At 46.2% G+C, this 454,915-nt stretch overlaps 1 protein-coding gene across 1 annotated transcript; it reads right to left on the reverse strand.

The window, feature by feature from the left end:
- Positions 1-143,732: 143,732 nt before the first annotated feature.
- On the reverse strand, positions 143,733-420,719 carry LOC138583216 (integumentary mucin A.1-like). Its single transcript, XM_069655252.1, has 12 exons — positions 420,434-420,719; positions 398,750-398,800; positions 374,106-374,150; positions 373,489-373,539; positions 346,338-346,388; positions 329,725-329,775; positions 311,830-311,877; positions 260,241-260,420; positions 237,739-237,939; positions 218,580-218,735; positions 216,958-217,048; positions 143,733-150,376 (listed from the first exon to the last, which is right to left on the reverse strand). The coding sequence occupies exons 1-11, from the start codon at positions 420,471-420,473 to the stop codon at positions 216,993-216,995; spliced, it is 930 nt and encodes a 309-aa protein (XP_069511353.1). The 5' UTR covers positions 420,474-420,719; the 3' UTR covers positions 143,733-150,376; positions 216,958-216,992.
- Positions 420,720-454,915: the final 34,196 nt, after the last annotated feature.

Genomic DNA, 454,915 nt, shown 5'->3' on the forward strand with positions numbered 1-454,915 from the left:
AGCAAACTTTTTTCTAAATATTTTTCTTTTGTATGCCCCACACCTTCTTTCTGGAATATAAATCCCCCTCTTCACACGATGTACCAGTTACATTATCCAACTATCTCATAGACTCATACAGATTACCAAAGAGGGAGATGTGCACACATTATCTCCACACCCCTCTTCGTCTTATCCGTATTTACTTGTGAGCTTTTGAAAATGTATGAATCCATAAACTGAAACAAAAACACAGCTCACATGCCAACAATTTGCAGCACCTAGGATGGAGAATTGTCTTTTCCCATAGGGTTGCATTGGAGTTCGAATTATTTTAGGATGGTGAAAGTAAAAAAAACAATACTTTTATTTAAAAAAATCTGGTGTCTCTCACCTGAATCATAAGGGTTGGCATGTATGACACAGATCCCTCTTTGGTAATGCTGCCAGTAGACTCAACCCCACTGGCACTCAACAAGACCCATGTGCTGAAGGTCGTAAATCCGTGAGTCATCCCAACATTCTAAAGAACCTTGGAGGGAGATTTCGACAGAGAAATTGGGTGAAATGTATGTTTCAATAGGAATGCGCTGGGGTTATAGTTTTTTAGGCAGTGGAACATGTAAAATAGCAATATTTTTCAGTGAAAAATTGGGAGTCTCCTACCTAAATCGAGAGGGTTTGCCTGTACGGACTGACCAGACATGTTACTATAATGTCCTCCAAATGCTTAGGGTCAGCCCATGTATCTGCCATACAGTTGCCCTGTAATGGTATGCCTTGTGTTTCTGCCAGGATGGTGATATGCCCCTTGTAAATCTGCCTGTAATTTCCAATTGAGTGGCCGTGCAGTGGGTTGTATTGGCTTCTGCTATAGTCCACCGGCTGATCCTGGGAACAGGCACAGTTTTTCCCAGGATCGCTACCCCCAAAGGACGGACTGACTGACCCGTCAGTCAGATTTTCTAAAAGACTGAGTTCTGTCTAAATATGCCAATAATTTCCTCTTTACATCTAACAAGTGCCGCTCCTCCGGGGATGCTGGTCCTTGAAAGAAAGCTTGCAGGACCACCTCAGAGGCTGGTGACATTTTGACAATGCTTTTTGTAAAAACCCTTGGATCACATTGGAGCACCAAAGGTTCGAAATAGATTTGCTGAAACGGGGGTCTGCACTACACCACGCCTATCCTCCCTAACTCTTGGCTGATGCTATTGCCACCAAAACACAACACTATTTTAAATACATTTCAGGTTGACAGAGTCTAAGGGGCTCAAAGGGAGGAGCCTGAAGACCCTTTAACTCTAAAGAGAGATCTCAAGCTGGCAGGCGTTCTAGTGCTACTGGCCTAGATTGATAGAGTTATGCCACCAGTTTCTACCCATCTGTCGACTGACCGCATTGTTCCCCAATTGCTCTGATTGCCGTGACTGTGCTCTCAAGGAGGAAGGGGTGGGACTTACAAAATCAAAATCTTTAAGAAAATGTATCGTGTTATGGAGGCGAGTGCCTCACAAGTAAATACTGTGACGAGGAAGAGGGACGCTGAGGTAATACTGTATTTGTATTACTAAATATTGACGTATTATCTAAGCTGGGTTATACGTATACAGCTGCCAAGTGACCCAGTGGCATGCGTGACTCCTTTTCCCTTTCCTGGCGTCTGGATTCTGGGGCTCGTTGTTAATATTTTTCGCATTAAAACAATGGCAATGCAAGTCCCAGCATGCAAAGCAAAAAGTCAGGAGGGCCCCAAAATATCCCAACATAGGACCACCTGGCAGCCATATACATATAGTATATGCATAGTCTCAGTCATGAAAAATGGTGTATTGTTTGCATAGTCAGTCCATATGCCTCTGGTTTAGGATGTCTTGTATCCAGAAAGGAAGTGTCTATTCGTAAGAACAAAGGGTAAATAACACCTATTTTACACAGTTTACCTAGAGGAAATGCTTTAGGGCCATCAGAGCAGCCCAGCTACATCATGTGACAGAAACAAGGCTTGTTTGTTGACACAGATAGGTTCCTCCAAGGGGGAAAGCTAGCGCCAGATCGTGGCAGTTTTCCTGGATTCAGCAGAAGCAAAAACAAATATTTACAATTTGTACACAGCAGGTGGGTGGCAAAATACATCCAGACTCTCGCCGTTCATCGCATTAGGGTTCCCTGGTAGCTGTCTGAAAAGGGACAAATTACGTGTGAAAGGCAACAGCCCTCTGCTTGCTGTAATCATGCTTAATTCCCGAACTGTGACTTGCATGTGGGAGGATTGAATGGAAGCACAATGAAGATTCCCCCTGATAATAGCGCATGGAGCTCTTGATTCTATTAAAAACAAGGAGGCGGGCATTAAGCATCATCTTCTCTTTTATTCTACGCTCCAGCAGTTCCAACAAATAACGTTAATTTCACATTTCTTTTAAAATAAACATTTTTTTATTTTATTTTTTACAAAAAACTTCAAGTCCCATCATTCTTTGTAGCCCCAGTCTCTTAATCATGTGACCTAGTCCTTCCTCTTCCTCTGTTCCTCCTCTTCTTTGACTGCTTCAAACTGCAATCTTTTACCAACTCAATTGCCAACGGGGCCAACTTAAACTCTGAACTTCCTGCTTTATGCCGGATCGGTCTCTCGGATTTCAACTTGCGGACTCGTTCCGAGCGACTTGTTCTTCTCTCTAACGATTTCAGCCGTTCTTTTGCTCATCTCCTAGATCAGAAATAACAATAGCAACATGTTAGGGCGGGGAATACACACTCTATTCTGGAAGAAATGGGGGGCGTGGCTAACTGCCATGTAGTGAAGACGTGTCTCCAGTGAGCTCCGCTTGATGTGCCAACAATAAGCTGTTTATTTAAGGCTCGGAGGAACCTCCGGACCCTGCGAGCTACACCATCTGCTGCAGATCCCTTCTAGAAGCCCTACGATCCTTTTCCCACATCTGGGAGAGCCTGCATGCACCCTATCTCTGTAAGCTGAGAATCGGCAGATCAGAAGCCGAAATGGCGGCTCCTGTGCGCTGATCCCCCAGAGGGGCTGGAGCGCACAGACGTGGTTGAGACAGTCACTCGCCATCCGCTGAATCGCCACAGAGTGGCAAACCTGCACAGGCGCCAGTGTGCTTGAGCAGGCCGCCATCACTCTGGGGCAGAAGTGGTGTGCCCTGTGAAGGTCCGACCGGGCCGAGTGCGCCGTGGAGCTGCGGCGGAGTCGAGACCTGCCTGACACGGGCGAGCCGCTTGAACATACGCGTGCCTGGAGACCGTGGGGAAGGAGAAGCCGGCTCCCCTGCGAGACGCTGCGAAGAACTCTACGAGGACCGGAGGCGGACCAGCACCACAGAGGTGAGTGGGGAGAGGGGGGGATCAGACTTGACACCGGCATGCTAAGCCTGACTCAGGCGATCTAAAGCCGAGTGCCTGCCCACCCCCCCTACGCCACGATCCGCTGCCTGTGCCGGTCGGGGAGAAGCACCCACCATACGCTAGAACAATTGCTGAGGCTCCCGCTCTGCCTGCCTCCGCAGCCCTTGGGGAGGAGGCGGACGCTGGAGTAGCTGATACCGGCCTGCAGCACCAACACCCAAACGCGCAAGACCACCTCTCCGTGTGGGCCCCCAGATCCACCCATCGGCCCGAGGTGGGAAAGGAGGTGACTGAAGACTCCTAGGGTTGCAGATTGGTGGCGGCTTGTGGCAAAAAGTGCTCATCAGACTGAACGCTGTGACCCTAAGCTTTGCCGCACTTGCGTATGGGCCACTGACCGAAACCTCACTCACGCCCTACACCTGATGATTGAAAATAGACTTGCACTCTTCCCTGCCTCATCACAAGCACGGAGATGCCGATTATAAACAACATACACCATAGCTCTCAACTCACACTTTTTTCGTGGGTGTCACCCGCCTTGTAAACAACGTACTCACCCGCCAAGCCTCAAGCACGCCCATTCGTTTCAATGGGCCTCTCACCCGCCAAAACTAAAATCGGGTGTTTTCACCCGCCTTTGCAACACAAATGGTTGAGAGCTATGATACACATTGCACCTTGAAAATAGACTTGCACTCTTCCCTGCCTCATCACACGCACGGAGACGCCGATTATAAACAGCATACACATTGCACCTTGACCCGCAGGACATCCTTTTCCTCTGAGACACTACCAGCATACGAAACTGAAAGTGGTTAAAGCATGTCCTCTGGATTTTCGAGATAGCGCCGGACCAACAAGCTACCATACACTGACTGACTCGCCTTGCTGCCTAAGGCCGGAGCAGACAATTGAACGAAGGGCGCCAGAGATCCCTGCGTCCCTAGCACTAGCACAAGGCTGCGGGTGGCCAGGCCTTGAAAGCCTTCACATCCCTACGCAGTGGAACCACAACTGGGCCTACAACGGCGGGCACGCATCACTGAACCTGCACACACGCTTGAGGCCTCCTGACCGCACCGCCTGCGCCTGGGCCGGAAGGATGTCACCACCGGACAAAATGTCGGGGAAGGGAGCAAGGTCCAAGCAGCGCCAAACCACCATAGACACCTTCATAGCCTGCGGGCCCTCGGGCCCTGATTGCCCAGATGAGGCAACTGCGGGGCCGCAACTGGATCCCGCCGCAGCGGCAGCCGAACCCAGCAACACCCAGATCCTTGAAGCCATCAATGTCACGTCCGCTCCCTCTGGGGGTTGGCGCACGTGGTCTTTATGGCACAGATGGAGACGCGTTTCATGCATCACCTCTATTTCCTCCAACATGGCGGTAGCAAGAAAGAGCAGCGCACCAGCCTTCCGAATCAGGAAGTGTCGGGTGACTCCGCCCCCAACCTTGGAAAAAAGGATTTCCTTCGGCGGCGTCTTCGGATCAGCGCGTTGCTACTGTTCGCAGAGGCCACGCTCCGTAAGTTCGCTATTCTAGGCTAGCTCTCTTTACTATACGAAAACTCTGCTTGTCTGATATCTTTCTACCGTTTCTCATTTTCTTAGTTTCAGACTCCTCTGTCCTCGATCCTCCGCCCGGGCAGCTTTCCACACGCATACACCAGAGGCACTCGTTCCACACTGTTCAGTACGTATCGCTTCTTGGTACCCCTAGAATACATATCCATTCATTCGTTCCATTACTAACCTTTCTCCATCCTTCAGTCTCCTCAGCATGGCCAGGGAATTACTTTTTCCAACTCGCTGAATGGACTACAACTTCCGTGCAAACCATCCTCCATCTCATCAGCAGACATTCAGAATTAAAGGTATATTGCACGCTAGGGTTCTACTTCCGCTATCCCTCCCTTATCTAATCACAACCTGGTTTCTCTCATCAGGATAATTTGAGATAGCAAGTCCAACTCCCGAAGTCACTCCTGGGGAATCGAGACTCGCCCATCGCTTATTCCGAGTTCCTGGCACGGCAGGGTTTTCTCCCCCACGAGGGTTTCCCTGACTTCCCCTCCTCGAACTGGGTTTCTCCGGCGCAGGGAGAGGAGGTTAGGTAAGCTTTCCATTCAGCTCTACGAATTCCTACAGGACCAGGTTAGTGTTGTGTTGTTGTATATCTGATATCTGCATTAAGGACTGTGAATACCGTTCCTTTGTCCTTTGGAATTGAAAAGAACATAGATTGTTACAATCAAGTTGTTCCAAGCAACAATGGAAAACAAACTCGACGCCGTGGCTACAGATCTGGGCCTCCTATGCCAGGACGTCCGCTCCTTGGCCGGCAGAACCGAAGCGCTAGAAACCCAGGTCCGCGAGAACACTGAAGCCATAACCCAACTCCTGCACGACGTCGATGAGCTCCAGCAAAGAGTCAAGAACTTAGATGATAGAGCTGAGGAGATGGAAGGACGAGCTCGCCGGAACAATATTCGACTCCTAGGTCTGCCGGAGGGTCCCGACCCCACTAATTATGTCAAGAACCTTCTGCTGCAGGGAATCAGTGCAGAAAAGCTTTCACAAGTCTTCTCCATTGAGAGAGCCCATAGGTCACTCGCAAAGAAACTACCGCCGGGTGGCCCACCCAGGCCCATGATGGCGAAGGTACTAAATTACAGGGACCGAAAGGTCATACTAGCCTTTTCGCAATCAGGTGGCCAGATCCAGAGAAACTCAGCAAAAATCGCTATCTATCCAGATTACACCTTTCAGGTTCAAATGAACAGAGCACAGTTTATACATACAAAAGCTAGACTAAAAGCAGCAGGTTTGCGTTACATGCTTCTGTACCCCTCACGATTAAAGGTAATATACAACAACAGGGCCCACCTGTTTGATACACCGGCACAGGCCCGAGTCTGGATGGATGAGCAGCAGCTCCCTGACATCAAAAATAAAAGGCGGAAGCCGCACTGAGCCATTCCTCAAGAAACGCAGGCGAGCCCCTCCTAAAGGGCAACAGCTCATCAGCAGATGGACCGTGCCTAAATACAGCTGATACGATCCTCTACAGCGGGACACCAGAGCCTGAGATCACTCCACCCCCGGAAGTTCCTTTCAGGGTATATATACCTGCCCGTAACATTTAGCAGGTGTTAAAATGCAAGGCGCTAACCCGCCCGTAATTTACGGTGCCGTAATTAGCGCCTTCCCCACTCCCATTATGCCCTATGGGGCAAAAATGGGAATGGGGAAGGGTAAATAGGGAATGGGGATTTACCGCCCCACTCACCTTGGAATGGGGCGGTAAATCCGCCATCCACCATGGTGTAAACGGAGTTTACACCATGGTGGTAAAGTAGGGAACTTACCGCCTGGGTTGTAATGAGGCCCTACATCTTTGCAAGTCAGGAGCAGCAAGCCATGTTTGGTGATGCACTCTACTTGCTGAGAGTGCTGTCCGACCACTCCCACTTGTTGGTCACCTGGGAGGTGTCCCCCCCCTAGACCCCCAGTACCTACGTGGAGGCTTAGGGCAGAGGCCCTGCTTGACACAGCTTTCCGCGAACATATAAGGGACAGCACTGAAGAATATTGGCGAAACAACCTGAACAGCGTGAAACATATCGGCACAGCGTGGGAGGCGTACAAGGTAGTTATGAGGGGAGAGATGATCGCAGCAGTGGGCGGCACCCAAAAATCCACCATAGCTTCACTAGAGGGTGCGGAAAAAGAGCTAGGAGAACTGGAGGGCAGGGCTGACTCGACCCCTGAACACCTACAAAAAATAACCAAACTACGACAAACCTGTCTAGCACACTGGGAATCCCTGGGGAAATTGAGTTATGCTAAGCACACCGAAAGAACCCATGCTGTGGGAGACAAACCCGGAAAACTCTTAGCTTGGCTCTATAAGAGGGAAACTCCCAGGACACCCATTTGTCACATACTCAAACCTGACGGCACCACTGCACATACCGAAGAAGAAATCAACTCAGTTTTCTCCGGGTTCTACTGCAAACTCTATTCCGAGACCCCGCCCCCCACTGACTCTGAGATTGAGGACGTCCTAGACATCATTGAGCTGCCCAAATTAGATTCACAGATGGGCGAGGCCCTGGATGAACCGATCACCCCCACGAAGTAATGGTAATAATTAGATCATTACCATCTGGAAAAGCCCCGGGCACGGATGGCCTTCCAGGGAAATTTTATAAGTCATACGAGGAGACTCTCTCCCCACTGCTAGCCCAAATATTTAACGAGGCCTATGATCACGGTACCCTTCCAGACCCCATGAGAGAAGCCATAATTATCCCCTTACTTAAGTCTGGGAAGGACGGAACGGACTGCAGGTCATATAAGCCTCTCTCTATGTTAAACATAGATAGCAAGATACTAACTGCTCTCCTTGCAAATAGATTGCGCAGAGCAATCCCCCTGCTGATCCACCAAGACCAAACGGGCTACGTGCCGGGGCGCTCCATCACTGAGAACCTGCGCAGGTTGCATCACGTCATATCTAGCACAGAGCGAAAGCCTCAGAAATATGCAGTCGCGTCACTAGACGCCACCAAGGCCTTCGATTCGGTGAGATGGGAATGGTTATATGCCACCATGGTCAAAATGGGCATTGGACCCGCCTTTTTAAAATGGACCCAACTAATTTACACCAACCCAACCGCTAGGGTGTGCACGAACGTGATATTGTTACTTACCACTCCGGTATTTGATTGGAGCGTAGTAAGCAGACCTCACCAAGGAAGGGAATGCGTGATAGGTACAATCCAGCCTCAGGAATCCAGCTCCCCTGAATTCAAAGATTCAGGCTTCCTCAAAAGAGGGTCTCTTTTCCACGATGTACCCCTCTGCTAATAGGATGAGGACTAGCAGAGAAGTCTATCCCATAAAAGAGCGAGGGAGAAACACACACCGCCAAACCAATGCTGCAAAGGAAATACAGAATGATTAGGAACGATATGGTAATGTGGAATCAAATCAACACAATCAGATAACTCTGGGAATACCTAGAGGTTGGTTGTCGTGGTGTAGAGATATGTGTTGCACCTACAAGAAAACCCAAATGTAAGAAATCTGTACTAACTACAAAGATTCTACTGAGAAGTGGAATTCCCATGGGATATCAAAAGGGAAGGAACAACAACGCCAGGTATAAAACAACAAACCAGAAGGTTAGTAAAGGGAGTAATACCCAGGTGGCACGAGGGTCGCACTAGTCACGGGATGGTGCATGAACTGGAAAGCGTCACTTAAATGCACAGTGGAGAAGTCAGTAGGTTGAGGAGTCAATGCAGAGTTCCAGGAATCCACACCACGATGGAAGGGAAGTAGTGGTTCAGGTAAGGTAAACAGACAACTGAGGATGAAAACAGAAAGTGTCTTTACCTTGTTAGGGTGCTGTTTGGGGAGAGAGAAGGCAGAAGCAGTCCGGAGGCGTTCCGAGGTTGGCAACAGGAATCAAGGGATGGACCGAAGGAGAAGGCAGAAGCAGTCCGGAAGCGTTCCAAGGTCGGCAACAGGAATCAAGCAATGGACCAAAGGAGAAGGCAGAAGCAGTCCGAAAGCGTTCCGAGGTCGGCAATAGGAATCAAGGAATGGACCGAAGGAGAAGGCAGAAGCAGTCCTGAAGCGTTCCGAGGTCGGCAACAGGGATCAAGGTAGAATGGATTAAAGGCTGAGGTAATCCAAGAGCGGGAAATAACCGAAGAAGAGTAACCCCACAATTAGCAGCACCTAGTTGTTTGAGCTCTTCGGTTTATATGGTGCAGGGGGGCAAAGCCTCCTTATGCACTGTCCGTGCGCAGAATGCCTCAGCTGATCTGGCGTCCTCCGCTGCACGGCCAGGCACCATAGCAACTGATACCTGAGCCATAGCGAGGATCTGGAGCGCCATCCCTCGCTTGTATTTCCCGGAAAAGGCAGGTACTGCAGGCCCGTGCCGGGGAAATGTAACAGCATCCCCCCCAAAGACGCCGGCAACCCCCTGGCGGAATGGAAAGCCCTCAAAAGGTCAGGACAATGCAAGTTAGCGAGGGGTTCCCAGGTACGGTCCTCAGGACCAAAGCCCTTCCATTCGACCAGGTAAAGGACAGTACCCCTGGACACCCTGCAGTCAAAGATGCGGGACACTTCAAATTCCTCCTCGCCATCCACCAGAATAGGAGACGGACGCGCCGGAAGCCAGGTCGAAGTAACAAACGGCTTAAGGAGGGAAACATGAAACATGAAAGACAGGATGGATACGCCAGGAACTGGGCAGCGACAACCTGACGCAGCAGGATTAATGACTTTGACAATAGAGAACGGACCCACAAAGCGAGGTAACAGGGAGCGCTTGCCTGCAATCTTAAAGGTTTTGGGAAGAAAGCCAGACCTTCATGCCCACCTGACAGACGGGCGCCAGGGATTGATGCGCATTGGCAGATTTCTGGCAAATCACATCCCTGAGCCCTGATCAGATGACAACGCACATCCTGATGAACTCGATCCAAATCGCGGATGCACTTGTGAGCCGCCGGGTTGGAATCAGGTAAGGCTGGGTATAACGGTAATGTCCTGGGATGACACCCATAAAGGGCAAAAAAGGAGAGACCCCTGTGGAGGAGTGCATAGACAACGTAAGTATTGCTCAATAGTGGCGTTGGCCCTCTCAGTTTGTCCATCAGTTTGCAGATTGTAAGATGAGGAGTATCTGTCATCGATGCCCAGTGAGGCCGTAAGAGCCTTCCAGAACCGTGAGGTAAATTGAGTACCCCTATCGGAAACAATGATCGATGGTAAACCAAAATGGCGAAACACATGAGCCATAAACAGACCAGCCAGTTTGGGTGCTGAAGGCAACCCAGAGCAGGGGACAAACACTGCATACTTCGTGAAGTAATCCACCACCACCCATATGGTGTTGTGTCCCTGCATGTCAGGTAGGTCGACAATAAAGTCCATCGATATCATCGGCCAAGGCTTATACGGAACCGGTAGAGGATGTAACAACCCCACTGGTTTGGCCCTGGGTGTTTTACATTCAGTACATATGGCGCAAGTTGATATGTAATCCTTGACATCACGACATGGAAGATCACCAGGCCCAGTGCCGTAACGCCTACAATGTTTTCTGGACCCCAGGATGTGCGGCAACAAGCGAATCATGAGACCACTGGAGAGCTAAGGTGCGGGCTTGACCGGGCGGAATGAAGACACGCCCCTGAATGAAAGGTAACCCTTGTACCAGATCCATGTTAAGTTCTGTGATCTCACCCGGATGAGTAGAGGCCCATTTTGAGATGATAGATCAGAACGAGGGTTGGAGTGAACAACGACAGATGACCTTGTGAGACAAAAGCGGTATAGGTTCCGTCCTTAAGATCCGTTCATCCGCACAAGAGCGAGATAGAGCATCGGCTGCAAGCTGTGCTTTTGCGGGACGATAGGTGATCGTAAACTGGTATTGAGAAAAAAACAAGTGCCATTGTGCCTGCCTAGCAGTGAGGCATTTCATAGACTTGAAAGCTAACAAGCTCCTGTGGTCTGAGTACACGGTGACATGGTGCCTAGCACCAAGTAGGTGATGCCTCCACTCCAAGAAGGCATCCTTAATGGCGAGGAGCACGCGTTCTGTAATAGAGTAGTTTTTTTCATCTTGTGTCAGTTTACGGGAGAAGTAGGCTACTGGATGTATGTCACCAGAATGAGAGCATGGTTGTGACAAAACTGCACCAATCGCATATCCCGTGGCATCAGCTTCAACATAAAACGGGAGATGAGGATCTGGGTGTTTAAGCACAGGAGCGATAATAAAGACAGATTTTAGTTGATCAAATGTATTTTGTGCTTCTGACGACCAGTCATATGGAACTTTGACGCTAGTCAAGGAGGTAAGAGGAGCTGATAGGTCAGAAAAGCTGTTCACAAAACACCTGCAGAAATTTGCGAAACCCAAGAATGACTGGAGGGCCTTAACTGATTCGGGTATTGACCATTCTAGGATAGCCTTCACCTTAGATGACTCATCCGGACTCCACGGTTGGTTAAATCATACCCCAAGAACTCTACCTCAGAGGCATGAAAAATGCACTTTTCCGCTTTCACAAACAGGTTATGATCTCGTAACCGTTGAAGCAGCGTTCTGACATGTTGGACATGTTTGGAGAGAGTCCGTGAGTATATTAGAATGTCGTCTAAGTAGACTAAAACGTACCGGTCCAAGATGTTGTGAAATATATCATTCATGAAAGCTTGAAAAGTGGCCGGGGCATTGCAAAGCCCAAAGGGTATCACCAAGTATTCGAATAGACCGTAATGTGTTTTAAAAGTGGTCTTCCATTCATCCCCCTCTCTCATCCTGACCAAATTATAGGCCCCTCTGAGGTCTAGTTTTGTGAAGATCTGGGACGATCCCAATTGATCAAGAAGGACCGAGATCAGAGGAAGGGGATATTGGTTTTTAACTGTTATCGCGTTTAAAGCGTGATAATCTATACAGGGACGCAGATCTCCCTCTTTTTTCGGGACAAAAAAAGAGGAGAAGCCACTGGAGATTTTGAAGACCGGATAAACCCCATAGCAAGTGCCTTCTTTATATAGTCCTTGAGCAGAGCATCCTCTTTGAGTGTGAGAGAGTACACTCTCCCAGCTGGTATCCTCCCCCCTGATATTAGGTCTATTGGACAATCATAGACCCCTATGTGGGGGTAGGGCTTCTGCCATTCTTTTGTCGAACACATCAGCAAACTCAACATACTGGGACGGAATCACAAGTGTGAGAGAATTAGTAATGGCTCCAATATGCATCGAAGAAGAAACCAGTGCCCTGGCTGGACCGTCATGACTTATTCCGTGCAATGAAGTGCACTGGGTGTTACAAATGTTGGACGGGAACTGGATCTTATGCGTTGACCAGTCAATGGCAGGGTTGTGGAATTGCAGCCACGGAATACCAAGAATCACTTTGTAAGCTGGTGCTTTAATAATATCAAAGGATATTTCCTCAGTATGACCATCCTCGGTACTCATGACTAACGGGACTGTCTGATGAGTGACCAATCCCGAGGCAAGAACGGATCCATCCACGACATTGACTGTTTCCAGATGTTTTTTGCGCAGTAAAGGAACTCCTGACGCAGAAACATAAGTTTGATCAATGTAATTACCTGTTGCTCTGGAATCTATGATTGCGGTAGCTTTAAATGATACACCATGAGCTGAAGAAAAGTCAACAGGAAGATGGAACAACCGGACAGGATCCTGCAAAGTAGAGTCCAGGCAAAGATTCAGGCTTCCTCAAAAGAGGGGCTCTTTTCCACGATGTACCCCTCTGCTAATAGGATGAGGACTAGCAGAGAAGTCTATCCCATAAAAGAGGGGGGGGAGAAACACACACCGCCAAACCAATGCTGCAAAGGAAATACAGAATGATTAGGAACGATATGGTAATGTGGAATCAAATAAACACAATCGGATAACTCTGGGAATACCTAGAGGTTGGTTGTCGTGGTGTAGAGATATGTGTTGCACCTACAAGAAAACCCAAATGTAAGAAATCTGTACTAACTACAAAGATTCTACTTATGACTGTAATTCACAACACAGACCTGAGAAGTGGAATTCCCATGGGATATCAAAAGGGAAGGAACAACAATGGCAGGTATAAAACAACAAACAGGAAGGTTAGTAAAGGGAGTAATACCCGGGCGGCACGAGGGTCACACTAGTCACGGGATGGTGCATGAACTGGAAAGCGCCACTTAAATGCACAGTGGAGAAGTCAGTAGGTTGAGGAGTCGATGCAGAGTTCCAGGAATCCACACCACGATGGAAGGGAAGTAGTGGTTCAGGTAAGGTGAACAGACAACTGAGGATGAAAACAGAAAGTGTCTTTACTTTGTTAGGGTGCTGTTTGGGGAGAGAGAAGGCAGAAGCAGTCGGGAGGCATTCCGAGGTCGGCAACAGGAATCAAGGAATGGACCGAAGGAGAAGGCAGAAGCAGTTCGGAAGCGTTCCGAGGTCGGCAACAGGAATCAAGGAATGGCTCGAAGGAGAAGGCAGAAGCAGTCTGGAAGCGTTCCGAGGTCGGCAAGAGGAATCAAGGAATGGACTGAAGGAGAAGGCAGAAACAGTCCGGAAGCATTCCGAGGTCGGCAACAGGGATCTAGGTAGAATGGATTGAAGGCTGAGGTAATCCAAGAGCGGGAAAAAACCGAAGAAGAGTAACGTCACAATTAGCAGCAACTAGTTGTTTGAGCTCTTCAGTTTATATGGTGCAGGGGGGCGGAGCCTCCTTACGCGCTGTCCATGCACGGAACGCCTCAGCTGACCTGGCTTCCTCGGCTGCACGGCCAGGCGCCATGGCAACCGATACCTGAGCCATAGCCGTCCCTCGCATGTAACAGATATATTCCGATAGTGGTCTCTCCACAGGGGCACCCGTCACGGATGCCGACTGTCCCCCATGTTATACATTATCGCTGCTGAGCCTGTAGCCGCATACCTCCGACAGGAATACGGAGATGGGGGCATTGAAATAGACGGGGTGACCCACCTCGTCTCCATGTACACCGATGATACGTTACTGTACGTACACAATCCCGAGCATCTCTTGCCCTACATCCTAGAGACCTTAGTCGGCTTCCATAGACATACGGGGATCCAGATCAACAAAGACAAGTCTTGCCTCTACCCCCTTGCTGCACTGTATGGTGACGAATTCAGATCCCTGCCCCCCCTCCCAGATCTCAAATGGCAGGTGACTTCCTTTAGATATTTGGCTATCACCATACATCGAAATCCAAGTACCGAACACACCCTCAATATGGTTAGGGCCAAAGACTCCCTCGAGAAATATATGGAATTTTGGGGTAAGCTCCCGCTCTCTGTGGCGGGGCGGGCGGGTCTCCTCAGGATGGTGCACTCCCCCACAACTTCATCAACATCCCCCCCTCATTCTTTAGAGACATGAATAAGCTGTGTAGGGGATTCCTCTGGCAGGGAGGTAGGCACAGGGTAGCATTAGAAATACTCCAAAGACCCTACGAGAGGGGAGGATTGAAGGTCCCCAACTTTGAGCTATATTACCTGGCAAGTCAACTGAGGCATTTGACGCGATGGATGGGCGACGAGACCACAACAGACACTCGACTCCTCCAACCAGCCCTGCCCCGACTGTTACTAAAAGACCTATTGTGGGTCGAGAAGGGGGCTCTGCGACACTGCCCATACCAGGGTAAGCTTAGGACTCAGCTCTGGAAGCGGGCCTGCAGATCAGTGGGGTCAACAGACCCGTTCTCCCCACAGATTCCCATCGCAGCAATCATGACAAAACATTCATGAGGTCAATTAGAAACGCGTACCCGGTGGGAACCCTGTGGTGTGGCAGTACTGGGAGACCTAACTCAGGAACATGAGCTCTTAACATTTACTGAACTCAGCGAAGCCACAGGTCTACCTACAGGTCAGTTCTTGCTCCACAGAGCAGTGGTACTGTCACGCCCCTTCGGAGACGCTGGGCTTTGTGGCATCGATGGACCATAGGACGGCGGGTGTCAGCCATTTCTACTACCAAGATGGCCGCCGTAACTGGAGTTGCGGGTCTAGCCTCAGCACACCTTGATTTCCCGGAAGTACTGCCTCCCTACCCGAGTGTGGGTATATCAGTCCCGGAGATCAGCACAGAGTTGCGTTGCTACTCCTCATTAACAACGCTACGTAAGTTCGTTCCTAGGTCTTCGAATTTGACTTGCGAAATACTGTCTTCAGCATTCTAAACTTCCTGTTTTCAATTCTAGTGTCTCTCCAACTACCTCTTTGTCTTCCGATTTCGCGGACTCCCCCTCCTCATCAACCAAGTTTGCCTTCCGGTCTCATTACGGACCGTGGTAAGCTTCATCCAAAATCAGTATATCCAATAACCTCCAATCCCGTTTTTCTAACATTCACAACTTACTATTATCCTCTCCTTCGTATAGTTACAGGCACATCACACGCCGGCATTTCGAACACACTGGCAAGACTCTGCACCATCAAAACAGATCTTAGCTCCGCCTCTATTGCCTCTCAGAGGTTTTCTGAAGATTCTGACTGCCACCTTCTTCCCCCCATTGTTCCGGTTTAAGGGTAATCCACATTCCTCTTTACCTTACATTCTATACCTCAGTTTCACTCTGATACTTACCAGTCTCTTTCTTCTTCTCAAAGACGAACGCCCTCCTGACTTCGCCGGAATCCCCGACTGCAACGGAGGAAAACACACCGCTACCTCCGGTACAGGGTTTTCTTCCCCAGAGGGTTTCCCTGTGACTTCTTCTTCTACCTGGTTTATCCGGGAGGGGGAAGAGGTACTTGGGAGGTTTTCATTATCTTCTCTCCATTTGGAACAAGAAGAGCTTTCCACTACCGAAAGGGGGTCTGTCAGAGGAAGAGGTAACGGTGAGTCCTTGGGATAACCTGCCAATTGTTTGGTTGGATAATGCATATAATTTGTCTCAATTATTGATATATGACAGTTAGCAACGCCTAAAAAAAAGGATGAATAATATCTGAGCAGGTTGTCTCAGGGATTCAGGGTTACTAAGAAATATGGACGCCTCACAACAACAGCAATTAGTCACTGCAGTACAGGCTCTGACAGCTAAGAGAATGCTTACCTCCGACAACAGGCAGGTAGAGTCCCTAGCTGGTCCGAAGTGCCTCCTGGCCCTATCCCAGGAGGTTTATACGATGGTAATCCTTATAAACTCAAGGCTTTTATCGAGGCTTGTACCGCTCAGTTCTCTTTCAAGACAGCCTTTTTTCAAAGCGACCGTGATAAGGTAGGACACATGATTGCAAACTTGACAGGTCCCGCTTTAGCATGGGCCACGCCTCTTGTTACTACCAATAATGTCTTATTAGATTCTTACCCTGCCTTTTTGAATAGTCTTCGAGCCATGTTCAGCCGTCAGGAAATCACGATTTCAGCCCAAGAGCAGTTATTAGATTTCAAACAAGGATCTCAAGATCTATTGTCTTATATCACCAATTTCAAGCAGTTAGCAGCTGGTACGTCATGGGCAGACGATGCTCTAATCACAATATTCCGCAGAGGATTAAACGAAGAGCTAAAAGATGAGATCTCCCGAGTACCCAGACCTCCAAATTTGGCAGAGATGATCACCATAGTTATGCAGATGGATTACCGACTGCAAGAAAGAGTGAAGGAACGTCGTCGTGGCCGCTCCGTGAGACCACCTATGACATACCCTCCTAGTTTAGGAAGATCACAAACAGAAGAACCTATGCAGATAGGGACTACCAGAGGTCGCCTTACTCCAGAGGAGCGTCATAAACGTCGAGTCAAGGGCCTGTGTATGTATTGTGGTTCCAAAGAACACGCAATTCAAGATTGTCCTCTCATCCCAGCCAAAAGACAGGGAAACGCCATCTCCCAACCGCCAGGGGAACCGCGGCTAGGGAGTCAGTAAACGGTTCCTCATCTTATATGATACCATCCCAAGTTACGGAAATCCCCGATCTTACTATGTTGGCATTACATGTCCAGATCATATGGGGAGATACAGACCCCATTCCGGTCACGGCCTTAATAGATTGTGGGGCCGCAGGGAACTTTGTTGATACCCTCTGGAAAACCACTCACAATATACCATGTTCAGTTAAGACCTTGGCAATCCCAGTTGAGTCCGTGGATGGTAGTCTGTTAACATCAGGTCCCATAAAGGAACAAACTATACCTTTGCGGATGAATATCTCCTCCCATCAAGAATCCATTATCTTTGATGTAATCCGTACAGCCCACTATCCAGTTATTCTAGGACTACCCTGGCTTCGTGCTCATAATCCATATATCAATTGGAAGGCGGGCACTGTTTTTCTGGGATCTGAACATTGTTTGACGCACTGTCTTTCGGACGGAGCGGTTGGGTTTCGTCCCACTATCTCCATGTCGGAAAATCCGGGTTCCATCTCTGTATTGAACCATATCCAGGAATTGCCCTTTGAATACAGACAGTATCAGACAGTGTTCTCCGAATCTCAATATGCTGAACTACCCCCACATCGGAGAGATGACTGTGCCCTGGAACTAGTTCCAGATGCACCGATTCCTTTCGGTCGCATGTATGTCCTATCAGGACGGGAACGTGAGGTTCTTAAAGAATATCTTCAAAAGAATCTTTGCAATGGACTTATTCAAGAATCCACCTCACCAGCTGGGGCTTCTTTGTTCTTCATCCCAAAGAAAGACTCTACGGAACTCAGACCGTGTATAGATTACCGAGGCTTAAATAAGATCACCATCCCGGATCGCTATCCTATGCCTCTCATCCCAGACATACTAGAAGCCGTTAAAGGAGCTACCATCTTTACAAAACTGGACCTCCGCGGGGCTTATCATCTCATTCGTATACGAGATGGCGATGAATGGAAGACAGCTTTCCGTACTCCTTTGGGACACTATGAATATAAAGTAATGCCTTTCGGCCTATCCAACGCCCCCGCAGTCTTCCAACGCTTTATGGACCACCTCTTTTCAGACATTCTTCTTCACACAGTTATTGTCTATTTAGATGATATTCTGGTCTTTTCTTCATCACCATCAGAACACTGTCAGCACGTGAAAGAGGTATTACGGAGACTATTAAACAACCACCTTTATTGCAAACTAGAGAAATGTGAGTTTCACAGAAACCAGGTTGCCTACCTAGGGTACATAATCTCTGCAAATGGGGTATCCATGGACCCTAAAAAAGTTTCAGCTATTACAGATTGGCCTATACCATCCTGCATTAAGGATCTGCAGAGATTTCTGGGATTTTCCAATTTCTACAGACGTTTCATCCCACACTATTCGCAAGAGATACTTCCGCTGACGACACTTCTTAAGAAGAATGTAAAATTCCTTTGGTCCGGGAAGGCACAAATTGCCTTTGAGAACCTGAAGAAACATTTTCTCACAGGACCCATACTGATTACTCCAGATCAAACCAAGAAGTTCATTGTGGAATCGGATGCGTCTCATCAGGCCCTTGGGGCCGTTCTGCTTCAAGAAAATGATCAAGGAATAGAATGTCCTATAGCCTATCTTTCTAAGACACTGTCTCCCTCTGAAATAAATTATTCAGTGCTAGAAAAAGAACTATTAGCTATAAAAAAGGCATTCGAAGAGTGGAGACATCTTCTCCTGGGGGCAAGACACCCAGTTGAGGTCAGGACTGATCACAGTAATTTACGCGTCCTACAGTATGCTCAGACTCGAAATAGCAGGCAGGCACGTTGGGCACACTTCTTTTCACCATATGAGATTGTTTTCACCTTCATTCCCGGGAGAGTCAATCTCAAGGCTGATGCATTGTCCTGAAAGGATTATACCTCTTCTACGCCTTTTCGATCGGAACCTCTGTTTCCCAGAGTCACATTCGTGCAGGTAGTTACCACGTTTTTACAGAACGTGGCTAACTCCACTTTGCAATTCATCCAGTTGAATCCACAGTTTCTGGCGACCTGGAAACTCAACATGGTCCAAGGATGTGCTTATAAGGACAAGAAGCTCTTCCTCCCTTCGAGTGAACTACAAAAAACAGTTCTAAATCTTTGTCACGACTCATGCCTAGCGGGTCACAGAGGTGTGGCTAATACTAAAGAGTTGATCCAACGTAACTTCTGGTGGCCGGAAATGACTCGAGACATCATAGACTACGTGTCCGCTTGTGTCATCTGTTTGCAGTCAAAATGCCCTCGAAACGCCCCTTCAGGACTCCTCTCAGTAATGCCAATCCCTGACCGTCCTTGGCAAATGATTTCCACAGATTTCATAGTCGATTTGCCACCATCAGACGGTTGTACAGTAATCATGGTCACAATCGATTACTTCACAAAATTGGCACATTTCGTTCCACTTCCGCGGATTCCCACCGCAGCTCAGATGGCAAGAGTTTTTCTTTCACGGATTTTTTCCCTTCACGGATTACCTGAGACCATTGTTTCTGATCGAGGTTCACAATATACATCTCGGTATTGGCAGCAAGTCTGCAAGAGTTTGCATATCTCCCGGGCATTGAGTTCAGGTTTCCATCCGCAGACAAATGGTCAGACGGAACGCCTAAATCAGACCCTTGAGGGATATTTGCGTTGTTACATCTCCTCCTCACAAGATAACTGATGTTCCTTGTTGCCTTTGGCTGAATTCGCATATAATAACTCTCGACATTCAGCCTTGGGGTTCAGCCCTTTTTTTTGCTCCTACGGATACCATCCTCAGTGTTTTCCCAGCGGTCCGGTCTCCACTTCAAAATTTCCCGATGTGGATCTTCTCATTGATGCCATCCAGATGGGACATCGAACAGCCAAGACCTCTCTTCGGGAGGCCCAGATCCGGGTCAAACGCTCTGCTGACAGACATCGCACTCCAGCTCCGCGGTTGGTACCAGGAGACTTGGTTTGGTTGGCATCTCGATTTCTACCTCGTCATCTGGTACCGTCCAAATTGTCCCCGAAATATTTCGGCCCTTTTCACGTTTTGAAGCGTATAGGGTCGTCAGCTTTCAAGCTCAAACTCCCTTCATCCTGGTCCAGGATTCATCCTGTTTTTCATATCTCGCAGTTGAAGAAAGACGTGGCGGATCGTTTCTCCCGTGCACGGAAAGGAGTACCCCCTCCTGTCATCACCCCGACAGGTCCCGAGTATGAAGTGGCGGGAATTTGTGATTCACGCCTTTTCCGGGGTCGTCTACAGTTCTTGATTGACTGGAAGGGTTATTCTCCGGCAGATCGCTCTTGGGAACCGGCATCGGCTGTTCATGCTCCTACTTTGGTCCGCCGATTCTTTTTGTCCCATCCGTCCAAACCGGGAGGCCTGGGACCTTTGAGGGGGCATACTGTCACGCCCCTTCGGAGACGCTGGGCTTTGTGGCATCGATGGACCATAGGACGGCGGGTGTCAGCCATTTCTACTACCAAGATGGCCGCCGTAACTGGAGTTGCGGGTCTAGCCTCAGCACACCTTGATTTCCCGGAAGTACTGCCTCCCTACCCGAGTGTGGGTATATCAGTCCCGGAGATCAGCACGGAGTTGCGTTGCTACTCCTCATTAACAACGCTACGTAAGTTCGTTCCTAGGTCTTCGAATTTGACTTGCGAAATACTGTCTTCAGCATTCTAAACTTCCTGTTTTCAATTCTAGTGTCTCTCCAACTACCTCTTTGTCTTCCGATTTCGCGGACTCCCCCTCCTCATCAACCAAGTTTGCCTTCCGGTCTCATTACGGACCGTGGTAAGCTTCATCCAAAATCAGTATATCCAATAACCTCCAATCCCGTTTTTCTAACATTCACAACTTACTATTATCCTCTCCTTCGTATAGTTACAGGCACATCACACACCGGCATTTCGAACACACTGGCAAGACTCTGCACCATCAAAACAGATCTTAGCTCCGCCTCTATTGCCTCTCAGAGGTTTTCTGAAGATTCTGACTGCCACCTTCTTCCCCCCATTGTTCCGGTTTAAGGGTAATCCACATTCCTCTTTACCTTACATTCTATACCTCAGTTTCACTCTGATACTTACCAGTCTCTTTCTTCTTCTCAAAGACGAACGCCCTCCTGACTTCGCCGGAATCCCCGACTGCAACGGAGGAAAACACACCGCTACCTTCGGTACAGGGTTTTCTTCCCCAGAGGGTTTCCCTGGGACTTCTTCTTCTACCTGGTTTATCCGGGAGGGGGAAGAGGTACTTGGGAGGCTTTCATTATCTTCTCTCCATTTGGAACAAGAAGAGCTTTCCACTACCGAAAGGGGGTCTGTCAGAGGAAGAGGTAACGGTGAGTCCTTGGGGTAACCTGCCAATTGTTTGGTTGGATAATGCATATAATTTGTCTCAATTATTGATATATGACAGGTACAGGCTATGAGGAATAGATGGCCTGAGGCTGCCGATCAGGCTTCGGAGAACAAGATCATCTAAACAATGCTAGACACCGCCGAGGGAGGCCATGAAACCTCAAGATTATAAGAAGCCTTGATGCAAGGCACGACCAGGAATGAACTTAAATGCAGGGAGAAGTGGGAGAACGAACTTGGACTCGAATTTGAAGACAAAGAATGGGATGAGATAACCCACTATCATAAGAAAATCTCTAGAAATGCCCGTTTACAACTTATCCAACTATACATCACCAACAGGGCTTACCTTACACCCGAGGCCATATCGAGGTTCAAGGGTGCTGTAATCCAGACATGCCCCAAATGCAATGAGCCTAAGGCGGGAATTACTCACATGTTCTGGGGCTGCCCAGTGATTCGTGGCTTCTGGGCTCAAGTGAAGGAAAGGGTGGCAAACGCGGAGATCGAAGTGGAAGTGCATGAGCCAGGGGCCTGTATCTTGGGTAGATAGAAGTGAATCAGGAAAAACAAGCCCCTAAACAAACTTAAAGACCTAATATACATAACGGCGAAAATACGGATAGGCATGGGATGGAAAAGCCCCAGAGGCCTGAGCGAGGCCCAATGGTGGGGGGACCTCAAGAGATGGATAGCCGCTGACACTGCTGCATGGGAAACAGCAATTCATGTACAGAGGCTGGACACCAGCGAGGAACTTCATCGTTGGGTAGCGATAACTGTACCACCGTTCCACCCCATGGCATCAGACGGTGCCTCAGATGGTACAGACAGCCCCGGCCTGTTAAATGGCCCGAACAGAACTGAGGAATCGACCGTGGTCTCGGAGGGAGGAGGGGAGTGCGGGGAGGGAAGGAGAGTGGATTTGGGTTTAAGCATATTGCAATGATAAATTGACAGTTGTTTTTTTTACTGTTAAAACCAATGACGAAATTTAAAAAACAAAAAATTCTGCAAGAAATGATCATTTCAGTCATTTGCAATACATCACAATTATTCACTTATTATTGCTCCCAATCGCCTGTGTATCTGGGTTGGGAATTTAATGCTTGCCCCTTGTCTTTAATAGAATCAAGAGCTCCCTGCGCTATTAGCAGGGGGAATCTTCATTCTATGTCAAGACGGAGGCGAGCATTAAGCTTGTTGAAAGCTTCTTACTACTGCTTCCGCTATCGTGTTAATTGGTTGAAAATAGAACGTTCATAACGGTGTATCGCTAGCCCAATCTGCTGCTTTCATAATATCTTGCAAAGCTGCGCCTTGCCCTAGCGTGTTCGATGCCATTGCTCCTCTAACATAATGTGCTCCAAATTTTGTCATGTCTATGCCCGCTAGACTCATGATCTCTCTGACCCATCGCGCTATAATGGCTGTTGCTACTCCTTTGTGTGGTTTCCTGCATGCTATTAACAATTGGGTTGTCCCTACTGGTCTTTGCTCTGCTGTTCTACTCTTGTTCTCTTATATGCACATGGCTACGCACCACTTCGGGTGATCTTGCATGTAGGGGTACACGATCGTGGAGGAATCTGTTTTCGTTCTCTGGCCAGATTGAACGTTATGCCCTCTGCTGGACCATATGTCTTTCTATTTACTTCTAATGCCTTGACGTCCGCCACTCTTCTGCATTACACCATGCATAGTAGCATAGCTAGTTTCCCCGAAAGCTTTCCTAGCGACAGATATCTGTTACTGGGCCAATCAGCTAGTAGTTTCAGCACTACTGATATGTCCCATAACACTTCGTACCTCGGCTGTGGTGGCTTCCTAAATCTTATTCCTTTTAGGAGACGTATCACTGCTACGTTTTCTCCTAACCGACACTCCTTCCACGGGCAGGTGGCCTGCTGAAATTGCAGATCTATACACTCCTATTGTTCTATATGCTTTACCATCTTGAAGGAGCTCCGCTAAAAAATTCAGTATTTCGACTAGAGGGGCAGAAACGGGATGAATACTTCTCCTTTTACACCATGTCGACCACCTGTCGAAGGAGCCCATGACTCGGCGATGAGGCTTGCAGCCTGTGCCGAAATCCGTTGGAGATTCCAGCGTCTCCTGCTATCTTGCACACCATCAACAGCAGCGTCCCCTTCACTCTCAGAGAGTGATATGACCCAACTGGGTCCGTGAGAAGATTCTCTTCTTGAGGTAGTACTATCGGGTAGTCCGCTATTCGCTCCATGAGCGCTGGAAACCATACTTGGGATTTCCATATCGGAACTACTACTATCATATTCGCTGCTTCCCTGCATACTTTTGCCAGTACCCTGCTCATCATTATGAGCGGAGGGAAAGCGCAGAGTGTCTGCTCTCTCCAATCCTGCAGATAGGCATCCACTCCGGCTGCTGCTGGGTCCAATCTCCAGCTGAAAAACCTCTCCTTCTGTGCGTTCAGTCTGGACGCAAACAGATCTGTGTGTACTGGGCCCCAACGTTCTTCCAGCTGCCGGAATATCTTTCGGTCCAGCATCCAGTCGCTGGAGTTTGAGAGTTGCCTGGAGTTCCAGTCCGCTATTACATTCAGCGAACCTGGCAGGTATTCAGCCACTACTGAGATCCATGATTCTAGGCAGGAATGCCAGAAGTCCTTGGCTATTTCCGCTAAAAACTTGGATCTCGTCCCTTCTAAGTGATTGATGTACTTGACTGCTGAAATGTTGTCCATTTTCAACAGAATACAAGAATTCACTTTTGCTTTCGTAAAAGCCTTGATCGCAAAGGATCCAGCTAACAGTCCCAGACAGTTGATGTGTAACTGGAGTTCTTCCGCGCTCCACCTTCATCCCGTCTGGAGGTCTCCGCATCGGGCTCCCCAGCCTGCTCTGCTGGTGTCCGATTCTATTATTAAGTCTGGACGGTCGCCGAAGATGGCCCTCCCGTTCCATGCTTCCATGTTTGCTAACCACCACTCCAGCTCTGTTCTGGTTTCCTGATCTATGTGCACTAGCTGATGGTAATGTAGACCTTGCTGAAGGTGTCTTATCTTCAGCCTTTGCAGGGCTCGGTAATGTAGCGGCCCTGGAAATATCGCCTGTATCGATGCTGCTAGTAAGCCTACTACTCGCGCTTTTGTGCGAAAGCGAGATGACTGTTTTGCTGAGGCATGTTCTTATTTCCCTTTTTATGTCTCTTATCTTTCTGCTCGGGAGTTCTAAGGTTGCTGTCCTGGTGTCTATAATAAACCCTAGGAATTCTATCCTCCTCGTTGGTTTCATCTCTGACTTCTCCCGATTCACTAGAAAGCCAAGGGAGGTCTGGTAGAGGAGTCTCTCTCCGCTGTTGGCCATCAGCACAATGTCTTCCAGATATATAATCATTCATATCCCTTTCTCCCTGATCCCTGCTGCCACTGGCTTCATGATCTTCGTGAATGCCCATGGCACTGATGCCAGTCCAAACTGCATTGGTGCAAATTGCCATAATTGCCCGTCCCAGTCGAATGCAAAACTTTTTGCACCGGTAGGCATCTTTCAGATCTATCCTTGCTAGCCAGTCGCTCTGTCTGAGTGTGTCTCTGAGCTGATGGGTCCCTTCCATTTTGAAATGGTTGTAGACCACCCAGCAGTTCATGTTTTTCAGATTTATCACTGGCCTTACTTTGTCCTTTCGGCGGACCAGAAACATATTGCTCACAAATTTTGGGTGCGTTTTGCAGGGTTCGATTGCTTGCTTTTCTGCTAGGCTCTTCAGCTCTGCGTGTAATAACTCTTTCTCAGTCTGCGTCGAGGCTAGAGGACGGGGCACTTGGTATTGGATAGGGGTCTCCGTAAACTCTATGCGCACACCTTTCGCTGTCTGCAGAACCCAGGCGCTGCTGGAAAGCGAACACCAATTCTCCCAGAATACTGCTGTCCTCCCCCCTACTGGTGGGTACGTAAAAACTCTCACCTGTGGTGAAGTTCTGTCCTCTTCCCTGTCCTCTACTTCGCCTTCCTCTAGGGAAACAGCCTCTCGGCGGAAAGAAGGAGTCTGGCTGTCTGTTCTCCCAGCACTGGGTTCTATTGCCTTGAGGCCTTCTGAATGACTGGTAGCGACCGGTCGCTCGACCTCTGACCCGACCGGTCCTGCCAAAAACTCTTAAGGAGAAGATTTTCTTCATGGAGGCCTGTGCCTTCTCTAGGGACGTGTAGGTTCCTAAGAATCTCCCCATTTGTTTGCTGAAGGTCTCTCCAAACAATAGTCCCTGAGCTGCCTCGCCTGCTTCATATGAAGCTAGATCTCCCAGTTTGTGGTCGATCTTGAGCAGGAGCCCTCTCCTGCGTTCGGACGATATTGCACAATTGGCCATGCCTAGGAGGCATACGGCTCTCTCAGCCCAGTTCGCCAGGACTCCTGGGTCTACCTCCTCTCCTGTGTCCTTTGCACGCTCGGCGAGGTCCATGATTTTGGCCAGAGGCCCAGCTAGTTCGAGGACCTTTTCTTGGCAGCTTTTCCAAGAGCGATCTATACCCTTCCTTGGGTCTCTGTTGGACTTGGAGCCAAACAATAACATCTTTGGATCTAGTTCTGGGGCTTCTGCCACTTTGCCCAGTAGTTCCGGTCTTGGACACTCTGCCCTCATTCTCTGTCTAACTTCCTTCTCCAGTGCTTTCTGCAATCTTTGGGTCATGTACTTCGCGACCCTGGGTGAAGGCACCCATTTGGAGGATTTTGGATTCCTGATATCCTCTGGATGTAACATGTCTGAGGTTTCTTCCTACTCTAGATTATGGAGTTTTCGCAGCCTTTTCTTTGGCAGAGGTTGGCTTCCCTCATCCCCTTCGTTATCAGCATCCTCTTGTGTGGAGGTAGGGGATTATGGTGTTTCCTCTTCTGGGAAACCTTCTTCTGTATCGCCCATATTATCGTCCCTGGGAAGGGGGTCTCGAGGCTCGGCACCTGTGATTCTTTCATGAGCGCTTCCCTCAATCTATTGAAAGCATCTGAAGCCTTCAGGGCTATTGCACCTGCCCCTTCCATTTGGCCCAGGGGGTCAGAAGAGTCTTTGCTCTTCTGGGCCTTCTTACACCCCTCGGGGTCCTTTGGAGTGACCCTCTCGTAGATGTGCTTTCCTTGGTGCTCTTATCTTTCTGGCTCAGATATAATTCAATAGTGTGTAGCCTCTCTTATAGGGGTCTGACCCCCTGTGCCACTGCCTCTGTGAGTGAATCTCCCAACACTTCATTGAAACTATAGGCTAAGTCTTCTGGGTAGACTGCCTCTTGTTCTTCCTCACTCCATTCAAAGTTTGCCATATTATAGTGCTGTTAGGTGCCTTGACAAATACCTTCTCAGGTGTAGTGGCAAGTCAACTTATTCACTCCTGTCTTGAGAGGCTGCACCTTATCTGCCCTGTGGGTCTATCTTTGTAGTTCTGTCAGGGACAGGTCTCAATGTGTCTCCTGTGTGAAAACACTTTTCAATTCAAGGTCTGTGTAAAATACACTGTTTAATTTGACTTCGCACGTAATAGAGCTCCTAGATCTGCTCTGTGATGTCACGCGGTGAATTAGCTTCCCGATCCGAAGCTTTTCCGACGCTCAATCGCGCTCTGGCTCCTCCGCCCAAGGGTGGGGGCTCTGAGCTAGCGAGCTTATAATTCGCTTGCTCGCCCCTGGTCGGCCCCGCCCTCGCGAGGGTGGGGGCCATTCTCCTGTTTGACGGGAGCTTCTCCCTGTTCTCTCCTCCCCCACAAGGGTGGGGGCCACTCACCTTATTGCGACGGGAGAGTTTCCCCGCTCGCCGCTTACTCCACCCCCACAAGGATGGGGGCTACTTACTCTTCGGTGCTACGAGCCGCAAAAAAGACGGCCTATGAGGTGGTCGGCAAGCCCTTGAGGTGCCGAGTAGTGCGGCACGGGTTCGCTGACCCCTCTAGTCATTTTGTCAACGCCTGTACTGCGCAACGCTGCACTCTAGGGGGCCGTGCTAATAATCCCCATACCTTATGTTAATGTAAACTTAATCAATTATGGTATAAACACATGCCCTTACGCAGCTACTGTAAAAAGGTACTTGTCTCTGGAGAGCAGGAAAAGAAGAGGAGGAACAGAGGAAGAGGAAGGACTAGGTAACATGATTAGAGACTGGGACTACAAGGAATGATGGGACTTGAAAATTTTGTAAAAAAAAAAAAAAATTCTTTTAAAAGAAGAAATTTGAAATTTACGTTATTTGTTGAAACTGCTGGAGAGTAGAATAAAAGAGAAGATGAAGCTTAATGCTCGCCTCCGTCTTGACATAGAATCTGGTGTTGCGGTCTGGAGTTCTTGATGAGAAGTTAATCGCTGATGTTGATGGTAGATTAACATCACTGCTCCTCCACCTCTTTCTCGCATTACAATTCCTCCTCTTGTTCAAATAAGCTTAATTATCGATTGGTGGGCCTGTCAGTCCGGGGCCATAGGTATCGTGGTTCTTGGCGCTCTTCCCTTCAATGCAACCACAGTCGCCGCCGCAGTATTTGCATTTTGGGATGAGCAATGCTACCTCAGGAATTGATACACGGCTCCCTCTTGATCTACCTGGATTTGCAGGATCTTATTAATCATCTTCATGAACCGCTTCTTATCGCCAGTTGCTTGCAGCCAGCACAGCGTTATTCTCTATTGGTTCACACCAGGGTACTCCAAAAACACTTTTATGTCTGAGCCCTGGAAGTGAGGACCATTGTGTATTTTGAAGACTTCCGGTAGGCCATGTGTCACACATTTATTTTCAAGTTCGGGATCACTGAGGTAGCCGCCGTAGAATCAACTATCTCTACTTCGGGGTAATGGGAAAACTCATCACCTACGACCAAGCTGTTTTTTGCATCGGGCAATGACCCAAAGTCTGCTCCCATTTTCTCCCAGGATCCCCCTGCACTCTGTGATGAATCTGAGGTGATCATCCTAAACAATCTGGCCTTTAACCCTTTTCATGTGGCCGGGGAAAGGCAGACGCTACCTGATCCTGACCATGGGGGTGGCATTCTGTGGGAGGGTCAGAGGGGAGAGGACTGTGAGAAACCAAAGGGTGCCTCACCCGCTAGTCCTCAGGGACTTGTCATGCAGGTGGCTGGGACACAGCCATCGATTTTGGATCCAGTTCCTCGAGTGGAACAGTGCAGGAGGATCACCTGGGTGAGGGGTCTTCAGGCAGTGGGGTTGAGACAACCAATGGTGAGATGCGGTATCCCTCCCTTTCACATACCCATGACCCATCCTATTTTGTATGATCCTCCAACATCCCAACCCCCCATTTTCTACACAAACACCGGGCCGAGGAAGAGGGTGACTCAGAGTAAAGAGGCTAACTCTTACCCATTTCATTGGACATGTCCCACTAATAAGGTCAGGCAAAGTCAGGCATTTGACTTTAATTACATACATCTGATACCCATTATTTCTCCCCACACCGATAAAAGGCGGAACATAGAGACACACTCTGAGCAAGGCAGAACAAGAGAAGGAGCAGAACATCTGGGGCGTAGGCGAACCTACTGGAGCAGAGCGACCGAGAGAGAGACGAGAGCAAAGGGTAGAGAATCCCAGGAGATCCACGCAGGAGGTCGTTGCCTCTGAAGAGTCATGAAAGGTATGTGGAAAAGGCCAAATCCCAGACAAGAAGACTTCATTGTTTTTCAAGGATGCCCGCGACCCTCCCGGGTTAACAACAAAGTTGGGGAGGCAAGGCCAAGCCTGTGCTATTAACCTTGACTCGTGAAATTAGACAGTAAAGACAGCAAAGGAATGCACACAGCCGGTGAGTTGGTGAGCGACATGAAAGGTCAGCGTGTGTTCAGAGAAGATCGAAAGTGCAACAGTATATCTCACAATTGAAGGCTGCACGCGTGTGGATGAGACGCATAGGAAGGCAGATCAGAGGGGAACTTTTCATTACTGATAACTGTGAAGCCAGTGATACCGAATAGCGGAGTTATCCGGCAAGAGAAAGTAACCCACTTGAAAGTCTCAATGAAAAGTTTATTGTTTTGTTATAAAGCAACAAAGTGAATGAACTCTAAAAATGTGTAACGATCAAGGATAACCCCGAACAAAGAGGAAGCAAACAGGTGAATGTTGAACTTTTGTGCTTGTGATACTGAGCTACCCAAACCAAGAGACAGTGGGGCAAATAACACAAGTATCTGAGCTAAAGTGTTACGCTCACCTGGTATCCACGTGGATGCCACCCAGCCCTGGTTGGATGATTTGCACTCTCAAACCCTCTCCCGGAACCCTTGGTAAGGCCTCTGGTTAAAGATGGGTCTGCAATATAGGAGAGCTGGATTCAATACCAGATTGTCTTTATGTTTTCCCACCTCCCTTGGCCTCAACTCCTTCCTCCCCCTTGGGCCCTCTCCTCACCTTAATATTGTAGAAGGTGGATTCTCTGTCCTGCTCCTCGTGGCAGGGGCGTGTAGATGTGGGGGCGAGCAGCGACCAATTTACTTCACTGGTGCAAGTCCCCCCTGTGGGAATCCAGGCCTGCTGCGACTCCGTAGGTTTGCTGCTTTACACTCTTTATATGCAGTTCTTATGTTCCTCTTAGTTCGAATAATAATGTCTTGCTTCTTTCCTTTTAGGTATGGAAAGTTATTTTGGAGTTGTCATACAGTTTGAAGATGAGCATGGGCCGGTAGGTGAAAGCGCGGTGTGCACGATGCTGTCCGGTGAGTAATGCGTGCTGCGCGCCGCTGTTTCGCCTTTTATATTGCTAACCTGTGTCTTTTCTCTCTTTGCAGGTTGCGATGATCCTCACCGAGCGCCGTAATGTTCCAGCAATGATACTGACCAGGAGATGACTACCCAGGTAAGAATTGTGTGGCTTTCTTCATTTGGAAAGAAACGTGAGTAAACGCTTACTAATGCTGTCTTTCTTTCTCCTCTTTCCAGGTTATGGTATTCCAGGATGCATGCAGTGCCGGAGGATGGAGTTCGTACCTTCAGGTGAGTGGAACTGAAGTCGGCGATGGATTAAAGACAGGATACTGTTCCAGGTAAGTTTCGTAGTGTTCTTTCTCTCTCTGCAGGTCCTTGGTTTCAGGTAAGCTGACATCAAAGACTGGACACGGTGAGCGTTACGCTGCCCACAGCAGAATAACGCAAAGCATGTTTGTTTGGGTGTGGTTTAAATAGTCTCAAGTAAAGTAGTCCAGGTAAAATAGTCCCAGGCCTGCCACACCCAAAGTAGTCCAGGTAAAGTAGTCCCATGCCTGCCACACCCTAAAGACTAGACCGCATAGCTCAGTTCCTTGTAACTGAACTATGTGTGTGCCTCCATGTTGGCTGAACCCCCCCCCCCCAAGTTAAATGGTCCCAAGTAAATAGTCCCATTCTAATGTTGGTCTTCATGATGGTTATGAGCCTGGCGCCAGAGGCGCCAGGACTGACTCCAAGAGAGTCTTGGATGAGGTTTTAAGGCCTTTGATCTGGCCCTAACTGGAAGGCTGACTTGCCAGTGAGGGCCAGGGGCAAGGGTCATGACATAAAGGGAAAGTCGAAGTGGTCCTGCAGAGGTCTATAGCAAAAGCCTCACACTGTCGAAAGTCTTCAACATCAGGAAAAGGCGCTAGCCCAACTGAGGGAGACCGAAAGTGTGGTAAATTAGGGCAAGGGAACCCCTGAAGAAGGTGAATTAAGCATGGGGAAGGGAACCCCTGCAAGTGCTGCGATTGAAAGGTCAGAGCCCGGCGGAGGGAGACCTATGTGTACTTTTTGCTTTGAAAGGTCTGAGCCTAATCGAGGGAGACCTGTTTGAACTTTTTGCTAAACTGTGAAGGAACTTTTGAGAGCTGGAATAAGTGACTAACGTGGAAGGCCAAGCGGGCCTCCATCCACGTTTTGAACTGCCTTTGTTTTGAGAACCTGAGCCAGAGTTTGTCATCCTGGGTACGGGGACTGCCTTACTCCGTGCTGTCTAGCGTGGGAAGGAGAGCTGACTCGGCCACATTTATTCTTTATGTTGCGACCATGATTTTCCTTTGCATACATATTCCCCTTTACACACGTTTTGTATAAGAGATATGGCAGGCATTAGGTTTTGTTAGCATAGGCCATCTTTGATTTGACAGAGACTGAATAGCACTGTATTTTGTTTATTATTTGATGGTAGAGACTACTCCCATTCTAGGTATAGGGCAAAGTAGGAGTTTTTACAAACCCTGAAAATTGAATAAAGGTTTTGAAATTGAATCTATTGTGTCAGAGTCCTACTTTTGATACCATTCCTCCCGTACTGGACTCAGGTCAGGAAGAATGGGAGTAGCCACTGAATAATGTCCCTAATGACTCCACAGTATTAATGACTTATTGTCAAATTAAAGATGCTCATGTTAATACAACTAAGAACATTATAGACTACAAGTCCCATAATGCTCTTTGTACTGGGAAGTGGAAGAGGGGTCTGGAGTTACCGGACCATAGTATGCGGTCTAGTGGTTATAATAACCCACAACTGAGCGGGACCTTTAAATAATTAAGGACCTTCAGGTGCGGGTTGAGAGGACGCAGCACGAGCAGCTCGAGTATCAGAAGCAGACTGATGCAGAGGTCGGGACTGCTGCTTTACTGATAGTGGAACACTATGAAGAAACTATGGCTGAAGTCGTGGTGCCCAAGAGATGCAGAGGACGCGCAGCGGTGTGGGGTGAAATGTAGCCCCTGAATGCAAGAAATAAAGAGATCAGAGATTTATAAATGCCCATTGAAATATAAGGCCAGCACAGCACATATATGGTGATGTCAGACATGAGGTCTGTTGAACCAAAAACAGACCTAACTCAACAAGGAAAGAAATTGGGCTTGAATTTCGAAAATGCAAAGATATGCGCTATGCATTTGAACAAGGAAAAGAAAGTCGTGGCTGACAATCCATGGGAGCTGCACTTGTACTTAAAGAGACAGCAGTGCGCACATTATCTTCAATGTAATACCAGGTGGTGCTCCAGTCATCGAAATTGAAATCAAGATCCTTGCGTTTAAAAGAAAAAAACAAATGTCCTTTTTTTCCTCCCTCATCCAAATGACAGTATGCTAAGAGAAGCGCTCACTAGACTTTCAAAGTTTGAACATGGGTTTCTCATAAAACTGCTCTATACATATGGACAATCCAGAAGTAATACTCATGTATTTTGAAACTGTGAAATTAAAGAAACAAAGTACATATGGATAAGGCCCAGGTGCCTTATCAGATGTCATGTAAATTGCATTGTGTGTAAGTTTAAAAGGCCATTGCTTGTAGGGCACATGAGCCGGTAATTTCTCCAAAGATGAAACTTAACCTCCAAGACTTTTCCTCTGCGGCCCTGAAGAAAGGGTCCTGGTGGTGAACCATCAATCAAGGCCATTACTTAAAAATATAGAAAGAAATACACTGCTTAGATGTAAACCACAGTAAAGACAGATAAGGCCATGTCTGTTCCTTCAGCAGAAGTGACCTTCAGGTCCCAATTCCCCTAAACTGTCCATTAGAATTGCTATCAGGCCCTCACAGGCGTTGAAGGGGGAGACCCCTGCCTACCGGTAAATGCAACTTAAAGAGAACAAAGGAAAAGGCTACAGTTTAATTAATAGGAAAATACATATTATTAGATAAAAGGGTCAGCGTATACACCAAAACAGTCATTCCAGACTTTTATTAAAGGCGATAGTCACCCCCGTTGAACCATGCTAAACAAAAAAAATTGTGTGATAAACATAACTAAAGTTATTAATGAAAATTTGATTTGGGCCTTCGCTTGATTCTGAGAGATTTGAAAGTTGGTATGAGGGTGAAGGAAATAATTAACATGAAAACTATGAAGTGGCATATTTTTCACTAATATATACAGCAGGTGAATGCCCATATTTTTTGTTATTGGAGGGCTTGTGTTATAGTAAGGCAGGGATTAATGTAAAAGAACAACGAAACACAAGCTACCCCTGTCTACTGTGAATTTTCACAATATACATCCACCACTTAATGACTTATGAATGATTATGTCATTCTAAAAACAATGTAAAACACCCAGACTCAGGATTTTAAGTGTTTTCATCAAGTACAACATACTGAATAATTTATTTTTATAATGAGCATTCTCTTCATTTTAGTAATTTATACAATGAACATACAGAAAAACTTCACGTTACAAATTATGAAAGATAGATTACAAGGGTTTTATATGGAACCTCATTTCCTTTGCGTTTCATTTGGTCACACTTTTGCATTTATTTTCAGGGAGACTTTATAGCGTAAATATACTAAATGCAGATTGGTTGTTTTTTAAAAACCAATGTGTTTTAGGGATGTTATGTCGACGGGTTTCGGCCTATTTCCGTGGAATAAACCCCATCATAGAGATAGTGCACCTCTTTCCACTCGATCAGGACGTCGGTTACTTGCAGCGTCTCGATCGAGTAGAAAGAGGTGCACTAAGAGAACTCACACGATTTTATCATGAGGTTTCGCACAGAAGACGACGTTGACGGTTTTGCGCACATCCCTTCCATAACATCAGACACCATTATGTATGAAAGATCTAATATGCATGGCTCCATTGAAAGGAACCTTTAATGTCCAAGATGTCCCTGTTCTGGATTCTACTGAAATAAGGAAGAACTAAGGGTTAGACGGTCAATGAACTATAAGAAACCAATAACAGCATCTGTCCTGAGGAAGGCCTCCGGAAAAACCTTCTCTAGGATGGGGTTTATTCCACGGAAATAGGCCAAAAACGCGTCGACATAACATCCCTACTGCAACTGTCCTTTAGTGATGCCCATGCAGAAAGTTCTTCCATCCACCTGACTTCATTGCCACCTTGATGGCTGTGAAACACCCATCAAACCTAGATGTTTCTCTAATATCAGATAGGGTCAGAGCTTTCAGAAGGTGGTCCTTGGTGACCATGTTGAAGTGGGCTCCCATTTGCGCTGTGGCCCTTTATTCACCTCGTAATCTGCCTTGTTTATTCACCTGCTCATCTGCCTCCAACTCCCTTAGGGTCAGTCGCTTCTTCAAGCAACTAGTTGGTGGCAGATCACTCTCTTCGGCAGGGGTCTCTCTCTGGAACAGCCTTCCTGCCTCCCTGAAACTCGAGGAGAACCATCTCAGGTTCCGGAAACACTCAAAACCTTCCTCTTTGCTTCTGCTTTCTCTCTTCCTCTCCCTTGCTGAATTCCTGACTGAAATTGCAATGGTTACCTGGCCACCCTTTCTGATCTCTGGCCTAGGCCCCGTCAATTACCCACCTGCACTGCCTCCCTGGCAACCCCTGCACTTGGGGACCGTTTTTTTTCTGTATCCCTTCAGTCCCCTTACCAGCACTTATGTCTGCACTTCCTTGCACTTGCCACCAGCTGGCTGTTTTACGTGTCTTATTATTCCACTTCCCATGTACTGCACTTTCCCCACTCCCGTCCCCCTGCGCACTTCCTTTCCCCCCTTCCCATGCACTTGCGCTATCTGAATGACACCTGGCCTAGTAGGATCGCTGTCTGTCCTCCCTTTGATCCCCCCACACTCCCTGCCTCGTCATGCCTTGAAACACTTGTGTATAGGTGCGTTATAAATGCCATATCATATCATACCTATTGTCTCAGCTCTAGGACTACAGGACAAATAAAAGTTCGGATTGCTGGCCCCCAGCCGGTGTTCAATGGAGAAATAATATTCTTGAAGCTGTAGGGTCCACTTCTCAATACGTGGCAGAGGGACCAGAGAGGACCCATTGAAAATTGGAATGAACCATTTATGGTCTGTCAACACCTTGAAATGCCTCCCATTTGTGACAGCAGCCCCACAGTATGGCAATTACCTCCATCTCAGTTTTTGAGCATCTAGAATCCGGAGCTGTCGGGGCACGACTTGCAAAAGCGACAGGCAAAACAAATTAATTTGCTGTCCTCCTTGTCAGCACTGCACATAGGCCATAAAGGCTGGCATCAACAACCAGCACAGTTAATGTCCGTGCTTCTAAGTACGACATGGTTGCATTATCCTCCAGAGCACATTTAGTAATTTCGATTGTGTCCTGTTGAAGGGAACCCCATTCCCAGTGTTCCAAAACTCTTGTTAGTCATCATAAAGGTTCAGACACAGGTGGAATGGTGTACATGGAACTCTGGAGATTTCCTGGTAGCCCTCTGCATCCTGGGACTCTTTTGTGTGCTTACCTATTTTATTTCCAGATTTTCCTATGGGAAACAGATTGTGCTTGCTCAATATCCATAATATGGGGCCACTTTGAAAAATATTTCCAGGGCCTCTTTTGGTTCCCAGTCCAAACCTGGGTTCAGAAATGGATGCCAGGTGAGGGATAAAACTCCCACAGTAGTTAACCATGCAGAGGAAGCTAATATTCAGTGCTTTAAGTGGGATAAGAAATCCAGGGTCCCCCAAATGTTTTGGAAATCAATATTTGGTGGCAAGGCCTAAGAAGTGTCTGGTACGGCCTCAGATTCACAAGTAGGTAACCAACCTTTTAAAAGTAGTATAATTGAAGGAGTGTCCGCACAGATTCTGTTGAGTTTTCACACTTGGAGGAGCACATGTTCCATAGGGGGTGTAACATTAATGGAAGGCGTAACAGCCTCAAGTAAGGCGTTCAAACCTTCCATTAACCTGACTCCCCATTTTCAATCATTTTTATGGCAGAGAAGAGGGGCAGAACGCAACTTCAGTTTCTGCCACTTGTCTTCCTCTCAACCATGCAAATGATCCAGCAAATGCTAGCCGTTCAAATTCTGGAGATCCCTATGGGGTCAGCCGGCTTTATGCTCCAACCTAAAGCCATAGGGATACATTGTTTATTGTTCAGGATTTTTATGATGTGATCGTAACCAATTCTTCAGTTTCCTCACTAAACTCAGCGTCATTTTTTAAAATTTTCTTTGCCTCCGTTATAGCTCTCCCTAGTTCTCTCTTTTGTTTTGCTGAACGTCAACATCATAACTATGAGCGTACATATACTGGGGTCTACCTAATGTATTAATAGCAAATAGCAAATCAATTCAAAACCACTGCGTACTCCATGTTAGGTCATGCAGGTACCTGGTGTGACATGCAAACCAAAGGCTCATTGCTTGATTACATTTTTCCACTAACCAGCACATTCTGTCTCAGCCAGCATTCATTTCTAAATGAGGGATATATATCTGACTCAATCTTGCTTTTTTGCGAAGTTCCACCTCAACCTCGCGTGCAGGATGGCGTGGTCACTCGTACTTGAGTGCACCACTTTGATTTCAACCGCGTAGGGCAATATGTTACTCGAGATGTAAACATAATCTAAAATAGCTTGTTGATTAACTCGAGACCAAGTAGCTTTGGCTGGGAGATCTTCCTTTGTTGCCCCATTTAGTCCACACAGATCTCTAGAGCTCATCAACCCGTGCCATAGATTTCCTCCTTTTCTATTGGCACCCTTGTAAGCTCTTCGTTTCAGAAACTGGGCTCCCAGGTATTTACACTTAATATTTAGGTCACCACAGATTATTATGACCATGACTGAGTTGTCTAATAGTGCTTCATCAAGCTATTCATCAACTTCTTCAATGAAATCATTTGTGTCTATACTTTCCGGGTTCCATTATGCAGCCCTGGAAACCTATTACTTTCCCATGTTATTTTAACAACTTGTATACATTCATTCAGGCCCTTCCCAGGCTGTATAGCTAGCCCCTTTCCGTTTCTAACTGCTGTTAAGAGCATGGACTTCGGTCTACCTTTGGGACCCCTAGTAGCAGGATTCAACAAAACTGAATACCCATCCACTATGGGCGTATTTAATAGCCACGTCTCTTTTAGGACAATTAGATCACTAACACCTAATGTTCTCGTCCAAGGTTTTAAAAGCTGAGTAAAGCCCTGGTGTTTCAGGAGCTCATATATAAGACACAATCCTGAGTTTCATTAACTAGTTCAATTTCAGTTCGTCCTCCTGTCAATGCACTCGCTAACCACTGCCAATCTTCTGTTTCACCTATATAAGTTGTTAAACCAATTTGCTTGTGCACTGTTCTTATTACAGAATTATCAACTAATGGCGGATTCTGTAGGTTCCTAGCAGGCACACCTTTATCCCCCTTTCCTGCCATAGACTCTGTGAAAAAGTCAATATATCAACCTCAAGTAGGTTGAATCCCATGGGCAGAAAGGCTGCAGCATTTCCTAAAATAATTTTTCTTATTAGATTCAACGCACCATGTAAAAAGACTTTCTAGATGATTATCTTGACAAAACTCGATTTGCGTTATACATCTCGACTCAATTAGTTGTAAGGCTGGAATCGAGTCAAACAAATTCAAAATGTTCTTTCTGTTTAGTGTCACTTAATTTTTACATATTGGGAGTTTCTCCGGCAATAAGCAACTGCCCGTTGGATGATGATTACCTTGCAGCCTTTCTTTTAAACGTGAATACAGAACATCATTTTGATTAGCTTTAGTTAGATGGTTCCTTTTCTGTTCTAAAGTATAAAATACAGTATCTTGAGCCTTCAGAGACAGACGCTTCTGTATCGTGTTATGATTGACGTTTTCATTGGTTGGTGTAGTATGCATTTGTAAATCAGCCACAAGCCTCAAGGGAGTTGTCCTTGTAGAGGAGCAGCCTCTCCCCTGCTCTCTGGTAGACGGACAGGCGACTATGTCATTTAGGGGCCGTGCCCCGCCCCCTGGTCCAATAGTGCAAATATGAGAAGAATTGTGTAGTCAGACAACTGTATTATCCATACTGTAAGGAAGGCATGGTATTGAACTTGTGTGCCTAACACAAGCCCTTTAAGACGAGGTAACAATACTTTGAGATAGCCATGGCCTCTGCCTGAACAACGATAAAACAGAGATCCTGATCCTTGGCTCGGCCAACAACCTAAAAAAACTTGACACTAACTATAGTGTCTTCAATATTGATGGCAATACAATTACAGTCGCCAAAGAAGTGAAGACACTCGGCTTCTATCTGGACTCCACGCTAACTCTAAAAAAAACAGGTAAACTCCTTGGCCTCATCCACGGCTTAAACTGGCAAACTCATCAGAGCATGCAGACCCTTCCTTTCACTAGCCAGCTGCATTATTTTAGCTAATGCCCTCATTGTATCTAAATTAAACTATTGCAATACTCTACTTAGAAGCCAATAAATATATCATTAACAAACTACAAATATTGCAAAATAATGTGCTTAGAACGGCCTTGAACCTCCCCACCAGAGAGCACATATCTAATGCCAGGAGAAACCATCATTGGTTGAAAATTAGTTATAGGATAATCTTTAAAACGGTGTCATTAACCTTCAAAATGTCTCAACAATGCAGCCCCTCCTTACCTGAAGGTAAGAATAATTAGAAAAACCTCTGTACAACCCACTAGGTCATCCAACTCCTACTGCCTCCAAATACCTAGATTCAGACTTAAACAAACAGGAGGCAACAGCTTCCCAGTAAAAGCAGCCCAGCATTGGAATGCACTACCAGTTGAGCTCAGAAGGGATCAGTCTTATTACAGTTTCAGACGCAACACCTGCACCTGGTTACGCCTTAACGACCACTAGACTAACGACTGCAGTGTATTTTTACGTGTATGCCTCCCACCTGTATCTGTCGCCATTTGTAACTAAGCTTCCAAGTATTCTCTGTACTTGTAAATACCTGTAACTAAGCTTTAAGTATTCTTGTGATGTTGTGCGTTGTGGGATGTATTGACCCACTCCGCTATTCTATGCGGCATCACCCTGCCAGTTTTGGGGAAAGAAACATCAACAATGGCGGCAAAACCCTTGTGCGCACCAAAAACCTACAAAAACCGTGTGCTTCAGCACACAAAAAGAGGGATGCTCAACCTGCCACCCATGGTGCATGTGCATTTGAATAGAGCACACCCTGCAGAAATGTGCCAGTGGGTCCCATGACCAGCAAACAGAATTCAGAGAGAAAAGCGCCACTTTGCAAATGAAACCCAAAAATGTGCCTACAAATGACATTTGCTTTGTTGGCAAAAACTCCAAAATTCCTGTAACACAACACTTTTCAAATTCACAGTCTTGCCTGGTGCTAAAATCCAGGTATCAAATGAAACATTGGGAAACATACAAAGTCTTAAAACTGACAGCCTCTATGCCAAAATCTGGGTGCAGTACCCGGGGCGACCAGAATGACAGCTGTCAGAGGAGTACTAAGGCAGTTTTAAAATGACCTAACTCTCAAAAGTCTTCTGAATTAGCAAACATAAATAGGATTGTTGGCAAAAAGGAACACAGATTTTAGTTGTGTTTTTGATTCCACAGATTTTAAGACCAAGAAAGAAATGTATTTGTATGTGATGTAACAAATATGTGTTTTTTTTCTAGGTTTAAAAAGTTAAAAAAGTTATTTAGCTTGGCTGAAGTTGCAAGGACTTGAAAAGCAGGTTTTTCTACCAGAAAGAGGGCCTTCCTCTCAGCAGAAACTCACTGGGAGGTGTTAATTGCAGGGTAGGATGGATAGAATCTGGTCTACAGAGAGCAAGGGAACAATGACAAGCTGCAGCTCAGGAAACTGGAGGTGTGAAGGCGATCGTAAATGGCTCTTGGCAGGAACATTCCCCAAGGAGGGGGTGTTCCTGGACTCCAGGGAGAGACCAAGGGGTGGAGCCAAGCGACCATCTGTTGCTAAACATGAACCAAGAACACTTATTAAAAGACTTATAACTTGCTATTCAAAATGGTGAAAAATATAAAAATGACATAGTTGTTCATTTAATTTCTGGCTGCACATGTGAAGAGGTGGCAGCACTGTGTGACATGTTCTGGACAGGAATGGCAAGATATGTGATTTTATGCAAAATGTATTACTGTTAGAATTGTGCAAATCTACACGCATATCCCTATGTTAAACGCGCACACTTGTGGAGATTTGCAGAAAAATTGGAAAGTGTGTTCATAGTGAAAAGGGCAAAATTCTGTAGAAAGCGGAGACAAGATACCACAGGGGTTTTGAGGAATAGCTACTATGTAAAATATGCAATCTATGGATGTGATTTTTATAGAGGTTGTGCATGTGTAAATATGTATTTTTCCAAAATTAGACTTTGTATCTCAGCATCATAAAATTATACCATAAAAATGACACTCTGTTTCTCTCCTCCTATCAAAGCAGAGAGTAGACTCTGACCCAATCACCTTTCACAGGGACAAGCTAAGCCGGTCCATACACCCCTTTGTGATGTCATTTTTAAGGCATAAATAGAGACAGCTGACAGACATAGGGACACTCCCTGATCCAGCCACCTTCCTGATTCCGGCGAAGCACTCTGATCCAGCTTTAAATATTCTTCCAGATCCAGATGCCAAATCTCTTGCCAGAAATAGAGACTATTGATTTCCAGCAAGGCCCAATCTATAAATATATTCTCTCCACTCAGTAAAGCGCTGTGTGGTGTGAGAAGGTCATTTTGAACCAGTATCCAGAAATTCTCTGGCTTGCCACCACTAGGCTTGCCTGAGGAACTCGCCATCTAGCTGCTCCAAACACTCACAGATCCAGCCACCTTCCTGATTTCGGCGAAGCACTCTGATCCGGCTTTCTACATCCAGCTTTAAATATTCATTCAAGACCCAGATGCCAAATCTCTTGCCAGCAATAGAGACTATTGATTTCAGCAAGGCCCCAATCCTCAAATTTATTCTCCCCAATCAGTAAAGTGCTGTGTGGTGTGAGAAGGCCATTTTGAACCAGTATCCAGAAATTCTCTTGCTTGCCACCACTAGGCTTGCCTGAGGAACTCGCCATCCGGCTGATCCAAATACCCCCAGACTAGGAGAGCAGATCCTGTGCCAATCCGGCGACCGGCCTAGAGGAACCAGTCACATGCCTGATGTGTTTTTCCTATACCAGATCCAATCCATGACCAGAACTGACGGTCCCATTTAAAAATGTATCCAGTGAGTATAAATAGGAAGAACTGTGTCATATAGCATATGTATGTTGCATAGTCTTGTCCCTATCTTAAACCCATCCTATCTTTCATTCACAACCAGTATTGTTAGAACTATCTTTGCGCGGACTCTTCTCTCATGTGTGTTCCTAAACCCCAACTTCCTATTGATTGATTGATTAAGAAAGTAATTCCCAAATGAAACAGAAAGTAGAGTATCACACCTGAACTGTTATGAGCGGCCGTGAATGACCTTCCTGTGTGGCATTCTACTTTTTGGTAGTCTTTAATGTAGCATAAGAAAACCTATCTGTCAATTCAAAGTGCATTTCTGTTTTCAATCTTCGCGCCTCTCTCGCAAAAATGACCTTTACTAAAACGTCTTTAACTCCCTCAGTTTTTGTGATAGAAACAAAATCTCAACTCCGACTTGTAGCTAACATCCATAGCTATCCATAGAACTGAATACCGCACTGCAAATCTCCCGAATATCGTGCAATGAAAAGTTTGCCGCAATTTTAAAAATCTGAATGTCTTACACGTGTAAAATAGCTATAAACTGCTTCCGACTTGGACCTTAAGATTTCAATTGTTTTCTGATGACCAAATCATTGCTTGTGCTTATGTGCGACTCTCCAAAGGGGCTCCCATAAGAATGTAGAGCGATTTAAGTGTTTTTGACCACATTTGGTGTTTTTGCCAAGTCCATTCTAAAGACAATCTTAAAAGCCATTCTGACAGCTGGACAGTCAATTCCATTTTCACTTTTGTTTGAAAGGGGGAAAGTGGGACTGATATTCTGTTTGATTTGTGCCATTCCTGAATACCTGCTCTCTCCTCCTATCTCTTTACATTGCCTATTGGGGGGTTGAGGGGTGTTGCAGGGGGAACTGCTAACCACAGTGCTATCTGATCTGAACCACCACAAAAGTATTATTTTCTGTGCTGCATTTGTTTTGCTCATTACTTACTCTGTGTGTATTAAAGATATTATTCAGTGTTCTGTCACCCCATTGGTGATTGCTGTTTATCTATTAAAACATATTGTGATTACATTTTAAATACATAAATAAATATTTACCTTTGTAAACCTGCCTGATTCCTGGTTCAGTGTGACGGGGGGGGGGGTGTTCCAGGAGAAGGGTGTGATATGAGTGGTATATCGTTCAGAATATTGAACTTTTAGACAAAAATAAATAAGGATTTCAGTTGTGCACTACATGCTGAGCTTTGACTTGGGTGTGTGCCGGATTGAAATCACTTCCAGCTTCCAGCTACCAAAGTGTTAGGTGTGCCCTATGAATAAACAAACAAACAAACAAACAAACAAACATAGATGGGGATGCAGAATATACTCAAACATCAATAATCAAACTGACTCAGGAAGTTGGCAAAGTGCGCCTGTTTTAATATCAATTATCTAAAAAAGGGAGTATAACGAACATCAACAAACACGGTCGATCTTCTCACTCAATGCATTTCATAAAAAACATAGCTATATACTAAAAAACTCAGCATCATTGGCGTCAATCTACGTTGCAAACTACAAACACATACTTGGGAAAGTGATAGGCTTACAGGGAACCTCTAGGTATACGTTCCATACTTGTCAGGGAAGGTGATTGGGTCTCTATCATTAGGTGGGGCAACTAAGCCCTCCCCTAGTGCAGGTCACTACGATCGTCATCAAATACACGACGTCCCATTGGTTATACAAAATATAAGGCTCTCTACTACGTGTCCCTTTTTTATTGGTTGGCACCCTTGTACCCCTCTGTAATATTCCACCTACAGAAGCAGCACGCAGGCCAAAATCCAGGTGCTGGTGGGCTGGTCATAACCATAGCTTCCCACCAATTAGCCTCTCATCAATCATCACTCTTGCCATCTGCCAGTCAATTAGCCCTGAATATTGGCCTTGGAAATGTTCTCTGTACCTGAGAATAAGAAGGAGTATAGGCATATTCTGTCTCTTGGTTTTGATACAGCTCGTCCCAGTGTCTATTTTCATCCAACCACGTGACTGCAGACCATGTTTTACAGTCTTTCTGCATTTAAAATACTATTAAATGATGAACCTCTGATTTCTTCAATGTTCTCACTCCTCATCTAAGACAGGCGTTTTGTTGTTCTCACACGTTCTGTAACTACTGCACGAGCATTCATGTTCACGGTGGCCTTCACTTCCTGGGGCTGGGCCAGCCAAGCCTCTGAATGTCGATTGCTTTTCCAACTGCTAAAATGCGCTGTGGAATCACCCATAGCCCATACATTCCTATGCATATACGTTGGCGCATCACTGCAATCTATTCACTACATAGCTAGCCTTTATGAATACTGTGTCTACTTGCATTACTGCATCTGTACAATTGTAAAATGACTTGATATCGTCTTCATTATTTCTGTAGTATGAGCATCTTCATCTCGAGCCAGAACTTTTTCTCATCTTTAACACCTCCTCTTTAAAACTTATAGAATGTCTATACTCTTCAGTCTCTTCTTCTGAGTGCATCAGCTCTGCTCTGTATGATGTCACCAGGCTTCTTCCTTGCTTGTTTTACCATCTTCCTGCGGGATTTCATTCAAATGGTCATCATATTGTCGTGAATGCATGTATGGCTTCCTCAATGGGAACCTTACTTCCAAGATTCTTTTCGGTATAGGTATTTTCACTGGTACTGCAGGTGTCTCACACTCTGGCTCCCAACATATATGTAGCATGGGGAGGAGCTTTGGGTGGGGGTACTTGGCTCCACCTTTACACTACCAGTGAAGACAGACACAAGTGATCACAGTTCAAGGGTGTTTATTGAACTTCAATGGGTTGGTTGAACACCTATCTAACCTAAATCTAAGGATGGGAGCACGCTACGACCATCAAACAATAATAACGCAGTTCTAGTTGAGTCTCTTTCAAAATAAAAGGGCCTATACTAATACACCTATTGCCAATCCTTACTTCTAAATACAAAAGGGTGTGGGACATTAATGTATGCAACAAAGAAAATTGTTTAAGAAATAATATGTCAGGAGGTTTAGCAGTTGGCTTCCCTTCTCCACGTTTTCAGCACGGGGCAAGGCGGCACTTTCGATGTTCATATACACTCTGTCATCTCTGGCACGTGGATACAGTTCAAAGCATAGACATCAGGGCCTTCTGCCAAAATCTCTTTTCCAATAACAGTCTCTTACTGCAGAGGGCCTGTCGTAATAAACAAATATCAAAGTTCCATTCCTATCAGCATCTTCACATACACACATTTTCTTGATGGATCTCCCTCCTTCAAGCTTGGACCCCTTATTACCAAATGGTTACACTCGGTCTTCCTCGTTCGGGCTCGGACCATGGATCTCCCTTGATCAGGCTCGGATCCTCTTGATATCAAGATCGAAGACTTTCGAATGTGCAATGGGTTTTTCTTAAACAGTCGCCGGACCACTTTCGATCACTTCACACAATGTACGTACCAGTCTTTTGGCTTTCATTTCTTCTGGTGGGATACCTTACAGAGACCTTCGATTGAGCACACTCGCAGTGCTGGAATACTCAGTTTAGCTTTACTTGCATCTTTCATCACACGCATTTAGCAACGTTCGTTCTAGCACTCTTTAAACAATGTGCAGCTTTCAATCTTGATTTCAACACAGACCGGTCTTGCATCGGTCTCCCCAACTCACTGGCTGTGTTGATCTCTCTGGTGCTTCTTTGATCTTGGAGTATCTCCGCCACACAATGCAGGATTCTTCAGTCTGGTTTCCTGGCCTTATGCTCAACGGTTTCTTGCCGAAAAGGTAAAGGGTATTTCCCTCCTTGCAAATCCTTCTTGGTTTCCCTTCTTTCTCCCCTCGTTCAGCTGCCGACTTGAAACTGCTGTTCCTTCATGTGTTTTGCCTCACTTAGAGTGTGCTCTCGTGCTCTGCCTTTTATCCCTGTGGGGAAGTTTAATGGAAGTCAGGTGTGAGTGATTGTCAGTAATTCCCTGACTTCGCCTGACCATAACGGGACATGTCAGGTACACTGTTCGGGTGTGAGTCTGTTTTCTCCCAGAGTGGGCTGTCCGTGTGAAAGTGCTTGTGAAGGGAAGGGGGGGTAAAGTTCCCACGTATCCTACCTGGTAGGATGGGGTAAAGGTGTTACAGGGGGAAGGAAACCACATCTCGCCATCCGATGTCCCATTCCCACTCCCTGAAGACAGCTCACCCAGAATAAAAATGCATATATTATAGAATAGCACAGATATTAGGCAACACTGTGTTTAGATATGAAGGAGGTGATTCACACTCAATATACATTATACATTAGAAAACTGATAGTGCTTAAATATATGGAGGAATGTAGTACCCTGACAACAGAAATATGACCACAGCAGAAGTCCATTATTTAAACCCCTTAACTACTATGGGCGTGCAATCTCGTCCTCAGCACTATTTTTGTAGTGCTGAGGACGAGATAGCAAATCCTCAGCATTACTTACATTTAACGGGGTGGATCGCCCCCCTGCTGCTGCAGCGATCCTCCCAACCCCCATGCTTTGAAGAGGAAGACTTCCCCTTCCGTGCATGGGGCTCGGGGGGTGCTCGTGATGACATTGGCACACGCTACGTGCACCGACATCATCAGGAAATTATATTTACCTTTTGAAGCCAAAAGACTTCAGCATGTAAATATAGCAGCCACGCCTTTGCCTGCTGCTTGGGCATTTATTGCACGATTTGCATGGAGGAGGGCTTGTTGGAAAGGGGCCACTCTCCCCTTTCCAACGTGCCCTCCCACAAGCAGATAGCTGGTCGAGGTTTGTTCGGTCCTCAACCAACAATCACCACTAGATGACCAGGACATTGATTTTGGGGATGGGGTGCTCCCCCACCAGGCCATACAGATACCCACCCATAAAAAATAGGTCACAATGTTCTGCCTTCTTTGGAGGCAGATGGGTGCTGTTGTGCATCAATTTGCCCCCAAGGAAGGCAAAAATATCTGTGCTATACAAAATGCACATTTGTGGGCATTATTGGGTTGGCTCTGTGCCTGTGAGCCAGACCCCCCAGAATTCTCCCTAGGGGGACCGAAATTGAGGGTCTGACCACATTATGCCACCCATTATGCCACCCCAGGGAAGCAGCAAAGACCACTAGGCCACCAGGGATATGAACTTGGGCTGGGGGTCCTGGCCAATCCGTCCCCTGTCCCCATCAATGCCAACCAGGTGGCACAATGTTTTTTTGCCTACATACAGTTTTGCACCGATTTGCCCCCAAGGAAGGCTAAACAACATTACACTCCAAATATAGTGGAATGCTTGGAGTATCAGAGGGCTAGCCCCGTGCCTGTGGGCCAGCCCCCTTAGGATTCCCCCCTCAGGAAAGCAGACCTTTGCTGCTTCCCTGGGGAGCCACAATTGGGGTTCTGGCCCCACTTTGCCCCCACCCCCAGAAATGAGCAAGGACCACTAGACCACCAGTGATATGATCTTGGGGGTGGGCTCTCGTTGTCCTAGCTCCTCTGGGTCGCGATTTATGAGAGTGTGCCATGCTGCAAGCATTTGCAGTCCCTGTGTCACCTCGCAGTGGTGACTGTTGCTGTAAGTGCCTGCAGACCTGCCCCCTGTGTCCTGAGATATGCTGCACTGAAGCTATCCTTCTCCTTTCTTTGAGAGCTGAGAAAAGGCTACTGGCCCACCACGGTTGATCGTCCAAACCCGCAGCCGCTGAGGGCCGGAGCGACCTGTAACTGCAGCGGTGACATCTACTAGCGAACTGGACTAGACTGGCAAAGTTTGGGCCGGACTGTGTCGAGGGTCGGTGAGTACTTGCTTCACTTATCGGTGGTCCCCTGGCATATACACTTGTTTTTACACACAAGAATCTCTAAAAAGATACTGACCTTAGCTGAGGTAGCTTAGGCTAGCCTGCTCTTCCCATCTATTTCCAAACTCTGAAAGTTGCTCTACCTGCAAGGGTAGACCCTCCTCGAAGATTACGGCTTTCTTCTTCATTACCTCAACCCCTTTCCTGAACAGGTAAATCTCCCTGAAGAGAACCCGCTTTTCGCTTTACGCACAACAGCGCTTTGTTAACACACTACTTTACTTTGAGCACAAGGCTCCTCACTTCTTAGGGCTGGACTGCATAAGTTAGGGATTGACTTTGAAAAACTTAATGTGATATCTGTGTTGAACTTACCTCTTCTGTTGCAGGTTGTGGTTATTTTCTCCCCTTCCATCCGCATTAGGCTAAATGCATTTAGTATATATGTTACATAATTAAAAGCGTATGTGGTAACTGTTTTGTGGGGTTTTACTGTGTGTGCTCATTGTGGGCTTCCGATCATCACTCTCACCCCTCCTGAGACTCAGTGGCGTAACACAAAATGTGAGCAACCCCCTGCGAGCCATGCTGAGGGCCCCCCCCCCAACTCAGCAACAAATCACAGGTCGTGCTACACACTGGGTAGGCCTAGATTATCACGCTTGCACAATACACATGAATGTGCTGCTGAAGGGGTATGCCGCACACTGTACTAAGAGAAAGATATAAATGTGTGTTTTAATGCAATATAGAGCACACTTTCTGAGAAACATTTGCTAAAAAGCCAGAGTGTTTGCAATTGTTTTGTAGGGTAACACCAATTCAATACATGCAAGTCACCAAAAGTGCACAGGAACATTAATGCGTTGCTATTAAAAATGCCATGCCACATTGAAAACAGGTCCCACTGGCTGCACAATGTAGACCAGTGCAGACACGTTATAACTGTTATAACATTACAGTAAAGCATGCCAGGCCACATTTTTTAGACATACCTAGACTGGTTGCACAAAAATGACAGTCGAATCAATAACACTCATCAAGAAGTGAGCACACATTCAAGCCCGGGTCTCTGCTGCCTCTAACAACACAGACAAACTCTTTAAAATCTGCACAGAACTGGTCAATCCTGCTTCGGTCTCCATCCCTCCTGTTTCCTCCCAGGCCCTCTGTATGGCTCAGGCCTCTCACTTCTCTGCTAAAACGCAGGACATCCTGTCCACTATCTCTTCTTCCTCTCCATCTTCCTCTCTCGGCCCCCCTTTGGCCATCTCTACCTCTCCTCCTCCTTTCTCCTCTTTCTCTCTGACAACACCTTACAAGATTTCTAGACAAGTCCAATTCATAAAAGTGTTGTCCAAACAGGTGCTACCCTGCTCCTCCGCAACCATCAAGGACCATATTGACACCCTCGCTGCACCTTGTCAGATTTCTGTAATCACTCTTTCACCACTGGAACGTTCCCCTCTCCCCTTAAGCACTCCTTTGTGCACCCACTCCTCATGAAGCCGTCTGCGGATCCTACCTGTCTGGCAAACTTTCGCCCAATCTCCATCACCCCATTCCAGGGCAAACTCTTGGAAAAAACTTGGCCATCTCCCAGCTTACTCTCCACATTGAATCTGCTGGTTGTCTCCATGACCATCAGTCTGGCTTTAGAGCTGCCAGAGGCACAGAAACTTCTCTCCTGAACCCCCGTGAAGATCTGCTCTCTAACCTTGATTCCAGCATTCCTTCTGTCCTTGATCTTTCCTCTACTTTCGACACATTCAACCACACCATCCTAATCAATCGACTACGTGAGAACCTGGTCATCACAGATCAGGCCCTGGAGTGGCTGACCTCCTTCCTCTTGGACTGCCCCTCCCAGGTCCAACTTGGTCCCTTTCTCTCTGCCACCTCTCTCTCTACCTGTGGCATTCCCCAGGGCTCTATCCTCTCACCCTGGTTTTTCAACCTCTACTTGGCCCCTTTGGCCCACCTGATCTCTTTCTTCTCCTTTAACTTTCAGTGTTATGCGGATGGCACTCAGGCTCCTCTCAAGCTTATTCCTGACTGTCTATCCGTGATTAGGGATTGGTGCACCTCCAACGATATCTACCTTAGTGCCATTAAGATGGAGATCCTTCTCATTTTGACCCCAGACCCTGCTTTCCCTTTCTCACTCTGGCCGCCCACCTTGGGTACTCTTCCTTTGCCTTCCTACCAGGCAAAAAACCTTTTGTCATCTTCGACTCCACTCTCTCTTTCTCTCCTCGCATCTCGGACGTTGCCAAGAAGTCCCACTACCTACCAGCTGCTCCTCCTCAAAGGGACTCTTCCCTTTCTCACTTTCCCCCAGAAGCTCACTGTCTCCAGAGCCCTGTTTCTCTCTAGGCTAGACTACTGCAACAGCCACTTTATCAAGCTACCTTCCTCTCATCTCCTCCCTCTGCAACTAATCCAGAACAGGACAGCGAGACCTATCCTTGTCCACAAGCCCAGGGATCATATCTCTACAGCCCTGAAATCTCTCCACTGGCTCCCGGTGGTTGCAAGAATCAAGTTCAAGACCCTTTGCATTGACCACAAGGCTTTCTGGGGTCGGGCCCACACTACATCCAACACTCTCTTCCAAAATACCTTTTTTCTCAAGCCCTTCCCCTGGCTACCTCCAACTGTCTAAGAGCTAGGCGCTTCTTCAGACAGAGAGTGGGGGGTAGATCTCCCTCCTCTGCAGATGCCTCCCTCTGGAATGGCCTCCCTGCCCCTCTCAAACTTTAGCGGACCACCTGATGTTCCGGAAGCAGCTCAAAACGTTCCTTTTCTCCTCTGCTTTCGCTCTCTCCCTCCCCTACTGACCTACCTGACCTACCTGTCTGCTGTACCGACTGGTTGCTTGGCTACCCTCAGAGTCTCACTGAGTCCAGGCTCTTTCTTGATCAGTCACCGTTGCACTGCCTCTGGCCTACCACACACTTAGGGACTGTAACTGTACCCCAACAGTCCCTTGTTCTCCTTGCACTACCAAGAGCCGAACTGTCCTGGCTGCACTTACTCAGAGCATTACAGCCCTGTTCTCCCCTCCCTTGTTCCTTGCACTTCCCCTTCCCTTTCCCCTTGCATTTCACATTCTCACACTTGTACGATTTGAATGACACAAGCCCTAGTAAGATCATTAGTCTTGTCCACCCTCTATTTTCACTCCAGATGCTCAAAGAAATATACAATGCTGCAGTAAGAAATGGCTAGACTGGCAGCACCCAAATGCCAATCTATCCAGGTAATTACACTTAGCAGGACTGCTTTATCAGAAATGCGCAGTTGAAAAAAAGGCATTCCAAACTGAGGAATAACTAGACTGGCTGCACCAAAATGTCTCTCCAGCAACGAATACCACATATCATGCCTGCTTAGCCTGGACATGGACAACCATTATGATTTATCGGACAATCCCGCCACCCACACATCTCCTCTCCCTCAGACCCCCTACTTCAACTTCCAAATTCAGCTCCTTGCCCCAGAATTACCTTCACATCCCTCTTCCTTGTCCCAGAGCTTATGTTTGAGGCTCCTTGCCTCATAGGTAAGTACTGGGATGAGGAAGAGTGGGATTAGGAGTAATGAATATACAGGTAGCTAAGTCAGGCATTACTTCCATATACCTCTACCTCATCCCAGTGCTTGTGTATGAGGCAAAGTGCCTCATACACAAGTACTGCCTCATACACAAGTACAGGCACAAGGAAGAATTGGGCTAGGAGTAATGACGATTACCAATAAGTAATTAAGGCAATAAACACAAGTAGGGGCTTAACAATATTCAGTTGACTGGGCAGCAACACTCACCTCAGAAATGTTGGGCTATGTTGACTCAACCTGGCTGACCTTCAGAGCAGTTGCCGGACAGAAATGGACACATATGTTAAATGGCACCTGGGTTTGCTGTTAATAAGGGCCCAGCAGTTACTAACGTAAAGCATTTCACTGTTAGTCCCTGCATTCAAATGGAAAACATTTTAGGCAATTGAAATTGTGATGTGGGTTTAGTACTTTCATGCCAGGGAAGTGATTGGAAGGGTGGAAAGGGAACAGGAGACCATTCATTCTCACAACAGTTCATAAGTGGGTGCTTTCACACTTAAAGGAGAGAGCTAAATGCTTGTAACATTGAAGCTGCATTAGAATAGTCTCATTAAAATGCATAAAGAAGTTAGATGTCCCCACCCCACACAAATAAGTGTGCCTCCCCACCACCCGTCAAGTTAGTGCCTCTGACAACATTTGAAGGATCAGCCCCCCGAAATGTAGATTTTGTTGCGCCCCTGAACAAAAGCACAAACACCATTCACAATATACACGCATGCACACCGAGCCATCCCTACATTTAAGTGTGCACTCTTTCACCATATAGGCACACCCAGGCAGCCATTCATACATTTAAGTGTGCACCCTTTCACCATGCAGGCACACCCAGGCAGCCACCCATACATTTAAGTATGCACCCTTTCACTTTACACGCACACACCCAGTCTCCCATACATTTGTGTGCACCCTTTCACCATACACTCACACAGGCAGCCACCTTCACATTTAAGTGTACACCCTTTCACAATACACTCACACACGCACACGTCATTGGGTTGAGGGGAGCCCTATTACTTCAAAATGAAATTGGCCCTCAGTATAAGTTTGCTGGTCTGGTAACAACGGTACCGGTAACCTTGCCGGTTTGCGTTGTTACCAGACCGGCAAACTACGAGTTCTGCTCGCAGGTGCCTTCCCACCCGCCAGGTCTGACCTGGAGGGTGTGCCGGCACCCGCGAGCAGAGCATGTCAGATCCACCGGCACCATTCTGAATGGTGCCGGTGCATCCGAGCTCCCCTATCCCATTGAACCCTACGGGGATCAAATGGGAATGGGGAGAATTTTTCCAGCGCCCGCAAATGGGCAATTACCGGGTCCGGCGGGGCCATAATGACCTGGTCATTTCCCATTGCGTGTGCTGGAAAAAAGCACAAGTTTGGCGGCAGCCTGCCAGTTTGACCGGCAAGGCTGCCGCTAAACTTGTAATCAGGCTGATTGTTTCTTTTTGAAATCACTCTGACTTCATAAAGAAATTATTTCTGTTAAGGACCGAACCATAACGGAAATCATTTCTTTATTAAGGCAGAGTGACTTCAAAAATAAACTATTTCTTTTTGAAGTCATAGGGCTCCCCCACCCCATGACATGGAGGCCTCCAGCCCAGGGTCTTCCATGTCATGGGGTATGGGGAGCCCTCGGACTTCAAAAAGAAAGTTTATTATTGTAGTCACTCTGTCTTCATAAAGACATTATTTCTGTTACAGAAATATGTTCGTTATGAAGGCAAAGTGATTTAAAAAAAAAATCTTTTTTCATTTTTTTTTCTCCAAGTGGGGCTCCCTCCCAGGACATATACTAGCGGGGGCCCCTGTTACGCCAGTGATGAGACTTAGGGCCTCATTACACGGAAGGCGGTGAGCCATGGCACTATTAGCGCCATGGCTCATGCCGGTAAAATACCGGCACCGCCTTGGCGGAAAGGGGATTTACCGCCCCATTGCAAGGTTGGAGGGGCGGTAAATCCCCCTTCCGCCATTGCCCTTCCCCATTCCCATTTCTGCCCCATAGGGCTCTATGGGAATGGGGAAGGCGCTAATTACGGCACCGCAACTTTGCAGTGCCGTAATTAGTTCCGAGGTCCCTTAGTGGGTTGGTTTTTAACGCCTGCAAAAAGCAGGCGTTAAAGCACCAACCCGCTAAGGGACCTCGTAGTAAGGCGGTAATGGTTAACGGTCACCGTTACCATTAACGGTGGCCGTTAACCATTACCGCCCTCCGTGTAATGAGGCCCTTAGTCTTGACCGCCTTCCAAGCAACCGTAGATTGGTCTGGTTTATCCAGAAGGTTCCCCTGTTCCACTAAACAAGGGTAGCCTCCTAAACCTCTGCCCACCAGGTCAGAGTGTAGGAATCCATCTTAACACTGTTTGACTCCTGCTTTGTCATCGATCTTAGAAGGCCTGCAAGGGTGCTTCGACCCATTGGAATAGTGGGAACAACTACTCTTGGCACCTCCTGATTTCCTGCCAAATGTGCTTTCTCTGAAGTGTTCCAGAGCCGTCCAGTGAACTGACCAGCTCTACCCCGGGACATTGCATAGGAGCGCCGCCATTCCGAGGTGCGACTCAAAACTTGGTGAATCGCTAGCTTGTGGTCCTCGGCCCTCTTCCTGCAAATTTCAAAGGCCTAGCACCTCTGGAACATGAATTGGGAGAGTGAGCCACGCCGCGAGCCGTTGCGGTCCCAGCATCACTACTCTGTGGTCTCTGTGGGTGTCTTGCCTGCCTGAAGGAGGCCTGGTAACCAACTTCTGCTGCTGTCCTGGAGGAGCCCTGTCTTACTATTGATCTTCAGCAGTCCTGCGAAGGAGCTGCGACCTGTGGAGCGGAGGGAACTGTCATGATGCCTACCCCCGGGCAGCTGGACCAAGCCCATCCGCCCCGGAAGCAGGCATCCGGACATCTGTTTAAACTTCAGAAGCCCCGGCTAGGGGCTATCTGGGTTCAGTCCTGGCGTCTTAGGTGCCAGACTCATAGTCATCACTTACCTCAGGCAGACCATGCTGCACATGCATCCAGGCCAACGTGAGACCTGGAGTGACTATTTTTCCACAAGGACTACTTTTCACTCGGGTGTGGTTCTAGGCACTTCTTACCTGGGACTACTTTCAAAGCTATTTAAACCACGCCGATCTTCAACACATGCTTCGCGTTATTCTGCATTTAGCAGCGTAACGCTCACCGTGTCAGCAAACCTGCATCCAGCCTTCTGCCACGCCCGCCTTGAACACGGAGCCCCTAGGAGAGAAAGGAAAATAGAAGAAGAGGTTAGATTACAGACTTTAATCTGATTCCTCACCTGATTTCGGATCCTGCATCACTCCGAGCCTGAAGGGACATTCTTCCGGCACGCGTCGCATACCAGCTGCAGCGCCGCTCCATTTTCACCAGCCCACAGCATCTCCGACTCGGCGCTGCCTCCATCACTTTTTCGGTGATTTTCAACGCCTGGGGAAAAGACAAGAAAAAGCAAGGTGAGCCTAAGGAGACTAAAAAGGCAATCACTTATATTAAAAGACTTACCTGATTATCACTGGAGGCTTTATCCTTCAATACGCCGCATCTAGGAAAAAAGGAAACGACAGTGAGCTAATCTCACGCACCTTTACATAACAGTTTGGGCAATACAGACTCTTACCTGAACGCAGCCAGCAACCTCCAGACAGAATTTGCTGCCGCAAATCTACAGGGGAGTGCAAGAGTGAACTTTGGACATTTTGAACTCTTTAAAAACTTGGCAAACTCAGGACTCAATAATCGTCCAGAACCCCAACACCTAAAACCAGTGAAGTAATTGGTATCTACACGCCCCTGCATGCCACACAGGATGGAGAGCTCACCAATCAAAAACATAAGGTGAGAACACTGACCGGGAATATCGGAGGTGGCAATTGGGGAGAACGGGAGCAGGGAGGGGGGTCTGCATTCACACCCACGGGGCTAAATACCTTTCTCCATCTACAGGAGAATATTTTTACGAGTCAAGCTTACAAGACTGAGGGGGTCAGTCCAGACGGTCATCTTTGCCCTACGCTTCACGCTGGTGGAGGCCGCAGCTGTCCGGGTTCGATCTACGCCCCTGTGGGAACCAGGGGAGCGTAACAGGAACATCCATTCCTGCTGTCTGCTCGTTACCCTGTGTCGAAGTACCACCAGGATGTGTCCTGGGACTGTGGCTGACCAGCTCTGAGTTTGGGCTAACGTGCTGCCGACGTCATCATTCCGCATTGCGGCCTGGAACTTGGGTGAGCCTCATCTTGTCCTACAAGACTTACCTCATGGAAAATTCAGAGTCTTAGCATCAAGGGGACCTGAGATAGGAGGGAAAGTCTGACTGCGACAAGTGAGTCCCTTTGCTCCACCATGCTGCTGTAACCACCGTCCGAAACAGCTTACCTGTTGAAGCGTGAAGTCGAGTCCTGTCCTGAGAGGGCTCCTGCATTGTATTTTTCTGCATTCTTCATCCGAGAGTCCTTGCACCAGCAAAAGACACCAACCGGAGATCTGCTTGAACCTGCAACCCTTGTGCATCAAGGACAGCTGGAAAAACAGCCCCAGACCTTCTTCCATTGATCTGACAAGTCCTGAGAAGAATCAGAGTACGGGGGGGTGAGTTACAGTGGTTGTTACCTGCTCCTAAACTCCCTTTAAAAGTTTTGCTAACTTTTATAAAAACCTTTGCTATAGTTTGGCTTTGCCTTTGCTTGCTCGCGCAAGCCTTCCGAAAGTTGGGTATACTTTTGTTAGTTAGAATAAACTGTCCTCTAACCCTTGGAACCATTCACTGGACTCCAGAGACCGTACCTTCATTTTTTATCCTGCATCACAAACTGTGTCGGCACCTTTTCTGAACTTTTGGGCATAAGGCCCTAGACAATTTAGGGAAGGACCTTTGAAGTTAGGGTTAGTTCTCTGTTGACCTGTAGTGCATAAACTAATCTGTACTTTCTTTTACACGGGTTTGATTTGTATTATGTCCTACTCTAGTGACTGTATATGTAATCTATTATTAGTGTTGTGTGAAACTTCTACCTGTTAGTAGTCATTTTTCATAGTGATATTTGGCCATAAATAAATACTGTATTTGTATGCATACTGTCTAAGTGTAATTTGTGATTCCCATGTACTCATTGTGGATCCTTTACAAACTCACCACCTTGTGAGACTTAGCCTAGACCTCTTTTTACTGCCACCTTGAACTGGTTTGGCTACAGCTCCCTGAGTTGTCCCTGTCACACTACAGGTTGGCCTTCCATACATCTGTCCACCAGGCCAGAGTACAGAACATCAGTCCTAACAACAACACCTTGGAAGGGTTCGGGTCAGTCTGACAGGAGACAATCCCAGAGCTATATATGGTGTGTCCGACTCAACAGCCAGTCGGGGGAAAGGGAACAACAGAGACATATATGGTGTTTCCACCCAACAGAGATTCAGGAGGAAGGGACAAAGTCAGGGCTTCCCAAGACTTTGGGAAAAAAGGTAAAAGGCAATAGAAACCAAACGGCCACAGGGGTCATCTTGCCTCCTAACAGGAATCCATTGATACCTATGACAGGGGCTGGGTGTCCCAGAAATGGAGGGCACTCAGAGCCACTGCCAAGTCAGAAGTAGTTGCCACCAGCCCATACCTTGCTCTGTGGGCAACAAACAGGTGTCCAAAACACACATAAGGGGTACAAGGGAGTACACCCCACCCATGGGTGCAATAAGGGTATCCCAGTGGTGCCATAAGGGTATCCCATGGGTGATGTTCACCAAAAGATAAGAATGAAGAGATGCACTGCCAGAGGTCCAGCCGGGATCTCAGTGGCAGAAAACAGAGAAAATATACACAGAGAAGTGGTAGGACAAGGACAGGAGGCCATGTCCCTCCATAACGCATTTCCAGCATCACAGTACATCTAACCGCTGTGTGCGCATATACCACATATATGCTAGATTTACTGTCTTCTGTCAATGCACTTTATCCATGTTCCGGCACTATTTGTTCCTGCACCTGCCGCGACCTTGTAATTATTTATGTAACTGTATTTTAGATTTCGTAGATTTGTCACTGTATTGTCTTCTATACCGAATATGTACGTATGTATGCAACTGTCTTCACCAAGAATTTTCTGGTAAAGCGCCCAGATACCCTAGGGTGTGGTGCGCTCTATAAATCAATAAAACAAACAAACAAACAAACAAACAAACAAACAAACAAACAAACAAACAAACAAACAAACAAACAAACAAACAAACAAACAAACAAACAAACAAACAAACAAACAGTGTAAATAGGGGTGATGTAGAGTCCCAAGTCTCCTTTGCTGGCTCTGATGCTGAGGCCCTGTTAGAATTCAAGAGAAAACAACTGCACTTTAAGCAGAGAGAGCTTGAATTCAATATGGCTAATCTGGATTTAGAGAAAGCAGAAAGACAGAAGGGTGGGGATCACCAATTGGAGCTTGCAAAGCTACAGGCTACCAATGGCTGCGCTAGAGGAACTGGTAATGGGTGTGGCTCCTCCTGCCATCCAAGGGTTCCTAAAGATCTGCTTAATACGTATGATGACAAGAATGACAGCAACGACTGGTTAACTGCATTTGAGTATGCATGTGAGGTACAAGAGGTTGTGGATGCTGACAAGATTGCATGGTTGCTACGTCGACTACCCCATTCTGGCTGCAGTGCTATTATGAAAATGTCTAAGGCAGACAGAAAAGACTTTGCAAAATTAAAGCAAACACTAATCTTAAAGTTTGGGAAGACTTCTGCCTAATGCTTGAAAAGATTTAGGGAATGCAAAAGAAAGGAGGCAATACTTGGATTCTGTATGTGACTGATTCCTTTAAAACTTGAATGGTTGGGTGGAAGGTGACAGGGTCACCACCTTTCAGAGTATTCTTTGTTTAGTCGTGCTTCAACATATTATTGATTCTTGTTCCCCTGAGCTTAAGCAGCACTTGGCTTATTCTAAGGATATAGATCCAAGAAGTTAGCCATTTCAGCTGATTTATGGGTGTCACACAGATTGTCCCATAAGGACAAGCCTGCTTTTGGTAAGCAGGAGGAGGGGTAAAAGCACAAAGATAAAGAGGGTAGGGTTACTGATAAATCCTCCTCCCATAGGTGCCACAAAAGCTTTAACAAGGCTAAGTCCCATGAAAATGTTCTGGATAGTAGGAGTCAGCCTCCCAAGCATAGGTCTGGTTACAGTAAGCCTCCCTATGTCCCAAGACCCAGTGGATATTGTGGGGCTTGTGGAGCAAGTGACTATGTGAAGAGGGACCTGTAACGCTCACCTTGTATCCACAGGGACACCTCTCGACCGGTCTGGGACGCTTCTAGGGACACAACACCTTCCCCAGGGTTCATGTGCCAGGAATCAGTTCTAGAAGACAGGAGGTGGATTTTACCGACTACTCCTTCCCTCGAGACCCACCTCCCTGTGCTTCCCTTGCGGTTTCCCCTTGGGACTTTTCACACCTTGATTTTCGGAATGTTGCGCTCTCCGTCCTGCCGTGCTGGGCAGGGGCGCGTTGTTGTTGGCACTGACCCAACGAGTTACTTGACTGGCGTGGTCCGGAGTCCAGACCGGCTGCGACTCCACTTTTCAGGTAAGTCTTTTCGTATTTAAGAGTATAGTCTGTATTGATAGATGCTCCAATAACCTTCTTCTCTTGTCTTGCAGGAGCTGATGGAACGAGCCGAGGCTGAAGGCAGAGTTCGAGAAGGTAAGGATGCGCAGGATGCGGCGCTGAAAGCGTCCTTGCAAGTTGGCTGACCTGTGCTGTTGTTCTTTACAGGTCGCGGGAGAAATCCTGGAAGAAGTGATCAATCGGGACCAGTTGCCAATGGAAGATGTCCTGAATGGCGGAGGCCTTCCAGGAAAGCTGAGTAAGTAAGTTTACTTGATATCTTATTCTTGCCTCTATTTTCCGAAGATGTAGCAGGAGGAGGATGAAGATGTCCCGAAGACTCCGACTGGATGGAGGAACTGGAGCTGGACAGGTAAGGGTGGCTGTGGTTCCTTGTCTTCTCTCGCCCATAAAGGCCAGGATGCTGAGCAGGACCTGGTGAACGTCACGCTGCAAGAGTAGAATAACGCGAAGTGCGTGCCTCGGGTCGGGCATGGTTTAAATACCCAGCAGGTATCCCAGGTGCCTTTGGGCCAGGCCCCGCCCTGGATGCTAGACTGCTTGTTATAGTTCCCTGTTGATCCTTGTGGGGACAGCCATGTTCGCCCGTTGTCCATTGAAACCCACACCTGCCAAGTGAGCCTGATGCCAACAGCGCCAGGATTGAGTCCAAGGCACCCGAGACAGGCTGAATTGGGCCCTTCTGGCCTTGTTAAAGTACTGTGGTGAGGGCCACAGAGCCCGAGTCCCATGGCCTGGGGTTAAGGTCGTGACAGGACCCCAGATGTAAAGTCAGCACCTTGGGGGTCCAGTCTGTGAGTCTGGCCTTCGCCTCCTGTGAGGGAGAATAAATAATCACAGGGGCATCCTTCTCTTCAGACTCCTTCCTCTGTGGGGTTGAGTCTGAAGTAGTCTTAGTATCCCTGGAAACCTAGAGTATCTGAGGCCTATGCCAGTATACCTGACTATACCAAGCACTACTTTAAGGACAGTGTGCTAGCAGATGGGGTTGCCACCTCTGCCCTTAGGCATAGCGGGGCCAGCAGAACTGTGGTGGATTCTACATTGGTAAACCAAGAAGAGCGTGTCAGAGCTCTCCTGGTGCCCAACAAGTTAGCTGATGGCCCCCTCTCAAGTTCCCAATAATGCCTGTGGCTCTGACTCTGAATGGGGCAGCAGTAAGGATACCTGCAAGTGTACAGAGGCAAGTCCCAGGAAAAGGTCTGCTGCGGAATGACCTCAGAGACTTAGGTCTTGTGGGGGACACAACAGAAAGACCATGCACAAGGTAACAAACAAGGGCTTCCTTGGTCAATTCCAAGGCTGAGCCAAAGCCAAAGGGGAAACCCATGGCTACGAAAGTAAAGAAACCCAGAAGAGGGAAACAAAACATTTCCCCTAACTCACCTGCCACTGAGGTGGAGGTAGTTGGTCAAGCACCTGGACCTGATGAGGAGGAGGTGCTGCCTGAAATTCTTAACCCACAGGACCATCCTAAACCCCAAAGGTTATTGGCTGAAGGAGGTCCTGATAGGGAAGAGTTTAGTAAGGAAGGGCCAACGAGAGTGCCCATCTTTAGAAGGCCTCAGGTGACAGGCCTGGGCCCAGCTTGAGGGTGAACTTCCTGGGAAACAAAGGATTTATTGAGAAGGTGGGCTCCTGTACAGTGAGCCCACAGAGACTACCTAAGGTGACCACAGGAGGTTGGTGGTCCCCCTTCAAGTAAGACCCTTTCTCCTACAATTGGCACATGTAGTTCCCATTGCTGGTGAGTGGAAGGAGGGGGCTCTTGAGACCCCCCCTTATTCCTACGCTTCCTGAGTAGGCCCAGCCACGGCTGCTTTGGATCCAAGGCCCCAGCCCCAGACCACTCATGCAGGAACACCTTTTAGGAACGTGAACCCTTTCATACGGGAATATCTCTAGGTGCTGTGATACCCTCGCACACACCCTTGTATAATAAAACCAGAAGCGAATAAGACTCCATTTTGTAAATCACGGACTCCATTTTATAATAGTAAATGGCCATTACGATTTTCTCTCCAGCCTGCAGCCCTCCCCGTCGAGCGCTCACAGCTAGCAAGCTCCTCCCCCCACCTCCTCCCCTGTGCCGTCTCCGCGACTGCTCGGTTCCCATGAGAAGGCTGGCTTCAAGAATGCAAAAAAATCCACACTGTATCACTCGCTTTCCGACTCCCTTCACCAACTCCGACACAGCTGAGGACAAGGGCCAGAGCAAGGGCTATCTGTCTCTGTAAACCTGCCCCGCACCCCACAGACCCAGGCCATAAAAAACATAATCCCTGTGCACTCTAGGGCAAAGTCAATAGCTGGAAAAGACCCTTAAACCAGGAACCTATTTTTCCTTTGACATGGATAAAAGTAAACATGCTTTCTCGTCTTGTGTAAAATCATACAAACCTGCTGATAAGCTAAGAAGGCCTATGAGTAAACAATGTAAATACATATATGTGTGTAACTGGAAGTTCCTATGCTAACCTGCTATGTTGAAAGCATAATATATGTCGATCTATAATTCTGAAATGTTCATAACACTAATTGCAATGGTTAACGAAATACAGATTTGTATGTGCTTGCACAATGCTACCTCATTCTCGACAAGGCTGAATATAAATGCATGTATAATATTGTATGAGTATAATGTAGAAGCTAATCACTCATAGCTGGAACTCCCATAGACCTTTAGCTGCGACCTGCACATTTATGAATAAGTGAACCTCGAATCAAAGGAATGTCTCGATGCCTTGTTATTCATTGATAAATTCTCTGTCTCTCCGTTGCAGTAAAAATGCTTAGTTGATTGAAGATAAAAGCATGTTTCAAACCTATATGACTCAAGTTTAAAACAGCCAGCCACGTGCTAAAAGGCTGTATGTTAATTGTATCCTGAAAAGCCTTAAGCCACTGCATAGTATGGGACCAGCCAGCAAAGGGGGCCTCAAGTCGACCCAGTTCATCTTTGTGGCAACAAAGAGTTAGTGATGAATGGACATTCGAACACTGAACCCCCACAATGAAGTGTATACATATCATGATATGTGCCTTTTTGTAACCCGGTCATCCCGGCCATATATTCTGAAATTCTCCTTGTCGATGCTGAACAAGACACCTCCGACCATACACTGACCCCTTAACCTCTACCCCTTACATAGTATATCCTGAATATGTTTGGACAGGGGAGTAATACCTTTCATAAAGATGAATAATTCACGACCAGCAATAAATAAGCCTGCCTTAGAACCCTGTTTTCACAAGTGTTGAGATACCAGCCTTGCCACCGAACAAACAGGTCAGAGTTCTGAATGGATGAGAATGTGTGGCCACAAGGGCAAAATGTTGAAAAGATAGGATGTCAAAGAATCAACGTGGGATGCCAGGCTGATAAGCCCAGCTGAACGTTTGACTCCAAGTTCCATGACATCTCGTTACGTGCCCACAGACCAATCAGTTATCGCCAACCCTATAGCACCTATAGGTGCCTGTTCTTAGTGTCCAATCCTGACTGACTTTGTGCCCCTTAGGCCTCCCCTCTCTTGGATGACAAAAACTGTATAAAAATGAGTTGTAACATGTTTCCTGCAGAGCGCTCTTGCTGTGAGCAGAGTAGATTCTGTTTGCCCTAATTTAGATAAAGCCTTTAACCGCACTCTCACTTGGTCTTGTCTTATTCCCTTCTGGGATGTACCTTTATTGACTCTGTTGGGCTATTTGCCAGCAGTACTGGGGGCCTCTCACTTTCATTGGTGACCCCGACGCTATAGCATTCTTTCCCGTCCTTCTGGCACGAGACGCCACACGGCTTTGACCCAGAGAGCACTCCCTCAAGAGCTACCCGCCAGCGGCAACCGGTAAACTTAGACGTACGCATGCAGTAGGGCGAGCGGGTACAGGATCCCTCTTAACAAAACCGACACGTACCGCTCGCCGGAACCGGCGTGGTCTTTGAGCGAGGAGCGGCGCACTGACCGATCGGGGCCAGAGGGTCTCGGATCAAGACGGACACGTGATTATCAAGTGCGAGTGATATTAAAAGCACGGGTGGGAGTCAGATTAGGCGGTCTTGGTAAGGTAAATAAGTTATGGAGGGTTGTACGTAGAGGAGGTTGAATGGGTTCCGGGTCTTTTCTATATTCCATACTATTCTCATTCTATCGCATATGGCCAATAGGACAGTGACAAAGTATAATGTAAAAAGAGGTTAACCGGGACCCTATCTCCGTTGGGGGGTGGAAGGCGGCACCGCATAGTGCTATCTCGATCTCGACTAGTACAGGATATATGGGTATGAGAAACTGAGGTAAAAGAAGATACGTAGAGGTCCAAGGGGAGACCCGGAGTAGTATTTAGAAACGCTTTTTTTTCCAACTTTATCTTATCTATCTCTCTCTTAAGTGGGTGAACTAGACTAAAGTGGAGGGAGAAATTAAACTCAGAGGACTGAGGCAAAAGTAGAAGGGGTATTTGGGACGGTGGGAAATAATTTGTGTTGTTTATGTTTTAAGGTGTCCGCGTGAATTGTTAAACGTCCGTTGTTGTGTAAAAAGAGCATTTTCATGCATAACAGTAAGAAGTAAATTTGATAGTATGTATGAAAAAAGTTGCATGCATGATGAATGTGGGTGTAAGATATTGAAAGGTAAGTGAACATTTAATCTTGACAGGGTGGGAGTGTAAAGTGTGTTAAATTGGTTATATGAGAAGAAAATAGGTATAAAACAGAAGTGTCAGGTAAGGCGTATTGAGAGTAAAAATATAATGGGTACAGAAACGCCCCTTGCCCATATTTGTAAAACTTTACCAGTGGGTCGTGGAGTTGAAAGGGGAAGGATTACCCCAAGAGTGGCCTGAAGGAGGGTCTTTTGATAAGGAGGTGTTAGACATGGTTGCAACTTGCTTGTTCATTAAGTACAAGGGAAAGCAGTTGCAGAATAGGAGAGAGATATTGGACCTGTGGTGCTTATTTGAAGAGGTACCCCCCGGGGAAAGGCAGTGAACTTAGCACATCTCCCCTGACAACAGCTGGCAGCACAGTGTCGCCCACACAAGATGAGAAAGCAATAGAGGTCACACATGTTTATCCCTTATTGTCGAAGCCAGTGCCTGCAGAAGGATATAGTGATCCCGAGTATGTGGCACAGCCCACAGCGCCCTCCGCAATTAAGCCATCCAACACAGCGCCACCCCCGTACGAGAGCCAAGGGACAATAAGACAAGTAAGTACCCCTGCAATTGATATTGACAAACTCACACAGGATCTAGATTCACGGTTGACGATGGTTCGGGCTGAGTTATCTCGTTTAAGAGCTATGGGTGAGCAAGGGGGGTCACTTACCCCCCCGAGCAGAACGAAGTGAGACGCCCCACCCGAGTGTAAGGGCAGAGGTAGATGGGTGGAAAAAAGGCGAGATACTTTTTCGGATAAATAACACCCCCACGCGGATCATAGAAATACATACAGCTGACAGCGAACGGGTGGAAGGAGAAGGAGGGGTAGTGTTGGATCGAGAGGAAGAATATTGGAGTGACATAGAGGAGCAGGAGTAATAAGGGAGAAGGTTGGGACTAGCCACTGGTGGGACGTCGATTGGGGAAGGGGTGTCTCCCATGGAAGAATGGAGGGGGAGGTTAAGAAACAGAAAGGGACGTATGGCTGTAATTGGGAAGAAAGGGAAAAAGGTGAGTACTAAGTCGGGAGGGAAGAATTTGTAGTTGCTGCTAATACACAGGGGGGCGAGAAGGCCGAACTACATACCACGGGCACAAATGGACAAGGCTAACTTACTTAAACAGCTACCCCCACTATCCGGAGGCGCCAGCAAATGGATATATGCCTTCGAAAAACACACAGCAGGAGTGCCCTTGGCAGTAGGGGATGTTAAAAGCATTTCCGTATCAGCAGTTGGAGACCAGGCTAACAGGGTGTGGTGAAGGGTGGGTTCCCAGGAATAACATTAGACTGTGACTGCCATGATGGGGCCTAGTTTAATACAGTACGAGCGTGCGTGTGGGATGCGTTAAGGGAAACATTCCCAGACACTCCCGATTTACAGTCTGTGATGCAATGCACGATGAATGAGGAGGAAGATTCGATGTCCTTCATTCTCCGGGTGCAAGACATATGGAGAGCGGAAACGGGTACGGCCTGGTACCAATCAACATCCCTATTTTATTTCATTATAAAAAGGGGGCTCCCGAAGGAAGTGCAGAAGGCCCTTGACAAAATAGCTGGGATAGAAGCCAAGGGGTGGCCTGAAATTCAAAGCATCATAGTACACCACTGCAAGCGGATCAAAGAGAAGGAAAAGGAGATAGCTCAGTGGCGGTTGGCAGACAAAGCTAAATTAGTACATAGCAAACTGCTGAAGGTCAGTACCGTAGCTGCAACCAGTGTGGCAGGAAGGGATCGGGAGGAGGAAGACGGGCAGCTGGGCATACCAAATCAGATGGTGGCAAACTGGACAGGTAACAGTCAGGACCAATGGTCAGGGGAAAATCAAAATGAGGGACCACAGTGGCCATCGAGAGGGGGGAGAGGCAACAGAGGAGGATTCATGGGATCAAGAGGAGGGAGTGCGGGTTACAGAGGGCCAAGAGGGGGAATGCAGGGACAGTGCTGGAATTGTGGGAGGTGGGGCCATTTCATGAGAGAATGTCGAAGCAGGCCCAACAATCCATATCCAAATGAACATCAGGTCCGACACCCCCACCCGGGAAGTCCTTACGGGCTGCCAATAGGCAGGACTAGGCAAGATAGTCAACCCGACCCAAGATACATGGACGAGCGCCCAATGCCCCCTCAAGACACGTCCTCACACCCCCAGTGTCACAATCATACCGCCCCAATGCGCAATAACGCATATGCCACCACAGCAAATGGAGCACCAACTACGCTGTGTGGGGGTACAGCAATGGTAACAGGAAATGTTTTTGATGTAGATGAACTTCCGTGGCATTCAGCATAGGACAGCCCACAGAGAGCACTTGCATGTCCAGTACAATCGACAACCCGTAACGCAGCAGAGGAACCACGCGTTGGGACGGCGATAGGAAACAAACAATTCATTTTCATGGTGGATTCGGGAGTGGAAAAATCATGCCTTAGAGAAGGCAGGTTCCCGCTTTCTAATCAGACTTTGGAAACGCAGGGGCTCTCTGGGGCGGGGGCCGAGGTTCCATACACTGAAGAGCTAGAGATAACGGTGGGAGGGACGACTGTGCATGCCCCCATGTTATATTACGAAGAATCGCCCATCAACCTGCAGGGAAGGGACCTTCTCAGCAAACTTAACATGACCATCTCGTTTACTGAGAGAGGAATAGTGTGCTCAACACCAGGCATATGTACGATTCGTGCCATGTTAGTGATACACACGCAGGCAGACTTTCCACAAACACGAGGCATACCCGTAAATCCTGACATGTTTATACAAGGGCTGAGAATGCTAGCGCAAGTTGTGCCAAAACTGAAGAACAAAAAATTGAGAGTTCCTTCAGAGTTCATCTTTCGCCCAGTAGCGGACCAATAAATAGTGCCAGGATCCATTGTGTCCCTGGACATACACGCAGTGCAGGTATCAGCTCAGAGAATAGCAGTGATTGCAATGGACATGCAGGGATGCCAGTGGAGAACAGTGCTGTGCATCTACGCCAATAAGGCCCTGCAAGACTTATCTGATGAGGAACTTTTTTGTGACACAGAAGACGATGGAGAGATAGTAATGGAAATTGCTATCCCTTGTGACGTCATGATCCAAAGGAGAGAGGTACAGTTACCTCTCATGGCAATGATTAAAGCCACGCCAACATACTTTGAGGAAGACATGTCCCGAGTGCCACAGCAGCTGTGGACCACAGGTCCGCATGACGTAGCGCTATTACATGAAGTGACTCCAGTAAAGATCAAGCTCAAATCCGGAGCCATTTTGCCGCGAGTGAACCAATACCCCATATCGAGAGAAGCTGAGGAAGGAATAAAAGACGCAATATATGCATTGATGGTACAGGGTATAATAGTGCCATCTAACTCGCCCTGCAACACGTGCTTTTCCCCGATCAAAAAGGCCAAGGGAGGGGAGTGGAGGATGATCCAAGATCTACGCCCACTTAATGACGTGGTGCAGAAGGAGCTCCCTCTTGTCCCAAATCCTGCCTCAATTCTATGTAGTATTCCAACAGAAGCCACTCATTTCACAGTAGTGGACCTAAAGAACACATTCTTTTCAATCCCACTTGATTGAGGTTCCTGGTACTTGACAGCATTCACGCTAGGGGGGAAGAGGTATGAACATTGCAGATTGCCCCAAGGGTACTGCGAGAGCCCCAGCATTTTCAGCAGAATATTACACAAAGACCTTGGAAATATACACACAACGAGTCCCATAATTCAGTACATAGACGATTTATTGGTCTGCAGAAAAAGTGAAAATGAGTGCAGAGAAGACTCCATCATCCTGTTGACACATCTGGCACAGAAGGGGTACAAGGTAGTCAGACAGAAGCTGCAGTACTGTTTAACAGAAGTGCTGTATCTAGGACAGTCGATTTCCAAAGATGGTAAAAGAATCATACCAGACAGGGCAGCAGCAATAAGAGCAGTGAAATAACCCAATACTGTAAAAGAAATGCAAAGGTTTCTCAGCATGTGTAATTACTGCCGTGCCTGGATACTTGATTATGCAGCATACACTAGGCCCCTACTGCAAGCACTCAAGGAGGCATAGCGAGAAAATACAAACTTGCAATGGACACAGGAGATGTACACAGCCTTTAGCACACTTAAAGAACTAATATCTACTGCCCCAGTCCTCGCGACCCCTAATTATGAGCAGGAGTTTTACTTATTCTCACATTGCAATGGCACATTCATGACAGCTGTACTGACACAAAAAACGTCCTTGGGCCATAAACCCTTGGCATTCTATAGCGGGACACTCGATGCAGTAATGAAGGGACACTTCGCGTGTGATCAGGCACTCGCAGCCGCCGCAATCGTGATCGAAAAGAGCTCTACAATCGTGATGGGATGCTCTGTCAAGTTATATTTGAAACACTCTCTGTTTGCTATCCTCGAAAGATCAAAGGCCACATTGACCACTCAAAGAGCCACAGCATATGAACTGATTATTTCTAGTGTAACATCCATATTGATCGATGTAAGAGCGTAAACCCAGCCACATTTATCAGAGAAACATTCACTGCGGAAGATATGCAGCAGCATGACTGTGCCACATACACAGGAGATGATGATGACATGTCCAAAGCACATGAAAATGCATTGTCAGAAGGGGAAGTTTACTTCGTGGATGGGTCTGCCTCCATAGATTGTGAAACAGGAGAAGAACATGTAGGTGCAGCAGTAGTGCGGGTAGAGGATGGGGAGTTTGAAGTGATTGTACAGAAGAGGTTGTCCCCACACTTCTCAGCCCAAGCAGCAGAGCTAGTCAAACACACTGCCACAAGACCTCTTAGGGAAGGGTACTCTAACCTTATCCTTGTGCCTAAAACCAAAAAGACCTGCGCAGGGGGATCCAGTTTCCCCACGATAGCCGCTACACAATGGAATTCCCTTCAACCCAACCTACGAAGGATTCAATCCCACCTAGCCTTCCGCAAAGCACTCAAAACACAACTCTTCATCTAACTAATCAGCTGTTTCTTATGTGCTACAAAATCTGTGATGAGTAATGTAAATTCTGTGATGAGCAATGTATGGGTACTGTAACTGTAACAAAGAGACCTTGCAGTCACATGTAACCTGGCCTACTGAAATTGCTTATAAAAATTCTTGTAACAAGCACCACGATGCCTCTGGGCTGCAGGTGCGCTATACAAATGCAAATAAATAAATAAATAAATAGTAGCAATCATAGAAGTGCTTCACGCAGCAAAGGGATGTATGGTCTCTATTTATACAGATTCTGCGTATATGGCAACAACGGTACATGGGGGACTAGCGCGGTGGGGGAGAAGAGGGTTTCAAAGGGCAGATGGGTCTCCAGTGCAACATGCAGCATTGCTAGGAGAGTTGAGTGATGCCTTGAAAGAACCTACACTTGTCGCAGTCCTAAAATGCCAAGCCCATACCCAAGGTGATGACGTCATCTCATTAGAGAACGCGGCACCGGACTCCGCCACAAAAGAAGCATCATATTTACTGAAAGTCCCAGCAGGTTAATGTTAATGTTAAAGGACATTTGTACCGCGCACTATCACCAGAAGTGGTCCCCTGGCGCTCTTTGAGTACATACTACAAAAAGCAGTAGAGGAGACACAACCAGAGGGCTTTAACTCCTTACCAGTCTCTCAGATAATTGAGCTTCAACACAATGCTCCTAATGAAGAGAAGGAGATGTGGGTGAAGAGGGGGTGTAGTCAATCACCCACTGATTTACTATGGAGACAAAACAATACTGGCAAGGTAGTGATGCCGACAAAATTGCTAGAGGTAGCATTTAAACAGTTACGTTTCCCAGCTCACAATGCAAAGCAGCACATCATTGCAGACATAGAGGAAAATTGGTTTGCCCCCGGAATATAGGAACATGTCACAAAGCTAACAGTAGAATGCGTCACTTGCCAAACGTACAATTCCGGCATGACATTACGGGCCCTCAGAGGAACGTTGCCAAAACCAGAAGGGCCTTTTAGAGAACTGCATATAGACTATGCAGACATGGGAGAGCGGTGCAACGGGGCTAGGTATTTGATTGTTGTTGTGTGTCCATTCTCCCGGTGGGTAGAAGCAGGGCCCTGCGCTCAACCAGATGCGCGGTGTGCCGCTAAATTCTTAGTAAGGGAGGTGTTTCCTCGCTGGGGCATCTGTGGCGTCTTCCGTTCTGACAACAGAACGCACTTCGTGAATGACATGTTCAAGCATATTACTGCAATGCTGTGCATAACCCATAAGCTCTGCACAATTTATCATCCGCAATCGAATGGATTTGTGGAAAGAATGAACGGATAACTCAAGAGTAGATTGTCCAAACTGTGCCACACACTCAAGAAGAATTGGGTGTATTGCTTACCCCTGGCGCTTTTTCAAATGAGAAACCAACCCAGCAAGGACCACCACCTGTCACCGCATGAAATAGTGACAGGTCGGAGGATGCATACAGCCCACTCACCATTGCGCCAACAATTAGATGCACATCAAAGTGCCACTGTCTTAGGTGAAGAATTCCATGAATATCTCAGAAATTTGACAAAAGCAGCGCGAGCAATAGCAAAACAAATAGCACCCCCTTTTACAGAAGGCACCTCCTCTGATACAATAGCTGTAGCCACAGAGAATGCAGACTGCCAGCTGACATGGTATACGTAAGAAGTTTTGTGCGGAGATGGAATGGGCCGAGTTTCATGGCCCTTATAAGGTGATCTTTTGCACGCCCACAGCAGTTAAGGTACAGGGACTGCGGTACTCGGTGCACTTGACCGATGTGCGTATAGCCCATGGGAACATAAATGATTCAGGCACCCAAGAAGGTGAAGACGAGGGTAGTGCACAACCTTAGCAAATAAGAGTGTCTAGGGACCGGTACCAAATCGAACATGAAGAAAACTCATAATTGGCAAAATGTGTAAATAATTGTACAGTGAATAACGTTCTGATGTTTGCAGGACAGAGTAAGTAATTGGTGAATCGTCTATACTTTTTCCCTTTTCTGTCCTCTCCCTATTTTTCCCACGGCTTTATTTTTGTTGACCTGAAACATGGGTTTGAAACCAAAATGTTTTCCCTCTCTAGCAATGAAGTGGTATAACTGCACTTTGTCTCCCTCGGTTCTCTTCCCCCAGACTTAAGATGTGGGGGAAGGAAACGGAAGGACGAGGTAGAGCAGAGAATATGTAAACATAGATGTGACCATGAGGCTAACTATGTGGAAGATGACAACCCAGAAATGGCAGATCAAAATGTACAAGCTAATGATTGTAAGCGACACACGAAAGTAATATGCAAGATTAACAAAAGCTTACATTTAGTTTATTAGGAGCCTCAATGGGCATGGACGAGCCCCCAACAACAGCAAGCGGTAGTGTAGATAGGAGTAAACGGCAGAGAGATGCATATCCTAGTTATTCAAATGAGTGCGTGCTGTAGTATTCTTTTCAACATTGTTTGGCCTGTTCCTATACTGGGTAATAACTTTTATCTTAATTGATGCCAGCCAGGGGGGTGTGGGCATTGAAACAATTAAAAAGGGGACCCATTTAATTTGGGATGGAGCCAAGCTAATATGGGGTCACGGGATTCTCGAGGATGAACACAATACTGATAATGCCACAAGTGTTCCCCACACCACAACAATGCAAGCCACTCTACAGTCTCTGAAAATAAATGATTCCCTTTTTAGTGTGTACACAATGAATGACAGAACCCCTTCAGAACTCACATGGGTGCAAAATCATCCATATCCGACGACTGTGTCAGTGTCAGAAGTAGCAATATCCAATGCCCTAGCCATCAGAGAAGGGGGTAATAGGAGTGAGGCCATGTCAAGTACTGATTACAGTTTATATACACAAAGGGATGACAAGAGGGGCCGGGGGGCTGAGGGAGACGAGCTAAGGAGAAAAAGGAGGGAAACAGTACAAGATAAATGGGAAGAGCATTATAGATTTGGCCTGGATACAGTTGCTGATCCACAGCACCCTCACCAAACAAATAAGTGGTACACAGACATGAGCCAAATGGCAAAACAAACAACTAATGAGAGCTGCTATGTCTGCTCACTCATTCCCCACGCATCAGGTACTCCCAAGGTACTATTGCCACAAGAAATTCCATTTACAGAGGCCCAGTGTCTCCTACATCTCGTGCTGTGCCGAATTAAAAATACTTTTCAAGCACACACAGTTACTTTTGAACTTTTGCAAAATGAACATTTTACTTCCGGCTGCAAGGAGTAATTTGTGTAAAAGAGCCTTTTTTGGTAATAAAGTGGACATTGCATGTGGACAATAAATGGCTGAAGGAAGAGATATTGTGCAAAGCAGAAGCTCTGCGAGGATTGTCTCAAGAAAAACTCTCATGGGTACAGAGAACATGCGCTCCCATATGGACTGAACACATAAGTAAACTCACATGGGTCACCGACATCGAAAAATCCTTCAAGCTGCAGAAAATCATTTTGTATGAATTATGTTTCCATGGAGAAGGGAAGAGGGACATGGGAAGAAACGAGAACTGCAGCAAAACTCTCATAATACCGGACATGAAGAAGGGAACAGCAGCGCTGATGGACACGTATTGGGTTTATGGCAACATGGCATACCTGCATCTTCCACAATCATGGAAAGGAGCGTGCTCCTTGGCAACCTTGCATTCTGCACTGATGGTAATCCCTGAGAGCCACATCAACGGAGGGAGTAAGCACGCGGCAATCCAGATGAACCATCCCCAACGCCGCTCGAGACGAGAACTGCATATGCCATACATGAGGAAGGTGTTCAAGATCCACACCGGAGAAAGAAACGATCATCCAACTACATCTCAGCCAAGTCCTCCAAGCTTTTGGCACAAATACCCGACCGGTTTCGACTATTCAGCTGCGTGGAGACATTCTTTGTGTCCCTCATTCCCAGCATCCAGGCGAGAGTAAATGCCAACTGGCTCCAAATAACCAAGTGGGAGCTCATCCAATTGGCCAACGACACAGAAGAGGGGTTCAATGTCATTAAAGTGGAACTGAGAGCCTTACGGTTAATGACAATGCAGAATCGATACGTATTGGACTTATTAACAGCTATCGATGGAGGTGTTTGCTGAAGAATCGGGAGCGCATGTTGCAAATTTGTACCTTCTGCAGACGCTGAGAACGGTTCCCTCTCACACGTGATAGCAACAGTGCACGACCCTGGAGAGCAGATGAAGAATGAAGGAGGAGCACAGCCCAGCACCTGGTTTGACAATCTTTTTTCATGGGTACCCTCCTCCTGGCTTGGAATGACGGTAACGTTTCTTGTACCACTCATCGTCTTTTTACTTCTCATTTTATGTGTGTGTCAATTAGGACTCCGATGCTGCGCAAACGCAGTACCAAATGGTGCACTGATGATGGTAACAATGGGACGTGTAAATGGTGTGGCACAAGTCAACCATGAAGCAGAAGTACAAACTGGTGATTGCACAGAGCCCAAATACAGGATGACTGCCGTATACAACACAGGATACATAGTGAATAGTTTATATCACACAACCATAAGGGAGCCCAGAGAGTTGCAATGGTATACGGAAGCATGGGTAGATCTGGAGGGTGATTGAGGGTGTATTTATCTGAGGGGCACCCCAGATGAATACGGTAGAAGGGGTCACAGCCTCATAGCGGTATACAGGGCAAGGATGCCAATAATGGGGACACCTGCATGGGATGAAGCAGTGGCAGAGGAGGAGGAACGTAAGAGATTGAGAGAGTTACAATATTCGTTACTTAAGTAACGAAAGAGGGAATGAGTGAAAGGAGGGGGCTTTTGAGACCCCCACCTTATTCCTACACTTCCTGAGTAGGCCCAGCCACGGCTGCTTTGGGTCCAGGGACCCGGCCCCAGAGCACTCATGCGGGAACACCTTTAGGAACCGTGAACCCTTTCATACGGGAACATCTCTAGGTGCTGTGATACCCTCACACACCCTTGTATAATAAAACCAGGAGCAAATAAGACTCCATTTTGTAAATCAAAGACTTATTTTATAATAGGCAGTAGTTTGTTTGTGCCTACACCTCTTTGCGCCAAATTTCTGATGTAAATGAATAAAAGTACGTAGTCAAGTTTCGTCAAGTATATTTTCTTAATTTATTTGATATATGTTCTGCCCATATGGATGACACGTGTTTCGGCGTTTCATTGGCGCCTTTTTCAAATCCGGGCTGAATGCAAGCGTAACATGTAATAAAACAAAATACAAAATATAACAAATGAAATAGCATTTTAGCATATTTTGTAACACATTTAGTAGTTAGAATAGTGACTTAGGCTGTGTAGTATATCCTTTTAGCATTCTCAAATTGCATGAACACCTAAAAGTGCAGCACCTCTTAGTTACCTCAAATGGTTAAAAATAAATCCATTACAGTGACTATGTTAGTTTTTTAAAATTAAATTTGTGCAATCCGAAAAAGAAGTAAGTATGGGATGGCATGGCCCTAACAATTTTTGGCTGTCAGAAAAGCATGTAAATTTGTTTTCTTACCCTTATTGAATGTAATGCGAATCTCCCTTTCCTTATTTCCGGGAATTAGTTTTTAGTTGAAGTGTATCACGGTAGTTCCAGGGTTAGATCCCACCTAGAACAAATTTGGTTGTTCTATTTTGCTAACATTCGCCTTTTAACCTTCTATCGGATTGATTCTTTATGCATGATTCCCTGGCATATATTTAGACACATTTTAAACTCTAGTAAGCATGACTAGTAACATCTTTCTCATTGCATTTATGTAAAAAGTGCTATTCATATTTGCAATCCTCCAATCGCATTACATATCCTTGGTCTCATGCATTCTGTTACTCTACCGGTCACTAGGAATTACTTTTTCAGTTACAATGACTGGTAACCGATTTGCTCCCCATTTGTGTTTACCAAAACACCCTTTTGCGTGAGTTTGAAATCCCAACCAAAATATATTTTGTTTATGCCACTCGGCATCAAGCGTGCTGAATTCTACATTGAGCATGCTTGTAGCGGTGGTCTTTCCACCCCTTAAAAGCGCTTACCTACAAAATTCTCTTGCTCATGCCTCAAGCATCGGGGGTCCTGTTTTGGTTCTGGCAAATCCTTGTTCATAAAGAGTTACAGATTGCTAGTCCCTCTTTCCTTTTGTTCATTTTCAAAATTCGGCGGCCATACTTTGGGCTGAGTTTTAGTACGTAAGTCCTTTTTTCCTTTTTGATGTTTAAAATGATCTGTTGCATTTGTGTTTAGTGTAACATTGATTTGAATTTAAACTTCCTTATTTATCTTGCGCGGCTGATCTGTTACTTATTATTATGTCCAAATTTACAAAAATTAAAGTTAAAGGAGTAACTTATTTTTCACTATGTTTATTATTATTTTTTTCTTCCTCCCCCCCCGCAATCTCTTTATATTATGTATACCTAAGACAGTTTCCTGTTGAGAATGGTGCATTATGGTAACTTTAGTTTTCTTCATTGACCATTATTTTCTCACTATATTTTATTAGCATTCTTTTCACAATTTCAGAATGGTGCATTGTGGTACCTGTGGTTTGATGTAAATTTCGCCTCTCTCATCTGTTTAACTTTCATCTGATTAGCGGTTTCGCCCATATATAGGATCTCCCCATGTGTATATCTGAAGCAGAGGTCTTCAATCTGTGGGGCGCGCCCCCCTTGGGGGGCGCGCCACCATGCCTGGGGGGGCGCGTGATGCCTTCCAAAAGAAAAGAAAACGAGTAACGCTTTTTTTTTTTTTTGGCCGCACTGAACTGAGCATGTGCAATGGGGAGCCACTGGCTCCCATGCACATGCTCAGCCAGTGCGATGTGGTGGGGGCGTGGCCATGGAAACAGGAAATAAACGCAGCCTGGACTCGCGCTTTCCTGCATTTGGATCGCGCGTCCAGGCTGCGTTGTGGTGTCCTGTGTTCCCTGTTGTTGTTGCTGCTGCTGCCGCCGCCGCCGACGAGTCCGAGGTAAGTGACTCGTTCCGCTTTATGTTTAACACGGCTCCCCCGTGGCAATCTGCCATGGGGGAGCCGCGTTATTAATGCAGCACCGGTCCCCCTGCGCCCCTCTCTCCCTGCATCCCCCACATTGGGGGGCATGCATGGGGGAGAGGAGGCGAGCGGGGGACCGGAACTGCTCTGTTGGTGTTTTTTTTTTACAATGCGGCTCCCCCATGGTAGATTGCTGGAGCCCAGCAATCTGCCATGGGGGAGCCGCGTTGTTAATGCAGCACCGGTCCCCCTGCGCCCCTCTCTCCCTGCATCCTCCACATTGGGGGGCATGCATGGAGGAGAGGAGGCGAGCGGGGGACCGGAACTGCTCTGCTGGTGTTTTTTTTTACAACGCGGCTCCCCCATGGCAGATTGCTGGAGCCCAGCAATCTGCCATGGGGGAGCCGCGTTGTTAATGCAGCACCGGTCCTGCTTCATTTGCCATGGCTGTGTTTCCAGTCATCCATTGGATCCCTAGCTTGCGCAATGCTCCTCGTTCTGGAAAAAATGTGTTGGTTAAACCAGGGCTCTCAACCTTCACCCGCCAATAGCGAGTGATCATGGGGAGTATATATATGGTGTGCATTTGGCGAATTGAAGTGGTGAGTGACTTCTCATGCCTGGTAGTAACTTGCAGCTTGAAATTTATTTCTCTGGATATGAAGTCAGGTTCGTTTTCAGTGTTGGTCCTGTTTGACAGATGATTTACTGACTTTTGGAGAATGTTTTTCAACTTTTGGTGGTACCTTTTTTCTTTCCCAATTCTGAGGTTGATACTCCTTTCGGCAAAGCCTCTCCTACAAACTGATGGCACTTGGCCATAACTAAGGTTCTTGGCTCTAGGGAAAATCCCCAAATGGTATGTAATACCACATCTGTCACTACTGCAAATTCAACTACTACACTAAGCTCATTTCCTTTCTCCTCCCCTAAACGCAAGCTATCTATGGACCCCTAGTCAATGCTTGCCCTCCTCGTTCCTGCTCAGATTGCGCTACCGTTCCATTTTTCCCAAAACTGAGAGCTCCGCCATCCACCACCACCACCCCTTGCCGGTATGGATTTCACAAGGCCCCATTTTCTTCATGCCGTATGACACCTCTCACTGCAAACCCATCTCCTTTGGATTCTCATATCCTGTATTTGTGGGTAAAGCTCCAATCTGCTTTTAGTTGCCTGACCTCCCCACAAAGCTGTCCTCTTGCACTACTAACTGCCCATCTGATTTCTATCACTGTATGACGCTGCATTGCTTGATGCCACATCACGGGTGACCGGGGGGACGGGACATACGCATCATCAAGGGCAACCCAGGGGGGGGCACATTATCACCTGCAACCTAGTCCGGGGCCACACTGCAAAAAGAAATTAGAACTGGGCCTGCATGATCTGAATAGTAATTCTTCTGAGACTTGTACCAATGTATTTTATCCAACCAGTGTTTCGGACCCATTTTTGTGTGGGGTTTCCCTCCCCCACTCCCAAGCTTTTCAGAACGTTTTTTGTTGAATTTTTGCTTTTTTAAAATCTCCCCTCCTTTTTTCCCCACCCCATATTTCTGACCCTTTTTTGCATGGGGTGTTTCCCACCAACCCCAACATTTTCACATGGCTCAGTTCAACTCTTTGCAAGTGGTGTTTGCCATGTTTATGCTTTTTTTGGGGTGCATTTCTACTTTTTTAAAACCGTTTGAAATGTTTCGACAGGTTCAGGCTCCTTTTCTCGATGGATCGTTTTCTAGTGCCCAAAGATGGTAGGGATCTGAAACGTAAAGCGGAAGGAGAGGTGGGAACATACACAAGAAATGCAAAAACACGGAAATATGATCACTCTTATTTGGACTTTGGGTTCACATGCATCACAGTCGCTGGGGAAGTGAAGCCGCAGTGTGTGATTTGTGGTGCTACATTAGCAAATGACAGCCTGAAGCCAACAAAATTAAGGCGGCATTTGGAAACCAAACATGCCGATTTAGCAAAAAAGACCAGGGATTTCTTCGTACGGCAGCTGCAAGGCATGAAAAAGCAAAAGGAGACTGTTAAAAGTGTGGCATCTGTACCTGCAAATGCTTTGAAAGCATCTTACCACATTGCGTACTTTCTTGGCAAAAACAAGAAGCCTTTTACAGATGCTGAGAAAGTGATTCTCCCAACCATTCTCGCTGTCAACCGGGTAATGCTTGGTGAAAGTGCAGCAGAGAAATGCAAAAGTATCCCTATGTCAGACACAACAATTTGCCGCCGTATTGCTGACCTGTCCTCTGATATCAGTACAGAATTGGTATTGCGCTTGAAAGACAGCCAGTTCGCCCTACAGTTGGATGAGGCCACTGACATATCAAAAGAAGCTCACTTGATTGCCTATGTGAGGTACTGCCATGGAAAGGAGATGTTGGAGGACTTCTTGTTTTGTAAGCAAATTAAGGGCAGAGCAACTGCACCCGAACTCTTTGAAATTTTAAACAACTTCCTAAATTCCAACTGCCTAAAGTGGGAGGCGTGTGTTGGTATTTGCACGGATGGTGCTCCTTCAATGTGTGGTGCTAGAGCTGGGCTAAAAGCAAAAGTATTGGCAGTAGCTCCACATATTGTGTGGACACACTGCATGATACACCGAGAAGCTTTGGCTGTGCGCAATATGGGGCATGAACTGACACAAGTTTTGACTTCTGTTGTAAAGATCATAAATTTTATTAAGATGCACCCCACAAGAGCCCGTCTGTTTGCCACCTTATGTGCAGAAATGGGAGCTGACCATGATGCTTTGCTGTTTCACACAGAGGTCAGGTGGCTATCCAGGGGAAAGGTTTTAAATCGCATCTATGAACTCAGAAACGAAGTGAGACACTTTCTCCTGGAGTTAGACCAGACAAAAGCAGAGCCTCTGTGTGATCCACGCTGGCTTATACTGTTGGCTTACCTTGGCGACATCTTTGAAAAGCTAAATTTTTTAAACCTCTCCCTGCAAGGCACAGAAACCACATCATTTGCCATGAATGCAAAAATATCGGCATTCAAGAAGAAGCTGGAGCTTTGGAGGAGGAGGGTTGATATTGGCATAGCCGATGCGTTCCCATTATTAGAAGATGCTCTTGAGGAGACGGAGTATGATCTCTCATGTGTTTCTGAAGTAATTGGAAACCATTTAAATGCTCTCAGAACCAGTCTCGAAAAGTACTTTCCTGACGACAATTGCAACATGAATGACTGGGTGGTTCAGCCTTTCCTAGCTGACGTAGGAGCCCATCTCCCAATACAACTCCAGGAGGAACTAATGGAGCTCCAAAGTGACCGCCTAGTAGAGAGCCAATTCAGAAAATTGTCTTTGGGTGCATTTTGGCAACATGTGTCTGCAGAGTATCCAACTTTATCGAAATGTGCAGTCAATGTACTTTTACCTTTCAGCACCTCATACCTGTGCGAAATTGGGTTCTCTGCACTTGCAGCCCTAAAGACAAAATATTGGTCAAAGCTGGAGGTGGAAGAAAGCCTGCGGTTGGCTATTGGAAAAATTGAACCCAATATTGACAGGCTGGCTGGTGAAAGGCAGGCCCACCCTTCACACTAGTTCTCCAGTATGCCACTGTCCAACTTGCAAGTGACAGCATTGACAGTACGTTGTTGTACTTCAGAAACAAATTGTTACAGCACTTGCATAGCAAATGTTACTACAGGACAGCAATATTGGGTGTTTTCGTTTGTGTGAAATAAATACCCAACACTATTTTTAGTCGAGTCCTCTGTATTATAGCAAAATAATCGGAATGCTTTGTTCACAAATATTTGTCCTCATCTGATTTGAATCATTGCAAGCAATAATTTTGAAACAACGTGGTGTGTGGCATGCACTCCTTCGTTGGGGGCACCATTATACTCCAGCGCGCGATAACCGTTCGCAACCGAGTAACATTTTGGAGTACATGTGTATAGGGGGGGCCTGGGCCGGAGAAATTTTTCTTAGGGGGGGCTCGGGGTCAAAAAGTTTGAAGACCACTGATCTGAAGCATATGTTTAAACATTGCAGTATTCAATAATATTTTTCTATGCAACAGATTATAATTGAACAAAATAGAAAACAGGAAAAAAACATTTTTGTAATTAATGAAAACATTTGCAATATTCATAACAAGAGTCCTGTATATTATCATTTTTTTGGTTTTGTTTCTGCTATTTCTCTGCTACTTCTCCAGCATCACAAAAAGTGAATCATTTCATTGTCTGAATTTAATCCATGTTCCAATGTTTGAAAATGACAGATTAATCTGGCTTCTTCTTGCCTTAAGCAAAGTTCTTGATTTCCTCCTCGTTTGCCCATTTTGATTCTTTTCAGTCCAATAAATCTAATGTCTTTTTTATTTTGCATTTGGTGTTGGTTTTGCCAATGAACAGATAACGGGAGGTTTTTGTCTTGACTTCCTATGGCTGAAATATGTTCTCTAATTCTAGTTCTTAACTCCCGAATGGTGCTCCCAATGTAGAGCAGATTACAGACACATATCACTGCGTAGACCACATGTTTGGATCTACAATTAATTTGTTCCCTAATCTTTGTTTTGACACCTTCTTGGTTCGTGAAAGTAACTGTTTCTTGTAGTGCATAGTGGCACATCGAACAGAAGCCACATTTCCTGAAACCTGACTGTGGTTGTCGTAACCATGTTTGTGATCTTGTTTCTTCTTCCTCCTCTTCGGACATCATAGAAGGACTCAACATGTTTTTCAGAGTTCTGGCTTTCCTATAAATTATTGTTGGATAATCTTGTATGTGTTTCTCGATATGTGGGTCTAGTTTTAAGATATGCCAGTTCTTTTTTAGGACTTTTTTAATTTCTTTGTTGTTTGCACAATATGCCGTAATAAAATGAATAGTATCATCTGGTTGTGTACTTTTGCTGCTTTGAGATAATGTTGATTGTCTGGTCATGTTTTTGGCTTTCATTTTTGCAGTTTTAATTGATTTTTGTGAGTATCCTCTGGCCTTAAATCTGTCTGATAACAGTTGACATTCACTCTCAAAATCTGATAATTCTGTGCAATTACGTCATGCTCTAATGAACTCTCCTTTCGGAATGTTGTAGATAACCGGTTTATGGTGGCAGCTAGTCGCATACAATGTTGAATTGACTTCCGTCTCTTTTCTGAATGTTTTTGTGTGTAATTGTCCTGTGGATACAAAGATGGTTAGATCCAAAAAGTTAATTTCCGTTTTGCTGCTTTGCCCAATAAATTCTAGGCCAAATTCATTGTTATTTGCTTGGTTTAGTAAAGACTCCAGTTCTTCCGGTGTACCGTTCCAAATAATTAGTACATCATCGATGTACCTTAGCCATTTGATTATTTTGTTCTTGAACTCAGGTATTTGGTATATGTGTAGGTCTTCAAACATTCCCATTACAATGTTGGCAAGGGCTGGGGCAAATTTAACGCCCATTGCGACTCCACGTATTTGTCGAAAAAACTGATTATTGAAAATAAAAACATTATTCTCTAAAGTTGTCATGAGCATTTCTTTAAGCATGCATGCAGAGTTGAAAAATGACACAGATCTATTTTTGAAAGTGTAGTCCATTGCCTCCAGGGCCAATTCGTATTTAATAGATGTATATAGAGCCTTGACGTCCCATGTTGCTAATAAGTATGTATCCTGCCACTGAATTTCTTCTACAATTTTAATGGCATCTGTTGTGTCTTTCAAATATGCCTGTATTTTAGGTACTTCAGGTCTTATTATATTGTCAATATATTCTGCTATAGGTTCTGTCGCCCAACCTATGCCACTTACAATAGGCCTTCCTTCTGGGATAGTGTCATATTTCTTGTGAACTTTCGGAAGAAAGTATATGGTTGGAATTGTAGGTTTATTTACCCGTAGGTGTGTCTGCTCTTCATCAGTTATTAGTCCTTGCTGGTGCCAGGCATTAATAAGGCTTGTCAAATCTTGTGTTATTTTTGGTATTGGATTTCCTATTAATTTCTCATAACATTCTGGATTTTCCAAGTGGTTCATAGCCATCTTTATGTAATCCACTCTATTCATTATTATAATGTTGCCACCTTTGTCCGCTTCCTTGATAACCAATTGATGATTTGATTGTAATTTTCTTATGGCAAGAATTTCATTTGCTGTAAGATTTTTGAGATTAGTCTTGTTTTTTATTTGTGGTCTTTTTCTTAAGTAGTATAAATCTTGTGTGACGGCTCTGTAAAATGCTTCCCCCATGTTATCTGGTGATAGCTGGGGTGTGAACCTGGATTTGGGTTTCAATTCTTTCATGGAAAAAGGAGTTGGCTGTATTTCTAACTCATGAATGGTTTGATGTATTGGATAGTCTCCTGGTTCTTGTAGGGATCGTAATAGGTGAATACCGCTTAGTTCTTCTATGGTTATATCACTTCTAGTTAAACATAAACAAAGTGAAAAATTAGTTACTCCTTTAACTTTAATTTTTGTAAATTTGGACATAATAATAAGTAACAGATCAGCCGCGCAATATAAATACAGAAGTTTAAATTCAAATCAATGTTACACTAAACACAAATGCAACAGATCATTTTAAACATCAAAAAGGAAAAAAGGACTTACGTACTAAAACTCAGCCCAAAGTATGGCCGCCGAATTTTGAAAATGAACAAAAGGAAAGAGAGATTAGCAATCTGTAACTCTTTATGAACAAGAATTTGCCAGAACCAAAACAGGACCCCCGATGCTTGAGGCATGAGCAAGAGAATTTTGTAGGTAAGCGCTTTTAAGGGGTGGAAAGACCACCGCTACAAGCATGCTCAATGTAGAATTCAGCACGCTTGATGCCGAGCGGCATAAACAAAATATATTTTGGTTGGGATTTCAAACTCACGCGAAAGGGTGTTTTGGTAAACACAAATGGGGAGCAAATCGGTTACCAGTCATTGTAACTGAAAAAGTAATTCCTAGTGACCGCTAGAGTAACAGAATGCATGAGACCAAGGATATGTAATGCGATTGGAGGATTGCAAATATGAATAGCACTTTTTACATAAATGCAATGAGAAAGATGTTACTAGTCATGCTTACTAGAGTTTAAAATGTGTCTAAATATATGCCAGGGAATCATGCATAAAGAATCAATCCGATAGAAGGTTAAAAGGCGAATGTTAGCAAAATAGAACAACCAAATTTGTTCTAGGTGGGATTTAACCCTGGAACTACCGTGATACACTTCAACTAAAAACGAATTCCCGGAAATAAGGAAAGGGAGATTTGCAATACATTCAATAAGGGTAAGAAAATAAATTTACATGCTTTTCTGACAGCCAAAAATTGTTAGGTCCATGCCATCCCATACTTACTTCTTTTTCGGATTGCACAAATTTAATTTTAAAAAAGTAACATAGTCACTGTAATGGATTTATTTTTAACCATTTGAGGTAACTAAGAGGTGCTGCACTTTTAGGTGTTCATGCAATTTGAGAATGCTAAAAGGATATACTACACAGCCTAAGTCACTATTCTAACTACTAAATGTGTTACAAAATATGCTAAAATGCTATTTGATATGTTATATTTTGTTTTATTACATGTTACGCTTGCATTCAGCCCGGATTTGAAAAAGGCGCCAATGAAACGCCGAAACACGTGTCATCCATATGGGCAGAACATATATCAAATAAATTAAGAAAATATACTTGAAGAAACTTGACTACGTACTTTTATTCATTTACATCAGAAATTTGGCGCAAAGAGGTGTAGGCACAAACAAACTACTGCTTACTTTACAAACGGAGCTGAGGGACTCTATGTCTCCGTGTTGACCTACATCCTTGCGACACAAGAATAAAATAATAAAATAAGAAAACCATTGCCAACCTTAATAGCACTAACATACGGGTCGCGAGAGTACACCTTATGAGATCCCCACTCAAGAAGTTCCTCACTCAGTAGATCATTTTATAATAGTAAATGGCCATTGCGTTTTTCACTCCAGCCTGCAGCCCTCCGCGTCGAGCGCTCACAGCGAGTGAGCTCCTCCCCCCACCTCCTTCCCTGTGCCGTCTCTGTGACTGCTCGGTTCCCATGAGAAGGCTGGCTGCAAGAATGCAACAACATCCACACTGTATCACTCGCTTTCCAACTCCCTTCACCAACTCAGACACAGCCCAGGAAAAGGGCCAGAGCAAGGGCTATCTGTCTCTATAAACCTGCCCAGCACCTCACAGACCCTGGCCATAAAAAACATAATCCCTGTGCACTCTAGGGCAAAGTTAATAGCTGGAAAAGACCCTTAAACCAGTGAACCTATTTTTCCGTTGACATGGATAAAAGTAAACATGCATCTCGTCTTGTGTAAAATCATACAAACCTGCTGATAAGCTAAGAAGGCCTACGAGTAAACAATGTAAATACATATTTCGACATCAATGCAGAAACTCCACGAACAGACAATTACAAACTCGAACAACAAATAACCTCAAAACAAAATCTCACCCAGAGAATCCACTGTAATCTAATAAACGCAAGGTCAATGTCCAAACACTCAACGGAAATATACGACCTTCTGTCAGAAGGAGGCATAGACATCCTATTTGTAACCGAAACATGGCTAGACGACAACTACAAGATCACCCTCAACAACTGCCTGCAGACTTCAAATGCATCCAAACGAACAGAAAATCCAAAAGAGGGGGGAGTAGCGATCATCCACAAGAAACAACTGGCCATCAAAATGGAAGATCCACTAAACATTAATAAATGCAAATCCTTAATACTACGACTTTCAATAAACCCCAAAACCAACCTGAAATTCATACTGATATACAGACCACCAACCTACGATGTGACTTTCATAGACGCTTTCACAGAAGCAATCACTACCATAGCCATCAAGTACAATCATCTGATCATCCTCGGAGATTTCAACATCTGGTTCGACGAAGAAACCACAACCACACAAAAATCTTTAATGGCCCAACTAGCAGCCATGAACCTACAACAACTAGTCAAAGGAGCAACCCACTCAGCAGGGCACACACTTGACGCAATCTTCCCCAACAAGGATCTCATCACCACGGCACCCCCAATTCAAATACTTTGGAGCGACCACCTCATTATTCGTTCATAATCACAATGGCCGCTCCGACAAAAAAGCAACAAGAAAAGCAACCCATCATGATGAAAAGAAATTGGAGATCCATAAAAAACTCCAACCTAACCAAGCTCCTAGAACTCAGCAAACCACAAGCATCAACAATGGAAGAAGCAGACCTAGACAAAAAAGTTGCCCTACCTCATACCTGGATCGCAACAACCCTTGACGACATCGCCAAAGAAAAGCCCATCACCCCATCACGCAAGAAAACTACAGCAAAATGGTTCACCCCACTACTCAACGCCATGAAAAGGAAAAACCAAAAACTAGAATCTGAATGGAGGAACAACAACACCACCACAAACAAATTGAAATTCCTACAACAGATCCACGCATATAAAAAGGAAATACAAAAAGCGAAGAGGAAACATTACGACAACCGACTCTTCAGAGCACCAAACGCTCAAAAAGAACTATTCAAAATCATAAACGAAATAAAAAACCCACCGGCCTGCAACAACACGCCAATCCCATCGACGAAACTTTGCGAGGAACTCGGAGACCACTTCAAAAACAGAATAACCTCCATCCAACACACCATACAAAACAGACCAAGCGTTCACAGCTCAAACCCCACCGACACAGACGAGGAACACGCAAACAAGCTACAAAACTTCCCAGAAATATCAGTTGAAGCTTTTGTCAAACTGGTAAACCAAAGCAACAAATCGGGCTCTCCTGAAGACCCTTGCCCCCGGACATATATAAAACAATTCTCAAACAAGGAACCCCCCATGGAATACCACAGGAACCTCCTTAACCTCTCAATCTCAACAGGTAAATTACCGCAGGCCTTCAAATCGGCTTACATCAAACCGCTACTCAAAGACACAACAGGAAATGTAGAGGACCTATCCAACTACAGACCCATCCCAACATACCCTAAATAGCCAAACTGCTAGAAACGTACGTCTACCAAATAACCCAATAATTCATAGAAGAGCATTGCCTACTACACAGGGCACAAGTTGGCTTCAGAGCTGTGAGAGGAACAGAATTGGCTTTCCTCTCAATATGGGACGACCTAAAAACAAAAGCAGACTCCAACAACAGCACCGCCTTGATTCTCCTTGATCTGTCTGCAGCCTTCGACACTGTCAACCACGCCATCCTCATAAAGAGATTAGAAGGACTAGGGATAACAGACACTGCCCTACTATGGATCAAATCCTTCCTAACAAACAGAACAGAAACAATATGGATGAAACCTTGTAAATCCAAACCCAGAGTCTCCATGTGCGGAGTACCACAAGGATCACCCTTCTCCCCGCTTCTATTCAACATCTACATGTATCTATTAATCAAACTTATCAAAAAACACGGCTTCACATGCTACAACTACGCCAACGATACTCAAATAATCTTCAACATACAAGACACCTGAGAAGAAAACACCACACCAGAGAATTGCCTTTGTGACATATTCAACTGGATGAACCTCAACCATCTCAAAATCAACCCAGGCAAAACAGAGATAATGATTGTTTCAAAAAAGGGAGGCGACATCAACTACATCCCCTGGCCAAGAGAGCTTGGCACCACACCAGAACCATCATCAACTGTAAAAAAGTCCTGATGGATAACAACCTTACTCTCCCGGGAGGGTAGCTTAACGGCAACATGCGCGCCTTGGCAGCAAGACGACACGAAGCAACACAGGTTCGATCCCTGGGTCTGCGCTTAGAATCCTCTGGGTGTTGAAGCGCATTATAAATACGCAACTAAGATTAACAAAAACAATTATGCAACTAAAAAAACAAATAATCCTGTAACAGCGCCTCGATGCCCGCGGGCTGTGTTAGCGCTTTAAAAATGCAAAATAAATAAATAAATAAAAATACTCTGGAGCCACAAGTAAACTCGGTAATCAAGAAATGTTTCTTCCTCCTGCAAACAGCAAAAAGGATCCTACCGTTCCTGTCGTTCGCCAACAAAACACTCACCATCATCACTCTGATCATGTCCAGAGTAGACTATGCCAATAGCCTATACCCGGGCATGCCCGAACGACTTCTAAAAAAACTCTAACACATACAAAATGCAGCAGCCAAACTCCTCCTCAAGCTACCCAGAAGAGAACACATCACACCCACGCTAAAAATACTACACTCGCTACCACTGAAACAACGAATAAAGTTCAAGGCCATGTGCATCACACACAGAGCAATACACAAACAAGGCGCAGAATTCCTAAGCGACAAACTACGCCTACACCAACCGACAAGAACACTAAGATCAAGCACCGACATACGCCTGGAACCAAAACCCTACAACAGAAAAAAACAGAGGATCGTCTTTCTCTCACCAGGCACCCAAAACCTGGAATGACCTACCTAAGAATATACGGAATACAACAAACCACCTAGCATTCAGGAAACTCCTCAAATCATGGCTCTTCAAAGCGTAACCACAACGGAGACACACTAGAATAGCCAGACATTAAAACAATGACGAAAATAACTCCAACCTCGACCACTCTCAAATTGGACAAACACTCAAACCAAAGAACCAACCACTCGACAGAGCATACGACATCATGGAAAATAGCCACAAAGGAAGGCTGCAGAGACTGACCACATACCTAGACCCAGACGAAAGCCTCAAGTGACTCTCCCATTTGTACGTACCGGATGAACATATCCAGAACGGCAGACGCATCTAGATAGACGTTGGCCTGTGTCGCATCTGGATAGGATCAATTGAAGGATAACATGCCCGCGCCTAGAAAAAACGTGGATGCTAACAGGTGCCACACCTAGAGTTGTGAACACCAGCCTGCGTGGCGCTCAGGTGGAGTTGTGAATGTTAGCATGCCCACACCTGGACGGGTGTCTAAACACAAGCCTGCGCTGCATCTAGATAAAAGTGTGAATGTTGGCATGACCACAACTGGATGGAGTCCTAAACATTAGCCTGCGCCGCATCCAGATGGGAATGTGAGGGCCAACAAGTGCCACACTCAGACAGAACTGTGAATGTTAGCATGGTAAAGGTCAGGTAACCCACTAACCAATATAAGCTCAAACTCTGCATACTTATCTCACTCAAAAAACTCACACAACCATCTCTCGCACAACAAGCCGCACGCACTTCACAACCCTGCAACAACACATAAGCCGGAACAACAGCACACGCGGACTGACTCCGATCCGATACCCGCACCAAAGCTCAGCACCCGGTGTATACTGAGTTGAAGCTGCCAACAGAACACCACTCCTCTCACTATCCTACTCTCTTCTTCACCTTACTAACCCATCCCACCTTTATCGTTTACAGATCCGCCTGAGCGCCTGGGGACCAATTCCGTTGGGGACGGTGCATGGTACAAATACCTTTAACATTTAACATTTTAACATATACGTGTGTAACTGGAAGTTCCTATGCTAACCTGCTTTGTTGAAAGCATAATATATGTCGATCTCTAATTCTGAAATGTTCATAACACTAATTGCAATGGTTAACGAAATACAGATCTGTATGTGCTTGCACTATGCTACCTCCTTCTCGACAAGGCTGAATATAAATGCATGTATAATATTGTATAAGTATAATGTAGAAGCTAATCACTCATAGCTGGAACTCCCATAGACCCTTAGCTGCGACCTGCACATTTATGAATAAGTGTACCTCGAATCAAAGGAATGTCTCGATGCCTTGTTATTCATTGACAAATTAGTAGTAAAAATGCTTAGTTGATTGAATATAAAAGCATGTTTCAAACTATATGACTCAAGTGTAAAACAGCCAGCCACGAGCTAAAAGGCTGTATGTTAATTGTATCCTGAAAAGCCTTAAGCCACTGCATAGTAGGGGACCCGCCAGCAAAGGGGGCCTCAAGTAGCCCCAGTTCATCTCGTTGTCAACAAAGAGTTAGTGATGTTTGGACATTCGAACGCTGAACCACCACAATGAAGTGTATACATATTATGATATGTGCCTTTTTGTAACCCGGTCACCCCGACCATATATTCTGAAATTCTCCTTGTCGACACCTCCGACCATACACTGACCCCTCAACCTCTACCCCTTGCCAATACGTTTGGACAGGGGACTAATACCTTTGATAAAGATGAATAATTCACGACCAGCAATAAGAAAGCCTGCCTTAGAACCCTGTTTTCACAAGTGTTAAGATATTGGCCTTGCCTCCGGACGAACAGGTCAGAGTTCTGAATGGATGAGAATGTGTGGCAACAAGGGCAAAATGTTGCAAAGATAGGATGTCAAAGAATCAACATGGGATGCCAGGCTGATGAGCCCAGCTGAACGTTTGACTCCAAGTTCCATGTCATCTCGTCACGTGCCCGCAGACCAATCAGCTATCGCCAAACCTATAGCACCTATAGTTGCCTTTTCTTAGTGTCCAATCCCGACTGACTTTGTGCCCCTTAGGCCTCCCCTCTCTTGGATGACAAAAACTGTATAAAAATGAGTTGTAACATGTTTCCTGCAGAGCACTCTCGGCATGAGCAGAGTAGATTCTGTTTGCCCTAATTTAAATAAAGCCTTTAACCGCACTCTCACTTGGTCTGGGTATTATTCCCTTCATTGACTCTCTTGGGCTATTTGCCAGCAGTACTGGGGGCCTCTCACTTTCACTGGTCACCTTGGCATCAGGAGAACCAAGCAAAGGTTATCAATGCATTTCTACGGGTCCAAGATGGGGGTCCAGGTAGAAGGCCATTCTATGAGTTGGACCACCTGAGAGATTTCTGGGAAGAGTGGTACAGTAATCCAGGCTCCATTGGTGTCACTCTCTGTTGTGGGAGTGTCCTTTGAGAGGGCAAGGATTGACATTGTTGGCCCCCTTGATCCTCAGACATCCTCTTACAACAGGTTTATTTTGGTGTTGGTTGACCATGCCACCAGATATCATGAGGCCATCCTACTGAAGACAGTGACTGCCAAGTCAGTTGCTAAAGCTTTACTTGGAATCGTTACTAGGATGGGATTCTCTAACGAATTTGTGTCTGACAGTCAGCAACTTGATGTCCAAGTATATGCAAGCCATGTGGAAGGAGTGTGGGGTCACTTATAAGTTCTCATCTGCTTATCATCTAAAAATCAATGGCTTAGTTGAGAGGTTTAATAGAACTCTCAAGAGCATGTTTGGGGCTCTGGAAGAACCCCAAATGAGAGAGTGGGATCTCCTGTTACCATGCTTACTCTTTGCTTACAGAGAGGTACCTCAATAGAGTGTTGGTTTCAGTCCCTTTGAGCTTCTTTTTGGTCACCCTGTGAGGGGACCACTGGGCATAGTCAAGGAAGGGTGGGATATCCCCACTCCTCCTATCACTACCAATGTAGTGGATTATGTATTAGGTTTAAGGAAGAGAATGGTCCTCCTGATGGCTTAGGCCAGTGACAAGCTGAATGCTGGGCAAGCATTGGTCAAACATTGGTATGAATAGAAGGCTTCTCTTGTTCACTTTACCCCAGGCCAAGAAGTCCTTATCATGAATCCTATCAGGCCTAGAGCCCCCAGGTTAAATGGGCATTCCCTTACACAGTTGTGGAGAAGCTGAGTGAGGTAAATTATTTAGTGGACCTTAGGAGGCCTGGTCAAGTTGCCAAAGCGTTCCACATAAATAGACTGAAGACTTTCATCCCTATGGTTGAAAAAGCTGTACTACTTCTGGCATCAGATAGAGAAGAGAAGGAATCAGAACCTCTTTGTGATTCTGGGTAGTCCTTCAGATGGCTCCATTGAGGGTGTCAAAGTGGCCCCTCACCTGATTCCTAACTACTAAGAGGAAGGAAGAACTTTGCTGAGGCAGTTCTCCCACTTGTTCTCACTTACTCCAGGTTTGACACCTTTGTGCAAACATGACATTGACACTATAGATAGTGTACCTACCAAAAGTAGAGGTTCCAGGATGTCAGATAAGGTGAGATCCTACATCAAAACAGAGGTCAACAAGACGTTGGATCTTGGGGTGATTGAGGCCTCCAGTAGTCCATGGTCCAGTCCTGTGGTTCTGGTACCAAAGGCAGGTACTTCTGCATTGATGTTCTGTGTGGATTATAGGCCTCTGAATACCAGGACAGATGCTCACCCTCTGCCAAGAACTGATGAGTTGGTGTACACACTGGGTGCTTCCAAGTACCTCAGCACTTTTGACCTCAGTTCAGGGTATTGGCAAATTGCCGTAGCAGAACATGCCAAGGAGAAGACAGCATTCTCAACTCCAGAGGGGCTTTACCAGTTCAGGGTAATGCCATTTGTGTTGAAGAATGTACCTGCCACTTCCCTAAGGCTAGTGAATCATGTTCTAAATGGGTTGGATTAATTCTGCTAGGCATATCTGGATGATAATGTAGTTGTCAGTGCCACCTGGGAAGAGCATGTGAAATACCTGGGAATAGTGTTGCAGGCCCTTCAGAAGGCCCACCTGACCATAAAGGCCAGCAAGTGTCAAATTGGTCAGGGATCAGTGGTCTACCTTCGGCATGAGCTTGGTGGAAGAAGAATAGAGCCTCTGCCCAGTAAAGTACAAGCAGTACAAGACTGGCATACCCCCACCACCCAAACCCAAGTGAGAGCCTTTTTTGGGCCTCCCTGGGCACTACAGGAATTTCATGGCAGACTATAAGAGCATAGCTGCCCTCTCTGATTGCTCTAACTATTCCGTGGTCTGAGGAGTCTGGGAAGGCCTTCCAAGTCTTAAAAGACTCCACTGACTACTAACGTTCTTTTATTGTGCAGACAGATGCCTCTGACACTGAGATAGGTGCTGTTCTATCACAGGTAGATTTATAAGGCAAGGAACACCCAATTGGATTTATTAGCCACCAGCTTAAGGACAGAGAGCTCAGGTGGTCCACTGTAGAGAAAGAACGGTTCTCTGTCGTGTGGGCTATAAGGCAGCTGAGGCCCTACCTCTGTGGAACCAACTTCACTGTGCAAAATGACCATAAGCCCCTAAAGTGGATAATGAATATGTTACACAGTTCCAAAGATGCTCTGGTGGTCCATTAGCCTGCAAGGCTTGACTTCATCATTCAGCATCAGCCAGGTGTCCAACACAGTAATGCTGATGGGTTGTCCAGAATGTTTACCCGACCTGAACAAGAGGCTCATGCAGAGGTGGATTAGTTCCTTCTTGTCTTTGATGTGGAGGGGGGGCGAATGTTAGGAAATATTTCTCTAAGTGCAATTTTCCCTCCATATTATGGACCCCCAAACCTTTTGCTTTTATTTGGCTAACCTAACCTGACTTTTTCCAGTGGAACACAGCCTTCAGCTGCGCTCCCCTGGGCTTTTGCTCATTTGTTATGAGGAAACTGACACATCCTTCAGACTCTCAGTGCTGGAAAATGATGTTTCACTTAGTCTTTGACTTTGTTGCCATTTCTTGGTAACTTTTTCTCTGTGCGCCTTACTGTACCATGCATAATGGTCTGTCCGTTTTATGGCCCTAGACAACCTCTAAGGAATTTTTTGTGTTGAGAAAAGTGTGCCTAGGAAGAACTGGTGGCAGCAGTTAACTGGTATTTGTACTTCTTTTTACTGTACCATACCGAGTTTATCGTGTTTGGTCACTGGCGGTGGCCAGTGCTGAAAACGGCCATGCCACAAAGTCTTTTGTCCTGTCCTTTGGCCATCTTGTCCCTTAGCCTCCCCCCAGGTCGAGCTCACTCGGACTTCCTTGTTTGGGCATGTAGCCCCCCACGAAAACCGCATCTTTCTCGGGCTCCTGCATGTCACGTGTGCTAGCACCCAGAAAGACGGTTGGGACTGCCTGGTCCCAATACACACAAACCTTTCTCTTTGCTTCTGCTTTTTCTCCTCTTCTCCCTTGCTGACTTCCTGGCTGACACTGAATTTACACTGGTTACCTGGTCACCCCCTGATCTCAGGCCCAGGTCCCCTCCCCTGACAGTCACACTGCTGCACTGCCCTCCTGGCAACCCCCGCACTTGGGGACTGTTTCTGTATCCCTACAGACCCACTACCAACACTTGACATCTGGTGTCGGCACTTATCCTTGCACTTGCCACCTGCTGGCCGTACTTTTACTTACTGTTTAATTATTTTTTTTTCTTACCCCATGTACTGCACTGTCCTCTCCCCTTTCTCCCTCGCACTTCTCCTCCTTCCCCTTCCCATGAACTTGTGCGATCTGAATGATACCTGGCCTAGTAGGATAGTTGTCTGTCCTCCCTTGCCTCGTCGCGCCTTGAAACATTTGTGTATAGCCATGTTATAAATGCCATATCATATCATCATATCATACTGATGCCCGGATATCTGGTGTGCCTGAATGACTGAGACCACAGTGGGCCATGATTGATCCATGTCTGGCATGCATGCAAGAGAGCAGATCTCTCCCCAGAGGGAAAAGCTGTAAAGCAGGCTAGCCAGAGCTCTGGGACGGCCGGGGTGCTGCTTCCGGGCTTTGGCACCTGTCTCTCTTGTTGGTCGACCAACACCATGTTCAGTGGCCGCCGCAGGGAGCCCAGGCAGGGTCCCCATCCCTTCCCAGAGGGAAAAGCTGTAATTCGGGCCAGGCAGACCGCAGCTGAACTTTGGGACGGTTGACCAAAAATGGAGACAGGCACCAAGGCAGGGGCCATCACCACCAACTGTCCTGGACCTCTGGCAGGCTTGCATTATAGGTTTTCCCTCCGGAAAGGTATGGGGATCCTGCCGGGGGGCTCACTGGGACTGCCGCTGGACTTGGGGATGGACGCCCAACATTGGAGGCAGGCGCCCATGGCCGAGGAAATCACCCCCAATGATCCTGGCGTTCTGGCTGGACTGCATTACAGCTTTTCAATCCGGGGAGGCAAGGGGATTCTTCCGGGGCTACCTGCGATTGCTGTTGAACTTAGGGACGGCCGACCAACAAGGGAGGTAGGCACCCAATCCTGGAGGCAGCACCCCAGATGTCACGGAGCTCTGCCTGGCCCGCGTTACAGATTTTGCCTCTGTGAAGGGATGGGGACCCTGCCGGGGCTCACTGGGACCGCCGCTGGACTTGGAGATGGTCGCAATACATGGGAAACAGGCACCAAAGGCCAAGGACATCACCCTCAACCATGCTGGAGTTCTGGCAGCCTGTGTTACAGGTTTTCCCTCCAGGGAGGGATGGGGACCCTGCATCAGCCCCTGACCATCCTGGAGTTCTGGCTGGCCTGCATTACAGGTTTTCCCTCCAGGGAGGGAAGGGGACCCTGCCGGGGCTCCCTGGGACCACCGCTGAACCTAAGGGCGACAGGCGCGTAAGCCCAGAGGCAGCACCCCCAGCTGTCCCGGAGCTCTGGCTGGCCTGCATTATAGCTTTTCCCTCCGGAAAGGGATGGGGACCCTGCTGAGGCTCAGTGGGACCGCTGCTGGACTCGGGGATGGTTGCCCAAAATGGGAGACAGGCTCCAAAGGCCGGGGACATCACCACCAACCATCCTAGAGTTCTTGCTGGCCTGCATTACAGGTTTTCCCTCCAGGAAGGGATGGAGACCCTGCTGGGGGGCTCACTGGGACTGCCACTGGACTTGGGGATGGTCGCCCAACATAGGAGGCAGGCGCCCAAGGCCGATGAAATCACCCCCAACGATCCTGGAGTTCTGTCTGGACTGCATTACAGCTTTTCAATCTGAGGAGGCAAGGGGATTCTTCTGGGGCTACCTGCGACTGCTGTTGAACTTGGGGACGGCCGACCAACAAGGCAGGCAGCCACCCAATCCTGGAGGCAGCACCTCCAGCTGTTACAGAGCTCTGCCTGGCCCGCGTTACAGCTTTTGCCTCTGTGACGGGATGGGGAACCTGCCAGTGCTCACTGGACCGCCGCTGGACTTGGGGATGATCGCCATACATGGGAAACAGGCACCAAAGGCCAAGGACGTCACCCCCAACCATGCTGGCCTGTGTTACAGGTTTTCCTTCCATGGAGGGATGGGGACCCTGCATCACCCCCTGACCATCCTGGAGTTCTGACTGGCCTGCATTACAGGTTTTCCCTCCATGGAGGGATGGGGACCCTGCTGGGGCTCCCTGGGACCACCGCTGAACTTGGGGACGGTCGACCAACAAGGGAGACATGTGCGTGAGCCCAGAGGCAGCACCCCCAGCCGTCCCGGAGCTCTGGCTGGCCTGCATTATAGCTTTTCCCTCCGGAAAGGGATGGGGACCCTACTGAGGCTCACTGGGACCGCCACTGGACCTGGAGATGGTCTCCCAGCATGGGAGACAGACGCCAAAGGCTGGGGATATCACCCCCAATGGTTCTGGAGTTCTGGCTGGACTGTGTTCCATTTTTTCAATCCAGGGAGGCATGGGGACACTGCCATGACTCCCTGGGACTGCTGTTGAACTTGGGGATGGCCGACCAACAAGGGAGCTTGGCACCCAAGCCCGGAGGAAGCACCCCCAGATGTCACAGAGCTCTGCCTGGCCCATGTTACAGCTTTTCACTTTGGGACCCAGCCGAGGCTCACTGGGACCGACCGCTGGGCTTGGGGATGGTCGCCCAAAATAGGAAACAGGCACCAAAGTCCAGGGACATCACCCCTGAAGTTCTGGCTGGCCTGTGTTACAGGTTTTCCCTCCAGGGAGGGATGGGGTCCCTGCTGGGGCTCCCTGTGACCACCGCTGATCTTCGGGACGGGTAACCAACAAGGGAGACAGGCACCTAATCCCGGAGGCAGCACCACCGGCTGTCCCAGAGCTCTGGCTGGTCTGCATGATAGCTTTTTCCTCCAGGAAGGGATGGGGACCCTGCCGGGTCTCACTGGAACAGCTGCTGGACTTGGGGATGGTCGCCCAACATGCGAGACAAGTGCCAAAGGTTTTCCCTCCAGGAAGGGATGGGGACCCTGCCGGGGCTCCCTGGAACCACCACTGAACTTGGGGACGGTCGACCAACAAGGGAGACAGGCGCCTAAGCCCAGAGGCAGCACCCCAGGCCGTCCCGGAGCTCTGGCTGGCCTGCATTATAGCTTTTCCATCTGGGAAGGGGTGGGGAACCTGCTGAGACTCACTGGGACCGCCACTGGACTTGGGGATGGTCGCCCAACATGGGAGGCAGGCGCCAAAGGCCGGAGACATCACCCCCGACCATGCTGGAGTTCTGGCTGGCCTGCGTTACAGCTTTTCACTCCATTGAACTGAGGTTCCTTCTCAGTCCTTTAAGATAGGTTAGCAATACCTTAGAGATGGATGGTGGATGCAGAGTTTACTCAAACATCAATCATAGAAACAACTCAGTTAGTTGGCGAAAGATACTGTTTTAATGTCAATTATCTAAAACAGGGAGTACAATGGATATCAACAGACATCCCTCATCATGATCTCTCTCCAGACTTCTCAAAGCATTTCATAAAACAGTACATTTTTATAGTAAAAATCATCATAGGTGACATTTATCCTGCGTATTACTAACGTCATCCTACGTGGCAAACTACAAACACCTAATGGTGAGTGTGATAGGTTCTACAAGGATCATCTAGGTATACGATCCATACTTGTTTGGGGCAGTGGAAGAAAATGATTTCTTTCTTAAGATCAGGTGGGGCAACTAAGCCCTTCCCTAAAATATGTCACTATGAACGTCACTAAATATACAACGTCTAATTGGCTGCACAACTATAGGACCCTTGATCATGCCGTCCTCTATCATTGGTTACCTTCCAACCTCCGTCATTACCCTCCCAACCTACGTTAGCTGTACACAGGCTGAAAGTCCAGGTGCAGATGAGCTCGTCGTAACCATAGCTTCCTACCAATTAGCATTTCCATCCATCATCACCTCAGTGGTCCACTGTCAATTAGGTCTTTGAACTCGGCCTTGAACGTGTTCTTTGCTCCGGGGAATTCAGGGGAGTGAAGGCACACTATGCCCTTGTGCGATGGTGTGACTATCATGGTCGTCCAACTTTTTCTCCCCACGTGACTAAAGACCACGAAATTGAACTTTCAGTGTATTAAAACACAATTTTTTAATAGACCTCTGACTTCTTCTTGTTTTCGTCCATGCCTTCTGAACAGGAGCTTCATTCGTTCACACGATTTGTATACAATGTCAGCTCACCCCAGTCTAATATGGCCTTGGCCTCTTGGGTCATCCAACCTCGCCGCCTTTCTGAGTTTCACCCTTGTTAATTCACTTGTTTTCTAACTGTGCCACACTTGGAAACTGGGAAAAGCGGCCTTCCTTCTTTTGCTCAGTACTGCTATCGTACGTAATGGGAACACCCATCTTCTGCTGAATACTATATATATATATATATATATATATATATATATATATATATATTTATATGTTCATGTCGGCGCCTGCCACAATCTATTCAGTGTTTAGGTAGTCTTTAAGAATACTTCATCTGCTTGCACTTATTTGCATGTGTATACGTGTGAAATAGCTTGCTCTCTTCATTATGTCTGCAGCATACATTTCTTCATCTTGATCCCAAGATGTCATTCATCTCGATACTTTCTTGATGCCTTATAGAATTGTCTACAGCCTCTAGTCTCTTCATCTCTTCCCTATACGTCAGCTTTGCTCTGTATGACAGTGATGACGTCACCATTCTTCTTCATCATTCAACCGTCCTGTTTCTTCCGGAATTTCATTCAGATGACCATCATATTGTCGGGGATGCAAATATGGCTTCCTCAATGGGAACCTTGCTTCCCAGACACTCCTTGGTATTGGTATGTTCACTGGTACCGCACATGTTTTACACTCTGGCATCCAACATACAGGTGCTGTGGGCGAGATGGTTGAGGTGGGGGTACTTAGCTTCTTCTCTACACTGGGAACAGATGGGGTCCCTGCCAGGCTCACTGGGACCGCCGTTGGACTTGGGAATGGTCACCCAACATGGGAGACAGGCGCCAAAGGCTGGGGATATCACCTCCGACTGACCTGGAGTTCTGGCTGGACTGCGTTACATTTTTTCAATCTGGGAAGGCTTGGGGACTCTGCTAGGGCTCCATGGGACTGCTGTTGAACTTGGGGACGGCCGACCAACAAGGGAAACAGGCACACAAGCCCTAAGGCACCACCCGCAGACGTCATGGAGCTCTGCCATGCCTATGTTGCCATTTCTTGGCAACTTTTTATCTATGTGCCAAGTACCTTGCAGTACCATGCTTAGGGGTCCTTTTGTATTATGGCCTTAGCCACTCTCCAAGGATTTTTTGGTGTTTGTGCAAGTGTGCCTAGGATGAACTAGTGAGAGCAGTTTGCTTTTAAAGTATTTTTACTTAATTTTTATGGACCATACCGCATTCACTGCATTAGGCCCAGGACTGTGGCCAGTATCAAAAATGGCTGTGTGTCAGAAGTCGAGCTCGCACTCATATGTGCCTTCACTTGGGAGGTCTTTTTGTCGGGAGACTACTTATCTTCTTCTGAGATCGTGAGTAGTAGAGATAGGGGTGAGACTCTCCTGATGCCACACTGCCTGAATAGCGTGAGCCCAGTCAGGGTGACCCCCGGAGGATAAAGCCCAAAGCAAGTACAGGAGAAAAACCTGTGCCCTGAAGGGTAGGGGAAACACCTGTATCGAACTCTTCTGAGAAGGTGTTGTTGTAGCAGAAGGGCAAGCCACACATGGGAGTCCAAGATGACGGGATGGAACCACAGCAAGTGGCAACAGTGCCAAAAACAATCGAAACAGAGAGGTGGATATAGCAGGATTGGAGAAAACACAGGAGCAAAGGAAGGGGAGAACAGGAGAGCCAGACTATCAATTAGGAAGGAAAGAACCAGTACCAGGAGTGCTGAGTAGGGATGAAAACATTACCTGCATTGAGACGCGCCGACGCGAGCGCCACAGCCACTGATATGCAACAAAACTGGAAGAACCGGCACTTTTGTTGAAAGCGGCTTGAACGCTAGACCACTGCAAGTGTAATTGCAAGTGATCATGTGCACCATCTTGGGAGAAAGAATGAAGCCAGCAATACGAGGGATGCATCTCCAAGCCGACCACAAGGACCAGGAGTGGCGGTTTGTGACACCGTGCCACAGAGTCTTTTGTTCTGTCCTTTGTCCATTTTGTCCCTTTGCCTTCCCCCAGGTCAAGCGACCCGGGTATTCCTTATTTGGGCATGCAGCCTCCGCAAAAAACGCATCTTTCGCAGCTCCTGCAAGTCACGTGTGCTAGTGCCCAGGAAGAGGGTTGGGACTGTCTGGTCCTAATCCACACTACTGGTGCCAGTATGTCTGGTAGGCCTGAATGTCTGAAACCACGGTGGGCCACGATTGGCCCACGCCTGGTGTGCATGCAAGAGAGCAGATCTTCCATTGGTTATCTGAGATTTGGGCACAAAACAAATCTTGGATAAGAGAAGGGGCTCTGTATCCATTCTAGGTCGATCACCTGAAGTTCACACCGAACTACAGCAGGAGCCAAATATCCTGACTGAAAGAGCAGACTTGTGAAACTGCTGGAGACATGCTGGAAGGTTTGGCACCCTGACCCCGCAGTTGACCTGTCGGAACCCTGCTTTTGTATCGTTACATACTACATACCTTTGAGGGTATGATTTGTTTTGTCATGCTTGAACATATTTGTGCTTCTTGTTCACCTGAGCTTAAGCATCACTTGGCTGATTCTAAGGAGGTAGATCGAAAGAAGTTAGCCATTTCAGCAGTCACACAGAGTGTCCCATAAGGACAAGTCTGCTTCTGGTAAGCATGAGGAGGGGAAAAATGACAATGATAAGGAGGGTGGAGGATCTGATAAAACCTCCTCCCATAAGGGACACAAAAAGCATAACAAGGGTAAGTCACAAGAGAATGTTCTAAACAGTGGGATCGTCCTAGCTAACATAGCTTTGGTTACAGTAAGCCTCCCTATGCCCCAGGAACCAGTGGATTTTGTGTGGCTTGTGGAGCAAGTGATGTAAGGTCATAACCTTGGTGGTCCACTCTGTGAGTCTCGGTTTCCCCTCTTATGGGGAGGAAGAAATTATTACAGGGGCAGCCTTCTCTTCAGACTACTTCCCCATCGGGATAGAGTCTAAAGTAATCTCAGTATCCCTGGGATCCTAGAAGCCTAGAGTCTCAGAGGCTTATACTAGTATTCCTGATAATACCAAGCACTACTTTAAAGACAGTGCACCTCATTATAAGTATGCCGGTCTGGTAACAACGGTCCCAGTAAGCTACCCGCCCCGTTGTTACTGGACCGGCATACTCCGATTTCTGCAAGCAGGTGCCTTTCAGCTCGCCAGGTCTGACCTGGTGGGTGGCACGGCACCCGCTCGCAGACCTTGATGGATGCACCTGCACCATTCATGTATGGTGCTGGTGCATCCGTCCTCCTCATTCCCATTGAGTCCAACGAGACTCGAATGGGAATGGGGAGTAATTTATTCCGGCGCCCGGCAATAGGTAATTACTGGGACCGCCGGGGCTGTAATGCCCTGTTAAGTCCCCATTGCCGGGTGCCAGAAAAAAAATTGTTTGTACCAGCACGGCTACCTGTGGGGTCATAATGAGGCCCAGTGTGCTAATCAATGGAGTTGACACTCCTGCCCTTAGGGATAGTGGGGCCAGCAGAACTGTGGTGGATTCCACTTTGGTAAACCAATAAGAGCTTGCCAGAGCTCCCTTGATGCCCACCAAGTTAGCTGATGGCCCCCTCTGAAGGTCCCAGTGATGCCTGTAAATCTAACCATTAATAGTACAGTAGTAAGGATACCTGTGAGTGTTCAGCGGCAAGTCCCTGGAAAGGTTCTGCTGGGAAATTACCTCAGAGACTTAGGTCTTGTGGGGGACACAGCAGAAAGACCATGCACAAGTCACAAACAAAGGCTGCCCTGGCCAAGTCCAAGGCTGAGCCAAAGCCAAAGGGGAAACCCAAGGCTACGGTAGTCAAGGAACTCAGAGGAGGGAAATAAAATATTCCCCCTAACTCTCCTGCCACTGAGGTGGAGCCAGGTCCCCAAGCACCGGAACCTGACGAGGAAGAGGTGCTGCCTGAAATTCTCAAACCACATGCCCATCCTGAAATCCAAAATGTATTGGTTGAAGGTGTTCCTGATAGGAAAGAGTTTAGTAGGGGCTAACGTGAGTACCAATCTATAGAAAGCCTAAGGAGACAGGCCTGTTCCCAGCTTGAGGGTGAACCTCCAGGGAAATGGGGTTTATTGGGAAGGTGGGCTTCTGTACAGTGAGCTCACAGAGTCTACTGAAGGTGACCATAGGAAGTTGATAGTCCCCCTTCAAGTAAGACCCTTCCTCCTACAACTGGTACATGAAGGTCTTCTCACAGGTCACCTTGGGATCAAGAGAACCAAGCAGAGGCTATCCATGCATTTCTACTGGCCCAAGATGGGGGTCCAGGTGGAAGGCCATTGTAGGAGTTGTGCCACTTGTCTGATTTCTGGTAAAAGTGGTTCAAGAATCCAAGCTCCATTGGTGCCACTGCCTGTGGTGGGGTGCCATTTGAAAGGGTAAGGGTCGACATTGTTGGTCCCCTTGATCCTCAGACATCCTCTGCAAATATGTTTATCTTGCTGCTGGTTGACCATGCCACCAGGTATCCTGAAGCCAACCCATTGAAGACTGTGGCTGCCAAGTCAGTTACAAAAGCATTACTTTGCATTTTTACTAAGGTTGGCTTCCCTAAAGAAGTTGTATCAGACATAGGCGGCAACTTTATGTCTAAGTACATGCAAGCCATGTGGAAAGAGTGTAAGGTCACTTATAAGTTTTCATCGGCTTATCATCCACAAACTAATGGCTTAGTTGAGAGGTTTAATAGAACTCTCAAAAGCATGATTGGGGCTCTGGAAGAACCTCAAAGGAGAAAGTGGGATCTCCTGATGCCATGCTTAATATTTGCCTACAGAGAGTGTTGGTTTCAGCCCCTTTAGCCCCACTGGCCATAGTCATGTAAAGGTGGGAGATCTCTACTCCTTCCATCACTACCAATGTAGTAGACTATGTGCTGGGGTTAAGGAAGAGAATGGTCCTTCTGATGTCTCAGTCAATGATAAGTTGAAAGGAGGTCAGGCTCTGGTGAAACATTGGTATGACCAGAAGCCTTCACTTATTCACTTCACCCCAGGCCGGGAAGTCATGATTATTAACCCTATAAAGCCCAGAACCCTACAGGACTAATGGTCAGGCCCTTACACAATTGTGGAGCAATTGGGTGATGTAAAGTATTTAGTGGACCTTAATGGACCTGGTCAGGTTCCCAAAGTGTTTCACATAAATAGGCAGAAGGCTTTCATCCGTAGGGTTGAAATAGCAGCACTACTTTTGGCATCAGACAGAGAAGAGGAATCCAAACCTCTGCCTGACTTGTTCCAAGGTAGCCTTTCAGACGGCTCCATTGAGGGTGTCAAAGTGGTCCCTCACCTGACTCCTACCCAGTAAGAGTAAGTGAGAACTCTGCTTAGGCAGTTCTCCCCCTTGTTCTCACTGACTCCTGGTTTGACACCTTGGTGCAAACACGAAATTGACACAGGGGACAGTGTACCTACCAAAAGTAGGTGGTGCAGGATGTCAGACAAAGTGAGATCCTACATTAAGACGGAGGTCAACAATATGTTGGATCTCGGGTTGATAATAGTCCATTGTCCAGTCCTGTGGTTCTGGTGCCAAAAGCAGGTACCTCTGAACTGAGGTTCTGTGTGGACTACAGAGCTCTGAATGCTGTCACCAGGACAGATGCTCACCCCTTGCCTAGAACTGATGAGCTGGTGGATACCTTGAGTACCTCCAAGTACCTCAGCACATTTGACCTCACTGCACGGTATTGACAAATAGTCCTAGCAGAATATGCCAAGGAGAAGGCAGCATTCTCAACCACAGAGGGTATTTACCAGTTCAGGGTAAACCCTTTCGGATTAAAAAAGACACCTACTACTTTTCAAATGCTTGTTAATCATGTCCTAAATGGGTTGGGTGAATTCGGCTTAACATAACTGGATGATATAGCAGTTTTCAGTGCCACCTGGGAAGAACATGTGAAGCATCTGGGAATAGTGTTACAGGCTCTTCAGAAGGACCACTTGACCAAAAAGGCCAGTAAGTGCTAGATTAGACAAGGATCAGTGGTCTATCTTGGACATGAAGTAGGTGGAGAGAGGATTCAGCCTCTACCCAGTAAAGTACAAGCAGTACAAGACTGGCCTACCCCCACTACACAAACCCATGTGAGTGCCTTCTTAGGGCTCACTCGGTATTACCGAAACTGCATGGCAGACTATTGTAAACTCCTCCAAAGAAACTCAAGAAGGTCTCTTGGTTTGAGGAGTGTGAGAAGGCCTTCAATGGCTTAAAAGACTCCCTGTGCCAGGCCCCTGTCTCTGGGCCCCTGACTACAGGTGTGCTTTTATTGTGCAGACAGATGCCTCTGACACTGAGATAGGTGCTATACTGTCACAGGTAGATGAGAAAGGCAAGGTACACCCGATTGGATTTATTAGTCGCCAGCTTAAGGACAGAGAGCTCAGGTGGTCCACTGTAGATAAAGAATATTTCTCTGTTGTGTGGACCCTAAGGAAACTGATGCCCTACCTCTATGGGACCAACCTCACTGTGCAAATGGACCATAAGCCCTTAAAATGGCTAATGCACATGAAGGGAGAGAATCCAAAGTTGCTCAGGTGGTCCATAAGCCTGCACGGGTTTGACTTCCCCATTGAGCACAGGGCAGGTGTCCAACATAGCAACGCTGATGGGTTGTCCAGAATGTTTAGTCGACCTGAACATGAGACTCATCCAGGGGTGGATTAATTCCCCCTATCCTTAGGTCTGGGAGGGGTGAGTGCTAGGAAAGATTTATCTTAGGTGCAATTTCCCCTCCATTTATGGACCCCCCAAACCTTTTTCTTTTATTTGGCTTACCTAATGTAACTTTTTCTAGTGAATCCCAGCCTTTAGCTGCACTCCTCTGAGCTTTCACTCATTTGTTATGAGGAAACTGACACGTCTTTCAAGCTGTCACTACCAGGAAACTATGTTTCCCTTAGTCTTTGGCTATGTTGCAATTTCTTTGTAACTTTTTATCTATGTGCCAAGTACCTTATAGAAGCGCAAATAGGAGTACTTTTGTTTTATGGCCCTAGCCACCCTCTGCAGATTATTTGGTGCCTGTACAAGTGTGCCTAGGACGAACTGTTGGCAGCAGTTTACTTTCAAAGTATTTTTCCTTCGTTTTTATGGACCATACCATGTATTCTGTATTTGGCCCAAGACTGTGGCCAGTGCCGAAAGTCTTTTGTTTTGCCCTTTGGCCATTTTGTCCCTTACCCTTCCCCCAGGTCGAGAAACTCGGGTATTCCTTATTTGGGCATGCAGCCTCCTGCAAAAACTGCATCTTTTAAGGGGCTCCTGTATGTCACGTGTACCAGTGCCCAGGAAGAGGGTTGGGACTGTCCCAATCCACACTACTGATGCCAGTATGTCTGGTAGGCCTGAATGACTGGAACCACGGCCGGCCACGATTGACCCACGCCTGATGTGCATGCAAGAGAGCAGTTCTTCCATTGGTTATCTGAGATTTGGGGGTGAAACAAATCTAGGATTAGAGAAGGGCCTCTGCATCCATTCCAGTTCGATCACCTGAAGTTCATACCGAACTCCAGCAGGAGCCAAGTATCCTGAACAAAAGAGCAGACTAGTGGACCATCCGGACACTTGCTGGAAGGTTTGACACCCTGACCCTGCTGTTGTCCCTTCTGACCCCTTCTTTTGTATCGTACCAAGAAGGCCTGCAAGGGTGCTTTGACCCTTTGGAGTAGTGGGACCAACTACTCTCGGCATCTCCTGCTTAGCCTTGCAAAGAACCTCTACGGAAGTGTTCCTAGGCCATGCCGTGACCTGACCAGTTTGAACCTGGGGTATCACACAGGAGCCCAGCTGCCCCGAGTTGAGATGCAAGACTTTGGACATCGCTTACTTGTGTTCCTGGGCCCCTTCCTGCCAAAACACATTGTCTTAGCTGTTCTTGGCCGCGACTTAAGAGAGTTCACCACGCCGCAAGCATATGGGGTTCCTGTGTTGCCCTGCTGTGGTGACTGTCGTTGTAAGTGCCTGCAGACCTGCCCCACCCTGTCCTAAGTCGTGCTGCACTGGAACTATCCTCCTTTCTTTGAAAGCTGAGAAAAGGCTACTGTCCCGCCAGAGACAATCGTCCTGTCCTGCAGCTGCTGAAAGCCAGAGCATCCTGTAACTGCAGGGGTGAAACATACTAGGGAAGTGGACTAGACTGGCAAAGTTTGGTCCGGACTGTGTCGATGGTCGGTGAGTACTTTCATCACTTACTGGTGGCCCCCTGGCACATACATCTGTTTTTACACACGAGAATCCCTTTAAAGATACTCACATTGGCTGGGCTAGCCTGCGGACCCCAGCAATTCCCGAACTCCGAGAGTCGCTCTATCTGCAAGGGTAGACCATCCTCAAGGAGTATGGCTTTATTCTTCATCGCCTCAACCCCTTTCCTGAACAGCTCCAGCTCCCTGAAGAAAACCTGCTTTTTACTTTACGTATGGCCGCGCGTTGTTAACGCACTGCTATACTTTGAGCATAAGGCCCCTCACTTCTTAGGACTGGACTGCATAAGATAGGGATTGACTTTGAAGAACTACCTAATGCGATATCTGTGTTGAACTTACCCCTTTCAGTTGCAGGTTGTGGTTATTTTCTCGCATTAGGCTAAATGCAGTCCCTGCTGTCACAGAGCTCTGGCTGGCCTGCATTACAGCTCTTCCCTCCAGAAAGGGATAGGGACTCTGCCGGGGCTCACTGGGACCGCCACTGGACTTGGAGATGGTTGCCCAACATGGGAGACAGGCGCCAAAGGCCGGGGACAGGCACCAAACACTGGGGACATCACCCCACGACAATCCTGGAGTTCTGGCTGGCCTGCGTTATAGGTTTTCCCTCCAAGGGGAATGGGACCCTGCCAGGGATACCTGGGACTGCCGCTGAACTTGGGGACGGTCAACCAACAAGGGATACAGGCGCCCAAGCCCAGAGGCAGCACCCCTGGCCGTCCCAGGCCTCTGGCTGGCCTGCATTACAGCTTTTCCCTCCGGGAAGGGATGGGCACCCTGCTGGGGCTCACTGGGACTGGCACTGGACTTGGGTATGGTCGCCCAACATGGGAGACAGGTGCAAAAGGCAAGGGACATCACCCCCAGAATACTGGAGTTCTGGCTACACTGTGTTACAGCTTTTCCCTTAAAGTACCGCACATAGGGGTCCTTTTGCTTTATGGCCCTAAACACCCTCTGTTGTGTAAACTTGGCCAAATGCTCCAACCACAAGGCTGTCAGGACTATACTGCACTGATGATCCCTAATAAGGGTGAAACCAGGTATGTAGCTGTCCTGGCAGCCTTGCAAATGTCTGTCCTGGATTGATTAAGATATGTATAAAGTAGCACTGCCCTCGTAGACAAAGACAATTCCCAGGAGGAAAAGGTTTGCATTTGAGCCAATTTGCATAACCACAATGCCTTGCTGTTGTGGCTCAGAACTGTAGGTGAACTTCCAGCAATGGCTACTATATGGCTTTGTGGAATGTGTGACTTGGCTCAAATGGACTTTCCCATTTTCATATTTCTGGTGAATGTTTTTTGTTTTTTCCAAACCTTTTTAAGCCCACAATAACTTTCTTGGATGGCAATAAAAGTGCACATTTTTGTTGGGGGTTTGGTGTTGAAAGATGATCAAATAGTGTGTGCGCTCACATTTAATACGCAGCACAACCAGATCAAGAAAATTATCTCCAGCCACTGGCATTTGCTTCAACTAAATATGCAGAAATTAATCAAACCAATGTATGCATTAAAAAAAGGCAAGAACATCAAAAACTGGGTTTCGAAAGCAGATAGGAACCATCTACAAGATACACAACCCACTATTTCTATGACTTGGGGCATGTCCCCTATTGTTGCCATTTCCCATGTGGTAACTGTTGCAACTGTGCTAGCACTTCAGCTACCTCCATTGTTAATATTCATGGGAGGGACTGGAAACTTAGGCAACACACCACTTGCCTCAGTACTAATGTGATTTACACTATTATTTGCCCTTGTAAGAAGGCATATATAGGAAAGAGCACCAGAGCGGTCAAATTACGAATAGGCGAACATCGTTCGAAGATTAGAACCAAACAACTCAATGCCCCATTGAGCATACACTTTTTGGAACTAAAACACAGCCCAGAAGATCTGCAATGGTGGGCTGTAGAATGAGTATGTGGCACAGATAAGGCTAATGTGGCCACACGTCTTGCGCAAAGAGAACAGTGGTGAATATACCATACTAATAGCCTCACTGCAGGCCTGAATCAACACGAGGAATGGAGTTAAGAAGGATTTTTTGAAAATAATTTTATTCAAAATAAAGTTATTTGGATTTCATTCCTCCTTGTATTACCAGTACGATGTCTGGTCTTCTAATTTTAAAACTTCAAAACTGAGTGTATCTTTTAGATCCTGGCGACAATACACAGTTTATTTCATTTTTACACACATTATGTGTTTTGAAGAACACTTATATTCGGGCGCCAAGAAGTATACAAAATGAGGACACTTGACATTCTTTTTCTTCTTTTGCACACTGATTGGCCTTTTATCTGTAAAAATTTGGCACCAGATCACTTATACGGCGGTAGAACACGCGAGCGTTAGAAACAACTCTCCTTCGGTAGGTGCATATATGGCGTTGGTCCTTTTTCTGTGTCTGTGACCCGGGGACACACGATAATGGTCCTTAGTGGGTACCTATGCCCCTAACATCCTCGACATAAAAGAGGGACTAGCGCTTTCCGCTTGGTCTCCTCAGTCTGCTGGGACTCTCCGTGGGCGACGGTCACTCTGCGTGAGGTAAGCGCTTTTTCAGAAATTTGCTTTGAACCTTCTTTTTTGAAATATGTTTTGGAAATTAGCTTTGAACTTCCTCTTTTTCTTTTTCTCTATCATCAAGCACATATTGAAGTGCTTCCCCATGCAGCCTTAGCGTGACATGTACTATTTGTCATGTAACATTGGCGTAACACTTTTCATTTCGCTTCTTTTTTAGAAGCAGCGCTGCATGCAGAGTAGAAACTGCTTGACAGAAGGGATATTACAGCGACCTCATTTAATCTTCGAATTGCTTGCACAGAAGACATTTGGGAGTGTTACGCCCCATATATTGAGTAAGAAGGGTGGTCTTCTCTCTTGTTTTCCAATTGTTTTCCAATTGAAGAGCACACATTGGATTGCATTTCTCTACAGCCTTAGCGTAGCATTGATATGTTTGATTTCGTTTTTCGCGTTTAGAAGCTGCGTTGCTTGCAGAGTAGGAAGTGCGACACAGTGGGGACGTTACGGCGGTCACAGTTTTCTGTCTATCCCTCTTTCATTTCTACGAAGTCGGCTTTGATAAGAGACAGACGGTGCCGACATTTCATCTATACAAAGTCAAGGAGATTTATCCCTTTTTTGAGGTAATTTCACTGGCATACCTTTTGTGGTGCTCATTTGCCTTATATCAAATACTCTTAAAGTAGGATTGTAATACAGTGGTGACAGAAGTACTGTTCTTTTGTTGTTTGGCGTTTCAGGGATGTTTGATGTTTACAAATTTCCTGGAGTGTGCTTTATAACGAGGACTACCTGTATTTGACCCAGCATCTCTAATACAGAGGAGTAGCTGGTCAAGACAAGACCAGTTTACCATCCGGTGTATGGTTTTCAGGTATTACTTTAGTTGATTGTTGAATGGAATTCCAAATGGAGACATGGGGGGAGCGGGGTGTTAAACTAGGGAAAATATATTGACACGAAATTATAGTGTCCCATCAATGTGAAATGATTTTCTCTTTCCTGATGCATTGAATTCTCTATCCTTTTGTAGAAAAAGGGAGGTATGTGAGGCCTTTTGAGATATACATTGCTCCTTAGTGGGCAACATTTAAATAAATTGGAGTTAACCCTCTCCATTTAGTTAAATTTTGGGTTGGTTTCAGAGTATGACTTAATTTTTCCTCTCCCCATATTTGGACTATTGGTATTCACAGAGAGCAACTGAGTGAATTAAGGTTTTTTAACATCCAATTTTAATTGTACCATTGTTTTTTCTTTTTCTTTTTAGAAATGTTGTTAGGTTCATCCCTATCCTGATGAAGACATAGATAACTATTCAAGTCGAAACTATGTATTAAGAAGCCTATTTGACTAAGAAGACTTATTTATCTTGGCATCAACAGTCTGGGCACTAATAGTCGATAACTATTGTCTGGAATGAACCATTATCATTGAACACTGGAAGTGTTGTTGACATTTCCATTACACAGAATTTGTATCTGTTTGCTTTTGATCCCATTAATTGTTTTTTTAGAAAGCGTCATTTTTATCCTAACAATGGAACAGTTGTTGCACTTTCTTCACATTTCCCTTTAAAAAATGTAAATGTACTATTTTTAGAGCTGTATTGAGCTGTATTAGTATGAATGAATGTATGAATGTCTGTTATATAGGATGTGTTTTACAAAATGAATTAATTAAAGACTTTTTTACAATCTATAACAAAATAAAATGAATTTTTGATGTAATACCCTTTGCCTTGTTCTTCAGTTGCTCTCGTGTTTCCGGCACCACCACCTGTTTCATATGAACCTTTATACTACACCACCATTATTTCCATATACACACAGCAGAAATATGAAAGATATGCTGGTCAAGAGTGACATCAAGAAACCTCCAGAGAAACCAAGAAAATGTGTAACCTACCCATGTAGGAAGGAAGAGAAACACGGCACCCGATCACACGACAGAACCCCAAGAAAACGTAGTAATTCATTTATCAGACCGACCACTGAGCAAAATAGAAGGAACGATATTACAAAAAGGTCTACACTTAAGACAACAATAATTGCAGAATAGATCATTCATTCGTGCCTTAGAAATGAAGATATTGATAATATATAATATCAAGGTTGCTCACTCAAGCCGCAAGGACTCCAGATACTTCATTGCTGCAAGCGTGACTGTAATATGACGTGCTCCTAGAATCATCAACCACATTGTCTCTGGAGTTAATGTGCAATAATCTTTAAACAAATGAAACAAGAAGCTCTTTCTTCTTGGCAACAAGTTTTGGCAATTGACCAGCAAGTGTTTTAAAGTTTCTGGTTGCAAGCTGTCGTTACAGAATCTACATCTTTGCTCCCTGATGCTAAATTTAGCTCTGCTGCCAGAAATTTCCCTTGTCTGCCACCAATTTAAACGTAATCAAAGAAATAGAATTCTGTATTGAGGCACCAGGAATCTGATTAAATACCTTTCTGGTTGATTTAGAGACTTCATTTGGAAGTGACCAGTTTTCGCATTTTTCTATTTAATACAGGTGTCCCAAGTCAAGCGCCAATCGTGATGCCATAGTTTCTGGTTTGCCCATGTAGTGTTGGTGATTAATAGTTCTGTTGAGATGTCAGCATTCGCCATCAGAGTGGTGGCTTTTGCTTTCCAGGCTTAAACCAGTTTATCAGAGTCAGATTCGATAAGCATAGCTATGGCAGATAGCAGTGTGTTTGGACTTGTGTGTATGAGGCACTTCCTATACAAACTAAGCAGTTTCCACATATACATTGCATTCAGTGGTAACAGGCCTAGTTCATAGCCTATTATAGTTATCGGTCCATTCGCTGGAAAAGAGAGCACTCTTTTCCAGAACATACCTTCAAGTCTGTCCCAGAATAGCGCAGATTTGTGTTCCTTGGTCTCTGCTCCGTACATGACGGTGGGGACAACTTTTTGCTTGTAGAATTTTTTATAAGGGTTCATATGAACACTTCCCATATTTTCTATGAATCATACAGACTTGGCTCACTGCAGTGAACATTTTTTCCTGAGCCCTGAGCTCAGATCGATAAGGTAGATCTCAGGGACTGTTGTTCATATTAAGTCCAAGGTATCGATAATCAGCAGCTACAGAAGTTGGAAGGCCGCTCAAGAGCCACTTGTAGGAGTGATTATGGAAGGATGGTTTTGGAGAAAAGATAAGTACACTGGTCTTTTTTAAGTTTATTGTAAGCTGGTTTTGGTTTGGTCTGCATAGGCTTCTAGAGCAGATAACAAGTTTTGAAGTCCTTTAGGAGTTATGGACGTAAGCACTACGTTGTCAGCGTATAATAACCAAGGGACGACGGAAGTGCATATCTTAGGAGGATCAGATACTACTTTCCTCAATTTCTTTCCGATGTCAGCAATGAAAAAGTTAAATAAGATGGAAGCCAAAATACATCCTTGCTTCAGTCCCCTCGGTGTAGGGATGGATTGAGAAAATGTGCCTTCTTGTATGAGTCATATTTGAATGGAGGAGCCAATTAAGAATTGAGAGACCAAGGCAAGAATATACACTGGACATGCTGCCTCTTCCAGTTTTGCGAGCAATAATTCATTTGGCACTGAATCGAAAGCAGTTTTGAAGTTGATAAAGGCCAAGTTAGTTACTTGACCCGTATGTTTGGTTCGCCGTTTGATAAATGAAAGAGCTAGTAAATTTACTGAAGTACCCAACCGAGGCACAAAACCTGTTTGGAATCCATCAGACAATCTGTGTGAGTTTATCCATTGGTTAAGATCTCTTAGTACAAACCGTGCAAAGATCTTTCTTGGAACATCTAAGAGGGCAATGGGTCGATAGCTTTTGGGGTTTTGCCGATTACCCTATATATATATAGATATATATGGTTATATAAAAATGTTCATTTATATTATAGATAAAAGGTGTCATTTTTGGAGAACAAGTGGGATATCTATATGCCTTAATGGGGTATGTATAGTGATACAACTGGAAGATATAATATGACAATAGGTAAGTACTAGTGGATGAATAAAGAGAGAAAAGGTAGGTACCAGTGGGCACAAAAGTGTGTGGATCTCCTCACTGATCATTAGTAGGAGAAAGATGACCCAGGTGAGTACAAGTGAAAGGCAGTGAGGGATACAGTGGTTTTGAACTGATAGCATTTGTTCCCAAGAAATGTGTAGCAGGTGTAGGTAAAGAATAGTAAATATATATAAGTATGGCCATTATTCATTAAGAAGGAAAAGAAGATCTTTGGATGTAAGTAGGCAGAGTATACTTTTTTATGAATATAATATAATGAAAAGTATGGTTTATATATGTTTTGTTTTAATAAATGAACAAAGGAATAGTAGGATTTGAAAATGTAGTGATAGACAAACATTGTATGCATATATGCCACACTTCCATGCTCTTAATAGGACCCGCGCTTATGACTAGCATCAGGTTAGAGTACGAAGGGTGACAAAAATGTTAATTGTGTCTCAGAATAAACACAGAAAAGAAAGGAAAGACTGCGGTCCTGCGCCATCGGAAGAAGGATTACAAAAAATAAAGAGAAAGATGAAAACGTTGCACAAAGGAGTCAAAAGCAGGCTTTCCACCACACCATTTACATACAAAATAATAAATCAAAGTGCACCATTGTTTCTATTTAAATGAATATAAGCTTGCATTCTACCTGACCATGGACATAAAGAGATGATCCCAGCACTATCAAGTGAAGGAAATGCACAAACGACAAGACCAGTGCCCCCAGTGCAGTAAAGGAGAAAGGCCTATTTTAGGGAAGTACAGTTCTCTTTGTTGACTTAACGTGACTTTTTGCCTCCATTTTGGTTCCTGCAGGAATTAAAGGACAGTTTTATCTGCGGATGCGCCAAGAAGAAAGAAGAAGAGCAGCCGAAGAAGCGTTTTGTGTTATTGTTGGATTTGCCATGTTGTCTGTTTTGTCTTTCATTATTTTGTATTATAAAGACCGGGACGATGTAACCGCTGTTAAGAATGACACAACCATGCATTAAAAAGCTTGATTAAGAAAAGAGGCAAAATGTTTCCTTTTTCAAATGAAGAGGAGCGTTTGGAGATGACGCTTAAGTTCAGCACAGCACTAAGAAGAACAAAATGAGGTGTGGGCCTATGACAAGGTGGGACATGTGAGGGTAAAACAACGCATGTGTGTGCTCTTTGGTCCTATGTTTTAGGCACACCCAGGTATAAGCACAGATATACATAGGTGACACTAAGGTATGCACAAGAGAGAGGATAAGCAGCCATTCAATTAGATTAGAGAAGAGGACATTTAGTAGCAAGTATTTTAGGAGGTAGGAGTAATGTTTTAGATAAATAGGAGCATTGAGGTAGTAATGTTTAGGTTTTAGGAGGAAGTGCTGATAATAAAATGGCCTTATTTTTCAAGAGACTCAACCAGTTCTTTTATATTTCAGATGGACAGGGAACACCTGCACTCAGAGTGATCCCAGCAACCAAGCCCACGAGAGGGAGAAAGGCCCTAATTGTCATGAAAAAGGGCTTGGGTGACATGAACCAGATGCTCATTGCTGCTGAAGTGAAGAAAATAAGATGAACAATAATCCTCTTTATGGACTCCCCCATCCTCATGTCCCCTTTACTGAATATTTTATTTAAGAAGACTATGGGCCTCATTACACGTAAGGCGGTAACCACGGCGCTATTAGCACCATGGTTGCCGCCAGTATTTTACTGAGTCCGCCATGGTGAATGGCGGAATTACCGCCCCATTCCAAGGTATGCAGGGGCGGTAATTCCCCATTCACCATGGCACTTCCCCATTCCCATTTTTGCCCCCATAGGGCTCAATGGAAATGGGGAAGGCGGTAATTACGATACTGCAAATTGCGGACCGTAATTACCTTCAGAGTCCCTTTGTGGGTCCCGTACTTAACAGCTGGTAAAACCAGCCGTTAAGTTAGGGACCCACAAAGGGACCTCATAGTAAGGCGGTAAGGGATTACAGGTACCGGTAATGAGGCCCTATGCGTCCTAAAGCATAGCCCTTGCATGAATTAATAATGAACTGATGAAAGATCCTTGAATTGGAAATGGAAAAGGAAAGAGAATGCAATGAAAGATGTTCTAATGGAAGTTAAACAAGATGATAACCAGGAAATTGACTCCAAGCAGATGGCAAATGGGTCAGGAACAGATGAAATATTATGGGGTGGAGAAGAGAAAGAATTCATCAATGAATAAATAACAACTTTCTACCTACAAGAAAAAGAGGTTAAGAGGAGAGAAGAAAACAATGAAATGATGAATGAATGAATGAGATGGTGGGTCTCCTCAGAAGAAAAGATACAAATGTAGTTTAACGATATCTCCCGACTCTCGTAGAGGCAGAATCACTTGTTATGCATGTACATTAATGTTTAATTGGGTAACAGAGGTGGGAACACGATGGAAATAAACAATGTGACTCTTTGGAGACACATACATATACACAAATAAAAGAGGGCAAAATATGCCAGACCTTTGACAAAAAAATGATACATATACAATAGATTAGGAGAATACAATATGATTGGAGACATTATTGGTTCTTTAGAAGTGTCTTTCACAATACCTCCCATGTTGAGCATTGAGTTGAGGTGGGTGACTGAGGTAGGGATGCATAGGTTCATTACATTTGGATGAGGATAACCAATAGGTATGTGGTTGAATATGTCGACCAGAGGGCAGAGGGGGGAATGTAGAGGAGCAGCCTTTCCCCCACTCTCTGGTAGACGGACAGGTCCAATAGTGCAACTATGAGAAGAATTGTGCACTCAGACAGCTGTATTATCCATACAATAAGCAGAAACAGTGTGGACAAAAACATAATGTGGCCCAAGGTGTTCCATGTGTTAACATCCCTGCAAGAATATTGCGATACAAAAATATCGCCATATTTTTGTGGCGGTATTGAGCCATGGAACCTGCGGTGGAAACCCCCGCAACCCCTGCATCGTTTTGAAATGTGCAGAGGACACCCCCGCAAACCCTGCTCCCACAAATTATCCCCCCAAAAAATATCGCCTATGGCGAGACAAACGACCATATGTACGGCAATATTTTTGGTGGGGATAATATGTAGGGATACCACCCTAGGATGACAGAAGTGATGTCATATCACCTATGACATCATATAGTTGAATAAGAGATGTTGGGGAGGGGACATATTCTTCCCACACCCCCTAGGGCTTTAGAATAAGGCAAAGACCATTATCAGTAATGTAAGAGACCAGGGGGTAGGGAGTTGCCTTTATCTGCGTCCGCACAATCACATCATTGTGAGTTTTGTAGGTATAGTATGTTTACGGGAATAGCAGCCATCTTAGATATTAGCAGCCATATTGTAGCATACAGATTAAACGCAGTGCGACAGACAGCACCCTGGGCCTATGCCGCGAACATGAGCACAGGAATAGGTTGTATCCCAAACACCGACGAGAAAGCTCAGAGCTGCACAGATCCATAAAGCCCTTCATTGTCCTAAAATGTTGCCATCCTTCGTGCCCTGGGAAGAATGTGCCCTGCAAGGCCACAGGAGCAGGACTGGATACCTGTGAGCAGCTCGACCCCATGAGATGGAGGGCACGGGTCTCCAACCTCCATCAGCCCTAATCCTAAATTATGGCACCAAAATGTCTTTGGTTTAGGACGAATTAATTCCAGTGTACTGAATAACCCCCAGACGACTGCCCATAAACCTGCTGGACCCCTGATTGCTCAAAAGATCAGAAAGCAGGACCCTCCCGCCTTCACTCCGAGGTCACGTGATTTGTGGTGCAAGGTGCAGGGTGGAATGAAATTATAGCCCAGAACGAGAGTGGGAGACCTTGGAGGAATGCCGGCCTGTCTTAGAGCGAGTGAAGTGTGTGTGAGTTAGTATGACCTTGGCTTCCCCCCGGGCTCCCAACTGCTTCGTGGCAGGTGCCCTGGTACATAGAAGTAGATGAGTTTTCTTAGTTAGTATTACAATTGTTACATGACCATCGGCTGACCAGTGATGACTGCAAAATCACCCACATGGATGAAGATGGACAGGAGAGCTGAGACCACTGGGCTGCCATCCTCTATGGAGCAGGTGACCTATGTGTAAGGTGTCACCAACCAGCAGCACGGGTTTCTACTGTATGTAATGACGTCACCAGTGACCTGTGTACTGTTATATTGCACTGTACATGCCGAAGGTGCCAGTATGTTCCATAGCAGTACTTTGTTTGTTGTTGGTGCTTTTTCATTTTGTATGGAAATAAAACATGTAATCCTTGCAAGAGGTGTGCTCGGCCTTTTTCCCTAGTGGGTTGTATTTTTTCTGCTGTGAGCGTCTGAGGGGCTTTCTTACAGAGACAGGGTAAAAATGCATTTATTATAGAATAGCACAGACATTGCGCTACACTGTGCTTAGATATGGACATTAGACATCGGAAAACTGATAGTGCTTAAATATATGCAGGAAAGTAGTTCCCTGACAACAGAAATATGACCACAGAAGACGTCCATTATCTTAGAAATGGACTCCACAGTTTGCCTTCCAAATAAATTAAGACTTTAGGCCTCATTCCGAGTTTGGCGCAAAGGGATACCGGGCACCGGTAAGGACACCGGTGCCGGTAATCCCTTTGCGCCCCATTCCGAGTTCCCTTAGCGGGTCCCTTCCTTTACGCCTGGATTTACCAGGCGTTAAGGACGGGACCCGTTAAGGGACTTTAGAGCTAATAACGGTACCGCAATTTGCGTTACCGTTATTAGCGCCTTCCCCCTTCCCATTGAGCCCTATGGGGGCTCAAATGGGAATGGGGAATGGCTTTTTCAATGGGGACTTACCGGTCCCGCAAAGGTCGGAATAGACCGGTAAGTCCCCATTGAACGAGGGCGGACTCGGTACCGGTATTGGAAGTAGTCATGGCGCTAATCGTGCCATGATTACCTCCTAACTTGGAATGAGGTCCTTTAAGTCTGAAAGGAGTTTACAAGTGTTTGGAAGTGCTGGAAGCCCATAGAAGGTGCCATGTGCAAAAAAGGGAGTATGTTGGGCAGAAAGCCAAGGTACAGTGAAATGGCAGAAACAAATAGCAGAATATGTGATTTTCAGTGGTGTGATTCATAAAATGAAACTGGCTTACAATCAGAAAAGATAAGATAGTGAAATTAACCAATAGAAAACCAGACAGTTTATTTATGTCTTGAACACAGTGGGCCTCATTAAAACCCTGGCGTTAAGGGGTTAACGGCGCCGTAAAAGGCTGCGGCGCCGGAAAACCCTTAACGCCCGATTCACACTTTAACGCCTGCTTTTTGCAGGCGTTAAAGTCCAACCCGCTAAGGGACCTTGGTGCTAATTACGGCACCATAATTTACGGTGCCGTAATTAGCGCCTTCCCCATTCCCATTAGCCCTATGGGCCAAAAATGGGAATGGGGAAGGGGCCATGGTGAATGGGGATTTACCGCCCCGCCAACCTTGGAATGGGGCGGTAAATCCGCCATCCACCATGGCGGAATCCGGCATGGACCATGGTGCTAATAGCACCATGGTCCAACGCCAGGGTTGTAATGAGGCCCAGTGTGCTAAAAGGTCTGAAGACATAGGGCCTCATTACACGTTGTGTGTTAAAAATCGTAAATTAGCGGCATGGCGCAATTAACGTGTCCGCCCTCGCAAGAGGGCGCTAATAGCGTAACATTACGAGTACGCGGACACAAGTATTGCGCCATGCCGTTAATGACCCTACCGCCATGCCGCTAAAGTGACCAAAAAGTCCCTTACCGGCCTCCCCGAAGGTGCAGATAGCACCTCCGCCCTCGCGCAGCATGCAAATATCGGTGTCCGCTATTAGCGGTGACCGCTAAAAAGCGGAACCGGAAATAGCGTAATCTCACAGGAACGGAAAAAAGAGCGCGCCGGCCATCTTTAAAAACACAATCCATTGCCATCCTCTGCCCCCTGGACCTGTACGTGTTACCCTGCTGCCTGGAAACCATCGTCACACCCTTACCATGCCCAAGGCACTAAAGAAATCCACAGACAGGCAGCGAAAGGAGAAGTTCTCCACTGAGGAGTTAGTCATGCTAACTCAGACATTAGCAGACAATGCAGGAGTGGTCTTTGCTAATGACATGCGGAGGGAGACCCTCCTAAAGAAGAAAGCCATATGGGAGGAAGTGTCAACCAGAGTGAGTGCCGTTGGCAGCAGCACGCGCACTGTACGCGACTGCTGAAAAAGATGGGACGACCTGAGATCCGGGTCAGGATGATCCTGTCCGAGAATCACAAAACTGCCACTGCTGGAGGATCAGGGTCTCCCATCAAGTTGAAGGAGTGGGAAGAGACTTGTGCAAACCTCATCGGGGTAGAATGCATTGAGGGTGTCGGAAGGATGGAGCACGGCGTGCAAGACACATCTGATGGAGGTAAGTGCACTGATGCAAGCATGCAATGTGAATGTACAGGTCCCCACAAATGTCAGCCCGGGATCACTGCATGTTTGGCCCAGCACCCACACATGCATACATCAACAGAGCCAAGTGCCACACACAGCACTGCATAGATGAGGCACTGAAATGACACCCCACCTGCATCCTCCACAATGATTTTGAAATGGGCCCAAATGAAATCATGATGTAGCCTGCATTGAGTAAATGCGACCATAACCAATTACATCCCCCTTCTTGTTCCCGACAGGGTCACATTCAGACAGCGAGGAAGCTACCCAGGCACCCCCTGTGCAAAAGAAGCAAAGGCCACAGCCCAGCGAGGATGCCCCAATGACATCCAGGGGAAAGGGCCAAGGCCCCGATTGCAGCCTCCAGAACAAGACCTGCGCGCCATTGCCAGTGCCAAGCAACACCATACTGCCCCGGCTCCAGAGGTCCACTCTCCCCCCCAAATCCCCGCCACCGAGGGTCCACCCTCAGCTGCAGCCAGTTCGGCAGGGGAGGCTGCAGCAATTGGCCCATTGTCCGACGTGGATGAGCCCACGTATCTAGATCTGCCCATGCACACCCCAAGCCCTGCTGTAACCCCAGAGCAATCCCCCGCCCCCACACCTGGCTCACACGTCACTGCTGATGAGTCATTAGAGGCCTTCAGTAGCCCCCCAGAGGCGGCATCTGCAGACCGGCAGGCATCCGGATGCGCAGCAGACACACCACCACAGGCCGCCACTGCCCTTGACCTGGCCACCGTCATCCAGCGCCAGCAGGCTCTAACAGTGCTTGTAGGTCAACATGTGGAGGAGATTACCCGTCTCAGGGCTGACCTCGCTGAGACATCCAGGCACTCCAGGGAGGGGATGGAGTCCTGCACGGACAAGCTGTGTGGCGAGCTAGCACGCGTCCGGGAGGTGCTGAGACGCATCGCAGATGCAATGGAGCGCCAATTTACACAAGGACAGTCTGCCTCCTCTTCAACCTGCAGTTCGCGGCAGACGAGTCCACTGAGACGGTCTTCACGCACCACCAGGCGGCCCTCCAGCCAGCCCCCAAATGCTGGCCCTGGTAATGAACAATAGGGCGTGAACGTCCATTGACCTCAATGCATGCCAGAACACATGCATTGTTGAAGACTTATGAGGGACAGTTGTGAGGGGTGGGGGGAAGGGTGTGATGGGACAGTTGGGGGGGTGGGGGGAAGGGTGTGATGGGACAGTTGTGGAGGGTGGGGGAAGGGTGTGATGGGACAGTTGTGGGGGGTGGGGGGAAGGGTGTGATGGGACAGTTGTGGGGGTGGGGGGAAGGGTGTGATGGGACAGTTGTAAGGGTGGCGGGATGGATGGGGAGTTGCACATTTTTCTGTTTCTGTTCATTAATACACAGTTGTTTGAGCAAAACACAGGCCTGGACTCCTTCATTGTGTATGATCAATTTATTGACGCCAAGGTCCATTGTGAGCTAACAAACCGACACCAGTGCCCCACCAGCCATATACAGGTGACAGTATGACTACATGTAACTCAGACCAATTGGTTGATCAAATGCTGTCTCACAGCGCGTCCCTCTTGGCCATCCCCTCTTGCATGACCTGCATCCCCTTCACCTCCATCCTCATCCCCATCATCATCCTCATCAGGTACCTCAGGGGGCAGTGGCACATTCCGTCTCATACACATATTGTGCAGCATGACACATGCCGTGGTGATCTTTGCCACCTTCTCATGGCCATATAGGAGTGCGCCACCAGACCTGCTTATGCACCTAAACTGTGACTTCAGAAGACCAAAAGTCTGCTTCAGAAGACCAAAAGTCTGCTCAATGACAAGGCGGGTACGGGTATGGGCACGATTGTATTCTTCTTCATGCCTGTTCTGTGGGTTCCGTACAGGTGTGAGGAGCCACCTCTTCAGGGGATAGCCAGCATCACCTATATGGGGGGAGGAATGGGTTCCTGTTACTTTTCGGCACATGTGTGGCCTGTTCATGTCACATACTTTGACCTATCATTGAGATTCATGTGCACATTCAACTGCATCAATGAATATGGTCTGTGTGACTGCTTTGTGCAAAGGTGAGCGCAAGCATGCAAGTAGACATGCCCCATTGATGCCTCCTATAGTAATTCCCATGTCCTGGGTGAGGCCAGGTAATTGGTGTCCCTGTGGCCAGGCAGATTTGGTACCACACTGGTGGTGTACAGTGCTTCCGACATTGATCTTGCCATGCTGAGAGGCAACGCCTCAGTGGTGCCATGTGTTCGTGGTGCATTGCCATGGCTAGGGGGGGGTCCCAATGCATGCATCCAAGGGCACAATGCATTGTTGATGTTGTGCTGCAGGAATGCTGCATGACTATGTTGATGTCATGGATGACATATGTGCATTCCATGGCGTGGAGTGTCGTGCAATGTGGATGAGGATTGATCTTTAATGTCAATGGTTTGGATTGGAAGCTGTGTCGTGTGCCATATACTTGCATATACTGTTCATCCCAAGTACGTTGCTGCCCTCACAGATGCCCATTAGCGTACATCTGTATGTGCATTTGTGCAACGGACTACAGGCCACACCCAGTTGGAGGATCTCTCTACCCCCCCATGCACACCCAGTTGGAGGATCTCTCTACCCCCCCATGCACAACCAGTTGGAGGATCTCTCTACACCCCCCCAATGCACACCCAGTTGGAGGATCTCTCTACCCCCCAATCACACTGCCATGTGCTTGCCCTGCTACTCACCAAGTAACCACGAACGTTGTGCCGTTTGTCGCTCCATGTAGCGGGGGATAGTTGAGTTCCGCAGGACCATGGAATCATGGGTAGATCCGGGAAATCTGGCACAGCAATGTGTGATTATATTGTTTGCGTCACATACCATTTGGACATTGATTGAGTGGAATTGCTTCCTGTTTCGGTACACTAATTCATTGTGATGTGGTACAACCAATTCCACATGTGTACAGTCGATGGCCCCAATGCAATTTGGAATGCCTGCCAGTGTATAGAAGCCAACTTTGGTGTTTGCAATCTCCTGGGCAGTCCGTGGCATGGATATGTGTTCGGGTGCATGCTTCAGGAGGGCATCGAGTACCTGGTTCAGTGTGCGTGAGAATACTAGTTGGGAGATGCCATGCATCTACCCCACTGTATGCTGGTAGGTTCCTGTGGCCAGGAAGTGGAGCACTGACACCCCCTTCAGTAGAGGGGGGATGGCAGTTCTGATGTCTATGAGGCTCACAATGTCGTCGTGTATCATGTCCACGATGCTGGTGATAGTGTCCCGGTCCAGACGGTACAGGGTGTGTATCTGCTCAGGTGTTAGGTTGAATGGACTGGCTCTGATCCTGGGAATTGGTGGGAGCCTCTGTGGTATGAATAGGTGGCGTGGTGGTGCTTGCTGTGCCTGTCTGGCCCTCCTCCTCCTCCTGCGTCTCCTTTGTGCAGCCTGTTGTTGTAGCCGCAGCACTGCAATGAGGTCCTCTAGGCCATGTAATGCTGCCAGTATTGGAACCATCTTGGTGTGGGAAGGGGTGTGGGAAGGGGTGTGGTGTGCTCCTTTTGAGCTGCCACAGTGTCCATTGCCTCCACCTGTGCTGATTGTGTCCACCTGTGGCAGGTGGGAACAATGCTCAGTTCTATTAACGGGTGGTTCGCGATGCCGGTGTTAGCATCATGGCGGTAAGGGGTTTGGGGGCCTTTACCATGCCGCTATTACCATGTCTGCTCGCCTTGTGATGGTGTGCTATTAGCGGCATGGCGTTGTTCACGGGATGGAGGGTCGCGCGCACGCGGCCTGCCCGCTATTAGTGGCACCGTACTTAGCGGTGCCGCTAATAGCGGTGAGCCAGGTCGTGATTGGCATGGGGATTTAACGTTACCGGTATTACGTTACCGGTAACGTTAAATCCCTACCGCCTACCGTGTAATGAGGCCCATAATGTCTAGAAATTGTTTTTGTCCAGCTTTAAGGTTGAAACATATGCCGATGATTCAGAAAGTTTGGGAAACTGCATTGTCTTGCTTAGCATACAAGTCATGTTTTTCATGAAGTGTTTATGTCCAATAGAAATCAAGTGATGTTTGACCTTTAGGTAAAACGGCCAATTAAAGGTTACTAAAAAATAAGCTCATATTAGCATACAATTATTGTGCAATGCTATATTTTCTATGAAAGTGTATTTAAAATGGGCATGCTTTGAGTCGTTGCCTTGCTAACTGACCAACTATAGCTTTTGTAACGGCTCCCAGCGGGCTGAGAATGAAACATTTGCTGTTTGCACAATCCCGTTTCTGAAAGGGCTTTTGTTGAATTATGACTGGAGCAGGGCCTCCTTAACATTCTAATAGAAGGTCCTGAAATGGTCAGTTGTAGCTATAGCTCTTCTCTTGAATAGGTAGAAAAATTATTCAAGTCATCCATTTCAAAGTCATTGGGCCTCATTACGGGTCAAGTGGATATCCTGCCAGTGCTACCGCTGGGTTGCCGCCGGACCTGTATAAAAAATGACCAGCGGCTGACTTCCCGGTGCCACTTGGCTATTCCAAGTCCGGCAGCCTGGAAGTCAGGCACCAGCAATTTCGTTAGTCCCCATTCCCATAGAGTCCATTTGGACTCTATGGTAATGGGGACATAGGAGCACCACCTTCGTTGATAACGGTGCTGGTGCTCCCGTGAAAACTCTGCCTGGCAGCCTTGTAGTGTGCCAGTCCGGAAACAACAGTGCCGGCAAGCTTACCGGCACTGTTGTTTTCAGACCGATACACTTATAATGAGGCCCATTATACAGCACGGTGTGCTGTCTCAGTGTGATTGGTGAAGTCGGCGAAGGAGGACGTCTCTTCATTTCTCTTCAATTCCTGCTTCCTAGTACTTGGATTGTCCGTTTTCTACTTTGGCAGCCCAGGTTTCTGCATATCAACACTGCGCATGCGCGTATCGCTGTGTGCTGTAGCAGTGTGTTTGGTGTTCAGTGTTTTGGAGAATGGTGAACCAGTGTCTGCTACTAAATCTATCCGGTGAGGCCTTTCCGACATACTCAGCTTGTGTTCTTCTCTGACGTTTCTTGGCCCTAACAATGTGTGGCTGATATAACGTATGAATAAACGTATGCCAAACTTTACCTTGCCTGTTACTATGCCCGTACAAACGTACGATTAACGGCCCTTTAGCAGTGACTGCGGAGTGTGACTCTTTGAGCCGCTGTGGGGTCTCTTCCTGATTGGAGTATATTAGCAGTTTAAGACCACATGGTTTATTCCGACTGAATAAACGTTCGGGCATTCTTGCTCCCTGAGAGATGACCGCGGAGTTTGACTGTTGGAACCGCTGTGTGAATTTACAATTTCCATCAACCACTATTTAACCTGTGAGTGCCTTGAGCTTCTACATCATGAAGTTGCGTAGTAAGCTCAAGGCAAATAAGAAAAATGGTCTGTCAACGGTAATGGCTCAAGGTCTATGGGCAAAGCAAGCACTCAAATGACTGAAATTAAGGAAAACAAAATAACAGATTTCTTTATGGGACAGCCAGCAGTCAGTCAGGGATATCCATTGAAGCTGTGTAGATTCCTGCAGATTTTGACAATAACAACTCGTTGCTTAATCTTTGCTATAGGTTAGAAGGACAAATGGTGAACCTTGAATGTGCAAACTCTGTAACTGAACAACATCTTGCTGTGGAGGAGGTTATTTGTGTTCCAGTACTTCAAGTGGTGACTGAAGAACACTGTGGTATACCAACAACTGTGCCTTTATCTAATCCTGATAGATTGTCCTGTACTCCTCGGTTTAGTGGCCTAGCAGATAAAACCATTGAGTCTGAATCTACTATGGGCAGCAAGGTACAGTCTGTAATGTCAGCAGATGCTACTATGGCAAATTGCTTTAGTAAAACTAAACTTAAGGATATGGAAGCACATAATACTTCCATGGGTTTTGTCTTAAAAATGTTGTTGAAACTCTGCCCTAATATACTGTGTACAGTGGATAAGAATACCTCCTTATAAAACAAAGTGATCACTGCGAAAGGCGTTGCTGCGATATTAGACTAACAACTTTCTTTACCTGTGGCTTTACCAGAGACCCCTGCGCCTGATAAACCTGGTGTAAAGGTCTCTAATAATCTGGAATCCACGCTAGTAGAGATCCTAGCTGGAGATGATACAAGTGTGGACGAATCCTGTCGCCTATCTAAAAGAGAGAGGTGAAGAAAGAAGAAAAAGGTTACTGATCTAAAGGGCAAAGTGTGTGATAGTGAAGTGGTGGAAGTTATAGCAGCTCCTTCTGTCTCTCCTCCTAACGTGATTTCCTCTAAGAAAATGCCCTCAAAAAAGGCAAGGAAGAGAATAGCCAGAAAATGTTACGCTCACCTGGCTCCAACAGGGGCGTCGATCTGAACTGGACAGCTGCGGTCTCCACCAATGTGATGCGTAGTGCCGAGATGACAGACTGGACTGGCCCAACTAGCCTCGTTTGCTTGGCCCGTAGGAGTATTCTTCTGCAAATGGAGAAAGGGAATTAACCACTCGCGGAGTTGAGCGTCAACCCCCACCCCCGCTGTTCTCCCCACTGATCACCTTTAATGTCCCCTCTTATAGTCTCACCCGATGGTTTGGAAAGATGAGCTCTCCATCCTGCATTGAGAGCAGGGGCGCGTAACCAGTTGCTTCACTGGTTCGAAGGAATAGGTGAGTTCCAGAACAATATTGACTCTGAGATTTCCGGCAAGACGCCGTAGGTATATAGTTCGTAAGAGTTCAAATGTCTGACTTTCACTCTTGTCCGATTCCTTGCAGGTTGCAGCTTGACCCTAGCAAAGAGTTCCTCGTGGCAACCGGTAACATTCAGGTAAGGATTTGTATTATCCAACACAGTTCGATAAAATAATGTCAGTATGTAACCTGTTGCTTTCTCCATTATTCACGTGCTGAGAGAAATTATGAAGTCTCGGGGAATATTGCCTCCGGCGGTAAAATTAGGTAAGTCTATTGTGGTGAGGATTCCCCTTGTTTGTCCCTTTGTTTCACCTTAGGGGCCGGGGTACGGCGAAGATGCGGTGGAGGCTGCGCCGACCCGTGAAGAGGAATAGTACCCCCAGCGGTAAAATCAGGTAAGTCTATGGGGGGTAACTAATATTGCCTCTGTTTATTCCCTTGGCTCACCTTGCTGTTCTTGTGTTCCCCTTAGGTGCCAGAGTGCGGCGGGAACATGCTGAAGAATGCAGTGAATAGTGTAGGTGCTGCGAAGGCCAGTTAGTTCAGTGCAGTGCTGCAGCAGGCGAGGCGACGTGCATAAAATAACTTCTTTCTTCCAGCTCGAAGGCGCGGTGGATTGGGAATTCAGGTAAGGATCAAAGGTATTGCTCTTGTTCTAACCTTTTCTCCCTTTTTCTAGGAGCTCCGGACTCGAGGCGGGCGTGGCAGAAGACTGGATGCAGACTTGCAGGCACGGTGAGCGTTACGCTGCTGAAGCGTGTGCTGCTCTTCGGGCATCGTTTAAATAGCCTCCAAAGTAGTCCCAGGGAAGTATTCCTCCCCGACCCCACTCGAGTAAAAAATAGTCCCTAGGTAAAGTAATCCCTTCCAAGCCTCTTTTGGCTTGGAGCTCTGCAGCAAGGTCTGCATCAGGTAAGTTTGCAGCATGGTCTGCATCAGGTAAGTTTTAATCTATGAGCCTGGTGCCTACGGCACCAGGACTGACTCTCCATATGAGCCTGGCGACATAGACGCCAGGACTGCACCCAAATGGCCCCGAGCAGGGGTTGTTGGGCTTGCTTGGAATAACTTGATGCCTGCTTCCGGGGCTGCTGGACTTGATCTGGATCCCCGGGGGTAGGCATCATGACAGCACTCCCCCCCAAGGCCCCTCCTAAAGTCGTTCTTCCCCGTGGTTTTGGTTTGTCTGGGAAATCTCGGTGGAATTTTTTCACCAATCGGTGTGCATGAACCTGGTCACTAGGTTACCATGACCTTTCCTGTGGTCCGTAACCTTTCCAGTCGATTAAATAAAAAAGCTTTGACTGCACCAGCTTGGAGTCCAGGATGATCTGAACCTCAAATTCGGGTTCCCCGTCTATAATGAAGGGGTCTGGTGGCTTGGTTAGTCTTGTCCCTGGGTGTACTGGTTTCAAAAGTGACACATGAAAGACAGGGTGAATTTGCATATTAGCAGGTAAGTCCAACTTGACGGCCACTGGGTTGATAATGGCCTTAATAGAGTAAGGTCCCAAATATCTGGGGTTAAAGGTCCGTGTTCCCTTTAGAGGTATGTGTTTTGTGGCCAACCATACTTTGTCCCCTATCTGGTATTGTGGAGTATCACTTCTATGCCGATCAGCATTTTTCTTGTATTTTTCTTTCGCTTGTTTTAAATGTGCAGTTACTTCCTTAAAGGCTTGTGTAATCGTAGCGTGCAGATGGTCCACTGTGGGCATTTCTAAGTGTTGGGGTGAGTCAAAGTCTGAGGTTCGAGGATGGTGCCCATATAAGGTATAAAAGGGGCTTTGTCCAGTTCCAGAATGTACTGAATTATTGTATGCATATTCGGCGATCCAAAGCATGTCTTTCCAATTACTCTCAGTCTGATGTAACATACAACGCAGGTATTGTTCAAGAGTCTGGTTGGTCCTCTCCGTTTGACCATCGGTTTGGGGGTGGTGACTGGTCGATAACCTCACATCGGTTTGCGGCAATTGACAACATTTCCTCCAAAAATGTGAAATGAATTGACTGCCCCGGTCAGAGACCAATACGGACGGAAATCCATGTATGCGCACTATGTTTTCGAGGAACTCCTTGGCCAGGATTGAAGCTGAATGTAACCCCTTCAAGGAATAAAGTGGGCCATCTTGGAAAAAAGATCCACAATAACTAGAATGGTGTTAAAACCATTGCATGGAGGTAGATCAGTAATAAAGTCTAACGATAAGGTGTGCCATGGTGTAGGCGGAAAGTCCAAAGGTTGTAAGAGTCCAGCTGGTTTTCTCTTCTGACTTTTGTTTTGGGCGCAAATGCCACAAGACATTACAAATGATTTAATATCCTTTCGCCAGGTGGGCCACCAGAATTGTTTCTTAATTTTAGCTTCAGTCTTTGCGATGCCTGGGTGCCCCTCCATTAGGGTGTCATGATAATGGGAAATGACTAGCTCTTGTAGTTCCTTGTGTGGCAGAAATAGCCGCCCTTGGTAATAAGGCAGGTCATTGGTGACAGAGTAGTCCGGGCCTTTCTTTACCCAGTCCTGCAGGGCTGTGGAATCAAAGAGTTGCTGGATCTTTACCTGAATGTCCTCTAGTGTCTGTAGAGTAGTCATGCCAAGAATCCTTTGTTCGGAAATTATAGGTACTGGTTCTGGGTTCACTTCTGCCTCTCCCATCCCTATTCGGGATAAGGCGTCTGCTTTACCGTTCTTGCAACCTGGTCGATAGGTTATCACGAAATCGAACTCGGCAAAGAATAATGCCCATCGGAGTTGGCGTGACGATTGGGCCGTGGCTGTCTTTAAATACTGCAAGTTCTGGTGATCGGTGATCACAGTAATGGTATGCCTGGCACAGAGAAGATAGTGCCCCCAAGCCTTGAAGGCGGATTTAATGGCTAATAACTCCTTGTCGGTAAAAGCTTAGTTTAACTCGGGTGCCGAGAACTTTCTGGACCAAAATGTAACTGGGTGAAGCTAGCCAGTTTCAGGGTCCTTTTGGGACAGCACAGCACAGCTTCCATGGCTAAACTGGATGCATCAGTTTCCACTAGGTATGGAAGTTCAGGGCGTGGGTGCTTTAGTACAAGTGCAGACGTGAAATTCGCTTTCAGCTCTTGGAAGGCATTTTCAGCTTCTTCAGTCCACATAAAGCTTTTGTTTTTTCGCAAGAGTGCTGTGATGGGATGTACAACATGTTGGAAATCCGGGATGAATCTGTGGTAGAAATTGGGAAAGCCGAGCATGCTTTGTACTCCTTTAACTGAACTCGGTGATGGCCACTTAAGAATTGCGTCCACCTTTCGTGAGTCCATTCGGACTCCTTTTGGACTCAGGATAAACCCTAGGAATTCAATTTCCGTGGCATGAAAAATGCATTTTTCCAGTTTTGCATATAGTTTGTGCTGGCGCAATTTCTCAAGGACTGCTCGGACGTGCTTCACATGGTCAGATTCTGAAGAGGAGTACACTAGAATATCATTGATATATACGACAACACAAACGTCAATGAGTTCACGAAGGACATCGTTCATGAAGTATTGGAAGGCTGCTGGTGCATTGCACAACCCGGAGGGCATCACCTGGTATTCGAATAACTCGTACTTAGTTCAAAAAGCAGTCTTCCATTCGTCGCCCTTTTTCACACGTACCAGATGGTATGCCCCCCGGAGATCCAACTTAGTGTATATGCAGGCGTCCTTTACTTGGTCTAGTAGTTTGGGGATCAGAGGCAATGGGTATCGGTTCTTAACAGTGATCTGGTTCAATGCACGGTAGTCTATGCACGTTCTGAGGTTACCTTCCTTTTTGGGCACGAAGAACAAAGCTGAAGATGCAGGGGACTTGGATGGGCGAATGAAGCCATTAGCAAGGTACTGGTCTAGGTATTGCCGTAGGTGAAGGTTCTCAGGTTCCGTAAGGGCGTAGATCCTGCTACAAGGGGGTTGTGCACCGGGTATGAGATCGATTTGACAATCGTACGATCTGTGAGGTGGTAAGGTGTTTGCCTGTTCTTTTTGGAAGACATCCTGGAATTCTTGATATTCTGGAGGTAATTGCACGACTGATGTGGTGACTGTGGCCAGGCCTGCGTTCAAGTTTTTCTTTGGGTAACAGGTTTGTGCACAATCCGGGAAAGTTATTCTCTTCTCTCGCCAATCAATACAAGGATTATGTGTTTCCAACCAAGGTATCCCCAGTATTATTTGGAACTGCGGGGCTTTGATTAGATCAAACACAATAGTCTCTCGATGCCCATCCTGACCCAATAGTGTCATCTCTGCGGTGGAATGAGTTACAGGCCCAGAGGCAATTTCAGTTCCATCGACTGTGGTGATGACATCTGAGGTGGTCTTTCGGCAGAGATGTAGATTCATCCTGGAAGCCAATTCGTAGTCCACATAGTTTCCTGTGGCCCCGCTATCAATGTATGCCCTTACTGCGTGCATACGTGATGGCTGCCTTGGATCTACGAGGACCATTGGTATGATGAAATGCGAGGTCTGAGTATCCTTCTTCAAGCTCAGCAAGCGGACCTCTACGCTTGTCGGGCGTGGTCGTTTCCCGATTCTGACTCCATATGGCTTTTATCAGCAGCTCCTACCACCTTCTTGGGTGGTTTTACAGGGCAATCCCGTAGAAAATGCCCAGAAGTTCCGCAATATAGACACAATTGCATTTGCCGTCTCCTTTCTCTTTCCTTCTGGGTTAAGGGTCCTTTAACCCCTCCGATTTGTATGGGTTCTGAAGCATCTGCTCCTTTGGGGTTAGCGTGGGTTTTGACCAACACCCGATTCTCAAACTTGGCTCGATCAGCCTTTCTGTTCTGAAGTCTGTGATCTAACTGGACCACTAAGTCTATATATTCAGGGCAGTCTTGAGGTGGGTTCACAACTTGAGCCAAGACATCCTTGAGTTCTCCTTGAAGCCCTCGATGAAATAACGTGATTCGTTTTACCTCGGGCCATCCAGTTTAGACTATCAAGCTATTAAAGGTTGCGATGTAGGATAGGAGGTCCTGGTTACCCTGTCGTAGGGACAAAAGTTCGTTATCCAAGGCCTGTCCTTGGGAGTGCCGGGCAAACAGTCTTTCCATGCTGAAACAGTCAAGAGGGTCAGTTACACCACGGAGGGGCCCGAGACCCAGAGACCCACCTGGGTGGGGAATGGTGGGGTCAGGAGATATCTAAGCCAGGCGAAGCACAGACGGAGAAATGTAATATGGAACTCCAGGATGGGCCCAAAAGAGTCGGAACGCAGCCTTTCTGCGAAGTAGCAGAGACCCCGACGTTCAAATCTGGCGGCGGTCTGAAAGACATGGAACCTTCGGGCAGACACACGAGAGTCAGAACATCGCACTCATGCGAATTAGAAGTGACGCCGACATTCGACTCTGACAGCCGGCAGAGAAATCAAGGAACCGCAAACAGGGAGATGCGGGGCTGCCACGACATGGGGAACCTGCGGGTACTCAGCAGTTGTAACCCACCTGAGAACCGCAGAGCCGCGGATTATGAAAGACAGCGTTGTAACAACATATTAGAGCAGGACAAAAACACGAGACTCCCAGAGACCCACCAAAACCCTTCCAGGAAGGAACTAAGAACTCGCCTGGTCAGAGATGACTGGAACAGGGAGCGGGTGGAGGTCGAGGACAGCTTGCAATGCCTCAAGGGAAAAGGCGGCGGGGCTTGGGAGAGTTTATATAGACTGGAGGAGGAAGTGAACACTGATTGGCCTGTTAAACTCTGCTTATATAAAGACAACGCTGGAAGACGAGAGTGTGTTCATTCTTGGTTTTGTTGCAGATCGAACCAGACAGGACATCAGGAGCTGCTGAAGGCTGGTGGGTGTATGAGGAATAGGAGGAGAAGCCTTGGATGAGGAGGTATATCGTCAGAAACTTCGGGAAACCAAACTCTGCAATGGGGAAACTCCCAGGCAACTGTACTAATGGGTACACGACTTAACCGAAAAATGGTTAAAACCAGCCAACTGCACTATACCTGAAATCATGGACAAAGTGTAGTTAGAGCAGTTTGTGGATGCCCTTCCAAGCAATATGCAACGATGGGTCCGACAACACCATCGACCCACTCTCACTGAAGCCATAGACATTGCCACAGCATTCCAAAAGGCAGGTGGAGCCAGGATAATTCCTGTGGAAGGAGGAAATAAACCCTTAGTTCCTTGACCTACGAATTTGTGAGATGTAAATCCAACCAAGGTAGATCCCAGAGGTTCGACCTGGCCCATCTCCAGCAGGCAACCCCAGTGTTATGATTGTGGGGAGTGGGGACATATCGCCCGATTTTGCCCAAGGAAGAACAAACCCGAACCTATGGAGATTGGTTGTATACAGAACCGGGAGTTTAGCAGGAGAAGAGAGCCCTATACAGTGGAAGTTCGAGTGGACGGTGTACCCCGACAAGGCCTGGTCGACAGTGGAAGTGAGCAAACCGCCATCAGACCAGAAGTAAGTTTCTTGGGAAAAAAGGGGAAGCAAAATATTTCGGTGAAATGTGTGCATGGGGGTGTAAAGTCCTACCCTTCCAAAGAAGTAAACAAAGAGGTTAACGGGGTTCACACACCAATGGAGGTAGCCATCATGCCTCATATACCTGCTCCTGTGTTAATAGGGACTGACCTTCCCAACTTTGATGACTGTGTTAGAGAAAAGGAATGGTTAAGAAGAGCTCCTTTCTCAGAAACTGATATTGAAGGGAATAGTGAGAGAATACCAAGGAAAACCAGAAGAGAGGTGAGAGAAGAGAAACGGAGATGGGTGGAGAGTTTCAGTGGACTCGTAGATTGGATTTCTGAAGATAAAAGAGTTTCTTTTAGAAGCGAAACACTAACTGACCCATCTTTAAGGCATGTCCTCGAGCAAGCAATGAAAGACCCAGAAAGTACAAGCAGTTATCCGAGGTTTAAAGTACAGCGGGGATTTCTATACCGGGTTACCAAAAAGCCCAATGAACAGGAGATGGAGCAACTTCTAGTACCCCTGAGGTTCAGAAAGTCTATACTGGCGATGGCTCATGATGACCAGACAGGCGGTCACATGGCCAGAGAGAAAACCCTAGAGAAAATCTTGAAGCGGTTTTACTGGCCAGGAGTTTATAAGGAAGTAGCAAAGTACTGTGATGAATGCCCCACATGCCAAAAATCAAACCCAAACAAACCAAGACATGCCCCATTAGTACCTATGCCATTAATCAAAGAACCATTTTTTAGGATTGGCATGGATATAGTAGGTCCACTGGAACCCAGTAGTCATGGATACCAATATCTATTAGTAGTGGTGGACTACGCTACAAGATATCCAAAAGCTTTTCCGATGAAAGGAACAAGTACCATCCAAGTATGCAACCAATTGATTCCATTTTTTGCCAGGGTAGGAATACCATCAGAAATAGTAACGGATCAAGGTCGAAATTTTGTATCAGGAGTAAAGCAAATCCGGACGTCGGTTTACCATCCACAAACCGATGGTTTAGTAGAGCGTTTTAACAAGACCATTAAGCTAATGCTTAAGAAGGTAACGGCACCTACTGGAAAGAATTGGGACAGAGCATTACCCTGGGTCCTTATGGTATTAAGGGATACTCCACAATCTTCAACAGGTTTTTCACCCTTTCAATTATTGTTTGGACATCAACCGAAAACAATACTGGATATTGCCAAAGAAGAATGGGAAGGCCAAGAGGATCCTGCCACCCTAACAGACTATGTGATTGAACTCCAGGATAATTTAACTAGGATGAGGGAGCTGGCACAAACCAACCTGGGAAGATCCCAGTTGACCCAAGAAAAATATTACAATCGGAACACCAGAGTTCGACAGTTTAAAATAGGTGACCAGGTGTTAGTATTATTGCCCACAAGCCAGAACAAAATGTTGGCCCAATGGAGGTGGCCATATAAAATAAAGGCAATATTAGGTCCAGTAAATTACTCGGTGGATCAACATGATCGGAAGGAAAAAACACAGAATTACCACGTAAACTTGCTGAAGGAATGGAAGACCACGGACAAAGCCATACAGGTAGTCACAAGAATGACCCAGGAACCTGCATTCAATTCAGTTCAGTGGGGAAAACAGCTCAAAACAGAAGAGAAAAAGAGAATTGAAGGAACACCTTGAGCCTTTAAGTAATGTGTTTTCCTTCTACCCAGGAAGAACACACTTGGCAGAACACATAATTGAAACAGAACCAGGACAGAGCATAAGGATCCGTCCTTACCGATTGCCTGAGTCAAAAAGGAATGCAGTGCAAGCAGAAGTGGAGGAGATGCTGAGGCTGGGGGTAATTGAACCATCATGTAGGCACTGGTCATCCCCTATTTTCACTGAAACTGCACTGATCCTGCAACTGGACCACTCTAAACGGCCTCGGTCCTGGGCCCTGCCACTCTCCACTTGCACTGATGCCCTGGAACCCCTTTGCACTGCGGGACTGTCTCTGTATCCCTACAGCCCCCCCTCCCCCAGCACTTGTTCTGCACTTACCTCACACTTGCCACCAGCTGGCCCTATTTATTTATTACGTACGCCACTTACCTTGTACTGCACTTTTCCCCCTCCCCTTCCCCTTGCACTTTTTCCCCCTCCCCTACCCCTGCACTTGCGCGATCTGAATGACACCTGGCCTAGTAGGATCGTTGTCTGTCTCCCCTTGTCCCCCCCTCCCTGCCTCGTCGCGCCTTGAAACACTTGTGTATAGGCGCGTTACAAATACCATATCATATCATATCATATTGTTCTGGTTCCAAAACCGGATGGGAGAATACGCTTTTGTATGGACTACAGACAATTGAATTCCATCTCTACATACCAAGCCTACCCCATGCCCCATATTGATGAACCTATTGAACAGTTAGGCACTGCTAAATACATTAGTACCATTGATCTGGCAAAGGGTTATTGGCAGATTCCGTTAAGGACTGAAGATAAAATCAAAACCGCTTTTTCTACCCCGGTAAATATCAATTTACAGTTCTACCATTTGGTTTACATGGAGCACCAGCAACTTTTCAATCACTGATGAATCAGGTTCTCACTCCTCATAAGGGATACAGTGCAGCCTACCTGGATGACATAGTTGTATACAGTAAAAATGGGAAGTATCATCTGAGTCAACTATCATCCGTAATAAAATCATTGCAATCAGCAGGTCTTAACATAACCCCAAAGAAAACTCTACTGGCCGCCAATCAGACTTGATACCTGGGATATCTGGTCGGGGACGGGGTTGTACGACCCCAGTTGGACAAAATTGAAGCAATAGGGAAACTGCCTATGCCCAGCAATAAGAAGCAGATCAGAGCCTTTCTAGGCTTCATTGGATATTATCGGCGCTTCATACCTTTGTTTTCTTCCATTGCCAGCCCGTTGACGGAGGCTCTCAAATCTTCCTACAAAGGCAACCTGCTTAAAGATGAAGAAGCTTGTAAAGCCTTTACAGAGCTGAAACAGAAAATATCATCACAACCTGTTCTAAGGTGTCCCAATTTCCAAGAAAGGTTTTTTGTGCAATCAGACGCATCAGGAATAGGAATAGGAGCCGTACTATCACAACGTAGTGAAACGGATCTACGGCAAGTGGCCTTTATAAGTAGCAAGCTCTTACCACATGAGGTGGTGTATTCTAAAATTGAGAAAGAGTGTCTACCTATCAAATGGGCAATTGAGACACGCAGATATTACCTCACTGGAAGAAAGTTTACAGTTTTTACAGATCATGCTCCCCTCCAATGGTTGGCCATGCACAAGGACTCAAACCAACGAGTATTGAGATGGTTCTTAACCCTACAAGAATTTTGTTTTGAAACAGTGCACCGACCAGCGGCTTTCCAATTAGTTCCGGATTACCTATCCAGAAATCCTGACCAGCCCGATCGGCTGGATGCTTCGGGGCGTGTATGTAACAGTCAAGAGGGTCAGTTATACAACGGAGGGGCCCGAGACCCAGAGACCCACCTGGTTGGGGAATGGTGGGGGTCAGGAGATATCTAAGCCAGGCGAAGCACAGATGGAGAAATGTAATATGGAACTCCAGGACGGGCCCAAAAGAGTCGGAACGCAGCCTTTCTGCGAAGTAGCAGAGACGCCGACGTTCGAATCTGGCGGCGGTCTGAAAGATATGGAACCTTCGGGCGGACACACAAGAGTCAGAACATCGCACTCATGCGAATTAGAAGTGACGCAGACGTTTGACTCTAACAGCCGGCAGAGAAATCAAGGAACCGCGAACAGGGAGAGGCGGGGCTGCCACGGCATGGGGAACCTGCGGGTAGTCGGCAGTTGTAACCCACCTGAGAACCGCGGAGCCGCAGATTATGAAAAACAGCGTTGTAACAACATATTAGAGCAGGACAAAAACACGAGACTCTCAGTGACCCACCAAAACCCTTACAGGAAGGAACTAAGAACTCACATGGTCAGAGATGACTGGAACAGGGAGCGAGTGGAGGTCGAGGACAGCTTGCAATGCCTCAAGGGAAAAGGGGGCGGGGCTTGGGAGAGTTTATATAGACTGGAGGAGGAAGTGAACACTGATTGGCTTGTTAAACTCCGCCTATATGAAGACAACGCTGGAAGGCGAGAGTGTGTTCATTCTTGGTTTTGTTGCAGATCGAACCAGACAGGACATCAGGACCTTCTGAAGGCTCGTGGGCCTTGCCAGAAGTCCTTACCAGATCCCCTCCAAGGATCAGAGAAGAAGCATAAGCACAGAGAAAGGACATTGCAGCAATTTTTGATTAAAGCCTAATTTTTCTTTTTATCCTTTTGAAATAGTCTGAATAAAGACCCATTTTAATTTCCATCAAGCCGCCTGGCTGTCTATTTGTCACACATGCTCATTTGAAAGCCCTGAAAATCCCGAAGAATTGGGTCATCCTGAGTAACTAGTGGAATTGACCAATCAGCTGCACTGCCGCTGAGATATGACAATACATAGGCTACCTTGGCTTGATCATTTGGGAAGGCCCCATGTCTGCATAAAAAGTGCAAGTGGCATTGGTTCATAAACACGGCAAACCTTTTGGGGTCCCCGGCAAAGCGTTTGGGCGGAGCTAATGGAATAGTTCCTGGTAGGTTTATTTGCACAGGGTTACTCGATGACACAGGAGCTGGATTTCCCCCGAGTCCTGGTAGGGGTGTTTGTCCAGCCTGGCTTTGCAGTAGTTGCCTAGCAAGGTCATCAGTTCTCTCCTTTGACAAAATCAGTTCTCTTCTAAGAGCATTGGTTTCTTGACGGGCGGAATGCACTTCAGCCCTCAGTTCTCCTAGTAATTGGGCCAATTACCCTAAGAATGCATGAAAAAATAGAAACAGCATGCAAGTCTTTGCACTACAACCTTTTTGAAAAACGTGCAAGTGATGTACACTATGAGGGCATGTCGCTTTTCATGAACAACATCGAAATGCCAATATTCTTTCTTGTCACCAACCTTCCTTCCTTTGCTTTTAGTGGGTTACACTTACAATACGTACGGCTAATTAAGAAGTACTTAACACAAGAAACATCCCCTGAAACAACATCTTCTCTCTGTCCTGAAGACGGCTTCACTTGCGACAACAGACATATTGTGGAAGTGTCTGATTTTTCTTGTCGCCTTTAGCCGAAACATATGTTGACCATCACAACAAAAGCCTAAGGGTTCTAAAAGGCTTCTTCTATGATAGAGCTGTTCACTATTAACAACAGTGCTCTACTCCTGTGCCTGTATTTCGGTTATTAATTAAAAATAAGACACAACATCCACGTACTAACCCCACCTTCTAATTGCATTTGATCAGATTTCAAGTCTGTTTCTTAGTTTTTGTTTAGTTGTTTTCCAGTTATAGATCTTGTTTAAAAAAAAAAGTATACATTTGTTTGCTTTTACATGCTTTATTAAAAATGAAATAAAATATTTTTGTATTGTCATTTTCAGGTTGGTTTTTAATTTGGTTCTGGTATAACAACCACATCTGGCCCAGTTCCCTTGGCATTTTCATGAATATTGACTGAAATGTTGAGCTTGTTCTAAAACTAATTGACCTCTGCCAGCAATAGGTACATCTACCGCTGGGTTGTTTTGGCAAAAGACAGTCTTTACCTTCATTGTTCTCTTTTTTGTCACTTTAATGCGATCCCGAAGGTGTCATTCCCTGAAACAGGATCCTCCCCCTTTTTCTTCACACATTTATTGAGGCTGCCACAAGTGATTACTCCTTATATGCTTCTTCCTCCCTAGGTTTCTGAGGCTTTTAACCTTTTCTTGCAGGCGAGCTGATCTTGATCCTTTGTTTAGTCATTTTCTGGGGGCTTTTTCATTCTTTGATTTTTCTTTTCCTCAAAGTCTCCTTTATTCTTTTTTTCCCCTCAGTTTTATTCTTTTCCACAGCGATAAGTTGCCATCTCTTCTAGCTCTTCTTGCAAGATGTTTGCTATTTCACCATGAATGGTTGAAGATTCTAATTGGTGGTCACCGACCAATGATGTACCATCAATCATAAATACCTCTGACAAAATAACCTCCATGTCCATTTCATCTTCATTCGTTGAGGCAATCCTTGAGTACTGTTCATTTCCATGTGGTGATAGTATTTCCTGGAGGTCTGCTCCCTCATTAAAAGATCTCACAATAACTTCAGGAGACAAAACGTGAGTACTCGTCCCAGGATTAACAATGTTTACTCTACAACCTTGACATGCTATTGGCGTTTTCCTTAACTTTTGTTGGATGCCCATTACATTACCCTCAATGAAGGACATTTTGGAATTTATAGTTGACAACAGAGAGGCTTGGGTGTTTAATTTCACATTGAAAATGTCATAGAGTCTTATCAGGGAGGCTGTCACCAAATCATTGGACGGTGTCGGAGCAGGCCCCCCAAGAGTTAGGGGCTTTCAAAGCTTTAAATAATTTTGCTTGTTGTAGATGTAGAATCTGCTCAAGAACTATAATTGTTCTCTTCCAGTATAGTGTACTGATACAGTGCCGGAGAGACTGACAAGGCAACACATTAATCAGCAATAATTAGCTTGTTGCTTGTTTTCCTAAACATTTGTCTCTCTTTGCATCACTTTATTTTCTACCTCAGTTCTCAAATCTGACTGGTCATGCACTTGTATCATTCTTAAATTTCCAGCTTGTACACCTCCTGGTGTCGAGATTACACCTCCTATTTCACTAACTCGAGACAAAGGTGTAGTTGTAGTTAAACTTGTGGATGCAGGAACAAACTCTGAATACTCGTTGAGACTTAGCTTCTCAAAGTTTATGGCCGTTGACATATTACCCACAATAGTTTCACACGATACCGCCCCATTTTCAATCGTTTTTAACTCAGGGCCTATTGAGTTTTGAAAGTAAGCTGTTATTTTTGATGCCATATTTTTTGCAGGTATTCCTTTCTCTGCCGCAATCAGAGTTAACGATACATGTATGCCAGATACAAGATTTGAGGGATTTCTCTCCTGTTGGGTCGAAGTTAACTCCATTTGGTGTGAAAGTCCTTTGGGCCCTTGAAGGGTTTCACCTACTGTTACCATATCATCCTCAGTTGTACTAATTTTACTTTGGAGGGTTTGCGGCATTCTGAATCCCTGCAAAGTTAAGGCTGAATGTCTTTAGTTATAGGCAGGAGGACCAGCGTGGCCAATCTCAGAGAGCCTTGCCTGTGTCACCTGCCTCCAACGGCTGGCAACTGCTTTCCTTTAGCTCCGCTCTCTTGTAGCTAATCGCAGTCAGGCTCAAAATGAAGGAGAAAACTTAAATGTAAATGGTAATTAAGACTAACAAGTTTACCAGTAGGCGCACAGCATTGTAAAAATGAAGACAATTTCTCACGCCACGGCTAACTTGTGTCAGCTCTGGGATAAACTAACAGACGCGTTCTCTTTACCAGAGTTAAAAAGCAGTTCAGCTAAAAAACCTCCACTCATTGTGAGCACATTTGCTTAAATTACTTCCAGCACATGAACTGTGCAAGCAATGAAGATTAGACAATGAAGCACATACATACAGTGTTGCCTCTTACTCTACTGAATCACTGATGAGCGCTTTGCCGCTCACTTCTTCACTTCTTTAAATGCTTCAGGCAAACACTCAGCGGGGTGATCCCCCACTCTGCCGCCCCCTGCACATAATAATAAAAGCAATGAGACCAGGGTATATTCAGCTCATATTAATCCACCCAGAAACAGTTGGAAAGTTTGGAAACACAAAGATCGCAGTTCATTGGAGCACAGAAATCGGGGCAGTCTCAGCCACATCAGTAAACAAGATTATAATCCAGGAGGTAACCAGTGCCACTTCCCATTTGCCATTTGCAAAGAGTGGCCATCAGCTTCTGGTTTCCATGACTGCCAGTCAATTGAAAGAGCGGGCATCCGCTTCTGGTTTCCATGACTGCCAGTCAATCTAAAGTGGGGCCATCTGCTTCTGGTTTTCAGAACTGCCTGTCAGTCTTTCTCTGAACCACTGACTTCAGGTGACGGAGTCTCAGCTGCCCCTAAGGGGATTCAGTGCCCATCGACCGGCTTTGGCTCGAGTGCAGCCATTCCGGAACCGCTCGTGGCCGCAACCACAGAGTCAAGGTTCCCCTCTCCAGCTAGGACTGCCTCCCCAACTCCGCCACACTTTGGACGTGGCTCCCCCAAAGCCCCCAATACCCCCATACCTATGCTCCTAATCTGCATGCACATCTCATACATGTGTAAAGAGCGGGAGGAGCAAGCTTCCCTGTATTAGCCGCTAAACAGTGGAATGCCTTACCCCTTAGCATCAGATTGGAACCTTCATTTTGGACGTTTAGGGCTAAAGTAAAGAGCTGGCTCTTCGACAAAAATCATAATTGATCAAAGTATCCCACCTGTTAAAACACCCACGCCTGCTCAAACTCTTTATGTCTATCTGCCTGACTAGTAACCTGGTTCTGTAACTGTTCTTCGTAAAGCTCGACCCCTATGTAACCATGGTCGACCTGCACTTATTTTTGTCCTTGTTGTTTTCGCTGTTGTTGTAAACTATCTGTAACATTTGCTCAAGTTTTGGCGCCCAGTTAACCAAACTATGTCCACTTACTCACAACCTGCCCCGTCTAGGGCTGTGAACCCTCCCACATGGAAACCCTTTGGGTATGTTCACATAACTTCCTACTATGAGAATCCCTGGCATCTGTCTGCCAGGTCAGTCACTCCCATAACCTTCGTATGGATTACTTACTCTTCTGCTCCAGTGTGAACGGGCCACCTTTGGTACCCAACTACAAGTCGATCACTTTCCCATAACCTCCGTGTGCATCACCCGTCTCTTTTCGAGAGAACCGCCCACCATTGGTATCGGACGCCAGGTCACTGCCAGGTCAGTCATTGTCATAACCATGCCATTAAGCAAAAGGTACGTTCTAAGCTGAGTTACAGCCCCCATTTGTGCAGTTTCCCAGACCTGCAGTGATTTCATAAACCGACAACTGGCAGGTTGCACCCTTGGGATTAACTCTCTGGGTTGTCTCCCCAGTGTGAAGGTACCATTTGTTGGCATTCCGGCATAAGGGTGTCACTTTTCTGCCAAACTGTCCTAAGCCCATAATCATAATCATCCTGTTATTACCGTCCCAACATAGACAGTGCTCATCACCTAAGAAAATGTATGTTTTTTTTAGACCCCGCTAAAATATTGACCTCCGGCATGCCGTTCCCAAAGCCATATCGCTGCAACGAGCACTCAACCCCCGAGTTATCCAGCTCTCAACCAAGAGTTTAACATTTTTTAGCATTGTTTGCAACCTTTCGTTTAATTAGAGGAGCCCTGTGTTAATGCACTTTTCCTATTATACCAACAGCCTCTTAACAGGTAGTACTGCCGATACCGACCTTGCACAATAACCCTGGCGACCCTGAGCGACATAAATACCATGAAGTATCCTCCAACTGGGTGCTGTTCCTTTAATTTCTCTGTCTGTCCAATAAATACCCTGCTAGCCACCAGTTTGCAGGGACCAGCGCTGGGCTGTCGCATCCTAATGGTCAGTCCTCCACATGTTAGGTGGTGTTGCACCCTTTGGCCGTAACATGCTTTCTCTTAGTTGGGCTTTGCAGAACTGTCCTGGCAACGAAAATGCCCTACTATCCTGCAAGTCCCCAGGCCCCCCTAGTTTCTTGAACCATTGAAGGCCTGATGACCACCCCAAACACATGGTAAGAATGTACATGCATTCCACTTTTGGACCCTCGAATTGTAATAAAACCATCATTTTTAATTGTCAGTGTACTTAAGCCATCCATCCAGTCTTACCGCAGGCATGTACCTCGTGGGAGTGTCCCACAATTTACCAAACTTCTAGGTACTTCCGCCATGCTCATGGCCATACTCCTGAGACCCGCCTGAGGCGGTCCTTGTCGTCCTCAGATATCGACATTCCCTATGACAACATATAAACACAAGTCTGTTATTGACATGGTAGGTATGCAGAACAATACCCCCCCAGTTAGCCCCATTGGTGATGAAGGACCTTCCGGTGTGTCTGTAATTCCATTATCCTTTGGTTCCTACCACGAGACCAGCTCTAATGAGAGGGGGTGGGGGTGTTCCAAATGGTAACCTTGTGTGACCATGCTGAACCACCACGAGCCAACCACCTCTCTCCCCCCACCAGCATTGGTCCGTCAAATGGTACCTGGAGTCTATTAGAGTGGGTAGGAGGTGTGTGGAGGTGAAATACATTCTCCTTCCCTTAGCTTATTCTTACTCCAGGACTCTCCTTCTCTTAACTTATTCTTACTCCAGGACCCCCACTTCCTGGCTTGTGTGGCAGCTCCTCTGTTGCGGTGCTGCCGGTAGGTCAAGCCCTCACTATGCCGGGCACACACACCTACTACAGTGCGCCTACCCGTGCATCACGTGCAATTATATGTAAAACAAACCCCCTTGGTTGTGATTTCCTTTGAGTGTCCAATTGTCAGATGTACTTCTTTAATGCAACTGTGGTATCTACTAATAACTGATATGGGGGCAACAAAGTGGATGGGAAACTGAAGCCCCCGCCTTATAAGCGCTCCCCGGGCCCAAGACCGGATGTGTCTGACCCGGGGACACCTACTTCCGCCTCAAGGTGGGAGGAGGAGGAGAGGTGTTGGGTGTCAACGGAGGGCTCGGGGGAACCCGCTATGTGGACTGTCCTGCTAGCGCCCCTGTGCAGGGGCTGGGCCAGCCTCTGATACAGCGTAGAGGTCAATTTCACTCCTCAGTGTATCAGCTTTTTTTCAGTCTGTTTCATCTGCCTCACACCATTCATGGATTTTTATTTTATATCAGATGCCCAAAATGGTGATCACTCATAGTTGCTAACTAATTCGTAAAAGAGCCTCCAGGCTCTTACAGGCTCTGCAGAGGAACTGCAGGGAATTGCCACTCTTGTTGTCGCTATGCTGACACTTGGGTTGGGGAGAGTTTATAAGCTAGCATCTGCGACCAAAGCACTCCTCCTCGGTCGATAGGCTGAGTCGAATAACTGGTAACTCCCAATCCCCTGGACTTCTGCACTACACGTTTCGGGAAATCATTCCCTTTTTCAGGAGCTGCTAATTCTCTGTGATGCTAATTCTTTTGTTCTAGGGTGAATAATATATAATCATATATTAGTATTCAATTTATCATTTGATTATTAAGAATCGTTCTCTCTGTCATGTACTCTTAATTATCAATAATCACCTGGATGAGGTTATATTTAACACAAGATATTGTTCAAATATTCATAATTTTCCTGTGTCTGAATTTCATTGAGTGAATCCACTTTCTCCTGTAAACAGGAGAGGTGTAATTATTAAAATGAAAAGGCTATGTTGTGCCTAATTAAAACCAAAAAGAAACTTTGTCTCTATTTGATAAAACTAGCTCAAATAGATAAAGAGCCATTTAGATTTGATTAAGTTAGCTCAAGGCTAAAGAAATAGTTGGATCTGATTAAGTGTACCTGTTAATTCTGTGAAAATGCACCGCTCTGTGTGTGTACAAGATCGCCCAATTTATTGTAGAGAATCTTCCATTCACACAACCCATAAGTCTGTCACCAGTTTCCTGTAAATCAGTAAAGGAAACTGTCTCATCACTCCTGATCTTCTTCCATTTCTCCTATTAATGATCATCTCTGACTGTAATGCCCATTGGTAATTAATCTGGTTCTTACCTAGTACAGGTCTGGACACCAGATAACTCTCTGTGATGGTCTACTCTAATCCGCTAGCCCCTCTGGTACATTCAGTCTTCTGTGGAGTTAAATTAAAATAAAATTGTATTCTATTTGGGATCCAAATCTCTAAAGGTTATATATTATGCCCCCCAAGTAGTTTCATAGCAGGTTAGAGCTTCTACCCACCTCTGCATATCTTGTCCATGTAGTAAGTACTCAAAGAAGGGACCGCGAGGAAAGATTGGCACTTTTTATTACACGTCATTACAGCGTAGCGTGATGATGTCATATGTTTATTTATTGAAATCTTGGTCGGTAAATGCCGAGTCAGGCCCAACCTTTCCCCAGAGGGGCCCTTAAAGGAAAAAATCCCTTGTCTGAGATTTTACAGAGCCACACCCTGTCTGAATCAATACACCGGCGTCAAGGGCATGCTGCATTACCTTTGGATTTCTGTTCATCTCTAGTTCAAAAATTCTCTTTTTACTCTGCGTACACCAATCTGCTAACAAGCCAAATCCCTGGGCACCCACCCACTCCCTTGGCTCTCTCCCACCTGGATGGTCCCAATGCCCTTTTGGAGGGCCTTCAGGCGACTAACCTGGCTCCTTTGAGATGTGCCCTGCATGCTGTAGCATGACTCATCAAAAGGCTCTGTAAATTCAACCACATCACACCGACCCTTCTGGCCCACGCACTGGCTCCTGCTTCAAGACCGTAACATCTTCAAATCCTGTTGCATTATCTACAAGGCTGTCACCCTGAAGTCCCCAAGCTACCTCACTGAGAAACTCAGCATCTCCAGAGTCCAACAATCCAACAGAAGTAAGGACATGTGCAGACTTGAACTCCACCGGTGCAGGAAGTAATAAACAGAAGACAGGCCTTCTCTGTCTTTGCCCCAAGACTCTGGAACCTCCTCCCCATCAACATCTGACTCATCCCCTCGCTTCTACAATTCAAGAAGGAGCTCAGGGCCCCCCCCATTAAGGAATGGTTCCTCCCTAACGCCCAGGTCCATACACCGTCCACTCCCCATTATAACTGAGACTGGGTGATCTGATCGCCACTGCTTCCTCCCCTTGTAACTTATTGATCCATTGCTGACATTGCTCTTGCTCCCCTGTTGTTGGATTCCCCACTCCCTTGTTTCTCTGCTACCTAACCTTGTTCTTCTCCCTATGATTGTAAAGTGCTCCATTGCTTCCCAAAGCTAGGTCTACGCTCAAAAATACCCTAACAAAAATATGAATAATTCCCATGATCTCACAGGCCTGCAGTTTATTGCAGCAGAACCCTCTCTGTAGCTCCCTCGTTAATATAAATGAAGCTGATGCCACCCATCGGGCAATGGCTGTTCACACACTTTGAATTCTGAGAGCATTCTAATCCTCATTGCATCTGTTCGATTGATTTCCCATTTTCTAAGCAAGCAACTAGGCACGTAAATCAGACTCTATCTTAACCATGATTTATCATTATATGTGTTACAAAGCGTTTTTATGGGTGTCTAATGGTGAACCCGGGTTTTCATTGGTATTTATATATAACCAATCAAATGTTCATGTTTTTCCAAAATAGCACATACTTTTTGATACCTGGTCCCGGGAATAACGAACCTAGATAGACACATAGTAAAAGGATAGTGCGCACAAACCATTTTAATTTTATTTAATAAAAGCAATAATCGCACAAATAAACAAACTTACACCGGTGTTGCTCAAAATAGTCCCAAGCAGAAGCTGGCATAGTCTACAAAGGACACACCAGCAAGGGTACTCATACACAGCTCCCACTTCCCCTCCAATCCTAGCACAGCAAAAAATAAATTGAAGCACAATTACAATAGACCTGGCCTATGAAAAGCAGCCACAGCATAGTTTTAGGCTAATGTGCAACTTGACCCAGAATCCTTTGCAACTGCAGTTGGCCCTGAGCACCTGCAGGGGGCTTTTAACGGGACCTGCCCACATTAGTGGCGACTTGAGCAGATGGCCCCTTTCGCTTATAGAGCATTCTTTTGGCTGGCATCCTCTACGCCTTAGTTGGCCCTGCAGCACCCACCACTCCTCAACAGTGATAGATTGAATAAAACCTCAGGGTTGTATTAACATTATTATTCACAGCAGCCGGGCCGCAGGGGGATACTAGCACACTATGAAGCAGCTACCCCAACATGAACGTGTTGGCTCTCCAACTGAGAGAAACAGTTGAGGTCAATGGTCGGCTGTGGTGTTGATGTGCCAGCTGGGTGCAGGGCTTAACTATGCCCCTAAAGGAGCCCATCATAAGTGACTGAAACCTTTCATCCAGACATAATTGGTAACTGTGTTCCTGCAAGAGAACTTCTGAAGATGAATTATTCATTAATGGTGTTTGATAAGTGAAACCTTTCACCAGTAAGTAATCCATTCAGTGGGGAATCGGATCTATGTTATAACATCAATTTTATTTTTTCCGAATCCTATCACATTGAATCATTTTCTATCTTTTAAATGCATTTTTCCATAATTCAATGAGGGGGGAGACCCCCAAAGCCATTCCTCCTTTATCCTCCACCATAATAATCCCCTTACCCAAGCCCCCACCTACATTTTGGTGGAATGCATTATTTAGCACTAATTCTATGAAATGGACATTTAGAATAATGCTTTACCTGTGATATATGTTCATATTGGTGTAGGCAGCATTTAGAGTGAATCTTACTTGTAGTCACCACTATGGGAAACCACCCCCTAAATTCCCATATCTTAATGCTGGTCATACAAAGAAACAATCTGAACGTCCAAATGAAGCATTACATTCTAGGAATAATCTGGTCTATTCTGCTAAGAGTGGAGATGAGATACTCCAGGGCAAGGTTGCAGTCTAGTGCTACACATGCATTCATTAGGGCAGGAGGAGAAACTAAACATGTTCTTTTCTTTTTGGGCCTCAGCTCTCTGAAAAGCAAAAACTAGATGAGCTGGAGACTAGTATAAATGAAGCGAAAACATCATCAATGAAAAACAAGGAGCTACAGGAAATGAACAGGCTCGTCTTTCCTTCTGTAGAGGGACATCCCAGCAGGACACTCCCAAGCAAGCCACATACTGGTGGAGGAAACAATATTGAAGAATTCAAAATTGGAGAATACAATACTGATAAAAAAAAAGTAATAATGTGCATACCGGGAAAGTTGCGTTATACACTATGGCCACGAGAGAAATTACATTCATGAATTACAGTTTTGAACAAAAAACTGAAAAATAACAAAAAAGAAACTGACCCAGAGAGATATCGCCTACTTGTATAAAAAGAAAATAAGAACTAAAACACAATAGGCACCATGGAGCAACATAGGATAAAGACGCCAGTTTCAAGACACATAAACAAATCGATGCCATTCTCCATCATTTCTTCAGAAATGTGCCAATTTGCATTGTATTAAATATATGCTTAAAGTGACCCCAAACACAAATGAGGTAAGATAGCTCAGTGGGTTAAGTACCTGCTGGTTTGATCTGTGTGTGATCTGCATGTCACCAGTTAAAATCCTGGCAAGTTTGACTCATCCTTCAGAGTTTGATACAAATGAGTACTAATTTCGATTGGGTAATAATATTGTATATAGAAATGTTCTCTGTAAAGCGCTATATAAATAAAAAAGTTTTAAAGTTAGGTACTGAAACTGCAGTTATATGTGTTTTTAATGCGGTCACTTTCCTCGTTTCGACATTACTGGTGCATTTTTCCCCGTGATCATTTTTAGCAATTTTGTTTTACTGATTTTTTAAAATGTGGGCATTCCCCCTGAACCCCATCTAACCCACCCCACACCTCACCCTGCCACCCACCACCCCAATCCTCTAACCCCCAAACACACAACATATATGAAGTGCTATTAAGGTGAGTAAACCTAATGCAACAAAACCCTTGAAATTCAGCGCATTGGGACCGGCTTAACTCGACGTTTGGCCGTGCCGACTGTATATTTTTCAGCTCCACTGGCCATGGCCTTGGCCATGACCACTTTACATTTTACAACACTACCAGGCCTTCCGCCGTTTAAAACGCTACCAAGCCACTTGACATGACTATAGCTGTAAACATATACAATATGTATATTTTTGTATATCTTTTTTCTATAACGGAGGGTACATTACAATGAACAACAGATACGCTCGGTTATTTGTAGTCATTGAGCCTCATTACAACCCAGGCGTTAAGGGTTAACGCCGTCGTTAACCCTTAACGCCTCATTCCACTTTGAACGGCTGCTTTTAGCAGCCGTTAAAATCCATGGCGGTAAACCGCCTTGGTGCTAATTACGGCACCGTAATTAGCGCCTTCCCCACTCCCATTACGCCCTATGGCGCAAAAATGGGAATGGGGAAGGTTAAATGGGAAATGAGGATTTACCGCCCCACTCACCTTGGAATGGGGCGGTAAATCCGCCATCCACCATGGTGTAAACATAGTTTACACCATGGTGGTAAAGTCGGTGTACTTACCGCCTGGGTCGTAATGACCCCCATTGTACTAGCAATTATTGGAAAAGAGGCACACACAAAAAAGCGTCCCTGCCACCCCTCATGCGTGCCTGCTCCCTCCACTTCCCTGATAGCCTCCTCCCCTCCCCTGTCCTCTCACATTGCCCCCACTACACTTGTTGTTTCTGTGACACAGTTTCAGTTGAAATGTCGGGTAGCCGCAGTTATTCCCCAGGTTATACCTGAGAGTATGTGGAAAATGTTTGAGCCTCGTGTTGCAAACGTGCTCTCTGCCCCACTCCACATCCCAAATTTCACTTAGTATCCTCTTGCCCCCACCCACCTCTAGCCTGATGGCATTTGCATGTGTTTTATTTTCCGATACCCTGTGGTATAACCTGGGTTATAACCACGCTATCAGTCTCATTGTGGAAAAAAAAAGATGGCGGCTGTTTCATTTATAAACACCCTAAACACCTGGATTCAATGTATCCGGGAAGATATAGCTATTTATTTTTCAGAAGGTGGCACCCCCTTCTCCATCAAATACTACAAAAAGTACTAGATGAAGTAACCCCAAGCTCCAAAAGGTTTGCGAGTCAAGGCTTTGTGCCCAAGTTGTTTCAAACCGGTATTGAGTGAAAATGTCTTTTTCATTTTCCCAAAAATGCAAAAGACTGATTTAGAAAGACCGCTCTGAGAATGCTCAGAGCGGTCTTTTTTAAAATTGTAACTGTCACGCCCCTGCCGCACAGGAGTGCGCGCAGGGGCTGACAGGCCGATAGAGACAGGCAGGAGAAGACAGGTTTAAGGTAAGCAGGGAGGGGCCTGGGGAGAAGGAGTGTGTCTGTGTGTGTGTGTGTTTTTGAGTGTATTTGTATGTGAGGGGGGACTGGCAAAAGGTGTGTATCTGAGTGTATTTTTATGCGAGGTGGAGTTGGGGCGTGGCAGAGGTTGAACGTGGCATTCAGGGCTGAAACCCATGATTTCAAACGGAGAGGGGGGATGTTTTTGAATATAAATTATTTATATTAATTATTTAGAATATTAAAGGCTGCATGGTGGGTTTAAAAAGGTCCTAATTTCACATTTCAGGTGAAAGGGTGTTGTTCAAACCTTTTTAAACCCACCATAACCTTCTTGGCGTTGTGAAAACATGGCCAAATGCTCCAACCAGAAGGCTGTCAGGACTATACTGCACTGATGATCCCTAATAAGGGTGAAACCAGGTATGTAGTTGTCCTGGCAGCCTTGCAAATATCTGTCTTGGGTTGATTAAGCTATGTATAAAGTAGCACTGCCCTCTTAGACAAAGGCAATTTCCTGGAGAAAAAGGTTTGCATTTGAGCTAATTTTCATACCCACAATGCCTTGCTGTTATGGCTCAGAACTGGAGGTGAACGTCCAGTGATGGCTACTCTGTGGCGTTATGGAATTTGTGACTTGGCTCAAATGGACTTTCCTACTTACATATATCTATCTATTGACTAAAACAACCGCACGGAAAAATGCACGAGGAAAGTGATATTTTTGTATGAAACAATTATTTGAGAAGCACAATGTATTAAATAATTATACGTGCAGTGCTTTCTTGCATTATGGCCGACACTGTTATGATCTCCATTATCCAGAGTGGCTCACAATGGCCCCATCCATGACATAAGGTCAATACATGCCTCAAAGTCCATCCTCATCTCAGGGGCCAGCACTACCTAAAGGCCCATCTTTTCTGTAAGGCCTGTCCCTGCTCTGAAGCCCATCATTGCTCCAGGCCCATCCATACCCACTCTAATAATAATGCTCATCACTACTGTAAGGCACATTCATCCCTGAATCCGCTAACCTTGCCCCAAGGTCCATTCCTGATCTGAGGACTTACTCCATCCCTGCTTTTAGGATATTATTCCTCTAAGTCCCACTCATGTCCTGAGGCCCATCCCTGTCTCAAAGCCCATTACAGCCCATCCCTGCTCCTCACCCCAAATTATATTTCTGGTGAGTGCATTTAAAACTGGGATATAGCACATGTAGAACTTGGGCATAGCAAAACACTACGGGCCTCATTACAAGTTCGGCAGTGCAGGAAAAATTAGGTTGCCGCATAACCGCACATCCAAACTCGTAATGAGGCACCTAGTTTATTGCAATACCCAAGTTCTATATGTGCTATATCCCAGTTTTAAATGCGTCCACCAGAAATACAATTTCTGGTGGGCGCATTTAAAACCACCGGACCAAGTGGTGGTAATGCTGTTTGGTGGGAACTCAGTGGTTTTACCGCTGAGATACCAAACTCTTAATGAGGCCTATATGTCATGGCATCACCAGGAATTGACCAAACACAGAGAAACATTCAAAAGGTTTCTTAAATTGCTTGTAGGCATCCAAGCCATTGCCTGCTTCCAGGATACATACTCCGCCTCTTCACAGAGTTTTCGTATTTGTCAGCCAATGTTCAAATGACAAAGATAGTGGGCCTCATTCTGACTCTGCCGGTCTCGAAACAAGGGTGCCTTTAAGCATACAGGCACTGTTGTTTCCGGACCGGCATATTACAGGTCTGCCTGCCGGTGCTGCCATGCCCGATAGGTCTGGCCCTGAAGGGCCCAACGGCCTTGGTAGGCAGACTCGTTAACAACGGTGCCGGTGCTTCTATGTCCCCTTTCCCATTGAGTGCTATGGGACTTTATGGGAATGGGGAACAACATTTTACTGGTGCCTGACTTTCCGGGCTGCCAGGGTTGTCATCTCCTGGTGGCAGCGGGAAGTCAGGCGCTGGTAAATATTTACGGGTCTGGTGGCAACCCACCGGTAGCACCGGCACGGTTACTGCCGGACACATAATGAGTCCCACTGTCTTTCTTTTGCAGCAAAATACTGTGGTGTGTTGGAATCTGTAGCTTTCCGGACACATTAGGGTACAATTTATATGTGTGACATTTCCATGTTTGCAGTTTATGTGTGACATTTCCATGTATTCTGCAGGGTAACTTGAATGACGTTTACTGGTGATGGGGCCAAAGCACCCTAATGCTGACACCCAAACACAATGTGGCAGCCAGCATAGAGAAACTAGTTTGCAAGGGTTACTGGGAGGAGGTGAGAGAAGATAGACCCCAGTGTGAAGATAAGTATGGAGAAGCAAAGATTTCAGATGAGCGACAGGTATCTCAAGCATGAGCAATATGTCAATGAATTATATTGTCTCCTATCCCAACAGTTCTCATACATGTGAAAATGTCCATGGCTTTGCTAGAATGTGATAGAATGTATTACACTGTAAAGAGCGCCACACTAGATGACTGACACTTGACAGGTAGGTCTGTCAGTAGGAATGCATGCGAGGCCGCTGGCCGCGAGAGGATAGTAAGGACGAAAAGGGTTATTCACCCCTCAGACAGTGGCTAAAGGGGTATGAGAAGAGTTCCCATTCTGGAGTAGCACTTCTGCCTTTCAGAGGCAACAGCCTACCAGAAAGCCTCACGATTTTTCAATTTTGGCCAGTTCACCAGAGTGGATACTGCACCTACTGTATACCTGTGACTGTGAACTGATAATGGAGGAGACACCTCTTTGCATGAACTACAGGCATGTTCCTATAAAATAGAAAAATAAGATGGCAGAGCTGGCATTTGGGGAGGTTGAAGGTTTTCGAAAGAGCATCATTTTAACACTGCAGACCATTGGTTAGAAGAGGGTGCCACATGGCATGGTGCCAACACTGTAACTAGGAATGGTGCTTCATAGAAGGATGGAGATTAAAGATAGCCACTGTGAGGGAGGGTTCCATCGTCTGGTCTTTCACGACAGCACCTATAAAACAGAAAGAGGCATAAAGCTTAAAACACACTAGACCCATGTAACGCTACTCTCCAAACTCAACCCCTTTCATTGCTGAAGTAGCAGATAAGGTTCACAACTGTACATGTCAAACACCACATAACCGAAACCCTTCTCTGCCATGACTCCTGTTTCAGCTTCTTCCACAACTTTAACATAACTTTCATCCTAGTTTAGCACACTATAAAATATTTCGCAGATAGGGCCTCATCACGAGTTTGGCCTGAGCCGTTTAATGCGGCGGTAACCTTATTACCACCGCATTTAAGGGCTGGCCAAATCACGAGTTGGGCAGAAAATGGCATTTTTACCTCTTGCTTTTTGCTGGAGGTAAGAATGACAATTTCCGGGCCGTCAGCGGTAATAGCGCTCCCCAAACCCTTGGGTCCTATGGACCCAATGGCGAATGGGGATTTACCACCGCCCGCAACTTGTGATCCGGCGGAAATTGTGTCGGACTGAGTTGTGGTAGCGCCATAAGCTTTGGGCGGGATACCGGCCAACTTGTGATGAGGCGCATAACCAGTAAAAACCTGATTCAATCAACACCAGGTCACACAACATAATGATAGCCCATAGCCACTCCTTCACATGTCCAACAAGCAGAAAAAAACAAGCCACTTTTGAGACCATAGAAACAAACCACAAAAGAACCCCAACACTGGAACAAAACACATGACCCGTCACATATTTCATAAATATACTTGTGAGTGAACAGCTTACACTCCAAGTCAAGCTATATACTCCTGGAAACCATTGACAATAATGTCTATTGACCTTTATAGGTTTTGGCAAACACATAAATAGATACATATTCACATAAATGTATTCACACTTATTGGCTTTTACTTCTATTACTTGCAAAGACAAGTAACATATACAAAAACATTTTCAAGTGTATTTGACGATGATTGAAGTAAAATATTGAGAGTGACACGGGAAGAGCTGATAAAGCCAGTAAGATAAACTGTTATGTTTAAAATACATCGTTTTCGAAGCAAACTGCATATGGTATGAAGAATTATGAAAGGGTTAATTTCTATCTTGTAATGCTCACACATCATTCTGTGCAAAAATTGCTTTGTGCTCAATGCCAAAATGAGTGCATGCAAAAGGAATGCTATCAGCTATCCTCATTTCATTAAGAAACAGAGAACACAAGGACCAAAAACATAACAATGCTATTACTTAAACACAATGGGCCTCATTACGAAGTTGGAGGTTTTACCAGCAAGGCTGTCTCCATACTGGCAAGAAAATCCAGCACCCGCAAATGGGCAATTACCAGGGTATTCTGGCCCGGCCGGACCCAGTAATTGCCCTTTCGCGGGTGCCGGTATATCCCCATTCCCATTGATCCCATTAGGGCTCAATGGGAATGGGGATGCCTGTAGCACCGGCACCGTTCATAACGTTCATAACGGTGCCGGTGCTAGAGGCTTGCTGTGCTCGCGGGTGCCTTTCATTCCGCCAGGGCAAACCTGGCGGAATGAAAGGCACCCGCGAGCACAACTCAGAGTTGTAATGAGGCCCAATGTGTTATTTTGAAAAAGTTAATCTCATACTCTAGATTATGAAAACTCTTTTTACATTCTCCTGCAAAATGGGAGTGGGCAGTTAAAGTTAAAGGATAGTTCCGGGACTTTTTTTTTATTGTTCCTACGGTTCGGCCATGTGTTTTTAAGCATAAATCGGTAGATCGTAGAAAACTTTCCTATGGACCTTACCCGACTTTTCGTCCATTAACGCACTCGAAATCAGCCGCCATTTTGTGATAATCCTATTATTTCCCCCCATCGACCTGGCTCACCTGCGTTTGCGGCACTAAATCAAATCCCCCGCCCCTGAGCCTGACATCAGCAGACGCGTACCGCCCATTTCCCAACGCCAAAGCACGTTTCGTGTCAACAATCGCTGCACCTCAGCTAATGAAGTGTCGCCATGGAAATGGCAGGACGCCTCTTTCCTCAATAAGTATAAACACACCGTTTCACAAGACACAGCAGCAGATTTTCGATTCCATTACTCTCTCTGTGTTACTTTGAGTATTCTGTGACTCGTTTCTGTGCTCTGGTCAGCTACCTTCGCCGCTTCTAGGCCTTGTGAACACCTGTACCATCTCTGTAAATTATTTTACTTTCTTTACCACACAATGGCTACAATAATGCCGTATATGTACGAGCCCGAGTACACCAAGGAGGAACTACTGGAAAGGCAAGCACGCGAAAACGATGGGGATTCGGACGGCAGTTGGGAGGACCAGTCAACGGATGAAGAGCCTGGACCATGTCGCATGGACGGCGTCTCCACCTGGTGCCTGTGCAATCGGTGCGAGCTAATGCCAACTGAGGAGGAGAACTGCTGCTGCCGTGAAAATTCCGGGTGCTTGGCCTACATTTCGGAAGGCAAGCCAAGTCCGCAATGCATCACCGAGCTGCCAGAGTTCAGGGAAGCCTGCCTCTCACGGACCGTGTTGAGGATGATGATGGTGCTTATGCACGAACTTCGCGGCACTGTTCGTCCGCGTAATCCGAGTAACGAGTAAGTATACTCTGGTTGTGATGTCAGTGATGCCACTACTATTTCATGGTCGTCTCCCACATATAAAATTACATCTACATATCATTCGAACGCATGTAAATTGGTTCCATATTGTGCATTTTCTAGATAGAATTTTTTTCAAAGCAGAATGACATTTTTTACCTTCATCGACATTGATAAGAAAGTTTTGTCATTTTAATACCGTTTGCATCTTTCCTTTTCACCGGTGGTACAGGCTGGTGGCCTATCGTTGCTTCACTTGGTGGCTTCACGGGAGGCTCGGACACCGCGTTCGGAGAGTATTACCTGCCTGTGCGGTACTTGCCATTAGACAACATTTCCCCAGCGACAGTGGACAATACCGCAGATTTTCCCTGGATGTGCTGCAACCGGAACTTTACAATGTGTAATGTTTATTATTTATGTTCAATTGAAATTAAGATCTAAAATAAAACCCAACATATATTTTAACAATGGTTGTTTTGATTTTTTAAATGAATCTAGTGTGTCTCCATTGAATAGTCTTCCTGTGCCTTGTCTTGTCACACCACATGTCTCCGGCCAGCATCCTCCCTCACGCTGGCCGCCCACCTTCAATCCACATAACCGTTGAACCCATATGCAGCAGACATACATATGTTATTTTGCGGGTTGGCATCAAGCCTCCCGGCCTTGCCTCCTCCCCCAAAAATACTTACCACACCACTTTGTTCAAGCGTTGGCAATAAAAGGCCGTTGGATTTTATTGATACAAAACATGGTTATAGGTAAATAATCAATATGGTTGATCATAATAAATCATCCTTTTGGGCACCGGGTACAGAGATGACCCCCTCTGGCCCGTGCCGCCTTGCCACCACAGGCCAGCCTGCTGCTGACTAACTGCCTAGGCATCCAGGGTCTCCAAGGTGAACTGCACCCATATATTCTCCTGGGAGGGTGAGGTATTTATAAACTCACCCCCCTGCCTTCCATGTACTAGATCCTGCAGCCTGCCTCTTACATGCAGTTAGATGGCCTCTCCTTGGTGAGGCCCTGCGGCAAACGAGTCTTGTCTGCACGACCACCGCCCCAATCCACCCCCCGCCCTATCAAAGGCAGTTCGCACCGGGGTACTTGCGCTGGCAAGTGGAGCTGTCAGGGAGCGATAAAGTCCAAGAGGTGCCAAAGACCATGTACACTTCAAAGTGGTCTATAGAGCATGGGTTGTTGTTCCCATGTCTACCTCCAGACCCCGTGTCTCCTGCCAAGCATCCCCCCTCACGCTGGACGCCCCCCTGCAATCCACATAAGTGTGTCTCCATTCACGAGTCTTCCTGTGTCTTGTCTGCACGACCACCGCCCCAATCCACCCCCCACCCTATCAAAGGCAGTTCGCACCGGGGTACTTGCGCTGGCAAGTGGAGCTGTCAGGGAGCGATAAAGGCCAGGAGGTGCCAAAGACCATGTACACTTCAAAGTGGTCTATAGAGCATGGGTTGTTGTTCCCATGTCTACCTCCAGACCCCGTGTCTCCTGCCAAGCATCCCCCCTCACGCTGGACGCCCCCCTGCAATCCACATAAGTGTGTCTCCATTCACGAGTCTTCCTGTGTCTTGTCTGCACGACCACCGCCCCAATCCACCCCCCGCCCTATCAAAGGCAGTTCGCACCGGGGTACTTGCGCTGGCAAGTGGAGCTGTCAGGGAGCGATAAAGGCCAAGTGGTGCCAAAGACCATGTACACTTCAAAGTGGTCTATAGAGCATGGGTTGTTGTTCCCATGTCTACCTCCAGACCCCGTGTCTCCTGCCAAGCATCCCCCCTCACGCTGGACGCCCCCCTGCAAACCGCATAATGCCACGACATATTCACGTCATTCATTCACAAACACACCCCTGTTTCGAATTCTTTATAACCCACTTCATATTTCTAATGAGAACTTCTTTGCGCTTTGCTAGTCAACCCGTGAAGGTGCTGGTTATCTGCTCTTCGTCTCTGTGAACTTCCGTGACCACTTCGAGCAAACTCGTCAGTTTGCAACCTGTGAACTGCTCCCTGTTCTACGACAAGAAACTACTCTGATCCCTGCATCTAACTGTTTGTTCGTCAAGGTAAGGCCATGTACCATAATCATTTTGCGTCCAATTTTTTTATTTATATCTATTTGCTAGTAGTCATCAAATTGCATCCATGTTTTCTTTTCGTTCAAGACAGTACATGCAAGGAACTAGTCACATGTTCTGAGTTTAGTCAAATTATTTTTCTATTTTTTTAAAGTTATTCAAATACTTATCCGCATGTGAATAACGTGTATAGTTCCAAGAACCAAAACGAACCTTGCATTGAACCTTTTATGTGTCATTTAATTTTTTAACACATTGGTATTCATAGAGAATTGTTGATCTTTACTTTTCAGAACTTTCCACAATGCCTGCCTGTTCCATTGGCGGTTGCCCTTCGAAGACCCATAAAAAATCTGAAGGTACTATAATGCATGTTTTCCCTAAGACAATAGATCAGATAAGAGAATGGGTCCGATATTGCGGATATCCACCGTCTGAGCTTGAAAGTAGAGTCCTAGAAGTCTTTGCGGACAAGAGGGGTGATCGATACCGCATCTGCAGCAGGCACTTTAGCTCAGACATGTACTCCACATCATTGCTAATAAAGAAGAACACACCGCGAGCGAAGCGAAAATTGCTCTCAACCGCTATTCCCACTCTATTCGTCCACATCCCTCCACTGGTGAGTCAAGTTTACGGATTTAGCTCTCGGCCTTGCGGTAGTGTGTAGCATTAGCTAACAATAATTTCCCCATTTATGTATCCACTCAATATGAAGGCGGAAGATTCTCCATCCGTGTCTTTATTGCAGTCATCAGCCACTTCAAGCGCCTATCGGGTAATCTTACTTAGCTATTCTGCCACTGACTTGTTTTAGGCATGTAAATCAATAGTTTTAATTTATCGTGTAATTATTTTACCTAATGGTACACCCTAGTACTCGTCCTCTAGTCTTTGTTTTCAGTTATAATTATTGTTATCCAAAATAATGCAAGTACTGTCTTTCAGGGAGATGCTGAGGAGTCCAACGCATTGACGACAACCGTTGATGTCACTCAGATGCTCGAGGTACGTTTCCGGACAGTTCCATCGATGGAGATCATCAGATCTTGCATTCTTGTAGCGTGATTGTTACACACAATGTTTCTTTCGTTTTTAGCCATTGATATGTCCTTCTGTCGTCGCCCTCCTATGTGTCTTCTTTTTTCAATATTGTGTTCATTACTAATGAAAGTCCTATGTTTCAGGGAGTCGATGGAGCATTAGTCCAAGAAGAAGGGGGAGCATGCAGTTACGGGTCGGCGCAATGTTCTACAAGAACATCACCCCTAGTAGTTGATGCAGATCTCTGGGTGGTGACACTTCCAACGATCGAGCAAATCGAATCATATTTAGATATCCATTACTTATTTTAGACAACTGATCATTTGTGCAGGTCTATTTAGATGAGCCGTTGACGCCTGCACAAAGTTTATGTTCTTTTTAACAAAATAGAAAACCATACTAATGCAATTACTGTGTTTCAGGGAGTTGCTGAAGCGTCATCATCAATAATATCATCAATGGAAGTCTATGCGGAGCCCGAGGTATGGATCTTGACAGTTCCATCTAACTAGATCAACAATGCGTGAATAATTGTCGTTTGAATGTTCTACACAATGCGTTCATTCGTGTTTTTCTATTGAGATGTATGTGGGTATTGGTCCCCAAGTACATTTTGTGTTTTCAATATTATTATACATACTAATGAAAGTTCTATGTTTCAGGGAGTTGATGGAGCGTCAGTGCGTGATGGATGTGCTTATCATGAAAATATAGTCGTTGCAGCGCAAGAGGAAGTGGAGACATACACACACGAGTCGGAGCAACAGCGTCCTGATGTTGAAGTTCGAGGCAAGAAAGTTTCAAAGAAAAGAAAGCAAAAGAAGGTTAGTGTCCTGGTCACTATATTATGTTGTTTTTCACTGTTAATAGTTCAATACTGTAAGTTGTGTTTAAACTGAACATCCCTTTTCCAATCTGTCCTCTAGTTGCGAGTGGGTGTACTAACTAGATCTACACAGACAGTGAAGCGAACGAGAGATGTTGCTTGTCAAACCTTTTGGCAGGGACTTGAGACTGGAGATGCATCGTGCCAATGGGAAGAATATGAAGTGATTGACAACGGAGCTATACCACCACCAGCCATTGATAGTGAATGTCCTCCTGGTAGTTCGGATGCAGTCGGAGATCAATTCACAGAATCCACACCCGCAAAAACTAAGACCGCGAGAAAGTTGAAGAAATTGTTTTATTCACCCATCGCCGGAGAAGGAACAGATGTTGCAATGGATGAGAATGAAGTGGACGACAATGAAACAACATCAATATCACTGAACATAGCGGAAGACGATATCAGAGATTCTACCTTTCATGTGAGTGACATGTCCTCAACGTTACAGGCCGAACCAGCTGGGATGCAGAGTGACAGTATAAGGAAAGAGGCCAAATTCATTGTATTCGATAGTTGTTTGATTGATATTATTATTAGGATGAAATGTGGGCATTCGGTTGGTGGGGAAGTATGTGGGGAGCCATTGATTAATGTGACTCGTGCAATTCGAGGCACTAACCTTAAAATACATGCCACCTGTACAAAATATCATCCTTTCTCATGGTCTGCACAACCCATGCTGGGGCAACTGCCAGCAGGCAATCTACTTTGTGCAGCGGCCGCACTTTTTAGTGGTTCAAGTTTTAAAAAGTTAGAGTATTTCTTTCAGTTTGTGGGAATCCATTTCATTGCGAAAACTCAGTTCTACAAATACCAAATCGATTATCTATTTCCAGCCATTAGCGAAGCTTGGAGAATGGAAAAAATGTCTATTGATAGTACATTCGCGGGCAAACGTTTCAGGCTAGCCGGTGATGGACAGTGCGACAGCCCAGGATTTTCAGCCAAGTACTGCACCTACCACTTTCAGGACATGGAAAGTAAGAAAATTGTGAGTTCGGTGGTCGTGCAGGTGCCACAAAGTACATCCTCAGTGGCCATGGAGAAAGTTGGCTTTGTAGCATCATTGCAAGAACTACAATCGCGGGGAATGGTGATCGACCTGATAGCCACGGACAGACACGTTTCAATTGCCAAGACAATGAGAGAAGAGTACAAAAATATAAATCACCAATTTGACGTATGGCATCTTGCAAAAACAATCAATAAAAAAATGTCGGCTGCAGGTAAAAAAAAAGATATGCAAGGTATTTCACAGTGGTCCAAGTCAATCAGCAACCATCTTTGGTGGAGCTCAAAAACATGTGGAGGGTCGTTGGAAATTCTACTGGAAAAATGGCGGTCAGTAATGCTACACTGTAGCAACGTTCACCGCTGGACCACAAACCAACATTTCCACAATTGTGAACATGGCCATTTGTCCACAGAGGAGGCACGGAAGAAGAAGTGGTTGATTCCTTCATCACCCACTCACAAAGCCATTGAAAAGATTGTATTTGATAAAACTATAACAAGAGATTTGAGGGGACTCACGGAATTCTGCCACACAGGAGATTTGGAGGTGTTCCACAATATGTGCCTAAAGTACAGGCCAAAACGATTGCATTTTGGCATGGAGGGCATGATAAATCGGACTCTTCTAGCGGTCTTGGCACATAACCATAATGTAGGCCGTCAACAAAGTAGGACGACCGGAACTTTAGGGACGCTTCGCTACAATAAGGCCTTCACTAAAAGAAGTAAACAATGGGTGATCAAACCAGTGTTTCAGGATATGCAATATGAGTTTATTGAGAGACTTATTGTTGATGTCCTAGATAGGCACATACATGGAGTTGTGAACGAACCTGTGCAGGGGACAACTGCATTGCCACCCAACATTGCCTCTGTTCCATGTCCACCTAAAGCAGAGCTCATTGAGAAATACACATCACGGTTTAAATGATTGTAATTTGATTGTCTGTTCTCTCGGGTCTCCTCATGTTGCAGGCCCATTGAATATGTGTATCTATGTAATGTGTAAATAAAAGTGATTGCTCAGTGTACATGCAATGTGTCTCTCCACCGTTGCCCCTCCCTTCACCGTGCAGTTGTGCGAACCACCCGGGTGTCACCTGTGACTTTGCTCTGGAGTCTCCTCATGTCGCAGGCCCATTGAATATGTGTAGCTATGTATTGTGTAAATAAAAGTGATTGCTCAGTGTACATGCAATGTGTCTATCCAACCTTGTTCATTTGCGCATTAAATTAAACCAAACAGTAATATAAATCATTTTTCAAAAAATATAGAATGTCTCCGTATTTATGGTTCTCTGGGGCTGCAAATGCACGCAGACAAAATGCAAAGATGGAGTGTAAATTTCAAGTTCTGTGAGATGGCCTTACACTGAATGTAGCTAACTAGGAATGTGTGCTCGTTCAAAGTGAAGGTCAGCTGCTTTGATTTTTTGCTCGGGTGCCGGAATGGCCCACGACTCAGTATAAGGTTCTATTGTTATTTGACCTTGACAGGCCGGGACCATCCCGAAAGACTTCTTTTTGGCGGTGTGGTGCAATAACGTAAACGATAATGAATATAATTTCAGAAACGAAAGGCATTTAATGTTCGTTCATTAGAAGAAATAACGTCGGCATAGAAGGAGTGGTATTTCGGGGCTGCCCTACGCACAGACACAATGGAAAATGCAAATATAATGTAAGTAACTCTTTAGATGAGTTTTATACCGCAATTTAATTACTATACAGTAGCTTTAAAGACGGGTTAAGTTGTACTTGTTCGTTCTATGTGGCATATTGTTTTGTACCGCGCACTATCTTGAGGAGAACCATCTCCTTTTACGGAAGCACCTCAAAACCTTCCTCTTTGCTTCTGCTTTCTCTCTCCCTCTCCCCTGCTACAACTGGTCCACTGTCTGCGACCTCGGTCCTGGGCCCTTCCACTCTCCACCTGCACTGCCTCCCTGTCAACCCCTGCACTGGGGGACTGGGGGACTGTCTCAGTTTCCTACAGCCCCCCCTTCCCAGCACTTGTTCTGCACTTACCTTGCACTCGCCACCAGCTGGCCCTATGTATTTATTATTTTATGCTACTTACCTTGTACTCCACTTCCCCCCTCCCCTTCCCCTTGCACTTTTACCTTCCCCCTACCCCTGCACTTGCGCGATCTGAATGACACCTGGCCTAGTAGGATCGTTGTCTGTCTTCTCCTTGTCCCCCCCCTCCCTGCCTCGCCACGCCTTGAAACACTTGTGTATAGGCGCGTTGCAAATGCCATATTATATCATATCAGTGACGAAGTGGTCCACTGGCGCTCAGGCGGCTCTGAAAAAGGCGGAGGAGAGGGGGTGGGTTACTGGAAATGACGTATAATACCCAGTTGCACTGTCCTAGCTATGAAATAATTTCCCGACCTAATATATAAAATGAATAATTTTAATAAAGATCTGATGGTGAGACTAATTTCATTTTTTATGTTTTTAAAACAGGTACATCCTTCATTATTGTATGTGTCACCAGTACCAGCACCGGCGGATGGCTTTTACAACCGCCAGTTGCTTCTCCGCGTGAACAACGTTACCACCCTGACCATTTTATGGGACGATCGCCAAGTACAAGTATGCCCTTACGCGGTACTAATGGCTAGATGCAACATACATACCGTTGTGGTGGCCTAGTGCCTCGTTGTTGGAACGATGCGATTATCAGTGCGACCGAAGAGCTTATTTTATCGTAAACCAACACCCTGTGTACTGCACACGAACATCGCTTGCCTCAAGACAAACTATTTTGGATCGAGAGCAAAGAAAAATGCAAATCGCTGAATATTCTCTAAACATTTGATGTCAAATAAATGTACTTTACCAAATTTACAATCTTGCGGTTTGATTTAAAAGTACAGTTTCATATTCCGAATTGTGGCGCGCTGTGTTGTGAGCTGATCTGTGTTGGTTTCCGGGTTCTGTGTGGAGTCGCGTAGAAGACGCCTGGGCGCGTTTGCCTACGCAGCACAGTCACGTCACGGATAGAGGCGGGGAATATGAATGTTTTGATAAAGTCTGTTTCAGGGGCGGGGGATATGATTTAGTGCCGCAAACGCAGGTGAGCCAGGTCGATGTGGGGAAATGATAGGATTATCACAAAATGGCGGCTGATTTCGAGTGCGTTAATGGACGATAAGTCGGGTAAGGTCCATAGGAAAGTTTTCTACGATCTACCGATTTATGCTTAAAAACACCTGGCCGAACCGTAGGAACAATAAAAAAAAAGTCCCGGAACTATCCTTTAAATAATTCACATTTTAATTTCATCAATGTAAAAGTGAATTTGGACAATCTGCCATCTTGAAAATCTGACAGCATGAAATGAAAAAGGGCTTAGTTATGAATGTCTTTCATTCAAATTAGATGCCTGTTGCTGTAATTATTATGAACAAGGAGTAAAGGTTCTAATCTGAAGTATGAAAATTAAACATTGTGCAAATTCTAAGTTGGTCTATGGCAGGGGAGTTGCTAGGCCTGGAAAAGACCCGGGGCTACGCTGATGTCGGAACTGTCGGGACTGGGGGCTAGCTAGCCTTTTGGCTGTAGCTCCTGAGATTCTATCCGGGGCTGCACCCAAAAGATCAGGGGCTATAGCCCCCTTAGCCCCCCCCCCAGCAACGCCCCTGGTCTATGGGCCACAGACTTCACGTTTAGATTCAACTGATAGCAGTTGGAAATGGGACAGCACTGGTCTTGGGAGGCATTTCCAAGATGGAGCATGTTTAAAATATAAACATTTTCCAAATCTAAGGTTATTCCATTAGGACACAGACTTTACAATGAAGTCCAGCTGATTGCTTTTTGAAAATACTGATTACAGCAATAACACCCACAAGTGAGGATTGGCTACTAAGGAAAGAAGGGTAGTTTAGATGAGCCTGAAGGGGTGAGCTTGCATCTTATATAACCAGCTGCTTAGAACAGCATTGACACACATACTACAGTGGCAGCCCGAGGCAAGGTTCCTGAAGAAGTCAGCCGAGGCAGATTTGGGAGTATCCAGCTTATTCAACAGCTGTCTCTAGGCCTAAAACCTAGACAATGGGCCTCATTATGAAAAACCGGCAGGCTGCCACCGGACCCGTAGTGGTTTACCGGCTCTGGAGTTGCCAGAATTACCGGGCCATTACAGCCCTGGTGTTCAGGTAATTCCGGAGCCGGCATTCTGTAAATCCCCATTCCCATGGAGTCCGAATGGACTCCATGGGAATGGGGACCATGGAAACACTGGCACCGTAATTAACGGTGCCAGTGTTTCCATTTACGTCTGCTGGCGAGTGGCGTTACTCCTGCCAGGTCAAACCTGGCGAGAGTGACACCACCCGCCTGCAGAACTCGTAGTTTGCCGGTCTGGAAACAACGGTGGCGGTGGGTTTACCGCCACCGTTGTTTCCGGACCGGCAAACTCATGAGGCCCACTGTTTCTGAATTCTAATGTTTTTTTTTTATAACAACATTTTATTGATTTTTTCAAAGTAATATATTCATTACAACAATGCAATAATTATAAATTAATTCACGATGAAGTGTCTCTCGGAATGTTTGTGGGTTGGGGGTGGGTTGCTGCTAGTCTCCTGGCCATTGTCGTTGGTTCATATTGGTCGCGGATAGGTGTCCGTCTTGTCTTTGGCGTGTTTTGGAGAGATCCAGTGGGGGTCTCTTAGTGAGAGCTGGGAATTTGGCCGCGTAGTCCATAAATGGGTCCCATATATTCAGGGTTCTATTTAGGGAGCCTGTTTGTATTGCCATGATTTTTTCAGCTACTGCTATGTCCCAGCATTTGGCCCACCATAAGGCTATTGAGGGGCCACTTTCGTCTTTCCATAGTCGGCCCATTGCGATTTTTGCGGCTAGTAGTAGGTGATTGCATAGGCGGGGTATTTGACCTGAGATCGGGAATGCTCCGTCTCCAGTTTTGCCTATAAGGACAATTCCTGGGTCCCAGGGTATGGAGTGCCCGGAGATTTCTTTGATATGTTTTAGGACTTCCTTCCAGTATGCCTCTGCCTTTGGGCAGGACCACAGCAAGTGGAATAGTGATCCGGGGACTGGGCAACCGCGCCAGCAGGTCTCGGGGATATCTGGGTTGGCTTTATGAATTTGAGTTGGGGTGATATAGTATCTGTAACAAAGTTTATAACCCCCTTCCATGTTCGTGATGCACTGTGAGCGTTTGTGCAATCTGGTCCATATTTCCCCCATTCTTCTACCGCTATTTCTCGCCCAAGGTCCTTTTCCCACTCTGTCATGTATCTTTCTTTTTTTGCGGGGTCTGACCTGTCTAGGAGCCGGTAGATAATCAAAGTCCTGCCCCTGCTGGTTGGTGTCGTTAGCGAGCGTCCCAGCGCTGTTGGTTCTACAGAGCATTTTTCTCGGGTTGTCCTGTGGGACATCCAGTGCCTGATTTGGGTATAGCGGAATATTTCCCGCTCTCCCACTCCAAATTTTATTTTGCACCTCTCGAACGTGATGGGTGAGTCCTCTTCTAGAAAGTCGCTAGTTTTCCGCAGGCCCCCTACTGCCCAGGCTTGGAAGTCCCGTGAAGGGTTTCCCGGTGAGAATTCAGGATTGTTCCAGACGGGGGTCAGGGGTCCCAAGGCGCATCGTATGCCCCATTTCCGAGCTGCGGCTTTCAGCAATGGGTCGTTACAGTTGTGGCTGATAGGGGCCCGCTGTTTGCCTGTGGCTTTATGTTTGGTAGGTGTGGGAGATCAGGTAATGGGACCAGACACCAGGACTCTTCGATTTGCCTCCATGTCGGGGGGTCTGTTTCTTGCACCCAGGACAATGCGTGTGATAATTGAGCAGCTAGGGTGTATCTGGCCAAGTCGTGCACTCCCCGCCCCCCCCTGTGGTATCCCCTTCAGCATAATTTGTTTGTTAATTTGAGGTCCCCCCCCAAACTAATTCCAGCGTTTTCTTTTGTAGAGCTTTTATGGCAGGGCCCGGGATCTGTATTGGTGGTGCTGCACAGTGGTATAGCCATCTGGGGATCAGGTTCATTTTGACGGCGGTAATTTGCCCGAACCAGGATATTTCCTGCTGCTTCCACCTTTTAAGGTCGTTTTGCAGGTCACTGATTAATTGCGGGTTGTTGTTCGAGTACAGTCGTGTTGGGTCTTTAGTGATCTGGACCCCAAGGTATTCAATTGCACCCTTGGCCCATGGGATTGGTGAAAGTGGGGTAAGGGAATTGCTTTCTTGGGTGGAGAGGTTGATGGGTAATGCTGAGGATTTGGATAGGTTAACCTCGAATCCTGATAGGGCCCCGAAATCCCCGATTTCCTTCCATAGTGCACCCAGGGATGTTGCTAGGTTTGTGGCGGTGATTAACACGTCATCAGCATATAGCGCGATTTTGTATTCTTGGTCACCCACCGGTATCCCCTTTATACTCTCATTTTGTCTAATTCTAGCGGCGAAGGGTTCCATGGACAGGGAGAAAACTAGGGGTGATAGTGGGCAACCCTGTCTGGTGCCCCTAGATATGTGTATGTGTCCTCACCTGGTGCCATTAATTCGAAGTTGTGTGGTGGGGACTTGGTAGTTGGCCATAACCCATGTGGTGAAGTTGGGGCCAAAGCCAAAGGGCCTCATTACACAGATGGCGGTAAGGATTTACCGGTACCGGTAAATCCTTACCGCCTTACTACGAGGTCCCTTTGCGGGTTGGGGGATTTAATGCCTGCTTTTTGCAGGCATTAAAAACCAACCCGCAAAGGGACCCAGGGAGCTAATTACGGTACCGCAGTTTGCGGTACCGTAATTAGCGCCTTCCCCATTCCCATTGAGCCCTATGGGCCAAAAATGGGAAGGGCAATGGTGGAAGGGGAAATTACCGCCCCACCAACCTTGGAATGGGGCGGTAATTCCCCTTTCCGCCAAGGCGGTGCCGGTATTTTACCGGCATGAACCATGGCGCTAATAGCGCCATGGTTCTCCGCCATCCGTGTAATGAGGCCCAAAGTGTTTAAGGACCGCTTGGATATAGCCCCAGTCCACCCGGTCAAAGGCTTTGTGGGCATCTAATGAGATCACGGCCATCCCTATCTCCATTTTGTGGGCACTCTCAATTAAGTTTATTGTTCGCCTGATGTTATCGTGGGTCCCTCTTCCCGGGATAAACCCTGTCTGATCTTAGTCAATTAAGAATGGGAGGACCAGCCCATTCTTCTAGCTAATACTTTGGCGAAGATCTTGCCGTTGTTGTTCAGGAGTGATATCTGGCGGAAAGAGTCAGGTAGTGTTGGCTTCAATAATTTGGAGGTAGAACCTAATTACAGAGCTGAACTGCTTTGTTAAGCAAACAGTTTTCAAAGGATTTCCCCATTACACAGTACACCTACTCTTGGGCTTAAAACTTGTCTCTGCCAATTTTTTCCAAAATCGAATTTTCTGACTGTTTTAATATTTGGGAGCTGAAAGAAGTCATTTTTACACTATGCTGTGTTTTTGTTAGGTAAGCCTCTAAACTATCTCTGTGCTGGTGAAACAGAGTTTATCATGATACCAGGGTTTGGCACAGTGCATAACATCAGCCTGTGATGCCCCTCATATTGTTTTGGTCAGGATACACAGATCTTTCAAAGCACTGTGGACGGAAGAGAATACTCCTTTGCAGGGGGATTTAAAATGCTTTACTTGTAATGTTTTAATCCATTGCTTTAGATTGCTTCTAGGCTGTTCTTAGTTAACTGCTCTTAGAAGCCATGGACTTGTGATTGTTTTTTTAACCTTTCCCTTAATGGGATATTCAGGAATTGGTACGTATAATCCAATCTTTCCCCTGGCTCACCAATCCTGAAAGCAACATGATTTGAGTATGATTTGAGGTTTTACTGTCACACGATGGCTATATACTGTAAGGTACCAGTAGTAAGGTTTTGGACACAAGAGTGGCATCTTTTCTTGGGTATTGTTACACCTTACAGACGCTGGTCCCTTTGGCATCGCTGGCGACTATGTGGTGCTGTGGTGAGGAATTCTTCCAATATGGCCGGTGGACTTGTCTGTTCTGCGAATTGCAGTAGTACAGTCTTTTTACGTCTTGGATTGACGTTGCCGGCTACTCACGTGATCCCATATACAGACTGAAGACCAGTCGTCCGATGCGTCGCTACTGCTAGAATCGGCGCTCCGTAACTTCGCATCTAGGATTCTATTGTTATTTCCCTTTCATGTGCTTTTTTCCCTCTCTTACCTTTCTTTTCTTATTGATCGTAGATCCAGGCTTTCCCAGCGGCAAGCTCCTTCCGCCGCCAGTAGGTTCAGAGACGTCTCTCCGTCCCGCTCCGGAAATCCGCTCTCTTAATTGCCTGCTTTCTCTTGGAAGACAAGCCCTCACCGTCCTTTCATTAGGTAGTTGGCATTCTTCTACTTTTATGCTGGTGCGGTTTATCCAGAACTAACACTTTCTCTCATCTTTAGGACTCTTTTCTCATTCACGGAAGTCCCAGGCATAATACGTTTCTTGCATATGGGAATTGAAGTCCCTCCCTTCTATCCATCGAGGTCGTCGATCGAACATTAGGTGAGGTCTGGTCACAACTGGTTTCCCTCTATCCTTTCACTCCTTTGTTTTCACGATAGAAGGTAATACTTACATTACTGTGCTTTCCTCCTTAGAGAAGATTTTCGAACGCCGTTTGGTCATTATGAGTACCTCGTAATGCCTTTCGGTCTTTCTAATGCGCCAGCTATATTCCAGCGATTTATGGACCATTTGTTCGCTTATATTCTACTACACTTTGTGGTCATATATCTTGACGACATTCTGATTTTTTCACAAAGATGAACACATCCGTCATGTAAACATTGTTCTGAATCGTCTTCAGTCCAACCAGTTGTACTGTAAAGCAGAAAAATGCAAGTTTCATCGAGGTCAGGTTACCTATCTGGGGTTTGTTTTATCTGCCCAGGGGATATCAATGGACCCCAGGAAAGTTTCTGCTGTTTTGGACTGGCCTTCCCCGGCTAATGTCAAAGAAATGCAACGGTTCATTGGCTTCGCCAATTTTTACCGAAAATTCATCCTCTGTTTTTCGGATATCATTCTTCCCCTTACTAGGCTGCTGAAAAAGGGGGTTCCTTATTCCTGGGATGCACTGGCTCAAAAGGCTTTAAAAACTCTAAAGAGCCTGTTTACTTCCGCTCCTGTTCTTTCCACACCCGACCAGTCCCGGCAGTTTATTGTGGAGACGGATGCATCTCACTATGCTTTGGGGGCTGTTCTTTTGCAAAGATCCGATCAAGGGGAAGAAACACCTGTTGCTTACCTTTTGAAGACCTTCAAACCATCAGAAGTGAATTATTCAGTCCTCGAGAAGGAACTATTAGCCATAAAGAGGTCATTTGAGGAATGGAGGCATTTGCTGTTGGGCTCTCCATTCCCTGTGGAGGTCTGTACCGACCATCAGAATCTTAAGGTACTTCAGCAAGCTCATACCACCAATAGCCGTCAAGCTCGTTGGGCCCATTTCTTTCTACCTTATCGGATCCTGTTCACTTTTCTCCCAGGGAACCTAAATCTCAGAGCGGATGCCCTTGGCAGAAAGGACCATCCGACTGCCAGATTCTGCTCTGAAAGACTGTTCCCCAAGGCTAGATTGATAGCTGTCTTAACCGATTTCCTTCAAATACTCAAACAAGTTACAGCCCGGAATTTGCAATCCTGTGAGAATCTCGCATCTACTCATCAGCTTTCGAGAGACCGAGGTTATTTCTTTCAAGGAGAACAAGTCTTGGTCCCTACTGCGTCTCTTCAGAAGGAAGTACTCCAGATGTGCCACGATTCCAGGGCTGCAGGTCATCGAGGATACCAGACTACCTTAGATCTGGTTAAATGCCATTTCTGGTGGCCCGGCCTACAATCCGACGTCCGGGACTATGTATCTGCTTGCGTGATTTGTTTACAGTCCAAGATACCTCGATTGCCCCTTCTGGGTCTACTTACTCGTATGCCTATCCCAGATAGGTCTTGGCAAGTGATTTCCACAGACTTCATTGTGACCTTCCACCTTCTTCTCTTCATACAACAATTATGGTTACAATTGACTACTTCACCAAATTGGCCCATTTCACTCTGTTGCCCAAAGTACCCGGGGTGGCCCAGATGTCCAAAGTATTCATTTCTGAGGTTTTTCCCCGTCACGGACTCCCGGATACCATAGTATCTGATAGGGATCCCTAATACACCTCCCTCTTCTGGCAAAAGATGTGTGCCATATTGGGGATCAGGAGAGCACTAAGTTTTGGGTATCATCCACAGACTAACGGGCAGACGGAACGCCTCAATCAAACGTTGGAGTGCTATTTGCGCTGTTTTGTATCAGCCGCTCAGGACAATTGGGTGGACTTACTACCATTGGCAGAATATGCCTACAACAACGCTATCCATTCCACTCTGCAATCTAGCCCCTTCAACTGTTCCTATGGGTATCACCTTTCCTTTGTTCCTACAGTGGCTTTACCCTCTTCCCGCTGCCCTGGGGTTGATAGCCTCCTAGCGTACATTCAGAAAGGACATCGGGTGCTCGGTTGTCCCTTCAGGCTAAGAGCTGTGCCGACCGACATCGCCAAGCGGGGCCCGCGCTCGCAGTTGGGACTCAGTTTGTTTGGCTTCCCGGTTCCTTCCACGCCACTTGGTTCCTTCTAAATTGTCTCCTAGATGCTCCTAGATACTTCGGTCCCTTCAGAGTGGTGTCTCTAGTGGGCGCAGCGGCTGTCTGACTTGCACTACCTTCGTCATGGTCCCAAATACATCCTGTCTATCATCTGTCACAGATCAAGCTGTCAGTTTTGTATTGTTTTACTACGGACAGCTAAAGCTCATCCCCCTCCTGTTTCTGCTGTGATGGGACCCGAATTTGAGGTGGCCAGCATCTGTGACTCCCGGTATCGTAGGGGCCGCCTTCAATTCCTTATTGATTGGAAAGGTTATTCCCCTGCTGAAAGGTCCTGGGAACCGGCTTTGTGGGTTCACGCTCCCCGTTTGGTACGACTGTTTTTCCGGTTGCATCCAGGGATGCCGGCGGAGGAGGCATACTGTTACACCTGACAGACGCTGGTCCCTTTGGCATTGCGGGCGACTATGTGGTGCTATGGTGAGGAATTCTTCCAATATGGCCGGCGGACTTGTCTGTTCCGCGAATTGCAGTAGTACAGTCTTTTCACGTCTTTGATTGACGTTGTCGGCTACTCACGTGATCCCATATACAGACCGAAGACCAGTCGTCTGATGCGTCGCTACTGCTAGAATAGGCGCTCCGTAACTTCACATCTAGGATTCTATTGTTATTTCCCTTTCATGTGCTTTTTTCCCTCTCTTACCTTTCTTTTCTTATTGATCTTAGATCCAGGCTTTCCCAGCGGCAAGCTCCTTCTGCCGCCATTAGGCTCCGAGACTTATCTCCGCTCCGGAAATCTGCTCTCTTATTTGCCTGCTTTCTCTTGGAAGACAAGCCCTCACCGTCCTTTCATTAGGTAGTTGGCATTCTTCTACTTTTATGCCGGTGCGGTTTATCCAGAACTAACACTCTCTCTCATCTTTAGGACTCTTTTCTCATTCACAGAAGCCCCAGGCATAATACGTTTCTTGCATATGGGAATTGAAGTCCCTCCCTTCTATCCATCGAGGTCGTCGATTGAACCTTAGGTGAGGTCTAGTCACAACTGGTTTCCCTCTATCCTTTCACTCCTTTGTTTTCACAATAGAAGGCTATACTTACGTTACTGTGCTTTCCTTCTTAGAGAACATTTTCGGCTGCACATAATTCATTATCCAGCCGACTGCAGCCTTCCACAAGACCTGGTTCCGAAGTCCCTGCTATCCAGCCACTAAACAGGGTTTTTTCTCCCGGAGGGTTTACCTGAGAGCAGTGCCCTGTCTCTCTCTGGTTTCCTTTACCCAGGCGGAGGTTGGCAAGGCTTTCAGGGGATCTTCGCTGCCACATTTGTCTTTCCACTTGATTCTCTGCTGTCTGCCCAGGTGAGTGCTTGTCTGGAATTATTCATATGTGCCATTAATTATAACAGGTATTGGGCCTCATTACGACCCAGGCGCTAATGGGTTAACAGCGCCATAAAAGGCTGCGCCGCCGTTAACCTATTAGCACCTAATTACGAGGTCCCTTTGCGGGACCCGACCTTAACGTCTGGTTTTACCAGCCGTTAAAGTAGGGACCCGCAGAGGGACCTTGGTGCTAAGTACGGTGCCGCAATTTGCGGCACCGTACTTAGCGCCTTCCCCATTCCCATTGAGCCCTATGGGGCAAAATGGGAATGGGGAAGGGCCATGGCGGCATCAGGAATTACCACCCCGCCAACCTCGGAATGGGGTGGTAATTCCCCATTCCGCCATGGCGGACATCGGCATGGACCATGGTGCTAATAGCTAAGAAGGGTTTCCCTGCCTCAAAAGAACTTATATAAACAGTCAGGATGTCCAGAATTATTGTCTGTACCAGTCACGTCCTCAAAACGTATCTTTGACCCTAACCTTATAAACTAACAAATGGTGCAAAAGGTGATCTTTCTCTAAAGAAAATTATGTTCATCGGAACAACAGAAATGATCTTAGCCAGTTAGGCTTTAAAAGACTCCTTTCCCCTAGACTTCAAAAGGACAAGTGTCTTTCCATTTTCCTGTTATACAAAACAAAAGGGATTCTCCAAAAGTATAACACTTTCCTTAGTTCCAGGCTTCTAAAGCCCTTTGATTCCAAGCTTTTATTTGGGTGTGAATACCAGACTTGCAATACTTGAGGGGTCTTTTGTATACTTTTCTGCCAAGAACCTGCTATCTCATATATTTTCTTTGTTTCATATATAGGGCTCCAGCCCCGGTTGTTTCTGACTAGTGTCCTAGACCCTTTTATCCTTGCTCTCTCGTCCGGATGTGTGTCCATGACTCGCAATGGAACCTTTGGTACATTTGGTTTACTCTCCTGCCAAACGCAGTGTTCCTTGTTTACAATCTTGTTTCCACACAGAGTCTCTGAATTCCTTATACTTTCAGATTTATTTGGGTGCAGGTCCCAGACTTGCAATCCTTGTTTGTAATAGGCTAGTTCACTCTCCTGCCAGGCTATGTTTTCACTTGTCATGCACTTATGAATGACTGGGGTATCTACCCTGTTGCTACTCTGTATTTCTCTCAGTGTATTAGTCCATAATGCTTTCCAACCCTTATTCAGTCCTTTTTGGGCTTCAACCGGCTTTCTCGGTCCCTCTGTTAATCCCCACCGGCTCACGTTCCTCTGGTTTCAGTTTGTGTCTTCTGGGCGGTGATATTCTGTGCCGAGGCTCCGGTAGCCGTTGGGCATGCATTCGGTTCGGTTGTTCGTCTGCAGTGTTCCGTGTCCTTCTCGCAGTCCACCCTCCTCTCAGTGTTGCTGTCGGCACGGTAAGACTATTCATTGAGTGAGCTTCAGAGTAGCCGTCCCTTTGGCTACATTCGTTCTAGCTCCTTCGCCAGTAAACAGCACCTTGTCTCTGTGTCGGTCTCGTGTCCCTGTACACTACCTTCCAGCTGACAGCGTTCCTTCCACGGTCATCACCACTACCTGGAGGGACCGTCCTCTGGCTCCCATCTGTGCCACATTTAAACTCCTGTGTTGGGGAGTCATTCTGAACCAAACAGATTTATTAAAGAACTAGACTGCTCACTTTGGTTTATCCGAGTGATCTTAATCCATGCAGTCCTCCTCGTCGTTTCAGTACATGGTTTCAGATGTAGTACCTCAATATCAGTATTGGTTAACTCTTTACTTTGCATGAATGAACTAGTTGGATTGGTTTCACAATAAAACATGTCAGTCCTATCAGGGCAGATGAGCGGGGAATTTACTTCCTGAAAAGGGGTTAAAGGACTTTGAGCGGAGTTATACTGCGTCTCCTGAAGATGATCATCCTTAGTCCCATAAAGGGCTTCCCTTTCCAGGAGATTCTACCGCTGTGCAACACCCCCATGGGGACTGTTGTACTGTGGACGCACCGCCATGCCCTCCTGGGAATGGACTCCCCCTAGTGGAGAAGGGACAACATCCATAGATCTGTCACAATACACATTGGTGATTGGTTCTAGGTTGCTTTAACATTTTAGAAGAAGTGAAGGATGCAAGGACCATCTTCAACTATCTGACTGCTAATATGGTAAATTGTATATTGTTCGACTCTACTGTTTTTAATGCTATATTAGTTGCATGTCTTTGCCATTCTGCAAGTGCAATGCAGGTATTCACATCGCCACACTTGCATCTTAGCAAAGTACTATCTGTCAGGAGGTGGTGCAGGAGGGTATGTTTCAGGTTTGGGATAGTAGGAGGGTAGTGGGGTGGGAAGTCGGATTGTGGGGGGCAAGACCAGTGTTGTTATATCTCCCATGAATGCTGCATACAAGGAAGTGGTGCCAGAACAAGTTAAGTGTGAGAGTTTGGCAAGGTATTCTTTGAAAGGTGGGAGCATGGGGGCAGTCCCCTCCTTTGTGGGTGTCGGAGACAGGTGGTGGGGCGAATGAAGTCTCCTTTAAGGAAGATGGTGTCATGACCACTGTGAGGGGGCACAAGTTGTGCCACAAGCAGGCTCCCACCAGAACCCTGAGGGCCATAAAACCAATGCAAAAGGACTCCTTAAGCCAGTCCTGGCGCCTTTGGCACCAGGCTCATATGTAGGATTGAAGGGCTGTTCAAACTAGGTCCCATCTATTTACATGGGCCTTTAAATCCAACATGGATGCAAACGCATTGCTCAGTTCCTGTGAACCAAACCATGCGGTCTAGTGTTTTGGGTGTGGCTGGGGCCTGGAACTACTTTACCCGGTACTAATTTACAGGGGCTATATAAACCACACCCAGGCTGCAGAACACGCTTCGCGTTATTCTGCATCTAGCAATGTCACGCTCACCGTGTCCAGCTCCTTGTCTTCAGCAACTTCCTGCAAGAACAGGGTTATTCTGCCTTACCTGAGAATTCACCATTCAACACTCAGCATCTCAACCAGGGCTGCAATCCGTGGAAACCGAGAGAAGATGAAACATCACTCACCTGCGAGTACTAGCTTAAGGACTTCTGGCGAACCGCTTCCATAGCTGCTGCTTGTACATCGCAACCTGCATTCACGAGAAAAGGACAAAACAACATTAGGACACGCGCGCTTCCAAAACAACGAATTCCATTAGTCTCACCTGAATTCCATCGCATTATGCCGTGCTGCCATCCGGAGCACCACAGCAACATCATGCAAAGGAAAAGGAGACGTGTTCAGGTTCGCTTGCAATAATGAACAATCGCACAGCGCTTTCTCTTACCTTAAAAACGTGCCTCTCCCTCCGGCACGCCAGCATCAAGACCTTCACACCTGAAAGAAGGAGATAAAGATTTTAACGAATTCCCGCCATAAACAGAACAAGAGACTTACAATAAACAAACCTACCTGCCTATTAACAGAGTCGGGGTCACAGCAGGCCTGGGCCCAAGGAAGGTGCATTGCACCAGTGAAGCAACTCGGGCAGCTCGCCAACAAACGTCAAGCACCCCTGCACAAGAAACACAGGACGGATAGCACACCCTACAAATAACTAAGGTGAGAAAGATTCAGTGGGAAGGGGATCGGTCAGAGGGAGGTGGGAGATTCACTCACTAGAGACAGTTAACACAAATCCTCCCTTCTGTAATTGCAAATTAATTATTCAGCACTAGGCAACCACGCATCCAGGGTTCCAGATCTCAGAGCCTTCCAGACGCCCCCGGGGATATCAGGTGAGCGTAACAGATGGGCAGGGATAGAACAGGCTGCAAAGGGAGGGCATCAATGTATTTACTGTGTGGGAGACACCCATGCAGTAAATACTATTGATGGAATGACATGCAACTGCTATATTATCTCTACTAGATAATATGTATAATGCTAAGCATAAGACTAAGCTCATTCCTAATGTATTTCTATTTATAAATATAAAAAGCACTATATTTCAAGTGTAAATACATATTGGTTTATTGATAAAACTATGAGGTGAAGATATTGATAACATCTAATGTTTATCATACACTCCATAGTAATAATAATTGGTTCACGGATACTCTAGAGGTAGACACACAACAATATTGCTGTTCAATACTAACACTGTCAGGTGTTCAGCGGTAGTAGTTTCTGTTGCACTAAGGACAGAGATCCAACTCTATCCAGTGCCTTGCTCTATGTACACCACTATTCTCTGCCATAAAACCTGCCACAGCCTCAATTAGGCATTTAGACCACCCTTAGGGTGGAGGTTAACCAGTGGTATGAGGACTATGATAAAAATCATGACAAACCAAATCAAAGTGTCAATATATTTGCGTTAGGCATATATATGTTGCTTCGGTATCACCCCAAAATATTGTGCCCAATATTCCTGCAGCCGAAAATACTGAATTTCGAAATGCGCATTTCAACAAATTTAGGTGTGGGTTAGGGTAATAAATATTTTAAGGGGAGTATAGGGGAGACTGCGAGGACGGGGGAATCCCCCGCATAAAAATGTGTTGAAATGTGTAAGAAAAACTCCCAAATTAAGTATTTTCGACCGCAGGATTTTTTCTCGAAAATATCACATAGATCCTATTGCTTCCACAATCCAGATGTAGGCATTTTACAGAAATAACTCAAGTCAAGTTGTGGGACAATGCTCTTCAGTGGCCAGACAGAACTCAGTAAATCCTTTCCCCCTTTTGATACTTGACTGCTATTTTCAATAATGTGGAGCACAACATCTTGTTTTCCAGGCTCCATATGGTGGGGATATCTGTTAGAATTACCAGAATTGCATTACAATGATTAGCTTAATTTTTCTCGCACCAAAGGTTATGTGTCTGCATAGGTGATGCCTACTCCGTTCTGAAGCAAGGCGATTGTTGGGTCATACAGTTCAGCCTTTTGCCTGCAGTTCCTTTCATAATATACATTACATTGCCACTACAACTCATTAAGAACCACAGCATGGTACTACGATCCTCTGCCGAAGACACTCAACATTAATGAGTCATCATGACAGAGGTTTACAACTTGCAATCCCCAACCCTATTTGGAAACTATCTTTGGATGGATGAAGCAGAGCCAGTTGAAAGCAGTGAGGTGAAGTCAGACGGTACCATCTAAGACCTCCTCATACAAATGTAATATAATTAGGCATCTCCTCCTCTATTATTCTGAGAGTATCCCCAAATAGTGTGTCACATGTGAAATATCTAGGATTTGTTCTGGATAGAGATCTTAGGATGGCACCACAAATAAACAATGTACAGTATATCATTCTTACCTAATACACTGCGCAACTTGAGGAAAATCTGGCCTTTCTTCCTGAGTGGCCAATCTCATTAATAGTAGGTTAGCCATTCCACATGTAGGGGGAGGATTCACAGTGAAAAAGGTTTTGACATGTATAATGTTTGCACATCTAGATAAGAGATTGGTTGCCTTTCCGTGGAGGATCAAATTCATTGGAAGATGATCTGCCAGATCTTTATATTCATTGTCATTGAGGCTATACAGGCTTTCCAATAACAAAATATCAATTCCTAATTATTCCAGGACTGAGGTGCATTACTCAGGGGACAGAACATTCTCTGTATGAGAGCCACCACAGTTCTGAGATGTCAGACCACAAGAACATAGAACTCTGCTTAAACTCGTACACTCCAGAGAAGCCTTAAAAAGCTGTCTATTTACTGCTTAAGATCTTAACACCACACGTTTTGAGCGCCTGTGGGTGACATGTTTCAAACAGGTTCTCAAACAGCAGGTTTTAGGCCCTAATCACCCATAATGATGCATCGGGATATCTACTAGCTTGACACTGCTAGACAGCGCAACAGGTGATATTCATACGACCATAAGTACTCAAAATATAGAACAAAATTACTAAAATGCTTAAGAAGTTGAATAACCTACAAAATACACAGCTCAAATTTCAAAATATACATAGTAAGTTCTACTTTGAAATAAAGATCCAGAAGCTAATTGAAGTGAGGTGAAGTAGCCTTCAAAAGAATTGATCGATAGTGGGGTAGTATGTCCAACCACGTTTATAAGTAATCTGTTTTAAAAATGTGGGTTTGTCAGGGTGCTGGTGGTTGTTCAGAAGCAAATTGTTAAGGTGTGGAAGACTACGAAAAAGCCTCAGATAGATGAATGGATAAACGATTTGGTTATGCTGTCTGCATATGTGAAAGTGATGTACCAGAAAAACGACTGCTCTGATATATGGGGAGGTTTGGTAATCATTTAATGATCTGTATGGGTAGTTCTTGCGTGGCTGTTGCTGTGCTCCCGTTTGGTTTTGTGATTGTGCGCAATTGATTTGTGTGTTTTTTTTTCTGTCTGTTTTTCTCACTTGCAAGTTGTGTTGTTGTGGGCTCTCATTATAGTTGAATGTTTTTATTGGATTCTTTTCATTCATTTTCCTATTGTATTACTGACTTTGTTGACTTGTGGTTTCAGCAGCATTTTGTGGACTTACTTCCCTTGGTTTTGTGGGAACTGCATTGTACTTCTTGTTGCTCTTTGTTTGATATTGTGATGTATTTGAACTGATGTTAATAAAAATCTTTTTTTTTTGGCACATTCAGCCTTTTTACGAATTTGGCCGTAAGAGATAAACTTGGAGGTAACTCCGTTACCGCCAACTTTCCCACTACACCAAATTAGATGTTTGGGCCTGGAGTGGAGGATTTGCCTCCAGGAAAATCCTGGAGGTAAATCCTCCAACTCACTGCCAGAAAATCGGCAGAATCGGCGTAATTACAGTGGTGGTAATTTTGCTGCAGTAATTCTGCCAAACACGCACCATTAAGTCCAATGGATTCAAATGAAATTGGGAATTACACCGCCACCACCACGTGTAATCCGGTGGAAATTACGCCAGACCAGGCGGCGGTAACGGTAATTCGTTTGGGCAGTATTCCAGCAGATTTAAACCCCATTGTCCCTAATCTGTGACACCAACCCACAGTGGCGACAATATAGTGAATGGCATATAAAGCCTGTTATGGCAAATAGAAAAACCTTTCTAGTCACAGTCTCAAAATAAGTGTTTAATAACTGTACCAAACGCACTCATCTCCCTTTCAAATTACTTCCATTCTTTTCCTGCCCCTTGCATCCCCCACTCCCGGCACTCCTTTGCACTCACCCCCTGGACCTCTTCCTCTAATCCAATCTCAGATACTCTCTACTGACTCTGGACTGCATTCTTCTGCTGCCTATGTTTGAGAAGGTAGGAGTTCCATGTATTTCTCTGCACTTTGTAATGTGATTGTGAGTTGGGTGTAGAGGAATACATGTACTGTGGTGAGAAGCATACCTCTATGTGGTGCTACAGAGAACAACCTTTATATATGCTATATATATTCATAAACTGAAGAGCAGGATCATCAGGTCCTTCCTTCAGTGCAGGAAGGAGGAAGCTAATTTGATAGTTTGATATATGTTGGTCCTGGATGTGAGTGTGAACTGTAAAGCTTTCTGTCCTCCTTTTCTTGCACTTCTTGGATTGCAATCTTGGGATGTCTTGGCTCCTGGTGTTGCCTTGTCCTCTTGAGATGGGTAGTTTCTCAGCTAGGTGTGGCAGGGTATTGTGCATCAGTGCTTTGTAGGTGGTGGAGGCCATCTTGAAGGTGATGTGAGCATTGAGAGGTAGTCAGTGTGCTTCCTTGACCATGTGGGTGATGTGGTCGGATTTCCTCTGTTCTATGATGAGACCAGCAGTGGCATTGAGGCTTTAACCCCTACAATGAGGGTGTTGCCCACTATCCAGAGCTTTGACAGCAGTAGAAGTCTGAGGTTGGGAAGAAGGGATTAATTCTTTTTGAGGAGTGTGAGTTGGTGCATGTGGAGTTCAGAAAGAAGTGTCCCATTGGCTCCATGTAGAAGATGAAGATTACTGGGGAGAGGATGTATCCCTGTGGCACTCCAGAGGTCACTGGCCATCATTGTCGTGATGCGTGTGCACTCATTTGAATGTGAAGGACTGAGGCATCAAAACCCATGCTTATGGAGATGGTGTTGAGAAGTTCTTTGTGATCAACTGTTGGGAATCTGCTACAGTGGTCAAGCAGGACCAACAAGCAGGGATCTCCTTTGTCAATGATGTTTGAGTGTATCATCAATGGCATGGATTGTGGTGGACTTGGTGCTGCATCTGGGTGTGGAAGAAAGCTAGACAGTCTTGAAGTTGATTGAGTTGGATGGTGTATTTGTGTAGTTGTATAGTGATGGTCTTCTGAAGAGTTTTTCCAAGGAAAGGTAGAGGGATGATAGGGTAGAAGTTTGCTTGGTCAACAGAGGGAAGTGGGATGGAGCTCATCAGAATGTCTGCAGATGATTGTGTCCAACAACTAAATGAATGCCTCTGCTAGCCAGAGGGCTGCTTGGACCAGCATATATTGCCTGCACTATTAAGCAGTTCATTGGGTAGGTGTGATGCATGATATGTTTCAGAACAGGAATGTCATACAGGCTGATGTCCCTCCATGATGGTGGATGAGGTGGGTTCCCATAAGCCTGCTCCCCTCCATGAGACCCTGTATTGACCAATCCTGTAAGCAGATAGGAATTTGATAAAGTATGAGTCCTAGAACTCATCTCGAATAGTCCAAGTAAGGCCAGATCTGGGAGCCATGGCAGAATCCCTAAGTTATGGAGTTCCCATAAAGCAATGGTGAAACTGAATGGGGAGAAACACTTAACTATAAGCCACACCACAAACGTGTGTTGTTCCCTGATGTGAGATCAGATCAGATTAAGCAAAACCACAGCATCCGCTTGTGGAATGCACTGACAGATTACCTGGACGAGGACCAGGGAGTAGGAGAGTTTGTTCGGCCCTAGGAATCCCCAGATCCTGACAGATCCGTTTTGGCAGTCACGGTGTGGAACTGTCCGATCTCGCATTCTGCAATCAAAGCACTTTCAAGATGGTGCTGAAACCCCCACCTACCTTTAACTCCTCCCTGAGGCCTGTTCGAAACAATCAGGACAACTATGTAACCAATCACAGAAAAAAGCCAATAAAAATCCCATAATGTCAAGTAGTGGACATTTGAAGCATAACCAATCAGATACCCTAGTTTAAACACCCAAAGGGAATAATCTATTTTAGGAAAAGGAGGAAGTCTACCACCTCTCAAGAAACTATAAAGTGGGCTGAGAAAACCCAGAGGAGAGGAGGACGTAGGGAATGGTCACATGCCTGCCTTAGATCCCTTGCTACAGAGGGAGGTCGTGAAGGCGGGAAGGTGGATATCCCCAGAAGGAGGAGACCCTAGTGGAACCCTGCAACAATCTGGTAGACACTACAGAGATACAGGCTGAAAGTGCTGTTCAAGGGAAGTTATAGAACAGAAGGCAAGTCCAGGGAGAGAAAAATGTATTTCCCTAACCTTGAGGAAACTGGAGAGCTGCAAGGCTAGGAACTCCATTAGCAAAGCCATGGAAAATGAGGAACGGCACCCAGACGTGAGACAATTCAAGTTCGGTTGCCTGACAAGGACCCTGATAAAGGTGGGGGTGGTAAGAGAAGTACGTATCACAAGCAGTGGAACACAGAAGAGGTCCCAAAGACAGGATTTACCCAGTCCATGTATGACAAATGACTTGGTGTAGAGAAAGACCTATACACAACCTAAAAATTCCGTTCTGGTGGAAGTCAGGCTAAGAAAACGGAAAAAGAAAGTCGCATGGGGACTCTGTAAAAACTCTGCGACTGGAGTTGTAGCGAGATGTGGACTTGTGGAGAATCCTGTGGAACAAGGTCCAGGTAAAGACCTGGCCAGTACACTGAACTCAAGGTCAGAGAAAAGACCTGCAGCAGAATAGTGCAAGTGTGATCTGGAGGAGGATCAGTGCTACACCTGTGGTCTGAAGATTAAAGACCCATCATGAACTGAGAACATTGAACCCAAGGTCCAAAGAGATCTAATAAAAGCCTGAAACTCTAGGTCTGAGGGAAGACCTGCCAAGAACTTTGAACCCAATGTCCAGAGAGACCTAGTGAAGACCCAAAGTTCTAGGTCTGAGGGGATGACTGGTCGGGAACACAGAAATAGATCTGATGGGAAAGGCATACAGGGAATCACTAAATCATCATATTGAAAGGCTGACTGAGCTTCCTAGAACTTGAGCTCTCGGGGTGGCGGTGGGGGGAGAGTTGGAGCGAAGACCAAGAGTTGAAAGATAGCCTAAAACCCACCGCCTGGCACAAGCTTGATGACTGTCGAGCTCTCAGGAAAACTCCATATGGACCAAGTGCCAGAAAACTCAGACAGGAACTGTGAAGTTCCAGAAAGTCCTGGAGAAGATGCTGAGGAGAACCAAGGACAAGACTAATGCCTGTTATCTGGAGTCGGCTATCCAAGAGCCCAGGAAACCCAGTAAGGCATCTAGAAAAAAGATGTCAGAGACCTCCAAAGGATTGGGACTATCCAAACAGGAAGGATGGGGAAGGTCTAAGAAACAGAGGTAAAAGCAGACCTGAAGGGAGGGCCAGAAGGTGAGTACCAGCTACGAAAGCCTTTCCTGGAAGTACCTTATTATATGACATTAGATTAGGCAAGGACTTAACAGAGTAGGTCTTGGATTGTGTGATGAATCAAGGAAATCCATACCATCTTCCCAAGGGGGAGCCAACCCCTAGATCCGGCTAAGCAAAACCCTCCCTAGGCATTTCCTTCATTTAATATTAATAAATCCTGTTGAACACAATAGGGCTTATTACGATTTTGTTGGTATCTGGGGGCGGTAAATCCACTCATTTACCACCAAACTGTATTACTGGTACCGCCACTTGGTCTGGTGGTATTACCACCGGATTACAAGTGCCGGTCTAAGTCCCCAATTTTTTGAGACCATAGGACTCTATGGGGGATTTTCGGTGGAATTAGTGCAGCAGTAATTCCGCCACAGTAATGCCGCCAAAAATTTACAGAAATCTGGCGGATTTACCTCCAGCTCATAGCTGGTGGTGAATCCACCAGTTTAAGCCGAATTCATAGTTAGGCAGTGCAGTAATGCAGCGGCATACGCTAGTACCACCACATTTTACCCACACCGCCCAACTCGTAATGAGGCCCAATGTCTTTTGGTCTGAGTCCTTCTTCTGGTCTGCCACAATTGTTTTAGCCAATCCTTGAATGTTTCTGGTTTAGGGTATCAGGGAGGTTAAGGACTTCTCAAGTAAAGGGTTTTGTGTTTCTGTAGGCCACATTTTGACTCATTTGAGGTACTAGATTATGGTGTCTCAACCCGAGACAAGGATTTATTAGGACTAGGGACATTTTGTATGGAGCAGGAAGACCCATATCACAATCCCTTTGTTTAGTTATCCTGAACCTCTCCTGTTTTGATCAGGTAATTTACATTGTAATTTCTCCCCTAAAACAGGTAGGTGGTTAAACCAAACCCTACCGTGTATAGAATAATACCTAAAAAGAGATAGTTGAATCACACTTCGTGTTGTGTCTTCCTGCCTGCCTTAACATAGGCTTTAGTCATAAACAAGGGGTCTTGCAGTTATGCCCTGAGATCTGAATGGTGGGTAGCAGAGTTGGGGGTTTCCTGCAGGTGGTCTTCATTAATTTTGGCTGAGACAGACCTGACCATCGTCTTTCTGTGTGAGTAGTTGTGGTCGATGGGTTTGGTGCTTGTGATTGTGCCTGACATGCCTGGTGACACCTTGTTCGTGATCTCTGATGTATAGGTTGCTATGCCTTTTACAGGTGGTTGTTATTATTGTAAAGGTATACCAGAGGACTGAGGTTCATGCCACACAGTCACGGTTCAGCAGAGTACCCAGGCCCAAGCAACCCTCCCCGGCAATGACGGAGGACTCAGCCAAGGGCAAGTTAGAACTTTCTTTTATTAACCAAACAGACAGGGATCATCCAGGAAACCAAAGGTCTACAGCAATCACAGCTCAGGGGCCCTTGCCATGGACTTCTGTTACCAAATGTCATCATACATTTTGACCTCTACCCAAAAACCTAAGAGCAAACACGATTGGCTGGAGCGGGTCTCCTTAGGCCTAGGACCCCACTCTGTTCTCAACACTCTGTGTACCTTCTCAAGGTGATGAGAAAGACGGTAAATCCCAACTGTTGCCACTGGTATATCCACCTAGCCTGAGAGAGATCTGCCAATATTTGTTGGGCAACACATGTATCAGTTCTTGTCTGCTTCGCTGGGAACAGGTTCTCTTCCCACAACAGGTTAATCTATGTCTATGTATGTTATTGTATTGCTTTCTCTTGAGGTTAGTAGTATTCGGTTCTTCCAGGTCCATTATATGTCCCAGAAGTTCCATATGGTTATTTGCAATAAGCAGGTGCAACCTTGTCTTGTGTGACTCTTGCTCTCTTACGTTTCTGTGTTTCTGCATTTGGCTAATGAAAGAAAATAAGAAAGACTTCAGACAGCATGTACGTGTATCTATTCTCTACAGAACTGTGTATGCATGTTCTTTGTGTGTGCACGTGTGTGTCTGTGTAACTCCGTGCAGGGATGCAAGTTTGCTTCGTGGCTAACATTACGATGTTGTGGTGTCTCTAATGACGTCAGACAGCTGGATATTTATCATTAGTCAACCTGGCCCAATGATGAGGCACCTGTGTCCGCGAAGACGTCAGGCGGATAGGGTTTGAGCAGTTGTCTAAGAGAATGTCTGCTAACATATGTAGGATGTACTGGCCTTCCTGGGGGCTGGCCAAAGAGTGACTGGCCTCTCTCGTTTCTCAGTGTTCAGGCTGTCATGCGTATAGAGGTCATGAGGGTCATTCCAAGGACCCTCTCTTCAGTATAAAGTTTGTTCACGCTGAATGGCTGGCAGGTCTATCGAGCAATCATGCCCACTACTTATTTTATTCCTGCTGGGTGCAAAGTTGCCAGTACAGAGGTATGTGACAGACAGTAGCAACTCATTCTCTTCCTTCACTTTCATGCTTGCATATGGTATCTACATTCATGAACAGGTTTGGTTATGTGTATGTGAGTTGATGGACTTCTGTGGACTGAATGTTTTTCTGCCTGGGTCTCTTTAGTCCACCTAATGGCCACTCCACAAAGTTCTGTGTTTTTGCCAGATGTAGTGCATTTGCATCAGGGAAAGGTCGCCCATTTCTCAGCAACAAGGAGTATTGCACAATTGAACAAGCCTTCCATTCTGGCATGTTGTGACGCCCAAACATTCATAAAAGTACAGTGGATTAAATGCAGGAATTGGCTTTGCTTTTCCATAATTTATTGAACGATGTACAGGAGACAAAAGGGCTACCACAGGACTGCAACTCTGTAGAGGCCTAAAGGATATTAAGCAATTGATTGACTCCTGTATTGTGCAGGATATTAGCAGTGATCGTTTAAAGGTGACTTTCCAGATAGGTAGAACGTTTATGAGTGATTGACACCATTTGAGAGAGTTTTCTAACTTTGTGGGCACTTTTTGAAAGATGATTGGCTTCTGGGTCAAGAGTCATCTGGTTCAAGAGCAACTTTGTGGCCTCTAAAAGGGAACCCTGGGTGTTCTCACCTACACCACAAGATTTGCTGTAGCGACTGTGCGGTTGTAAAGAACATAGTTTGCTCATTTGTTATGGGAAGGCCGACTAGTCCTTCAGACTTCTTGAATTCTTACATTGCACATAGCACATTACAGTGCAGTGCAATGGGGATACTTTTGCATCTCCCTTACCTTTAACATTTGGTTACTTTTATATATGCGCAAAGACGAGCTGGCGGCAGCAGTTACATTTTTACAGTTTTTGCTTGATTTATTTATGTGCACATTTGTGTTTACTGCATATCTTTACTAAATATGGCTAGTGCCATAAAATGCCTGTGCCACCAGATTTCGCTTGTTCTTTGGCCATATTATAGTTTGGCCTTCTTCCTGCCTTCCCAGGTCAGGAAATCCCATATAAGGTCATGCACTTGCACAGTAAAGCTGCTGCTTTCGTGGCTAGTGAGATTTTGTGTGTTTGTGTGGCCCAGGAAAGGGGCTGGAACTGTCTAGTCCCAGTCAACATCCTTGTGTCAGAAGGCCTGCTGCTGGGGCGAATGTGAGACCAGTAGCTGTCCCTGATTAGACAACTACTGTCTGTTTGAATGGTGCAGATCCTTTCCATTGGCGGCTTGGACTTTCACCTGGTTAGTTATTTAGTGATGTATTGTAAGTGATCCTACTTGTGAATGTATATGTTTGTTTTATATGCTGTTTTGTGACATTACTCCCTGCTAGTTTCATTTCTTAATGTGTTCTAAAGGCCTAAATCGATAACTGCATTTTTATAAATGACTGTCTAAGCTGAATTATTGTGTCCTCTGCAAGGACTCATTGGAGCCCCTGACCACTCTCACAATCTTCTGAGACTAAGCCTTCACCACTCTCCACGCTTACCTTGATTGGATTTGGATAAACATTCAGAGAGTCCCTGTTCACCATAACTAGCGTGGCCTCCTAAATCTGCCCACCAGGGTTGCTTTTAAACATCCATCTTAACAGCCAGGATAGTTCATTCAGTCTCCTTTCAAGGGTTGATTGATTAGTAATGCAAATCGATTTTGGTTTTTGAGGTTCAATCTGTGATTCTGGGCAGTGGACACACAGATAATAGTTATGCAATTCAGCATACATAGAGAGAATCTGGAGTTTGACTTGATACAGTCTACAAAGCTTTCCTCTGTAACTTTATACCATGGTAATAGCAACAGCATCCTCACTTTAATTACAGTAAGTAATCTGTGGCAATGAATATCCAGATTTTTTATTTATTTATTGGACATTTGTATGGCGCCTATTCGCAGTGTTTCAAGGCGCCACAAGACAAAAAAAGGAGGTGGGAGAAAAACAACGATTAATGGTCCTGCTAGGCCTTGTGAATTCGGACCATGCAAGTGCAGAGACAGTAAGTGCAGGGGCAGGGAGAAGGTCAGGGCGGAAGGACTGGGATAGTGGAACAGGGGGGAGGATAAGTGCAGGTGGGCTGGGGCCCCAGGGGCAGGACAAGTGCTGAGCTGAGCCCAGGAGGGTAAGTGCATGGGGACCAAAAAGTTATGAAGAATTTGCTGATGTTTTTATAAAACTAGTCAATATGGGTCTGCCTGTTCTTAGGGAATATGACTGCACTCACTATTGAGTCTGAGCTGGTTTGGTGGTGCCATATGGTGTATTTGTATTGTATCAGAAAAGGAGAGGTACTCTGAAGTACTAATTGTATGAAAACCTTACAATGGATTGATGTTTTTCTCTGCTTTCGCCAATTTTGTTTAATGTTGATCTGCAGCCCCTGGCTCAGTTCAGAGATGGAGCTGCAAAGGGCTTATCATAAACTCTGCATAAAGTTTTTAAATTTTTATTAATAAAATAATGCGGGTAGTTCTGTGCCAGGAAGTGAGGTCCGCTAGTCAGATGCACCTTTCTTAATGCTCCATACTAGAAAAGCACAGTGCCTAATTGGACCTCTTATAGAAGGCTTAAAGGTAACCAATCAACTATGGTATTTGTCGTATATTGGGAGGGGGAACCACCCCTAGTTGATTTATCTTTGGATGCTTGAAGAAAATGTTTATCTGGAAATATGAAACCTGGTCGGGAGCAGAGTCTGCTCCAAATCCTATGCCATACAGGTGAAGACGATGACCTCAAAGGAAGAGGCAAACTCTTTTCCCTAATCTGATTTGGGGTGAACGCTGTGGACCAAGCCTTTCTGCTGCCTGAAAACTGGAACACAAATCCTGATCACTGGTGGTGAAAGATCATGCAGGTGTTCTCTGGCAACCTTGCGATGGAAGTGCAGAACAAAGGACTTACCTTGCCCTTGGAGACCCTGGATTGAGCCCCCAGCAACTCAGAAGGGCAGAAGCAGCCCAAAGCCTGCCTCCTACTGGGAGATGTTTTTGAGCCAGCTAAACCATTCTCAACTCAATTCGAGCTGCTACAGGATATCCGGTGCTGCCTTTGGCAATCTAAGCGATTTAATCTGCTTATCTACTCTACAAGCTATCTGGACATCATCTCGACCTACTAATGCCAATCAACCCGACTCCACCACCAGCAAATCGACTCGACAGCCAGCTCAACAGCTGGAAGCAACTGATTTGCTGGATTTCAACCATTAACGATCCAGTGGAAGACATGTCTCGACCCATCTCAAATGATGACTCAACCTGCTGGAACCCACTCAACCCATTTCGAACGCTGACTCAGTCCATCGGGAGCCTTCATTGTGATTTATCTCGACACTACCTCACCCTTTGGAAAGCTTAACTTTCCCGTTTTGACACTATTTTGAACTACAGTAAAGCACCTAGAAGCTTGGCTTGATGTCCTTCTGCCCCAAGCATTTGAAGTGCCCTGGCCCACTTTATCTGGCCCTAGACTTGTAAGCCATCACTGTGCAACTTTTAAAGACATCTACAATAATTGTGACATTTGCTGTTAACATCATTGCCTGTGCACCACTGTCTTCAAACTCAAAGAGCGCCCTTTAGTTGAAAGGTTGCATTCTCTGTGTTTTCGTTTACAGGGGTATGTTATAGGGTTTTTGACTTGTTTGTTTTTTGTTAGCTTAATTAAAGTACCCCTTGTTATAGAACGTTGATTGGACTTTCTTGTATTTGGGTACTATCGTTGTTTGGTTTGCTTCTGTACCAACTCCCATCTCTCCTGAAGAGTATAGCCTTGCCTCGGCCTGAGCAACCCTAAGAGTTGAAGGAGGTAAACCTGTTGGACTGTCTATTTCACCTCTATGAGTGGGATTGCTGCTGGTTTAGAAGTAGTGTCGGCTGAATAGGAGTTTTATTCACTGCTCACCCATTACTCCTGGAGAACAGTTGTTTTCTTTTTACATTTATAAAGCACACAAAGCAGCCCTTGGGCATCGTGGCATTGTTACAAGCAAGACTTACTTAGTTACGTGACAACAAATAATGGTGAAAATAATCATATAACAGACTGTAAGGGGTTCATGGTAACAGTGAACCCAATACAAGACAGGTAACATTAATGAGTGTGAGACACACACAGATAGAGGAACATGAGATGTACCTTGCAGAAGGGGGTTTTGTGGTTATGAGTTATAACCTACCTGATTATCTTTATGCACAGAAATGATTGTTCCGATTCAAACCTACTACTTCCCTATGTATAATTATCACATGATGTGACTGCACCCTAAAGAAAGTAATGCGAATACAAATATGAGCATATCCAGAGAAAGTACAGTAATAAAAAAGAACAATAAGAAATTGTTGATAACCTTACTGATTGTCTTCATACACAGAAAGCATTGCTATCTTTTAAGTGTGTATTCTCCCTATGTATATGTTTCATATGCTGTGAGTGAACCCCAAATGAATTACTGTAAGAACATATTTATAAATCTACAAATATAGTACTTTTTGATTTTCTTATTCCTAAGTATTACTAGCCAAGATATATCACTAAAGGGAAAAAGAGGGAGCCAGACATGTGATGTCATCAGTGATGTCATCAATGACATGTGTGATGTCATCTTTGATGTTGTGGGTGTTTGTTTTAGCAATGCACGGTGGTGGCGCGAGTTATGGTTGCTTAGCTTACCGTGACTGGTGAATTTCAGGGGGTTTTCGGTTTTACTTGGAACCGTAATGTCCCTTTATCAAAGTTTTTTTACTGAATATACATATACATCGTGTGAATTTGATAGATGTTTACTAGAATTCCCTTACTTTATATATATATAACATAGAACATGCTGAACTATAAGCTACTGATTTTGATGTCCGCGGACTGTGCGAATGTCCGCGGTCAAACGCGGACAACATCAACACTACCCAAAAACTCAGGGGGTATCTTAGATTGTTCTATCATGCCATATAAACACAGAACAAGTTCAAAAAGCAGCACATAAACCCATTATATGTAATAATAAATATGAAGTGCAACCTATATATGTAACACATCAACTATCCATTTAAATACCATATGTACTAAAATGGAATATACCAAAACAAAAAAGATATGCTTCCAACATAATTACCTCACACAAACTGCACAGCTAGGAGCAACAGCAGGCCAACACAACAGTAAGAACACAATTTACCAGAAACTAGTAAGTAAACTTTCTTATATATTTCTAAACTTTCTGTATTTGGCACACCGAAAGTAATATATTTTTCTTTACACAGAAATGTCCAGTACTTTGGAATGGCTTGAAGAAAATTTCCCACGTGAGGAAATGTCTGAAGACAGTGATACTAATGGTAGACACTTCTCTATATAAGCAAATTAATAATCATTACTTTATGTGTACTTAACATATATATATATTTTTAACAGACCATACAAACATTGAAAATAATACAGCAAAAGAGACATTAGAAAATACTCTGCAGCGCATGGAACAAAAAATGGATATGCTTATGGAAAATTTCAATCTTCTGAAACATTTTGTGGCGGACCATATAAAAGAAAAAATTAAATATTATTGTCCCACATGCACCTGTTCCCCCTCTCCATGTCCCAGTCAACTATCCCCACACCCTCACCACCAAGAAAAACATTATGATGAGACTTCCATCCCTTCATCCCCTCCTATCCATCCTCTCCAAACAGTTTTTGCTTCCCCCTCTCTTTCATAAATTTTATATCTGTATATAATAAAAAAAAATATGTGTGTTTTAATTCAGTCCTTTGTGTCTTATTTTTTTTAAAAAGGCAGTTGGGGTGTCCGCGGACAGCACGGGTGTCCGGAATGTCCCTAATTAACCAAAATGGGGGTGTCCTGATGACACTATACCTGTCCGTACTGTCCGCAGGCAAGGTGAAACTGTTCTTAGAATACACCAGGTGCCCGAAATGTCTGCAATTAACCAAAATGGGGGTGTCCTGGGGACACTATACCTGTCCGTACTGTCTGCAGGCAAGATTAAACTGTTCTTAGAACACACCAGGTGTCCGGAATGTCCGCAATTAACCAAAATGGGGGTGTCCTGAGGACACTATACCTGTCCGTACTGTCCGCAAGCAAGATGGAACTGTTCTTAGAACACATTTGGTGTCCAGAATGTCCGCAATTAACCAAAATGGAGGTGTTCTAAGGACACTATACCTGTCCGTACTGTCCGCAGGCAAGATGAAACTGTTCTTTGAACACACCAGGTGTCTGGAATGTCCACAATTAACCAAAATGGAGGTTTTCTAAGGACACTATACCTGTCCATACTGTCCGCAAGCAAGATGGAACTGTTCTTAGAACACATTTGGTGTCTGGAATGTCCGCAATTAACCAAAATGGAGGTGTTCTAAGGACACTATACCTGTCCGTACTGTCCGCAGGCAAGATGAAACTGTTCTTAGAACACACTTGGTGTCCGCACTGTCTGCATTTAAGCAAAATGGAGGTGTCCTAAGGACACTATACCTGTCCGTACTGTCCGCAAGCAAGATGGAACTGTTCTTAGAACACATTCGCTGTCCAGAATGTTCGCAATTAACCAAAATGGAGGTGTCCTAAGGACACTATACCTGTCCGTACTGTCCGCAAGCAACCTGGAACTTTTCTTAGAACACACTCGGTGTCCGGAATGACCGCAATTAACCCAAATGGAGGTGTCCTAAGGACACTATACCTGTCCATACTGTCTGTAGAACATCTACGCCCATGCGCACCACACCCATAAGTCCTACGAATATAGCGCCTGTCCGTAACTGTCCGTCTTATGTGTGTCACACTTTTGATTAGTTTGAGGACCCGAACACTGTCCGTAGAACACCCTTGCGCATGCGCAGGACGGTTCCTACACATTTGGTGTCCTGCGGACACCCGTCCCATTCGCGGACGTGTTCACGACGTCATCATGTGACCGCACCCACGCTGAGCGTGTGTCCTGATTTGCGGACACTGTCTGGGTCCCCGAACATTTAAAAAGTACTTTTTTAGACAATCCAAAGTATTTGACAGTAAAAATTCACCATTGCACATGTCCCAGACAATAACCCTGGCTTTCTACATATATTTTGGAACTTTTTGAGCCTTTTTGCGGTGTTCGGTCTGCACCCCTATAAAAGGCCACACCCCAGAGCTCATCCTCATTGTGCTTCTGGCTACCTGACAGAGCATTGTCTATATTAGCTGCTGATCTTCCTGATTTTGCTGCTCTTGCTGCTTCTCATCAGACCTGATGGCGTCTTTGCTTGCTGCTCCAGCTGGTGCTACTAGTGCCTCAGCACCACCCCCGCCCCTCCACCACCAACACCTCCCCAAGGGCCTGCAGAGGGGAACAGGCGTGAGGAAGTAGAGGAGGAGGATGAAGAGGATGAGGTAGTGGAAGTCCCTATTACCAGCACTCACCGTGAGGTGTGGTGGTTGTTTACCATTCATGGTGATGTACCAAAAGCATGTGCGAACAAGGTCACCTGCAACCAGTGCAAAATGGTGCTGAGTCGTGGGAGCCTGGTTTGTACAACTTTGGTACGACATCCATGAAGCGACACCTAAGGTCGTTCCACGGTGGGGCCGTTCGCAAGGTTGTACCTTGTGATAAACGTAGTAGGTTGAGTTCCTCTACAACATCCTCCGTTTCCGCTCCTGTCACCACAAGAGACACTCCTGTGGGACAGTGCATCCCTTCAGCTGCCTCACAGACCATCCATGATGCTGTTGACCCTTACCTTTCGAGGGTCACAATATTGTGTATGTACTGCGACGCAGTACTCTGCAGCGGGAGAGTCTTCAGTGTGCTTTCGAGTCTTCAGTCAAGGAGCATGAGAAGGTCTGCTACCTACCTAAATAAGGCCCACCCTACATCTTCCTCTCTCCACCTGCCCTTTCTTATCCCCGTGGTTGGTGTCCCTTCCTTACCCTCCTTTCCCCTCCTCTCCTAGCTTGCCGTGTGTAAAATCCCCCAGAAATATAAAACAACAAAGACCCCTAAAAAAAAAGGCTCTTTTCAGAACCGACTTTGACAGTTTAAAAATTGAAGTGGCAAATAAATGGAGCAGGGGCCTGTGCATTTTTTAGAAGTCTGTGGACAGTTCACGGACATCTAAAATTTTGGGGTGCTTCCCTATCAAAACCATTGCACTTTTCTCTGGGAGTAAGTGGTGGCTCTGAAAAGAGCCTTTTGGTGGCGTTTGTTTGTGTTTGAAAAACTTCAAATGGTCAACACCTACTGCAAAATGGATGGCTGTAATTCCAAAAAAGGTTGCAATGCCGTTTTGTACATTTCTCCGTAAAATCTGATTGCCAGCATAAGTAAGATGGACTCCATCTCTGCGAAAAATGTATGTGCTACAAAACATAATATTTTCGTTGTGAAAAGAGGACATGCCAACATCTCTTAAAAAGGCAAAAACGGCCTTATTGACATTGCACCTCACTTTCTCCATTTGTGGACCAAATGAAGAACGCAGTCACATTTGTCTCTGCGCAGTACGAGAAAAAATTACTTGAGAATTTGGAAACAGGTCCATGACCTTCCCAAGTCCTTCTTTCATTGCAAATTGCAAAGAAATTCCAGACACATGTCCTAAACTGTTCCTTCCACAATGAATTATAATTATGTCTGGATGATGCTGTCTCTCCAAAGTAGCACAGAGAGGTACCAAGTCCAGCCACTTCAATCCACGCACTCCATGCCAATGCACTTCCACATAAGGGAAACCAAGATCTGTAGCTACTCCACAACGTTCTGCATGCACCTCCAACCAATGTATCCATGAGCCTCCCAAAATCCAGATAATCTGTTTTCTAAAACATACAGCCATAGCTATCTGTTTTTCTCTTAGGAAAAAGACTTTCTGACAAACTCTCTCCATACACAACACACCCAGTAAATTTTACTGACCAATCCCTTGCTCTACTCTCTCTCATTAGCATGCCTCTCCACCCCAAAATCCCGGTATGTAATACGCAGTGTTGCGGACTACCGCCATGTCCGCGGACATATCGAAAATATCTGAGCATGGTGAATGTAAATTTAAATAGTGGGCCCCATTTCCCCTTTGATGTTGGCTCTGAAAAGAGCTGTTTTTTGGGGTTTTTTTTGCAGATGCTTGACAGACACCTGTTATTTTGTATTTTTCTTCTTTTCTTTTTGTCCTTACTTTACTCCTAAAATCTTCACATAACCTTCTCCAAAGCAACCGTTACATTCCAGAACAACATGGCATTACCCATAAAAGATAAAGAAATGCCATCTTCTTTAAAATAAACAGCATTACTGGAATCCATATTCTCATTATTACAGAAGAACATACCAGCTCTAAGCATGAAAGCACACATGCCTCGGTTGATTGCACACCTAGCAATGTTTTGCTGAGGACAAAAAACAGACCTATTGTCCCATATTGCCCTAGGTACTAATCCAGAAAAAATAAGTTTGGCATTTGGAAGGATGTTCATTACTTCTTTAACCAAGTGTTCCAAATCTGCCAACAAAGTAGTGGCAATGACATAGCCCAAATGGAAAGCACCACAGTGCAGAACTACCACATGGGGACTGTTCATCCTGCCCATATCTTCACAAACTTGTACAATTCCCTGTACATTGCAATCAGGCACAGGGCTCCACACCACCTCCAATCCTTTAACATCAAAATTGTTTGCCACATGCCTGCATTGAGCATACCGCTGTAAACCATGCACAAACATATCTCCAAGCACCAACACCCTGACTTTCTCCACCTCTGCCATCTTCACTACACACAGTCTCTTTCAACACAAATCCACAACCTCAACACCTGATTGGGTAATCCCTACAGTCCCCTTTCGATGCTGGATTTGCTGGAAAACCCTGGATGTGGCACGCCCTGTCCGTGGGCAGCTGCGGTGTCCGCGGACCGCGTAACTCTTAGAGAGCCCTTCTACCCTTTCCACTTCACTCTCTCTGCCATTCCCTCATTGGATACAGCTAAGCAGTCACACAACCATCCACCAATCATATCCAAGACCTCTACATCTAACTCCATCATCAGAGTTCAGCACTTTGTACTGTTGATCACTCTGAGTACAAGTCTCATATCATTGGAAAGCACCTACTACAAAAACTACTGTACAAGTCTCCAAGATTTCTACTTGCAGCTCCATGCATATCCACATGCATGAATACAAACTACAGGTATGCATATTCTATGCACAGTACATGTACAACTCTTATAAATGCATATAAACAGAGTAACTGCCACTCAACCTGTATAACCTATAAAATGAACTTACTATTATTTTTCCTATCTGCTATAATGAACTGTCACTTCCAAACCTGTCTGCTATCTAAATTCTTTTTTTTACACACACAACTATCTAAAAAATTATAATATTAAAAGATTGGAGACCTAACAGTATAATTGCAGAAAAACACTTAGTAGTGTATTATAAAATTACACACAGCCTGGATAAGTTCATGCATCTTTATACACAGATAGACACTATCATTGAGAAGCTCACAGCTGAAATAACACCACTCCCTGTACATCACATCCTCCTGCTTTATTACCCACACCTTCACAAACGCATACATTCTATGCTTTTCTGAACAGCTTCTGCCATTTCCATTACAAAAATTGCAAAACTAGTACATCATTATTTCTTCTATCTCCTAACATTCAATAACACAGCCCTAAGAAACCAAGTGAGTTTCATATAATTAGTATTCTACTCATTTGCAAAGCATGTTGAACTAACATACTGTAAGTAAAATATAAAGGCAGCACATAGTAAAAGGAAACTGCATGCCCCCACTATGGTCAGGTATCAAACAAGAATACTACTACAAAAACATAAAAATCAACTTCTAAATTAACATCAGTGCTACAAACACACAAAATTACTAACTTCTTTCTTTTACAATTGAAGTGAAGACCACTCTCCTGAAAAGCAGCAACATCTGAAGTACAAACAACAACTCAGAAGAAACCTGATCATTCCAAACAAAAAAAGTAAGTACAATACTACCATAATATTCTTACTGTTACTCAAACACACTGTGGGGTTGATTTATGGAATTTGTGCACCAAAAAACAGAGATTTGTGCACCATTCTGCCCACAAATCCCCATTTGTTAAACAGGGATTTGCAGGCAGAATGACGCACAAATCCGCGTTTTTCGGCACACAAATACATAATTCAGCCCCTAGAATGTTAGTATTGCAGATCAAAGAACTGTTTTAATTCCATACCATTAGATTTACTATTAGTGCTTCTCCTCACCACTATCTTACTTTCTACTGTCATCTGAACCCCACGATACTAACACACAATACAAGAATAGCCTTCCCAATTAGTTGTAGCTGCCCAATGCACAATCACACACCACCACATGCATCCTTAACATCATACTCAGACACCCATGCACACAGCCCACATACATTGCAGAACAGCCCAACCCATACCTTCTTTTTTTTTCAACAGACCCCAAAGAATGCCTACCAAAAAGCAAGTCTGTAGAAAGCAATGCAGAATTAGAGCAAATGAAAATAAAAGTGTCCAAAATAAGCATCCATCTCTAGCAGAATGTGTACAAAAAGTTCAAATAAAAGATCTAATCGAGTCATTAAGCGAAACAAAACAATCTTCCAGTACAAAAGCTTTCCCTCCTTTTTCAAAATGTAAAACGAAACAGAAAGTGATTAACAAGAATTCAGCTACCTCTACTGCTAACACTGCTCCTATAAATCTTGATATAGTGGCAAGTAACCATACCAAAAAAAGTATTTTAGAAAAAAACTTCCACCACAGAGTCCTTCAGAATCTTATAAAAACAGGAGAGAAATCATGCACAACCCTTAAAACCTACCATTGAAAATAAATCTTAGAAGCTCTCATAGACAGTGCAATCCTTCTCAAAAGGAAGTTATTTATTTTAGTGTTAAACAGAATGAAACCACTAACAAAACTAACTACTAAATTACAAAAAAGACTTCTCAATAAACGGAATGTTAACAAAAATAACTTCTAAAATATCTGTGGAGGTGAATGGAGTTACACCACGAGCACAGAATAATATTTCAATGAAGAAGTATACAAACAAAAGCAAACAAACACAATTGCCATACATAGCAGTGGACGAGGGTATGAAAAACTTAATAATACCATAATGGAACAAGAAATACTGCTTAGAAATATCCCCAGAAAACTCAGTATCACCTCTCCATTCGACTGAACCAGAACATCCAGTATACAAATGGCCATCCACGTCAATGTGTAACATTGCCAAAAAATCTTTCAAATCTTTACACCAGTTCCTCAATCAGTATCTGAATGGCAAAGACAAAATCAAAATGACAATCTTCTACATGGTACAGCAAAAGACCTACTCAAAGAAATAGAGCATATCCAGAGAAAATATTTTGGAAGTGAAAGCAACTTACAAAATGAAATGCAATAGCTTTACAACAGACTAGCAACAATTGTACAGATGGCAACCTTATACTACACACAAACGAAAAATAAATACTAAAATTTAAAAGTACATCCGCTGAAGTACCAAACCATGTGTGTGTGTGTTGCCGCAGAACTTTTTATAAAAGTAACACAAAATCTGTAAACGTAACATACAAAATAGAAGACAATGAAGATTCCAAATGGTTTGAATTAGCTCTCTACCTTATAGCAGAAAACAAATACGAAATAACTGACCCCTTAATACTTTGTCCTTACTGCACTACAAAACTTGTCAACAACCAAACTCCTTAACGTGCTATCACAAATAACTTGGAATTATTCCCACTACCAAAACCCCTGCAACAACTCAATTTATATGAGAGCATCATAATTCAAACAGTGCACCCATTTCAAGCAATAATACGCCTTCAACCAAAAACAGCAAAATTACCTCCCTCTGAATCAGTGAAAGGCATTCATGGCAAAGTAATTTATTTACCATTCAATCTGAAAGAAAATGTGCACACTCTGGGAGTGCAACGTCCAATTGAGCAATCTTTAATTGTCTTAGTAAATGGTGTACCTACAAAAGACAAAAGAATTTAGCAACAACTCGTAGACTTACATAAAGTTAAACAAGCCTTGCAATATCTAAAAGACAATAATGAATGCTAAAAAGAAATGAATATTGAGGAAAACCTGAGGGAAACCACTGAAATAATTCAAGAGTCACCAGAAACTGGTCAATTTGAACTTCTAGATCATGCTACAGTATCCAATATTTTAGACCATTATACAATTCATCCATTACACTCTAAAGACACAATAGATGATGCACTAGAAACGTACCAAATGCGACAAACCAAAGCATCACCAATCAGCATATGGGAAAAAAGTATAGAAGCACGTGTTTTTCCTCTGCTCTTTCCTACTGGGAAAGGAGGAAGGTACGATGATAGACCCACTCAGATAACAGCATCAGAATACCGCTCGTTACGAATGTATTCTGAAGATCCCAGATTTAGACAAAATGTGGAATACATATTCAACCTACTCTTTGAAAGTGAACTAGCAACTCTATGCTACGGAGTTCCACACACATTGAAATCAGGTACCCACTTTCAAAATATGTCAGCTATGCAATTACTACAAAAAGTTCAATTAAAAGATGAGGTTTTACAATCAAGCATTACAAATCTGTTAGCAAACATGCGTGGTACTAAAGAGTACTGGTTCTGACATCACAGAGATGTACGTTGTATGATAAGAAACCTTGGCCCACCCACTTGGTTTGTTACATTAAGTTGTGCAGAATATGCATGGGAAGATTTACATGATTTCCTACGCATATCAAACAAAAACAAACATAGATATACTAACACCTGGAGAACCTTGCTCATCGCTTCATTGCTATGCTACACTTTATTTGTAATAAAACTGTTCCTCCCCTCGGAGAAGTGCAACACTTCTTTTGGAGAAAAGAATACCAAGCCAGAGGAGCACCACATATCCACATGCTTTTATGGATTAAAGATGCTTCTAAATTTGGTCAAGACAGTGATACCACTCTTTTACAATTTATCGAAAAATATGTCACTTGTGAAATTCCACCAGAAGCAACAAGGAGTTCGCCCCTTCTCACCTGAGTCCGTTCTTTGCTGGAGTCCTTGGTCGCTGCCTTCTTGCGGACGGACCTGGTTTTGAACAATGCTGCCCGAGTCTCTTCTGACTCCAGAGTGCGTTCAGTTTCCAGGACGTGTTCCAGGAATTCGGGGAACTAGGAAAGGTGCAACTAGCACACGAGTCCAGGAAATAGGAGGAAAGGAAGGGGCAAGGAACGGATAGATAGACAGGTACAAGGAAACAATACCGCGAGCTACGGGACACATGTCGGATCGCTACTTTGCAATAGGATTGAGACGCGCTGAGCAGCGGAAGGCGTGGTCTATTAATAGAATACGTTACGTCCAGCGGCTGGAGCGAGAAAGGGGTTTCACGCTGGACGACCATGTTGGGAGTATTATGGAGTGTACGCCCCGTTGTGACAAGGACCAGGAAGTCCAAAAGGGACATGTTCTGTAGTTCATGACACAAATAGTGATCTTCATGCATACATTTTACAATTTCAAAGACACAAATGTGGGAAATATTGTCATCGCAAATACAAAAACAAATGGAAATACTACACCAAATGCCACTTTGGTTTCCCTAGACCAGTTACAGCAACAGGCCAAGTAAACAACTTCATGTCTTCAGTTAGACATAGTGTTAAAGGTAAATCACCTAAAAATACATATTACATAAAAAGAACAGAAGAAGCAAAATATATCAATGATTACAATGCAATCATTGCCCTCTTATGGAATACATGTGCAGTACATTGCAGACAATTCCACTGCACTTGCACAATATGTTACAGCCTACTTAACCAAAGCAGAAAAAACAGAGCTTCAAGACCTCTGGGATGACCTATCGTCAGACAAAACACTGTCTCAGAAATTGTACAGCTTAGCCATAAAAATGCTCTCTCATAGAGAATGTGGCAGCTATGAAGCTGCAGATCATTTAACCGGTACTGCTTTGTATGGAAAATCTGAAAATATAGTATGGCTAAGTCTTGGTCCTGCTAAATCTAGAAAAAGAGTTCTATAATCAAACGACGACATAGAAACAATAGTCAAAAATTATCCTAACCGCCAAGACATTTTGAAAAACAATTTACTAGACACATACTACCCAAACAGGAGTACCACTTTGGAAACCATGTGTCTATACCACATAGCCCAAAACTTCACATACAAAAATAATATAAAAGCCGATGAAAATAAAGGTAGATACAGAGTGACAAATTGTGAAGGCAACTTAGTAAAACTTACCATATCAAATTGTCATTAAAAACTCCTCAACATAAAGAACTATATTACATGTCCCTGCTACACCTTTGTAAACCATGGAGAAAAGAAGAAGAGTTACTAGATATCTATAACTCCTATGAAGATGCTTTCAAAGCAAATGAAAGCACCCTAACCGATGTAAACTTTACACAGTACAAAACAATGTTGCACAATGAACAGCAACATGAAGAACTCCAGGCCCAACTAGATAAGGACACTCCCGACAGTAGTCAACCTTCTGTAACAGGAAGCCAAAAACCACTGGCACAGCCACTAATAGCAAATGAGGCAGAATTAGCTATGACAGAAGTAGAAAACACCATGTCTCACTATGAAAAAGATACAGAAGACTTAACTGTACTACAATAAAAACTGAACAATGAGCAGCGTAGCATTTTTCAAGAAGTAACAAAAAAATTGCACATGGTGTACAACATGAAAATAAAGAATGTACCTGCCAAAATTACAAACCTATATTACTATACGTCAGTGGTCAAGCTGGTTCAGGCAAAACATTGTTAATCAAAATCATCAGCAAGTTCCTTCAACAATTGACCAACAACAAACTGTCAGCTGTTGTAACTGCCCCAACAGGTTTAGCTGCCTACAACATAGGCGGTGTCACTTTACAACGATTACTACTCCTTCCAGTAGAACACCAAAACAAATTAGAATATTACAAACTTTCTACAGAAGCTGCAGTGGAACTACGCAGAGTGTTAAAACAAATAAAAATGCTACTAATAGATGAAGTGAGCATGGTCTCCAACCTAATGTTGGCTTTGATTCACCTCAGATTACAAGAAGTACTCAAAACAAACTACAAAGAGCTCTTTGGTGGAAAACACATTATTGTTTTCGGAGATCTTCTTCAATTGGCACCAGTGAAAGGTGAACCTATTTTTGAAACCTTAGGACACAAACTCTGCCGTAAAGCTGTTGGCAGCATAGGAAATGTCAACCTTTGCCAACATTTCCAATACAGAGAATTAACAGAAAACATGCGCCAGTCTGCAGACCTCACATACGCCAACATTTTAAAAAGTATTAGAGTTGGTGTACTACCTCAAGAAGCACAATCAATATTAAAAACCCGGCACATCCATGCACTTTATGGCCATAATTCATGTGCTACTGAGGTCATGGAAAAATTAGCAGACAAAAATGTCAATTGTATGTCCTTGATGCCAACTCTTGCAAGCTGTTCAGAATTCAATGAAACAATGTTGAAAAAAGAAATGCAACCAATAATTGAAATTTGCTCCACAGACAAACTGGACGTACATGGTATGATACTACCCATGTGTCAACAAGCCACAACAAGACTAAATACCTTAGAAAACTCTATCTCCAACACCGCTGGTTTGGAGAAAATATTAAAATTATCTTTAAACTGTAGAGTAATGCTTTAACGTAACCTTGACGTGGAGCAAGGACTAGTTAATGGAGCACTTGGTACATTTGTTGGCTTTCAAACATACCCACGTGACAACAACATTCAGTTTGTCAATATTCTCTTTGACAAACTCTCAGAAGTAAAAAGGATAGGATGCCCAACAGCTTAATTCCCTCTTTTCAAAGACATGTATGTACGCAGAGAGCAATTTTCTCTAACTCTAGCATACACAGTCACCATTCACAAATCACAAAGTCTTACCCTCGATAAAGCATTGATAGGTATTGGGAACACAGTCTTTAAAGAAGGCATGAGCTACGTAGCACTATCACGCTTACGTACACTTGACAGTCTATTTCTAATGAACTTTGATGCAAGTAAAGTAAATGCTGACATTCCTTGCATTTTAGAATACAATAGACTACGTTCACTGTACACCCCCCATCTAAAAACCTATCCTGTTCCACAGAAAGGAAAACGTTGTAAAAGAAAACTACTTCAAACAGAAATGCAACAGGATCTCACTGCAAATCCTCCAAAGAGAGTAAAAGAAGGTAATACTTCATCAATTACTACAACCAAAGAACAATCTACTACTCAAAGTAACTCAGGTACTTCTTCAAAGAAGCAACACACACTCCGAAGAAATGACTTGGACACATAACTATCTTGTCCATTCACATTTTCAAATATAACTGGTGTAAATTGCTACACAAATGTAACAATAAATATTCTATTCCAATTGTTGACAACATATACCTACACAATACAGACCAACTGTGTTTGCAAATGGTAGTCCTTCATAGAAATGCAAGCAACAATCCTGACAACACATACAATGTTCATGGAATAAGACTAGAATTGGACTATTGTGCTGGAATGGTGAAATTCACTATAAACTCACAAGAAGATCCATAAGAATTTCTAATGTACTTACTACAAGTACTGGAAAACAAAAACATACCTATAAATGAAATCTTCCAGATTTCATACATGTGTTAACATACATGCACTCTCTGCAACAATGTGGCACAAGAACAAATCCCTAATGAACGCTTTGTGTATGTATCCATACTTAACTGTGAATCCGTTCCATTTCAGCAACTTGTACAAAATGCAACCATGGCAGATTATGTACTACCTGCAATTCAGATAATCGCTCCACCTTACAAATACAAACACATAGTAAATACGTAATACTAATGCGTTTACGTTACAATGCGGACATGAGGAACACATCAGGTGTCAATACAGCATTTGACCCATCTCTTACAGCATTTGACCCATCTCTTACTCCCCACCCTCCCCAAGCACTATTACACACCAACACACTTGCCAAAGTTGTATTTCTTCCCCATTCGTCGCCGCGAACAGTCTGCCTATCGTGGCCGCAGCGCCCAGCAGGGTCAGACCTGTCAGTTACAGCAGCCACGGCAGGCAGACTCATGGTTTGCCGATCTGGAAACAAGAGTGCCGGTAAGCTTACGGGCACCCTTGTTTCTGGACCGGCAAACTCATAATGAAGCCCTAATTCTTTTCTAGTACCTCTCAAGATGTAAGTGCTTTCAGTTTCTCAGATCTTCTGAGGGTGCAGGTTTTTGCAGTTTCTCAGCACCTCTCAGAGTGAAAGTGCTTATATGTTCTCAGCACCTCTCTGGGTTCAAGTGCTTACATGTTCTCTGCCTATCTCATGTCCTCCTTTCTTTACGCGTATATGTCGATGGACTCTAGGAGACTAGGAGTGCCTAGTACTCTTTAATAGGGATCTGATCAGTCCCCGTCCCAAATCCACCCTGATCCTTGCGATATGTTGGTCCTCTTTGTTCCTCCCAAATGAGTGCATCACCTAGCAGCTCAATAGGGTGTAGTACAGCAGGGAATGGTATTACTGAGCACCTCCATCTTGTTTCCTTTTCAGCAGCCTGCTTGTAACTCATGTATTATACCTTATTCCCTAGTCGGTGAAGGGTAAGGAATCTCTGGTTATTTCATACTTGTGTGGCCATTATAATGTCCCACTGATCTTCAGGTGCCTGTTTTGAGCCCTTGTCAAGAAATGGTTCACATCAGCACATCTTTGGGAACACTGTATGGGTTTTCAGACCTAAAGTCTTGATTAATTTACGTAATTTGGAGGACATTTTTATGTCAACTAGGCCACCCCCTTGTTCTCCATTCTTCATTGAGGAGCCCTCTCTCTCACCCATATGCATTGGTTCATATGTCTAGGCTACCTCCATTGGGTACATTGTAGGGGAATGAAGAATTCAAGAAATCTTTTGTGAATCTCACATTTCTTTTATTTTTTTTTTATTTTATTTAAACAGATTGTGTGGTTTCCTTATTTGAAACCTTTAACCTGAGCATGTCCGTTCTTTCATCCTGATTCTTCGTTTGGTATACAGTATCTTAGTAGCAGTGCTTGGTAGCATCTTATTAGTCCTGGGTTATGTTGTTGATCTCCTCTGGTTTCTTAAGGATTAAAATCACTAATTTTATGAGTGCTAATGTCGTTTTCATTTTTTCTCCTTCTACAAGAGTCCTCCACCACTCATCGACATTCCTTGTCGTGTAGCTTCTAAGGATGTCCCCCAAGCACTGCTCTCGCTCTTTCCTTAAACCGGTACACTGTAGTATGAGGTGTTTCAGAGATTCTATCTCTCCTTTTTTTTGCACATTCTGCAGCTTTCCCTGATGTCCAGCCTTTTTCCTCTTTGTAATATTTATCCTGTTGGTAAAATGTTCAATCTGAATCTCAGGAAAAGGTCTCGGAAGTACCAATTGGGGAATAAAGTCAGATAGCTCGGGATCTGATTCAGTTTTCGTGGCTGGGCCCAGAAGTCTTCGTAACCTTTATATTTACAGTTATCTTCTTGGGTTTCGATCCAATCTGCCATGTATACTTTCTTTTTAGTTTTGTCTGGGTTAATCCATAAGTCATCCTCTGACTCGCTGAGGTTCACTAGGATCCCTCGACATGACTTTTGCCAGTCTGTTAGGATTACATCGGATTGATCTTTTAGGGCTTTTTTCAACACCCCAAATCCACCCGTAGTGTTTTCCTCAAGACATTTTCGATAGAAACGTAGTGTTTTCCATACCACTATTGTTTTGAGTGATGTCAGAGCCAGCTCTCTTCTTATCTGCTGTATTGGGGCTGATTTAGGCAGCTGTAAAGCGTTCCTCCAAAACAGACCCTGCAGGATTGACCATGTTTGAGCTTGTAAGCGGATTGGTGATTCTACCCCATATGTTAGTATTGGCACCACTTTCATCCTATAAAAGGCTATTAGAGGTGATAAGGTAAATCTGCAGTATCTTTTACGCAGAATTCTCCCTTGGGTAGCTAGATTGGTTGCTTTTCTTTTTAGCCCAGCTATTCTTGGCGTATTGTTCTTCGTGTTGTCTATACAGACTCCTAAGTACGTGAATGCTTCGACTTCCAGGATTTTATTGTTTCTCAGAGCCCATCCTAGTTTTTTCCCTCTGGCTTTATTACCTCCTGGGCCTAACTTCAGAATTCTTGATTTTTCTGGGTTTATAACCAGGTCATTTGAATCTCATATTTGCAATGGAAAGTTCTGGTACTTGAATGAATGACAAAACTATCCTGTGAAGAATTTGTCATTCTTTGTGATAAGCATGTTGATTAACAGTCTCGTTGGTGTCCTGCAGTCCTGGAGGTGGTTTGCCACCACTTTGTGGGCATCCGAGCAGGAGAGGCGGCCCAAATCCTCGGTTGCAGATTTTGAGTATGTGTCTCTCAAATCCGTTTGTGAAAGGATTCCTGCTGTGAATGTTTCTTCGTTTTGGATGTTTGTCTTGATTTTTTATTTTTTTTATTTTATTATTTGTTATAGTTGTTAAATCAACTTTTCAAATAATCATTTCACAAAGAAAATTACATATAAAAAGAATACATAATAAAATTCATACTATAAAATTGACATTACTTGAATCATAAGAAACAAATTATTTAATTTAGAACCATGTTCATGTATACATTTTGTATAGGGTAATACCATGTCTAAGAATTGTACAATCGCAATCTGTATTTAAGTTCTTGAATTAGAAAACAATAAATTCCATATTTGGTCCTGAGTTAAATAATCTTGCACAATTAGTTTTCTTCCAAAACATTTTTCTCTTTTATCGCTCAATGCCATACATTCAACCATAAGATGCTGCAGTGTTTCCCTCTGGCCAATATTCGAACAAAAACAATAATTCTGTTCTCTAGAAATTAGTTTCCTTCTATATAAAATGTCCTTTGTTTCATACTGATTCAATCTGAATCTCAAAAATTTTTGACAAAAAGAATGCGATGGACATTTCAACAAATAATCGGACATCACTCCATATTTTTTGGTTCCAAACGAATTAACATTGTAATCTTTAAGTTTAAAGCACAACATCATATTTCCAGCCCAGTCGTGTTGAAAATGTTTTGTTTTCTCACGATCAGGGTTGTTTAGGAGGAGTTCAATTGACACAGAAGCATCAGCTGTCATGTTCAAAGATGTGGTTGCGCCATTTACTAGGAAAGCTATTCTTAGATTTAAGCAGGTTCAGGGCTAAAACATTCAGAAATGTAGGTTTTCCCAGCCCATCTAAACACTTCCGCAAAAAGGCACATTATTTCCAAATTACGTACGAGTATAAAGAAACTAGTCCCAATTCAAAACGTAATAATGCCATTGGTGTTCCAAATGGTAACTGCAACACTGCTTTCCAATATTTTGCTTCCATACTGTCCCAAAACTTGCGACCCTGCGGGTCCGTGGCTTCAACTCCATACAGGAGGATTGGTATTACTTTTGATTTATAGAGTGACACAATATGGTTTACTGAGAACTTCCCGTACCTCCTCATCAATATTCTGGACTGTGATATCAAAGCTTGCAATTTACTTTTCACTTCGCAAGTCAATATACCTAATGTTTTTTGTGCTGAATCAACACCCCTAAGTACTTATATTGAGGAGTTGATGAAAGTTCACAATGTTGAAGTAACCATTTAGAGTGATACTTTCTAGAGAAGTTGTTATTACACACCAATATTTGAGATTTAGCAGTGTTGATAATCAAATTGTTTGCTAACGCATAGTCTCCCAATTGATTTAGCATATTCTGAAGTCCCATAGGAGTTTGGGACAAAAAAACTTAGGGGCCGATTCATGGAACAAACGTGCGCCGAAAATCTACGCGCAAGCAGGCGCAAGCAGGCGCAAGCGGAAAAAAAGAGGCGCACGCACACGCGTGCGATTCATGGAAGTCCCTGCACGTGTCTTCCTCGGGATGTGCGCCAAACCCGTGCATGGCGCACACGTCACTGCAACATCCCGAAAGACGTGCGCGACGCGCACAGTGAAAGCGCACAACCTCTGCGCATACACTAGAAAGTGGGCGGAACACGGGGCGTAACGCGCGGAATGGGGAACAACTTGCGAAAACAAGGGCGTAACTGGGGATGTACTGCAGGGAAGCAGAGGGAACGCCCACACGCACCCGAACCACACGTATTCATGGAACCGAATAGGGCAAAGCCACGCACAGCGAAAGACACGCACAAGCCGATACACGTCCGCCACACGAAGGCAGGCGGTAGCGTCCCTGCGCATTACAAAAGTGGCAACATACAGCAATTGTGAGCGGGGCACGTGTATTTCGGGGTTGCGCGGGAAGTCACACACGCGACCTGGCCTGGGGGAGCGGGCTACGTGTATTACAGGGGTGCGCGGGAATTTTCTCACGCGATCGGGCCTGGGGGAGCGGGCTACGTGTATTACAGGGGTTCGCGGGAACTTTTTCACGCGATCGGGCCTGGGGGAGCGGGCTACGTGTATTTCAGGGGTGCGCGGGAATATTTTCACGCGATCGGGCCTGGGGGAGCGGGCTACGTGTATTACAGGGGTTCGCGTGAACTTTTTCACGCGATCGGGCCTGGGGGAGCGGGCTACGTGTATCACAGGGGTTCGCGTGAACTTTTTCACGCGATCGGGCCTGGGGGAGCGGGCTACGTGTATTACAGGGGTTCGCAGGAATTTTTTCACGCGATCGGGCCTGGGGGAGCGGGCTACGTGTATTTCAGGGGTGCGCAGGAATTTTCTCACGCGATCGGGCCTGGGGGAGCGGGCTACGTGTATTTCAGGGGTGCGCGGGAATTTTCTCACGCGATCGGGCCTGGGGGAGCAGGCTACGTGTATTTCAGGGGTTCGCGTGAACTTTTTCACGCGATCGGGCCTGGGGGAGCGGGCTACGTGTATTTCAGGGGTGCGCGGGAATTTTCTCACGCGATCGGGCCTGGGGGAGCGGGCTACGTGTATTTCAGGGGTGCGCGGGAATTTTCTCACGCGATCGGGCCTGGGGGAGCGGGCTACGTGTATTTCAGGGGTTCGCGTGAACTTTTTCATTACCCCCTAAGTCATCTGCGTAAAGCAGATATGACATTTTTTGGGATCCTATGCATGGAGGATCACCCATACAATTCAATAGTACAGGACTCAAATCAAGAATAAAAAAGTTAAATAAAAAGGAGGCCAGGGCGCAGCCCTGCTTCAACCCTCTATAGGTGTTAATTAGAGGGGACAATTTACCATTAAGGTTCATTTTAACGCGCATAGATGCTTTTGAGTGTAGTCGCATAATTAGATTTATTAGCGATGAGGGGCATTGGTGGCGAGCAAGCTTCGTAAATAGCATTGATCTATCTATTGAATCAAAGGCTGCCTTGAAGTCAATAAAGCCCAGATACAAAGGTAGTCCACTATCCACCTGCTGCGATTGAATCACAGATAGGGCAAGGATGTTTGGAATTGTGCCCATACCTTTCACAAAGCCGGACTGGAGGGGATCTCTCATTTGTTTTTCCTCCGCCCATGCATTAAGTTCTTTTAAAATGATTCTGCAAAATATTTTGCCAGGGGCGTCCAGCAATGAGATCGGGTAATAACTCACTGGGAGTTGTCGATCACCCTTCTTATATATATTGGGACTGTAATTGCTTCAATCCATGATGTTGGCAGCCTCTGGTAATGATTGATGGCCGAAAATATATTAAATAGAAGAGTGCCCCAAATCGCTGGATGTTCTTTCATTGCAAGGTTTGAGATACCATCCGGGCCAACAGCACGCGAGTTGCTAGATGTCATTATTAATTGTGTAATCTCACTTTCCTCAAAGTGGAGACAGAAGCCAAGTTGGAGGTGAGCATATTGAAGGCAATGCATGTTGATGTTCAAAGTGTACTACCCACTGATGTGCTTCGACTACCGATGTTTGCAAATCTATTTGATGTACATTGTTTCCTTGGTTCAATAACGCCCACATTTTTTAAACATTTTTCTCTGCCAATATGGATAACATGTTGGCACCATTTCGCTGAAAAAGTAATGCTCTATACCCCTTTAACCAATTTTTGTTAACCAAGCACACTTTTTTGGAGAGAACCATTCTAAATGGAGGGGGAAGCCTTGACAGTCTTCTTATCTCTGCTCTAGATGCAGTTTTCTTAATGTAAACAGATCTATCGACTACATGAAAATGTTTCTTATTATTGCAAGTGGAAGATCTGTGTTGGCTAAAAGTTTGCATTAAATTACTATAGATCAGGCCCGCATTTGAATACTGGCAACCACCTGACAAATTGGAATCCCGAAGTAATTGATTGAAGTAGGCCAAGGCATTCTCAGTCCATCAGAGGCGGTTACCACCACCATTTACAAGACAACCACCCTTCGATACGCTTGATACACAACTGTTAATGCTCTTCATTTGACATTTAGCACACAGCATGTTATGATCACTCGTTTTGGTAGGGAGAACATGAAAGGATTGCATTACTGACAATAAAGCATTCTTTACATACACAAAATCAATCGTTGAGGAAGTTGTTCCTCTGTGCCATGTTGAAGCAGGTGGTGTGTCAGTATTAAAGGCGCCATTTAAGATGTATACATTTCTGGAGGACACCAGGGAATTCCATCAAGTTAGCCTTTCATTATGTTGCTTACTATTTTTCGCTAGACAATTTATATTTAGGTCCCCAGCCAAAATGAAGTATGAAATACTTTTGTCTTCAACCACCATATCAAGTACATTATTAAGATCCCTAAAGAAACACTAAATTGAGATGTCCACCGGATTCCAATAAATGTTAAGAATTGCGTAGACCCCACCCTGAATTACAGCTCTGACCAGCAGCATGTAGTCATTCGGGATCGCCCATATTTTGGAGGAGGAACCAAGCCCCTCTTTTATAGCAACAATGAGGCCCGGAGATGGTCTACCCACAAGGGATTTCTTTGCAGGATTCAAATGTATTTCATGTTTGGCCCATACCAGTGGTGATGATAACCAAGTTTCCTGTAAAAGGGTAATGTCGAATTTGCTTAACTCGCTCTCATCATTATTTAAAAGATGTTTATTTGCTCAACAGTGTGGGGTGGGCTAGCTACTCCAACTTAGATTTCAACTTGCAGCTACGCGAGTCCATCACCTGAGGCTGCAATTTATTGCCTCCATCGGCAGAATTTGGATGCATAGGGTTTGGCAAACAACCATTAGTGTTCGTTTCTATTGAAGTGGCCACATCACCTGCATCAATGCTCAACACAAAACCCAGGTCATACAGACGTGCCCTCGCTTGCCAAATAAGATTCTGGACCACTCTGGATTGTATCCACAATCTTACCGCATTTAGATTCTTCTTTGATAGGAATTCTACCAATGTAAGGTCAGCTGATGCTATATCCTCGAGAGAGTGCATGTCCGAGAAAATGGCCAAAACGGCTCTCAGATTAAGATCAAACTGCGTACAAGGAGCCGGCCTACATTCCAAAACTACGGAGCAAAAGGCTGGTCGAATTACCAATTTCCTGGTTCCTTTTTTTTCCTTAATATTCGACCGAACTACAGGTAGGTCTACCGACTCTCTTTTGGAGTTACTTCCCAAATTCCCTAAAACATTCCTAATTAACAATAGGACTGCTTCTGAGAATTCAGCTGAAGAACCCAACTGAGCCTGTGAAGCAGGTCTGTCCACAACAGAGGGTATAACTTCTGAAGATGTTGCCATACTATGACCTATAAGGTTGGAACCACTTCGGGGGACTACAGGATGACCATGGGAAGCGACACTGTTGCTGTTGCCCAAAGGTGTTTGTATCTGTACTTCTAAACTTTTACCAATGTTGTTATTGGACCAAGAAGGCTCGGACAAGCTAGCACAGGGGGCACCAGAGCCTTGATGGGAGTGAACATGTCTCGCCATGTAGGCGTCCACTGCATTCCTTATTTCCACTCTATGGAGCAAGTCTTCCTTAGTAGGAGTCAATTCAGAACTCATGCGACTCTTTTTCGATCCATGGATGGCATTAGGTCGAGAGTTGGTTAAATTAGCGCTATAAGGGTTCTTACAAGAGATTTCCTTTATGAGGGCATCAAGAGGTGGATAATCCGGGGTCAAGACCAATTCGGACTCAGTAGATGCCTTCTTCAATTTTATTTGATTCAACAACAGATATTTTTTCTTAATAGCATGAGAGGCACTCAGATTTTTATTTTTGCATGGGACAGAGATTGCATTCACAAAACGTTTAGAAGCCGCCTTGCCGGTATGTTCAGGAGCCGGCTGATTTTTAGGTAGTTTCAATTTCACATTTCTCTGCATTGATTTTTCATCATTACTATTAGATAAATGCTTATTAGGTGGTTTCTGAGTGTGACACACCTTTTGAGAATTCTTATTAGCCAAATTGAATATTGAGTAAGTCTTTTGGCATGATATTTGCGGAAGTGGTTGAGAAGATTGTCGAGGAATTTCAAGATAATTCACATTTTGTGTTTGGGACACAATTACTTCATCATAAATAATAGAATGAATGCTTGGCAAAACACATGGTAAAACACACCCAATCTCATGTATTGAGAGCACACTCAGAGGAGTGACCACGGCTGGATTCAATTCAGCAGCAGCGTCAGTCTGGCAGGCCACTGAAAAGTTAGAGCAAATAGGGGTTTTCTTAAACTGTGTTTGCAAGGTGACCATTTCCCTTAATAAAGCCCCCCTGTTCTGCCAGTCTTTGGTTTAGTGAGTGATATAAATTATTCAAAGAGTGGACTGCCAGATTTAAGGCCTGCAACGAGATAACTGCCTGTGTGCTTAAAGATTTTACATGAGAGGAGGTGTTGGTGCCCAGAGTCTGTGTCCGTAAACTAGGACTTTGTGAGTGGACGGACACTTCCACAGATTCCATAGAGGTACACGCAGAATCAGAAAACATCAAAGGTGTAGAGGACAAATTATCAGACATACATTTGTCAGAGAAAGCTGAGCCATTAATATCCAAATCAATAATGGCAGCGTCCCCGCTCGACTTAACTGAACACAAAATGGGTATAGGTAAATTAGCAACCGGTGTAAGCGAATCCAGTAGCGCCATGTCCAAAATAGACATTTCATTTAAACGACTAATGGCGCCCAGTGCTGAATTTGCAAGTACCGGTGCAATTGTGGCTGATGACAAGAGCGGGCGGGGGTCAGGCGAATTCTTGAAAGGTTGCCAGTTCTCACTCATTGTCACCATCCCCCACTCGTCGATGAATATTGTTTAGGCGAGCCCTGGCAGGAGAATTATCCCTTGTATTCAGAGATAGAATTCTTGATGGCACGCCAGTCTTTAGGGAATTAATTACCATTGTTATGCACAGATGTAATAAAAGACCCGCTGGCAGCACGGAAAGCCCCTCTGCCCCACGCCGCCTCGGCGAAGAGGCAAAGAGGTGCTTCCAGGTGCTTTGCATGCGCGCAAATTCCTGTCCTAAAGCCTTGCCTTCCTGTGGGCGTGGCTTACGTTCAAAAACTGCAAAAACACTAGTTTTAAAGCGAGTTGTAGGTGAAATTGGCTCTAAATGAAGAAACAAAGTATAAAATGAGGATCAGATTTCAGTTGCTGATTAGTTTGTTTAAATCCACGGTAAGTGTTCAAATACTGTTATGGGTCCAGCAACAAACACGTGGCAGAAGGTGGAAAGAGGTGCTTCCAGGTGCTTCCCGCGGTGCGCGCCCGTTGGTGCGCGCGGATTCCTGTTCTTAAAGCCTTGCCTTCCTGTGGGCGTGGCTTATGTTCAAAAACTGCAAAAACACTTGTTTTAAAGTGAGTTGTAGGTGAAATTGGCTCATTATGGGTCCAGCAACAAACACGTAGCAGGAGGTGCAAAGAGGTGCTTCCAAGTGCTTCCCGCGGTGCACGCACGCTGATGCGCGCAGATTCCTGTTCTTAAAGCCTTGCCTTTCTTTGGGCGTGGCGTATGTTAAAAAACTGCAAAAACACTTATTTTAAAGTGAGTTGTAGGTGAAATTGTCTCATTATGGGTCCAGCAACAAACACGTAGCAGGAGGTGCAAAAAGGTGCTTCCAAGTGCTTCCCGCGGTGCACGCACGCTGATGCGCGCGGTTCCTGTTCTTAAAGCCTTGCCTTCCTGTGGGCGTCGCTTACGTTCATAAACTGCAAAAACACTTGTTTTAAAGCAAGTTGTATGTGAAATTGGCTCGTTACGGGTCGGCAAACAAACTCGTAGCAGGAGGTGCAAAGAGGTGCTTCCAGGTGCTTCCCGCGGTGCGTGCCTAAATGTTTGTCTTGATATTAGAAGCTCAAAAAAGGCCTTATGGACAAGTGAATACTTGATGGAGTATGATAATGCTACCAAATGGTACATGCTAGCAAAGAGTTTACATCAAACCCAATACGTGAGTAAATTAGTCAAAGCTACACTATACTTAAGCAAATGTATTAGCTTAAATGCTTCCATGCAATAACTCACAATTGGTAGTTTTATTTGGATTTACCCTTTCACAAAAATGCAAGTACTTTTTTAAACACAGCTATTTGAAGCCTGAAATGAAACAGACCTCCGCTCATACATGATACCACAAATAATGCATATCACAGAATATAAAAGTAACTTTGACTGATTTAGTCAAACTAAGTACATAGCGTTAAGTGCTTTGTTTTAACCTACTAACCATTACCTTTAAATGGAATGGTATATGTAGGAGTAGTTCTTTCTAACCTTGGTTTCGATCGGTTTCAACAAATAAGAGGAACCTATTACTGACAGAAAACCCAAATGTGGGGAGCAATTAATTTGATAATCAAAATTAATTAATGATCATACGTTGTATAAACATTACAGCTTCAATTGCCTCCCTTACAAAGATAAGTACAATCCATACACCATTAACAGTGTTTAGAAAATGGATTCCTCATTATATTACATGCTGATTGCTTTACCTATGATGCACCGAGATTGAGTCCTATTATAATATTATAATAATTTCATGGATCATTTATTTAAACATTGGAGAAGAAATACATATTAACATATGAATTCTATTGATAGTTAACCATTATCAGAATACAATTATGTTTTAAATTAAAAAGAACAGCGACAAATATGAACTTCTGTGCATTATGAAAAACAACAATTTGAAAGATTCTAATGTAATTTCTTTTTTCTTTTCTCACTGGTTTCTCTCTTCCTGGTTTGCCTCATTAGAAGTACGGCAGTGCGGGAATACACAGTGCTAATGTGGTGTTAATTAATTACTGCAGCATTACTGGTTTGGTGGTAAGGTGGAGGATTTACCTCCAACTAAGAGCTGGAGGTAAATCTTCCACCTTAACGGAAAAAATCAGCAAAATCGCCTGAATAACCGTCAGCAGAATTACCACCGGAATTATCCGGCCAAAATCCCCCTGGAGTCCACGGAAATGGGGATTAACACTGCCTTACCACAACTTGTAATCCTATGGTAAATCCGTGGAACCAAGTGGTGGTAACAGTAATCGAGTTTACCGCCAAATTGCCACCAAACTTGTACTGATTTCCCACTGTGTGAGTGTTTCTTAGAAGCAAAGATGATGAAGTGCCTTAAGCGTAAAACACAGGACACATGTCAGTTTATTTTATGCTTTTGGGAATTGGATTGCAGTATACTCTTGTGAATCGATTTGCTTTGAGCGATTTTTGATTTCATTGGCTCATCTTATGCTTTTGGGAATTTGCTTGTCAGATACTTTTGGCAATCAATTTGTTCTAAACAATTTCTGACTTACTTTAAGCTTTTTGACATATTTATCATTACATTTATTGTAACAAAATAAAATTCTATACTATTTTCTCTACAACTGAAAATAAAAATATTTACAATTTTTCTAGAACATGTCTTATTTTCATTTTTGCCACTTTTCTTTGTTAAATTGGCCTTTGAAATGTAATTGGTGGCCGTAATTGGCAGAGAGTTTAATATAATTTCTTATAGCTTTCCTGTAGTTACTGTCTTGTCTGTGAGTACTTCAGAAGAAATCAACTACGGGTATTTCCTGCTTTTTTGATATGGTGGGTCAGGGGGTATTTCATCCAGGGAAGAAACAATATAATCTAAAGAACAATGAAAACAGGCTACCCCTCCCTTATCCACGTTTATCACTGGCTTGAAGCTATGATTAGTGCTAAGGTTGAAAAAATACAATGCACATCTGTCAGAGATCTGTTCAAAAACTGTTTAATATACTGTCACTCAATATCAAAATACAATTCATTCATAGAACAATACATATAACAATACAAAGCATGGATACCGTCACTTGACCAAAGACTTGGACGTCCCAACACATGGTTAAAAACACCTTGTCATACTGTGAAGGTAGTATATAATTGTGACAATGTTACCGCAGTTGAAAAATCAAAGCTGAACTGAATACTAGTGAATTCTCCACCTAGACACACCACACACATGGTACATTTCCTGTACTTCGAAGGGGTTATATTGTAGGAGTTACTTATCCCTTTGTTATTAATATACAGCACTGTAGTATCTATAGTGCAATTCCGTCTAGATCGACTCCACCTTTAGATGCGTAAAGGGAAAGCAACATGTAGTGAAAAACAGAAAACCTAATCCATCTGAGATCGGAGATCCTCCTCATGGGTGCACCTGCTCCCTTCTTTCCTCTCTCTCTCTGGCCGCCCACTCTGGGCCCTCTCCCTGCACTTTCCTGTGAGGCTAAGAAACTTTGTGTCATCTTCGACTCCACCCTCTCCTTCTCTCCTCACATCTCCGACATCTCTAAGAAGTCAAACTATCCGCTGCACCTCCTCAAAGGTATTCTTCCATTTCTCACTTTCTGCCAGAAGCTCACTGTCTCAGGAGCTCTTGTCCTCTCTAGGCTGGACTACTGCAACAGCCTCTTTCTAAATCTGCCTGTCTCTTCTCTTTGACCTTTACAATTTAACCAGAACAGGACAGAAGGCAGGACTTGTCCTTGGTCTCAAGCCCAGGTATCGTATCTTTCCAGCTCTGAAATCTCTTCACTGGCTCCCTGTGGCTGCAAGGATCAAGTTCAAGACCCTTTCCATCGTCCGCAAGGCTTTCTATGGCCATGGGACGCACTACCTCCAACTTTCTCTTCAGAAACATCTTCCTTCTCGACCTCTCTGCTCACCCACCTCCAACTCTCTGAGGGTCAGACGCTTCTCCAAGCAGAGAGTTGGAAGCAGATCTCTCTATTCAGCCGAGGCCTCACTCTGGAACAGCCTCCCTGCCTCTCTCAAACTTGAGCAGAACCGCCTCTGGTTCCACAGGCAACTGAAGACCTTCCTTTTCGCTTCCACTTTCTCTCTTCCTCTCCCCTGCTGATGTCCCTGACTGCTCTGCGCACTGGTCACCTGGCTACCCTCTGAACTCGGGCCCAGGCTCCCGCATGTCCAGCTGCCCTTGCACTGCCTCCGGGCTCCCCCAGCTCTTAAGGGTCTGGACCTGCAACCCCACAGTCTCTTCTCTCTGTGATATGAGCCGCCCGCTGGCTGGACTTATTGAGTTACCTGCACTTCTCCTTTCCCCTCCCACCTGGCACCTCTGCCCTCCCTCTTCCCCGCACTTGCGCGATCTGACTGACACATGGCCTTGTAAGATCGTTGTTTTGTCCTCCTTGTCTTGTCGCACTTAGAAACACTTTTGTACAGGCACATTATGAATGTCATATCATATCATATCTAAGGCTGACTTATGCAATCAATTGGTTACACTATGGGTTCTGAAATACAGGACATGTACCATGTGTTGGTGTGGTATTGTTATATGTATTGTTCTATGAATGAATTGTATATTTGATATTGAGTTAGAGTATATTAAACAGTTGTTTTAACAGATGACAGATGTGCATTGGATTTTTTCAACCTTAGCACTAATCATAGCTTGAAGCCGCTGATAAACGTAGATAAGGGATGGGGAAGCCTGTTTTCATTGCTCTTTAGATTGTACGTACTTCAGGCCAGAGAAGGGCCACCAGATCCAAAACAAGACCCAATACGAAGGAAATTCTAGGAAGTAGCAGCAAAAACTCTCTAGCAAGGAAAAATTAGCAGTTAGTCTCAAGTAACTTATATCAGAAAGAAGGGACGAAAACCAAGATTGCTGCAAGTAGCAAATAAGACAACTTTTCAAGCAGCTCCTACCAGTTATTGGTCCCTTTGAGAGGGCACTCAGGCCAAGGCGAAAAAAAGGAAGCGTGCAAATAAGCAATAACGATTGGTCTTGAATGCAAGGAATGCAAGCATTGAAGAAAACAAGCATCCCACCTATCTAAGAACTAGCTGTCATCATGTATTACCTGGTGGCCATACTGTGTGTATTCCTTTTCTGTGCCCTGCTGGCAGAGTTTACAGAGTTTAATGTGAGCTATCGTGCAGTTTAAAAACAAACGCGTCGATTCTCTGAACAAATAGATTAATTACTTGTTTTGAATTGCTTAAGTACTAAAGTAGAGTCACATATAGCAGGAGGTTCATTACTAAGTATATCCCTTTTGTTCTGGCCAGTGGAACTATTGGGGATGCAGTGCAAAGACCATGCCTAAGTGAATAGACTGCTAAAGAGGCAGAATAGGGCCCATTGAAACGTCTTAGTGGGGTCCTGTCTAAGACATGTATACGTCTGGCAATATGAGGGTTTTCAGCATTAGCCAATGCATGACATTGTTAAAGAAGGGCTTTCTGAAATGCTTCCAGTAGGACATTCACATGGTTTGGTATCAAAGAGGAGGGTTCCTACCCTGAGGAGAGCAGTCTCTATTTTCTGGATTTCAGTTTCCTGTTCTTGAAGTGACAACAACTCTCAAACTCACAGCTTTGACTATGACACAGAATTCATAGAACTGGAGAAGAGTCAGTTACCCAAGATTCTTGAAAAATAAAACGAATTCTAGATTTGATTGAATTTTGGCTGTATGAACATTTTCGTACAGCCGAAAATTTCAACCAAATTCACTGTATGGTACTATTGTAGTGAACAAGGGCAATGGTACCGGGGGTTGCAGGGTGTCCCCAGCTTCATGTACAATAAAGTTGTAAAAGAAAAGAAAAGAGGACCCTGCGGCACCGGTTCCCAACCACATAAGTGAAGGGAACCAGCGTTGCAGGGAGATGGAAGAGTTGGCAGCACACAAAGAGGTGTGCTACCAACAGGTAAGTAAGAGGTTGGTGGGGTAGGGGAAGCACCTGAAATCATGCGTGATTTCAATGCAGAGCGTATTTCAAATTCGTCTTTTTGCGAATTCAAACGTTTGCGATGCAGTGAAATCACGTAGATCTCTCTTAAGGAACTCATAATCAGGCCCATGGAATTCGAGAATCTCTAGGGACGTCTTGAACCCTCAACAATATTGAGGCACATTGCCTGTACTCCTAAACATCCTCTTCATTTTTTACATGGACCAAACCATACAGTTCTTTTTATGTTTGGGTTGGGTGCTGATGACAATGGCTTCTTCGGTTTATGTGTAGGCTTTCCAACAAAACGTAGCTATTTGGACTTTTACTGCACCCCTTTAAAATGGTATCTTTTTTCACATTCGACATCTCAAAAATGTCAGTGTTGGGAAAGATGATCTAATGATCCTACCTGGAGCATGGCTCTGTCCAGAACAAAGTATGGTCCAAGCATAAGTTCATCTGGAAAGAATGTGTCCAGTGGCAGGGCTGTAGAGTATGGGTGAAGCTTAAACTGGAAGCAGTGTGGCCACCTTGCACTTTTGCGTTTAACAAAGAAGCCTGATTACCCATACTATAGCAACAATCATTTCGTAAAAAACCATGTTGTAAAGGATTACACAAGTGTGCTTGCATTTAGATCGGGGGAATCTCTTGCAGTCGCTGGAACAACCCTATCTTTCTGTCTGTTGATCTATTAAAAAATGACTTACTTAAAGATTGTAATGTGGTCCATAAAGGGACACATTTATGAACCTGTAGCCTTCGGTGAATTCTTCTTCTGACGTTTGACACTTCTTTGCCCTGGAGAGAAGGGGAGAAGTAAAAAGAGACATAATTTGGGAGAGGGTCAAGAGAGAGCTAAAGGAAAGGGGGAAGGGAGACTGGTGAAGAGAGAGGGGAATAGAGATGACGGCATCCTACATTCTACATTGGATCATCAGCACCCTGAATCTTACCTCAGGTGCACAGCCTCCAAATCTTCCATCAAACACACAGCACCCTGAATTCCCCCCTTGGATCCACAGCAACCAACTCCAACCTCAGGCACACAGCATCCAGAATCTCCCTCAAGCACACAGAACCCTGAACTCCCATCAGATGCACAGTACACCGAAATCTAACTAAAAAAATGCCCTGAATCCCCCTGGAATCTACAGCATCCTGAATCTTACCTCAACTATGTGGGCAGTATTCATAATCTCCCTCAAGCACGCATGGCCTTGAATCCCTCCTGGTATCCACAGCTCCCAGGATCTGACATCTGGGACCCAGCACCTTGAATCCTCACTGAAGCACACATTACCCTGAATGCCCCTTGGCTCTACATCACCCTGAATCCTACCCGAGGTATGCAACATCAAGAATCTCTCGTAAGCCCACAGCACTCTCAGACCACCCACAAGCACACGGGCCACTGATCCCTCTCTCGGATTCAATACACCCAGCATCCTACCTCAGGTGCTCGGCATCTGGAATCCTCCCTCAAGCACGCAGCACAATGGGGGTCATTACAAGTTAGGCGGTAAGGGGTTAACAGCGCCGGTAAAGGTGCCGGAGCCGTCAACCCCTTACCGCCTAATTATGAGTGCTGCTCGCGGGACCCTCTAAGGCTGCCTGGTTTTACCAGGTGTCCTTAGCAGGTCCCGCGAGCAGACCAGGGCGCTAACAACGGGCCCGTTATTAACGGGCCCGTTGTTAGCACCCTCCCCATTCCCATTGAGCCCTATGGGGGCTCGATGGGAATGGGGAAGGGTTTCTCGAATGAGGAATTACCGGGTCCTCCAAGGTTGGAATGGCCCAGTAATTCCTCATTCGAGGAACCTGGACCCGGTACCCGGTAAGGGGGTAGCCATGCCGCTAATAGCGGCATGGCTGTCTCCAACCTTGTAATGACCCCCAATGACTACTGCCTCAGATCCAGATCTCCCTTAATCCAATTCAATCTCAAGTACAGCACACTTGATCCACCCTCAGATTCATAACGTTCTGAATCTTCTGCAAGGTAAACAGAAACCCACATCTATTTTAGGAAAACATATCCCTAAAGCCTTGTTCTTATTCACAGCGCTCTGAATATTCCTTCAAATGCAAAGCATCCTGAATCCACAGAATTCTTGATAGCCCTCAGGTCCCCATGGCCATGACTCTTCCCTTGGTTACACAACACCCTAATATTCTCTGATGTTTCCCCACACCCTTTGCTTGAAAGATTACACCCGCTATGAATTCAAGTTTGAGTCTACTGCTAGTGAGCTAGTTCTGTCCCCATCTTTACCCTCGCCCTCACAGTGGCCAATGGCAGGCCCCTCTCCCACTGCTCCTTCATACTCACTTCGATGGTAGACGATGACGAGGACAATGATCATGAGGACTAATCCTGGGGCACAAACGCAAAGGACGATGTACGTTCTTTGGAGAACCTCTGATTCCACGGGCATGAGGAGGCGATGGATAACGTGCTTTGGTGGTTCAACCTTTTTGGAAGATCCTTGCAGGGTAAGCAGAGTGGAGAGTTAGGGCTCAGTACTCAGGAGAGACAAAACAAGACATGGTCAAGCGTGAGAGAAATATTCTTTTCAGTTTGTGAACCATTCATGCCCAGTATCCGGTGCCATGCTCTCTAACCATCCAGTATTTCAGCTCACGAAGAGAAGAAAATGCAGGGTCTTCTGTATGCACAAAACGCAATTAAATGGCAAGCCTTTTTAATGTTGGTTGACTAGTGGCACAGCTTATCATTGCCTTTTGTTTTCCTCTATATGGCAAAGAGCTGAGGATAGTTACTGGAGCAAGTGCTCCCTTCCAAACATGCCACAAGGTGTATAGCCTTCTGCAGGTAGTGTGTTGCAAAAGGATACATATGACACAGAATGCTGCCAGTGCGTGCTTCCCTGGGCAGGAGAACACAGGATGTACCTGACCTATGATGTGAATATCTGGACTTCTGATGCAATATCTGGTTTACATGTGTGATAGCAATACCTAACATAAGGTTTAAGCACAGTGCACATGGCAGCAAAAAATAGCAATTGTTAAATACCTAGCCAATGCTTATATGATCCCTAAACAAAAGACACAACATTTGTCTTTGTCAATGCTTGCTTGAAATGGCATAACCCTGCACGGGACCCTTCTCAGTTGCCAATAACTAGGTAAATAATTAGGCTGGAGAATAAAGATTTCAGGTTTTTTGCAATGTGGCCATATTACAACTATACTACATGGCCGCCTGCAATACCAGTATAAATGCTTGTAAATAATGTTCTTATTACAGGGTAGTTGTGACATCACTACTGACCTGTAATATGAAAATGACATCACTACTGCTACATTATCAGTTATTACCCTACATTACAGTTGTGAGGTCACAATGCCTGCTGCTTGAGTCAGAAGCCACTGCAGCACTTAATTAAATTTGTGACACGCTTTAGAAATTCCTTTCTTGTTAAAGAGCTTTCTGTGACACTTTACAGCCATTGACTGATAAGGAACTGTTCATGCTGGTATGTTTATTTTGTGCAGCGCTGAAGTTTAACACATGAGAGCAAGAATGTGCATGTTATTGCTTATTTTAAAGCACAAAGCGAAAGTATTGTGTAGGTTAACTGCTTAAACAATTGTTCTGCACTGCATGAGAAGCGGCAATATAATTTGATTTTTTTTTAATCCAAACAAATTCTACTTTGGTTATATGTATCAGTATCCAGTGATTATAACGAGAACATTTACAGCGAGCTAGGTTATAACGAAACTATAATAACGAGAACAAAAAACATTCTTTTTTTAATAGATGGGGTGGGATAAGGGGTTAAAACTGGTGAGGAGGGGGTTGGTGTAGAGTTAGAAGCATAGGGAAATGAGGGCCTTTTGGGAAGACCCCCAAATACATTTTTTTTAAAAATCAATATTTTTCGTTATTATTATAGTTTCGTTATAAGCCGCCTCTCTGTAAATGATTTTGTTGAAATCACATAGAACCGTATGTATCAGCAAGTGGAAGATCCCTTAAAATACATTATGGGAAAGCCCAGGCTTTAAGTGCATGGCCATGAATTATAAGGAATCAAATATTCCCTACCATACGTAAAAAGGATATTCAAGTCGCCTTGGAGTTCTGTAACCTTATAAAAGAATTCAGCCTTCGAACCTGTTCCTCTATTTGGTCATGGAACTCCTCAGTGTCTTGCAATATCCTTATAACATACGGTAGTGGGAACTTTATCCCATAAATAACGTCACATGCGACATAATGGACCTAATTTGCAGTTTAAAATAATCCCATAATCAGCTAGTTATGACATTGTAATTATCCAATTGTAAAACAATCAGCTGGCTGTGACATCATCTCCTTGTAGATGAAAGACACTGTTTCACAGGACAGGGTGACGGGGCAACCATTATAGCAAGACATCTGTCAGGTACTAAAGGTTTACAGACTCTCACCACATTCCATAACTGACAAGTGCTCTGCAGAATTAATTCTCAGTTCTTTCATAAGCACAGGTTACCTCAACTGATGGCAGAGTCATCTGCTCTTTACAAACAGTTCCAATAACTTTACATTGGTAGAAAAAAACAAAAAAGAAAGCATATGCAAACCAAAGAAGGCACAGGCAGAGAGTGGGGGGTAGATCGCTCTCCTCTGCAGGTGCCTCCGTCTGGAATGGCCTCCAAGCTTGAGCCGTACCACCTGAAATTCTGGAAGCAGCTCAAGACCTTCCTTTTCTCCTCTGCTATCTCTCTCTCCCTCCCCTGCTGACCACCTGTCTGTGATACCTACTGGTTGATTGGTTACCCTCGGAGTCTCACATGGTACCAGGCTCCTCCATGATCAGTCTCCTCTGCACTGCGTCTGGGCCTACCGCACATTTAGGGGCTGTAAGTGTAACCTCTACAGTCCCCTGCCTCTTTGCACTTACCCAGAGCTGCACTGACCAGGCTGCACTTACTCAGAGCAATGCTGCCCTGATTGCACTTTCTCCTTCCCTCTCCCTGACACTTCCCCTTCTCCCTTCCCCCTGCACATGGCATTGTCGCACTTGTACAATCTTAATGACACAAGGCCTAGTAGTATCGTTAGTCTCTGCCTTCCCTCTGTCTTCCCTCCCTTCTCATGTGTACAGGCACGTTATAAATGATTTATATCATAGGATACAAAACAACACTTTGCAATTCAATGATGCTGTATTAGTGAAGCAACAACATGCCCGAAACAACATGCTACTGCTTGACCCCAGTCCTCTCAGAGGTATCTGGGACCTCATTTGAAGAATTCCTCAAGTTATGAGATTGAACCCGAGTCCGTATTTGACTCTGGAATGAACAATGCTCTCTTTGTGACATTAATGACATCTGGTGAGGGCAGGATAGCCTGAAATGCTTTGAGTTTTAAAAATTAAATGGTGCAGCTAATTCTGGTTCTTAAAGGAAGGCCTCCCAATTACACTCCCTTTCATAATGCTCCATGACAAAATTAATTTGCCTTTGTTGCGACTGTATTTGGACATCTCGAACAACTGCCCTGCAGGGGCAGCAGGGCAGAGTGAGAGGTCGCATGTGCATTCCTGACAGATGCTAGAAAACAAAGTTTAACCAGGCTGTTTTGGATTTTTATTTGATTAAACCTCTGGTTCAAAACATAGGCCCTCATTACAACCCCGGCGCTAAACCATGGCGCTATTAGCACCATGGTTGGTGCCGGTGTTGTAACGAGTCCGCCATGGTGGAATGGGGAAATACCGCCCCATTCCAAGGTTGGCGGGGCGGTATTTCCCCATTTCACCATGGCCCTTTCCCATTCCCATTTTCGCCCCATAGGGCTCAATGGGACTGGGGAAGGCACTAGTACGGTACCGCAAATTGCGGTACCGTAATTAGCACCGAGGTCCCTTTGCGGCACCCTACTTTAACGGCTGGTAAAACCAGCCGTTAAGGTCGGGTCCCGCAAAGGGACCTCGTAATCAGGCGTTAAGGGTTTAACGGCGCCGACACCTTTTACGGCGCCGTTAAACCCTTAACGCCAGGGTCGTAATGAACCCCATAGTATTTTAGCACCGCAGCCGCCTGGTGGCACAATGTACTGTAAATGTAAGCCATGTCTAGTTGTTACAAAGTAGCTTCTGGGGTTACACAATTGTACATAATTATACAGCCACAGCTTTTGGATGGCTTAGTACTATCAGCTTGGTGAGACGATTTACCCATGACAGGACCTGGTGAGTATTATACCCACAACAACCACAGGTGACCCTGCCCAGGAAGCTACCTCTCTCCTCCCAAACATGAAGACCAACACCTTCCTGCAGGGCACAGAAACCATGCGCTGGAGGTTCCCTGGGAACTGGTGCTTCAATGAAAGTCCTGGCATGAAAATGGTCTTCTCATACCAGGGAGCTGAATACTAGAGCCCTTTTGAAGTAGGCAGATCGTGGAAGGGGCGGGAGTTAGCGTGGCTCAGGGGAGAGGATTAGCCCAAAAGAGGTGTTTCACCATCTTGGATTTTGCAAGGGCATGACACCCCTTACTGCATCCAATTCCTCCTTAATCCCGTTCAAGGAGATGATACCCCTTATTGTAAACAGCCTTCTTCCTCCCCACTTCCTACAGACAAAGCACTATGGGTATGAAATCAGAAAGCAAAGGACATGCAACCTGGATTGGACCTTTGACAACAGGCTTGCTTTGCCAATCCACTGTAGCATTCTGATTCTATTAGGGGAGAACCCGTGCCCTTAATTGATCATCTTTGGGCTTCAAGGCAAGAAGGGGTTACTTGGAACACCATTGGGGTTACAGTCTATCCCAAAGTCCTCTGCCAGACAGGTGACACAGAATGTTCCAAGGAAGAGGAAAGCTTTTCTCTCTACCAACGTCAAGGGCACATTTCGGTTGACGCTGTGTGGCCTAATGCAACAGAGGCACTGATGCGGAGGACACTATTACTGTAGGTGATTGGACCCTTGAAAATGCTGTCTATAAACCTTCCTAGTTGGGAAGGGCAGAGGAAAGGAATGACCTTCCCCTTGAGACCTTGGACAGGGTCTCACAGCAACAACATAACCAAGGAAGCAACTTTGTCCCTCCATGCTTCTCTGAATGACCTCAACACAAAGTTGGGCACCCTTGACACCGTCCAAGCTGCTGCATGGGAAATACTGGAGTTATCATTAACCTCAAGGCTCTACTGCCTCTGCATCTATGAGTTTCACTCAATGCTGAAGCTCCACCGAGTATCAGTGTCCCCAACTCGACTCTGTTGCCTGGTCACCAGCTTCTTCGAGCTCCAATGCCGTTGTCGTTGCATTTCCCTGATGCAGTGTTGAACCAGCTGGGTCCACTCGCCATGAAGGGCCAGTCTCGACTTTGTCATGCCTGAGACCACCAAGCCTTTCAGCAAGGCCAATCTGACATTGGCTGCCATCCCCAGTGTCTTCGACTCGCAAGTCTTGACAGCTGCTAAATAGCACTGCATTATTTAAACCCATTTCTGTAGCTCCTCGAATTGATCATTAATCTCAGTCCTGGGCCAAAAGCACCCAGACTTCCGGTTTGATGCTGAAAAGCCTGGTGTAACCGTTTTGAGCACCGACAAGTACATACAGTATATCTAGGGGCATTGTCACTCTAGTCCACCTTAAGCCTCTTTCTCTACCTTTTTAAATACAACTTCATAAACGTTGGCATTTACTGCTTAAATGAATTGACTGCACCTCGTCTTTGCATAGAGTTCCTTTTATTTCCTAGTCTGAATTCTGTGTTTCCTTTATAGGGTTGGCAGTCGTTAGTGTTTTTTATTAGTTGCTTGCATTATTAGTGTTTACTAAAGTTCCTATTTTTCTAGAACCTTGGCTGGACATTCTTTTGTTTTGGTACCACCATACTATTGTTGTTGTGTTGCATCTGTACCAGCCTACACTCCCTTTAAGTTTAACCTGCCCGCAGCCTGTGTTAACCTACGAGGCGTAGGATGTATACCTGTCGGGATGTGCCTATTTCACCTTTAAGATTGGCATCACTGCTGCTTTAGTAGTAGTGTGGGGCTGAGTTGGCGTTTTCTTAACCACGTATTCCTGTACTCCTGAAGAGTAGCAGTCATATTGTGAAACTGGTGGCCACTGGTTGGATGTGGTGAAGACTGCACCTACAGCTTAGACTGTACAGGTGACATTAGAAACACTACCAGCTGATTGTTTGAATTTTGCACAATGGAACTGAACACAGATTTAGTGAGGAACCTAATGTCTAACACCTTTTGTGACCCATGGCCGTAAGGTTAGCAAACCCTAAATGCTGAATACCCCTCAAGCTTTTGGGGAAGCAAGGGTGGCAGAAGAGACACAGGATGCAATTAGTGATCTTGAAACCCCCAGGCAGGTACCCTTTCCAGTAGGGGTGGGGTGTAGTGGATAGGGACAGAGATAATTACACCTGTTCATGCCATACTTCCTAAAGAGTGGGTAGCGAGTTGTCCCATAGATCCTGAGTCTATGTAGGTCCCAGGACTCAGCCAGGCCCCAGGATATCTCATCGGGGCAGAGATGGCTATGAAAATGCTTCTTCTCAAGTAAAGGACGGGTGCCCGAGCAGAATAGAATCAAAAGGTTGAAAGGCAGAAAAGGAGTATCAAATTATGTTGTGAAAGTTAGAACCTGAGTTACAGAGGAAGGCTCGCAAACAGAACTCTAATTGGGGAGGGAAGTGTTTCCAGTGATGACACCCAAGGAAAGCCTAGGCACCACCTTCCTTAAGAATCTAGACCTGCCATATGAGGCAGGGAAAGACATCTTTGATTGATTCGAACACTGGAGTTAGCCTTCCAGCTTCAGGAGGCGGAAGAAGGATTGTGGGTGGGCTGCAGCCCTGACAAGCCAGTTACCAACACAGGGTACCAATATCCTCATTTAGTTGGCTCCTGAGGAATGCCCCATTTATTCCAAAATGAAGGCCACCATCCTCAGGAAGTTCTGCATGACTCCAGAACAAAGCCTTAGGAATTTCAGAGAACTCGCCTTAAGGGGCCATCACACTTTGAGTCATTTACATGTTTGTCCTTGATATATCAAAGTCAGTGGAACACTGATAACAAAGCTAACACATTTGTGGGAAAGTATAATTTGGTCACATGTCACATATTCTCCTAAATTGGGCACTGGTGCCCCAAAAACAGTCCTGCCATTACAATGGCCATCTCTCACCAGGCTGCTGATTACTGGAGTCCTTTTGATTTAAGCAGACATTGGAAGGAGCGCAGTTAGAGTAGCCCAGGAGAGATCCTCAGTTCAAAGAGGGATCCTACCATCTTGCATTCTACTAGGACTCCCAAACCTCCTGTCCCCTTTGCCACTTCCTGATGATAGAACACTCTGGGTATGACTTCAGAAGGCAAAGAACACTTGCTACTGCAGCCTAGGTCTGACTGTTAACTACAGACGTGGTGTGGACCAATTTGCTGTGGCCTTTTTCGTTCATAAGGGGGAAAACCCTCCCCTTAGTTGACTCCTCTATGTATTCTGAAAGAAGATTGATTGACCTGGAACTCTGTACAGTCTACTCCAAAGTCCTCTTCCCTAGAAGTGAAAACACAGAGCCCAAAAAAGAGGCAAGCTATTTCCTCTAACCATTTCAAGGGAATTTCCAGGGTGACCAGCTGTTGTATAAGGATCTCTTGAAACCAGAAGAGTGGTGAAGGTACCCGGGGTCCTGCTAACTGGAGGTAGCAAAATCTGCAAGTGCTCTCTGGAACTTTCCTGGGATGTAAGGGCAGCACAAGTAATTCCCTTAACCATGGAGACCTTGAACTGCGTCCCCCAGCAACCAGGAACAAAGGAAGTGTCACCTGGCTCCCTTAGCATTTCTGAACCGTTTTTATGATGCTGTACAAGCTGCTGCAATGAACTGTCAGAGTCAGCTATGACCTTGATGCTCGATTGCTTCTGCATCTCTGAGTATTGTTCAATGCTGAAGCTCTGTTGTCTCTAGATCTAAGACTTTCCAAGTCTTCTAGAATACTAAACGTCACACTGCCTGCCTGGTGTTTTCAGCTTCTTTGGGCTTCAAGCTGTTGCAGTACCACAATGCCATGTTGAGCCAACTGAACCTGTTGCCCGTCAAAGACAAGTCTTCACTTTCCTCATCTGAGTCCACTGAGTTCTTCACTGCTGCTGACCTGCCTTCGCCTGCCATTTCCCAGTGTCTTCGATATGTGAGCCATTGTCACTGCTGGACCAATAGGATAGCACAGGCTGAGGGCAGGCTAAACTCTTCAGGATGGGTGAGCTAGTACAACAGATTCAACAACAGTAGTACTGAGGTAGCAAAATAAAAGAAGGCCCAACCAGGGCTCTATAAAGATTTGATATTTTGTTTAAACTAACATTACAAACATACTAGTCAAAATCACTATTACCCACCTCTGTAAAGGAGAAAACAGAGAATGCAAACTTAGTTAAATAAAGTGGCACTTTGGATTGAAGACAGGGGTGCACAGGCAAACAGTTTCTGTAGATATGTTTCCAGTTCAAGGTTTTGCCTTAAAAAGTCAATAGACTCCAAGTCATACAAAATGGTGCTTTGTGGGTCGTCATGGGCCTCTTCAGACGTGATCATGTTACCGAGGCTAGGAGAGCTTTTGATTGGTTGCCAGTGGAGGTTCGAATACGTTTTCGCCTCCTTATGATTACATTCAAGTGCACATTGGGCATTATGCCATGTTATCTGAAGGAACCTATAGTGAAAAAGACCCCCAGCGCAGAGCTCTCAGATCCAACAATCTAAACTTACTAGTGATCCCCAGATGTAGATCTAGGAAGATAGAAAAGGGGGCTTTTTCAGTGGCTGCCCCACGGTCTGGAATGATCTTCCGTCCAATCTTAGGTTCCAGAACAAGCTTGAGCCATTAAAAAAAAACCTGAAAACACGAATGTTTGCCTAATTATGCTCCTGGCTTCTCGATGAGAGTTCTCCTTTTGCGTTCTCAGTTTAGTTTATTTCACTGACCATCTGCTTCTTTGTTCGTCAGTGCCCTCATGCCTATGGGTCCATTGTTGCGCTATAGAAATAATTCAAGTAAAGTAAAGAGGAGTAGGGTGTTGAATATCAATATGGCCCTTTAAAACATGCTAAGGAACAGGACCACTAATAGTACTTGTATGCTTGCATTGTAGACTTTTTGGTGTCCAACGGGGAATCTGGACGCGTTCGGCACCAAGCCAGGTTCAAGTCATGGATCAGCAGCGATTGGATACAATGAAGCGCTGCGGTTATGCCTGTGGGGCTGTGTCTGTTTCAAGTTTACGATTGGCAGCACTGCGTAGTTTGGGGGCTGAGTATGAGTTTTATTCAGTACTCATCCTTGGAATCCTGCAGAACAATAGTCATTTCATCACAAGGTCTAGGAGGAAGGCGCTAGTGGAGTAGAAACAGAGGGATCTAGCTGCCTTAGCTGAACAGAAGCAGAAAGATCTGGGGATACCAGAGCTGCACATAGTATAGCTTGAGGAGAAAAGGAAGACCCAGAGACAATCCTCCAAGAGGGAGGGAAGTGTTTCAAGTAATGTACACTAGCCTAGGCTGTCTATCCCCAAGGACTTAAACAGCCATATGATGTGGTGAACGGTATCTTTGTCTGTTTTGAAGCACTGCAGTTAGCTTTCCATCGCAAAGTGATGGAAACAGGATTGTGGGATGCAGACCTGATGAACAGTTTTCGTTTAAGGGCACTGATGTCATCATGGGCTCCCAACGAGAGGGCCATTTATTAAAAAATGAAAGGGGCCATCCACTGGAAGATTTGCAAGACCCCAGACTAATACCTGCAGAGTTTTTATGAATTGAAACAAAGGGGCAATCAATCCAGTTGCTGGGGACTGATGATTGCTAGTCGAGCAATCTTTTCTTCACATTGCTTCCCATTACGTGGCCTTGCACGTTTTACTTTGTTTGCACACATTGGGCTTCCCTGCCCTTCCAAGATGGGCACATCTTTTTATGTTTATTTTCAGCTCCTTGCCTGGCCTGCACGCCCTCCCCCCATTGATTGCCTGGGCCCTGATAGCCCAATCAATGCAACAGGGAGGTGGGAGCCGGCACACCTATGAAGGCCCAGCGGAAGGCCCTTGTCTGCTCCCTGTCCGCTAACAGGATGTCCAGGGCGAGTCACCATACCTCCGCTGTAAGTCTGATTCTGCTCTTTGAACTGACTCTTGCATCTGTGTGCTACTGCCGTCCTGCAAAATGGGGTTAGGCACCATGTATTTGCCCTCTGAATTGACTTTGCATCTGTGTGCTGCTACTGCCCTGCAACATGGGGTGAGGTAACATGTATTTTCCCTCTGAAATGACTTTTGTATCTGTGTGCTGTTACCACCCTGCAACATGCAGTGAGGGACCATGTATTTGCCCTCTGAATTGACTTTTGTATCTGTGTGCTGCTACCGCCCTGCAACATGGGGTGAGGCACCATGTATTTGCCCACTGAATTGACTTTTGTATCTGTGTGCTGCTACCGCCCTGCTACATGGGGTGAGGTACCATGTATTTGCCCACTGAATTGACTTTTACATCTGTGTGCTGCTGCCGCCCTGCAACATGGGGTCAGGCACCATGTATGTGCTCTGTGAATTGACTATCACATTTGTCAGCCGCCCTGCAACATGGGGTTTGGCGCAATGAATGTATTCACCATGTACTTCTTCTTTGCACTGTGCGTATGATGTATTAACTATGCACGTTCCACAATCATGTAATCTCCTCCTGCACTTCCTCTTGTTACCCGAGGCACTGCAACCGATCTCTTAAGTTTAAGCGCCTAGATACCTCAGGGTTTTGTGCACTATATAAATAAATAATATTTAAAAAATCGTTGAGGCATTTCCACATTTTCTCAGAAGTATCTGATTGTGTGGGTCACTGGAAACAAAGGATACATTTGAGGTAATGTATAATGTAATTGCATGTGATCATACTCTTAAAAATTGTGAGGCAGGATTACACCATCATCTAGTGCTCAAGAACATCACACACCCTAGGGAGCTTAAAAAGGCTGTCAACAGATATCTGAGTACTAGCTTTTGGAACAACGTTTAGGTGAGCACACCCAAAGAAGAAGAAAAGCCTTCTGACAAGAGTAAACACAAGGAGGACAAAGGTTCTAACCGGTCTTCCAAAAATGTCCCCAAAAACCTGACAGGGAAAGCATCCACAACAAAGAAAAAAGAAGAGTTATGGTACCTCTAACATGGGAGTACCAGCACTCTAACAACCCAAACAACGTTTTCTGCATGGGGATGCGACCCATAGGAAGGGAGATTCAGCCTGTAAGGGCATACCTAAATAGGATTTCATTTGTTGCTGGTCTCATGAAATAAGCCATCATCAGTGTGGTCATGCTAGAGGATGAATTCCCTGTAGGCCATGAAATGACCAAATGCTCCCCAATGACTCTGATTGGCAAAGGCAGCGGGTTCCAAAAAGAGACCACAATTACTGTGGACATTCAGATCTTTTAGGGGCACTCTTTTCTTCACATTGCTTCCCATTACGTTGCCATCCATGTTTTACTTTGTTTGCACACATTGGGCTTCCTTGCCCACCGGCCCTTCCAAGATGGCCACATCTTTTTATGTTTATTTACAGCTCCTTGCCTGGCCTGCACTCCCTCCCCCCATGGGCAGCCTGGGTCCTGAGAGCCCAATCAACGCAACCGGACGGTGGGAGCCGGCACACCTACAAAGGCCCACGAGGAGGCCATTTCATTCATTAATTCTTTCCTTCTCTGCACATCGGATCCTGCTGCCTTTGCTCCGGCAGCCTCCCCATGCTTTTAACAACATCTTTTGGACATTGCACGCCGTTGGCAGGGTAAGACCTGTAATTGTGCTGTGTGTTTGGCGCATGGTGCGCGTTTTTCTTTCTCCATCTGGAAAATTCAAAATTGAGTTGATGGGGTCTGCTAGTCGAGCAATCTTTTCTTCACATTGCTTGCCATTACGTGGCCTTCCACGCACGTTTTACTTTGTTTGCACACATTGGGCTTCCTTGCCCTTCCAAGATGGCCACATCTTTTTATGTTTATTTTCAGCTCCTTGCCTGGCCTGCACTCCCTCCCCCCACTGGTTGCCTGGGGCCTGATAGCCTAATCAACGCAACTGGGAGGCGGGAGCTGGCACACCTATGAAAGCCCACGAGGAAGGCCCCTGTCTGCTCCCTGTCTGCTAACAGGATGCTCCAGGGCGAGTCACCATACCTCCGCTGTAAGTCTTATTTTGCTCTTTGAACTGACTCTTGCATCTGTGTGCTACTGCCGCCCTGCAACATGGGGTGAGGCACCATGTATTTGCCCTCTGAATTGACTTTGCATCTGTGTGCTGCTACCGCCCTGCAACATGGGATGAGGGACCATGTATTTGCCCTCTGAATTGACTTTTGTATCTGTGTGCTGCTACCGCCCTGCAACATGGGATGAGGCACCATGTATTTGCCCTCTGAATTGACTTTGCATCTGTGTGCTGCTACCGCCCTGCAACATGGGGTGAGGGACCATGTATTTGCCCTCTGAATTGACTTTGCATCTGTGTGCTGCTACCGCCCTGCAACATGGGATGAGGCACCATGTATTTGCCCTCTGAATTGACTTTTGTATCTGTGTGCTGCTACCGCCCTGCAACATGGGGTGAGGGACCATGTATTTGCCCTCTGAATTGACTTTGCATCTGTGTGCTGCTACCGCCCTGCAACATGGGATGAGGCACCATGTATTTGCCCTCTGAATTGACTTTTGTATCTGTGTGCTGCTACCGCCCTGCAACATGGGGTGAGGGACCATGTATTTGCCCTCTGAATTGACTTTGCATCGGTGTGCTGCTACCGCCCTGCAACATGGGATGAGGCACCATGTATTTGCCCTCTGAATTGACTTTTGTATCTGTGTGATGCTACCTCCCTGCAACATGGGGTGAGGCACCACGTATTTGCCCTCAAATTGATCTTTGTATCTGTGTGCTGCTGTCATCCTGTAACATTAGGTTAGGTACCATGTATTTGCTCTCTGAATTGACTATCACATTTGTCAGCTGCCCTGCAACATGGGGTTTGGCGCAATGAATGTGTTCACCATGTACTTATCCTTTGACTTTGCGTATGATGTATTACCTATGCACATTCCACGATCATGTAATCACCTCCTGCGCTTCCTCTCTGTTCCCCGAGGCACTGCAACCGATCTCTTAAGTTTAAGCGCCTAGATACCTCAGGGTTTTGTGCGCTATATAAATAAATAATTTTTAAAAAAACTTTGAGTTATTTCCACATTTTTTTCAGAAGTATCTGATTGTGTGGGTCACTGGAACAAAGGATACATTTGAGGTAATGTATAATGTAATTGCATGTGAACATACTCTTAAAAATTGTGAGGCAGGATTACACCATCATCTAGTGCTCAAGAACATCACACACCCTAGGGATCTTACAAAGGCTGTCAACAGATATGTGAGTACTAGCTTTTAGAACAACGTTCAGGTGAGCACACCCAAAGAAGAGGAAAAGCCTTCTGACAAGAGTAAACACAAGGAGGACAAAGGTTCTAACCGGTCTTCCAAAAATGTCCCCAAACACGTGACAGGGAAAGCATCCACAAGAAAGAAAAAAGAAGAGTTATGGTACCTCTAACATGGAGGTACCCGCACTCTAACACCCAAACAACGTTTTCTGCATGGGGATGCGACCCATAGGAAGGGAGATTCAGCCTGTAAGGGCATACCTTAATAGGATTTCATTTGTTGCTGGTCTCATGAAATAAGCCATCATCAGTGTGGTCATGCTAGAGGATGAATTCCCTGTAGGCCATGAAATGACCAAATGCTCCCCAATGACTCTGATTGGCAAAGGCAGCGGGTTCCAAAAAGAGACCACAATTACTGTGGACGCTCAAATCTTTTAGGGGGTACATGTTCACCAAGCTCCCGCAATACGTGACATAGCTGCTAGTGACACAGCTGTCAGGCAACAGGGAGTGCAAGAACAGTAGAATATCCAGAGTTCAGAAAGGTTAGTCAGGTGGTGTGATGGCTTCAGCCAATGCCCCATGGCAACATTAGAGTTCAGCATGACAGCAGACAACTCCAAGTGGTGTGGAGCAGTTTAGGACTCCATTCCTGTGGCAAGTACATTGTGTAATTAACCATCTGCCACCCATTTAATCACAGTGGTCCCTAGAGCAAGAGCTCTGGAAGCAGCCAGAGAACCAGCACTGGAGGCCATGGCCCTGAGGGTTTTTCTGCTGGAGAGTGTGAGAGACTGAGGAACCTGGTAGCACCTGTTACAGATCCTTAGATCACTGGAGCTACCCAGTGGCTACATAGGTCTTCACAGGAGCCAGACATGGTGTAGCACCGGATCAGTGATCTAAACGTTGCCTAATAGTATAGAAAAAATCACGAGATGGAGGACACAGTAGCTTCAGTTCTCATTGGCCTGCCGGAACTGAGTGAGCTGTCCCCAGCTAGACTCCCAAGTCAGGCTGACTTTTGCCAGGTTTAGAGAGACTGCCCCACACTGGAAGGTCTGTGAAAGCAGGCAGAAGAACAGGCCCTGGGCAAGGGCCCAGGTTTGTTGAAGGTGAACTGGGATAATGTCCATCTGTACAGTGAGTCCAAGAATTTGAATGTAGGGATCAGCCAGAGATTGGCTGTTCCCCAATGCCACACATGGACTCCACTGGATTTGACTCCCAACATTCCTTTGTCAATTCACTTGGGAGTGACAAAGACCACTGAAATGTTGTTTAATCATTGTTACTTACCTCAGATGGTTGTGAAAATCAAGCAATTTGTGGGCTCATGCCACTCTTGCTAAGCTTCTGGTAAGTTAGACGGCATGTCAAAGGCCCCCTTAATTCCACTACCAGCGGGTGAGTGGCCTTTCAATAGAGATAGACTATCTGGGACCTTTGGATCCCCAAACCACCGCAGTAAACCAGTACCTTTTGGAAGTGGTAGACCATGCCACCGGTACTCTGAAGCAGTCCTCTTGTGGAGTATTAAAGTCCTTGTGATGCTGAATGCTCAAATAGGGATATTCTCATCGTTGACAGTGGCTCCAACTTTATATCTGCATACATGAAGGTGATGTGGGAGGAGTGTGGAGTTACTGATAAGTTTGCTACAGCTTTCCACCCCCAAACCAATGCGCTTGTGGAGCGATTCAACAAGACCCTGAAATGCATGATAGCTGACATAAAAGAGTGCATGAGTTGAAAATGGGTTGTTCTCCTGCCACGCATGTTGTTTGTCAATAGAGAGGTGCCACAGAACGGAGTAGGGTTCAGTCCCATTGAGCTTCTGTTTGACCATCCTGTTAGGGGTCCTTTAGTCTTGTGCGAGAATAATAGGAGAGTAACCCTGGAAGCCCTTCCCACGATGTAGAGGACAATGTATATAGGTTAAGAGCAAAAAATGTCCCAGTATGTGGAAAAGTCTTCAAAGAATCAAAAGGCTAGCAGGACTTAATAAAGCACTGACATGACCAAAAGAGCACACAGACAGTTGATCTGGGTAGTGGAATCTGGGACTCCGAGTATACTTCAGGACAGTGGACTGAATCCGACGTTCTGGAAAAGATCAGCAAGGCTAACTACCTCATTGACACAAAGGCTCCTAAGCAGACACGTACGGTCTTTCATGTCGACCTGTTGAAGCATCATTACAGCAGAGATGACTTGTACTTGTCTGTGATGACTGACCCATCAATAGGGGGGTACAAATCTCCTTAGTCCTGACAGAGCCCGTTCTCACTGACAATAGGTCACATTGTCTGGTGTGTCCATAATATTGCCTCTGATGAACGTAAGCCAGTGAAGAACAGAATCCATTGGTTGTGTGTAAAGGTAAAGGACAACACAACGGTCAAAGTCTTCAAGAGGTTGGCCCTGAGCCATCCCACAGCCCACGGGCTAGCCCTATGGTGGTGCTGGTACCTACAAAGTCCAGCAATGGGATGACTAAAGTTTACTTTTGTGTGGATTATAGAGGACTAATTTCTGTGACCAAGACAAATGCACACCCCATACCTCATGCCGATGAGCTCATTGACAAAGTAGGTGCTGCGAAGTACATGAGTACCTGTGACCTCACAGTCTAGTACTGGCATTTTGACCTGACTGACAAGGCAAAGGATAGATCAAAGTGGAGACCAGAGGGGCACCACCAGTTCACTGTTATGCCGTTTGGGTTAAAGGTGCTCATGCAACTTTTCAGAGGATGTTAAATCAGATCTCCTCTGGCTTAGAGGACTTCAGCATTGTCTACCTAGATGATGTATGTTGCTGCATTCAGCTATGCCTTGAATGACAATCTATCTAATTTGAAGCAGCTGCTGCAAGCCAAGGTTTCAAAGTGCCAGAGTGCACAAGGTACACTGACTTATCTAGGGTACGAAGTGGGTGGTGGTAAGAAATAGCCTATTTAGGCAAAAGTACAGGTGGTCCTGGATTGTAATATTCCTACCACTCAGCATTAGGTGAGAGCATTCCTGGGCCTCATAAGGTATTACCATTTTATTTTTAATCAAGGGATATGAGACCATTGGCCCTCCCTTGAATGATGTTATATCAAATAAAATGTAAAAGAAAGTCACTCAGACTCCTGTCTGCCAAACAGATTTTCACAACCTAAAACATGGTTTGTGTAGGGCCCCTGTTCTAAAAATGTTGGGATTATGAACAGGAATTAATTATCCAGACAGACTCCTGCAAATTTGAAATTCGTGCAGTTTTAGCCGAGCTAAACTCAATAGGGTTTGAACAGCCCATTGCCTACATTAGCAGGCGACTAACCAAGAGAGAAAGCTGCCGCGATTGATTTAGAGGCCTTTGCGGTTGTGTGCAAGATGAAACCCTATATTTGTGGGTCTGACTATGCTGTCCAAACAGACCACAGGCCTCTCAGGTGGTGAATGGCTAGGCGGGCCTAAATTGGACCCTTGGGCCATAGTCTTACAAAGACCAAATATGGATATCCAGAACAAACCTGGATCCCAGTACGCTACTGAAGATAGCCTCAGTAGACACTTTCGCCTTGATGATGTGCCAGACCCTTACAAGGGGCTGCTCAATATTTATGGCTGGGGGGAGGCATGTGAAAGGAGTGCCAAATGTAAAGGTGGAATAGCCTGAGCTTTTTGGATTTTTAATCTACCCTATAGTCTACCCTGTAATATAAAATCATGAGTGACAATTTCGTGTAACGTTTATATGTAACGATTTTTGTAATGCTTGAAAATTAGGTCCTTGTATGTCTTAGAGACATGGTTCTGGTGGCATTCCGTACCATATTTAGCCCACCTTAATGGTATGCTGTCCAAATCTGCAAATCCTGAAGTGTCTGAAGTTTATCCACTGATGCAGTTGTGTAGTAATTGTAAGTAATTTGTTTATTTTTTTGTAACTCTTTAAATTGGGGTCATTGTATATCCTACAGACATGGATCTGGTGTCATTCCGTTCCACATGCATACAAGTATACTGTCCAGTCTACAATTCCTAAGGTGTTTCAAGTTCATTAACTGACATTAACTGATGAAGTTGTGTGATGAACTTGTATAAGTGATAAGTGACGGTACCGTAACGCTTTCAATTGGGGTCATTGTATGCCCTAAATATAAGGGGTTGGCTGCCAAAGGCGCCATTGGGGCAGAGCCCCCGGGGTTGGGCGCCAAAGGCATCAGGGGGGCAGAGCCGCCACAGTATAAAATAATGTAGGTAAATTTGTCTATGACCACACTTTCCTAATGCTCCATGGAAGCTACAGAAGCTGCCTTGTAGTTTGACAAGATGTCAGTTGCAGAGTAACAAGTGCCATCCTGCCAACAGCCTGATAGAAGCCAAAGTTTCAGCAACAGGGTCTGCCTTTGACGGTGGGCAGCCCTAATCCAACATTTTATAATTGCAGGCTCCAAAAGCCTGGTGACAGATGAAGCTCTAAATATAAGCCATGTCTAGTTTTGACATAGTGGTGACCTTTTATTGTCAGCTTGGCTGTTAGTAACTCGTCTCACTTAGAAGGACTTATGTGTATCAGCTCTGAGACTGGGTTTCATCCAAAACAACCATTTGGTCCTAACCCATGAAACACCCCTTTTGATCTGGGAATGTTTGCCCCCTTCATCAGAGGACAGTAAGGGGGACTGTGAACCACTGCTTCAAAGGCGAGCTCTGCCAGGATAATGGAGAGCACACACCAGAGTGGTAATTACCAGACTTTGATGCAGAGCAGACAGGACCTGGTGCTTTATTGGGGATACAGTCGTCCCCAAAGTTCTCTTCCAAAGATGTGAAGATAAAGAATTCCAAGAAAGGAGCAAACCCTTTCCCTCAACCATTCCAGAGGAACATGTGTGGTGATCTGCTGATGGGTTCACTAGTACCTAGGTACCAGCTCAGTGGAGGGCGACAGCGCTGCAAGGGCTCTCAGGCAACCTTCCTGGCAGGTAAGTGCAAAATAAGGATTTCCTTTGCCTCTGCGGATGCTGGGCGTGGTACCCAGCAACCGAAGTCAAGAATCTTCTCTGGGCGCGGGTTGACTGCTTCAAACTGCTTTTGAGATGTCTCAACCACTTTAAGTCCCTTTTAAGCCACTGCAAGCACACAAATCTACCTTTGCCATTCACCACTCTTTGATCTAACTTTTACTCATCTTGACCCATTGAAAGCCATTGACTCAACCCATTTTAGCAATGTCTCAAACTGCTGCATAAGAGCACCTAGAAGCCTATCTTGACTTTATTGAGCCCCAGTGGTTCTGTCCCCCTAGCCTACTTTAAAGGACACCCCTAACATTTTAAAACCCTACTCCTTACATGGCATGAGTAGTATAGCTCAGTGGCAACACGCTTGTCTTGCAAGCAAGACAACGCAGAGCAACACAGGTTTGAATCCTACCTTTTAAAGACCTTAATTGAACTTGACTTTGCTGCTCATTCATTTAATTTTTCCTGTGCACCCCTATTTTCAGAGACATGAGGTCTCTTTTATTATAAAGTCTGCATATTCTGTGCCATCTCTTGCAGCACTGAGTGATAGTGTTTTTATTAGTTGTGTGTATTTTTTGTTAGTCTCCTACTTTGATATAAGCGTTGTTGGGTATTTTTTTATTTGGTACCACCTTACCATTGTGGTTTGTGTTGTATCTGTACGAGCTTACACCGCTCCTGAAGATTATAGGCTGCCCTTGGCCGGCGCTAGTTTAAGAGGCGAAGGAGGTTTACCTGTCCGGCTGTGCCTGTTTAACCTTCATGATTGGGATCACTGCTGGTTTAGTAGTAGGGTAATTCAAAGTTGGAGCTTTTTTCACTACTAAACCCTGTATTTCTGCGAAGCAGTAGTCGTTTTGTCACACAATCTGTTCCAGTGCCGCCCTCCCTTGGGAGTTCAGTGCTTCGTCCCCGGTGCGCGTGTGTGTGTGTGTGTATAGGATGCACTTTCAAACTTTAGTAATAGTTCACCTGCCATAGCGGATGGTCTTGTCTCCTCAGGGGTTGCTCGGAATCCATCTGTGCGCATAGGTGCATGTGTTTCACCTGCAGTTACTGCCCATCTTGTTGAATGTAGTGCCACTGTAGTAGCACTTCTCTCCCTTGCAGCAGTAGCAGTAGCAGTTTCTCTTGTGGACGAATGCAATTCATGAGCATCTGCTAAAACAGCAGCTTCAAGAGAAAAGAAATGCAATGATTTATGAAGTGACAAAATGATATTCCAGCCAAATATCCAAAAAGAAGCTAAGCGATATCCTGAGCCCATCGCCCAGTGGGATCCCCAAAGGCTACGCCCTGGGCCCACTACTCTTCGATGGCGTCACTTTTCATAAACTCATCCCCTCCTTCAGTTTCTCGAACCACCTCTTCTATAACCACGGTAATCAACTGCCCTGCTCACCTTGCAACACTCCTTCATCCCTACTATCACTACCCAACAGCCCAGGAATTTGGGTTAATCTGTGCCCTAAACAATGCCCTTAGAGCAGCTCTGAGTATTGCTAAAAAGAACACATATCTGAGATAAGGAGAGAGAAAAATTGGCTCACTACTCGCGATAAAATCTTGCTAAAAACAGCTTTGTTACCATACAAATGCCTAAATAATGCTGCTCCTCACTATCTTACATAGAAAATCCTCCAATCAGCCAACAAGAACAGCCAACTCTAATTGCCTGATTGTACCAAGTTTTGAACTTACCAAAGCTGGAGGGAGTAGCTTCTCAGTCAAATCTGCACAGCTCTGGAACTCCCTACCCCCCTCCCTGAGGGCGGACAAAACTTACCCGAACTTTAGACACAACATCATCAATTGGATTCAAGAAAATGACCACTAATACAACCTGTCTCATTCCAGTACCTTGCACTGTATATAGCTATGCTGTTGTAATGTTATGATGCATTGACTTTGCCTACTTGCTTGTATATACTATTCTTACCCTTTACCTCTGTATATATTTGTCCTTACTGTATATATTTGTCCTTCTTACACAGCTGTGTAACTCTAAACTGAAAGCATTCTTGTTTCTTCTCCGCCCTGATACCTTCGGGTCTGGTGTGCATTACAAATAGTAAAACAAACAAACTTGCTCTCCATACACACTCTCCTGTTTCTCCCCTACCTCTGCTCGCCGCCTCCATGCTGGCTAGTTTTCCATGGGTCACAGATCTCTTTTCAAATTCTTCTTCTAGTCTTTAAACGGTATCCAGTGATAATGTCCCCATATATATGGTTGCCATACATAATGTCGCCGGGTAAAGGTTGTGGCGACATTATATATGGTGACCGACATCAGAAGGAGACGAATGGCAGCAATCTATCGGTTTAAGCATCACAGCCCAACCAGGCTGAAGGACAGTCCAGACCCATGATCCAACAGGGCATGGAATTATCAATCAAAGCTTAGACTTGATAAAGACCCTGAGGGGTTGAAACATTTGCTGGCTGACTACTTGTAAACACTAATTAAAACCACACCAAAGTCAAAGCTTTTTGGGAGATATTAATCAATGTATTTAATATCGCAAGGTAACTGGGTTCAGACAAATTCTCTGACCAAATATATGGGCTCAATGGGAGCAGGGGTTGCGGGAGTGTCCACTTCTCCCCTTTTGGGGAATTTTTGCCAGCCGACATTTTTGCAGGGACATTATTACATGGAACCCTTTAAACTTATCCATGGCTTGGACTCCATCACCCACCACTGCCCTTAGACTTGGCTCTAGAGCTTCAAGCACCCGTTGATCAGGAGCTTTACTCAATCTCTCTGTTCCTGGTCCCCCTTTTTGCTGTCTCTGCTTCTGTTCTTTTGCCTTCCTTAACTGGAATCGCCCCACCCCACATATGAAAACACCATCAGTCTGCTTTAAAATAGGCATTCAAATTGCATTCCTTTTCCTGGAATATAACAATACCATCCCCAACTCATAATCACGCCTTCTATGAGCCCTTCCACAACCCCACTTTATTATACTGTAGGTATCTGCACATACTGAACCATACTCTGTCTGTGCCGTTCCCGGCCCTTTTACCCATTGCTAACCACCTTCTACAACTGGGCTTCCACCTACACATAAACCACTTTGTGCGTATGTAAAGCACCCTGCAAAGGGATTGCTCCAGCCACTGCTCTATTCTCAAGTACAGCATAAATGTGGGACGAGTACACCCTTCTTCAACTAATGCAAATTCAAACATGCCTTCTCTGCCTACACCCCAAGACTATGAAACCTCCTCCCCGTCAGCATCAGACTTGCCCCCGCGCTCCTACAATTCTGAAAAGAACACAATACCACCTCTTCAAGGAGTCTCTCCACCTCAACACCTAGGCCATCACATCACTCTCCGCACCACCTGACTTGCTAGACACTGTCTGGTCCTCTCCTCCCCACCAGCCTGTACAGATGTACCCCTCCTCTGTGTCCCTCTGTACCCTACCCCCCACTGTACATCTGTTCTGTTGTTACCTCTGAAAGGTACTCTGTTATACATCTGTACTGTTGTATACCTCTGTAAAGCGCTCTGTTGCTACACAAAGCCAGGTCCATGCTCAATAAATACAATAATAATAATAGTAACATTGCAATAGAAACACATGTAATTAAAACATTAACAAACAAGGTATTCCAGCAAATTTACAAAGCTCTATTAAGAGTCCAGCGTGGACAGTTCATGACATTTTAGATTTGTACAAAAAAGGCCCTGCAGGGTGGCACTAGCAATCGGTAGAACACCTTGACTAACCTGCCTATTTCGTCCCCTCCTGGCACTGCTGTGCTTAAAATAGTGAATATATGTCCGTCTGTGCTATGTGCAGCAATGCTTATTATTTTTCTCACTGCTGTTATTATGGTGAATGGGCTGTAAAAATGAATCAGAAAAATATAAAACAAGTGTAGGACAAAGTTATGAAAAGGTTACCACCTAAAAAAGTTGGGGTTTTAAGAATGACTAAATCAGACAGCATTGTGTGCCTTCTCTTGTAGTAGTCAGCTCTGCTTTGTTGGGCCCACTGCATAACCATGCACCATAATTCAATGGGTTAAGAAGAGGCAGGGAAAAGACTCAGCAATGTGGTACAAGCTACAATTCACTTTATGAACAAGTAGGGGGCTGGTTCCCGAGGACTCGTGCACATGCTTGCTGCTCACCACGACCAGTGGATCAAGCACTATCAGGCCCTCTGTGGTTATCTTCCTCCTGCCCCTCTCCGGGACCACTTTCTTGTTTCCACTTTTAGGGTCTCTCTTCAACTATCCCCTCTGCAGGGTATTTCTCTCATTTTCCCTCTACCAGGTTCCATTATTCTTGAACCTCTTTGTGATCCTTCTCTTTGTTCTCTTCTCTCAGGTTCTTTCCCTCCTGCCCCTCTCTAGGATCCTTCTCTCATCACCACTCTTTTGGGTTCTTTTCGTCTTGCTCCTGTTGGGTGTCCTGACCCACGTTTAAGCTATCATGCTACAACAATTGGTGCTGTGGGCTTAGAAAGTTCAAGATGGCGGAAAACCCACATGTGCGCCGAAATCCAGGAAAGCTGCGCAGTTTGTGCGCACACCAAAATGGTTGCCTCACTTGCCACCCACCAGTGCGAGAATGATAGGCCGGGTTGCCATGAGGGAAATGGGTTGCCAAAGGAAAAACAGTAGCGCCGGTTAGCTTCAAAGCGCTTTAAAACCACCCTGTGTTTCTCTGAAGGCAGGCTCAAAATGTCTATTTTAAACATTGCAACACATCTAAAAACTCACTGGACACCAGCAGACATTTGGTAGAATGGAGTGTTGTGTGCCTACAAAATCTGGGAAATGAAGAGCCCAAAACAATGCTTATAACAAAACTGCTATGGAGTCAGCAGTTTAAGTTGCACTGGATTTAAAGACACTAAAATCGAAAATGTTTAGATTAAATGAGTGACCTATGTTTGGTGTCACATGCCTTTGTAACTGTTGAAATGTCATAGTTTTGCACTTAGAATCAGCATTCTAGCTGCATGTGTAAAATTGCAAGTTAATTTAAAAAGCAACAAAAAACATGACAGTTAGCTGAAAGTCTGGCTTAAGGAACTTGATTTTGCTTGACAGCTACCCCCATCAGGAGTGAAACTTGAGTCACAACTGTGTTCCCAAGCCTATCTGCCTTTTGCTGGCCACACTAAGGATATGCCATCTCTCTGATAATTGAATTAAGGGGAGCCCCACAGAATACAGCTCTAAAACAATGTAACCCCCTTCACCCAGGCAGATGGTTTATGACGGGAGTCGTAACTGGTCGTAAAAAGTGGCTTCCTCCTGAAGGAAAGGGGAGGAGCACTGCCTGTGAGAGCAAGCTGGCTTGGCAGAACTGGAAAAACCAGAAATTCAACCTTGTGCTGAGGGTAAACCACACCCCTTTGGAGCCAGAACATAACTTTAAAAAGATGGATCATTCATAGAGCGGACATGTGAAAATTTTATAAATGATACCATCATTCTTGTGATTTTTCTGCCCACAGTTTAAGACGTGGTAGGACCCGGTGGTATGTTCAGGGGGGTTTTAGCGGAAAAGTGGATATTACTCTAAATGTATGCATGTGAAAAATCTGACACTTCATCAACTAATGTCCATACTCCTTGCGCACATGTGTGTAAATTTGGGTCAATGTCAGAAATTGAAAAATCAGTTAAAAAGTCAATTATCTGCCATTTCTGAATGCAAGCCCCCAGGAAGAGCAGAGTTTGAACAGGGTATATCTCCTGTGATATGTGATGTGTGCATGTAATTTTAAACCAATGTTTACCTGTGCAAATATGTCTTTTGTTATCAAATCTAGATTTGTGTGCAAGTTGACAGGAGGAGTGGACTCTCTGCAGGCTGTAAAATGACATCACTCTGACACAATTTAGCTCCCCCAATCAAGTGAGAAATGGAAGTTTGACCAATTAGAAGCTGAGAGAGAGGTAGGGTCAGTGATGCTAGAACACACCCACATTCTAAACACATAAAAGCAGACAGACAGGACAGATAGGGACCTTCAAATCCATTTGCAGCTGGAAGCTCTGCCGGGAAAATCCATACTTTACCTCCATCAATCTCCAGAGAAAGCTGTGCAGAAAGATCCAGACTTTAAATCCCTCAATCTTCAGAATCCAGAGAGAGAGCAGACCCAGATCACTGTGAAGTGCAGAGACCAGAGTCCCGTCTAAAACCTGACCAGATCCATGGCGAGGCCCATTTCACTCAAGAATATAGTGTGAGTACATAGTAAAACTGTACCAAACCAAAGCTCTTAGTTTAAATTCATCTAATTCAATCTATTTAACCTAAGTAGAACTGCCTGATAACTCCAAATCTGTCACCTGTCATTCTAGCTGCAAAATCTGTCACTTGTCATTTTGAGCTTTTAAAATTTCAAATCTGAAAAACAACCTTTACAAAATCGCTCATATCTCCGCGACCGTTTGTCTTAGAGACTTGCAGTAACTTTCATTTGGAAGCTGAGATCCTAGGCTTTCCTAGGACCCCAAAACGATAGTGATAGTCCTTGTAGTTCTTCTGTAATAGCGCCCGGCGCATTCGCGAATTTACTGCGATTTGCAAATTTCTCAACGTGTGAAAACAGCAGTTTTCTTGCTTTCAGTTGCCAAAAATTCGTTTAACCTGCTAGTTACACCCTAGATCCTTGCTGAAGTGATCCTAAACTTATTCAAAGCATATACCACTCACCCTAAACCTCCTAGAGGGAATTAAAAGCATTTTAGTATATTTTTCACTTAATTGCCAGCACATATAAAAGCATTTTGCCTGTGTTTTCAACGTCTGTAGTCTAAGTTGCGGGGTGAACTGAATCACATTTAATTGCATTTCTGAGAACTGTGTGCCTTCCTTCCATTTCCTTGCATTGCATAAAAGGGGGGGGTGAATTGTCCAAGAAAGTGACTACATTGTTTTTGCTGAAATCCTATCAAGTTATTTTCTGTATTGCATTTCATTCCACATTGCATCCATTTGAAACCATAAAAGTATTGCTGCTATCTTATCCATCCTATAACCACTCATCATTGATTATAAAGAGGTGTGCTAGTGCCAGATTCTCCGTTGTTAATCTTTATCATATCAGATTAAGTGTGATATTCAATTATTAATTTATTATAAAGTCTGATATATATATATCTATTGTTTAAATTATCAAATAAACCTTTTAACTTGCAAAACAGAACTACTTCTTGGCTCAGTGGGGTCAGGAGGATTCCAAGAGAGGGGTGTTATATAGGGGTAGTCATCCAGAACGCATGAACTGGACATAAAGATATATCAATAAGGGTTTTCATTCAGTATTCTAGACTAGGCGTTGACTTGGCTGTAGTGCTGAATTGAATCCTCTTACAAATTGGGGGCTCGGGCCGGACGTTTGGGTTAGAATACCACTTGTGCAATTTAATACAGCGTGCCAGCTGACCAGATACACATATCCAGTCGGATCACCACGCTGCATTACGCTGTGAATCATTCCTCAAAAGGGACACTCCAAGAAAAGTTCTGTTCTGCAAAAATAAAATACAAACTTCTGTAAGTCAGGACAGAGACCAATCTCTAGAATGACGACCTTGGTAGATATGAAAATAGCCAGAGAGCACTTCTTACATAAACTATTTGTGAGAGGTGAATGGGCTGAGCAGGGCCAGGATGCCTGGTTGCAGGCCATCACGCGACAGGTCACTGAAACAGGGTCAGACTTATGGAGAGATCAGGGTCCATTACATGTGGCCCTGAGTGAACTATATATGGCTCCTAAGGCCAAAGATGAACACGACAAGATTGTTAGGATAGCGGCATATTTATATTTATATATGGGAGCCATACAGAATAAATGTGCTGAAGGCCATGATCTGGCAAAAAGACAACAGATGGCGTTAGAGAAGGCCCAATCTGATCTGGACTCTTCTGAGCAAAGGCTGCACAGGAGCCAGGAGTCAGAAAATGAGACCAGGCAGTACATCACTAAAATAAAGGAGGATATGGAAGTGCTGCAAAAGGAAAAGTCAGAACAGGATACCAGATTTCTGGCCTTGCAGAAGGAACACCAAGAAGGTTTGGACTCCCTACTGCAAAGCCAGAAAAAGCTGGAGCAACAACTGGACTTCAACAGGGTATGTGCTGAGCAGGTAGTCACCCTGCAAGGCCACCTAGATAGAGTGAAGGCAGAGAGCAACAAACTAATTCTGAAAGACCTGGATACCCAGGCAGAGTTTGATCAGGAGCGCCAGAAAGCTGGTGCCTTCCAAAGGCAAAGGGACGACCTGGCAGCACAGATGCAGGCTCTCAGTCAGGAAAGAGACACCATAGGCCAGGAAGTCTGCCATTTAAAAAGGAAAATGGAAGAAAATCACCTGGCCCTCCAGGGGCTGGGTGACCTCCAAAAAGAAAACCAGAACTTGTTAGAGCACACCAGGAGGGTGGAAGAGGCTCTGGCAAGAAAGGAGCAGGCCAATAGGGACACAGCTCAGGAGGTAAACCTCCTGCAGCAAAGACTGGCCCAGTTCTCCAGGACCAACCAGGAAGCACAGAGGGAAAATGAGGCCCTCTGTCAACACAATGATAGGCTCCAACAACAGGTAGCGATGCAGGAGAGACTGATAGAGTCTAGTAAGGCCTTAACTGAGGAACTGAAGGCACAAATGCAGGCTCTTGCATTGCAACAGGGAGCAGGGGCGGATAGAGATGAGGTTCGCTGGGAAATGGAAACTCCGGAGCATAACCTCAGGAGCCCTAGTACCAGAGGCCCTCATACCTCTCAGTCCCTGGACTCTGCCACCCCCATGTCCCCTGGCGCACATGAGCACAGGGCCACAGGGATGGCAGATTACTATCCAGCCAGAAGCATGGGGCTCATAGGCCAGTACCTCCCAGGAATGGATGGGCGGGCATCTGGGCATGAGCACCCAAGCATGGTGCAATTCAGTGGGGAACCCCGGGAGAATAGGCCCATTAAGGGCATCCTGAAAACCACCGCCCAGTTAGGTCAGTGGAGGGGGTACCCATCAAATCCTGGCAGCAAGGAGGAATCTGAAGACTCCTCTGAACTGCACAGGACACAGGAGACCAGGTCCCCACATTCTGCCAGCCATTCCCAGGCTCGCAGAATCCGGTAAAACCTGGAAGAGCAGAGAGGAACCTCTGGGAGCAGTGCCTCTGAATCCGAGGACGAATGGACAAGGGTTACCCGAACCAAAAAGGCCAATAAGGCAAAAAGGGCCTTGCTTAAGGACCCCTTAAAGCAGATTAAGGCGATCAGGAGCGTCATCACGCCTTACCATAAGAACACTAAGTATTCTGTTTGGGAGCACTTAGAGTTGTTTTAGCAAATGATGGAGACTTTCCATTTGAAGGACAGCCAAAGCTGTATTCAATATGTAAAGTGGACCTTCTCCCCGGAATACTCCAGTTTCTTTGCGGGGCTGGAGGACCAAAATCATTTAAGATGGTCCACCTATAAGGCGGCCATCTTGAAACATTTTTCTGTTCACAGAAATCCTCAAGAGGCTCGCAAGGCAGCCTACAATTTGCAATGTGGGGAGGATCAGGCCCCACAAGAATTTGTGCAGGAGTTAAAGCGTGCTTTTGCGCAGACCACCAGATGGGTACGCACAGACAGTAGAGAATTCATTAATACATTTTTTCATGCCTTGCCCAAATACATAATGACCCAGCTCGTGAGGGATTTTCACGAGAAAAGATCTTTAGACTGGGTCATTGAACAGGCTACCCGGATCTATGAGGTGCAGAAACCGGTAGATAGCAAAAGTAATGCCCAGAAAAACCCCAAAGCCAACAGCACCCCTGCTGCTGCCAAGGTGGCAGAGGTAAAGGTCACCCCCGTTTTGGATTTGGAGATGGGGGGGCCTAAAAACCTACCTGCACCTAATAATGCTAGGCCCAGGAGGTCCTCGGGTCAGTCACAGACAGGGAGCCAGGGAGGCAGCCCCACAAATGGGGTCCCTCGCTCTCCTGATTATGTAAGTCCCCGTTACAAGGGAAATCGACCCATCCTGGGTTATGTGTGGACTCCTCCAGCCCAAGGGGGGGAATCCAGCCAAGCACCTAACCCAGGGAACTTCCCTCCCAACTTCCCACAGGAGGGCAGAAATTCTCCAAATCCTGGGCAGAACTTTTTCCCCAGGTATCCACCCAATTTCCAACCCCAAAATCATCCATCCTTCTTTCCCCAATTCCCTGAGCCCAGACAACCTAATCCGGGAGAGGGGAGGCCAAGGGTGGAGGGGTACCCAAATCTTCCCAACCCGGGGTATTACCAGAGGAGGGACAGCTACCCTTCCCGGGATCAGCCCAGGGGAGAAAACAGGGCCCCGTATCAGCCTGAGCGGGTTTCCCAGTTAGAGCGCCAGGTTCAAAACATGGCGCGGGATCTGGGTCACATACTGAGGGCTCAGCAGAACCCTCAGATCGGCATGCCGGCGCAGAACGCACCCAACTCTGGACCTGGTGCTCCAGAACAATGACGGGGGCATCACCCCGATAACTCACCGGTTCCCAGGGAGGAGGCACAAAGGGAAGGGGGGTGTAAAGCCTTGGAGGAAGCTTCCTTCCTCACTTGTAAACAGCCCCTGGAAACCCAGGAACCGGAAACAAAATCTCTTGCCCCTGAAAGTCTGCCTCCTAAGGAGCAGAGGGGGGGTAGGAGAAACAAAAGACCCAAACAGACTCAGTTTGAGGAGGAGGTACAGATCTTCCAATTTGAGGGAGAGGGATCCTCAGAGGATCCTGGGAAAAGGATCTTCTCCTTCAGAGAGGGGGGAACTCCTCCCAAAGAAAAATGGGTCCTTAGGGATACAAATCCAGACTGGGGAGATGTGGAGACTGAGCTACCGCCGCCCACCATCTCATCCCAGAACCAACAGCAAGAAAATCCCCTGGTTCAAACCCATCCTGGTGACTGCCTCCAAAAAGGGGGGGGCGGCCCAGAACCGGAGCCAGGGGAGCCCACAATGGCTCTGATCTCCAGTTGCCAACTTTTTCTTTCAGATTCCCAAGGCTCTCCACAGAATTCTGCCCAAATCTCTTCGCTAGCCATGTCCAAAACCAGAAAGTTAGCCCACCAGTTGTCCAAAAATGTGCATTATCTGTGCCCCCTTGAGGAGAAGGAGGGAAGATACTATGCCCCGGTCCGAGTACAGGGGCAGGGTACAATTTTGGCACTGGTGGACACGGGATCTCAAGCTACCCTTCTGTCCAGAAGGGCCTTTGATGAACTGAATGCAGGAAGGGGAGAGAATTACCAAATTCCTCTCACCTCTCTTCCTGGACAACTCCAGAACTCTGACGGGAAGGAAATTCCCGTCGAGGGGACGGCAGACTTGGACATTAAAATTGGGCGACACAAGTTGAAACACCCGATCATAGTTGTGACCCCAGAGGGCACCCCTTGTTTACTAGGGAATGACCTCCTGAGAAGGTTGTCACCCCTAATAGATTACGTAAACAAGGTCCTCTGGACCCAGACTAGCCGACCAATAAAATTAAAACAGAGTGTCAACCATGTTAGTTTAAACGGCACCTGCCACATGGTTGAACAAAAATCTGACCAAGTAGAATTTCACTTCCAGAATAGCCAAATTCCAGACGTGACAGTAATAGCAGTAGGACAACAGACTGGTGATGGGGGGTCCTCTCTATTTCTGAAAATCAACCTTCCTTCCAGTCTAAAGTGGTACTCCACGCTGGAAGGAAACACTCTGAGATTCTATACTAATCCCCAATCAGAAACTCCCACTCCTATAGTCCAAAAAGATGTGAAATCAGCTCAGAGCCTGGCTGATATTCAGCAAATTGGAGAGCAGTTGTTCATCCCTGTTCAGTTAAATGATGGGAAGGACTCTGTTCTCGCTCGAGTGTGTGTGAACAACGGTAAGAGCTTCATCAGCGAAGCCATGTTCCGCCAACTCCCAAAAGATCCAGCCATTCCCACATTCAAACTGATAGACAAATGGGAAATGGACCTGGAAGCACCTAATTCCAAACAGCTCCTGCCAAGCAGGTGTATGCTCAAAATCTCCATTGGCAACAAGAGCATAGTCCACAATTGTTGGGTCGTGCGAGACGTCCCTGCCGCCTTTTACTTAGGCAGTGACATTCTCAATCGCTTTGCCATTAGTTTGGACCTAATAAACTTCAAAGCTTGGTCCCGATTAGCGGATAATCCCATGAGCTTTGATGATCCAGAAAAAGCATTTAGGTCAGCTCAATTGCTACCTTATGCAGTTGAAATTCAGGTTAAAGAGGAAGTCACCATCCCAGAAAGGACCCGACAATTCTCCCTGGAAGTGAAAGTCAAAAGGGGACAAGAGTTGAAAAACCCTGATGCTTACATACATCTAAATGCTTCTCTCCAACAGCAAGGGTTGGGGGTAAACCCAACTCCATTAGTCAACATAGAACATGACACCATTCCAATAGAGGTGGATAACAGCGACTTAAAGAGTATTACTCTAGCCGCAGGCACCGTTATTGGAATGGCGGTTGATGACCGACATTTTTCCATCGACTTATTAAATGAACTGTTAGGACCAATCCCCAAGGACTGTTTTGACAGTGACAGTGAGGACAATACAACACCAGACAGGATTTTTACCTGGCATGGGGGGAACTTCCTGGTGTACACTTCCTGCCCCTATGGTAAGGAAGATGTGACTTGTGACTTCAGGAGGGATGAGGTGATTTTCCAGGTCCATGAGGGCTGCCTTTCCCACCTGAAGCCTCCAGTCCAAATCAGCACTCTGACCAGGGACTTCTCCACCCAGCTGGAGGAGGCCGCTGAAATAGCCAAACCAGAAGTCTTTCCAGGCTTCAGGCAGATGGTGGAAGAGAGAGTCAACCTAGCTGATGCCTGTGTGACTCTGGAACAAAAGCAAAAGTTGAAACAAGTTTTCTTGGATTTCCAAGATCTCTTTGCGGTAGACTCATATGACTGTGGTCGCACCGACATCCACACCACAACAATCCCCACGGACCCTGGCATGACTCCTGTGTTTGTGAAGCAATATCGCTTGCCTCTCGCATCAATGGAGTCCCTCACTGAAATAATCAAGAACCTTGAGTCCCGGGGAATAATCCGTCCAGTCCACAGCACCTTCAATAATCCAGTGCTGGGAATATTGAAGCCAAGCGGCCAGTGGAGACTCTGCGCTGACCTCAGGGAGCTCAACAAACGGGTCCATACTTCCCGATGGCCTCTGCCCTACATTGACCAAGGGCTGGCCCAGATTCAGGGGTCACAGGTATTCACTGCAATAGACCTGACCAATGGATACTGGACCGTGCCTGTCAGCAGGGAGGACCAATACAAACTGGCTTTTACCTTTGGGGGCCAGCAGTACACATGGACCCGGACTCCCTTCGGATACCTCAACTCCGGCAATGAATTCAACATTTTCCTACATAAGGCCATGCCCGACCTGGGTGCGAGGGGTAACCTGGCTTATGTAGATGATGTCCTCATCAAAAGTTCATCTGTGGAGGAACACATAGCGGAGATCCGTTATGTTCTGACACAGTTGAGGGCCGCCGGAGCAAAACTTTCCTTTCAGAAAGCACACGATTGTGAGAAGGCACTCCTGGCAACGGTGTGGGCATTGAAGAATTACCGCCCGTTTATCCAGGGGGAACACATCATAGTGGAGACTCCACACCAGCCTCTGCAATATCTCCAAAGTGACAGAATCCGGGCCGGAAATGTGAGTAATTCCCGAATTACTTCCTGGATTCTGTCAATGCAAGGCTTTCCTGTGGAGGTCAGATATGGCCAAAACAAGAAGAGTCCCCTCGCGCAAGGTCTGGCTGACTTGCATGATTGTGCCAGAGAAAACTGTCTCGAGGACGAAAGTCTAAAAATAAAGGACAACACGGAGGCATACCTTAATTCCCCACACAAAGTCTTTGAAGAGGACAAGTGTGAGGGAATGCCCACTGTCTATGTGGATGGATGCTCTTACCATGTTGACAACAACGGGGAGAAAGAACTGGTGGCTGGCGTAGGGAATGCATGGGTGAAGGAGTTCCCAGAACCCTCCGCTGGATGCAAAATTGGTCCCCGAAGTAGTCAGGTGGCAGAATTGATGGCTGTGCATCAGGCCATCCTCACTGCTGTCCAGCATCAACTCCACGAACTGGTCATAATCACAGATTCGGATTATGTACGGAACGGGTTCGTGGAGCACCTGGTTAATTGGAAAACCAGAGGCATGTTATGTGCTAACAACAAACCCTTGAAACATGGGAAGTTGATCCAAAACATTGATGATCTGGTCACCTCGAATGAGATGACCATCTATTGGAAAAAGATCAAGGGTCATTCCAAAGTAGAGGGACCAGACAAAACTGGAAATGACTTAGCTGATCAGCTGGCCAAAACCGGGGCCATCCAAGGGGATCTAATTGAGATTGAGTCCCTGTTGGGGGAAATCCAGGTCACTGCTATCACTAGGTCCCAGACAAATGCTCACAACGACCTTTCAATTGCACAATGGAGTAAGGAGACCCCTGATGCTGATTTGATTACAGCTCAGAAGGGGGATCCAATTATTGGAAAATTTTACCAGCACCTTGAGGACCCTGAGAACTTTCCCCTGACGGATACCGATTACATTGGGAAAGAGGACCTAAGAGTGTTGATGAAATGTCCAAAAATGTTCCGAATCCAAGACGGTTTGCTGGTAAGGAAATCCAAAGCTGGCCACGATCAGTGGGTGGTTCCTACCTCATTCCGAAGCCTGATGTTAAGTCACGCCCATGATGCGGCCACTGCCGGTCATAGGGGGTTTCACACAACATTGGAAATCTTAAGAGAGGTTGCATACTGGCCACACATGGGGCAGGACCTCGACCAATACTTGAAGGGGTGTCTTGTGTGTGCACAATTTCAGCCATCATCCCTCACGCACCGTGCGCCTCTCCAAAAGCGGGGGATGACCCTGCCATGGTCAGATTTACAAATCGACTTTGTAGGCCCTGTGATTCGCTCTGCTAGGGGGAATAAGTACATGTTGACTGTGACATGCTTGTTTACCAAGTGGGTGGAATGTCTCCCAGCCCCAAATTGCAAGGCAGAAACTGCAGCTGCCTTGATGATTAACCACATCTTTTCCCGTTTTGGTCTACCTCAAAGGATTGAGTCAGACAGAGGTAGCCACTTCACCAGTGAAGTAATGACAAAGATGTGGGAGATACTGGGGGTCAAGAGAAAGCTGCATATTGCTTACAGGCCAGCTTCTTCTGGGGCAGTAGAGAGATATAACCGAACCATTGTGAGCATATTAAAGAAGTTTGTGGCAGATTCTGGGCCAAGTTGGGATATCCGATTACCTCTGGTCCTAATGGCCATCAGATCTACCCCTTCATCTGCAACCAAAATGTCACCATTTGAGTTGATGACTGGGCGCAAGATGGTGCTTCCCCAGCATTTGCTCTACAGGACCCAAGAGCAGACACTGATAAATGCCTCCACTACTCATGAGTATGTGGAGAATTTAAGGAAACACCTCCAACATGCTTTTGCTTACGCTCAGCGGAATCTAGAAAGATCGGCTGATAGCATGAAGACCCATTATGACCTGAAAACTTCCAGGAAGGAATATCAGGTGGGGGACCGGGTCTATCTATACAACTTCCAAAGGAACCAGGCCAAGCAGCGCAAATTTTTGCCTACATGGAAGGGACCCTTTGAGATCATCGACAAAATCTCCCCTGTGGCCTACAAAATCCACATCCCCAAAGGTCCTTTGGCAGCGGGGGAAGACAAGTGGGTCCACATAAACCAGTTGAAGTGTTGCCATCCCAGGCACGCTCTGCAACAACTGGAGGAATCCTCTGGAATCCTAGCGGGTACTGTCTCGGACTAATTCAGTTCCAATCATAAAACATACCACATCTAGTCTCTAAAATATTGTGATTTGCATGAAACTGTCTCTTAGTTATACTGTTTTTTTTTTCAAAATAAGAATGTAATGTTTCGTGATGATGAAATGCATATGCTGCCCCACTATCTCAACAGTGGTGGAAAAACGTCTATGAGTAGGTATTGCCGCTCTTCCTTTGTCGTCCTAGGAGAAAGAAAACCTGGAGACGGGCCAAGGAGGACGATCCGGAGACCGGGAGCAGAGACGCGATGGACCCTGTGTACCGCCCAATACTCCCATCAGGACCGGCGAGGAGAACCGATCGATCAGTACCGGATGGAGAAGAAGATGCTGAGCTGTGCCATTTGCAGAATTGGAAGAAGATTATGCGGACAGACCGGTGCGTGGGTCAAAACCCTTGTGCACCCGACTCCCCATCGACTCAAATTCAAAGTGCAGTCGCGTGGGGGGGCTTGTTGGGTGTCCTGACCCACGTTTAAGCTATCATGCTACAACAATTGGTGCTGTGGGCTTAGAAAGTTCAAGATGGCGGAAAACCCACATGTGCGCCGAAATCCAGGAAAGCTGCGCAGTTTGTGCGCACACCAAAATGGTTGCCTCACTTGCCACCCACCAGTGCGAGAATGATAGGCCGGGTTGCCATGAGGGAAATGGGTTGCCAAAGGAAAAACAGTAGCGCCGGTTAGCTTCAAAGCGCTTTAAAACCACCCTGTGTTTCTCTGAAGGCAGGCTCAAAATGTCTATTTTAAACATTGCAACACATCTAAAAACTCACTGGACACCAGCAGACATTTGGTAGAATGGAGTGTTGTGTGCCTACAAAATCTGGGAAATGAAGAGCCCAAAACAATGCTTATAACAAAACTGCTATGGAGTCAGCAGTTTAAGTTGCACTGGATTTAAAGACACTAAAATCGAAAATGTTTAGATTAAATGAGTGACCTATGTTTGGTGTCACATGCCTTTGTAACTGTTGAAATGTCATAGTTTTGCACTTAGAATCAGCATTCTAGCTGCATGTGTAAAATTGCAAGTTAATTTAAAAAGCAACAAAAAACATGACAGTTAGCTGAAAGTCTGGCTTAAGGAACTTGATTTTGCTTGACAGCTACCCCCATCAGGAGTGAAACTTGAGTCACAACTGTGTTCCCAGGCCTATCTGCCTTTTGCTGGCCACACTAAGGATATGCCATCTCTCTGATAATTGAATTAAGGGGAGCCCCACAGAATACAGGAGCTCTAAACAATGTAACCCCCTTCACCCAGGCAGATGGTTTATGACGGGAGTCGTAACTGGTCGTAAAAAGTGGCTTCCTCCTGAAGGAAAGGGGAGGAGCACTGCCTGTGAGAGCAAGCTGGCTTGGCAGAACTGGAAAAACCAGAAATTCAACCTTGTGCTGAGGGTAAACCACACCCCTTTGGAGCCAGAACATAACTTTAAAAAGATGGATCATTCATAGAGCGGACATGTGAAAATTTCATACCATAATTCTTGTGATTTTTCTGCCCACAGTTTAAGACGTGGTAGGACCCGGTGGTATGTTCAGGGGGGTTTTAGCGGAAAAGTGGATATTACTCTAAATGTATGCATGTGAAAAATCTGACACTTCATCAACTAATGTCCATACTCCTTGCGCACATGTGTGTAAATTTGGGTCAATGTCAGAAATTGAAAAATCAGTTAAAAAGTCAATTATCTGCCATTTCTGAATGCAAGCCCCCAGGAAGAGCAGAGTTTGAACAGGGTATATCTCCTGTGATATGTGATGTGTGCATGTAATTTTAAACCAATGTTTACCTGTGCAAATATGTCTTTTGTTATCAAATCTAGATTTGTGTGCAAGTTGACAGGAGGAGTGGACTCTCTGCAGGCTGTAAAATGACATCACTCTGACACAACTTAGCTCCCCCAATCAAGTGAGAAATGGAAGTTTGACCAATTAGAAGCTGAGAGAGAGGTAGGGTCAGTGATGCTATAACACACCCACATTCTAAACACATAAAAGCAGACAGACAGGACAGATAGGGACCTTCAAATCCATTTGCAGCTGGAAGCCCTGCCGGGAAAATCCATACTTTACCTCCATCAATCTCCAGAGAAAGCTGTGCAGAAAGATCCAGACTTTAAATCCCTCAATCTTCAGAATCCAGAGAGAGAGCAGACCCAGATCACTGTGAAGTGCAGAGACCAGAGTCCCGTCTAAAACCTGACCAGATCCATGGCGAGGCCCATTTCACTCAAGAATATAGTGTGAGTACATAGTAAAACTGTACCAAACCAAAGCTCTTAGTTTAAATTCATCTAATTCAATCTATTTAACCTAAGTAGAACTGCCTGATAACTCCAAATCTGTCACCTGTCATTCTAGCTGCAAAATCTGTCACTTGTCATTTTGAGCTTTTAAAATTTCAAATCTGAAAAACAACCTTTACAAAATTGCTCATATCTCCGCGACCGTTTGTCTTAGAGACTCGCAGTAACTTTCATTTGGAAGCTGAGATCCTAGGCTTTCCTAGGACCCCAAAACGATAGTGATAGTCCTTGTAGTTCTTCTGTAATAGCGCCCGGCGCATTCGCGAATTTACCGCGATTTGCAAATTTCTCAACGTGTGAAAACAGCAGTTTTCTTGCTTTCAGTTGCCAAAAATTCGTTTAACCTGCTAGTTACACCCTAGATCCTTGCTGAAGTGATCCTGAACTTATTCAAAGCATATACCACTCACCCTAAACCTCCTAGAGGGAATTAAAAGCATTTTAGTATATTTTTCACTTAATTGCCAGCACATATAAAAGCATTTTGCCTGTGTTTTCAACGTCTGTAGTCTAAGTTGCGGGGTGAACTGAATCACATTTAATTGCATTTCTGAGAACTGTGTGCCTTCCTTCCATTTCCTTGCATTGCATAAAAGGGGGGGGGGTGAATTGTCCAAGAAAGTGATTACATTGTTTTTGCTGAAATCCTATCAAGTTATTTTCTGTATTGCATTTCATTCCACATTGCATCCATTTGAAACCATAAAAGTATTGTTGCTATCTTATCCATCCTATAACCACTCATCATTGATTATAAAGAGGTGTGCTATTGCCAGATTCTCCGTTGTTAATCTTTATCATATCAGATTAAGTGTGATATTCAATTATTAATTTATTATAAAGTCTGATATATATATCTATTGTTTAAATTATCAAATAAACCTTTTAACTTGCAAAACAGAACTACTTCTTGGCTCAGTGGGGTCAGGAGGATTCCAAGAGAGGGGTGTTATATAGGGGTAGTCATCCAGAACGCATGAACTGGACATAAAGATATATCAATAAGGGTTTTCATTCAGTATTCTAGACTAGGCGTTGACTTGGCTGTAGTGCTGAATTGAATCCTGTTACACTCCTTTCTGGGACCTTTTTGCCCTTCTTTGGGAGCCTTCTCTCTGTTCCCTTCTCTCAGGACCGTTTCCACTTGTCCCTCTATGGAATCTTTCTCTTATCACCCCTCCTTTGGGGTCTTTTCTTGTAGCTCCTTTCTGGGACCTTTCTCTCCTTTTTTCTCTCGGTTTTCATCTCCCGGGTTCTTTTCCTCTTGCCCCTCTCTGGTAACTTTCTCTCAATCCCCCCTCTTGAGGATCCTTCTCTTGGTTCTCTTCTTTCAAGTTATAGTCCTCTTTCCTGGCTCTTGGATCAGCCTCATTTCTCCCCTATTTATTTATGTGTTAGTGTCTTGTAATATGCCAACTTACAACAAGGCATTTCAAAGTGCAGGGAGCAAAGGGAGAGCAGGGAAGTCCAATCAAACAATTATGCTACTGTAGAGAGTAGCAATCATTCCCCCTTCACTTCATATCATATAGCTCAACTACACATCATAGAAACAATAGCAACAAGTAGGAGGATCATGGGGGGGCTCAAAGAGCTGGAAAGCAAGTCTATCCTCCTTAGACTTAGAGCGGGCCTGGGTGGCAAGACCTGCCAAGCGGCAAAACATGAGAGAATCTACGTGGCGCTCTGGGGAAGTCACCCAGTGCATCACCTTTCTGGGAAAGCTGACTTAAAGACAACTGATTCAACTGATTTTAGAGTTCTCTTGAACCTTTTTTAGCTGAATTTAGTTTTAAGAAAGTTGGGTAAATCATGTTGAAATTGCACAGTCAGGCGTAGTGGGAAGGTTGAGTGATATGGTATTGGGTTCTGTGCTATATAGGCATATGTAGGTCAGTCACAGAACTTCAGATAGGCTTTGGATTTGAGTGGGGGGCATTGTTATGCCCTAAGTGGTGGCATTATGGGTTCTCTTTTGCAGACCTGTAGTGCCTGTCTCGCAGCATGCTTTTGGATGAGGCTGCACTGGTGAGTCTTGTGTTTGGGGAGGTGTATATACAGGGATATACAGTACTCTAGGGTTGATGGGACATGTGGCCTGGTCACCTCTATCTTCTGGACCATCTACAGTTAAGGGTTGCTCTTCCAGAGACTGTTAAGTTTGAAGTGGACTAAGATGGCGATTTCATCAATTTGTGGGTTGCTGACCATCTTAATGCGAAGATGAAACCTAGATTTTTTGGTGAATTAAAAGGAGACAGAGGGGCTTAGGGTGTCTGGCCATTAGAATGGGTGGGTGTGGATGCTAGGCCACCACAGCATAAGGATTTCAGTTATGTAGGTGAGGAAAAGGTTATTTAGGCACATTCACTCATTCATCTGTCTGGAGGCCGTGTGAGATCATACATTAAGGCAGTAGGTGGGGTGCTACTGTTATAGTTGAAGGCTGTTTGGGCATCAGTAACCCATGGCCCAATTAGAGCCTGGGTAGGTAGGATTTCAGGGCTCCACCCCCTGAGGGAAACGAGAATGATAAAGAAAGACACTGACGCAACGAGCCCTGGATGTGTGACCTGGCACCCACACAATCTGAGGGCAGGTCGGCACGCTGGGGTCAGACCAGGCGGGCCCAGAAGATCGGAGCTCCCAGGCTTCTTGATCAGGGCAGCTTTGGAAGACATAGCAGCCTCTTTTCATCTTTCACTTAATCCCTCATCCAAGTCCACTTCTGCTCTTTCTCACCTCCCTTTCTTAGCTCCCCTTTACTCCAGAGTATTGTATGTCTCTTTATTACTTTTCTCCATCTAGCTTTGCCTTCTCCTTCCAGGAGTCTTAGGAATGGGATGATATGTCTTTCTTTTCTTTTCCCTGATCTTCTTCTGTTTTCTAGAATAGTCCACTCAGTTTTTCAATTTCCCCAGTTTTCTTCTTTTTGCCTCTTACCCTCTGTCCTCTCTAAATGGTCTTGTCGAGAACTTTGCTGTTAGTTTTTCCATGATTCCTACCTCTGCTTCCAGCTACATTCCACGTGCCTGGCACTGTCACCTGCTTTGTTCGGATGTTTGAATTTATCTTCTCATGAAGCTGATACAAATGGACCAATTGGTTCTTGCTTCTGCAGGTCCCGCTGACTATTTCAGGCACTGCCTTGGCCCCTCGAGATGACCACCCTTCTTCCAGGCTCTTGGACTTCTTAGTTCCAGCTGAGCTTAGGATTCTGGTATGTATTTTGCTCGCAGTCCATTGAGGGGTTCACCCTCCGAGACCTTCAGCACTCTGTCCGTTGGGAACCTTTGTGGCTCCAAACACATCATCTCTCACTCCTGGGACAGCTGATGAACTGTTACAATTAGTTACAAATGTGTATAAGATCTGCTCTCTTTGGTTTTCATAATGGGGCTCAGTCTGCTGCTAACTCACATTGTGGATTCAGCCATAGGCGTTGCTGGGGGCCGGTGTATTAGGGGGCTGTAGCCTTGGGTGTTTTGGTTGTAGGCCAAGATAGAAGCTTTGAGGCTACAATCAAAAGGCTAGCTAGCCCCGAGTCTTGACAGTCCCAAAATGAGCACAGCCCCGGATCATTTCTAGACCTAGCAACACCCCTGTGGATTCCTATTGTGTTCCACCTCTCTATCCTTTCATCTGGAATGGTTCCCTATTGAGTTCACCAGTGGATCCACTCGCAAAGTCCAGATTGGACCTTCTTTTGTTTACTTTCTGGCATCCCTCTCCCTTCCAACTCTCCTGCTACACGACCTGTACCATATTACTTTCCGACTTGGGTCAGCATCAATGCTGAATTACTTTCCCCAAGGTCCACGTCTCAAGGATGTTACTGCCCTTGACCCTGTAACCTAAAGGCGAGTTTTTACTGATGCCACTAGTGACATGTTGGCAACCACAAAAAACTGAGCACCAAGTCCTGATTCCAGACCTTTCTCCCCTAGCACTGTGGCGCAAGACGTTTAGTTCAGTTTATGTATTTATATTGCGCACATCCTAATGGAAAAAACAGGTGAACCTGCATCTAGACACAGATGTAACTTAAAGGAAGCCAACACTGAAAAACAAGGACCCAATAGAAAAAAGGGGAGGGCACTATTGAAACACTGCACTATGGAGGACAGATTTCAAGAATTCCTTAAAAAACCCTCAACATACATGTCCTTCATCTTGAGGAACTATTCTTGTATTCATTCATTCAACCATCTACTCATGTCAATAGGGCCTCCAGTTTTAATAGTCCTATGTATGGATCTGGGGCTTAATGTATGATTTTATCATAATGTTTGACCCCCTGCCTTTCTGTTTTTAAATGTATATAGTATGTATAATTTCTTCTATTCCATGAAAATACTTCTTGCCGAAGCATGCTTGATAAATAGATAATAATACAAATTCCCTTTTGCTGGAGAAACTGGCTGTAAAGACCTGCAGACAGAAAGGATGACGCGATTAGTCGTAAAATCCTCTTTTCTGATGTGATCTACGTAAACAAAAAACAACTGAACGAGACCAGAAAAGAATTGAATATACAGACATCGACACTATCTCAAGAAGTGATGGCAGATGAAAAAACCCATGTTCATCAAAGAAGAGTTCCGATGAACCTATGGCGAGACGTAGGCCAATGTTTTTACTCTACCATGTATAAGGGTGTTACAGAGCTCTATCCTTCCTGCAATAGGTCGCAAGCACCTATTGCAGGGGCAGAACCATGGTCACTCTGCCAGGGATACAATGAACCTATAGATGAGGAACAGACCCAATCCTCTCTACATGCGGCCCATGTTCCTTCTATCAGATGTCCTTTAGGTCTCTCTAATTGCGGTCCACGGAACCCACAGACCAGGGGATGGCACACATTCACCACATGAGAGTTCACACATAGATGGAAGAGAAGGACAGGCTCTCATTCTTGACATCACGGCAAAGCTCACAACGGTCAGTGGCAGAGAGACACATTGATCACTTTAGGGCTCGCTAAGAGAAGAAGCAGATTAACACCCATCCCCAGCACACAATATGAGCTGAAAGCTTGCTTTGGTCTCCTGGCCCAGTGTCTCCTTGGGGTTAGTGCATGGTCCTCGGTGTGCACAAGTGTTTGGGAGTGGACCCTGTATGGGCCAGATGGAGACTGTCTGCTCTTTCTGTGGTTGAACCAGAGAGATAATCGACTTTGCTCCTAACATGCCTTGGTTCTAGAGAGGAGCTTGTGTTGCATACACACCACTAGACCTATAATAAGGAATCACCTGTCATTTTGGAGGTACTTGTCACGGCCGTGGATGCATTCGCTTTGATTTTACCAATATCCACCCTTTTTGCACTTGTAGTTGGGCTTGTTTCGACTGGAGTTGCAGCTGTTTTGCCTTTGGTTGCGTGTGTTTCACTTGGAGTTGAAATTGGCTCAGGTCTTTTTGTTACATGTGCATCTGTTTAAAGAAAAACATTATTCAGTTTGTTATACTATGATGAATAATAAAACAGCAACGTTTAGAAATAAAATCAAGAGACGCATTGACTAACTGAAGCAGAACTTTGCAATGTAGCATATAGGAGGACTCTGCAGTGCAGTCCCAGGGACAGCTCTTGAATGCAACAGCACAAACATCTTTGTAGTACAGCCTTAGAGAGGAATATGCAGCGCTGTCCCAGGGACAGCTCCTGAATACAACACCATAAACATCTCTGTAGTCCAGCCCCAGGGAGGAATATGCAGTGCAGCCCCAGGAACAGCTCTTGAATGCAACAGCACAAACATCTTTGTAGTACAGCCCTAGGGAGGAATATGCAGCGCTGTCCCAGGGACAGCTCCTGAATACAACACCATAAACATCTCTGTAGTCCAGCCCCAGGGATGAATATGCAGTGCAGCCCCAGGGACAGCTCTTGAATGCAACAGCACAAACATCTTTGTAGTACAGCCCTATGGAGGAATATGCAGCGCTGTCCCAGGGACAGCTCCTGAATGCAACACCGTCAACATCTCTGTAGTACAGTCCCAGCGAGAAATATGCAGTGCAGCCCCAGGGACAGCTCTTCAATGAAACACCACAAACATCTCTGTAGTACAGCCCTATGGAGCGGAGTGTTTTGAGAGTGTTTGGACCTGGGACCTGCCACAACTCCTTTCCTGCTGACCTGTGCCTGAGTGGCTCTACTACCTCTACTACCAACAGTGAGAGGCTGGAGGCGGACCCTCCACTATAATACCACTGCTCCAAGCGGAGCGTTTGCGGAGTGTTTGGCGAGTGTTTGGAACTGGGACCTGCCACAACTCCTTTCCTGCTGACCTGTGCCTGAGTGGCTCTACTACCTCTACTACCAACAGTGAGAGGCTGGAGGCGGACCCTCCACTATAATACCACTGCTCCAAGCGGAGCGTTTGCGGAGTGTTTGGCGAGTGTTCGGCGTGGTGTGAGGTAGAAGAACAAACATGGACTACACACCCGCCCTGATCCCTGGCGACGCAGTGATTTCTCAGGTACCTCGTACCCGTAGCCGTATGAAATTGCCTGTTGTTGGGGGGTACGCAGGGGACAAAGTAGAGGCGGTGAGTACCACCACGGACGATGCTAGATTAGCTGGGGTGCCCTCCGTTCGGCCTAATAACCACACGGAGCCCCCTAATGACAGATCCCATCTATATGACCCTCCCGCGCTGTCTTCCCCCTGTCCCCCCCTTGACCCTTGCTCACCTTGCCTCCCTTGTCACACACCTATAGAAACATCTTTACCCGCGATGGATGGGTCCTATGGTCCGCCGTTGTCCGGGTCTGCGCTCAGCGGAGGCTTGCCGCGGGCCGTGTGTTGTGATGGGGACGGCTGCGATGCGCACGGGTGCAGTGGAGCTGCGCGTGCGCACGGGGCCGGAGTCCAGTCGAGCGGTCCAGGCGGAACCTCGGAGTTGCTGTGTGCGTTGGGGGGCATACCGCTGGTGGGCGACTCGCTCCCTTGGAGGAGAGCGGCGCCCGCTGCGAGTGCGGCAAATAAGGAAGTCTTCTGCCTGCCGCAGGAAGAAGCTTCTTTTTTAACAAAAAAAAAAAAAACAATAATCAACAAACAAAAAAATAAAGCCCCAAAAACATTTATACCAAGTATACTCTATGAGAGTAGTGAAGCGGCAGCCATTCTAAAAGGCATGGAAAGTTCACAAGCACCACATACAAAGTCTTCCCCTATAAAACAAAATGCACAGAAAGCCAGCGATAGTAAACCAAATATCTTGTCTTCCATTATCAAAGAGCCAATGTGTGACATTGAAAAGGGTCACTTGCAAACTAACACACAAAAAACTTCGACCCAAGGAAAAATAAAAACAACAAATAATCTACTAAATGGGGCTGGTGACCTCCTGAAACACGTCCACTCCTCAGATACCACGAGTAAAAAAATTCTTTGAAGAAGTGGACGCAAACAAATCGAGTGCACACGTGAGTCCGGAAAAAATGAAAAGAAAAACGAAAATGGAAGAACAGAAGATATAAGTATTGAAGAGGTCCCAAATGATAAATCTACCTCAGAACATCAAGGGGACCTAACTTTGAATTCTCAAAAAGCAAAGGAAGATGTCCCTCAGGAACTAAGCAGCACCCTATCTGCGGACTCGCAGTTGGAAGACGAAGAACAAACTGTGCCGGGCCTCAATTCGGCCGAAATTAAAGAAAAACATCTTGGAAAAGCACAAGTACCTTCACATAACCCTTGGCCAATTACTGATATTTGTGCAAATATGCAAGCCGCAGTAGGATCAATGATGACTATAGCACCTGCACCGTATCTGAAGTTATACGAGGCACTGCACGAAAATTGTAGGGACCAATCGCATTTATTGGCTCAAATCCAGTCCAAACTAACAAGTGTAGAAAAACATTTTGAGGCTGAACAAAAAAGAAAGATCCATGAAAAAGCATCGGAAAATGTTATAGTTAAGACGCTAATCGAGCTAATTGAGGAAGCGCGGGAAGACAAGGGAGCGTTTTTGCATTGTTTCAGTGACACTATTAACTTACTTAAAGAAAGGTAAATGTGATGGTTGAGCAGAACAAAAAAATCGCAACTGAAAACACAAGAAAGACTGAATTGATAGTCAATCGAACACTGGCACCTGGCTCTCAAAGAACAGAGGGAAAACAGGGAGAGTCCCTGATAAATAGTCAACCGATACAGGTCATTGATAATAACAACTGCGAAAACCAGCCTAATGGTTCTTAGCCATTATTCAGCACTGAAAACCCTAAAGAATAGAACAGAATAGATAAGATGGAAAAATTAAATGAAACTCCGGAAAAATCAATCAAAAGACCAAAAGATGTCATGGAAAAATCGAATAAAAAAACTAAAAATGTGCCCAATCAAAAATGTATGACTAATGAAGGAACACGGCAGTTCATTAGAAACTTAAAGCCCATAGGTAAAGAGATAACGAAGTCTATCCAACAAGCACCGCCAATAAAAAAAAGGACGATGCAGAGCAAGTAAAGAAACAAGCAAGAGAATTCATTAAAGATGTGGAACTAGAGAGCACATTAGAAAGCTCCATAAATGAGTCCTATGTTCAAGAGTCTTTGTTGCTCTTATCGGTTTATGAGGATGATAGCTCGCAAGAGTCAACAGAGGAATGTGAAGAGCATGAGAGTAAGGAAGTAATGCTCCGGAATGTCTTGAAGTACCAGCTTCGACTTTTCGAACTTTGCAAGAAAAAAGAACGCAGATTGGACAAAAAAAGGACTTGGAAAAAAAGCAATGCCAGGTGCTTAAAGATATGATCATACAATCAGAACAGGAACGAGAAAGCTGGAGCACCCACGACCCCAAGAGCTTGAGAATGAAAAATAGGAATAAAAGTGTAGAGAAGAAGGACCGAAGAAGTGACAAGAAAAACTTTGAACCCTACGGTAATCAGAATAACACCCTAAAATTAAGAATGGAGAGAGTCCTAAGAGCACAGGATCGTTTGATCCTAAATAGATCAAACCTAATGAAACTTTTGCATAACGTGCCTCAATTGAGAGTGATCGAACCAAAAGATATCCGAATTGTGGAATTTCCAAACGAAGAAGATTTGGATAGAATTCATATACACTTCAACTCAAAGGCAGTTATGAACGCAATATGGTTAGCGGCGGATGACTTGCGGGTTTTGGGTTTTCATGTTAAAACAGAATGTCCGCAACAGAGAGAAAAGGATATAAAAAGGGACACAATTAAGAAAACAAGCTTCGAAGAACAACAAAAAAATGCCCGCGAAAATCAAAATGAAGAGGAAGTGGATTACAGACCTATACGTTTCTCACCAACAGTATTACGGGGCCCAAATGCTCTACGTATGAAAATTAAAGGAACTGTGAAAGAGAATCTGGTCCAGCAAACAAATAATGACCGTCCTATTGTAACTAAAATAGATGCTGAAAAATCCTGGGGCTGGTTAGCGGAAACTTTGAATACGAAAATAAATGAAAAAAAACATTAGACCGAAGGACTAGGACCCCGAGGATTAACAAGTTTTGCTTCCTGGAATACAAGAGGCTTCCTTCACTTGATAGAAAAGCTAAATAAAGAAATTCTAAATGCAGATATTAGCTGTATTCAAGAGTGCTGGCTGCAAGAACAGCCATACATACATGGAGCAACTTGTTATTTAAATAAAGCTCTCAAAGGAAAAAAAGGTAGACCTTCCGCAGGTTTATTAACTATCATAAAAAATACATATGGCGGAAATATAATTCGTACGATACACCCCTCACCATTGATACAAATAATAATCACGCAACAGGATTCAAAAGGAAGCGATACACAAAAAGAAAAAAATACATTAATCATTTGTAATCTATACTGGAACACAAAAGCAAAAGATGGACAAGTATTCCTGGAATTACTAACTAATCATATAGACCAATTGAGGTCAGAATATGATAATCCGGCACTAATAATATGTGGTGATCTAAACATCTCCTGTGGTAAAACCAAAAATCCACAGTCAAATTTGTCTAGTTACAACCGACAAAAACAATCAAGAGCAAGAGATTGGCAGATGGAAATGGAGAACTGTGATCTCTTGCAAGTAAATGGAAATGTCCAAGGAGACCTGGAAGGACAATCGACTTGCTCATCACATAATTCAAGCGCAACATTAGACTACTTTTTTGTTGACCGGAAAACGTTTGGCAGAATACTTACCTTAAAAATCTTACCAACAAAAAGTAGTGACCACAAAATACTAATCCTCACATGCTCAGATCCAGCAATAGAGCATAAAAGGGATGTGGTACCTAGGAATATCTGGCCTACTGGAGTCAGTGTAAATGAGGGGCGAAACAGACTGAGGATAACAACACAAATGATTCCCATGTTAACAAATTCAATAAATAAATGGGCTACCATAACAGGAAAAGACGTGGAGTATGAATCGTGTCTTAAAATCTTTAAAGTGACCACAGAAACAAATAGAAGAACCACAAAAAGCAGGATGCATTGCTTCAATGCGGACCTAGCGGAAAAAAACGACAGCTGGCTAGAGATCTAAGAGCCTTAAAAAAAACAGAATATTGCCTATGATGACATGCAAACAAAAAAGAAAGAATTGAGAAAAGGTTATCGAAACTGGGCTAAGTCCCATAGAGCTCTATTATTTCAAAAAGACTCTGAATACATGTTAATGGCGATGAGAAACAAAAATGCAAAATATCTATGGACATTGCTAAATCAGAAAGGAAATCAACAAAGTGAGGAACAACTTAATCCTATAAATGAAACAACCTGGGAACAATATTTTCAAGAAAAATATAATCGAGAGGTCATAACAGACAAAATTCCAGAGGTTGGGATATCGAATTCACTTTAAGTGAAATCTTGGCACTGATAAAAAAAGCAAGTAGATCGCGAGCACCAGGGCCGGATGGCCTCACAAATGAAATCTTAAAGCAAGCTCCAGAGGTATGGGCACACATGTGCTTTGTTCTCTTTACACGAATAGTAAAAATGGGTCATATACCAGAATCTTGGACAACTTCAATTACTATTCCAATCCATAAAAAAGGAGACAGAGATTGTCCGGAGAACTATCGGCCCATATCCTTACTGGATGTCTTAGGCAAACTCTTTGCGGGCATTCTCTTGAAAAGATTAAAGGAATGGATACAAGGATCTGGTAATTTTGATCACAGACAAGCGGGTTTTGTGGAAAATGTAGACTGTAGTCTAAACCTCCTAATCCTAAACCTGCTAAAAGCAAAGACCATTCATGAAAATCAAAAATTGTTCATCGCCTCAATAGATATGGTGGCAGCCTTTGACAGAGTAGACCGCCAAATTCTCTGGTCCAAATTGAAAGAAAAAGGTTGTCCATCAGACCTAATAGAAGCCATCAAATCTCTCCACACAAATACATCGATGCGAGTCAGATTGGACTAAAAGGGAAACTTAACGCAGGCAATAACAACAACCTGTGGGCTAAAACAGGGATGCCCACTAGCGTCTATACTCTACAACTTCTATATTTTAGAAGTAAAGGACTGCTTGGAACCACCAAGAGCATGCTCGCCTAAAATAGGAGAAATTAAAATTGGTCATCTCTTATATGCTGACGATCTCATAGTGATGGACAAAACAGAAATAGGTCTACAAAAAAAACTAGAAGCTCTGAATATACATCTAAAAGAAATCGAACAAAAAATCAATCCTGAAAAATCAGTGGTAATGATAATTAAAAAAGAAGGTCCTGCAAGTAAAAAATCTTTTAGATGGCATATATAGAATGACCTGATAACAACAGTTAAAACACAAAATACCTGGGAGCAATTGTAAGTGCCAATTGGAGTGACCAACCGTGGATTGAACATTTGCAGAGGAAAATGGACCAATTAACATCACAGGCATTAATATTGAAAAGAAAGTTCTGTAAATTCTCCATGCGCCCGACTGTGGAATTCTATAATGCAAAGGTCATCCCTACTGTGACATATGCGGCCCTGAGAATCCCGTGGGAAACATGGGATAAACTTGAAGCCAGATTTTGGCGTAAATTGCTGAATATTCCGATATGTGTTCCGATAAGTATCATACGACATGAGCTAGGATTGCATTCAATGCAAGTCCGAATCATCTGGAAAACACTGGCCACATACAGAAAAATATCTTTGGAAAGCTGTCCACCTCAATATCAAATATTGAACAAGGAAGCAGGAAAAATGCCCTTTTGGCCATTGGATGAATGGAAAGCGAAATGTAACGAACTGCTGCAAAATCTAAATGTCCCGACAGAAGCCCTTCTGAAACATCCAAAGAGGGTAAAAATACTTTTATTATCAATCGACTGGGCAGAAACAGAGCGTGCAAGAGTAGCTTCGAACCATCATACTCTATCGAACAAGATAACTAGATGTCCACTGATATTGCCTGGATACCTAGAAAAAAGCGCAAATCGGAATCATAGAGACCTAATAATGCGCTTTTGTCTGAACATTTTAAGAACAAAGATCAATCTGTTCAGATACGGCCTGGCAAAGGAAAAATTATGCAGATTATGCAAAAAAGAAGAAGAATCGTGTCAACACTTAATGTTGTTCTGCCCTGAACTCAGATCTGAAAGGGGTTGTTTATTACTACCAACATTGCCTCCAGCATGTGATCTGGACCCTAACTTATGGTGGTCAGCTTTATATGACGATCCAAGTAAAAAAACTGTTAAAGGTCTGGGTATTTTCCTAGAATCTATGCTAAAGAGATTGGAAGGGAATTAAGATTATTATTAACAAGGAGGACTAAAAACAAATAGCCAAACCTCGATTTAAGAACAAAGAGAGAAGACTTAGGAGAGGTCTCGCTTGTGCATGGGGAGGAGGACTAAAAACAAATAGCCAAACCTCGACTTAAGAACAAAGAGAGAAGACTTAGGAGAGGTCTCGCTTGTGTATGGGGAGGAGGGAAAAAAATGTGTACATAAGCAAAAGCTTGTATTTTTGTACGCTGAATGCTTTAATAAAAAAAAAAAAAAAACAGCCCTATGGAGGAATATGCAGCGCTGTCCCAGGGACAGCTCCTGAATGCAACACCATAAACATCTCTGTAGTACAGTCCTAGGGAGGACTCTGCAGTGCGGCCCCAGGGACAGCTCTTCAATGCAACACCACAAACATCTCTGTAGTACAGCCCTATGGAGGAATATGCAGCGCTGTCCCAGGGACAGCTCCTGAATGCAACACCATAAACATCTCTGTAGTACAGTCCCAGCGAGGAATATGCAGTGCAGCCCCAGGGACAGCTCTTCAATGCAACACCACAAACATCTCTGTAGTACAGCCCTATGGAGGAATATGCAGTGTAGCCCCAGGGACATCTCTTCAATGCAACACCACACACCTCCCTGTAGTCCAGCCCCAGGGAGGAATATGCAGTGCAGCCCCAGGGACAGCTCTTCAATGCAACACCACAAACATCTATGTAGTACAGCCCCATGGAAGACTCTGCAGTGTAGTCCCAGGGACATCTCTTGAATGCAACACCACAAACATCTCTGTAGTACAGCCCCAGGGGGGAATATGCAGTGCAGCCCCAGGGACAGCTCTTCAATGCAACACCACAACCATTTCTGTAGTACAGTTCCATGTAGGACTCGGCAGTGTAGTCCCAGGGACATCTTTTGAATGCAACACAACAAACATCTCTGTAGTACAGCCGCAGGGAGGAATATGCAGTGCAGTCCCAGGGACATCTATTGAATGCAACATCACACACATCTCTGAAGTACAGCCCCAGGGAGGATTCTACATTGTAGTCCCAAGGACAGCTCTTGAATACAACACCACAAACATATCTGTAGTACAGCCCTAGCGAGGACTCTGTAGTGCGGTCTTTGTAAGGACTCTGCACTGTAGAGACAGGTGGACAATCGGGTCAAGAACCCCACCCTTCGAAGGGCCCAAATCTGTCTGCTGCTGGATTTGAGCTATGCCCATGCAGATTGTTCATCAAAGTGAGTGGGCTGGCGCCTACTGAGATCACACTATCAAGGCCACGAGGACTGGCTGTGTGCTGTGATAAGTACCTTTCTCCCTTCTGCCTCAAGAGAAATAAAACAATGCAAGCACACATTAGCATTCCTGGAGCACCTGTGACACATTCTGCAGAGCCTCCCTCCCACAGTCATCCATGTGAACAGATGTCTGGTCATCTACATCTGCACATCACATGTTCCTTTGCAGGATAGAAAGCTTATTGAGCTAGATGTTCCACTAAGCTTCTGCCTGTCGTCTGCCCGACCTTCACATGCACTGTTACGTCCGCCCTAACCCAGCGTGACTTGCAGCACCTGATGATCTCAAAGGTATTAAGCCAGTGAACGGGTGTCGAGCTGCAGACTTTGAAGAAGTGACAGAACTGAGAGGCAGGTTTTTTTCAAATAATTTTTACTAAGGTTTTCAGGGAGGAAAACGATTCAAAGAAGAAACAACAGACCCAATTTAACCTAACACAACCTTCAACGCCATCCACGTATCAATCGCCCATTCTGCACAATCTTCCCATTTCTTCCACTTGTTTACAGTTTTACAAGAACAAGTGTTGTGGACAAAAATATTCGGAGTTGTCCTGTAAGAGTTTATCTAGAGCCATCATCCCAGGAGGAGTCGGACACCCCCTCCACACTGCAGGAGCAGTACCCCGCTCTGGAGAGGGACGGGGGTATCACTAGCCACAAGGTAGGCCCCTGGGCCCTTTTGCCTAATAATATTGAAACTTGACTTCTGCAACGGAGACCGCCACAATTCGCTTCAATGCATCACTCAATTGCCCCCAAACGCAACGTTCCTGCCTTAGCAGCGTTTTTTGCCACTTTAGACGCCTTCACAAACCATCCGAGTGCTAGCCTCCATTGTGTGCCATGAGGTCTAGTCACTCCAAGATGGCCGTCCGAAAAAGGGTTATGGCTGCCTAGGCCTAACCACCACCAGGTGCAGCCCCTGCGACCTGATTGGTCTGTATCTGCTTCATCTCAGTCTACCAGACGCCGGCAGACCCACAAAGGCTCACCTAACAAGGCTCGGCTCCTGTCTTGAGCCGTACGGGCCGAGGACCATGCCCTGCTGCCCATCTTGCTGTCGACATTAAGGTGCATTCCTTCTGACGAGCTTCTGCTGCCAAAGTGTCTAACACTCGTTTCCGAATAACTAATGCTACTGATCTGCATTGCAGTATGCTCGTGAACTATCCATGCCGCATACCGTGGCTAGCCTCGCGCTGCTCCTTTGTCTTACTCGCCTGTTGAATCACCTGGCGCCAATCCAGCCACCCGATCCCTCTATCAACGGCTTGCACTGCGGACCGATCATAACGCGGCTTTAAATAACACTTTGGCTGCAAGGTGAGGGCCTTTGCACACATGGGACTCCCACCGCATCTATCTCCTCTTCCCACCGGAATCCTCGTGCTGCACCACTTTACACTCTACTTGTTCGCCCTAATTTGTTCCTTGCATTATGGATCCATATGTTTCCTCTGCACATATTATACCTTTCACTGCTGCTCATACGTATGTTCACAACATAACAACTGTAGGTCAACCCAGGGGAGTTGCTAGGTCTGGAAAAGACCCGGGGCTAAACTGATGTCGGAACTGTTGGGACTGGGGGCTAGCTAGTCTTTTGGCTGTAGCTCCTGAGATTCTATCCGGGGCTACAACCAAAAGATCAGGGCCTATAGCCCTCTTAGCCCCCCCCCTAGCAACCCCACTGGGTCAACCTATTTAACCTGTGTATGTTGTCTCCTGTGTCTCTTTATCAGCGTTCTCTGCAGTCTACCACTATTACGCCACGCACCCCACCTCTGCCCTTCTACATCCAGGTGCTGTGCCACTATATCCAAACCACACTGCCCTATCTTGGCTATAGATGTCACCCAGCATTCTAAAATATGTTATTTGAAACTCAGGTGCTAGTTCTGACGCTTCTGAGCCTAATTATGCACTAGAACCTTGGTGTTACCCTATGCATTTTGATTCCAAATGACATATCTCACTTATAGATGCCACCTCCAGTACACTGAGTCTAATTGCCTTTTAGAATAGCTGATTTTAGCCTAAATGCAATATTTCAAATCTAATTGTTACTTCCATTGCATTGAGTCCAATTGCCTATTAAAATTGCTCATTTTAGCCTAAATGCAATAATTCAAATCTAGATGTTACTTCCATTGCATTGTGTCCAATTGCCTTTTAGAATTGCTGATTTTAGCCTAAATGCAATAATTCGAATCTAGATGTTACTTCCATTGCATTGTGTCCAATTGCCTTTTAGAATTGCTGATTTTAGCCTAAATGCAATAATTCGAATCTAGATGTTACTTCCATTGCATTGTGTCCAATTGCCTTTTAGAATTGCTGATTTTAGCCTAGATGCAATATTTCGAATCTAATTGTTACTTCCATTGCATTGAGTCCAATTGCCTATTAGAACTGCTGATTTTAGCCTAAGTGTAATATTTCGAATCTAGAAGGTACCACCACTGCTTTGAGGCTAACAGTGTCTTAGTACCTTACCACCGCTACCTTAATTGTAACCCCTCCTCTCGGCACCACACTTATCACACAAACTACTAGTCCACGACATGCGGTTGCTGCCATCCGCCAGCCTCTACCTCACCCACATAGCCATTTTAGGATCCTTATCCTTTACTGTAGGCACTCCCCCTGCCAATTGGCAAGGGGGGTCCTGGGAGTCTCTCTGCCAGACATTAGTCCTGGTTGCGAGAGACTTACCCAGAGTCTTTAGCTCACTATCTTTCACAGAGAAGAAATATCCCAAACATATCAGTCTTTGTCTTGCCCTGGGGCAGTCCAGCACCGAAATGATAGGCAATTCTCCTCTGAACAAGAGTACCAACAGCATCCCCAGACACGTGTTTCGGTCTGGTTGGACCTCATCAGTAGGGAGGAGCTGTGCCTCTCTAAGAATAGTGAGCAAGGGGTCCACGTCTGGATTCCCCTAGTAACTCCCCCTGCCAGCATCTCTAAGACACACCACACTTACATCCACGATTTCCACCCCACCCCTCCCTCCACCATGCTCCATTGCTCTGACCTTCCCTCGAATCCGTACATCAATGACCTAGTTCTGTGGCTTAAGCACTTTGCCACTAAACCTACACCATATCTTCCATGTACAATACAATTGAGGAATATCAGACTTAGATCTAGACTGCCCCGACCACCTTGCACTCAGCGCAGCCACACCACCCTTCTACAGCCCAACCCACCTACGCCACCTAACCCCTCCTCTTCCACCACACCTACCTCAGCACTCAAGGGAGCCCTTATCAATGCAAGATCCCTCACGGCTCATGCCCTTGACATCACAGACCTAATCACTGTCCAAAACCTCGACTTCCTAGCCATTGCCGAAACCTGGCTACATGATGCCTCCGGCCCACTTTTCGCCTTATCCATACCTAAGGGTTACACCATTATCAGAAACGATCGACAATCCAACTTGTCCAAAGGAGGAGTCGCCGCATTCATACACAGTGACAAGATCACTATGAGAGCTGTTGCCAATACACAATTCAGCTCTGCAGAATCCCTATCAGTGAAATTTTCACTCTCACCTACTAACACAGCAACACTCCACCTTATATACAGACCTCCAGGACCACTTGGATCATTCACTGATGAGGTTACATCTACCTTGTCGGCCAACACGAAGCCTAATTCACAGGTACTGCTATTAGGTGACCTCAACCTTGGCCTCTCCAATCCCAAGGACCACATGGCCACTGAAGTTGCCTCTACCCTCACCAACCTAGGTTTCCAGCAGCGCTTTCGTGATCCTACCCACAACAAGGGTAGAACGCTCGACTGGTTAGCTGCCCTTAACTGCAACACCACTGTCTGCTCCAACACTGCCTGCGCCTGGTCTGACCATCACGTCATCACCTTCCTCTTGCCAGCCACCAACCCTCAGCCCACACCTACCACAGCCCCCGCTATACCCACTAGAAATAAAAAGGACATCACCAGGGAGAAATTGCTTCCTCTTATCCTCCCTATTTTGAACACCTGTGCCACACAGCACAAGGACCCCACCAACTTAGTTGACATCTTCAACAGCACGCTGCTCAAAGCCATTGAGACCATAGCCCCGCTAAAAATTCGCAAAGCCAAAAAACAGTCCCACCTGAACTCTTGGTTCACCCCGCAGCTTAACGCTCTGCGCAAAGAAAAGCATAAGGCCGAAGCCCTTTGGAAAAGTCATCCTAGTACGACCAATAAAGCTTCCCTCCTGATCACCTCACTTAACTATAAGGAAGCCATCCTTTAAGCCAAAAAAGAGACCTATAATCTATGCATGTCTCAAGCAGAATCTAACACAAGAGAATTATTTAAAATTCTCAAAGAATTAGAAACCCCCTCACCTGCCCCTGACTCGTGCACTAAAGACAGAACCTGGTGCAACAATATACAAAATGCACTTCTCAACAAAATAACCACTCTGCAATCTAAAATCAACGCTACACAAAACTCTCTCCACACTCCCCTCTTAAGCAAAACCTTAAGCAAAACCTTGCCACCTAAAATAACCACCCGGACTCTCCTATGCCTTTCAGCTTCACGCCGCTCACCACCCTTGAGGTTGACAAAATCATCTGCAACTTAAAACCCTCCAATTGCCAAGGGGACTCCGGTCCAGCCCCAATCATTAAGGAATCAGCTCATGACCTTGCTCCATTCATTACTACCTTTATCAACTCCTCATTTCACTCGGGAGTGGTCCCTAACAATTTGAAGGATGCTTGGGTCATCCCTCTTCTAAAAAAACCAACCCTAGATCCTGAGGTCCCAACCAACTACAGGTCCATCACGAAGGTCCCGTTTCTGCTAAAAATCTTAGACAGAGCAGTGTATCTTCAGATACAGAACTGTCTGGAAACTAACAATCTTCTAGGCACTAGACAATCCGGCTTTAGACCTAAGCATGGCACGGAGACAGCCCTTTTAGACCTCCAAACCCAAATTGAGGATCTAAAAGACAAAGGTAAACTAGCCCTGCTACTACTACTAGACTTATCCACTGCCTTCGACTTGGTCAACGACCAAATCCTTTGTCATCATCTGAAAACTGCAGCCCACTTTTCTGACAATGCTACTAATTGGATTAAATCATTCCTGGACAACAGACATATGAGGGTATTCTCCCCAACCTCCTCTGCTGACCCTGCCCAAGTCCCTTGCGGGGTCCCCCAAGGATCGTGCGTACCCCCCACCCTCTACAATGTTTTCACTAAACCCCTGTTTGATGTGCTTGACTATCTGGGTGTCACCTACACTAACTATGCCGATGACACCCAGATACTCATCCCCATCACGGGTGATTACACGTTAGATTCGAAATCCTTAAATGACATATACCATGTCATTCAAACATGCATGGCACAACATGAGCTCTGACTTAATGACGACAAGACAGAGCTCCTCATCGTAGGTACACAGCAAAGACATAACAAATTGAACCCCATGTTCAGCTCCTTTAATATCGACGGTAACTCCATAAAAGTCTCCAAAGATACTAAAACCCTCGGAATCTAGCTTGACTCCAACTCTCCCTCCACAGACAAACAAATGCAGTCGCTGCCGCCGCTGCATACACATGCAAGCTGATCACAGCATGTCGCCCTTTTCTCTCCTCTCAGAACTGCATACCCTTGCTAGGACTTTGGTCATATCCAAACTTCACTACTGTTTTGCACTGTACCAAGGCACTAACCAATGTAACCTTGACAAACTCCAGATCGTACAAAATAACGCCATCAGAGCAGCCCTCAACATCCCTAGATCAGCCCACATCACTGAAACTAGGAAGAACCTTCATTGGCTGTCAGTCTCCCAAAGGATTTCACTAAAATCTCTTGCCCTGATTTACAAATGCATGAATAACCATGCTCCTATCTATCTTTCCTCACGGTTCGCTCAGTACACCCCATGTCGCTCACTAAGGTCTTCTCTTAGTCAGAGCCTACTGATCCCCAGATACAAGCTCCAAACAGCCGGTGGGGCCAGCTTCCCAGTTCTGGCAGCCAAACTGTGGAACTCTGTGTCACTCACTATCAGAAACCTGCCTTCCCTGAACTCATCCAAACACAAAGCCAAACTCTGGCTAGTCACCTCAAACGACCAATTGTCACTTTGAAAAACCTGATTACCTATGTATTTCTGTCTTAACCTCCATTGTGATCGAATTCTAATGTTCAACTCAAATGTTCTTTGTAATGTCATACTGTTATGTAACCACTGCTTCAAAGATATGCGCCCGGTAGCCGCCGGGCCTGGTTTGCGCTATACAAATAAATAAAATACAAATAAAATACAAAATAGTATGAGTTTTGACCTATTCAGAAAGGAAGCATGGGATTATATAAGCTATTTTATTATTTTATTTTATTGGAATTTTTGTTCAGTGCTGTCCCTGCCTAGAGGGTCTTCAAGCACCTTACAAGATTGAAAGGTTAAAAAGGTGAGTGGTGCAACGGTATATTTTGATGTTCTTTCTGAAAGTGGTGATGGAGGGTGCAGTGTGGATGTAAAGAGTTAGGGTGGTCGATGCAATGGGTGCCCAGTGGGTAAATGCTTTCTTTTGTGTGTATGCTAGCTTGCGGAGTGGAATGTGTAGGAGACGCTAGTTTGCTTTTCTGGTGTTTGTTAGGGTGCTGGGTTTGAGTTTGTCGTGAAGGTAAAATGGGGTTTTATGGTAGATGACTTTGAAAACAATGCACAGTCCTATGAAAGCAATACTTTGGCGTGCAGGAGCCAGTTGAGCTTGCTGAGAGCTTGCGTGGTGTGTGAATGTTTTGGTAGGTGGAATATGAGTCTGGCTGCTGCATTTTGTATTGCTTACAAGGGGCAAAGGTGCATCTGGGGAGTCCAGTGCGGAGAGCATTGCCTTAATCCAGCTTGGAGAGAACCAGTGCTTGGACTGCAATGCAGCAGTCATCAGAAAAAAGGATGTGTCTGATCTTTCGTAGGAGGTGTAGTTGTAGATTGCATGTTTTGGTGACAGCAGCTATGTTGCGTGTGAAAGAAAGGTGGGGTCAGTGGTGAAGCTAAGGGATTTTACAGGTGTGGAAAAGGGTTACGTGTAGGATGTACGTGAAGAGCTTTATGATCCAGGGGCGAGTTTGGGTTTGTGTCTAGTGGGGCAGATGAGGATGTATTCCGTATTGGAAGGGTTGAGCTTGAGGAAGTGGATGGTCATCCAGTTGGTGATGGCGGAGAGACAGCTTTTGAAGATGTGGCGTTGTAAGGGAGATGAGATTTGGAAGTATGTTTGTTAATCATCTGCGTTTTGGTGGAAATGGATGTGGTTGCTAAGTGTCTGCAGATGACTCAACATATAGGTTGAAAAGGAGCAGAGACAGGCAGCAGAATTGCGGGACAGCATACTCGACTGGGGTGGGGTCAGTTGGAAAAGGGTCTGTGCATACAAAAAGATGAAGGAAGGAGGTGAGCCAGTCGAGGAGGGTGCCTGAGAGTTTTATCCTGTGGGACAAGATGTTGACTGAAATGGGTATCTGGTCATTGCATCGAATGCTAAATCATTGAATGCCATACCATAGAAAAAAATGCATCGAAAAAAAGCATTGAATGCATTTCTTTATATGGTAAAGAGTTTCATTTAATTATAATGGGATTTAAAGGTTAAAAAAGGGGGGTTGGGTGGGGGAACCCCCCTATTAAAAAATCTAATTTAAAAAAAAGCATTCAATGCTTTTTTTCCGATGCATTTATTGTTCTACGCTATGGCATTCAACGGTTTGGCATTCGATGCAATGACTAGGATCCCTGAAATGGTATGGTCGATGGTGTTGAAGGCTGCCGGCAGTTCGAGGGGTATGAGTAGTGCTGTATGTCCATCGTCAGTGATCTTACCAGCATTCATGGCCTCTATGCCCACATCAAACTTCAAGCCTGCTACTTGTGGATCTACATTTAATTTGGAAACAACTCCACTGTTGTGTAAGGGAAGAAAATGTCTATAGTATTACTCTATGATATGCCTTACAAGTACAACAAAGATAAAATTAGTATGTTTAATAACAGGACAGTTTTGCAAAAGGCTAGGAGGAACAGGACACAAATCAGTCACAAGTCAGTGTAACCGACTATGCCTCTAAAAATTGCAACAGACCATTCTGTGATTGCCGTGCACTTTATAAAATGGTCAGAGAATCACTCTCCCCTTCTAGCCATGTGACTTTATTTTGGAATGTTTGCTTGGTGGGTTAATGTGCCTGCTGCAGTGATTTATGTGAAACCTTCTGCTAGATCTGTGCTGTCGGTTCTTAACTCTCAGAGCTATTCCAAGGATTCACAAGTGTTCACAGCTTAAAATAAAGCTTCTAGGAAGGTTTCCACAGCTATTTTCAAAACTGATAACATTTTCAGAAATTAAATGATCAGTGTCATTTATTCATCTGCCACGATGGGCCCAGTTGGTTAATTCACATATTGTAAAAACAAATGAGCAGCTGGGCAGTAACTCGATCCAATTTTGTCAGAATCAGGTCAGCTTTTCTTGCTCCATGGCCAAAAAATGCATCTAATTTTCAGCCTTCCTTAATTCTTTTTTTTATTACAAATTGCTGTAAAAAAAATGAATATAGTATGTTAAAAACAACAAGCATGATTTTTTTCTCTCCCTTTGTTTTTGTACTACAGATTTCAAATCTATAAAAGGGGCGGGCCTATGGGCGTGGCTTCTAAAATTGTGTGCGGGCGTCAATTCCGATGTTTGCTTCAAAGGTGGCAACCCTAATTGTATAGTTAATCCCAATTTCGTCCCGTGGGCGCACAGAAGTGACAGTCTGGTGGGTATTGCCATTAACCCCGGGTCCTGTACATCACACCCACTCACCCTAGAAGTCCTTTTTCTGCATTATAGATAGCGGCTCCACTTTTGCCCACTATTGCATGGCTCCAATGGTGTCTGGATGCCATTAGTGTATGGGAGGTTGTTATGCATTCTGTCAGGCTTGAGATGACCCAAGCAGATCTAAAGACCAAAGGTCCGCCAATATCAAGGACTTGCTACACTTACAATGAGTACAAAAAAAAGGCCCTCCTGTGTCCGAAGAGGTGGTGGCTGAGGAGCCCCTGCATCTTCTCAAGATGACTACAGTCCAGTGACAAAGGTCCTAGAATTGTGCTCATAAAAACATAGTTCATCAAAGAGGCCAAGTAGGGTGGCAGTAGGGAGTGGCTTGTTTGAGCAGTGGGTTTCTGAGTTGGAAATGTCAATGGCAGAGCAAACAAATGACCAGGGAGACCTGCTCTCGAGGGTTCATGAATTTGAATAAACCCAAAGATCAATATCGGGATAAATTGGAAGACGCTGGAAACCAGTCCCACCGCAAAAACCTGAGAGTAAGGAGGCTTCCCATTGAGATCCCAGATAAGCACTTGGAACAAAATGTGCAACATTTACTGGTGGACTTTCTAATGGACTCTGTTGAACCAACAATGCTGTTTGATGGATGTTTGATGGAAACCGCCCTGTGTTCTCCACTTTTCAATGTTGTTTAAACCTTTAACAAGACAAAATTACAAGAATCCAGTAGTGGAGGATCAAGGAAAGTATCCTTGCTGCTGCGTGGGAACAATAATATAAATAATGGTATCTCCTGGGGATCGAAGATTCAATTCTTTCAAGACTTGTCACAATCCACCTTTGCTCGGAGGAGTACCATCAAGCCGGTCAGGGCAGGAATTGTAATGTCATTGGGGATTCTTCCTTTGCCTTAGTTTCACATTCGAAGGTAAATCCGTCTAAATTACCGATTTGAACATAATGATAACGTTGGGTCCCGTATTGGGAATGACGAGGCACAAACTCAGTCATGATCAGCGGGATGCGAGGGATAGGTGATGAGTTAGTAATTTGGTTAATTAATGTCAAAGAGGAGACTTTTACTGAATATGGTCTGGACAAATGTGGGGGACATAGGACTCATCCAAGAGACCCACATTATTGCCAGTGATGGCTGTAGGCTACGATCTAAAAACTGTCCTTTACAAGTATATTTTATACAGAGCTTTACCGTGCGCCCTCAACGCAGCACCTACAATTGCTGGTGATCCTTTCCAGCATTTTTCACTCAGCCACCATTAGCCTCGAGGAGGCTGAGCCATGTCCAAGATGGCCGCTGGCTTTTCGCCGCTGGGCTTCAGCCCCTTACCATTGCTGCAGGCCTGATCCGATTGGCCCTGCTCACTGCCTTAAACGAATCACATTCGCCGGCAGGCGAACGCCGGCACGCCCCTAAGGCCGACCACAAGGCTTCCTGTCTGGAGCCTGTCAGGAGCCAGGAGCCACAAACGCTGCCCATTTCTTCACTCACTGACCGCTCTGGACCTTAGCGGGTAAGTGCCCTACTGTGCTTAGCCCATCCCAGCCCATCCCCTGTATGCAACCCAGTAAGGCTCATACGCCCGCAAGCTTCTCCACCTAACGTTTCCCATTTGACTTACACCGATATTGTCCTTTGCCAGCACTGCACGTTGTTCCGCATTGCTCTGCTTGGCTTGTGCATCTACTTCTGCATTCACTTTAAAACTATACTCAGGTTACATGCACTCGAACCACTATACGGCTGCCTTAACGCCACAATTGAATCTAGCTGAAATATTAACTATGCACTGCAGCTACTCTGTTTTAAACCTCAATGCCAACTCCCAATTTAGGTGTGCTATCACCAATACTACAACTGTTTCCAGGTGTTATACCATTTAGGTATTTGATATGCTCTGTCCCAGGTCCGAACGCTATACTTGAACCAGGGCATTTTACCTATGCATTGTTACTGCTGTATCTCTGACCTTAGTGCTAACTCTGATTCTAGGTGTGATATTACCTATGTACTGCAACTGTTGTGTCTCTGACCTAGTGCTAACTCTGAATCTAGGTGTGATATTACCTATGTACTGCAACTGTTGTGTCTCTGACCTAGTGCTAACTCTGAATCTAGGTGTGATATTACCTATGCACTGTAACTGCTGTGTTGCTGTCCTTAGTGCATTTCTACTGTTGTGTCTCAGTCCCTAGTGTTAATCCAGAATCCAGGTGCCACACCGTTCATAGTAGTACTCTGGCGCGGCATTTAGCCCACACTGTCCTATACTACTGTATGGTTACTGTACTCTGCCACTGGCCCAATATTTGAGCACTCTGCACCTTAGCCCACTCTGCCCAGTAGCCAGTATTGGACTACGGCAGTCAGTCTACTCTCCCTAATACCTATCCCGCTTTGCCAAATACTCAGTTGAATGCTGGCCTATATTTGCTCGATGCAGGAAATAACAAGCCCCAGACTGACCAGTAACCACATTATGTACTCTTCCCCGCCCAAACTAGCCCTTCGAACATTACTCACCAACCGGATAGTTATACTTAGTACTATTGTATACATCACCATGCCTACAACCCTGCCCCTAGAGGGCCCAGATGCTCATACACAACTTATCTCCAACTCCCATTGCAATATTGCACAGAGAAACTACAGACTCCGGGCACGCCTACCCAAAATATTTGAACCTATCTATAAATATAACATTAATCTGAGTCACCTTCGACCTAAACTAATCCCACTTCTAGAAACTACTGCTCCCCCAGCCACAAACCCTATCCTAAAAGAAAGAAGCCCACCGCCAACCACCCTCCCACGGTTCAGCTAGTTCCCGACCTAAAAGCTGCCTTAATCAATGCCAGATCATTAGTTGCTCATGCTACAGATATAGCAGACGTGTGTTACGTTCACCTGGCTCCCACAGAGGCGTCGATCTGAACTGGACAGCTGCGGTGTCCACCAATGTGACGCGTAGTGCCGAGATGACAGACTGGACTGGCCCACCTAGCTTCGTTTGCTTGGCCCGTAGGAGTATTCTTCTGCAAATGGAGAAAGGGAATTAACCACCCGTGGAGTTGAGTGTTAACCCCCACCCCGCTGTTCTCCCCACTGATCACCTTTAATGTCCCCTCTTATAGCCTCACCTGATGGTTTGGAAAGATGAGCTCTCCATCCTGCATAGAGCGCAGGGGCGCGTAGATAACCAGTTGCTTCACTGGTTCGAAGGAATTGGTGAGTTCCAGAACAATATTGACTCTGAGATTTCCGGCGAGACGCCGTAAGTATATAGTTCGTAAGAGTTCAAATGTCTGACTTCCACTCTTGTCCGATTGCTTGCAGGTTGCAGCTTGACCCTAGCGAAGAGTTCTTCGTGGCAACCGGTAACATTCAGGTAAGGATTTGTTATTATCCAACACAGTTCGATAAAATAATGTCAGTATGTAACCTGTTGCTTTCTCCCTTATTCAGGTGCTGAGAGAAATTATGAAGTCTCGGGGAATAATGCCTCCGGCGGTAAAATTAGGTAAGTCTATTGTGGTGAGAAGTATTCCCCTTTGTCCCTTTGTTTCACCTTGCTGTCATTTTGGTCCCCTTAGGGGCCGGGGTACGGTGAAGATGCGGTGGAGGCTGTGCCGACCCGTGAAGAGGAATAGTACCCCCGGCGGTAAAATCAGGTAAGTCTATGGGGGGTAACTAATATTGCCTCTGTTTATTCCCTTGGCTCACCTTGCTGTTCTTGGGTTCCCCTTAGGTGCCAGAGTGCGGCGGGAACATGCAGAAGGATGCGGTGGATAGTGAAGATGCTGCGAAGGCCGGTGAGTTCAGCGCAGCGCTGCAGCAGGCGAGGCGCATAAAATAACTTCTTTCTTCCAGCTCGAAGGTGCGGTGGATAGTGAATTCAGGTAAGGATCAAAGGTATTGCTCTTGTTCTAACCTTTTCTCCTTCTTTCTCCCTCTTTCTAGGAGCTCCAGACTCGAGGCGGGCGTGGCAGAAGACTGGATGCAGACTTGCAGCCACGGTGAGCGTTACGCTGCTGGATGCAGAATAACGCAAAGCATGTGCTGCTCTTCGGACGTGGTTTAAATAGCCTCCAAAGTAGTCCCAGGTAAGTATTCCTCCTCGACCCCACCCGAGTAAAAAATAGTCCCTAGGTAAAGTAGTCCCTTCCAAGCCTCTTTCGGCTTGGAGCTCTTGCAGCGTGGTAAGCATCAGGTAAGTTTGCAGCATGGTCTGCATCAGGTAAGTTTTAATCTATGAGCCTGGCGCCTATGGCGCCAGGACTGACTCTCCATATGAGCCTGGCGCCATAGACGCCAGGACTGCACCCAACTAGCCCCTAGCAGGGGTTGTTGGGCTTGCTTGGAATAACTTGATGCCTGCTTGCGGGGTTGCTGGACTTGATCTGGATCCCCAGGGGTAGGCATCATGATAGCACTACCCCCCAAGGCCCCTCCTAAAGTCGTTCTTCTCTGTGGTTTTGGTTTGTCTGGGAAATTTTGGTGGAATTTTTTCATCAATCGGGGTGCATGAACGTGGTCACTAGGTTCCCATGACCTTTTCTGTGGTATGTGTTTTGTGGTCAACCATACTTGGTCCCCTATCTGGTATTGTGGAGTATCACTTCTATGCCGATCAGCATTTTTCTTGTATTTTTCTTTCACTTGTTTTAAATGTGCAGTTGCTTCCTTAAAGGCTTGTGTAATCGTTGCGTGCAGATGGTCCACTGCGGGCATTTCTAAGTGTTGGGGTGAGTCAAGGTCTGAGGTTCGAGGATGGTGCCCATATAAGGTATAAAAGGGGCTTTGTCCAGTTCCAGAATGTACTGAATTATTGTATGCATATTCGGCGATCCAAAGAATGTCTTTCCAATTACTCTCAGTCTGATGTAACATACAATGCAGGTATTGTTCAAGAGTCTGGTTGGTCCTCTCCGTTTGACCATCGGTTTGGGGGTGGTGACTGGTCGATAACCTCACATCGATTTGCGCCAATTGACAACATTTTTTCCAAAAATGTGAAATGAATTGACTGCCCCGGTCAGAGACCAACCATTCTGAGTAAAGAGAGACCAGGCCTTAACTTTGCATTCTGGGACTCATAGTTTTGTAGTTATAATGGGGAAGCCAGGGGTATATTCCCAGAATCAACTTAAAGAGGCTAGAAGGCTGTCTCCGAATGGAATGGTGTGTGGGTGCACGTTTCAAAATGATGTTTGGAAGCCCCCTTGCCTGCAGCTGGAAAGACCTGTATGCACATGTTAGCAAAAATGCTTTTATCTGGATTAGCGTAAGGTTTCCAAATGAAAAAGGTCACAGTAAAAGTGGTGAATGCATTTTTTGAGGGCTCAGTTTCATTTGGTGCAGTTTTGTGCACATAGCCAATCACACAATCAATATAGTTGACCTTTTCTACATGTGGGCAGGACATGTGGGCGGAGCCTTGTGCAATCGGGCAGAGTCTTGTGTGGCTATTGGTGAGGCATACATATCAGGGTTTTTGATTTTCAAATGTAATGTTAAATGTTTAAGCTATTTATATCGTGCACCGTCAACAACGGCATTGGTCCCGAGGCGCTCTGGCGGACCTGTAAAACAAGAAGGTGGGTGGGGTTGGGTTAGTCGGGGGAAGACGGGGTAGGAGAGTGAGCGAGGTGGTGTGCTGTTGGCGGCTTCAGTTCGATATACACTGTGCGCAGAGCTTTGGTGTAAGTATTGGACAGGGGTGAGACCTTGTGTGCTGTTGGTGCTGTTTATGTGTTGCTGGTTTGTTGATGCGGTGTGGTAAAGTGCGTGCGGTTTCCTGGGTGAGAGTTGGTTGTGTGAGTTTTTGGGTGAGTTAGGTATGCAGAGATTTGAAGATAGGGTTAGTTGGGTAGGAATCCTGGTTGTTGGCACATCTTGTTCGATTTTATTTGTATTACCATGGGTGGGATTAGTTGCTACTATCCTTTCTTGACCACCTGACTGTTGTGGGTGTTAGCACTGCGCACTCCCTGCTGTATTCTAATCAACTTTGTATAATGTGATTGGGTGTGTCTCTTCTCCTCCTTAGGTATCGGAGCTGTGGTTGAGTGGCCCCTATTCCCTTGCTATCTATGTGAAATAGGTTTGTTGGAGCTTGGGTGTGGTACAGGGCCAGGATGCTATTGATGAATCGTCCAGGTGCTTCCGTCTTGTTCTGCCTACGTATTCAGTCTTTAGTGTCCTCCTCTCATGGCTATTTCTCATTATGTGGTTTGGTATGTCATGGAGTGTCTTCCTTAGATTCTGTTTGTAGTCGATTGCTTGGTGTGAACCGGGATCAGTATCTTCATTCATCAGCTGTGTATGTGTTCCTGTGGGCGGTCGTCTAGTTACGTAGTGAAGAGGCAGGATTTGAGCCGTTTCCTGAATAGTAGGTGGTTTCTTGTGTCCCGTATATTCTTTGGTAACTCGTTCCAAGTTTTCGGTGCCTGGTGAGGGAAAGAGGATCCTCCGAGTTTTCTTTTGTTATAGGGTTTCGGTTCCAGTTGGATGTCGTTGCTTGATCTGAGCATTCTTGTTGGCTGATGTAGGCATAATTTGTCTCTCAGGAATTCTGCACCTTGGTTGTGTATTGCTCTGTGCGTGATGCACATTGATTTGAATTTTATTCAATGTTTTATTGGTAGCCAATTTAGTGCTTTTAACGCATGTGTGATGTGTTCTCTTCGGGGTAGTTTAAGAAGCAGTCTGGCTGCCGCATTTTGTATGTGTTGTAGCTTTCTTAGAAGTCGGTCAAGCATACCCAGGTATAGGCTACTGGTGTAATCTACTCTGGACATGACGGTAATCTACTCTGGAGAGCGATGATGGTAAGTGTTTTGTTGGCGAATTACAGGAACGGTAGGGTCCTTTTTGCGGCTCGCAGGAGACAGAAGCATTTCTTGAGTAGAGCATTTACTTGTGGCTGTAGAGTGAGATTGTTGTCCATCAGGACCCCCAGGTTTTTTTTACAATCGACGATGGCTCTGCGGTTGTACCGAGTTCTTTTGGCCAAGGGATGTAGTTGTTGTCTCCTCCGTTTTTTGTGACGATCATTATCTCTGTTTTGCCTGGGTTAAATTTCAGGTGGTTCGAGTTCATCCAGTTGAATACATCACAAAGGCAGTTTTCTAGTGTTGTGTTTTCTTCTTGGGTGTCTTGTATTTTGAGGATTATTTGTGTGCCGTTGGCGTAGTTGTAGCAGGTGAGGCCGTGTCTTTTGATGATTTTGATTAATAGAGGTAGGTAGATGTTGAATAATAGCGGGGAGAAAGATGATCCTTGTGGTACTGCGCATGTGGAGTCTCTTGGGTTGGACTTGAAAGTTTTCATCCATATGGTTTCCGTTCTATTTGTTAGGAAGGATTTGATCCATAGTAGGGCGGTGTCTGTTATTCCCAGTCCTTCTAATCTCGTTATGAGGATGTCGCGGTTGACTGTGTCGAATGCTGCGGATAGGTCGAGAAGTTTCAAGGCAGTACTGTTGTCTGAGTCTGCGTTTGCTTTTAGGTGGTCCAATATTGAGAGGAGAGCTGATTCTGTTCCTCTCATTGGTCTGAAGCCAACTTGTGCCTGATCTAGTATGCAGTGCTCTTCTATGAATTCTTGGGTTTTTTTGTAAATGTACGTTTCGAGCAGTTTGGCTATGTACAGAATGTTGGAGATGGGTCTGATGTTGGAGAGGTCCTCCACGTTTCCTGCTGTATCTTTGAGTAGTGGCCTGATGCACACTGATTTGAAGAAGTGTAGCACTTTACTTGTTGAGATTGAAAGGTTGAGGACATTCCTCTGGTATTCCGTGGGAGTTCCTTGCTTGAGAATTGATTTGTATATGACCGGGAGGGCAGGGGTCCTCGGGAGAGCCTGATTTGTTGCTTTGGGTTACCAGTTTGACGAAAGTCTCCACTGATATTTCGGGGAAGCTTCGTAGTTTGTTCGGATGTTCCTCGTGAGGATAGGTGGGGTTTGTAGTATGATCACGTGGTCTGCTTTGTATGGTTTGTTGGATGGTAATGGTTTTGTTTTTGAAGTGGTCTGCTAGGTTATTGCATAGTTTCATCGATGGTATTGGCGTGTTGTTGTAGCCCGGTGGATTTTTTTTATTTCATTTAGGATTTTGAAGAGTTCTTTTTTGGTGTTTGGTGCTTTGAAGTTCGGTTGTCGTAGTGTTTCCTCTTAACTTTTTGTATTTCCTTTTTGTATGAGCGGATATGTTGCTCTTAGAAAACGTCAGTCTGCTCCACGCGTTTGCAAGGCGACCAGGGTACAAGGTACCACGTTTGTACCCGGATTTAAAAGCAGACGGCATCGGCTCCTACGTCTTCTTCGTACGGGCTCTTATAATAACAAGGCATCGTTTCGGACGCATTGGGGGTTGCTATGGCGCCGCAGGCACGTCATGCGGCTTGGGTCACGTGGTACGTCAGTATGCCAGTCACGTGTTCGTGACGTTACCAGGAAGCCAACATAGCCCCGCCTCACCCCTAGTTCAGCGCTTCTGATGTTGTTTCTGGACGCAACAGTGGCGTTTTGATATTTGGAATTCTACGTTGTTTTGGACTTCTGCCTGTTTCACGGATAGTCTCTTGCCTTGCCCTATCTTGTACCTCCTTACCTGTGCTGACCTCGGAACGCTCTTGACCACTCTCTGCATTACGTTACTGTTACCTTGGGATAATCGTTTGGCAGTCATCACGAACGACATCCTGTCTTCACTCGCACCAAGAGCACGTCTGCATTAACTGCTTGCCAGTTATCACGAATGACATCCTATCTTCACTTGCACCAAGATCACCTCTACATCCAGCACTTCTGCTTCATATTGGGGATTTCTTATTAGGCGTCCGTGTGCCGGCGGGGTAAGGTTGTAGTGTGCTGGACTAGAGACTGCCTTTAGCACACCTGGGACACTAAGCATCCTCATTTCGGCAGTACAGTTGGATCTTTCCATGGACACTTTTGGGACTTCCTTCCTTCTGCACGGAATTATAACCTGTCATTATTTAATTTGAACTTGAAGTACTGGTAAGAGGAAACAAATATTTTTCCTATGCTCATTGTTGGTTTTGCCATTGCCTAACATTCTGAGAGTGATCTGTTTATTTTGTGTCTTTGAAGCTACGAGCGTGCATTACTGCCTAAACTGTGTTCTACAATCCATACGAAAACCTTGTCTATTGCCAGGTCAGTCACCAAGGTTATTGCTAATAAGATACGTACCGTTGGTATACATTTGTGTTAATCAAGTGTTTCCTTTACAGCCACCGGATTCCAGTGTGTCCTGCCATCCTCAATCCATCTTTCAAATAATAGAACACTCAGTCTGTCCATTTGTACTCCTCAGTGTTACATTAGTGGGAAGAACTTGATTACTGCACGACGAGTTCAAGTTATTCCCCTAGTTGAAAGGATTGGTATTCTGACAGTTGCATATATTTCAGTTTATTTGCAGTGTTGTTTTTGATCCTCCATTCTCATTCTAGTTTTTCTTTTTTTCTTTTCATGGAGCTAAGTAGTGGGGTGAATCATTTTGCCATTGTTCTTTTACGTGAAGGAGTGAAGGGTTTTTCTTTGGCGATGTTGTCTACGGTTGTTACGATCTAGGTGTGGAGTAGGGCTACTTTTTTTTTTATCCAGGTCAGCTTCTTCCATAAATGTTTCTTGTGGTTTGCTGAGTCCAGAAGTTCAGTTAGGTTGGAGTTTTGATGGTTCTTCAGTTTCTTTTCATGGTGATCAGTGGTTTGTCTTGTTGCTTGTTTATTGGAGTTGTCATTGTGTTTATGAATGGAATGATGAGGTGGTCGCTCCAGAGTATTTGAATTGGGGGTGCCGTAATAATGAGTTATTTATTGGCAAAATTTGCAACAAGTGTCTGCCTTGCCTAGTGGGTTGCTCCTTTGACTAGTTGTTGTAGATTAATTGCAGCTAGTTGGGTGGTTAAAGATGTTTGTGTGGTTGTGGTTTCTTCATCGAACCAGATGTTGAAATCTCTGAGGATGATCAGATGATAATGCTTGATGGCTAGGATGGTGATTGCTTCCGTGAAGGCGTCTACGAAGGTTGCATCATAGGCTGGTGGTCTGTATATCAGTCATTGAGGTATGGAGGCTCCGTGGTTGTTGCGAGGTATGGTGTAAGATATACATATTTTTCTCTCACGTAGTTTGTTCTGGTAACAACGGTGTTAGTCGGGGTGTTTCCTGCATTTGAGGCTACTTCTACTGGGGGCAATTGGTTTTGTGTATCCGTGTGAATTGCTGCATGATCTTGCTCGGCGTCCATTTCTGCGTCTGGGCATTTTGGTTCTTAGTGCACAGATAACAGGACAAGTGGTCCTCTGTGATGCATTGTGCTAGGACAGTATTGATGTTTCCTCGAATTTTGATATGCTTGGATGCTCTCTGGTTCTGTCTGTCCTTCCTGATGATGTGTCAGGTGTGTTTCCTACAGGTGCACTGTCGGTGTTCTGGGGGAGTGCTAGGCGTTCGGCTGTCGGGTGGTCTAGGCCTCAGTTAAGGTAGGTAGCATGGGTTCTCAGGGGTATTGGTGGCAGGATGGTGGGACTTGGTTTCCCCGATGTTGATGTTAGATATTGGCACACAATGCTTAACGCTGTCGGGTGGGCTAGGACTCAGTTAAGGTAGGTAGCAATGGGTTCCTAGGGAGGATGGTGGGACTTGGTTTCACCGATGTTGATGTTAGATATTGGCACGCAGTGCTTAACCCTTCAATTCGGACCTGGACGGCCAGAGAGAGATGTGTTTCAACCTGTCTCAGGTGGTAGTTCGAATTGCTGGGCTCGAGACCCCATGATAACTAGAGGAATGTCTAGTTTTTAGAGAACAGTCATACAACACCCAGATCTGAGGCGACTGGACAACGGGAGAGGCCTAGGCTTCAGATAGTGGGCGGTAGAGTATGGGATGTCTAGGTTTAAGGTAGGTATGATCAAAATCATAGAGATTGATGCACTGTAGAATTCAAAGCACTATCACAGAGTGGACCTTTCTGGATGTGAATCAAGTTAATCTCAGGTCATTTATCCGGGTAACTAGTGTGCGACGCAGGCTAGCAACTACAATGCTATAGCAGTATGTAACAGGCTAGCAGTTACAATACTATCACAGTTTGAACCCTTTTAGATGTGAAATGTTTTAGTCTCAACTGATTCACTATTGTGCAGCGCAGGCTAGCAGCTACAATATCATCACAGTGTGGACCATTCTAGGTATGGATCTAGTTGACCTCAGACAGTTCACTAGTGTATGATGCAGGCTAGTAACCACAATACTATGTCACTGTAGCGCATGCTGGTAGTTGCAGTGCTATCGCAGTGTAGAGCATGCTAGCAATCACAGAAATATCACAGTGTGGGCCCTTTTAGGCGTGAATCAGGCAGGCATGATCATGAGTCTTCAATAAGGTGCTTCTTTGAGACCCTATTTATAAAGATTCAGTTCCGGATATTTAATTCAAGACCTTTTAAGTGGGGATCTCCTGGAGAACAATATATGAAGCATATGAGACTGTGGCCTGAGGAGAAACTGTTAACATCTCTTTCGCAATGTGAAAGGTATTTGAATTGGTTTCTAGTCATAATGTCGAAACCAATAATGTCGAAAGTATTTTTTTCGAGAAAAAAAATGTCGAAAAAAAAAATGTCGAATTTTTTTTAATGCTTTTTTTTTCTAAATGGGGGGTTCCCCCCGAACCCCCCTTTTTAATTTTTTTTTTGTTTTACCCATTTTTATTTATCCCAAACCCCAAAATAAATATATAATTAAAAAAACGGAAATCAACATTTTTTTTTCTACATTATTTTTTCGAAAAAATTGTCATTCGACATTATTTTTTTCGAAAAAATGACCGACCACCATTTGAATCGTACAGGAAGGACCCGGAAGACAACATAAGATCAAAGAAAAGGGGAGTCCGAAATAGGATGGCTCATTTTGGAAAGAAGCCGAGCCTCACCTTCCAGTCTAAACTGTATTCCAGTCACACAAAGTAGCCTGTGTGACCTCCGAGTCAGAGCTCATCTCTGCAAAACAGTCAAAATGGTGCTGCCATTAGGTAATATATGATATATGGCATTTGTAACGTGCCTAAACACAAGTGTTTCAAAGCGCGACGAGGCAAGGGAGGGGAAACAGAGGGAGGACAAAGACAACGATCTTACTAGCCCTGGTGGCATTGAGATCGCGCAAGTGCAGGGGAGGGGGCAGTGCAAGATGAATAAGAAGGAGGAAAAGCAAATGGCCGGTGCTTTAAAAACACTTGGGAGCCATTTTGCTCCTTTTCAGGGCTTTTTTTTAGTGGTAAAAAGACCACACTGTGGTGCTACACAACAAAACGTATATTGATGCAACTAGCATGTCACACTGACAATTTTCTGGTAAGGATATTACTCAACCAGGAACAATATGCAGAATTTTTGGACCGTCTGGTCTCTGCCCTTGTAGTTTTATGGGCTATGAACGCAGAACATTTTATGAATGAGGTACAGTCTCCACCGAGGTTTTGGTTGAAGCCTTAGTGAAGAGAAAAATAGATTGGGATACCAAAAGTCTGCAAAAATACATGTTCACAAAATTTGCCAAAAGGAGTCAAACACGGATTGCTGACTTAACGATGTTGTTCGAAGGTTTTTCAGAACCACTACTGGCGTAGGATTCTGGGAATCAAATCTTACTGGACCTGCAAAGGTAGGACTGCATAGTTTTAACACTCTCTTGATAACGAGGATGAGCAGTTAGGCTGAGACGTAGGAGATCAAGGGTTTGGTGTGAAGTACAATAAACAAACACAAGAAAAGGAGAATAATACTTTGTTTTGTGTATAGCACTTTTATCCAAAGCACTTTACATGCATAACTATTATTACCCAATCGAAACTGGTACTCATTTATCGACCTCAGATGGATGAAAGGCTGTGTTGGCCTTGAACCTGCAACCTGCAGATCAAGCACAGATCACAGCAACACGCGTTTAACCTGCTGAGATATCTTACCGGCTCAGAAGAGAAAACAAAACCAGAATGTCTACACAGGTAAGCACAAAAATACTTACATGTATTTATGAAGGCACAATGCATCTATTTGTTATCGAAATTTGAAAACACGACACTTTCGAACTTACACAGACAAATCAGTATTACTGTTACACTCACCTACAAAGGGGCTGGGGGAAGAGGATAGAAAACCGTACATAGACCTGCAGGAGTATAAGGCTCGTCAACACTGCAGAGCTAAACTTCACACGCCCAACGGTTATTTTAGGAAGCGAAGTTGAGCAATGGTCCAGGTAAGTAAACCAGTTTAGATGACTTGTAGGATACCTTGTGATGTTACTCAAGTTCTCTCACAGGAGATAAGGGGCTTGATGCAGTGGTAGTCCTAGAATCAGTGCACTATTTCGGCATCATATTAAAGGATATTTAAGTCCTGCTCACCACTGCTCGCCCCCCTTAAACTGCCTCTTGTTTTCACTCATTTCACCTCTTGGCTCCTAAGCGATGGAATGCTCTGTCTTTAGATGTGCGTCTGTCCTCCACACTGACCACTTTCAAGCAACATCTACTCCCGATTGCTTTTCATCCTCCATAGCCCAATTTATTTGTTGTTGACCTCATTACAGTCTTTGCCTTAATTATTGTACCGCCCGTGTTTTAATTCTGAAGCACTTTGGACAAAAACTCTATATGAAAGACAAAAAACAAATAATGCAATACATTTCACACTAAAGAAAATGGACTTGGACCCGGGCCCCTATGGTTAAATTGACTTGATTTCTATTCGAATGTGTTTCTTCTGTTACGTGTATTCTGCATGGAGAGTAATTGCTGAGGGGGGCATGCTGAATTCCTTTCAATATTAAAAAACGATTAATTCCTTGTCACCTGAAATCACTACTTTTTCCTGCTCCGAAAACTTTGTGGGCCACAGACATACACGTTGGGGCAAGGCGGCACGCCGGGTAGGGGTGCCCATGCTGCGGTGGCCTTCGAGTCTGGGTTTACACTTCATGATCTTAGAAAGCATGAGCTTCTTAAAGGTGTCCAGATGATTGGTTCTCCTAAATCTGGATACTCATTAAAAGCAAAGGGAGGGCTGTGCTGGTGTAAAGGTTTTAAGCTATGCTGCCTGTTCTTTAGTTTAACGTTTAGCTCAAAAGTGGTCCATGTAATGGTATGGATGAGTTCCTGAGTTGCGCTATCATATTTTCCATTCATGGAGGGTAGCAGGGCCTTTCAACTTTTGCAGCTGAAATGGGCACCAAGACTCTAGGCGGGGAGGGGGCGCACGCTATCCCCCTTCTGTTGGCAGCCTGAGCATAATGCAAATACTTTTTAAATTCAGTGTATTAAAAGTGCGCTTTAAAAAATAAGTTAGTATAATATAGTCATACGACTTTTTATACGCACTAGTTACAGGCTGCCATTGCTGATGACTTCAGGCTGCTCTCTCCCTCAGAACACGAGTTCTTATCACCTCGTTACCAAAGAATGTTTAATCGCTTTTTTAAGTGGTCATTTGGGGTTTCAGCTCCTTGTTGCCTGCCTTCATTTGCTGACACCCCCACCCGTTGCTCTATCTCGATTTTGCCACACAATAAACCGTCATGGTGGGGATGATGGAATGCACCTATTCCCCAAGCAAGCAACAGTCCTCACAAACAAGCCTGAGTCACATTAACTGTGTACTTGCCGGCCAAAGGTAAGAGGCAACTTATCACAGACTGGAAAGGGCGACCCGGAACATCGTTTTGACATTTGCCCCCACAAGTCTTCACTCCTTCGTGTTTCTATTAATTGATTAAATGCTGGGTTGTTTAATGGAGGATGCAGGGTAGGTTCCAACTGCCAGACAGCTACTTTGATGTGCTGACAGGACCTAAAGCAGGGGGTCTCAACCTTCGGCTCTCCAGATTTTTTCAACTATAATTGACATGAGTCCCAGATGCATAGGTTATGATGAAGGATCATGGAAGTCGTAGGCCAAAACATCTGGATAGCCACAGGTTGCAGACTACTGTCCTACATGATATGGTGGCATTGAGTGAAGTTTCCATCAGCCAGAAAAATATTTGTTGTGACCCAAGCTATACATATTGCGCCTAAATGGCTATTAAGGGGATAAAGATGCCCTGTGCTAGTGCGCTCCATGGGGTCGCCCGCATGCATGCCACAATATTCTGCTTCTGCTTCATGAGAGATTGAGCCTTATAAAAGGAAGGGCCTTTGACAGAAGATTGGTGGAGTCTAGAGAAGGAGCTACTTTGGATATTGCTGAGGAGCAGGAAAAAGGAGGCTGGAGGAGAGACCAAAGAGGCTGGGCGAGAAGGGCCCAGAAGTCTAGGGCAAGAAGGAGAGAGGAGGCTGGAGGAAAGAGCGAAGAGGCTGGGGAGAGAAGGGCCCAGAAGTCTAGGGCAAGAAGGAGATAGGAGCCTGGAGGAGGGACCGAAGAGGATGTGGTGAGAAGGGCCCAGAAATCTGGTGCAAGAAGGAGATAGGAGCCTGGATGAGAGACCGAAGAGGCTGGAGAGAGAAGGGCCCAGAAGTCTAGGGCAAGAAGGAGATAGGAGCCTGGAGGAGAGACCGAAGAGGCTGGGGTGAGAAGGGCCCAGAAATCTGGTGCAAGAAGGAGATAGGAGCCTGGATGAGAGACCGAAGAGGCTGGGGAGAGAAGGACCCAGAAGTCTATGGCAAGAAGGAGATAGGAGGCTGGAGGAGAGACCAACGATGCTGGGGAGAAAAGGGCCCAGAATTCTAGGGCAAGAAGGAGATAGGAGGCTGGAGGGGAGACCAAAGATGCAGGGGAGAGAAGGGGGGCCCAGAAGTCTAGGGCAAGAAGGAGATAGGAGCCTGGATGAGAGACCGAAGAGGCTGGGGAGAGAATGGCCCAGAAGTCTAGGGCAAGAAGGAGATAGGAGCCTGGATGAGAGACCGAAGAGGCTGGGAATAGAATGACCCAGAAGTCTAGGGCAAGAAGGAGATAGGAGCCTGGATGAGAGACCGAAGAGGCTGGGGAGAGAAGTGCCCAGAAGTCTAGGGCAAGAAGGAGATAGGCGCCTGTATGAGAGACCGAAGAGGCTGGAGAGAGAAGGGCCCAGAAGTCTAGGGCAAGAAGGAGATAGGAGCCTGGATGAGACCGAAGAGGCTGGGGAGAGAAGGGCCCAGAAGTCTAGGGCAAGAAGGAGATACGAGCCTGGATGAGAGACCGAAGAGGCTGGGGAGAGAAGGGCCCAGAAGTCTAGGGCAAGAAGGAGATAGGAGCCTGGATGAGAGACCGAAGAGGCTGGGGAGAGAAGGGCCCAGAAGTCTAGGGCATGAAGGAGATAGGAGCCTGGATGAGAGACCGAAGAGGCCGGGGGGAGAAGGGCCCAGAAGTCTAGGGCAAGAAGGAGACAGGAGGCTGGAGGAGAGACCAAAGAGGCTGGGGGGAGAAGGACCCAGAAGTCTAGGGCAAGAAGGAGACAGGAGCCTGGAGGAGAGACCGAAGAGGCTGGGGAGAGAAGGGCCCAGAGGTCTAGGGCAAGAAGGAGGTAGGAGCCTTGGTGAGCGACCGAAGAGGCTGGGCAGAGAAGGGCGCAGACGTCTAGGTCAAGAAGGAGATGGGAGCCTGGATGAGCGACCGAAGAGGCTGGGGAGAGAACGGCCCAGAAGTCTAGGGCAAGAAGGGGATAGGAGCCTGGATGAGAGACCGAAGAGGCTGGGGAGAGAAGGACCCAGAAGTCTAGGGCAAGAAGAAGATAGGAGCCTGGATGAGAGACCGAAGAGGCTGGAGAGAGAAGGGCCCAGAAGTCTAGGGCAAGAAGGAGACAGGAGGCTGGAGGAGACACCAAAGAGGCTGGGAGAGAAGGGCCCAGAAGACTAGGGCAAGAAGGAGACAGGAGCCTGGATGAGAGACCGAAGAGACTGGGGAGAGAAGGACCCAGAAGTCTATGGCAAGAAGGAGATAGGAGCCTGGATGAGAGACCGAAGAGGCTGGGGAGAGAAGGGCCCAGAAGTCTAGGGCAAGAAGGAGATAGGAGCCTGGATGAGCGACCGAAGAGGCTGGGCAGAGAAGGGCCCAGACGTCTAGGGCAAGAAGGAGATAGGAGCCTGGATGAGCGACCGAAGAGGCTGGGGAGAGAAGGGCCCAGAAGTCTAGGGTAAGAAGGAGATAGGAGCCTGGATGAGAGACCGAAGAGGCTGGGGAGAGAAGGACCCAGAAGTCAAGGGCAAGAAGAAGATAGGAGCCTGGATGAGAGACCGAAGAGGCTGGAGAGAGAAGGGCCCATAAGTCTAGGGCAAGGAGGAGATAGGAGCCTGGATGAGAGACCGAAGAGGCTAGGGAGAGAAGGGCCCAGAAGTCTAGGGAAAGAAGGAGAGAGGAGGCTGGAGGAGAGACGTGGGGGGACAGGGGAGGAGAAGACTGAAGAAAGCATAGGCTAGAAGGCCCAGGACAATTGGGAGAGAAAGATTCAGGGGGCTGGGGAGTGAAAGACAGAAATGGCTAAGGGGTGAAAGACACATGAGGCTGGGGAGGGAAATACTCAGGAATGTGGGGACAGAAACCCAGGAGTCTAGGGAGAGTGAGACCCAAGAAGCGTGTGAGACAAAGACCTATAATACTGTAGAGAGAGTGACAGAGACCCAGGAAGCGGTGGTAAACGACCCCGAACGTCTGATCAGAGACAAACCCATGGGGCCAAGAAGAGAGAGAAGACGCAGGATGCTGGGGACAAAGACCAAGGAATATGAGGAAGGAAGACCAAGGGAGCTAAGGAGATAAAGACAAAAGAGGGTGGGAAGAGAGAGCCAGGAGACTGGAGAGTGACTGGAGAGATAGGGACCCAGAAGTTGCAAAGTTAACTCTGTTTACAATGGTGTCTAGGGAATAGATGGTGACATATACCATGGGGGAGGGGATGAATGAGCTAGCTTTTGACATAAAGTTGCCTAAAGTGATGGTGGTAAACAATTTGAAGAACATAAAGAAAAGGGTGGTCAGAGTGGTGGGGTGTAGCATTGAATCACTAGTGAGAGGGAGAACAAAGAAGAAATGAAGATCAGAGCGAGAAAGGAAGAGCAGGGGGAAAAGATGAAGAGAAGATGCAAGGGGGCGTCCTGGATGGGTGGAGGAATGAGCCTGAAGTGACGCATCGATGAGTAACAGGAGAAGCAGGAAGACAGAGAGATAAGAGAGAGGGAAGGAAGAAGAGCCCATACTGCAATGCTCAGAATTAGAGAGAAGTAGGATCTATGTATTCATTCAGAAAAAAAAATATTGAAAATGTCTATTTCATTTTTCTTTTTCCTTTCACCGCAAGCATATGCCCGGGGGAGACCCCCAGTAGCCTCCCCATACTCCCCTTACCTTGTTTATTACCTTAACCCACCCCCTGTGAGGAACCTGAGGGCATCCTCTCATCTACCCCCCTTGCATCCTCTTCTCAGGAGGCCAGGGAAAGGCCATTGCTTTTGGTTCCTGACTCTGGGTGTGGATATGTGAGAGAGAATCACCTGGGTCGAGGGACCTTGGGGAGTAGGGAGAGGATGTCTTCAGAAGAGGCATGGTATTCCCCTTTCCCTTATCAGAATGCACCCTGGCCTCTCCCTACCTTTATAGGTTATTATCAGTCTGCCCCTCGTTCACACACACATTGTCCCACATTCAGGTGCCTTTAAGACTGCGAGGAAGAAGAGGAGATTAGGAGTAATGCACACTTCCATTTGTGCAGACCACTCTGGTACTGAGACGACGAAGAGGACTGTGAAGCACCACTTCCACGGTCAGACATGTTCCACTAATTGGGGTCAGGCAAAGGACTTGCACCTGCAGCTAGGAGAGACCCGCTTGGAGGGAAGGGTCCCGCATGGAGGAAGAAACCCGCTTGGGGAGAAGAACGCGGCAACCCGGTATGGCGCAGGCGGGAGGGGGGCCAATGTAGTCGTCGCCGAACGCTGCAAGAGAGTGAGAAAGACGCTGCAGCCAGAACGGGCTGTGAGAAGGTCAGGAGCCCTGCAGAATCCAGTGCCCTGTGTTCCCCGCTGGAGCTGGGGGACAATGAAGACTCCAGGGAGCTATCAAATGCAGCAGGAAGGTTCGGAAGAGACGATCGCTGCTCGTCGGAGCGTCCGGCGAGTGAAAGGGGAGTGAGAAACTGCAGAGGAGATAACCGAAAGCACCCGGAGGAGTTGCCAGATACCGGTGAGTGACATAGAGGGAATAGTCCCTCTGGGGCACTCCAGGGTCTGGGTTTGGGCACAAGGAGATGCTGATCAGAGGAAAGCTTATGATAAAAGGGTCGGGAGACCGAAGGAAACATTTGTGAATGCCAAACGAAGGGAAAGTTATTCAAAGTACATGAAAGTATTGCACGAGTGAAATGCAAGTGATGGGCAATTTCGAATACAGTAAAAGCAAGTCAAAAGCATTGATGGACAATGTGAAAGTATGAACCAAATGAAAGCCAGTGACAAGGGCTGAGGAAGCAAGTGAAAAACAAATAATAAGCACTATTGTTAAGCGTTAAAGCAAGCTGGTGACAAGGAAAACAACCACGGAGTGAATGGTGGGAAAGGGACAAGAAACTGCCAAGAGCTTTGTTCTTGGGGAAGGGAACCCCGAGAACTTTTCAGAACTGTGTTGAACTTGGGGAAGGGAACACTGAGGGCTTTTAGAACTGTGTTGAACTTGGGGAAGGGGAACCCGAAGCCTTTTGGAACTGTGTTGAACTTGGGAAAGGGGCTGAAACGCAAGCCAATGTTCTGGAAGAAGCTCAGAACTTTATTTTCCCTTAGTTCGGTGATCGGTTCCCTTGCTGTTCTGCACTTAACCTTGCACTGCCACCTGTTGGCCGCACTTCTTGTTTGATGTTTAGATCCTATGTCCTGCATTTGCTCCTCCTCCCCTTGTCACTGAACATTTCCCTTTTCCTCTCCCATGCACTTGCGCAATCCCAAAGTCACTTGGCCTAGTAAGATCATTGTCTTGTCCTCCCTTGTTCCCCTCCCCTGCCTCGTCGCGCTTTGAAGCACTTGTGTATAGGCGCGCTATAAATAAAATAAATATAATTTTGAACACTGTTGGTTGCTGACTTCCCTACACATTGTATATCTTTTGTTGTGAGGGCTAGTATAGGTTTTGGACACAGACAGACATTTGAGTTGAACTTAATGACACAGACTATCCTTAGTTTCTTTAGGTAGGGCAATCCCACCTTAGCATAGTGCAAGTTAGGCCTTGTCCATCCTGACAAATAAGAAATACATCCTTGGTTTAGAGAAAGGGAATCTGTTGTCTATGTCTTACTTCATGATGCCTTAACCCACCCCGATACACATATACTTGCAGTGAAATGCAGAGTCAAAGGCTCTGCATTTTCTGATTCGAAATTTTTGTAGGTGCAGTGATTGTATGATCCCGAGAAAGTATGGGTTCAAAGGCTCTGGAATCATGACTCTGACGGACAAAGGTGGTACGAGGATCCTGGAAATACCTTGTGGTGTCCAACTGTCTTTCTATGGTCTGTGCCTTATTTTAAGGCCAGCCACTCCCCAATACCAACTACAGAATCAAACATCAAGCTCCTGAACACTAAAGATTTGTTTTACAGACTGAACTGAGAGAATGTTCCCTTTGGACTTCTCTTGAACGTGCCTGATAGATACAGATGTGTTTTTTGGACATGACTATACTGACCGTAACTGAGTTTATTTTATTTTATTATTTATAGCACAGACGGAGCTCAAGAGCAGCAGAGTGGTGTACAGGGCGTGGGTAGCCAGTGTTTGGGCTGGCATCTTTTTACAGTAGAGCAGTACTGTGATTTGCTGTCTGTATGCCGGTATGTGCATCCTCTGGGATTAGTCCTTGGTCAGGTGTTGTTGAAAAGGCCATGTTTTGAGAGATTTGCAAAATTGGAGAATTGTGTGGGCAATCCAAGCCAATACTGGAATCGAGTTCCAGGGGTCGGTTTGCGACAAGAGAATGATTTTTTGCGGGACTTCTCTTTGCAGACGAGTTGTGTTTCTAGCCGGTTGGGTGATTTGCAGATGTAGGAGCATGTGCCACCAGATACATGATGCTTAGTCATCAGGTACGCTGGTGTCCTACTCGTGACTGCTTTGTAGATGATTGGATTACTGCAATGTGCTCTTTCTGGGTACCTAACTACAACTTCTGCAGAACAAAGCCCTACGAGCCGCCCTTGGACTCAAACGCACTGATCAGATTTCTGCAACTAGACGAGAGGCTCATTGGCTGCCCATAAAAGCTAGGATTCTCTTAAAGTCGCTCATGCTTACCCACAATGTATCTACAAAGACGCACCCTCATATCTCATTGACTCCGTCTCTCTAAAATCAACACAACGATCTCTTCGATCCAGTAGCTCCACCTCTCTTTACCTTCCACGACACAGGAACAAAAGGGTGAGTGGCACCAGCTTCTCAGTTGCAGCCCCCACTCTTTGGAACACCATACCATAATCTATAAGAAATTAACAAGCCTACCCTGCTTTCAAAAAACGGATAAAAACCTAGTTGTTTGACACATTTGAGTAATACTACTTGCTTTCTGTTCATTTGCTTGTACATTTCCCTGATTCTCTGTAACCAACGGCGTGATACCTTTCGGTTTGGGCGTTTAACAAATCCTGTAAATAAATACATACATACATACATACATACATGCAGTCTTGAGTAGTATCCGGGCCTGGAGTCTAAGCCAATGTTGTTTGCTTAGGACTGGATTGATTCAGTCAAATTTCCACGCACCTGTAATAAAATGTGGTGCAGCATGGTGGACTGCTTTTAGGGGAGCCAAGTGTGCAGCTGGAAGCCCCATCAGGAGGGCATTTCCCCCATTGATGTGTGAAACCACAAGTGCCTGCACTACGGTCTGGAAGTCTTGTGGTTGGATGGAGAGTTAAAATTACTTTTATGTATGTGCTTGGACCCTAAACGATTTACTCTAGTTTGTCGTTATTACCCTAATAAAGATCTGCTGGGAAACATATTCCATGCTTGGCTCCTGTCTGACCCTTTTATGCTTTGTAGCAGGTCCAAGGACCCAGGTGCATCTATGCAAAGGTCTGGAAACAGTGTAACCAGCGCAGGGAGCGTGGGTGTACAGGTCGGTTCTTGGGGGTCTCCTGTTAGTAGAAGCAGCGGCCCTAGGAGTAATGGAGCCAGGAGAATGGTACTGAAATAAGATGTGCAGTCAACCCATGGCAAGGAAGGCACCACAACAGTGGCAGAGCAGGTGAAGGGGGCTCTGCAAGTGGGTTTATGAGGTTCTGGTGCGAACAAAGATCAGTCAGACACCAGAAGATCTCATGATGGAGAACAGATACAGGAGATGATCCAATATGTCCCACGAAGGAGCCAAATTAGGGCGTGTGCAGCAGGACATTCAGGTTTCCTGCCAGACAGCAGGACTCACACGTAAGGAGGCAACAGGAATAGGTTTCAAAAGGCGCAAGGGGGTGACCCTCATGTCAGAGCATTTAAAATGCATCCCATTTGTGAATTTCGAGATACGCTGTTAAATACCTTGAAATTCCCCCTTATTTGAGCAAATGCTCAAAGGGTGGAAAAGGGCATCTGAAGGAGTGCATCTACGAGGGGTTCGTTCAGAAGGTCTCTGTGAAATGGGCTTCTCCTTTTTTGGCATAAGTGAGGAGTTGCACTAATGCATCTCCTTATAGGCTCCAAAACACATTTGAGAATCTAGCCGTCTGTGGGAGGATCTTTTTAGTTTTGGCTATTAGGTGGTGCATCAACGCCAACTATGAACCGAAACTATTGCCTTGCAGTACAGGTAGGAAGGAGCTGGCACGTGCGGAGAGACGCACATCATGTAGGTGTGTTTGGTTATTTACCACCTATGGACTGTCCATGGCCATACCAATTCCTATGGCAATTTCTGCTTATTACCTGCTACTCCCACCCGAAACACATCCTCCTGGGATCTCTTTGAACTATTTTTTTTATCAAGCAGCGACATCAAACTTTTACCTGTCAGTATTATTTCTAAGCCTTCTTCTGTGAGTTAATGACTGCAAAATGTGCTACTGATGTAATAAAAACATTGTAACCAAGTGGGGCTTCAGCCTCTTGATTTGTATCGGTTCCTTGCACTGATGAAGCCAACCGTTTTACCTGACTTTCTCAGACGACTCAATCCTTACATGGAGGAGTCTGAGAGCTGTAAAGTAATATGATTTCATGTTGCTATTATATGAGGCATAAAATGTGCTGATGCAGACATGTTTTCTGGATACAAGAACATGTTCTGATTTGTGATTGCGTTTTAGTAGCTTTAAGCCGGCTATGACCAATGCATACCATCATTACATTTTATTGAGTGAATGCATTCTTTACATCTAACCTTTTAAGTGTCCATCACTTTGTTTCTCATTAAACAAACTGTATCCAATGAAATATCAAAATTACTTAATCAAGCATCACTTTCAATTGATGAATATCTTTGGTAATTTATTGCTCCATACTTTTTGTGGACGATGGGTAAGAAGAGCCACAGTATTAATTTTTGAATGAGAATTATTCATTTGTAACCAAAGTCTGTTTCTGTGCTAACTGGTGCATTTACACAGTGGCGGCTTTCAGAAGGGAAACACTTCCACGTGCATGATTATTTCATGGTTTAATGCAATAGTTTTTCTGTGTTTTGTGTGATCTGTTCCTAGATTGTCTAAGCCGATGCACACATTTTTCAGTGACTGCTTTTTGAGGGACCACTTGTCATATACTTGCATTTCTCTTAACCTTTCCTGAAATATTTACAGCAGCTCCTTTTATTTTCAGTTTGCCTTGTTTTAGAGACTGCCGTGGGGGGCTGGAGTGGAAGAGTGGCTTGGGGCGAATCACACAATCAACCTTCACCATTGGTTTGTAGACGAGGCAAATCAAAATGCTTTCTTGGATGCCTTTGAGCTCACCGATAATATTGCAGTCCGAACTCTGCGGGTGTGGCAGGAAGTTCGGAATCACAGAACTCTCAAGTTCCCATGGCCATGCCTGAGAAGGCCATCCACACCGGTTTTGCTTGAAATTCTAGGAATGGTAGTTTTCCTAAATTTCAAATGGGAAAGAATACACTACACGTCCCCGGATCCAAAACGATGGAAACAGTATTGGACAGCCTTCTCATGCACGGCCACTTGAAAATGGGGAGCTCTGGAATCACAGGTTCAAAAGGTAGCACAATAAAGAGATAAATGTCTTAGGGTATGATTCTCCAAACGTTTTAAGTTTTGGAAATTAGGTGGCATTTTAAACGCTGCCTATAAGCCAAAACTATTGGCTTGGCATGGGACGTGAAGCTAGATGAGAGATAGGATGTGAGGAGGGAGCACACCTGCTGTGGCTATTGTTTGGATTTCTAGCCACCCATAAATCACCCATGCTAGCCCCTATGGCCATTCTCACCCACTACCTCCCCCTCCCCTTCCAAAATACCCTTCCTACAGGATCTCTTTGAACTAGCTCTGTGCTTTTAAGGGAAAGCCAATGTAATTTCCTAGCAGTCTTCTGTAAGGTAACATGGTATTTACAATTAAAAGCTACCTTCAGGTATAATAAAAATGTCTCAACTTAGTATACCTTCAAGCAATTGCTTTTTAATCAATATGTGCTAATAATCATTGGCAAAACCCTCAGTTTGGCTCTTGTATAGGCAATAGATAATGTCATAATATGACGAGGAGATAACACCATTTTTCAGCTGTTACCATATTATTACCATTATAACAGTGCCTGGAAAATGCCTTTTCTATTCCCATATAAAAGCCAAACCTTTTGCCTTTGCCAATGTTTGTTTGTCACTACACCATCCAATTTAATGCACCAAAGAGAAAGCTAAAGCATGTGAAAATGTTTTTTCAGATGAGGCAAGGTGCCGCATACATAGGTACTGGACTGACGATGAGGTACGTGGAGATAATTCTGGGCAGAGGAGTCGATTTTGGGGTAGAGTGTGTACAGGAGAGGGTCTGTGGGGGGGAGGGGTTGTGCGCTAAATTGTAATGGCCATCCCTGTCCAGTCTAAGCAGGCATAATATGTGTTATTATTGGTGTGAGAAACCAAAGGGTGTCACACTATCTAGCCCCCAAGGATCACTTGCTCAGGTGGACAAGGCACGGCCATCGCCTTTGGATCCAGACCCTGGGGGTGGACAAGGGCGGGAGGATCACCTGAGCGAGGGGTCCTCTGGGAGTGGGGTGAGACATCCGATGGCAAGACACGGTATCCCCCTCTTCACAACACACCCCTGCCCAACACTTCCTCCAACTTTATAGGTTGTTGTAAGTCTTGCCCCCTCCCCAATTCCAACAGGTACCCACATCAAAGGGAGGCGTAACAGAACAAACATAATACCCTATATCTCACAACAACAAAGTCGTTCCCCTTCTCCTGACAATATTTTTACCACCTCTCGAAAAAACAACTCCCACAATTTCTACCTCCACCTTAGAAATCCCATTTACTAAATCAATGGGATGAAGAAGAGGCGAGAGGGAGCTATGAAGATTACCCATCGAAACCAATGCAACACAGATTCCTATGGGCAGTCGCCATTTTGTCCCGGTAATGAGGCCAGGCAAGGACAGGCCTCCCTTTACAATCATTTCCAGCTGAAACCTGTTAACTCTCCCAGGAATTATAAAAGGTGGAACACAGAGACACACTTTGAGTGAGCTGGGGATGCTGCACAGAGGCTGAGAGGAGAGAATACGAGCTGGAGAGACCCTGGCCTAGAGGAAGAAAGACTGCCTAACTGCTGGGCCTGTGAGTGCAGACGAGGCAGCAGTCCGGAGCGGTAGTTCTAACTCCATGGGAACCAAACCTTGGGCAGATGGGGGTTACCTGGCAGTGCTCACACCAGAGCTACTCCCCTGCGCAAAACAGGAAAGCCCAGGCCTTTGAGGGGCAGGTGGCGAGGCCCTGACCTCACCAAGTTATCCCCTTTACCTCCTGCAGCTCCCAAAACCCCGGAATGCTGTAGGAGAGCTGACGAAGTGGGAGCAAAATAAGAAAAGTGCATTCTGGGACATGAAGTCCAAAGACTTTAACACTTTGCAAATCAAGAGGTGTCTGAGCCCAACTGAGGGAGACCCATATGAGAAACTTTAAGGAGGGATCCGAACCCGAGTGAGGGAGACCCCTGAGTGGAAGGTGCAAAAGAGAACAGTGCCTCAACACTGCATCCGAAAGATACCAGCAGCCCTCCCCGGTGAACATCTGAGTTTGGGAGGTGAAGCCACAGCTGTGGTATCGTGCTTGGCTCCCAAATCAAGAATACGAACAAAGAAACCAACACAGCCAGTGAGTTGAAGTGAGCAAGAGACGAATAATAGCGATACAGTATAACAGAATGTGAAATTTTGATTTTTCCCACACTCTGAAAAAACTGCGCCACACAATGTTTTGGAGTGTATCATTTGGCAATTTTTTGTCGTGAAATATTTTCTTTGTACAACAAACCAAATGCCCTCTTGGATAACACGTGTTTCGACACTACAAGTGTCTTTATCAAATCAGGGGCAATTTGTGAACTTCAAAATCATCCAGAAAAACCCAGCAACAAATCAAAGTGATGGTCATATGTGTGCATCTTACATTGAATCCAAAATGGAAAACATATCTATTATGCACATTTGGTGAGTGAGACATAAACAAACAAAATGTAATAAGGTAAAAGTTCAAATACATTTTGAAACAAAACATAGCCAATATCAGGAGGGGTGTTGGGTGGGTGATCCAAGGGATTGCGAAAAACACAAGGAGAAATGAATGAACATATAGTCAGTATCTCAAGAAAATTGTACTCTAAATATCCAAGTGTACATTTTGCAAAGACTTGCTGTTATTGCCACAAAAAGCACCATTTTCTATTTGACATATATAATCTGTTTATAGATTAGTAGTATAGTTTACTGCTGGTAGAAGTATTTGTGTTACTATAGTGCGCAAGAATGTAAGTCGGGTCACAGCGACCTAAGTTATATGTAGTGAATACATATGCCTTACCTAGATGTTGATTCCATTGGGTTCAGATTCGCAGTATTTTAAACTTTGGGTTAAATCCCACCTCTAAATAAAATCGCTGTGGTCAATCAATTTGTCAAAATCTGTAGATAAATATTACAGCGACTCTAGTCCGAATTTGGTTTAATATATCTGTAATGCTATACTGATACTGTGCCGCATTTTCCCTATATATGAAATCAATCTGTTGCTTGTTCATGTATTACTGGGAGCGCAACGGACATGAAATGCGTCGTGTTGTTATTTTTTGCTTTCTTTACATGAATCGCGCATACATTAAGTTGTGGTTATTAGTATATATGATCTTCGCTCTGCTTCTTCCACTACCCTTTTGGCTCCTCGCCTTCCTTGTGCTTCCTCTTGCTTACGCTCCTTCTCTCTTCTTTCTCCACTTGCGTGGAATTTTCTTCCCCCAGACATTCAAGAAACAGTCTGCATGGAGTTGTACAAAACCAGACTAAAACCCTACCTCCTCACCTCAGAGTTACCCTTTTAACTTACCTCTCATCTGCCTGTTAGCTAAAAACATTTCCTTGCCTCCAACCTGCCTCTGTCCCTCACTTCCCCTGCCTTTTCTCTAGCGCTTCACCCTTCATGGTCACATCCCAAGCACAGCTGGCTGTACCACCTACCTGCACTTAAAAATGTCCAATGTTCATTGTCCTTAATTTATGTATGTCTACCTATATATTGTCCCCAGTGACTTTTTCCATTTACCGCCTCCACAACCGTGTCAGAATGTCCCTCAAACTCACCGCATTGTAAGAAGCTTACTGCTTCCCATCAAAGCAGATTTCTTATCTTTTGAATGTCCTTCTGTGATCAAAAGAGCATTGTTCCTCCTGTATATAAATAAATATTTAGAAAGCCCCTTCAGAGTTAGGTGCCTTATGCCTGTGCCGAGGCTGCATCAGAAATTGATGGGTCATGAGTTGATTTGCACATGGACAGTAGGTAATGCATATTAGGGTTGCCTGTGTGGTTGGCCAAGGTAGGTTGAGCAGGCCCATTTAGGTTGCTTGTAGCAGGCCCCTTAATGTACTTGGCATATAGTGTGGGCAACCGGTGGTGCTGAAGGAAATATATGGCCTGTGTTGGGATCTACGATTGTTATAGAATCTGAAATTGCTCTGAGTGCTCCCAAACCTCATCCCCCTGGTGAGGAAGTAGGGAGCTGCTGACCTTCCTTGGCTGCCTACCTTCTTCAGTCCGGTGGTCTGTTCTTTTGGAATGTTATAGTATGTCATACTTTGAACATTGGAACATCATTGAGAGGAATCTCCCTCTCAGTCGTCTGACTATTCTTTTAGTTGTGGTGGCGAGGCTAATCCCATACTGTGCATTATAGAATTTGCACTAAGCCTACTGCCTGTGATCTTATATTTTAGAATTCTACATGCAATGTTTCGATTGTGCGCTTGCTAGTGGCTTATCCATCTGCCCCTCTCGACTGTACAAACACTTGTTCGAGAGAGGTCTGGCATCTGTACAGGCTCCTGAGGCTCTTGATGGATGATGTTTCGCCTCCCCCCAATCACAATGGATAAATTCAACAGCCTTGTGAGCAAAAGCAACAGAGCGGGTTCCCCAGAAGATCCCTGCCCACCGGACATCTACAAAACCATCCTCTCCCAGAGAACAATAGCAGAATACTATCTCAACCTCTTCAAACTCTCACTAGAAACAGGAACAGTGCCACAAGCCTTCATATCGACTTACATCAAACCACTCCTTAAACACACGTGGAAGACCGTACCAACTACTAAACAGTTTCAAATATCCCTTAACTGGCAAAGCTACTAGAAAGGTATGTCTACGGGCAAATCTTGGAGTACAACTATCTGCTAGATCAGGCACAAGTAGGGTTCAGACCCATAAGAGGAACTGAAACTGCTCTACTATCCATCTGAGAGGATCTAAAAACCAATGCGGATTCCAACAGAAACTCTGCACTAATACTACTCGATCTCTCAGCAGTCTTGAAACGGTCAACCACCACACCCTCATCAAAAGATTGGAAGATATTGGGATCGGCAACAAAGCTCTCCTCTGGCTAAAATCCTTCCTGACAGAAAAAACAGAAACAACTTGGCTAGCACCATTCAAATCAACACCTCGAAACAACAACATGTGGAGTCCCACAGGGCTCTTCGCTGTCACTGTTACTCTTTAACATATACATGACACCCCTAATTAACCTCATCAAAAGACATGGCCTCACCGGAACTACGCAGACGACACCCAAATCATCTATGAAATCGACGCCAGTGAAGAGGAAACCCCAACACTAACCAACTGTATCAAGGAACTAAACCAATGGATGAGCACCAACAGCCTTAAACTCAAACCAGACAAAACTGAAATCATTATCATACCCAATGACATGGCAAACAACCAGCACTTTCCATGGCTGTCCGAGCTGGGAAAATCACCAGAACCATCCAAGGTGGTCAAAACCCTTGGAATTCTAATGGTCAACAAGCTAACACTAGAACCACAAGTCAATACGATAGTTAAGAAATGTTTCTTCCACTGAAACATGATCAAGAAGATACCTCCCTTCCTCTCCTTCAAACACAGAACACACACAGAACACTTGCCAACATCTCTCTTGTCATGTCAAGAATAGACAACGCCGACAGCATCTACCTGCAAATGCAAGATGACCTGTTGAGAAATCACCAACGGATACAGAACGCAGCAGCAAGACTACTCCTTAAACTCACCAGAAGAGAATACATCACACCTGCACTAAGAACGCTGCATTGGCTACCAGTCAAAAGACAAATCTTCTTCACAAAATTATGCATAACACAAAACGCAATCCACATCCAAGGATCAGATTACATACTGGAAAAATTCACCTACAAACCAGCACGAACACTAAGATCCAGCAACATCTGCCTTGAACCGAAACAATCAAAACAAAAATTTGGAAGATCAGCATTCTCCTGCATAGCAGCAAAGCTCTGGAACTTGCTCCCAAAGGAAATACAAACAAAAGAGGATCACTTGAACTTTAAGAAGCTGTTAAAAACATGGCTAATCCACAAAAATAAAACTGCCATTGGGTTGTGCCTTGCTGCAGACACAATCTTTGTGGGTGGGCAATGTACTCAGCCTGGATGCATTTAAGGGTGGCCAGTTCATATGAGGGTGGCCACTGCATTGGATCCATATGTGTTAGAAGGTGTCCAATGTTTAAAATTGAATATGGTTGATGTTCAATGTGGTGGGCCAGGCTATGAATGAAGGGTAACCATTGTGTGGAGTCTGCATGTAATGCAGGAGGGCCAAGGTACCAAATTTGGGTGTATCTCGAGAGTAGCAAATACTAGGACTTGACTGAGGGTGACAGTGATTAATGTACGGAACTAAGAAGAACGCAATACAACAGTCCTCAAACCCACTAACAACTCTCAAATATTCTGCTTACTCACTCTAAATGCAAAACAATATAAGACATACCTCTACTGCAACAGAAATTACAGTGGAGTGTCCAGACTCTTAACATTTGACTGGGGTGGCCCAAGTGGGGCACTGACTTATGCAGGGGTGGCATGAAGGAAACACACACACACACACACACACACACTCACACTCACACGTCTGAATAGCATTAATTTACCATTTGTCTCCACTACCCATATCTACTTTAATTACTGACATTAGTGTCTTACTTTACTGTGTTTATGTTTTATTGCTAACATTACAGTCTTACATACCCGCCAGATAATAGTCACAATTTAGTATAATGGGGAGGCACCTGGGGAGGCCAATAAGATTCTATGGGTAGCACATGCCACCCCAGGCCACTCCATCATGGACATGCCTATGTAAACATAAGACCATCACATACCACACGAGCTACACACAACACCAAGCAAGAAACAAGCCATTCACACAAACTAGACACACACTCACCCACCTAGCACAGTACAACAACCACCAAATTTCACAAACCAGCTCACAGTGACAGGTTTTTCTAAACTGAAGTTACCAACAGCATATCAGAACTCCTGCGATTTCTCTCTCTATCACACTAACATACCCCCCGAGGCATACTTCCTTTTCGGATCCGCCAGCGCACCAACAGACCACGTAAGTGGCAGCAGTGCGCGGTACAAAACCACATAACATAATCTAGTTGTGCTCTGTCTTGTTTTGGTGGATTTGAGGTGCCTGTTCGGAATTAGGCTATGGCCTCCTTTTCCTCCAAACCTCAGCTCCTTTTAGGATATCCTTGAATGACATTTTAGACATTGGGATGTAGGCATGAAATTAAGCACTTTGGCATGTGGCTCTTCCTACTTTTGGTACCTGTTTCTTCAGCCACCTGAGATGCAGCTCTAGGGGTGGCAGTTTGGAGGGCAGGATTGCTTGTCTATCATTTCTGAGACTCCAACAACCGAGTAGGAGATCTTCAGATCAGCCCTATTGTCCAGAGGGCTTCCTCACCCTGATGACCCTAGGTCCCTTTGCAGGGAAGATGGCCATGGTCTTAGGTGCCCCAGCCTATTTTATCAGCATCTTTTCTGGGGTTCCTTCCTTGCTGCTCATTCGTCAGCCTGGGCCCTGGAAGCCTTTTCAAAGTCATTTATATTCCCCTTTTCCAAACATTAGACAGGCACACCCTTGGGCGACAGCAGACCAGTAGTTGGTAGGGGTATTCTCAGATAAGGAGCCTTTCTGGAGGCCGCTTCCTGTTCATCAGGCCCTGGGGAATAGAGTTCTAGTTGTTGTGCTTTTGTGTTGAAGGGAGGGCTGGATGCCCTCTTGCTCACTTTGTTCCTGGGGCCTAGGGGCTCCTTGTATTGGTAGTTGGCCTACTTCCCAGATTTCTTCTCTGGACTTATGTGATTCTCTGGCAGTCCCTGTATAGCGGGGGGATCCTACCACCCATCGTTTTGGGAGAGAGGTATATGCGGGCACACACTACACTTTGTATGCCCTAATTTACTACTTGACCTGCCTCTTAGCTGTTTCCAAACCCTGCTTACCTGGTTTCACGGTCACCTTGGTGAGCCTTGATGTGGCATTGAAAAGGAACGAAAAAGCAAAGGTTAGGGCAGGATGGATTTTCCCAAAACCCCTAAGGAGAAAGGCACAGGGTTAAAATAACTGTTCACACTAGAGGAATATATGACAAATGAATGTTGGTGCGTGGTTCTTTAGTTGTTCTTTATGTTCACTTATGCTTTCTTTTGGTGCAACAACAGAGTATTTTATGGGTTTTATATAAAACGGGGAAATCACAAGACACGCTTTACAATATAAACAACCCTAAGCAGGTGCATGACTAAAAACCTTAAAAAATATATACCAAGTCCGTAAAGAGCACTGTAAAAAGAAAAACTATATGTAAAATGCCTTACATTTGGAGATAGCCTGGCCAGGGCTGTCTCAAGGTTGTTGCTGCTTCTTTCTGATGTTCATCTGTGGATGGAGGATTCTCAGACAGGCAAGCAGTTCTTTAGTATAGGCAGGCAGTTACAGTGTGTGGAGGGCCCTAAAATCTTTACTTTGGCTAGGCTGGGAATGCTAGGTGCAGCACAGCAAGTGCCAGCAGCATGGGGAGTCCCTTGATATATTGGCAGGATTGCATGTGTTAGATGCAGCCCGGCGCTGACTGTAGCACATGGGAGGGTCCCCACACATGTCAACCTAGGCGGAATCTGCCAGGTGTGGCCCAGGGAGTCCTGGTGGACTGCCTGTCAGCAGGCAGTCCCTTTATCTAATATGCGTGCCGGGAGTCTGTGGTAACGGTGGGTTCTCCCCACTGTTGGGAACTGCAGTAATTCGAGTGCCCGGGGCCGGCGATGTTAGGAGGGACAGCGGGGTGGCAGCAGTGATTATGGGCCCTCCCCTGTCTGTCAGGTTTACACCACTCTGCATGCTTGTGCTGCGGAGTTGACAGGAGCGGGGCACCTCTCAGCCCTCCTTTCCAAGGGATGAGAAAAACCATTTGTCCACAGCTCTCTGCACGCACCTGGAATGTTTTTTCCTTTTTTTAGAGTAATGGATCCATTGCGTGGTTCCTTTACTCTATTTTTCGAGGATCCCGAGTGGTTTCTCACACCGGATGTCTTTTCCTTTGTTTTTTCTTTCCCCTCAAGGAGTTACACCTGGGTTGGATTGCCGAAGGGAAGCGCCTTTTTCTTCCCTGAAGTTATCCTGTTGAGCGGCCTGGATAAATAGCTACACATAGCCCCTGGATTTCTGCCCCTCTCTGATGGGTCTCTCTAGGGAATCTCCTTCACACTCCTATTCTCCCATTGTGGGGGGCTGCTTGTGATTCTCCATGGGATGGCCACTGCTACCGCTGTGCCAGAGGGAGGTCCTTCCTATTCTAGGTATATGCAGACCGATTTCAGGATCTTTGATATGCCTCATAGAATCAGTACTGTCACGAAGAGGGGTGTGAAGGAAATGCTCTGAATACTTACCGATAATCTTCATTACTGCTAGTCCTACTCGTCTTTGTCACAGTATTGACACCCAACTCGCCCTCCCTGTTAGTAAGATCGTCCTGATTCCTTTGGTATAGGCAGGAGGATTATGGGACTGCTTATGTGCTTTATACCCTGGGGCAGGGGGTAAAGGCAATTTTGTCCGTTTTTACTACCACTACTCTAAACAAAATGACAAGCAGAGAAGATTCTGAAGAACCGTCCCAGGGTGGGAGGGAGCTGGGAGAATGTAACTTACATGGATAGACAACTGGTTATCACATCAAAATTGGCATGACTCCATTTAAGAGGGGTGTCATCACTGCGCAAGCTCCTACCGACCCGACTACCACCACACCCACCATGACATCTGCCGCTGAAGAAGGCGACATGTTTGTGCTTTACAAATCCTCTTTATATTATTAAACAAGTATAGTGCAGACTCACCTTTGGATTGGGATGGGCTCAGCGCGTGTCCTGAGGTGACATGTTCAACTGTGTAAAGAGAAAATAAGTTTAGTTAAGAAGATAAAAGCAAGGCATGAATTGTACCTTCCCACGCAAGAGATGGCACTGTAATATAGAAACTGCTCTAGGGCGACACCGGAGGGCCACCCCTTGGAGCATAGTATAGTGCAGAGTGTAGGGGAGGCTTGGTATCAAAAGTATGAAACTGACACAATAGGTACAATTTGTAAAACCTTTATTGAAGCTTTGGGGGTTGGAAAAACTCCTACTTTGTCCTTTAACTAAGGTGGGAGTAGTCTCAACCATCAAATTATAAACACAATAGTCTGTCAAATCAAAATGGCCTATGCTAACAAAAAATGAATGCCTGTCCTATCTCTTGTACACAAAGTGTATAAAGGAGAAATGTATATAAAGGAAAAATCAGTGTTAAAACAAAAATATGGCTAGTTCAGCTCTCCTCCCCAAGTTAGACCACACTGAGTAAGGCGGTCCCTGTAGGCAGGATGACACACTCTGGCTCAGGTTTTCAATACAACACAGTTCCAAAAAGCGTGGCTCATCCACGTTTAAGTCTCTCTTTCAGACTTCCAAATAATGTTTCAACAAAAAGTCCATGTAGGGCCTCCTCTGTCGGGCACAGACCTTTCCCAACCAAGTTCACATGGGCCCCCCTCTGTTGGGCTCAGACATTAGTTCATATAGGTCCACCTCTGTTGGGCTCAGACCTTACACAACAAAGTTCACATAGGTCCCCCTCTGTCGGGCTCAGGCCTCTTCAAAACCAAAGTTCAACAATACTTGCAGAGGGCTTCCTTCTCCAAGCTTTTAACACTTCGGGTCTCCCTCAGTCGGGCTCAGACCGCTTTCAGATCTCGAAGGCTTTCGAATGTGCATGGCTCTCTTCACAGACCTGCGCAGGACACTTTGACTCAAAATTCAAGATTCAGCTTTTCACTCTTCCCTTCTCTCTGGGTCAATTTTGCTTACTTCGCTTTTGCAGTTCATTAACAGTATCGTTACAAACAATGCACCTTTCACAGAGACTTTCGGGTGGGCTACTACCTTCTGCTACTCAGTATCGCTGATTTCACAGCTGCCCTTACTTCAAAGTTCATTCACAGGTCTGCCTTTCTTTGCATCTCATCCACACGGGTGCAGTCTTCACTTGCGTTATAATATTGCTGCTTCAAACTTTCATTAACACACACTGGTCTCTCAGGTCGCTTGCCAACTCACTGGCTGTGTGAGTTGGCCAAAGTGTCAGACAAGTGCAGTACCAGTGAAAATACTGATACCGAGCAGAATCTGGGAAGCAAGGTTCCCATTGAGAAAACCATACTTGCATACGAGACAGTACGATGGTCATTTGAATGAAATTCCGGAAAAAACAGGACAAATGAATGGCGAAGAGGAATAGTGACGTCATACAGAGCAGAGCTGACGTACATAGAAGAGATGCAGAGACTACAGAGTGCAGATATTCTATAAGGCGTCAAGAAGGCATCGAAGATAAGAGTAATTTGAGATCAAGATGAAGAAGCTTATGCTACAAGATAGATGACAATGGCCTTCATTACAACCTTGCCCATGGTCCATGCCGCTAAGGTTGCAATTCCGCCATGGTGGATGGCGGAATTACCGCCCCATTCCAAGGTGAGGGGGGCGGTAATTCCCCATTCACCAATGGCCCCTTCCCCATTCCCATTTTTGCCCCATAGGGCATAATGGGAATGGGGAAAGGCGATAATTACGGCACCGTAAATTACGGTGCCGTAATTATCGCCAAGGTCCCTTTGCGGCTTGGATTTTAACGGCTGCAAAAAGCAGCCGTTAAAAGCCATCCCGCAAAGGGAACCTTGTAATCAGGCGTTAAGGGCCGGCGCCGTTTACGGCGCCGTAAACCCCTTAACGCCTGAGTCAGAATGAGGGCCAATGTCAAGCTGTTTCACACGTATATATGCAAAGAAACGAAGCAGACAAAATATTCTTGAGGCTAGCTTTATAGTGAATAGATTGTGGCATGCACCAACATATATATATATATATATATATATATATATATATATATATATATATATATATATATATATATATATATATATTGGAGTCAGTAAAGAATGGATGTTTCCACTAAGTACAATAGCAGAGCTGAGCAAAAGAAGGAAGGCATCTTTTCCAGTATGTCGCAGTTAGAAAACAAGTGGATTAAAAGCGAATCTCAGAAAGGCAAGGCTGGATGAGCCAAGAAGCCAAGGCCATATCGGGCTGGGGTGAGCTGACATTGGATACAAATCGTGTGAAATAATGAAGCTCCTGTTCAGGAGGCATGGACAAAAACAAGAAGACGTCAGAAGTCTAGTAGAAAAATTGTATTTTAATACACTAGAAGCTCGATTTCGTGTCACGTGGGGAGAAGAAGTTGGACGAGCATGGTGGTCAAAGTTCAAAGTCCTAATTGACGGCAAACCACTGAGGTGATGATGGATGGATATGTTAATTGGTGGGAAGCTATGGTTAAGACAAGCTCGCCAGTAACTGGACTCTCAGCCTGCGTTCTGTTAAACGTAGGTGGGAAGGTACTGACAGAGGTTAGAAGACAACCAATGATAATAGACCGCATGAGTAAGGGTCCTAAAGTTGTTTAGCCAATGGGCCGTTGTGTATTTAGTGATGTTCATAGTGACATGTTTTAGGGAAGGGCTTAGTTACCCCACCTGATGTTAAGAAGCAAATCACATTATCCCACTGCCCTAGACGCGTATGGATTGTATACTTAGATGATCCTTTAAGACCCTATCACACTCACCAGGTTTTTGTAGTTTGCCACGTAGGATGACATTAGTAGTACGTGGGTTAATGTCACCTATGACGATTTTTTAAAAACAAGCTTTTTCAAGATGCATTGAGATCGTGAAGAGAAACGTCTATTGACGTCCGTTGTACTCCCTGTTTTAGATAATTGATATTAAAACAGTTATCCTTTTGCCAACTACCTGAGTGGTTTTCATTATTGATGTTTGAATAATTTCTGCATCACCCATCCATCTCTAGGGTATTGGTATCTCATGTTAAAGGGCTGGGGAACCCCCAGTTCACCCAAATACTTAATCTGATCAAATTCGACACCATGTGATCCATGAATCTCTGGAAGATCGCAGGGGCCTTGCATAGACCAAACAGCATTACATAATATTCAAAGTGTCCCTGGGAAGTCTTGAACGCAGTCTTCCATTCATATCCTGGTCTGATCCGAATTAAGTGATAGGCCCCTCGTAGATCCAATTTGGTGAACATTTTGGCATCCTTAAGAGATTCCAGGATGTCACGTATAAGTGGCAAGGGATACTGATCATGTATAGTAATCCATTTGAGATCCCGGTAATTGATACATAGCCTCAAAGTGACTTCTTTCTTTGGCACAAAAAAACATGGAGCGCCTGTGGGTGAATGTGAAGGCACAATCAAATCCTTAAAGAGGCTTTCTTGAAGAAACCTTTGAAGTTTGGCACGTTCCATAGGTGAAAGTGAATAAACACGTCCAGGAGGAATTGGCTTCTCCCGCAGTAGATCGATTGCACAGTCAAAAGGTCTGTGCAGAGGGAGTGGTATCTCTTCACGTTCAGAAAAAACTTTCCAAACACGTGCATATTCTGAGGGCACTCCTTGAATGGCACAAACACAAACTTCTGCAATGGTGGTAGGAACAGGACGAGCAGTAGTTTTGACTTCATGAACACAGCAGCAGGAAGTGCATATGGGGAAGTTGAATTTCAAGGTCTGGGTGGTCACGTTAATTTGTGGATTATGATGCTTTAAGCAAGGAAGGCCCAGGACCAAAGGATACGAGGATGTCTGAATGACATCAAAGGACAATCGTTCCACATGTTGAGAAATGGCTATGTCCAAGGGAACAGAATGTTGTCTGATTGGACACAAGGTTTAAGATGAGCCATTGATCCGTTCCTCCTGAGCTGGGACATCTTTCATGGATAAAGATATCTCATGCCGAACGGCAAAAGCGATGTCCAAATTGTTCCCAAAATCTCCCGAATACAATAGTGCCATGATGGAGATGTAAGAACTGGTGACGGGATGGAGTAGTCGGACTTCCAAAACCAGCAAATGGGTAGCTGGCATAGGTTCATAGTTTCCCGTGGGAAGATGAAGTACATCCAACAGGCCTGTTGTCTTCTTTTCTCCAGACAACAAGCCCATCAGTTTTCCGCCAGTCTGGGGGGACGTGCTGGGCAAGTGAAAACACAGATGCTGGGTACGTCTTCAACGTCCCTATTCTTTGGAAAGCGGCCCTGAATCACGCCCCATTTGCATCAGTTCTGCTTGTTGTATATCGGGAAGAACTGCAAGTGCCCTAGGAGGAGCCTAAACTGCCTGAGAGGTCTGACCATACCGTTTTCCCTCGCCTTTGCATTCCGTCCAGCGTTGATCGATACGCATGACTAGCTCAATCAAAGAAGGCAGGTCTGCGGGCTCAGGAACATGTACTAGTTCATCCTAGTACTCTTCCCACAATCCACGGCGGAACAGTGTTTGTTGCATGATTTCTGGCTATTGGGCATCTGTAGCTATTGGCGGAACTTGCTAATGTACTGAACCAAGTCTTGCGATTCCTGTTTAATGTCCACCAGCTGGTTCTTGGCCTTGGATGCCAAGTTCGGTGACTGAAAGATTTCCAGAAAAGCCTTCTCGAAATCCTGGAAATTGTTTAGAAGGGGGCTGTTGGTGGTGACATAAGAAGCGGCCCACGTCAGAGAATTACCAACCAGATTACTCAAGGTATATCCAATTCTAGCTTTGTCTTGAGCAAAATGGGCTGGGGGTGAAACAGGAATTGTATTTTACAGTGACTGCAAAACTCTGACAGCCTACAAGGTTTTCCGTCAGACTTCAGGGATGAAGTATGAGCCACTATGTTTTTGGAGGCAGAAACAGTGAGGTCTGGGGCTAACACGGCCATTAAGGTGGTATTCTCTTGCCTGAGGGTGGCGACTTTGAGGTGCAATGCCTGTAATTCATCCATGATCTCCTGTAAGACTTCCATGTCTGGTCTGGTTGGCGTCTCAGTCTGTGAAAGACCTGATCACTGGGTCTTCTCACTCATGATGTTTTGGCAGGGATGCTGGGTCGACGTGCTTTCAAGTTTGGTTTTTGTAGGAGGTGCAGTGGGAGAGACAGGTCACCTCCCAATATTAGGAGGTGATACTCAGAGGTGGTTGGGTACCGTCTCCCCACACCAAAGGTTCGCCTTCCGGTATTTCCGTTGGGGGGAGACAGTGCAGGCACTTAACCGGAAGGTCAATATGGCTCTGACAGGTATCCATAGGAGCCAGGTGAGGATTCAAATATGGCAGAAGGATCAGGGCCAAGCCAAGAAAAAAGAAAAAAAACAGGTTGAGGAGAGAGAAGGGGAGAGAAGAGGGTGCACAGGAGCAAACGGAGCAAGAACCCCAGAATAAGGCTGCCAGGGAGCAAGGGGCCAAGAACATGTACAGAGAGCCAGGTAAGTGGAACAAGGTGAAGGCACAGAGCACAGAACGTCCAAGAAACAAGCAAAGCAAGGGCCCTGGTCTGAGCGTTGGGACGGTGGGTTGGGCTTTTATTGCCCTATCGCGTTGTGGTTGCCAAGACGACCGAAACGCACCATGCGTGCATGGCGTACAATGTGCCACATGCAGCGTCCTGCGCCTGCCTGTCCTCCAGAGACAGACGGCGCCCTCCCTATTCGGGAGGACCGCCTCATTGAGCAGCAGCCTCTACCCAAGAACCATCGGGAATACAGGCACCAAACCACGATAGGCATGGCGTGGCTGCGAGGGAAACAGTAAGCCTTTAAAATATCCATTGGTGTCTTCAAGGTCATGTCTACCAAATCAGTTCCGGAATACATTTGATACGGTTGTCTGAGTGCTTAATGTCTCTCACACCTCAAATGTGGTATTGGGATGATACAAGGTGTCATGCACAAGGCTCTCTTACTGTTCCTCCTGCATGACGGAGGTGAGGGGGCAGACTCTATAGATGGCATGTACAACTGCCTCTCTACGCGGACCTGCTGTGATTGCAGAGAACCTGGGGCATATGACATGGTCCTGGGTTGCACTTGCTGGGCACCTATGTTAAAATACTGTGGCCTGCTCCAACAATCTCGTGCCACGTGTCCCATCCTTCCACACGACCAACACTGGATCCCATGCATCCCTCCATAATTACCTCCCATCGGCCCGTTAAACCGGGGCCCTGTTCCTCAGAACCCATCAAATGATCCACTTCCTCGTGAAAATCCTCCCCTACCCCTTCGAATCCCTCTAATATGCCATTGACCGGAAGAATACCTGTCCATCTAACCTTGTGCCATACCTGATTCAATGTGTCCTGATTGTACCTGTTGTCCCTCCATGTAGCTCGTAATCACTGCTCCTTCCGAACTGATTTTTGCTAATTTTGTCTGAACAAGCGTGGCCTCTGCCCATTGTGCCTGCTCCATGCTCTCCTTTTCCTTCTCTTTCCTCCTCTTACAAAAATTCACAGCATGTGCCTACATTTCCAGCCAACCCTTGGTCTCCATTCCCACTACCTTATCCAGATCATGCTGGATTTCTTTGGGAAGTCCCTTTTACAGCATGTGATAAAAAATATCCACATTCTTATCCCACGCTTCTCCCATCTCTGTCCTCTACATCGCCTGAATTAACTGTATGTGTGCAGCAGGATTGTCATTGTTTTAGCCAAAATATAATTAATATCTGGCGTATTGGGATACATTACCCATGGGGCCCCTATACCTGTGCCCTGTAATTATTGAAGGCTGCTTTGTCTTGGGTGTTCGTATTCAACTGAACAGTAATCCCCAAAAATAATGGGACAGAAATGCTGAATACACATTTAGTCCTGATTCGGCATGGATGAAAATCCAGAATCATACAATGCCGAACAAGGGTGAGAGTCAGGCATGTCATGTCTCCTTAATCATAGTCAGACAAACCTATTGAAGGGTCTACACCTGCAACCTTGGTTGCAGGTGTATAAAATGAGAGCCAGAGAACAGTTACTCGATGAGGGGAAGCAGGGAAGCCTGTGGGAATGAGACCAGCAGGAAACCCTGTCCAGTGAGGAGGTGGGACCGGTGGAGGAGCCAGGGCACCGGTCAGCATCCCAGAGACGGAGCCTCAGTGTTCTGGAACTGTACAGAAGGAAGGAGGACATTGTCTGCGTCTCCCTCAAGGCAGCGGAGCTACCAGCATGCGAGAGGCGGGCCCTGGTGTGCAAGTGGGGCTCGCAGGAGCTGCTCCACTGACCTGCAAGGAAGAAAGAAGCAGCGAGAGCCGTTCAGGGACGAATCCAAGTACCGGTGAGTGTCGGGGAGAGACACTCGATAACCCGGGCATTACTAAGCGGGCTGCAATTGGGGAATGAATGCATTCCAATTATCAAACTGCACAGACTCTTGAAAATAAACCCAAATAATATTTATTGAATAGCGGACTGAATAACAACTTGAAAGTAAACAATAATGAGTACATATTGAACACCAAATTGAAGGAAAATTGAACTGAAATACATATCGAGTGCATATTTAAACGTCAAAGCGAAGAAAAATTGAAATCAAGCATAACAAATTCACATTGAATATCAAACCGCATGAATGCTTGAAATAAGTAAAGTGAATATTTGTTGAGTGCAGAACTGAATGAAATCTTGCAATTCCATTTATTGAATATGGAACTGAATAACATTTTTTATGGACAAGGAAGAGCACAGCCTAAGTGAATGTGCCCATGGGAAAACAGTGCGTAGGAAAGAGCGCTAGTGTGAAAGAGTGTTATAGGAAGGTGGGACATAAGCAAGAGCACTCATGCAGGGAACTTTAGGGATAATTACAGTGTGGCAAGGACAAATGCTGACAAGAGGTGTGTGACACTTTGGGGCTGAGCCAAGAGGCTAATCAGGAGAAGGCAAAGGAGTGTGAATATTGCACAGAAGCCAAGAGGCCAACCCAGAGAGACTACAAGAGCACAACTCTGTACACAGGGACAAGTCTGGAAGACCTGTGTGGGCTGAGGGGCCTAGAAATCCTGGTGGCGCGACCTGTGATGGGTGGACCGTGGGGTCTGTCTACTGCAAAGACATTGTGTAAACCTAAGACTTGGGGAAGGGCACCCTGAGACTCAAGGAATTGTGAATCTTGTCCTGAGAACGAAACCTCAAGCCCCTTTTGCTTTGAACTTTGTGGCTTGTAACTTGGGGAAGGGTGGAGCTGAAGACGAAGCTAAGAGCTGGAAGAAGCACAGAACTTTATGTTGATCACCAATACTGTTATTATTGACATCTCTACACAAATTTTAGATTTAGTTGTGAGGGCAAGAATAGGTTTTGGACCCAGACAGACTTTTAAGTTGAACTATTTGACTCAGACTTTTCTTAGTTTCGTTCAGGTGGGAAAATCCCACCTTAGCATACGGCAAGTTAGGCATTCAACCAACCTGACATTTAAGTTAATAAACACCTTTTATTTGTAGTTTAAGTCTGCTGTCTGTGTCTTAATTCATGATGGCTTCACATTGACCATAGCTGACCATTTGATATTATCGCAGCTGCCAACTGCCTTCTCTCAGCCTTCAACCTTGTGGAGGAAGGATAGCTCAGGGGCAACGCATTTGTCTGGGAAGCAAGACAATGCAGCGCAACATAAGTTTGAATCCCGAACCCGCGCTTAGAAACCACTCGTTGATATTAAGCATGTTATAAAAGAACAATTATAATAATAATAACCTTAATCAACCGGCTTTCCTGGTCACACAGAGGTCATCTCGCCACCACATGTTTCTGGGCCTACAAAATCCCTAGTTATGAGAGTACTTGTGGCATAACAATGTATGTATTCGCCATGTACTCAGTGTACCCCAGCTGTCCCAGAGACATGTCCCTAAAGACCCCTGTGTATGTATGTCTGTGCATATATCTTCAAAACTACTGCGTCCTCTCACAATGGTTTCTTCATCCCCAAATCTCCTTTCTCGCGTGTGGAAAAGAAGCTCCTCGCTTCCATTTGTAGGCACCATGTGGCATGCCACACGATTACATTGTTTTCCTATTGCATCAAAAGAGTTGACATTATGTTGCTACGTGCGTGCAAATCTAAAATGTATGAACTAAACACAAACTACCACTAATAGTAACACATATCCCATTCCCATTAGCTACACCAGATAAATGCTAAATCGCAACATTGCGCCAACATCGCCATCACCCCAGTCACCAATATGTGGCACGCAACGCAAACCTTTCTTTCCTATTGAGACCTTTATCGACCACCCCAACAATACCGCTAAAGAAAAAGAAAAAATGAAGATATTTTGGGAAAGGTTTTGTGGGAAAGTGCAGCGCCTTCATAGAGTAAGTACAGGGAAGAGGAAGAGTAGGTCTGAAGTAAAGAAGATTGCCAGGAAGTAATCAAACCATTAACGTTTGTATCATGCTTTCCTCCTTTTTCTTGAAACTACAATTTGTTTTACGGCTGCATGAGATTTTCATGCAGGTTCTTTATAAACAGTTTCCTATGACATCTGCCTCCATCTAGCACTGTCATGGATCACCTGGGTTTGCGCGGGACTGTGGCTTACATTGCCTCATCCAACATGGCAGTCATAACGTGCTGTGTCTCCCGTTTCCTGGTTAGCCTGCAGACACAGAAAGTACCCTGTCACTGTTGGCCGCCGCTGCCCTAAGTTCAGTGTTTCATTAAAGTCACCAGAGGACAAAGCAACCTTGCGTCTCCACACTAAGATAACTGGAATCTTAATCCAGCGCACTTTCCACTTTGTGTGTTTTCCGTGTTCCCTAGTTCCTTCTGCTCCTCCATGCTAAGTTTGGGATTCCTTTATTGATTCTTTCCTCTACTGCTGCCTTTCTGTCAGCTACTGCCTGCCTTTTGTTTTCCGTTCTTCCCTGGTATTGCCTCCTCTGCCTTTTTTTGGAAATATCGTTTTACTGTCTACCTCAATCTGTCGCTTCTTTTCTCTTACACCAGAACATTGCATTTCTGCGACGAATTACCTTCCTTGCTTCACCAAGCATTACGAACTCTGGACAGACAAACTACATAAGGGCCCTCATTACAACACCGGCGCTAAACCATGGCGCTATTAGCACCATGGTTGGTGCTGGTGTTGTAACGGGTCCGCCATGGTTCAATGGGGAATTACCACCCCATTCCAAGGTTGGCGGGGTGGTAAGGTAATTCCCCATTGAACCATGGCCCTTCCCCATTCCCATTTTTACCACATAGGGCTCAATGGGACTGGGGAAGGCGCTAAGTACGGTACCGCAAATTGCGGTACCGTACTTAGCACCAAGGTCCCTTTGCGGGTCCCTACCTTAACGGCTGGTCTAGACCAGCCGTTCAGGTCGGGTCCCGCAAAGGGACCTCGTAGTAAGGCGCTAAGTGTTTAAAGGCGCTGCAGCCATTTTTCAGCGCCCTTAAACACTTAGCGCCAGGGTCCTAAGGAGGCCCAAGGTCTTTTTTTACCCTGTGTGGGTTTTTTTCCCTTCTATTTTGGAGTTCTCTCTGGAGGTCACACCGGCTGTTGCAGCCACTGCCGGGCGGTGTGGCTGCTAGAGAGGATCGTCCTTACCTGCTGGATTCTGGTCTGTGGCACAAGCTCAGAACGAGCGATACTCCTGACAAGCACCTGCTAAGAGCAGGTAGATTACTTAAGAATTGACCGTTAGGGGGGCGTGGCTTGGAGCGCCGATGGAAAGGTCACCTCTATGAGAGTCTCCACGGGATCCCGAGCCCTAATGACTCTCTCCACCTGATAAATGCACCGTTGACTCCCCTGTGCGGCGATACTGATGGCGGATCCTCAGGTTCACAAACTGAGCCGCCTCACAAGCGAAATCAGAGCAGATAAGACACCCGAAATCCCCGATGTGTGTCGGCAGGGCAACCTCGGACCTAGGCAAGATGGTGGCACCCAGTGGGGGAAGGGTTGCGAGGCGTCCTATGCTCGCCTAATGAAGCATGCTGCCACAAAGACAAACGTGACTCCACCCGCACAGCACTAGCAGTAGCCACATTGAGTGCCCATGAACCTCCCCGGCCTGAAAACAGAGGCAGCGTACGAGCGGAGGATTAGCAGCAGGGAGACAACAGCCAGCCACACCATATCCCCTGCATGCAGCTCAGCTCCGCAGCAGAATGTGACGACATTCGGGAGAGACCCGACACAGCAGAAGCAGCGATCTAACAGTCTACCGTGAGTGCCACCCCCTCATCCCTCCCGCTTCCGCATGTCTCCCAACTCCCCCCCACCTGCAGCCAATGAGCATGGTCTCCAGACACCCGCAGCTTGGGGAACAATAACAGCACAGGCGCCTCGGTAGGAGGGAGACCGGAGCACATACCGGCCCTGGGGGGTCCAACACCAGGTGGCAGGGAGCTTCTCTACCCGTCACTCAGAAATCCAGGCAATGCACAGTGGCCCTAGGGGGACTAACACCCTGTAATACACAGCAGCTCCCTGCTGGCACACAAGATACCTGCTGCACATAGGAGCCAACGGGCCCTGCACCCATCCCTTTCCCAGGCCATAAGTGAAGGGCCAACCACAAGCCAACCACTTGCCCTATTAGCGGCACCCAAGGGGAAATCGGCACCTCGTAGTAGGCGGCAGCTCCCCCACCCTCCCTCAGGACTCCTGCAACACGCAGAAACCAGTGGGCCTGGATCTTCCACCCTCCAGGCCCACAAGTGAAAGACCTGATACAAGCCAGATACTGGCCCCCAACACGCTAAGAAGAAAGAGGTGGAGGACCACACTCACCCTGTTCACTGCGGGCAAGCTGAGAAGCGCCATGTAGCTTGAAACACTGAGGAGCAACAACCCCTGCAGGAGACCTCCCCTGCCCCACGGCCAGAGAGGCAACCCCCCCAGGTCAAGCCACCATAGAGGGGGAAGGCCACTAAACATCAAAAGGCGAAGAGAAGAACCAGGGGACCACAACAGCACAAGTAGGGGAGATACTCCCACCCCGCTTCAGCCAGAGGAAAATGTCATAACACCACAAGCCCTCAATAACAACGGACATTGCCACCATGCTGGTATTACAGGATAGGGGGAAAAAAACAGGACCCCGGAAGCTCTAGATCGCACTCCCCAAAGAGGCCAGCAAGCCAATGGGCCACTCAGGAAGACATCCAATCACTCCTAACAGATATGAAATTCGAAGTCCGGAACTGCAAAGCGGAGATCAACAACAAGGTGGAGGGCCTAGACATCCGGATGGGAGAATTAGAACACAGAATCAGCGAAACCGAAGATCAAACCCTAGATATCACAGCCCAGCTGACTGACCTAAAAAGGTCCTGGCGGGGAGAAACAAAGAGGCGACACGCAAGCAGGACGACTTAGAAAACGGCCTGCAGCAACAACGTGAGGATCAGAGGGATTCCGGCCACAATATCGGACCAAGCCTTACAACCCTTTGTGAGCAACTTCTTCCAGACCCTCCTCCCAGACTGTGACAAAGCAGTGCGGCTGCTAGACCAAACCCACAGGCTACGGAACAGGAGAGGGACAGCCGCAGCAGAAACCGCCATATGTCATCACCCAGATCCACTTTTTCCCGATCAAGCAAGAGGTCATGTCGGCCAGCCGAACGCAAGGAGAGCTGATATTTCAAGGGACCACCCTACAGGTGTACCAGGACCTAGCGCCTGCAGCAGTCCAGAGACGCAGAGCCCTTAAACGGCACACCTCCTTCCTCCAAGACCAGAAAATAAAATAGCGCTGGATATTCCCAGCTACCCTAAAATTTACATATGAAGGCCATTCCCGGGTGATTGGCTCTCTCAGAGAGGCAGGGGCATATTGGGGGGGGAAACATTCACCCCCAACGAAGACCTGAGGAGCCCCTCTCCCACCGAGGATGGGGGAGAAGCCCCAAAACCCAGGCGAAATGCATGGACACTGCTCATGAAGAGGGGGGAAACCACATACTCCCCGAAACAAGCCTGAAGGGCCCGACTAGCCACTCCCACAAAACTCTGCCACGGTCCGCCCCACATGGGATCAGCCGCAACTTCCAGCACCACGCTACACCGTGGGCTCGGTTTCCCACGGTTCATCCCAGCCAGGAGAGGGTCGACTGTCATTGGCCCAAGGGCACCAAGGCCCAATTTGGACTCAGTTTTGGTTCTCAGTTCAGTCGATTGTTCTACGGCAATATGTATCACCAGTTCATGAAAGTTAAAACCCTGGTTGCAGCGGCCAAGTTCTAATCCTGATGCATCAAATGACGAATGACAGTGGTCAGTCCCCGAACCCTCTCCCCCAGAAGCAAGGGAGCTCCCGCAGGATGATTTCCCAGTGCAGCAAAAACATTGCTTCGTGACCCTAAACGTCAAAAGCCTCAACTACCCCAACAAGCGGAAAGCAACGCTTCGACGCCTAAGCGACCTAAACAGCTCAGTGGTCTTACTTCAAGAAACTCACCTGACCAAAAATGACTTTCCACGTTTACAGTATAGATCCTTCCCGAAGCAATATATGGCAATGAGCGGTGTCAAAAAGGGGGACACAGCAATCTTGATAGCAAGAGGCACCCCATTCAGGGAATGAGAAACTCTGTGAAGCCCAGATGGCCGCATAGCAATCTTAATAGCAAGAGGTACCCCATTTAGGGAATGAGAAACTCTGTGAAGCCCATATGGCCGGGGGGCCTATTTGGCCAACTATACACATTGGTCTCAGTTTACACCCCCTACAAAAATCAGGAAAGATTCTTTATCGAATTAGAAGCTGCCCTGCTGCCCTTCCTAGAGGGCCAAACAGTAATTTGGGGAGACTTCAGTAGTGTCCTGGACCCGCTAATGGACAGGTCGGGTCCCCCCATGCAGAGAGACTCTAAACAAGCCATAGGCCTGTGACAGCTCTTCAAAGCCCTGGCAGTGGTGGACACTTGAAGGGTCCTATGAGCAACGGCTAAAGACTATTCCTTCTTCCCCCATGTGCTCCGCACCTCATATCGCATAGACCTGCTGCTAGCTGGCCCTCAACTCCTCTCCTTCACGGACAAAGTACACATAGGCACAAGAGTGCTATCGGACTATGCCCCCGTGAGCCTGACAGCACGCATCCATAACCCAGAGCCTCCCCCAAGACCACAATGGTCCCTCTTTGACCTGATATTCCATGATATGGCTCTCCGAGACACCCTGGCTACAGCCATCCAGCATTACTTTAAGGAAAACCCGACTGGCACCACCTCGATTGCCACAAGACGGGATGCAATGAAAGCGGTCATCAGAGGGGAGCTAATAGCCCACACAACTGCCTACAAAAAACGCTGAGCCTCTCAACGGGAACTACTAGAGAAAGACATAGCCATAGCAGAGGGGAATCACAAAAAGGGATGGTCACCGAAAGCCGTCCGGTCTCTACGAACAGCCCGCAACAGGCTAGAAGCACACTACGCAGAACAGACCGCCCATTCCCTAACCCAAACTAAGCAGAGTTACTATGTACATGGCAACAAAGCCAACAAGTTCCTAGTCCGTAGATTAGCCAAAATCCGCCACCATAAACAGATAACCAGCCTCAAAGACCATAGGAGGGTCACTATATGCAAAAGAAACTAAATTACAGCTAGCATCCTCACACCTAAACAATACCATGACGGTCACCCCAAGGAATCCGAAGCTCCAAGAGCAATACATTGCGAAGGCCGACCTCACACACATTCCGGATTCAGGGAGAAAATCCTTACAGCTCTCCATCTCAAAGGGGGAAGTGGAACAGGTGATAAAATCTCTGAAACCCAGACGCCCAGGCCTGGATGGTTTCTCGTCCACACTTTACAAACTTTTCAGCTTCCTCCTCACGGGCCCCCTGACAGAGCTTTTAAATTCCATTCGAGAAACAGGCGCAGTGACCCCATCGATGCAAGAGTCCAACACCATTATGTTGCTCAAGGACCCAGGGGAATGCACCTCATACACACCGATCGTGCTCCTAAACTTAAATGCAAATATTTATACCACTGTGCTGGCAAACAGACTGGCAAGGATTCTCCCCACACTCATCAACGTGGACCAAACAGGCTGCATTGTGGGGAGGAGCACCGGAAACAACATTTGTCGAGCCCTGAACTTAGTGGAAATTGCAGAAGGAGAACACCAAGAACTGGCCCTACTCACCCTAGACGCAGCTAAGGCCTTTGACCGGGTCGAGTGGTAGTTCATAAGCCTAACACTAAAAGCATTTCAATTCAGCCCCAACTTCCACGCCATGGTGCTAGCTAACTATAAGGCCCCCAAAACAACTCCAAGAGTAAATCAACATAAATGGGTCAACATCCCACTCAAATGCCGAACGAGGCAATGATGCTTGCTCTCTCCGCTAATCTTTGCCCTAATCATGAAACCCTTTGCACAGAGAGTCCACAACAACAATGCCAGCGAAGGAATGACAATAAAAGGGGAACAGTACAAGGTGTCCCTGTACGCCGATGACATAATGCTGTCACACACTAATAGCCGGAGCCCGCTGCCGAATGCCCTGGCAGAGCTGGAGGCCTTTGAACGAGTGGCAGGCTTCTCCATGAACTACTCCACGTCGGAGGCGCTGGGCGTGAATCTAGCAGAGGAGACGCTACACCTTCTCTGCCATATCTGCCCGCTGATATGGAGCACGACGACCACCAATTATCTGGGAGTACACATTACGGCCGACCCCAAAAAACTATATGCAGCGAACTTCCCACACTTATTCAGCTACCTAAAGTCAGACCTCAAGAGATGGGAGACCCAGGAGATTCCTATCCTGGGAAGAGTGACAGCATGCAAAATGAACTTACTGCCGAGATTCCTATACCGGTGCTCATCGCTACCAGTGGAAATTCCCCTAAAACCCCTCTTCCAACTGCAGAAACAAGTCTTTAGATACGTATGGAAAGGGGGCAAAGTGCGGATTCTGCAGAAAGTGATGATGGGGGCAGCTAAATGGGGTGGAATTGGAGTACCCAACCTACGCAACTGACAAACTCTATGGCATGGTCTGACCCCATGGATCCCCCAAAATGGGTCAACATCGAACAAGCTAGAAGCCTAATTCCCCTCAGCAACCTTCTATACACCACAGCGGCAGCAAGCAGACAATGGCCAACAATCCTTTCATCAACCAGGGCTACCCTAAGAATCTGGGACAGTGCACTACCGAAGAAAAAGACACCTACGGGGTAGGGTCCTCCCTCTCCAATTGTCCGTAACATGGACTTCGTCCCAGGGCTGCAGGTGGCAAACTTCCATAACTGGATCCAAGGGGGCCTACAAACTCTCTCCCAGCTGTTTAAAGACAGATCCCCACTAGACTTCACGGAATGCAAAGCCTGCTGCAACCTATCAGAGTCAGACGGATTCACTTACACATAACTGCGTCACTGGATCTCCCAGCCACTGATCAAACAGAGAGCCACTAGGACACTTCTCCCCCTGGAACTCACATTGGCAGAAGGGCCCAGGAAAGGACACATCACAAAACTCTGTAAACTGCTACAAGAGGACATGCTGGTCATCAGACCCGCATACATGGTCAAATGGGAAACAGACCTAGGACACAGCATTGAGGACCAGACATGGGTTGACATCTGGTCCAGAAACAACTCTGCCTCCAGGTGCATTACCAATTAAGAAGGAGCACTCAAACTGTTGTACCGATGGAACTACCCCCCTGAACGTTTGCACCATTTCAAAAGCTTGTGGACCCGAACTGCTGGAGACAATGTGGAGCCCGGGGAACATACTTCCACATGTGGTGGGAATGACCACTGGCATAACCCTTTTCGGAGCAGGTACTCCGGACAATAGAAGCCATCACCGACCGCAAACTTCCATTAACCACAAAGGTGGTTCTCCTGGGCACCCCGCTACCAGACTGTTACCCGAGATCAGGATCAACTGCAAAACTGGTCTCCCATCTGTTACTGGCGGCTAAGATCTCACTCGTCCGAAGATGGAAATCCAGAGAAGGCCCCCTTCTCTCCATGTGGTGGGCCAAGATCTGGGACATCCTGGTAGCTGAGAAGGTCACAGCGGCCAAAGAAGAGCCACTACATTGCTTTACGGTTTGCTGGGACCCCGTCCTGGAATATGACAATGCCTTCCCAGGCCTGACCTTTCAGCCACGACTAACGAGACTCGCCCTAAAGACCTAGGAGCAGCCTGAATGGCCCACGAGAAGGAGGGGTCCCAGAAGGGAGGGACCAAGAGGCCAGATAACTCGGGAGGGAGCGAGGGGAGGTTGAGGGATTGATTGAAAGAAATGCTATATCCACTGTGCACAAATTGTAACTGTATCCCGATGCAACCGGATTTAAAGAAAAGTTGTTAAAAAGATAAATAATTGACTGTAAATGCTTTTAGTAGCATACACGTTTAACAAAATGGAGGGTAACATGAAAGACTAAAGGGTATTTTGACTGTTTTTACTCTTTCGTTTAACCCACAGTTTTCTAAAGGTGGAAAAAGGCATGCAGGGGTCCAAACAGCAGGTATGTGCTAACATTGGTGGTCCCCTGCATGCAATTATTACTTTGAACAAAATGACAAGCAGGGAGGAATAGTCATAGTCCCAGGGTGGGATGGAGCTGGGAGAATGTATCTTAGATGGACAGACACCTATTCATCACATAACAATTCACCCAAGTCTACATTGGAGAGACGTGTGGTCACTGCACAGGCTCCGAGCAAACCAACTACCACCAGAACCATCATGACATCTGGCACTGTCGAAGGTGACATGTTTTACGCTTTACAAATCATATTTATATTACTAAAGAAAGACAGTGCAGACTCACCTTTGGGTGAGGGTTGACTCTGAGTTTTTGGTGCTGTCGTGGCATCTGCAACTGTGGAAAGAGAAAATAAGGTAAGTTAAGAAGATAAAAGCAAGGCATGAATTGTATCTCCCAAGGCAAGATACAAGAAGGACTGTCCTACTGAGGGGTGCATGTCCATATGGGAATATGTAGTGCAGCACAGTGAGGAGTCTGTAATACTGCCTCAGAGAGACTCAGGAGTGAAGCCTTAGTGAGAGTTGTGTAGTGCTGACAGAGCGGGACTCTACAATGCAACTCCCGGCATGTCTGCAGGAAATCTCCCATGATGGGCAGCTGCATGGGTATTTCTGCAGCACAGCCCTGGGGAGCAGGGTATACACCTTAAAAAAATATGTGGGCTGGGGGGTGGTAACTAGCATGTGATATGTGGAAAAACACATGTAGTGACGGTAAATGACACAAAATGTCACAGCAAGTGCAACAGGGGCAGGGGAAGTGAGGAGAGAGAGTGGGTGGAGTAGGAGGTAGGAGAGTGGAAGATAAACTGCAGCGACAGAAAGACGTAGGGAGAGAAACATCAGAGTGCGGAAGGATAATACCAAGTGAGGCCTGAGCAGCTGGAAGGCACAAACTCTTAAGTTACATCACATTGAGGAACTTTAGCAGGGATGACATATATTATTCTGAGAGGGAGTTTAGATAGTTCAGGTGCTTACTTTTAGGCCATCACAACAAGGTAAGACAGAAACTTAGTAGCAGTTACCGATCTATAGGGACCATCCTGTGATTTAGGGATGCCTGGTCTAGGGAGAAAACCACCAGCACTGACCACGAGAGATAGAGACAGGGCGGGCCATTAGTATAGCCCCCCTTTCCAGCCGGGTGCAACATATATTTAACAATCAAGTATTTGAACAATCTTCTCATATTCAGGCTGAACAATCTGCTTACCTCAACAGCTCCAAGAAGAATAGAAATCCTTGAACTGACTCCTACTTTTAATTATTACGGCCATTTGTGAAAAGGGCAATTACGCCTCCTAGCAAAGGAGTTCAGAGAGACGAGGGGAGAGAAAGTAGATCAAAGTCATCATGAAAAGAAGACAAAGGTCCAAGAGGTGGATAAATAGTCAAAACAGGAAAAGAGTGAGGATAAGAAATAGAGGCAAGATGAACTTAGAAGAACTCGTAGGATAAGAAACCCTATGATTAATAGGAGTCCAGGTAGGTATGTATACAAGACCAGTACTGCCTCCAGGACAGGAAAATCTAGGAGAATGCGAAAAAGCAGACTTTGAGAAAACAAGGATTAGGATGCAGTGCAGAAGTAGCAGAGTCTTGCTGACAAAGCCAAGTAAGCTAAGACTAATTCATTTTTGGGGGTATTTCATTTGACATGAAGTTGAAGTAAAATGACAAAGTAGATTAAGTAGTACAATAAAGCAAGTTACATGCATTACAACCATCTGCCCTTGTAGCAAAGTTCTGAGATGTATGATTGGTGAGGTGTACTGGGATTTCCATAATTAAGAATGGCAAAGAAACAGAAATAATAAACTGTATTTTTAGTTAAATATCATTGTGACCCAGCCTCCAGAGTAGGCACCCAGCAAACCAGCACAAACATGAGCAAACAAGTACGGCATCTGCCTTTCCAATGAGGCCATTTGAAAGAATGCCCCGGGTGATGGTTACTTAAGAACATTACAACGTGATCCAAAGAGGGTCCAGTGGGTATGGAGCCATGGGCTGCAAGATGGATCGGTGGTGGTGGGCTCACACTACGCAGCCCAGGAATCAGTTGATGAGACTTGCTAGAGATTAAATAATATCAGGATCACATGACCCATCACGCAACCTGGCCAATCCAATCATAGTCTGGGGCGAAGAGCAAAGGGCTGCAAGGTGACTGGACTGTAGTCTTCCGGTTCGACCCACCCTGGGAAGCAGCTGATGAGAAACGCTGGAGCACTAAAGATAAAATAATGTCAGGGTCACGCGGTCCATCATGTGATGCACCACATCCAATCAGAGTCCTGGGGAGGAAGAGCCAAGGTCCTCAAGGTGGCTTATCGGTGATTAGCTGACTCGACATGGGCCTGGTAAGCAGCTAATAAGAAGTGCTGGATCGCTAGATGAAATAATATCCGGGTCATGTGATCTGTCAAATGACCCAGCAATTCCAACCAGGGTCGTGGGGGTGGAGCCAAGGGACACAAGGTGACTCAGCATTGGCTGTGATTGGCTCGCTAGTTGTGGCCCAGGAAGCAGCTGATGAAAAGCGCTAGAGGTGAAATAATGTCCGGGTCACCTGATTTATCATGTGACCTAGTTCTTCCAATCAGGATCTGGCTGCAGTGGGAGGCCTTGATGTATCCGGGGAAGAAGCTGATGAAAAGTGCTTATGCGCTAGTGATGACATTTCAATATTCAACTTACTTTTCCTTTTCATAAAAATACTGCTGCATCATGTAATCTTTCTCCACTTTCTGCTCATGCTAAGGATGGTACGCTTGACCTAATTTTTATTTCATGTGAATTAACAAGTCTATCTGCTATAACAGCTGTTGTTTTTCCACCAATGGACCATTTTGTAATTCTCACCAACCTTTTTATTCCAGTGGATCCTGGTTGCCCAGTACTTCAGTCTAATTCTACTTTTTATCATTGGGACCTACTATGACTATCTTCTTCTGTGCTTTTGGATTCAATGTTTTCCTCTTTCTCTACCTCTGAAGCCCTTCACGCTTGTGACAGTAATCTCACTGCTGATACATTCACTTTCATTATCTCTTCCTCTTTGGATAGCCTTTGTCAGTTAACTCCCTTTATTCCCAAAGGCATGCCTCTCCATCCCTGGTGTCCGCAGTCCCTTAGGTATCTTAGAATTCAACTTCAGAGTGCTGGACGTAAATGGTGGAAGGATAGATCAGCTGAAAACTTCTCTATCTTCTCCCATCTGCATTCCACATATCCTTCAGCCCTTAACAATGCAGGGCCGGATGTAAACATTCTCATATCTCTGCTTAAAGTTCTTCTCCTCTGCTTTAATTTTCTAGTCTTAACAAATGGCTATACCCCATACCCAGGCGATCCTTCTGCTGAATTCTCTGTTTCTGCAAACGATTTTTGCATCCTTTTTCCTGAATAGAATTACTGCTGTTCAGTCTTCCTTAGATAACACTTTGAATCTTATGGCTGATCCACAAAAATGTTTTAACATGGGAGAGTCCCATTGAAATCTTTTTGTAAATCCATCTCTTAGTCCCTCCGACTTTCCATTTCTGTTAGAACTACTCCAGCTTCATTTTCTTCCCTTCCTTCTGTCTCTGATCATTACAAGTTATTTCCTGTTTTTAGACGATCACCACCTTTTCAGCCTGTCTTCTGGCCTGCTTGATTCAATCCATTTTTCCTCATCATGACTTGGGTGGTATCCCGGCGGAAAATCTACCGGAGTACTGCCCAATGCAATTACTCTTAGAGCCACTTGGTCCAGTGGTATTATCGCTGGATTATAGTTGACGATTGCGATGTATGACTCAATGGGGCATTTTCGGTGCAATTACTGCGCGATAATTCTGGCGTGGCAATTGCACCCAAAATGGGCATAAAGTCGGAGGATTTGCCTCAAGCTCAGAGCTAGCAACTTCAGTTCTGCAGCGATAACAGTAATACCACCACATTTTTAACGCACCACCCAACTCGTGATGATGCCCTTTGTCTTTTTATTTGGCTTTTCTATTTAATGCCTCACAGTCTTCTGGCATTTTTCATAATATCTTTAAGAATGCTACTGTTAAAGCCCTATCTTGATTCTTCAGATGCTTCCATTTTCACCCTATTTCTCTTCTTCCCTATCTTTATAAAGTATATTAAAGGATTATTAATGTACATATCTCTTCTTACTTACATACTCACTCCCTTCTGTCCCCTTTTCATTCCGGGTTTCGACCTGGATTTTCTACAGAACGTTTCTGTGTCAAAGTTTCTTCATCATGCCCATCCCCCTAAACTGTCATACATCCAAGTATTACTTGAACTCAGTGCCACACTTTGAGATTGTTAATAACTTTATTCTGCTTCAATCATTGCCTTTGTGGGGATTTCTGTTGCATGGGGACATAGAAGGAGAAGGTTGTATTATGCCCTGCTTCAACAAAGCTATAATGGTCTCATAAGTCCCTTCATCAGCCTCCCTAGACATGGGCTATAGTCTCACAGGTGGCAATATTGCACCAGGTTTCAATTTTATCTGTGCTGCTCCAACACTCTTTAACAACCCCACATCATGAGGATTGCTGGTCCATAAATGGTCAGGTACCTTCTCCAAACCCTGCTTCCAACATGGCAAATCTCGAAAAACATCTCCCTTGTGTCTTCAGCATCCTCGAGCAATTTTTTATTGCCCCTGATTGCTTGCTACCAGAACTGATTGATGTCTGATATGTATTATCTATCATTATTTTGTACTGTGCCCTATTTTTAAAATGTGCAGCGCTTTGGATTAAGGCGCCATATGAAATACAATAAAATACAAAATACAAATACAGACACGTCCCTTAGCGATAAGGACGAATTGATGCAACAGACTGTGCGCCACTCTCCGCCTTCCTCATCAGTGCCTGAGAAAACCACCTTGTCCTTCTTGATAACTACTGCTTGCAAGAGAATCGTGACAATGGTGCCTGGTGTTACCTCTTGCGACTCAGCGGGGCGAAACAGAAATTAAATTGGTAACCGCCATGTCAGATCTCTGATTCTCGGGACCCAATTCAACACAACCATTACTCCATAAAGAAACAAAGTTGAATGCAGGAGGTACCCCACTTATCGCGCAGTATGCATGCAAAAGCATTGCCTTTCTTACCGGATACAAACCTGGAATCAAGCATACCATACCTTCTGTAAGGAAAGGGTTGGTATCATCAATGAAGACAGACACAAATTAGACACAGTTCAAGGGTGTTTATTGAATTTTAAATGGTTAATTAAATGCCTATCTCAACCAAAATCTAAGGATGGGAGCAAGCTACAACCATCAAACAATAATAACGCAGTCTTAGTCGAGTCTGTCAAAATAAAAGGGCCTATGCTAATAAACATATTGCCAATCCTTACTTCTAAATACAAAATGGTGTAGGAAAGTAGTGTATGCAAAAAAGGAAAAGTGTTCAAGAAACAATATGTCAGGGCAGTTGAGTAGTTGGCCTCCCGTCCACACGCTTTTAGCACGGGTCAAGGCAGCACGCTCGAGCCTCGTGCACAATGTGGCTTCCTCGGCACAAGGACACAGTTCAATGGTTCCTCTGTTCTCAAACCACCCTGGCAAAGTCTTTAAGAAACAAATAAGGATTATCAAAAGAAACGTCTCTTGTCAAAACACAGACTTCCTCCGCCTTGAAACAAAGTTCACATTGCTTGTCAAACACCGCCTTCCTTTGTCAGAATACAGGCTTCCTCCGCCTTGAAACAGAAGTTCCCTTTACTTGCCAAAACACACAGTATTACCTTCTTTCCCAGTGATTGCTGGTACTTGTAGTTCCTTTTGCTACTCGTAGAGTTCAATATCTCAGTATCAGGACCTTCTGTGCCAAAGTCTCTTTGCCATTCAACGTCACTTACTGCAGAGGGTCTGATGTAGCAAACAAAACACAAAAGATCCTTTCCTTTGTCAAGATTCTCACATTCATAAGTTCACAATGGGTCACCCTCCTTTGGGCTTGGACCACGGGTCCCCCTCGTCCGGGCTCAGACCCCTTTTCTGCAATGTTCACAATTCAGAACTTGGTCTCCCTCATCCGAGCTCAGGCCATGGATCCCCCTCGTCCAGGCTCAGATCCCTTTTCACACAATGTTCACAATTTGGTCTGCCTCATCCGAGCTCGATCATGGATCCACCTCTTCCGGGCTCAGATCCCTTTTGACACCAGAATGAATCAAAGACTTTCAAGAGTGCGCGCAGGATTTTGCTTGACACATCGCAGGGCCACTTCGATTTTCAATTCTTTATATCTCTTTAACTTTCACTTCTGCCACTTCTCACCTGGATACCTTAGAGAGACCTTAGATTGGGCACACACGCTGTACCAGACCACTCTGTCTCACAGCTGTGCTTTTTTGGACTACAAGTCACAAGAATGCACATTCAAGGTTTTGTTCCCACTTTGCCAGTCACAGACACTTTTGGGATTTACACACAAGTTCTTGACACTACAGGTTATCCAGTCTTAGCTTCCCTCGAGTCACAGGGTCTCCATCTTTTACCCGCAGTGATGAGGTTTTAGCGGGTCTTCAATGGGGATTTGCTTGGCACCTGCCACTCAACTACCTGGGTTTCTGGAACTCACCCAGGGAGCAAGCACTGATTTAAACACTACCAGAAAAGGGTAGCTGGTGTTTTGGTTCCCTGGGGCACGCTCCCCTGCAACACTGTAGCCCCCTTTGTACTCACAGGCTTCTATGTCTTGGCAGTTCATCCCCCCTTCTGACTTCCCAAGGTTCTCCCAGCTGCTGACTTCTCCTTTTGATCTTCACGGTTCCTTCAGCATCCCGAGCTCGCTCACAGTGTGCCTTGGTGGCTGACCTTTTATACTCTTTGAAAGTGTTGATTGGAGTCAGGTGTGAGTAGTTGTCCCCCCCTGCCTGACTCTACCTGACCTCATTATCAGGACAACATGGAGACTGCTGTAGAGAAGGAGCCAAGTACGCCCACCTCAACCATCTCGCCCATATTTCCTATATTTTGGGAGCCAAAGTATGAGACACGTGCAGAACCATTGAAATTACAGATACCAAGGAGAATCCTGGAAGCAAGGTTTCCACTAAGAAAGCCATACCTGCATTCAAGACAGTATGACAGCCATTTCAATGAAATCCCAGAACAGGACAAATGTCTGGCAGAGAAGAATGCTGTCGTCTCCCACGAAGCAAGACTGACGTAAATAGAAGAGATGCAGAGACAAGAGGATGCAGATATTCTATAAGGCATCAAGAAAGTGTCAAAGATAAGTGACATCTTGGGCTCAAGATGAAGAAACCTATGCTACAGAAACGACAAAGATCTCAAGTCATTTTACACGTGTGCATATGCAAAGAAACGCAAAAAGATTAAGTATTCTTGAGGCTAGCTAAGTAGTGAATAGATTGCGGCATGCGACAACGTATACATATATAGGAGTGAGTAAAGAATGGATGTTTCCACTATATGTTATAGCAGAGCTGGACTAAAAAATGAAGGCCTTTCCAGTGTGTCGCAGTTAAAAAGCAATTGAATTACACGAGTGAATCTCAGAAAGGCGAGGCTGGATGAGCCCCAAGAAGTGTCGTATCAGGACTGGGATGAGCAGACATTAGTTTCAATCATGTGAAAGAACGAAACTCCTGTTCAGAAGGCATGGACAAAAACAAGGAAGACGTCAGAGGTCTATTAAAAATAGTATTTTAAATGCACTAGAGCTCAATTTTGTGGTCTTCAGTCATGTGTAAGGATGAAGTTGGACAAACATGGCGATTCTCACCTACGCATGGAGGCAGAGCGTGCCTTCACTCCCCTGAATTCTCCAGAGCAAAGAACATTCCCAAGGACAAGTTCAAAGCCTGAATTGACAGCAGACCACTGAGGTGATGATAGATTATATACTAATTGGTGGCAAGATATGGTTCTGACCAGCTCACCAGCACCTGGAAGCCCAACATGCGTGCTGCTAACGTAGGTGGATGAGTACTGATGGATGTTAGAGTACCAACCCATGGTAGGGGGCTGTGTAATTAAGGGCCCTATGGTTTGTGTAACCTATGGGACATTGTGTATTTAGTGACATTCATAGTGACCTGTGTGGAGGCCTTAGTTGCCCCTTCTGATGTTAAAGAGCCTATCACTCTCTTAGACTAGTATGGAAGGAATACTTAGATGTTCCTTAAGACCCAATGACTTTCTTCACTAGGTTTTTGTAGTTTGCCACGTAGAATGACGTTAGTTAATACGTAGGTTAACATTATCAATGATGAGTTTTTACTATAAGTATGATGTTTTTTATGAAAATTACTGAGAGACCATGCAGTAAAGACATTGTTGATGTCCGTTGTACTCCATGTTTATATAATTGATATTAAAACAGTCAACCTTTTTGCCAACTACCTGAGTCGTTTCGATTATTGATGTTTGCGTGACGTCTGCATCCCCATTCATCTCAAGAGTATTGTTACCTCATCTTAAAGGGCTGGGGGTCTCCCAGTTCGATGCCCATAGGAATCCATTGCCCAAGGATTCCTATGGGTAATCCTCATGACTCCCATCTGCTTCTCCTCCGTCCCATTAGTTGGACTTCTAGAATGGAAGTAGGGATTGCAGGAGTTGTAGGTTTTCTTGGAGATCATGGAAAAACCATGTAGGTTTTTGTCGGCATGAATGGGGTAAATGTATTGTGATGGGTAAATGGATTTTCTATTGGGTTTTAATTTCCCTGGTCGTTTTCTCCTTTTTCTTACAGAAAGGTACTGAGGTATGATGGGACTCTGCTGACAATATCCCATGACAACTGAGGGGATGTCGGGTAGGGGTGTATCGGAATGGGAGGAATACCATGTATCGCTCAGGGGTGTGTCTCCCATAGTCCCTGAGGACCCCCTGCCCAGGGGATCCTCCCTCTTCCGTCCGCCCCCAGGGTTGGTATCCAAGAGCAATGGCCCTCCCCATGCCACTTAAACAAAGGATCCCCGGGATTAGCCTGGGAGAAACGCCTCAGATTTCTCACACTTTCTCAGTGAAGTCGATCGACATGTGAAGTTTACTGAGGAGATCTCTTCCTAAGAGATTTTTCGGGGTATCTGCACAATTCAACAAGGGAGCAGATACATTTTATGCACTTAATACGTATATCCTCGGTGTAAGTAAGCAACAGGAAATCCGCAGATGTGCCCATCGTTTTGCCTGAAAAGCGGAACTCACCTTCCTTAATGCAAGATTTAATAACCCCTGTATCGACCATAAATGAAAACGTTTGGTCACCTACCTGTAAACCTATCCGGGTTTCCTCTACCAGATCGGCAATAACGGACAGGACTGGACACATCAGAGATCCCTGTGGGCTGTCCTAATCCGGATACATATTACCACCGGGGGGCGGGAAAGAATTTCCTCCAAAAAAACATGCTCCAGGGTTTGAGTGACCGTTCCTTGGGGTCAAGGATTTTCTCCCATGCCTGCACTAGAGCCTGTGCTAGCATGGTCGGTTGAAATGCATAAGTCTGTGCAGCCCCAGGTGCTGGGTTTTGTTCAACCTGTACCTGCTTCGATTGCACATAACCTGGGGCATATGGCATGGTTGGGGGTTGCACTTGCTTGGCACATAAGTTAAAATATTGTGACCTACTCTGACAATCTCAGGCCACATATGCCATCCTCCCACACAACCAATACTGGATCCCATACAACCCTCGATAATGACATCCCATTGGCGTGTTAAACCGGGGCCCCATTCCTCGGAACATGCCAAATGACCACTTCCTCGTGAAAATCCTCCCCTACCCATCGGAAACCCTCTCATTTTACCTTGACCGGGAGCATACCCGTCGGTGGCTGAGCCAGGGTAGGGGGGAAGGGGAGTGGGCACCCTGCCTGGCTACCCCCTGGTTCCCAGTATGCCACCCAGCCTCCTGCTGGCACCCTATTGTCCTCCCGCACCAAAAGCTGGTCTCCGCTACTGATACACGTCCATCCAAACTTGTGCCATGCCTGATTCAATATGTCCCTGTTGTTCTGATTGTCCCTGCTGTCCCTACGTGGAGCTGGTGATCACTGCTCCTTCCAAACAGATGTTTTTCTGAACAAGCTTGGCCTCTGCCTTTTGTGCCTGCTCTGTGCTCTCCGTTTCCTTCTCTTGCCTCCTCCTACAAAAATGCACAATACATGCCTGAATTTCTAGCCAACCCTTGCCCTCTATTCCCACTACCTTATCCAGATCATGCTACCTACTTTCGGAAGTCCCTTTTTCAGCATGTGATAAAAAATAGTCACATTGTTTTCACACGCTTCTCCCATCTCAGCACTCAACATCTCCTGAATTAACTGGATATGGGTGGTAGGTTTGTCATCCAATTTCATTGTTTTAGCCAAAATAGAATTTAAATCTGGTGAATCAGGATACATAACCTGCAGGGCCCCCCATACCTGTGCCCTCTAATTATTGAAGGTTGCTCCGTCTTGGGTATTCATATTCAACTGAACTCCCGGATGCCCTGATCGCCTCGAAAGCTCGTCTGACCATTCCCCTATTAGAGCCGTGAATCCGATTTTCATGTCCCCTGTGGCCAACATGGCTCCAGCAGTTAGCTTTTCCAATGATTAAATCCACATCCCGCCCCAGCAGTGAGGAAAGGGAGCGTCTTCATCAAGGTATTCCAGTCCATGTGTGACCACAGGACATAATACACCTTTCCCTGACACTTATGGAGCAACGGAAATTGAGTCACACTCACCTTTACTGGGGTTCTCCATGTCTTTCACTTAAAGATAAAGATAAAGGATAGTACCCATAAAGGGCCAGTGCGTAAAGAATTCCTGGACCCTCCTATATCTGGCCTTCCTCTGCAATTTTAACATTATGGGCCTTCCCACCCTTCTCATACACCCTCCATAACTCTAAGATATTTAAACGTTTCTTTTGCTCTAATGCCTTATGACTAGTGACTAAGAAAGTATACAGGTTTTACAACATTCCCTTATCATTGGTCTCCTCATTAGGCTAAGAATTGAGCATTCCGCCCTTATTTTCCTGCAGCTATTCCTGCAGGAATTATACAATCTTACCTTATAGCCAGGAAGTACCTGACACTGGTGATTGAGTGGAGTCTCCATACTCCAAAACCAGTGTAACTGTAACAATTGTACTTAAAAAATCAATGACCTAAAACATGGAAGCCGAACCCGTGGCACAAATTTTCAACCTAAAGACCCCCTTTTTTCTCCTTCCCAATTACGTAATCTTCCCCACAATCTCTCATCTCGTTCGCTTTCACCAAAATCACCTTAGTTAGCCATTCACGTTTTTGGTGTAACTTTTTTTGCAACTTTATTTAGTAAGTATAAGTGGGTCGTACGCAGATAGCCATGTACCAACCACACAGATGAGCAAACCACAGTACTAAATCTTATTATGAGTGCCCAGCCCCATCTTTCGCCAAATATAGCCACAAGTCTGACCAAATGTGTTTAGGGTGGCTGTCCCTAGGAAGTAAGGTGATATACAGATCTCCATTGTCATTTGCCCAAGTAATTTCTTAAAACCACCCCTCCACTATGTGCAACTCCTTCTAAGGGCATTGCATTATTATCGCTCTCTTGGCCAAAAGCAGACCCAAATTCAAGAACCTGCGCTTGGTGGTGCCCATTTTACCCATAAAATGCAATATACAATCAAATGCAGTTAGTTTCAGTAGCTGCCCCAGCACCTCTGAAAGCATCGCAATAACTGAGCACCAAAACCCATGTAGTTCCACACAAGACCATACATGAGCAACAACTGGGACGCTCCACTGTCTTGTCACCCGGGAAATATCCAATTCTAGAGGGGGAGTAACATAGCCTATTAAAAACCTTAAAGTGTATTAGACGATATTTAGAATTCATTGCTACCCCCTTTGTTAAACTGCATATAGCCTGAGGGGCCGTGAAGCCTACATGAAGGTCCGCGATACACATAACGTGAGCCCCAGTACCTGCACTGGTGTCCATGCCTTCTGCCAGCTTAAAAAACACATAAATGCACTTCTTCTCCAAGCTGGGGAGCAATATGTACAAAAGGCAAGCATGCGCAGGTGGTTCTTCGGGAAATACTGGACAATGTGATATGTATGCTGCCTTGATGCAAGAGTAATTGAGAATCTGTAGTGGGTTATCTCCCAGGTATGGTTGTAAATCAGTCCAATCAGCAAAGCAGCCCTCTTTGTAGAGTCAGAATGCCAAGTGACCCCCAGTCCCTCTCAATATGCACACCCATTGTGGGTGCCAGTACCTGCATCCCCCACAGTGAAAGTCGTTTATCAGGGCCTTGACATCCAGCCTCTTATTCAGTTCCCCAAACCCCAAATGTCCCTCCTACTGGATCCAAAGGATGGGCAGATTGGTACAGACCACCCACCAGAAATGAAAATGGGGGGGCGGGATGCACCCAAGCTCTCTCCAAATGGACATGCGGTGGGTCAGACCCAGCATCAGTCCAATAAGTTACATAATGCACCTGCGCTACAAGATAGTGCAAGTCCATGTCAGAGGCGCCAAGCCCCCACTCCCATAAGAACGAGCCAAGACCAACTTCATGCAGACCTGACAGTTTGTCCAGACGAACGCGGTGCACAATTTAGTAAGTTCCCGAAAAAAACTCCTGACCCGGCCATAAAGGTATATTGTGCAACATGTACAAGAGTTTGGGTAGTACAATCATCTTTGCCACAGACAACCACCCCCCTTATATACACTTTAAACGCCTGCCACAGTGTCGAGGTAGAGGACACCGACCCAATATTGTCCTCAAAGAAGGATGTCACATGCTCATGTAAATTTTACGAAAAGGCTGTGTCTAGTAAAGTGGAAGCTTTGAACCTCAAGGGGGTCGTGAGCAACACTTCTCAGACACTCGCAGGCCCAACAGCACTGAGGCATGGTCTGAAAGAGTGTGTGGTAGAATCGCGTAGGATTCTACTGCATTATGGAACGTAGTAGACACCATCATGCGTCTATGCAGGAGTGCATATCATAAACTGAGGAGTAGAACACATATCCAATATCCGTAGCATGCAATGTCCTCCATACATCCAGCATCCCCAGCGCCTGTGCATTAGCGAGTATGACTCCTGCGGCCTTAGTTTGTGATCTAGCAGAGACACCAGTACAGTCTAGCATTGTGTCCAATATAGTATTCAGGTCTCCCCAACAAATAGTGTCTGCCAGCGGGAATGCAGCACAAATCCGGAATACCTCTTCGTAAAAGGCTGGGTTATCAAAATTGGGCTCATACACATTAACCAATAATACTTCCCTTCTGTGTAATATACCATGCACCAGCACATATCGACCCTCAAATTCAACCCTGACAAGCGTCACCGCCACTGATGCTGCACTCCTCCGTGGCTTGCATCTAGCAGCTCGTGGGTGAGCGGGAAGCCCTGCAGGGCTCCCGCGCTGCCATAACCAGGGCCACCTTGCCTGCTCCTGCCAAGCAACTCCAAGCAGCACCGGGATAGGGGGGGGGGGACAAATGGCAGCCACCCAGCATCGAAATCCTACCTGGCTCTCACCACAGCTCTGCAGTCCGCGTCTTGCTGGCTCTCTGAGCACCGCCTCTCGATGGGCCATGCAGAGCGCGCTCCCGCAGCCTCCACTTCCCCCATGCTGCTTGGCCGGTGCACCTTGCCATCTCCAGGCAAGGCAGGAGCCCACAATTCTGCCACGGTGTCCGGATATAGTTCCACTGCTAATTATGTGCCGTGCAGTTGTTCAGCACGGTATCAGACTCAGCAAAATCAGGATTTTGTGCTCACCCTGTACAGAGCTCACAGAGTAGCGGCCATCTTGGCAAGGTGCTCCACAGTGCCCCATCCAGCCATCCACTTTAATTATACTTCCCACCCTTACACAAAAGACAGCATATTATCAAAAAAACACAATGCCAGCCAAAATCCTCTATACTTCATCATCTCTTTAACAACATTTTCAACTACAATGTTGTCTTTTTCCAACTATGGAAACATAGCCTTCACTACTTCGACTAACCAAGAAAATAAAATAACAAATTAGGTAAAAATATCAATTCCGCAAAGCAAGTGCTCCGTACGCGCAGTCAATACAGAATGAAGGGTGCCAACGGCATACTCTAGAAAGGTATCCATGGGAGGACTTACTATAGAGATGCCACCTCATCCCTAGGTAAGGGCTCCAGCCAAACAGACAAACAAACCGAAAGGTATCAGGGCAAACCTCACAAAGGAGGTGCTGGTGGAAATGCCACATCACACCTCTGAAAATAACAAGCTAGGCAAAAATATAAAAAGGATTTACAACATCGTCAGTTCATTCACTCCTCCAAAAAGCTCATCCTTTCAACACACTTACCCTTGTCTGACTCCACACATACCTACCATTTTACCCTTTCCAAAAACCTTAAATCAAAGAAAAACCTTTGTTTTCCCCTATTACCCTCTTGCTTTACCTGCCAAAGTGCACATGTAAAAATTATCCTCGAAGCCCTCCGAAATGGTGCACCTTCAATTCGCAATGCACAGTTGGTCTGCATGCCTTTGGAGAGCAGACAGGCCTTTAACCAATTTTGTGCCTGTAGACCTCTTCTTATATCATGCACGGAAGACGGGTCCCTGCAGAGAGGCCCCACACCCAATTTGTGTGGACAGGAAACCCCCAACATCTTGGAAACTCTGAATCCCTTCGTGGTCACTGAATGTGTGGGTGGACCTCCGATCTCCATAACCCAAAGTAGGCTCACCTTTTAAGAAGCGAGTGCACGTTTGTCCGTAAAGCAAGTTTATTGTACAAACAGCGGGGGGGGGGGGCTAGATGACACTGTAGAGTAAAACTAACCCGAATCTCCTCGAACCACACAAGTTTACACATTTTATATATTATTGCAACAGTTAAAACACACCCACATATTTTATAACAAATCATCTCCCAATACATGATTGGTTAAATCTATACAAAGAAATCTAATATCCTTTTGTTCCCACGCTCTCATTGGACACATCTATTTAACTATCATCCCCTTTCAACATACATTTGCATCAGCTCGCATTTACAGCACACCCCTTTTTGGGATCTTTCAGTAGTATGCTGTGACGTTGTTACATAGTTACACATTCACACAACAAACATAATTGATTACAAGTTCCAACTGGCCGGGGACCTTCAACCCGGATCGTGATGCACATGGTCTTTGCAAGGACACTTCAACAATATGAGGAGGGGGGGAAACAACAAGTTCCCTTTGAACTGGCGATAAATATATTATCTGGCCAGACTTGCTGGGGTCCTTATTTTACACTAATCTATAAGACTACCATTTCAACACGCATAGCCTCTGGTCACACCATGGTCATTCCTGAGAACCTGATCGTAACCTATAAACCATTTATCAACTCTACCCTTAAGCATCCCTTGCACCAGGTTTATTACCCGGCCCCGTCGTGACGCTAGCAGGTGGACTTCCCAGGACAATGAATAACAGGCTCCCATGTACTTAAAAAGATTATATCTCCTCTCTACAATAGTACCAAGTTGTAAAAACCTGGCCTGGCCGTAGCAGACAATTGTATATTATCGAAGCTGCCCACTGACTTTCATAAGCCTTCAACCTTGCTCAACCCGCTTTCCTGGTCACACAGAGGTTATCTCACAACGCCAGGTTCCTGGCCTGCACAATCCCTAGTTATGAGAGGATTTGTGTATTAGCCATGTCCCTGTGTACCCCAACTGTCCGAGGCACATGGCCTTAAAGACCCCTGTGTATCTATGTCTGTGCATGCATGTTCAAAACGACCACGTCCTCTCACAGTGGTTTCTTCATCCGCAAATCTCCTTTCTCATGTGTGCATATGAAGCACCTTGCTTCCCATTTTTAGGCGCAACATGGCACGCCACGTGACAACTTTGCTTTCCTATTGCATTGGCAGATTTGACGTTATGTTGCTACGTGCGTGCAAATCTAAAATGTATCATCTAAACACACAGTACCACTAATAGTAACACTTATCCCATTCCCGGTAATTACAGTATATACATGCTAAATCGCAACATTGTGCCAACATGACCATTAACCCTGTCACTAATATGGCACACGCAACGCAAACCCTTCTTTCCCATTGAGACTTTTATCAACCACCCCAACAATACCACTAAAGAAAAAGTTAAAATGAAGCTATTTTGGGAAAGGGTTTTGTTGGAAAATGCAGCGCCTTCACAGAGTGAGTACAGGGAAGAGGAAGAGTAGGTCTGAAGTAAAGAAGATTGCCAGGAAGTAATCAGACCATTAACGTTTGTGTCATGCCTGCCTCGTACAATTTGTTTTACGGCTGCATGGGATTTTCATGCAGGTTCTTTATGAACAGTTTCCTATGCAATCTGCCTCCATTTGGCACCTGCTAAAAGCAGGTTGATTCCTTAAGAAACGACTGTCAGTGCTTTTAGCAGCATACACATTTGACAAAATGGAGGGTCAAATGAAAGACTAAAGGCCATTTTGACTGTTTTTACTCTTTCATTTAACACTCAGCTTTGTGAAAGTGGAAAGTAGCATGCAGTGGACCAAACAGCACGTAAGTGCTAAAATTGGCTATCCCCTGTGTGCAATTACTACTTTGAACAAAATGACAAGCAGAGAGGACTCTTAAGAATAGTCTCAGGTTGGGAGAGAGCTGGTACAATGTATTTTAGATGGACAGACACCCAGTCATCACATCACAATTCAACCCAGTCTACATTGGAGTGAGGTGTCATCACTGCACATGCTCCGACCGAACCAACAATCACCAGACCCACCATGACATCTGGCACTGTTGAAAGTGACATGTTCGACGCTTTACAAATCATATTTATATATCTAAAGAAATACAGTGCAGACTCACCTTTGGGTGCGAGTGGGCTCTGAGTTGTTTGTGCTGTGGTGACATCTGCAACTGTAGAAAGAGAAAATAAGGTTAGTTAAGAAGATACAAGCAAGGCATGAATTGTATCTCCGAAGGCAAGATACAAGAAGGCACTCCATAGGGGAATATGTAGTGCAGCATAGTGAGGAATGTGCAATGCTGCCTTAGAGAGACTCCTAAGTGAAGCCCCAGTGAACGTTGTGTAGGGCAGACAAAGCGGGACTCTGCAATTGAGCTCCAGGCATTTCTGCAGGAAAGCTCCCAGGGGGTTCCGTGATTGGGCAGCCACATAGGTATTTCTGCGGTACAGCAATATCCGTTTGTTCCCACGCTCTTATGGGACACATTTATTTAACTACCATCCCCTTTCAACATACATTTGCATCTGCTCGTATTTACAGCATACCTCTTTTTGGGATCTTTCCATAGTATGTTGTGACGTTGTTACATAGTTACACATTCATTCACACAATAAACATAATTGATTACAAGTTCCAACTGGCCGAGGACCTCCAACCCCCATCGTGATGCACATGGTCTTTGCAAGGACACTTCAGCAATATGAGGAGGGGGAGAAACAACAAGTTCCCTTTGAACTTGCGATAAATATCTTATCTGCCCAGACTTGCTGGGGTCCTTATTTCACACTAATCTATAAGAGTATCATTTCAACACGCATAGTCTCTGGTCACACCATGGACATTCCTGAGAGCCTGATCGAGACCTATAGACCATTTGTCAAGTCTGCCCTTAAGCATCCCTTGCATCAGGGTTATTATCCAGCTTCGTACTGACCTTAACAGCTGGCCGGACTTCCCTGGACAATGAATAACAGGCTCCCATGTACTTATACACCGTAAAACAATAAGTGGGCTGAGGGTTGTAACTAGCATGTGAAATGCACAAAAACACAGGTAGTGACGACAGATGACACAATGTCACAGCAAGTGTGAGAGGGGCAGGGACCGTGAGGAGAGGCGGTGGCTGGAGTAGGAGGGAGGAGAGTAGGAGATAAGCTGTAGCGACAGAAAGACGTAGGGAGAGAAACGTCAGAGTGCAGAAGGATAAGACAAAGTGGGGCCTGAGTAGCTGGAAGGCACAAACTCTTACGTTACATCACATAGGGGAACTTACAGCAGCAATGACATAGATCATTCTCAGAGGGAGTTTAGATAGCTAAGGTGCACACTTTTAGGCCATCACAACAAGGTAAGACAGAATCTTAGACAGTAGCAGTTACCGATTTATAGAGATCATCCTAGGATTGAGGGATGCCTGGTCTAGGGAGAAAACCACCAGCACTAGACAAGAGAGAGAGGACGGCCCAATATTATACCCCCTTTCCAGCCGGGTGCAACATATATTTAACAATCAATAATTTGAACAATCTTCTCATATTCAGGGTGAACAATCCGCTTACCTCAAAAGATCTAACAAGAATAAAAATCCTTGAACTGTCTCCCAGTTTCCATTTATTATTAAGGCCATTTGTGGCAAAGGCAATTACGCCTAGTAACAAAGCAGTGCAGAGAGACGAGGGGAGAAATAGTAAAAGATAAAAGTTATCATAAAAAGAAGGCAAAGGTCCTGGAGGAGGATACATAGTCAAAAAAGGTAAAGAATGAGGATAAAAAAAAGAGGCACGATGAACTTCAAAAGAAGAACAAGTAGGAAAAGAAACCCTATGATTAATAGGAGTCCAGGTAGGTCAGCATACAAGACCAGTACTGACTCCAGTATTAGGATGCAGTGCAGTAAGTAGTAGCAGAGTATTGCTGCAAACCCACATTTCTGTATTGAAAGAAATGTAAAATTGAAAGATAAAAGTAAGTCTAAGACTAATTCATTTTTGGGGTAATTCATCTGCGATTTCAGAGTCTAAAGTTGAAGTAAAATGACAAAGTAGACGAAGTAGTACAATAAAGCAAGTTTGATGCATTACAAACATCTGCCCTTGAAGCAAAGTTCTGAGATGTATGATTTGTGAGGCGTACTGGCATTTCCATAATGAAGAACGGCAAACAAACAGAAATAATAAAATGACATTTTTGTTAAGCATCATTGTGACCCAGGTTTTCCTGAATAAGCCTACAGAGCAGGCACCCAGCAAAGCAGCACAAACAGGAGCAAACAAGTACAGCATTTGCCTTTTAAGTGTGGCCCTTTGAAAGGATGCCCAGGCAAGGGTGCCTTGGGTGATGGTTCCTTAAGAGCAATGCATAATCCAGCACATCCAAACAGAGACCACTGGGGATAGAGCCACGGGATAGAGCCACGGGTCGCAAGATGGATCGGTGGTGGTGGGCTCACAAAGCAGCCCATGAATCATCTGACGAGACTTGCTAGAGATTAAATAATATCCAGATCACATGATCCGTCACACGACCCCAGCCTCCGATTATAGTCTAAGGAGCAGAGCAAAGGGCCACAAGGTGACACAGCTCTAGTCTACTGGGTCGACCCGGCCTGGGAAGCAGCTGATGAGAAATGCTGGCGCACTAAAGATAAAATAATGTCAGGGTCACGAGGTCCATCATATGATGGACTACATCCAATCAGGGTCCTGGGGAGGAAGAGCCAAGGGCCTCAAGGTGGCTTAGCGGTGGTGGGCTGGCTCGACATGGGCCTGGTAAGCAACTAATGAGAAGTGTTGGAGCACTAGATGAAATAATATCCAGGTTATGTGATCTGTCAAATGACCCAGCTCCATCCAATCGGGGTCCCTGGGTGGATCCAAAGGCTGCAAGGTGACTCAGCAGTGGCTGTGATTGGCCGGCTAGTTGTGGGCCAGGAAGCAGTTGATGAGAAGCGCTAGAGATGAAATAATGTCCAGGTCACCTGACCTATCATGTGACCTAGCTCATCCAATCAAGATCTGGCTGCAGTGGGCTGGCTTGATGTATCCCGGGAAGAAGCTGATGAGAAGTGCTCATGCGCATGAAATCTCAACATTCACCTTACTTCTCCATTTCACAATACCTCTACATCATGTAATCCTTCTCCACTTTCTACTCATGCTAAGCATTGTACCCTTGGCCTAATTCTAATTTTATGTGAATTAACAAGTTTGTCTGCTATAACAGATGTTGTATTTCCACCAATGGACCATTTTGTCATTCTTACCAACCATTTTATCCTAATGGATTCTGGTTACCCGGTACTTCAGTCTAATTATTTGGATAGCCTTTGTCCTTTAACTCCCTTTATTCCCAAAGGCATGCCTCGCCATCCCTAGTGTCCGCAGTCCCTTAGGTAACTTAGAATTCAACTTCAGAGTGCTGAATGTAAATAGCGGAGGGATAGATCAGCTTAAAACGTCTCTATCTTCTCCTATCTGCATTCCACATAGCCTTCAGCCCTTAACAATGCAAGGCTGAATGTAAAAATTCTTGTATCTCTGCTGTAAGATCTTCTCCACTGTTTATATTTTCTACTCTTAACAAATGACTATCCCCCATACTCAGGCAATCCTTCTGCTGAATTCTCTGTTTCTTCAAATGATTTTGCATCCTTTTGTCTGAATAAAATTACCACTATTCAATCTTCCTTATATAACTCTTCAAATCTTAAGGGCTGATTTACAAAAATGTTTTAACATGGGAAAGTCCCATTGAAAACATTTTTGTAAATCAGGCCCTTAGTCCCTTTGACTTTCCATTTCTGTTGCAACTACTTCAGCTTCCTTTTCTTGCCTTCCTTCAGTCTCCCATCATGACATTATTGAAGTTCGTTCCTGTTCTTAGACAATCACAGCCCTTCAGCCCGTCTTCTGGCATTTTTCCTTCTGTGACTTTTTATTTGGCTTTTCTTTTTAATGCCTCACTGCCTTCTGGCATTTTTCATAATATATTTAAGAAAGCTACTTTTAAAGCCCTTTTTTCTTCTTCCGTATCTTTCTAAAGTACATTAAAGGATTGTTCATTTACAAATCTCTTCTTAAATACTCACTCCCTTCTGCCCCCTTTTCAGTCTGCGTTTCGACCTGGATTTTCTACAGAAACTGCATTTCTGTGTCAAATTTTCTTCATCATGCCGTCTTCCCTAAACTGTCATCCATCCAAGTATTACTTGACCTCAGTGCCGCCTTTTGACATTGTTGATAACTTTATTTTGCTTCAATCATTGCCTTTTTTGGGATTTCTGTTGCATGGGGACATAGAAGGTTGTATTATGCCTTGCTTCAACAATGCCATAATGGTCTCATAAATCCCTTTGTTAGCCTCCCTAGACATATAGTATGACTCACACATGGCAATATCGTGCCAGGTTTCAATTCTATCCGTACTGCTCCAGCACTCTTTAACAACCTCCAGATCCTGAGGATTGTTGGTCCATAAAAGGTCAGGAACCTTCGCCAAATCCTTCCAATATAGTGATGTACTTCTAGCGATGAGCATGGTCTGTGCTATTTCCCTTTGCTCTATTGCTATCTGACAAGCCACCCCAATCTCGAAAACCATCTCTCCTGTATCTTCAGCATCCTCGAACAATTGTTCAACGAACACGTCCCTTGGCGATAAGGTTGGATTGATGCACAAGACTGCATGCCACTCTCCCCCTTTCTCATCAGTGCCTGAGATAACCACCCTGTCCTTCTTGATAACTATTGCTTCCACGAGAATTGAGATAATGGTGCCTGGTGTTACCACTTGTGACTCAGCAGGCTACCCGCCATGTCCGATCTCTGATTCCCGGGACCCAATTCAACACAACTATTATTCCATAAAGAAACAAAGCTGAGTGTACAGGTACGCCCCTTATCGCGATATCACTACAGTATGCATGCAAAAGCGCTCCTTACCGGATATAAAGCTGGAGTCGAGAATACTATACCTTTCTCAGTGAAGGCAATAAACATGTTAAATGTACAGAGGAGATCTCTGCCCAAGAGATTTGTCGGGTATCTGTACAATAAAAGGGAGAAGATAAATTTTGTTTACCTACCTTCATGCATATATCCTCTGTGTAAGGAACTGACAAGAACGCCCCAAGGAAACCATGCGTTTTGCCTGACAAAGGGAACTGTTATGCTCACCTGGCTCCCACAGAGGCGTCGATCGGAACTGGACAGCTGCGGTCTCCACCAATGTGACGCGTAGGGCCGAGATGACGGACTGGACTGGCCCACCTAGCTTCGTTTGCTTGGCCCGTAGGAATATTCTTCTGCAAATGGAGAAAGGGAATTAACCACCCATGGAGTTGAGCGTAAATCCCCCCACCCCCGCTGTTCTCCCCACAGATCATCTTTGATGTCCCCTCTTATAGTCTTCACTGGCTCGAAGGAATTGGTGAGTTCCAGAACAATATTGACTCCGAGATTCCCGGCAAGACGTCGTAAGTATAAAGTCCGTAAGAGTTCAAATGCCTGACTTTCACTCTTGTCCGATTCCTTGCAGGTTGCAGCTTGACCCTAATGAAGAGTTCCTTGTGGCAACCGGTAGTATTCTGGTAAGGATTTGTATTTTCCAACACAGTTTGATAAAATAATGTCAATATGTAACCTGTTGCTTTCTCCCTTATTCAGGCGCTGAGAGAAAGTATGAAGTCTCGGGGAATAATACCTCCGGCGGTAAAATCAGGTAAGTCTACTGTGGTGAGGAGGGTTCCCCTTGTTAGTCCCTTTGTTTCACCTTGCTGTCCTTTTGTTTCCCCTTAGGGGCCAGGGTTCGGCGAAGATGTAGTGGAAGCCGCGCCGACCCGTGAAGAGGAATAGTACCCCCGGTGGTAAAAACAGGTAAGTCTATGGGGGTAACTAATATTCCTCTGTGTATTCCCTTGGCTCACCTTGCTGTTCTTGTCTTCTCCTTAGGTGCCGGAGCGTGGCAGGAACATGCAGGAGGATGCAGTAGAATGTGAAGATGCTGCGAAGGCCAGTGAGCTCAGCGCGGCGCTGCAGCAGGCGAGGCGATGCGCATAAATAGCTTCTTTCTTCCAGCTCGAAGGCGCGATGGATCGGGAATTCAGGTAAGGATCAAAGGTATTGCTCTTGTTCTAACCTTTTCTCCTTCTTTCTCCCTTTTTCTAGGAGCTACAAACTCGAGGCGGGCGTAGCAGAAGGCTGGATGCAGACTTGCAGGCACGGTGAGCGTTACGCTGCTGGATGCAGAATAACGCGAAGCGTGTGCTGCTCTTCGGGCTTGGTTTAAACAGCCTCCAAAGTAGTCCCAGGTAAGTATTCCTCCCCAGCCCCGCCCGAGTAAAAAATAGTCCCTAAGTAAAGTAGTCCCTTCCAAGCCTCTTTTGGCTTGGAGCTCTTGCAGCATGGTCTGCATCAGGTAAGTTTGCAGCATGGTCTGCATCAGGTAAGTTTTAATCTATGAGCCTGGAGCCATAGGCGCCAGGACTGACTCTCCATATGAGCCTGGCGCCATAGGCGCCAGGACTGGACCCAAATAGCTCCTAGCACGGGTTGTTGGGCTTGCTTGGGATAACTTGATGCCTGCTTCCGGGGTTGCTGGACTTGGTCTGGGTCCCCGGGGGTAGGCATCATGACAGGAACTCCATTCATTAATGCAAGATTTAGTAGCCACTGTATTGCCCATAAATGAAAATGTTCAGTCGCCTACCTGTACACTGATCCGGAGTTCCTCTTACAGATCGGCAGTAACGGACAAGACTGGACACATCAGGGATCCCTGTGGGCTGTCCTAATCCGGATATATATTGTCACCGGGGAGCGGGAAAAGATTCCCTCCAAAAACTCTTGCTCCAGTGTAGTGAGTGACCGTTCCTTGGGGTAAAGGATTTCTCTCCAATGCCCATGCTGGCACGGTCGGTTTAAACACATAGGTCTGTGCAGCCCCAGGCGCCGGGTTCTGTTCAACCCGTTCGTGGTGCGATTGCACAGAACCTGGAGCATATGGCATGGTCGGTGGTTGCACCTATGTTAAAATACTGTGGCCTGCTCTGGCAATCTCGTGCCATGTGTCCCATCCTTCCACACGACCAACACTGGATCCCATACAACCCTCCTGTATGCACTGCATTGTCTTTGCTTTACTTTTTGTGCACTTCATTGCATTTTATTTGTTTTAAAATTCAATTCTAGGTGGGTTTGCATTCTATCTCCCATCCTGTGTGCATTGCATTATATTGTGTTTGAAAAAAATCAAATGTAGGTGGGCTTGCATTCTAGCTTCCATCCTGTGTGCATAGCATTATATTGTGTTTTAAAAAATTTGAATCTAGGTGGGTTTGCATTCTATCTTCCATCCTGTGATCATTGCATTATATTGTGTTTTTATAAATTTGAATCTAGGTGGGTTTGCATTCTATCTTCCATCCTTTGTGCATTGCATTGTACCCTGCTTGACATCTTACATTCTTGTTGTACACCACATTGTATTGCACCTCACCTATCGCTCTGCATTGCATTGTGCCCTCCTTAACTACTAGGCTGCCTGTGAGTAAGGCCCCAGGACTGTGCAGTGCAGCCTCCCCCTTTTCCTTTTTCATTCTCTCATCTATCCTCTGCCACTGAGATGTCACTCGCCATCCCTCCAATTTTTTCTAACTGCTACACTATAACCTATCCACCCTCTCTCACAGAATCTGGACGAAATAAGCACAACAAATACATCCTCGATACAAGTCCTTGCCTCCCCATCGCAGACACCTATGTCAGTGCATCCCCCAGAGAGATCTTCACTGATATCCTGTTCTCTGTCCCCTCTCCAGACCTATGGACTTCTCATCTCATCTCGACTCTCGCCCTTTCACATCCTCTCCCATTAATGGTGGAACCAAGTGGGAAGTCATTTTAGTGGACTTCTTCTCTTCATGCTGCATCATTAATGTCTACCAAAGTGGCACTATTCTTGTTCAGGGTCCTCAGGGCAACCTCCTTCTCGTTGACCGCTTCCTTCCATCCCTCATTAACTTTCTTCCATCTCCGGCCTCTCCCTCTACTTCCCACTCTGACTATTACTACCATTTACCGGCTTCCTAGCGCTACCTCCCTGTTCCTCTCTGGATGGGCTGATTTCTGCATCGCATTACTTTCTACCTCCTCCAACCTGCTGCTCCTGAGTGACTTTAACATCCAATTGGACGCCCCTATCACAGCATCTATTCTTTTCATTGAGCTCTGCACCTCTCTATTCCTCTCCATTCTCCCTTCTGGTCCGGCCCACTCTACTGGATACACTCTGGATGCCCTCACCCACTCCGACCTCCTTCTCTCATCTCATCTGGTCACCCCTCTCTCTTGGTCAGACCACTCCCTCCTCTCCTCATATCTGGGTCCCTATGGTCATGTGACCCCACCTCCAAAAGTCCTGCCAACCTCGTTCACGGGCATCCGCCCGATGAAACAAGTGCCATGCTGCTGCCTTCACTTCCACCTTTATCCCCTTTTGCCCCGCAACTCAGACTCTGCCATCGACACTGCTCTCAGCAACTTCCACCTGTCCATCACCAACACCCTTGACACTATTTCTCCAGCCATGAGGATCTGCTTGAAACACGCCTCTAAGCGCAACTCCTGGTACGACTCTGAACTTTCAGCCCTGAAACAAAAGTATAGAGCTGCGGAACGTAAGTGGCAAACCTCAGGCGCACACTCTGACAAACTGGACCGCCGCCTGCTCCAAAGACAATATCGATTCTCTATCCGTGCCAAGAAAAGGGCCCACATTGAGGCACGGGTATCAGGCGCATCCAACAACACGGCTGAACTTTTCAAAATCTGCACTGAATTAGCCATTCCGAATTATCCTCCTCCCCTATTCCCTCTCAGGCCCTCTGCAACGCAAACCAAACTCAGTACATCCTGAACAGCCTTGGTCCACACTCTCCCAACCCATTCCTCATTCTCCTCCTTCGCCCTTATATCACTTGATGAAGTCACCAGAGTTGTCTGCTCCATGAAGGTCTCGTCCAAAAAGGTTTCCCCTTGCTCCTCCAGAACTATCAAGGACAACATTGGCTCTCTTGCACTCGCTGATCTCTGGAACCACTCCTTTGCTAGTGGTTCCTTCCCCTCCTCCCTCAAGCCCTCCCTTGTGCACCCCCTCCTTCAAAAACCATCAGCAGACCCCACCTGTCCAGCCAACTACCGCCCTATCTCCACCACCCTCTTCCTGGGGAAACTGCTGGAGAAGTTAACCCTGTCCCAACTCAACTCCTACACTGAACTAGTTGGTGGTCTCCACGACCATCAATCTGGATTACGAGCATCCAGAGACATGGAAACTGTTCTTCTGAACACCCGTGAAGAGCTGCTCGCATCCCTGGATTCCAACTCCCCAGCTGTCCTCATCCTTCTTGATCTCTCTTCTGAATTTGACACAGTCAATCACTCCATCCTCATACAAAGGCTCCACGACACCCTTGGTATCTTGGAGCGGGCACTGGACTGGCTGACCTCTTTCCTTACTGATCAAGTCATCCTTGGCACCTTCTCCTCTCTTACTTCCTTCTAGACCAGCAGCGTCCCCAGGACTCTATCCTCTCGCCTTGGCTCTACCTCACTCAGCAGGCACTCCTCATCTCCTCTTTCTCCCTCAACTTCCAGTGTTATGCTGATGACACACAACTCTTCTTCAAACTTCCTGCTGACCATCTTGCACCTTCCATCATCCCTGATTGCCTTTCTGCCATCAAGGCCTGGTGCACTTCCAATGATATCTGCCTCAATGCCAGCAAAACGGAGAACACTCCCATTGGGACCCCTGCCCGACTTCTTCCCTTCAATCTCGCCTTCCTGCATGGGCTCTCCCCCTGCTCCCTCTTCTGAAGCCAGAAACCTTGGAGTCATCTTTGACTCCTCTCTTTCCTTCCTCTATCACACCAAGGACATTTCCAAGAAGTCCCACTTTCAGCTCTTCCTTCTCAAAGGAATTCTACCTTTTCTCACTTTCCCCCAGAAGCTCAATGTTACCCGAGCCCTGGTTCTCTCTGGGCTTGACTATTGCAATAGCCTCCTCCTGAATCTCCCTTCTTCCTCTCTGCAACCTCAAGCCCAGGGACTGCATCTCTCCCGCCCTAAAAAGTATTCACTGTCTCCTGGTTGCTTCACAGATTAAATTCAAATCCCTCTATATCATTCACAAGGCTGTCCGGGGGTGGGGACCACACTATCTGCAACTCTCTCTTACTAAATATTCCAGAGGGTCTGGGCTTGGCGGTTTCCATATGAAATTTTGGGGGATGCTACTGTGGTAAATAAAATAGAGGCTAAGATAGTGGAATTCTTTGAGCTTATCAGTCTCAAATAACATCAGTAAATACTACGTGGGATGCTTTTAAAGCTATGATCCATGGGACTCTGATAGCCGAAATGGCTTCTAGACGTAAGCAGAAACTTGCCTTAGAAATAGAATTGGAGCAAGAGTTAAAAGATATAGTGGGTAAAATGGAAACTAATACCAATCCGTATATTCATAGAGCTAACAGAGCAGCCACTAGGAAATTAAATTCACTCAACGCCAAAAAAGCTGAAAAGACTTTATTATATCTCAGACAAAATTTCTATGTAAAAGCCAACGGTGCAGATTGCTTGTTGGCCAATTAACTACACCAAAAAAACACCTCCCAAACCATTCAATCAATACAAACCCCTTCTCGGGATTCAGTTACAGAAACACCCCAGATTATTACACAATTTTATAATTTCTATTCAAAACTATATGGGTCAGAACACCCAGATAGCCATACACAAGAGCTGTACTTTGCATAGGTTAATCTTCCCCAAATAACATATGAGGAACGAGAAAGCCTCGAGGGAGATATCACTTCCGAGGAAGTATTACGGGTCCTAGACTCTCTTCACCCTGAACAAATCCCCTGGTCCGCATGATTTCTCGCCCCAATTCTATAAAACCTTTCGTAAGGTACTGACCCCACGATTAGTATCTTAATTTAACTCATTTCCACAATCAGGGAATATCTCCTACACTATGGAAGAGGCAAAAATAGTTATATTTTTAAAACCAGGGAAGGATCCAGCCGGCTGTGGCTCATACCGCCCCATTGCCCTTATACATTTAGATACAAAATCTACTCAAACATTTTGGCCAATAGGTTAGTGAACTTGCTCTCCTCAATAATACCCAGTACCAGTTAGGTTTTATAAAAACTAGGCAGGCCCATGATAACATAAGGCGCATCTGTCATATTTTGGAAAAAGTAGCAAAGAAGGGCTCACTGGAGGTTCTCCTTTCTCTTGACGCTGAAAAGGCTTTTGACCGTGTTGAATGGTCTTTTTTTTCTTTTTAAACGTTAATAAAGATGGGCTTCGGCCCAAAAATTGTGGAAAAGATAAAGGTGAACTATAAGAACCCGATGGCTCGGCTCCTTATCAACGGACAACTATCCCAACCGATTACACTAGAAAGAGTGACTAAACAGGGATGCCCTATGTCACTGTTACTTTATGCTATTTCCCTCGAGCCATTATTTGCGAAAATTTCGGCAAACAAATGAAATACAAGGGATAACATTTGGGGGGATCCCACATAAAATAATGGCATATGCTGATGACATGTTATTGTTTATAACGGACCCGGTAAATATGCTGGCAGCAGTAGCCAGGGAACTAAAACACTTTGGGGCAGTGGCAGGGTTAAAAATAAATCATACAAAATCTGAGATCTTAAATGTATCCCTTCCCCAGAAGAATGCAGATTTTGCCGTCGCAAACTCAATTTGGATGAGCGCAGGATACTTCTGGGGATAATAGTAACTCCTAAATCAACAGGGATGTACATTGCTAATTATCCCCCATTGCTAGAAGAATTAATGGGGAAACTATGGAAATGGGTGCCGTTGACAATATCGTGGCTAGTAGTATTAACACCATTAAAATGGTAATCGTTCCAAAACGGCTCTATTATTTTCAAGCTTTGCCGATCTGGGTCCCCGTTTCTTATTTAAAAAAAACTACAAAGCAGGATATCAGCATTCGTCTGGAATAATAAACCTCCCAGGGTGTCATTGGAAGTGCTTTCTACACCTACTCATAGGGGTGGATTGGATCTCCCTAATAAGCAAAAATTCTATCAGGCATCGCAACTTCGAGTAATGAAGGACTGGCGGGAAAAAGACTCTGAGAATAGATGGGTACCAATGGAACAGTCGTTAGCCGGGCCCCAATGTGGGGATAATCTATGGCTTCCTAAAAGGGGCCACCAGAAAAATATCCACAGGAGTGGGATTACAGGTTTGGATGGGGAAGTTTGAGACATTGCAGCAAAAAAATACCACTTCACAACATTTCCCTCTCCCTTAACGCCACTATTTTTTAACCCTCAATTTACACCGGGACTTCAACCTCTGGCTTTTAGGAAATAGAAGCAGGCAGCCTGCATGAAACTTTGCGATGTCTTTCAGGGAAAGGATCCCCAATCCTTCATTCAATGTAAATTGGAATTAGACTTGAACAAATCAGCCCGTTTTCAGTATTTTCAGGTTCGCCATTGGATATTGCCCCTCCCCCCAAACAAACAAGCAGCTGCACAGGAGCTCGCTATATTCGAGAAATTTGCTAGCTCTAACCCTGGGAATAAAGCATTAATATCAAATTTATATAAAATAATCACAGAGGTATCCCCCGCTCTTCCCTCGCATTATAGAACTCGCTGGCAGAAAACCCTGGGGGAACAAATCTCGCAAATTGAGTGGGAGGGGCTGTTGAAAGATATCCCCAAGTATACTCACTCGATCCAGATAAGGGAATTCTGGTACAATATGATGGTTCAGTGGCACTATACCCCGGTATGGTTGCACAAAATGAAACCAACCATCTCTCCGCAATTTTGGAGGCAGTGCAGTCTTCTTGGGGATTGGGAGCACATTTGGTGGTCATGTCTGGAATTGAAGGTTTATTGGGCACAGATTGAGGATTGTAAAATGCAAATAGTCGGTGCTATGGGACAAAACATTATGAAGTCTAACCTCTTATTTATCCCTAAAATACAGATGAAACTCTTTTCGAGAGAAAAATGTAAAACATTTGTCATGTTGCAACTGGCTGCTTTACTTTGTATAGCACAAAAATGGAAATCTAAAGATCCAACGAACATTGCTGACTGGTTCTCTAAAATATGGAACTTTGTTGCACTTCAGTGGATAACGTACTTTATTCCCGGCGATCAATCGAAATTTGCACAGGACTGGGCGGAAGCGCTAAAGTTTTTACGTAGTGACTATAACATCCGATACTGCCCTCAACACCTTTGCATCGTGGGAAATATCTGAATTTTATTTTTCAAGCATCACTGTGGTGATCTTATAACCTGTACCATGCTAGAACTAGGGTGGTAGGGGTTGGGGGTTCGGGCGCTGATCGGGGGGACTGTTGGGGTCAAATTAATGTTTTTTATATTTGAAATGCCAATAAAAACAAAACAATGAAAAAATGAATAGGAAGATTAGGGACTTCAAGTCCGATAATGCTCTTAGTACTGAGATGAGGAAGCAGGGCTCAGAGTTGCAGAGCTGTAGTCTGCAGTCTTGTGGGTTTAATGACCCACACCTGAGCAGGAACTTTACACATTTAAAGCCTATTCGGGTGCGAGTAATTAGAAGGAAGGAGAAGAAGCAGTGTAAACAGCAGAAGCATGATGAAGAAGTAAGAGACAGATGCTGTGTTGGAAGCGGGACGCAGTTTCGAGAAAGAGGCAGAGATTGGGTGCCCTGTAGACTGCAGATAATGCCCAGCAGGATGCAGTATGGAAACTAGCTGTTCTGAAGGGGAGAGAATCTCTCCTGATCCTGCGTGCAGCTAAAGTGTGTTGCTTTTACCTGAGTGCAAGAAGGGACGTCAATTGGCGGTCACCAGGGGTCGCAATAGCTACCCCTGCCAACTCCTGTGCTACCCATGGCTCTGCCTCTGCGACCCCTGTGGGTTGCAGACAGAAACCGAAAGTAAGGCGGGCTCTCAGACGAGAGACCACTTTACATTAATTTCTTTTTTAAGTGAGTCTGACTTCAAAAAGAAATTTTTGCCATAACGAAAATAATTTCTTTTTGAAGTCAGGATGACTACAAAAAGAACCCCTCTCCCTAACTCCACAGGACATGGAATGCTCTGGCTCCTCTGCTCTGCGCATGCCAGTCCTTGCGTGCGTGGAGCGTGGGAGACAGAGATATCAGCCTGCAGTCAGAGAGGAGTTCCTCGGAGTAGCAATGGACTTTGAAAAAGGTAAGAAAGTGTTTTATTTTGTAAATATGTGTGCGTGTGTGCATGAAAGATTGTGTATATATATGTACATTATGTAATGTGTGTGAGTGAGTGCATGATGTATCAGAGGCTGTGTGTATGAGTGATTGGTAGATGGGTGCAGTGTAAATGAGTATGTAAATGGTGTGTTTATGTTCAATACCTAGATTACTTACCAGTAATCTTCATTACTCCTTGACCTATTTTCCACGTCCCAGTACTTGAAGCACCTTGCCTCATACATAAGTACTGGGATGAACAAGAGGGGCATGGAGGTAATGCTGGGCGAAGGGGCTGATTTGGGGGTTGGAGGAGGAGAGTGGGATGGAGAAGGGACGTGTCAGGATGGTGGGGCAAAGGAGGGTGCGTTATCATATAATGGGCATCCATCATAAAGAAGGCATGATATGCGTTATTAGTGGCTAGACGCGCATTTTGGTACAGCGAGTCTAGTCATTTCTTAATGTGCGTGACATTTTTACAGGGAATCTATAATAAAGTAAGCATGATAAGTGTAATTACCTGGCTAAACTGTCATTTGGGTGCAGCCAGTCGTTACAGTGGCATTCTATATTTTCCTGGCCAGCTATGATAAAGTAAGCCTGAAGCAGTCTTGGTATGGCTTACGGTGGGAAGGCATGTTTTACTGTGCATCTACAAGGCTGCAGCAAACATGATAAGTGTTATTATGTGTCTGACCTACATTGTGCAGCCAGTTTCGACATGCTTTCTTATGGTGGCAATGCATATTTATTAGCAAAATGGTAAGATAGCCCAGCGGGTTGAGAGCTTGCTGCTGCGATCTGTGTGTGATGTGCAGCTCGCAGGTTCAAATCCTGGCAAGGCCAACTCAACCTTTCATTCTTCTGAGGTTGATAAAGGAGTACCAACTTTGGTTCGGATGGTAATTGTATGTAAACATGCGCTATATAAATAGCAAATCATTATCATTAATTAAAGCATTAATGCTCCTGTGCACTGAAAGGGACTTGCAGCTATTGGATTTTTGGATACTGTATTATCGCAGCAACTGGCAATGCAGGGGATCTACTTTTTCATGTAATGACAATACCCGGCATGCAGCTAAAATTGGCATAATCTGGAAGTAACTGGCCATACAATGCTCAAGTGGCATGTCTATGGCAGTGCCTCTGCCTATTTATTTTGTGTGTTTCAGTTTATTAAAACATTATACTTCACAACTCTTAGTTCATTACAAATAAATTACTCCCTTCCATACTTCATTATGGTGAACTAATTGAGAAAAATATTTCCCCCCAACTTTTTGTGAATCACTATTAAAATATTCACTAAAGGAATGGTCATTGAGATAGAGTACTCAGACAAAGGCCTAGCCCACATGACTCGACTGTTTAAAACCTCTAATCTCCTTATGAAATTTCCCAACCACATTTTCCTCAGCTCTAGTGTTGCTACAGCCAATCAGCCAATGCTTTAGCGTTTCTGCCTCCCCAGGCTTTTTACATAGCCGACAATTTCTTTCTTGCCAATGGATCCCACCTTTGTACGGAGCCTAGTAAATTAAGATGAAAGCGCATATAAATGTAACAATATTTCGGCCTTGAGAATCTGTACTGTTTCTCCTTATATTTCCTCAGATGTGTGCTTAGCTCCCTTTGTAGTTTATTCAATGACATTCTCTGTATAGCTTTCACCATTTTACAATTTTCATTGTGTTGTGCCTCTTCACTGGGCTTTCCGTCAACGTAAGTCCATTTCAGCAAGAATCGGGTCGCAGCACTACCCAATGCTTTGTCATAATTATTGCTTAAAGATATATTCCAATCTTCAAATAGCAAACCTGATGGTGGAACCAATATTGCCTCGGCCTATGTTGTATTACTTGGTCTCACCCTGTCATATCATGACCCCTTCCATGGCATATGAAGGCAGCACCCTTGTTAAAATGTGTTTGGTAACAAAAATATTCTTGGCGGCTTCCTTATGTATTTGATATTTTAACATGTTTATGTTTATGTACTTTTTTTTACACCCGCAAGCCACTAATGTCACCAGGGTTAAAGAGGAACTGATGCCACCCTGGTCAAAGGTCAAGTGACACCACTTCCTGTGATGCCATCAGGTCTGTGATGTCACTTCCGCTACACCTAGCATTTTGGTGAGTGTGAGCGGAACCGAGAGTGCTCCAACTACAGGAGGCACAAGCAATGGGAACCTTACCGGAGCTGTCGGATGCCTGTGCAAACCAGGCGAAAGAAGAAACAGAAGCAGCGGGTCAGCAGGGACGCACTGAAAGACCAATGAGTTGGCCTTTGTCAGGTAACCCCGGGGCATTCCGAAACAGACCACTGGTTGCAAACAATGCTTTTGAATATCAAACGATTGAATTGAAACTATTTGAGCGTGACTCTTATCTTAAGAGAGATCGAGTTAAAGAATATTGTAACCACCATTGTCAAAGCCAAAAGGGCACAATATTTTACCAAAGTGTAAAAGAATATTGTAACTAGCATTGCTCAAGACAAAGAAGCTGCATAACCAAGTGAATGTTATTTACAAAAAGGAAGATCACTTGTAAAAGAAGATTATAATCAGCATTGCCTAAACCAAAGAAAGGCAATTATAAATGAAAAGGAATACCACTTTCCTAATAAGATATACCTGGAAAGTGTGAAAAACCAGAGGGTGTTTCACAACCTGGTCCCCGGGGATCCCGTACGCAGGTGGCCAGGGAAAGACCATCGCTTTTGGATCCCGGCACTGGGGATGGACAAGCGAAGGAGGATCACCTGGGTAGGGGGTCCTCAGGGAGTGGAGGAGAAGCACCCGATGGTGAGACATGGTATCCCCCTCTTTCCACAACCCCTACCCCTACTTATTTTATTGGAAACTACAGCTCCCACAATTCCTCCCTACTTTACATTAACAACACTACTGAGCAGAGGAAGAGGGCGAATGAGGCCAGCAATATTACCTCTACTAACTTGCAATGGCTCTGTCCCTGTAATGAGGCCATACAGAGTCAGGCACATAATCCTAACTATACACACCTGGCACTTGTTAACACTCCCTGTCAGGATAAAAGGTGGCGTGCACAGGCACACTCTGAGCGAGGCTAGGTACGAGAAGGAACAGCTCTTTGGGGGCTGATGTGAACCAGGCTATGGAAGTTGGAAGGCCAAAGGGCTGATCAGCAGAGGCAAAGGTTGAGAATTACACACTTTCGGGAAGCCGTAAGCGTTCCAAGACTGAAACCACGTAAGCGGAAGAATGAACCTTCAAGTTGCTTGGAAGCGGCCCAAGACCTTCCCTGGTCAACAGCAGAGTTGGGGAGGAGCAGAGGAGTCGCTGGTAAAGGCCTTGACTGCTGCATGAAGAGCGTTGATGAAAGAAGACCAATTAACACAACCGGTGAGTTATCGGAGGCAACAAATGCCTGGTTTGTGTTAAAAGCCAAAAGTTACTGTAACTCAAAAGTAGAAGGTCCTGTGAGGCGGGATCGTACATTCAATAGTCTCCGTGAAATGTTCTGAGTTGAAGTGGATTGTATGGGAACCAAAGATAAGAAAGTAATCGTGATCCCTAAAAGAAAGTTAAATAAGTGAAAAGCAAAGTATTTGAACTTGGAATATGCCAAGAGGGCAAAGTACATGAACTTTGAACCAGTATCAAGCCTTTCGTCCTCAAGGTCCACGTTTACCTGCACATTCACTTCTTCCCACACTTCACGTCTCTGCTGTCGTAACATTCTTCCAATTTTTTCCGTTCCTGTTTTTCTATGGCCATTCATAGCCTTTCTACTGCCATTCATAGCCTATCCTCTAGCTAGCAGTAAAAAGGCACAGTTTCCCCTTTTTCACCCATCCTCAGCCCTTCATCTGACCTTCCGGTTACCAGTCTCACTCTCTCTTGCTGCTCCACCCTTAATCTCTCTGCTAACCTAGCAGTCGGGGGAGTTATTCCCTTTCCGCCCTCTGTTCTGAACCTTTCTATGGTCCTGACCACTGAAAGAGTTACCCTTCCACTTTCCTCAGTATCCCATCTTTTAGAACTTATAGCCAATGGAGTCATTACCTATGTCCATCTCGCAACCTCTGGAGTGGCCGCTGGAGAAAATCGAGGTTCGAACTTGGGGTTGATATAGACTTCTGCGGGCGATAAAGGATAGCATCCTTTTGGGGGCAGTGCAGAAGGGATTCCTACACCCTCTTTTCTTGGGCCTTCCTCTGCAATTTTAACATTATGGGTCTTCCCATCCTTCTCAGACATCCTTCACAACTCTAAGATATTTAAACGTTTCTCTAGCGTTGATCTCTTGTGCCTAGTGACTAACAAAGTATACAGGCTTTCCAACATTGCCATATAATAGGTCCCCTCATTAGGCCAAGAATTGAGCATTTTACCCTTAGTTTCCCGCAGCCATTCTCAATGATGTTTTAAAATCTTTACTTTATAGCCAGGAAGTACCTGACACAAGTGATTCAGTGGAGTCTCCATACTCCAAACCCAGTCTAACTATAACAATTCTACTTAAAAATCCAACGACCTAAAACACGGAAACCGAACCCGCGGCACACAATTTCAACCCACCGGACTCCTTTTTTCCCCTTCTTAATTTCCTAATCTTACCCACAATCACTCACCTCGTTTGCTTTAACTACGAGCACCTCCCTTAGCCATTCATTTTAATTATACTTCCCACTTTTACACAAAAGACAGCATAGTATCAAAAAACACAATGCCCGCCCAAATCCCCTTTACTTCTTCATCATATCTTCATCTCTTTTACAACATTTTCGACTACAATGTTGTCTTTTTCTGAATAAGGAAAGATACCCTTCACTACTTCGACTAATCAAGACAAGAAAATAACAAACTAGGTAAAAATATCAATTCCGCGAGGCAAGGGCTCCGTCTGCACAGTCAATACAGAATGAAGGGTACCAAGGGTATACTCCAGAAAGGTAGACATACTATAAAGATGTCACCTCACACCTAGGCGAGGGCTCCAGCCAACCAGACAAGCAAACTGAAGGGTATCAGGGCAAACCTCACAAAGGACGTGCTGGTGGGGATGCCACCTCAAACCTCAGAAAATAACACACAAGGCAAAAATATAAAAAGGACATACAACTTGAAACGATTCATTCTTTCCTTCAAAACACTCACCCTTTCAACCCATCTAACCTCGTCTGACTCCACACATACACGCATATTGTACTCTTACCAAAACCCTTGAATCAAACAAAAACCCTATTCTTTCCCTATTACCCCCTTCTCTACCTGCCAAAGTGCAGAAAATGATCCAATAATTGCTACAAAGTGGTGCTCCTTCAATTCGCCCTGCACAACTGGACCGCGGCACCACGCCTTTGGGTAGCAGACAGGCCATTAACAAATATGGCACCTGTAGACCTCTCCTTTTATCGTGCACGGAAGACAGGTCCCTGCAGAGAGGTGCTGCAGCCAATTTGTGTGGACAGGAAACCCACAATGGGCCTCATTACACGGTAGGCGGTAGGGAAATACCGTTACCGGTAAGGGATTACCGGTATCGGTAAATCCCCTCCCCAATCACGACCCGGACATACCGCTATTAGCGGCACCGCAAAGTACGGTGGCACTATTAGCGGCAAGTCCGTGAGTGCGCGGCCCCTCAGACCGGAAATAGCGGCATAGCGCTAATATCACGGCATCACGAGCCATGCGTACATGGCAATACCGGCATGTAGTAGACCCAAAGAACCCTTACCGGCAAGGCGCTAATACCGGCATCGCGAACCACACGTTAAAAGAGCACAGCAGAGTTCCCACCTGCCACAGGTGGACAAAATCAGCACAGGTGGAGGCAATGGAGACTGGCAGCACAAAAGAGCACACCACACCCCTCCCCACACCCATTCCCACACCAAGATGGATGCAATACTAGCAGCATTACATGGGCTAGAGGACATGATTTCTGTGCAGCAGCTACAACAACAGGCAGCACAGAGGAGACGCAGGAGGAGGAGGAGGAGGGCAAGACAGGCGCTGCAAGCACCACCAGTGCACCTAGTGATACCACAGAGGCAGCCACCAATTCCCAGGATCAGAGCCAGTCCAGTCAACCTAACCCCTGAGCAGATACACACCCTGTACCGTCTGGACTGGGATACCATCACCACCATAGTAGACATGATATACAACGACATTGTGAGTCTCATTGACATCCGTACTGCCATCCCCCCTCTACTGAAGGTAGTAACAGTGCTCCACTTCTTGGCCACAGGCACCTACCAGCATACGGTAGGTCAGATGCATGGCATATCACAACCAGTATTCTCACGCACACTGAACCAGGTGCTCGATGCCCTCCTGCAGCACACAAGTCAACACATATACATGCCACGGACTGCCCAGGAGATCTCCAACACCAAAGTTGGCTTCCATTCACTGGCAGGCATCCCTAGTTGCATCGGGGCCATCGACTGTACCCATGTAGAACTGGTGGTCCCACATGCCAATGAGGTAGTGTACCGTAACAGAAAGCAATACCACTCCATCAACGTCCAAATGGTATGTGACTCCAATAAGATCATCACACATTGCTGTGCCCGATATCCCGGTTCAACCCATGATGCAATGGTCCTGCGGAACTCGACAATACCACGATACATGGAGCGACATGCTGGACAACGTTCGTGGCTACTTGGTGAGTAGCAGGCCGACCACATGTCAGTGTGATGTGGATTGTGAGTGGGGGGGGAGATGCATACTCCAACTGGGCGTGAATGGGGGGGGGGAGATGCATACTCCAACTGGGCGTGAATGGGGGGGGGGAAGATGCATACTCCAACTGGGCGTGAATGGGGCGGGGGGAAATGCATACTCCAACTGGGCGTGAATGGGTGGGGGGGGAGATGCATACTCCAACTGGGCGTGAACTGGTGTCATGAGAAGAATGGACATACATATTTGCATCACTGTACAGTGAGGCAGCCCACAATGGACCAGAGACAAAACCACATGCTGGAAGTGAGTGCCACGGCAAACATATCAATCCATTACGCCAAACAGGCCATTCCAAACAACATGCACACCGCACAACACACCATTCCCCCATTACACAAATCAGCAACATGCATATCAAAATCACAACTGAAATGTACGCTGAACAACATCAGAAATGGTCCGCGCACATGAGTGCATACAAATGGATCCCCTGTAGCCATTGTGGTGAGGCACACCCGTACCCCACCACAGAATTGCCATCAAACAGCATGGGGACATCAACTAAGGAATGGCAGTGTACTAGCAGTGTGGCACTAACGTTGCCAGGGCCAGGAAACACAAATCACTTAAACTCTGGCGGGACATGGCAATCCCTGCCGTATGCATGCATGGTGCATGTCCACTTGCAAGGACCACCTCACCTTCCCACATTGCAGTTACCCTGATTGCCATGCGTGCTTGGATCAGTGGATGTCGTTGAATATGCAATGTTTGTTTGTGTGATATGTGCACGCTCCACATTATGTAGACACTTACACATACCCATTGTTGCACCCATGCAGGTGATGCAGGTTATCCCCTGAAGAGGTGGCTCCTTACCCCTGTGCGGAACCCACAGAACAGGCACGAAGAGGACTACAATCATGCACACACCCGTACCCGCGTGGTGATCAAGCAGACATTTGGCCTATTGAAGGAACGCTTCCGGTGCCTCAGCAGGTCGGGCGGGGCACTCCTGTACGGGCATGAGAAGGTGGCCAAGATCACCATGGCATGTGTCATGCTTCACAATATGTGTATCAGACGGAATGTGCCAATGCCCCCTGACATAGAACTGCGACCACCGTCTGAGGATGATGACGGGGATGAGGATGGAGGAGAGGGGGCTGCAGGTCATGCAGGTGGCGATGCCCATGAGGGACGTGCTGTGCGGCAGCACCTGATAGACCATTGTTTCTGATGCACATGGCTTAGGAGGGTGCAATTGGTGTTCAGCTCAGGGCACGGGGTGTATGGAGGACATAAACACAGTGCACCCTTCAACAATAAAGCACACATACACAATGATCAATGTCCAGTCATGTGATTATCCATGCCATTACGTGTGTATTGAGCATTATGACATTCAAACGTGCATGTACCCTCCACCCCAACAACCCTCACCCCCCTCCCCCCACAACTCCCCCAAACACCCTCCCCCCCTCCCCCCACAACTCCCCCAAACACCCTCACCCCCCTCCCCCCACAACTCCACCGAACACCCTCACCCCCCTCCCCCCACAACTCCACCGAACACCCTCACCCCCCTCCCCCCACAACTCCACCGAACATGGTGTGCACATCAGTGCTGCATTAGTTCCCAAGTGTCAACAGGGACAGGCTGGCCCTACTTCCCTCCTCCACTACCACCATTTGGGGGTTGTGAGTCTGACCGCCGCAAGGACCGGCTGGACCTGCGCAGGATGGTTGTCTGGTCGGAGCTAGTAGACGAGGGCGTGGCTGGTTGATCTGCTCCCTGTGAGTGACGCATGCTCTCCATCGCCTCAGCAATGCGCGTTAGGACCTGCCTCACAGCGGCCATCTCGTCACATAGGCGCGTCGTGTTGCTGTCCCTGGCAGCTTTCATGTCCCTTGACAACACCCGGATCTCCTCCCTGGTCGAGGCAGCCTCGCTCACTTGCCGGGCAACCAGGGCATTGAGCTCCTCCTGGCGCTGGCGTATCAGGCTCATGGTGTCGTCTGCGGCCCTGCCCCTGTTACTCCTCGGCGCAGCTTGCTGCATGTGGCCGACATCAGGTGAGCTCGCCACGGGACTGAATGACCCATCCATTGCATCTCCGGCATGCACCTCATGGATGCTGCCATTGGATGTGTTGCATGGGCTGTGGAGTGGGGACAGCTGGGTGCTGGGTGTACGCTGCCCTTCCGGTGTCGGACATGGGTCGTCCACATCACTCATAGGTGCCGTGGCTGCTGCTTCCCCGACGGAGCTATTGGCTGCGGACGGCGTGCCTTCTGGCACTGGCTCCTGAGTGGTGGGGGTGGGTGGTGGGGGTGCTGCCACAGTGTCGGATGGAATTTCGACCCTTGGTGTGGTCGTTGCGTGGGTGGCTTTTGAACGCTGGGCCACTCCAGATATCCCAGTGCCCCTCGATGTACTGGGCCTGGTGCCTGCATCCTTTCCCTTGGCCTGCTTTTTGGGTGGTGGGGCCTGCGTTGCAGAGTCCAGCTCCTCACTGTCAGATTGTGACCCTGTGGGGGAGCAAGACAGGGATAACTTCAGTGATGGGTCAACGTGCATCATGCATATGTTGTTGTTGCTGCAGTTCTTTGGATTTGGACATCTAGTTTGGGCCTGCAGGTTGTTGGCCAGATGGGTGGGTCATCCGGACATGTGTCAGGGTGACACGTGTGTGAGGTGCTGCATGCATGTGGTTGTGCGGGGATGTGCAGGGCATATATGCAGGGTTGTGTACATGTGTGTGTGATGACCCCATCCATCAGCTGATTCCCAATTCACATTTGGGGGAGGGACTCATGCTTGGCATTGCTGTGTTTTGCGTGGTCACTCACCTCCGTCTGACGTTGTTGCCACACCACACTCCATTCGGCCCACTCCCTCGATGGATTCTATGCCAATGGTGCTGGCACATGTCTCCTCCCACTCCTGCATCTTCATCGGGGATCCACCTCCGCCTCCTGTGCCCATGGCCAGATTCCTGTTGGCCGATAAAATGCTGCGTACACGGAGGCGCAGATCATCCCACCGCTTGCGCACGTCCTTTACGGTGCGGGGGGTGGAGCCCACCGCACTGACTTTCTGCGCCACCTCAGCCCAGATTTCCTTTTTTCTCAGGAGTGCCGGGCGCCGCATGTCGCTAGCGAACACTACGTCTGCATTTGCAGCCAGGGTGTCTGCCAGCATTTTCAATTCCTCGTTTGAGAAGCGTTCTTTGCGCTGGCGCGCAACGGCTTTCTTTAGGGCCTTGGGCATTGTTTGTTCTTGTGGGATGTGGTTTTGCCAGTCGTGGTGTTGCTGCAGGTCCTGAGTGCAGGGGATGGCAATGGATTGTGTTTTTAAAGATGGCCGCCGAGCTCTTTCCCGTTCCGGTGCGATGACGCTATTTCCGGTTCCGGTGTTTTACGGTGACCGCTAATAGCAGTGACCGCTAACAGCGGTGACCGCTAATAGCGTGCAGCATGAGGGCGGAGGTGCTATCAGCACTTTGGTCGGAGCCGGTAAGGTGCTTTTGCGCCATGGCGGTAGGGTCATTTACCGGCATGGCCCTATGCGCGTGTCCGCTAACTCGTAATGGAACGCTATTAGCGGTCTCCTACGATGGCGGACACGCTAATAGCGCCATGACGGTAAATCACATTATTTAGCGCCTACCGTGTAATGAGGCTCAATGTCTTGGAAAGCCTGGGGTCCCTTTGTGGTCGTCACATGTGTGGGTGGATCTCCGATATTTGTACCCCAGGGTAGCCCCACCTCTTAAGAAGCGAGTGCACATTTGTCCGTAAAGCAAGTTCATTGTACAAATGGTCGGGAGAGGCTAAATGATGCCGTGGAATTAAACTAGCCTGAATCTCCTCAAACCACACAAGTTTACACATTTAACACATTATTGCAACAGTTAAAACACTCCCACATATTTTATTGCAAATCATCCCCCAAACATGATTGGTCAAACCTATGCAAAGAAATCTAATTTTTTGTCCACGCTCTCATCAGACACATTTATTTAACTACCATCCCCTTTCAACATACATTTACATCAGCTCAAGTTTACAGCACACCCCTTTCCGGGATCTTTCAATAGTAGGTTGTGACATTGTTTCATTGTTACACATTGACACCACAAACATAATTCATTACAAGTTCAAACTGGCCGGGGACCTCTAACCCCAATCGTGATGCACATGGTCTTTGCATGGACTATTCAACAATATGAGGATAGGGAGAAACAATAAGCTCTGTTTGAACTGGCGATAAATATCTTATCCGCCCTGACTTGCTGGCATCCTTGTTTCACACTAATCTACAACAACTACTATTTCAACACACCTAGCCTCTAGTCACATCATGGTCATTCCTGAGAACCTGATAAAAACCCATAAACCATTTGTCAACTCTGCCCTTAAGCATTGCTTGTACCAGGTTTAATACCTGGCCCCGAACTGACCCTACCAGTGACTTTCCAGGACAATGAATAACAGGCTCCCATGTACTTAAAAGGATGACATCTCCCCTCCACAATAGTACCAAGTCATAAAAACCCAAGCCTGGCCATAGCTGACCATTTGATATTGCAGCTGCCTGCTGCCTTCCCTCAGCCCTCGACCTTGCTCAACTGGCTTTACCGGTCACACAGAAGTTATCTTGCCACACCAAGTTTCTGGGCCTGTACAACCCCTAGCCATGACTCGCGGCATACAGATCTGTGTATTCACTATGTACCCCGTGCACCCCAACTGTTCCAGACACATATCTCTAAAGACCCCTTTGTATGTATGTCTGTGCATGTATGTTCAAAACTACTGCGTCCTCCCACAGTGGTTCTTTCACCCGCAAACCTCCTTTCTTGCGTGCGCATATGAAGGTCCTCACTTCCCATTTTTAGGCGCTACGTGGCACGCCACGAAACTACATTGTTTTCCTATTTCATCAGCAGATTTGACACTATGGGCCTCATCACGATTTCGGCGGTAACCCTTAAATCCGGCGGTAGCGCTATTACCGCCGGATTTAAAGGTCCGCCGAATCAGGGCTTCGGCGGATTTCGCCCCAGCTCTGAGCTGGGGGGAAATCCGCTGAAAATTTGCGCTATTACCACCGGCGGGAAATCCGCCGGCGGTATTAGCGCGAAGATTCCCCATTGAGCCCAATGGGGAATGGGGCATTCCCGAATGGGCTCAGTGGGGAATGGGGACTTACATTACCACCAAACTCGTGATCCGGCGCTATTAGCGCCGGGGAGTTTGGCGGTAGGGCTAATACCGCCCGCGCTAATAGCGTTACTGTTACCACCCAAGTCGTGATGAGGCCTATGTTGCTAAATGCGTGCAATTCTAAAATGTATCAACTAAACAGAAAGTACCACTAATAGTAACACATATCCCATTCCCATTAACTATACTAGATACATGCTAAATCGCAACATTGCACCAATATCGAGGTCACCCCAGTCACCAGTATGGCGTGTGCAATGCAAACCCTTCTTTCCCACTGAGACCTTTATCGACCACCTCAAAAATACTGCTAAAGAAAAAGAAAAAATGAAGATATTTTGGGACAGGGTTTTGTGGGTAAGTGAAGCACCTTCAAAGATTAAGTACAGGGAAGAGGAAGAGTAGGACTGAGTAAAGAAGATTGTCAGGAAGTAATCAAAGCATTAACGTTTGTGTCATGCTTTCCGCCTTTGTCTTGAAAGTACAATTTGTTTTTTGGCTGCATGAGATTTTCATGCAAGCTCTTTACAAACTATGAAACCTGCCTCCATCTAGCACCTGCTAAAAGCAAGTTGATTCCTTAAGAATTGACCGTAAATGCTTTTAGCAACATACATGTCTGACAAAATGGAGGGTCAAATGAAAGATTAAAGGCGATTTTGACTGTTTTTACTCTTTCGTTTAACGCTCAGTTTTATATAAGTGGAAAATAGCGTGCAGGGGACCAAACAGCATGTAAGGGCTAACATTGGTGGTCCCCTGTGTGCAATTACCACTTTGAACAAAATAACAAGCAGAGAAGACTCTTAAGAATAGTCCCAGGTTGGGAGAGAGCTGGTAGAATGTATCTTAGATGGACAGACACCCAGTCATCACATCACAATTTGCACATGTTTACATTGGAGAGAGGTGTCATTACTGCACAGGCTTCAACCAAACCATCTACCACCAGACCCACCATGACATCTGGCACTGTTGAAGGTGACATGTTCGACGCTTTACAAATAATCTTTATGTTACTAAAGAAATACAGTGCAGACTCACCCTTGGGTGGGGGTGGACTCTGATTTGTTTGCGCTGTGGTGATATCTGCAACTGTGGAAACAGAAAATATGGTTAGTTAAGAAGATAAAAGCACGTTTGCTATTAAATCTGCCTTCATTTAGCACCTGCTAAAAGCAAGTTTATTCCTTAAGAAGTGACAGTAAATGTTTTTAGCAGCATTCATTTTTGACAAAATGGAGCATCAAATTAAAGACTAAAGGATGTTTTGACTGTTTTTACTCTTTCGTTTAACACATCGTTTTATAAGGGTGGAAAATAGCATGTAGGGGACCAAACAGCATGCAAGTGCTAACATTGGTGGTCCCCTGTATCCAATTACTACTTTGAACAAAATGACAAGCAGGGAGGACTCTGACGAATAGTCATAGTCCCAGGGTAGAAGGGAGCTGGGAGAATGTATCTAAGATAGACAGACACACAGTCATCACATCACAATTCACCCCAGTCTACATTGGAGAGAGGTGTGGTCACTGCACAGGCTCCGACCGAACCAACTACTACCAGACCCACCATGACATCTGGCACTGTCGAAGGTGACATGTTTGACGCTTTACAAATCATATTTATATTACTAAAGAAAGACAGTGCAGACTCACCTTTGGGTGAAAGTGCACTCTGAGTTTTTTCTGCTGTGGTGACATCTGCAAATGTGGAAAGAGAAAATAAGGTGAGTTAAGAAGATAAAAGCAAGGCATGAATTGTATCTCCCAAGGCAAGATACAAGAAGGCACTGTCATGGAGTGCATCTTTATAGGGGAATATGTAGTGCAGCAGAGTGTGGAGTTTGTAATATTGCCTCAGAGAGACTCCGGCGTGAAGCCTCAGTGAGCGTTGTGTTGTGCAGACAGAGCAGGACTCTGCAATGCAGCTCCAGGCATGTCTCCAGGAAATCTCCAAGGGGGTTCATGTTGGGCAGCAGGGTATACACCTTAAAACAATAAGTGGGTTGAGCGGTGGTAACTAGCATGTGATATGCGCAAAAACACAGGTACGGACTGCAGATGACACAACAGCAAGTGTGACAGGGGCAGAGACAGCGAGGAGAGCAGTGAGTGGAGTAGGAGGGAGGTGAGTAGGAAATATGCTGCAGCAACAGAAAGACGTAGAGAGAAAAACGTCAGTGAGCAGAAGGATATGAACAAGTGGGGCCTGAGTAGTTGGAAGGCACAAACACGTTACATCACATTAGGGAATTTACAGCAGGGACAAACTAGATCGTTCTCAGAGGGAGTTTAGATAGTTAAGGTGCTTACTTTTAGGCCATCACAATAAGGTAAAACAGAATGTTAGACAGTAGCAGTTACCCATCTCTAGAGAATATCCTGGGATTGAGGGATGCCTGTTCTAGCTAGGGAGAAAACCACCAGCACTGAACACGAGACTGGGCGGCACATTAGTATATCCCCTCTTTCCAACCCGATGCAACATATATTTAACTATCAATAATTTGAACAATATGCTCATATTCAGGCTGAACAATACGCTTACCTGAACAGCTCTAAGAAGAATAAAAATCCTTGAACTTTCTGCCAGTTTCCATTAATTATTTAGGCCATTTGTGACAAAGGCAATTACGCCTACTAACAAAGGAGTGTGTGTAGAAAGACAAAGGAAGAGATAGTAGAAGATCAAAGTCAACATAAAAAGAAGACAAAGGTCCCGGAGGAGGATAAATAGTCAAAACAGGTAAAGAATGAGGATCAGAAAAGAGGCAAGATGAACTTCAAAAGAAGAAAAAGTGGGAAAAGAAACCCTATCGTTAATAGCAGTCCAGGTATGCCAGTATAAAAGACCAGTACTGCCTCCCGGACGGGAGAGTAAAAAAAAGCAGACTTTGAGAAAACAAGGATTAGGATGCAGTGCAGTAGTAGCAGAGTCTTGCTGACAAAGTAACGTTTCTGTAATGAAAGAAATGTAAATTTGAGAGATAACAGTAAGTCTAAGACTAATTCAGTTTTGGGGTAATTCATCTGACATTTCAGAGTCTCAAGCTGAAGTAAAATGACAAAGTAGATTAAGTAGTACAATAAAGCAAGTAAGACACATTACAACCATCTGTCCTTGTAGCACAGTTCTGAGATGTATGATTGTGAGGCGTACTGAGATTTCCATAATAAAGAATGGCAAATAAACAGAAATAATAAACTGTGTTTTTTGTGAAGCATCATTGTGACCCAGTTTTTCCTGAATAAGCATAACCAGGCTCCAGAATAGGAAACCGCCAAAACAGCACAAACAGGAGCAGACAAGTACGGCATCTGTCTTTCAAGAGCAGCCCTTTGAAAGGATGCCCAGGCAAGCATGCCCCGGGTGATGGTTACTTAAACAATACAATGTGATCCAGCACATCCAAACAGGGTGCAGTGGGGATGGAGCCACGAGCCGCTGGATAGATCGGCTGTGGTGGGCTTGCACAAAGCAGCACAGGAATGTCCAATTCTAGAGTGGGAGTAATATAGTATATTAAGAAATTATTACCAAGATTGGGGTCTTGAGATATCAACTTATTCGTGTCCTGCGCCTGAGATAATGTTGTCTGCCTTGTGAAGGAACGGAGAATACCCCTTTCTCCGTATTGTGTTTCCTGGGTTTGTTTGTTTCCTGTGTTTGCAGCTCAAACACTGCATTAAGAAATGTGAAATAGAGCATAAAGTGGGAAGAGCACATTGCAGCAAGATCAGACGTAATTCAACCCGTTAACAAGGCAACCAGCCAAATTGCAAATGTGACAGACAAAGATACATCTATTAGCCCTGATTGAAAAAGGCAAAGTAACTGCTGAAACACGTGTCTCACAAAAGGGCACATAAAATATATGTTCACCACAAACCTTACCTCGTGTTGATTACTTATTCATGGCGCTGCCTACCATGTGAAGAAGGGTTTTCCTTTCTTTTAGTATATTAAGAACCCTACATGAAGGTCCGCATTCCACTTAGCGCAAGCCCAATATATGCACTGGTGTCCATGCCTTGTGCCAGCTTATATAACACAAAAATGATCTTCTTCTCCAAGCACTAAGTACGAAAGGCATGCATGCGCAGGTGATCCTTCGGGAAACACTGGCCATTGTGACCTGTATGGTAGGGTATGGTAATGTTTATTTATATAGCACCTATACACAGGAAAGTGTTTCAAAGCACTCAAAGAGTGAAGGAACACGGGGAAAAACAACAGTCGCTCAGAGCCCTTGAATTTCTGAGACGATAACGGTCTGCACAGGCAGATAAAGTGAATATGATACATTTAACAGTTTAGATACAACAAATTGGCCTGCTATCGATTCTGCTGTTTTTTCAAGTGCACATTAAGGGGTGGAGACAAGGGAGAACAGACAGAACGATTATCAGGTAGGGCTGTATACAGATCGTGCAAGCGTGGGAGGGCAAGTGAGGGGCAGGGGACCAAGTGCGCCCAGTCAGTAGAGACTGGTGAAGTGCAGAGAGAGAAGCTCTCAGGATTTTATTACAAGTGCTGCTTTGATGCTAGAGTAATTGAGAATCTTTAGTGGGTTATCTCCCAGGTATGATTGCAAATTGGTCCAATCAACAAAGCAGCCCTCTTTGTAAAAATCCCCCAGAGTCGGCATGCCAAGCACCCCCCAGACCCTCTCAATTCGCAACACCCATCGTGGGCGCCAGTCCCTGCATCCCCCACAGTGAAAGACGTTTATCATACATGGCCTTGACATCCAGCCTCTTATTCAGTTTCCACCACGCCCCCAAGGTCGCTCCCTCCGGATCCAAAGTATGGCCAGATTGGTACCGGCCACCCGCCAGAATTGACAATAGGGGGGACGGGATGCGCCAAAGCTCTCTCCAAATGGACATGCGGTGGGTCAGACCCAGCCTCAGTCCAATAAGTTGCATAATGCAACTGTGCTACAAGATAGTACATGTCCACATCAGGGGTGCCAAGCCCCCCACTCTCATAAGGATGAGCCCCAAAGGCCCACTTCCAGAGCTGAACCGTTTGGCCAGACGAACGCGGTGCACAACTTAGTAAGTTCTCGAAAGAAACTCCTGACCCGGACATAAGGGTATATTGTAGAATATATGCAAGAGTTTGGGTAGTAAAATAATCTTTACCACAGACAACTGCCCCGCCAGAGACATGGGAATGGTCCCCCACTTCCGCAGCTTAAAGCTTAAAGTTACTCGTAATGGTTCAACATCTTCGTCAAGGAGGAAGACCAAGCTATTAAGACACCCAGATAACAAAATGACCATGGCGGCCACCTCAGACCCTTAGGATCGCCAGGTACCCACGTATTGTCAGTCAATGGAAAGATCTCAGACCTGCTATTATTCAGGTGCAACCCAGAGTGCCCACCAAGCTCCTCCACCGTCTCTATTATCTCCACTAGATTCACCTCAGTTTCCCAGACATACAGCAAAATCTTGTCCGCATATAGCAATACAAATTCCACTTTCTCGACCAGTCTGATGCTCGCCGTCGCATGTTGAGCCCATATCTTATCTGCCAGGGGCTCAAATACAAAGGCAAACAACAATGGAGACAGTGGACAACCCTGCCTAGTGCCGCCACGTAGCTGATTCACTGGGGATAACTGACTTTTCAGGCAGACCCGAGCAAACGGACCCTCATATAGCAAATTAATCCATGCTTTGAAGCGAGGGCCACAGCCGTAATTGGACGGCCTCTGAAAATAAAATGGCCATGATACTGTGTCGAATGCCTTCTGCATGTCTAAAGAAACTGCTACTGCAGAAGACGCAGGAGGCAACTGAGCAGTAATATTGTGTAACCATCTAGTGTTCATTGCGGTAGAGTGGCTGGGTATGAGCCCGGACTTGTCGAGATGAACTATGTAGGGCATCAGGGGAGACAACCTCGTAGCCAGTACTTTAGCAAAGATTTTTGCATCTATGTTTGTATGTTTGTGTGGGACAGTGGTCTATATGAGCTGCACTCCTCCGCTGGCTTGTCAGGCTTGAATAGTAGTATTATAATAGCCTCCTGCACTGTCTCCGGCAGCATTCCCAGACATAACGCCTCCTCCCACATCTGGCGGAGATAAGGACTCAGAATGTCCCGATTTTCTTTATAGAATTCGGCACTGAGCCCATCTGAGCCCCGCACCTTGAGCCATTAGGCATATGCAGTATGTCTGCAGTATGTCTTGATTTCTTTACATAGTTCTGTGGATGGTTGCAGCAGAGGTCTGTAGCCATGACCACCCCCTTTATGTATACTTTAAACACCTGCCACAGTGTCGAGGTAGAGGACACTGACCCAATATTGTTCTCAAAGAAGGAGGTCAAATGCTCACTTAAATTTAATGAACAGGCTGTGCTTCTTAAAGCGGAAGGTTTGAACCTCCAAGGGGTTCGGAAGCCACAGTCCTCAGACAGTCGCAGGGCCAACAGCACCAGGGCAGGGTCCAAAAGAGTGTGTGGTAGAATCGTGGTAGAATCGCGCAGGATTCCACTGTATTCCACCATCTACTTCCTCTCGGAGTGGTCTGACCACACTTCTTCTCTTCTTGCCTCCATCTCCAAGCTTCTCCTTCTCAGAGACTTCAATATTCACCTTGACTTTCCTGATTCGGTCACTGGACTCTTCCACAGCGTCTGTGACTCTCTTTCCCTTACCATTCATCCCTACGGTCCGATGCACTCAGCCAAACATACCTTGGATGCTCTGATCTCAGCAGACATCCCCATCTTCAACCCTCTCACTACACCTCTTATCCTGGCCTGACCATGCCCTCCTGTCCTCTCACCTGGATCTCTTAGGTCCCGCCGCTAAGCCTCTGCCTGCACTGCCAGTCTTCTTCTCCGTCATTCGGCCAATGAAGTGAGTGTCAGTTACTGCTTTTGCTGCCACTTTTATTCCCCCTCCCATTCCTGCCACAGACTCCTACCCTGACTCTACCCCTGCTAATCTTAACCTCTCTATCACCAACACCTTGGACATCCTTGCCCCTGGCATTAGGATCTGCATGATGCCTGCCTCCAGGTGCAACACCTGGTATGACTCCAACGTAGCCTCTCTGAAACGCAAGTGCAGAGTTGCTGGGCAGAAGTGGCGGGCATCAGGCACATCCTCTGACTGACTGGCTGCCGCCTGCTCCAAAGGCAATACAGACTCTATATCTGCTTAAGAAGAGGGCCCATATCCAAGCTCGCATCTCTGGTGCCACTAACAGGGATGAACTCTTTAAAATCTGCAAGGAACTCTTCAACCCTACTGCAGTCTCCACTTCTCTCCTGCCATCCCCGATATGATATGACATTTATAATGCGTCTATACACAAGTGATTCAAGGCGCGACGAGGCAAGGGAGGAGGAACAGATGGAAGACAGACGACGATCTTACTAGGCCAGGTGTCATTCAGATCGCGCAAGTGCAAGGGAAGGGGGAAAAGAAAAGTGTAGGGGGGGAGGGGAAGTGTAGTACATGTGATAATGAAATAACAAAAAAATAAATACAGAACGGCCAGCTGGTGGCAAGTGCAGGGTGAGTGCAGACATAAGTGCTGGTTTGGGGACTGTAGGGATACAGAAGACAGTGTCCAGGTGCAGGGGTTGCCAGGAAGGCAGCGCAAGCGTGCAACTGGAAGGGCTTGGGCCTGAGATCAGATGGGTGGCCAAGTAACCCGTGCAGTCACAGTATCAGCCAGGATTTCAGCAGGGGAGAAGGGGAGAGAAAGCAGAAGCAAAGAGTAAGGTTTTTAGGTGCTTCCGGAACCAAAGGTGGTTCTCCTCAAGTTTCATGGAGGCAGGGAGGCTGTTCCAGTGGGAGGCCCGAGCCGAGGAGAGAGATCTACCGCCAACTCGTTGCTTGGAGAAGCGACTGACCCTGGGGGAGTTGGAGGCGGAGGAGCAAAGAGCTCAAGAGGGAAGATATTTAGGAAGAGAGAGTTGAAGGTATTGAGGCCCCAGGCCCCAGAAGGCCTTGTGGACGATGCAGAGGGTTTTGAACTTAATCCTTGCAGCAACTGGGAGCCAGTGCAGAGATTTTAGTCCTGGAGAGATACGATCCCTGGGCTTGAGGCCAAGGAGACTTCTCGCAGTCCTGTTCTGGATGAGTTGCAGAGGGCGTAGAGTAGAAGCAAGCCGATTTAGAAAGAGGCTGTTGCAGTAGTCCAGCCTTGAGAGAACCAGAGCACTGGAGACAGTGAGCTTCTGGGAGAAGGAGAGGAAAGAAAGAATACCTCTGAGGAGGTGCATCTGGTAGTGTGACTTGTTAAAGAGATGTCAGGGGAGAAAGAGAGTGTGGAGTCGTAGATGACCCCCAGGTTCTTAGCCTTGCATGTGGGAGCAGGATGAGGGCCAAGAGAGGCCAGCCAGAGAGCTACAGGAAAGGAGGGAGTGGGTGTGCCGATGAGGAGAATCTCAGTCTTACTGGCATTAAGGCAGGGGACAGTGGTGGCACACCACTCCTGGATAGCAGACAGACAGTCAGAGATGAGGGACGGGGAAGAGGTGGCCGAAGATAGCCTGAAAATGAGCTAACTGTCATCCGCATAGCACTGAAAGTTGGGGCAGAGAGCGGCAATGCGGTGGGCAAGGAGTGCCAGGTATTGGTTGAACAGCTGGGGAGAGAGGTTAGACCCCTGGGGACACCACAGGTAGAGAAAAAGATAGCAGAGAGGAAGGACCCAAGTTGGACCTGGGTGGGTCGGTCAGAAAGGAAGGAAGTCAGCCACAACAGGGCCTGACCGGTGGTACCTAGGTTATCACAGAGACACTTTAGTAGTATGGAATGGTTGACAGTGTCAAAGGCAGAAGAGAGATAAAGCAAGATGAGGACACAGGGGGTGTTAGAGTCAAGGTTTGAGAGCTGGACTTCACAGATGTTCTGGAGAGCAGTTTCCGTGCTTCTGGCAGCTCTGAAGCCAGACTGATGATCATGAAGACAACAAACAGATTCAGTGTGGAGATTAAGCTGGGAGATGGCCAGTTTCTCCAGGAGCTTGTCCAGGAAGGGAGTGATGGAGATTGGGTGATAGTTAGCCGGGCAGGAGGGATCGGCAGAGGGTTTCTTAAGAAAAATGTGCACAATGGAGTGCTTCAGGGGGATGGGGAGACTCAAGTGGCGAAGGAGTGGCGAAGGAGTGGTTGCAGAAGTCAGCCAGGGCAGGAGCCAGGGTGTCAATGTGGTCCTTGATGGTTTTGGAGGAACAGGGGTGAACCTGTTTTGATGAGACTTTCATAGATCAGATTTGTCTAGAAACCTCATATGCGGAGAATAGGGTAAAGGCAGAGAAGGAGGGAGGATGGGTGGCTGCATAAGGGCCAGAGGAAGAGCAGGGAGTAAAGGGAGGGAGGGGAGAGGAGGATGTCCTGAGTTTTATAGATGAAGTGAGAAGCCAGTGCCGTGCAGAGGGCCTGGGAAGGGACAGGAGAGGTAGAGACTGCGGCAGGAGTAGCCAGTTCCTTGCAGATTTTAAAGAGTTCAGCAGAGTTATTAGATGCCACTGAGACGCAGGCTTGGATATGTGCTCTCTTCTTGGTGAGGACAGTTTATCAGAGGATGTACATGAAGCACGCCATTTCCTCTCAGCCACCCTGCACTTGCGTTTAAGGGTGACGAGGTCTGAGTCGTACCAGCAGTTGCACTTGGCTTTGGGCTTCAGGCGAATCCTCATGACAGGGGCAAGGATATCAAGAGTATCAGATATTGCAGAGTGGTGCGTGGAGAGGGCTGTGGTAGGGTGAGAATCAGCCAAAGGGGGACGGGGGCGGGGGGTGAGAAAGTGGCGGCGAAAGCCTCAACTGATACATGCTTCATGGGTCAGATGACCAAGAAGGTAGGTGGCAGTGATGGAAGTGGCTTGGCCTGTGGGGTAGAGAGGGTGAGATGGGAGGAAAGGAGAAAGTGATCACTCCAGGAGAGAGGAGTGACCCTCTGTGCTTCCCTGGCCTCCTACTTCTTATCCAAAACTCAGGACATCATGCTTCATACTCCTCTATGCCCCTCCCTCCTTCCTCGCCAGCTCTCATGCCTCCCTTGGCCACTCTCCCCCCTCTCCCCTTCATTCCTACTCTCCTCTTTCTCACCCATAGCACCGGATGAAATCTCTAGACAAGTCCTCTCTATGAAAGTCTCCTCCAAACAGGTGCTCCCCTGCTCCTCCAGAACTATCAAGTACAACATTGCCTCCCTTGCGCCAGCCTTGGACGATTTCTGTAATCACTCCTTTGCCACTGGCTCCTTCCTGTTACCCCTCAAGCACTCCATTGCGCGTCCTCTCCTCAAAAATCCCTCTGCCGACCCCTCCTGCCTGGCTAACTACTGCCTATCTCCATTACCCCCGTCTCGGGCAACCTCCTAGAAAAGCTGGTCAACACACTGAATCTGTTGGTTGTCTCCAAGACCACCAGTTTGGCTTCAGAGCAGCCAGAGGCACGGAAATTGCTCTACTGAAGACTTGCTCTCAAATCTCGACTCCAACTCTCCATCCGTTCTTATCCTTCTGGATCTTTCCTCTGTCTTCGACATGGTCAATCATGCCACCCTGACAAGGCGGCTCTGTGACACCATTGGCATCACAGGCCTGGCTTTTCAACATCTACCTCGCCCTCTGGCCCATCTGATCTCCACCTTCTCTCCTAACTTCCAGTGTTATGCAGACGACACGCAGCTCTTCTTCAAACTTCCCCCTACTGCCTCCTCTTCCTACTCTCTCATCCCTGACTGTCTGACTGCTATTCAAGCATGGTGTGCTGCCAATGATCTCTGCCTTCATGACAGTGATCTCTGCCTTAATGCCAGTAAGGCTGAGATCCTTCTCGTTGGGACTCCAGCTCCCTACTTCCCTCCTACCCTCTGGCTGCCCCCTATGGGTCCCCTACCCTCATCCTCTTGTGAGGCAAAACACCTTGGTGTCATCTTTGATTCCTCTCTCTCCTTCTCTCCTCACATCTTTGATTCCTCACCTTTCCTCACCTTCGCCCAGAAACTCAATGGGCCTCATTCCGACCCTGGCGTTAACCAAGGCGCTATTAGCGCCTTGGTTGACGCCGTTATTTTTCCGACTCCGCCATGTTGAATGGCGGAATTACCGCCCCATTCCAAGGTTGGCGGGGTCGGTAATTCCCCATTCACCATGGGCCCTTCCCCATTCCCATTTTTGCCCCATAGGGCTCAATGGGAATGGGGAAGGCGCTAGGTCCCTTTGCGGGTTGGTTTTTTAACGCCTGCAAAAAGCAGGCGTTAAGTACCAACCAGCAAAGGGAACTCGGAATAGGGCGGTAAGGGTTTAACAGCACCGGTCTCGTTACCGGTGACCGTTAACCCTTACCGCCCTACTCTGAATGACCCCCAATGTCTCCAGAGCTCTGGTCCGCTCTAGGCAGGACTACTGCAACAGCCTCTTCCTAAATCTTCCTTTATCCTCCCTTCACCACATTCAACTAATACAGAATAGGACTGCAAGACTTTTCCTTGGCCTCAAGCCCAGGGACTGCATCTCTCCAACCCTAAAATCTCTCCACTCATTGCTGCTAGGATCAAGTTCAAGGCTCTCTGTATCATCCACAAGGCTTTCTGGGGCCTGGGACCCCGTTACATCAAACTCTCCCTCCCTAAATACCTTCCTGCTAGAGCCCTTCGGTCTTCTAGCTCCAACTCTCTTCAGATCAGACGCTTCTCTAAGCAGAGTGGGGTTAGATCTCTCTCTCCTGCGCAGGAGCCCCCCTCTGGAATGGTCTCCCTGCCCCTCTCAGGCTTGAGCCAAATCTCCTTAAGTTCCGGAAGCTCCACAAGACCCTACGTTTCTCTTCTTCCATCCCTCTCTCCCTACCCTGCTAACCCCCCTGTCTGGCCGCAGTGACTGGCTGTCTGGTTCCTTCTGAGTACTGCAGTGCACCAGGCCCCCGCCAACTCCACCCCCTCCTTGCACTTAGCGCTAAGCACTTAGCTTGGACCCTCACTCATTGCACCCCATGCATTGTCTCGGGAGGATAGCTCTGGGGCAAACCTCTGGGTATTAAGTGCGTTATAAATAACCCATCATATCATATCTGTCATGGGTGCAAATCTAGGACTCTCTACTACTAAGCCCCGGGGTCATAAGGGAGCCAGGTCTAAGCAATCAGGGGCTATTTGGGTGAGGGCCTGGTGAAGCAAATCAAAGGCAGCAGCACTGAGAGCTGGGCACACCTCTCACTTCACCCACACTGGTCATAGGGCTTAGTTAGGGCTCGTTCACTTCCGACCCCTCCAACATGGCGGTATGTCATAGAAAGAGGAACTAACATGAGTAGTCTAGTCACTGGGCGTGGTAGGCTATAAAAGCCACGCCCAGACACTATCCCGTGCTTCGTGTGGAATCTGTACACACACTCACCTCGTCTTCCTCCCGCTCCGGCTTCTTGCGATTTCCCCGTTATTCCCGGAACATCCTGAAAGAAGAAGAAGACACTTACCTCAGCAATCCGCAAAGGCCAGATTCCGCGGTCCTGAACTCTTCTTGGCAGCACCACTGCTCCCTGACTCCTTTTGGCAGCGCTGCTCCTCTCGAACTCTTCTAAGTGGGTCCGCTGCTCCTGAACTCTTCTAGGCAGCGCCACCTCTCTTGCACTCTTCAATCCGCTTTTGTTGCAGCACCTCCCGGCTTTCCGGCGACATCCTACCGCTGCTCCTGGACTTTTCTTGGCAGCGCCTCCTCTCCAGCACTCTTCAATCCGCTTCAGTTGCAGCACCTTCTGGCATCCCGGCGACATCCTGCAAAAGGGAAAAAGAAACAGTGAGCTAAACATTTCAAGGACAGCGCCTTGTTCTACGCGTGCGACCAGAGTCTAGTCCCCTGACATTAAGGGCAGACTAGAAGTGATTTCAGCATTTTATAAGCCCAGTGGAGTAACTGGGTGATCATAGTACTCACCTACACGCCCAGTGGAGTAACTGGGTTCCGTCATACCAGAACAGACCTGGAAAGAACTGCAACTCAAACCTAGCAAGGCAGCTGGGCCTTCATAGAACTATCAACATCATTATAACACAGTGGAGCAACTGGGCTTAAGACTCTTGGCACTTTGCAGCAAAAATCAATCACGAATCGGCGCCCCTGCAATTCGCAGGATGGAGAGTGCACCAAATCAATAACAAAGGTTGCCCTCTCCCAGTAGAAACATTTCATTAGAGGGATTCCTCGCTCCCGCAGATGAGCAGGTGAGTGTGACAATATCATATCATTCCCTGGCACTTGCCCTCTTGGCCTCCCCTTAGCACTCGTTTAGCCCCTGTGGCCCTATTTCCCCCTCTTCCACCCACTTTCACTTCACTCTCTCCTCTTTACCCTGCACTTCCCTTCCCACCCTAACATTTCGCGGAGAACGGCACCCCCCTCTAACACCTTTTGTTACTGCACTTGCACAATCCGAATGTCACAAGGCCTAGTAGGAACGTTATTGTTATCTTGCTCCCTTGTTATCCCGCTTTTTTTGTCTTGTGGCGCCTTCAAACACCATTTGTTGTATAGGCGCCTTACAAATATCCATTAAATGAATAAATACATAAGCAACGTGCTAGACACCAGCCATGCATCTATGCAGGAGTACATATCATGAAGTGAGGCATTTAACGTGCACCTCCTATCTGTACCATGCAATGTCCTCCATAATTCCAGCATACCCGCCTGTGCAGTAGAGAGTAGGACCCGTGCAGCCTTAGTTAGTGATCTAGCGGAAACGCCAGTGCGGTCTAGCGTTGTGTCCAATATATTATTCAGGTTTCCTCCACAAATAATGTTTTCCAGCGTGAACGCAGTGAAAATCCGGAATACCTCTTCATAAAAGGACAGGCTATCCAAATTGGGCTTATACACATTAACCAATAATACCTCTCTTCTGTGTAATATACCATGCACTAGCATGTATCGACCCTCAGAATCAACCCTGGCCAGCATCACTGCCACCGATGCCGCTCTCATCCGTGGCTTGCACATATCAGCTTGTGTGCCGGCTCCCGTGCTGCCATCAACAGGGCTGCCTTGCCCTCTCCTGCCCAGCAACTCCAGCCAGCACCAGAGATGGGGAGACAAAGGGCAGCTGCCCAGCATCGAAGTCCTACCTGGCTTTCACCACAGCTCTCCAGGTCTCGCCAGCTCTCTGAGCACCGCCTCTCGCTGGGCTGTGCAGCATATCATCAGGTTCTGCAAAATCAGGATTTCGTGCCCACTCCGTACATAGCCCACAGAGTAGGCGCTATCTTGGCAAGATGCTCTACAGACCCCGACCTCCAGCCATTCACTTAAATTATACTTGCCATTCTTACACAAAGACAGCATATTATCAATAAACAAAATGATGGAACAAATCCTCTTCTTCATCATCTCTTCATCTCTTTTACAACATTTCTTACCTCAATGTTGTCTTCTTCCGACTACGAAAAGATACCCTTCACTACTTCAACTAACCGAGAAAAGAAAATAACAAATAAAGTAAAAAATATATATTCCGCATGGCGATGGCGCCGTCTGCACAGTCAATACAGAATGAAGGGTGCAAAGGGTGTACTCCAGAAAAGGTATCTATGGGGGGACTTACTATAAAGATGCCACCTCACCCCTAGGTGAGGTCTCCAGCCAAAAAGACAAGTAAACCTAAGGGTATCACGTCAAACCTCACAAAGGACCTGTTGGTGGGGATGCAATTTCACACCTCTGAAAATAAAAAACTAGGCACACATATAACTTACAACATGAAATAGTTCATTCGATCCTCCAAAACACTCACCCTTTCACCCCACCTACCCTTGTCTGACTCCACACATACATGCCTATTTTACTGTCACCAAAACCCTCAAATCAAAGAAAAAACTTTGTTTTCCCGTATAACCCTCTTGCTTTACCCACCAAAGTGCACTCACGTAAAAATGATCCCCGAAGCACTCAGAAGTGGTTCTCCTTCAATTAGCCCTGCACAGCTGGACCACGCCTCCATGTCTTTGGGGAGTAGACAGGCCTTTAACCAATATGGTGCCTGTAGACCTCTCCTTTTCTTGTGCATGGAAGACCAGTCCCTGCAGAGAGGCGCTACAGCCTATTTGTGTGGACAGGAAACCCTCAACGTCTCGGAAAGCCTGGGGTCCCTTTGTGGTCACCAAATGTGTGGGTGGACCTCCAATCTCCGTAACCCAAAGTAGGCCCACCTCTTAAGAAGCGAATGCTTGTTTGTCCGGAAAGCAAGTTTATTGTACAAACAGCATGGATGGGCTAGCTGACGCTGTGGAGTCAAACTAACCCAAATCTCCATGAACCACACAAGTTTACACATTTGATATTTTATTGGAACAGTTAAAACACTCCCACATATTTCATTACAAATCATCCCCAATACATGATTGTTCAAACCTATACAAAGCATTCTAATATCCTTTACTTCCCACGCTCTCATTGGACACATTTATTTAACTACCATCCCCTTCCAACAACAAGTTCAACAACAACATCAAGTTCCCTTTGATCTGGCGATAAGTATCTTATACACCCAGTCTTGCTGGTGTCCTTATTTCACACTTATATATAAGACTACAATTTCAAAATGCATAGCTTCTGGTCCTATCCTGGCAATTCTTCAGAACTTGATCAAAACCTATAAACCATATGTCAATTATGCTCTTAGGCATCCATTGCACCAGGTTTATTACCCTGCTCTAAACTGGCCCAACCAGGTGGCCATACTTCCCTGGACAATGAATAACAGGCTCCCATGTACTTATAAAGATTACTTCGCCTCTCCACAATAGTACCAAGTCGTAAAAATTCTGAGCCTGGCCATAGCTGACAATTTGATATTATCACAGCTGCCCGCTGCCCTCCCTCAACCTTCAACCTTGCTTAACCCGCTTACCTGGTCACACAGAGGTTATCTCGCCACCCCATCTTTCTGGGCCTGCACAATTCCTAGCTATGAGAGGACTCCCAGCATACAGATTTGTGTATTTGCCATGCACCCCGTATACCCCAACTGTCCCAGACACATGTCCCTAAAGACCCCCATGTATTTTTGTCTTTGCATATATGTTCAAAACGACAGCGTCCTATCAGTGGTGTCTTCATCCGCAAATCTCTGTTCTCGTGTGCGCATATGAAGCTCCACGTTTGCCATTTTAAGGCACAACGTGGCATGGCACGTGCCTACATTGTTTTCCTATTGCATCAGCAGATTTGACATTACGTTGCTATGCGCGTGCAAATCTGAAATATATCAACTAAACACAAAGTAGCACTAATAGTAACACATTTTTAAAAAATATATCTTTATTAACTTTTTAAAACATGTACTGGTTACAGTGCAGTCCAAAGTATATAAACATCATCTCCAAAATTGTATGTGATCCTGTTCGGGTCCCAACTATGCCCTCACCCCAATTGCCTGTGTATAGTCTTTCCAGTCTTCAGTTTTCATCCTGAACACACTCACTCCGGCCTTGTCTTGCACCATCTAGTCTGGACTTTCGCCCTTGCTCTGACTGAACAATGTTACCGTGAGGGAAATCCACTGCATTATGTCTGCTCCATTATTGTTATTAGGATAACAATAATGGTCCTTGTTTTTGCTCCCCTAGCGCCCTTTCCCACACCCCTGTTTCTGCTGTAGACCATTTCCTTAGGTCTTATCAGCAACTATTAATACTCGGACCTTTCACCGCCTTCCACTACATGGCTATGCCACATTTGGCCAGCACATATATTAGGTATTTAATCTTTCCCATGGCTTTATGTTTAGTGCCTCTCCTAAAAAGCCTCAGTATGCATGCCCCCGGGCATTGAATATCTAGGTTTATGCCCACGGGGGCAACTTTGTTTGCAATGTGCATCCAGAATTCCTGATTGATATCACATTTCCAAAACGTGTGTCATACCAGCGTTTTCTTTCTTGCATTTCGGGCACACCTGTTTGCTTGCCCCCTTGAACTTGGCTATTGCTTCTGGCGTTAGGTATGCTCTTTGTGTTATGTATAGTTGAATCAGCTGCAGCCTAGCATTCCCGGAGACTTTCCTATGATACAAGACTATATTTTGCCACTCTTTGGGCCTCATCACGAGTTGGCCGGTAACGCCGGCGCTATTAGCGCCAGCGTTAATAGCCCTACCGCCAAACCCCCCGGCGCTAATAGCGCCGGATCACGGTTTGGCGGAACGGGTATTGCCCATTCCACACTGAGCCCATTCGGGAATTCCCCATTGGGCTCAATGGGGAATTTTCGCACTCTTACCGCTGGCGGATTTCCCGCTGGCGGTAATAACGTGAAATTTCGGCGGATTTCCCCCCAGCTCAGAGCTGGGGAGAAATCCGCCGAAGTCCTGATTTGGCGGACCCTTAAATCCGGCGGTAATAGCGCTACCGCCGGATTTAAGGGTTACCGCCAAACTCGCGATGAGACCCTTTATCTTCAAAGGACTTCCCCAACACTAATAGTAACACACATCCCATTCTCATTAACTACACTAGATACATGCTAAGTCGCAACATTGTGCCAACAACGCCATTAACCCAGTCACCAATATGGCGCACGCAACGTAAACCCTTCTTTCCCATTGGGAACTTTATTGACCACCCCAACAATATCGCTAAAGAAAAAGAAAAAATGAATATATTTTGGGAAAGTGTTTTGTGAGAAAGTGCAGTGCCTTCATAGAGCAAGTACAGGGAAGAGGAAGAGTACGTCTGAAGTAAAGAAGATTGCCAGGAAGTAATAATTCCATTAACCTTTGTGTCATGCTTTCCTCCTTTGTCTTGAAAGTACAATTTATTTTACGGCTGCATGCGATGATGCGATTTTCATGCAGGCTCTTTACGAACAGTTTCCTATGAAATCTGCCTCCATCTAGCACCTGCTAAAAGCAGGTTGATTCCTTAGGAATTGACTGTAAATGCTTTTAGAAGCGTACAAGTTTGAGAAAATGGAGGGTAAAATGAAAGACTAAAGGCAATTATGACTGTTTTTACTCTTTTGTTTAACACAGTTTTATAAAAGTGGAAAATAGCATGTAGGGGACCAAACAGCATGCAAGTGCTAATGTTGGTGGTCCCTAGCATGCAATTACTACTTTTTATTATTTTTATTATTTTCAACAAGAGAAAACAGCACATATACAAATTATAATCACAGTAAAGCGAGTTAACAGCCAGAGCATAACACTTGACATTACAGTTGATGATAAGTCCTTCGAAGGGGGGAGAAGGGGTAGGCGTGCTGTGTCGTGTGGCGGTGCAGGGTGTGTCCGGGGTCTTCTCGGTTCCTGATTTTATACCTGCTCTTCCCACTTCCCCCATATCTTGAGGAACTTCCGGGGGCACCCCCTTGCCGTGTAGATGCATCTTTCTAGGCGAGGCACACCTGTCCATTTCATTGGACCATCGGTCGATACCTAGTCTGTCCGCAGAGCCCCAGGAGCTTGCCGTTAGTCTCTTTCCCAGCCCCAATGCCACACTTAGAAATGCCCTTTCGTATTTGGTGAGGTCCGTTTCTACCGCTATTCCAAGTAGGATGAGTTTGGGGTCGTGCGGGATTGGGACTCCCAGCACGCTGGAGAGGCGAGACAGGCACGCTGTCCAAAATTCTTGCAGTACCCCACATTCCCAGACCATATGGTAAAAGGTGCCCTCTGCCCTCTTGCAGCGGAAGCAGGTTGCATCGTCGTCTCCCCCCATCTGGATGTTTGTGTTCTGGCGTAGTACGATCTGTGCAGGATCCTGAGTTGTATCAGTCTGTTTTTTGCGTCTATTCCAATCTCGCATGCAGACATCAGTGCCTCCACCCATTCTTCTGTCTCCAATGCCCCCAGGTCTTGCTCCCATTTCCCTCGGAGGTGTGTGAGTTCCCCAGAGCCGAAGGAGTTAATCACCTGATAGAGGGTAGACGTGACCTTGGAGGAGATTCGGTGTGGAAGAGTGTTTGTTTCTAGGGGGGAGCATGCGGGTATGTCGGTGAGGTCCTGGAATTGGGTGTTGATGGCGTGTGTGAGTTGGAGATATCTGAAGTGGTCCATAGGCCTTAGTCCATACGTTGCATTCAGTGTTTCAAAGTGTCTCAGTTGGCCCTTGTGGATTATGTCCACCAGTGTAGATATCCCTTTCCTCTCCCAGGTGTCAAAGTGGCCCATTTGCAGGATTTCGGGAAGGTGTGCATTGTGCCACAGGGGCTGGATCAGGGTTGGTTTATTCTCCCAGCCAATGTGTCTGAGTATCTCCCTCCAGATTCGACGGGTGTGGAGTGATCTCCTGGGGACCACTTTCAGGTTTCATTTGTTGTCGTATAGTATTTGTAGAGGAGGTGGAAGGCCGGTGTCTATTGTTTCAATCCGGATATGTGGGAGCGTTGGATCCCCATGTAGCCAGTCATTTGCCACACCTGTTTGTGCGGCCCAGTAGTATATGCGGATGTCGGGCAATCCTATGCCTCCCTCCCACACCGATCGACGAAGTGTTTTGAGGGCAATGCGGGATTGTTTTCCTGCTCCATAACAACATGCATAGGGACTTGTCAATGTCAGTGAATGTGACAGCCGGGATCGGGAGTGGGGCGTTTTGGATGACATATAGAAATCGCGAGAGCGCCAACATTTTAAATAGTGCGGCCCTACCCAACAGTGAGAGAGGGAGGGTTTGCCAGTGAGAAACATCTTTTTCAAATCTATCCATTATTGGGTGTAGGTTCAGTTTGAGGAAGTCATCTGGTGTGGTGGTTATCTGTATACCCAGGTAGGTAAAACCTAGTACCGAGACTGAGTATGTGCAGGGGTCTGGGATCGCTTCTTCTCCCCCTTGAACTGGAAAATATATTGTTTTCTGTGTATTTACCCAGAGGCCCATGAAGTGTTGGTACTCCTCCAGGGCCCAGGTTACCATTGGGCAGGAGGTTACTGGTTTGCTCAGGTAGATCAGGAGATCATCTGCATATAGTGAGACGCGCTCCTCACCTCCCGTGGGCCAGGCAAACCCCGTCCATCTTGTGCCTGTGCGTAGTCTGATTGCTAGGGGCTCGATGGCGAGGAGGAATAGTAGAGGCGAGAAGGGGCAGCCTTGCCTGGTCCGGCATCCCAGCGGGAATGTCCTGTATGATTTCCCGTTGACCTGTACAGATGCTACGGGAAGGGTGTATAGAAGTTTTGTCCACAACATATAGTAGTGCCCAAATCTCATGCATTGCATTATGTTCCATAGGGCCTCCCATCCTACCGGGTCGAAGGCCTTTTCAAAGCCGAGCGGTTCTGGGATCTCTGCCGCTCTGTCTAAGGCCACCCGGACCCTGCTGAGATTCATTCTTGTGGATTTGTCAGGCATAAAGCCACATTGGTCCAGGTGGATCAGAGATTCAATCACCCCGAGCAGCCTGTTGGCCAGAACTCTAGTGAGTATTTTAGCTTCCCCATTAATTAATGATATTGGTCTGTACGAGGCACAGTGTTCTGGGGGTTTCCCTGCTTTGGGGATGACGACGATACTTGTTTTCCCGAGGTCCGGGGGGAAATAGCCATGCTCTCTGCTGTGGAGGAACATGCTATGCATGTGTTTCGTTGTGGTTGCACCTAATCGCTTCCAGATTTCTACTGGGAAACCGTTCGGGCGTGGGGTCTTCCCCGATTGTAGCTGTGAAAGTGCTTCCCCAATTTCCTCTTGCGCAATCTCGCCATCTAGTTGTTCTATTTGTGGTCTGGAGGGCTTGGGGGATCTCGATCTGTTCAAAGAAGCGTGGAGCACTTGGTGTGGGGTCCTCTGCTGGTGGAGAGTATAGTTGTTCGTAATAGTCGGCGAAGACCTGCGCGATCTCGGAATCGCCCGTTAGAGTTTCCCCTGCTTGGGTATGAATGGCCCATACTTGACCCTTACTCTTTTCTTGTTGTTCTAGCCAGGCCAGGCTCTTGCCGGGCTTGTCCCCCCTTTCATATATCTGGCATTGGCTTTGCCATTGGGCAGTTCGGCATTGTCCAGGGCTCGGTCCTTTAGGTTTGTCTCAGCTGTCGTTAGGGCATCCTGTGCCTCTTGGGTTCCCTCTTCCAACAGTTGCTCCTCTCGTCGGGTTACTTGGGTCTCTGCTTCTATGATTGCCTCGTTATGCTGTTTTCTGTGTGCAGATACCAGGGAAATCGCCTCCCCTCGAAGAACCGATTTGTATGCTTCCCATCGCACGGTTGGACCTACGTTTAGGTCGAAGTATTCTGACGTTTTTTCCGTGAGATCTTTCATTATTTCCGGTATTCCCAGATAGTAGGCGCTTAGATGCCAGGTGTGGTCCTGCTTCTGTTGTTTCCCCTTGAGTTTGATCAGTAGGGGGGAGTGATCCGAGATCCCTCTCGCCAGGAATTCTGCAGCTGTTAGTCGATGGATCATGTTCCTTGGGGTGAAGATGTAGTCCAGTCTGGAGAGGGTTCTATGCGCGTTGGAGTAGAACGAGTAACCCTTCTCTGATATTTGGATTGTCCTCCATGTGTCCAATAGTCCCATAGTGTCCGCAAAGGCGGACAGCTTGGTTGGGGTGTCTGTGGTCCTGTTGCCTCTGTGCGTTCTGTCCTGTCCAATGTCCATGACCTCATTAAAGTCTCCTCCGATTGCCCATGCGTCCGCCGGTTCCTCCAGCATGATGGGTTGGAGCTTGGTGAGGAGTTCCGCCGTAAGCGTGGGAGGTGCGTACACTGCGATGAGGCCCCAGGTCTCTCCGCCCATCTCTCCAAGCACTATCACAAACCTGCCTCGAGGGTCTGATATCACTTTATTGGTCTTAAATGGGACCCGCTTGTGTAGGAGGATCATGACTCCTCTGGAGTCTCTAGAGAACCCTGCCATATATGTGTGTGGGTAGTTGGATTTCCTGAAGAAGCCACTGGTAGTAATCATGAGGTGGGTTTGAGTGATAAATGCAACGTCCGGGGAGTGCCTGTTGAGATATTGAAGCACCAATTTCCGTGTTATACTTGACCCCATACCGTTCACATTCCAGGTCAGAGGGAGATCTGTCTTGTTTTGGTTACGTCTGCGTGTGTCTTCCTGTGTGGTGGTGCCAAAGGATGTGGTGTGACTTCCATGTCTTTGTCACTTGCGGTGTGTTGTTCTGTTCCGGGCTCTGGTGCCCCTTCGTGGTCCCTCTCACTGTATTTACGTCATGGTGTGCTTTGCGTGCAAACCTTGAAACGTTGAACAATAAACTTGAGGTCGGCTCAGTGTGAATATGAGTGGACATGCTTGGGTCCCTAGGCGTGGTAAGACCATTTCCTATACTTCTGCCGCAAGGATATTTCCGATGTGGCATGTCACAGATCACTGGTGTGTTTACTGTCCGTGAGCCTTTTCCTTTAGTAAATGAAACTCCTAAACTCCCCCCACCCTGCACTTCCCCCCAACTTGAAGTAACTGTCGCCCAAACCAACCGAACCATGAACTAAATACTGTAGGTGGTCAGGAGGACCAAGTGTCCCAATTCGTGCAGCCTCTAGCCACTCTGCACTCAGGTGGAGGGGGGGCGTGCTTCTTTAGGTTCCTCTCTGCCCGGGCCGCCCGGCTTCAGAGTTGCTCCTTGATCCCTGTGGGCTTTGATTTGTTTGCCTAGGTTCTCAGGTAGGGCCGCATTTGGCCGGTGTCGCATGCGTCTCGTCCATCCCTCGTGGTGGTGTCGACTGCTCGGGTTGGGTGGCGGGTGCCTTTGTCGTTTCCTCAGGGTGTGTCTTTTCTTGGGCTGGCGGGGTGTGGGTCCGAGAGAACCTGTGTTTCAAGCCAGTTCCAGGTTTCCCGGGGGTTGTGGAACACCTGGACCACCCCTTTGTGGTAAACTTTGAAGGTTGCCGGGAAGAATAGTGCGTATTTGATATTCAGGGACGCCAGCTTCTTCTTTACGGAGTCATACGATTGCTGTGACTTCTGGATTTCCCTCGTGTAGTCGGGGAAGAAGCCGATCCGGTTACCATTGTAAGTAATTGGGCCCGTTGCCCTTGCCATCTGGAGGAGTGTGTCTCAGTCTCTATAGTTCATAAGTTTGGCGATCACTGTACGCGGGAAGGGCCCGGGAAGCAGCATGCCTGTCGGTACCTTATGCACTCTTTCAATTGAGAAGAACTTTGAGAGTTTCTTCGGGGCCATCAGATCTGTTAACCAGTTATCCAGGAAGAGTTCCATGGAGGGTCCCTCTTCTTTCTCGGGCAGGCCGAGGTTGCAGAGGTTGTTGCGGCGGGATCTTCCCTCACTGTCCTCGGCTCTGTGTCCAGGAGGGTGACTTTCTTTTCCACTTGTTCCAGTCGGTCCCCCAGGTTCTTAACCGTGTCCTCTGATTCAGATATCCTTTGTTCTGCTTCTTCTACCCTGGATGTTAGGTTCCTCAGATCCTGTCTCAGGAATGACATCTCAGAGGTCAGGCCATCGATTTTTGTCTCCACCGAGGTCCGGGAGTTGTTTATCACTGCCATAATGTCCGTGAGTGACAATGCCATGTCCGTTTCACCACCCCTGTCCTCCTCCGCCCCCTCATTTTCCGGTCCGGGGAGCCTTGCTGGTGTGCAATTTGTGTATTTGGAGATCTTATTCTGCGTTGCCCCTCTGCGGGGCAGGTCTTTGCCCATGGTTAGTACCTTTGTTGTTTCCCTCACCAGGTCGTCCCCAGGGATTGTAAGTCTTTATTTCTCAGATTTTCTCTGAGGTGCCGTCTCCTTCCTTCACTTGCATCTGGGGGGATTTCCTGCGTGGGGTATGCACCTTTGCCGTGGTTTGGTATGTTGGTGTAACTGCCGATGGTTTATTAGCAATGCTGGGGGGATTTTAATGCCCTGGGTCCCTAGTTGGGGGTGGTTCCGGGCGGGTTCCTTTATTGGCCCCAAGTCTGCATGGTGCGTGTCGCAGGTTCTTTGCCAGTCTCTCCTGGATGCCAACCACGTGGTCCCCGGGATGGCCGCTGTCCCTGTGTGTTGTGCCCGCCTATATTGCTGCTCGCGGGTGTACCAGGTCCCCAGGCTTATTCCCCAAAGAGTTTTCCCCCGCTGTCAAGTGGCAGGGGCCTTTCATCCCCCCATCGCTTGTTGGGGCTCCAGCAGTCTTAGTGGCCCAGTTTGGGTGCTTAACTGTGCGCGCTTATGGCCGTCTCGCGGTGCTGATTGTTGGGTGGGGCTCCTGCCTCACCTTGGGGGACCCCAACCACAGGTGGGGGATGGGCCTTGGGTTTCTGTATGGCTGGGTCCCCCGCCGCTTCCCATGGGGGGGTGGCGAGAGGCATAGGGGGGAAGACGGAGAAAGCTCCCTGCAGTTGTGGCTGGTGGGGTTTTGGGGGCGGGACAAGACAGAGAAGTGTCTCGGTCCTCCTTTCACCGCCTCTGGGCGTGGACGTATTTGTGGGGCCTCCCTCGACTCGATGCGATTACTACTTGAACAAAATGAAAAGCAGAGAGGACTCTGAAGAATAGTCCCAGGTTGGGAGGGAGCTGGGAGAATGTATCTTAGACGGACAGACACCCAGTCATCACATCACAATTCATCCCAATCTACATTGGAGAGGGGTGTCATCACTGCACAGGCTGCAACCAAACCAACTACTACCAGACCCACCATGACTTCTGGCACTGTCGAAGGTGACTGTTGGATGCTTTACAAATCATCTTTATATTACTAAAGAAATACAGTACAGACTCAGCTTTGAGTGAAGGTGGACTTGCTTGTGACCTTATTTCACACTAATCTATAGGACTACGATTTCAACACGCATATCCTCTGGTCACATCATGGTCATTCCTCAGAATCTGATCGAAACTTATAAACCATTTGTCAACTCTGCTATTAAGCATCCATTGCACCATGTTTATTACCCAGCTCCGAACTGACCCAACCAGGTGACCGTACTTCCCTAGACAATGAATAAAAGGCTCCCATGTACTTATAAAGATTACATCTCCTCTTCACAATAGTACCAAGTCGTACAATCCTGAGCCTGGCCATGGCTGACAATTTGATATTATCGCAGCTGACCGCTGCCTTCCCTCAGCCTTCAACCTTGCTCAACCCGCTTTCCTGGACACACAGACGTTATCTTGCCACCCCATGTTTGTGGGCCTGCACAATCCCTAGCTATGAGAGGACTCGCAGCATACAGATTTGTGTATTCGCAATGTACCCCATGTATCCCAACTGTCCCAGACACAAGTCCCTAAAAAAAAAACATTCATACATGTCTCTGCATATATGTTCAAAACTACAGCATCCTCTTAGTGGTATCCTCATCTGCAAACCTCTGTTCTCGTGTGCGCATATGAAGCTCCTCGATTCCCATTTTAAGGCACAATGTGGCACGCCACGTGACAACACTGTTTTCATATTGCATCAGCAAATTTGACATTATGTTGCTATGCGCGTGAAAATCTAAACTGTATCAACTAAACACAAAGTATCATTAATAGTAACACGTATCCCATTCCCATTTACTACAATAGATACATGCTAAGTCGTAACATTGTGCCAAAAACGCCATTAACCCAGTGAATATGGCGGACGCAACGAAATACCTTCTTTCCCATTGAGAACTTTATTGTCCACCCCAACAATATTGCTACAGAAAAAGAAAAAATGAAGATATTTTGGGAAAAGGTTTTGTGAAAAAGTGCAGCGCCTTCATAGACCAAGTACATGGAAGAGGAAGAGTAGGTCTGAGGTAAACAAGAATTCCAGGAAATAATCAGACCATTAACGTTTGTGTCATGCTTTCCTTCTTTGTCTTGAAAGTACAATTTATTTTACGGCTGCATGCGATAATGCAATTTTCATGCAGGCTCTTTACGAACAGTTTCCTTTGAAATCTGCCTCCATCTAGCACCTGTTAAAAGCAGGTTGATTCCTTAAGAATTGACTACAAATGCTTTTACAACGTACAAGTTTGACAAAATGGAGGGTAAAATGAAAGTCTAAAGGCGATTATGACTGTATTTACTCTTTCGTTTAACATAGTTTTATAAAAAGTGGAAAATATCATGTAGGGGACGAAACGGCAAGCAAGTGCTAACGTTGGTGGTCCCTAGCATGCAATTACTACTTTGAACAAAATCAAAAGCAGAGAGGACTCTGAAGAATAGCCCCAGGGTGGGAGGGAGCTGTGCGAATGTATCTTAGATGGACAGACACCCAGTCATCACATCGCAATTCACCCCAGTCTACATTGGGTGTCATCACTGCACAGGCTCAGACCAAACCCTCTACCACCAGACCCATCATGACTTCTAGCACTGTCGAAGGTGACATGTTGGACGCTTTACAAATCATCTTTATATTACTAATGAAATACAGTGCAGACTCACCTGTGAGTGAGGGTGGACTCTGAGTTTTTTGTGCTGTGGTGACTTCCGCAACTGTGGAAAGAGAAAATAGGATTGTTAAGAAGATAAAAGCAAAGCATGAATTGTATCTCCCAAGGCAAGATACAAGAAGGCACTGTCATACAGAGACCGCTCTGGAGTGCATCTCCATAGGGGAATATATAGTGCAGTACAGTGAGGAGTCTGTAATACTGCCTCAGAGACACTCCGGAGTGAAGCTCTTGTAAGCGTTGTGTAGTGCAGACAGAGCAGAACTTTGCAATGCAGCTTCAGGCATGTCTGCAGGAAATCTCCAAGGGGGTTCATGTTGGACAGCCACATGGGTATTCTTGCAGTAGAGCCCCAGCGAGCAGGGTATACACCTTAAAACAATAAGTGGGTTGAGGGGTAGTAACTAGCATGTGATATGCGCAAAAACACAGGTAGTGACGGCAGATGACACAATGTCACATCAAGTGTGACAGGGGCAGGGACAGTGAGGAGAGACGGTGAGTGGAGTAGGAGGGAAGAGAGAAGATAAGCTGCAGCGACAGAAAGACCGAGGGAGAGAAACATCTGAATGCAGAAGGATAAGACCAAGTGGGACCTGAGTAGCTGAAAAGGCACATAATCTTACGTTATATCACATTGGGGAACTTACAGCAGGGACGACCTAGATCGTTCGCAGAGAGAGTTTAGATAGATAAGGCGCTTTTTTTAGGCCATCACAACAAGGTCAGACAGAATCTTAGACAGTAGCAGTTACCGATTTCTAGAGATCATCCTAGGATTGAGGAATGCTAGGTCTAGAGAGAAAACCACCAGCAATAAGACGAGAGAAAGGGGGTTGCCCATTAGTATTTCCCCCCTATCCAGCCCGGTGCAACATATTTTTAACAATCAATAATTTGCACAATTTTCTCATACCCAGGCTGAACATTCCGCTTATCTCATCAGCTCCAAGAAGAATAAAAATCCTTGAACTGTCTCCCAGTTTCCATTAACTATTAAGGCCATTTTTGACAAAGGCAATTACTAACAAAGGAATGAAGAGAGGCAAGGGGAGAGATAGCAGAAGATCAAAGTCATCATAAAAAGAAGACAAACGCCCCGGAGGAGTATAAATATTCAAAACAGGTAAAGAATGAGGATCCGAATAAGAGGCAATGTCAAATTCAAAAGAAGACCAAGTAGGAAAAGAAAACCTATGATTAGTAGGAGTCCAGGTAGGTCAGTATAGAAGACCAGTACTGCCTCCAGGGCGGGTGACTCTATGAGAATGTGGAAAAAGCTAACTTTGAGAAAACAAGGATTAGGATGCAGTGCACTAGTAGCAGATTATTGCTGACAAAGGTACTTTTCTGTAAAGGAAGGAAATGTCAAATTGAAAGATAAAACTAAGTCTAAGCCTAATTCAGTTTTGGGGGCAATTCATCTGGCATTTCAGAGTCTGAAGTTGAAGTAAAGTGACAAACTAGATGAGGTAGTACAATAAAGCAAGTTAGACACATTACAGCCAACTGTCCTAGTGTCAAAGTTCTCAGATGTATGATTGGTGAGGCGTACTAGGATTTCCAAAATTAATAGTGGCAGTGAAACAGAAATAATAAACTGACATTTTTGTTAGGCTTCATTGTGACCCAGTTTTTCCTGAATAAGTGTAGCCAGGTTTCAGAGTAGGCACCCGACAAGCCAGCACAAACAGCAGCAAACAAGTACAGCATTTGCCTTACAAGTGCCACAGTTTGAAAGGATGCCCAGGCAAGGTTCCCCCTGGTGATGGTTACTTTAGAACAATACAATGTGATCCAGCACCTCCAAACAGGGTCTAGTGGGAATGGAGCCAAGGGCCGAAGATGGTGGTGGGCTCGCTCGATATAGCCTCGGATTCTTCGGATGATTATTGCTAGAGATTAAGACAGCATGGGTAAAATCTGTCTTCTTGCCACAGCCTTAGTGGCTGAGATGAAGAAAATCAATGGGAAATTTGGCAGAAGTGTCACCCAAAATCACTTATGGTGCTGAAGTATTTCCTCTCAATCTTAAAATCAACTGAGTGAGAGTGGAATTTATGTTCTCGAAAAAAGTTCTGAATCTTCCAAATACTGTTACTATGACAGTTTTTAGATATGGACTTGGACGTTCTTCTATCCATGTCACTATCAACTGGAAGAAATTGACTCTCTACAGAAACATAAGTCGTTATACCTGGACGTGTCCAATTTTATGCATTCTAGTCCAGTGCAGTCTTAGGCATCAGCTACATTTAATCGCTGGATTCAAGACTTTATAGCCATCTTAAACTTGGTTAATGCTTCTGCCCAGGACTTGTACTCAAATCCTTTAGGAATCAAGAGGAAATACCAGCTCTTTGATTGGCTTCAAACTCATATTAATGCTTGTGAATAGCTATTTTCATATCCTGTTGTCATTGAAAAAACATAGCAAAATATTGCCAAAATGTTTGATAAATGTCCCAAATAAAAAATGGATGCTGGCTTATCTACGTCTCAAACTGAATCATTATCCATCAAGGGAGATCACTGGGTGTAGGCAGGAAGTGCCCAGAGAGAAAAAACTTTGTAGATTCTGCCAGGTTGAGATTGAAACTTTGGTTGTTTTGTTTATTGGGTGCACAGTCCTTTATTCCACACGTGTTCATTATTTTAAACTTTTTGTACAAAATGAATTAGCTCTTTTTCAGAATGACTTTGGGATCAAAGTTTTTACTGGAAATGAGGTTTCTCAAATAAAAGTGGCAATTAATTTTGCACATAAGATTTTAGATGTCGTTTTTTAAAACAATATTTTGTAATCTTTTTTCTGTTATATTTCTTTTTCTTCTCAACTTTACACACATTCTATTGTTGTTAATTATATTCGTGAAAGGTTTTAAAAACCAAGCACAATAAAATTATGTAAAGAAATTATCAGAAGGCAAAGAAGCATGAGTTTAAAAGTCAGAACTATACAATAGTGGGGCATTAGTACTGTTGGAATAGTTTTTGCTGTAGTTTCCTGAGCTGTTTTCTGGATCTGAAAACAACTTTGTGGACCACAATCTCACCCAGATGTTGGGGAAGGTAAGATATGGTTGGGATTGCCCATGCTGTTTTGTCCTTCAAGTCTGGGTTCACATTTAATGATCCAAGAAAGCATGAGCTTCTTAAAGGTGTTTCATATTATTCTGATGTACCAGCAAGCACAGGCTCTCCTAAATGTGGAGACTATTATTAAAGGAGGGCTGTGTTGGTACGAAGGTTTTAAGCTATGCAGCCTGTGCTTTAGATTAAGGATGCGTACAAATGGTCCAGGTAATGGTGTAGATGGTTCCCTGAGTTATACAATCATGTTTTCTATTCAAGGAGGGCGCCAGAGTCTTTCAACCTTTGCAATTGAAATGGCCCTCGAGCCTCGGAGAGGTGTGAGGGGGACGGGGGGTAGTTAGCAGCCTGAGCATAATGCAAATACTTCTTCAAATCAGTGCATTAATTGTGTCCTTTGCAGTACACACCAAACAGGCTGCTTTTACTGGCGACTTCCGACTGCCCACTCTCTCAGAGTACTATTACTTAATACCTCTGTTAACAGGTTTTTTAAGTGGCCATTTGGGGCATCTTTGCTCTGCCTGCGGAGGTCAATAAACCTGTCCTGTGATAACCTGCAGCAATGGGGTCCCCATATATCATTTTGAAATGGCCCTGCCACAAACCCTTACGCATCTTCAGCTAGCCCTGTTTCTATTCATTTTTCAAATGATGGACGTTGCAGAATTCCAACTGCCCAACAGCTACTCTTCTGTACTACTACAGGTCTGCAACATTCGCCTTCCTGGATGTTTTGGACTACAACTCCCATGAGTCCCAGCATGCATAGTCAATGATGAGGGATCATGAACTATGTAATACAAAACATCCGTAGTGCCACAGGCTGCAGAGCCTACATGATATGCACTGGTATAGCTTCTAGGGTGAAGGCACACCCATCCCAGGATTTCATTACAATTTTTTTTTATTTTGGGCTATTAACTGGCGCTGAAAGCGCTACCTTTAAAGCAGAAACTTTTGTCATTAACATAAGAGCTTCAAATATGGGCTTTGAAAGTGGGTCTGTAATGCTTTTGCAATGGGGATGACATTTGAGGAGGGATACAGTTGTAATCCCACCCATTCCCTGCCCCTAGCCATGTAATCCCTATGGCTAATCCCACCCATTCACGGCCCATCTCGCAACTCTTTGATTTTGAGGGAGCTCTACCATGGCCCTACGTTCTCAGGTGGTTGCCTCACTGATCAATAGTTGCATTGATTATTGTAATGCCCTCTATTCGGCGCAACCTAAGGGCTTACTCCTGCGACTACAAAGTCTGCACAATCTTGCAGCAATGGTGCCCTTACGGATCCCACATCAGTCCTGTGATTCGCAGCTTGCATTGGCTTCCAGTAGCGGCGAGGGTTACGTTTAAAGCCCTCTGCCTGGTACATCGGGCCTACCATCAACTTGGCGCACAATTTCTTCAGGACAAATATAAGCCGTATATTCCTACTCCATCTCTCCATTCGGAAGTTTCCAATTTGGTTACTATCCCGAGATTTCTGAGAGCTCGGCTAGGGGGACGGGCATTCTCGGCGGCAGCAGGTAAGCTCTGGAATGAGCTACATATGGCACTAAAGAAAGTAACAAACCATCTGCACTTCTGACAGGCCCTTAAGACTTTTCTCTTCTACTTTTTTTGTTCTTGCTCTACTGTTTCTACTCCTTGCTCCAGGATGCCCTTGTGGTGTATGTGCGCTCTACAAGTGCTTTTAACATAACATAACATGGAGGCAGCCATCTTGGATGACTGTCGCACAGCCTTTTTGTAATTGATAAGGTTACCAATAGAGGTATTCTGCATTCACCAAGCGACATCGAAACAGCATTACAAATGGAAATATTGAAAAAAGTAATTTAGCTTTTTGAGCAAGACTTGGTTTTCACTCTTTTTTCAAGTTCTTATTATTTATTATAATATGATAGAAAATGTTGCTTCTTACATACAAATTGTTTGGGAAATATCGACAATATGTTACCCATTTTTGGGCGAAGATAATATAATAGAGGCTGCAGTCTATTGTACTCAAAGCCGGATATCCAGATGGAGAATCATGCGCCCTGGTGTGCGTCAGGAAGGTAATGAATCTAGAGTGTGCAGTTTCTGCTCACTTAAAAAAGGCCTCTCCTGAAACTGACCTGCTATTCAAGCGCGTGACCTGTGAAGAGCCAGCGCAGCCATTTGTTCAGCATGGCATGGTCCTGTTCAACGTGCACTGTAAATTGCCATAGCTTCCTTAATTGGCCCGCGAGTTCCATCCTGTGGTGCTCGCTCATTGACGTGTGGGCTTGAGTCTGCTGGTTTGCATGAGCGCACCTGTCACTGGCTGCACAAAGTATGCATTAATGTTGTCGTCTCCCGGCTAAGAGCTAATACTGTGCAAACAATACAGCTGGGGAGGAAGGGGAAGAGAGCAAGCGTTGAGCGATACTGGCGCATTGTTGAAGGCTGGTTGCAGTTAGGTGATTTGGTAAGGATAACCTCAGTATGTGGGGGCATTGGGGTCAGCAGGGGGTGTAAAGAATTCATGGTGGCAATAGTAAAGACAGACACAAGTGATCACAGTTCAAGGGTCTGGGTCAAAAAGGGCAAGGGCACTTCTCGCCTTCTCGTCCTTTGGGCTTTAGCTACCTTTCTCCTCCTCTTGAACTGCCTTCTTGAAATAGCCGACTTGTCGTGCGATCTGCCTTGCTCGTAGTGTGCTCTTGTGCTCCACCATTTATCCCTGTGGGGAAGGGAAAGGGCCGCCAGGTGTGTGTGGTTATTATCAATTGCCTGACTCTGCCTGACCCTGGTGTTGGGACTTGTCAGGTAAACGGCTCTGGTGTTAGTCTATTGTTTTTTTGGTGTAACAAAATGTTTGTGTAGAAAAGGGGTAGGGGGAGGTGTAGAGTTTTTAAATATCCTACGGGATAGGATGGGGAAGAATTGTTATAAGGAAGGGGGTACCACATCCCACCTGTTGGTGTCCCACTTCCACTCCCCACATCCAGGTGATCCTTCCGCACTGGTCCACCCGCAGGAACTGGATCCAATAGCGATGGCCTTGTCCTGGCCACCTGGATGACATATCCCCGGGGACCAGCGGGTGAGACACCTTCAGGTTTCTCACTTGGGCCACCCCCAAAGTATGGCAGAGTTGCTAGGATGGTCCTAGCCGCAAAGGAGATTGACGCTGCGATTTCTGCCGTGGGCAGTTTCCATATGGCTGCACTTGAGTCCTTTATGGACAGTTGGGACTCCTTGTCAACGAGATTCAGTGGTCCTGGAGAATTACTGCTTGACAGTTTATAATCAGAAGCGGACATTCGCTACTCTGAATTGGAAGTGGCAAGTGTGCCCGGGAACTGTAAGATAATGACAAGCCCCACAAGCAATGGTGTACCTTAGAAGTCTAAGGAGATGTGACTTTACTTAGAACTAGGACCACCCTAGTGACCGTTTCTAAAGATACACCAGTTGGCCTTGTTATCCTTAGGGTATGTATGACCATTGCATGATGTCTTAGACCCCGAAGGGTGGGGACAATGGGGGATGGCCTGCTAAGCCATTCATCCAGTTAAGGTTAATACGGATAGGTCTGGTAATACTAAATGCGAGCTGGAGCTGTTTTGTCTTGTTTCTGCTGTTACTAGCCATGTTATGCTCCCTCCGATAAGACAGAGGAGAGAGAATGTCATGCCCCCACTTAAAAGGGGACCCATCTTGTGATCGTCATCGACTGAAAGTACACCCGAAAGTAGTGTTGGGGTACTGGAGCAATTGGAGGACAGGAAGTCCAAACCTTAGCAAACTGTGATGGTTCTTCTTTGTTGAACTGTACTGGATAGTATGGCTCCGGGGCACTGGTAGCAGTAAAGCTAGGAATCAGAATTGCAGAGGGTAATGTGTTGCATCCTCAACCTCTGGAAAAGTCTGTTTCAAACTTTCTGAACTTAGTGATTTTTCTTGCCGGAACATTGCCTCCCAATACATAACACCTTTTTAACCAGAAATGGTAGAACGTATATGGATAACTCGGATGATATCAAATGCCCAAACTATTGGCATTGCCAATGCTTGTCTTTGTTCAGTCAGGTCTCCATGTTTGGATTGGATTTGCTGTCAGTTATGCCACACTTAACGGCATTTCACTGGGACATGTCACATGACTGAAGGGGAGCTATCACACGTTAATCAGAATACTATTTTGGCTATGCGCCGCCAGGCTGAATGGGGCTTCCTGACCCCACACCCACTTGATGGTCTTTTAGAGGCCTTATTTACTTAAAAACAAGTTTCCACTCTGGGAGGCCTCGCGCAGGGTTCAGCCCTGCACTAATTTTCCCTAATAGTGCTAACAAGGCATCCATGGAAACAAAATTTTGTTGGGTACAGTGCGTTGCTTGCTGGAAAATTGCAGACTCGCGCCCCCCAATAATACTGGCCAAGCTCGGCCCCAAGTGAAATTTTCATCAGCCAGAACAACACAAACTATGAATACTGTGTCAATTCTACCTACTTGCATATTGAACACATACATGCCAAGTGCTGTAGAGCAGAGGCGTATACTAGTGTAGGGCCTGCGCATACAAGGCCCACCCAAAATCTGTAAATGCCCACTTAGCTAGTACTGTGTGTGCATTTACTGATGTTAATGTCACAGATGTGGGCCCAACTACATTAGCTTCAGGCCCCACTTCTTAGACAATCCTGGCTATGCCTCTGCAGTGCTGGCGCTCTCTTTGGGGACGCCGGATCGCAGACCCCAATATTCTGCTTCATTACGGATTGAGCACTGCTCATTCCCAGTTGACACCAGACAAAAGGCTTTGAGCTGGAGCAGGCGCAGGGAGGTACTGTTTTGTGTTATGGCAAATTCAGTAACTAGCACAATGGGTATGTTGCTTTAAAATCTGGAGCATGTTATGGCCACGTTTGGATACTAGCTACACATTAACAGCATAGTGTCAGGTACCTAATGGTGAGGAAGGATGGCTCAGGGGCAACGTGTTTGTCTTGGAAGCAAGACAATGCAGCGCAACACAGGTTTGAATCCTGATCCCATGCTTAGAAACTACTTGTTGGTATTAAGCGCGTTATAAAAGAACAATTATAATGTAGGGTGGACCCACTTTTGGGCAACACGAATTAGAGGAAAATTCTGCCCAAGAGTCTGGGCCCCCTATAGCAGGGATCAGCAACTCTTGGCTCTCCAGATGTTTTGGACTACAGCTCCCATCAGTCCTAGCTAGTTAGTCAATGGGGAGAATCATGGGATTTGTACACTAGAGTGCGAAAGGCTATCGATTCCTGCCCTGTAGCCTCTCTGCTAACTTCCTACATATCTCAAGATGGAGAGGTAATTGACCTTTAAGTTTTGCTAACATATACACGTTTACTCTAGAGTAAGATTTGCACAGGTCTGTAAAAAAACACTTGTAAAAAAATTCTTGCTAAATTCATTTTGTCATTTCAAAAGGAAGGTTGCACGCCTGGCACCTGGCCCAGAGGACACGATATCACCTTCCCACAAGGACTTACTTGAATTGGGCACTTTTATGGAACAATAGGCGAGCATTTGGCCTTCAGGCAGCTGAAGGGCATACAGCAGGACAGAAAGAGACACAATGTCCTGGAGCGTTGTTACTCAGCAGCAGGGGCTTCCAGCAAGCTTGGGAGGTATTTCACTGTCTAGGCATTGAGGGGTATGTAGGCGCCGGTCGGACACAGGGCCCAATAGGCCTGGTGGTGGAAGACCATTCAAATGTACAAGTGTGGCAGCACCGTAATGGCCTGAAACCAAGGCGTGTGGCTTGGCAAGAAACATTTCCATGAATTCTGCCAAGATTCGCAGACTGTTCTCTCATCTACGTAGCACTTTTGATGCCTTTGCTAAATAAAATCCCATGGACACTGTGATGACTCGAGGGAATTCGTCCCTTCTCCCCAAGGAGGTACCCTCCCACCCCCTGTGAGGCTAGGCAGATGAGCCTGCTTCACAACACCCCTCCTAGGGGTAGAGGCAAGTGGGAACTTACCAGGAGAGACTCCCCTTGTGGGGACAAGGACTCATGTTCCTGTGAAGATCTCCTTAAAGAACAGTTCAACATCTCCTCTTTAGGTATAACCTGCCAAGACTTATATGAAGAGAGAACAAGTATGTGTTATTGTCAGTAAGAAACTGTGAGTATCCCTTTAAATGCAAAACTCCATTTAACTGAGACGAGGAGGATCGTGCAACGAGAAAAGAGGCCACAGTAGGCAGAGAAAGTGAGACACGAAGGTATGCCGTGGAAGGCCCACGGCTACGTAATCCCTGAAAGGGGAGGAGACTGTGAAGTCAGAAAAGGCTGTAAATTGCAAAACTGCTTGCGTACTGAAACCCGGGAGCTGGGCGCACTGCATTGTGTAAGTTGAGAGAGAGAGGAATGAAGAGTGGCTGTGTGACCACAAAGATCTTGTGGTGAACCGGCAATCCCAGAAACTATGCCGATACCACTAAGCGGTTGGAACCGCATACCGTCCCGGTCTCTGAAACACCAGACAGCCATCCTAAAGGAAAATACGGAGTACGAAGCATTGGTGGAATAAAGTAAGGCAGATAGGTGGAGAAGATCAATCCTGAGTGGAGAGAAACCCAATGACGTAATCCCTGAGAGTAACAGGGAAAACGGGAGGCACAGGAGGGAGACGGAGAATCGTTATGGGAATACTTGTGTTCCTCCCAGTCAAGATAACGAGGTTATAACCTTGAAAGCAAGAGAAGTGAATAAGAATCGTTATGGGACTATTTATACTCGTCCCAGTCAAGATCATATGATTATATCATTTAAAGTAAGCAAAGTGAATGAGAATCGTTATGTGAGAGAAGTGGATGAGCATTGTTATAAGAATGTTCATGCTAGTCTCAGTCAGATCCAAGAAAGCAAAATCAAGAAAGAAAGCAGAGCTATAAGAGAAAAGATTGAAGGAAAGGACGAACTGACATATATGTCCAAAGACAAATTCAATAGAAGGAACTAAGGTTGCGAATTATACAGAAGGGAAGACAGTCTCAAGAGAGAGAATCTTAAAGGTTGGATAAGATTACCCTGGGGAAAAGGGAAGAAAAACTATTTGTTATAAAAGTAAAGAAGAGAGGAACAAACTAACGGAAACCATTAACAACAGAGAAGATATCAACCTATGGTCAAAGGAACCTCATTTTGAGAACAATCAGAGGGATAATTAAGTGTTAAAAGAACTTTACGAACTGATCAAAGAAGTCACAAGAGACTATTTGAAAAGAAACTATTGTACAGAGGTTTGTGAGAAGCAAAACCGAGCAGAAGAGAGTCATTCTTCTATATTTAGTTTTTAAGATTAAGATAGTGGTAGGGTCAGTTAGGCTTAGTTTGGACAGTGGACACATGCTTTTAAGACATTCACTGATGACTGATGAGCAGCTTAGCTAGTTTGTTAGGTAAGGATCACCCCATAGAAGTAGGTGAGAAATAGGCATTATTATTTTCTTTAATAAATACACATTTGAAATGTCCTACGAGAGTCTGTGTTCTTCTTCGGAGCCGCCACAATACCCACGGCTAAACGTCAGTTGCGCCTGGACTGCCTGGCATACACTTGGCACGAGCAGGGGACTTTATGCCAGTAAAATGGCTCATCGGGTTGAGCGCTTACTGATGCAATCTGTTGGTGATCTGCAGGTTGTAGGTTCAAAACCCGGCAAGGCCAACTCAGCCTTTCATCCTTCCTAGGTCGATATATGAGTACCAATCTAGGTTGGGTGATAACTGCATGTAAATATATTCTCTGCAAAGCAGCACATGATTATTAGGGTATTTATTGAGCACGGATATGGATTTGGGAAGCAACGGAGCGCTTTGCAATCATAGGGGTATGAACAGGGTTAGGGATCAGAGAAACAAGGGGCAGGGGATCTAAGAACGGATGGAATGGAGGGAGTGCAATTGTCAGCAAAAGCCCTACGGGGAGGAAACAGGGGGGAACAGATCCCTCAGTCATGGGCACTATCAATTGGGCGTAAATCTCTCCTAACCCTTTCCACCGCAGGAATACCGAGAGTTGTCAGTAGAAAATATGTATCTATGGCCTGGAGAGAGGCGCTTACTGAATGTCATCAGAAGATCTTATGTATGTGTGTGTGACGCCCCTGCCAGGCACACGTGCCCAGTATTGCCTGATCGTATGTATGCATGTGTGTTGCCCACCAGCTGCCCTGGCAGTAACGAACTCGCCAGCCCGGTTTAAAAGTCAACTCTTCCTCTCTGTACGCCACACACTGAGCGCTTCAAACACTTGGCTCTGAGTCTGAGGCATGGTAACACTATATAGACAAGTGATCACACACTGCTTCCTATCCTGCTTCACAGCACTGCTGTTCATGCTAGTCATTTTAATGGGACACATCTTCTCAACCTGTCGAAAGAAACTGATTAGGCTCTTCCGTCATGTGGACATGCAGTGTAAGCACAGATCTGAGCAACAACCATCTAACACAGGGAGCTATCCTTCCTATAAAGCAGCGTGTGGTGTAGATGCAGGTGGCTAATGCTTCTACACTGAGGACTGTAGGAGGGAGGAGCTCCAGAAAGTCTCACGGGCCCTTCAGTTGTGCTAATCTGTGACTTTCAATTGTTCTGTTTCTGTTAAAGAGCCCTTTAGATTTCTAGGGAAGGGGTGAGAGTAGTGCTCACAGGCAGCGGGCAGAAGATCCCTGGAGCCTTTGATGTTGCGGGCCCACCGGGCGAGAACCCGATTTGTCCAACGGCCAGTCCGCGCCTGCGCACACTTGCTTACCAACAGTTAGCCTCTCTCGTGTACACGTGAAGCCCCTGGTAAGCACTCTTACCAGTGTTGTCAGTGGATAACATGCACATGCAAATCCCTGGCATGTTCACTTACTATATTATATCAGTGGGCTGTATGTAAAGATTGTATGTATGTGTGATGCCCCTGGCACGCACTCTTACTATATTGTATCGGCGGGTTGGATGCACATGTGATGCCACTAGGAGGTACACTTACTACATTGTAACAGTGGGTCGTAGGTACATATGACACTCCTGACACACACTTACTGTATTGGTTCAGCAGGTCTTATGTATGTGCGATTCCCCTGGCAGGCACACTTGCTGTACTGGTTCAGTGGGTCATATGTATGTGCAATGCCCCCTGCGGGCACACTTACTGTATTGGTTCAGCAGGTCTTATGCATGTGCGATGCCCCTGGCAGGCACCCTTACTGTATTGGTTCAGCAGGTCTTATGTATGCGCGAGGCCCCTGGCAGACACCCTTACTGTATTGGTTCAGTGGGTCTTATGCATGTGCGATGCCCCTGGCAGGCACCCTTACTGTATTGGTTCAGTGGGTCTTATGTATGTGCAATGCCCCTGGCAAGACACATTTACGGTATTGGTTCAGAGGATAATATGTATGTGCGATGCCCCCGGCAGGCACACTTGCTGTACTGGTTCAGCAGGTCTTATGTATGCGCAAAGCCCCTGGCAGGCACATTTACTGTACTGGTTCAGCGGGTCTTATGTATGCGTGAGGCTCCTGGCAGGCACATTTACTGTATTGGTTCAGCAGGTCTTATGCATGTGCGATGCCCCTGGCAAAACACATTTACGGTATTGGTTCAGAGGATAATATGTATGTGCGATGCCCCCAGCAGGCACACTTGCTGTACTGATACAGTAGGTCTTATGCATGTGCGATGCCCCTGGCAGACACCCTTACTGTATTGGTTCAGCGGGTCTTATGCATGTGCGATGCCCCTGGCAGGCACCCTTACTGTATTGGTTCAGCGGGTCTTATGTATGCGCGAGGCCCCTGGCAGGCACCCTTACACTATTGGTTCACTGGGTCTTATGTATGCGCGAGGCCCCTGGCAGGCACCCTTACACTATTGGTTCAGTGGGTCTTATGTATGCGCGATGCCCCTGGCAGACACCCTTACTGTATTGGTTCAGCGGGTCTTATGCATGTGCGATGCCCCTGGCAGGCACCCTTACTGTATTGGTTCAGCGGGTCTTATGTATGCGCGAGGCCCCTGGCAGGCACCCTTACTGTATTGGTTCAGTGGGTCTTATGTATGCGCGAGGCCCCTGGCAGGCACCCTTACTCTATTGGTTAAGTGGGTCTTATGTATGCGCGAGGCCCCTGGCAGGCACCCATACTGTATTGGTACAGTGGGTCTTATGTATGCGCGAGGCCCCTGGCAGGCACCCTTACTGTATTGGTTCAGCAGGTCTCATGTATGTGCAATGCCCCTGGCAAGACACATTTACAGTATTGGTTCAGAGGATAATATGTATGTGCGATGCCCCCAGCAGGCACACTTGCTGTACTGGTTCAGCAGGTCTTATGTATGCGCAAAGCCCCTGGCAGGCACATTTACTGTACTGGTTCAGCGGGTCTTATGTATGCGTGAGGCTCCTGGCAGGCACATTTAGTGTATTGGTTCAGCGGGTCTTATGCATGTGCGATGCCCCTGGCAGATACAGCTTACGAATGTTGACAGCGGATTGCATGTATGTGTGACTGTCTGCCAAAATGGCATTAAAACATTAAGAACAGACCCCCTTTTATTTGTCCCTCATGTTTCTTTAGAGATGCTATAGAAGTTGACTCAGCTAAAACATATTTTTAATTCGAAGGATGGCAAGTAAAACCTCTAAACATGTCTCACCAGCAAAGACCCCTGGATGTTACTTCTTGTTCCTACTTGTGCCTACTACATCAACAACAGCTCACACCTACAGTCGCACCTCTAACCTATGGCTCCCATCTACAGGGGTCGATTTATCTAGACTCCCTATTTCCCTCCACATAGATTACAAAGCCTTGTACTTCTCACCTCTCATGCTTTCGGCTGCTTGGAAACTTAGTCTAGCCCCTGTCATGGTAATGCCGCTCTAACTATTTTTTAATTCTTTTTATTTATTGTGCATTTGTGACCCTCTTACACAAAAAGTAGATTGTGTTCAATGCGCCCACATGTCAACAGGGAGGGAACATGGGATTGAAACAGTATATACAAGGGAGGATAAAGGCACACCTACTATGCCTTGTGAGTATTCAGAATGTGCAAGTGCAGAGAGAGAAGAGGGGTGGAGCGAGTGAGCGTGAGTGCCGGAATGTCTGTGCTCATGAGTGAGCAGCGGATCAAAGTGCCAAGTATTGTAAGTGCTGGGATCGTAGACCTAACCTAAGTGAGTAAGTGCAGGCCTACAGTGGGGTAGGCCGGTGGGTGCCGAGGCAAGTGCTGTGTGTCGGCAGAAGCTAAGGCGAATGGGTGTGGGAGGACAGGGCCCGAGGACCCATAACGGCTCTGGTTACCAATCGTAGCGACTGAGGTTAGCAGAGAAGGGAAGAAGGGAAGGCAGATGTGAAAAGTAAAAGTCTTGAGGAGCTTCTGGAATTTGAAGAGGTCCCACTCAAACCGCAGAGGAAGGAGGAGGCTGTTCCACAGAAGGGAGCCTGCTGAAGCAAGAGATCATCCTCCACCCTCTGCTTATCAAAACGCTACACACACAGATAGTTGGTACCAGAGGAGCGTAGAGATCTAGAGGGAGAATATTTAGTGATAGCAAGTTGCAGATAGCATGGCCGATGGCCTCAGACAGCCTTGTGAATGATGCAGAGGGATTTCAATTTAATCCGTGCAGCAACCGGGAGCCAGTGAAGAGTTTTTAGGGCAGAAGAGATGCGGTCCCTGCCCTGCCAAGCATAACTCTCACTGCCTTATTCTGGTTTAGCTGGAGGGGTCATATAGAGGAAGAGGGTAGCTTCAAGAGTAGGCTGGTTCAGTAGTCAAGCCTAGAGAGAACCAGAGCTCTGGTAACATTGAGCCTCTGGGGGAAAGTTAGAAAAGGGAGAATTCCTTTGAGAAGGAAGAGTTGAAAGATGGACTTCTTGGCAATGTCCTTGATGTGAGGGAGGAAGGAGAGAGAGGAGTCGAAGATGACTCCAAGGTTTTTGGCTTCAGATGAAGGAGAAATGTGAGGGAGAGCTCATAGAGTGAGGGGAAGAAGCCAGAAGCAGGGGTCCCAATAGGCAGGTTCTCAGTCTTGCTGGCATTGAGGCAGAGATCATTGGAAGTGCACCAGGACTGGATAGCAGACAGGCAGTCTGGGATGGTGGAAAAAATAAGAGGGTCAGAAGCACGTTTGAAGAAGAGTTCAGTGTTGTCTGCGTAGCACTGGAAGTTGGAGAGAAGGAAGAAATTATGCGTGTCACCGGAGCAAGGTAAGTGTTAAAGAGCCAGGGGGAGAGGTCGGAGCCCTGGGGGACACCAAAGGTGGGGCAGAGGTGAGTGAGGAGAAGGTGCCCAGAATAACCTGGGACAGACGATCAGTTAGGAAGGAGGTCAGCCAGTCCAGTGCCCACTCCGAGATACCCAGGGTATCATGGAGCTGTTATATGAGGATGGAGTGGATGACCGTGTCAAAGGGAGAGAAGAGATCAAGTAGAATGAGGACAGTTGGAGAGTTAGAATCCAGAGATGAGAGCAGTTCTTCACAGGTGTTCAGAAGAGCAGTTTCCGTGCCTCTGGATGCTCAGAATCTAGATTGATGGTCGTGGAGACCACCAACAAGTTCAGTGCGTGAGGTAAGTTGGGGGAAAGCCAACTTCTCCAGGAGTTTCCCAGGATGGGGGGTGATTTTTTATCAGGAGGGGGTGCACAAGGTAGTGCTTTAGGGGGGAGAGGAAAGATCCAGTAGAAATAGAGTGGTTGCAGAAATCAGCAAAGGCAGGGGCAAGAGGGCCAATGTTGTCCTTGATGGCTCTGGAGGAGCAAGGGTAAACCTGTTTGGAAGATACATTCATAGAGTGGACAACTCTGGTGACCTCGTCAGGTGAGACAGGGGAGAAGGAGGCAAGAGAGGAGGAAGGAGGCTGGGAGGCCATATGGAGGCATGGGTGTTGGTGAGGAGTCAGGGGAGAGGGTAACAAGGGTGTTCAGGATGTCCAGGGTTTTTGTGGTGAAGTGAGTAGCCAGTGCGCTGCAGAGGGCCTGGGAAGAAAGAGGGGAGGAGGAAACTGCGGATGGGTTGGCTAGTTCCCTGCAGATTTTAAAGGGTTCAGTCGAGTTGTTGGATGCACCAGATACCTGTGCCTGGATGTGGGCCCTTTTCTTGGCACGGATGAAGAGTCTTTATTGTCTTGGGATAAGGCGGCAAGCCAGTTTGTAAAAGGGTGAGCCTGAGGTTTGCAACTTCTGTTCTGCAGCTCTGCACTTTAGTTTCAGGACTGCACGTTCAGAGTCGTACCAGGTGTTACGCTTAGAGGCAGGTTTCAGGCGGATCCTCATGACTGGGGAAAGATTGTCCAGAGTGTTAGTAATGGCCAGATGGGGGTTGCTGAGAGCAGTCAGGGGTCGGGGCGGGGGATGAAGGTGGATGACAAGACAGCAGAGGAACTCGTTTCATCAGACAAATGTTTGTGATCAAGGTTGGCCGGGCTGGTGGAGGTGCGGTCAGAGGGCCGATGGAACCCAGGCAAGAGGAGAGGAGAAAGTGATCTGACAAGGAGAGAGGTGTGATCAGAGAGCGGCGGGGGCTGAAAGACCACAGTGGATAAGAGCATCAAGAGTGTGTCCTCCCGAGCCAACGGAAGAATGGAGAGGGAAAGCGAGGTGCAAAGGTCATGCAAGAGGGTGGGGGCTATGGTAGAGGAGTACAAATGGATGTTGAAGTCACCCAAGAGGAGGAGATTGGAGGTTGTAGTGAGGAGCGAGGAGCAGAACTCAGCCCATTCAGAGAGGAACAGAGTGGTAGTGCCATGGGGCCTGTACATAGTGGTAATGGTCAGAGAGGAGGAGGGAGAGATGACCAACTTGCAAACCAGGCTCTAAAAGGAAGAGTAAGGCTGATTGGGCATGAGGGAGGCAGGGACACACTCAGGGAATATTAAGTCAACCCCACTGCCAGCACGGTTATAACGTGGCTTGGAAAAGATCTTGTAGCCATGGGGGGAAGGGTGTCAAAGGCAGAGACTGAGCTGGCATTGAACCACGTCTCGTTAAGAGCGAGAATGTCAAGGTCAATGTCTTCAAGAAGGAGGAAGATGTCAGCTGAGTGTTTCTTGGCTGAACGGACCAGGTGAAGGAGGTTTCCGCCTTTGAAGGTATTCCGAAGGGGTGTACAGGGGCATGGTACACCATTCGGAGGGGCAGGGACAGAGAGAGGGGGGTACGCAGGTGAGGGAAGCAAGTTAATGATGGATGGCAGGTGACGGTCAAAGAGAAGGAGGTTCGGTTGCGGTCCCTGAACCAGGATAGTGCCAGTGTGGTAGACATTAATGATGCAACATGATGTGAGAAGCCCGCCAAGTGGATTTCCCACTTGGTGTCACCATTAATGAAAGAGGATGAGAAAGGGGGACAGAGAAGAGGATACCGGTGAAGACCTGTCTGGAAGTTGCACTGACATAGGTGTCTGCAATGGGTAGGACAGGGTTGCCTCTCAGGATGTCTTCTTTAGGCTTTTTTCTTCCAGACTTTATGAGAGAGGGAGGGTAGGTGATAGTGTAGCAGTTAGAGAATATAGGTGAGATGGTAAGTGCCATCAAATTGGCAGACGGTAGTTGAAGGAAAGAGGGACTACACTGCACAGTCCTAGCCCACGAAGCAGGCGGCGCAATGGTTACAGGAGGGGCACAAAAATGCAATGCAAAATGTGGGGTGCAGAGAGTTAAGGTGACACACACCTAGGTACGAAATTCAAAATAGGGCACAAAAATACAATGCAAAATGTGGAGTGCAGAGAGTTAAGGTCGCACACACGTAGGTTCAAAATTCAAAACAGGGCACAACAATGCAATACAAAATGTGGGGTGCTGGAGATTAAAACATACACTCCTGGATTTGAATCAACAGGGCATGGAAATGCAATAAAGAAGAGGAGGCCATGTTGATGCAGTCAGATCATGCCCAGAGCTGCGTCACGCTCTTTTAATATTTTTTTCTGTTTAAGGCTGAAAGTCTCTCTGGAAGCCCAGCCTCCCTTGTGCTGCGCTCCAGCAATGCAGCTGAAATACAACACATGGATCCTCGGGTGAACGAGGCGCCCGCGTGTGAGTTCACAAAACGCCTTACCCCCCAGCCCGTCTAGCAGGCTCCCTCACGAAGCAGTTGGAATGTGCTGGGAGGGTGGGGAGGACGCCGGGTCGTCGCCTGCTTCCTTGTTGCCTGCAATGAAAATGTTATGAAGAGAATGCACATGTATGCAGACATTGTCCGTTCCATTCAGGAGACACTTGTCCAGTCCTGGTTTTTAACATTACTTTCTGGAACTTGTAGTCATGGATTGCTCCATTATAAACCTATGATTACATGTCACAGAATGGAAAGTTAGAACCAGGACTGGACTTCTGTCTCCCGAATGGAATGGATAGTCTTGGCAGTTATGGCTAAAGGGCGTATATGCACGTTAGGGTGGAAGTGTGTACAATATGGGTAAATCCCTATTGCAAGGGTTCTCTTGAGCACATCTTGTATTCATCACCATCACGCAACCATGCACTGACCATAACTGGTTCCTTTGGGAAATTTGATGTAACCCGCCGTTCATCAATAATGCTGAAGCCTCCATAGCAGGGCTTAGTTGCTCTTTACAGACCGTGTTTTGTCTAATCCACCTACTTGACTAACCATGCACGCACACTTCCACGGCCATATCCCCTCCTCCCACCTTCCCAGTGTCTCGCACCGTCTGTGAGTTGCACATTTCTTCCTCGTCCCCTTTTCCTTCTCTTCATGCTTCCATGTTCTACAGACCAAAATCTGGTTTACCCCTGGTGAGGGCACAATGCACCAACTCTTTGGACAAGCTTCAGTGCCGTAAAACCGTTCAAGTGACGACGTGCGCCGTATACATGCTTATTAACAAAACACCACATACCACAGGCTCTCGGGATCAGCAGTTAGAGGGTAGTTTCGGGGGCTCCTAGTGGTTGGTCGGTACCAGGCTGAATGGCTGTGGTGGTACCAGCGGAGTCGTCTGGCTGCACCCTCCCAAGCGGTATGGTAGAGTGGGGTGTGTAGCATGACTAACAGGAGGTCAGAGTTCAAAAGGTAAATGTCATGGGTCACCACGGGCAGTAAGAGCAAGCCAGGTAATAGTGGAGTGCAAGGCATGGCAGGCAGGTGGGAGGTGGCATGGATGACAACCTAGCCGGGTCAGTAGGTTATGGCGGGACAACCAGGGACTAAACTCTCGGGTGACTGCGGGTGAAATCAGGTGTGCTCAGTGGAAGGGGCATCCACCCAATTATCAATTCTCCCTAACTTTCAAAATTAGAATGGTTTTTGCCCCTTTCAAAGCCAAACCAAGCTGTCGTGTCTTTAAACCATTTAAATCAAATGTTTGTTATCTCCATTTATTTTGTGGAAGCTTTGTATTATGGTGCATCGTTACTAGAGCATCAGAGGGGGATTTGTGCCCAAGATGAACGGCCTGCTCCAATCCTAGAACAACCAGTGTGGTTCCATTCACTGTGACCTTAAGAAATCGCCAGTAAGAGTTCATAAATAACTGGCCTGATCCGGAGAAGGGGTAGTGAGGGAGGGCACCGGGTGGGAGTAAAAACGAGAGGGAATTGACACAGAAAGAAATTAAGCAAGAAGGAAAAGAAAGGAATAGGTGGGGAAAGAAAATGAGCGAGGAAAGGTAGAAAAGGCGTAAAAGAGAGACAAAAGAAGGAAAACAGGAAGGGAGGATAGCTCAGCGGCAGCGCGCGCGTCTTGGAAGCAAGATCCCCGGGTCCGCGCTTAGAAACCTCTGGGTGTTTAAGCGCGTTATAAATCCGTAACTCAGACAAAAAAAAAAAAAACACAATTAGCAACTAAGAAAAACACACAATTCTCGTAACAGCGCCTCGATGCCTGCGGGCTGTGTGAGCACTTTATAAATGTAAAAAATAAATAAATAAATAAATAGATGAAGGGCATGATGGGAAAAGGATGGGAATAAAGCAATCAAAACTGATGGATCTGAATTTATGATACGGACGTCAAAGGATTTTGTGCCGTTTGCATTGGTCACCGGGGATGATGGCTAATTTAGGCCTGATTAATGATGGTTTATGTTGGGGCTGTGGTCAAAAAGGGGGCACTCTATTACGATTGTCTGAGAGTGGTGGGATTTTGGAGTGAGGTCCAGAATAGGTTGGATATGATATTGGGAGTAGCATTACCTAGATCACCATACTCAAAAAGTTTGTTGATAGCTAGAGAACATAGTGGGTGGATTAACAGAGTTTTGATGGTGGCTACTAAGAAAATTCTAAGGGTTTGGAAATCACGGAAAAACCCAGATGTGGAGGGTTGATTATTGGATGTATGAATCCTGGCCAGTTATGAGATAGTTATGTTGAGAAAACAGGAACAGGAAGGCAAATATCTAGAGATTTGGGGACCATTTGATGAACTGTATAGTTGAGGCAAATATCTTTATAATGAAGTATTGGTATGACGTGAAGGTTAGAGGAATAATGGGGAGCATTGTCTTTTTGTCTGTTAGTGTTTGTTATGTATGTATTGTCTAGCTTTGATATCTCTACTATTGTGTTATGCTAATGTATTCCACTGGTTATCATTAATATGATAATGCAATGTTGTCATGGTTAGTATATTATTTAGATGGGTTGATGGCGCAAACATTGGTGGTGGGACACATTACATGAATGTTATGCATATGTTTTATTGTATTTCTTTAAATTGACAACTAAAGAGTTAAAAAAAATGAAAAATAAAAAGAAACTGAGATGAAATGAAAGAGAAAGGAAATGGATAATGGATAAATAAAGAAAAGGGGGCTGGATGAAGAGATTGATTAAGGGGGAATGGGTGAGTGCTGGGTGAGGGAGGAAGGATGGTTCAGGGAGGACGAGTGGGTAAAGAATACAGCTGATGAATGGATAAAGAAAGAAAAGAGGACTGGATGAAGGGATTGATTAAGGGGAATATATGAATGCTGGGTAAGGGAGGATGGATGGTTTCAGGGAGGACGAGTGGGTAGTAAACATACAGCAGATGGATGGATACAGAAAGAACGATGTGTGGATGGATGGATTATTGGGGAATGAATGGGTGACAGGAGTAAGGAAGAATAAATGGGTGCATGGATGGGTGAAAATAGAGGGATGGTGGGAGGGACCGAAAAGGTGAAGATGGGCGGATGCATTGTCAAAGGAGGATCGATGGATAAATAAAGGGAGATGGATAGATCAAAGGACTGGATGATAGACAAGATGGGATAGATGAGATGTCGGGAAACGAGATGAATGGATGGGTGAAGGACACTGCCGGAGGCAACATTGGAAGGAACGACAAGATAGTACGTGAAAGAAAGAAGAAAGAAAGAAAGCACTCCTCTGCTTATGAGGTGATGGTTGTTGAGGGGCGGTAACTTTTGCCTTGGGCATTAAAAACTCTAGGGCCGCCACCGAGGTAAAGGAGAAACAGAGGGACAGAAAGAGAGAGAGAGGGGAGATACGAGAGGAGGTAAGAGAGAGAGAGCACGCGAGAGACAAGAGTAAAATAAGAAGGGGCGAAAGTAATCGGCAGTGGAGAGAATCGACTCACCAAAAATAAGCAGCAGCACTAGGTACATTTTTACTTTCATGTCCCCCTCAGACGGGTGTTGTGTGCCCTGCGCGGGCCTGTCCTCTGCCTTCGATGCAGCGGGTGCGGGGTACTCCACTGTGGGTGCAGTAGCCGGTGCACTGTGGCACAGAGCTGTCTGCTGCTGCTGCAATGCCCCTCAGCCGGGCACTGCAACCGGTGCACAGGCCTGTCCTTTCGGGATACCCGATGGGGAGGCCCGTATGCTCTGCAACCAGTAACGTCCCTTTTTCTCTGCCACCTCCAGAATGACTCATGTTGAAAGTGTTGGGGAGCTGCAGACTGAGCCCAGGGCCACACCCAGGCAAGGCCCAGCTGCTGGGCAAAGATAGAGTAGAGAGAGATCAGTGATGTGCTCGCCCAAACACTCAACTGCAAACAGCAGCTTGGTGTGAACTGCGCCCCTGCCCCGCCCCAAGGACCTGGGACTGCTTTCTGTACCCTGTTGTAATGCCCTGTTTCATGTCCCCTGGGCACTACCACCAGTAGCCTGCCTGGAAATCCTTTCCAGTGCCTTGCCTCGGTAGTTTCCGGCTAATTGATGACAGTACCTCACCTGGGGCCCTCCATTGCCCTGCTCCTAGCGGCCTTCCTCATCACCCTGACCTCGGGCCTTACTACTGACGCATACACGGTGCAACCACTGTCCTGCTTCCTGTCCCCTGCCACTGTTGCCCTCGCCTAGTGCTCTGCCCAGAGAGACCCTCATCGTGTGCTCTAACACTATTTCACTGTTCCAGTTGCTTGCTTTGTCTGCTTTGCCCTTACTTCTTGTGCATGCACTCCGCACCCAGGGTGCTGCTTCTTGTGCATGCACTCCACACCCAGGGTGCTGCTTCGTGTACATACACTCTGCACCCAGGGTGCTGCTTCTTGTGCATGCACTCCGCACCCAGGGTGCTGCTTCTTGTACATGCACTCCGCTCCCAGGGTACTGCTTCCTGTGCATGCACTCCGCTTCCAGGGTGCTACTTCTTCTGCATGCACTCCACTCACAGGGCACTGCTTCTTGAGCATGTACTCTGCTCCCAGGGTGCTGCTTCCTATGCATGCACTCCGCTCCCAGGGTGCTGCTTCCTATGCATGCACTCCGCTCCCAGGGCGCTACTTCTTCTGCATGCACTCCGCTCCCAGGGTGCTGCTTTCCGCACCCAGGGTGCTGCTTCTTGTACATGCACTCCGCTCTCAGGGTGCTGCTTCCTCTCCATGCACTCCGCTCCCAGGGTGCTGCTTCCTATGCATGCACTCCGCTCCCAGGGTGCTACCTCTTCTGCATGCACTCTGCTCCCATGGTGCTGCTTCTTGTGCATGCACTCCACTCCCAGGGCGATGCTTCTTGTGCATGCACACTGGTGCCAGGGCGCTGCTTCTTGTGCATGCATTCTGCTCCCAGGATGCTACTTCTTGTGCATGTACTTCGCTCCCAGGGCGCTGCTTCTTGTGCACGCATTCCGCTCCCAGGATTCTGCTTCTTGCGCATGTACTCCACTCCCAGGGTGCTGCTTCTTGTACATGCACTCCGCTCCCAGGGTGCTGCTTCCTATGCATGCACTCCGCTCCCAGGATGCTGCTTCCTATGCATGCACTCCGCTCCCAGGGTGCTACCTCTTCTGCATGCACTCTGCTCCCATGGTGCTGCTTCTTGTGCATGCACTCCACTCCCAGGGCGATGCTTCTTGTGCATGCACACTGTTGCCAGGGCGCTGCTTCCTGTGCATGCATTCTGCTCCCAGGATGCTACTTCTTGTGCATGTACTTCGCTCCCAGGGCGCTGCTTCTTGTGCACGCATTCCGCTCCCAGGATTCTGCTTCTTGCGCATGTACTCCACTCCCAGGGTGCTGCTTCTTGTACATGCACTCCGCTCCCAGGGTGCTGCTTCCTATGCATGCACTCCGCTCCCAGGATGCTGCTTCCTATGCATGCGCTCCGCTCCCAGGGCGCTACTTCTTCTGCATGCACTCCGCTCCCAGGCCGCTGCTTCTTGTGCATGTACTCTGCTCCCAGGGTGCTGGTTCTTGTGCATGCACTCCACTCCCAGGGCGCTGCTTCTTGTGCATGCACACTGGTCCCAGGGCGCTGCTTCTTGTGCACGCATTCCGCTCCCAGGATTCTGCTTCTTGCGCATGTACTCCACTCCCAGGGTGCTGCTTCTTGTGCATGCACTCAGCTCCCAGGGTGCTGCTTCTTGCCCATGCACTACGCTCCCAGGGTACTGCTTCCTGTGCATGCACTCCGCTCCCATTGTGCTACTTCTTCTGCATGCACTCTGCTCCGAGAGCGCTGCTTCTTGTGCATGTACTCTGCTCCCAGGGTGCTGCTTCTTGTGCATGCACTCCACTCCTAGGGCACTGCTTCTTGTGCATGCACACTGGTCCCACGGCGCTGCTTCTTGTGCATGCATTCCGCTCCCAGGATGCTGCTTCTTGTGCTTGTACTTCGCTCCCAGGGTGCTGCTTCTTGTGCATGCACTCCGCTTCCAGGGTGCTACTTCTTCTGCATGCACTCCACTCACAGGGCACTGCTTCTTGAGCATGCACTCCGCTCCCAGGGCGCTACTTCTTCTGCATGCACTCCGCTCCCAGGGTGCTGCTTTCCGCACCCAGGGTGCTGCTTCTTGTACATGCACTCCGCTCTCAGGGTGCTGCTTCCTCTCCATGCACTCCGCTCCCAGGGTGCTGCTTCCTATGCATGCACTCCGCTCCCAGGGTGCTACCTCTTCTGCATGCACTCTGCTCCCATAGTGCTGCTTCTTGTGCATGCACTCCACTCCCAGGGCGATGCTTCTTGTGCATGCACACTGGTGCCAGGGCGCTGCTTCTTGTGCATGCATTCTGCTCCCAGGATGCTACTTCTTGTGCATGTACTTCGCTCCCAGGGCGCTGCTTCTTGTGCACGCATTCCGCTCCCAGGATTCTGCTTCTTGCGCATGTACTCCACTCCCAGGGTGCTGCTTCTTGTACATGCACTCCGCTCCCAGGGTGCTGCTTCCTATGCATGCACTCCGCTCCCAGGATGCTGCTTCCTATGCATGCACTCCGCTCCCAGGGTGCTACCTCTTCTGCATGCACTCTGCTCCCATGGTGCTGCTTCTTGTGCATGCACTCCACTCCCAGGGCGATGCTTCTTGTGCATGCACACTGTTGCCAGGGCGCTGCTTCCTGTGCATGCATTCTGCTCCCAGGATGCTACTTCTTGTGCATGTACTTCGCTCCCAGGGCGCTGCTTCTTGTGCACGCATTCCGCTCCCAGGATTCTGCTTCTTGCGCATGTACTCCACTCCCAGGGTGCTGCTTCTTGTACATGCACTCCGCTCCCAGGGTGCTGCTTCCTATGCATGCACTCCGCTCCCAGGATGCTGCTTCCTATGCATGCGCTCCGCTCCCAGGGCGCTACTTCTTCTGCATGCACTCCGCTCCCAGGCCGCTGCTTCTTGTGCATGTACTCTGCTCCCAGGGTGCTGGTTCTTGTGCATGCACTCCACTCCCAGGGCGCTGCTTCTTGTGCATGCACACTGGTCCCAGGGCGCTGCTTCTTGTGCACGCATTCCGCTCCCAGGATTCTGCTTCTTGCGCATGTACTCCACTCCCAGGGTGCTGCTTCTTGTGCATGCACTCAGCTCCCAGGGTGCTGCTTCTTGCCCATGCACTACACTCCCAGGGTACTGCTTCCTGTGCATGCACTCCGCTCCCATTGTGCTACTTCTTCTGCATGCACTCTGCTCCGAGAGCGCAGCTTCTTGTGCATGTACTCTGCTCCCAGGGTGCTGCTTCTTGTGCATGCACTCCACTCCTAGGGCACTGCTTCTTGTGCATGCACACTGGTCCCACGGCGCTGCTTCTTGTGCATGCATTCCGCTCCCAGGATGCTGCTTCTTGTGCTTGTACTTCGCTCCCAGGGTGCTGCTTCTTGTGTATGCACTCAGCTCCCAGGGTGCTGCTTCTTGCCCATGCACTACGCTCCCAGGGTACTGCTTCCTGTGTAGGTACTCCACTCCCATGGTGCTGCTTCTTGTGCATGCACTCCACTCCCAGGGCGATGCTTCTTGTGCATGCACACTGGTGCCAGGGCGCTGCTTCTTGTGCATGCATTCTGCTCCCAGGATGCTACTTCTTGTGCATGTACTTCGCTCCCAGGGCGCTGCTTCTTGTGCACGCATTCCGCTCCCAGGATTCTGCTTCTTGCGCATGTACTCCACTCCCAGGGTGCTGCTTCTTGTACATGCACTCCGCTCCCAGGGTGCTGCTTCCTATGCATGCACTCCGCTCCCAGGGTGCTGCTTCCTATGCATGCACTCCGCTCCCAGAGTGCTACCTCTTCTGCATGCACTCTGCTCCCATGGTGCTGCTTCTTGTGCATGCACTCCACTCCCAGGGCGATGCTTCTTGTGCATGCACACTGGTGCCAGGGCGCTGCTTCTTGTGCATGCATTCTGCTCCCAGGATGCTACTTCTTGTGCATGTACTTCGCTCCCAGGGCGCTGCTTCTTGTGCACGCATTCCGCTCCCAGGATTCTGCTTCTTGCGCATGTACTCCACTCCCAGGGTGCTGCTTCTTGTACATGCACTCCGCTCTCAGGGTGCTGCTTCCTCTGCATGCAGTCCGCTCCCAGGGTGCTGCTTCCTATGCATGCACTCCGCTCCCAGGGTGCTACCTCTTCTGCATGCACTCTGCTCCCATGGTGCTGCTTCTTGTGCATGCACTCCACTCCCAGGGCGATGCTTCTTGTGCATGCACACTGGTGCCAGGGCGCTGCTTCTTGTGCATGCATTCTGCTCCCAGGATGCTACTTCTTGTGCATGTACTTCGCTCCCAGGGCGCTGCTTCTTGTGCACGCATTCCGCTCCCAGGATTCTGCTTCTTGCGCATGTACTCCACTCCCAGGGTGCTGCTTCTTGTACATGCACTCTGCTCCCAGGGTGCTGCTTCCTATGCATGCACTCCGCTCCCAGGGTGCTGCTTCCTATGCATGCGCTCCGCTCCCAGGGCGCTACTTCTTCTGCATGCACTCCGCTCCCAGGGCGCTGCTTCTTGTGCATGTACTCTGCTCCCAGGGTGCTGGTTCTTGTGCATGCACTCCACTCCCAGGGCGCTGCTTCTTGTGCATGCACACTGGTCCCAGGGCGCTGCTTCTTGTGCACGCATTCCGCTCCCAGGATTCTGCTTCTTGCGCATGTACTCCACTCCCAGGGTGCTGCTTCTTGTGCATGCACTCAGCTCCCAGGGTGCTGCTTCTTGCCCATGGACTACGCTCCCAGGGTACTGCTTCCTGTGCATGCACTCCGCTCCCATTGTGCTACTTCTTCTGCATGCACTCCGCTCCGAGAGCGCTGCTTCTTGTGCATGTACTCTGCTCCCAGGGTGCTGCTTCTTGTGCATGCAGTCCACTCCTAGGGCACTGCTTCTTGTGCATGCACACTGGTCCCAGGGCGCTGCTTCTTGTGCATGCATTCCGCTACCAGGATGCTGCTTCTTGTGCTTGTACTTCGCTCCCAGGGTGCTGCTTCTTGTGCATGCACTCAGCTCCCAGGGTGCTGCTTCTTGCCCATGCACTACGCTCCCAGGGTACTGCTTCCTGTGCAGGTACTCCACTCCCAGGGTGCTACATCTTGTGCATGCACTCCGCTCCCAGGGCGCTGCTTCTTGTGCATGCACTCTGCTCCAGGCCGCTGCTTTTTGTGCATGCACAGTGCTCCCAGGGCGCTGCTTCTTGTGCATGTACTCCGTTTCCAGGGCGCTGCTTCTTGTGCATGGACTCCACTCCCAGGGTGCTGCTTCTTGTGCATGCACTCCGCTCCCAGGGTGCTGCTTCTTGTGCATGCACTCCGCTCCCAGCGCTGCTTCGTGTGTATTGCACATGGAGCACTGCCCCGGGTGCCATACCCAAGCGCCCTTTTCAATGCTTATGTACCTTGCGCCCAGTGTCCTTGCCCATGCCCTGAGGTTTTTGTTCTGCCACTAGTCCACACTACTGCTGTGCACCACTGCCTTGTCCCACGTGCATCTGTCCTGTTTCCAGAGTTCTGCTTCATGTGCCCTCCTCTCAATGCCTGTTCCAAGGGTCAACCCATTACTCTGGGTTCCATCCTTTCTCAAATGTCCAGAATGCCAGTAAATCTACCAACTCAACCCTACGTCTTCCCCGTCCTCGCTCGCGCCACGGTAGGATTCGCAGGTGATGATGATCTGTCACTCCATGATCCGCATAATTAATATGGCTTTCCGGGTGACTCCCAAAAGGCATGTGATCGGAGGATAGCACAGGGGCAACGTGCTGGTCTTGTAAGGGAGACGACGCAGCGCAATGGAGGTTCGAATCCCACGCTTAGAAACCGAACTCAGGTATGGTATTAGGCCAGTGTTTGGTATTGGGCGCAGTGTTCGAAGTGTACAATGAGGAGTAGTGGAACTATGTTCCCTGCTGGCCTGTACCCACTCACCAAAAACGCCATCACCACACATAAAACAAACCCTCAAACTCTTGCACCTACTGCTTAAGGGAAGGCCCAGTGCAGTGCACTGAAAGTGCAAGCTGAGACGTCTTCCTACACTTTCATTTTAAAACGAAGCCATTCCGGAACGGTTTCTTTTTAAAATAAAAGTATAGGAGCTGTAAAACGTGATTTAAAAAAGTATAGGAGCACCGCTCCGACCGCTCCCGCTCACTTCGACCACTGATTAGGCGTGTTATAAAAAAACAATCAAATTAAATGTATTTAGTACCATACTGGGAGAACAAGCATCGATTCTACTAAGTAGCAACAACGCCCACTCTCTAGAGCACTGAAAGCGGTGAGTGCTTGGTGTCTAGTAACCCTACAAAGACACAATCCTCAAGTCTGCTGTCATCAGATGCACCGAGGTCCTTCTTCATCCATGGCAGACCTGCCGCATGCTAGCCAGGCTTCTTCTTCAGAGCCTGAACGACGGGCAGCTCTTCTGATGCCAGTGGTTCTGACCACATGGCAAAGAAGAAAGAACGCAAGCTCAAGCTCTTCCAGAGTTTCCTTGCCTTTCACTGCATCTATGCAGTGAGTAGGAGATGATAACTACCACAAGCTCCGCAGAGATCTGCATTGGCGACCCCCATGACCCTTCTGATTTCAATGGATTTCACCTGCTTTTTCCAGTTGCACCAGAAACAGGCACAATCTGCTGGAACCATGATGGCATCAATATGATTCAGATGGCATAGCTAAACAGGAAGTTGCCTTACATTGCGGTAAGCCCAGGTGGGAACTCCAGTAGCTCCCTCATGAGAATGATGCAGGAAAGGCCCAGAAGGCCCCTTTCTTGGCTTTCCTCTTATCTGTGACATTTATAATGAGAGCGGTGGAGTTCAGTTATCCACTGTTAGGGCAATCTATCTGTGCTTACCTTGGCTACAAACATTGTGGGAGGAAGCTGTGTGGGAAATCAAGAGGCCATCTCCCAGGTAACAGTGTGGGGCACCGTATAATTTCTATTGTTTCAAAAACAGCCCCCCGCTCTAATGTAGTGGGCCCACCAGAAGAAACAGCTCCTGCCCCTCTAAACATGGAGGAAGTTATTACTTATTCAAAATGGTGGCATATAGCTTACTAATACTTTATTTCTATTAGCGATTCTAACCCATACCATTTGATATTGATACAATCAAGCTGCTTACCCCTGCCAGATATCAAGGTCCGCAAAACCTCTCATCAAGACATCCGATACATCTTGGTGGTAGCTACTGTTCTCTTTGATGACAAATTAATGACTACCTTGTGTTGGACTGGGCTGTTCACGATTGGTCTACCCATCAGAGGTTGTACCAGCGTTAAGAAGACACATTGGTGGTAAACAAGTTCTAAATTAAGTTGTTATGTAACATACAGTGTATAGCCTAGGTGGGAGCACCAATAGTACCCGCCTCAGAATGATGCTGATGCAGGGACATGTGCAGGGGGTCTGCTGAGAACATCTGCTAGCGTCTCATTAATAGTAATAATAATAATAATAATAATAATAATACTAATACAATTATATTGGGATATAATCCAAAAATTAGGATTTTATACAGACATAAGATTCTTAATATAACGAAATCAAATCAAACAGAAATATACAAAGCAGAAGCAAAAAGTGCATTTAAGGAATACAAACTCAAAATGCATACCCACAAGTGAGAACAGTGCAGCATAGCGCAGCCCAGCAGCAGAGTGATATGGCGGACAGTTCCAGAATCATGAGCACTGTCTCAGCCTTAAGACATTTAGTTCGATAATGGCAGTTAAAAGTAAAACATTTCTGTTTCAAGTTTAAACTCCACAACCAAATATAAATAATTCAATTCATTACATGGTTTGGATTCCTAAAAGGGAGAAAGGTAATAAATCATAAAGGGAGAGAGACAAATAAAGGGGCAAAGAGTCTGAGGTGATTGACTCATAATCGTAACAGTGTCTCATTAAATATAACAGCCCAGTTGAGGTGTGCCTGCCCATTCACCATACGGTATTGCAGTCCTGCTGGTAAGTGCTGGTAAAGGTATCCCCCTGTGGACCGCCATGCCTGGATCCAGGAACATGAGCATTTCTGGATGCTCCATTACTCATCGCCAAGGCCATGGTGCAAGAGCTGCTGGTCCTGATAGACGGGAAGTGGAAATTCATATATATTTGGCTTCTCCTCTTCTTCTGAAGATTCTTCACATTCCTTTTAATTCTGAATGTCCTGGTTCACGGAATGAGGAAAAGATATGCTTAATCTTTAAAGCGGATAAACACTGTAGAGTGTTGGCTCTTATCGGCCAATATCTTTTTTTGCTGCAGACATGAAATTATACACTCAAATCTTGACCAAGAGGTTGAGCAAAGATATTCACCTGCTAAGAGGTTTCTTGTCCAGAGAAGAGCATATCAGATCTGACAGAAATTATGTTGCTTCTTCTTCTATTAATATAGCTGTTTAATATTCATTTCTCCTGATGGGGTTGAGGCCAGAGGAAGACAAAAGCTTGGAAGACTTGGCTTTGCCATATCTATGGGAGGTCATGGGTCAAATGGGCTTCTCTGACAGATATGTCAGACATCACATTAAAGGTATGAGGGATGAACTCAGCCCTTGTAATTGCCAGCAATAGCACGTCCTGCTGCCCCGTTCTACAAGGTACAAAGCAGGGTTTCCCCATAACTCCCTTTCTCTTCAAAAGTGTCATTGAACCATTATCCCAGAAAATATACATAGCTGATAATCATCTTTTATTTTAAGTTTTGGTGTATTATAATTGGCCTATAAACCAATTATATCATTATTTACTCTTCATGCCTGCATTGCATATTTAAGCAATAAGACTTGAGCCACTGACCCGCCGGTGAGGGTCTTGTTGCTATTAGCACAATGGGTTTTCATAATGGAAACTCAGGGTGTTGACAGTGATATAATTTTGTTTAAATGAAGGGGGGCGCGGTCCGGCATCCCGTTCATTCAAAGAAAATACTCACCAAAGTTGGTCACTGTGGCTATGGAAGGAGGGGCTCCATGCAGAGCCCCCTCTTCCATTTCCATGGGGGCCAGCGGGGACACGGAGCGGCAGTTGTGTCGCAACCGAGACAATCAGTTACGTGGGGTACAGGGTGGGGAGGGAAGGGTACAGTGACCGGAGGGCAGTTGAGGGTGAGGGGAAGATGGCGGGTTGGGGGAGCAGAGCGCACGCTTGGAGCGTGGGATATAGCCCGCGATCCGAGCAACCTGATTGGCTGTCTCCCCCAGCGGGGTGCTAAATAAAGGTAATACTGATAACCATTTTGGGAGGTATTCTAATTACAAAAGGGATACAACCAAGTCATGGTTGGGGGCAACCACTTCAGGCAGTAGAATATTTACCTCTCAAAATCGAGATAAGATAGTTTGGAATAAAAATCACACAAGATAGGAGATATGTCTTATATGCAAATTATAATTAACATAGTCATACTGAAGGAAATAAAAAAATAGCTGCAACATTGGGTGCTTTTGCTTTTGACTATAATTATCCTGATTACCTTAGTAAATTGTGCAGACTTCCCAAATTCATTTTCCGTTTTATGCCATGATTTGCAGGCATGCAGCGGCCAGGAATGCTTACATTCACAGTAGTTTGGTAATATGGGCCTATAAACACTGATATTAACGCTACACATGGCGATCCATTCTTGTATGAAATGTATATCATATTACATTGATATCGTAACCATATGTTTCTTAGTTTACTGAAGAACAATGCTATGTGATGTCACTTCCTGTTTTGTTAAGGGGTGAAAGGTTGTGTGCCATCACTTCCTGTGATGTCACCTGGGTGTGGCGGGGTCAAATGACATCACTGCCTGTGATGTCATTAGAGGTCAAGGGTCGTGAGATATCACTTCTGCTACCCCTGGCAGTTTGGTGAAATGACGTCCCTGCTATACGAGTAAGGCATTCAAATGTATGTTGTTTCTGTAAGGCCGTACAGCGTGAATAATCTTACACAGGGATGAACATTGCTCATGCTCAAAGCATAGCTAAGGAGTGATTACTCCCCACAGTCTCAAAAGAACAACCAATAAAAGACGTGGTGACAAGGTATTCATCAAACAAGAAAATAGACTAACCTAAGAGTATTGCTTTCAACATTACACTGTAAATTTAAAAGAATTTGTGTTTAAAGACCGTAAATGTAAGGATTTTACAGTTAGTTTTGCAATTGATTGGGGTGTTGCAATGTTCCGATATCATCCTGAACCCTGTGAGCCCCCCACTGCTTACACAGACACATGGAACACGTTTGTTCAGTTCAGGCTCCACGTTCGCTCTGATGCGGCCGCGAATGCCCCCTTTATTTATAGCACACGCGACGGAATTGCGGCACTCCGCCGCGTGTGTGTGCCCTTAAAGGGGCAGCCATCACACTCCTCCTATTCCATAAGAAAACAACAAAAAGGTAAAATACACACAACGCATAACAATACACTGCACCAAAAATAATCACTCCTTTAATCACATACCACCCCCAAGCCCATCAGTCACTTTCCAGTCCATGGGCTGGTGCCTACCAGTTCAGGGGTCCAAAACATAGTCATCGAGATGGGAAGGCTTCCCCCTCCCGACCCTTTGGGGATACCTCCTGCCCGCCTCCCGGATCAGACCCTGCTCACCTGTGTTCCCTCGACCTGGGGAACTCGGTGGATATACCAGGCCACCGCCCTCGTCCGGTACATCACCGAGGTCCCTTCTTTGCATCACCTCTGGCCTTGTTTCTCCAACCTTCATAAAGATGCTGTCATTGCGGGTGACAGTGGCAGTGCCATCGGAAGCAGTCACCATTGGACCAGGCTCATATTTTAGCAACAGTTTGCCTTGGGAGTCCTGGTTCCTTACAAGCACCTCATCTCCCAGGGCTAGCTGCTGGGGGCGTAGTCCTCTCCTATGTTCTCCTGTTTTGTCCTGATACTCCTCTCCTGTTCTACCAGAGCAGTGTCAATGACAGCCGGTTCTCTCTCTCTTACTTCCGGAAACCGGCCCCTCGGACATCGCCGGAACATGGCTTCTGCCGGGGCCATTCCTGTGGCCGCATGTGGGGTGGCCCAGTACTCCCTTAGGAACTGATATAAAACTCTCTGCAAGCCATGTCCTTGGCCGTGGGCGATGCAGAATACCTTATTTAGCATTCTCATGAATCTTTCTGCTTCGCCATTCACCGGGGCCAGACAGGAGTGATCTTACGGTGCTGTATACCATACTCCTACATCAGTTGGGCGAAGCTATCAACCTGGAACGGTGGTCCATTGTCAGAACACAAGGTCTGAGGCAGGCCGTGGGTAGCAAAGTTCTTCTCCAACGCCACTGCCACCTTGTCAAATGACAGACTCAATGAACTCCACCTCCACATACCGGGACCACTCGTCCACGACCACCAGGAAGTGAGTGGCCCGGCCTGTGGACCCAAAGTCATCATGGACAATCTCCCAGGGCTTCGTCCCTCTAGGCATGGTCTCTATCAGAGGCTCCTTCTGCCCCGGAGACGTCGCCTGGCACCACACACAGGCAGCGACAAACTCAACCTGCCTCTCAAGGTCTGGGAACCACACATTCTGCAGCAGGCAGGCCTTGGTCTTGGCAGTTCCCTGGTGTCCCTGGTGTGCCAACTTGATGGCCTGGGGGACCATGCACTGTGGTATTACTATTCGGTCCCCCCGGAGTAGTAGTCCCGACTCCACAAACCCCAGTTCATCTCTGACCCTCCACAGCTGTTCCAACGCCAATCTTGCTTCCTGGGTCCTCTGAGCCAGCGTCGCCAGAACTGACTTCCATGAGCCCTGTTCGTGGATGGGCACAGAGTTGGGAGTTGCCGCCTCCGCCACCAGCCTCACATGTTCGTCGGCCTCATCGGCACTGATGTTTCCTTGTCCATCCGGCTCGCACCTGGGGTGTCTGGACAAGTAGTCTGCCGCATTATTGCTGCCGGGCCGGTACAGCAAAGACACTCCATATTCTAGTAGCACCACCATCCACCTCTCGATGCGGCCAGGAGGCATGGACAATGAGCCAACCAACATAGGCAGCAGAGGCTTGTGGTCTGTAACCATGGTCACCGGCCGTCCCAGCAGATATAGGTGAAAATGGCGACATGCCCAAAGGTCTCTCAATCTGGGAATATTGCTGTTCTGTTTCTGATAGTGTCTTGCTTGCATATGCGATCGGCCGGACCTCATCGTTGGCATCCCTCTGGGTAAGTACTGCACCCAGACCAAACGGACTGGCGTCCACCACAATTTCTGGTGACAGGGCCATGTCAAAGAAGGCCTTTGTGTCCTCAGCTGTTAGCGCCCCCTTCATGTCCTCAAACACAGCCTGCTCAAGGAGTCCCCACTGATACGTGGCGTCCTTCTTGGTTAACACCCGCAAAAGTTCTGACCGGGACCAGAGATTCCGAATGAACCAGTATGTGACCATCTCAAGAAGCTTCGGACCTCCGATACAGTCTCTGGGGGCCGTGCCTCCACGATGTCCTTGACCTTACGAGGAGCTGGTGACACACCCCCTTCTTTGAACACAAACCCGAACAATTCAATTGTCTTCTTGAGGAACTCGTACTTGTCCCTATGCAGCATTAACCCGAGTGCCTGGAGCCGTTCCAACGTCTTCACCAGCCTGTCCAGGTTCTCTGTTTCCGTTCTTGCAAACACCAAGATGTTGTTGCTAATGTTCAGGATGCCATTCAAGGAGGATGTAGTGAGCGGGGTGTTGCGGGGGACACCCCCCAGCCCCAAGTCCGACCTCACCGAAACACCTAAACACACACCACGAAAAAAGTTCGAAATTTTGGTAGTTAGAACTTTTTATGGTGTGCGTTTTAGGTCTTTTGGTGGGGTCATACTTTTAAACTCAGTAATTTCGTCCTATACCTAAACGATTGCTGTTCCCTGTATTTTCTGGCTGGGCCCACATTTTTGTCTCGTGTTAGTTCCCTATAGTGTTTGTGCCTTAGGGTTTAGACATGCACGTATTTTGTAAATTATTTATTAAAATGTTGGCAAGAATTCTATGCCCTTTTTACAGAACTTACATGCCATGTGTACAATGATTCAGCTCACTTGCTAGATAATTCAATCTATGTTTTACAGAAGCCACTCTTGCTGCCACTTTCCCATGGGCTTGTAGGATGACTGTCTTTTAGAGTAACTCGCACAGAGGCATTGAGCTTCCCTTATATCTGTGGCAGTCTCACGTACAATCTGGGAACATCCCTATTGGAATTGCACATTGTTTATCCAGTATATGGTTCCCATCTCTACTTGGTCACCATTGCGGTCTGCCTTTTCTTCCTGTGCCCTTGTTCTTATTTACTTCGGCTGTTCGTCCTTCTTGTCCGCCCTCCTGCTGTATTGACTTGCCTCTCCCTTTACATTAGCAATTCCCAAATCTACACAAGTGCCCTTTGCAAATCCTGCCAGCATCTGGGGGTCCAATATTTAGGCTACTCCCCCTCACTATGTACTTTCTTTCGATTAAGCCTGATGTGCACAGGTTTTGGATCCTTGATACATGACTGTGGAATCAGCCAAATGTTGTTAAGCCTATTAGCTAGCTACTAAAAGAATGTATATGAATTAATGAGGGTTTGACATTTTATAGTTGGGGTCTGCAACCATTTTCTCTCCACATGTGTTGGTCTACAACTGACATCAACTCTAGTCAGCAAAGTCAATGGTAAGGGAGAGACATCGTCCAAAACATCTCTGTAGCTTCAGATTGTAAATCCCTGTTTGTTAGTATGCTATAGTATGGCCTTCTGGCCTTTACATGGTACAATAATATCAGATGTCATTAAGGAGCCAAGATTAGAAGCGCAGACAAAAAATAGGTTGGCCTCTTGTTTGAAGGTATTGGAGTATAAGCATGCCAGTTGTATTATTGGCCCGATATCTCTGAGTGCAGTTTGTAAAACATCCTGAGTTCTGCTTTCACGACTGCAAGCTGACTCCAATTTGGACTTACCCCTTCTTCTGCAGTCAAGAAGGAATGAAAGGTATGAGCTGATTGAGAAGAAGGGTGAAGTCTTGGTGTCTGTTGAGCTTAGAGCTTGGCGTTGTCTAAGGTTAGGGGATTCAAGGGAACCTTGTACAAGGAAGAAGGACATCAGCGGAAATCTGAACTTATCTACTCATGGCTCTATCAGTTGAAGGAGGATGTCCCCCAAGAGCAGATTGATGCCTTTGTTTCCATGGTAAATTTAAAAAACCCTTTCTAGTAGATCTCAAGGGTGAAATTGCTGGTTATCTATGATGAGGTTTGCAGAGACACTGATTTCTTCCCTACCGGTAAGACATCTGGTGAGGATAGTCACCCAGATGACATTTATATGCCAATTGGCCCAATTTAAGTTTTCATTTTAGCCTGCGAAGGCACGCCATTGTACACTCACCCCAGAAAAAATACAACCCGCTAAAGAAAAAAGGCCCAAGATGCACTTGCAAAGGTAAGTATTTATTTCCACCAAACAGAAAGAAGGTTAACAAAGAACTCTGCTGCACAAGAACGTTCTGATGTCTGGGAGCACGTGCAGTACCTTATAAACTCAGACAGCATCATTCATGATGTCATAATATATAGCGCAATTGGATGGGCACTAAACACGTAGGGCCTTCTCCATATGGGATGCCAGGCCATTGGTCCCTCTTCATCTGCTCATCTCTGTCCACATTGGTGCTGCTGGGCTCGTCATCCACGGTGAGGTTGGCCTAACAATTAATTGGCTACTCTGTTATGCAATTCTGCCTTATCATTGTTGCAAACACCTGGCAGATTTATCGATGGGCTGTAGAAGAGCCAAAGTCACACTAACTCACATACCTCACTCATTCCCAGGAAACTCAGCAACACCCAATGTCCTCCAACTTAGTTTTGGGCTATAATTTAGTTGCTACCCTTGTCAAGCTGATTGGCCCGAGAGGACCGCGTACCTGTTGTCTTGGTGGTTGGTCTCGCAGAGGTCGCCAGTCTGGAGTCCGGGAACTGATGAAATAGCGGCACGAGGAATCAGCCTCTCCACCACCCAAAAGAGAAACTGGGTGAAGGATGGACCAACTCCCAATGTCACGAAAGGCACTCTCCAGATATGCGTGACAAGAGGATTGTAGGCTCAGATGGATTAAACCATAGTCCAGGTGGAGCTTGTTGTCAAGACCATGAATCTTCCAAGAACCTCAGTGCAGCGACAGTTGGTAGATAGACCAGTGTAGCAGAAAAGGTATTCGCAGTAGGCAAAAGGAGCTTGGCTGGTGCTGATGGTTCCAATGGTACACAGGATAAAGTTCGGAGTCAGGCAAGACAGGAAAGAGTGAGGTCAGTTGGAGCTTGCTGTCTGGCCAAATATAGAACTGTATAAACGTGCCCAAGATGGAACAGGAGAATGCAGGCTAGCATAGGGTATGACCCATATACACAATAGATGGTAGATGACTCAGGACAGGACTACGGAAAGGGCTGAGGGAAGGCTGACCCAGGACAGGACCCAGGTAGTAGCTGGAGGCTGGATGGCCCAGAACAGGACCCAGGTAAGGACTGGAGGCAGACAGGCCCAGGACAGGACCCAGGTAAGAGCTGGAGGCAGGCTGGCCCCAGGGCAGGACCCAGGTAAGGACTGGAGGCAGGCAGGCCCAGGACAGGACCCAGGTAAGAGCTGGAGGCAGGCTGGCCCCAGGGCAGGACCCAGGTAAGGACTGGAGGCAGGCAGGCCCAGGAGAGGACCCGGGTAAGGACTGGAGGCAGGCTGGCCCAGGGCAGGCCACAGGTAAGGACTGGAGGCAGGCTGGCCCAGGGCAGGCCACAGGTAAGCAAGAGGCAGGAACAACGAGGTGAGCGAAGCGAACCGCGTTGAGACGCGACCCGCTTTGACTCGCGGCCTTTTTTATGGGCCGCCGGCGCCCGAGAGGCCTGGAACGCAAGCCGTTCCGTTTCCGGGCGCCGGCGAACCCACAACGAGGCTTGGAAGGCAAGCCCCTCCAAGGAGGCGAGCCCAGTCCACGGCGCATGCGCGGAACCGAGAGAGAGGTCCTCCGCGCATGCGCCGAAGGCCGCCTGCCCCGTAACCCGTCGTTCCCCTCCCGGCGAGTCCCCAGACGCGAACGCGCGGGTAGACTCGCCAGGAGGAAATGGGAGCGGCAGACCCCAGTCTCCCGCGTGACATGACACTATGCCCCCTCCCAGGAAGACCCGGGGCCCCAGGTTTCCAGGGAAATCGTACGTAGAACTCACGTATCAGCCGGGGAGCATGCACGTGCTGGCGCGGTTCCCATGTACGATCACAGGCTGGGTACCCCTTCCAGTCAACCAAATAGTGGAGCACCCCTCTACGGTAACGGGCATCACAGATCTCGTGTACCTCAAACTCAGGGACGCCATGCACCAGAACAGAGGCCGGACAAGGAGAGGTGCGGCCGTAATCATCGACCACATAGGGCTTCAACAGGGACACGTGAAAAACGGGATGTGCACGTCAAGAAGAGGGCAGGCGAAGACGGAAGGCTACAGAGGACAACCGTTTGGTGATAACAAAGGGTCCCAAATATCGAGGGGCCAGTTTGACGGGCAGGTTGCGGAGAGGCAAGTTCTTTGAGGACAACCACACCTTGTCACCCTCCTGGAAATTAGGTTCTGCACTCCTTTTCCTGTCTGCCTGTCTCTTCATCCGATCCTTGGCTTCACTCAAGATCTTGCGTGCCAGTTCTTGTTGTTCCCGGATGTGTAAGACCAGACCATCAGCAGAAGGAACAGTACTAGACGGAACTGGTTGAAAAGGCATCAACCGAGGATGTAGACCAGTGGAACAGAAGAATGGGCTGACTCCAATGGAAGCATGAACGGTGTTGTTGTAGGATACTTCGGCCAGATCTAACCCATCTTTCCAATTAGACTGTGTGGCATTGGCAAAACAGCGGAGGTACCCCTCCAAAGTCTGATTGGTCCTTTCGGTTAGCCCATTGGTCTGTGGGTGGTAGCCTGAGCTTAGAGCTCTATGTATTCCCAGATGACCACACACCTGTCTCCAAAATGATGAAAGGAACTGGGTTCCTCTATCCGATATGATTTTCTCTGGTAGGCCGTGCAACCGGTAGATGTCGTGCAGAAATGCTGAAGCCATTTGAGTAGCTGTAGGGATTTTCTGGAATGGGATGAAATGGGCCAGTTTGGTGAAGCTGTCCACAACCACCATTATACAGGTGTACCCTTCTGATGGAGGCAAATCCACAATGAAATCGGTAGCGATTGTATGCCACGGATAGGGAGCTATTTCAGTGGGCATTAACAAACCCAATGGTCGTCTTCTGGGAACCTTGCACTGGGCACAAATTGGACAGCTGTCGATGTACTTCTGGACCTCGGTCGCCCAACCAGGCCACCAGAACTGTCGGGATATCAACTCTCGAGTGGCTCTGACCCCGCGATGTCCTCCTATGGGTGAATCATGGAATCCATGTAGAATGCCCCTTCTAACGGCTCCTCTAGGTATGTAGAGTCTTTTCTGAAAAAACAACAGTCTATCTCGTTCTGAAACCAATTGCCGACTAAGAAGGGTCGTTCTTTCTGGATCCGACCGAGTGGCTTCCGCGATGGACTTAAGGTGAGAGGACAAGGCCAGCAAAAAATGGCGAGGAGAAATCAGTGGCCGTTCTGGACAAGGCGTCCCATCTATGTTTTCCAGGGACCTGGAAAGAGCATCCGCCTTTATATTGGAGGTTCCCGGGATATAGGTAACATGGAACTTAAACGGAGAGAAGAAGAAGGCCCACCGGGCTTGACGAGGAGTCCGACATTGCAGAGAGCGAAGATATTGCAGATTGCGATGGTCTGTCCGCACCTCCACAGAAAAGCGAGCTCCGAGGAGAAAATGTCTCCATTCCTCGAATGCGGTCTTGATGGCCAACAGTTCCTTTTCAATCACCGCGTAGTTTCGTTCGCTGGGACTCAACTTGCGAGAATAATAGGCCACTGGATGTTCCACTAACGTGGTTGGATCTTTCTGAAGAAGGACTGCTCCTACCGCGAAGCTGGAAGCATCGGCCTCCACTATGTAGGGCAACTCTTCCTGGGGATGGCGCAGGATTGGGGCAGCCATAAAGGCCGACTTCAATACGTCGAAAGCCTGAGAAGCCACGAGATCCCATTCAAAAGCGATCTTGCTGCTGGTTAGCCTGGTGAGGGGCGCCGAGATCTGCGAGAACTGTGGAATAAAGCGCCTGTAAAAGTTTGCGAATCCCAAAAAGCGTTGGAGAGCCTTGATATCGTGTGGATGTTTCCATTCTTGTATGGCTCGCACCTTCTTGGGATCCATCCCAATACCTTCTTGATTGATAACAAATCCCAAGAACTCAATGCTGGGTTGGTGAAAGCTACATTTCTCTGCTTTGGCGAACAGGTTATTGATGGACAGCCGATGAAGGACCTCACGAACGTGTTCCACATGCTCATCTAAGGATTTAGAAAATATCAATATGTCGTCCAGATAAACCCAGACGGATAATCCTAGCAGATCACCAAAGATGTAGTCCATGAATCGTTGAAAAACAGCGGGGGCATTACATAAGCCGAAAGGCATAACCCTGTATACAAAATGCCCAAAAGATGTCTTGAAAGCTGTCTTCCACTCGTCCCCACTCCTGATGCGCACCAAATGATAAGCTCCGCGGAGGTCCAATTTGGAGAAGATTCGCGCAGTATGCAGGGTTTCAAGGATACTGCGAATTAAAGGTAAAGGATACCGGTCCTTGGCTGTTATGTCATTCAACTGCCGGTAGTCGACACAGGGTCTCAATGTACCTTCTTTTTTCTTTACAAAAAACAGGGGAAATCCTGCAGGTGATTTTGACGGCACAATGTACCCCTTTTCTAGACTCTCTGACAAATACTCCTGAAGAACTTGCTTCTCATCACGTGTTAAAGCATATAATTTCCCATGGGGAATAACGTGGTTCGGCAGCAGGTCAATGGAGCAATCAAAGGAACGGTGTGGAGGAAGGGGTATGTTGCCGGGTTCAGAAAAAACCTGTTTGAATTCGGAATATTCCTGTGGGACCAGAGACGTGGAACATAGATGAACCCCATTGCTGTCTGTTTCTAGAGAAGTCGAAACGGCCATGGTGGGAACCGGTAGCTTGCATTCTTGAGCACACCTTTCGGATGAAAAGGTCAAGGTCTGGGTTCTCCAGTCTATCAAAGGATTGTGGTGTTGCAACCAAGGTAATCCCAAGACCACCTTGTAGTTCGGTGACTTAATAACATCAAAGGCAAGTTCCTCGTAATGATCAGCACTCAGAAGAGCCAGTCCAACTGTGAACTGACTAACGGGTCCAGAAGACAAGGGAGTACCATCAATAAGCTCCACCGACAGAGGTGTGTGTCTGGAAATGAGTGGTATCTTATGTCTGGAGTCGAACGTTTCGTCAATGTAATTGCCGGAAGCCCCACAGTCCAGTAGACCGGATACTTCCAGGTTCTTGTCTGGTAATTTAATTCGGACCTTCAGGGTCTGTAGCACCGCTGGTTGCATGGGCAGACGAATAGAACAAATAACAGAAGGGTCTGAGGAAGGGATAGGACCTGTCGTTGCCCTTCCCGTATACGACAGGTCTCCTAGTTTCCCGACTTCTTCTTCTGCGGACGTAAAGGACACGTACCCAAATAATGCCCAGCTGCTCCACAGTAAAGACACAAACGCAAAGACCTCCTTCGTTTCTTCTCTTCTTCCGTCAAAGGTCCTCTCATGGCTCCTACTTGCATGGGCTCAGGTCCGGACTCGGTCGACCCGAATGAACCAGCGGGTGAGTTGGTCGTCCGGGGACCGCTTCTGTCAAGCCGACGTCTCTCAGCCTTTCGTTCGGCTAACCTTTGGTCAATACGGAGTACTTGATCAATCAAGAGTTGAAGGCTCTCTGGTTCAGGGATGTGGAGTAACTCATCCTTGTACTCCTCTCTCAGGCCTCGACGAAACAGTGTCTTCTGTGTAATTTCGGGCCACTGGGAGTCGGTAGCCAAAAGTCGGAAGCGGCTGATGTAGGTGATGACGTCAGTGCTTCCCTGTTTGTAGTCCATCAATTGATTCTGTGCAACGGAGGCCAGGTTTGGCGTCTGGAACACCTCAAGGAAGGCCTTTTCAAAGGCAGCAAAGTCATTCAAAATAGGACTGTTGGTAACCACAAACGGAGTTGCCCAAGCTAATGCGTTCCCAGTTAGGTTCCCCAAGATGTAACCAATCTTGGCCCTATCGTTGTTGAAGTAGGTAGACCTGAAGAGAAAATGTATCCTGCAGTGGTTACAAAACTCTGCCACCCGTCTAGGGTCTCCGTCGAATTTGATGGGTGTAGTATGAGCCAATGATCCCTCTACTTGAGAGGTACTGGGTGCTCCTTGCGTTATCATTTGACGTAATGTTTGATTCTCCTGACGCAGGGCGGTCATCTCGGCCCTGAGCGCTAGCAACTCGTTCCTCATGTCTTGCGATTCATCCATCTCTGAATCAGAAGGCAGGCGTCTCAATCTGTCAAGCTGATTGGCCCGAGAGGACTGCGTACCTGTAGTCTTGGTGGTTGGTCTCGCAGAGGTCGCCAGTCTGGAGTCCGGGAACTGATGAAATAGCGGCACGAGGAATCAGCCTCTCCACCACCCAAAAGAGAAACTGGGTGAAGGATGGACCAACTCCCAATGTCACGAAAGGCACTCTCCAGATATGCGTGACAAGAGGATTGTAGGCTCAGATGGATGAAACCATAGTCCAGGTGGAGCTTGTTGTCAAGACCATGAATCTTCCAAGAACCTCAGTGCAGCGACAGTTGGTAGATAGACCAGTGTAGCAGAAAAGGTATTCGCAGTAGGCAAAAGGAGCTTGGCTGGTGCTGATGGTTCCAATGGTACACAGGATAAAGTTCGGAGTCAGGCAAGACAGGAAAGAGTGAGGTCAGTTGGAGCTTGCTGTCTGGCCAAATATAGAACTGTATAAACGTGCCCAAGATGGAACAGGAGAATGCAGGCTAGCATAGGGTATGACCCATATACACAATAGATGGTAGATGACTCAGGACAGGACTACGGAAAGGGCTGAGGGAAGGCTGACCCAGGACAGGACCCAGGTAGTAGCTGGAGGCTGGATGGCCCAGAACAGGACCCAGGTAAGGACTGGAGGCAGACAGGCCCAGGACAGGACCCAGGTAAGAGCTGGAGGCAGGCTGGCCCCAGGGCAGGACCCAGGTAAGGACTGGAGGCAGGCAGGCCCAGGACAGGACCCAGGTAAGAGCTGGAGGCAGGCTGGCCCCAGGGCAGGACCCAGGTAAGGACTGGAGGCAGGCAGGCCCAGGACAGGACCCGGGTAAGGACTGGAGGCAGGCTGGCCCAGGGCAGGCCACAGGTAAGGACTGGAGGCAGGCTGGCCCAGGGCAGGCCACAGGTAAGTAAGAGGCAGGAACAACGAGGTGAGCGAAGCGAACCGCGTTGAGACGCGACCCGCTTTGACTCGCAGCCTTTTTTATGGGCCGCCGGCGCCCGAGAGGCCTGGAACGCAAGCCGTTCCGTTTCCGGGCGCCGGCGAACCCACAACGAGGCTTGGAAGGCAAGCCCCTCCAAGGAGGCGAGCCCAGTCCACGGCGCATGCGGGGAACCGAGAGAGAGGTCCTCCGCGCATGCGCCGAAGGCCGCCTGCCCCGTAACCTGTCGTTCCCCTCCCGGCGAGTCCCCAGACGCGAACGCGCGGGTATACTCGCCAGGAGGAAATGGGAGCGGCAGACCCCAGTCTCCCGCGTGACATGACAACCCTGCACCTCACTGCACAAATCACACAACCCATTTCTGAAGGCGCGATAGCCTTGCCTTCTGATCTTAGTGATCCATCAAGGGGTGTAAACATTTTATGTTCGGCAGTCTGGGTTTGGATGATACTGTAGCATGTGGGGGGCTCAGGATAAAATCATTGCAGAGCTGTATTTCTTGTGCAGGGATCATTGGGGTCGCGGGGCCTTGCTATCTGTCTCACAGGATGGTACTGCTAAGAGGCACGCTGCTCCCTTCTCATTACCTTGCAGGGCACATTCTTTCCTGTGTGCAAGGGCCTGTAACTCTTGGGAACAATGGAGGATTTCTTGGGCTGTGTGGGACCTGGCTGGGGTGGGGGTGTTGTTCGCGCTCATGCGAGAGACCTAATATTAAAGCACCTAATACTGTTCGCTGCACTTGGGCCTATGTTCCAGGATGGCTGCCATTTGTCTAAGATGGCGTTCGCATTTGCGTCTCTTCTACAGCTTCTGATAAATGCATTACATCAATCGTCCACCTCCCTTTGTGTGCTCACCCCCACCCCACCTGCTTCCCAAATGTGTCTTCTAACATTTGTGTCTTATTCGGTATAGCCTAGGGTGGTGGGAAGACCCTGTCTCCTTCCCAACATTCCCCCCTTTCGTTACTTTTAAAGTAACAAACTCCTCAATAGGTTCCCCAAGGGGCCCTATATTCATCAGCATTCCTCCTTGATTTCTCTTCCTCTAGTTTTTTAGCCTCTGAGTACAGCAGTGAGCCCTTAACTGCGACCCACGCCTTGCACACATCTCTCAGGCTTGTCCCAGACTGGTAGCAGTCTTCTGGGGTACATGTCATGTAAATTCAATCCCCATCCCCAACTAGGTCAACCCATGTTTGGTGTAGTACTTGAGGTTGGATGGGGTTACGTGACAGCGCCAGGGGGATGTAAGCAGTGCTAAATCTCAACCATACATGGTTTGTTAGGGTCATTTGTCTGGGTGCTGCTTTCTGTGGTACCACACAGTGCTTTGGGTGCTACCCCAATTGAGACCATCATCATTGCGCTATTTGGCACTGCTTTGGCACAACATCGGAGTCCCATCTGACACATTCAAAAAATGACCAAAATAAAAAGGACAACGGGCACCAGCATCTTCTCTATCGCCCCCATCCAGAATGGAGCCCAAGAAGAATTCAGATCGAACCAGTCTTCATTTTGTATGCCAGCTCCTTTCTTCATGCGCACCCCCAAGTTGTGTACAGCCTCGATGATGTGTGATAGTGAACCATTCTCAGCATCTTTGGGAGTCACGAATGTGCAGCAAGAAACACCAGTTTCCTTGCACACGCCTCCTTCCATGGCTGTAAGCATATCCTGGACGTAATGGTTCTGCATCATCATCAGTCTTATGGCACTGAGTTCCACCTTTATTATGTTGAACCCTTGTTCAGTGTCGTTCGCTACCTTAGCTGTATTAGCTCCCAGCCAACAATCTTCAGCCATTTGGAATTGGCTGCTATTTGCACACCGGGCAGTATTAATGAGGCAAAGAAGGTCTCTGCTTATCTGAAGAGCCGGTATTCATCTGGTATTTCGTTGAGCACGGTTGCTGGGTCCTGGGACAGGTAGTTCGATCTCTTCTTCCTCTTTAAATGTTTACACTTTTCTTTCTCTGGGAGGATGCAAAACTGTGGTGCTGGCAAGGGGTTTCTTGTTTCCTCTTCAGGAGTTGGCAAGGGGGTAGGGGCAAACGTTTCTGTTGCCCCCCCCCCCCTTGCAAGTGTACTTCTGGGATTACAAGTAGGGCTGAGTGCAGTGTGGCCAGCAAACAATAGTGCAAGTATGCTTGTTGGCCACACACCCAGTAGTAATCCATCAATTCCACTGTGCCTTTCTTGAGATCAGGAATGAATAGAGTTTTATTGCAATGTTCATTGGATCCAACAGGTATCGTTTCAGCACTGTGAAAGCAAAGATCATAAGTTTCTTCTCTGTGCACAATTACAGGTTTCTCCATTGATTCAATCCATGCTAGTTTTGTGTTATGTTCAGTCCAGAATGGTGCACATGCAGCTTCCACCATCGTCAGAACCCCTTCTTCGTACCCTATGAGGCCCTCTGCCATGCAGCTTACTGTTGTTTCTTGCCATATGTTACTGGTGTATTTTAGTCCTTCTATTACCAAATAAGGTTGCTTTATACATTGGTTGTTTTTTGGATTGTTGTTCCGTCCACCACTTCAAGTCTTACATTGTGTTTCTGGAAAGTGTCTCTGAGCCTACACAGTGCAAGATGTACTAGTCATTGTGCCTCTAGAATTGGTATTTCCTGTGGCACTAGGACCTTAGGTACCCCGATGCATGCAGTGGCAAAGAACATACATAACAGATTCCATTCACTCCATTTCTTCCCACCACACTCATATCTGTATACCAACTATTAGACAGTTCTGTATGTACGGACAGCAATGTAAGACCTTCAGGAAGCAACTGAAAACTGTCAGGTTTGAGTAATCTTTATTCCCCGTCTTTCTCTTATTTGCTCTCAGCAATTATTTTCTGTTCTTCTCCTGCGCCCTGATGCCTGCGGGCCCCGGAACATTATAAATAAATAAATACAATAAAATAAATCTTGTATAGGGTCTAAACCAAGTCATGATATGCATCATATATTTGGCTTTGAGCTTGTCTTTTTGTACGCATGGGTACCCCTCTACATCCATTTATGATTATGTTTGCATTTACATCAACAGGGTTGGTAAATTTGGAAAACAATAGGGATCTAGAAATATATTCTAATATTCCAGCTGGAGGGGGTGGGGTGTTACCGTTTTGGGGCATGGAGTTGGACTTTGGGAGTGATACATTTGCTTGTGGTTGGGCTCTGGGAATAACTTCTTTACATTTGTGGAATGTTTTGTTTTGTTTGATTCTGCATGTGAAACACTATTTACAGAACAGTTGTAATATCCTCCTGCCATCCTCCCTTTTATATTACCCTCTAATATAAAAATACTCACTAAATAAATCCCCGGAATAACCATGGAAATGGCAAACACAATAGCTACAAAATGCATATCACACATATATGAATATAACAATCTAGAACTAACACACCAGCAGATCATCCACGTACTGGATGATGGAGCTGGGCACCTGTATATTTCCTAAATCTGCATCGAGTATTCTGTTAAAAATACTCAGGGACTCACAGTAACCTTGAGGCAGTCTCGTTTGCTCAGATCTCATCCCACCATGTGTAAACGCAGTGAGGTATTGTGAGTCAGGGTGCAATGGAATAGAAAATAAAGTGTTTTTGAAATCCGCCACAGTGAAGTGTTTCCGCTTCCTTGGAGATGTTTGAGCCTTATTACAAGTGTGGCAGTAATTAGGCAGTTAATCCGCCACAAATTCACCCTGAGGAATTACTGTTACCGTGACTTGGTCATGCAGAATTTCCGCCTGATTACAAGTGGTGGTGTACTTCCCCATTTATTTTGGGTCCATTGGACCCAATGGGGCTTTTTTTTGCGGAATTACCTAGTGGAATTACGGCTGCAGTGATTTGCCAATTCTGCCAATTTTTCGGCGTTGAGTGAGATGATTTACCTCCAGGGGTTTCCTGGAGGTAAATCCCTCACTCAAGACCCAACCTCATAAGTTGGCGTAGTGGTAAAATTGGCAGTAACTCAGTTATCGTCAATTTTACAATTTACCACCTAACTCTTAATGAGGCCAAAAGTATTGTCGCAGGGTTTGGAACCACTGGAATTTTGGCCTGTACAATGGCTTTTAGGCAGCGTAAATCCTGGATCATCCTCCAACTGCCCCCCTTTGCCTTTTTTTTATAGAATATATAGCCATGTTGCATGGGGAGGTGGATGGCACTATTATTACCTGGTTTAATAGGGCAGTGATGTTGTCCCTGTCCCTAATCCCCTCCTCTACCTCCCTTGATAAAGGGTATTGTCTCACTCAGGGCAGCACAGCACCTGGCTTCAGTGTTATCCGCACCGGGGTCACTCCTTGTAACAACCCTACATCATGGGCATTTGTGTGCAAAGTCTTTCGGGTACCTGTTCTAGGTCTCCGTCAATGAAGTGGGGCTGGGCTGCAAGGCCCATGAGGGGACATTGAACTTTCCGATACTGTACCATAATTTCACAGGGGATAGAAATAGCCAATACAATTTCACTATTGTTTAGTCTGTCTTTAAACAACTCTGCATCAGCTACCTCCCTAAAAGGCACTGCAGGATCAATAAAAAGCACTGTGTGCCACTCGCACCCATCCGGGTCAATCCCTATGACAACAATTCTTCTTGCCAAAATCACTAGACCTTGCAAATCTAGGGACAGTATTGTTCCTGCCACCAACTCGCAGGTCACCACAGGGCGAAAAATAAAATCAGCCGGCACTCGGCAGCAACCTTTGGCAATTTGGGGCACCGCCTCAAGAAGCACTGTAATCCCGTACATGAATATATCTGGGTCCACAGGAATCCCGCAAACCACTACCTTTCTCCCTCTTGCATGTATGATACCATTGCTCTTATTGCACACATTCCTGGGAGGGCATATACTATCCCGCTGTCCGTAAAGGAGATAGTCATTTTCAATTTGCTAAGCAGGTCGCAGCCCAAAAAGTTTATCAGGGAACTTTTAGAATATAACACAGGAGCCCACACCACCTTCTCCCCTATTTTGATGTCAACCTGCTTAGTATATGGAACTGTGGCGACAGCCCCAAAGAAGCCCTGCGCGTCAAGAGTTTCAGCTGATAGCGGGAAGTTTCCCTCACTGATGCATGATTAAGTGGCACCTGTGTCAACCATAAAGATGAAGCTTTTGTTTCCTAACTCAGCGCCCGCCAAGGGTTCCTCATTAGGTTGGACTGTCATGGATAGTACTGGACACGCAAGAGCTTTCTGTGGGCTGTCCTAGTCAGGGTAGGTGTTCATACTGGGGAAATAAAAAGGGTTACCTACCATGATGCTGCCCCCCCAGGAAGGTACACCAGTGCCGCTGGGTACAGCACCATTTGCGGGCATGTGACCTCAGTGTAAAGCAATGGGTGAGAGCATATGTGGCTGAGCAGCTTGTGGGTTTTGCATTTGTGCACCTGGGGGTTGAGGGGCCACCTGGGTATATGCCTGATAGATCTCATACGGTATAGTAGTTGGTGTTTGGAGCTGTTTTTGTGGCTGGAGCTGTGGACAATAGTTGCTATAGGGTTATATGCCGCCCCTGCCTGCTCCTACATTCTCTTGCAAAGTGTCCCCATTTCCCGCAGCACCAACGTTGCGAGGGCCCAATACCACCACCTCGAGGTCCCATAACCCCAAACCCTCCAAATCCCCTGTTACCCATCTAAACCTTCCTCTCACCTGCTGTTGATCCCCTTGCTGCCAATTTTTGCTGCCACTCGGGGCCGGGGTGTTGCTGCCCCCCTCCCTACTGTCCTTGTCCAACACCTCCTGGCCAAAATGCAGCTATCTTCATGTCTGCGGGCGCCTGTGTGCTCCCTGTCATTTATGTTTGTGCAGGTGTAGGTGCCGCCCCTTCTACAGCTATTTTAGCTAAATGGTTTCTGAACCAGTTTTACTTCTTCTGCCTGTATCTGCCTGTATCGGCTGCGCTGCTTTCCTTTCACGCTCCTTAATTCTTTTACAGTGGTGTATTATTATCATCTGAATCTCCGCCCACCCTTTCGCTTCAATGTACACTATTTTGTTGAGTGCCTTCTGCACTTCCTTGGGTAAGCTCAGTTTTATAACCAAATAGAAAAGAGGAACAGATAGGTCCCACATGTTCCCCTGTCTCCATCCTCCACATCTCCTCAACCTTGATAATGTATTGAATAGAGTCTTCATCATCGCCCATAGTATATTGCATTATGGACTGTAATTATTGGGGTACATTTGCCGAAGCGCACCCCATACTTGTGCTCTGATGTTGTTAAAAGGTGCCCCACCGTGTGCATCATTATCCAATTTAACGCCTGGATATCCTGCGATAAGGCAGAGTTGCTCCTTATAGGTTCCCAATTCTGTCTCTAAACTAAACAATGCCCTTCAAAGCTTCAATATTGATGTTAACATAATAAAAGTGTCCAAAGAAGTGAAAACCCTCGGTGAATGACACTGCATCAGCACCAGCATATACTTGCAAGCTCATGAACGCATGCAGACCTTTCGTGTTACCTGACAGTTGCATTACGCTGGCCAGAGAAATCATTTTGATCAGAGTGGACTACTGTAATGCCCTCTATGTTGACACCAAGTCCCAAAACATTAAAAAAAAAGTCAAGTATGACAAAACAATGCCCTGAGAGCTGCACTAAACATTCCAATAACTACCCACATATCCACTACCAGACAGAAGGCCCATTGGCACCCGGTGCAAAAACGAACTAATTTCAAAACTTTGACACTAACACATAAATGTCTGTTCAAAGCAACGCCCACATACATCGCAGACAAAGTGGTCAGATCCCAATCTAACCGGACCACTCGTTCAGCCAACCTGAACCTTTTAGCCACACCTAGATTCAAACTGCAAAAGGCAGGAGGCAGTAGCTTCCCCACAATAGCGTCGAAACATTGGAATGCCTAACCAGCCAAACTGAGAGCTGAAAATTCTTTCTGGACGTTCCGCAAACTACTGAAAACCCACCTCTTCACACAGGGAACGAGCGACTAACTCATGCCTCACAACAAGTTAATAGCCCAGATCCCAATTCGCTGAACAGTTTGTGCCAGGTCAGCGAATTTGCCCATTTATGTAAGTTAATATCTGCATTGTCTCGATATCCGCATATGCAACCATGTAACCACTCTACTGATCCATATGCCAATATCGGTGTACTATGTACTGCATGAGCCATATGCCAATATCCATGTACCATGTCCATGTAACTAAGTAATTTATGTACCTCTCACCTATGTAAGATAAGCGCCCATATGCCTATGGGTTAGGTGTCCTACATAAATAGCTAAATAAATAAATAAACCCAGATGTCCCCCAGCCTGGTCTCCCACAATTGCCACCAATAAACATTTCATGTCACCCACAGCCAGGGGTACGCCTGATGTTTTTCAAACGCATAGATCCATTTTCCAGCTCTGGCGGTGAGGGATGGAAGTGACTTAATCAAGTTGTTTTTGTCCATCTGTGCCCAGGGCACATAATGCGCCCTATCAGGACCTTTGTGCAATAGTGGCATCTACGTGCCATCCTCCTCGCTTCCTTACGTCCACCCCTCCCTTTCTTCCTAGCTACTGCCACTCGGCCATACCTGTTCCTTAAACTCTCGTTCTACTGGCTCTCCACCCGTGGTGTTATATCTGGCGCCCGCTGCCCCTCCTCTTCATCATCCTCAAACTCGTCTATTGTCTTCCATTCCTCCTCCCTCAGCTCCCTGTTCCTCTATCGGATCTCACTGTCCCACGTCCCGTGCTCCCTGCTCACCCACCTTAGCCCTCCTTTGTCTGAACTTGCACATTCTTTATTGCCATGCTATCAAGTCTAAATAAAATGTCCCCGTCCTCTATTCATCTCGTTTGCCCTTTCCACTGTCTGTGCTGTTCTTAATTGTACCAGCTCTACTTGCACTGCTTCCATCGCCTCCTCTAATTCCTTCTTCCCCTTACAGTCTTGAGGTGGGGCAGTAGTTGGGGAAGAAATGTACTGTGGTGGCGGGACAGTGACTGGGGTGGGCACATAGGTCGGGTCAGTGTGTCCCGTTGCTGGGCGATCTGCAAACGGATATGATCCCTTATGTTCTGTTGAGGTCCCACCCCCCTCTGTTATCTGTTACGGTGGCTCCTCCATGGATATCTCACGCCCTTCCCTCGTAGGGGTTCTCCATGCCCTCAATCATTTTCCAAAGATCTAAAATCCCCTACCTCTTCTACAGATGTTTGCCTTGATACTTTGCTGCAAAAAATGTGCTTATGTGTTCTAGCACTTCCTTATTATCGGTGCCCGGCTCTGGCCAGGTGTGGGGCATCCCCCTCATGTCTCTTCCACCCACTGCTTGTGGTACTTTCCGATCCTGTCCCTGTACAGTGGCTGTGCACTATACATGTATTCTAAAGGTAGCCCATCTCCAATTTTAGCAAACAACGTGCACGGACCTCTGAAGCTTACGCTTGCACGCTGCGCAAGCTGCAGTTGTCAAAGTCAATATCAGTCTTCTGTCCCCTCCTCCCTGTCACCCCCAGTCAAAATTCACTCCTCTTCCTTTCACACACACTCAAAACCACACTACACACACTCAATACACTTAAAACACCATACAAGCAACAACCTACTTTTGGCCTCCACTCCTCACAAATAAGAAGTCGCAATACACTAAAACAACAAGCTGAAATAGCAACTGAAATAACAAATACTATTATATCCGAGCCCATAAATTATGCAGAGCTCCTACTTGTTTACGTCTGTGTCACAAAACAAATGGTACCATCATCTCCGCTCACTCGGGAAGACTCTCTACACTCCTTTAGTTTCCTTCCTTATTATTCCTCTTAAAAATGTGTAATTAAAAAGTGAAAATTTCTCCTTTACCACACAAACACACCCTTCCATCATTCACACAATCCCCGTTTTCCACACACACACAGCGCTCTTCTACTTGTTATCACTTGCTAAGGTATACTCACATATGCGTGTTAACCCGAACTCCTCCATCACGGGTTCCCAACAATGGCCTACACTCTCCCCGGCACCGTGCCCCACTTCAAAGCGCAACAGAACTTCTGTAAAAACAGCTCATGCACACCTCTGGCAATGACCCATCTGGGACTAGTCACTGCAGGTGGGGATGGCCCCTTTGGAGAAGCGGCCTGAAAGCCTCTGTCGCCGCAGGAATCGCTGGAATCACATCAGGGTCACCAAAGGAAGACAAGCCACTGCACGTTCACACCAGAAGAAATACAGCCCGCTAGGGAAAAAGGCCCAAGACACTGCTTGCAAGCATAACAAGTGTTATATTTCAAATAGTAAGACATCAGCAAATAACTCTGCTGCCGCCAAATGTTCTGGCAAATTTGGGATGTGCAGTAAGCTAAAAGGGTGCCTGCATCATCAGTGTCGTCATTACATATATTAAAAACCCACAAGGCTGGTTGGTGTAACCCTATACATGGGCGGCCCACTCCATAGGGGATGCTTGGACATTGGTCTCAGCCTTCTTGTCCGTCTGCGTGCAGCTGGGCTCATCATCCGCAAAAAAACAGAGCCTAATAAGCAATTAGTTACTTTTGAAAACAAGGCTACTCTATCATTGTAACAGTGCACCTGGCAAAACACAGATATGGGCCCAGGGGGAGAGCGAGGTCATACCAACTCGCATACTTCACTCATTCCCAGATGCGCCAGCAGTCTCCCAAGGTCCTCCACCCTCACTTTGAGCTATAATTTCATCCCTCCCTGGCACCTCGCAGCACAAATCACGTGATCCAAATGTGAAGGCAAGATAGCCTTGCTTTTTGATCTTCTTGATAGATCGGTGGAATAACAGCTTTATGGTTGGTGGTCTGGGTTTGTCTGGAACCATGGTATGTGGGGGTCTTATTATAAAAGCATATGAGGACTGTAGCTCTAACGCGGGGGGGGGGCTTGGGGCTGTAGGGCCATGCTATCTGTATCGTGGGATGGTATTGAATTGAATTGATATTTTATTTCAATCGTGCTCATACACAAATGTAGGTAACTGCCAAGAGGCGCACTGCCCCCTTCTCGTGGCCTTGCAGAGCACATTCTTCCCAGGTTGCAAAGGCCTACAGCCTCTGAGACAATGGAAGGCTTGTAACTTCACTGAAGCTCACTCGTGGTGTGGGTTATGTCTGTGCTAATGATGCAGACCTAATGCTAACAAGTGTGGTGCTTTCGCTGTGCATGGGCCTACGTTCTAAAATGGCTGCCAATAACTAAAATGGCATTTACACTCGCCTCTACTGTATATCTCCTAATGCATGCACTACGCGATCGCGCACTCTACTGCGTGCATACTCCCCGCTCTCTCGAAGTGTGGCCTATCATTTGTTTCTCATTCGGAATCACCTAGGGGGGTGGGAAGAACCTCTCTCCTTCCCAACAACACTGACCAGCATGGGTTTATTCTCTCCTGTGGAGCATACTGAGCTCGCCTCTGTGATAAGTGTTGTAGCAGCAGAAGTGGCCCACCCCCTAGCCTGTCCCTTTATGGCTATAGAGAAAGAAGGATAGGGTGGAGGATCCTGTGGTAAACAATGCTTGCTATTCAATTCCTTGCTGATTTGATCTGTGTGATTAAACGTTAGTATGCTTGTTGGGGGCCTCTGTTGTAATTGCTGGACAAGAATCTAACTAGTTACCGGTAACAGAAGGAACAAGGCAGGGCTGTCCTTTGACCCGATAGATGTTTGCACTTGAAGTTGACAATTTGCATAGTTTATTAGGCAGGACAATGATATGGCCCCATTTGGTCTTTCTGGGGTTTGGATAGTTTGGCCTCACTCTTCATACAAATTATATGGCTATTTCTTCATCTAAGCCTGCTGAGTGCATCCCAAGGCTCATATAGTTGGACATACCTTGTATGTCAGTCTTGGGTTATAGCCTGACCAGGGACAAACACATCCCTGGTTCTTCACAGCACAGAGTATACGGAGACAGCTGTCAACACATTATGTATTTAGGTATTTAACTTTTGTATAATCCGACGATGCTTGAAAATCTAAATTTCGAACATGCCTGTCAAGATACAGTCCGAATGTTTCATCGTTGGTAGTCTCTCTCCATTTCAGTTTTGGAAAGATGCAGTTTGGTCAAAATGATTGTTCTTGATGGGTTCTTATATATTTGTCATGCTATCGCAACTCAATCTGTGAAGAAGTTGCATCCTGTGGTATCTAATTTTCTTCGTAATGGGAAGAAGCCTGGACTTCCCAAGATAATGAGATGTTGGGAGATGAGAGGGATTTTCCTCTCAAATGTCCAAACTTATAATTTCTCCTCACATACAAAATATAAGCTTTGTACATGAGGGGACACCAAATTCAGTGAAAATCTGTCTAAGAACATTTGGAGAGTTTCTCTCAGGTTTGGTGGGCTGTAAGGCAGCGTTCAGGCAGCTATGTATGAATAAGGGCCTGCCTGATATTTTCTGGACGACGTAGTACATAGGTGGGTGTGGCAGCGGCTCCAGCTCCTACGGGCAGCCCGGCACATCCGGCGGGCACAGCCCTTACACTTACCGGAAAGGGGTAGCACCTATGGGCAGCACGGCCTGTCCGGTGGGCATAGCACCTACACTTACCAGAAAATCCATGAGCAGCGCCCTGTGCAGACAAATTACCAGGATGGAGCTAGTTCCTGGGGAGGTGAGGGAAGTGTGACGGTCCCGACGTGTGCTGCAGGGTCCACTCCTCGCCAATGGTGGTGGCAGCCTGTGGTGGCTGTGGGTGAATCCTGTTGCGGGATACCGGGTCCCGAGCATACCCGAGCTGCGTTAGAGAAGATTACAACATGGTAGATTGGGAGGGACAGGGCTTCGATCACCAGACCCAGCTCCAGGGCTCACAGGGATTAGAGGGCACCGAAAAAGTGCGGGGGCAAAGACCGGGGGCACAGTAAGAGAGAGAGGACTGCCACCAATCAGCATCAGGGGAGGAGGATTTAAAGGTACAAGAGAAAGACGTGAGAATTGATGCTTATATCCCTATGCTTGAAGGTCAGAGAAGGACTAGAGGAGGAACATGAAGGATATCCCTGGCATATTGAAGGAAGTAAAAGACCCCATAACAAGGATATCTTGTAGCCTCCTCACCAGTCTGAATATTGAGATGTTCCAGTGGGAACCGAGGGAAAGCTGAAAGAAGCAGACCCAAACACATGGGTGGACTATGTTTGTATAATCTGTGAATAAACAGAGTACACTCAAGAAGTGGCTCCTGTCGTCCTTCCAGCTCCTCACAGTGGGCTAAATCCCGTCTTGTTTGGTTTGTAAAAATGTTTTGGGGGTGGTATAGTTTTGTTATGTTAACAGGTAAATAAAAGAATGTCAGTCTTCCACATCAGCCTTCTTCAAGTATCTACAGATTAGAGATGCTGTTCTACTCTCTGTGGTTAATCCAAATGAGTCAGCACTTTAGTATTGTTTATTTGGGGGTGGGGTTCTCGTACAGCCTGATA

This window comes from Ambystoma mexicanum, chromosome 3q (genome assembly GCF_040938575.1).
Source record: "Ambystoma mexicanum isolate Mex_15411 chromosome 3q, UKY_AmexF1_1, whole genome shotgun sequence".
NCBI classification, from domain to species: domain Eukaryota; kingdom Metazoa; phylum Chordata; class Amphibia; order Caudata; family Ambystomatidae; genus Ambystoma; species Ambystoma mexicanum.

Bases quoted from the DNA above. Each gene is read 5' to 3' on its own strand.
- LOC138583216 (XM_069655252.1), bottom strand. From the start codon at position 420,473: ATGAAAGTAAAAATGTACCTAGTGCTGCTGCTTATTTTTG. The intron at 398,801-420,433 runs GTGAGTCGATTC...CTCTTTCCACAG, and splicing joins AGTGCTGCTGCTTATTTTTG to TTGCGGAAGTCACCACAGCA. The intron at 373,540-374,105 runs GTGAGTCTGCAC...CTGTTTCCACAG, and splicing joins GAGTGCACTTTCACCCAAAG to TTGCAGATATCACCACAGCG.